Genomic DNA, 576,716 nt, shown 5'->3' on the forward strand with positions numbered 1-576,716 from the left:
CAAGTGACAACACAGATGAAAGTGAGTTTGAAGAAAGTTAGGGTGTGTACACACGATGAGATATTTTCTTTCAATTTTGACTATATAGTCAAAATCGCAAGAAAAGTTAGTGCAGATCACAAGGTGAAAGTCACCTTGCGATCCCGATTCGGTCCCGATGCGCGGTCCCACCAGGTCGGCATCGCAAGAAAAGATAGACTGTGCAGGCAAGTCAATCCTTGCTAGATCGGTGTACTATCTAGTTCATCTCATATGTCAATGACATCTCACATAAGCCAAAATCTCACATAAGCCAAAATCGTAAGCACACATAGTCCATATCTCAAGAAAAGTTAGTCAAAGTCTGTGCTATCTGGGCTCCGGGGAGTTCAAGGGAAATCGCAAGTGAAAATCGGGCATGGCAAGGATCTCACCGTGTGTACACACCCTTACTCTACTCCAAACAAATTTTCTCAAAAGTAACAAAACAATTTAATTCATGACTTGAATTTATCGAAAAAGGAGCTGAGCTTTTAGCATCCAGACTTCAAGAAAAGCACTGTCTTGAGCCGAATGTTACTATAACATCATGTTGAAATAGAGAGCAAGCCATACTGCTGCTCTTTAGCCAAGATAACAATCTTGTATATTGAAACAATATTCCTGAACTTCCCCAGATGATGGGTTAACCAGAATATCGAGCAGAAGACTGGCGGCTCTTCTTGGATAGTTTTAAAAGGAGCTTAAAATGTGTATTACTGCACAATGGGAATAAATTTGCGTCGATTCCTAACAGTCATTCAACAAAACTTAAAGAACACTATGAAAATATCAAGTTAGTTTTAGAAAAAATTGCTTATTCTCAGCATTAGTTGTCTGTGTTGATTTAAAAATGGTAAACTTTCTTCTTGGGCATCAAAGTGAATATACTAAGTATCCTTGTTACATACAGTATGCTTAAGGGATAGTTGTGCAAAACAAAAGCACTGGCAGCAAACTGTATGGCCTCCAAGAGAAGTTATAACTGTAGTAGAGTGACCTCTATAGTGGGTAAAATTAAATGGGGAAAATATAGGGGTAACAGTAGTGCAAAAAGATTTTGGGGTGATCATAGATAATAGACTTAATAACAGTACACAATGTCAAAATGCAGCAAAGAAGGCAAGTAAGGTGCTTGCGTGCATGGGGGGGTCATTCCGAGTTGATCGCTAGCTACCGTTGTTCGCAGCGCAGCGATCAGGCTAAAAATCGGCATTTCTGCGCATGCATATGCACCGCAATGCACAGGCGCATCGTACGGGTACAATGAGCATCGTGGGTTTGCACAGAGAGTAACAAACATTCCAGTCGCACGGCCGAATGCAGGAAGATTGACATGAAGTGGGCGTTACTGGGTGACAACTGACCGTTTTCAGGGAGTGCTTAGAAAAACGCAGGCGTGGCAAAAAAAATGCAGGCATAGCTGGGCGTTCGCTGGGTGGGTGTGTGACGTCAAAAGCCGTCCCCCCGTCTTTAGAATCAACGCACATGCAGAGTAACTACAGGGCTGGTCTTGTTTTGCAAAAAATTATTTTGCAGGTGCTCTGCTGCACAAGCGTTCGCACTTCTGCAAAGAGAAAATACACTCCCCGGTGGGCAGCGACAATTCGTTTGCACGGCTGCTAAAAGTAGCAGCCGTGCGATCAACTCGGAATGACCCCCATAAAATGGGGTATTGAGACAAAGAACGAGGATGTAATCCTTCCGCTGGACAAATCTTTGGTACGTCCGCACCTGGAATATTGTGTTCAATTTTGGGCACCCCATTATAAAAAAGATATTGCGGACCTCAAAAGAGTTCAAAGGCGCGCTACTAAATTGTTTAAAGGGTTAGAGGCACTGGAGTACGAGGAAAGACTTACTAGTTTAAATATGTATACACTAGAAAAGAGGCGTCTAAGAGGAGACATTATTAATATCTTCAAATATGTAAAGGGTCATTACAAGGAGTTAGCAGGATTTGTTTATTTAAAGAACTCTATATATGACACGTGGGCACTCGCTGAGGCTAGAGGAAAGAAAATTCCGTACACAACATAGGAAAGGGTTCTTCACAGTAAGCGCAATAAAGATTTGGAACTGCCTGCCAGAGAAGGTGATAATGGCGGACTCTGTAAATGCATTTAAAAACGGATTGGACAAATTTCTTACTAAAAAATTTATCCAAGGCTATAGCATTTAATATATTGACATTAAATATCTGGGAATGATACGAATTATAGTTGTTAATTGGTAATAAACCATTACTTCAGCAGGTACATTATAATGTGCACAGAATACAGTATACAGGTTGAACCCGATGGGCATTTTGCCTCTTTTCAACCTCATTAACTAAGTTACTATGTTACTAGAAGCCAACATCATTCATTTGCCCTTAATCGACAGGAAAAATATCTTTCTGACGCCTGACTATATCGAAATGGGTTTAATGAAACAATCTGTAAAAGCATTGGACAAGTCACGCGATGGTTTCACGTATATTTGTCGAACATTTCCATCTTCTAGTATTGAAAAATGAAAGGCAGGAATTTCTGATGGCCCACAGATATGGAAACTGGTGAAGGATCCAAATTTTACCACATCTATGACTGAAACTGAATCTGGAGCATGGCTAAATTCAGAGCCAGGTTAGGGGGGAGGGCAGGAGGTTAGTACCCCGGGCCCCCTGTCATAAGGGTCCCCCCAGCCGAAGCTGCCCTGCCCTGCTCTGGTGCTGCTGTCCCCTCTCCAGCCTCTGCTGCCAGCAGCAGCTCTCCTGGCAGCAGCAGAGGCTGGAGATTGCTGCCTGCCCTGTATTAGTCCCTGACCCAGGCTGCCCGTGAGGTGGGAGCCACACGCACAGCCGCGAGCGGGACATCAAACAATCCTCCCTCTCCAGCAGCCGGAAGTCTTCTCCCTGCTGCAGCATGGGGCCTTGCCTGTGCCTGGCATTGTGCCAGGGGGGTTGGGGGTGTACAATTTTTTTTTCAATGGTCACGGTCCTACGGCCGGCATTCGGAGCCACCCCCCTCGTGGCTGTATGCCTCGATTCGGGGGCAGAGCAGAGTGGGCGGTGCTAATATGAGATAATTGTTAAAAGAATCACGTCATGTTGGCTCCACCCTCTCCCCGCCGACCCACGAATTGCAGCATTTTTGCCATGGGGGTGGGGCCTGATAGTGAACTGTGCCCCTGGCTGGCTCCCAGCAATATGTCCTGGCTGCGGTGTAAGGGTAAGTGTGTGCACAGTTTGTGTTATAAGGGGTAATTCAGAGTTGATTGTAGATGGGCTAAGACCACCCGTGTGGGGGAGGGAAGGGGGGAGGAAAGGCAGATATCAGATACACATATCTATATATTTGTATCCTGATCCTGTTTGCTACATGTGCTTCTATGTGTGTTTTCCTTTGATAGCTGCAGACCCTATTCAGAGAGAATATTAGTGACTACACAAATTGCAATCAGGCTCAATAAAAGGAGACGAACATATCTTGTTAGGCTTGGTCCCATCACCTGGTAATTACTTTGGGTGGACCATTTTTATTGCGTTATATATGGAATGCTGACGTCCCTATTTAGGAAAGATGCCATTTTTGTGATACCATATATAAACCACTGAGGAAGTCATTTTGACGAAACGCTTTGGTTTAAATCAGCTACGGTTTCTTGTCCATTGTTGTCTGAGCTCACACCTGAAAAGATGAGGGTGTTTTCCATCTTACATCTGTTGGAAATGACAAGGAATCTTCTGGCTGTATCACAATGTATTGTTTTATGATATTCATGTGAACATGTGAAATTGTATGTACTTTTTAATAAAAGTAATTGGTATCATGTCCAATTAGGCCTTTAGCCATTTTTTGGGGTGTATCTTTGGTGTGAGGGTATATTTACAGGTGATTCTGTGTGTAGAAACCCACACTTTGGAGTAATGTTCATTGAGCATAAATGAAAATCAGGAAGTACTGGATTCAAGTATACAACAAGGCTTTACTGAGCGCAATTGGTCTTTCTACAAATTGTTTTTTGGGGAGTCCACTAACAGGGACTCTTTCCGAATTGCTGCTGGTGGTTATAGCGCAAGTCTGAAGACAGTCCCTTTGTATGTATGTATGTATGTATGTATGTATGTATGTATATGTATATGTAGAGAAATGCAGCGCTACTTTGTGAGATTGTATCTACCAGTGTTACTTATGTAGTAATTGAATAATTACTTAAAATGACTCTCCCAATCTAGTGGGTGTCAGCTAACCCTTAAATATACAGTATTGATTGACTACTGAAAAAGTATGTGGTAATGGAGGATAAGGGTACAAGCGACCAATGGTGTCAATCTGAACGAGGGAATGTCTCATTAATATGTTTAAAAATACACATAATAAAATATGGTAAGACTATAACAAAATGTTTTTATTTAGAGTTAAACAGGGTCTAAAAATATATATAAAAGAATTTTAACATTCAGCTAGTCTGAATAAAAACACAATTTAAATTGAGATAAATAAAAGGATAAAAGGAGCATAAAAAGCTTAACTGAGGTAGTAGGAGGTCAGTGGGGGAAATAGAAATACCAATGCGTTTCATCCTTCAGACTTCTTACTCCAGATATATCAGTTTCATATATAGTGCAGCAAATTCCACTGCGCTATATATATATATATATATATATATATATATATAAAAGGAAAATGAAGAACAAGCGCCTAAAGGTGCAGTTATTTTGGACTTAGATTTCTGTCACGACAACACTCATATAGGTATTAAGCGTACCAGATGAGAACATTTTTATCATGCACATCAAATACTGTTGTCTTCCATCTGTTGCTCACAGCAGCACAGGGGGTCAGGGAATAGAAGTATAACAGCACGTCACGGGGGGTCTTTATCCTCCAATACTCAAAATGCGGTTTGATCTAATTAGAAAGTTTCTCCACATTGTCAGGTATAACAGCTGTCAAAAATTCTCCCAGTTCCTAAATGATCATCTCCAATAAACCTCCCAACATGACCCTCCTGGAGAGGGTCATGTTGGGAGGTTTATTGGAGATGATCATTTACGGTACCTATATGAGTGTTGTCGTGACAGAAATCTAAGTCCAAAATTACTGCACCATTAGGCGCTTGTTCTTCATTTTCCTTTTCTAGATTTTTTCCACTATTACCTAGTAGTGATGAGCGGGTTCGGTTTCTGAGAAACCGAACCCCCCCGAGCTTTACCTTTTTTACACGGGTCCGAGCAGACTCGGATCCTCCCGCCTTGCTCGGTTAACCCGAGCGCGCCCGAACGTCATCATCCCGCTGTCGGATTCTCGCGAGATTCGGATTCTATAAGCAGCCGCGCGTCGCCGCCATTTTCACACATGCATTGGAGATGATAGGGAGAGGACGTGGCTGGCGTCCTCTCCGTTTAGTAGAAGACAGTTGATTTGATTGCTTGTGCTTGTTTATTACGATAATTGTGGGGAGGATTGGGGAGCAGCTGTTAGGAGGAGTACAGTGCAGAGTTTAGTTTTTATCCGTTCTCTGCCTGAAAAAAATGCTCCATACCATATCTGTGCTCAGTGTGCTGCATGATATATCTGTGCTGAGTGCTCACACAGCTTAATTGTGGGGACTGGGGAGCAGCTATAGCAGGAGTACAGTGCAGAGTTTTGCTGACAGTGACCACCAGTATACGTTTGGCTGCCTGAAAAACATTCCATATCTGTGCTCAGTGTGCTGCTTTATTGTGGGGACTGGGGACCACCAGTATAATTAATATTATATAGGAGGAGTACAGTGCAGAGTGCACTGCTGTACCTACCTCTGTGTCATCATCCATTAAGTATACTATCCATCTACATTCCTATACCTGTGGTGCATTTTAGTTTAGCAGTTTGCTGACAGTGTCCACCAGGTCCAGTATACTATATATAGCAGTACGGTAGGCCACTGCTGTACCTACCTCTGTGTCGTCACTCGTCATCCATTAAGTATACTATCCATCCATCTACATTGTATACCTGTGGTGCCTTTTTTTTAGACTAGTTTAGCAGTTTGCTAACAGTGTCCACCAGGTACAGTATACTGTATATAGCAGTACGGTAGGCCACTGCTGTGTACCTACCTCTGTGTCGTCACTCGTCATCCATTAAGTATATACTAGTATCCATCCATCTACATTAGATACCTGTGGTGCCTTTTTTTTAGACTAGATTAGCAGTTTGCTGACAGTGTCCACCAGGTCCAGTATACTGAATATAGCAGTACGGTAGGTCACTGCTGTGTACCTACCTCTGTGTCGTCACTCGTCATCCACTAAGTATACTAGTATCCATCCATCTACATTGTATACCTGTGGTGCCTTTTTTTTAGACTAGTTTAGCAGTTTGCTGACAGTGTCCACCAGGTCCAGTATACTGTATATAGCAGTACGGTAGGCCACTGCTGTGTACCTACCTCTGTGTCGTCACTCGTCATCCATTAAGTATACTATCCATCCATCTACATTGTATACCTGTGGTGCCTTTTTTTTAGACTAGTTTAGCAGTTTGCTGACAGTGTCCACCAGGTCCAGTATACTGTATATAGCAGTACGGTAGGCCACTGCTGTGTACCTACCTCTGTGTCGTCACTCATCATCCATTAAGTATACTAGTATCCATCCATCTACAATGTATACCTGTGGTGCCTTTTTTTAGACTAGTTTAGCAGTTTGCTGACAGTGTCCACCAGGTCCAGTATACTGTATATAGCAGTACAGTAGGCCACTGCTGTGTATCTACCTCTGAGTCGTCACTCGTCATCCATTAAGTATACTAGTATCCATCCATCCATCTACATTGTATACCTGTGGTGCCTTTTTTTTAGACTAGTTTAGCAGTTTGCTGACAGTGTCCACCAGGTCCAGTATACTGTATATAGCAGTACGGTAGGCCACTGCTGTGTACCTACCTCTGTGTCGTCACTCGTCATCCATTAAGTATACTAGTATCCATCCATCTACATTGTATACCTGTGGTGCCTTTTTTTTAGACTAGTTTAGCAGTTTGCTGACAGTGTCCACCAGGTCAGGTATACTGTATATAGCAGTACGGTAGGCCACTGCTGTGTACCTACCTCTGTGTCGTCACTCGTCATACATTAAGTATACTATCCATCCATCTACATTGTATACCTGTGGTGCCTTTTAGTTGTGCGCAGTAAATATAGTAGTAGGCCATTGCTATTGATACTGGCATATAATTCCACACATTAAAAAATGGAGAACAAAAATGTGGAGGTTAAAGGGAAAGATCAAGATCCACTTCCACCTCGTGCTGAAGCTGCTGCCACTAGTTATGGCCGAGACGATGAAATGCCATCAACGTCGACTGCCAAGGCCGATGCCCAATGTCATAGTAGAGAGCATGTAAAATCCCAAACACAAAAGTTCAGTAAAATGACCCAAAAATCAAAATTAAAAGCGTCTGAGGAGAAGCGTAAACTTGCCAATATGCCATTTACGACACGGAGTGGCAAGGAATGGCTGAGGCCCTGGCCTATGTTCATGGCTAGTGGTTCAGCTTCAAATGAGGATGGAAGCACTCATCCTCTCGCTAGAAAAAAGAAAAGCCTTAAGCTGGCAAAAGCACAGCAAAGAACTGTGCGTTCTTCTTTATCACAAATCCCCAAGGAGAGTCCAATTGTGTCGGTTGCGATGCCTGACCTTCCCAACACTGGACGGGAAGAGCTTGCGCCTTCCACCATTTGCACGCCCCCTGCAAGTGCTGGAAGGAGCACCCGCAGTCCAGTTCCTGATAGTCAAATTGAAGATGTCACTGTTGAAGTACACCAGGATGAGGATATGGGTGTTGCTGGCGCTGGGGAGGAAATTGACAAGGAGGATTATGATGGTGAGGTGGTTTGTTTAAGTAAGGCACCCGGGGAGACACCTGTTGTCCGTGGGAGGAATATGGCCATTGACATGCCTGGTCAAAATACAAAAAAAATCAGCTCTTCGGTGAGGAATTATTTCAACACAAATGCGGACAACAGGTGTCAAGCCGTGTGTTGCCTTTGTAAAGCTGTAATAAGTAGGGGTAAGGATGTTAACCACCTCGGAACATCCTCCCTTATACGTCACCTGCAGCGCATTCATCATAAGTCAGTGACAAGTTCAAAAACTTTGGGTGACAGCGGAAGCAGTCCACTGACCACTAAATCCCTTCCTCTTGTAACCAAGCTCCTGCAAACCACACCACCAACTCTCTGTGTCAATTTCCTCCTTACCCAGGAAAGCCAATAGTCCTGCAGGCCATGTCACTGGCAAGTCTGACGAGTACTCTCCTGCCTGGGATTCCTCCGATGCATCCTTGAGTGTAACGCCTACAGCTGCTGGCGCTGCTGTTGTTGCTGCTGGGAGTCGATCGTCATCCCAGAGGGGAAGTTGGAAGACCACTTGTACTACTTCCAGTAAGCAATTGACTGTCCAACAGTCCTTTGCGAGGAAGATGAAATATCACAGCAGTCATCCTGCTGCAAAGCGGATAACTGAGGCCTTGGCAGCCTGGGCGGTGAGAAACGTGGTTCGGGTATCCATCGTTAATTCAGAGCCAACTAGAGACTTGATTGAGGTACTGTGTCCCTGGTACCAAATACCATCTAGGTTCCATTTCTCTAGGCAGGCGATACCGAAAATGTACACAGACCTCAGAAAAAGACTCACCAGTGTCCTAAAAAATGCAGTTGTACCCAATGTCCACTTAACCACGGACATGTGGACAAGTGGAGCAGGGCAGACTCAGGACTATATGACTGTGACAGCTCACTGGGTAGATGTATTGCCTCCCGCAGCAAGAACAGCAGCGGCGGCACCAGTAGCAGCATCTCGCAAACGCCAACTCGTTCCTAGGCAGGCTACGCTTTGTATCACCGCTTTCCGGAATAGCCACACAGCTGAAAACCTCTTACGGCAACTGAGGAAGATCATCGCAGAATGGCTTACCCCAATTGGACTCTCCTGGGGATTTGTGACATCGGACAACGCCAGCAATATTGTGCATGCATTACATCTGGGCAAATTCCATCACGTCCCATGTTTTGCACATACCTTGAATTTGGTGGTGCAGAATTATTTAAAAAACGACAGGGGCGTGCAAGAGATGCTGTCGGTGGCCCGAAGAATTGCGGGCCACTTTCGGCGTTCAGGCACCGCGTACCGAAGACTGGAGCACCACCAAACATTCCTGAACCTGCCCTGCCATCATCTGAAGCAAGAGGTGGTAACGAGGTGGAATTCAACCCTCTATATGCTTCAGAGGATGGAGGAGCAGCAAAAGGCCATTCAAGCCTATACATCTGGCCACGATATAGGCAAAGGAGGTGAAATGCACCTGACTCAAGCGCAGTGGAGAATGATTTCAATGTTGTGCAAGGTTCTGCAACCCTTTGAACTTGCCACACGTGAAGTCAGTTCAGACACTGCCAGCCTGAGTCAGGTCATTCCCCTCATCAGGCTTTTGCAGAAGAAGCTGGAGACATTGAAGGAGGAGCTAAAACAGAGCGATTCCGCTAGGCATGTGGGACTTGTGGATGGAGCCCTTAATTCGCTTAACCAGGATTCACGGGTGGTCAATCTGTTGAAATCAGAGCACTACATTTTGGCCACCGTGCTCGATCCTAGATTTAAAACCTACGTTGTATCTCTCTTTCCGGCAGACACAAGTCTGCAGAGGTTCAAAGACCTGCTGGTGAGGAAATTGTCAAGTCAAGCGGAACGTGACCCGTCACCATCTCCTCCTTCACATTCTCCCGCACCTGGGGGTGCGAGGAAAAGGCTAAGAATTCCGAGCCCACCCGCTGGCGGTGATGCAGGGCAGTCTGGAGCGAGTGCTGACATCTGGTCTGGACTGAAGGACCTGCCAACGATTACTGACATGTCGTCTACTGTCACTGCGTATGATTCTCTCACCATCAGTGGTGCAAGTATGCGGGTACGCTCGGGTACGGAGTAACCTTAAGAATTTGGCAGCAGGTACGCAGTACCACCTGCCACACACGTTGCCATTACCACAATTATAATGTGCCACAAAACAACAAGACCATGGTGCTTGGCAGCATGACGGCTCCTCCCACTTTGTCAGGGTTACTGGGAGTGCGACAGTTGCAGTATTTTCCTGTTATAATGGAGGCATTACTACAGTATATATTGTTATTAAATTGGGGGCATTACTATATATTTCTATTATACTGGAGGCATTACTATATATTTTTAGCATTGCCTCCAGATTCCCCCCCAAAAAGGGGCTGTCGTGTGGCCACGCCACTAATGTCATGTAGCCACTCCCACTAGCAGCATGTGGCCTCGCCCCCTCACAAAACATGACCTCGCCCATTTTTTGGCACTCAGTACCACTAAGAAAATATTTCTACTTGCACCACTGCTCACCATTGAAAGAATGGTGGAGGATTATATGAGTGACCGCATCCAAGTAGGCACGTCAGACAGTCCGTACGTATACTGGCAGGAAAAAGAGGCAATTTGGAGGCCCTTGCACAAACTGGCTTTATTCTACCTAAGTTGCCCTCCCCCAAGTGTGTACTCCGAAAGAGTGTTTAGTGCAGCCGCTCACCTTGTCAGCAATCGGCGTACGAGGTTACTTCCAGAAAATGTGGAGAAGATGATGTTCATTAAAATGAATTATAATCAATTCCTCCGTGGAGACATTCACCAGCAGCAATTGCCTCCAGAAAGTACACGGGGACCTGAGATGGTGGATTCCAGTGGGGACGAATTAATAATCTGTGAGGAGGGGGATGTACACAGTGAAAGGGGTGAGGAATCGGAGGATGATGATGAGGTGGACATCTTGCCTCTGTAGAGCCAGTTTGTGCAAGGAGAGATTGATTGCTTCTTTTTTGGTGGGGGCCCAAACCAACCAGTCATTTCAGTCACAGTCGTGTGGCAGACCCTGTCGCTGAAATGATGGGTTCGTTAAAGTGTGCATGTCCTGTTTATACAACATAAGGGTGGGTGGGAGGGCCCAAGGACAATTCCATCTTGCACCTCTTTTTTCTTTCATTTTTCTTTGCATCATGTGCTGTTTGGGGACAATTTTTTGGAAGGGCCATCTTGTCTTGATTGACACTGCAGTGCCACTCCTAGATGGGCCAGGTGTTTGTGTCGGCCACTTGTGTCGCTTAGCTTAGACACAGAGCCACCTTGGTGCGCCTCTTTTTTTCTTTGCATCATGTGCTGTTTGGGGACTATTTTTTTGAAGTGCCATCCTGTCTGAGACTGCAGTGCCACTCCTAGATGGGCCAGGTGTTTGTGTCGGCCACTTGTGTCGCTTAGCTTAGTCACACAGCGACCTTGGTGTGCCTCTTTTTTTCTTTGCATCATGTGCTGTTTGGGGACAATTTTTTATAAGGGCCATCCTGTCTTGATTGACACTGCAGTGCCACTCCTAGATGGGCCAGGTGTTTGTGTCGGCCACTTGTGTCGCTTAGCTTAGTCACACAGCCACCTTGGTGCGCCTCTTTTTTTCTTTGCATCATGTGCTGTTTGGGGACTATTTTTTTGAAGTGCCATCCTGTCTGACACTGCAGTGCCACTCCTAGATGGGCCAGGTGTTTGTGTCGGCCACTTGGGTCGCTTAGCTTAGTCACACAGCTACCTCATTGCGCCTCTTTTTTTCTTTGCATCATGTGCTGTTTGGAAACTATTTTTTTGAAGTGCCATCCTGTCTGATACTGCAGTGCCACACTAGATGGGCCAGGTGTTTGTGTCAGCCACTTGGGTCGCTTAGCTTAGTCACACAGCGACCTTGGTGCGCCTCTTTTTTTCTTTGCATCATGTGCTGTTTGGGGACTATTTTTTTGAAGTGCCATCCTGTCTAACACTGCAGTGCCACTCCTAGATGGGCCAGGTGTTTGTGTCGGCCACTTGGGTCGCTTAGCTTAGTCACACAGCCACCTTGGTGCGCCTCTTTTTTTTCTTTGCATCATGTGCTGTTTGGGGAGTATTTTTTAGAAGGGCCATCCTGTCTTGATTGACACTGCAGTGCCACTCCTAGATGGGCCAGGTGTTTGTGTCGGCTACTTGTGTCGCTTAGCTTAGTCACACAGCCACCTTGGTACGCCTCTTTTTTTCTTTGCATCATGTGCTATTTGGGGACTTTTTTTTGGAAGGGCCATCCTGTCTTGATTGACACTGCAGTGCCACTCCTAGATGGTCCAGGTGTTTGTGTCGGCCACTTGTGTCGCTTAGCTTAGTCACACAGCCACCTTGGTGCGCCTCTTTTTTTCTTTGCATCATGTGCTGTTTGGGGACTATTTTTTTGAAGTGCCATCCTGTCTGACACTGCAGTGCCACTCCTAGATGGGCCAGGTGTTTGTGTCGGCCACTTGGGTCGCTTAGCTTAGTCACACAGCGACCTTGGTGCGCCTCTTTTTTTTCTTTGCATCATGTGCTGTTTGGGGAGTATTTTTTGGAAGGGCCATCCTGTCTTGATTGACACTGCAGTGCCACTCCTAGATGGGCCAGGTGTTTGTGTCGGCCACTTGGGTCGCTTAGCTTAGCCATCCAGCGACCTCAGGGCAAATTTTAGGACTAAAAATAATATTGTGAGGTGTGAGGTGTTCAGAATAGACTGAAAATGAGTGGAAATTATGGTTATTGAGGTTAATAATACTATGGGAGCAAAATTACCCCCAAATTCTATGATTTAAGCTGTTTTTGAGGGTTTTTTGAAAAAAACACCCGAATCCAAAACACACCCGAATCCGACAAAAATTTTTCGGTAAGGTTTTGCCAAAACGCGTCCGAATCCAAAACACGGCCGCGGAACCGAACCCAAAACCAAAACACAAAACCCGAAAAATTTCCGGTGCACATCACTATTACCTAGTGGCCTTTCGAAGGATGGAGCTGCCATCTATAGGTTCGCCTGTGGAATCCGGGTGCTAAAGCCGACAGGAAAGACTCATTCAGTATATATCTGATTGTGGATAGAGGGGAAGTAGCACATTGACCATTTTCGATTCTTTTATATATATATATATATATATATATATATATATATATATATAAGCACAATGAAGTGGCACTCCAGGACTTAATTCAAATAAACAGGTCCAGTTTCTGTTTTTATTACAAACCTTCGTCAGGCATATACATACAACTGAACAAGTCTTACCTATATAACAAATGAAATCACCAGGTGCAGTGCAGTCCAGGAAGCCCCAGAGTTAGACTTCCGCTGATGTCATGCAGCATGGACTAATTACGTAACATGAGAGTGTTAACCCTTCACCACACTACAGACATGGAAATGAATGAATGACGTTTAATATTCAAACGATACTTTGTAAATACAATGATCATCAACAGGATAAAATGCAACAAGTTATATCAAAGATTATATATGAGTATAGCAATCGGGGCGATTATACAACACCACATCACAATTGACTTAAATGGTTAACCAGGGGGAATCAATTAGATCAATTAATGAAAACAACATGTAGAGATGAAGAAAAACATCACAGAAAACTGCTGTAAGAAAGTGTTTCATTTAACCCCTTAGGTGTTACAGTGTTGAGCCTGTCAATCCACTGTGCTTCCCTTTGTAGCAAGAGCCTAGATCTGTCACCACGTCTCCTGCTTTCCGGGACCATGTCTATCATTTTGTATTTTAATGAAGACAAAGTGTGTCCTCGTAACTTAAAATGTTTAGAAACAGGTTGTTCGGATGGTTTGCCTTCAAGCGCAGATTTAATAGCGCTCCTGTGTTGGGCCATGCGTACTTTAAACATGCATGTGGTCTTCCCTATGTAGTATAATCCACAGGGGCAAATGATACAATACACCACATAGCGTGAGGTACATGTGAAACAATGTTGCCGTTTGATTCGTTTGCCAGAGTGCGGATGTACTATAGTGTCTCCTGTTTCTAGGTATGTGCAAGTGGTACACCCTAAACATTTATAATTACCCGGTTTTTTGTTAAGAAAATGTTGGTGTGCCTGGGAGTCACAATCAGAAATGTCACTGTGCACAATCATGTCACGAATACTACGTCCTCGTTTATAACAAGGCATTATCCGTTTCTTGGATAAAGATGGTAGGTCAGGGTCAGTTTGAACAATAGGCCAAATACCCTTCGCCTTTGACATTAATCTAGTACTGGCAGTTGTATACTGATTCACATAAATCATAGTATTTGTTATGCGGCTCTGACTAGAAATGTCTGGTTCTTTAACCTTCGACGCTGCGAGCGCCTTTTTCCTAGCACTGGTCAGTGCATTGTTGGAATATCCCCTTTCTAGGAACTTAGTGGTCATAATATCAAGCTGTTTACATTCATCATCAAAATTACTACAGATGCAATGTACTCTCAAGAACTGAGAGTACGGTAGACCCTTTTTAAGTGGAGCAGGATGATGGCTTGAAGCTAATAATAAATTGTTACAGTCAGTAGGCTTAGTGTAAAGAGAGGTACTTAACACCTCACCATCTCGACTCACAAATACATCAAGAAAATGTATATCTTTCTCCTGAATATCAAAATTGAATTTGATATTGTTATCTTGGGTATTAATGTCAGCCATCATGCTCAAAAACTCACACCTCGTGCCTCGCCAAAGGAGGAACACGTCATCTATGTACCTGGTGTAGAAAATGAATTTGCTTGCATATTCAGGTTTACCAAAGAACAGATCATGTTCAACTATGAACATAAAGGCATTGGCATAGGCCGGTGCAACCGGAGACCCCATGGCACAGCCAAGAGTTTGTAAGTAATATTCCTTGTTGAATAGGAAGTAGTTACGTGTGAGAACCAATTGTAGGAATTTCACAAACAGAGATTTATCTGGACCATTGTACAGTGTATTGTTGCTAATCAAGCTCTCAACAGCTGTAATACCTCGGCTGTGTGGAATGTTAGTGTATAAACTTACAACGTCAGCTGTACACAACCATGTCTCTGAAGTAATAGGGTCAAGATAACGCAGTTTACACAAAAAAGTTGACGTGTCCTTCAAATATGTCTGCTCATTCTGAATCACTGGTTGCAGGTAATGGTGTAAGTATCTTGCTACCTGGTAAAATATGGAATTACGAGCAGAAACAATTGGACTTCCCGGAGGCTTTGTCCGGTTTTTGTGCAGTTTGGGCAGGGTATATAGCACAGGGATTGTTGGTTCAGGGATCCTTAATGCCTCCATAGTTGAGGCATCATTGATTCCCTCATCAACTGCATACCTCAAACAGTCATTCAGTTCATGTTTATATAAATCAGTAGGATCTCTGTCCAATTTCTGATAAACGGCTGTATCTGATAGCTGTGCATAAGCCTCAGCAAGATAGTCTTGTAAATCCTGTACAACTATCCCTCCACCTTTATCAGCCAGACGGATAGTGATATCAGTTCTTGTAGAGAGTGACTTCAATGCAGAACGTTCAGCTGCAGAAAGGTTGTTAATCTTACCTCCGACATCAATAGTTGTGGACTCGATTTCTTTCGTCATGGTGCGTGAAAAGGCACGAATTGTGGAATTCAGGGATAAAGGGTCAAAGTTAGATTTAGTCCGAACGGGACATATAGATGTGGTGTCCTCAGTTGCTTTTGGTAAAGTATCCTTTTTGTCAAAGTATTCACTAAGGCGTAACTGCCTGCTGAAGCAGGCTAGGTCAATCTTGCTGTCAAATTGTCGGTGAGTGTTCGTAGGGACGAAGCTGAGACCTCGTCGTAACACTGCAGTCTCCGAAGGTGTAAAAGGAATAGAGGATAAATTATAGATTATTTCTTTGTCTTTGAATTCTTTGCGCCTCTGCCTTTCACACTGGCGGCCTCATCTGGTTCTTCTTCTATTGGTGCTCCTCTCTGAGCCCTGGTCTTGATGCCTAAAGGGATGTGCTTTGATCTCACTGCTGCACGTGCTCCTTCAGACTCACTTTGGGAACTAGCACTAGAATTTTCTGAATCTTGGGAGGATTTTTTCTGATTCCTAGCATATCGTGGGCGGAATTGTTTCTGACCCCGTTGTCGGCTAGATGTCCAGTCGTACACCCGGTTCTCCTCGTAATCTCGTGATACCATGGTGTATTTTTTTGACTTGGAATTGATCAGTTCACTTCTGTATTTGTCAATCTGTACTTGTAATTGATCTATCCAATTAGTGCTAGTGTATTAGAAAAATGAAAACTTCTAGGAATATGTTTTGTTTTGTTAGAACCTTTTCAGTTTGTTGGAAAAGCTGGGTAAGAGCCCTGAAAGAGAGATGGGGCAAGTTCCAGACATTGGGCCCAGTTCGGGTCTTTGGCCTCACAGAAGGCTAATCAGGCTTTCAGCTGTGTAAGAGTGTTATAGAGCTGCTGGCCTGATTAGGGTGTGCAGACTGCCTGGGAAGACTGCAGGATCTCTGTGAGAGAAACACGCTTCCTGATACAAGTGAGCTATACAGTGTTTACTGGAGAACTCTGTGTTTTTGTTTAGTGATAGTTAGGAATATCTTGTGTTTAGTTAGTGCCGGACAGGCAAGGTATTTGCTTTTGGAGTTTGTTTTATTTTCTGTATAATAAAACTGGCTGGGGCCAGTTGTACCGGAAACTGGACCTGTGTGGTTCCTAAGCTGCTGCAGGCTGCCATTTATCCCAGGAAATGGCACCTTGTACCCTTACAGTGTTACAACATGGTGGAGAATGCGAGCATGCCGTTCTGCGCATAAGTGAAAGCAGCAGCTTTGTGAGGCCTGCAGAAAATGGTGGTTTATGCAGATACAGCCCAGTGTGAAGTTACTGAGACTCTGTCACGATCCGGGTATCTGGACGCCATTACCTGCCTTTCAGATGTCTCCTGAGGCTCGCTCAGCGTTCCAAGGCCGGATCTCATCTGTGTCCACATACTGCACATTCCTCCTGTCACGCTGAGATGCTGTCACAGCGGCGCCATGTTTGAATCCTGCATGGCGTCTCCCGTTCTCCGCGGCCTCCGCCGCCGCTCCTGTGTTATAGGTGCAGGTTGTCAGTGTGGTGTTCCATGCCTGCCGCGGCCTCCGTTGTCATCCATGAGTCTCAGCATACATTTGTCAGTCTGGCGTCTCCTGTCCTCTGTGGCCGGCGCCGCCATTACAGTTATGTTTCCACATGGTTTCCCAAGCCAGTTTTCCCTCCAAGTTCTAACATGGGCGCAGCCATGTTGGATCTAATCACATGCTTCAGTTCCTCCAATCCACTGCCTGGAAATCTGCATAATTGCCCAGCCAATACCTGCATTGCTGCAGGTATAAGTATCCTGTGCCTGGGCCAGGAAATGGTCAGTGCTTTGTTTGTCATACCTTGTTCCAGTCTCTCTCCTGTGGTTGTGTTTCCAGGTTCCAGCTCCTGTCTCCAGCATCCACCAAAGAGACCCGCACCTGCCTACCATCCTGCGGTGCAGCCTGACTCTGCAGTCCTCCGTGGCTGATCCAGTTTCCAGCTTCCAGCTATTTCATCTGCTTCCAGCAGTATCCACTACCACCGGTAATCATCCTTCAATTCCTCTGTTTCCACGCTCCCTAGCATCTTACTATATTCACTCCGTGTTTCATCACCTGGCTGGTTCCACCCAGCATTCATTCAGTGACTTTATCATCTGGCTGATTCCATTCCACATCCACTCCGTGTCTTACCACCTGGCTGGTTCCATCCAGCAATTACAACAGCTGATTCAAGTTACCAACTTTATCTGTTCCATCTACTGGCATGTTCCTTGGATATCTTCACTACTACAGCCAGGCCTGGTAAGGTTATTCCATCTAAGGACTGTAACAGCTGTTCTTACCTACAAGTGTCCTGTGTAACCATTTCATGGTCAGAGTGCTCCAGGAATCATATTATTTATCATTGCCATTATTTACCTTGAATGCTGTTTGTTTACACGGACTCTGTTAATAAACTTTTATTTTGACTTTTACCTGGTTGTCATGGTCACACCTTCGGGTTTCCTTTTAACACTTACATGTCCAGGGGTCTGATTAAACCTCCCCGGTTTAAGTTCCTCTCAGCCCCTACAACTGAGGCTTTCTCCTGTCAGCCAAAACCCTCAGTTGTGACAGACTCGCCCTGAGGATTTGATATATGTCCTGGGTGAAAGCAGCTACAAAGCCGCCAGAAAAATCTGTCGACATGGAGGAACTTCTTAAAGCCTTGCCGCAAGCTACAGTGGCTCAGCAGGAGGCCAACAGACAGCAGCAGGTGGCAATGGAGGAAAATAGGAGACAACAGCAGGCAGCTGTTGACAAACTTTACAGGCAACAGCGTCAGGATAGAGAGGCCTTAACAGAAGTGGTGCAGAGCCTTGCAGCCCGGATTGGAGATGTGGCCGTCAGTGCTCCGACCAGCTCTAGTTCTATACGGGCCAGTCACTTCCTGCAGAAAATGACAGAGGCTGATGATGTGGAGGCCTACCTGACCACGTTTGAAAGGACTGCCGAGCGTGAGAACTGGCCGAAAGCACAGTGGGCCAGTCTGCTGGCACCTTTTCTGTCAGGTGAGCCCCAAAAAGCGTACTTTGATTTAAGCCCTGCTGAGGCTCGGGACTATGATAAACTAAAGACTGAGATCCTGACCCGCCTGGGAGTCACGCTGTCAGTACGAGCACAACGGGTGCACCGTTGGGTGTACGCCATGGAGAAGTCTCCTCGCTCCCAGATGCACGACCTTATTTAGCTAACAAAAAAATGGTTACAGCCAGAGACATTAACTGGTCCCCAGATGGTTGAAAGAGTCGTCATGGACCGCTACTTGAGATCTTTGCCCATGGTCCTGCGCAAGTGGGTGAGCCATGGAAACCCGGGTACTGCTGACCAATTAGTGGACATGGTAGAGAGGTATTTGGCAGCAGAGGAACTACTGATGACCACCCAGCAACCCATAGATCCTCGACAGCGCCCTTCAGTAAAGACTGGTAAGACTGTTCCTTGGGAAAATGTTGCTGGGCGGATAAGAGAACGCAAGGCTGGAGAGACTGTAAACACTAGCCCTGGAGACAGGCCAATGGGGCTAGAATGGTCTATGCTGCCCAAACGGGTTGATAATCGTGTGGTTAAATGTTTTAGGTGTGGTATGCCAGGTCATGTTATTGCCAATTGCCCAGTCACGCAAGAACCCATGCAATGTGATGCTGCCTTTGAATGTCGCAGAATGTCTTTCTTTGCTAGGTTAGCCTGTACTGTGGTACCTTCACCTGAGCTGGAAAAAGAAATGTGTGATGTGTTCTTAGAGGGTAACCAGGTAGAGGCCTTGCTAGATTCAGGAAGTTTAGTTACCCTCGTGAAAGCTGGGTTAGTGAACCCCTTAAAGGTCCAGCAAATACCTATTGGGGTAACTTGCATACATGGGGATACCCAACATTATGTCACTGCTGAAGTGAATATAGAAACTTGTTGTGGGTCAGCAATTGTTAAAGTAGGACTGGTCCCCACCTTGGTGCATGAGGCCATAATAGGGAGGGATTTTCCTCATTTTTGGAAACTGTGGGAATCACGGTTATCAACAGATGTGAGAAGTAAAGAGCCAGTTGATAATACCGGTGATTTTATGGATGTACGTGTGTCTTCTGAACTTTCTGACCCTTTGCCTTTTGCTAGTTTGGCTGGGGAAGTGACAGACGGGGAGTCCAGTGAGGACCCTCTTGCTGGGAACAGAGACATAGTAGTTAGAAGTGAAAGTGTGCCTGACCTGGAGGTAAAGAAGGATCTGTTTGCGTCTGAACAGTTAAAGGATCCTACCTTAATAAAGGCTAGGGAGAATGTTAAGGTTGTTAATGGGGAACCTGTGGTACCAGGTGACAGGGTTACGTATCCCCACATGGCCATCTGTAATGAGCTCTTGTACCACATTGTCAAAAGGGGTGAGGATGTGGTGGAACAGCTGGTAGTTCCCCAGCCTTATCGGAGAACGGTACTAGATTTAGCTCATAGTCACGTTACCGCAGGACATTTAGGGGCAGAAAAAAACACTGAAAGAGTTTTACAAAGGTTCTTTTGGCCAGTGGTTTATAAAGAAGTGTCTGAATATTGTTCTTCCTGTCCTGAATGCCAGTATCATGCCCCTAGACCCCATTTCAGGAGCCCACTAGTTCCCATGCCTATTATAGAGGTCCCGTTTGACAGAATAGCCATGGATCTCGTGGGGCCCTTGTTAAAGTCTGCTCGGGGCCATCAGTATATCCTGGTAATTATGGACTATGCCACTCGATATCCTGAGGCTGTCCCTTTACGTACTATCAAAACCAAGGCAATAGCTAGGGAGCTGGTGCAGGTTTTTAGTAGAGTGGGAATACCAAAAGAAATTTTGACTGACCAAGGTACTCCATTTATGTCAAGGATCATGAAGGAATTGTGCAAATTATTTAAGGTCACTCACCTCAGGACGTCCATCTACCATCTCCAAACTGACGGGTTGGTGGAAAGGTTAATAAAACATTAAAAAGTATGTTAAAAAAGGTTGTTGAGAGAGATGGGAAAAACTGGGATTGTTTGTTGCCCTACTTGTTAATGGCCATCAGAGAAGTTCCTCAGTCCTCTACGTGGTTTTCTCCATTTGATTTGTTGTATGGTAGACACCCCAGAGGGCTGTTGGACATTGCCAAAGAGACGTGGGAAGGACAGCCCACTCCTTATAGAAGCGTTATTGAACATGTATCACAAATGCAGGATAGGATTGCAGCCGTGGTACCTATTGTCAGAGAGCACATGGAACAGGCCCAAAGTGCTCAACAGAGAGTATATAACCGGAGTGCCAAGATATGGGAATTTGCTCCTGGAGATAGAGTTCTTGTTTTGGGTACCCACTGTGGAAAGCAAATTCCTAGCTAAATGGCAGGGTCCATTTGAGATTAGGGAAAAAGTGAATGAGGTTAATTACAAAGTATGCCAGCCAGGAAAGAGAAAACCCGAACAAATCTACCATGTTAACTTAATCAAACCCTGGAAAGATAGGTTGTCTCTGTCAGCGGAGCCTTGCCCTTCGGTGTCTTCACCTCGGTTGCTTCCCGCAGTAAAGGTGTCAGAGACATTATCAGCTGATCAGAACAATCAGGTTAAAGAATTTCTCATCCAAAATAGGGAGATATTTTCAGAGCTGCCTGGCCGAATGACCATAATAAAACATGACATTGTCACAGAACCAGGGGTCAGGGTTCATTTAAAGCCATATAGGATTCCTGAAGCTCAGCGAGAAGCTGTTTCTAAAGAAGTTAAAACCATGTTAGAACTTGGAGTCATAGAGGAATCTAACAGTGAGTGGTCCAGTCCCATAGTTCTCATCCCGAAGCCCGATGGTAGCATACGCTTCTGTAATGACTTTCGTAAGTTAAATGAGGTGTCCAAGTTTGATGCGTACCCCATGCTCCATGTGGATGAGCTTATAGAAAGGCTGGGAACAGCCAGGTTTCTCACCACGTTGGACCTGACCAAAGGTTACTGGCAAATACCTTTATCTGATAGCGCAAAAGAAAAAAACAGCCTTTTCGGTTCCGGAGGGGCTGTACCAGTATAAGATGTTACCCTTTGGGTTGCATGGGGCTCCAGCAACCTTTCAACGGGCGATGGATAAAATTTTGAGGCCCCATAGAAAATATGCAGCTGCCTATTTGGATGATGTGGTAATTGACAGTACAGACTGGGGGTCCCATTTGGTTAAAGTCCAAGCAGTACTGGATTCAATCAGAGAGGCAGGGTTAACTGCTAACCCAAAGAAGTGCTGCCTCGCAATGGAGGGGGTCAAATACTTGGGCTTCATCATAGGCAGAGGTCTAATTAGGCCCCAATTGAATAAAATTGATGCTATTCAAAACTGGCCTCGTCCAGTGAATAAAAAACAGGTAAGGGCTTTTTTGGGAATAACTGGGTAGAGGTTGAGTATCCCATATCCAAATATTCCGAAATACGGAATATTCCGAAATACGGAATTTTGGGAGTGAGAGTGAGATAGTGAAACCTTTGTTTTCTGATGGCTCAATGTACACAAATTTATAAAAAATATTGGCCCTCATTCCGAGTCGTTCGCTCAGTAATTTTCATCGCATCGCAGAGAAATTCCGCTTAGTACGCATGCGCAATATTCGCACTGCGACTGCGCCAAGTAATTTTACAATGAAGATAGTATTTTTACTCACGGCTTTTTCTTCGCTCCGGCGAACGTAGTGTGATTGACAGGAAATGGGTGTTACTGGGCGGAAACACGGCATTTTAGGGGCATGTGGATAAAAACGCTACCGTTTCCGGAAAAAACGCAGGAGTGGCCGGAGAAATGGGGGAGTGTCTGGGCGAACGCTGGGTGTGTTTGTGACGTCAAACCAGGAACGACAAGCACTGAACTGATCGCAGATGCCGAGTAAGTGTGAAGCTACTCTGAAACTGCTAAGTAGTTTGTAATCGCAATATTGCGAATACATCGGTCGCAATTTTAAGAAGCTAAGATTCACTCCCAGTAGGCGTAGGCTTAGCGTGAGCAACTCTGCTAAATTCGCCTTGCGAGCGATCAACTCGGAATGAGGGCCATTGTATTAAATGACCTTCAGCCTGTGTGTATAAGCTGTATATGAAACATAAATGAATTGTGTGAATGTACACACACTTTGTTTAATGCACAAAGTTATAAAAAATATTGGCTAAAATTACCTTCAGGCTGTGTGTATAAGGTGTATATGAAACATAAATGCATTCTGTGCTTAGATTTAGGTCCCATCACCATGATATCTCATTATGGTATGCAATTATTCCAAAATACGGAAAAATCCGATATCCAAAATATCTCTGGTCCCAAGCATTTTGGATAAGGGATACTCAACCTGTACTATAGATGGTTTATTCCCAATTTTGCGACCACAACGGTGCCATTGTCAGACCTTACCAAAGGGAAGCAGTCAAATATGGTGAAATGGAACCCTGATGCAGAAAAAGCGTTCCAAGCGTTAAAAGTGGCTTTGTGTTCACAACCGGTATTGATAACACCAGATTTTTCAAAAGAATTTGTGGTACAGACAGATGCCTCAGAGGTAGGGATAGGCGCTGTGCTGTCCCAAACCAGAGATGGGGACGAACACCCTATCATTTATTTGAGTAGGAAACTCAATGAGCATGAAAAAAGGTTTGCCATTGTGGAAAAGGAGGCTTTGGCCATTAAGTGGGCACTAGATACCTTGAGATATTACCTCTTGGGTAGACAATTCAGACTAGTGACGGATCATGCCCCTTTAAAATGGATGTATGTAAATAGAGGCAAGAATGCTCGTGTAACTAGATGGTTTCTAGCGTTGCAGGATTTTAAGTTTACTGTCGAACATAGACCGGGTACACAATTGGCCAACGCAGATGCATTGTCCCGCATTTTCTGTTTGGGGGCTACAAGTGTACAGGCCCCTAGGTCGAAACAGGGGAGGGGGATATGTGACAAGAACACTGGGATAGTGTTTGAGGGCAGGTATGTTTGTCCCAGGTTCTTGTCTTACATGTATTAGAAAAATGAAAACTTCTAGGAATATGTTTTGTTTTGTTAGAACCTTTTCAGTTTGTTGGAAAAGCTGGGTAAGGGCCCTGAAAGAGAGATGGGGCAAGTTCCAGACATTGGGCCCAGTTCGGGTCTTTGGCCTCACAGAAGGCTAATCAGGCTTTCAGCTGTGTTAGAGTGTTATAGAGCTGCTGGCCTGATTAGGGTGTGCAGATTGCCTGGGAAGACTGCAGGATCTCTGTGAGAGAAACACGCTTCCTGATACAAGTGAGCTATACAGTGTTTACTGGAGAACTCTGTGTTTTTGTTTAGTGATAGTTAGGAACATCTTGTGTTTAGTTAGTGCCGGACAGGCAAGGTATTTTCTTTTGGTGTTTGTTTTATTTTCTGTATAATAAAACTGGCTGGGGCCAGTTGTACCGGAAACTGGACCTGTGTGGTTCCTCAGCTGCTGCAGGCTGCCATTTATCCCAGGAAACGACACCTTGTACCCTTACAGTGTTACAATATATATATACTGTTCCTGTGCCCGGCACTCCTAATGTATGTGTTAAATTCCTTGCTGCGGTGCCTTCCCAAGGGTTTTTTCTCTATGTGTAGTTGCAGCAATGAGGCCACATTCGCCAGAATTTGTAGCATTTGAAATTAGTTTTAAATGCTACAAAGTCTGGTGAGTGCTGCCTCATTGCTGCAACTATATATATATATATATATATATATATATATATATATATGATATACAGTTGTGCTCATAAGTTTACATACCCTAGCAGAATTTGTGATTTTCTGGCCATTTGTCAAAGAATATGAATGATAACTCACAAACTTTTCTTTCACTTATGGTTAGTGGTTGGGTGAAGCCATTTATTGTCAAACAACTGTGTTTACTCTTTTTAAATCATAATGACAACAGAAACTACCCAAATGACCCTGATCAAAAGTTTACATACCCCAGTTCTTAATACTCTTAAAATGTATTGTCCCCTTTAACATCAATAACAGCTTGAAGTCTTTTGTGGTAGTTGTGGATGAGGCTCTTTATTTTCTCAGATGGTAAAGCTGCCCATTCTTCTTAGCAAAAAGCCTCCAGTTCCTGTAAATTCTTGGGCTGTCTTGCATGAACTGCACGTTTGAGATCTCTCCAGAGTGGCTCAATGATATTGAGGTCAGGAGACTGAGATGGCCACTCCAGAACCTTCACTTTATTCTGCTGTAGCCAATGACAGGTCAACTTGGCCTTGTGTTTTTGATCATTGTCATGTTGGAACGTCCAAGTACGTCCCATGCACAGCTTCTGGGCTGATGAGTGCAAATTTTCCTCCAGTATTTTCTGATAACATGCTGCATTCATCCTGCCATCAATTTTGACCAAGTTTCCAGTGCCTTTGTAGCTCACACATCCCCAAAACATCAGCGATCCACCTCCGTGTTTCACAGTAGGAATGATGTACCTTTCATCATAGGCCTTGTTGACTCCTCTCCAAATGTAACGTTTATGGTTGTGGCCAAAAAGTTAAATTTTGGTCTCATTACTCCAAATGACTTTGTTCCAGAAGTTTTGAGGCTTGTCTCTGTGCTGTTTGGAGTATTGTAAGCGGGATGCTTTGTGGCATTTGCGTAGTAATGGCTTTCTTTTGGCGACTCGACCATGCAGCCCATTTTTCTTCAAATGCCTCCTTATTGTGCATCTTGAAACAATCACACCACTTTTTTTCAGAGAGTCCTGTATTTCAGCAGAAGTTATTTGTGGATTATTCTTTGCATCCTGAACATTTTTCCTGGCAGTTGTGGCTGAAATTTTTGTTGGTCTACCTGACCGTGATTTGTTTCCACAGAATCCCTCATTTTTCACTTCTTAATTAGAGTTTGAACACTGCTGATTGGCATTCTCAATTGCTTGGATATCTTTTTATATCCCTTTCCTGTTTTATACAGTTCAATTACCTTTTCCCGCAGATCCTTTGACAATTCTTTTGCCTTCCCCATGACTCAGAATCCAGACACGTCAGTGCAGCACTGGATGAAAGATGCAAGGGTCTTTCAGGAGTCCAGAAACTCACTGACCTTTTATACACACACACTGATTACAAGCAAACAGATCACAGGTGAGGATGGTTACCTTTAGTAGCCACTCAAACCCGTTTGTGTCAACTTTTGTGCATGTTATCAAGCCAAAATCTCCAGGGTATGTAAACTTTTGATCAGGATCATTTGGGTAGTTTCTGTTGTCATTATGATTTGAAAAGAGTAAACACAGTTGTTTGACAATAAATGGCATCACCCAACCCCTAACCATGTTTGAAAGAAAAGTTTGTGAGTTATCATTCATATTCTCTGACAAATGGCCAGAAAATCACAAATTTTGCTAGGGTATGTAAGCTCATGAGCACAACTGTATATATGCAGTCCATATATAAGTATTGATTAGTTGTCCCTCATGCAGGAGGAGGATAACTAGAAGCATAAGCACCCGGCAGTAAATGGACACTATCTGCACTTCGTGTCAGTAATTTTCATTCATCTTTGTGCACTACTAGTGCTGTCTGTGGCACTATGACTGATGTGGACACTGAGGTGGCTGCTGACAATGCAGTTGGGGGGAATTTGGCTTTATTGACTCAAGAGACGACCCTGACATTCACTGATATTGAAGCTGAATCTATCCTGTTTGAACAGCAGCTGAGAGACGATGTTGATGCACAACCAGTGGAGCATTTGTATAGGGAATGGTTGAGATTAAAGCAGAAGCAGATTGATTATCTTTATCACGGGATAACCCTGAGTGATTACTACAAGGAGAAAAAAATCCCATGGGGTTTTCGTGTGAGAAACTCACCTACAACAGGAAGGTTCAACACAGCTTTCTGCAAGCGCTGGATTGTTGTGCTGAACAAGTGTAGGTTTGATTTATTATTACTTGTAATTGAAGAGTCTGCAAGAGAACTGGCCATCTCCCATGAAAGAATAACTGAGTTTTAAAAATTGCACCTTAAAAAGTTTGAGGATGCTGTTGAAGTGAAGTGGGTGGAAAAACTCAATGGTCAAGTGGCTAATTATAAGAATGATCTTATACAGTTTAAAAAACAAAAATTGGCTAAAGTGAACGCTGATTTCGAACAAAATAGGGTATATCAATGGGCCAGCAGTACCCGTAGGGAGCGTTTTCGTCCATATCGCCAGGAAAATTATGAACAGATGTGGCAATATGATTCATCTCAGGAGTGGGCCACTAATAGTGACTCTGAGGGTGCCTTTGAGATTCCCCAAATGGTTGGAGGATCCCCTTTAGGGGCGCGCACCCGGACAGGACACAGGGTGCCAGTAGACGGACCAAGAAGGGAGGTAACAAAGCCAGGGCGAGGACGCTGAAGACCAGGGAGACCACCGCTCCGCCGCAGAAGAAATGATTTTTAATTTATCTACATATCAGCTGTCAGACGCAGAGAAGAGTGTTCTGAACAAGGGACTTTCATATGTACCGACCGTTAAATTTAATGGATTACAGTGGGAGGTGGAAAAATATCGTCTTAACCGACAATTGAAGCTGCAGGAGTTTTTTAGGGGACCGAGATCAGATCATGGTAAGCAGGTCCATTGTAGTATTCCGAACCAGTTAAGGAAACTGCAGAAGAAATCACGATTTGATCCACTTTCCAATAATGCTGCCATTAAGACGTTTAATAGGTTGCTGGACACTACTGTAACATCTGAGGTTATATCTAAAGTGTCTGATTTTTCGATGCATAAAAATTTGAGCAAGGCAGAGTTTGATGCATTGGTGGGGTTATCACGTTGTTCGGATATTATTATACGCCCCGCCGATAAGGGTGGGGCAATTGTTATACAGGATTTGGCGGATTATCGGGCTAAGCTTGATAATCAATTAAGTGATACTAAGGTATATCGATTGTTAAATGCTAACCCCACTAATATTTTTGCTAAACGTCTTTCAGGTCGCTTACAACTAGCTGTTGATGATGGGGTGATTAATGGGGCTCTCATGGCGGCGTTGATACAGGAACATCCAGTAGTACCACTACTGTATTCATTACCCAAAATACATAAATCTCTTGTCAAACCGCCTGGGCGACCCATAATCACGGCCCGTGGTAGTCTTTTTCAGCCAATAGCCACATATCTTGATGCGTTGTTACAACCGTGCATTGTGAATCATCCCAGGTATCTGCTGGACACTACTTCATTTTTGAATAAATTACAGGCCCTTGATGGTGTTGCTGTGGGTAGCCACCTGTGCAGTATATTGCAAGTTTATATACAGTAATACCTAATGCAGAGGGGCTGGCGGCAGTAAGGACTCTGATCAGTGATAACCCCCTTTATAAAGGACCCGATGTGGAGCTATTTTTGGATTTACTGGAGATGGTGCTTACTTGTAATTTTTTTCTTTTTGATGGGAAGTTTTTCCTTCAACAATCTGGTTGTGCGATGGGGTCGAATGTGGCCCTGTCGTACGCCAATGCATATATGTTTGTCACTGAACAAGACATTTTCTTCAGTAATCCATTATTTGCGGAAAACATCGGGTTCTATGTAAGGTATATAGACGACTTGTTTGTCATATGGAATAACACTGATGATCTGTTTAAGTCGTTGATTCTACAGCATAATGCTAATGAACATCCTGTAAAGTTCACTTATAATATTGACCCTCACACAGTTAATTTCTTGGATGTTAAGCTATCTATTGTTGAAGGCCCTATTACAACTGAATTGTATGGTAAACTGACAGATCGCAATACTCCGCTTCATGCCGACAGTTGTTATCCTAGGACCATGAAGTTCGGCTTGCCGTATTCACAGTTCATTAGGGCAGTTCGGATTAATACTGATATTGTAAAAGCCACTGAGCAGATTGATGTTATGGTCAATAAGTTTTTGATGAGGGGGTATGATCGTGTCTTGTTGTTACTAGCTAGGACAAAAACCCTTAACCAACCTAGAAGCCAGTTATTGTCTAAGAAGGTCAATAATGATCATACTGCACGGATGCCATGGGTTAACCACTAAAATGTTGCCAGTGATGGGATACGGAAGGTGGCTAAAAAATGGTGGCCGATTGTGACCACTGACTCTAATCTTGGTTTGACTAATACGTCAATCATGCCATGTTACACACGGGGGAGGAATATCAAAGACTGGGTGATGAAGACTGATATTACCAAAATACAACACACCCAGAGTGAGCAGATAGGGTTCCTTGGACGTAAAGCAGGCTGTTATCGCTGCCTTAATTGTACAACATGTAGGGCTTTGACAGTTAGCTCCCATTTTTGTCATCCTCATAATGGGAAGAAATACTGTATTCGTCATAGGGTTACCTGCACCACAAGATACATTGTATATCTGATTACCTGCCCATGTGGGCTATGTTATGTCAGCAAGACAGAACGTACACTTCGTGAGAGGATAGCGACACATAGATCTTCTATAAAAGCTGCCATTACATCAGGTCAAAGTGAGCAACCTGTAGCCAGACACTTTGTCCAAGCTGGACATAGTATAGCTTGCTTACGATATATTATAATAGATCATATACCTTTGTGTCTGTGGGGTGCAATAGGGGCCTTAAATTACTACGTTGTGAAACTAGTTGGATTCACCGACTTGGTACTATGGCTCCAAAGGGCCTGAATGAAACTTTAGGGATACACTGTTTTCTATGAAATTGTTATTTTCTGTTCAGTAGTGATCGATCTGTCGGTTCCATATGTCGATACTATGTATAAAGATCTAAGTGATTGGGTATAATTGGTTTATTGAATGATCTTTGTATTCAACTATTGGATATTTTATGTATTTTATTTTTTAGTCGCTGCAGTTGCCATGACGATTGTGAATTGTGGCATATGCAATGACTGAATAATACTGGTATCTTGTTTGCTGATGATTTGTGCTTATACATGGTTTTATACAGCTGTGATAATATATTATATTATTGTTTATGCCTGTCCACTCCGGGTTTGAAAGCAGCAGCACTTTGTTTATTTTTTCTTGTAGCCATGGCGCCGGCCGCCAGGTGATGGCATCATCAGTGGGCGTCTTCATGCTGGGGACGTGTGATGCCCCAGTATTTGTGCCCCTGCCCCCTGCTTACAAACCTGCAGCTAGAGACCATCTGGTTGCTAGGCAACCGCGGCCGGCAAGAACACGGCATGGAGGGCATTAGGACCCAGTGCCAGAGAAGATGGATCCTGCCAAACGGGATGCAGGGATTGGCCACCGCAGAGCGGGAGAGAGGAGGAGGAGTTGGCGCGCAGAGTTAGGAGAGAAGAGGGAAGCAGCTGCGAGCGGGAGATGGAGACCAGCGTGACCGCTACAGCCAGCTGCCGAGAGAGAGCCGCACAAGAGAGGGCGCCGGAGAGTGACGTCACGCCCGGCTGCCAGGCGGAGAGAGAGAGGGAGACGCTGCCGCTGGCCGCCGGGAACACACTGCCCCTGCCGTCAGAGTCAACGCTGCTGCTGGCGGAGAGTGGCGTGCGGTGCCACAGAGGGGGAGAGCCACGCTGCAGAAGCGGCTGGGAGCTGGGCCGACACGACAGGAGGGAGCTGCAACCAGGTACCTGCTTCCTAGTGTTGTGCCCCCTGTAGTTCATGGGATCCCAAGCAAGACCACCCCACCTTTTACCGCTCCAGGACTAATTTACACTCACACAGTGCCTCAAGCTCCACTGCCAGTTATACTGACACTGGCACAGCTATCTTAGTCCAGGACATATACTGGACCCAAAGGAACAGCGTCACCAACCTGCCTCCCCTGTTGTTGTGGTCACTACCACCCTTATATGACCCCGGAGCCCAAGCCTTACCATAGTCACTGGGAGGGACTGAAACCCCTGTTAGGCAATCCGAGCTGCTGCTGTATGCCCAAGGAAAGCGCTTTGATAAGCCCTCTGAGATGACACTTGTTACGGTCCAATAGACTTCCAATTCAGCGTCCTCTCCACGGCCTATTATACCTAGAATTTACTTAGTAACGAGCTAATGGGGACGTTCTGTGATTGATACTCGCCCATACCCAGACTCCTCTTGATTGTGTACAGGGTCCGGGACCCCTTTTTCTGGATCCACAGCGCCACCTAATGGCTTATTAGTATGTTGTTTGAATAACACTGAATTCATTTGTACATTGATGTGCTGAAGGGTGCTTACGTTGATGGTGTTCTATGTCCAGGCTTACTATGCAATTGATGTTTGACACATAGTAATGTGACCTTTTGAAATGTACTAGGTTTACTACTCTGCTGCCCATGTACTTGAACAGGTACCCACTGTTACAATAAATCTTTGTTACCGTATCCTACCGTAGTAGTCCTTTCATACCCTGGGGTTGTTGTCTGTATCGAGGTATCTCCGTCCTTCTGCCCAGGTCCTATGCAGGAGTTCTACGCAGATCCCGGTAGACTTCACCAGCAGGAACTGGACGACCGGACGGGCCACAACCGGACAGACGCGAGACTCCAGGTACGCTTTCGCACATATCACATTTGGCGTCCACGAACAGGATACGAACAAGATGACGGATCCACGGGTTCCCGCTACTCCCATATCAGCATCTGGCAGGAGGATGCTACCAGCGTCATCCGGGCAAAGAAACACGACTTCCATGGCGGCATCACCATTGACTATGCCATACTATTTTGGAGCACCATGGTTACCAACATATGCAGGAAAACAAGTTCCGGGTTCGAGTACATTCAAAGAATTTAAAGACAAGGGGGGTAATTCTGAGTTGATCGCAGCAGGATCTTTGTTAGCAATTGGGCAAAACCATGTGCACTGCAGGGGAGGCAGATATAACATGTGCAGAGAGAGTTAGATTTGGGTGTGGTGTGTTCAATCTGCAATCTAAATTGCAGTGTAAAATAAAGCAGCCAGTATTTACCCTGCACAGAAACAAAATATCCCACCCAAATCTAACTCTCTCTGCAAATGTTATATCTGCCCCCCCTGCAGTGCACATGGTTTTGCCCAACTGCTAAAAAATTTCCTGCTGCGATCAACTTGGAATTACCCCCAAGATGTATTCCATGATCCGCCTATACCCACTAACCGAAGAACAGAAAATAGAGATCGTGATTGGTCAATTGACGGATTCGGCACTGCGGGAAGTGAAGGCATGGGAAAACAGTGAAAAGAAGACCGTCGAATGCATCTTCAAGAAGCTGGTGACCATATTCAACTGCCAGACCATAGCGGAATTAAAGAGCCACCTTTATGCAAGGAAACAAAGACCCGACGAATCACTGTGAGACTTCGCGCTGGCCCTACAAGAAGCTGCATAGGCTATACGGGCCCTGGACGAAAGAGAAGTCGAAGGGATAGACAGAACATTAACAGACCTGTTTGTGGAAGGGGCGAGAGGAGATACGATTCGCTCTCAAATGCGCATGGAGAGACGACAGCAACCAGGGATCTCCTTCTCCGAATTCAAAGAGACGGTGTTGCAGATCCTTGGGAAAAATCAGGGCAATAACCGGACAGAAAGACACCTCTTCGGAGTGGAGTGAAGAGGACAGCTACAGAGAAACCGTGCCGCTCAGGAAGCCAGACGGATTAACCCAAGTAGAGGTGGTCCTCCAGCAAACACAAGCCTCACCGGGACCAGATTCCATGGAAACACTCAATCAGAAGCTGGCGGAAGTTACAATGAATCTCTCCCGAATGAACCGAAGGATGGATAAGTTCGACAGGGACCAAGATAGGAGTAGAATGGCGTCAAGAACAAGGTGGGCGGAGTCGTCCTCGCTGGGATATGGTCAGAGAACATGGCAGAAGACCCACCGACCAGTTTGACTCTCAGGGGAGCCTGATATGCAGAGAGTGTCGACAGAGTGGCCATATCGAAAGGTACTGCCCTGCGGCTGCTTTAAACGAGGAACTCCCGAGGCAACGGACCGACCTTCGGGAGAGGTACCAGTAAGTGGTCCACTGCCCCAAGAATGGTCCAGGTACGTCGGAGAGTGCCCGCACCTGAAGATTTGTGTCAATGGAATTGAAATGCCAGCTCTGTTGGACACTGGGTCACAAGTCTCCCTCATCCGGATCACAGAGTTCCTTCAGCACTGGGACGAAACCGCCATTGTGTCCCCACCAACCACCTGGCTCCATCTGCTGGCCAGCAACGGGCAACCCATAACATATCAGGGTTACTGGGAAGCGGACACAAAGATTGGAAACGCGACATTACCCCGGCAATGGTATCTTGTCACCGCTGCTCCTAACACTCATCTACCTCCCGTCATCCTGGGCATGAATGTCTTGAAGAACTGCCCTGATGAGCTAGTGGAATCCCTGCAGCAGGAGATGCAGATAGCTGCCCCGGTGGAGCGGAGAGCCTTGCAACAGACGGTGCATCTGTTAGAGAGGGAGAAGAAATTCACCAACCATCGAGGGGAGGTTGGGAAGGCCAGAATCGCCGACCAGCGGTCTATCCTCTTGAGGCCAAACGCCGAACACGTAATCTTGTGTAGGGCGAGAATCGGTCCAGGAGGACGAGATTATGAAGCCTTGGTGGAACCCTGTGACTCGGAGGGCCAACAACCCTTCGCAGTGGCGAGAACGCTAGCAAAGGTGGAACACGGACGAGTGCCAGTGCACATATTGAACCCGCATCCCTATGCTATCAGACTACACAAGCGTTGCCTGGTGGCGAAAATAAGATCAGCTGACTTCCAAGACATTGTGGGCCAGGATGTGACCACAGCTGCCCAAGAGACGGCGGCCAAGGGGCCATCAACAACGGGTCAAGAATCCCCATGGTGGGCTGATATTCAGGTCGGTAACGCAGAGACCTCCAACCAACAGAAAGCGGGAGTATTACGAGTGGTGCGGCGGAATGCAGCAGCTTTTAGCCAATACCCTTCTGATTTCGGAAGAGCCGACAAAGTGTACCATTATATTCCTAGAGGGACGACCCCTCCTATCAAGGAGAGACACCGACCCCTTCCCCCAGCCTTGTACCAACCTGTGAGGAAAATGATAGCGAAGGTGAAAGACGCAGGAGTTATCAAGGAAAGTCACAGCCCATGGGCAGCTCCGCTAGTGATCGTTAAGAAGAAGGGCGGCAGCCTTTGCTTCTACGTTGATTACCGCAAGCTCAATGCGGCTACCCATAAAGACGCCTACCCGCTTCCTCGGATTGAAGACTCCTTGACGGCCCTGAAGACTGCCGCATACTTCTCGACCCTTGACCTCACCAGTGGATACAGGCAGATTCAGATGGCCCCCGAGGACATGGAAAAAACAGAATTCACAATGCCGATGGGTCTGTTTGAGGTCGAAAGGATGCCTTTCGGGCTTTGTAATGCGCCCGCCACATTCCAACGCATCATGGAACAACTTCGAGATGGTCCTGCTATACCTCGATGACGTAATACTTTTCTCGAAGAGTTACGAGGACCACTTGCAACATCTAGAAGTATTCCAACAACTGACGAAATGTGGTCTGAAACTTAAGCTGACGAAATGTCACCTGCTCAAGCCCCAGGTCCAATACTTAGGCCACGTCGTCAGCGCAGAAGGCGTTATGCCCGACCCTGAGAAGGTCCGAGTTGTTTGGGAGTGGCCAGTGCCAAAGACCGTCAGGGGTGTCCGAAGCTACCTCGGGTTCGTGGGCTACTACAGGCGTTTTGTGGAACACTTTGCCAAAGTGGCAGCCCCGTTGCATGAATTGCTGAGAGGTCAGTCTGGCCGCAAAAGGAGGGGATCGTCACTGGTGCAGTGGGGCGAAGAACAGCAACAGGCCTTCCACCAGTTAAAGACCTCCTTGACGGAAGCCCCGTTATTGGCTTATCCCGATTACGAGCAGCCGTTCCAAGTCTGCACAGATGCCAGCCATCGTGGATTGGGAGCTGTATTGTCCCAGGTGCAGAATGGGCGCGAGAGAGTAATCGCATATGCCAGCAGAGGATTATGCAAAACAGAATGGAATTGCGAGAATTACAGTGCTTTTAAATTGGAGCTGCACGCCCTAGTCTGGGCCATCACAGAAAAATGTAAGCACTGTCTCGCTGCTACACCATTTATCATTATGACGGACAACAATCCATTGGCGCACCTGTCCACAGCCCGGCTCGGCGCCCTTGAACAGCAATGGGTATCACGGCTCGCCAATTTCCAATACACTGTGTCCTACAGGAGTGGGAAGTCCAATGGCAACGCCGACGCCCTGTCTCGGTTGCCCACCACCGATGTGGTGGAGGAAGGAAAGGATGTTGAGGAAGAAATAGAAGCCCCAATCTTCAAGGTCCCGAGGAAAAGGTGGACGGCCTGAATCCATTAGCCGTCATGGACTGACAGCGATCGGAGTTATCCGAAGCCCCCGCTAGCTGACCCGGACACAACGTGCCGAAGCGGATTTGGAGCTGGTAAAGTTACTGCGACATCGGAGACAACTTCACCTGAAACAAGGCATCCTAGTACGTACCAGTATTGACCCCGGTACTCACCAGACAGTGGACCAAGTGGTTGTTCCCAGGAAACAAGCAAACTTCCTACTTACTGCCTACCACGACAAGTCAGGGCATTTTGGTACACAGAAAACGGAAGCCGTCTTGCGTACACTGTACTTCTGGATAGGTCTGCATGATGACGTAGAGCAATGGTGCCGGGACTGTATCCCCTGTAACCTGAAGAGGCACCCAGATGCACATCAGAAGGACCATTTGCACCCCATCAAGAGTCACCATTCACTGCAAATTGTCGCTCTCGACCACGTAAAACTAGAGCCTAGCACCAACGGACACAACTATGCCTTAACCATGATCGACCACTATAGCAAGCTCTTAGTGGCGGTCCCTGCAAAAGACTTGACTGCTAAGACTATGGCCGAACTATTCCTGAAACACTTCGCCAGGCCCTACGGGTACCCCGAGTGTATACTAACTGACCAAAGGCCTGCCTTTAAGTCACAGCTATTCTATGAACTGTGCTCCTACTATGGCTGCCAGAAAGCGAGAATGACAGCATACCACCCACAGGGGAATGGTTTGTGCGAGAGAGTTAACCAGACTCTCATTGGGATGCTCAGAAGCCTGCCAGCTGGAGACCGTGCCCGTTGGCCGACCTTGTTGCCCAAACTCGTCTACCTCTACAATAATGCGGAACATCCCTCCACCGGTTTCACACCATACTACCTTATGTTTTGTCGACAAGGTAAACTGCCTCAAGACCTCGAGCTTGCCCCCGCGCTAACGTCTCCGGCCACTCCACAAACCTACTGGGTCCAGGAGCATCAGCGGAGAATTGAAGCGGCCAGAGAGCTGGTGGAGATGCAGATGGGAGCCGTCCGACACCGCCAAGAGAAGAATTACAATGCAACCATCCGTCCTACTCCTCTATACGTGGGTGACCTTGTTTGGAGGAGATGGAATCACCGCACCAGTAAGTTGGACACGATGTGGGAAAATGCACCCTATGTCATCGTCAGCGTCCCGAAGGGAGAAAAGTACACCTATGAGATCCGCCGAGGTCAAGATGGGCCCGTCAGTGTTGTGTCCAGAGAGCAACTCAAGCCTTACACCTCCGAAGTATCTCCAGAAACGGCAAACTCACCTACGGCAAAAGGGCGGGGATCCCTGGGCGGCATACCCTTACTTGACCCAATGGAGCTCTTACTCTTTATGTGCGGTCCACCCGCATCGAGCTCAGCACCTCATGACACCCTAGACCCTGTGGTTAATGGGCCCTTAGAGGGTCAGAGTCGACCCAATCCAGTCACTACCCATAGTGAGAACAGAGCCTCCACGGTTGAAATTAGAAGGTCGGGACGTAGCACAAAGGGCGTCCCGCCCTCTAGGTACAGGGAATAAGCTAACACTCGAGCTGTAAATACTTTGTTCAGAAATGTATAGGTATGTTGGTACCCAACTTGGTTATGTTTACCTAATTTATGACCGTTTATAATGTGAAAGACTGTGGAAAAGACTCTTTGGCACGTTGCCCAATGCGTGAGGACACGCAATCTTCCAGAGGGGGCATATGTGATGCCCCAGTATTTGTGCCCCTGCCCCCTGCTTACAACCCTGCAGCTAGGGACCGTCTGGTTGCTAGGCAACCGCGGCCGGCAAGAACATGGTACGGAGGGCATTAGGACCCAGTGCCAGAGAAGATGGATCCTGCCAAACGGGATTCAGGGATTGGCCACCGCAGAGCGGGAGAGAGGAGGAGCAGTTGGCGCGCAGAGTGAGGAGAGAAGAGGGAAGCAGCCGCGAGCGGGAGACGGAGACCAGCGTGACCACTACCGCCAGTCGCCGGGAGAGAGCCGCACAAGAGAGGGCGCCGGAGAGTGACGTCACGCCCGGCTGCTGGGCGGAGAGAGAGAGGGAGATGCTGCCACTGGCCGCCGGGAACATACTGCCCCTGCCGCCGGAGTCAACGCTGCTGGCCGAGAGTGGCGTGCGGTGCCACAGAGGGGGAGAGCCACGCTGCGGATGCAGCCGGTAGCTGGGCCGACACGACAGGAGGGAGCTGCAACCAGGTACCTGCTTCCTAGTGTTGTGCCCCCTGTAGTTCATGGGATACCAAGCAAGACCACCCCACCTTTTACCGCTCCAGGACCAGTTTACACTCACACAGTGCCTCAAGCCCCACTGCCAGTTATACTGACACTGCCACAGCTACCTTAGTCCAGGACATATACTGGACCCAAAGGAACAGCGTCACCAACCTGCCTCCCCTGTTGTTGTGGTCACTACCACCCTTATATGACCCCAGAGCCCCAGCCTTACCATAGTCACTGGGAGGGACTGAAACCCCTGTTAGGCAATCCGAGCTGCTGCTGTATGCCCAAGGAAAGCGCTTTGATAAGCCCTCTGAGATGACACTTGTAACGGTCCAATAGACTTCCAATTCAGCGTCCTCTCCACGGCCTATTATACCTAGAATTTACTTAGTAACGAGCTAATGAGGACTTTCTGTGATTGATACTCGCCCATACCCAGACTCCTCCGGATTGTGTATAGGGGCCGGGACCCCTTTTTCTGGATCCACAGCGCCACCTAATGGCTTACTAGTATGTTGTTTGAATAACACTGAATTCATTTGTACATTGATGTGCTGAAGGGTGCTTACGTTGATGGTGTTCTATGTCTAGGCTTACTATGCAATTGATGTGTGACACATAGTAATGTGACCTTTTGAAATGTACTAGGTTTACTACTCTGCCGCCCATGTACTTGAACGGGTACCCACTGTTACAATAAATCTTTGTTACCATATCCTACCGTAGTAGTCCTTTCATACCCTGGGGTTGTTGTCTGTATCGGGGTATCTCCGTCCTTCTGCCCAGGTCCTATACAGGTGTTCTACGCAGATCCCGGTAGACTTCGCACCAGCAGGAACTGGACGACCGGATGGGCCACAACCGGACAGACGCGAGACTCCAGGTACGCTTTTGCACATATCACATTTGCGCGCCGCGGCTGACACACGTGGGGGGTGAGATGGTCTTTATAAGGTATGTTGTGTATTTCTATGTTCGTATCCTGACGAAGAAGCGGTATTAAAAGCTTCGAAACGCTGAACATTTACCTGCGCTTATGAGAGTGTTTCTTACCGGGTGCCGCCTATACATGAGTGATATATATATATATATATATATATATATATATAAATTTATATATATATATATATATATATATTTATTTATTAGAGATGAGCGGGTTCGGTTCCTCGAGATCCGAACCTCTCCGAACTTCACCTATTTTACACAGTTCCGAGGCAGCCTCGGATCCTCCCGCCTTGCTCGGTTAACCAGAACACGTCCGAAAGTCATCATCCCGCTGTCGGATTCTCGCGAGATTCGTATTCTATATAAGGAGCCGCGCGTCGCCGCCATTTGCACTCGTGCTTTGGAGATTGAACGGAGAGGACGTGGCTGCGTTCTCTCCCTGAAAAGCTCTGTAATCTGTGCTCAGTGTGCTGAAAATATCTGTGATCAGTGTGCTGCAAATAATCTGTGCTCAGTGTGCTGAAAATATCTACGTTCTCTGCCTGAAAACGCTCCATATCTGTGCTCAGTGTGCTGCAAATATCTGATCAGTGTGCTGCATTGTGGGGACTGGGGACTACCAGTATATAATAATATATACTTTTCTATAGCTTCTATACTGCTTGTCAGGACACGTGGTCACAGATACACCGCTCTGAACCGATATATACAATAATATATATACTTTTCTATAGCCTCTATACTGCTTGTCAGGACACATGGTCACAGTTACACCGCTCTGTACTACTACTGATATACAGTAATATATATACTTTTCTATAGCTTCTATACTGCTTGTCAGGACACATGTGTCACAGTTACACCTCTCTGTACTTATATATATACAGTAATATATATACTTTTCTATAGCTTCTATACTGCTTGTCAGGACACATGGTCACAGTTACACCGCTCTGTACTGATATATACAATAATATATATACTTTTCTATAGCTTCTATACTGCTTGTCAGGACACATGTGTCACAGTTACACTGCTCTGTACTGATATATACAGTAATATATATACTTTTTTATAGCTTCTACACTGCTTGTCAGGATACATGGTCACAGATACACCGCTCTGTACTGATATATACAATAATATATATACTTTTCTATAGCCTCTATACTGCTTGTCAGGACACATGGTCACAGTTTCACTGCTCTATACTGATATATACAATAATATATATACTTTTCTATAGCTTCTATACTGCTTGTCAGGACACATGGGTCACAGTTACACTGCTCTGTACTGATATATACTATAATATATATAAACTTTTCTTATTTTCTATAGCTTCTATACTGCTTATCAGGACACGTGTCACAGTTACACTGCTCTGTACTGATATATACAATAATATATATACTTTTCTATAGCTTCTAGTATTACAGTGCAGAATTTTGGTGACCAACAGTATACATATATAGTACAGTACAGTAGGCCATTGCTATTGATATATTACTGGCATATAATTCCACACATTAAAAAATGGAGAACAAAAATGAGGAGGGTAAAATAGGGAAAGATCAAGATCCACTTCCACCTCATGCTGAATATGCTGCCACTATTCATGGCCGAGACGATGAAATGCCATCAACATCGTCTGCCAAGGCCGATGCCCAATGTCATAGTAGAGAGCATGTAAAATCCAAATAACAAAAGTTCAGTAAAATGGCCCAAAAATCAAAATTAAAAGCGTCTGATGAGAAGCGTAAACTTGCCAATATGCCATTTACGACACGGAGTGGCAAGGAACGGCTGAGGCCCTGGCCTATGTTCATGGCTAGTGGTTCAGCTTCACATGAGGATGGAAGCACTCATCCTCCCGCTAGAAAAATGAAAAGACTTAAGCTGGCAAAAGCACAGCAAAGAACTGTACGTTCTTCTAAATCACAAATCCCCAAGGAGAGTCCAATTGTGTCGGTTGCGATGCCTGACCTTCCCAACACTGGACGGGAAGAGGTGGCGCCTTCCACCATTTGCATGCCCCCTGCAAGTGCTGGAAGGAGCACCCACAGTCCAGTTCCTGATAGTCAAATTGAAGATGTCACTGTTGAAGTACACCAGGATGAGGATATGGGTGTTGCTGGCACTGAGGAGGAAATTGACAAGGAGGATTCTGATGGTGAGGTGGGTGGTTTGTTTAAGTCAGGCACCCGGGGAGACACCTGTTGTCCGTGGGACGAATATGGCCATTGACATGCCTGGTCAAATTACAAAAAAATCACCTCTTCGGTGTGGAATTATTTTAACAGAAATGCGGACAACAGGTGTTAAGCCGTGTGTTGCCTTTGTCAAGCTGTAATAAGTAGGGGTAAGGACGTTAACCACCTAGGAACATCCTCCCTTATACGTTACCTGGAGTGCATTCATCAGAAGTCATTGACAAGTTCAAAAACTTTGGGTGACAGCGGAAGCAGTCCACTGACAACTAAATCCCTTCCTCTTGTAACCAAGCTCCTGCAAACCACACCACAAACTCCCTCAATGTCAATTTCCTCCTTAGACAGGAACACCAATAGTCCTGCAGGCCATGTCACTGGCAAGTCTGACGAGTCCTCTCCTAACTGGGATTCCTCCAATGGATCCTTGAGTGGAACGCCTACTGCTGCTGTTGCTGCTGGTGCTGCTGTTGTTGCTGCTGGGAGTCGATCGTCATCCCAGAGGGGAAGTCAGAAGACCACTTGTACTACTTCCAATAAGCAATTGACTGTCCAATAGTCCTTTGCGAGGAAGATGAAATATCACAGCAGTCATCCTGTTGCAAAGCGGATAACTGAGGCCTTGGCAACTATGTTGGTGTTAGACGTGCATCTGGTATCCACCGTTAGTTCACAGGGACTTAGAGAATTGCTTGAGGTAGTGTGTCCCCGGTACAAAATCCCTTCTAAGTTCCACTTCTCTAGGCAGGCAATACCGAGAATGTACACAGACGTCAGAAAAAGTGTCCTGAGTGTCCTAAAAAATGCAGTTGTACCCACTGTCCACTTAGCCACGGACATGTGGACAAGTGGAAGAGGGCAGACTAAGGACTATATGACTGTGACAGCCCACTGGGTAGATGTTTTGCCTCCCGCAGCAACAACAGCGGCGGCACCAGTAGCAGCATCTCACAAACGCCAACTCGTTCCTAGGCAGGCTACGCTTTGTCAGAGCCGGTCATAGGCATAGGCAAACTAGGCAATTGCCTAGGGCATTTGATATGCCTAGGGGCATCAGCAGCTTCTGCTAATTAAAATGATATGCGGCATGCCTATATTCTGTGTGTAGCATTTCATATGCAGAACAACCACAGTCTCACACAGTATATAGGCATGCTGCATATCATTTTAATCAGTAGAAGCTGCTTGTGCATCCTAGCCACATAGCAATGCAAATAAAATGCATTTTCATTAAAAAAAGGTGCCAGATGTTAGCATTGAGGCAATATTTATGAGGACACATCTGTATCCAAGCAGAGGCAGAGGTCACAGTGTTAGTGGCAGTGTGATTGCAGTGTGCATGTGAGTGGGTTGGTTGTGCAGTAGTGTTTGGAATATGTGTAAGTAGCATTATGTGTGTCACATAAAAATGCATTAATAATGTGCAACATATGTGTAAGGGGCACTATGCGTGTCATTATGTGTATAAAGGCATTAATAATGTGTAAAAGGGTACTACTGTATGTGTGTCATTATGTGTATAGGGGCACTGAAAATGTGCAGCAAATGTGCAGGGGGCACTATGTGTGTCATTATGTGTATAAGGGCATTAATAATGTGCGGCTTATGTGTAAGGGACATTATGTGTAAAAGGGCATTAATAAAGGTTGTCATAATGTGTAAGGCACATTATGTTTATAAGGACATTAATAATGTGTCTCATATGTGTAAGGGGCATTACTGTGTGGAATTATGTGTATACATGCATTACTAATGTGTGGCATTATCTGTATAAGGTGCTCTACTATGTGGCATTGCATATAGAAAGGGCACTACTGTGTCGTCTAATGTGAATAAAGAGCAATAGGGTGTGATGTAATGTGAATAAGGGGCTCTACTGTGAGTAGTAACGTTTATAAGGTAAAGTGATACTACTGTGGGATGTAATATGAATTATGAACACTATCACATGATCAAATGTGAATTAAGTTGCAGTACTGTGTGGCGCAATTGGAATTGGGCTTACTATTGTGTGGCCATGCCCCTTGCCAGCAAAAACACACCCCTTTTTGGGCTGTGCGCCAAATGTGCAAACTGTTCCTATTTAAAATATAGGGGATACAAACATCAAAATAAGGACTGCTATGGGTGAGATGTGATGGTGCTGGGAAAGAGGTACAAGGTCAGAGGTGGAACCAGCGGTGGTGCTAGGGGGCACCAGACAAAATCTTGCCTAGGGCATCATATTGGTTAGGGCCGGCTCTGTGCTTTGTATCACCACTTCCCATAAGGGGCACACAGCTGACAACCTCTTACGGAAACTGAGGAACATCATCGCAGATTGGCTTACCCCAATTGGACTCTCCTGGGGATTTGTGATATCAGACAACGCCACCAATATTGTGAATGCATTACATGTAGGCAAATTCCAGCAGTATGTTTTGCACATACAATTAATTTGGTGGTGCAGAATTTTTTGAAAATCGACAGGGGCGTGCAGGAGATGCTGTCGGTGGCCCGAAAAATTGCGGCCCACTTTCGCCATTCAGCCACCGCATGCCGAAGACTGGAGCACCAGCAAACACTCCTGAACATGCCCTGCCATCATCTGAAGCAAGATGTGGTAACGAGGTGGAATTCAACCCTCTATATGCTTCAGAGGATGGAGGAGCAGCAAAAGGCTATTCAAGCCTATACATCTGCCTACGATATAGGCAAAGGAGGGGGAATGCACCTGACTCAAGCACTGTGGAGAATGATTTCCATGTTGTGCAAGGTTTTCCAACCCCTTGAACTTGCCACACGTGAAGTCAGTTCAGACACTGTCAGCCTAAGTCAGGTCATTCCCCTCATCAGGCTTTTGCAGAAGCAGCTGGAGAGATTGAAGGAGGAGCTAAAACGGAGCGATTCCGCTAGGCATGTGGGACTTGTGGATGGAGCCCTTCATTCGCTTAACCAGGATTCACGGGTGGTCAATCTGTTGAAATCAGAGCACTACATTTTGGCCACCGTGCTCGATCCTAGGTTTTAAGCCTATGTTGTATCTCTCTTTCTGGCAGACACAAGTCTACAGATGTTCAAAGACCTGCTGGTGAGACAATTGTCAAGTCAAGCGGAACGTGACCCGCCAACAGCTCCTCCTTCTTTTTCTACCGCCACTGAAGCTGCCAGGAAAAGGATAACATTTTCAAAACCACCCGCTGGCGGTGATGCAGGGCAGTCAGGAGCAAGTGCTGACATCTGGTCCGGACTGAAGGACTTGCCAATGATTACTGACATGTCGTCTACTGTCACTGCATATGATTCTGTCACCCTTGAAAGAATGGTGGAGGATTATTTGAGTGACAGCATCACTGTAGGCATGTCAGACAGTCCGTATGTATACTGGCAGGAAAAAGAGGCAATTTGGAGGCCCTTGCACAATCTGGCTTTATTTTACCTAAATTGCCCCTCCTCCACTTTGTATTCCGAAAGAGTGTTTAGTGCAGCCAGTCACCTTGTCAGCGATCGGCGTAGGAGGTTACTTCCAGAAAATGTGTAGAAGATTATGTTCATCAAAATGAATTATAAATTCCTCCGTGGAGACATTTACCAGCAATTGCTTCTAGAAAGTACACAGGTACCTGTGATGGTGGATTCCAGTGGGTACGAATTAATACTCTGTGAGGAGGGGGATGTACACAGTGAAAGGGGTGAGGAATTGGAGGATGAGGATGAGGTGGACATCTTGCCTCTGTAGAGCCAGTTTGTGCAAGGAGAGATTGATTGCTTCTTTTTTGGTGGGGGCCCAAACCAACCAGTCATTTCAGCCACAGTCGTGTGGCAGACCCTGTCGCTGAAATGATGGGTTTGTTAAAGTGTGCATGTCCTGTGTCAAAGTCAAAAATATTATAGGCACACTTATCACGTACAAACACCACACAGATGGCCTCCGTGCGGGTGCTTATTCTGCCGTGCATGTGCATACTCGCAAGCTATATATAATCGCTCACGCGGTCTTGCGTGTTAGCACGTGGTATGAGTAAATACGGTAACATATGCATTTGCATAGTAAAGCCACAAAAGCCATATTCAATATTTTATCCATATAGTGCATAACTCACACACAGTCTGTACATTCTTCAATAGCAAGTTACTGTGCACACACAAATTAATCAAACCACTCATACGCATAGAAAGGTAATTCTTCCAGAAACTCAATCACCAACAGTGCCTTGAATGTATCAGACTGTCTTGTTTACACAAAGTTTTGTAATCATGGAACATGGACCCTGAACTATGAAGAAGGTAAATACCTTTGGTTGCCCCCATTGTTTTAAAGTGTACATTGAGACAACAGATACTGGACTGTCATTGTTTAACTAGAAGCCAGGACAAACAAGAAGACAATATCCTACACAAAACACAAGCCTTGCTTGTACAATAACTTGCAAAATCACTAAATAGCAGACAAATTACAGACCAGACATTTAATGTATGATATACTATATAACAATAATATTCTCATACACTGTCTAAACTCATCCAACCCATGATAATGTAAGTATATTTCATAACAAATTGTAATAGCAGGAATGTATATATATATATATATATATATATATATATGTATGTATGTGTGTGTGTATGTGTATATATATATATATATATGTATGTGTGTATATATATATATATATATATGTGTATATATATATATATATATATCAAGGATGGAAACTGATAAACATATCATGTGTGGGATCATATTGTTCAGGGTCACATAAGCAGTAATCCGGTGGGCATGAGGACATTGTCGCACATTGCAGCAATAAGTTATTAGTAATACCGGATTTTTGCATGATTAATGTGGTGGGTTTAACTGGTCTTGGGGTGGGAACTCAGATGTAAACAATACTAATCACATCTCAAGACTTAGCCATCACCCAACGCTTGAGCTGACCAATGATCCCCAGTGCACAGGATATGCCCCACCCCCGAACCAATGGAAGAAGAGCATACAGTTTCTATTGTTTCATGCTTTGGAATATTGTATGAAAGCCAAGCCTCCTGGCTGGTCAGTCACATTCTCTGAAGGTCATCTATCCAGATAGACTGAGGACAAGAACTGGGTGGCACTTGCGAACAAACGTATGTATCCATTGATTGTAGCCTGTATATCTTATGTAATTGTATTATTGTTGTAACCCCCTTTTAGTAAATAACTGTTGTTGGGTCGGATCCCAACATTTTAAATACAATTGGTGTGGTCTTCCTTTCCTACTAGGGGTTATAAAGTGTACTCCACCTCACGTGTAGCTACACCGTGCTTACAGTGTTCTCACACTCTCAGACTTACAGGCCATACCAGACTTTGATCTATCAGCCAAGGATGGAGACGCATGTTAAATAACCTTGCATTGTGCTAAAACCAGTCTGTGCTGTTATATCACGTCTGTTCTGTCTAGTCTAGAGAGGTGCTGATGTAACCCGAAGGACACAGGAAAAAAGCTGTTTAAAATCTGTGTGTACATTTTTTGGTGCAAAAAGCGTACACAAAGCGTATAGATACTTTGCATACTCTCTCATATTGTTGCCATAGGTTTACAGTCATTATAGATCTGTGTGAAATCGGATACATTTGTTTGCTATATAGATATTTGAAAGTGTGTTAAGGGTGTAATTATAAAACACAAAACGCAGTTCCGGCTTAGTCATTTAGGTTTATATGGAAAAAAATTGTGTGTTGTGTTAGTGAGCGATAGTAGTTTTATTGCTCACTTTTATTGAGATAGTGTGGTTTATTAAATTGCTTACGCATGTTAGTACACATGGGGGTAATTCCAAGTTGATCACAGCAGGATTTTTGTTAGCAGTTGGGCAAAACCATGTGCACTGCAGGGGAGGCAGATATAACATGTGCAGAAAGAGTTAGATTTGGGTGGGTTATTTTGTTTCTGTGCAGGGTAAATACTGGCTGCTTTATTTTTACACTGCAATTTAGATTGCAGATTGAACACACCACACCCAAATCTAACTCTCTCTGCACATGTTATATCTGCCTCCCCTGCAGTGCACATGGTTTTGCCCAACTGCTAACAAAAATCCTGCAGCGATCAACTTGGAATTACCCCCATGGTACGGAACATGAGAACAGCGTACAGACACGCGCACATGGCATAGAGACACGCACGGTCGCGTGATTTACAAGGTTGCATAGAGTTGCGGGCGCAAGATATAACCACACGACAGCTGTTCAATTTAAGGTGGGATTAAATTTAATACAATAGCACATAACTATCCGATTTCAAAAGCAGATTAATATATTTTGTTTAAACTGTACTACCTCTGGGGTAAAGTAACCAATCAAAGGTAGTGATATTTTCTGTACAGAAAAGAAAAACACTGTGTATTTGAGTGAGTGAAAGTAGGAGTGGAAGTATTGAACCCCGTGGAAAAATCGGATTGTTGTGGAAACACTGGGTTAGTAGAGGCCCGGCGGCGTAAGGTTCGCTACCTTACGTGAATACATAAATAGAGAAATATGCAAGTCGTGAGGAGACTTGCACAGGAGCGTGATAGGGAATTCTGAATTGTGACAGATTTGTGAACTGAAGTAAAGGTTTTTTGTTACGCTCCGGCTGAGGAGTGCAGCTTGTGAATTCGACTCCCGCAATCGTACGGCATATAGATAACAAGTATCTATAGGCCGTGCGATTGAACCGCATGTCCGTGTGTTCTACACAGCACAACGTGATACTATTGTGTCATATGCACCTTGGAAAGCATACGCACACGTGATTGCGTAAAAAAAAGGGGGTTTTGCTGATTACGTCAGGAAATCTCCCTGGTGGATGTCCATTGGAAAGGGTGAGCAGTAGTTATTGAAGTTTTCTATTTTTCACCCTACAAAAATTCCAGTGGAAAGATACTGAAAAGGAATTTTTCACTGCCTCTCTCAGGAAAATATTCCAACAGAACCTCCACCAAAAGAAATTGCGGTGCTGTAAGGTCTGATAGGAGTCCTAAGTTGGGTACATCGCGATCCACTATCGACAGTGTATCGTTGTACTGGCCAGCGTGGGCGAGAGTGGGTGAAGAGCGCTAGGAGAACTTTCACCATCTGCTTGCATCAGTGCCGTAACTAGACATTTTAGCGCTGTGTGCAAGAAACAGCATCAGCGCCCCCCCCCCCCCCGCCATGTTTTGAAATTAATTTTACCTCCCCCCCCCCGCCCCATCAACCACACGCCGCTAGTTATGGGCATCAAAAAATAGGGGTGTGGCTTCATGGAGCATCCATTAGTCACATAACTCCGCATGGTAGTGCCCGTTACTCACAATACACTGCACAGTATCGTCTGTTACTCACATCACTCTGCACGGTAGAGCCCATTAGTCAAATTACACTACACAGTAGCGTTCATTAGTCACGTTACGCAGAGTGGTGGCATCCATTAGTCACAATACATAGTGCGATAGCTTCGGTCAATCAAATTACACAGCGCTGTAACGTCTGTCAGTCACATTACACAGCACGGTAGCATCCGTCATCCACATTACACAGCACTGTAGCGTCCGTCGTCCACTTTACACAGCACGGTAGCGTCCATCGTCCACATTACACAGCGCGGTAGCGTCCATCGGCCACATTACACAGCACGGTAGCGTCCTTCGTCCACATTACACAGCATGGTAGCGTCCGTCGGCCACATTACACAGCATGGTAGCGTCCATCGGCCACATTACACAGCACGGCAGCATCCGAGTCACAGACAGTATTACTCCATATCTATATATCTATATATATATATATATATATCTATACATATATATATATAAAGATATATAGATATATATCTATCTATATATATATATATATATATATCTAAAGATATATAGATATATATCTATATATAGATATATCTATATATATATATATATATATATATAGATAGATATATATAGATCTATCTATCTCTAGATATATATATATATATATATATAGAACTATCTATCTATATATATATATATATATATATATATATATATATATATATACAAGCAGAGGGTCCACACTCACGTTAGAGTATATATAAAGTGCTGGGGTGACATCCAATGAGGGGAAAACATCCAACTCCAATACAATTTCCAAATAAGGGGAGCACTCACCAGTCTTCAAGCAGACATAAGATTTATTAAAGCCATCAGTAGTAGGTAAATTAGATCGACGTTTCAGTCATGTTTCTGACCTTTGTATATATATCTCTGTGTATATATATCTAGATATATATCTATATATAAACACATTCGATTAATGTATGTGCAGCACCTACATGTCATGCCTGGTAAGCATTGAGTCTGCACGAGGGATGAGGGGAGGGAGAAGAGAGACTTCACTCGTGTGAGAATCGAAGGCAGCAGCAGCAGCAGCCGTCTATGAGAGGAGTCATCTCATAGACGTTCCCGGAAGTGGATGTATGCAGTGCTGAGAAGAGCAGGAGGAGGGGGGCGGACTGTCAGAGGGGGACTGATCGTGGGGAGAGAGTTTACACAGGCAGCGCTGCGCCGTTGCCCGCTGTAGTGTAATGTATATTAGCAGCGCTGCCTCCGGCAGGGAAGGTGCCGGGCACAGCACTACTAATATTACACTACACTACAGCGGGCAGCGGAGCAGCTGATGAGGAGCAATAGGTGTGTGCGGATGGTGCGCCCACAGCCTAACTGCGCTGTGTGCAATGCCCCCTTCGCACACACCTAGTTACGGCACTGGCTTGCATTGTGTATTCCCACAATGGGAGCCAGTTGCTCAAGTGAGAGACATTCAGCAGCCAGGGTTCAGGCAGGAGAGCTACGGCCAAGAGGGTCAGCTTGGTTTATAATGTGTGGGAAATATGGTCCACACTTGGAAGCTTATTGCGATGAATGGTTACGCATGACTGCTGAAGATAGGGCATCATTCCCTAGGGTGGGTAGCTTTGAACCAGAGGTACTGCAGAATGTAGGTATTAGAATATGTCTGATCAAATCTAGAAAACAGAGGATCAGACATAACGACTGTTAAAAATATGGCAACGAGAGGGGGAGATGCAAAGGGAACTGGCTCGCACAGCCAGTTCCAAACCTGACAGGAATGGGAGTACGAGCACACCATTACCGACACATGTCAAAGGGGAGAAATTGGCTACAACCAATGGTACATCTGTAAATGATCATAAAAGACAGAACCAATGTGTTAACCCTGCAAGTTGTATCCCGTTTTGAATTCTCTCCAAGGTTATAGGTCAGAGGCACAGTAGATACTCTCGGAGAGTGTGCTATCAAGCATCACGAGAGTATCTCCAAATGTAAAGAACAGAAATAGGAGAGGTTGAGGATGGTAAGTATACAGGCTCTTACAGGGAAGCCTCATAAGCTAAATCCCCGGACCCCTGATGGTAAGTTACGGCCAACAACATGTTATCTTTGTAGAAAGGAAGGACATTTTGCAAGGGAGTGTAGAAGTAACGGGACACATAACGTATATAGACCCTCTAGACAAAGAACACGAGCCACATTATTAAACACATAGACGGGACCAAGGGACATATAGTAAGGATCCAAAAGCCATATAGAAAACACAAATTCGGCTAATGGGAAGAACGAAATAAATGCAACATTACCCTTTGACAAAACTTGCTGGGGTTAAGAGGGGGCCTCTATGATTCTAAACCTTTACTTCTTTTCCTAGCAGAAATGGCCCCTGAATAACTTAACAGGAACTTTGTTCAAATGAGTCAATATATTGTGTTTGATTCAGATTGGATTGCTTATCTGTTAAGTAGGGTTAAAAGTACATTTAAAAGTTGCTGCAATAGCCTTGATATAGTTTTTTTTTTAACTCAGGCCTAAAATAACTCCAGGGGCTTGCATGGTGTGTGATTTCTTTGTGACAAAGGAAGCCGCATGGTCTGTCCTCCATTTTGGACTAACCACATGGCCTGTCCACCATTTTATGTAACCCTCATGGATGTGGAAGGGGGAGGAGCAGCGGCCATGTTGGGAAGGTCATTTTTCTAAATGGTTGATTTTCACTGCCCAGAATAATCAGCTCTCCTTGGTCAAAAAAAATCACCATTTATGAGTTACCAATGCATTTATTTAACCCATGCCATAGTCAATTACAAATAGTTTCAGCTGGGCCTAGTGAAAAGTTAATAGTAAGATGAATACTTGATGTAAGAAGTTCACACAGATATAAAAAAAGTTTTTTTTCTTTTACCTCTAAGATTCAGTTAACTCTGCTTGCTATAAGATAGCCATTGAAAAGCAAATTAACCTGTGTAACTGCTTTTTCCTAGCAGTGAAAAAACAACCTTTACATGCAGCCAATAGCACATAGCATTCATATGCAAATTAGAAGCACTTAATGGGTAAATGAGTCTCAGGAGACCAGTGAATGGTACATATATAAAATATTAAAATTATGTGTGTGTTTATATCAATGTATGTTCTGCAAGATGGCTATCCAATCTGAATCATACAATTTGAATTATTGATTATTGCTAGATTCATTTTAGAACTATGTGAAAACCGGAGATATTTGGTGCTATATAGTTAAAAATAAAATAAATATTTAAGGAAGTAAGTGTAAGACACACACGCAGCCTGGCCTAGTTGTAAAGGTTTATACAGAAGAAACTGTGTGTTGTGTTAAGTGAGCGATTATAGGTAATATCGCTTACATTTATAGAAGTGTGGGATTTGTACTATTGTGGACGTACGGTCTTTATACAGGTGTCTCGGACAAAGTACGGGACTGCGTACGCAACGTAAAGACATACACACGGTCGCGTGTTTACGCAACGTGCGTAAGGGTACGACCGCTAAGTACAAATTACACAATAGCATTGTTTAGTTTAGGGGTGGGATGGTAGCCATGCGACTTTAGCACAAATTGATCGGTTTCCAAGATTTAGTTTAAATAAAACCTTTTTTACTGTATTACCTCTGGTACTAAGGCTGTTTATCTGAATGAAAGTTAATTTTCTGTACAGAAAAACCAAAGTGTATTTGAGTGAACGAACGTGAGTGAGCAAACATAATAAAGGTTTTGTGGACCCAGGGAATTCGGGATCCCGTAGAAGTGGTACACCGAGTGAGTGGAGACTCGGTGGCGTGAGGCAGCTGACTCATGTTAATATAAATTGAAGTACAAAGAAGCAAGGTAGCAGAGTATCGCAGACCAGAAGGTCAGCGAGGTTTAGAGTACCGCAGACCAGAGGTCAGCGAGGTTTAGAGTACCGCAGCCCAGGGGGTTAGCGAAGATACCCATTTAGTTTTGATTGATACGCTCCGGCTGAGGTTTCGCAGCCTGAAAAATCGATTCCAGTGGTCGTACGGCGGATAAGTAACAAGTACCTATACGCTGTGCGATTGGACCGCGCGTTCGTGGCTGCAATACTTAATGCAACGTGATACCCTTTTACGAGCTTTGCATAAAATCGCGGTATCATTAGCGCTAGATATAGCATACGCAAGCGTGATTTGTGTATAATAAAGGTTTAGGGAGTTTTCGCTGGTCTCTCTCAGGAAATCTCCAATGACTTATATTTACTGGAAAGGGTAAGTTATTCCCAGATACTTCCAGTAAATAGAGGTTACACAGGGGCCCTAGGTTGGGTACATTGCCTTCGCTATCAACAGTGTATGGTAGTACTGGCCAACGTGGGCGGCGAGTGGGTGAAAGCACTCGGAGAACTTTCACCGTTGCCTTATATTGAGTATTTTGTTTTTTTGTGGGATTAGCTGGGAAGGCAATACCTGCAAAATATGGGGGCCAGTTGCTCAAGTAAGGGACGTGCAACCAGGGTTCAGGTTGACATACCGCGACCCAAAGGGTCAGCGAGGTTCATAATGTGTGAGAAGCATGGACCACACGCAGAAGTTTTGTGCAATGAATGGGAACGTATGACTGCGGAAGATAGGGAACCATTCCCTAAGGTAGGCAGTTTTGAACCAGAGGTATTGCAGAATTTAAGGAGTAGGATGTGTCTAATAAAATCCAGAAAACAAAGGATTAGACATACAGATTGTTTAAATTTATGGCAGCAAGAGGGCGATATGCAAGGGAAATTAACATATGCAGCAGATTCCAAACCTAGCGGGAATGAGAACACAAACACATAATTGTCGACACAGGTCGAAGGGGAACAGAAGGCTACAGTCAATGATACATCCGTAAATGATAGTAATATGAAAGAGCAATGTATTAACCCTAACTTTTGCAAAATGTATCCTGTTTTGAAGTCTCTCCAAGTTTTAGGTCACAGGGAGATGAAGGATTCAACCAAATCGCAGCTCTCCTCCAAGCAGTCATCTTGCAGGAAACTCAGGTGGGGCCTGTCCAACCAGGTAGTGCAGTAACAGTATTCCCCAATGAAAGAACTGGTGAGGTCACAGCCACCGGTAAGTATGAGACAGTTCATTGCACAGAAACAACAACACCACACAGTAAACAGATTAGGAACGGAACGGTAGGATTACACCCTGTCTTGGAAATAGTAACTCCCAATGGGGGAACCGATAGTCAGGGAATAATCCTCACCAGGAATAATGCAATGTATTGCCCGTGGCCCAGAGATGAGCTGCGGTCAATCATTTCAGAATTCCCCGACCCTCGGAAGCATTTAGCCAGATGTCAAAAGTTTATCAGAGATCTGGGTAATGCTTATGAACCAACAAACCAACATTGGCGGACATTCTTGGAAGCGTGCCTACCCCCTAATATTGACACCCAAAAATTCATCACTGATTGTAGATTAGAATCGGATAGTCTTATGACTGACAAACTCAATCAGGAGAACTTAGAACAAATTAACAGGCAACTAGAGTTGTATTTCCCCACAACTGTTAAGTGGAGAAGAATTTTCTCCATAAAGCAGAGGGAAAATGAAATGGCATCTGAATATTTCCATCGGGCCCTGCAAATAATAGATAGATACATAGGGGTATCGGATGCAGGGAACAATGAAAATTACAGAGAGGTGGCTGTCTCTGTGCTGATGGACGGACTCGATAAGACAGTAAGGGACAGAGTACAAACCTCTTTGCCTGGTCACAGTAGCTTGCCTTAGAGAGTGCGCAATTGAACACCATAGGAATATTGCTTGGCATAGGAAACTGCAAGAGGAGAGGCTGAGGATTGAAAGTATGCAGGCTCTTACACCAAAGTCTCATCAGCCCAAGCCCCAAAACCCTAGTAGTAACAAAAGACCGAGAGTATGTTACAATTGTAAAAATAAAGGACATTTTGCTAGAGATTGTAAGAGTAGTACAGCACATAGCCAATATAGACCCCTAGACAGAATAAACAAGCCACGTTATTAAACACATAGACGGGATCAAGGGACATATATTAAGGAATCACGAGCCATATATATAAAACACAGATTCGGTTAATGGGAAGAACAGAATAAATGCAACTTTACCCTTTTGACAGAACTTACTGGATTAGGAGGAGGCCTCTAAACTTCTGCTTCTCTCTCTAGCAGAAGTGACCTCTAAGTAACTTAACAGGAGTTTTGTTAGAGATGGTATACATATAGAGTGCTCCCACCCAGGAAGCACAAAATATGTTAAAAACCCACGAAGACTAATATTGCATTTCACTGTTTTAGAAGCATGTCCATCACAGTTAGAGGAAATTATCTCAAAAATACTGGGTTCCCTATGAACTTAGAATGGACAGGACACTGGATTGATGGCTGGGATAGTCCCAGTAGAGATATGACACATATAATTTATTTATTTTTCTTTAAAGGGAACAGACTGATTAGGGAATCATTCCCCGTAGTGCCCAATCCAGATGTCAAACTTTGTAAAAATCTTATTTGCCTTTACAAGCTTACCTGTTACTAAACTCTATGTGATTGGTTTTCAAAAGCCCCCTCTTCATCCTCTTATGTTCACCGACAGGATTACAGTTCAAACGTCACATGCCTACTCGGTCTTTTCAGAGTTCTGCCCAAACCCAGTATATCTCACCAGCATAGGGACACCAGTATCAGTGTGCCTGGTCATGCACAAAGGGTGGAGAATGGGAATACTGGTGAAGGTAGACTGTGCATAGATACCGATATACATGATGGTGTGACAGCCTGATGGTGAGCGCAAATCTGACAAATTTTCTTTTTACTATTTCCCCTCTCTTTTCACTTTCCACAGAAGGTTTACTTCACACAACTGATAATACACAACAGTTAAACACATTGAAATGCAAGATTTATGTTCCCTACAGAAAGGTCGCTGACTCGGAGAGAACCCGTGACAAAGAGCAGAGTGTAGAGAACATTGTATCACGGGAGTGTCTGTTCCGGGAAGGTTGAGAGGCAGTACTGTTGAGACGGCACCTGAGCGCGGAGAACAACAAGACCAGAGGCGGTTGTCGCACTAGTTTTTCTTTTTTTATTATTTTCCCCATCTCCCACTACCCTCCTTCTCTCCTTCTCTTTCTCCCCCTTCTTGTTTCCTTTCTCTTCCCTTAATAAGATGGACTTACCCCAAGAGACTGCGTTCCGGGTTTTCCTGTTAATCCTGTTGTTGACCAGGACAGTCTGTTTCGGTGAGGGTCCCAGAGAGGTCGAGAAAGGATCTGGAATGGGTTCGGATGGCGAGGATGGATTTGTAGAATCTCAAGAGCAACACATCACTCGAGCAAAGGCGAGTATCAGAAAGCGATCTGGTAGTCAGGGAGCTCGGAGGCACTGTGAAGGGTTATTGGCAGAGGAAAATTGCATTTGTAAGAATTGTGAGAACATAGTCGAGAATGGGTGCACCAGAGATGTCAGTCCAGCCTTAAAATCAACATGAACCGTCATCCATTGAGTGATTACCACTCACTAGTGGGTAAGGTCTTAAACCAGACAGAATGCTGGGTGTGTTCACAAGTACCTCAAGGTCAGAGCAAGTCAGGATTAGTACCGTACCCTTTAGCAATAGATGAGGTACTCGAATTACGGGGTGGGAGACCGGTGGACAAGAAATTCAATATTTCTAGGCCCCCTAGTTTGAAGCTCCACCAGTATCATGTAGATAGATCCTTATTATGCTTCAATATTTCCAATTTCCAAAAACCAGGAAATTGGGAGGTGACATGGAATAATCAAACCATGGCCTTTTCGCACAGAGCTGATAAGATACCCATAGACTCTGAACTTGTACGCCAAATAGCCAACAGTGGGAGGTATTTTCGGTATAGGCATACTCAAGGAAGCAAGACCATGCGGGTTGGAGAAGTATCACCAGGGTACGGTGTGCATATAATCCAGCCTGATACCTGTACTAAGCAGATGGGAGAACTAGGGATTGGGTTTTTCACTTGGAAAGTTTGTAATATGGTAATGTCATATTTAGTCCCATATGTTCTCCCCGATGATGCCTATTTCATGTGGGAGGAAGGCGTATAAGTGGCTTGCCCCAAACTCAGAGGGATTGTGTTATGTTGGAAGAGTGTTGCCAGAGGTCATGACCATAACCCATGATAAGATGAAAGATGTTCACCGCAGTGCTCAGGCTCCTTATACTCATACTCACTACGAACACATCATCAAGAGACACCTCATAGAGAGGACAGAGCATGTAGCCTCTGATTTGATCCACGAATCCACCGGGATTCAATTCCTTCTCGCATTAGACATCACCCGTACTGCCAGAGGAATTATAAATTATAGGTATAGATAATATCACTGAGATGTATGACGACACCTTCAGGTATACGGGTAGGGAGTTACAAGCTTACAAGACAGAACTGATTCAGCACAAGATGGTCCTCAATTATATCACAGCCGTGACGGGTGGGTACTGTGTCACTTTGGCAACTCAATATGGTGTGAAGTGCTGCACGTATATTACAAACAGCACTGACGACCCCACAGAGATTATCGATCAAAAGATGGATGATATATTGCAGTTGAAGTGGGAGTTCCGGAGGAGACACAACCTTACCCTGACCGCTGTGGGTAATGAGCTGACTGGCTGGGTCCCATGGTTGAACCCACGAAATTGGTTCTCAGGATTAGGAGAGTGGGCTCAAAATGTTATCATGAGTGTAGGAAAGTTTCTCCTTTGTATCCTGGGAGTCGTCATAATTATTGGCTTGATATTTAGGTGTGTTCGAATTCTAACGCGGCGCAAGCACGGCACAAAATTGATGAGTCTAAGGAGCGGGGGCGCTGTTACAGCAGCAGATTTAATTTACGACCCATCCATAGAGACAGTGTTATGATAAGGATTGCAAATGAATTCCATGGCCTGTTCCTTTCACCCATTTTTCCTTTGTCTCCCCCTCTGCCCAGATACACCGATCAGGAAAAGACATCGACCATACCCAAGAATGTTTATGAAAATGTTATGTGAATGTATTTTAGATATGTGTCTTATCTTCATCTCTACAACCTTCAGTTAATGACACACATAGTCGACAGGTGATATCCACATATACTAGCACTCACATATGTTCCCCCTCCATGTATCATCAACTAAATGTGCACCCCATTTGTTGGAACAAGAAGCCGAAAAGAGCTCGGTAGTGTTTGTTGGCCCACTTTCAGACCCTTAATACGGGATAAGAAGGATTTAATGTATACTTCGCAATGCCTCGAAGCTTATTTAGAACATATACGGCACGATGATACATGCCCCTCAGACACGGATTCATACATACATGCTTTTTACTATCCCACTAGGTCATGCAATTCCTACCTACCCCTCTCTCCCGATTACCCAAACTTCTGTAGATACTGTATTGATATTTTTCTGTTTAGTGATTAGATATTGGCAGTTATTGATGACTGCCAAAGGGTGGACTGTCAAAGTCGAAAAATATTGCAGTACACACATCACGCGTGCACTTGTTCCGCCGTGTGTGCACATATCCGCAATTTGCGTATGGTCACTCCCGCAGTCCTGCGCGTGGTATGGGTATTTACGGCGGAGTTTGTGAACGCATGGAGAGCTATCAAAACACATTACATATTTCATCCAAATAGTGCACAATGTACACATAGTCTCCTTACACCACATCAGAAAGTTATAGCTGTTTAAATGGTTGCAGAACAAAGGGATTCACCTTTGCAGGATAAGAGGGGACAGACTAAGGTTATAAGGTGATGTTTGGTATCCAGCTGTAGGGTATTTTAAGGGAAACATTCCGGTGTTGGTCTGCGGAAGATCGCATGTTCCTGCTGATAGTTATGTGCAGAAATAGAATATAGATATAAACTGTATTTACTGTATATTATGTATGCGGGGGGAATCCAGAGGAGACCACCCACAAGAGCAGTTAAGAAAGACATCGCCCACCTTTTCAAATCAACCTATGACCTCTCCTGTACTGTAAAAGTGCATTCCTGTGTCCAATGGACAAAGGGATTACAGTATCCATAGTATTGCTTTTGGAAGACTTGTGTAAATAAAGCCTGCTGCAGCCTGCCCAGACACAAGACTCTCAACGCTTTCAACCTGATAGCGGAGGACCGGACTGGGAAGCGCATGCGAATATTCTCACGTATGTACATTGACTGTAGCCATTTACTCTGTTGTATTGTAGTGCACAATTTGTATTGTTAAACCCCCTTTCAGATATATTACTCTGTAGTGTCGGAGCCCAGTGATTAACTGCAAATCGGTGTTGTGTCCTCATTTCCTTGCTAGGGTTTAAAGTGTATTACATTGAATAACTGTATAAGGTTTTAAGGTGTATTAATTGGCTGCGTACGCACTGCATGTACTTTGTACCCACAGCGCGGCGTTTGTACGTACGAGACTCATTACGCAAATAGCGTAAAAAGTACGTAGCGTGTGTACTGAGTTCAGCGGCCGCAACGGCTCCATGGTAAAAGTGTGTTTTAAGGTATAGCTTTATGTTTTAAGGTAATATCGACATTATCAACTGATACTGAGCACTGATGATAATGAGCACTGATGATAATGAGCACTGATGATACTGAGCACTAATGGTACTGAGCACTGATACTGAGCACTGATGATACTGAGCACTGATGATAATGAACACAGATGATACTGAGCACTGATACTGAGCACTGATGATACTGAGCACTGATGATACTGAGCACTGATGATACTACGGAGAACTGACTCTGAGCAGCATGATGCAGCACAAGACACTGTACTAGTATTACTGAGCAGCACAAAAGCACTCTGAAATTGTCACCCCCCAGATACCACTGTGACTGGAATGATGATGAATGATACACAGTCACAGGACACTACAAACACAGCACCCTACAGCAGCAAGATGCAGCACAAGAGAGACACTGTACTAGTAACTATTACTGAGCAGCACAAAAGCACTCTGGAATTGTCACCCCCCAGATACCACTGTGACTGGAATGATGATGAACGATACACAGTCACAGGACACTACTACCACAGCACCCTACAGCAGCAAGATGCAGCACAAGAGAGACACACTACTAGTATTACTGAGCAGCAATAAGCACTGGTACTGAGCACTGATACTGAGATTTGACACTGAGAGAACGTAGCCACGTCCTCTCTGTACCCTCTACAATGCACGAGTGAAAATGGCGGCGACGCGCGGCTCATTATATGGAATCCGAATCTCTCGAGAATCCGATAGCGGGATGATGACATTTTGCCTCATTCGGGTTTTCCGAGTCAGGTGGGAACAACCGAGCCTGCCTCAAACCCATGTAAACCACGTGGATTTTGGTGGGGTTCGGTTCTCGGAGAACCGAACCCGCTCATCTCTAATAAGTATATATATATATATATATATATATATATATATATATACACTAAGGAAGGTGGCACTCAACGGACTTCATTTGGTGGATGGCAGTGGCAACGAAGGTGATCTGTGCTTGGATGCAGGAGTCTTTGATGGTCACTAGATGACCGAGGTCGACAACGGATAAGTTTTGACTTTCTATCATATATTTCTAAAGTGCTGCATTGATGTTGAAAATCTTATGGATTGGAGAGAAGCATTTGCTTTTTTGGCTTAAAATGTATGGATATATAAGCATTTTTCCTTCACCATTGCCATTTGATATGGTTTTTTAAAAAAGTGTCTTTTTTGGAAATAATTAATATATGAAAGTTTATTAAGAAGTTTGAGTGCCCTTTGACTACAAAGTTTAAATATCCTGGACCTGTGAAGGAACGGACTTAAGGGAGCACCACCTGAGAATTGCTGGGGAGTGTGCATCTGTTTGAAAGTCTCTCTCTCTCTCTCTCTCTCTCTCTCTATATATATATATAAAACAAGTTTTATGGTAAGAACTTACCTTTGTTAAAACTCTTTATGCGAGGTACACTGGGCTCCACAAGGAATGGACAATGGGGTGTAGAGTAGGATCTTGATCCGAGGCACCAACAGGCTCAAAGCTTTGACTGTTCCCAGAATGCATAGCGCCGCCTCCTATATCACCCCGCCTCCCTGCACAGGATCTCAGTTTTTAGTTAACCAGTCCAATGCAGTAGCAGGAAAAGAGACGACAACGGTTAGTAGCCACAACACCGCATTCTCACGACAGGAGACGTGTCAGCGGCTAATGCCATACCAACCCAAAGAAGCTAAGTGCGTCAGGGTGGGCGCCTTGTGGAGCCCAGTGTACCTCGCAGAAAGAGTTTTAACAAAGGTAAGTTCTTACCATAAAACTCGTTTTCTGCTGCGGGGTACACTGGGCTCCACAAAGAATGGACAATGGGGATGTCCTAAAGCAGTTCCTTATGGGAGGGGACGCATTGTAGCGGGCACAAGAACCCGGCATCCAAAGGAAGCATCCTGGGAAGCGGCAGTATCGAAGGCATAGAAACTTATGAACGTGTTCACAGAGGACCACGTAGCCGCCTTGCACAATTGTTCAAGGGTCGCACCACGTTGGGCCGCCCAAGAAGGTCCAACAGACTGAGTAGAATGGGCCTTAATGTGATCAGGAGCAGAGAGACCAGCCTTCACATAAACATGTGCATTCACCATTCTAATCCATATGGCCAGAGTTTGCTTGTGACCAGGCCAGCCACGTTTGTGAAACCCAAACACAGCAAAAAGAGAATCAGATTTCCTAATAGGAGCAGTTCTCTTCACATAGAGACGGAGAGACCGTACCACATCCAAAGACCGCTCTTTGGGAGACAGATCAGGAGAAACAAGTGCCGGAACTACAATCTCCTGATTAAGGTGGAACGAAGAAACCACCTTAGGTAGATAGCCGGGACGAGTCCTAAGAACCGCCCGGTCACGGTAAAATATCAGATATGGGGAACTACAGGACAAGGCACCCAAATCCGACACTCTACTAGCTGAAGCAATAGCCAGCAGAAACACCACCTTAAGGGAAAGCCACTTAAGGTCAGCTGAACCAAGAGGTTCAAACGGAGACTCTTGTAACGCCTCCAAAACCACCGACAAGTCCCAAGGAGCCACAGGCGGGACATAGGGAGGTTGGATACGCAACACGCCCTGAGTAAAGGTATGCACATCAGGTAAGGTCGCAATTTTTCTCTGAAACCACACCGACAAGGCAGATATTTGAACCTTGAGGGAGGCCAGACGCAGGCCTAAGTCCAGGCCCTGCTGAAGAAAAGCCAACAACTTGGCTATACTAAACTTGGAAGCGTCATAATCGTTAGATGCGCACCAAACAAAGTAAGAATGCCAGACCCTATAGTAAATCCGTGCCGAAGCCGGTTTCCGGGCCCGAAACATAGTTTGAATGACCGCCTCAGAAAACTCTTTAGCCCTAAAGACGGAAGCTTCAAGAGCCACGCCGTCAAAAGCAGCCGTACTAGGTCCTGATAGACACAGGGGCCCTGAACGAGGAGGTCTGGGCGTTGTGGAAATAGAATTGGACGCTCTGACGATAGGCCTTGCAGGTCTGAGAACTAGTGCCGTCTGGGCCACGCTGGAGCTATGAGAAGCAGAATTCCTTTTTCTTGCTTGAACTTCCGAATTACCCTGGGCAGGAGTGACACCGGAGGTAACACGTAAGGCAGCCGAAACCTCCACGGTACCACCAGCGCATCCACGAATGCTGCTTGAGGATCCCTTGGCCTTGCTCCAAAGACCGGAAACCTTGTGATTGTGTCGAGACGCCAGCAGATCTACGTCTGGAAGGCCCCACCTTTCCACTAGGAGTTGAAACACTTCTGGATGGAGGCCCCACTCGCCGGCATGCACGTCCTGACGACTGAGAAAGTCCACTTCCCAATTCAGGACTCCCGGAATGAATATTGCCGATATGGCCGGTAGATGGCGTTCTGCCCACTGTAGAATCCGTGAGACTTCCTTCATTGCTAGGCGGCTTTGAGTGCCACCTTGATGATTTATGTAAGCCACTGTGGTGGCGTTGTCTGACAACTTGAACAGCACGGTTCTGAATTAAATGCTGGTCTAGGTTCAAGGCATTGAAGACAGCCCGCAACTCCAGAATATTGACCGAGAGGAGGGACTCCTCCTTGGTCCACCGCCCCTGAAGGGAGTGTTGCTCCAGCACCGCACCCCAACCTGTTAGACTGGCATCTGTCATCAACAGGACCCAGTCGGATATCCAGAAGGGACGGCCCCTGCACAGTTGTTGGTCCCGGAGCCACCAGAGCAGCGACAGACTGACCTCCGGAGTCAATGAGATCATTTGAGACCTGATCCGGTGAGGCAGGCCGTCCCATTTGGCTAGAATCAGCCTCTGGAGAGGGCAAGAGTGAAATTGAGTGTACTCCACCATGTCGAATGCTGACACCATGAGGCCCAGCACCTGCATCGCCGAATGTATCGACACTTGCGGACGAGATAGGAAGCAACTAATCCTGTCCTGAAGTTTCAGGACTTTCTCCTGAGACAGGAACAACCGCTGGTTGTGAGTGTCCAATAGTGCTCCCAGATGCACCATGCTCTGAGCAGGGATCAGGGATGACTTCTTCCAGTTGATGAGCCACCCGTGGGCTTGCAGAAACCAGACCGTCACATCTAGATGATGCAGGAGAAGTTCTGGGGAATTTGCCAGGATTAACAAGTCATCCAAATACGGCAGTATCCTGACCCCTTGACGGCAGAGTACCACCGTCATCACCGCCATGACTTTTGTAAAGACTCGCTGAGCCGTTGTTAAACCAAAAGGTAACGCCCGAAACTGGTAATGGCAGTTGCCAATCACAAATCTCAGATATTGCTGATGAGACACTGCTATAGGAATATGCAGGTAAGCATCCTGTATATGCAGGGAGACCATGAAGTCCCCAGGTTCCAAGGCCAGAACTATAGAGCGAAGGGTTTCCATCCGGAACTTGGAAACCTTCACAAACCTGTTCAATGCCTTGAGGTTGAGAATGGGCCGGGAGGACCCATTCGGTTTCGGGACTAGAAACAGCGGAGAATAGTACCCCTGGCCCTTCTGCGCAAGAGGCATCTGTACTACGTCTCCTGTATCCAGGAGGGTCTGTACCACCGAATGTAGAGTTTTTGCCTTTGTCTTGTCCAACGGGACATCTGTCTGGCAAAATCGATGAGGGGGTTGGTTTTTGAAGGCTATGGCATAACCTCGAGCAGAGCCGGAGTAAGTCCATGGGGGGCCCGGGGTACTTAAGACAGTGGGGCCCCTATTCAAGAGAGGAGGAGGAGGGGGGGGGGGGGGTCACGTACCATCCAACAATCAACCTGCGCTCCCGTCCCTGCCAACCGCACAGACAGCTGAGCGACGGCTCAGCTCTCCAATCATGTATGAATGAAGCAGCCTGCCGCTCAGCCATTGGGGCAGCCTACTTCACTCATACGTTATTGGACAGCTGAGCCGTCACTCAGCTGTCCTGTCTGTACGGCCGCTGCTGCAGTGCGGATGGAAGCAGAGCACCACAGATTGGATCGGAAGAGAGATCCGATCTGTGGTGTGGCCGCAGGGGCAAACGCAGGATTTTCTTGGGGGGTTTCCGTACATGCATGCACGTATGTTTTATATATATATATATATATATATATATATATATACACAAACACATAAACGTATGTTTTATGCACTGTTTGGTTTTGTTTACTTCAGGGCATACAGGCTTAAAAAAAGCGCCCTGCGTGGTGCTGAAACATCGGCAAGCTAAGCCCTTTATGATTGAAATTTGATTTGCAAGTACATTCTACTCTTTTTCAGTCTTTTGAGTGCCGCCTGGTATTTACACATTGGGAGTGGGCCGTTGTTAACCCCTCTCTAGAGGACCACAGTTAACTATACTTTGCATAAGGAAGGCACCGGGGCAAGTTACTCTATTTGAAATGAGTGCCAACCATCCCAGAGATATATATATATATATATATATATATATAATATACTTACACACTTCTGTACATATACACAGCATGCATATATACATACATACACGCATAGCATCCTTACAAAAGCATATATACATAAATACACAGATCCAACACACATACTGCAGACACACACTCAGGGCATGCATACATACACAGCACACATGTACACACAGAGCATACATACATACATGCATGCATACACCAAGAGAGCATAAATACACATAGCATAAACACACACACACACTATACACATATAGTATACATACACACAACATATACACACACACAGCATACATATACACACAGCATATATACATACAAACATAGTGGATATATACACACAGCATATACAGACACATAGGATACCTACATACAGCATATACAGACATAGGATACATATACTGTGCACAGCATACACAGACACATAGGATACATACACATAAGATATATACACATACATAGGATACGCACATACAGCATATAAACACATTGCATACTCCTCTCCCTCCCCCTCAAACACCAGGACAGTGGGTGCCTCACATGTGCAGCATAACTAATCCCACCTTGCACTTGCACACGAAATACACAGCTGCCGTTCACTGCACACTCACAGATTTACTGCCTCACCCGGCCAGCCAGACTGGTCACATGGGAGAACTTCCTGGGAGGAGCTGCTGCTTCCTCTGCAGCTAGCTCCCCCTACACTCAGCCAGCCTGCCTCCGAGTCCGTCCCTTTTCAGTCAGTGAAGGCAGCTCAGCTGCCGGCAGCCGCACAGTCTCTCTGCGGCTCTAAAATAAGAAGAAAAAAACGTACTCGGAAACCTCCCTTGCGTTGCCGTATGGGTAGGGGGCCCTTTTGGAAAGGGGGGCCCGGGGGTACGTATCCCCGGGACCCCCCCCTTAATCCGGCTCTGACCTCGAGTGACGACTTCCCGTACCCAGGCATCTGAAGTTGTCTTCAACCATTCCTGGGTATACCCTAGAAGCCGGCCCTCCACCCTGGGATCCCCCAGAGGGAGGCCTGCCCCGTCATGCGGCAGGCTTATCTGTCTTGGAAGCTGGCTGACGGGCCGCCCAGGCTGTTTTGGGCTTAGGCTTACCAGGTTTGGAAGTGCGGGCCTGCTTGTTGTACGCCTGACCTTTTGCTACACCTGAAGGACGAAAGGGGCAAAAGGAAGTACCTAAAGCCTTCGACACAGAAGGAGCAGTACTTGGCAGACAGGCAGTTTTGGCAGTAGCCAAGTCAGCCACAATCTTATTTAAATCCTCCCCAAACAGAATATCTCCCTTAAAAGGGAGTACCTCCAGGGTTTTTCTAGAGTCCAGATCCACAGACCAGAATCTCAGCCACAATATCCGGCGAGCCAGGACTGACGTAGTAGAGGCCTTGGCTGCCAGGTTACCGGCATCAGAAGCCGCCTCTTTAATATAACGAGAAGTTGTGACAATATAAGACAAGCATTGTCTAGCATGGTCAGAGGAGATTTCAGCATCTAACTCCAAGGCCCATGCTTCAATGGCCTCTGCAGCCCAAGTAGCTGCAATAGTGGATCTTTGTGCAGCACCCATGAGGGTGTAAATCGCTTTCAGACAACCCTCCACACGTTTATCCATAGGCTCTTTTAGAGACGTGACGGTGGTGACCGGCAGAGCTGAGGAAACCACCATCCTAGCCACATGTGAGTCCAATTCTTAGACAGCTCCGGCACGAGGGGATAGCGAGCCAGCATCTTCTTTTGAGGCACAAACTTCGCACCCGGGTTTTCCCAGGGTTCCTGACGTATATCAATTAGGTGGTCAGAGTGAGGTAAAACTTGTTTAATCACCTTCTGACGCTTGAACCTATCTGGTTTCGTAGGAGGAACGGATGGCTCGGGATCATCCATAATCTGTAAAATTAACTTAATAGCCTCCAAAAGATCAGGAACATCCACATGTGAACCACCATCCCCATCAGCCGTATCTGAGTCAGAACCTGTGGGGTCAGTGTAAGTGCCGTCTTCATCCGACGAGGTGTCAGTGACAGCAGTGGATTGTGAGGAGACAAGCGCTCTCTTAAAGGACCCCTTGGACGTAGGCGAGCGACGGTCAGACTTTTTAGTAGCCAGGGACTGGTTCAACTTCTTTATTTGAGCAGATAATCGTCCGCCCACGGTGGGTTAGCTGCAGGGACCACAAACGGTTGTACCGGCATTGGGGGTCCCATAGGGGGTGTTAGTTTATGAACTAGCGTATGCAGAAGCGTGGAAAAAGCGGCCCACGGCGGGTCATTATTTGCCCCCGTTGCCACCGTCCCACTGGGGGGCAAGGAGCCCCCGAACCAGAGCCCAAAGCTGCTATATTCTCCTCATAGATATCTGCGGCTTCAGCAACACCGGCAATGTGTTCAGCCCCAGAACCATTATCCTCAGAAGCAGACATGATATAACTTGCAGTATCAGGTAACACAGTACAATTTGTCAGCAGCACAATACCTCTAGCCCAAAACCCTGAGCAGTGTAGTCAGCACCAGCAGAGATAAAGGAGAGATATGTTGACTAAATCACAGAGAAAAATACGTAATACAGTATATCTTTGTGAAAATCCTATATTACCAAGCCCCCTCAGGTTATAGAATATAGGGATAGCAGGTTGAGTGAAAGACACAAAATGGACACCACTCAGCTATCAAATGCACACACAAATAGTCACAGTTTGTACAATGCAGAGGTTATTACTAACAATAATACTGCACTGGACTAGCTTACACAGCTATATGACAGTACACAGTAAGAACTGGATGTATATCACAGGGTAATTGTACTAGGAAACCCTGACTAAATGCACTCTTTCTTAACTAACACTGACTAAAAAAGGCAGGTAGAATACTTAAGTGTCTTGTAAAGTCACAGCACTGACAACCAGGCGGCTTTACATAGAAGGATTTGCCCAAGCATTCCCAGGAACAGTGAGCTGAGGGATAATGGCGCCGCAGACACTGCCAGGGAGTGAGGGAGAGACAAATATGCAGCTCCAGGGCTGGAACATTTGCAGAAAATGGCGCCCTGGGGCTGAGGGAGGGGCTTCAGGTCCAAGCTCTATCCCCCTGCTGGCAAAACCACCGGGTACTGCGGGCTCCAATAAAACGGTTTATAGAGAAAACCTGACCTGTCCCATGCCCTGGTGATCTAGTGGGATCGCCTGTACTGCCACAGTGTCCACCGCCAGCACGCGCGGCCCGCCTCCCACTAACCGCGCCGGATCGCGATAAAGACCGGGTCCCTCAAGCGGGACCCACTTACCACCTCCCGAAGCGCGGCCACGCGATCCCGGAGAGCCCCCGTCGTGTGTGCCTGACAAGAAGAAAACCGGAGCCTCCTGCTGTAGTTACCCGGCAACCAGGGCTCGGGAGTGTACAGCGCTGCTGGGGAGAGCCGAAGCTGCAGCCGTGAATGTCCACTGACATGTAACACTGCTGCTGCCCTTGAAGTCTTCGCTTTTTTCCTCAGAAAAAAAGCTCTTCTTAGGGCTGCCTGGAAGCAGCCCCTCTGTTAAGTGTCTGCTACTGCAGCACCAACTACAAAACTGAGATCCTGTGCTGGGAGGCGGGATGATATAGGAGACGGCACTATGCATTCTGGGAACAGTCAAAGCTTTGAGCCTGTTGGTGCCTCGGATCAAGATCCTACTCTACACCCCATTGTCCATTCCTTGTGGAGCCCAGTGTACCCAGCAGCAGAAATATATATATATATATATATATATATATATATATACAAATTAATTTCCTAACGTATATACACACAGACTGTGGCAGCAGGGGGGAAGGTAAACAGACCTTTACTATGCAAAGTGTACATCCGTTCTCCATCCCAGGACTTTGATAAAGTATACAGCTGCAGACAGACATTGAAAGATACAGACATTCTGTCGCCAGCAGAGTTGACTCCCCGTCTTAATCAGCAGGAGAGCGCAGGGAGCTACAGTGTGCTGCGGACTCTCTGTCTTCCGGTCATAGGCCGTCGCAGCTGCTGCTGGGACAGTGGGGAGGGGCCAGGCCGGGGACTTTCAGAAGCTGAACACACTGAGCCGCAGAGAACTGGAGTGCAGGCTGCAAAATGCTGTCCTGCCATCCATTAATGTAGTATTTCTGGTGGCTTTGTGGGGGCCCTCAATGTGTAGGGGCCTGGAACGACCACCCCTGCCGCCCTGCCTATAATCCGGCCATGAACAGGCCCCTTAGTCACTTAAGAATTACTCTACAATCGGGGCCCTGTTAGCTGAATTATGGGGGTAATTCCAAGTTGATCGCAGCAGGATTTTTGATAGCATTGGGCAAAACCATGTGCACTGCAGGGGAGGCAGATATAACATGTGCAGAAAGAGTTAGATTTGGGTGGGTTATTTTATTTCTGTGCAGGGTTTATACTGGCTGCTTTATTTTTACACTGCAATTTAGATTGCAGATTGAACACACCACACCCAAATCTAACTCTTTCTGCACATGTTATATCTGCCTCCCCTGCAGTGCACATGGTTTTGCCCAATTGCTAACAAAAATCCTGCTGCGATCAACTTGGAATTACCCCCTACGTTTACAGTGCACTTTGCAGATTAGTTGTTAATAGTCCTGACTGATTGTGGTATGGGGAGGTATTAAGGAATGAAACTGAGCTGATATTGTCTGACTAGGGAATAAAGATGCTCTTTCCTGATTGGAACAATTAGCTATCTCTGTAATAAGCTCCTCTGTGACAATATAAATAAACCTTTGGCACCTATGTTTCATCTGTGGTGCCCTGTTAACCCCTTCAGTGGTGACTTTATTTTTACTATATCATACCTCCCAGGGTTGGTTTTTAAATGGATTACCTGCTCTTTGCCAGGGTTTTCATACATGTTGCCAGGGGTTTCACGCGCTGGGTGTCATGCTCGTTGCCAGGATTTTCATGCTCTGGCGTCCATGCTCGTTGCAAAGGGTAATGTTCGTTGCCAAGGTTAATGCCCGTTGCAAAGGGGAATGCTCATTGCCAAGGGGAATGTTCGTTGCCAAGGGGGTGTATATTTGCTGGTGGCTAGCTCACCAGCACTGAAATCCTCTTCCCCCCCTCCCTCATACTCCGCTCGGAGTACGAGGGAGGAGGAGCAGTGGCATGTCTCGGACATTTTCTGGGATAGCCAGTCTCCCCAGTGCAGCTGACCCCCGAGATTTTCCAAGCAAGCCACTTAAGGGGTTAATTTAATCAAAGCTAACTGACTTTTAACTTCACCCTGCTCTGCTGGGCAGAAACTGATGTCAACAGTGCATCAATTGTCTGTTCCTGGATAATTGGCTTGTACTGTACTTATGGTTTAATGCTAAATAAGATACAGTTTTACTGTAATTAACAGTTCAACATCTTGTGGATATCATTTCCTGTGGTATCCAATCTTAGACACAATGGGCGTGATGCACTTAAAGAAAAATGTGGTAAAAACCCAGGTTTCGTGTTTTTTTTAACCAGATTTACATATGCAATAAGCCCTGCATCCCATGGCATTACCCTATAGAAGCCTATGGGCTTCTTTCCATGATGTGCTGTGTGAGGGATCCAATCAGATCTCTCCCAGCATGCCCCGTGGCTGCCGCGTCACTCTGCGCATGCACAGATGGACTCCTGGGGCCGACGCCCTGAAGTCCAGTAATGGGAGGACATTGCAAAGGACAGCTCTTAACAGAAGAGCTGTCCTTGCAGTACTAATCGCATATGTAAGTGCATTTGCAATTAGTACCACTGTGATGTCCCGCCCAATGTATGCAGCTAACATGTCTCTGTTAAGGCTGACTCTCCTTGGGTCTCTCCAGTATTGTAATGGTCAATACTGAGTGTCTAGTTGTGGGACCAGATCTATGCACTGTCCAGCTCCTCACTGTCTATAAAGTGCTGGACTACAGTACTAAAAGAGTTAATTGCAAATGCAGCTAGGTGGAATTAACTGCGGAAAGCCTGCTCTCAGTGAGTATTCCTGGGTGTGAGAGGTGCAATGTAACTACAGACCTCCTGTATCACAATTAAAGGTTTCTACCCAGCTCCTGCACACTGTATTAGCATCCTCTGTCTCTTGTAAATGTAGCCTATCCTTCTGTGCAATGGGGAACCGCCTCCTGTCCACCCACCGCTGTCACTCTCTAGCTGCGAGCTGCCTCCGGTCAGCCCCTGTAGCGGAGAGCAGCTATATCACCACACTTCCCAGGCCGGCTCCAGCAATAGTAACTCCACCTCAGCCCCGCCCTGTTTAGTTCCTGTTAACTGCTGCGGTCACCGTAAGCGGTGGATATGCTGATGGAGGCTTACACTGCTCTCCGGTTGCCATTTCTCTAACTGTGGTCACCTGGAACAGTGGCTCTAACAGGTAACCTGTACAGCACCTTCTCATACCAGACCAGTCACAGTCCTAACTCTAAGATGGTCGCCCAACGAACTCTACATGGTAACACCTGTTGCATGTCTAACTATATCAAGTGGCTTTATTGTATTGATAACTGGGAATTAAGCTACAAGTGTTTATCCAAAGGCTATAGTAAAGCTAAGGTAACTAACAAATATAGATATTCTTAGGATAATTATACCGCTAAGAAGCCATGGTCTGATATAGAAAATCAAAGTGTATAGACATTTGAAAATGATCCATAGATGATCAAATAGCAGAAGTTCCAGTTGAAAACCTCAATTGGCAATATTACAACATTACAAGATAAGGGAAAATCTGTAAGGGAGGGGAAAAAGAACTGACATTGGACCAAGGGAGTCATTCTGACCCGATCGTACGCTGCAGTTTATCGCAGCGGTGCGATCGGGTCTGAACTGCGCCAGCACCGCTAAAGCAGCGCTGGTCGGGGCTACTCTTGAAATGCAAAGGCATCGCTGCTGTGCAATGCCTTTGCACTTCTGCGGGGGGGGGGGGGAGGGGGGTGGCGGCACTGACATGCGGGGCGAGATAGCCCTGTGCTGGGCATCCCCCCGATCATCTCGGAATGACCCCCCATATTCAGTAAAGGTTGCTGCGATCTAATAGTTGCCCTCCAGAAATTAAGAAAAAACGCCCATTGCAGAAATAGCGAATGCATCGCAATATGCGGCTGATTGCGAAACCATATATAATTCCCGGAACATCGAAGATTTTTCCTATCTGTGCCAGGCAAGGTCATCCACAATTCTTGCGACACAAGAGGCTGGAAGTGGTCATTGTTGACATCAGAGGCCCTCCTTAAAATGCCTGGGCATGCCTACGTTTTTTCAGACACACCCAGAAAACTCAGGTTTCCGCCCAGCAGAGGCGTAACTAGGGTTTTCGGAGCCCAGGGCAAGATGGAAAATGACGCCCCCTCCCCCCCCCCCCCCAACAAAAAAAAAACACAAAAAGAAACGTGTGCGCGCAAAAAAATGGGCATGGCCACACACCAGAAGGGGTGTGGCCATGCTCCAGAAGGGGTGTGGCCACTGAAAATGGCACACAGTGCCAGTTACATTGCCCCACAGTGCCAGATACATTGCCCCACAGTGCCAGATATATTGCCCCACAGTGCCAGATACAGTGCCCCACAGTGCCAGATACAGTGCCCCTCAGTTCCAGATACATTGCCCCACAGTGCCAGTTACATGCCCCACAGTGCCAGATACATGCCCCACTGTGCCAGTTACATGCCCCACAGTGCCAGATACATGCACCACAGTGCCAGTTACATGCCCACAGTGCCAGATACATGCCCCACAGTGCCAGTTACATGCCCCACTCAGTGCCAGATACATGCCCCACTGTGCCAGATACATGCCCCACTTAGTGCCAGTTACATGCCCCATTTAGTGCCAGATACATGCCCCACTCAGTGCCAGATTCATGCCCCACTCAGTGCCAGTTACATGCCCCACTCAGTGCCAGTTACATGCCCCATTTAGTGCCAGATACATGCCCCACTGTGCCGCCGCCCCCCCGGTCCCTCACCGCTTGTTGATGATTTGTGAGGGGAGGAGAGCGCAGAGCCTCTCCTTCCCCTCACCACTCCAGGTTTCCGGCGGCTGTCTGGCGCCGGTTCGCTAGCCAATCAGAGCTCGTGGACCGGCAGCCAATCAGGAGCCGGTCCGCAAGCTCTGATTGGCTAACGCCGGAGACCGGACACAGCTGCTAGGGCTTTCAGCAGCGGTGAGGGGAGGGAGAGACGGTGCGCTCTCCTCCCCTCACATTTTGGGTTGACGGGGGCGAGTGGGGCATGGTGGCGCCCCCCTCTCCCGGGCCTGCCAAGGCGCCCAGGGCACGTGCCTCACTCGCCCTACCCTAGATACGCCTCTGCCGCCCAGACACACCGGCTTCTTATCAGTCAAACAGCGTATGCATTGCGAACAAGACACGTGCAGTCGTTCGATAATCGGCCAGATTGTGATTTGCAAATTTTGCAATTCAACCTGAATGAGGTCCTTTGTGCAACAGCCCAGTGGGTGGTAGTGGCATACCTGTAGCCAAGAGGCTGCAGTATAGCCTGACTGTATAGCTGAATATGAGGAAGGTCACTTCATCATGCCTCACAGGAACAAGGCTTCAAATAGAACCACCTTGTTGAAATGTCAACAATGAACATGTCTGCATCTGCAGAATGTTATCATTCTGCATGGATTGGCAGGGAAGATTTAAGGTGGGTACACACGGCACAATGTGTCACTGAACAACACATCGTGCCCAGCGGGGAGAGGGGGCATAGGTACGTGCATATACGCTTGCCGATGCCGGCAGCGATACATTACCTAACCTCCTGGTGCCCCCTAATAGCTGGTGCCCCAATGCTTCCACTGCCCCTGGGAATTATGCCACTTTGTGTGTATGGAGCTAGCCTATTTCCTAGAGCTTGTGAAGGATAAGCTTGTGGAGTAATTGACAGAGAAGAAGGAGGATCCACTGAAGTTGCCATCTCAACTGTAAGGTACCACCTACACCTACAGTAAGTTATATAGGCTCACAGCGATACCCGAGGAGCTACACATTATCCTACTGAAGATGCCACTGCCATCAGGGAATAACATTGCGATGAAGTGGTGTACTTGGTCTGCAACAATGTTAAAGTAGGTGGTACAGTATGTGTCAAAGTAACATCCACATGATGCCAGGACCCAAGCTTTCCAAGTAGAACATTGCCCAGAGCATCTCACTCCCTATGTCGGCTTGCCTTCTTTCCATAGTGCAACCTGGTGCCATCTCTTCCTCAGGTCAACGATGCATGTGGCAATCCACTTGGTATAAGCAAATGATACATCATATCAGGCCATCTTCTTCCTTTGCTCCATGGTCCAGTTCGGATGGTCATGTGCCCATTGTAGACACTTTTGGCGGTGACCGGTCAGCAGCTATGTAGACCCATACGCAGGAAGCTGTGATGCACACTGTATTCTGATTCCTTTCTTTTTTTTTTTAACACAATTTTTTATTGAGACATCATGGAGTATACATGCCAAGAAGATTCAGTTACAGTCTTTTCTAGTAATATAAATGTCAAAGCTGTACATTGTATGACAAATATTTAAAATAGAACAATAAAGTTGCATGTTATAAAACATAGTATGTGTTAATTATTGCAGCGTAACATGGTATATTCATACAATAGCCTTGGAGGGAGCCGCCAATTTTTTCCCCACATTCAAATCAAAGACACAGTCGGATCCTGTGCCACCAGCCTAGTTAGATACCATGTGGTGTTCTTCAGGCTGTGGTGTATTTGTTGTCATGTGGTGAGGGGGGAGAGTGGAGATATAGGAATCCCATAGTGTGAAAAAAAGTTCCAACTTGTTTGCCCTTATCCACAATCGCCTCCACCCAGTCCATCCAAAATAAATGATGCATTTTAGTTAGGAATAACGGTATCTGTGGGCAGGGGCGTATCTACACTTTGGCGAGGATGGCACTCGCCAGGGGCGCCTACAGAGCCGGGGCGCCGCTGGCTGTACCACTCGCAACTACTGGATATAAAATCAAATAGTAGGGAAGCGAGATGGTGCTGGTGGATGGTGGCGTGTGGACGTGTCTGCAAGTAGCTGCGTGTCCATGACTCCCAGCGACAGCATGGGGGACTCTCCTTCTGTGTCTGCAGTCAGCCAGGGGGAGGTGCCGGCCACAGATGCTGCTCTCTCTGTGTGTGACAGCAGCCGTCGGGTCTGCATTGTCTGCTGCGCGCCGTGTGTGAGTATGTAGCGGGAGACAGGCGCTGATGCACGGGGCAGCGGCGGAGGTGACTGTGCAGTGGGTGCGGGCTCAGCGCACAGAGGCTGTGTCTGTGCTTGGGGGACAGGGCGGGGGGCAGCAGAATTACCGGAACACTGATGGTGAGGGGAGATTTGGGGTGGGGGAAGCGTTTAGCAGGTGGGTGTCTTTAATCAAATAGATTATAGAACTTAAATATATCATCCCCCATGTGCCATCTCCCATCTTCAGGATGGCATATTGAGAAGGAATATGGGGTGCATGGCATATTGAAGAGAAGGCATATGGGGGGGGCAGCATATTGGGAAGAAGGCATATATTGGGTGCAATACTAAAGAGAAGGCATATGGGGAGCACTGCATTTTAAGAAGAAGGCATATGAGGAGCGGAGGAATATCTACCTATTGGCCAGGATGGCACTCGCCAGGGGCGCCACCCGACGGTGCCACCCGCGGCCAGGAGGTAGATACACTTCGTACCTTTGTTCCCCCTTCCCCTGGCAGTTCCTCACCTGCCCCTCGGCATCAACCACGGCAGGCAGCAGCTGGAGCCACTGTAAGGTGTCGGGGTCCGGCGCCGCACCGCATAACAATAAAGAAAACGCTGCATAAACTACAGCTCCCAGCAGCCCTGGCTGCCGGAGCTCTCAGAAGCAAGGGCTGCTGGGAGCTGTAGTTTATGCAGTGTTTCTTTATTGTAATGCGGCGGCTCCAGTTGCTGCCTGCCTTGGTTGTTGCCTGTTGCCGGGGCAGGTGAGGAACAGCCGGGAGAAGGGGGAAAAAAGGTGCTGCCTCTTCACGTTCCTCCAATGCCCGGCATGAAAATATATATATATGCATCAAACGACCAGTGCCCTCCACAGGTGAGCAAATGGTAGCCAGATGTATAATATAGCAGTCGGCGGCACTCACGGCTCCATCAGAAGTAGAGATGAGCGCCTGAAATTTTTCGGGTTTTGTGTTTTGGTTTTGGGTTCGGTTCCGCGGCCGTGTTTTGGGTTCGAACGCGTTTTGGCAAAACCTCACCGAATTATTTTTGTCGGATTCGGGTGTGTTTTGGATTCGGGTGTTTTTTTCCAAAAACACTAAAAAACAGCTTAAATCATAGAATTTGGGGGTCATTTTGATCCCAAAGTATTATTAACCTCAAAAACCATAATTTACACTCATTTTCAGTCTATTCTGAATACCTCACACCTCACAATATTATTTTTAGTCCTAAAATTTGCACCGAGGTCGCTGTGTGAGTAAGATAAGCGACCCTAGTGGCCGACACAAACACCGGGCCCATCTAGGAGTGGCACTGCAGTGTCACGCAGGATGTCCCTTCCAAAAAACCCTCCCCAAACAGCACATGACGCAAAGAAAAAAAGAGGCGCAATGAGGTAGCTGTGTGAGTAAGATTAGCGACCCTAGTGGCCGACACAAACACCGGGCCCATCTAGGAGTGGCACTGCAGTGTCACGCAGGATGGCCCTTCCAAAAAACCCTCCCCAAACAGCACATGACGCAAAGAAAAAAAGAGGCGCAATGAGGTAGCTGACTGTGTGAGTAAGATTAGCGACCCTAGTGGCCGACACAAACACCGGGCCCATCTAGGAGTGGCACTGCAGTGTCACGCAGGATGGCCCTTCCAAAAAACCCTCCCCAAACAGCACATGACGCAAAGAAAAAAAGAGGCGCAATGAGGTAGCTGTGTGAGTAAGATTAGCGACCCTAGTGGCCGACACAAACACCGGGCCCATCTAGGAGTGGCACTGCAGTGTCACGCAGGATGTCCCTTCCAAAAAACCCTCCCCAAACAGCACATGACGCAAAGAAAAAAAGAGGCGCAATGAGGTAGCTGTGTGAGTAAGATTAGCGACCCTAGTGGCCGACACAAACACCGGGCCCATCTAGGAGTGGCACTGCAGTGTCACGCAGGATGTCCCTTCCAAAAAACCCTCCCCAAACAGCACATGACGCAAAGAAAAAAAGAGGCGCAATGAGGTAGCTGTGTGAGTAAGATTAGCGACCCTAGTGGCCGACACAAACACCGGGCCCATCTAGGAGTGGCACTGCAGTGTCACGCAGGATGGCCCTTCCAAAAAACCCTCCCCAAACAGCACATGACGCAAAGAAAAAAAGAGGCGCAATGAGGTAGCTGACTGTGTGAGTAAGATTAGCGACCCTAGTGGCCGACACAAACACCGGGCCCATCTAGGAGTGGCACTGCAGTGTCACGCAGGATGGCCCTTCCAAAAAACCCTCCCCAAACAGCACATGACGCAAAGAAAAAAAGAGGCGCAATGAGGTAGCTGTGTGAGTAAGATTAGCGACCCTAGTGGCCGACACAAACACCGGGCCCATCTAGGAGTGGCACTGCAGTGTCACGCAGGATGTCCCTTCCAAAAAACCCTCCCCAAACAGCACATGACGCAAAGAAAAAAGAGGCGCAATGAGGTAGCTGTGTGAGTAAGATTAGCGACCCTAGTGGCCGACACAAACACCGGGCACATCTAGGAGTGGCACTGCAGTGTCACGCAGGATGTCCCTTCCAAAAAACCCTCCCCAAACAGCACATGACGCAAAGAAAAAAAGAGGCGCAATGAGGTAGCTGTGTGAGTAAGATTAGCGACCCTAGTGGCCGACACAAACACCGGGCCCATCTAGGAGTGGCACTGCAGTGTCACGCAGGATGTCCCTTCCAAAAAACCCTCCCCAAACAGCACATGACGCAAAGAAAAAAAGAGGCGCAATGAGGTAGCTGACTGTGTGAGTAAGATTAGCGACCCTAGTGGCCGACACAAACACCGGGCCCATCTAGGAGTGGCACTGCAGTGTCACGCAGGATGTCCCTTCCAAAAAACCCTCCCCAATCAGCACATGATGCAAAGAAAAAGAAAAGAAAAAAGAGGTGCAAGATGGAATTGTCCTTGGGCCCTCCCACCCACCCTTATGTTGTATAAACAAAACAGGACATGCACACTTTAACCAACCCATCATTTCAGTGACAGGGTCTGCCACACGACTGTGACTGATATGACGGGTTGGTTTGGACCCCCCCCAAAAAAGAAGCAATTAATCTCTCCTTGCACAAACTGGCTCTACAGAGGCAAGATGTCCACCTCATCTTCACCCTCCGATATATCACCGTGTACATCCCCCTCCTCACAGATTATCAATTCGTCCCCACTGGAATCCACCATCTCAGCTCCCTGTGTACTTTGTGGAGGCAATTGCTGCTGGTCAATGTCTCCGCGGAGGAATTGATTATAATTCATTTTAATGAACATCATCTTCTCCACATTTTCTGGATGTAACCTCGTACGCCGATTGCTGACAAGGTGAGCGGCGGCACTAAACACTCTTTCGGAGTACACACTTGTGGGAGGGCAACTTAGGTAGAATAAAGCCAGTTTGTGCAAGGGCCTCCAAATTGCCTCTTTTTCCTGCCAGTATAAGTACGGACTGTGTGACGTGCCTACTTGGATGCGGTCACTCATATAATCCTCCACCATTCTATCAATGTTGAGAGAATCATATGCAGTGACAGTAGACGACATGTCCGTAATCGTTGTCAGGTCCTTCAGTCCGGACCAGATGTCAGCATCAGCAGTCGCTCCAGACTGCCCTGCATCACCGCCAGCGGGTGGGCTCGGAATTCTGAGCCTTTTCCTCGCACCCCCAGTTGCGGGAGAATGTGAAGGAGGAGATGTTGACAGGTCGCGTTCCGCTTGACTTGACAATTTTGTCACCAGCAGGTCTTTCAACCCCAGCAGACCTGTGTCTGCCGGAAAGAGAGATCCAAGGTAGGCTTTAAATCTAGGATCGAGCACGGTGGCCAAAATGTAGTGCTCTGATTTCAACAGATTGACCACCCGTGAATCCTTGTTAAGCGAATTAAGGGCTGCATCCACAAGTCCCACATGCCTAGCGGAATCGCTCCCTTTTAGCTCCTTCTTCAATGCCTCCAGCTTCTTCTGCAAAAGCCTGATGAGGGGAATGACCTGACTCAGGCTGGCAGTGTCTGAACTGACTTCACGTGTGGCAAGTTCAAAGGGCATCAGAACCTTGCACAACGTTGAAATCATTCTCCACTGCACTTGAGACAGGTGCATTCCATCTCCTATATCGTGCTCAATTGTATAGGCTTGAATGGCCTTTTGCTGCTCCTCCAACCTCTGAAGCATATAGAGGGTTGAATTCCACCTCGTTACCACTTCTTGCTTCAGATGATGGCAGGGCAGGTTCAGTAGTTTTTGGTGGTGCTCCAGTCTTCTGTACGTGGTGCCTGTACGCTGAAAGTGTCCCGCAATTTTTCTGGCCACCGACAGCATCTCTTGCACGCCCCTGTCGTTTTTTTAAAAATTCTGCACCACCAAATTCAAGGTATGTGCAAAACATGGGACGTGCTGGAATTTGCCCATATTTAATGCACACACAATATTGCTGGCGTTGTCCGATGCCACAAATCCACAGGAGAGTCCAATTGGGGTAAGCCATTCCGCGATGATCTTCCTCAGTTGCCGTAAGAGGTTTTCAGCTGTGTGCGTATTCTGGAAAGCGGTGATACAAAGCGTAGCCTGCCTAGGAAAGAGTTGGCGTTTGCGAGATGCTGCTACTGGTGCCGCCGCTGCTGTTCTTGCGGCGGGAGTCCATACATCTACCCAGTGGGCTGTCACAGTCATATAGTCCTGACCCTGCCCTGCTCCACTTGTCCACATGTCCGTGGTTAAGTGGACATTGGGTACAACTGCATTTTTTAGGAGACTGGTGAGTCTTTTTCTGACGTCCGTGTACATTCTCGGTATCGCCTGCCTAGAGAAGTGGAACCTAGATGGTATTTGGTAACGGGGGCACACTGCCTCAATAAATTGTCTAGTTCCCTGTGAACTAACGGCGGATACCGGACGCACGTCTAACACCAACATAGTTGTCAAGGACTCAGTTATCCGCTTTGCAGTAGGATGACTGCTGTGATATTTCATCTTCCTCGCAAAGGACTGTTGAACAGTCAATTGCTTACTGGAAGTAGTACAAGTGGGCTTACGACTTCCCCTCTGGGATGACCATCGACTCCCAGCGGCAACAACAGCAGCGCCAGCAGCAGTAGGCGTTACACGCAAGGATGCATCGGAGGAATCCCAGGCAGGAGAGGACTCGTCAGACTTGCCAGTGACATGGCCTGCAGGACTATTGGCATTCCTGGGGAAGGAGGAAATTGACACTGAGGGAGTTGGTGGGGTGGTTTGCGTGAGCTTGGTTACAAGAGGAAGGGATTTACTGGTCAGTGGACTGCTTCCGCTGTCACCCAAAGTTTTTGAACTTGTCACTGACTTATTATGAATGCGCTGCAGGTGACGTATAAGGGAGGATGTTCCGAGGTGGTTAACGTCCTTACCCCTACTTATTACAGCTTGACAAAGGGAACACACGGCTTGACACCTGTTGTCCGCATTTCTGGTGAAATACCTCCACACCGAAGAGCTGATTTTTTTGGTATTTTCACCTGGCATGTCAACGGCCATATTCCTCCCACGGACAACAGGTGTCTCCCCGGGTGCCTGACTTAAACAAACCACCTCACCATCAGAATCCTCCTGGTCAATTTCCTCCCCAGCGCCAGCAACACCCATATCCTCCTCATCCTGGTGTACTTCAACACTGACATCTTCAATCTGACTATCAGGAACTGGACTGCGGGTGCTCCTTCCAGCACTTGCAGGGGGCGTGCAAATGGTGGAAGGCGCATGCTCTTCACGTCCAGTGTTGGGAAGGTCAGGCATCGCAACCGACACAATTGGACTCTCCTTGTGGATTTGGGATTTCAAAGAACGCACAGTTCTTTGCGGTGCTTTTGCCAGCTTGAGTCTTTTCAGTTTTCTAGCGAGAGGCTGAGTGCTTCCATCCTCATGTGAAGCTGAACCACTAGCCATGAACATAGGCCAGGGCCTCAGCCGTTCCTTGCCACTCCGTGTGGTAAATGGCATATTGGCAAGTTTACGCTTCTCCTCCGACAATTTTATTTTAGGTTTTGGAGTCCTTTTTTTACTGATATTTGGTGTTTTGGTTTTGACATGCTCTGTACTATGCCATTGGGCATCGGCCTTGGCAGACGACGTTGCTGGCATTTCATCGTCTCGGCCATGACTAGTGGCAGCAGCTTCAGCACGAGGTGGAAGTGGATCTTGATCTTTCCCTAATTTTGGAACCTCAACATTTTTGTTCTCCATATTTTAATAGGCACAACTAAAAGGCACCTCAGGTAAACAATGGAGATGGATGGATTGGATACTAGTATACAATTATGGACGGGCTGCCGAGTGCCGACACAGAGGTAGCCACAGCCGTGAACTACCGCACTGTACTGTGTCTGCTGCTAATATATAGACTGGTTGATAAAGAGATAGTATACTCGTAACTAGTATGTATGTATAAAGAAAGAAAAAAAAACCACGGTTAGGTGGTATATACAATTATGGACGGGCTGCCGAGTGCCGACACAGAGGTAGCCACAGCCGTGAACTACCGCACTGTACTGTGTCTGCTGCTAATATATAGACTGGTTGATAAAGAGATAGTATACTCGTAACTAGTATGTATGTATAAAGAAAGAAAAAAAAACCACGGTTAGGTGGTATATACAATTATGGACGGGCTGCCGAGTGCCGACACAGAGGTAGCCACAGCCGTGAACTACCGCACTGTACTGTGTCTGCTGCTAATATATAGACTGGTTGATAAAGAGATAGTATACTCGTAACTAGTATGTATGTATAAAGAAAGAAAAAAAAACCACGGTTAGGTCACTGGTATATACAATTATGGACGGGCTGCCGAGTGCCGACACAGAGGTAGCCACAGCCGTGAACTACCGCACTGTACTGTGTCTGCTGCTAATATAGACTGGTTGATAAAGAGATAGTATACTACTAATATTATATACTGGTGGTCAGGTCACTGGTCACTAGTCACACTGGCAGTGGCACTCCTGCAGCAAAAGTGTGCACTGTTTAATTTTAATATAATATTATGTACTCCTGGCTCCTGCTATAACCTATAACTGGCACTGCAGTAGTGCTCCCCAGTCTCCCCCACAATTATAAGCTGTGTGAGCTGAGCAGTCAGACAGATATATAATATATATAGATGATGCAGCACACTGGCCTGAGCCTGAGCAGTGCACACAGATATGGTATGTATGTGACTGAGTCACTGTGTGCTGTGTATCGCTTTTTTCAGGCAGAGAACGGATTATAAATAAAAGTGGTGGTCACTGGTCACTATCAGCAAAACTCTGCACTGTACACTACTGAGTACTCCTAATGCTCCCCAAAATTAGTAAATCAAGTGTCTAAACGGAGAGGACGCCAGCCACGTCCTCTCCCTATCAATCTCAATGCACGTGTGAAAATGGCGGCGACGCGCGGCTCCTTATATAGAATCCGAGTCTCGCGATAGAATCCGAGCCTCGCGAGAATCCGACAGCGTCATGATGACGTTCGGGCGCGCTCGGGTTAACCGAGCAAGGCGGGAAGATCCGAGTCGCTCGGACCCGTGAAAAAAAACATGAAGTTCTGGCGGGTTCGGATTCAGAGAAACCGAACCCGCTCATCTCTAATCAGAAGGATGACACAGACGCAGTCTGAACAGTCTATTCAGACCGCGTCTGTGGCTCCTACTGTGTGTGTTAATGTGAATTTTGTCTCATTCCGTGTGGCACAATGTGAATTTTGTCTCATTCAGTGTGAATTTCGGCATATACTGTGGCTTAATGTGAATTTCGGCTCATACTGTGTGATACAATGTGAATTTTGGCTCATATTGTGTGGTATAATGTGAATTTGGCTCATACTGTGTGATATAATGTGAATTTCGGTTCATACTGTGTGGCATAAAGTGAATTTTGGCTCATACTGTGTGGTATATGTGAATTTCATCTCATACTGTGTGACATAATGTAAAGTTCGGCTCATACTGTGTGGTAGAATGTGAATTTTGGCTCATACTGTGTGGTATAATGTGAATTTGGCTCATACTGTGTGGCATATGTGAATTTCATCTCATACTGTGTGATATAATGTAAATTTCGGCTCATACTGTATGGCATATGTGATTTTCGGCTCACACTGTGTGGCATACTGTATGTGAATTTTGGCTTATACTGTGTCGCGTAATGTGAATTTTGGCTCATTCCATGGGGCATAATGTGAAAGTTGCACCTGTACTAGATAGTATAAGAGATCCTACCATTGTTGTGAATAATGTGTATAAGGGACATGCCCCCTTTTGAGTGGCTACGGCCCCTTTTCCAGGGCGTGCGCATATTACAGCCTTTACTTTTCCATACTCCCACTTCAAAAGTTCCACTTCGACCACTATATACATATATATATATATATATATATATAATATACATATATGATATAGACACACACAGACATACATACACCCACCTTCCCTATCTCAGATAGGGGGGGGGTGCCAGTCCCTTACTTTGCCAGGGGTGCTGGGACCCTTAGATACACCCCTGTCTGTGGGGGTGTGTATCTATCCATCCCTGAAGTATCATTTTTTTCCCAGCTGCACTAAGGACTACTAATAATTCCGTATACATACTTGCCATCAGGGCCTTTGTGAGAATGATAGGCCTTTTTCTAAAATGGGCATAGTTAGTCGAGGAAAGTGGCTCAGCCACTTGGACATGCCTCCTGTGATTGTGGCAGGATTCAAAATTTTCCTTAGGAACGTGTAATGAATAGAGATAGCTTTGTGATTTGGTACTCAGGCCCGGCGCTACCCGCTCAGCGAAGGAATGCAGTGCAGGGAGGCGCTGGGACGGAGAGGCACTCCCCCTGCTCTGCATTCCTTCCCTGCTGCGCCGTCCTGTCTCCACTGCTGCTGCTGCTATGCCTGTATGACAGGCACTGGCAGCGGCGCTTGTAGCATTAAAATCCTCCTCCCTCCGCTCCCCTCCCCTCACCTGTGTGACAGGACAGCGCTGTGTATGGGACAAAAGGGGGCGGAGCTACAGGGACGGAAGGGGCGGGGCTACACAGACCAGGCTGCTATAGTGTACAGACTCAGAGGGAGACTGGCTTAGGTAAGTGAAGGGTGAGAGGGAAGTGTGTGTGTATTGTGTCTGTGTGTGTGGTATGTCTGTGTGCGTTTATGTGTGCTTTAAGGACGCTACTATTACAGGGGGGGCATTACGTGTAACGTCGCTACTAATGGGGGGGCCATTACGTGCAACAACGCTACTAATGGGGGGGGGGCCATTACGTGTAACAACGCTACTACTAGGGGGGTCATTACGTATGAGGACGATACTACTACTTGGGGGGGGGCATTATGTATAGGATGCTACTATTACATGGGGGGCATTACATATAACAATACTACTACTACTTGGGGGGCCTTACGTATAAGGACGCTACTACTACTGGGGGGTGCACTATGTATAAGGATGCTACTACTACTGGGGGGGCATTATGCATAGGGATGCTACTACTACTGGGGTGCATTACATATAAGGACGCTACTACTACTTGTGGGGCATTACGTATAAGATGAATAAGATTGTGCTACATTGTGGCGTAATTTTGAATGGGGGTACTATTGTGTGGCTATGCCCCTTAATTGTGAGACCACACCCCTTTTCCCGGTGCGCGCCAAAGGAATATGGGAGGGCGCAAATTTATAGTTTGCAGGGGGGCGCCGAACACCCTAGCACCGGCCCTGTTGGTACTGATGCCTTTCTATTATAGCCAGAACTAACTTTATCAGATATTTGTCCTATAGTATCTCTTCTGGGGGATAGGACCAGAAGGGCTAGCTTTCACTCCTCATAAGCATTAATAAGCCTTGGGCACCCATGACTCTGTCAGCTTGCCCATACAGAAAAGACTCTCGTAAATTAAACAGCCACACTTGTATTGTATAGCTGTGTGAAAAGTAGAATCCACAGAGTTTTTCTAATTTTGACTGTATATCTGTGTGCATGTCTGAATCTGTATACAAAACACAACAGAACTTGTTTTGGAAAAATAAGAAAATATCTGTGGATGCTACTTTTTACATAGATACAGATGTGTCCCGCTACATATTTGCTATATACACCATGTAGTAGGCCTTGCTAGTCACGCCTTGCAGTGCCGCTGTCTGGCATTCTAAGGGGGTAATTCCAAGTTGATCGCAGCAGTAATTTTTTTAGCAGTTGGGCAAAACCATGTGCACTGCAGGGGGGGGCAGATATAACATGTGCAGAAAGAGTTAGATCTGGGTGGGTTATTTTGTTTCTGTTCAGGGTAAATACTGGCTGCTTTATTTTTACACTGCAAATTAGATTGCAGATTGAACACACCACACCCAAATCTAACTCTCTCTACACATGTTAAATCTGCCTCCCCTGCAGTGCAAATGGTTTTGCCCAATTGCTAAAAAATGTCCTGCTGCGATCAACTTGGAATTACCCCCTAAGTCGCTTAATGTAACAGAACATTGTAACGTACTGAGGCACTGGAAAAGACGGAGACTGTAATACAACTATCTGCCCACCAGATGTCGCTTTTCCAAAACTGCACAACACATGCATCAAATAGCTAACAAAGCTTCTGTAGCACCTCTTGCCGATTGGCTGATGGGACCTGTCATTCTTTACACTATACGGTAATACTGAACAGCTTTTTGTCATGAATTGTAAGCTTGCGAGCAGGTCCCTCCTGCCTCTACTGCATGTCTGTCTGTTTTTGCCCAGTTTGTTCTATTACTGTTGTTCTAATTGTAAAGCATAATGGAATATGCTGCGCTATATAAGAAACTTTTAATAAATAATAAATAATGAATAAAGAGCTGCAGTTGACTGTGTAATAAAAAAACTCAATCATTTGGTGTGTGGGTCCTTTGTTTGCTGACAATACACTAAACCACTTTGGACGTTGCCATCCTTAAACTGTTGTTACCTGATGTAAAAAATCCTGCTGTAAAAAAACACACAGGAAGTTTTTCAAAAAGAGAGATAATTTTAGGTTCAATAGTCTGAAAATACCCTGCTCTACTATATGTGTTGCTCTGCGCTCTCCCCCTCCTCAGTGTTAGGCCACCCAGCTGCACTACACACTAAGGCGTAATTGATGACTATGTATGATATTGTATTGTACACCCTACGTGGCATAATGCGCACGCTTAATATCATATTCCCAATAGGTGTCGATGCTGCTGTGGCTTGCTTGCTTGCTTAGTAAATGACAAACACAACACGGCCGGCACATTTAGCAGCACACCCAGTCCGTGAAATCACAAGTCTCAGTGTGGCTTTTACAATTACGAGAGTCTTCTCTTTAGGAGGCCGAGTTTACTGAACTTCTTCCCAGGCCTCCCAATTCCTTTAATAGGCAGCCTCCCTTAGCCCTGTGAGACATGGATTGGGTGTACTGCTTAGTAAATGACAAACACAACACGGCCAGTACACTATGTAAATGAATGGCTCATGCTGGCTTTGGTTGGGGGAAGGGAACTCAGAAGGTATGTTCATTTGTAAGGCATGTTAGCATTGTGTGTTTTTAAAACCTTGTCCATTGCTGGAATTGAACCCTAGCTCACAGGCATGGTAACCATCGGTAATACCACTATGCTACGAATGTCACTGAGACAAGTGACTGAGACCTGCAGTTACATAGTGATGTCGCTCATTATAATTTTTTTTAAATAATGCTGTATGTTCCATCTCTATCGTTGATTGTGATGATTTTTTTCTTTTAGAGAACTGTGTAGAACTCTGGACTGCTTTTTTTGTGTCGGAGATGCCGAGCAAATCTTTTTCTCTGTTCACATTTCTACTTAATGTAGAGCTCATCTAAAAAAAGAGTTGTTCTTAAAACTACAAGCATCATTTTACTTTACAATGAAGACTTCACACATGCGCAATAGTGGTTTTCAAAAGCTAAACCTGGTGGACAAACACCAGTATTGCACTTGCCAGAGACTCAATTGATTACACTGTGACTGAATACGCCACGCTGCGACAAGGCGCAGGGAAACATAATGCAGCTAGTTTTACACACTACACATGACACAAAGGATAGATGAGCGTGGCTACATCTGTATAGGATACCAATTATTCTGGTTCTGTCTTGGTGTCTGTTTTGTTCATATGTTTGTAAATCCAGTCATAAGGATACAGAGACATGTGAGTTCACTGCTGTGCTGTTTATTCCATCCCCAACTCCAAACACACTGCACACTGGACCACCCACTTCCCAACATCCCCCTGGTCCTAGGGACCATCACTGAAGATTCAGGCTTACACAGATTAGTAAGGGAGTGTCTACAAATATTAAGCATTCTAATACACTAACATCACATCCTCTTTTCTTTAAAGATAAGCCCTATACGCTTCAATGCAACAATTAACAACGTCATATTAAGAACATCTAACACTTTTCAATGAGTCTCTCAGGTCTGCGTATTTCCCTTTTGGGTCTTTCATACACAGTCTGTGTTTCATCGACCATGTTGGACCTTTCTAGAATTGTGGTTGGTTCACCATTATCAGGATCATCATACATGTCAGATGAAGGGTATTCTTCAGTCATGTTGTCTTCATTATGGTTAGGTTGAGATCTTAAATCCACCCGGTTTCTTCTTACTTCCGTTCCACGCTCCGTACGTATAGTATAAGATCTTGGTGCTACTTGTGCTTGAACAATACCTTTCTGCACCCAAATACCTTTCTCGTGATCTCTGAGATTGACTTGGTCACCCGATTTTAGATCAGTTAAGCTTTTTATTCGTCTGTCATGGAACAGTTTCTGTTTCACCTGTTGACGTTCCTTACTCAGTCTGACCAACGCTGAGTTATGTGCATTAAGCAGTTCATCATGTATCAGGAGATTTGCTCTAATCCTCCTTCCCATCAGCATTTGTGCAGGAGAAAGTCCATTCTGTAAAGGTGTACTGCAGTAGATTATAAGACTTTTGTAGAAATCTTCTTTACCTTCTTGAGCTTTTTTCATGAGAATCTTTACAGTTTTTACTGAACTTTCCACCAACCCATTTGACGTAGTATGGACAAATTCCCACTCATCAGCAAATTGTCTAAATTCAGCACTGGAAAACTGAGGACCATTGTAAGCGAACACTTCCATAGGAACACCATGCCTTGCAAAGATTGACTTCATGCAATTGATTACAGCTATACTAGTAGTTGTATGTAGTGTCTTCACCTCAGGGTAGTTAGAGTAATAATCAGTCACGACAATGTACATTTTCCCATTACAATCAAACACATCTGCGCCAACTTTCTGGTACGGTCTCTCTGGCACTGCGTGAGGACTCAGTGGCTCGACTTGTTGTTTTCGTCTATACGTAAGACATAATTCACATGTAGCTGTAGTCTGTGCTATGTCTTGGTTCATTCTTGGCCAATACATAACTGCACGCGCTCTTCGCTTACATTTTTCTTCTCCTAAGTGGCCTGTATCTTGCACAGCATAGTTTTTCTTAGTCGTGCAGGTATGACAAACCTATTGCCTTTGTAAATAATACCATTGACAACTGTAAGGTCACTGCGGTACATCCAATAATTATGGATAGACAGCGGGCACGCATGTTTTTCTGCTGGCCAACCTTTCAGAATATCTTTCAACATTTTCATTGTGTCATCTGTCTCAGTTTCTTTCCTAATCTGTTCTTGTCTTGCAAGAGACACTGGTAGAGAAGCTACGATCAAATTAACATAGGCTTCTATCTCTTCATCCATCAGACTTTTGGAACCTTCACTTTTGTCCACAGCACGAGAAAGTGTATCAGCAATGTACATGTATTTGCCGGGACAGTACAGCAAGTGTACATCATATTTCTGTAGTCTGATAAGCATTAATTGAATTCTCATGGGACAGTCATGTAATGATTTAGTCATGATAGCTACCAATGGCTTGTGGTCAGTTTCCACTGTAAATGTTTGACCATACACAAACTGATGAAATCGCTCACATGGATATATGATCGCTAGAAGTTCTTTTTCTGATGCATAGATTACTGGTTGCTATGTATCCTCATGTTCTTGTAACAGCACTGGGCCTAGGCCAAATTGCAAAGCATCTGCTGAAATTCTTATTCTTTTTGCAGGATCAAAGAATTTTAGCACTGGTTGCTCTGTAATGATCTGTTTCAAGTTTTGCCAACTTTCTTCTTGTTCATGTGACCACATCCACTCGTTATCTTTGTCCAACAACCATCTAAGAGAGGCTGTTCGTTCAGAGAGTTGATAAATAAACTTTCCTAAGTAAGTAATCATTCCTAGGAATCTTCTGACATCGTCTTTGTTGTTAGGACATTCCATGTTCACTATGGCTGATATTTTCCATGGGTCTGGTTTTACACCTTGATCCGAGACCATGTTGCCCAGAAAGGTAAGTGTATTCACGCCAAATTCACATTTGTCCTTGTTTAGCGTTAGATTCACTTTCTTGACATGTTCCATTACTTGTCTCAATCTAGAATCATGTTCTTCCTTTGTAGATCCCCAGACAATAATGTCATCCATCATTGTTTCAACACCTGGAATATGTTCAAAAACCATGTGTATCTTTTTGTGATATACTTCTGGAGCAGACAATATTCCATATGGTAGTCGAAGAAATCTGTATCGACCTTCTGGTGTATTAAATGTACAAAGCTTTGAGCTGGCCTCATCTAGCTTCATTTGCCAGAATCCTGATGATGCGTCCAATTTACTGAACCATTTTGCTCCCGCAAATTGCGACATGATTTCATCTCTAGTTGGTAGTTTGAAATGTTCTCGTTTAATAGCTTTGTTTAAATCTCTGGGGTCTAGACATATTCTGAGTTGTCCATTTTTCTTTTCAATAATTACTAAGGAGCTTACCCATTCAGTAGGCTCATCAACTTTCTGTATCACACCCAAGGCTTCCATGCGATTTAACTCTTGTTTCAGTTTTTCTCTCAGCGCAAATGGCACTTTTCTACAGGGGTGTATCATTGAAGAAACTTGTGTGTCTATATTTATTTTATGCTCTCCAGGCAAACAACCTAGACCTTCAAACAAGTCTCTGTATTCTGTAAACATCGATTTGCAGTCATCTTCTACTTGTGATGTCACCATAAAAACTTTCTTTAGCAAGCTAAGTTTCTCACAGGAACTTAATCCTAGAATTGGTTGCACATTTTTATCCACAATCAGTAGAGATGTTTTAAACTGTTGTCCCTTATATTTCAGTGTCACTAAGCATGTGCATTTCATAGGAATTTCCTCCCCAGTGTACCCTGTAACTTTCACTTTGGCTGGATGAATTTTAGGTTTTACTCTAAAAGTCTTATAGTCTTAAAACGATATTAAATTCACCTGCGCGCCAGTATCAAGCTTAAAGGGAATGACAATCTCGTTCACAGTTAAAGGGACAATCCATTCTTTCTTATCTGCACTGCAAAGTTCAATGCAATCCACAAAGAATTCCTCTTTGTTTAACAGCATGCACATTGGTTGTTTCCCTTTTCATTTTACAGCATTTGGCAAAGTGATTAAGTCTACCACATTTCATGCAGGTTTTACCATAAGCAGGGCACATTTTAGGATTGTTAGCATTTCCACATCTATTACACATTTCCTTATTAGACTGTGGCTTAGACTGCTTCATTCTTGAGAATGGTGGTTTGCTTGGCTCTGTTTTCTGCACTACATGGACAGCAGCATCAACTTCCTTTTGTAACTTTTTGGCTTGAAATCTAGTTATTTCTGCAGATCTGCACATAGTCACTGCCTTTTCTAGTGTTAGGTCTTGCTCTCTCAGCAGTCTCTCTCTGAGTCCATTATCAGGTATTCCACAGACAATACGTTCTCTAATCAGTGAATCCTTTAAATCATCAAACTCACAGGTTTTACTGAGTGATTGCAGCTCTGTAACATACTGATCAAATCCATCTCCAGACTTCTGATCACATGTGAAAAACTTATATCTTAAATATGTCACATTTTTCCTTGGCACAAAGTAATATTCAAACTTTTGCATTATAGAAGATAGCACCATATTCTGCCCCTCATCAAACTGAAAACTTTTATAAATGTCCAGCACATCCTCTCCTATCATATGGAGGAAAATGGATGCCTTCGTTTTGTCAGCCTCTGTATCAGCTCCACATGCAGCAAGATATATATTAAACCTTTGCTTAATTCTTTTCCAGTTTTCAGACAAGTTACCAGACATCAGCATGCCGGTTGGAGGAGCCAGTTTATCCATGGTTACTCATTGTTTGAAGAGAGGAGCACACAGCAGGCTTTGCAGACACTGAATATCACTGCCTGACAGACTGCTGCAGGATTCTTTCACACTCAGAGAGCACTAGCAGTCCAAGTTAAATTTCTTCTGACACCATGTTTTGTTCAAATGTTTGTAAATCCAGTCATAAGGATACAGAGACATGTGAGTTCACTGCTGTGCTGTTTATTCCATCACCAACTCCAGACACACTGCACACTACACCACCCACTTCCCAGCATCCCCCTGGTCCTAGGGTCCATCACTGAAGATTCAGGCTTACACAGGTTAGTAAGGGAGTGTCTACAAATATTAAGCATTCTAATACACTAACATCACAGTGTCTAGCTATCAGCCACCCCAGTTCATCCTAGAGATGTTGTTCCCTGTGGATTCAAGTGTACCTAGCAGAAAGAGATTTAACAATGGTAAGTCTTACCATAAATCTCCTTTTATGTTTTGACTTCCTGCCAACTAGCATATATTTATATCTACTTAAAGAGCATTAAGGAGGCTTGGGCCGTAGACTTGTGGCTATTACTTCAAAGGACATTATTCAAAGGATCACTAAAAGTTTAAAAATAATTTCGACGTTACACCGACGTTATTAGATATATTGGTACATCTTCAGCTGATATTAATTGTGAAGTGACTCCTCCTCCTTCTTCCTTTTTTTCAACAGGTAATTTCATCTACTACACTCCTGCAGAACATTGCACTCAAATAACTGCTGGTAATTTCATCTACTACACTCCTGCAGAACATTGCACTCAAATAACTGCTGGCAATTTCATCTACTACACTCCTGCAGAACATTGCACTTAAATAACGGCTGGTAATTTCCTGGTTGCAGGATAGGAAACAGACAGTTGTAGTTAATGGAGTGCAATCTATGGAGGGAAATGTTACCAGTGGAGTACCCCAGGGATCTGTACTTGCTCCAGTTCTCTTTAATATCTTTGTTGGTGATATTGCAGATGGAATTGAAGGGAAGGTATGCCTTTTTGCAGATGATACAAAGATATGCAACAGGGTAGACACACCGGGAGGGGTATAACACATGATTGATGACCTAGGTAAGCTTGAGAAATGGTCAAGAACGTGGCAACTACAGTTTAATGCTAAAAAATGAAAAATCATGCACTTGGGTCTCAAAAACCCAAAGGCTAAATATAGTATCAAGGGTACTATAATGGAAACTACTGAGGAGGAAGGGGATTTAGGAGTCACTATTTCAAGTGACTTGAAGGCAGGAAAGCAATGCAACAAAGCAATGAGAAAGGCAAGTCAGATGCTTGGTTGCATAGGGAGAGGAATCAGTAGCAGAAAAAAATAAGTGATAATGCCACTGTATAGGTCATTGGTACGGCCCCATCTGGAATACTGTGTCCAGTTCTGGAGACCATATCTCCAGAAGGATATAAATACATTAGAGAGTTTACAAAGAAGGGCAACTAATTTGGGGCATGGTCTACATCACAAAACTTACCCGGAAAGGCTAAAAGATTTTAACATGTATAGTTTGGAGGAGAGAAGGGAAAGGGTTGATATGGTAGAAACTTTCAAATATATCAAGGGTCTTAACAAAGTTCTGGGGGGAAACATTCTCCAGATGAAGAGAAGCAATAGGACATGAGGACATACACTGAGACTGGAGGGGGAAATTTAAGGAAAAATTACTTCACAGAAAGGGTAGTGGATAAGTGGAATAGCCTCCCATCAGAGATGGTAGAGCCTAAGACTGTAGAGCAATTTAGACATGCTTGGGATAGGCATATGAATATCCCTACAAAGAATTACGGTTCAAAAAGGGTTGAGATTGCCTAAAGGATAAAAAAAAGGGCAGACTAGATTGGCCAAGTGGTTCTTATCTGCCGTCAAATTCTATGTTTCTATGTTTCTATGAGTGTTTTCCTGTGTTCTAGACTTTTAGGACTGTCATATCTGTGTACCTGCTAGCAGTTCTAGTTTCACTATGTTACACCAATCTTGTTTTGACCTATGAGGACAAACTACATTCGACCTTCCAGTTTCAGCCAACTACATTCCTGTGAAAACCCTTAGACCGCTTCCACAGCCAAACACATCCGTGCCATCCTTGTGCATTATACTTTTGTTGTGTAGTGACTAAGGAGTACATTTACTAAAGGTCTATTTTGTGTTTATTATGACCAATAATCATCTAGAATAAAACTTTGAAAAATATTGATGTTCCCTAGTGTATTTCATGCAAATTAGAGATTTACAAACAGCCAATTTGTAAAATTGGTAAAAAATCAATCAAACATTGGGCAAACAATATTCTAAACAATGACAGGCATTTTTCACTTCTAAAACACATTATACAGTATTACCTTAATCTTCATTATGATGCCTATAAAAGGAGGGATGACAGATGCTATGCCGATGATTTTGCAATTGAGCGATTGTCAGCAAATTGTGCATGCATGTGCTTTGCACTGCGCATGCGCCAAAGTCTAATAGCGATGCCGTGCGCACTACTTGATTGACAGTCAGGCAACATTTGTGGGCAGTGAATGCAGGCCTGTCGTGGCTATCATGCTGCTTGGCCGTTGATTTACTTGAGCTGATGATTATGGAAGAACCGGCGTGTGCACTGTGAATGTGTACACGGTTGCTGTGCCTTTGCAATGGCTCCAGTAGGAGTCACTGTATTTCTCATGACTGCTTGGTTTTGGCATAATTTCGCACATCCCCAGCTTGCATAATCGCAGCTGCAATCACTACAGCATCCATAAATTAATCAAACAGCTCAGTGGGCAAAGCGCAGGCAATCCCATAAGGGAAACCATCCCATCGGGCAAACCATCGCAAGCACCCCACCATCGGAGATGTACACAAACCATCGCAGGCACCCCACCATCTGAGATGTATGCAAACCAGAATTAGAGAAACCACAGCAGCTTCTTGCATGTGCTATGCTTTGTCCAATAGAAAATCAGCAGGAAGTGTTAGTCAATTTTTGTTCGATTTTTATGTCTACTTGCAGTGAAATTTGAATGTAACTGAGTGACTGACTTTAGACCTAAAAAATCAGCTAACATCATCATTGGCAAAAAAGAATCAACAAAAAAAATTAAATACCGATATGACTGAGCCATGTCACGCAAGCAGGGGCATAACCAGTACTTTGTGGGCCCCGTAGCAACATTTTGGGGGGTCCCTGTACCAATACTTCTACAGAGACACCTCTCTGCAGCAGTTGTTAATGTTATGCCCCTTAGTAGTGTCCAAGTTTATTTTATGCCCCATAGTAGTGTCGTAGTTTACTTTATGAGCCCTAGTAGTGCCCTAGTTCACATTATGTTACATTTTATGGCTACCAGTACACCTTATGCAACACAGTGCCCCCCCAATTTTATGACATACAGTATTGTGTCTTCATTAATATTTAGAGTGGGTTATGTAGTGGTACGGAGCAAATAACATTAGTAGCCAATATCAGTTTATAGTACAATAATGTTGCTAAACAAATATACGTGATTCGTCATTGTCCATCACTGCAATGTGTGGAGGTCTAGGAAACAGGGTATTGTAAAATTTGACAAAGTCCACATTGTTGACACCAGAATGTGAACATGGATGGGAGGTCGACATGCGTCAAGTTGAGCATGTGGATTTCCATTTTGGAGCTGACTATGCCTGATCCTAATCCTAATCCTAACCCTAATCGAAGCCTATCCCTAAAATCAATTGTCGACATTATGTCACGCTGACATTCAATGCATGTTGATATCCATAGTGCCAGTGTATATGGCAGAGGTACTCAAAACCTAAACTTTTGGGGTGCTATGAGTATTACCATGCTTAGCCATAGGCACCTCAGTCAATTTGATTTAACCATCTGTGCTTAGCCATGGATATACCTTAAACTTGGACCGTTGGGGTGCCTTGAGGAGGGATGCGGTCAAGATGCCGCCGGCCGGAATCCCGGCGGTCGAAATACCGACGCCGGAATCCCGACCGCCACAATCCCGACATATTCTACCTCCGTGGGTGTCCACGACACCCATAGAGGGAGAATATAATAGTGTGCCGAACGTAGCGAGGCACCGTGCCCGCAGCGTGGCGAGCGAAGCGAGCCCGCAAGGGGCTGTGTTCTGCTCACCACCCCTGTCGGGATTGTGTGGTCGGGATTCCGGCGTCGGTATTTCGACCGCCGGGATTCCGACCGGCGGCATTTAGTACTGATCCCGAGGATTGTGTTTGAGAACCTCTGGTATGTATTATATTCTTACACCATGAAATAAGCTCCACTGTGAGGATAGTTACATATTCTGGGAAAGGAGGTTAATATTGGAAAGAAATAAAACAAAGCATACATGTATACTGTATAAAAGACAATATGAAGGTACAGTAAAAGAGTTTGGTTGCAAAAAGAAGTACAGTAGCCTTAGGAAATACTATAAAATGATTGAGTATGCTATAAGAGGAATAACTGGCTCTATTTGACTGAAATAAAGGAAATATGTAATCAACGTAACTTTTCGTCATGCACTGAGTGGTGATGGAGACGCACATATGACACGGAACACAGTTGTGCTGCAAAGGATGCCCAATTCTCTCTCTCACTACATTTTCCCCTCTCACTCTGTTCCCAAGGTGTAAAGTACAGAAACATCCCATATGCAGACATAGGCCACTCGATTTGAACCAGTTCCAGAAGCATTGCGTCATAAGAAGTACCAAGTAATGAGAAGTATTTGGAAGTGCCCGAGTTGTGTAAACACACATCCTGCACTCTGGTAGATGCCAGTCTTTTCTCAATACAAATACCTGACTGTCCCCATGTGAATTTGAAGTACACAACCAGGCATAATATTACAAAAATAACATCAAACTGAACAGAGTAGAGTGTGTCTAAAAATATTAACCATATCAATGCTAAAGTGCATCCCGACAGATTAGGGATGATGCAGAACAAGTACCACATATCTTGTATTATTGCACATATACCCAGAACAGAAGGCACAGATATAACCACTTTTTTTGGAGTTTTTGAATTTTTGGAGTTGTTACTGCTATATTACAGAGGTTTTAGCAGTTTTATTACTTGCTAATATTGTATGGCATTCATGGAAAACTATTGCTATAATACTATGGGCGCAAGTGGGATGTAAGTGTAAGTGACGTGTGCCTGGCATAAACCAGGCACATCTAGTACTGTTGCCGGCTGGTACTTATCTTAAGAGAGTGTCTGCACTGCATATAATGAAGAAATAAAAGCAAAAACAACCCAAAAAATAAACAAGTAATAAAATACAGTGTGTTCCTCACAGTATAGTTTGTCAGCTGAAGAATCACATGCACATAAACTTGAAGAGACATTCTAGTGGTGAATCCATTTAACTTTATTAAAATAGATACAACTGTGTTGTGGCATAGAGTATGTGAACACCATGTGAGTGCGGGAACATAACAGAACATAAGCTATGTACATATCCTTCAACATAAGCGAGTCTGGCAAAATACTGTCCTTAAATACACTCTGAACACAGCACACCCTTCTAATGTTATATATTCACAGGACTGGATGCAAGAGGAGCTAGCCTCCACTTATCCACTGCTGAACTACAAACCCTTTACTGCGGAGATGACCAGCGCCTGTCTGAGCATCGTGGGAAATGCAGTGCAGAAATCCCTCATTGCGTGTGTACATATTTTACCTCTTATTAATCATTTCAGTAACCAATAATTGCTTTACTACAATAAAGTGCTTATATTGTTCTCCTCTCCCTTCAAATGAACAAAAGAAAATGATTGCTAGATGTAAGACTACATTATATAGTTGATGTCAACATTATCCAGATAGGCATGAGTAAAACACAGTGGCAGACAGAAAACAAATGTGATTTGTGGCTTTACATATATTAGTAACTAGAATGAAAAAGAAAAGTAATGATAACTGTGCTAAAACTATACTGTTTATCTCTAAACCATCCCCTCATTTCGTGCCCTAGCCTCTGGACTTTAGGCATTCCTACAACATAGGGGCCTAGGTTTGGAAAAGCCTGTGCCAGCCATTATGTCTGGGCCTGAATTAGCATTATGACAGTGAAGTCTGCTGCAACAGTATGTTTCACTGTAGAGGGTGCATTGGACCTGATTCAGAGAGGAACCCGATAGTTTACGTACATTTCCGATATTTGTGGATCTGCGCATGTGCAAACCGAGTCCTGTGTGATCACTCACAGTCCCACCTTAGCCACAGCATGATTGACATGCTGCAGTATTCGGAGGGTGGTGATAGGGACCTTTCTACAACATTGGGCAGTGTCGCTCTCCTTTTGTAGGCGTGCCGAGCCCAGTGTCTGCGTCTTCAGAGGCAGATTCCTGGTCCTGGCGGAGGATTTCTAGCGGTCAGTCTATGTAAGCTTTGGCTTACTCAGATGGCCGAGGGCTGGGAATATCATGCAGATCATACCGATTGTCACAGTGGTGATCTGTTGCTGTGTCTTCTGGCACAGCACTCGGATCTACGATGCATGCAGGAGGCGTCTTTCCTACAGACGCCTCCTGCAGCATGAGCATATCAGTTGTATGGTATTGCTTTCCTGCGGCAGTACAATACTGTACATCTCTGAATCAGGCCCATTCAGCATTTAGTCTAATTCTAGAGTATAGAAGATTTTTGCTGTAATAGAACAAATCAATTTGAGATTTGAATTTACTTTGTGGCAAACATGTTGCAGTTCTCTGGAAAACAACTACCTCTTACTGCTGCGGAAAAGCTGGAAAAATAGAGTTTTCAACCATAAGGGTTTGCAGTTCAAAGCATATAACACACACTCAACATCTATAACTGTAAATACATGTTAATGCTTAGGGGAATATTTACTAAAGGTCAATTTATCATAGATTTCAAATCTATTAAAATGGATCTAAGCATAGGCGGATCCAGAGGGGGGGGGGGGGGGGCGTGCCCCCCCTGTCGTTTCTGACTTCTTCTTTTTTTTCAAAAGGAGAACAGCAGCAGCACTACTGCTATTTCTGTCAGTCAGATTTGATAAAAGAGTCGGCAGGCACTAGGACCCGTCGCGGCTCTAACAGCAAGTCCGTGTGGTAACCATTGGAGAGGCCAGAGGTGCAACTCCAGCTTCTCCCTGCTCACACTGCAACCTACCTCCCCCACTGCCAGCTAGCCAGAGTCCAGCCCAGGCGCGGGGTTCAAATGCCAGCATCGAGTAGGACTGTTACTTATTACGGCGCAGAAGGCTTTATTAGCCCTCACTGCACCGCACAGTATCCCAGCTCTTCCTCCTCCACTTCCTTTGCCACCATGCTAGGTGCAGTCACGCTCAGCCTCAGCTTTGAGAAGATGGCCCGCGTGACTGTGACAGGGCTATCCTGCAGATGTCTTATGCTGCTTGTTGGAGATCCAGCTGGCTGCTTCTGCTAATTAAAGATGGGCAGTTCGTGTCCTGCAGTCTGAGTCTCAGTGCAGTGCCCAAATCAAGGTATGCTGCACCTGCCACCACCAACTAAAAACTTTTATAATTATATTGTGCTGGGGTGCCTTCCAGGCTCCCATAACTAATGGAACAGGTGACCAACATTTCAAGGCCCAATCAGCCTTTTCATCAGGGTGAAACATTGGCTGTAGGAGAGCATCCTGGTTTATTGCCAATCATTACCTGATGGCGTATTCTGTGAGGCTACGCCCCCTGTGATACCACTCCCCTTATCTGGAAGCACGCTTGTCTTAGGTGCATGTAAATATAACTATTATCGTTCCCCTATCATGGTGCTCCCCCTTTAATTTTCTTCTGGATCCGCCACTGGATCTAAGTCAATGTTGAATTTCCAAGGCATACTAACATTTAAAAATGAATATAAAAAAATAATCTGTTAGCAAATGAGTTTTTCAGCCCCTGAAACCCAACATCAATTTTAATTGATAAAAAAATCGACATTAGCAAATAAGCGGTCTATTTACTAAGCACTGGAGATAAATAAAGTGGTGAGAGATAAAGTAGCAGCCAATCAGTTCCTAACTGCCATGTTACAGGCTGTGTTTGAAAAATGACAGGAACTGATCGGTTGGAACTTTACCTCTCTCCAAGGCTTAGTACATAGACCCCTATACCCCTTACATTCAATAAATATTGGAAGCACAGATTTCACAAGAATATGCTTAATTTTGCTTTGTGCCAATGTCAACATTGCCTGCAATGTTCAAAAGCAATAATACTCTTTAAATACAATGGACTTTTAGGGAAATGCACATTTGAGTACTCATACGTGCATATTTACTGAAGTGCGGGTTTGTAGAAGTGGAGATGTTGCTCATAGCAACCAATTTAGATTCTAGCTATAACCTTCTAGAAGGTGCTAGATACTGTAGATGATAAGTGGAATCTGATTGGTTGCTATGGGCAACATCTCCACTTCTGTAAACCTGCACTTTAGTAAATATACACCCTAGAGGCCAATAATAAATTGTGTATTAGCTCTGCCATAATAACCAATTTCCACATTTAGGGGTAAATTTACTAAAGCTTCTAAAACAGAGAATTTGTGATGATCCCCATAGCAACAAATCAGATGCTGTCTATCATTTTGTAAAAGGCAATAGAGAAATAATAGACAGCATCTCACCAATTCTCTGTTTTAGAAACTTTAGTAAATTTACCCCTTACTGTAATACATGGCTAATATCACGCCCACACCTAAGACATTGAAAGGTTTATTCATGAAGCAGTGAAAAGAATGGAGAAAAGGACCAATGGAGAAGTTGCCCATGGCAACCAATCAGCTTTGAAGATAGCTTTTATCAAGTACATACTATAAAATGTAAGGGAGATGCTGATTCTCCACAGGTCTGTTTCTCCATTATTTTCACTGCTTCATGAATAGACCCCTGAATTGGACTTATTAGTACATCTTTACTAATCTCACCCTGTTATTTGAACTGACATCAAAGGATATTTTCACCCAAATGCTATACTTGAATCAATACTTCATGTGAAATCATATACATTTATTGCATTTCCTTCCTTTAACCAGGGCTTCAAGTGGTCCAGGAGAGATGGTGGTACTCATTTCCCATGCCACCAAACCCCCACCCCCCACAAACACACACACACACACACACACACACACACACACACACACCCTCCCATTAGGCAGACCCAGGGCCAGTGCTAGGGTGTTCGGCGTCCCCCCTGCAAACTATAAATTTGTGCATTACCTCCCATACTTTATGAGACAATGGTCTCACAAGGACGGGGCGTAGTCACGCAATAGTGCCCCCAATTCAAATTACGTCACACAGTAGCACAATCTTATTCCCATTACACCACATGTAGTGCCCTTTATTCAAATTACACCACATAGTAGTGTCCCTTATTCACATGACATCACTCAGTAGTGCCCTTTATTCACATTATGCTACACAGTGGTACCCCTTATACACATTATGGAATTACTGTGCAAGGCCATGGAGGAGGTGGAACTAGTTCCACCTACAATTACAGGTGGTGGAACTCAGTTCCACCTCGTTCGCCCCCACTTTAACCCCTGCCTTTAACTAGAAGGATTTTGCCAAGCAGCCCCACCCTTTGGGATAACTCTCCCCTGAACATTCTGTAGGAAGAACTGATGTTCTGTAGCATTTGTAGGGGGTGAGTTTTCCTAAACCGCAGAGGACTCTTGCGCCTGGTGCTATATCTCAGGTAATTATCATTTTTTGCACTAGTGTTAATTTAAGGAGATGAAGAAAATACTGTATCTTGTCCAGTGTCTTCAATTCTATTTCTGAACTGAGTTCTGTATCCTTTCATCTTAGTCCTTGGTTATAAATAGGATAGCATTTTTCAGGCCCTTAACTTATAATCCTGCTTTACAGCACTAATTTGGCAGCACATTTTTGTCATCTCACATATTTCATATTTACATTCCTCTTGCTCTTGGCTAACACTGTGACCACAAAATTGTGCTAACATCTCTCACACCAATGTGCTCCAGCAACCCAGTAATTGCTGATTTTCTCTTATTAACTGAAGGGTCTGTGTGTCTCTCACTGTGATGTTTAAAAATGTAAACCACAGGTTCTCAAACTCGGTCCTCAGGACCCCACACAGTGCATGTTTTGCAGGTAACCCAGCAGGTACACAGGAGTATTAATTACTCACTGACACATTTTAAAAGGTCCGCAGGAAGAACTGATTATTCCACTTGTGACTCTGTGAGGAGACCTGCAAAACATGCACTGTGTGGGGTCCTGAGGATCGAGTTTGAGAACCTGTGATGTTGCAAGCTATAGCATACGAAGCTCCAATCAGAATTAATCACAGTTTTTAATTGAGATTCTGCAAGCCATGAATTTGTGCCTACAGAACAGACAAAAACATGTACTAAATGTGAGCTCAATTACGCTCAGTCCTCATCCATCAATAGATTCATTGTGGTTTAGGATATGATTCTGACAGCTAGACCAGCCTGTGTTTTATTTCCTCTTGTACAGTAAATCCTAACTATGTGAACACACACTTACTAAGCCGGGGTGAATGTTGAGCTATAATAACAAATCCCTCTAGCGTTCATCAATTTATCTAGAAAGTTGATATGGACGTTGTGTTGACATATGAAATATCGACATTGCCAGAGTGTCAACACTGCTAGAATATCCACAGGTGATTGTAACATGTCAACATTATGTCCATGTCAATATTCTGAATGTTGATCTTCATACCATATCCGAAATACTGGCATTGACATACTGATGGCAGTGGTGTCACTGGGGTCCCTCACACCTGAAGCGCCAAAGTAGCCCACCGGCGTGTGCAACAGGAAAGTTGTGCGTTTTGTGGGAGGGGGCTTGGGTTTGCGGGTCACCCATTTTCATCACTCAGGGGTCATGTCCCGCATTCCTGCTGATGCTGGGCTGCTACCAGTCTCTCTCTGCACTGCTACACACCTGGCCACTGTGGAGGAGGCAGGATTTTGGTGTCACCCCAAGAATGGGTATTTCAGTGTGGCAAATGGGTGGCAACAACATAAATGCATGCCAGAGAATTGTGCCATGAGTGTGTGCCAGACTTTTTGGCCACATTATGTGTATACAGAACAGACACCAAAGTCAGTCCCATCACCTGCACATAACATAGTGTAGGTGTAAGTGCCTATAATAATGGTGACAGGCAGCTGCCGTCACTGGTGGAAGAGTGAGGCAGTCTGATGATATACAGTAGATGCGTAAGACTCAGAGTATTATTGTAGAATTGCATTAGCATTCCATTTGCTTCAGTCTGCAATGCCAGATTAACAGGGTAGCCTTGGCGATCAATCTGGATCCCCACACACTGACGGTCCGCAACACATAGCTACATAATGGAAGCACTATAGGGATTATCCAGAGATGGACGCAGATCTTGCTTCCAGAACAAAATCTGCATCCATATACTCTCCTGCTGGGGGCCGCCCAGCACAAAGTAAGGCCGCCAGCAGGTGTGTTGCGCTGCCCCATGACGCGTTCGCATTTTAATTGCAAACATATCAAATAGAGGACGACCCCAGGCTGCACAGGCAGACTGTCCGGCGCCATCTTTTGTTCTGCAGCGGCTACATGTGACGTGATGCAGCCGCCCCGAAAGCGTTCTAGACATGCCTGCGTTCGCCGGACCACTCCCTGAAAACACTGTGTCGACGCCCGCCGAATGCCCGCCGCTATCAATCACTATGAGATCGCATCCTTCCTTATGCAAGTCATAAGTCAGGACTGCGTTCACATTTCATATGACTCAGAATCAGGCCCAAATTATTTATTAAAAAGTGCTATTCAAAGATAAAATATATACAGTACTAATATTTCAGCTATTACCCCTTACTCATATCTGACATGCTACTATAATGACTTATTTGTAAGCAGCATAAACACTTTAATCAGTACTACAGTAAGTATGAGCAGGAAGCACTAAATTACAATTTTGCATCAAGTGTTTCCTGTTTAAATTAATTCCATACATTTTGCCCCAAACCTAGCTAAAGGTATATACCATAGATCCAGCAATGCAAGGTATGGCCATAAAGTAGACTTTAAATGTACAGTAAGCTAAAAACAAAGTGCAATTCACTAACATTAACACTAACAAACTAACATGACCATTTTCCCCTCTTACCACATACTTTGCATGATTCCTATATGTTAAACATACTCTAATATATAAAAGTGATCTGTCGGGATCCCGACCGCCGGGATCCTTATCGGGTCCCCTGATAAGAATCTGCTTTGTAGTAATACAATGTTATAACATGCCCCACACCTTGCTAATCAACATGCGCACACCATCACCATCATCCATTCTCTTCTATTCTATATGCCGGCACTCTGTACAGGGTTACAGTGTATTACCCTTGCATTCGTCCAACAAGGCAAAGCTGCCAATGCGTAATCTATGGAGTACTGTAACTAACGGTTTTCCATAACGGTGTGTACGAGTCCTTCCTTGTGTAGCAGAAGAATGAAAATCAATCGTTGTAAATTGTCTTATTAATTGTGGGATATTCATTTAAAACTCAAGTGAACATTTCATTTCTTCTTAGCATTGTGCCTTTACGTCTCTTAAAAATCAAGTATCGGACACTCCAACCTACCTGCATATGAGATACTATTAATTAACAGTTTATTGCACACTTTAATTATAAGTGTTTTAACATGAATGAATGTTTCTCTATTGTAGTTGTATTGTGATCTATAAAGACTCAGACAATATAGTAGTATCACATATTTATCCCAGAGGCAGCATATAATGCTGAAACACACTCTAGCAATGTGTACCCAGCCGATATGTCCGCCCAACGGGCCACCGTATCGGAACCTGAGTACGATGTTAATGAAGGAAACTAGTGATATCGTCAGGTTTGATATGCAGCACATTAAACCTGACGATGTCACTAGCGATCACCGGCACCCACATATCGGGCACACACTGCTTGATATGCGCCGATGTGAGCGATGTGTCGGCCAATCCACCAGATCGGACAACATATCGCTGTGTGTACCCAGCTTAAATGTACGTGATTTCACAGGGAATGTCATTTACCATATAAACAGATGTCTTTGTTACAAAATGCATTGTGGATTTCATTCTGAGATTTATTTCAGCTATGCTTCTTGACAGCCATGTACAGTAAATTCACCTTTTATAGAACTACATGTCCCAGACCCACCAGAAGTACACTACAGGGGTACAGTGTGTCCTTCACACCAGAGTTTTTAATCTTTCTTACAACAACCATAAGCTAGAAACCATGGGTGGGGAACCTTTGGCCCTCCAGCTGTTGTTGAACTACACATACCAGCATGCCCTGCTACAGTTTTGTTATTTGGCTATGCTAAAACTATTGCAGGGTATGCTGGGATGTGTAGTTCAATAACAGCTGGAGGGCCACAGGTTTCCCACCCCTGCTATAAACCATTCCTGTCTCTTCATACACTACACTGCCCGGACGATATGTCAATGTACATTTATTCTTTCTCACTGGTACATACTTTTTGATCTGTTATGATTACATTGAATTAATAAATACTGTTTTTTTTACCTATTTTTCTGAAAACAAGACAATACATTAAGGTATTTGCAGTAAACAAATTAAACACTTGCTTTCATTGTCTAACTGCATTAAACAGGTAACATCTCATGGCTGATTGGTAAATGCAGTGTTAGCAAACGAGTCTGTAGGAAACCTACAGTATATGTAAACATATGTTCTGTTTATCAGTACGAGTCATTCTATTATACTGTATGCACATACACAACCATGCAAACATTTTGAACATTGTGTCAAACATAGGAGAATGCTTGATCTCCTCAGTCAGGTAAGCTATAAATAATATAGTTTGTAAAAACATTTTCAGCATGTGGTCCTTTTCACTAGTTTCTCAGCTGGTTTTGGAGAGGAGCTGGGCACTACAGTATGTTAGTGTATGAAAGGGGGTTATAAAAAAAAGATTCCCCACTTAAACTTAAGAAGAACTTACAGAGCAGTCACCTGGTTGCACATTATAAAATTTCACTCAAAACTGTGAAAATATACAAAATAAACTTTTTACTTGATCCAAAGCTTTGTAATACTAAACTGTTAACATCTTAAACTTTGTATAGCATTTACATTCGCAGCATCATTTTGCATTTGATACAAAAAAATAAAATCATTTTCGCTGCCCATTTTTATACAAATGATTCTTCTACGAAACAACTCTGTTCCTTTGTCTTCTTGGTCTCATCTTGAACCAGTGAGTTACAGCTTTCAGTTTTATTCTGGGCCAGTTTGCTTTCCACACTCACTGCTTGAGAAGTAGACTTAGGGCTGCTGTACTTGAAATAGTCCCTCACAGTGTTCTTGACAGAAGATGGTAAAGTTATACGGATAGTCTGAGTGAAGGATGCTATGGTCTTGTTATGGCTTTTAGTAAGTGTTATTTCTTTGGTGGTTTCCTCCTTTTTGGACTCTTCTAAACGGTGCTTAGAATTGTTTAAAACCTCATTGTCTATAACTATGGAAGAAAGGTTTTCAGGTTTGTTACTCATTGTTGGCTCATTTTTAGGGTCACTGTTAAGTACACGTTTGAGTTGTGTTTGCCAGTAAGGTTTCTCTAATTCTGGTTGTTGCCTCCTGGACACTGAATGCAGTACCAGTGGTGTATTTTGACCATAGAATACTGTCTGTGGTATTTGGAATTGTGTGCTTTTAGAGCCTGAGCTACTGGTATCTGCATTTACTTTCTGGTCATTCAGATTTTCTACTGTCATTATATTAGGAGACATAAAAAACGTGACCTTCGTACGCTGAAGACCCTCACCATTGGAAGATTCTGGTGGTCTCCTAATCTCAATGTGCTTGACAGAGGTTTCTTTATGAACACAATGCCCATTTTCTAGATCTGCTTCAGTTCTGACATGGTATCCTTCAACTCTTGATTCCTTTGGAGATGTGCCACTGTCTTTGGCTTGTACAGAGTAGTTACAGTTGCGACTTGATTCCTTGTCAACACATACATTCTGGATACCACTTTGAACTGGGACTTTATTGGTGGCTGTATCATTCTCCCCTACACAGCCATTCACTTTTGATTCCCACTGCATCTCCCACGATTCGAGATCACAAGAGTTGCCACCAAAAAGTGTTGACAAAGGTATATGCCACTCTTTTAATTTCTTTTTGGTAATTTCTGGGGATAGTGTGTGCAATCTGGCTGATGTCCCGAACATAAATGGTAAAGAGGTGACCTCACTGGGGCTAAATACTGAGGACTCTGAGCAATAAGAGAAAGCACTGTCCAAGGAACTTAGGGAGGAGATGGAGGGGGAGGTGGTAGTGGAAGACAGGCTTGAAAAGCTTGATCTGTTTGAAGGGCTTGGCTTTTGTGGACTCTTCTCCTTCATTATTGTATTAGCTTGGGTAGACTTCCAATAGCCTCGTTGAGTGTTTTTCATGCTAGGACCCAGTTTGTGGTTTAGCAGCTTCTGACTCTCCAGACACAGCTGTTTTAGTTTATTTATGTAATCAAATTGATTGTGTATGATGGTGGCATCACAGCTAGACTGTCGGGCCACTGGTTCATGGTCCTCAGCAGGAAGCCTGGAACTGAGACATACACTTGGTTCTGAAGAGCATCGGTCTCTGGCTGGACAGAGGCAACATGCAGAATCTAAGCAGTTCAATGGGTCAGTGCTATAACAGTCTAAGATGTCCATATTTGTTTTGCTCTGATAACAGGCAGCTATTTCACTAAAGAGGTCCCAATCTTTATTTTCCGCTAGTAGCAAAGACTCATCAAAAACAACATTTTCATCTTTCAGTTCTAACTTGTCCAAATCTGAAGCCACAAATTCAAGCTCATCAGAGGAATCTTGTCCCTGGATCATATGTATGCCTGTAAAGAAATGTTTTGTCAGGTGAAAAAATCCTAGTATGCTGTTAGACAACATCACTTGAAAATATTTAAAAATAAAAAACTTAGTCTATTTAAATCCCACATCCTTTGCTGTAACCAGCTTACATGGATGGTTCTCTTCTGGTGCATACTGAAATATTCTATGTGAACATAATACGTAGAACATGGTGCAGCTTATGGCAGGACCCACATTTCTAAAGTGCATTTCCAAATAAGATGATGCAGTCTGCAACCCGTGAAACACATCATTTACATTTGAAGTCATGGAAACCACAGAATGTACTTAATGAACTGTCATCTGATCTTTCTTTTAATATAACCTTTCTCAAGCAGGTTCCTCTTCCCTCATGTGCGTTTCCTTCCCTTACTTATACTATCATCTATGCCATACTCCCTACAATGGCACCTAACCCTTCGTTTCTGCCATCTTGCTGCTTATTTGAGTGCTATGACCACTGATGCCGCAATGTGTATAAGCCATGTCCTAGTCCTGCATTGTCTTGTTCTGTAAGTCGCTGTTTTCCTGTTTTGCTCAATTGTTTATGTACTTTATAAGACGCTACAGAATCCTTGTGGTGCCATATAAATAAAGGATAATAATAATAAAAATAAATAAACACTAACTCTTTTATCAACTTGTGGGAGCATATTTGATTGATATGGACAAGAAAGTCATAATTTGTCCTGTTTAAAAGACATATTCCAGATAACTTGCATTCTGGATTTCCCTACATCTCATCAAGGAGGCAAAATCTACCAGTCAAATTAAACCGGGCTCAAATGCGCCCTGTGCTGGCAGCCCCTCTGAGCGCTCGATGTCATGATGTTGTATGCATGACATCATTCTGTTGAGCAGAGGAGGTGTGGACAGCAATACCAGTAAGTACAGCGCTGACATGAGTGTCCAGTGGATGACCTGAGTGTCGACCCCTAGTTAAGGCCCTACTACCGCTTACCTCTGACTAGAGGAGTGGCACAAATCCCATACTCCATATATAATAGTCTTGTATTTTAAATTGTGACAGTATAATCCCAACAATGTGATTATTTTAGTGATTGGATTAACTTCAGTGTTCTATTTTGCTTATTCATAATAGTCACAAAAGGAAAATAAATACCATATTTTTAGAATTTCTTAATGCCGTAATATACGTTAATAAGAAATTACATTTAATGGGCAAAATTCATTATATGTTAAATATGCCCTTGAGTAAAACATTACCTGTTAATTCCTCAGTGGTTCCTGAGTCTTGGTTTTTGTGTTTGGTAAACAAAGATTCAGCATCTTGCCCAAAGATAAGCTGATAATTCTCTATCAGAAACTGTATCAGAAGAGCCACCTGTATGAAAACATCAACACTGGGATGATTGGTGGTTGTGCACCTTAAACAATTACTTTATTTTTCAAGGCCTACATAATATAATGTGCTCTAATTAAGAAGACAGAGTAATTTTCCATGCATGAGATATTTTGGTCTTTCTTTTTGTACTATTTTATTAACTTGAAAAAAAAAAAGTATGTCTTAATTATTCAAAATGTCGACATATTAAGGATATCCGAAAAAACGGAACAAAGTGTGCAGACATGCCAACTATAAAGTGTAATACCATGTAATTCAAAGGAAGAACCCAGCCAGGAACCCCTGCTTAGTGTGAAAGGACTCCCCGGTACACTCACAGTTTCCATCATTGAGGGAAATATTTCTATAATTAGGATGTTTGGAATGTAAGATAGCAAATATACAAAATAAGCACACAGTGATCTCTGCCCTGAAATGCTTACACTGGACGTTCAAAATACACACACAAAAACAGAATTTTACTACAGATAAGGAGTAAATGAGCCATTTACTTTTCCAAATTACCTTTTCTGCATTAAATAGGTAACAGGCACCAAAAGCACATCACGTATCTCACATATAATGCTGCCAGTAACCTTTTCCATTCAATTATCCTGATAGCCAGTGACTTAGTGATGGGGGATATTTATTCCTGGGCACTGGTCAACAGGAGAAACTGTCGGTGGACTAGAGGTGACTCCGTGTATAGGGCAGTCGGCTGATACGCAGGCAGAGAAAATGCTTCCTGACTGCTTTGATTGTGAATTACACATCCTCTGCATGCCTCCCAGTGAATGGCTGTCCACATGCTGATTGGTGGATGGCAGCAGGGACAGATCTAGACATTTCTTTTAGGGGGGGCGGTTTAAGAATCAATGCGGACTTCTCCCCTCTCTACTCATTACTCCTCCCACTTCTAGTCCAGCCCCTCCCAAACGCAAAATATGAAACTTTCAAAGCAATGGGGAATTTAGCTGTTTTTGTGTGTGAGATAAGAGTAGTATATTATTTTTTATTAAATTGTATTGTGATGCTAACTAATAAATGAGCAGCAGTGGGGGTCAGGGTGAAAGTCTGTGGCTGCACCTAAGAAAGGTGTACAGCACTGCCTGTAGTCTGTCTGTGAGGAGACATGTCTCATGTTACAAGCAGTCTGCACAGACCTCTCTCTTCACCCAATGCTGCTGCTATCACACAGAATGCATGTCTCCCTTCACTGAGTGCTGAAGTCTGACCTGTATGCAGACGGGTTCACTACGGCTGGCCGGCGGTCGGGCTCCCGGCGACCAGCATCCCGGCGCCGGGAGCCCGACCGCCGGCTTACCGACAGCTTGGCGAGCGCAAATGAGCCCCTTGCGGGCTCGCTGCGCTCGCCACGCTACGGGCACGGTGGCGCGCTACGCGCGCCACACTATTTTATTCTCCCTCTATGGGGGTCGTGGACCCCCACGAGGGAAAATAAGTGTCGGTATGCCGGCTGTCGGGCTCCCGGCGCCGGTATACTGAGCGCCGGGAGCCCGACCGCCGGCAAACAGAAGACCACCCATGCAGACATCAGCCGTTGCACAGTGCACACATACCGGACACTGATCTCCGTTACAAGCTGCAGACAAGGAGATTGGAATTTCTGAGGGGAGAAGGAAGGTGAGGAGGGGGGCTCCTCCTGCAGCTCAGTCAGGAGACATGATGCAGGGCAGACACTGGTGAGATGCGAGAGACTCCCAATCCCAGTAATGCTTTGCAACAGGCTGACCAGGCTCACACACAGGGAGACCAGGGGAGAGCGGAGGAGCAGGGGAGGAAGGCCAGCTCTGATTGGCTGGGACTCGGGAGAGCTCTCTCCTCCCTCTGCACAAGTGCTCAGCTCAATCCCGTCTATCTGTCTCACCCAGCTGTGACTCACTCTGCTGTGGGAGGGCCTAATGCAGATCTCCGGCACACTGTGTGCAAAGCAGCACATGGAAGGGAGCTGTATGTTAGGGGGGGCGGTCGCCCCGTTCGCCCCCCCCCCTAAATCCGGCCCTGTATGGCAGGAGCTATCCACCAGTCAGAGTGCTGACAGCTATGGAGGCATGCGGAGAGACATCACAGCATTGTCGGACCGGGGCATGAAGGGCCCACCGGGGGAATGCTGGGATAGCGGCCCATACTTAAGGGTGTGGCCAGCCTAAATACACAATAGTTTAGTGCAGTGTAATGCAACATATCTACCATGTATAATACAAGTGCACAGTCTGGAACCTGATCCCTAGAGGAAGGAGTGGACACTCAGGCAGTGGGGCCTACCGGTGGTTTCCCTGGTACCCCTGTGGGACAGTCCGACCCTGCATCACAGGGCCGCAGGAGGGTAATTTTTTTTTTAAATTGAAGTCTTATTTTGTGCATAGGGAGAGGACTGTCAGATCAGGGGTCTGCTTTTATTAATTGAGGGGGGGTGGCATTTGTGCATCTGATCAAGGGTCTGACTTTATTAATGAGGGGAGGGGTCAGTTGGTGTCTGATTTGAATTGTTTTGCCCAGGGCCTACAATGCTCTTTAGACGGCCTTCATTTGATCCCACTGCTGTCATCATTTAGCAACTCGAAATTGGTCAGTCAATTTATTAAACATAAAAATGGGTAAACTTTTACAAAAACCAAGAACATCCAGTTTCTGATAAGATCTAGTATGGCATCGAGACATTAGCACAAAAGATCCCTGTTTTATAACTGAATGTTATTCCACACCTTGTAGGACATAACAACCTTGAAGAGAGATGAAGTGGGCACAGATGAAGTACCAACCAACCAGCTCCTGTCACTTTTCAAACACAGCATGCAACATGACAGTTAGGAGCTGATTGACTGGTACTTTATCTCCATCCACTTTATTTCTCTCCAAGGCTTAGTACATAGGGGGTACTTCAGAGTTGATCATAGATGTGCTAAATTTAGCACATCTACGATCATTTACTCTGACATGCGGGGGGATGCCTACCCGCCGCGCTCCAGGTAACAGCGGCTGCATGTGACATTACACAGCCGCCGCGGCCCCCCCCCCCCCCAACATGCCTTCGTTGTCTGGACTGCGCCCCACCAACGGCATTCTAATGCCGTTGGCACGCCCCCTCCCGCCCCGCGACCGTCAATCAGGCAGAGGCGACCGCAGCTAGTGAGATGCTGATAGCATCTAACTGGGCTCCCTGGGTTTCGACAGCGATGCAGTCTGAATTACCCCCTTAGACCCCGTAGTCCTGCAATGTATGTCCACAGTACTGAAAATTTTTACTTTTTACACTCAGAGTTAAAGCAGACCACCTATATTTAGTGTATTTAGGGCCCGAGTCATGTTTGTAAGTAAAGCAAAAAAAGCAAGCAACTTTGTGTGTGGAACAAACTATGTTGCCAAGCAAGGGGAACAAATACATTTATATTTTTTTCTGTGCAGGGTAAATGCTGGCTTCTTTTGCATGAATCCCACAAATGTTAAGACAGCTTTATATTTACACTGCAATTTAGATTTCAGTTTGAACTCACCCCACCCAAATCTAACTCTCTCTGCACATGTTACATCTGCCCCACATGGTTTTGCTCAATTGCTTGCTTTTTTGCTTTACTTACAAAAATGAATCAAGCTCTTAATACCATAGAATAACTTGTCTTGTCATTCTGAGTTTACCTTTTTTGTTGACTTGCTCTCCTCTTCTGGGTCATTCACAGTGGGCAGCCATAACATAGTGGGAGCTATGCAGAGTGCAAGGTTGGAAGCAGTCATCTGATTCTCTTCAGAGTTCTCCTCAATGTGAGTCAGTACAGCAAACAAATGCTGTAGCAAAATGTAATTAGCTTCCGGAAGCTGCTCCAACAGGCTAGAAATAGTAAATTGTGTAAATTGGGTTTCCTAAAGCAAGCAGCGACCAAATACCTGTATTGTTACAGAGTAGGAAAAATAGTCTGTGTCATAGGAGTGCAATGCCTGTTCAAAGACTGGCTTCATCCAGTACCACAGAGCATGAAATCCACCCATTCTCCTGTAGACTTCATCCTATAGGTCACCTCATTGAATGTTGTTAAGATGCCGGCTGTCGGGATCCCGGCATCCGGAATGCTGACGCCGGAATCCCGACAGCCATCAGAATGCTGATGCCAGAATCCCAACAGAGTCAGGAGACCTATGCCAGAATCCCATCAGCCGGCATCACGACCATAAGTATTGCGGGCGGATTTGGGACAGGGGTGTGTGTGTTAGGTTTTGGCGCCTCCTGGGGGGGTTACGGTTAGGCTGTGGAGGGGCTGGAGGTTAGGGATAGGCACCATTGGGGGGGGGGGGGGGTAGGTTTATGCACTAAGAGGGGAGGGTTAGGCTACGGGGCAAAGGGGTTAGGTTTAGGCAACACCGGGGGGAGGTTAGGGTTTGGCTGCAGGAAGGGAGGGCTAGGGTGTAGGGGACAGGGGGGAACAGTCTTACCTCCCTTGGGATACCAGTATCGGTATTCTGACCGCCGGCATCCCATACGCCAGCAAATCATACTGAACCCCACCCAATACTGTATATCAACAAGCACAATAGCTGTGGCCATAACCCAGTGTGCCAACTTTATGCATATAATGTGTACATACTTGGGCTACAGCTAAGGCTTGTAAGTTGTACATATTATTCTTAAATCCCCTGCGAGTTGTGTTGTTAAAAAAGAAAGCAAATATGCAGTAACCATTTGGGCAAACTGGTATAAAGTCACAATAACCAAACCCTGAGAAAAAAGAAATAAAAAATGGATTGCTGCAATTATGCATATAATAAAAGTGGATGTATTAGATCCATTATTTGCAAATCTGCATATGATGTTGAAATATGCTTTGTTTGGGAGTATGCACAGTACACATTTGCGCAATAAGCGAACCTGACTCTGTATGAGTCCCAGTATGTCTGAAGGAAGGAAGGACCATTATAAATACAATTCAAATGCAGTTGGCTTCCCAAGTGCTGGAAACTTATAAACTTCTACAGCATACAAGGTAATATTTTCACTCTGCTTTTTTTTAAATCAGAGCTAACCCATGAAAGGCTTACCATAGTGGTGGAATGCTTATGTGGAGTATTAAAGGTTTTAAACAATTTTTTTCTTTTGAGCTAAATACTTTACACTCATATAATAAGAATATATCATTGTTTATAAGGACATATCATTGTTTAACTAGAAATGTTTTTAAAAAACCTCCTCAGATGCACAGAAGGGAAGCGGTTACAATACCACTAGTCGGGATCCCGGAGGTCACGATGCCAACGCCGGAATCCCAAGTAGTGGTGAAATACTGCCGCTGGAATCCCAGCGCCACAGGCTTTTCTACCTCTATGGCTGTCCACGACACCCATAGAGAGAGAATCTAACCTGTGGCGAGCACAGCGAACCACCGTACCCAGCAGCGTGGCGAGTGCAGCAAGCCCGCATGGTTTTTTCTAGCGCTCACCCCGCTGTCGGCATACCGATGGACATGATCCCGCTGTCGGTATATTGATGGCCGGAATCCCGGCTGACAGTTTTTTCCAATGATCCTGCACAGAATACTTTAACAGATATCAGTAGGTTACTCAACCCCTCTGGGAAGCAGTTGACCCTTTGTACATATACTCCTCATTCTGTTGTGAACTAACCTTTTTATGACTTTTATCTTATATTCAGGTTTCCCCATTTCTGTAACCTCCATCCATAGTCCGTACATGTCTGAGGATAGAATACTGTCAGGAATATTGCGCAGAAAATCCTAAATCAAATATACACGTATAGTAGGATGGTCAGTTCACCAAGAGATATATACTAACAAAGACATAAAGAAAAAAGCAAACAAATGGCTTCAGTAGTATTGTTCCATACATCATTACAATTGCATTATTTACAACATTAGACCTGAACATCGACAACAGTGGTTAAACTGCTCCATGGCCCCTGTTAGTTCCCAAGGCCCCTGTCCTGCTCTCAAAATAACAGAGACCTGGCCTAATCAGGGATTTACTGTGTATGTGCCAAACTAAGGGGCACCCACACTGCTATTTGGAGACCAAAGCAGAGGATCGAAAAGCTAGAGAGGTACATTATATGCAGGCCTTTACTAAAATGATTCTATGATGCTGGCCATGCACCCTTCCCGCCCTGGCCAATACTATACAGATTTTTATATTTGTTAGGAACTTTTACCTCATAAATTAAGTGGGCCATTTTTAATTTTATGAAGCAAACAATGATAAGTGCCATTTATTTATACAAGGGGGGAATGCTTTATTATTAGTGAAATTAATGAGGGACATATAACTACAGTATATTATTTCTAAAAATAATTGCACCCCAATAAAATAAGTGAACATAACGGTTAATAATAAGTTTAAGTATAAGTATTTATTTAAGTAAGATGACAGGATTATATCTTTATTAAACAAGAGAACCAACACTTGAGCCTACCCCTAGAAGGCTGGCCCAAAGCTAATTAGCACTGGGCTGTTAGAGAAGGGAAGGGAGTGTTTTTTTAAAATATATAATTCATTATTTTTTACATATTCCGACAGGTAAGACAGCTCAAACACTACTTTTTCTCTCAAAACCATGTCTAAAAAGATGGCCATTTTATACAATCCACACATTTATAGATCATATGGTTTGTGTACTTGCCAGTTAAGGAAAATAGGTTGGCATTTTTAAACCATGCAATTTAAAAATATAGAATTAAGAGGGGTTGTTCAGGTTCAATCTCTCCCCTGTGATCTCCTGTGCAGTTTCCTGATAATCGGGAAACTGCACATGTGCTAGAGATGAGCGCCGGAAATTTTTCGGGTTTTGTGTTTTGGTTTTGGGTTCGGTTCCGCGGCCGTGTTTTGGGTTCGACCGCGTTTTGGCAAAACCTCACCGAATTTTTTTTGTCGGATTCGGGTGTGTTTTGGATTCGGGTGTTTTTTTCCAAAAAACCTAAAAAACAGCTTAAATCATAGAATTTGGCGGTCATTTTGATCCCAAAGTATTATTAACCTCAAAAACCATAATTTCCACTCATTTTCAGTCTATTCTGAATACCTCACACCTCACAATATTATTTTTAGTCCTAAAATTTGCACCGAGGTCGCTGTGTGAGTAAGATAAGTGACCCTAGTGGCCGACACAAACACCGGGCCCATCTAGGAGTGGCACTGCAGTGTCACGCAGGATGGCCCTTCCAAAAAACCCTCCCCAAACAGCACATGACGCAAAGAAAAAAAGAGGCGCAATGAGGTAGCTGTGTGAGTAAGATTAGCGACCCTAGTGGCCGACACAAACACCGGGCCCATCTAGGAGTGGCACTGCAGTGTCACGCAGGATGTCCCTTCCAAAAAACCCTCCCCAAACAGCACATGACGCAAAGAAAAAAAGAGGCGCAATGAGGTAGCTGTGTGAGTAAGATAAGCGACCCTAGTGGCCGACACAAACACCGGGCCCATCTAGGAGTGTCACTGCAGTGTCACGCAGGATGTCCCTTCCAAAAAACCCTCCCCAAACAGCACATGACGCAAAGAAAAAAAGAGGCGCAATGAGGTAGCTGTGTGAGTAAGATAAGCGACCCTAGTGGCCGACACAAACACCGGGCCCATCTAGGAGTGGCACTGCAGTGTCACGCAGGATGTCCCTTCCAAAAAACCCTCCCCAAACAGCACATGACGCAAAGAAAAAGAAAAGAAAAAAGAGGTGCAAGATGGAATTGTCCTTGGGCCCTCCCACCCACCCTTATGTTGTATAAACAAAACAGGACATGCACACTTTAACCAACCCATCATTTCAGTGACAGGGTCTGCCACACGACTGTGACTGATATGACGGGTTGGTTTGGACCCCCCCCAAAAAAGAAGCAATTAATCTCTCCTTGCACAAACTGGCTCTACAGAGGCAAGATGTCCACCTCATCATCACCCTCCGATATATCACCGTGTACATCCCCCTCCTCACAGATTATCAATTCGTCCCCACTGGAATCCACCATCTCAGCTTCCTGTGTACTTTGTGGAGGCAATTGCTGCTGGTCAATGTCTCCGCGGAGGAATTGATTATAATTCATTTTAATGAACATCATCTTCTCCACATTTTCTGGATGTAACCTCGTACGCCGATTGCTGACAAGGTGAGCGGCGGCACTAAACACTCTTTCGGAGTACACACTTGTGGGAGGGCAACTTAGGTAGAATAAAGCCAGTTTGTGCAAGGGCCTCCAAATTGCCTCTTTTTCCTGCCAGTATAAGTACGGACTGTGTGACGTGCCTACTTGGATGCGGTCACTCATATAATCCTCCACCATTCTATCAATGTTGAGAGAATCATATGCAGTGACAGTAGACGACATGTCCGTAATCGTTGTCAGGTCCTTCAGTCCGGACCAGATGTCAGCATCAGCAGTCGCTCCAGACTGCCCTGCATCACCGCCAGCGGGTGGGCTCGGAATTCTGAGCCTTTTCCTCGCACCCCCAGTTGCGGGAGAATGTGAAGGAGGAGATGTTGACAGGTCGCGTTCCGCTTGACTTGACAATTTTGTCACCAGCAGGTCTTTCAACCCCAGCAGACTTGTGTCTGCCGGAAAGAGAGATCCAAGGTAGGCTTTAAATCTAGGATCGAGCACGGTGGCCAAAATGTAGTGCTCTGATTTCAACAGATTGACCACCCGTGAATCCTTGTTAAGCGAATTAAGGGCTCCATCCACAAGTCCCACATGCCTAGCGGAATCGCTCCGTGTTAGCTCCTCCTTCAATGTCTCCAGCTTCTTCTGCAAAAGCCTGATGAGGGGAATGACCTGACTCAGGCTGGCAGTGTCTGAACTGACTTCACGTGTGGCAAGTTCAAAGGGCATCAGAACCTTGCACAACGTTGAAATCATTCTCCACTGCGCTTGAGACAGGTGCATTCCACCTACTATATCGTGCTCAATTGTATAGGCTTGAATGGCCTTTTGCTGCTCCTCCAACCTCTGAAGCATATAGAGGGTTGAATTCCACCTCGTTACCACTTCTTGCTTCAGATGATGGCAGGGCAGGTTCAGTAGTTTTTGGTGGTGCTCCAGTCTTCTGTACGTGGTGCCTGTACGCCGAAAGTGTCCCGCAATTCTTCTGGCCACCGACAGCATCTCTTGCACGCCCCTGTCGTTTTTTAAAAAATTCTGCACCACCAAATTCAAGGTATGTGCAAAACATGGGACGTGCTGGAATTTGCCCATATTTAATGCACACACAATATTGCTGGCGTTGTCCGATGCCACAAATCCACAGGAGAGTCCAATTGGGGTAAGCCATTCCGCGATGATCTTCCTCAGTTGCCGTAAGAGGTTTTCAGCTGTGTGCGTATTCTGGAAAGCGGTGATACAAAGCGTAGCCTGCCTAGGAAAGAGTTGGCGTTTGCGAGATGCTGCTACTGGTGCCGCCGCTGCTGTTCTTGCGGCGGGAGTCCATACATCTACCCAGTGGGCTGTCACAGTCATATAGTCCTCAGTCTGCCCTGCTCCACTTGTCCACATGTCCGTGGTTAAGTGGACATTGGGTACAACTGCATTTTTTAGGACACTGGTGAGTCTTTTTCTGACGTCCGTGTACATTCTCGGTATCGCCTGCCTAGAGAAGTGGAACCTAGATGGTATTTGGTAACGGGGGCACACTGCCTCAATAAATTGTCTAGTTCCCTGTGAACTAACGGCGGATACCGGACGCACGTCTAACACCAACATAGTTGTCAAGGCCTCAGTTATCCGCTTTGCAGCAGGATGACTGCTGTGATATTTCATCTTCCTCGCAAAGGACTGTTGAACAGTCAATTGCTTACTGGAAGTAGTACAAGTGGGCTTACGACTTCCCCTCTGGGATGACCATCGACTCCCAGCAGCAACAACAGCAGCGCCAGCAGCAGTAGGCGTTACACGCAAGGATGCATCGGAGAAATCCCAGGCAGGAGAGGACTCGTCAGAATTGCCAGTGACATTGCCTGCAGGACTATTGGCATTCCTGGGGAAGGAGGAAATTGACACTGAGGGAGTTGGTGGGGTGGTTTGCGTGAGCTTGGTTACAAGAGGAAGGGATTTACTGGTCAGTGGACTGCTTCCGCTGTCACCCAAAGTTTTTGAACTTGTCACTGACTTATTATGAATGCGCTGCAGGTGACGTATAAGGGAGGATGTTCCGAGGTGGTTAACGTCCTTACCCCTACTTATTACAGCTTGACAAAGGGAACACACGGCTTGACACCTGTTGTCCGCATTTCTGGTGAAATACTTCCACACCGAAGAGCTGATTTTTTTGGTATTTTCACCAGGCATGTCAACGGCCATATTCCTACCACGGACAACAGGTGTCTCCCCGGGTGCCTGACTTAAACAAACCACCTCACCATCAGAATCCTCCTGGTCAATTTCCTCCCCAGCGCCAGCAACACCCATATCCTCCTCATCCTGGTGTACTTCAACACTGACATCTTCAATCTGACTATCAGGAACTGGACTGCGGGTGCTCCTTCCATCACTTGCAGGGGGCGTGCAAATGGTGGAAGGCGCATGCTCTTCACGTCCAGTGTTGGGAAGGTCAGGCATCGCAACCGACACAATTGGAGTCGGACTCTCCTTGTGGATTTGGGATTTCGAAGAACGCACAGTTCTTTGCGGTGCTACTGCTTTTGCCAGCTTTAGTCTTTTCATTTTTCTAGCGAGAGGCTGAGTGCTTCCATCCTCATGTGAAGCTGAACCACTAGCCATGAACATAGGCCAGGGCCTCAGCCGTTCCTTGCCACTCCGTGTGGTAAATGGCATATTGGCAAGTTTACGCTTCTCCTCCGACAATTTTATTTTAGGTTTTGGAGTCCTTTTTTTACTGATATTTGGTGTTTTGGATTTGACATGCTCTGTACTATGACATTGGGCATCGGCCTTGGCAGACGACGTTGCTGGCATTTCATCGTCTCGGCCATGACTAGTGGCAGCAGCTTCAGCACGAGGTGGAAGTGGATCTTGATCTTTCCCTAATTTTGGAACCTCAACATTTTTGTTCTCCATATTTTAATAGGCACAACTAAAAGGCACCTCAGGTAAACAATGGAGATGGATGGATTGGATACTAGTATACAATTATGGACGGGCTGCCGAGTGCCGACACAGAGGTAGCCACAGCCGTGAACTACCGCACTGTACTGTGTCTGCTGCTAATATATAGACTGGTTGATAAAGAGATAGTATACTCGTAACTAGTATGTATGTATAAAGAAAGAAAAAAAAACCACGGTTAGGTGGTATATACAATTATGGACGGGCTGCCGAGTGCCGACACAGAGGTAGCCACAGCCGTGAACTACCGCACTGTACTGTGTCTGCTGCTAATATAGACTGGTTGATAAAGAGATAGTATACTCGTAACTAGTATGTATGTATAAAGAAAGAAAAAAAAACCACGGTTAGGTGGTATATACAATTATGGACGGGCTGCCGAGTGCCGACACAGAGGTAGCCACAGCCGTGAACTACCGCACTGTACTGTGTCTGCTGCTAATATATAGACTGGTTGATAAAGAGATAGTATACTCGTAACTAGTATGTATGTATAAAGAAAGAAAAAAAAACCACGGTTAGGTGGTATATACAATTATGGACGGGCTGCCGAGTGCCGACACAGAGGTAGCCACAGCCGTGAACTACCGCACTGTACTGTGTCTGCTGCTAATATAGACTGGTTGATAAAGAGATAGTATACTACTAATATTATATATACTGGTGGTCAGGTCACTGGTCACTAGTCACACTGGCAGTGGCACTCCTGCAGCAAAAGTGTGCACTGTTTAATTTTAATATAATATTATGTACTCCTGGCTCCTGCTATAACCTATAACTGGCACTGCAGTGCTCCCCAGTCTCCCCCACAATTATAAGCTGTGTGAGCTGAGCACAGTCAGATATATATATACATTGATGCAGCACACTGGGCTGAGCAGTGCACACAGATATGGTATGTGACTGAGTCACTGTGTGTATCGTTTTTTTCAGGCAGAGAACGGATATATTAAATAAAACAAACAACTGCACTGTCTGGTGGTCACTGTGGTCGTCAGTCACTAAACTCTGCACTCTCTTCTACAGTATCACAGCCTCAGGTCAATCTCTCTCTCTCTCTCTCAACCCTAATCTAAATGGAGAGGACGCCAGCCACGTCCTCTCCCTATCAATCTCAATGCACGTGTGAAAATGGCGGCGACGCGCGGCTCCTTATATAGAATCCGAGTCTCGCGATAGAATCCGAGCCTCGCGAGAATCCGACAGCGTCATGATGACGTTCGGGAGCGCTCGGGTTAACCGAGCAAGGCGGGAAGATCCGAGTCGCTCGGACCCGTGAAAAAAAACATGAAGTTCGTGCGGGTTCGGATTCAGAGAAACCGAACCCGCTCATCTCTAACATGTGCAGGACCCAATCTGCACATGATTGACAGGTATAGGCATTCAGGGGAGGGATGTTTTCCAGAAGCAGCAATGCCAAGGCTGCATCACGAGATGCAGTTTCCATGGCCTCACAAGCCGCCCTGCGACGGCAAGCCTGAGTAAGATGAGGCTTAGTCAGTTTGCCCTCACAGATGAACATCGCGACTGATGATTGTGATTTTTGATTCCTGGCTGCGACACGGTCACAGATCATAAATACAGCAAAGAGGTGTGTATACACCTCCTACTGCAGGGGTGGCCGGACTCTTGGGACCCGGGATCCACTTTTTGTTTACTTACGAGTGATCTACCGGCGTCAAATAACACCAATAATAATGCTCACGTTTAAAAATAGCATTAATAATAATCAAATCATACTATAAATAAATATATTTTCACACTCCCTATACACACACGCACACACACACACACACACACACAATTAGCAGCCTTACACATAACGCCCACAGTAGTGTTCTTTATACATAATGTCTCCAGTATAGTGTCAGATACACATAATGACCCCAGTAGTGCAGTGCCAGATACACATACGCCCCCAGTAGTGCCAGATACACATTATATGCCCCCAGAAGTGCCAGATACCCATATACCCCCAGCAGTGCAGTGCCAGATACAAATTATATGCCCCCCACAGTGCCAGATACACATTATATGCCCCCACAGTACCAGATACACATTATATGCCCCCCACAGTTCAAGATACACATAATATGCCCTCTCAGTGCCAGATACACATAATATGCCCCCACAGTGCCAGATTAACATTATATGCCCCCACAGTGCCAGATACACATTATATGCCCCCACAGTGCCAGATACACATAATATGCCCCCAAAGTGCCAAATACACATAATATGCCCCCACAGTGCCAGATAAACATACTGTAATATGCTCCCACACTGTCAGATACACATGTGCCCCCACAGTGCCAGATACACATGTTTCCCCAGAGTGCCAGATACACATGCCCCCAGACTACCAGATACACGTGCCCCCTGCTCACCGCTATGAGCCTCTCCTCCTGCTTCTGCTGCTTCTGTGTCAGGGGAGGAGAGCACAGCATGCGCCCCTCCTGCCCGTCAGTCTCGTCTCCGGTGGCTCCCTGCCTGAAATCAGCCGCCGATCCGTCAGCCAGTCAAAGCTCGCGGTCCAGCAGCAGCTGTTGCTGCCGGTCCATGAGCTCTGATTGGGTGAGGGACTGGCGGCTGATTTAAAATTGCGGCTAGCTACAGGCCGCCCTTAGGAGTCGGCACCCTGCGCGGCCGTTCCTAAGGAACGTGCCTGGACCCGACCCTGCATCAAATAACAGCACCAATAACAATGCGCACATTTAAAAATAGCATTAAGAATGACAACATCAAATAACCCCCCTCTGTGCAAATCCCCCCCTTTGCAGATCCCTCCTTGTGCAGATACCCCCCTTCCACTCCCCTGCATAATAGCCCCCTGTACAATACCCTCCTCCGTGCAAGTCCCCCACTTTTGCCGACACCCCACTTCCAGTCCCCTGCATAATAGCCCCAATAATACAATAATCCCCTCTGTGCAGATCCTCCACCCTTTGCAGATCCCCTTGCGTTAAAAACCCCTTGTGAAGATACCACGCTACATGCAGATCCACCCCTTTGCAGATCATCCCTCCCCTTGTGAAGAAACCCCCCATTGCATAACTTACCTGACAAGTTGTCACGCTGCCTAGCTTCAGTCCTCCCTCTCCCTGCAGTCACGGCTCCCACTTTCACGCTGCATGGCCACCTGCTGGCTGCTTCTCCTGTCGTCGTCACTGCTGGCTAGATCAAACTGGATCCAACTAGCGCCCAGGCTCCTCACATCGTGGGTGATGTCATTACATCACCCGCCCACTGCATCCCTGGGAACTGTGAAGAGAAGCAGCAGTGGCAGGACCCTTAAAGTTATTTTCTGTTAAGTCTGTCGCGATCTACCGATGGATGCTCCGCGAGCTACCAGTAGATCGTGATCTACCTTTTGGCCATCTCTGTCCTACTGCATTTGTAATGCTAAGTATTGCATTTGCAAAGCTGCTGCGAGCAGCTTTTCAATTTCAATCCATGCTGAAAGGAGGCCTAAAAAGTAATAGTGATTCTTATTTCTTCTCTCATTTTTTTAATCTGCCTGCCCGTGCTATAACAGGGCGGCACTCTGCCCTGTGTCGGCGCCGCCCCCTAGCACATGACATCATGATGTACCAAGAGGGTGGGGCTGCCAGCACCAGGCGGCTGTTCAGACTGCATGTCCGAAACGTTCAGAGGGCACTCCAGACGGTACTGCAGCAGTGATACTGGCTACAGGTGCTAACGAGATGCAGGGGATATGGGGCAGCAATGGTGCCACCCCAGGGGTCCTGCAAGCTACGTTATGGTACTGCTCACACACCCCTAGTTACAGCCCTGCTGCCTGCCAATGTGCTGGTGCTTGATGATAGCATTGATCTGGCACATAAAACTAGAGTAAACAGCTCATATATTCTGAAGGTTACTATCTGGCAGTTGTTTAAATGAAGTTTGAAAAATGTATTCTACAATTTACTACACCAAGCCCATGCTCAGATTTCTGGTGCCGCTTGCTGAGGCATCATAAAGGGTTTATTTTCCTTTTCCCTTTGGTAAAATATGATACTAATAAACATACAGAAATAATATGTGATACTGTATGGGTCACTGGCCTTAAAGATTTTATCTGTGTTAGTTTTATCAGTGTAATGTTTGCTTTGGATAACATCAACGCTTTTCTATAGAGCTAATAAACATTTCTGACATTATCTGAATGTACTGGAAATAAGATTACACATGGGTTCATTATTTAGACATGACAAAAAAAGATCATTGTTGTACAGTAAGTTCATCCCTGTAATACAAAGGTGAATAGACAGAATTTAGTGAATACAGTACAGTCCTAGTTTAAAAATCTGTTGATTTTCTGTAGGGCTTATATAAATTGGTTAAAAGTTTATAATATAAATTATATTAATATTAGTGGAATTGCATTGTAAGTGGAAATAGACAAGTCTGTGCAGCCAATCCTGAAATGTAACCACTTTCTATCATCACCTTTATCAAATTAAATATAAATCTTTAATTAGTCAAAAGTTTGAGAACAATGTAGCAATGGTTAAAACTAGCTATTGTGGGAAAGCCGCAGTCACATGTCGTTTAAAGTCACAGCCGCTGGGGTGCAAAATCCAGGAACAGGTCCAATCAGGGCAAAGTTCCACAATATATGTGCACAAATAAGGATGCACTCACCAGACTTCTCCAAAGTAGAAAAGATAAACTTTAATCCAGATAATACATACTCACAAAAAGAAGGTCAACGTTTCGGCTCACAGCAGAGCCTTTCTCAAGACCAGATTACCAGGTTGCCACATCCCTAGCACTGTTCTTACTAATGGGGCCATATATACCATTGGTGCAGCCACACCCCCTACACTCCCAATTAGCAGCAAAACAGGGTCCCCCATCACTAAACAATACATTCAAGATGAAGTCTAATATGCTCTGACAGCACTAGACAAACATGCAAACACAATGGTATAAAAGCAGCACAATACCAGCTTAAAAAAGGACTATCTCAATGCATGAAACGCACGCCCGTACAGTGAACCGCACGGCACTTCCTGTGAGCCGCGTATCACTTCCGGTCAAGCGTTGCCATGCAACGGCGCCGTGAATCGAACAGGGAAAGTCTATGTAAAAGCACCCCTTAGCTATGAACCAGAGTATGGAACCAACTCAGGTATCCATAACGGTTACTCAACAACATCAGGTACTAGATAGATGTAAATTATTAAACAAACAGACAGCCGCACAGATTTCACATAGCGCGTCACTTCCGGTCAATCGTTGCCAGGCAACAACACTGAATAAAACAATCATATAGAGGAAATGTGCACTCCTTAAAAGTACATTATAATGTACCAAAGGAAAAAAGATACCATATTATATGTAACAAAACGGTGGACAAAATCCTAACCGTTATATAGCTGCACATGACCTTGTACTACCTGGCTGAATGTCTAATTACAGCATAAGCCATAGATCAAAGGAGTTGCTAAACACCAATGTACATTACAGTTGTGCTTCCTAAAAGAATGACAAACCGATGACTCACCAATACAGTGGTTAAGCAGGCTGCACCAATGGCACACAGGCACCCACTAGGGTAATGGTCAAAACATTGTAAACATAGAACAATTAAAAAGCATAATGCTAGACATATAACCCCCTAACCAATAAAAACCACAAGGTAGTATTGCAACAAGAAGGTGCAAATACTCCTAGTGGAAGAAATATACATCAACGAAAGAAAAAAGGAAAGAAGGATCAGAGGATATGGCTGGTGGATCACTCAACAAGCTGAACACCCCTGCACTATCAAAAATGAAGAAAAACAAAAATAAAAAATAAAAAAAATAAAAAAATCAAATTAACATCCACATCAAACAATGACTAATCACAAAAACATGTGCAGCGGGTTCTGTTCATTGAGTCCCTTCGGTGACATTGTACCCAAGTAATGAATCCAATAGGCCTCGCGTTTTAATAGCAGCTTACTCCTGTCCCCGCCCCTAGTGAGAGGAGGTACCCAGTCTATTATCATAGACCGCATAGTAGAAAGTTGGTGTTTAGATTGCAGGAAATGTGCTGCCACCGGTTTGTCAGTCTTGTCGTTTGAATAGGCCAAGTGGATCGAAGACCGATGCTGGTTCATCCTTTCGCGAAAGGTACGCATCGTCTTGCCAACATACATCTCGCCACAGGGGACGTCAGGTAGTATATAACGTGATCCATTGTGCAGACCAAATGATGTCTCAACTTGATCTTGGTCCCATACAGTGGATGGTTAAAAAACTGTCCAGTGACCATGGATCGACAGGTGGTGCACTGTAGACATTTGTAACACCCTGGTCGTTTACCAAGCCATTGTCCACCACTAGAACCAGCGGCACCCATGGTCGGTCTGAGAAGAATGTCCTTCAAATTCTGGCCACGCTGTATGCTAAATAAAGGAGGCTTTGAGCCGATGGACTTAAACCTGGGATTTGAGCAGACAATTGGCCAATAGTCCATGACAGTTTTCTGTATAGGCCTTAGATTGGTACTGCAACTGGTTATGAAGATCAAGCGGTTAGACTCTCTTGTCTGTTTAGAAGAGTTACCACCTTTACTGTGAATTTCACATGCCTTGGCAAGGCATTTCAGTACGTCACTTCTTTTGTATCCACGGCCCACAAACCGTTCAACACAATCCTGCAACTGGATCTCAGCTCGACTTGCATTAGAGTTATTCCTGAGGACTCTAAGTAACTGTGAGACAGGTAAATTTGATTTGAGCTTGTCTGGATGGTGGCTTGTAGCCCACAATAGCATGTTTCAGTCGGTAGACCTCCGGTATAGAGTATATTCTAAGACAGGTGGTCGACTCAAAACCGTGACATCTAAAAAATTAATTGAAGAATCACTAATGTTTGCAGTAAATCTGATAGGGGTGTTCAGATTGTTGAGTGTATCCACCATGGCATAGAACGACTCAGTAGTACCCCTCCATATTACAAAGAGACCATCGATATATCTCCTATAATATACCATCTTTTCCCCATATCTAGGGAGGATATATTCATTCTCATATTTCGCCATATACAAGTTAGCGAACCCAGGGGCCAAATTCGACCCCATCACTGTTCCGGTGCATTGAATAAAATATTCCCCATGGTATTGAAAATGATTATGTGACAATACAAGTCTAATAAGATCCAATATAAACTCTATGGGGGGTCCTTCATAAGGACCTACTAACAGTGCTTCACGTACTGCCATTAGTCATTCATCATGAGGGATGACAGTATACAAGGAGTTAACGTCTAAAGTCGCTAGTTGGTATTCAGCAGAGATACAGTCCAGAGAATGGTTAAAACTAGAGATGTGCGGGTTTGGTTTACTGAAAACCGAACCCACACGATTTTTGCATATCCGAGTACTTCCGAGCCCGGACTTGGGTTTTTGTACCAGACTCGGATTCATTTCCCTGTACTGCCCTGAGGCCTCTTCTTTTGAAAACATTCTTTGGTCGCATAGTTTATTGAACTGCCATCCTGTCTGTCACTGCTGTACCGCAATGTTTCATAGATGTGCTATATTCTTAAAGTAACTGCCATGTATTTATGCTGCTGCTCTGTCGAATAGTTAAGCCAGCCAGCCTTTGTCCCATATACAGTATGTCAGCGCCGGCTAGGCATAGGCAAACTAGGCAAATGCCTAGGGGCCAATCATTCCAAGCCTAGAGCCAGCTCAGAGTTGACTTGGTACAGCTGGCAGAGGTGGGATAGGTGGATGTCACAGGCAGCTCTGCAACTGTTCCCCTTCCATGATCGGAACTCTCAGCTAAGCTTTGATCGTGCGGCAGGATATGCGGCTGAGCCGGCAGCAGCGGGAGCAGGAAGCAGTGACTGGGGGCATCAGACAGTAACAAAAATGCCTGCTGGAGGAGGGTTGCTGTGCATGACCAACCGCAGCAGTTCCTCCTCCCATGGGCGTTTGCGGAGTCTAGCAGGCTGTACCTGCACTGATTTCATGCAGCCTGCTAGCTACCCCCGCAAGTCAATAGTCAGGATTCAGCAAGCCAGAGCCAACTGCAGGGGCGGACAGAAGCACAGTGCCATAGCAACACAGGCAGCCAGCTTTAAAAATGTAATATTATAAAATGTTTTGTTTAAAGTCAGCTCAGCATGCATTGAGGGGTGCTGAGCTGACTGCTGTGACTTAAGGGGTGCTGTGTGCTGGCTGGGTGAGGAGTGATTGGTTATGGGTGCTGCTGAGTGAGGACAGTGGGGTTCTATATGAGGGCTGCTATGCTGGGTCAGGAGTGCCGGATGAGCAGGGCCATAACTGAGGCAGTTTGGCTGGTGCCCCAACATAGTGCTCAGATGCTCTGTAGGTGGAACTGGCTGCCGCAATCTGTAAATGCTGGTCACCTGCTGCAATGTAAATTAATAGTGGTGTGCCAAGCTCTTTTTCTGCTTTTCAAGCTGAGCATAGATAAAGGATAATAAGCATGGTAGCTTCAGGCAGAGTCCAGGCAGACTGAGGCTATGGTCACAGTTTAATTGGCTGTGTGAATGCTGTGCAGGAGGTGCAGAGAGGGGAGATTGGGGTGTAGTAATGTGTGGCAAAATATGTAAGATGCATTACTGTGTGGCACTATGTGCATTTGGGCATTACACATGTGTGGCATAATGTGTAAGGGTTATTACTGTATGTCATTATGTTTATGAGGGCATTACTAATGTGTGCATAATGTGTAAAGGACATTACTATGTGGCATTATGTGTATAAGGGGTGCTATTACTTTGTGGCATTATGTGGAAAAGGTGGACTTCTGTGGCATAACATGTATAAATGGCGCTACTGTGAGGTGTATTGTGAAAAAGGAGCAATACAGTGGGGTGTAATGTGTATAAGGAGCGATACGAATATGTTGTGGTGTAACGTCCATAAGGAGCAATACGGGGTGGTGCAATGTGAATAACAGATACTACTGTGTGACGTAACATGAATAAGGGGCACTACTGTGAGATGTAATGTGTATAACATAACTGGGTACTACTGTGTGGCGTAATGTGAATAAGGGACACTACTGTCTGACGTAACATGAATACGGGACACTGTCGTGTGATGTAATGTGAATAAGGTTGCACCACTGTGTGGCATAATTTGAATTGCGGGTATTATTGTGTGTCCACGCTCCTACGGAGCAAGACCACACCCCTTTTTTGAGGTGCACCCCTTTGTCACACACTGTCCCTGTTTAAAATATTGGAAGTGGGGGTGCCAATGCTCTGGCTTGCACAGGACACCAAAATGTCTAGTTACGGTTCTGTGGATGAGGATTGCTATGGGTGAGGGGAGATCGGTGTTGCTGGCTGCGGCTGTGATCTGTGCTGCTGGGAAAGGGGTGGCTGGGTCAGAGGCAGAACTACTGTAGTGCTGATGCTTGGGGGCACCAGCCAAAATCTTGCCTAAGGCATCAAATTGGTTAGGGCTGGCTCTGATCTACGTTAACAATATTGTGAGCTGTGAGGTGGTCAAAGTTGACTGGAATTGACTGGAAATTAATGTTATTGAGGCAATAATACTGTAGAAACAAAGGGGGTCATTTCCGAGTTGATCGCACGCTAGCTATTTTTTGCAGCACTGCGATCAGGTCAAAACTCGGCAAAACTGCGCATGCGTATGCACCGCAATGCGCAGGCACGTCGTACGGGTACAAATCGGTGCTGGGCGATGGATTTAACAAAATCCATTCACATAGCCGATCGCAGGAAGATTGAAAGGAAGAAGGCGTTTATGGGTGTCAACTGACCATTTTCAGGGAGTGGTTGAAAAAACACAGGCGTGTCCAAGCGTTTGCAGGGTGGGTGTCTGACGTCAATTTCGGGACCGGACAGGCTGAAGTGATCGCAGCGGCTGAGTAAGTTCAGACATACTCAGAAACTGCACAAACTGTTTTTGTATCGCTCGGCTGCACAAGCGTTCGCACACTTGCAAAGTGAAAATACACTCCCCCATAGGCAGCAACTATCTGATCGCAGCACGGCAAAAAATAGCTAGCGAGCGATCAAATCGGAATGACCCCCAAAAATAGGTCCAAATTACATGATTTTAGCTGTTTTTAGCTTTTTTAAAAATAATATCCAGATAAAAAAGCAAAACCAAAATACTGTATGTGAGGGTAGTTTTGTCAAAACCAGAAAACAAAAACAAAACATAGAGGGCAATTTTGCCAAAACCAAAATACCGGGGTCGGTGCACATCGCTAGTTAAAACAAAGTACATCTGAAAGTACCAGTGACTATTGTAATTGATGAAGGTGGTCAGATAGGGATGAAAATGCACCAAATGTTAGGCTAAATATGGCATGTGCAAAACGTGGCATATGTACTCAGACACCTTCACATCATTACTAGTTAGTCAATGTGCTAAGGACAAGAAAGAAAGACCCTTTGTTGGCGCACTCGTTAAGAAACCATATACAGATTAAAACCTAACTTTTAATTTAATCCATATAAAATAATTTTTTTGACAAAAAATATATTTAATAAGCCCTTTGTCGGCTATACCATGCAAAATTCCATAGTCATTTCGTTTGCATGTATGTGGTAAACAGACAATCTGAAAATATAAATTTTATTAAGGCAAAAATAGCCTAATATGCAGCAGGATACCAATGAGACCCTAAATTAGGATATTGAACAGCAGTGCTCTCAAAAAAAATATATATATTGCAAATCCTATGCTCAGTATATTTGAAATAAATTTCAAGTTCACAGTTCAGACCAACAAATTCAAATAGTAATGGATATGAGAATAGAAAAAGGAAGAAGTAAGAAAAATGTATGAATCTGCTGTCAACGTTAGGCTGGATTATATATAGATTCACCTAAAACTACTACACTGGATATTCTCGGGGGTTCACCCTCCAGGTACTGGTCCGGCCCACCACTTTATCGCTTTCAAGATAGAACGAGATTGGGCATTTTAAAGCCCAGTACCCACGGGCCGATTAAGGAGAGATGTGTGCTGAGCGAACCGCTCAGCACACATCTCTCCTGCCGCTCAGCACAGCGCGATCTGTGCTGAGCGTGCGGAGGGAGACGGGGGGGCCGCTCACTTCACCCAGTGGGTGAAGTGAGCGACCCATAAGATTGGCCTGCATGCAGGCCAATCTAGCTGCAGCGATAGCGATGTGCGTGGCCGCGCATCGCTATCGCTGAGGGGGCTACACACGGAGCGATCATGCTGATATTCTAAGCAATCTAGTCAGATTGCTTAGAATATCGCTCCGTGAGTACCCCCCTTAAGTGTGGTTTAGTAGTAGAAACAACTCCTGTCTCTTACCCAGAATCGTTGATGAGAGTTCATGAATAAGAACAAAAGGGAAAGTAATAGATCCAAGATGTAATAAAGTGGACCTGCTGTTGGCGTTAGACTGTGAGTGTTGGTTATCAACAAACAGGACCTCACTGAATCGGCAATGAGAGTCCTGAATATAGAAAAGACTGAAAAAAATAAATAAGTAAATAAACGTGTATGCGGGATATATTATTACTCTTATTAAAGAGAAAAAATTATAAATATTAGGTCTATGTCAACATAACCAGGTGACTGGCAAAATATTTAATGACACAATACTTATTACTGTCTTGATCAGACAGAGTAATATTGATATCCATCTGCCAGGATTGTTACACAGCTAGAGGAATGTCATAAAACGGCTTTCACAAAACACATGGGTTAGCAAACAAATGCTGTCTGAATCAGAGTAATATATTATCCAGCTAACCAAGTTATTTAGGTACACCTAATTATTGAAAAATAACAGGTTGAGACAAATAGCAGTGCAGTCACAATGGGGGTCATTCCGAGTTGTTCGCTCGTTGCCGATTTTCGCTATACTGCGATTAGTCGCTTACTGCGCATGCGCAAGGTTCGCAGAGCGCATGCGCTTAGTTATTTTACACAAAAGTTAGGTATTTTACAAACAGCATAACGAGGATTTTTCATCGTTCTGGTGATCGTACTGTGATTGACAGGAAGTGGGTGTTTCTGGGCGGAAACTGGACGTTTTATGAGAGTGTGCGAAAAAACGCTGGCGTTTCTGGGAAAAACGCACGAGTGTCTTAAGAAACGGGGGAGTGTCTGGGCGAACGCTGGATGTGTTTGTGACGTCAAACCAGGAACGAAACTAACTGAACTGATCGCAATGTAGGAGTAAGTCTGGAGCTACTCAGAAACTGCTGAGAAATTTCTATTCGCAATTCTGCTAATCTTTCGTTCGCAATTCTGCTAAGCTAAGATACACTCCCAGAGGGCGGCGGCTTAGCGTGTGCAATGCTGCTAAAAGCAGCTAGCGAGCGAACAACTCGGAATGAGGGACAATGAACATAAGTTAGCTATATAGATCATGAAATTATTGTCTAGATCAGACAAGGAAATATTACATCCAGCTGACTAAATTGTTGCACAGCTAAAAAATGTTGCAAAGTTATAACTAGAAACATATCAGAAGAAATTGAAACAGCGAATGCCTCTGTACTATATAGTGTACCTGTATCCTTTACTCTGGTAAGGTTGACACAAAGGTAGCATGTGCTTGATATTATTTGTTTGTATCAAGCTGACACAAATATTGCACAGCTATAAAGGTACATACACACTGGCCATTTTTGCCCATCGTGTATGCATAGCGATGATCGCTGACATCGCTGGGCTGAAAGTGCTCAGTGCATACACAATGAGCACTTTTCCCCGCTGCCCAGCAGGACGCTATGGAAAGCCGCTCACCCCGCTGTTCATCTACTGGTAATACCAGTAGATGAACGGCGGCCGCCAGCGATGAAGCGGGAGCGCGCATCAGTGCTCACCGCTCATCGTCTGGCCATACACACTGGGCGGTTTTGAGCTGAAAGCAGCTCAACACAACAAAAGTGAGCTGCTGTCAGCTCAAAATCTCCCAGTGTATATGGGCCTTAAGAATCCCACAGACAGAATTAGCTTTATAAAACACATGAATAAGCAGTATGGTTTGTAGAAATGCTGTCTACATCAGAGTGATAACACAGCTGAAGATGTTACAAAGTAACACATTGAAACATATAGCAGTACTTCAAGAGTTATTTTTCTCTGAACACTAATTAGTGCTGTGAATCATAAGTCATAAATCAGACAAAGAAAATGTTATATCTAGTTGGCTAATTACGGCACAGCTGTAAATGTAACAAAATCACAATTTGAAACGTCAGGGGGAATTTAAACATGGGATATCCCTATGCTGTGTAGTGCACCTATATCAATTTAAAGCACTAGCAACGAGCGTGTTCCAAAAGGTAATGTGCAAAGGTGAATAAGCACCCTAGACCAAATTGCTGGATATAAAACTATTAGAATGCACTGCTCCAGCACATCCTGGTGTGCAAATGATATGTCAGTGACCGTGACGGGAGGGTAAGTGGAATACGTTACCACTCCATGATCAGGTGTGCAGTGTAGCAGGGGTGGGAACGGGTGAGAGCCGTATGTTGATTGCAGCCGTTGTTGGTCGCAGTCGGAGAAAGCGCGTCTATGTGGTCCTGCTGCCGGGTGCCGCCGGAAGACCTGTTTCGCCCGTCAAGTGAAGTGATCAAGCCCGCTGGAACAAGCCCCTCAAAATTACACATTCCGTGCAGCTGGAGCACTGTAAGTCCCTGCAGATGGCCCACAACCCCCGATGCCTGGGCGATCGTCAGGGAAGCTGAGGGGCAGAAGTGCTGTGAAGTCCCGGTCGCCTAGCAATGACTGGGGCTAGCGATGAGCCACCGGAGCAGCTCGAAACAGATTTCTTCCAAGGCTGACAAGTTTGTGGAGAAAATCTTCTGCACTTGAGTAAATGGAAGTGCTTACGGCAGAGCAAAGCATTCGGGCAGTGTGTTCCCACTAATGGTATTAAAAAGAAACCTGTGTCCTGATGTTTTTTTGAGAGCAGTGATGAAGCAATAATTCATTTTTACAGAACATGATTACTGTAGTGAGATAAAGAGGTCACAATTTAAAGGGCAGTCCTTGTCATGAACAGCCATTCCTCATTCTCTTAGACAAAATTATATTAGATACTTTCCTATGCTTTCATTGAGCCAAACAATTTCACAGTCCAGTGTGTAATAACAAGAAATAAATGATTGAAAACTGTGCAGAATGCAGCACTCATATCCTCAACTAGACAGTGGTTTCCACTATAACAGGGAGACAGCAAGTATGTAATTTTTCTACGCCAGTGAAGACCAACTTCAGACTGGACAGCAGAGGGCTGGGTCAATATGAGTGGCACAAATACAGCTTTGCCCCTTCCCACTGCCACCACACATTGTAGGGGCTGGAGCTATTAATAAGTTTGTTATCCCAGTTGTTCTGTTATAGAGAACAGGTCCCTAAAGGGATGCAGTTAATATGCCGATGGATGGGATCCCGGTGGTTGAAATACTGACGCCGGAATCCCAAATGATGGCATAAGCCCGGCGTCTAAAGCCCAATGGATGTCCGAATCCCGGCGTCAAAATACCGACTGCTGGAATCCCGATCGTAGTTACAGCGGGGCACCCTCGCATCCTGCCTGTCACGATCCAGACTACTGGACATTTTTTTTTACCTTTCAGGTGTTCCAGGGCCGGGTCTCAGTCATGTCATTGATGTCCTTATTTCATATTTTCTCCTTATTAGTATGTAGGTGCCATTACAGGGAACTCTTATATGAAATGGCGCCTCTGGATCATTGCGGCCTTCGCCGCCATTACCGGACTCTCAGCATTCACTGACGGTTGCGGCCCCTGCCGCCTTTGCTGCACTCCCAGTGTGAGGACGGATCTCCTGGCGTCTCCTGTCAGCCGCGGCCGCTTGCCGCGATCACGATGTTAAGTGCTATGGCTCTGTGCGGCGCCTTTCACCTGCTGTAGCTGTTGCTGCTGGCACCGGCAGCATACTGTGCAATTGTGACATTCTCTGGGTTCTGCGGCCACTGCCGCCATTTCTGAGAAAGTTCCATATAGAACTACAAGCCGGGTTTCCCTCCAAGAATCAGTATGGGCGCAGCCATGTTGGTTCTGATCATGTGATACTGTTTCTACCAATCCATAGTCCTGCTGAGCTCAGCCTGATTGCTGATCCAATCCCTGCACTGCTGAGGGTATAGAGAGACTGATCCTAGACCAGGAAATCGTCAGTGCTTTGGTTGTCATCATCAAGTGTATCCTGTCTCTGCTCTCTGAGTTTCTAACTCTGTTCCAGGTATTCCAGCTCCTGAAGTCTCCATTTCTCTAGAGACCTGCACCAATCACCACCCTGCGGTGCCAGCCTGACTTTGTAGCAATTCTAGTGTATTCTGCAGTCGGCAGTGCTTCATTAAACACCATCTTCCAACATCGGGCTTCCAGTGGTGTTCAGCTACCTATTATCAACGGTGCTCCGCCATCGGTGTTCAGGACATTTACAGTATCAAGTCATCTATTACTCAAGTCTTCGATCTCTAGCATCTACAGTACTATTCAACCTCATTGTCCGCTACATCCGGATCTGCATTTCTTCACAGTTCTTCAAACATCTGTCTCATCCGGCAAAACCGGCAGTTTACAAACACCATTCATTCTGCAGTACGTTCAGCCTCTGTATTCCATCTGCTGACCAGTTCCAGCTCTCATCTATTCTACAGCACCCAGGTGTTGGTAAGGACTGACCATCTCCTTATTTCCCAAGCTAGTCTTGTGCGGATACCACACCTAGGGGAAAGTTACAACTGCTACTGTTGTGGAACTATGTACTGTTTTTAATAATTTCTCATGCCATACTATACAACTGCCGGTGTACCATCAGAACTGTGTTTCAATAAATAAGACTTTATTTTATCTTTGTTGTCGTGGTCACATCTTCGGGCATTGGTGGTAGAAGTCCTCTATGTCTAGGAGTCCTATTCAGACACCCAGATTCACCTTTACACCAGCCCCTACAACTGAGGTAGCCTCACACCAACATCAGCCCTCAGTTGTTTCAGTAAGCACTGACCAAATGAATCCGGCCGGTGACCAAGACCAAGCGGCCAGGCTAATGCAAGAACTGGCAGCCCGACTAGAACATCACGAGGCTGCACAAGGTTATGTTACCCGCTGTCTTCAGGATCTCTCTACTCAGCTGGATGGAATCCAAACGACTCTTCGTGGTTCCGGGGCGTCTGGTGTATCGATGGCAGTACCTGCAGTGGTAACCCCACCCACCATACCCACTTCTACTCCACATCTTCATTTACCTACTCCAGCAAAATTCAACGGGTCTCCAAAAGCTTGCAGGGGATTCCTCAATCAGTGTGAAATTAATTTTCGAGTTGCAGCCTGGCAGTTTTCCAACTGATCGCACAAAGGTTGCCTACATTATTTTCCTCCTTAGGGGCTCTGCTCTAGACTGGGCATCACCATTGTGGGAGAGATCTGATACTCTGCTGTCTTCATATACAGATTTTGTGGCAACATTCAGGCGTACCTTCGACGAGCCAGGTCGAGTAACATCAGCTTCTTCTGAGATTCTCCGTATCCGCCAGGGGACGTGAACTGTTGGACAGTATCTAATACAGTTTCAGATATTAGCTTCAGAACTGGCATGGAACGATGATGCCCTACGTGCAGCCTTCTGGCATGGCCTATCTGAGCGTATCAATGGATAAACTTATATCTCTGTGTACCAAAGTTGATCTACAGTTTCAAGAAAGGGCAATCGAGCGAGGAAGATCATCAATCTCCAAGTTTATTCCTCCTCCCCGTCAGCCATCTCCATCCAAGGACTAACCCATACAGATAGGTCATTCTCGTCTATCTCCGGCAGAGCATTGGAGACGTCTCTCTGAGCATCTCTGTCTTTATTGTGCTGCACCATCTCACGTTGTTAATGCCTGTTCCAAGCGTCCGGGAAACTCCAAGTCCTAGCTCGCCAAGGAGAGGGTCGGCTAGGAGCAATGCATTCCTCTCCACCTCCAAGTGATTGTAACCTCCCAGTCTCGCTCCAAGTGGCTCAGCGTACTAGGAACATTATTGCTCTGTTAGATTCAGGAGCAGCTGGGAATTTTATGACTGTGGAATACGTCAAGCGGTGGTCTTTACCCAACGAGAGACTTTCGTCTTCCATATCTTTGACTGCCGTAGATGGCAGCAAGATTTCTGATGCAGTCATTTCTTCCAGGACTCTACCAGTTCGTCTGAAAGTAGGAGTTCTTCATTCAGAATTAAGTTCCTTTTTGGTGATTCCAAAAGCCACCCATCTGGTGGATCTGGGCCTTCCATGGCTACGTTTGAATAACCCTCTGATTGACTGGAAGACGACCCATATCCTGACATGGGGTTCGTCATGTTCTGGGACTTGTCTTTCTAAAGTACTTCCTGTATGCTCCTCTTCCAAGTCTTCTGATGTTCCACCTCCTCACTATCAATACTATACGGATGTGTTCAGTAAAGCTTCTGCTGATGTCCTGCCCCCACATAGGGAGTGGGATTGTCCTATCGACCTCATCCCAGGTAAGGTTCCACTCAGAGGCCGAACATATCCGTTGTCTGTACCAGAGACTCATTCCATGGAGGAGTACATTAAAGAAAATTTGGCAAAGGGTTTTATTCGACCTTCTTCTTCTCCAGCTGGCGCAGGTTTCTTCTTCGTTAAGAAGAAAGATGGCTGCCTGCAGCCATGCATCGACTGTAGAGGTTTGAACGACATCACAGTAAAAAAACGGTATCCTCTGCCTCTGATTACCGAACTCTTTGACCGGGTTAGTGGAGCAACCATCTTCACGAAATTAGATTTGAGGGGTGCCTATAACCTCATTCGGATCCGGAAGGGTGACGAGTGGAAGACCGCATTTAACACGCATGACGGACATAACAAGTACCTCGTCATGCCTTTCGGACTTAGTAATGCTCCAGCTGTGTTCCAGCATTTTGTGAACGAGATCTTCAGAGATATCCTCTATCGTCATGTCGTGGTGTACCTCGATGACATTCTCATCTTTGCCAATGATCTGGAGGAACATCGTTTTTGGGTGAAGGAAGTTCTGTCCCATCTTCGTGTCAATCATCTTTATTGCAAGTTGTAAAAATGCGTCTTTGAGGTCAAATCCATTCCATTTCTAGGCTACATTGTGTCCGGTTCCGGTCTAGAGATGGATCCTGAGAAACTTCCAAGCTATTCAGGATTGGCCAATACCTATCACTCTCAAGGGCGTCCAGAGATTTTTAGGTTTCGCCAACTATTACAGAAAATGTATTAGAGACTTTTCCACCATTGTGGCACCTATTACCGCCTTTACCAAGAAGGGTGCCAATCCCTCCAAGTGGTCTAAAGAAGCCGTGCAAGCCTTCCATCTGTTGAAGCAAAGATTTACCTCTGCTCCAGTGTTGAAACAGCCAGATACCAACTTGCCGTTCACCCTAGAGGTGGATGCCTCCTCCATGGGAGTAGGTGCGGTCCTGTCTCAAAGAGTCAAAGATGGTCGTCTGCATCCTTGTGGCTTCTTCTCTCTGAAGTTTTCTCCCGCTGAGCGAAATTACGCCATTGGCGATCAAGAACTGTTCGCTATCAAACTTGCTCTGGAAGAGTGGAGGTATTTACTAGAGTGCGCTTCCCATACCATCACGATTCTTACAGATCACAAAAAGCTACTGTATTTGAAGGGTGCACAATGTCTCAACCCCCATCAAGCTAGATGGGCACTTTTTTTTTCTAGGTTTGACTTTAAACTCCAGTTCTGTCCAGGGTCACAGAATCGCAAGGCTGATGCCCTTTCCCACTCCTGGGAGCAAGAAAATGAGTCTGAGTCTACGGACAAGCATCCTATTATTAATCCAGTGGCATTCTCCATGGTAAGAATGGACTCTATGCCTCCATCAGGGAAATTTTTTGTTAAGCCGGCTCTAAAGAAGAAGCTCATGCATTGGGCACATGCTTCCCGTTTTTCCGGACATGCGGGCATCCAGAAAACCCTTGAATTCATCTCCAGATCATACTGGTGGCCGACTCTGAAAAAAGATGTTACGGAGTTTATTGCTTCCTGTCCAAAATGTGCCCAACACAAAGTACCTCGCCAGTCACCCGCTGGGCAACTGGTTCCTCTAGCTGTTCCTATGGACTTCATTACAGATCTTCCTATGTGTAACAAGTTTAATACCATCTGGGTGGTAGTTGACCGGTTCACCAAGATGGCTCATTTAATTCCCCTCACCGGTCTTCCATCAGCTTCCAAGTTGGCTCAAGTATTTATTCAAGAAATTTTCAGACTACATGTCCTCCCTGAGGAGATAATTTCTGACAGAGGAGTACAGTTCGTAGCCAAGTTTTGGCGAAGTCTATGTCTGGCCCTTCAAGTAAAATTAAAATTCTCTACAGCGTATCACCCCCAAACTAATGGTCAAACTGAGAGGGTGAATCAGGACTTGGAGGCCTTCCTTCGAATTTAGGTATCTTCATCTCAAGATGACTGGGTTCAACTTCTTCCCTGGGCTGAGTTCTGTCATAACAACCAATATCACTCATCATCCTCTTCCACGCCATTCTTCACTAATTATGGATTTCACCCTAAAGTTCCAGAATTCCAACTGCTTCCAGCAACTTCAGTACCAGCAGCTGATATGACTCTTCATCAGTTTTCAAATAACTGGAAGAACGTTCGAGCGGCTCTCCTCAAGGCATCTTTTAGATATAAGAAGTTTGCAGATAGGACGCGTAGGGCAATTCTTGCCCTTAAAGTGGGTGATCGTGTTTGGCTATCTACGAAGAATCTGAGGTTAAGAGTCCCAAGCATGAAATTTGCTCCTCGATATATCGGTCCTTTTCGAATTGAACAAGTCATCAATCCAGTAGCCTTCAAACTTCAACTTCCTCCATTTCTAAAAATTCCCAGGACGTTTCATGTTTCCCTTCTGAAACCGCTGATCCTGAATCGGTTCCATTCAGCACTTCCTTCAGGTCCCAAGGTCCAGACTCAATGGGGTGTTGAGTATGAAATCGCCAAGATTCTGGATTCACGTTTTCGTTATGGTCAACTTCAATATCTGATCGATTGGAAGGGCTATGGCCCTGAGGAGCGTTCCTGGACCAATGCTTCTGACGTCCATGCTCCTACATTGGTTCGGAATTTCCATTCTAGATTTCCTCTGGAGCCAAAGAAGTGTCCTGGGGCCACTCCTAAAAAGGGGGGGGGGGGTGCTGTCACGATCCGGACTACTGGACATTATTTTTTACCTTTCAGGTGTCTTCTGAGGCTGGCTCAGTGTTCCAGGGCTGGGTCTCAGTCATGTCATTGATGTCTTTATTTCATATTTTCTCCTTATTAGTATGTAGGTGCCGTTAAAGGGACGTCTTATATGAAATGGCGCCTCTGGCTCATCGTGGCCTTTGCCGCCATTACCAGACTCTCAGCATTCACTGACGGTTGCGACCCCTGCTGCCTTTGCTGCGCTCCCAGTGTGAGGACGGATCTCCTGGCGTCTCCTGTCAGCCACGGCCGCTTGCCGCGATCATGATGTTAAGTGCTATGGCTCTGTGCGGCGCCTTTCACCTGCTGTAGCTGTTGCTGCTGGCACCGGGAGCATACTGTGCAGTTGTGACATTCTCTGGGTTCTGCGGCCGCTGCCGCCATTTCTGAGAAAGTTCCATATAGAACTACAAGCCGGGTTTCCCTCCAAGAATCAGTATGGGCGCAGCCATGTTGGTTCTGATCATGTGATACTGTTTCTACCAATCCATAGTCCTGCTGAGCTCAGCCTGATTGCTGATCCAATCCCTGCACTGCTGAGGGTATAGAGAGACTGATCCTAGACCAGGAAATCGTCAGTGCTTTGGTTGTCATTATCAAGTGTATCCTGTCTCTGCTCTCTGAGTTTCTAACTGTGTTCCAGCTATTCCAGCTCCTGAAGTCTCCAGTTCTCTAGAGACCTGCACCAATCACCACCCTGCTGTGCCAGCCTGACTTTGTAGCAATCCTAGTGTATTCTGCAGTCGGCAGTGCTTCATTAAACACCATCTTCCAACATCGGGCTTCCAGTGGTGTTCAGCTACCTATTATCATCGGTGCTCCGCCATCGGTGTTCAGGACATTTACAGTATCAAGTCATCTATTACTCAAGTCTTCGATCTCTAGCATCTACAGTACTATTCAACCTCATTGTCCGTTACATCCGGATCTGCATTTCTTCACAGTTCTTCAAACATCCGTCTCATCCGGCAAAACCGGCAGTTTACAAACACCATTCATTCTGCAGTACGTTCAGGAACTTCAGCCTCTGTATTCCATCTGCTAACCAGTTCCAGCTCTCATCTATTCTACAGCACCCAGGCGTTGGTAAGGACTGACCATCTCCTTATTTCCCAAGCTAGTCTTGTGCGGATACCACACCTAGGGGAAAGTTACAACTGCTACTGTTGTGGAACTATGTACTGTTTTTAATCATTTCTCATGCCATACTATACAACTGCCGGTGTACCATCAGAACTGTGTTTCAATAAATAAGACTTTATTTTATCTTTGTTGTCGTGGTCACATCTTCGGGCGTTGGTGGTAGAAGTCCTCTATGTCTAGGAGTCCTATTCAGCCACCCAGATTCACCTTTACACCAGCCCCTACAACTGAGGTAGCCTCACACCAACACCAGCCCTCAGTTGTGACACTGCCATGAGGGGGTTAGTTTCAGGCACTAGTAGGGGGGTTAGTTTCAGAGTGCAATGGGGAGAAGGTTATGGTTATGTACTGGGGAAGGGTGGTTAGGCACTAAGAAGGGGAGGTTAGACACCAAGCAGGGCGGGTTAGGGTTACGCAGCGGGAAGGGGAGAGTTAGGGTTAGGCACCACCGGGGAGGGTTAGGCACCACCAGAGAGGGTCAGGTTTAGGCACCTACAATGGAGGGTTAGGATTAGGGTCTTTACCGGGTGGCTGACGGGATTTGGATGGTCGGGATGCCGTTGTCAGGCCTCCCAGCATCCCATCAATAGGTAAATCATACCGAATCCTCCCTAAATACTCAGCCTATTAAAATAACAAACAAAGCACATTTACACAATTTCAAATACACTTTAAATGACTCCCTAGGTCCTTGTTTACCACATTAGTACATAGAAATAAAATAGGATTTTAATTACCTACAGGTAAATCCTTTTCTTGTAGTCCAAAAGGGAAGTTGGGCAGACTTAGTATGATGGGGTATAAACGGGGTCCAAAGGAGCCAGTGCACTTTAAATTTCTTCACTGGATGTGCTGGCTCCTCCCCTCTATGCCCCCTCCCAGAGGCAGTTATAGGTAAAACAGTGCCCAAAGGAGAAAGGACATACTTGAGAGAAGGAACATAACAACAAGTGGTGAGATTTACACACCAGCACACCACGAACATAAAACAACCAGCAATGACTGGAAACAACAAACAGCATCAGCTGAACAGGAACCATACAAGAGAACCTGCAGAAATGTCAACATACTGAGGAGGGTGCCCAATATTCCTTATGGACTATGAGAAAAGGATTTACTAGTAGATAATTAAAATCCTATTTTCTCTAGCATTCATAAGGGATATTGGGGAGACTTAGTACGATGGGGAAATCCCAAAGCTTCCAGAACTGGCAGGAATGTGCGGAGACATCTGCAGCACCGCCTGCCCAAACTGGGTATCCTCTTTGGCCAGGGTATCAAACTTGTAGAATTTTACAATAGTGTTTTTCCCCAGGTAGCAGCTCAGTATAGTTGCAAGGCCGAGACTCCACGGGCAGCTGCCCATGAAGAGCCCACCGATCTCGTAGAGTGGGCCTTCAGAGACTTAGGAACAAGTAAGGCTTCCGACAAATAGGCCTGTTGGATAGTAAGTCTAAGCCAACGAGCAATGGACTGCTTCGAAGCAGGACAACCCATTTTCTGCACATCATAGAGCACGAACAAGGAATCTGTCTTTCTGATCCAAGCCGTTTGCTTGAGATAGATCTTCAAGGCTCGCATAGCATTCAATGCCACTGGAGCAGCAGAAGTTCCAGAACTTGACAGAACCATAATAGGTTGACTCAAATGGAACGCAGAGACAACCTTTGGCAGGAACTGCTGCCTAGTCCTGAGCTCCGCTCTGTCCTCGTAAAAGACCAAGTATGGACCTTTACACGATAAGCAGGGCCAGTGCCAGGGTGGTCGGCGTCCTCCTGCAAACTATAAATTTTGCGCCCTTATAAGGCCGCATCGTAGTCATTGGCGCAAATTTATTAAGCCTTAAAAAGTGATGTGGAAACGGATAAAGAGTGATAAAGAACCAGCCAATCACACACATTACACTACCGCTGCTATGATGCACCCCCTCTCCCCACACACGCTACCTTATGCTACCTGGCTCCCCACTCCCCGCACACACTACACTACCATTGCTACCCTGCACCCCCTTTCCCTATACACAATACATTACACTGCTACCCTGCACCCTCTCTCTCTAATCATACTACATTATACTACCACTGCTACCCTGCACCCCCTCTCCCCACACACACTACCGCCACTACCCAGCACACCTCTCCGCACACAAACTACATTACAGTACAGCCGCTACCCTGGACCCCCCTTCCCCTGCACACACACTATACCGCCAGTACCCTGTACCTCCCTCCTCACACACACACACTACCGCTGCTACTCTGCACCCCACACACTATACTGCCACTACCCTGCACCCTAATTGTCCACACACACACTACACTATCGCTGCTACCCTGCATCCCTCTCCCCACACACTACACTTGCCTTTTCTGTCTGACTTTTTTCTTCATGCTAGAACTGGCCCAACCATCAGAGAATGCAGCAGTGGGGAACAGATGACAGGAGAGCGCCAGAGCAGGAGAACATTTCCCTTTTTCTTTCCTCCCACCACTGGCTTTTCAAAGCAGAAAACCCAACCTGCAGCATACACTGTTACTATACCACTTCAGCCCCCTCCCCCACCCGCAGCACACACCTTATGTGCCACACCTCAGCGCACATGAATATGATACTCCCACCTCCCGCTCCCCAGCACACGTGAATAAGATACTACCCCCCTCCCCAGCGCACATGAATATGATACTCCCCGCCTTCCGCTCCCCAGCACACATGAATATGATACTACCCCCCTCCCCAGCACACATGAATATGATACTACCCCCCTCCCGCTCCCCAGCACACATGAATATGATACTCCCCCCTCCTGCTCCGCAGCACATATGAATATGAAACTTCCCCCTCCCCAGCGCACATGAATATGATACTCCCCCCTCCCCAGCGCCCATGAATATGATACTCCCCCCTCCCCAGCACACATGAATATGATACTCCCCCCCTCCCCAGCGCCCATGAATATGATACTCCCCCCTCCCCAGCACACATGAATATGATACTCCCCCCTCCCCAGCGCCCATGAATATGATACTCCCCCCTCCCCAGCACACATGAATATGATACTCCCCCCCTCCCCAGCGCCCATGAATATGATACTTCCCCCCTCCCCAGCACACATGAATATGATACTCCCCCCCTCCCCAGCGCCCATGAATAAGATACTCCCCCCTCCCCAGCACACATGAATATGATACTCCCCCCTCCCCAGCGCACATGAATATGATACTTCCCCCCTCCCCAGCGCCCATGAAATATGATACTCCCCCCCTCCCCAGCGCACATGAATATGATACTTCCCCCCTCCCCAGCACACATGAATATGATACTACCCCCCTCCCCAGCGCACATGAATATGATACTCCTTCCCCTCCTCAGCACATATGAAAATGATACTCCCCCTCCTCCCCAGCGCACATGAATATGATACTACCCCCCTCCCCAGCGCACATGAATATGATACTACCCCCCGCACCCCAGCGCACATAATTATATGATACTAGCCCAAATATCCCCAGCACAGATGAATATGATACTCCCCCCTCCCCAGCGCACATGAATATGATACTACCCCCTCCCCAGCGCACATGAATATGATACTACCCCACTCTCCAGCGCACTTGAATATGATACTCCCCCCCTCCCCAGCGCACATAAATATGATACTACCCCCCTCCCCAACACACATGAATATGACACTTCCCCCCTCCTGCACCCCAGCGCACATAATTATATGATACTACCCTCTATATACCCAGCGCACATGAATATGATACTCCCCCCTCCCCAGCGCACATGAATATGATACTCCTCGCTCCCCAATGCACATGAATATGATACCACCCGCTCCCCAGCGCACATGAATATGATACTCCCCGCTCCCCAATGCACATGAATATGATACCACCCGCTCCCCAGTGCACATGAATATGATGCTACCCCCCTCCCGCACCCCAGCACACATAATTATTTGATACTACCCCTATAGCCCCAGCACACATGAATATATACTCCCACCCCCCTCCCCAGCATACATGAATAAGATACTCTCCCCCTCCCCAGCGCAGATGAATATGACACTCCCACCCCCTCCCCAGCGCACATGAATATGATACTCCCCCCCCCGCTCCCCAGTGCACATATATTTGATACTCCGCCCCATATCCCCAGCACATGTAAATATGATACTACCCCACTCCCCAGCACACATGAATGTACTACCCCCCCCCCCCCCCCTGCTCTGGAACACATGAATATACTATCCCCCTCCTTTGTTTATCAGCAGCAGTATTTACCAGAGTCTCCGCTCAACTGTGGCTGGTTGATAGGGCTGCAGGCTGCTACACTGGCTGGCTGCTCCTCTTCTTATGACAGCTTGCTCCTCCAGACAAAGTGTACAGTCTGGGAGAGAGGGGGGCAGTGCATAAGACTTCTGTGTCTTCAGTGACAGACAGGAGGCAGGCTGACATTGACAGGGGGATGAGCGGGGAGGAGAGGGAGGGAGGGCTGACACATAGGAGGAGATATGTTCATTCATACTGCCGGTGCCGCTGCCTGTCACAGTGCGACAGGTGCAGCGGCAACCGGCAGCAACACAGTGCATCAGCAAGGTAGCAGAGCGGGGACAGCACCTCTTCAGCCAGGCGCCTCCCTGCTTTGCAGACCTTGCTGAGTGGGTAGTGCCAGCTCTGACGATAAGGCACCAAATTCTGAGACACATCTAGCAGAGGCCAGGGACAGTAACATCACCATCTTCCGCGAGGTACTTGTTTTCTACCATCATCAGAGGTTCAAACCAGGAGGACTGTAGAAATTCCAACACTACATTCAAATCCCAGGGTGCCATGGGCGGCACAAAAGGAGGTTGAATGTGAAGTACTCCTTGCAAGAAGGTCTGCACTTCTGGCAATGCTTCCTATTTCTTCTAGAAGAAAACTGTGAGGGCCGAAATCTGGACCTTAATGGAACCCAGGCGAAAGCCATTATCCACACCAGCTTGCAGGAAACGGAGGAAACGTCCCAAGTAGAACTCCACAGGCGGATACGAGCATTCCTCGCACCAGAGACTTATCTCCTCCAGATATGTTGATAGTGTTTTGACATCACAGGTTTCCTGGACTGAACCATGGTAGCAATGACTCTTTTGGAAAGGCCCTTTTGAGCTAGGATGTTCCGCTCAACGTCCATGCCGTCAAACGAAGTTGCCGTAAGTCCGGGTAGACGAATGGTCCTTGTTGAAGAAGATCTCTTCTTAGAGGTAGAGGCCAAGGGTCTTCGACGGACATGTCCAGAAGATTCGCATACCACGCCCTCAGAGGCCAATCCGGGGCAATCAGAATTGCCTGGACTCCTTGATTTCTGATTTGCTGGAGCACCCTTGGGAGCAACGGAATCGGAGAAAACAGGTAGACCAGCCAGTAAGGCCAAGGCGACGTCAGTGCATCCACTGCCCTCACCTGCCCTGCCCTCGTGAACAATCTCGACTCATCAAAAAGTGAAGCTTCTTGTTAAGTCAAGAAGCCATCATGTCTAATTGTGGGCAGCCCCACCGGTCGATGATCTGCTGAAACACCTGATGGTGGAGCCCCTACTCCCCCGGATGGAGATCGTGACGACTCTGCAAGTCCGCTTCCCAGTTGTCCACTCCCGGAATAAAGATTACTGACATTGCTCTTGCATTTCTTTCCGCTCAGAGGAGTATCTTTGACACCTTTCGCATGCAGGCTCTGCTTTTTGTCCCTCCTTGCCGATTGATGTATGCCACTGCTGAGGCGTTGTCCGACTGTACTTGGATCGCGTGATCCTTGAGTAGGGAGAGGCCTGAAGCAGAGCATTGTAGATCACCCTTAGTTCCAGAATGTTGATCAGAAGGAGGGCTTCGAGGGCTGACCACCTGCCCTGGAACTGAGCCCCTTGGGTGACAGCTCCCCATCCTCTCAGACTCGCATCCATCGTGAGGAGGATCCAATCCTGAATCCTGGCCTTCCAGGAGATTGGAGGACTGCAGCCACCACAACCCTGGCCTGAGGTGACAGCTGTATCATCCCCTCAGGGTGGGTGGGCACCGTCATGCTGAGGACTTAGTGGAAGCAGAACTGTTGCTTTGTTCCTGAGAACCGGTGTTCGTAGGTCTTCTTGTCTTAGCTCTGGTGCCTCTAGCCGCATTGGAAGCACCTCTGGCCATAGATTGAAATCTGTTAGACCGAAAGGACTGATCAGATGGCCCCGGGTAGGAACGCCTAGCCGGCAGGGCCCCGGAGGAGAGAAATGAGGATTTCCCCACAGTAACTTTAGAAATCCATGTATCCAACTCAACCCCAAAGAGCCATTCCCCAGAAAATGGGAGAGATTCCACACTGAGATTGGACTCTGCGTCTGCTATCCATTGACACAGCCACAAGGCCCTGCGTGCCGACTCTGCGATGGCAGAGGTCCTAGCATTAATATTGCCCATCTCCTTGAGCGAGTCACACAGGACGCATGCAGTGTCCTGAATGTCATTCAGGAGAGTCACGGTAGTGACCAGAGTCATATCCCCAGAGAGGCCCTCCTAATTTTGAGAAGCCCACTATGACCGGCCTTTGCGATACACCTGCTGCTGTGTAGATAGACTTTAGTGTAGTCTCTATTTTTCTGTCACCAGGGTCCTTTATGGTAAAGGAGCCCAGGGCAGGCAGCACCGCCTTTTTTGAGTCGAGAGACTGATACGTCAACCCCCGGGGGTTCTTCCCAGAATTTCCTACCTTCAGGAGCAAATGGGAAAGTGTGCAAAAATCTTTTTGACACTTGGTATTTTTTGTCTGGATTTTTCCAGGTTAACTTAAACAGGTCATCTAACTCTACAGAATCAGGGAAAATTACATTAGGCTTGTTCTGTGTAAAGAAAAATGACTGCTGTGACGCAGCGTCCTCTAGAGAGAGTTTTAACACATACCTTATAGCCAGAATGAGGGGTTCAATACCCTGAGCAAAAGTGGAATCCCCACTAACGGGATACAAGTCCATCCCATCCTACTGAACATCTTCATCTGAATCAGAGAGTAGAGCAGGTAAACCACGCTTTTGCGGTCCTGAGTGAGAGCGGGGGGGGGGAGGGGGGCTGTGTAACAGCTGTCTTGGCAGCTAAGTCTGCAACAGCCTGTTGTAGTAGCTGAATTTTTTGAACATTAGCAGTGAGTTGTGATGACATATCAGACATCATATTTTGAATGGCCCCTAGCCAGAAAGGCTATTGACCCTCTCCCCCAGCCCGCCAACTAAGTTGTGAAGATTCGATGCATTGTTCACATGAAACAGAATCAGATGATAAGGGAGAGAATCTGGTGTGGCATACACGGCATAGTTTATGTTTACTGATGTTCACAGTAAATCACAATGACATACACAAAGACAGTAATACTTAGCAAGCCTGCCCTTACTGTATGTAAGAGGGAGCATAGGCGTGCGCAGCTAATTTTATTAGGGGGTGCACCGCAGGAGGGGCGTGTCTGGCACTATGTTACATTCTAGCAGTAAAATCACATGGCTTAATCTAATTTCTCCCTAGTTCCTAATAATAAAGTAGATATAATACACCCCAGAGAAATAAAATTAAATATAATGGTGCGACCACCGGCCAGTACGGACTGTCCGCTATGGCATAATCCTGAGTGCTAGCTGCCGCCTATCGCTGCTTACACTTCCCCAACCTATCCCTGACCCAGTGGCGGAACTAGAGAGTGGTGGGCATAGGTGCATATGCATTCTCCTCCCCACCCCCCACCCCTTGCACACACACACCACGCCCCTAAGCACCTACACCCTAATCTTGAGTGGGACATTCTGAGAAGTACAGGAGATTTAGGGGGCCGAACATTTGAGTTTAAATATAACAAAAGTAACGTTTAAAATATACACATATGCCATCACACTCCTCCTCTGCAGGACACCAGCATTTGTCATACATGTCCCCATGCTCACCAGCTACTGACAGTAGTGCCCATATTTCACATTGTGCCACACGGTATGAGCCAAATTCACATTATGTCACACCGTATGAGCCGAAAAAACATTATGCCACAAGGTATGAGCCAAAATATATATTATGCCACACATTATCAGCAGAAATTCACATTATGCCACGTTATGAGCCGAACATTCACATTATGCCCAGCGCCGGCCCTAATCAATTTAATTAGCATCTCACTGGCTCCGAACGCCTTTGCCTGATTGACAGGCGGAGGGGGCATGCCAATGGGGGGGATGCGTAGTTGTACAGGCAGGGAGCTACTTGCCAGGTACAAAAGCATCACCGCCGTGCGATGTTCTGTACCTGTGCGGAGGGGGGGCAGGGCCTGTGCAGGGCGGTCCCCCCGAATGTCAGAGTAAATGATCGTAGCTGTGCTACATTTAGCACATCTACGATCAACTCTGAATTACTCCCAGTGTTCCTCCTGCTCCTCATAGATCATGTATGCTGCAGCAGACATAGAACAGAGGGGTGGGGTCAGAACTTTGGGGCCCCTGAGCCTCAGAACATGGCTGTACTCTTCACATCTGCATGTTGCCGAGCCTGCTAATACACACAGACACACACTAACAAACACTGTCAAATACACTGACACAAACCTTATGTTCTCCTTCCTGACCAGGCTCCATGGGATGGCTGTTGTTGTTACAGAGCCACCTGGCCCAGCAAGAGAAAGCAGGGCTGTACAGTGCACACAGATTGCCGAGCTCAGGGAAAGTTGGGGGCGTGGCCTAATCGCGGGTCCCCGTGACCACGCCCACTTATAGAAAACCCTTTGAAATCAGCAGCAACTGGCCAGCCGGGGCAGGGAGAGGAGGCAGTGGCGCACAGGACCTGCAGCAAGCTGGGTTCACTGTACTGTTCTGTAGCAGGCGTGGCGTGTGGGCGGTGCCGCACATTAGGGGGTGCCTGTGCGGACCAGGCACCCCCAGTGCGCACGCCTATGAGAGGGAGATATAGAGAGAGAAGACCAGCACACCCCAGCTACACAGCCCCAGTGAAGCTGTCAGCTTAGTATATCACAGTGAAAACCTATGATTTCTGTCCTGCATAGGACACAGATTGTGTACAATAGCGGCTCTCCCCCTTTGCTACACCCTGTACCCGTTTTCCAGCATGTCTTGAGTGTCAGGAGGAACTGTGTGGGCCTGCTGCTGCTGCAGAAAGCACAGGAAGGTGCCAAAATGCAGCTCGTCCCGTTCTGAGGTAGCTACGCCCCCCCCAATGGCGCCAGAGCTACAAAGTGATTAAAAACATCACACAAGTGCTAGTTTAAGCCACCGCTAGCCAGTTTACACAGGGGGCTATAGCGGGTCCTACCCAGGAGGGTCCTATATGCCTCCCCTGCGTGTCAGCCGCACCTTGAACCGGGGGCCCCTTGTTTGTACTCACCACTGAAGTCACCTTCAGGCTAGTGTTAGGGGTGTGCGGCGTGCTGCGATTGCGACAGCTAAGGCTCAGTGCTCTGGTGAACAAACAGCCTCTCAGGACGGTGGTCCTGCAGCAGAGGAAGCGGCTCTAACACGCCGGTGACCGCCCCCCCCCCCCCCCCACCCCCTCCCTAACTCCCACGGTGCAGGTATGCTGTTTCCCAAACAGCATACCGAAAATAAAGATTTAAAATAAACTGAAGAAAACTCTCTGGAGCTGCAGAGATGTGCATCCTCTCCTGAGGGCACTTTTTTCTAAACTGCCTGTGGGAGGAGGCATAGAGGGGAGGAGCCAGCACACCCAGTGAAGACATTAAGAGTGCACCGGCTCCTTTGGACCTTGTCTATAACCCATTGTACTAATTCTCCCCAATATCCCTTATGGATGATAGAGAAAATATATTTCTATTATATTTACTACTTCATTTATCAATTATAGAACAAAAGGGAAATAAAAAATTCTGTTCTTCCTTCTTAATCGTAGTCATAGTTTTTAAGAAACACAAACAAAATACATGGAACTCACTACAAATTCCCCCCAACAACCCAGCCACACACTACGAATGACAGGTGCAAAATTATCACAGACAAAATTGGCCAGGACTCCACTTCAAAACCAGCCAATTGCAAGCATTCCCTCCCAATTGTCTGGCTTGAAAATATGAGCACTATTCACACACACAATACTCATTTGGATTATGACAAATCGAGAAAGAATAAAAAATAAATAGTTGGATGTAATTTTGAATCAAGTGGTGAACAAGAGTTTGGGGGAAGTTTAGTTCAAGAAAAGTGTGTGTTTGTTTTACTCATTTAGCATTACAGGCAGGTCTTAAGGCCCGTACACACTGGCCGATATATCGGTCGTTCTCTTGAACGGCCGATATATATCGCGGGTCCGTCGGCCAGTGTGTACGGCCGATACGTCTGTGAACTCCGTCGTTCACAGACGTATCGCGTCGGCCCCGCAGCACATCCGACGACCAATATATCTACCAATATATTGGCGCATCGCTGTGTGTGTACGGCGGTCGGCTGACCGCCCGTACACACGCTGCGTCGGCCGGTGGTGACTGACAGCTGAACTGGGCGCGTGTGTGTACACGCCCGCCCAGTTCATGACATCAGTCCCCGACGGATCGGGCAGTGTGTATCAGTGCCGTAACTAGGCATTTTAGCGCTGTGTGCAAGAGACGACATTGGCGCCCCCCCATGTAAGATAGGGGCAGTGCGCGCCGTAGGCGCGTGAAAAATATATAGGGGCGTGGCTTCATGGGGAAGGGGCGTGGCCACAAAATAATAGCAATTCATACTACGGTGCACAGTAGTCTACATTATTCAAATTACGCTGCACAGTAGCGCCACTACACCAGGTAGAGCCCCTTTTATACATTACAGCAGACAGCGTCCCCCTTTTTACACATTGCGGCAGCCAGTCCCCCTTTTTACACATTGCGGCAGACAGCGTCCCCTTTTTTACACATTACAGCAGACAGCGTCCCCTTTTTTAACATTACGGCAGACAGCGTCCCCTTTTTACACATTACAGCAGACAGCGTCCCCGTTTTTACACATTACGGCAGACGGTGTCCCCCTTTATACACATTGCGGCAGCAAGTCCCCCTTTTTACACAGTGCGGCAGCCAGCAGCCAGTACTCCTTTTTACACATTGCGGCAGCCAGTCCCCCTTTTTACACATTGCGGCAGCCAGTCCCCCTTTTTACACATTGCGGCAGCCAGGCCCCCTTTTTACACATTGCGGCAGCCAGGCCCCCTTTTTACACATTGCGGCAGCCAGTCCCCCTTTTTACACATTGCGGCAGCCAGGCCCCCTTTTTACACATTATGGCAGACTGTGTCCCCCTGAGAGAGAGAGAGATACATACTTACCATCTCCCCGCTGACAGGCTCCTCGTGCAGCTCCCTCGGTGCAGGCAGGTGAGAAGGAGGAGGAGGGAGGGGGACTGGAGCCGCAGCAGCGCTATTTCATTGGTAGTAAGCGCCGCTGCAGCATCCCCCTCTCCTTTCCGTATTGGCTGCCCGGCGCTGCTGTGGATGCTGGGATGGAGGAACCGCATCCCAGCATCCACAGCAGCGCCGGGCAGCCAATACGGAAGGAGAGGGGGATGTTGCAGCGGCGCTTACTACCAATGACATAGCACTGCTGCGGCTCCAGTCCCCCTCCCTCCTCCTCCTTCTCACCTGCTAGGCGCTGTAGCTCTCCTCCACAGCACGGCGGCGGCGCACGGCGCAGACTTCAGAGGCATGTAATGAGTCAATTTGACTCATTACATGCCGCTGGCCGTGCGCCCTCAGGGCAACAGCGCTGTGTGCCAAGCCCACTTGGCACACACGTAGTTACGGCCCTGGTGTGTATGCTCAACACACTGCCCGATCTGTCCATAGATATATCTGCAGATCAATTGATCTGCAGATATATCTACTAGTGTGTTACCCACCTTTAGAGACCCCTGTCCATCATACTTGTACAATTGCCACTACTGCGGTCCCAGTTTTGTTAATGACAATGACCAGTATTTTGCCCCTGAAAGGAGTAAAATACACATAAAGGTATAAATTATTTTGCATAGAGATCCTTATTTCTCTGATAATATGTAATATGACAAAGGACCGCTTTCATGAAAATGTCTATATAACGTATTTATACAAAACATCTCTAAATTATCGGTTCAAGCTTGCTTAGTTCAGAAGTTGGAACATGTATAAAACACTTTTATATATAAATTTAACCTGTCTTGCGCAATTAACCCTTTTCAATGCAGCCTGGTTTTACTCATAGGGACCACCAAACCCATAAAAGTGACAGAATACGAAAAATAAGAGTGAAGCCCGTGGCGCAAGAAAAAGTAAACATGAAATACCAACACAATAAAAAGTTGAAGCACTTTTTTTAAATATCTTGCATATCTTTCCCTCTCGTATGTATTTTATACACTTTCACTCCTATTTACTTTCCATTATATACCGTGTATTGCTGTTTTTACTATTGAAAATTCTTTACTTATTTTATTGAGGTCCACCGCTTCCTGTGAGGCTGGACGATGCCTTTTATCCACCACATGATCCGGAGGTGTTCTAAATATAAATATTTACCCGTCACCGTGGTAACAGACTTAAGGGAGTCTGTCTCGGCAGTATGGGATTTCCGGCGTAGTGGAACGCATCTGACGGTAGAACGAACACTTCCGCTTCCGCTGGATGGATGCGGTGGAACGCACGGAAGTGACGGATGGATGGCAACATGACCATTTTGGCGGCCAGAAACACAGGAACCGGGAGGAGTTACCTACTCTTGTTTAGTATAAATATCTGTATTGGGACATTGTACACCATGCTTCTGAGGAAGGACCATAACTGTGGAGGTCCGAAACGCGTTAAACAGGTGTTCTTTTGGAATTTGTATGGAATAAGGACTGGAACTCTTCATCGAATGTGGTGAACCAGGATACTTGGGACGAATCCACCGTGGTGTAGTGAGGACTAAACTTTCCCCATGTTTTATGCTTTTTATTGTTTTTGAAACGTGAGTGCAATTTTTAATTAAATGCTTGTTGAAATTCCAACAATGTTACACTAAGCATATTTCCTTCCGAGGTTGACCTGAAGATATCTGGAAAAAGATTTTGTGCCTGAATAAGTTTGGAAACTTATGATATGCGATAAATATTATCCATACATGTGAGTGGAATGAATTAATAAATTGAAGACACTTTATTGTCCAACAGTGTTGCGCTATATTCTTTTTCTTTTGAGGTCACCTACTTTGGATTGAAGCTGTATGCACTAAAGGAAGGACTAATCAAGATATGTGACAACTTTTTATTGTGTTGGTATTTCATGCTTCCTTTTTCTCGCGCCACGGGCTTCACTCTTATTTTTCGTATTATGTATAAAACACTATTGTTTTTAAAATAAATATTTTTGAAAAATGTCCATATAAAGAATATTTGTACCGTAATTACTGCAGCTGCTACAAACACAGACTCTCCATCCATCTGAACCTCATCCCCAGAGATTAATTTCTCCTTAAGCTCCTTGCAAGTTTTGGCATTGGCTGAACGTCTGAAAATACCCCTGGTGTTGGGTCCTTCTTCGTATAATAGCAGAAGCATGTCCTAGAAGTGATTTAGAACAAGTCATGAAGTCCAGAGCCTATTTGAAACCATTACGACAGGTTCATATTTGATCCTAATCTTTGTCATACGATTTGTTTCCCACCAAATAGTCGGGAATTAAATGAATTGCATGTGTTTCTCTTGTACAAGGGTGGTTTAATATGTAATGTAACAAGACCTCTCTCGTGTGTAATATTCTCTATTTTATTCTATTTTCCCACTAGGTCCCCAAACCCAAACCTATTTCCATAACATGACCTTATCACCGTATACTTGGACAAGTTGGCGATTACTTTCAGCTGTGATGTGCCCTTTAGATGCAGAAATATAGTCACATTATGCACCTCAATGGTTGATCATATTTCTGCCAGCCCCGCCATATTACAACTTATGTTGGGACAGTATGACTGATATGAGGCACAGTCTAATGGCCATGAGCTGAAGCAGTGGCCTACCTGCTCTGGCCTGGTGGGAAACATACATGAGAGGACTTGTTACCTTAACGTTGTAGGTTATCTCCCCAGGCAGGTTTTATAAAATGCCTGAACTTATTCACTTGCCATTAATGAACAAACAACAATCAGTAGAAATTATCAGATGCTTTGTAAAATTACAATTAAGCCAACAACTAGTTGGACATATGTTACATCTCCATGCTATGCATACGTCTATATCTTTCCATATTTTCAACATGTGTCTCTTGTTGCTTTGAAATGCTGAACGGAGGCAGGCATGTGTAGCTAGAGGACAGTAAGGATGTTAATTGTAAGACAATTAAATGTGGATGCATATGCACAATATCCTTAAAGCAGGAGCATCTTCTGCAGGTAATGGAGGTCTGACACAATGATGTGCAGTGATGATAAGGACTATCAGCGCAGTATATCTAGCTGGTTCTGATGGGTTGATTGTATATTGACCCCTTAATTACTTAATTCAGGAGTTGCTTTTTTATTAGTCTTGCAATTTTCCCCACTTTTGGAAATTTACACCGAACTGCTAAATGCCTTATACAGTATGCTCTTACTTGCTTTACCTGGATATATAACACTTTTTCGGGTGGTCTTCAGTATGCCGGCTGTCGGGATCCCGGCGCACAGTATACCGGCGCCGGAATCCCGACAGCCGGCATACCGACACTTATTCTCCCTCGAGGACCCCCCTGGAGGGAGAATAAAATAGCGTGGCGCGCGTAGTGCGCCACCGTGCCTGCAGCGTAGCAGCGCAGCGAGCCCGCAAGGGGCTCATTTGCGCTCGCCACACTGTCGGTAAGCCGGTGGTCGGGCTCCCGGCGCCGGTATGCTGGTCGCCGGGAGCCCGACCGCCGGCATTCCATACCACACCCCACTTTTTCGAGCCAATCATTTGTCAGTACAAGGTTTTGTTTAATATTTCTTTTGCATTTACTCATCTGTTTCGGTGACACAGATTCACTTTTGCAATGAGTTTTAAGGTGTCTTGGAACACTAGATTTATTGAATCCAACAGAAGGAATTATTCTGTTGAGGGCAAAGCAAAAAGAGCAAGTAATTTTGCAACTGGAACATACCATATTGCAATGTACATCTTTTTTTTTAATGCAGAGTAAATACTGTCGGCTTTTGCATGTAGCCCACAATGCTGGACAGCTTTATTTTTATCCTGCAATTTACATTTGAACATGCATCTCTCATATCTAAATGTCTCTGCACATTTTAAATCTGCCCCACCCACAGTTACTTGCTTTCTTTTGCTTTGCTCCCAAATCAGAATCAGCCCCAGTATCCTCAATGGGGGTCATTCCGAGTTGTTCGCTAGGTAAATTTCTTCGCATCGCAGCGATTTTCCGCTTAGTGCGCATGCGCAATGTCCGCACTGCGACTGCGCCAAGTAAATTTGCTATGCAGTTAGGAATTTTACTCACGTTTTTTTTCCTCGTTCTGGTGATCGTAATGTGATTGACAGGAAGTGGGTGTTTCTGGGCGGAAACTGGCCGTTTTATGGGTGTGTATGAAAAAACGCTACCGTTTCTGGGAAAAACGCGGGAGTGGCTGGAGAAACGGAGGAGTGTCTGGCCGAACGCTGGGTGTGTTTGTGACGTCAAACCAGGAACGACAAGCACTGAACTGATCGCAGATGCCGAGTAAGTCTCGAGTTACTCAGAAACTGCACAGAGATGTCTTATCGCAATATTGCGAATCTTTCGTTCGCAATTTTAAGAAGCTAAGATTCACTCCCAGTAGGCGGCGGCTTAGCGTGTGCAAAGCTGCTAAAAGCAGCTTGCGAGGAAACAACTCGGAATGACCCCCAATATCATGAATATTCATTGATATCTGCTTTCTATCTAGAGCCTACAAGACACAAAAACTTACTTTGTCCCAAATAATTGGGACCCCACTGAATATCATTACATTTTATGTTGCGAATGTGATTTTCACATTTATTAATAACTGTCAAGACAATATATGGCATTTTATTACATTATTATACTGTGTGCAAAGAGGATAATGCAATGTTAGTATTTGCAATAATGCTTTTGACCTTAAGATGCATACAGCTCAACATATCCACATAAGTGTGCTTTTGTTCTGAGGCCCTCATTCCGAGTTGATCGCTCGCTAGCTGCTTTTAGCAGCAGTGCAAACGCTAGGCCGCCGCCCTCTGGGAGTGTATCTTAGCTTAGCAGAAGTGCGACCAAAAGGATCGCAGCATTGCTACAAAAAAAGATTGTGCAGTTTCAGAGTAGCTCGAGACTTACTCCTAGCTAGCGATCACTTCAGTCTGTTTAGTTCCTGTTTTGATGTCACTAACACGCCCTGCGTTCGGCCAGCCACTCCCCCGTTTCCCCAGGCACGCCTGCGTTTTTATCTAACACGCCTTCGTTTTTCAGCACACTCCCGGAAAACGGTCAGTTACCTCCCAGAAACGCCCCATTCCTGTCAATCACTCACCGATCAGCACTGCGACTGAAAAGCGTCGCTAGACCTTGTGTGAAACTGCATCGACTTTTGTGAAAGTACGTCACGCGTGTGCACTGCGCACCATACGCATGCGCAGAAGTGGCGATTTTTTAAGTGCCGATTTTTTGCCTGATCGCTGCGCTGCGAACAACGGCAGCTAGCGATCAACTCGGAATGACCCCCTGTGTCTCTTCCTATATATGTTGGTGCACAGAAGCTACAATAAATGAGCCCCGAAATACATTTTCCAAGCTTCCAAACTGCTACATACCATACAGAAGGCAATTATTCCTTCCTTTCATTTAGACAGCTGTATGTGCATTAATCCTATACTGTATATAAAATATATGTACAGAATGATTATAGCTGCTGTTGCTAAATATATAAAGAACTAGCTTTACCATTATGGGTTTGGGCAGATTTCCATTTGGACAGATTGATGACAGTGAATGACCAAAAAGTTTGTGAGGGGTTAAAGGTGACTGGGATGCTGGTGTCATGAGTGTGGTGCTTCCGCTGCGTCGCAGAGCCCAGTCTATTAGTGACTTCTTCCTCCGGGAATGTTTCTGCGTCGATTCTGCAGATGAAATGTATATGATATACAGGCTTTAGGTTGCATACATTTCTTGACAAATAATTGCTTACATATTCATAACATTTGTAAGTGCTTACAGTCATAAATCCATAAATTATTCCAATTCTAATCCAGGGAAGTACTGAAGTCAATATTTTAGGATTTGGACACATTCTGAATTCTCAAAAATAGGTGGCAAATTCAAATCCTAGAAAAAGATTTTTTAGGTCATCACAAGACATATATATCGAGATAAATAATAACTGACTGTCATACTTTATATTGCAGCCCGCCCTACTACAAACAACATATGGTAGAGAACTACTGCTTATACCAGCCACAAAATCACCAATTTTCCAGAAAACGATCAACTTTGAGTCACCTCTTGCAGAGAAATCTCACAAATGCTTGACACCTGTCCATCCCACATAGAACCCTCACACCTGTCAGCTAGATTCCTCAACTTCTAGTCCCCTGGCACAAACAAACACAGCAACAAATCCAACTTAAGCTACTTGCTGCACAGAGATCCCCAACTGATAGCCATCTGCTGCAAAGGGACCCCAGTGGCTGAAAACTGCTGCACAGATACCGCCAACTGTGCAAGCCACTTGTTACAGAGACCCCTACTACTAGCCACTTATTACACAGAAACCCCCAACTGCCAGCCGCTTGTTACACGGAGACCCCTACTGCTAGCCACTTGTTACACAGAGACCTCTGCTGCTAGCCACTTGTTACAGAGACCCCTACTACTAGCCACTTATTACACAGAAGCCTCCATCTGCCAGCCGCTTGTTACACGGAGACCCTTACTGCTAGCCACTTATTACACAGAGACCTCTACTGCTAGCCACTTATTACAGAGACCCCTACTGCTATACACTTATTACAGAGACCACTACTGTTAGACACTTATTACACAGAGACCCCTACTACTAGCCACTTATTACACAGAAACCCCCAACTGCCAGCCGCTTGTTACACGGAGACCCCTACTGCTAGCCACTTGTTACACAGAGACCTCTGCTGCTAGCCACTTGTTACAGAGACCCCTACCGCTAGACACTTATTACACAGAAACCCCCAACTGCCAGCCGCTTGTTACACGGAAACCCCTACTGCTAGCCACTTATTACACAGAGACCTCTGCTGTTAGTCACTTGTTACAGAGACCCCTACTACTAGCCACTTATTAAATAGAAAGCTTCAACTGCCAGCCACTTTTTACACGGAGACACCTACTGCTAGCCACTTATTACACAGAGACCCCTACTGCTAGCCACTTATTACACAGAGACCCCTACTGCTAGTCACTTATTACACAGAGACCCCTACTGCTAGCCACTTATTACACAGAGACCCCTACTGATAGCCACTTATTACACAGAGACCTCTACTACTAGCCACTTGTTACACAGCGACCCCTATTGCTAGCCACTTGTTACAGAGAACCCCACTGCTAGCCACTTGTTACAGAGATGCCTACTGCTAGCTACTTGTTACAGGGACCCCCTACTACTAGCCACTTGTTACAGGGACCCTACTGCTAGCCACTAGTTACACAGAGACCCCTGCTGCTAGCCACGTGTTACACAGAGACCCCTACTGCTAGCCACCTGTTACACAGAGACCCCTACTGCTAGCCACTTGTTACACAGAGACCCCTACTGCTAGCCACTTATTACACAGAGACCTCTGCTGTTAGTCACTTGTTACAGAGACCCCTACTACTAGCCACTTATTAAATAGAAAGCTCCAACTGCCAGCCACTTTTTACACGGAGACACCTACTGCTAGCCACTTATTACACAGAGACCCCTACTGCTAGCCACTTATTACACAGAGACCCCTACTGCTAGTCACTTATTACACAGAGACCCCTACTGCTAGCCACTTATTACACAGAGACCCCTACTAATAGCCATAGCCAGATTAAGGAGGGGACGCAGGGCATACTGTACCCCGGGACCCCCTTTATCAGCCCCCCCCCCCCCCCCCCAGGAGCAAAACAGCAAAACCAGGAGGCCAGAATGCAAGCAGGACAGTATGCAGTGCACGCAGAGACACAGGAGAATTAGGTTTCATGAGATAACGACCAGAGGAGAGTTAGGAGGGTGGAGAGAGCTGTAAGTGACACAGGGATCCCAGCTTCTCCTCCTCCCTGCCTGGGATTCTGGGTCCTGTGTGACCTGCAGTCTAATGAGGGTCTAGACAGAGACACACACACAGAGTCGTCCTGCGTCCTGTCCCAGTGTGCAAGTAGCACAGAGGATACTGCTATTCTTGCACATGACAAGATAAACTATAGATTTTATTTTTCTATGTGTGTGTCTATGTTTCAAGGTTGTTTAAGTTGCCTTAGTTGTTCTACAAGTATATTTTATAAAATAGTTGTCCCTCAATTCGTGGAACTATAAACAGTACCCAGGCATTATTAAACTATTAGTTTAAATCTAATATATACCATTGGTATAAATTTAATATACACAATCCAGACATCCCAACATGACCTATTCCAGGAGGGACAAAATGCTCTCTACCTGGACATTCTTCTTAAATTATGATTGCAATCACCTGTGTTGAAACACATCCTTATCAATTAAGTAGTTTAACACAGGTGACACCAGTCATATATGCACAATCTAATATACACCCTGCCTCCACCAGGGCCCCCCCTGTTTTAAGTGCCCCGGGCACCCCCAAGGCTTAATCCGGCCCTGCTGATAGCCACTTATTACACAGAGACCTCTACTACTAGCCACTTGTTACCAGCGACCCCTATTGCTAGCCACTTGTTACAGAGAACCCCACTGCTAGCCACTTGTTACAGAGATGCCTACTGCTAGCTACTTGTTACAGGGACCCCCTACTACTAGCCACTTGTTACAGGGAGCCTACTGCTAGCCACTAGTTACACAGAGACCCCTGCTGCTAGCCACGTGTTACACAGAGACCCCTAAACTAGCCACTTGTTACACAGAGACCCCTACTGCTAGACACTTGTTACAGGGACTCCTACTACTAGCCACTTGTTGCAATGAAATCCCAACTGCCAGCCACTTGTTACAAAGAGGCAGATGTATAAAGTCTGGAGAAGAGATAAAGTGATAAAGCAGGGATAAGTGCAAGGTGATAACGCACCAGCCAGTCAGCTCCTGTCATTTTTCAAATCCATAATGATTGGCTGGTGCGTTATCACCTTGCACTTATCACTGCTTTATCACTTCTTTATCCCTTCTCCATGTTAATACATCTGCCCCAAAGTGACCTCAACAGCTAGTCACCTGTTGGGAAGATCACCAAACAACTAACCATCTGTTATGCTGGGTACACACTAAATGATCATATAGTGTGTACCCAACTACGACACGATGCGACCGTACAATACATTGCGACACTGGTACACACTGCATGGTGTCATTCATTGCATCATCATTCATTGCATGGTGTCATCCATTGCATGGTGTCATTCATTGCATGGTGTCATTCATTGCAATGTCAGTTATTGCATTCATTGCATGGTGTCATTCATTGCATCGTTGACCGACTGTCGGGCACACTATACGATCCACACAATATATCGTTGTGATCCGCATTGGAATGATATATCGTAAGATGGATCGCTTAGTGTGTACACAGCATCAGAGTGATCCTCCAACTTCTAATCACCTGTTCACTGAGACCATCCCCACATTGTAGACTCAAGCTGTAGAAAGAATCCCCAGCTTCTAGTCATCAGTTGGGTATAGAATCCTACAACTTCCTAACCACTGTTGTACAGAAACCCCCTGTGAGGAAACCACGCTTCGCTGGGATGGTGGTTACCCTCTGTGGGATTCAATTCACTCGGGCAGATCAGAATATATAAAAAATAAGTATTTATTATGACAGCACAACACCATAAAATAGTCACATGTTACAGGGTAATTGGTAGCACGTATCCTCCAGCAGCCTCTTGCAGTCAGCATCCATAAGTAGCAATAGAAGTAATCTGTATCCTTACCACTACCTCTTGCTAGACAGTCCTGTGTCCCGCAGCCTGGGGTACTGGCTCACACTGACCCTGTCCTGGTAGAGTTTCCTCTGGTGGCACAGTGATGCCCAGCTCAGAGTGTTTCCTGCTGATGTCTGATTCACAGGATCCACCACAATAGACTCTCTTCCATTGAGACCTGCTCTCCTCATATACCGGACTAGTAGATACCCTCTGGTGCCAAACAGTCTACTCAGGAGGTTGGGTCAGGATATCCCAAGGCTATTTCAGCCAGTATAGTGCTGTGGAGACCCATTGTACATCCTCTGGGAGTTCTAACCTAATTACCTCCCAGATGACCTGATGACCTAGATAAATAACTTGGGCTGGCAGCTATCTTACCAGTCACTCAGTCATTGTTCTGATTACATTACCAGCAACACCTATCACACCTCACACAATGGACTCACATATGTGATACAAAAGGTAATGAGCTAGCACAGCTGCCTGGCTCTCCTCCTGTCACACACTATGGCCTGTCCTGCTATAGTCACACAGTATGGCAATGGTCTTTATATCTCCAATACATACCATATTGCAGGTAATAGCAAGGGCAATAAATACCTAATAACATGAAATAACAGTATACATGATACACCTATGCTCTGGTGTATATACCTAGACTGGGCCAAGGATTAAAAAGTACATTATACTGTGAGAAACGAGTGATGAATAAAAAGGTTCTCAGTCCAAGTCCATCTCGTTTCGTTACACCCCCAACTGTCAGCTTTTGCACATTAAGAGAAGATATATCAGCACAGTCTCCTGGTGCATCGAGAGGGGCTGGTTGGCACAACTGGAGTAATGTTGCATGAGGACACTTCTGTAGGTGTAACATTGTCACATATTTTACAAATAGTTTTTTTTATAAATAATAAGATTACTCAGTAAGTGGAAATGCTCAGAACTGTATTGTAAAATAGTACTTTTGAAAAAGGATTCCTTAGAAAAGACAAACATAGCAGCAACTGAACATATTCAGGCTGGTCTCCTACTGGCATTAGGAAAACGCAGATGACCCTGTCATTGTAACCAGTCATAGGGAGGGAATTGATGAAGGACACTAGTGGGAAAGCAGGTAAATAGAGCAGGTAAAAGATGCTGATGCGCCATTGGCATTCCCATCCAGTTACAGGGCCATTATAACCAATAGGATTTATACCAACACGTGTTTACATACTTTAACAAGTATTATAAAGCCAGTAAGAAAAATTTGGGGGAACCATATATTCAAATTTACTTTTTCACCTCAAACACATATTTCAACCTGAAATAAAAGCTTTGTGAAATATTGGTTAGTTATAAAACAGCAAACTGAATCTTGGGAGTTTTGCCCATCTCCGGTTTGCACAGCCTTGCCTGGTATTTTGCTGAAGCTCTCTACAGCAGTCTAATGCAGGGTTTTGTTAAAGAAACATTCTTCTAGCTTATGGTACCAAAGTGTAATGCATTCCTGATACAGAAAGTGAACGTTTGCATTGTTGCATTTTCCTTTGCACTTTAATAACCCGTGTTCTGATATTATAGAAAGACATTACATTTAAGAATATATTTAAGAGTCTTAAGTAAAAACAATACTGACAGATACATAAGGTACTTGCCTCTCCTCATGTAAAAAGGAACCTGTGGCTTCAGTTTAATGATGAACTGGCACACTCTTTCCTGGGAGAACTGTTCAAGGACATTGTCTGCTCTCTGCTGTAACAAAAGGTTATTGTTGCTCCCACTGGGAATGTCCAATGTTTCCTGGAGACAGTTCAATGCAATACTGTAGGGATATTCATGGCCTGGTGTGACACAATATATAGTAAGTACAGCAGCAGGCAGATTGGTACTAATTAGGCCTAAAGTATCTTAAATACAGATTCTAAATCACAGCTATATTTAGTAGTAATGGATATATGTAAGTAGCTATTTTTATACTACTGTAATATTAATACCATGCTGTTATCTGTTCAGTTGGATATATAGTATTCTGCTTTCATTGCATGATTCACATTTGTCCACACATAAAGGATATTAAAAAAGGGAGCAATGAAAGTTATAAACAGAATAATACTGAAGGATGGTGGCATTAATGATTCATATGTGGTGCTCTACTGACAATGGGCCAACATGTGGTGCCCAGATAATCTTATCAGGCATTCAGTGAAGCTCTCACCAAATAGAGGACAAGGCGGTCCATCTTTTCCAGACATCGCCCACAGATGGTAGTCACTTGGTCTGCCCTGTACAAATATACAAGAAATTATTAAAAAAATATATAAATTAGGAATATGAACCTATGTTTTTTTCAATTCTTGATACACGACAAGCACCAGATTTAAGACACAGAATAGGGCCATAGAGATATTATAGTAGTCATTTGCAAGAGATGGGTCACCTCTTTCAAATGAAATGTCCCCCTAGTACCTATTGTCTGGTGATTGCATTGTATAACCACATAATATTATGCTGCCTTACAGAAAAGTTGTGGCTATTAAATAACGAGACTGCTTCTATAGCTTACGTTTAATTATATTAAGTACATATTAACTCTGCTCCCCTTATATGTACTCCCCCTCTGCTTCCACACACCACTGCATTCTTATATTACATTGGTCATAGCCTTGCTGTAGCACATTATCTGTCAGCTGTCTCAACAGTGTGAATGCCAAATTGCTTTCTCACAAATATTTAAAATGCCCACTCTAATATATACTGCAGACGCCAGGCGCATCTTATTACCATATACGATAAAAGTGCGCTGTAAATCGCAAAACACTGCATCCCATAAGAAAAAACAATACACCCACACATTAAGCAGTTAAAACATACAGTTATATACAGTTACAGTTACATACAGTTACATACAGTTACAGTTACATACAGTTACATACAGTTACAGGCCAGCAATACAATACCATTCCCTCAATGCTTATGTCTCTCTCTCTCTGTAAAATCATGCTGGGACTCCATCTTACTCTGAGACCAAAACAAGAACTGAACTCCTGTGTGATCAGCAATGTGTTATCTAGTTTGGGGGAGGGAACTTACTCATTCATGATGAGTCACTAGTCTCTTTGTATATGCTAAACAGGTTCAGCCTTGGGGATGTCCAAAGGGGCTGGCCTGAGCTTCCTGTCCACTACCTGTTTGGAATATCTATTGTTCTAAGAAAAGTGATTTTAGCTTTTATACATTTAATCATAATTATTTGTTGCAATGTCCTACAACTTAATAACAAGTATCAAATGAATCTACACATTAATCTGGTTGCTTTAATAGTAAATATGACAGGTCTATCTTGCTTCGTTCAAATAATACACATACATGACATTACTTCATTATATAATTTTAAATCATCATGATGTCTGGCGCTTGATATTATTATAATTATGTACTGCATGAAATAAGTGTCGAATCCATCTCTGTGGCATGTCCATGTAAATGCGTGTGTTACCATATTTTGCTGTGCTCGCTGCGCGTATTTGCAAGTATAGCGACCTATATTGTGTGTAGTTTGTATGTTCTTTTTATGTATTATTTTTGACTTCGACAGTCCACCTTTTGGCAGTAAACAATAACTGCCATCAATTATAAACATAAGAAAAAAAATGTTGTTACAATAATCGGTGACCTAGACACAAGTATGTATGCATTTTGCAAATCAGACCCTTGTCTATATTTGGGGAAGACAGGGAGGAGGACGAGACATCCTCTATATGCACTCGGCGGTCACGGGACCACTGGTTGGGTGTGGGACAACATTCAACCTATAGAGTATGCTGGGACAGTGCTTTGGCCTATAATGTCTGATTTGCAATGAACATTTCACACAAACATGTACCTACGTCTTTGTACACTGGTGTTTGGATTCGATTGAGGTTCTGCTGGGTAGATGAAGAAGACACAAACAAATTGTGACAGTGACATATAAAATTTTCATGATCTACATATTCCTATCATTTTCTGAACATTGTTTCCATTTCTGGAACGTATGCTAGGTCTGTTTAATCATTGAACAAGGGTTATAAGTAGTGTCCTTCCTAAATAACATAAACCTTCGGAGTTCGGGGAGAACAACTCATAAACCTTTCTTCCACATATATTAATGAGCTCTTTATCTGCAATGTGTGAATAGCCATTGTCTGATTGTTCCTGATTACCTCCGAACTCCATAACTACTAGACCTTTGATTTTTCTCTGATTTTAACAAACTGATCGGCTAATCCTGGGATCCTATAAGGAAATCACACCTTCCTCCAGAACCAGTTCCAGTCCCACACTCGACTCCTCATAAAAAAACCTCACAAAAATAGAATATCCTGAAAGAAAATGTTTGTCAGCGGGAAAGAGAGAAAAGAGAAATAGAACAAAACAACGCTTGTTCATAACAAATCAATTACAAAGACTGGTCTTTCTGCAATCCTTTAGTACGCTCAGGTAGTGTTCAACAGTGCCGCCTCTCAGTCTTCCCGGAACAGAGTCTCTGGTGATACTTTTGCGATCTCACTCCATTTACGAGGTCCTTCCGGACTACCGACTTTCCTGCAATGGGAATCGTGGACCCAAGTCTCTCTCTCGGCTACTCTCACTGGGATAGTGCTGTCAACAAAACTTGGTATGGTCCTTCCCACCTGTCTATTAGGCAACCTGAGCGTAAGAACAATCACACAGTCTCTTGGTTCACAATCAAGACAGTTAGTATTTGGCATACCAGCAATCTACAGTTTCAAGTTCTTTTGTCAAGTTCTCAAATGCTGGCTCATCTCAATAAGGTACTGTACTGTCACCTCATTGGTGTATTTCTGATCATTGTGCGGATCAATCATGACATGAGGTTGTCTTCCAAAAACAACACAAAAAAGACACAAATACCAAAACCAAAACAAAAAACAAATTTCGAAGAGGGTGATTCGTTGAGTGAAGATCTGGGAGTGGTTCCGAAGCTACATAATACTAGTGGCAGTATCTATGATCACAATAGTACAATTTCAAGCTTTGCTCCTACTTCTAGGGGTACCATTATCTACACACAAATTTCTGTGCAATTTTTCTTTGCGGTAAACACAGCAGCATCCGTGGCAGCAGGAAATGCCTCTACCCAGTTTGAGAAAACATCAGTGCACACCAATACATAACAATAATTCCTAAAGGGTGTTAACTGTACGAAGTCGATTTGTATTTCCTGAAAAGATCCATCTGCAGGAGGGATATGGGATGGCTCTGTTGGTATTGCTTTACCAATATTCTTCCTCAAGCAAGCAAGACAGGTCATTGCTCTCTTACCTGCATGAGAATAGAATCCTGGCTCACACCAGTAGGCTCTCATCAGCCTGCACATACCCTCTTTGCCTAGATGAGTCAAACCGTGTGCCACCTCAGCTAGACTTGGAAGGTTTGCTCTGGGGGCTACTGGCTTACCGTGTCTACCTGTCCACAGTCCTGAGGACTCCTGGCCATACCCCTTTGTCCTCCAGACTGCCTTTTCCTGTAGGGAACACATATTTTTGTATCTTAATTTAACTATCGTGTGTTTGCAATGTAGAGTACCATGAGCATAACTCGGAAAAAAAAAGAAAAAAAAAAAGAAAAAAAAACATCTCTAGAGGAGAGAAAGAAGAAGAAAATGAAAAAGAAAATGTCAGGTTTGCCATTCACCAACAGGCATATCAGTGTCTATACAAAATTTCCCTTCACCAGTATTCCCATTCTCCACCCTTTGTGCATGACAAGGCACACTGCAGTAATACTGGTGTTATCGTGCTGTTGAGATATACTGGGTTCAGGCAGAACTCTGAAGGACCTGGGCATGTGGAGTTTGAACTGTACTTGGGTCCATGTATTGTACCACTCTGTGTGAACGCAAAAGATGAAGAGGAAACTGTAGAGAAACAGAATAGAGGTTGGTGACAGATGAGTTTGTAGAGGTGAAGAAGATTTTATAAAAATTTGACAACTGGATTGAGCACTACGGGGAAGTGATTCTCTACTTGGTCTACTCCCCTTAAAAAAAATTCTGTGTTTATCATATCGCTATTGGGACTATCCCAGCCATCAACCCAGTGTCCTGTCCATCCTAAGTTCATAGGGAACCCGGTATCTGTGAGATAATTTCCTCTACCTGTGATGGACATGCATCTAGAACAGTAGAATGCGACATTAGTCTTCGTGGGTGTCTAACATACTTTGTACTTCCTGAGCAGGAGTACAGTATATGTATATCATATCTAACAAAATTAAGTTAATCAGGGGCCATTTCTGCTAGGAAAAAGAAGTTAAAGTTTAGAGGCCCCATCTTAACCCCAGCAAGTTTTGTCAAAGGGTAATGTTGCATTTATTTTGTTCTTCCCATTAGCCGAATCTGTGTTTTCTATATGGCTTATGATTCCTTACTTTATGTCCCTTGGTCCTGCTATGTGTTTAATAATGTGGCTTGTGTTTTCTGTCTAGGGGATCTATATTGACTATGTGTCCTACTACTCCTACAATCTCTGGCAAAATGCCCTTCCTTCCTTCCTACAAGTGTAACATATTATTGACCATTAGGGATCTGGGGTTTGGACTGATGGGTCTTTCCTGTATGTGCCAGTATACTTACCGTCCTCAACCTCTCCACCTGTTGTTCTCTGCGCCTAGCACTATTCTTGTGATGTTCAATAGCACACTATCTAAGATTAGCTACTGTGACCCCTTTCCAATTTTGCAAAGAAGTCTGCACCCTGACACTCAATGCCTTATTGAGCCCGTCCATTTGCACAGAGACAGCCACCTCCCATTTGCCGAATTAGTGTTTACCAGTGGTCTTATCCAGATGGAGAGTTTTCTATTACTGCAAGAGACAAAAAAAAAAAAGTTTAACAAGCTTCTAGGTCATGCAAAGTATTCATTCAATCCTTCTCATCCCGTATTAAGGGTCTGTACATGGTCCAACAAATATTTCCGAGCTCATCTTGACTAGGGGCATTACTAGGAATGAATACTTCTTATATGGTCAGAGCCGAACCTAGGTATAGGCAAACTAGGCAATTGCCTAGGGCATCTGGTATGCCTAGGGGCACAAGCAGCTTTTGCTGATTAAAATGATATGCAGCATGCCTATATTCTGTGTGTAGCATTTCGTATGCAGATACAGCCACAGTCGCACACAGTATATAGGCATGCCACATATCATTTTAATCAGCAGAAGCTGCTTGTGCATCCTAGCCACATAGCAATGCAAATAAGATGCATTTTCATAAAACATAGGCACCCGACATTAGCAGAGCTGCCAGTTGACTCACGCCAGGAAATATATGTGTCATTATTTGTAGAAGGGCACTAATAATGTGCGGCATATGTGTAAAGGACATTATGTGTGTCATTATGTGTATAAGGCCATTAACAATGTGCAGCATATGTGTAAGGGAAATTATGTGTATAAGGCCATTAATAAAGGTTAGCATAATGTGTAAGGCGCATTATGTTTATAAGGACATTAATAATGGGTGTCATGTGTAAGGGGCATTACTGTGTGGTATTGTGTATAAAGTATTACCAATTTGTGGCATTATGTGTATAAGGTGTTTTACTGTGGCGTAACGTATAGAAAGGGCACTACTGTGTGGTCTAATGTGAATAATAATAGCAATATGGTGTGGTGTAATGTGAATAAGGAGCAATATGATGTGGTGTATGAGAATAAAGAGCAATATGGTGTGGTGTAATGTGAATAAGGAGCAATTCAGTATGATGTTATGTGAATGAGGGGCACTACTGTGAGGAGTAACGTATATAAGGTAAAGTGGTACTACTGTGTGATGTAATGTGAATAAGGGACACTATCGCATGATAAATTGTGAATAAAGTTGCACTACCGTGAGGCATAATTTGAATTGGGGGTACTATTGTGTCGCCATGCCCCTTGCCAGCAAAAACATATACCTTTATGTGCTGTGCGCCGAATGTGCACACTGTTCTTATTTAAATTACAGGGGGTAGGAAAACAAAAAAAGGACTACTATGGGTGGGGGTGATGGTGCTGGGAAAGGGGTGCAGGGTCAGAGGCGGAACTAGCGGTGGTGCTAGGGGGCACCAGCCAAAATCTTGCCTAGGGCATCATATTGGTTAGGGCCGGCTCTGTATATGGTAACTGAAAGAAATACCCGGGTGTTACCTTGTCTCTGTGCTGACAAGTTTTTCTCCATTTCTGACGTTACTTTCTTGATTTTTTTTGTTTTATTTTGGGGTTTTACTATATATGTACACAAATGATACCATACTTACCTGTTCCACTGGTCTCAGACACTTCCCCCACAGGCTACTGCTCTTCTTTTACCGGTTGGATACTTCTCTGGGTGCATGAGAAATGGCTGAAAACAATCAGGTCACCTTCTCCTCCTAAATTAAACTTCAACATTCATTAGTACATATATAGGTTACAGTCATATTTTTAATATTTTTATTATTTTCTATAGTTTGTATGCTGGCCGTAACTGCTTCCACATCTACATATGGCAGTGTACTTGCATTCTCTTTTTTTCTTCCTACTTGTTTATTGTTGCTACAAGTTCAAACAGTTCTTATATTTCCATTCTTGTCTTATATGACTTTGGTTAGACATACCACCTGCAATACCTTAGGATCAAACTCACCAACCCCTCTTGCTGCCACAGGTTTAAACAATTTGTATGTCTGACCCTTTGTTTTCGGGATTTTATCAGACATATTCTTATCCTTAAGTTCTGCAATACCTCTGGTTCAAAGCTGCCCACATTAGGGAATGGTACCCTATCTTTGTCAGTCATACATAACCATTCATTGCAAAAAGCCTCCGTGTGTGAACCATACTTTTCACACATAATAAACCTTGCTGACCCTCTCGGTCGCAATTCTGACCTTCTCGGTCCTGAGTCTGACCTTCTCGATCCCAACTCTTCTTCAGCCTGAACCCTAGCTACCAAACGCCCACTGCTTGTGCAATTGGATCCCATCGCGGACTTTTTGCCAATAAACGCAGTCCCCAATGCACACCGCAGATAGACGGTGAAAGACACCTAGCGCTTTCACTCGCTCCTTCTCCGCTGAGTACCACGACTAACTCCAATAGCGAACACCGCGTACCCAGTGAGGCCCTATTGGTTTCTATTTACTGGAAGTGTTAGGAGTGACTTACCTTTTCCAGTAAATATCTGCCGCTGGAGATTTTCCTGAGAGAGACCAGCGAAAACTCCCTATACACTTTTTTTATACACAAATCACGCTTGCGTATGCTCTATACAACGCTAATGATACCGCGATTTTACGCAAAAGCTTGTAAAAGGGGTATCAAGTTGCGCTATGTATCGCACCCACAAACACGCGGTCCAATCGCACAGCGTATAGGTACTTGTTACCTATCTGCCGTACAACCATGGGTCAATGTACAAACTGTGACCCTCAGCTCGGAGCGTAACAAAAAACCTTTTTACTTCAATACTACACAATGCACAATTCCCTATTATGCTCCTCTGCAAATCTCCTCACGATTTGCGTATTTCAATCTATATTAACGTGAGTCAGCCGCCTCACGCCACCAAGCCTCCACTCACTTGGTGTACCACACTACGGGATCCCGAATTCCCTGGTTTCAAATCCACTCACTCCTACGTTCGCTCACTCAAATACACTTTGGGTTTTTTCTGTACAGAAAATTTAAATTCATTCTCTCTACCCCAGAGGCAATACAGTTTTTAAACTAAATTTAGAGTAACCTGCTTTTGAAATCTGATAGTTATGTGCTATTGTATTAAATGTCTACTATCCCACCTTTGAACTAAACGACACTATTGTGTAATTTGTACTTAGCGCCCGCATTCTTACGCACTTTGCGTACACATGCGACCGTGCATGTCTCTTACGTTGCGTGCGCAGTCCTTTACTTTGTCTGAGACACGTGTACAAAATCCTGCGTCCGCAATAAAACAAATCACACAGCTCTATAAATGTGAACAATACTAATTACTATTGCCCACTAGACACAACTTGTTCTGTATAAACTTTTATGCAGACCTGCGTTTGTGTCTTTACACTTACTTCCTTAAAATACTGTTATTTCAAATTTACCTATATAGCAACAAATGTACCCTATTTCACACAGATCTATAATGGCTCTAGCAATAATCAATAATTTAAATGATATGATTCAGATTGGATAGCTATATTGCAGAACATACACTGATATAAATATACACATAATTATAATAATATTATATATATGTACCATTTGCTGGTCTCCTATGAGACACCTTACCTCTTATTTGCATTTCAAAGCTATTTGCTTTTCCACTGCTAAAAAAAAGCAGTTACACAGGTTAATTTGCATTTCAATGGCTATCATATAGCAAGCAGATTCTACAAGTCTTGGAAGGAAAAAGAGAAAAAAAACCAAAATCCTTTCTTTCCTTTTTCTATCTGTGTGCAATTTTTTTTTTCCAAGCCAAGCATTTATCTCACCATTTACTCTCACTAGGTTCAATTGAAACTATTTGTAATTGACTATGGCATGGGTTAAATAAATGCATTGGTAACTCATAAATGGTGTTTGATGTGACCAAGAAAACTGATTTTTCTGAGCAGACTGAAGATCAGCTATTTAGAAAATGACCATCCTAAAATGGCCACTGCTCCTCCCCCTTCCACATCCATGAGGTTTACACAAAATGGTGGACAGGCCATGCGGTTAGTCCAAAATGGAGGACAGACCATGCGGCTTCCTTTGTCACAAAGAAATCACACATTATACAAGCACCAGAAGTTATTTTATGCCTGAGTTTAAAAAAAAAAAAAAAACTATATCAAGGCTATGCAGCAACTTTTAAATGTACTTTTAACCCTACTTAACAGATAAACAATCCAATCTGAATCAAACACAATATGACTTATTTGAACTTTATTTTGCAACAATGAAAATAAATTTTAGCATCTTAAATATTATGAGAAACGCATTGTCCCATGAAATTTCATATAATTGGCTTACTGATATCACAACAATACACGTGGATGTTATTTTCATCAGCGTCGCGATGCGTCCATCGGAGCCGGTCGATTGCAGCCGCGTTTGTAATGTACAGTGCATCATTAAGACCCTGATATCCCGGACGAACCCCCATCTGTGAATGCCAAATTGCTTTCTCACAAATATTTAAAATGCCCACTCTAATATATACTGCAGACGCCAGGCGCATCTTATTACCATATACGATAAAAGTGTGCTGTACATCGCAAAACACTGCATCCCATAAGAGAAAACAATACACCCACACATTAAGCAGTTAAAACATACAGTTATATACAGTTACAGTTACATACAGTTACATACAGTTACAGGCCAGCAATACAATACCATTCCCTCAATGCTTATGACTCTCTCTCTCTCTGTAAAATCATGCTGGGACTCCATCTTACTCTGAGACCAAAACAGGAACTGAACTCCTGTGTGATCAGCAATGTGTTATCTAGTTTGGGGGAGGGAACTTACTCATTCATGATGAGTCACTAGTCTCTTTGTATATGCTAAACAGGTTCAGCCTTGGGAACGTCCAAAGGGGCTGGCTGAGCTTCCTGTCCACTACCTGTTTGGAATATCTATTGTTCTAAGAAAAGTGATTTTAGCTTTTATACATTTAATCATAATTATTTGTTGCAATGTCCTACAACTTAATAACAAGTATCAAATGAATCTACACATTAATCTGGTTGATTTAATAGTAAATATGACAGGTCTATCTTGCTTCGTTCAAATAATACACATGCATTACATTACTTCATTATACAATTTTAAATCATCATGATGTCTGGAGCTTAATATTATTATAATTATGTACTGCATGAAATAAGTGTCGAATCCATCTCTGTGGCATGTCCGTGTGAATGCATGTGTTACCATATTTTGCTGTGCTCGCTGCGCGTATTTGCAAGTATAGCGACTTATAATGTGTGTAGTTTGTATGTTCTTTTTATGTAATATTTTTGACTTCGACAACAGCTCTGTTGCTTTCTTCTTTACCTCAGTAACTGATGCAAAATGGGATTACTTGAGTACAGATTTGACTTTAGGGAAATGAAAGCAGTAACATGGTGCTAGGTCTGGCAAGTATTGAGGGTGTTCTATCTAGTACTGCAAAAACTGCTTTATAGAGAGAGCTGTATGGGCTGGTGTGTTGCTCGACAGTTGTAAGCCTTGGAGCCATCTTAGCACAAACTTTTGTCATGTTAAGATCTTGATGCAAAACTTGCCTAACCTGCCTAAAGGGGGGTACACACGGAGAGATCCGTGCTTAAAATCTAAGCAATCTTGCCCCCCAGCGATAGCGCTATCGCCGGTACTAGATTGAGCCTGCATGCAGGCTCAATCTAGCGGGTCGCTCACTTCACCGTTGTGTGAAGTGAGCGGCTCCCCGTCGGCTTTCCCCCTCGCTCAGTACATCGCGCTGTGCTGAGCGGGGAGACAGATGTGTGCTGAGCGGTCTATGTTAAGATCACTCAGCACACATCTCTCCCGTGAGTACCCCCCTTAACAGTTTCTTTGTTGATGCCTAACATTTCTGCTATCTTTCGGATGCGGAGTTGAACAATTTTCAATTTTTTTTCCACATTTTCGTTTGTTTTTGATGTGCAATGCCTTTCAGGATGTTCATAAGTTTCAACATTTTCACGATTGTCACGAAATATTTTGTGACGTGTCAACCTCTGTTAGCATACAGAAATATTTGGTGGGCACTTTGTTCAATTTAACAAAACTTTTTAAGTTAAAACGTTGCTCTACTTTTGAATTAAGCATTTTTACAAAAACGCTCTGTGTGACAGTAAACTGTGCATGAGGGGTGAAACTTGCAAAACTGTTTTGGGATAGTCCAAGGTCAATGTTGCCTCACTCCCTTTTAACTACGCAGTACGGTTTATTTAGAATCTTTTTGTTTAATAGCCACATCATATGGCAATAAAGACATGTGGGGGGATTTAAAACCCAACTCTCCCCATCTTGCATTTAATAAAAGAAGACATCCCCTCCTTTTATGTAGCAGGCTTTTATATACACACATCAGGGACGTGCGGTGCGTTCTTTGAGGTAAATGGCTTAGGAGGCACTGGCTAGTATCAGAGACAGATTTAAAGGCAATATACAAGCCAAAGGGTTCATGTGGGCATTATACACAGGTGCAGCAGTATATACTGCTGGAAATTTGCTGAGTTTTGATCAGAGATGTACAGGAAAGGCACTGTCTCACCTGCCATAGACTTTTTACTCCAGAGTTTTGACTATAAAAATGATTAGAATAAAACAGATAGGATATTTCTACAATATTCTTTGTATTTTTCATATACTTTATAGAGTAAAAACTCTGGCATATACTGGAGTATGACCTGCCTCACCTCACCGCACGCCACTGACACACATACTGTATATATTTGTGCAGTAAAAGTAATACAATATGTAGGTGCTTTTGCACACCCACACACACATTTATTTATTTATTTATTATATGTAATTAATTACGGCACGGCTAGAAGAGCAGGATGTGCTGTAGAAATATGATGTATCAAATCCTGCATTCTATGAACTGTTGTACTTACTGGAAAGCTAAGCTGCTGAGACGCTACTTTAATCACTTTCTCTGCTGTATCCATGTTAGATACAGCGACTGCAGCACTCTAGGGAGATAAGAATAAAGCAGACAATAACCACCAACAGAAAGGACACTATTTATACTACTGACACCATTCCACTAACCTTTTCTCTATAAAAATAATTATACCCCTAATTCAGCTATTACAATATGAATTATTGCATTCTCAAGGAACACTAACAGTCCAGGTTTTAAGGATATTCATGATAAAGCACAGGTGACTTAATTAGTACCTCAGTCAGTTTGAGTTTGATTATACCATCTGTGCACAAGCATGGATATCCTTAAAACTTGGACTGTTAGGGTGCCTTGAGGACCATGTTCGGGAAACCCCTGGTTTAGGAAATGAATAGACCGCTACGTAAGAAACGTACGTTTCTAGTCTTTGTATTGCTCAGGATTGCTGTATAGAGGTTAGCAACCAATCAAATATATTTAATTACAGCTTGTAATTTTATGAAGTGAGGAGTGCTGTGCTCCCTACACATGGTTTTTGATGGTCTTACACATCACCTTCCTCTTATCACTAATACATTACCTTCAGGCAAATGATCATCACTAGCACAAAGCACTGAAGCTGACTAAACACAACATTTGCTGCGGTGTAGCAAGGACTACTACACACTATATAGCCTGTTTCTAGATGTAAGAGATTAGTAGAGTCAGCATCTCTCACTTCCACGCCAGATGTGAGCTGATGTCATTGTGCTAGGGAAGTGATCACATACTGAACCTGTTTATCTTCTATTCAGCTAGACTAGCAAGATATCCCTTCCAGGGCTGTTAAAATTAAACTATTGTTCAAGTACACTGTATGTTGTATTGTTATAACTGTGTCTGTTGCATTGACTAATGTTGTAACACCTGCATATACATACGTAAAACAAAGTAATACATGTTTATCAAACATAAAGATATTATAAATTGTGCATGTTGCTTTTGAATAGGAAATCATTTTAAAATACAAAGAATTCAGAGAACCCTTGAAATTGAAGTAGTGGAACATATAGAAACAAAGCATACTGTCATTTCTTTCTATTTTGTTATGAGTACTACACTAGCCTGTCAGAACCTACTATATACTATTTTGGGGATGTATTCAGAATGTTGACATTAAATGTGTTGATATTCACAATGAAACTAGGGTTATACTGTAATTAGGATTAGGCTAAATAGGAGTGTAGACATTATAGGGGATATTCAATTATCCCCGCTAAATTTTAGTGTCAAAAAACAGGCTTTTATCGCAATTTTTGCCCAATGTTTCGAATTGGGTTATTCAATTATACCCCATTTTTTTTGCAGAAACATTTTCCTGTTCTCATGAAAAAAGACATAGGGTCTGAGATAAGTACCCGGACCAATGTGTTTTAATGAAGAACGGGGCTGATAGGGCTGGTTATCTGAGACAATTTAATATCCAAGGGGGGTCATGTAGCCATGGTAAATTACAGCAGCTAATTGAATATCCCCCTATAACTGATGACAGAAGAAAGGTAGGGCATATATGGACAAAAAGGAGTCACTGATTTTACTGGAACAAATCAGGCTTGATATATAAATCTTAAAGACATTAACAGAATATTTTTTCATTTTCCAAGTTGTGTATTGTTTTGAAAATCTCAAACCTTCAATTTCTCAACAATTTTCTTTGTACTTTATCAGAACAACCTTTGACCTCCCTAAATAGTTAATTTGTTGATGATGTATTTTATTCAAATATAGATTCAGCAGTATTCTCTTGGGCCAGCTTATCTAGCACTCCCACAATTGTATGTATACTTAATCTTCAATGATAAAATACAAAAAGAAAACATTATTAGATTTATCACATATTAAATCATTTTATTTTCTGAACTTCTCTAAATACTTTTTTAAATTAATGTTCTGAGAAATCCACGGATTCAGCTTCTAGTTAAAGGCTTAACGTTCTTTTGCCAATTCTTGTCTCCACCTTTGTGTTCCTAAATCATAAATAGCATTCCCCATAAATTAGGCAGCAACCAAAGTTTTTCAGTGGGAACTGGAATAGTCCCAAAAATCTCAACATGCTGAAAAAGCAAATTGTGCTGCTGTGCCAGTGGCATGGGAGATCAAGGAATTGTTTCAGTAGGATACCCAAATCTATGATTAAATAAGAACCACTTACAGACATGACCTCATCTGCATCCAGGTATAAAACATTAATGGGAACTTTCCTGGGGCACTCATCTTTCTTTGCCTCATTGATATGCCTAAGGATCAAAAAAACAAAAACAAAAGCCCATGAAATTCATAACAACATGTAAATGCATGTAAAATACAAAAGTACCAACAAATAATCTTGGTAACTGGCCTTATGACAGGTTGGTTCTCTTTTTAAATTATTTGCATGAGCAGAATTCCCCTAAGAAAACTGAAAAGGCTTCAGTTACAAATCAAAATAAATCTAATTTTAAAGGTTATTCCTTTATTTCTGTTTTATGTAAATGGTCTATGTTTCAGAGGGTGACAGAAAAGAAATACTGTATTCTTAACTCTTGTATTCCATCTGCGTATTTAATCTTTGCTTATTATTATTATTATTATTATCCTTTATTTATATGGTGCCACAAGGGTTCTGCAGCGCCCAATTACAGAGTACATATGCACATAATCAAAACAGGAAAACAGTGACTTACAGATGAAGACAATATAGGACAAGTACAGGGTAACTAAGCATAACTACACCAGTAAACGACATAGAGATAAGTTCCAACGACATAGAGATAAGTTCCAAGGTGACCAAAAAACTGCGGGATTTGGGCAGTTGAGGATTATTAAAGTAAGAAAAGGATAAGCACATGAGGGAAGAGGGCCCTACTCGTGAGAGCTTACTAAGCATACTGAAAGTGCTACAAAGATCCTCCTTAATCCATCTACTGTATATCTATCATTGTGCTGTCATGATCCATCTGTAAAGTACTTACTGAGTTTTATTGCTGCCAATTTAACTTCTGTCTGGTAACGATAGAGTTAAGAATGTTTTTTTTTAAATGAGATCTTACCAGCTTAAAGTTGAGAGCCACTTCTTCTTTGTGTCTGAGGAACTACAAGAGAAAAACAATGCAGAGAGAAATGAAGTGACTACCGCTGTTACAGAAGGCACATGTAGACACAGAACCCAGTTCCTTCCTCTTATCCACAACATAAGCAAACGGCCCTTCCTGCTTCTATTTTTTAACACGAAACGATGTCCAGTCTGGATTTCCTTCTACTGATGTCAAGATCTTACATCTTGCCAAGTTTTCCTTTTGTATTTATCTTCATTGGCCTGAACATTGTGTTTTTATTCATTTAGTCTCAGGGGTAAACATATGGCAGCACTACATGATAATCTACTTATATTGCTTATTAATGCAAAGTTTACTTCAGTCTTGCATGGTGAGATAATACAATGTAACTGTCAGGTGTGAGATTCATCATGTCATCATTCATCATGCGGACACATACTGAAATGTCGACATGATAAAAGGATGACAAACAGTCCCTGGTGGTTTAGCAGTGACTTACCTGCTTTCGGTGGTAGCTCATCTCCATGGAGGATTTCCGGGTCCTGGTGTTTAGGTGTACAGCAGCTCCGGTGGGTATTCTCCCCCTAACCCTATCCTCCCTCCCACAACAGCCTGACTATAACCCCCCTAGGGCCTAACCCTACTGTCCTGCTGCCTCTTTCTATGAACATCCTACAACTTGTCTTTTGCATGAACCCAAATGTATTGTAATGTATAATCTCTAGTACAGGTTTGTCTGTACTACTGTACTTTGGGGATGATTCAGAGGTGGACACTAATACCAAAGCCGCTACATTTTTGTACACAGCGGCTGTGCTAAACTGTGCAAAAGGCTCAGGATGCGTCTAAAGTAAAAAGACACCCACTGTCAGCTTCTCTGATCCGCTGCTGCGTCCGAAGATGCAGTATTGGATCATTTGCGTAAATGTCAGACATCTGCAGTGGCACACACAGTAAGGGTTTCTGAATATCCAGATACCTAATGGACCACATTTTCATTCAGAGACGGAGACAGCCTTGTTTCCATCTCTGCACTCACCATGGGCCATCTGCTGCAGTGATTGGAGCTGCTGTACATGCGCGGCAGCTCCTCAGACAGAGCTCCGATCGTCAGAGCTCTCTGCACTGGGATGGCACAGAGAGCAGCTCCGCCCAGCAGCAGCAGCAGCAGCTCCGCTAACATGCCATCAGCTAACGGACTCTGGCGGCCAGCCTCCTCTTCTCTGAGTCTGCCATCCTCACTGACCAGCACCCTGCACCTACAGTGAACACTAAGTACAGATGTAGTCTGTCTGATCGCGGCTGCGATTATTCACGGATTTGACACATATTACGCGATGTGTGTGCATGTTTATGTAAATGTGCAAATAATCGCAGCAATGGCCCATAGATTTTACATTGTTTAATTGTTGGTGCAACTATTCACACCCAGACAAGGCAAGTCACTCCAGCAATCCGTGTGCACTGCCCATGCCTCGTGAACTAGATGAAAGTGGCTACATCTATATGCTCACTATATACTGTGTGTGTGTGTATGTATGCTGTGTGTGTACAGTACATATGCTATTTGTGTATTTGTAAGTATATATATTGTATGTATATATATATATATATTTATATATACTGTATATATGTACAAAACCTCCCCATGAAAATCCTGCATTTGCCCCTGATCTGAGTAACCCTCAGGTTACTCACGATGTCCTGCAAAATCGCAATGCTGGGCACAGTGAACTGAGTGAATACCAAATAAGAAGTCCAAAGATGGAGCCACTGGATTTGGTATGCCCAGAAACGTGTGCAGCCATTTTCTGGAACGCTCCCTGATGCCGCCCCCATACACCAGCAGCATGTCAATCATACTGCAGCTTTTGGAGCACTGCAAGCGATGTCGCAGGACTAGATCTGCAGATCATTGCACATCTCAGATTTGCATAAGTATCGAATTTACATAATTCCCTGAATCAGGTAATTTGTCTGTAAGTAGATGTATTATTTGAGGATTTGATTAATGCCTTTATATAATCACAATGGCACAGTGCCGTAACTAGGCATTTTAGCGCTGTGTGCAAGAAACGGCATTGGCGCCCCCCCCCCCCATGCAAGACAGGGGCAGTGCGCAAAAAATATATAGGGGCCTGGCTTCATGGGGAAGGGGTGTGGCCACAAAATAATACCAATTCATACTACGGTGCACAGTAGTCTCCATTATTCAAAATACGCCGCACAGTAGCGCCACTACACTTGGTAGTGCCCCCTTTTACACATTACGGCAGCCAGTCCCCCTTTTTACACATTACGGCAGCCAGTCCCCCTTTTTACACATTACAGCAGACAGCATCCCCTTTTTACACATTACGGCAGACAGCGTCCGCTTTTTACACATTACGGCAAAGTCCGCTTTTTACACATTACGGCAGACAGTGTGCCATTTTTACACATTACGGCAGACAGCGTCCCCCTTTTTACACATTTCGGCAGACAGGGTCCCCCTTTTTACACATTATGGCAGCCAGACCCCATTTTTACACGTTACGGCAGACAGCGTCCCCTTTTTACACATTACGGCAGACAGCGCCTCCTTTTTACACATTACGGCAGACAGTGAACCCTTTTTACACTGAACAGCAGACAGCATCCCCTTTTTACACATTATGGCAGACAGCATCCCCCTTTTTACACATTACGGCAGACAGTGTCCTCCTTTTTACACATTACAGCAGCCAGTCCCCCTTTTTACACATTGCGGCAGACAGAATAGATAGATAGACAGACAGACAGACAGATACAGTAGATAGATAGATACAGTAGATAGATAGATAGATACAGTAGATAGATACAGTAGATAGTTAGATAGATACAGTAGATAGATAGACAGACAGATACTTACCATCTCTCCCCGCTGGGTCAGGCTCCTCGTGCAGGCTTCATGCAGCAGATCCTACGCAGGGGAGGAGGAGGAGAAAGGAGGAGGACTGGAGCCGCAGCAGCGCAGTGTAATTGGTGGTGGTGCTGCTGCAGCTGTCCCTCTCCTTCCACATTGGCTGGCCGACGCCGCTGTGAATGCTGGGATGAGGGAAGCACATCCCAGCATTCACAGCAGCGCCGGGCAGCCAATGGGGAAGGAGAGGGACTGCTGCAGCGGCACCACTACCAATTACATAGCGCTGCTGCGGCTCCAGTCCCCCTCCCTCCTCCTCCGGAGCTGATCCTCTTCTCCAGCGTGGCGCACACAGCAAAGCAGAGGCGGCTTGTTATGAGTCAATTTGACTCATTACAAGCCGCTGGCCGTTGCGCCCTCAGGGCGACTGCGCTGTGTGCCAGGCACACCTGGCACACACATAGTTACGGCTCTGCAATGGCAGTATCTAATGTTCTTAGATTTTACAGTACATAATTGTTATTTTGGGATCACACATTTTTTTTAAAATGATTTTTACATGTAACCACCAGGACAAAATAAACATGTTAGAAGTTGGCAAGCAGCAGGGGTTATACTTGGAGGATGACTTTAAATGGTACTCCAGGTTGTACCACAATGATTAATCAGTATTATTTTGCCATTACAGGGTCTGTTCATAACAGTTCATAATAAGTGTTTAGGTTTTGCATGTTTACGCAATCAACCTTCCTCCTGAATTTTGTTTTTATCTTATAAAAAGGACTATTCTGTATTTTCTGTCAAATATGACCTTGGAACCTTTCCAAATAAATTTAACGACCTTGCAATCTCAATGGGACTGCACTTATTTATTTTAAACCATTCCATAACTTAATATAGAATTGAAACAAGCAGGCTGCTGGCATAAACTAAACATAATTACACTGAATACCAACTGTAAACAGCCTACTGAAGTAAGTCCTAGAGATTATTACTCATGTGGCCTTTATATTAGACAAAGAAGCCAAGTCTAAAGGTTGGTATCCCACCGCGGAGGTAACAACACTTGAGGCCGAGAGGGGCAATAGAGGACACTCCAGCAAAGTAAAGTAAAAACATGTTTTTTTTACGCCAGTTGTAACGGGCCAAAAATAGATAATATGAAATGTGAAGAAAGAGACTTAAATCTTATGAGTCTCACAAAAAAATATTTTTTTATTCAGAGGCCTTTATACTGTTCAAAAAGATAATTGTTCCCTAAGATCTGCTATAGATTTTAACAGGGTGTAGAATGTTTCAAGCTTTTTTGTACTGAGTAAAGTTCAAATTGCAGATATTTTAATTTACAAACTTGAGTTTCATTTGTATAATGGAATTTGCTTAAAGGTAACAGCTTATGTATTTAATCAGTAGAATAACATGGACCTAGGTGAGTGCCAAATCTGACATTACAGTACCTAAATGTAACAACGTAGTTTATTGTGGGCCAGCCGATAACAAACGAATAGTCAGACGAATGTTTTTTCCCAGAGACTTCCCCAAGAGTGGTGGAGATCCATATATCAGTCAACCGTACTTGTTTCTTAAGCTTTGTGCTGGAGGAAGACCTTAGAGGAAAAGAAGAGACGTTGTAACAAATAGAAGACTGTAAAAAATATTATTGTCATCTACATATACAGAGAGCATGTTTCTAGATATTTCAGGGGTCTATTAACTAAAATAATTATTCTCAGGCGGACAGAGTTTACACTTCATGCTGCTTTTCACCAATAGAGAATGTCTGAAAAAATCTGCCACTTCAGCACTATATTTATTTATTTCTCGCTGCTAGACAATTCTGCAATGAGAGGTCCCTCACAGGTTCCTTCCTGCAGCTTGTCATGCCCCGTCAGTGGCACACTCAGGGAGCAGGGTTCTGAGTATCCCCCCGCTTCCCCCTTCACCCTTAAGGGGAGCCATAATAAGGATGGATGAAAGCATGCTTAGCCACAGCAGCTCCTCTCATGGGCCTCTGCACTGAGCTCAGTGACAGCTCTGGTGATGCCAGGTAAGGGCTTTAGCTGGTTTCCTGCGTCACTCATTGATAAAAAGCTAATGCACAATCACCATCAATCAATAATCACGCAACAAAGTGCTGACACAGAATTCACTTATCCAAAAAATTCTTAGCTTGTTGCCATCTTTTGCGGAATAGCCTCATGGGAAGACCCACATAAACTTAGGCAAAAGGACCATTCAAGATGTAGATAATACTGTCACTGGCATATGGGAATCTGTATTTGATATAAATCATCTGCTCATTATGGGGATGTTTAAAGGCCCTCCCAATATTCATACTCCATCAAGCTGTATAGTCAATGAAGCAAAAACAGCCAATCGAAGTATCTTTTTGCTTTTTTTCTATAAAGAAGGTCTGAGCAGTAGCTTCTTAAGATTTGGGCCTTTTTAATTTAACTACAATGATTTGCGTCATCTATGTAATGTAATTGAGCTGACAGTGATATTTCTGTACCATAATGATCTATTTGGGTTATTTTTTGATGCCATGCAGAGCCAGCCAGTCTGAGTTCTCAGTATCTGAATGATGCCAGCATGAAAATAATTTTTTCTATGTACAGAGAGAATTTATGGCTCATTCTTTGCTTGATAGATTGCATCAAGCGGGTGTGGTACAGTATGTTTGGTCAACATGCATCAGGTCAACATAAGCATATTGACTTGTTCAAAATATCAACATGCAGCATGTCGACAGTGGTCATTTAAGGGATTACATCAACATGGGAGGTGATGGGGGCATGGTTCCATGATTTGTGTCATCATGACCACACTGTACAATATTGTGATTTCCAACATTATTCAGTCAGGGATGGGGCCACAATGATATGATTCACTGCAGATCACACCATCAAGGTTCCGGACTGTGCAAGATCCAGGAAGCTGATCTACTCTTCTTGGAATCCTGGAGAGCTCCCCAAAATTAAAATTGTAAGTGGCAAAATTAATAAAAACAAGTTGACCCAATAAGTTTAATTTATCTGACAAAATCCATGTAAATTGAATAATATATCACATTAATGATGATTCAGATGGAAAAGCTGTGCTCACTTTGACTTGGAGATAATGATGGAGTCACTGAACAGCAAGAGGTGTCTCTCCTGTGTCTGCCAGCCACTGGATAGCTGAACTCTTTCTTTCAGGATGAACACGTTGCTGGGACTAGAGAAAGCTTCCAGAAGCAGCCCATTCCCAGACTGAGCAGGAAACAATGTGATCTCCCTGAGAAAACAGGACCACATATCAGTCTTGTGCTTAGTTCAGACTTATTAATATATATGTACAATATTTACATATTATATAGATTAATATATATCTGAAAAGCATTTTATAGATACAGAAAAGATGCATAACCGAACAGGTGCATGACAAGTCTTGTAGCTGAGTAGCAGCTTGGGCAGGCACATCATTCCATTGCAGGGTGGGACATCAATACTGGTCAGGAACACTCTTGTCTCTTGAGTAATTTGTATGAAATACTTGGGACAACTGTGAAATTAATTATATCCTGAAAGTCAGTGGCGCACCCAGGGGGGGTTTCCGAGTACCCAGAAACCCCCTTCCACTTAAAAATTTTTTTTTTTTTTTTTAGCTGCATGAGTATTATTAATGACTGTCTAGCGTCCTCTGCAGCCTGCTGTCTTCCTGGTGGCACTTGCAAGTGCAATAAAAGTTTACTTTATTTTAATTATAGTACATATATATCCATGTGCCTACATATATACACATGTATATACATACATACATACATATAAACACACACACATATGATATATATATATACATGTGTGTATATATATATGTATGCATGTTTAATATGCTATGTATATGTGTATATGGGTTCACTACGATCTCCCGGCGGCCGGCCTCCCGGTGACCAGCATACCGGCGCCGGGAGGCCGGCCGCCGACTTACCAGCAGTGTGGCGAGCGCAAATGAGCCCCTTGCGGGCTCGCTGCGCTCGCCATGCTACGCGCACCACACTATTCTATTCTCCCTCCAGGGAGGTCGTGGACCCCCACGAGGGAGAATAAGTGTCGGTATGCCGGCGGTCAGGCTCCCGGCGCCGGTATGCTGGTTGCCGGGAGCCCGACCGCCGCCATACTGAAGACCACCGTGTATATGTATGTGTGTGTGTATGTGTGTATATATATATATATATATATATATGTGTGTGTGTAGATATATGTATATATATATATATATATATATATATATGTGTGTGTGTTGCAGATGGTCCGGCACTCCAATAACATGTACAGTGGTCCCTGGTGCCCTCACTTTCCAAACGGCAGATACGGTCAAAACAATGTGCGGCACTCAGGATTGCAGAAGTAAATGATCACCACCAGATGGACAGTTGGTGGTGATCATTTACTTCTGCAATCCTGAGTGCCGCACATTGTTTTGACTATATATATGTGTGTAGATATTGTCCAAAAAGTAGGCACTCTCCAGGCTTTATACAAGCTTCAACAAGGGATTTTATTTGGTACTCACAACATAGAAATGCAAGGTGTAATCACTTGCATGGCAATAAGGTAGCAGCAGCGACGTTTCGGTCCATCCGGACCATTTTCAAGCTTTACAGCAAAGTATGCCCATTTAGAATCCACAACAGCAGAGTTATTCACAGCGGAAGTGTCATACCCCATTGCTGGCTGTCTTTTATGTGCCCTGAATGCCGCCAAAATCAATCACAGGCGCGGCGTGCGTTTCAAACATCAAGTGGAACGCATCCGCGTCTAGTTCCGGTTCCGGTCACGTGATCTATGCGTCTCAACCACCGGCATGAAACGCATATTGATACCGGACTCCTACATACACGTCTCACAGTATCACGTGACCGTTTATCCATGATACCATCAGCGATACATTACTGCATCACTAGGTACATATAATAAAAGTATCTTCAAAGAAAAAATTAATAACAACACCGCCAATATACCTGAACAGTATGGCAGACATTAATAGACATCTATGGGCATTCCAGGGCTAGCCAATGACAACCAGCAAAGCTTAATATTCCATACTTTTTTTTAAAAAACATATAAAGCACACACATACATAACATATAATTAAAAATATATGCACCCCTACGCATATGTACACCCAAAATTGGGTACTCACATACATATGTAGGTGCATACATAAAAAATGTGGTGGAGCTGTAACCAAAATTAAATATCAAATAAAAAATTGATATAGAGATATTTCACTATAGGGACGCCATTTTCACTAGCCTAAAAAAATTTTTAGATTCATTTGCTCATTCAAGCCCCTAGGAGCTAGTGTATCAAGACGGAAAATCCATTCAGATTCACGTTTGTGCAATTCCAAAATTCTATTCCCTCCCCTAATCGATGGGGGGATCCAATCAATAATACGACAACGTAGCATAGGAATCTGATGTCCCATCTCCAGCCAATGTTTTGCCACTGGTTTATCCGACTGTCCCGTCATGATTGCCTGTCTTATTGAATATCGGTGATTCGCCATTCGTTCTCTAAAACACCGTTGTGTCAAACCAACATATACTAGCCCACATGGGCATATAATCAGGTAGATCACGTGATCCATAAGGCAATGCAGCCGATGTTTGATGTATATTGGACGCCCACTATGCGGGTGGGGAAAGGAGGCACCTGGAATCAGAGATCTACATGTCGTGCAGTCAGAGCACTTGAAGCAACCTTTGCGTGCGGATTTCAACCATGTATCCCTATTAGCTTTTCCGGGATTTAGCAAGGGGCGCATAAGGAGCTGTTTCAAATTCGCACCACGGCGATATGCCATCATTGGTTGTTGTTGTAGATCCCGCCCCAGCTTGGGGTCCGAGGCCACAATCCTCCAATTTCGTCTGAAGGCTCGTTTCACACAGCCGGCTTTATCATCGTATTTACTGCAGTATATCATCCGATTATTCATGCACTTTTCAGATGAACCAGAATGCTGTATAATATTTCTGCGTGCCTTGTAAAGACAATCTTCAATCATCTTATGGGCATACCCGCGTTCCTTGAAACGTATTTTCATTTCATTAATTTGCTGCTCTGCAAGTGTAACATCAGTATTGATCCGTAGTATTCTCATAAATTGTGAAATAGGCAAGCTTGCCTTCAGGCTCGGTGCATGGTGGCTTGTGGCATAGAGAATACTATTCCTGTCGGTCTCTTTTCGAAAAAGTGTAGTGCACAACCCACTGACATCCTTATAAACAGTGACATCAAGAAAATCAATTTTAGCATCCTCTATCCTGGCTGAAAATTTAACAGGCGTCCCTAGATTATTTAGGGTGGTCACCATCTGCCAAAACTCATCTAGTCCACCGGACCAAAGCAAAAATATGTCATCAATGAATCTGTAATAACATTTAATATAATCACTAAATGTAGGCAATATGTGTGTGGTTTCAAAATCATGCATATAAATATTAGCATAGGCAGGTGCCAGGTTAGAACCCATCGCGGTCCCTGACACCTGCCTATAATATGCACCAGCATATAGGAAATGATTTTCCTTCAATACCAACCCTAACAGGTCCAAAATAAATTCCACTGGAGGGCCCTGATGTCCAAAGGCCACAAGTGCCTCACGTACTGCCCTAATACCATCATCATGGGGGATGATGGTATATAACGATACCACATCCAATGTAACCAGATAAATATCCTCCACATCAGACACATCTATTTGCTTTAATCTCAATAGGAAATCCCCAGTATCCCTTAAACATGCAGGAATTTTAGAAACAACTGGTTGCAAAAACTTATCAACATATCTCGCAACAGGTTGTAATACCGAGTCCTGGGCCGAGATTATAGGACGACCCGGTGGGTCCACAAGGGTCTTGTGGACCTTGGGCAAGGTATACAAGTAAGGACATTTTGGGTGATCTACTTTCAAATATTCAGCAATCTTATCATCAATCCAATAATTTTGCAGTCCATGTGAAATACATGAATCAATCTTCTTTTTCACCTTAGCCATTGGGTTAATATCACATAGACTATATACAGACTCATCTCCCAATTGTCGCCTGACCTCCTTGTCATAGGATGACCAGTTCTGTAGGACAATCGCCCCACCCTTATCTGCGGGACGTACAACCACATTTTCATTTTCTCTCAATGTCCTCAGAGCTATACGTTCACCCTTACTAAGGTTGTCAAAACCCATGGTCCTAATTCCTGTTCTTACCTCTTTCTCAACAACCCTAGAAAAGGCCCTAATGCTCGGGTTTACAGATGGGGGGTCAAATTGACTGGGTTTCTTAAAATCATCAGGGACTGTTGTCTGATTGCCATCACCAAAAAATTCCCTAAGGCGAAGTTTACGCCCAAATTTAAACTGGTCAATACAAAAATCAAAGTCATCATGTTTAACTGTAGGAATGAAGCTCAGCCCTTTTGCCAACAATGAAGTCTCATCAGGGGTCAGTTCATGATCAGATAAGTTAAAGATTAGATTCATTTCCGCTTCCTTCGTCCCCTTGTCCCTGTGCCCGCCCCGCCTTGGGTGCGGCCTCTTCCTCTTACGGAGTGAGGTTGTTCTCCATTCCCACCTTGTTTGTCTAAAAAACCACTTGGTGGGCGGGTTTCAGATTGATCAGTGTCAGAGGCTGTAGCCGAAGAGTTGGTATCAACAGGATTATAGAATCTAGATCTAAAGGTTTTTTTGTATCTCATTGTATTACTGTTAGAATTGTCACCACTAAGCCATTTATATACCTGATGATTCTTATAATCATTGTTGACAGTACTTAGCTTCTTCCTTTTAAACGTAACCAATTCATCTTTATATACATCAACCTGCTTCTGTAGTTTAGTAATCCAACTCTCAGTCTTATCATTCGTCAATGTTTGCATAGACTGTGATTCAAATTTTTTTATCTCATCACGTATTTGAGTTAATTCAGACCCTACTTGTTCAATAACAAGCAACATAAGGTCAAATGCACATTTATTTAGCACACCACACCATTTGCTACAGAAGGTGGCGCTGTTTCTTCCAATAGTTGGAACATTATTGACTCGAAAACCACGTGGTATTTTCTTTGATCTAAAATACTCTGAAAGAAACTGGCCATGTAGTACCAGGTCAGTTTCACGTCTTTTAAGACGTAACAATCTATAAAATAGATCCACGGGTTTTTCACTTGGCAAGGTACCAAATTCAGTTTTCTCAAAAAGAACTTTTTCAGCGTCATCATCTGTTAGCGAAATTAGTGTGTGCTCTGCTTCAAATAACAAACCCTCATCAAATGCTATATGGGTTTGTGACATTTTTGTATATATAACCAGCAATTTATCACATGTACAGTATATAAGGAGACCCAACAAGACGGTGACCACAACAAATAATCAATTCAGCTCCACCACATAAATATTAAAAATAGGTATGACCAACCATAAATAACAGTTGCTCATTAGAAAAAAGAAAAACAATACTTAAACCAAAAATGCAAAACATTCAATGGGTGCAGGAAAAATATGCCTTTCAGCATATCATATCCAGGAAGAAAAAGTCCAGCACTCTCATCATGATAATATCAACAGTGGGGTGCACTACACAGAAGAACCACTTTTTTCAGCGAGAAATTCCAATAGATATTGTCCAAAAAGTAGGCACTCTCCAGGCTTTATACAAGCTTCAACAAGGGATTTTATTTGGTACTCACAACATAGAAATGCAAGGTGTAATCACTTGCATGGCAATAAGGTAGCAGCAGCGACGTTTCGGTCCATCCGGACCATTTTCAAGCTTTACAGCAAAGTATGCCCATTTAGAATCCACAACAGCAGAGTTATTCACAGCGGAAGTGTCATACCCCATTGCTGGCTGTCTTTTATGTGCCCTGAATGCCGCCAAAATCAATCACAGGCGCGGCGTGCGTTTCAAACACCAAGTGGAACGCATCCGCGTCTAGTTCCGGTTCCGGTCACGTGATCTATGCGTCTCAACCACCGGCATGAAACGCATATTGATACCGGACTCCTACATACACGTCTCACAGTATCACGTGACCGTTTATGTGTGTAGATATATATATATATATACACACACACACACACACACACACACACACTAGTTTTACGGACCCAGCATATACTGGGTCACCTCAGTCCCCACCCCCGTGATTGGCTCCGCCCAGTTCTGGAAACCCCCCCATGCAAATCCTGCGTTTGCTACTGAAATTGATCAATTACTTATTCTATCAGATTACATGCAATATACTATGTACTAAATCTACAACTACTGAAAACTATGCCAGTGTTATATCTATATACATAAATGCGAAAGCCCTCACTCACTGACTCATCACTAATTCTCTTACTTCCCGATATGTTAGGAAGATGAAATGTAACATAGGTATTCTCCAGGTGGGGAATAGGAAAACTGCGTAATTATAATGTTAATAAACCTCCCCTAAGGGGATGAAAAGGGGGTTGACATAATGACATCAATACCTATGCGTGGCTTGTATTGCATGAACGATGATGCCCAAGAGGACAATCGGATGAAAATTTGGATTGCACCTCCAGTGGGAAGAATTTAATAAACTACAAAAAATGGTCCTGTCACTTTTTACTGTATCTGCTACGAGTGCTCCTTGGGTAACGCCAAGAACCATGGAGTAATATTTACTTACATTAAGACATCTCAAATTTACATCTCTACAGATTTAGCAAATTTTTAACAATCATTTATATTTACAACTGTGAAAATCAGAAACTTCCATGTGAAGAACGGGTAGAACAGCTAGTACTAATCTAAATCTGAAAAATCATTATGATTAGTAAAAAAGCTTTGTATTTTTGAAATATAGTTATGTGTTAAAGAAGTATTTCTATTACTCTGGTTTGATATAAAATTGAAATTTAGGTGGAAGAATCAATGTAAATGTATTTTACAGTAAAAATAAAAAACATTGACAATAATTAATTAATAATTAATAATTAATTAATTAATAATAATAATTAATCAATAATTAATAAGCAAAGTCACTCTGACATTAATATATAGACAGTTTATAGCTGAATAATGCAGGGTTGGTATAGAGTACCTGTACACTCTTCATTGCTCCCCCTTTGTGTGTTTGTGTATTGCTTTTGGCTTGTATTTGTTCATTCATTGTAAACTTTGGATACAAAAGGCTGGATGTAACAGCGTACGGGTTTGGCAAATTCGGACATTTATTTTTTAAAGCAGCAGTCACTTGACTGCCACTTTAAAAAAGTCAGAGTTCATCCAGCATTCCGCACCTCCGGCAAACTCGGACGCTATTACATCCTGCCTAGTTTGTCCATATTTTTTCATTGTCTTCATATTTGTCTTGAAAACGTTTTACTGTTCTGAACTTATGTATCTTTAAATAAAAGTATATATATATATATATATATATATAGAAGAGAGGGTGACGGCGGCACTCAGAGTCTTTCACACCGAGGCAAATCAAAGCAAATGGTGCATTTATTGTCAACATGGACCCGCTGATGACGTGGCTGTAAACAGAGGGGAGCCGGTTACCATGGAGACGCAACGCAGCAATTCAATGTCGCGCCGCGTCATGTGACACAACAATAGCAATAAAAACATGGTGAAAAAGTGCATACATTACTGAGTATTACTAAAAACCAAGTGTTTTAAAACACATTATTACATAATGTGATCAACTGAACAGTGAAGAACATAGATGAATGACTATACATATTTGCAATAGCTACCTGCTGACATCAGCCATATATAACCACTAGTAAATCAGAGATAATCCTGCCATAACAGAACTAGCAAAGTATCCTGCGTTAATTGTGGACATCGCACAATGGGGGTCATTCCGAGTTGTTTGCTCGTTATTTTTTTGTCGCAACGGAGCGAATAGTCGCTAATGCGCATGCGCAATGTCCGCAGTGCGACTGCACCAAGTAAATTTGCTATGCAGTTAGGTATTTTACTCACGGCATTACAAGGTTTTTTCTTCGTTCTGGTGATCGTAATGTGATTGACAGGAAGTGGGTGTTTCTGGGCGAAAACTGGCCGTTTTATGGGAGTGTGTGAAAAAACGCTACCGTTTCTGGGAAAAACGCGGGAGTGGCTGGAGAAACGGAGGAGTGTCTGGGCGAACGCTGGGTGTGTTTGTGACGTCAAACCAGGAACGAAACTGACTGAACTGATCGCAGATGCCGAGTAAGTCTGGAGCTACTCAGAAACTGCTAAGAAGTGTCTATTCGCAATTCTGCTAATCTTTCGTTCGCAATTTTGATATGCTAAGATTCACTCCCAGTAGGCGGCAGCTTAGCGTGTGCAAAGCTGCTAAAAGCAGCTTGCGAGCGAACAACTCGGAATGACCCCCAATATGCAAAATATGTTTTTAATGCTTGACATTAATATATATGTCAAGCATTAAAAACATATTTTGCATATTGTGCGATGTCCACAATATATGATTAACGCAGGATACTTTGCTAGTTCTGTTATGGCAGGATTATCTCTGATTTACTAGTGGTTATATATGGCTGATGTCAGCAGGTAGCTATTGCAAATATGTATAGTCATTCATCTATGTTCTTCACTGTTCAGTTGATCACATTATGTAATAATGTGTTTTAAAACACTTGGTTTTTAGTAATACTCAGTAATGTATGCACTTTTTCACCATGTTTTTATTGCTATTGTTGTGTCACATGACGCGGCGCGACATTGAATTGCTGCGCTGCGTCTCCATGGTAACCGGCTCCCCTCTGTTTACAGCCACGTCATCAGCGGGTCCGTGTAGCGGGATGACGCTACTTCCGGGCGCCGCATGCCACACGCTACCGGAAGTGCGGGCTCCATACACCGGACGGCGCGGACGCGGCTGGAGACGCAGGGACCCGGGATAGGTAAGGTATTTAAGTTGTTTTCTTTGTATTGTCACTAGTTTGCAGTGTCCTGAGGAAGGGGGTCCGTCCCCCGAAACGTTGACAATAAATGCACTATTTGCTTTGATTTGCCTCGGTGTGAAAGACTCTGAGTGCCGCCGTCACCCTCTCTTCTGCATATTGGGGCCACCATACCCCTAGGAGGGCACCGGAGCGATACCCCTACGGGGACAGCTGAGTGCCGGGCTGCTTCCATGGACTATATATATATATATATATGCGCAGGTCCGTAACTAGGGGGGCTAAGGGGGCATGCGCCCCGGGTGCAGGATTTGAGGGTGTGCCAAGGAGTTACAGAGGAGCAGGTTTTTTTTTTTAAACTGGCAGTGCTGAGCTGCGCTGCTCCAGTGAGACAGCAGACAGCTCCCGAGGCAATGTATCTGACCCACCTGTCTGCCCGCAGCTGGCTCCGATGCTGTGCGGATGAGCTCAAGTACCTGGGATCTCTCCTATGCTGGCTAATGTCTTAAACTCTCTTCTTTGCCATGCAGTGCTGCGACTAGCATGCAGTGCAACGTACAAGCTATAGAAGCGAACTGTGCTCCCAGTTAGCAGTATCAACCTCCGCTTTGCCTCCCAGATGGGGGGATTTGGTGTTGCTTATATGGGGGGTGTAAAGTAGTGATGTAGTGTGCCATATAGGGTATGTAGTGTAGTAATTTATTGCAGTATATAGAGGCATGTAGTGCACTGATGTGGTGTAGCATATAAGGGGATGTAGTGCAGTGCATAGGGGCATGTAGTGTAGTGATGTAGTTCAGCGTGTAGGGGATGTAGTATAGTGATGTAGTGCAGTGGATAGGGGAATGTAGTGCAGTGATGAAGTGTCATGGTATAGTGCAATGTATGGGGATACACAGAGGAGCATGTAGTTGAACACGCTGGCAGGGCATGTGATGCATAGGTCATTTGAGGAACATAGGGGAATATTGTCCAATAGTATCCCCTTTTTAATTTTTTTTTATAATCTGATTATTTTAGTCTGACAGGGTTTTTGTTTATTTTATGAGTTTTTTTTTTTTTTGGGGGTTGGGAAAGCCAAATTACTGCCTTGCCCCGGGTGACGAAAATCCTAGTTTCGGCCCTGATAACAGGTAAGATAAAATAGGATGCACACAGCTATGCCATACTAAATAACTTCAAACAAAAAGGTTTATGTGTGCATAGGCGCCTTTGTAACAAAGATGAGAGAGTAGTGTAAAAACAATTTTATTGACACAATATAAACATGAAAGCATAGATGGGGTCACAGAATGAACATATATATTGCACTAGTCCCAAAAAAAGATTTCTCACCCTCTATATGAATTTGCGGTGGGCAGATGGCTTTCTCAGCAAAAAAGCGATCAATTCCCAGTGTGGTTCAGATGGCACCACCGCAAAAAGCTTTTGTCTTTAGAAGGCTGAGTAGGGAATCCAGTCAGTGCATTCACAATAGGGTATCCATATCGTCCAACCGACGCGTTTCGGAGCATGCAACTCCTTTTTCAAGCTTGGAAAAGGAGTTGCATGCTCCGAAACGCGTCGGTTGGACGATATGGATACCCTATTGTGAATGCTCTGACTAGATTCCCTACTCAGCCTTCTAAAGACAAAAGCTTTTTGCGGTGGTGCCATCTGAACCACACTGGGAATTGATCGCTTTTTTGCTGAGAAAGCCATCTGCCCACCGCAAATTCATATAGAGGGTGAGAAATCTTTTTTTGGGACTAGTGCAATATATATGTTCATTCTGTGACCCCGTCTATGCTTTCATGTTTATATTGTGTCAATAAAATTGTTTTTACACTACTCTCTCATCTTTGTTACAAAGGCGCCTATGCACACATAAACCTTTTTGTTTGCATTGTACCATAGGGATATGGTGTTCCCTTTTTCTGTGTGACGGCTGCCCACTGTAACATTTATTGCGCACTTTGGATCTACCTTTTTATCTTTGCTATACTAAATAACTTCATTCTAGACCAGAGGTTCCCAAATGTGGTCCTCAAGGCACCCCAACAGACTTGGTTTTAAATGTATCCATGCTTGGTCACAGGTGACTTAATTAACACCTTAGTTAATTTGATTTAACCTTCTGTGCTGAGCCATGGATATACCTAAAACCTGGACTGTTGGGGTGCCTTGAGGACCGCGTTAGGGAACCTCTGTTCTAGACCATAGTTGCCTGCATTACCACAATGTTCCGGAAACTCTCAATTTAGTGAGACACCTCAAAAGAGTGGGCCACTGTTCTGGATCTCAGGCCCCTTTTTTAGGAAAAGATGGGGCCTTAGTGACACACGTAATCATAGCCCTGCCTCTAACTTGCAAAGATGCATCACCAGAGCCTTTTCTCCTCAACTCTTTATGATGAATCATGTCCTTACAAAACTGGTTCTCAGACTTTCCCTTTGATCCTACACTTTCAAGATCTCCTGGGAGGCAGGTCTAAAACATAGTCAAGTATGCTCTAACCTCAATTCACAGTCCAATTTGTGTTGCTCCCAAAATGCCAATCTATGATCCCAGTGACGCACTGTGTTCCAAAATGAAGTTCACTTGTTATTATATAAACACATAACTCTATGCAAGTATCTTCATTCTAAAGTCTACATGTGATCATCAGTCCCACCATGACATCTATTTTGAGGAGCAGATGAATGAAGTGTCTTCTAATCTCTCGAGAACACTCTGGCACAACCTTCCAAATTTTTCCATTGCATAAATAAACTTCTCCAGAAACAAAAAGCCATGAAATTTGGAAAAAGAGATGGGAGAACAGAACAAAAGGTCAAAGGTCTCAAAATCAAAGAATTCTACAGGAAAGGTATGTTCAGTTTTGAAATAAAGTCGCCAAACTAGTGTAATAAAACAACAAAAGGAACAGACACTTGCATTTTTGCAACTAGGTACATTGGGGACCTGGGCACATTTATATTGTCGCTTCTCTTCTAAAATCAGAGTTGGCAAAAACATCAGAATTTAAGGAAGAATTCTACTATAACAGAGAATATCTACAGGAAACCCAACAGGATGCCTGGAGCATTGTATCCTTCAGAGTGTGATTTTAAAACAACAGGAAAATAACTGCCTCCCTTATAAAGTTTATAAATGTATCCTTATCTCCCATTCTACCCAGCTGACCTTGTGCTTTCCTTGAACATACCTGGTATTCCAGGCTTTCACTAAGAGCTGATCTTGGACTAAAAATGGCATCTTGCTTCAGTGCGTGTGATGAGCACAATAGAAACATATATTCTTTGTAAACAGCATAACAGAGCATCAAGAGCTCTACTTTCTTACATAAACACAAATTGTTAACAGAGCTCCCTGTTAATGACACTCAATTGTTATATAATGCAGTTACTAATAAAATAGTCACCAAAGAAGCTAAGTGATTCTTGGCTACTGTTATTGCAGGAGATTGGGGAAAAGGTGTTACTTCCCATTAAATACAGTTAGAATGTGCAATTTTGTACATAGGCAAATCCAAGTTGCAAGTGCAGGCAAATTGTAAGTATACAGAAGGGATCTGTCCAGCTCATGGAAACCTTTCTTAGGCAGATTGGAAAATTGGCAGAAGCAGTGAATGGGTTCCAGGCATTGCTGTGCCAGGCATATTAGGGATTAAATAGGTTTCTTAAGAGGAACGGAGGGGTACAGCATTGTGTGCCCCCTCGGGGTCTGTCAGGGTCGCCTTAGCTTTATGTCCAATATTAGGTGCTGCAAAGGTAGGAGGTATGCTTTCATGGCCTATAGTAGTAGAGTTACTCCTGAAAGCCACATGATACAGTATTTACATATCACTGTTAATCTGGGGCACTTTTATGATGGCAGAATATCAAGTGGATCTAGATTTATCAGCGAAACAATAGAGGCTGTTTGTATGAAGAAATAGACAATACCTTAGTTTCTAAATAAGCAGTGATCAAACGTGTGTCACTGCACTCAAAAAGCAGCAGAAGACCATAGGATAGGTCACCAACGTATGTACGAAAGTCCAAACATACAAAGAACAGTCTTACATGCGCTGTGAGTGATCCCAGCAAAGTAGAATGGTCCAGATTGTGAACAAATTCAATGTCTTTCAATTTTCTTCGTAGAGGTTCATTAAAAAAGGAAAGCTAAAATATTCAATGGTATGGTATCGTTGGATATTAGCACCCTACGTGCAAATATCATATAAAGTTCAATCCTTCTTAACAGACACCACACACTTGATAAGTGAATGATGCAATGCTCACACATATGCTTACAGTACTTCAGTAAACAGGTTCTGTGTACATAAAGGTATCTTTATCCTTCCACTCCACGATACACATATGTTAAATCCATACATATGATGCAAAACTGTAGGGGCAATAAAAATAAATTTATTTAAAAACTCTGAGGCATATACGCAATATAGTCCAACTAACTTACACGGAACACCACACAAGATGGAACCCGGGTATATTATATGATGACACTGTGCAAGTGAACACACAGTGCTGCACCTCAATAAAAACAGACACTTTAATCAACGCATTGTGGCACTTTTTCACGATATGTGTCAATTAAAAAGGGCATCCATGTATATCCACAGACAATAGCTCCAGGCTGAAAGTGCCTGGTTAAGAAGGAATTGGGATTCCAAACACTCTGGATTGGACTCCTCTTTATATGATACTGCACGTGGGGTGCCATTATCCAACGATACCATACCATTGTATATTTTCTCTTTCCTTTTTTATGAACCTCTACGAGGAAAATTGAAAGACATTGAATTTGTCTGAAATTTGGACCTACTTTTTTTTTAATTATAACATTTTATTGTCATTTTTATCAAAGAGAAGTATACAAACAAGGTCAGAAATATGAGAATCAATAGATTCAATAGAACAAAGTAAACAATACATATCCGACCAGCGTAACAATACCATACAATAAGAATAATCACATACAGGACACACACACAGAGGGGATATAGATGAGGGTAAGTAAAGGGATAAGGGAGGGAAGAGAAAGGATGCTCCTGAGTACCTTTTCACAGAACAGTAAACATGCATGTGGGTCAACAGCAGGAAGTTCTAATGATGTAATAACAATTTAATAGACAAATAAATCACAATCAGGTACTTGAGACTGAAAGGAAGGAACTAGGGAGCGAGGCATATTTTCGCTCTCGACCAGTCTCGAGCACCAAAGTAACAGGAAATGGCATTTCTGGAGTCTTCATCTAGGGTCAGAATATATAAGTCCCATTTGTTGTGAAAAGTCCGTAAGGAGAAGACTTCGTTCAGCAGAAGAGAACGCATATCAAAATATAAAAACATCAGAAGTCGCACTTTCAATTCCTGAAGCGTGGGTGCAGATTTCTTGGTCCAGTGTATGAGGATTAGTTTTTTGGCCAGAGTCAGTATGAGGACAATAATAGGATTTTAATACCTACCGGTAAATCCTTTTCTCTTAGTCTGTAGAGGATGCTGGGGACTCCAAAAGGACCATGGGGTATAGACGGGGTCCGCAGGAGACATGGGCACTTTAAGACTTTAAATGGGTGTGAACTGGCTCCTCCCTCTATCCCCCTCCTCCAGACCGCAGTTATAGGAACTGTGCCCAGGGAGACAGACATTTCGAGGAAAAGGATTTTTGTTAACCAAGGGTGAGATACATACCAGCTCACACCACAACACACCGTACAACATGGCATTGAACTAAAACCAGGTAACAGCATGAACCAAAAAATCAGCAACAGGCTGATCGAAACCAAAAACACAATCTTTGTGTAACAAAAGCAATAACTACGAACAAGTACTGCAGATAGAGTCCGCACTGGGACGGGCGCCCAGCATCCTCTACGGACTAAGAGAAAAGGATTTAAAATCCTATTTTCTCCTTCGTCCTAGAGGATGCTGGGGACTCCAAAAGGACCATGGGGTTTATACCAAAGCTCCAGACCGGGCGGGAGAGTGCGGATGACTCTGCAGCACCGTTTGAGCAAACATGAGGTCCTCATCAGCCAGGGTATCAAACTTGTAGAACTTAGCAAAGGTGTTTGAACCCGACCAAGTAGCTGCTCGGCAAAGTTGAACCGCCGAGATTCCTCGGGCAGCCGCCCAAGATGAACCCACCTTTCTGGTAGAGTGGGCCTTCACCGAATCCGGTAACGGTAATCCTTCCGTAGAATGAGCATGCCGAATCATATCACAGATCCAGTGCGCAATAGTCTGCTTAGAAGCAGGAGCCCCAATTTTGTTGGGAGCATACAGGATAAACAGAGCCTCTGTTTTCCTAATACGAGCCGTTCTGGCTACATAAACTTTCAAAGCTCTGACCACATCGAGAGACTTTGAAACAGCCAAGGCTTCAGTAGCCATAGGCACCACAATAGGTTGGTTTATGTGAAACGAAGAAACCACCTTTGGCAGAAATTGTTGACGAGTTCTCAATTCTGCTTTATCCTCATGAAAGATCAAATAGGGGCTCTTGTGAGACAAAGCCGCTAACTCCAAGGCCAAAAGCATGACCACTTTCCAAGTGAGAAATTTTAACTCAACCTTTCGTAAAGGTTCAAACCAGTGTGACATAAGAAACTGCAACACCACGTTAAGGTTCCATGGTGCCCCCGGGGACACAAATGGAGGTTGGATGTGCAGCACTCTCTTCACAAAAGTCTGAACCTCTGGAAGGGCGTCCAATTCTTTTTGAAAGAAAATCGATAAGGCCGAAATCTGCACTTTAATGGAGCCTAACTTTAGGCCTGCATCCACACCTGCTTGCAAAAAATGGAGAAAACGACCCAGCTGAAATTCATCCGTAGGAGCCTTCTTGGATTTACACCAAGACACATATTTTCCCCAAATACGGTGATAATGCTTCGCCGTTACTTCCTTTCTAGCTTTAAGCAGAGTGGGGATGACTTTACCGGTAATACCCTTCCGAGCTAGGATTTGGCGTTCAACCGACACGCCGTCAAACGCAACCACGGTAAGTCTTGGAACACGCACGGCCCTTGCTGTAATAGGTCCTCTCTTAGAGGAAGAGGCCAGGGATCTCCTATGAGTAATTCCTGAAGATCCGGATACCAGGCCCTCCGTGGCCAATCTGGAACAATGAGTATCGCCTGAACCCTTGTTCTTCTTATGATCCTTATCACCTTTGGAATGAGTGGAAGTGGAGGGAACATATAGACCGACTGAAACACCCACGGTGTCACCAGGGCGTCCACTGCACTGGCTTGAGGGTCCCTCGACCTGGAACAATATCTCTGAAGCTTCTTGTTGAGGCGAGACGCCATCATGTCTATTTGAGGAATTCCCCAATGACTTGTCACTTCTGCAAAGACCTCTTGATGCAGACCCCACTCTCCTTGATGAAGATCGTGTCTGCAGAGGAAGTCTGCTTCCCAGTTGTCCACACCCGGAATGAAGACCGCTGACAGAGCGCTTGCATGTTTTTCCGCCCAGCGGAGAACTTTTGTGGCATCCGCCATCACCGCTCTGCTCTTTGTTCTACCCTGGCGGTTTATGTACGCCACTGCTGTAATGTTGTCCGACTGAATCAGGATGGGCAGACCGCGAAGAAGATGTTCCGCTTGTAGAAGGCCATTGTAGATGGCTCTTAATTCCAAAACGTTTATGTGCAGACAAGCTTCCTGGCTTGACCATTTTCCCTGGAAATTTTCCCCCTGTGTGACTGCTTCCCAGCCTCAGAGACTTGCATCCATAGTCACCAGGACCCAGTCCTGGATCCAGAACCTGCATCCCTCCAGGAGGTGCGAACTGTGGAGCCACCACAGGAGAGATACTCTGGTCCTGGAGGATAGGCTTATTTTCCGGTGCATGTGCAGGTGAGACCCGGACCACTTGTCCAACAGGTTCCACTGAAACACCCTGGCATGGAATCTGCCAAACGGAATGGCTTCGTATGCTGCCACCATCTTCCCCAGCACCCGCGTGCATTGATGAATCGACACTCTTGCCGGTTTCAGAATCTTCTTGACCATGTACTGGATTTCCAGAGCTTTTTCTACTGGGAGAAAGACTCTCTGCAGTTCCGTGTCTAGGATCATGCCCAAGAATGACAGCCGTGTTGTCGGAACCAACTGTGAATTTGGCAAATTTAGGAGCCAACCATGTTGTTGCAGGACTGTCAGGGAGAGCGCATCGTTTCTTAGTAACTGCTCCTTTGATCTCGCCTTTATCAGGAGATCGTCCAAGTACGGATAATTGTGACACCCTGCTTGCGCAGGAGCACCATCATTTCCGCCATTACTTTGGTGAAAATCCTCGGAGCCGTGGAAAGACCAAACACAATGTCTGAAATTGGTAATGACAATCCTGAACAGCAAACCTCAGGTAAGCTTGATGTGGAGGAAATATTGGGACATGTAAGTAGGCATCTTTTATGTCGACTGACGCCATAAAATTTCCCCCTTCCAGACAAGATCACTGCTCGGAGAGATTCCATCTTGAATTTGAATTGTTTTAGAAAGAAATTGAGGGATTTTAGGTTCAGAATTGGTCTGACCGAGCCATCCGGTTTCGGGACCACGAACAGGCTTGAATAAAAACCTTCTCCCCGCTGTGACGGGGGGACCGTGACAATAACTTTCCGCAGACACAGCTCTTGTATCGCAGCGCATACTACTTCCCTTTCCGAAAGAGAAGCTGGTAAGGCCGATTTGAAAAATCGGTGAGTCCACGTCTTGAAACTCCAGTTTGTACCCTTGGACCACTATTTCTAGCACCCAAGGATCCAGGGCCGAACGAGCCCAGACCTGACTGAAGAGTTGAAAACGTGCCCACACCGGTGCGGACTCCAGCAGCGGAGCCCCAGCGTCATGTGGATTTGGCAGCGGCCGGGGAGGACTTCTGCTCTTGGGAGCTTGCCCCAGCCGGCAACTTTTTACCCCTTCCCCTACCTCTAGCAGCAAGGAAGGAGGACCCTTGTCCTTTTTTGAATTTATTAGACCGAAAGGACTGCATCTGATAAGGAGGCGTCTTCTTTTGTTTTGCAGGGACATACGGTAGAAAAGATGACTTACCCGCGGCAGCTGTAGATACCAGGTCCGCGAGGCCCTCACCAAACAAAACACCACCTTTATACGGCAGAGCCTCCATAGCCCTCTTAGAGTCAGCATCACCATTCCATTGATGAGTCCATAATGCTCTCCTAGTCGAGATTGCCATGGCATTGGCCCTTGATCCCAAGAGGCCAATATCTCTCGCAGCCTCCCTTAGATAGACTGCAGCGTCCCTGATATGACCCAGCGTCAAAAGAACGCTATCTCTATCCAGGGTGTCCAAGTCAGATGATAAGTTATCTGCCCACTTTTCAATTGCACTACTCACCCATGCTGATGCCACTGCAGGTCTGAGCAGTGTACCTGTAGTGACATAAATAGATTTCAAAGTACTTTCCTGCTTACGATCCGCAGGATCCTTTAGGGCCGCCGTATCAGGGGACGGAAGTGCCACCTTCTTGGACAGCCGTGCTAGAGCCTTGTCCACATTGGGGGTCGACTCCCACTTTTTCCTATCCTCAGAGGGAAACGTGTATCAGGAACAGCAGGGTCTTCCGTGATATGTAACACTTCTTTTATTGCCACAATCATGTACTGAATGCTCTTAGCCAGTTTAGGATTCAACCTGGCATCACCATAGTCAACACTGGAATCTGAATCCGTGTCGGTATCAGTGTCTGCTATTTGGGTAAACGGCCGTTTCTGTGACCCTGAGGGAGCCTGCGTTTGGGATAAAGCATCTTCCATGGATTGTCTCCATGTTTGGTTCTGAGCCTCAGATTTATCCAATCTCTTATTTAATAAAGCCACATTTGCATTCAAGGCACTCAACATATTTACCCAATCAGCAGTCGGCGATGCCGACAGATTCACTCCCCCACGCTGTTCTGTCTCTACTCCAGACTCCTCCTGGGAAGAGCCTTCAGCCCAGACATGTCGACACACTCGTACCAACACCACTATCACACTGGGCTATAGGGGACAGACCCACAATAAGGCCTATTAGAGAAACACAGAGGGAGTTTGCCAGCTCACACCCAGCGCCTATCCCAGTCTGAAAGCATACATATATATATAATGCCCCCGACCTGACAGCGCTTTTAATAATAATCAACACCAAATTTGTTGTGCCCCCCCCCCCCCCCCCTGTTTAGCACCCTGTTACTTGTCACAGAAGTGTAGGAGGCCAGGACCAGCATCTCTGCAGCTCACTGTGGAGATAAAACGGCGCCGATTAGAGCTGGGAGGACCAAGCCCCGCCCCCGTAGTGGCGAGCTTATGTCCCGCTATTTTTTATACTGGCGGGGGTTTGTATACAGTGCCTATGCACTGTATTTACTGTTGCCAGGCTGATTAGAGGTCTTATTGCTGCCCAGGGCGCCCCCCCTGCGCCCTGCACCCAAGTAGTGCCGCTGGTGTGTGGGAGCAATGGCAAGCAGCGCGACCGCTGCGCGGTACCTCTGAATGAAGTCTTCTGCCGTCTTTAGTGAAGTCTTCTGTACTTCGGTTACTCACCCGGCTTCTTTCTTCTGGCTCTGTGAGGGGGACGACGTCGCAGCTTCGGAAACGAGCAGCCAGGCTATACCAAGTGATCAGACCCTCTGGAGCTAATGGTGTCCAGTAGCCTAAGAAGCAGAGCCTTTAATTCAATGAAGTAGGTCTGCTTCTCTCCCCTCAGTCCCACGAAGCAGGGAGCCTGTTGCCAGCAGTGCTCCCTGAAAATAATAAACCTAAAAAAAAAGTATTTTCCAGAGAAACTCAGGAGAGCTCCCCTAGTGTGTGTCCAGTCTCTCTGGGCACAGAATCTAACTGAGGTCTGGAGGAGGGGCATAGAGGGAGGAGCCAGTTCACACCCATTTAAAGTCTTCAAGTGCACATGTCTCCTGCGGATCCCGTCTATACCCCATGGTCCTTTTGGAGTCCCCAGCATCCTCTAGGACGAAGGAGAAAAGCGGTATACAGCGAGGAGAGTGATCTCCAAGATTCCACTCGCGAAAGTGGAGCAAAAGGCAAGCCTCAGTGTTTGGAGTCAGGGTTACATGAAGGATAGTGCTCAGAAAGGAGATTCATTTATACCAAAATCTACGTATTTTAGAACATTCCCAGAAACAATGAAACAGCTTTGCATTCTGCATAGTGCATTTTGTACAGGTCCCTGTATCCCCACCACCCATATATTTCTGTTGGGCCGGAGAAATATATGCTCTATGCAAAAATCTAAGGTGCGTTTCCTGTAAATATGCGGAAGATCGTTTGATCAGCAGGAGATGGTGGGTAAATCTAACGTCCATTGAGTGAGCAATTTACGTGAGTATACTCGGAAAGACTCAATATTAGATTTAATTCTTACAAATGGTGACAGGATATCATACATATATGTGGGTGAGCACCTGGGATCCAGTGATCATCAAGCAGTATGGTTTAGTATAAAGACAGTATCCAACTCCTGTCACACAAAAACAAAGGTGCTGGATTTTAGAAATGCTGACTTTGCAAAATGGGGAGATGTTTAAGTGATTCATTGGCAGACTGGAGGAACTTGGAAGGGGTGCAGGAGAGATGGGAAAAACTGAAAAGTGCAATACTAAGGGCAACAGACCTTTGTATCAAAAGGGTTAGGAAAAGCACCAGGAAAAGGAAACCAGTGTGGTTCACAAAAGAAGTATCAACTAGTGTGAAAGCAAAAAAGATGGCTTTTAGGAAATACAAACAAACTCAAAATAATAATGACAAAGAGGTGTATCTTGACAGACGGAAGGATGCTAAGAAAGTGATCAGACGTGCAAAGGCAGAAGCTGAGGAGAAAATGGCCCAGTCAGTAGATAAAGGGGGCAAAACTTTTTTAAGTATATAAATGAAAGGAGAAAATCAAATGGAGGAATAATAAGATTTACGAAAGAGAGTGAGAATTTGGTGGAGGGAGACAAGGCAATAGCAGATCACCTAAATAATTATTTTTGCTCAGTATTTACTACAGAAGGAGAAGGGAAGGGGCCACAGTTAAGTTGCAAGGACATTCATAAAAATAAGGTAGATGAAAGTACATTTACAGAGGAGAAGGTCCTAACTGAACTTTCAAAACTAAAAGTGGATAAATCAAAGGGGCCAGATGGGATACACCCAAGGATACTAAAAGAGCTAAAAGATGTGCTGGTGGCACCACTAACAGAATTATTTAACTAGTCACTAAATGCAGGTGCCATTCCAGATGACTGGAAAAGAGGAAATGTAGTTCCACTGTACAAAAGTGGAAGCAAGGAAGAAGCAAGTAACTACAGACCAGTAAGCCTTACATCAGTAGTAGGGAAAGTAATGTAAAAACTACTAAAAGAAAGAGTTGTGGAATATCTTAAATCAAACAACTTACAGGATCCAAAACAGCATGGATTTGCTGGTGGGAGATCATGCCAAACAAATCTTATTGACTTTTTTGACTCTGTGATGAAAATAATAGATCAAGGGGGAGCTGTAGATGTAGCATATCTAGACTTTAGGAAGGCATTTGACACTGTCCCACATCGCAGACTGCTAAATAAACTTGAAAGTGTGGGGGTGGATTATAAAATAGTTAAATGGATAAGAACCTGGTTGCAGGATAGGAAACAGACAGTTGTAGTAAATGGAGTGCAATCTATGGAGGGAAATGTTACCAGTGGAGTACCCCAGGGATCTGTACTCGGATCAGTTCTCTTTAATATCTTTGTTGGTGACATTGCAAATGGTATTGAAGGGAAAGTATGTCTTTTTGCAGATGATACAAAGATATGCAACAGGGTAGACACACCAGGAGGGGTAAAACAAATGATTGATGACCTAGCTAGGCTTGAAAAATGGTCAAGAACGTGGCAACTACAGTTTAATGCTAACAAATGCAAAATCATGCACTTGGGTCTCAAAAACCCAAAGGCTAAATATAGTATCAAGGGTACTATAATGGAAACTACTGAGGAAGAAAGGGATTTAGGAGTCACTATTTCAATTGACTTAAAGGCAGGAAAGCAATGCAACAAAGCAATGAGAAAGGCAAGTCAGATGCTTGGTTGCATAGGGAGAGGAATCAGTAGCAGGAAAAGAGAAGTAATAATGCCACTGTATAGGTCATTGGTGCGGCCTCATCTGGAATATTGTGTCCACTTCTGGAGACCATATCGCCAGAAGGATATAAATACATTAGAGAGTGTACTAAAATGGTGCATGGCCTACATCACAAAACTTACCCGGAAAGGCTAAAAGATCTTAACATGTTTAGTATGGAGGAGAGAAGGGAAAGGGGAGACATGATAGAAACTTTCAAATATACCAAAGGTTTTAACAAAGTTCAGGAGGGAAACATTCTTCAAAGGAAGAGAAGTATTAGAACTCAAGGACATACACTGAAACTGGAGGGAGGCAGGTTCAGGGGAAATTTAAGGAAAAATTATTTCACAGAAAGGGTAGTGGATAAGTGGAATAGCCTCCCATCAGAGGTGGTAGAGGCTAAGACTGTAGAGCAATTTAAACATGCTTGGGATAGGCATATGAATGTCCTTACAAATAATTAAGGTTCAAAAAGGGTTGAGATTACCTAAAGGATAAAAAAAAAAGGGGCAGACTAGATGGGCCAAGTGGTTCTTATCTGCTGTCAAATTCTATGTTTCTATGTTTCTATCAATCTTCGCTTCCACCAAATAAGGATATAAGTGGCGGAGTCTGTACGCTGCAGCAGTTCTACGTTGTAATACCTTCAGTATAATTTTAGTGCCATGTGCAAGAGGGTCAGGGGGTTGAGTATAGGAGAGTGACTGAACATAGTGTCTCATCTGTAAATATAGGTAGAAGTGACTGTTGGGGAGGTGATGTAAGTCAGCAAATGCGCTCACATTGCCCCCTGGGTCAAAGACTTTGTTCACAAGAGCGATACCTTTACTTCTCCAGACCTGGAGCAATGGGTTGCAAATTGATGGCGGGAAAGCGGGGTTGCCAACTTGCCCCAAAGGGTGAGGAAGGGGGAGAAATGAAAGTCTCTTTTCAATTTGGACCTACTTTGCTGGGATCACTCCCACCGAATGTCTTAGTTCCTCCTGCTATTCCTGCCATGCCTATTTCTGCATGTTGTGCCATCTTCTTGCATTGTGTGCCAGTGTATTCCCATGAGCCTATTTCTGCATGTTGTGCCATCTTCTAGCATTGTGTGTCATCTTCTTTCCATGAGCCTATTTCTGCATGTTGTGCCATCTTCTAGCATTGTGTGCCAGTGTATTCCCATAAGCCTATTTCTGCATGTTGTGCCATCTTCTAGCATTGTGTGCCAGTGTATTCCCATGAGCATATTTATGCATGTTGTGCCATCTTCTAGCATTGTGTGCCATTGTATTGCCATGAGCCTATTTCTGCATGTTGTGCCATCTTCTAGCATTGTGTGCCATCTTCTTTCCATGAGCCTATTTTTGCATGTTGTGCCATCTTCTAGCATTGTGTGCCATCTTCTTTTCATGAGCCTATTTCTGCATGTTGTGCCATCTTCTAGTATTTTCTGAAAGTATATATGTGACCCATGAAAAAGAAAAAAAATAGGATTTTGTTTACCTACCGGTAAATCCTTTTCTCGCAGTCCGTAGAGGATGCTGGGGTCCATATTAGTACCATGGGGTATAGACGGGTCCACCAGGAGCCATTGGCACTTTAAGAGTTTAATAGTGTGGGCTGACTCCTCCCTCTATGCCCCTCCTACCAGACTCAGTCTAGAAACTGTGCCCGAGGAGACAACATACTTCAAGAGAAGGAATTACACAGATAGTGGCGAGATTCATACCAGCTCACACAAACATGCAAATCCGGCCAACATGCCAGAACAACTCAGCAACAGCTGAAACAGTAAATAACGCAGAACTTACCTAGGAACCAGGTAACACTGAACCATAAAAAACAACGCAGGAAAACGAAGCACTGGGCGGGCACCCAGCATCCTCTATGGACTACGAGAAAAGGATTTACCGGTAGGTAACCAAAATCCTATTTTCTCTTACATCCTAGAGGATGCTGGGATCCATATTAGTACCATGGGGATGTACAAAAGCTTCCAGTACGGGAGGGAGAGCACGGAGGCTCCTGCAACACTGCTTAAAAAAACTTGAGGTCATCAGAGGCCAAAGTATCGAACTTGTAAAACTTGGCAAACATGTTCGACCCAGACCAAGTAGCTGCTCGGCAGAGTTGTACCGCCGAGACACCCCGGGCAGCCGCCAAGGAAGAGCCCACTTTACGAGTAGAGTGGGCCTTTACAGATCTCGGACACGGCAATCCTGCCGTGGAATAAACATGCTGGATAGTGAACCTGATCCAGCGGGAAATCGACTGCTTAGAAGCAAGACATCCAATTTTCTTTGGATCATAGAGGACAAACAGAGAGTCCCTTTTCCTGTGATGAGCCGTCCTCTTCACATAAATCTTCAAAGTCCTCACTACATCCAAGGCCTTTGAAGTAATTGAGGAGTCAGTAGCCACTGGCACCTCAATAAGTTGGTTGATGCAGAAAGCCGATACAACCATAGGCAGGAACTGTGGACGAGTCCTAAGTTCCGCCCTGTATTCATGGAAGATCAGATAGGGGCTTTTACAAGATAAAGCCCCCAATTCTAACACGTGTTGTGCAGAAGCCAAGGCCAACAAGGTGACCGCCTTCCACGTGACAAACTTGAGATCAGCCTCCTGTAGAGGCTCAAACCAAGCAGATTGCAGGAACTGCAACACCACATCAAGATCCCATGGAGCAGTAGGCGCCATAATGTATGGATGTGCAGAACCCCTTTCAAAAAGGTCTGAACCTCAGGAAGAACAGCCAATTGTTTTTGGAAGAAGATGGACAAAGCAGAGATCTGGTCCTTGATGGAGCCCAGTCTCAGTCCCATATCCACCCCTGCTTGCAGGAAAAGGAGAAAACGTCCAAGTACACCAAGAAACATATTTCTTCCAAATGCAATGGTAATGTTTAGTCGTTACCCCCTTCCTGGCCTGTATCAGGGTAGGAATGACCTCACTCGGAATACCTTTCCGAGCTAAGATCTGGCGTTCAACCGCCATGCCGTCAAACGTAGCCGCGGTAAGTCTTGATAAGCGAACGGCCCCTGCAGGAGCAGATCCTCCCGAAGAGGTAAAGGCCATGGATCTTCCAGCAGAAGATCAAAAAGATCCGCGTACCAAGCCCTCCTTGGCCAGTCTGGAGCAATGAGGATTGCAAGAACCTTTGTTCTCCTTACCAGCTGAAGAACCTTTGGTATCAGAGGAAGTGGAGGGAACACATACACTGACTTGAACACCCACGGTGTTACCAGTGCGTCCACCGCCACTGCCTGTGGGTTTCTTGACTTGGAACAGTACCTCCATAGCTTTTGTTGAGGCGTGAGGCCATCATGTCTATGTGGGGAACCCCCCACCAACCGGTTACCTCCTGGAACACTCCGGATGGAGGCCCCACTCCCCTGGATGGAGATCGTGTCTGCTGAGGAAGTCTGCTTTCTAGTTGTTCACGCCTGGAATGAAGATTGCCGACATCGCCACCGCGTGCCTTTCTGCCCAGCTGAGGATTTTTGACACCTCTGCCATGGCAGCCCTGCTCTTCATTCCGTCTTGATGATTTATGTAGGCCACTGTAGTCACATTGTCCGACTGCACCTGAACAGCCTGATGCTGTAGAAGTTGTGCTGCCTGCAGAAGGGCGTTGTACACGGCCCTGAGTTCCAGGATGTTTATTGGGAGGAGTGACTCTTGATCCGACCATCGTCCCTGGAAGGTTTCTCCCAGAGCGACTGCTCCCCAACCTCTTAGACTTGCATCTGTGGTTAAAAGGATCCAGTCTTGAACCTTCACCCTTCCAGAAGGTCTGGAAATTGCAGCCACCAGAGGAGTGAAATCCTGGCTATTGGAGACAGGCGAATCCTCTTGTGCATGTGTAGGTGAGAGCCCGACCACTGGTCCAAGAGGTCCAGTTGAAAAGGTCGAGCATGAAACCTGCTGTACTGCAGAGCCTCGTAGGCGGCAACCATCTTCCCCAGAAGGTGGATGCATTGATGAACCGATAACCGGGTAGGCTTTAAGACATCCCGGACCATTGTTTGAATCACCAATGCTTTCTCCACCGGGAGAAATACCCTCTGCACTTCCGTGTCGAGGATCATTTCCAGGAAAGACAGCCTCCTTGTCGGCTCCAGATGAGACTTTGGAAGGATCAGGATCTAACCATGCTTCCTGAGCAGCTGTGTCATGAGCGCGATGGACCGCAACAACCTCTCCATGGACGACGCCTTGATCAGGAGATCGTCCACTAATGGAATTATGTTCACCCCCTGTTTGCGAAGGAGAACCATCATCTCCGCCATTACCTTGGTGAACATCTTCGGTGCCTAAGAGAGGCCAAACGGCAGCGCCTGGAACTGATAGTGATCGTCCATCAGTGCAAATCTGAGATATGCTTGATGCGGCGCCCAAATGGGAATGTAGAGGTAAGCATCCTTGATGTCCAGAGACACTAGGAACTCGGCCTCCGTCAGTCCTGAGATGACAGCTCTCAGAGATTCCATCTTGAATTTGAACTCCCTGAGATAAGGGTTCCTCCAGAAGAGTTGTCTGCCAGCAGACGGCGGGGGATCTTGAAACTCCAGTCTGTACCCTCTGGACACTATATCCAAAACCCAGGGGTCCAGACCGGACGACACCCAGACGTGGCTGAACTGCACCCCACCTGACCCTCCTCCAGGCCTAGCTGTCCACCGTCATGCGGAAGACTTAGGGGTATCAGAAGCGGGCTTCTGGGTTTGGGAACCTGCGGGAGCGGGTTTCTTTCCTTTGGCACGACCACCTCTGAAGAAGGTGTTCGAAGGCTTATTCTTTCTAGGCCTTGCGGGCCGAAAGGACTGTGACATGGAAGATGAAAAAGGCTTCTTCGTAGCTGGTGCAGCTAAGGGGAGAAAAGGAAACTTACCCACGGTAGCCGTGCCAATCCACGCATCCAGTGCCTCCCCAAAGAGAGCCTGACCTTTGTATGGTAGGCCCTCCACACACTTCCTGGATTCCGCGTCCGCAGACCAGTTGCACAGCCAGAGACCCCTGCGAGCCGAGACAGACATGGAGGAGATCCCCGCAGCCATGGAACCCAGGTTTTTCATGGAATCCACCATGAACCCTGCAGAATCCTGAATATTACGTAAAAATAAATCAATGTCACCTTTGTCCAGCGTAGACGACTCCTCCTGCAGAGCGATTGACCACCTGGCAATAGCTTTAACAATCCAAGCACAGGCTATAGTAGGCCGCAATATAGCCCCTGAAGCCGTGTAAATTGATTTCAGCGTAGCATCCACCTTGCGATCTGCCGGGTCCTTTAATGTGGTAGACCCTGGGAGCGGTAATACCACCTTTTTGGACAGCCTGGACACAGAGGCGTCTTCGATCGGCGGGGACTCCCATCTCTTTCTATCTTCCTCAGGGAAGGGAAAAGCCACCACGACCCTCTTGGGAATCTAGAATTTATTTTCCGGGTTTTCCCATGCCTTTTCAAAGATAGCATTTAATTCTTTGGATTCTGGGAAAGTGAGGGGGGGGCTTTTTATTATCTGTAAAGAAGGCCTCCTCCACCTGTTCCGGAGCTGTGTCCGAAATGTGTAAAACATCCCTAACAGCCTCAATCATCAACTGCACCCCCTTAGCAAGGGATGCTGTCCCCCTCAATACATCCCCGTCACCGCCTGCAGTGTCAGAGTCGTGCATAATTGCAAGTGCACGTTTGTGAGAATGTACTGCAAGGGGCCCCGAGGAGGCAGTATCAGACCATAAAACCATAGAGGATTGTAGGACCTGAGTGGCATGCTCAGTCCTAGCAACCCTATCAGAAATCTGAGAAATAGTCCCCCTCAGAGAGACTAACCATTCTGGCTCTCTAACTGGGATCTGCGCTAAAACAGTGCAATCCTGATTACATGGTATGGAGTCTTCCTGGGAAGACAACTCCTCTGCAGCATATGAAACAGTGTCCCTAGACATGTTTTCACACACCCTCAGCGTGGAGGGAGTGAATCAGAGGCCCGATCACGTGACCACTACTGCATCACGTGATCGGAGCTTCAGCAGCGCCCACCAATAGGGAGAGAATGATCTTAGAGCAGCCGCCATGGGAGGCACTTCCGCCCTCCAGCTGCGACCGCTTGTAGATGTGGAGACAGCCATGGGCAGCGCCAAACATGGCGCTTCCACCCGCTTGTGGGGATCCGGTCACGTGAGCCGATCATGATGTAATATGCTGAAACTAAATAAGAATCGGAATCACGTGACCGTGTCATAATAACTATAGAAGCTTATATATATTATTCATAACGTGGCTAAATTGAAATAGACACTTCACTACTGGGATGTGTAAGGCCCCTATTATAGTTGTAATGGAAATCTATAAAATTGACAATAGAGGGCTACATAGAGGTACAGATAATGCTTACCTCCTAAAAACTGTTCAAACTGGACACTGCTACTATAGGGGAATAATTACTGGAACGGACTTCCTACATATTCAACTGCTTCCAATTCCTGGCAGTTTGGGTAACCCTGAATTTATTCATTGCACTATTAGAGCTTCTTAAATTTTTATTATTGGTGCATGCATTTTTATGGTGTATTTACCTAAAACTTTAGGGGGTCATTCCGAGTTGTTCGCTCGGTAAAAATCTTCGCATCGCAGCGATTTTCCGCTTAATGCGCATGCGCAATGTCCGCACTGCGACTGCGCCAAGTAAATTTGCTATGCACTTAGGAATTTTACTCACGGCTTTTTCTTCATTCTGGTGATCGTAATGTGATTGACAGGAAATGGGTGTTACTGGGCGGAAACTGGCCGTTTTATGGGCGTGTGGGAAAAAACGCTACCGTTTCCGGAAAAAACGCAGGAGTGGCCGGAGAAACGGGGGAGTGTCTGGGCGAACGCTGGGTGTGTTTGTGACGTCAAACCAGGAACGACAAGCACTGAACTGATCGCAGAAGCCGAGTAAGTCTGGAGCTACTCAGAAACTGCTACGAGGTGTGTAATCGCAATATTGCGAATACATCGTTCGCAATTTTAAGATGCTAAGATTCACTCCCAGTTAGAGATGAGCGGGTTCGGTTCCTCGGAATCCGAACCCGCCCGAACTTCATTTTTTTTTACACGGGGCCGAGCGACTCGGATCTTCCCGCCTTGCTCGGTTAACCCGAGCGCGCCCGAACGTCATCATCCCGCTGTCGGATTCTCGCGAGGCTCGGATTCTATCGCGAGACTCGGATTCTATATAAGGAGCCGCGCGTCGCCGCCATTTTCACACGTGCATTGAGATTCATAGGGAGAGGACGTGGCTGGCGTCCTCTCCGTTTATAGAGAAGAGAGTGAGACTAGAGTAGAGAGAGACACAGTAGTAATTTTGGGGAGCATTAGGAGGAGTACTACTACTTGCTGAAGTGATAGATAGATAGTGTGACTGTATAATGTATATCTGACTTGTGGGGGAGACACTGACAGTGGGGAGCAGTTAGAGTCTGAGAGCAGGACTCAGGAGTACATATAACGTACAGTGCACACTTTTGCTGCCAGAGTGCCACACTGCCATTGTGACCACACTGACCACCAGTATAATATATATTGTGATTGTCTGCTTAGGAGTACTACTTGCAAGTTGCTGATAGTGTGACCAGTGACCTGACCACCAGTTTAATAATCACCACCAGTTTAATATATATATATATATATATATAATTGTATATAATATATATATAATATTGTATACCACCTACCCGTTTTTTTCTTTTCTTTCTTCTTCTTTATACATACTACTATAGTAGCTTACTGTAGCAGTCTGCGGTGCTGCTGAGCTGACAGTGTCCAGCAGGTCCGTCATCAGTCATTACATAATAAATATATATACCTGTCCGGCTGCAGTACTAGTGATATTATATATATATATATATTGATTTCATCTCATTATCATCCAGTCTATATTAGCAGCAGACACAGTACGGTAGTCCACGGCTGTAGCTACCTCTGTGTCGGCAGTCGCTCGTCCATCCATAATTGTATACCACCTACCCGTGGTTTTTTTTTTCTTTCTTCTTTATACATACTACTATAGTAGCTTACTGTAGCAGTCTGCGGTGCTGCTGAGCTGACAGTGTCCAGCAGGTCCGTCATCAGTCATTACATAATAAATATATCTACCTGTCCGGCTGCAGTACTAGTGTGATATTATATATATATATATATATATATTAATTTCATCTCATTATCATCCAGTCTATATTAGCAGCAGACACAGTACGGTAGTCCACGGCTGTAGCTACCTCTGTGTCGGCAGTCGCTCGTCCATCCATAATTGTATACCACCTACCCGTGGTTTTTTTTTTTCTTTCTTCTTTATACATACTACTATAGTAGCTTACTGTAGCAGTCTGCGGTGCTGCTGAGCTGACAGTGTCCAGCAGGTCCGTCATCAGTCATTACATAATAAATATATATACCTGTCCGGCTGCAGTACTAGTGATATTATATATATATATATATATTGATTTCATCTCATTATCATCCAGTCTATATTAGCAGCAGACACAGTACGGTAGTCCACGGCTGTAGCTACCTCTGTGTCGGCAGTCGCTCGTCCATCCATAAGTATACTAGTATCCATCCATCTCCATTGTTTACCTGAGGTGCCTTTTAGTTGTGCCTATTAAAATATGGAGAACAAAAATGTTGAGGTTCCAAAATTAGGGAAGATCAAGATCCACTTCCACCTCGTGCTGAAGCTGCTGCCACTAGTCATGGCCGAGACGATGAAATGCCAGCAACGTCGTCTGCCAAGGCCGATGCCCAATGTCATAGTACAGAGCATGTAAAATCCAAAACACCAAATATCAGTAAAAAAAGGACTCCAAAATCTAAAATAAAATTGTCAGAGGAGAAGCGTAAACTTGCCAATATGCCATTTACCACACGGAGTGGCAAGGAACGGCTGAGGCCCTGGCCTATGTTCATGGCTAGTGGTTCAGTTTCACATGAGGATGGAAGCACTCAGCCTCTCGCTAGAAAAATTAAAAGACTCAAGCTGGCAAAAGCACCGCAAAGAACTGTGCGTTCTTCGAAATCCCAAATCCACAAGGAGAGTCCAATTGTGTCGGTTGCGATGCCTGACCTTCCCAACACTGGACGTGAAGAGCATGCGCCTTCCACCATTTGCACGCCCCCTGCAAGTGCTGGAAGGAGCACCCGCAGTCCAGTTCCTGATAGTCAGATTGAAGATGTCAGTGTTGAAGTACACCAGGATGAGGAGGATATGGGTGTTGCTGGCGCTGGGGAGGAAATTGACAAGGAGGATTCTGATGGTGAGGTGGTTTGTTTAAGTCAGGCACCCGGGGAGACACCTGTTGTCCGTGGGAGGAATATGGCCGTTGACATGCCTGGTGAAAATACCAAAAAAATCAGCTCTTCGGTGTGGAAGTATTTCAACAGAAATGCGGACAACATTTGTCAAGCCGTGTGTTGCCTTTGTCAAGCTGTAATAAGTAGGGGTAAGGACGTTGTCACGATCCGGGTATCTGGACGCCATTACTTACCCTTCAGATGCCTCCTAAGGCTGGCTCAGCGTTCCAGGACCGGATCCCGCTGTTCCTGAGTTTCCACATGCAGAATGTCAGAGTGGTGATTTCATCTGCCGCGGCCTCCGCTGTGCCCGCGTGGTTAAATGTGCGCTTGTCAGTCTGGCGTCTCCTGTCTCCTGTGGCCGGCGTCGCCATTACTGTTTCAATTCTCACATGGATTACCAAACTTCCCTCCAAGTGTCTGCATGGGCGCAGCCATCTTGGATTTTGTCATCTGAGCATTTCCACCAATCTGCTGTCTGTATTGTTGATTTGCATAATTGCCTAGCCAACCCCTTCCTTGCTGCAGGTATAAGTAAGCTGTGCCTGAGCAAGGAAGGCGTCAGTGCTTTGGTTGTCTAACTTAGTTCCAGTTTGTCTCTCTCCTGTGGTTGTCTTCCAGGTTCCAGCTCCTGTCTCCAGACTTCTGCTATAGAGACCCGCACCAGCATTCCATCTGCGGTGTAGCCTGACTCTCCGATCCATTCTGGACTCACCTGTTTCCAGTTACAACAATCACCTGCTTCCAGCCCAGCTTCCAGCAGTGTACAGCTTCTCTTAAAGGGCCGGTGTCCTTTCTGCAGTTTACCACTCTCCACCGGTATTATTATTTCACCGCTCTCAAACTCCAAACTTCATCAATCACCTGCTTCCAGCCCAGCTTCCAGCAGTGTACAGCTTCTCTTAAAGGGCCGGTGTCCTTTCTGCAGTTTACCACTCTCCACCGGTATTATTATTTCACCCCTCTCAAACTCCAAACTTCACTATTATTTCATTGCTCTCAAGTTCGTTTATTATTTAACTGGTTCCAGCCAGTATCCACTCCGTACCAACAACAGTCTGGTTCCAGCCAGTATCCACAGCAGCCGTTTTATCTTCAGCAACCCAGCCTTTCCTGGAACACCAGCTGGTACGATCCTGGGTTCTCTCCATTGCTACAGTCAGGTCTGGTAAGGACTTTCCAACTAGAAGATTATAAGAACTGTCTCACCCTACCAGTGCCTGTGGCCCTTGCCACCCTGTAGTACCCAGGAATTGTATTTATCCTCTGTTGACTTTTATGTTTCCTTTACTGCTGCTGTGTTACGGAGTTTGTCATAATAAACATCATTGACTTTTATCCTGGTTGTCGTGGTCACGCCTTCGGGCAGTTATTCTACATGTTACTTACATGTCTAGGGGTCTGATACAACCTCCCAGGTTCCGTTACATCTCAGCCCCTACAACTGAGGCTGCCTCCCGTCAGCTCAGGCCCTCAGTTGTGACAGTAAGCACTGACCTAATGTATCCAGCCGGAGACCAGGATCAAGCGGCCAGGCCAATGCAAGAACTGGCAGCCCGACTTGAACATCAGGAGGCTGCACAGGGCCACATCATCCGCTGTCTCCAGGATCTCTCTACACGGCTGGATGGGATTCAAACGACCCTCCGTGGACCTGGCACGTCCGGTGCGTCCACTACAGTGACACCAGCTGTAACCCCACCCACCTTACCCATTTCCAGTCCACATCTTCATCTTCCAACGCCAGCAAAATTTGATGGATCTCCAAGGTTCTGCAGGGGATTTCTCAATCAATGTGAAATCCACTTTGAGCTTCTACCTGGCAATTTCTTCAGTGACCGTACCAAAATTGCCTATATCATCTCCCTTCTCAGTGGCTCAGCCCTTGACTGGGCATCACCTTTATGGGAGAAGTCTGATCCCCTGCTATCCTCCTATACTGACTTTGTAGCTACATTCAGGCGCATCTTCGACGAGCCAGGCCGGATAACATCTGCTTCATCTGAGATTCTCCGTTTACGCCAGGAAACACGTACTGTGGGACAGTATCTTATACAGTTTAAAATCCTGGCATCCGAACTGGCATGGAACGACGAGGCCCTGTATGCTGCATTCTGGCATGGCTTATCAGAACGCATCAAGGATGAGTTAGCTACCAGAGACTTGCCCTCTAAGTTGGATGAGCTAATTTCTCTTTGCACGAAGGTTGATCTACGTTTCAGAGAGAGAGCAACTGAGCGAGGAAGATCATCTACTCCTAAATCTTCTGCTCCTCCTCCTCGTCAACCATCTCCATCCAAGGATGAGCCTATGCAAATTAGTCGTTCTCGTCTATCTCCCGCTGAGCGCCGAAGACGTCTCTCTGAGTCTCTCTGTCTCTACTGTGCAGCTCCGTCGCACACTATCAATGCCTGTCCCAAACGTCCGGGAAACTCAAGATCCTAGCTCGCCAAGGAGAGGGCCGGCTAGGAGTAATGATCTCCTCTCCATCTCCTCATGACTGTAACCTCCCAGTGTCGCTCCAAATTGCTCAACGTTACAGGAACGTCATTGCCCTCCTTGATTCCGGAGCAGCTGGGAATTTCATAACCGAAGCTTATGTTAAACGGTGGTCCCTACCCACCGAGAGACTGTCCTCGTCCATCTCTTTGACTGCCGTGGATGGCAGCAAGATTTTTGACGCAGTCATTTCCTTAAGGACTCTTCCAGTTCGTCTGAGAGTGGGAGTTCTTCATTCTGAGTATATTTCTTTTTTAGTGATTCCAAGAGCCACACATCCAGTGGTTTTAGGCCTTCCATGGCTCCGTCTCCACAACCCATCAATTGACTGGACGACTACGCAAATACTGGCATGGGGTCCCTCCTGTGCTGAGACTTGTTTAGCCAAAGTTCTTCCTGTTTGTTCTTCCTTCCCCAGGTCATCGGATGTTCCGCCTCCTCCATATCAAGACTTCATGGACGTGTTCAGTAAAGCCTCTGCTGATATCCTTCCTCCTCATAGAGAATGGGACTGCCCAATCGACCTCATTCCAGGGAAGGTTCCACCGCGAGGCCGAACTTATCCGTTGTCTCTGCCTGAGACACACTCCATGGAAGAGTACATCAAAGAGAACCTGGCGAAGGGTTTCATCCGACCATCTTCTTCTCCAGCCGGCGCAGGCTTCTTCTTCGTTAAGAAGAAAGACGGTGATCTGCGTCCGTGCATCGACTACAGAGGTCTGAACGACATTACCGTCAAGAACCGATACCCTTTACCCCTGATTACCGAGCTCTTTGATAGAGTTAGTGGTGCAACTATTTTCACAAAGCTGGACTTGAGGGGTGCCTACAATCTCATCCGAATCCGTGAGGGTGACGAGTGGAAGACCGCCTTTAACACCCGTGACGGACATTATGAGTACCTCGTCATGCCCTTCGGATTGAGCAATGCTCCAGCAGTCTTCCAGCACTTCGTGAATGAGATTTTCAGGGACATCTTGTACCGCCATGTCGTGGTTTATCTAGACGACATCCTCATCTTTGCTAATAATCTCGAAGATCATCGTTTCTGGGTAAAAGAGGTTCTTTCCCGTCTCCGTGTCAATCACCTCTATTGTAAATTGGAGAAGTGTGTGTTTGAAGTTAAAACCATTCCGTTTCTAGGTTACATTGTGTCCGGTTCCGGACTAGAGATGGATCCTGAGAAACTCCAAGCAATCCAGAATTGGCCTATACCCTTAAGCCTCAAAGGGGTCCAGAGGTTCTTAGGGTTCGCCAATTATTATAGAAAATTTATACGAGACTTTTCCACCATTGTGGCGCCTATCACTGCATTAACCAAGAAAGGTGCTAATCCGTCCAAGTGGTCCGAGGAAGCTACACAGGCCTTTCACCTTCTGAAGCAACGGTTCATCTCTGCACCAGTTCTGAAACAGCCCGACACCGACTCTCCTTTTATCTTAGAGGTAGATGCCTCCTCCGTTGGAGTAGGAGCAGTGTTATCCCAGAGGGCCAAAGATGGACATCTACATCCTTGCAGTTTCTTCTCCCGGAAGTTCTCCCCAGCTGAGCGCAACTATGCCATTGGCGATCAGGAGTTGCTAGCCATCAAGCTCGCTCTGGAGGAGTGGAGATACCTGTTGGAGGGAGCTTCCCACTCAATCACCATTCTTACCGACCGCAAAAATCTTTTATATCTCAAAGGCGCACAATGTCTGAATCCTCGTCAGGCCAGATGGGCACTTTTCTTCTCTAGGTTTGACTTTAAACTCCAGTTCTGTCCGGGTTCTCAGAATCGTAAGGCCGATGCCCTTTCCCGCTCATGGGAGCAAGAAAATGAGTCCGAGTCTGCAGACAAGCATCCTATTATTAATCCGTTGGCATTCTCCACGGTAGGGATGGACTCTACGCCTCCACCAGGGAAAAGTTTTGTTAAGCCAGTTCTAAGGAAGAAGCTCATGCATTGGGCCCATGCTTCCCATTTCGCTGGACATACAGGCATTCAGAAAACCCTTGAATTTATTTCTAGGTCCTACTGGTGGCCAACTCTGAAGAAGGACGTTATGGAATTTATTGCCTCCTGCCCAAAGTGTGCCCAACACAAAGTCTCCCGCCAGTCGCCTGCGGGGCAACTGGTTCCATTATCTGTTCCCCGTCGACCTTGGACCCATTTGACGATGGACTTTGTTTCCGATCTACCTATCTGCAACAAGTTTAATACCATCTGGGTGGTAGTTGACCGGTTCACCAAGATGGCACATTTCATCCCTCTCACCGGTCTTCCGTCAGCTTCCAAGTTGGCTCAAGTGTTTATACAAGAGATCTTCCGACTTCACGGTCTTCCTGAAGAGATCATCTCGGATCGTGGAGTACAATTTGTAGCCAAATTTTGGCGAAGTTTGTGTCAAGCCCTCCAAGTCAAGTTAAAGTTTTCCACGGCTTACCATCCTCAGACCAATGGTCAAACCGAGAGGGTGAATCAGGACTTGGAGGCCTTCCTCCGTATATATGTGTCTTCCTCTCAAGATGACTGGGTTCAACTCCTTCCTTGGGCCGAGTTCAGCCACAACAATCAATACCATTCCTCATCTTCTTCTACACCATTCTTCATTAATTATGGATTCCACCCTAAAGTCCCAGAATTCCAACCGCTTTTCCCAGCATGAAATTTGCACCTCGCTACATCGGACCCTTCAAGATTGAACAAGTCATCAATCCTGTTGCCTACAGGTTACAGTTACCATCCTTCTTGAAAATACCCAGGACATTTCATGTTTCTTTGTTGAAACCGCTGATCCTGAATCGGTTTCATTCCGCACTTCCTCCAGCTCCCAAAGTTCAGACTCAACGGGGAGTCGAGTACGAGGTGGCCAAGATTTTGGACTCACGTTTCCGTTACGGTCAGTTACAATACCTCATTGACTGGAAGGGCTATGGTCCTGAAGAACGCTCTTGGACCAATGCCTCAGACGTCCATGCTCCTGCCTTGGTCCGAAATTTCAACGCAAAGTTTCCTTTAAAGCCTAAGAAGTGTCCTGGGGCCACTCCTAAAGGGGGGGGTGCTGTCACGATCCGAGTATCTGGACGCCATTACTTACCCTTCAGATGCCTCCTAAGGCTGGCTCAGCGTTCCAGGACCGGATCCCGCTGTTCCTGAGTTTCCACATGCAGAATGTCAGAGTGGTGATTTCATCTGCCGCGGCCTCCGCTGTGCCCGCGTGGTTAAATGTGCGCTTGTCAGTCTGGCGTCTCCTGTCTCCTGTGGCCGGCGTCGCCATTACTGTTTCAATTCTCACATGGATTACAAACCAAACTTCCCTCCAAGTGTCTGCATGGGCGCAGCCATCTTGGATTTTGTCATCTGAGCATTTCCACCAATCTGCTGTCTGTATTGTTGATTTGCATAATTGCCTAGCCAACCCCTTCCTTGCTGCAGGTATAAGTAAGCTGTGCCTGAGCAAGGAAGGCGTCAGTGCTTTGGTTGTCTAACTTAGTTCCAGTTTGTCTCTCTCCTGTGGTTGTCTTCCAGGTTCCAGCTCCTGTCTCCAGACTTCTGCTATAGAGACCCGCACCAGCATTCCATCTGCGGTGTAGCCTGACTCTCTGATCCATTCTGGACTCACCTGTTTCCAGTTACAACAATCACCTGCTTCCAGCCCAGCTTCCAGCAGTGTACAGCTTCTCTTAAAGGGCCGGTGTCCATTCTGCAGTTTACCACTCTCCACCGGTATTATTATTTCACCGCTCTCAAACTCCAAACTTCATCAATCACCTGCTTCCAGCCCAGCTTCCAGCAGTGTACAGCTTCTCTTAAAGGGCCGGTGTCCTTTCTGCAGTTTACCTCTCTCCACCGGTATTATTATTTCACCGCTCTCAAACTCCAAACTTCACTATTATTTCATCGCTCTCAAGTTCGTTTATTATTTAACTGGTTCCAGCCAGTATCCACTCCGTACCAACAACAGTCTGGTTCCAGCCAGTATCCACAGCAGCCGTTTTATCTTCAGCAACCCAGCCTTTCCTGGAACACCAGCTGGTACGATCCTGGGTTCTCTCCATTGCTACAGTCAGGTCTGGTAAGGACTTTCCAACTAGAAGATTATAAGAACTGTCTCACCCTACCAGTGCCTGTGGCCCTTGCCACCCTGTAGTACCCAGGAATTGTATTTATCCTCTGTTGACTTTTATGTTTCCTTTACTGCTGCTGTGTTACGGAGTTTGTCATAATAAACATCATTGACTTTTATCCTGGTTGTCGTGGTCACGCCTTCGGGCAGTTATTCTACATGTTACTTACATGTCTAGGGGTCTGATACAACCTCCCAGGTTCCGTTACATCTCAGCCCCTACAACTGAGGCTGCCTCCCGTCAGCTCAGGCCCTCAGTTGTGACAGACGTTAACCACCTCGGAACATCCTCCCTTATACGTCACCTGCAGCGCATTCATAATAAGTCAGTGACAAGTTCAAAAACTTTGGGTGACAGCGGAAGCAGTCCACTGACCAGTAAATCCCTTCCTCTTGTAACCAAGCTCACGCAAACCACCCCACCAACTCCCTCAGTGTCAATTTCCTCCTTCCCCAGGAATGCCAATAGTCCTGCAGGCCATGTCACTGGCAATTCTGACGATTCCTCTCCTGCCTGGGATTCCTCCGAAGCATCCTTGCGTGTAACGCCTACTGCTGCTGGCACTGCTGTTGTTGCTGCTGGGAGTCGATGGTCATCCCAGAGGGGAAATCGTAAGACCACTTTTACTACTTCCACCAAGCAATTGACTGTCCAACAGTCCTTTGCGAGGAAGATGAAATATCACAGCAGTCATCCTGCTGCAAAGCGGATAACTGAGGCCTTGGCATCCTGGGTGGTGAGAAACATGGTTCCGGTATCCATCATTACTGCAGAGCCAACTAGAGACTTGTTGGAGGTACTGTGTCCCCGGTACCAAATACCATCTAGGTTCCATTTCTCTAGGCAGGCGATACCGAAAATGTACACAGACCTCAGAAAAAGAGTCACCAGTGTCCTAAAAAATGCAGCTGTACCCAATGTCCACTTAACCACGGACATGTGGACAAGTGGAGCAGGGCAGGGTCAGGACTATATGACTGTGACAGCCCACTGGGTAGATGTATGGACTCCCGCCGCAAGAACAGCAGCGGCGGCACCAGTAGCAGCATCTCGCAAACGCCAACTCTTTCCTAGGCAGGCTACGCTTTGTATCACCGGTTTCCAGAATACGCACACAGCTGAAAACCTCTTACGGCAACTGAGGAAGATCATCGCGGAATGGCTTACCCCAATTGGACTCTCCTGTGGATTTGTGGCATCGGACAACGCCAGCAATATTGTGTGTGCATTAAATCTGGGCAAATTCCAGCACGTCCCATGTTTTGCACATACCTTGAATTTGGTGGTGCAGAATTTTTTAAAAAACGACAGGGGCGTGCAAGAGATGCTGTCGGTGGCCAGAAGAATTGCGGGACACTTTCGGCGTACAGGCACCACGTACAGAAGACTGGAGCAACACCAAAAACGCCTGAACCTGCCCTGCCATCATCTGAAGCAAGAAGTGGTAACGAGGTGGAATTCAATCCTATATATGCTTCAGAGGTTGGAGGAGCAGCAAAAGGCCATTCAAGCCTATACAATTCAGCACGATATAGGAGGTGGAATGCACCTGTCTCAAGCGCAGTGGAGAATGATTTCAACGTTGTGCAAGGTTCTGCTGCCCTTTGAACTTGCCACACGTGAAGTCAGTTCAGACACTGCCAGCCTGAGTCAGGTCATTCCCCTCATCAGGCTTTTGCAGAAGAAGCTGGAGACATTGAAGGAGGAGCTAACACGGAGCGATTCCGCTAGGCATGTGGGACTTGTGGATGGAGCCCTTAATTCGCTTAACAAGGATTCACGGGTGGTCAATCTGTTGAAATCAGAGCACTACATTTTGGCCACCGTGCTCGATCCTAGATTTAAAACCTACCTTGGATCTCTCTTTCCGGCAGACACAAGTCTGCTGGGGTTCAAAGACCTGCTGGTGAGAAAATTGTCAAGTCAAGCGGAACGCGACCTGTCAACATCTCCTCCTTCACATTCTCCCGCAACTGGGGGTGCGAGGAAAAGGCTCAGAATTCTGAGCCCACCCGCTGGCGGTGATGCAGGGCAGTCTGGAGCGACTGCTGATGCTGACATCTGGTCCGGACTGAAGGACCTGTCAACGATTACGGACATGTCGTCTACTGTCACTGCATATGATTCTCTCCCCATTGAAAGAATGGTGTAGGATTATATGAGTGACCGCATCCAAGTAGGCACGTCACACAGTCCGTACTTATACTGGCAGGAAAAAGAGGCAATTTGGAGGCCCTTGCACAAACTGGCTTTATTCTACCTAAGTTGCCCTCCCACAAGTGTGTACTCCGAAAGAGTGTTTAGTGCCGCCGCTCACCTTGTCAGCAATCGGCGTACGAGGTTACTTCCAGAAAATGTGGAGAAGATGATGTTCATTAAAATGAATTATAATCAATTCCTCCGTGGAGACATTGACCAGCAGCAATTGCCTCCACAAAGTACACAGGGAGCTGAGATGGTGGATTCCAGTGGGGACGAATTGATAATCTGTGAGGAGGGGGATGTACACGGTGATATATCGGAGGATGATGATGAGGTGGACATCTTGCCTCTGTAGAGCCAGTTTGTGCAAGGAGAGATTAATTGCTTCTTTTTTGGTGGGGGTCCAAACCAACCCGTCATTTCAGTCACAGTCGTGTGGCAGACCCTGTCACTGAAATGATGGGTTGGTTAAAGTGTGCATGTCCTGTTTATACAACATAAGGGTGGGTGGGAGGGCCCAAGGACAATTCCATCTTGCACCTCTTTTTTCTTTAATTTTTCTTTGCGTCATGTGCTGTTTGGGGAGTGTTTTTTGGAAGGGCCATCCTGCGTGACACTGCAGTGCCACTCCTAGATGGGCCAGGTGTTTGTGTCGGCCACTAGGGTCGCTTATCTTACTCACACAGCTACCTCATTGCGCCTCTTTTTTTCTTTGCATCATGTGCTGTTTGGGGAGTGTTTTTTGGAAGGGCCATCCTGCGTGACACTGCAGTGCCACTCCTAGATGGGCCCGGTGTTTGTGTCGGCCACTAGGGTCGCTTATCTTACTCACACAGCTACCTCATTGCGCCTCTTTTTTTCTTTGCGTCATGTGCTGTTTGGGGAGTGTTTTTTGGAAGGGCCATCCTGCGTGACACTGCAGTGCCACTCCTAGATGGGCCCGGTGTATGTGTCGGCCACTAGGGTCGCTTAGCTTAGTCATCCAGCGACCTCGGTGCAAATTTTAGGACTAAAAATAATATTGTGAGGTGTGAGGTATTCAGAATAGACTGAAAATGAGTGGAAATTATGTTTTTTGAGGTTAATAATACTTTGGGATCAAAATGACCCCCAAATTCTATGATTTAAGCTGTTTTTTAGTGTTTTTTGAAAAAAACACCCGAATCCAAAACACACCCGAATCCGACAAAAAAAATTCGGTGAGGTTTTGCCAAAACGCGGTCGAACCCAAAACACGGCCGCGGAACCGAACCCAAAACCAAAACACAAAACCCGAAAAATTTCAAGTGCACATCTCTACTCCCAGTAGGCGGCGGCTTAGCATGAGCAAATCTGCTAAAATCTGCTTGCGAGCGAACAACTCGGAATGACCCCCTTAGTGTATTATCTTTTTATTATTAAATTGTGGAATTATTAGACACACCAGCATTGTTGTTATATTGAACAAATTCAGCGCAGCCTCCACTTGTTGTTTTTTTGATGTGACCAGTGTAGGGTCCGGAGCTGGCCCAGGGCACCCCCCCAGCGCCGCACCGCAGTACCGTTGAACCTTCCAGGAGAGCAGTTAAACCGCACTCCTACCCTTTAGCCGCCCTCTTCACACTGTCCCCCTGCTTGCAAGGGGGGACAGTAACTCACTCGCCACTTCTTCAGCACCTGAGGGGGTGGCGGCTGGCTGCCGGGGCGAGCGTTCCCCTGTGGCGGGGCGCGATCAGACCCCTCTGGAGCTCACGTCCTGTCAGTGGGAGCAGTGGCTCAAGACCCCGCAGGGCGGACACTGCTCCCCCCCCCCCCCCAGTCCCTCGCTGCAGGGAGGCCGTCGCCAGCAGCCTCCCTGTAAAATAACAAAACCTGAAAATAAATAAAAAACTCTTTTTTAAGAGAACTCTGTAGAGCTCCCCTAGCTGTGACCGGCTCCTCCGGGCACATTTTCTAAACTGAGTCTGGTAGGAGGGGCATAGAGGGAGGAGCCAGCCCATACTATTAAACTCTTAAAGTGCCAATGGCTCCTGGTGGACCCGTCTATAGCCCATGGTACTAATATGGACCCCAGCATCCTCTAGGACGTAAGAGAAATTACAATATACCCTCCCCCTCATGGATTAATAATTTAATAATGACAAAATGAAGGTCCAACTAATATATTAAGAGAAAATGAAAAATTGATTAATGGAGTGGTTCACAAGTGATAGCAAGAGGTTTAGGTGTACCAACATGAGTATTCTATTGGCAATATAAGGTGGGTTAAGCCGATTATCTGCCTCCTCACCCACATCATCTGCAGCCCCAGCGCCGACCTTTGCTGCTCCCGGTCGCCGCACTACTCACCCCACACAGGGTTTCACCCCTCCCTGCTGAATTGATTCACCTTCTCCCCCCGTTGGTAAGTGGTCACACGTAACCCCGATGCCTCCACTCTGAGTGCTTTGGAACAATTTTGTGGTTCCTACGTCCATTTCCTGGTTACTGCTGTAACTTCTTGCTGAGTCCCGGGATGGCAAGTAACCTGGGGTTGCAGCATAGTATATGGAGGCAGGGGAGCAGAGTAAGCGGTATATTGCGGAAGCAGTATGTGGAGGAGGGATGTGCCCTATACAGTATATAGGGAGGCACTATGTGGAGGGGTATGAGGGTGCAGTGTGTTAGAGCAATATATGGTGGGGGTGCAGTGTAAATAGGGGGGGGGGGTTGGTGTGTCCTTGTCCTTTCAGTGGCTGCCGGCGGCACCACACAGGTGAGGAGCAGCGTTAGATTAATGTCACCGTAAGTGGAAATCAAACAAAAGGATAGAAAATCCAGTCAATTTTGAATATGAAAGATTGTTATAAATGGCAACTGCCAGACCAAAAACCTACGCCTACCCCCACTCTCTCTCTCTCCAGCACCCTTTCTCCATATTCAGCAAGTGTGAAACTGTCAGATCAGTGTTTTTACGTAATTAGCAGCAGGCTGTAACATCTCACTGCATGATCACTTTCATTTTCATTTGGTCAGTGTGGCAGCCTTCAGTGGCCCCTGGTGCACATAAGATGAGCAGCAGTTAGCCTTTTATTATATAGGATTACTGCCGAATTTCAAAGCAGCTATTATTACAGCCGCCCCTAGCTATTCAATTCAAGTCGGAAAAACCTCAAGGTTGAATCCAGATTCAACCTATTCAATCAAACTGCCAGAAATTCAGACTTGTCGGAAAACACGTGGATCGGCGGATTAGCTGCGGATCTACGTGTTTTGTTGGATTAGCGGCCAAATCCAAAGGTTTTAGCCCCGTTTCCGACAATGTCAAGCCGACTTAAAAAGAAAACCTGTCGGATTTGGCAACAAATTGAATACTGAAATGTCGGATTTTTTCCGTTGGAAAGGATTCAACATCAATGGAATAGACCACATAATGGGGAGGAGGATGATTTAGCGACTTGTACACTGGTTACAGGTTACGGTCTGTAGGTCAAATAAAACAATAAAATATTTGAAAAACTTATAGCACATTAAACAAGAAATGTGTCTGAAACAGCAGCTTCTATACTCATGCCGAATACTCCTGTAGGGTAAAACTAAGAGGGTAATTCAGATCTGATCATAGATACGCTAAATTTAGCACATCTACAATCTGTTTCTCTGATATGCGGGGGGGACACCCAGCACCAGGTTAGTCCATCCCTGCATGTCAGGTACTACCCCCCCCCCCCCCCTTTCCCACACACACACACAAGGGTGCAAATGCTTCGTACAACAGCAATGCTTTTGCACCCGGGTCGCAGTGACGTCACACGTAGCCGCCGCGGCACACCACGCAACGGTCCAGACACGCCTACATTGTCTTGACCGCGTCCCGCTAACGGCCCCTCCCGCCCCATGACCGCCTCTACCTGTCAATCAGGGTGTGCACGGGTGCGAGCGCACTCCAATAAGAGCTTCAGACTGCGATCACTGCCGCTGCATCGATCCAGTCTGAATTACCCCCTAAAACAACTCTTTCTTGACATGACGGAATTGTTTGGGCACAAATTGTTTTTCGCACTGAATGCGCCCAGAAGCTGCACAAAATGACTAAACTTGACTTAAGTACTGGGCGCAACGTGAAAAGTGTCATTTGGGGGGCTCAGATGGAACGTTTTTGCACATTTATGCTCGCCACCTCAGGACTCTGCGAGTAGAAATGCCCGTCTGCAGAAACAATTGAATAGCACTAATTTACTATGACCTAGTATGTGCTGATTTAAAAAAAAATAAACTACCCACTATATTTGGGATGTAGAGGAATGAGCAAGACCTGGAAGCTGATCACATGCACTTATACATCTCTACACATGAATAGATTTACGCTACTACAGTAAATAGTGGAAAGCGCTAACTAAAATGACATGACATCTATTGGCAAGACTTCAGTTGAATTTCTGAACAAATTTCTACCATAACAATTTATTCAAATGAACTCAAGTCTTAATGTGTTAACCATGTATATGTTTCTGTATAAATCAATCACCACCAATTACAACTAGTGTATGCCCCAAAAATGATGTCTGAAAATCAGTGAAAACAGAACAGGGCAGCTTATGATGAATAATCAACAGACAGTAATATGATATGAAAATCATGTTTCTTATTTTTGGTTCGCTAAAGAAACTCTTAACTAGAGATAAACACACAGAGGAATCATTTATACAAAAGCACAGAGATAAACAGAATGTAAAAGCTTTTGGCTGCTTTTGTCTCGTCTCTGTTAATGTTTAGGAAGGGAAATTATTTTTTATTTTGGCTGAGACCAGATACAGTAGATTCTCTGTTTACCTATTAAGTGAAACAGACATAAGACGTGAAATGAAATCCTCTCTAGTTCAGCTCAATAATTCCTGTGCTGTACATTCTAAAACTAATGTGAATGGAACAGAGAATAGCGCTTGGTGGAGACTGAAGCAGCCTGGGTGTATTCTGGTGACTCCCAATCACCTAAATGGCTAATGGACAACAGATATTTGCTGAGTACACCGTTGGCGCTCCCACCCTTTGAACAAAAGTCACGTCGAAATCTTGATAAATAGTCCCAAAATAAGTCCTATGTTTCACTTGTAGGATTCTTCTTTCTAAATGTTCTTCTCTAGAAATTAATTCAAGATTTTTCTTGTATGGAGATATTCGTCATAGAGAGAAGAAATACCACATATAGTGTAAAAAACAATAATAAACAACAATAGCACTTGTTATTAGGCGCAAGCTTCCTTTGGGTCTAAATTGAACACTTGTAAATAAATAATTGTAGTTGCTGCTCCCAACAGGTGATTTGGATTATCACCTAATTAAAGACAATAGTTGGAAATAAATGAGAGCGCAATTGCAATTAATAAAATTGTATATACTTTAATACATGCACATCATATATTAGACAGAATTAAAAACAAGGTTAATCTAAAAAGTCAAATTAATATTGGTGCTTGACACACCCCCAGAGGGTTCCACAACCTGTAACTGATCCGGTAATTGCCTGTAAATCAATCACTGTCTCAAGTGTTGGTAGCTTTTTCTACTATGTTTGAATAGAGTTCCACAGAATATTAAATGATGGTTTTTAGGAGTAAAGTCTGATGCTCACCGCTGCTGGAGTTCAATAGCAATAAACTTCCCAATATCTGGTGCAGCGGAGGGAGAAGGAGCATACACCTCTCTGGATCCAAATGCCGTATGAAGAGAGGGAGAGCGGCTGTCAGCAGCGCCGCTCACAGCGTCCCTGTCAGCCCGTGCTCCGTACTCCACAATTAGGGGCGAGCTGATAAGATGTTTCTCAGGGTACACGTGGAAATGAGCGCGGCTGTAGACTGGCAGTGGAACAGTGGAGACAGAGTCCGGAACAGTGTTGTGGTCCTCACAGGGGTAGCCTTTACGCGTTTCTCCGCTGTCAACGTATAGCGGTTTCCTCAGAAGGTATAATTAGGTGTCAAGCTGATCCGATATTTATTGTGCAGTTGGCCAATCCACAGAGGCCATTTAGCAGCAAACAGGTGTACTTAATAGTCTAAAACAAGTGTTCAATATTAGTAGAGTTAATCTCTAACTCCACTTTTAAAAATAATATAAAACATCAGCAATATTTATTTATATATACACAAGCTTTCGATATTTTTATACATATAAAACGTTTTTTTACAAGGAATTGATGTTTTGTTTGATATAAGAAGGCATCACCGTAATTCATGTTCCAAGAGATATACTTTAACTAATAGAAAACAACCAATGTAAATACCAAAGAGGTCAGTGGCACAGCAGACTAATGCAAGAGTCACGTATGCCAATAGACCTATGTTCGATTCCCATCCAAACCCAGATCGCATCACCAATATATATTTTTTATTATGATATTATTGTTATTATTTATTTTTTATATTTTATATTATTTTTCTCTCCTCTTCCCTCTCCTTCTTTATGCAGCTTTTAATTACTCAAATTATACATTATCTCTAACGATCTTATATATTATTTTCAAAAATACCTATATGTTATCAATATATAGTCAGATCAGTTGTCTCTAATCATATTTTTCTAAAGAGCGTAATCATATAAACTTATAGATGAGAAGGAGAGAGGAGAAAAACAAAACAAAATTTCAATCATCCCAACAGGGTATATAGTCATAAGAAAAGGGGGGTGGAAGGGGGGAAGGGGAGTCCCATTTACCAGAGATTGACTTATTAATATCTTCAAGCTGATTCAATTATGCTTTTTTGAAACAGCCCTCCGATTTACCGATTTTTATGTTTCACCAATAATTATAGTTCTGTTTTTTCACAAGTACATATATACACATATACTAGTAATCAATTTATAGCTATAAATACATTCTTATCCAAATAACAAAAAATGAAAAAATATATATATAAAGCAAGTATTTTTCTAAAATCAATGTGACTAATATAGCTCCTTAGGGTGATTATAAGCACACCAAGAGATAGTCAGACAGACCATAACTCACATTCTCCAGTGGGTTATCTTATGCTAAAGGGACATTAAAGGCTATTTAGTTCAACTGATTCATTTAATCCTGCGGGGAACAGCGACCCTAGAGAGAAGATCCAATAAGCCTCTCTTTTGCATAAGAGGTTAAAGCGATCTCCACCTCTGGTTGTGTTCCCAATATGTTCGATTCCTTGTACCTGTAATACATTGATATTCCCCTTATGTTTAGTCTGTACATGGCGGGATAGGCTATGTATACATAGCCCTTTCAGAACATTCCGCCTATGTTCCAGGAATCTTGTATTTAAGGAACGAGTTGTTCTTCGTACATATTGTGCTCCACATTGGCATGTTATCAAATATACAACATATGTGGAGTTACAATTAATGTGATGGTTGATATTAAAGATGGTTCCTAGTGCAGTAGAATTAAATGTGGTACTTTTATTAATTATAAAATTACAGGTAATACAACCTATCCTGCCACATTTATAACATCCCTTAATATTTGATATCTTGCCTAACCAAGTTATAGCAGTATTTTCCGTTTTCTTCTCAGTTTTATAATGACTAGGGGCTAAGAAACTCTGCAGATTTCGATTTTTTCTATAGACTATTCTAGGTTCTTCCTTCAAGCATGTGGATAGGACTCTATCTGCTTTTAAGAGTCCATAGTTCTTCTTAATAATTCTCTTAATGTCTTTCGAACAAGAATTATACTTGGACACAAAGATCAATTCATGTTCAAGTCCTTCCATCATAGATTCTTGTGTATCCATACTTGTTTTTCCCAGCAACAATGTTTCTCTCTCTTTGGAGCTCGCTTCTTCGAGTGCAGAGCTAAGTAGATTTACAGGATATCCTTGTTCTAATAGAGCATTAGTAAGATCTTTAGCTTGTAATTCAAATTTCTCATATTCAGAACAATTCCTCCTTAATCTAAAGTATTGACTTTTTGGTATGTTATCTAACCATGGCCTATAATGACAACTAGAATAATTTAAATATTTATTAGAGTCCACTTCTTTCTTATATGTGGAGGTAACAATTCTATCTTTATCTATTTCTAGGGCAATATCCAGGAAGGTAATGTGACTACCGTGAATAGTGCTCGTAAATTTTAAACCAAAAGTATTTTGATTAAGATGAGTGACAAACTGTGAAGCCGAAAGGTGATCCCCATCCCAAATAAAAAATAAATCATCTATGTACCGCCCATAGAGCACTAGGTTTGCCCCAAATGGGCCGCCCCAAATATATTTTTAGTGTAGTAATTTGAATAAAAAGTGGGTTTATTAAAGTGCATAAAATTCTCGTATCCAATAAAAGTGGCAAATTCACATTATAATAAAATTGGAACCGTACCGTGTCGGGCTCCCAGCCTGGAGCAATGAAAAGAGTAAAATTGGAAGGTTCCGGAATTCCTCCCTCCTCCCTTCACGCAAAACACCGGCCGCAGGACCTGGTAGGGTTCTCCTATTATTCAAAATGCAGGTAGATGGATCATTCAGTGCCGCCAACGCGTTTCGAGTTGTATGTAACTCTTCCTCAGGGCAGAATGATCCCTACCTGCACATGTCCTCTTTTTATACTGCATTTGACCTGGAAGTGAAAGCATACTTCCTGTTGATTACCAATCAATTGCTAATTAAAAATTGCTCTCATCACTTATTTCTTATTTCTTAATGCCTACAACATTTAAAATGCAGTGCTCCCATTATGAAATATCATAAAACAAACATGTCAATAAAAAAATGAGTCCCCATCTACTTCCTGTGTAATATCAATTCAGTCATATATTCTTTTTAAAACACAATACTTAATATGGTGATTGTCACATCCATTAATAAACAAGTAGTGGATTCACCAACTAAACAGTTTAAAAATGAGAAAAGGTCTTTATCTATGAAATATTTCGTTAGGAACGCTTTGCGTTCCATTTACGGCCGCACCCGGAAGTGCCATGCGTTCCACCGCCGCCGGAAATGCATACGCACTTCCGGGAGCGGCGCGAGTGGTCTGCGTTTCAGCTCTCTGTGTTACAGAGATATGGGTCAGCTTCCTGTTGCCTAGAATTGGCTCCCTGGTGTAGCGGCCATACCACAATAGGATCCTACCAATGTATATATCCACATTTAAAGTGCACATATGTATAACAATAAATATATGTGTAACAATAAAACATATTGAGAAACCAGCAGATGTAGATACAAAAAGGTCATATATCCACATTTAAGTAAATACATATGCATAATAATAAATATATGTATAACAATAAAACATATTAAGAAACCAGCAGATGCAGATGCACAAAAAAATCATAATGTTACAGTTTGCATGAAATATTTCTAATGCACATTAAAGGAACCATTTTATTTCAAATTCCTTATTGAGTCCTTCAGGGGCAATGGTTTTTAAATTAAAAATCCATCTCATTTCTGCCTTTGCCAATAAGCTCTCAGAATCCCTATCTTTCCAATTAATTTTTACATGTTGGATTCCTATAAACGGTTTAATAGCATTCACTTTACAATGATGTTCTAAAACTGCTGAGGATTATATTGTCTTGCACAAAGGGGTCCTAACACATGGTGTCTATCTATTGACAGTCTAACTAGACACTATCTATCAACCGGATACTGTCCATTATGATGTTTTCTTTTTCTTGACAGTAATAATACTTCACTTTAGTCTTAACATAATGGTACTCTTTCTTGCACTTTACATTTTATGTCTCAGAGAAGGTCATTTGCTGATGTTTACAATGCGCAACTCAAACAGCGCACATAACATTTGCATGCATAGTTGTGTAAATGCATCAGTTTTCTTGGGACATGCATAAAATGCACACAAGTATCAATGGGCTTTTGGTATGTCAATGTACCTAATTATGCACCCACATAAGAGGTGCACACAATACCGACGCCTCGAAATCCCGACAGGGACTTCATTCCACTCCCCGGGATCCTGGCGTAGTTATGGTGACCGGCGGGATCCCAAGCGCCAGTCACCCATACCCAACCCATCTGTCTGTCTGTCTGTCTGTCTGTCTGTCTGTCTGTCTATCTATCTATCTATCTATCTATCTACACACACACACACACACACACACACACACACACACACACACACACAGTGCTTTTTTGGTAGAAAAATAGGTTCGCAAACTCCCGGGGGTGGTCAGCGGTGGTGGAGCTGTTGGTAATGTGGACGGCACTACAGTGGGCGAGGCAACTTTGTAAGAATAACAAATTTTCCTTGAAAAGGGGTGTGTGGCCTGGCTGTAAGGGTCGTGGCCTTGCAGGAAATAACTACCTTCTACCCCAGTTGTAAGTTGTAACCGTCAAACATTGGCCTCTACAGGGAAAAAAAAAATCCTGATTTATACACTTACATTATTTGCCATTGTTCCTCCTTATAGTAATGCCCATTACACAATATGACACACACCGTAATGCCCATTACACATTATTCCACATCATAATGCCCATTACACATTATTCCACACACCATAATGCCCATTTCACATTGTGCCGCACACCAAAATGCCCATTACACAATATGCCATACACCATAATGCCCATTTCACATTATGCCACACACCAAAATGCCCATTACACAATATGCCATACACTGTAATGTCCAATTCACATTATGTCACACACCGTAATGCCCATTACACAATATGCCACACACAGTTATGTCCCTGATACCATTGTATGCCCCACAAAAAATAATGCCCCTTACAAATTATGCTCCACAATAAGGCTTCTAATTAGTTTTAAATTACCTGCTTGTTGTCAGGGGTCCCATCAGAGAATTCATGCTCATTGCCAAAGGTTTTATGCTAGTTGCCAGGGGTTTCATGCTCACTGCCAGAGGTTTCCTGCTTGTTGCCAGGGGTCTCCTGTTCATGGCCAGGGTTTTCATGCTCATTGTCTGAGGTTTCATGCTCACTGCCAAGGGGTTTCCTGCTTGTTGTCAGGGGCTCCTGCTCGTTACCAAGGGGTCTCCTGCTCATTGCCAAGGGGTCTCCTGCTCGTTACTAAGGGGTCTCCTGTTCATTGCCAAGGGGTCTCCTGCTCATTGCCAAGGGGTCTCCTGCTCATTACCAAGGGGTCTCCTGTTCATTGTTAAGGGGTCTCCTGCTCGTTGGCAAGGGGTCTTCTGCTCGTTGAGGCAACTGTGATCAAGCTGTTAAAGCGAAACGTACGTCACTTCCGGTTCCGGTCCGGGTCCGTCTCACTGGGCGACGGCCGCCGGGGATCGTGCCTCACATCACCGCACTCCAGCGCTCATCATTCAGAGAGATCTTGGTGGTAACTAGCTAGTGCAGACAGGGACAATAGTATTTCTCTTGTCCTATGTGCTTTTTTTTTTTTCCACAGGAACGGGCTCTCTCATTTCTGCAGCCGGGTTACCCTGCACTGCTATTAGAGCATCAGGGTTCCCTGTGCAGCAATATAGAAAAAGCAGAAGCCAGCTTCTCTCTGCACTTTTCCAAACAGAGTGGAGCTTAGGTAGTCTCTCTCATCCTGTATTCAATGTTTTCATAACAGATACAGGACAGCAGAAGACTCACTATCTCCTTATACTCTGATTTACTAGAATTCCTCCACTAAGGATCTAATTATCTCTCAATATGCAATTCTAGCTAGATATTCCCACTAATCTCTCTGTACTATTGTGTATACATGCATCCATAGACCTAATATATTGACAGAGGATCTCTGCATATGACCTACAGTGTATACTATCTGACATAATCACTCAACCAAGCTAGTTATTTACATTTGAATTTTTTGCATGTTATTGAAATTGCATTCTAGACTATCAGCGACAATTGGTACTATTTACCTTAAAGGCCAATTAACAGCTGTTACATAGAATTAGAGCAATTAAGATCTGCAGGTTAGGTGGACGTCCACACAACTGAATGATGGACTTCTGCCTATGTAGTTAGAGATACCGGGGTGATTTATATACACCAAGTCAGTGCTAACAAAAACTTTATCTAACAGCTGTTTCTAGATTGCTTGCCCACACGACTGATTGGTGAGCAGCAAAGCAGAAGAATTACTCCTCAGCTAAGTAATTTTAAGAAAAAGGGAGTACGTATAAACTCCAACAAAAAAACACTTTTGAGCTCATTGGTGTTTCTTTATTCTTTTGTTTTGGTTTTGATGGTGAGAGGTGATGAATAGGATGATCAGACCATTATAATTAAATGTATTCATAGAGAAATTTGAGGTCTCTGGATACCGTTTGAGAAATATAGATTGTTATTTGATATTTTCGCTAGCGCTGAATATTAGACATATGGTGTGTTAATATACATTACCAGAATAGCAGGGTATGCCACAAAACTTGGTGTAAAAATTGTTATATTCACAATTTTTTTTTAAATGAATTAAAAGTTAATTTTTAATCATGTAAAAAATTCATAATTTTATAAAGCCCAGTACCCACGGGCCGATGCAGGAGAGATGTGTGCTGAGCGAACCGCTCAGCACACATCTCTCCTGCCGCTCAGCACAGCGCGATCTGTGCTGAGCGTGCGGGGGGAGACGGGGGCGCTCATTTCACCCAGCGGGTGAAGTGAGCGACCCGCTAGATTGGCCTGCATGCAGGCCAATCTAGCAGCAGCGATAGTGATGTGCGGGGCCGCGCATCGCTATCGCTGAGGGGGCTACACACGGAGCGATCATGCTGATATTCTAAGCAATCTAGTCAGATTGCTTAGAATATCGCTCCGTGAGTACCCCCCCTAAGTGTGCCCCAGAAAAGGCATTGTAGTCCCCTTTTTTCCTTTTTTTGCATTCTCTTGTGAAAAAAAAAACCCTTTTGTCTTCTGCTCGTTGACAAGAGTTTCGTGGGAGATGCATTTCTGCCTCTTCTCCTGGCACTTCAACATCACTGACAGATGCTAGAGGTCAAGCATGACCTCTAGCATCTGTTTCGTGCATCGTGTCAGCAATTTTGGGAGGACATTTTACACCGCATGTGTAAAAGGCCCCCCCCCCCTGCAGCCCCTGGCGGTCCCAAGACACGGAAGGCTAGCGGGGGCTTCCTCCACTGTGTCCCTCACACTGTGCCCGGCTGCATATATACTGTACTGTACAGAAAATTAACCATTTAGAAGCCACCCTATAAAAGATCCTACATTTGCCCGTGCCCTGCATTTGGTGGCGTGTCAAGTGTCTTGCCCCTCATAAAGATTTACATTTTCTGGATACTGTTAATCAAGCTTTACAGTGGGATACCCTTTTCACATTCCAGAAGCACTTTATAGGGGGATGTGCATCCATAGGTACATTTTGAACAATTAATTAAAACTTTTAAACTAATAATAAGTTAAACTTAATAAAAACAATCTTATGTCACTTATGAAGTCACATGACTGCTTAAGTTGCATGTGTTCTTACAAAAGGGCACCTTTTGTCTGGGGGAGCAGCAGAAGAACCTTGCACCAACCCTGCACCTATAAGCACATATTAGTCTTTTTTATACACTGGATAGCGTATGAAATACAATATGGATAAAACTACAGTATAGATGATCTATAGTATAGGCTGTACCAAACAGTTCATTCATATAAATAAGTGGTCAGGAAAAGGTTAAACTTCGTATGCCTCACGGTAAGGCTCTTGTCTCTTCTTCCTGGCAGCTACTCTCTGGTCCAGTGCATTGATTGAATGCTCAGATCCACACACACAACAAACTGAGCAAACTGAGGCTCCAACTCTCCCGCCAATACGCCATAATAGAGACCCGGCCAGACAGCCAGTGGCATTGACCCCCAATAGGGTAGATCAGACTAGTTCAAGTAATTACAAGGGAGAGCGCACCACTGTAAAGCCACACAATAGCCACTGGACTGCCACTCTTTCCCGCTGTGATGAGTTGACAACCGCCAATGGCAAAGAAAAAGAACTAAAAGTGTTTTTAGTTTTTGGGGTGGCAGTTAATGCAGGAAATAGAGGCAGACCCTGATTAAGCTTTAAAACAAGATGTCTGACACCCCACCCTCAACACATCCCCAGGCTAACTCCTATAGCCTATTAACCCTAAATCTCCCTGTGCTACTCCCATCACCCATTAACCCTAAAGCTGCCTGTGTGAAGACCCCCCCAATCTTACTCTGCCTTGGAATTTACATTTACTCATTCTCATAGGAGCATTCGCTCATCACTAATATAGACTGCACTTAGTAGCAGGTTCCCAGCAGCTTCTTTGTATATTGAGATTTATTACAGTGTAAAAATAGTATGATTTCGCAGGATGCACCACTAGCAACACTAGAATATAATGCATTGAGATACATTTATCTTTATTTCCAGCAAAACCCCTACCTGGAATGTGACTTGGTCTTGTTCAGTGCCTTGACAGAGGCAGAGTGTCTTCTTTGTACTGAGGCCCTCATCTTCTGTGAAATGAATGTGGAAGGTATAGTTAGCATACAGGTCAATAGATACAAGTTACCCAATTGGAGCCATATTGATATGGACTGTGCAGAGTTCTCTATACTTGCAAGCTGCAGCATGGGCTAATTAGCAGCTTCAAGTAACAGTAGGGCTGATGTATCAAGCAGTGAAAAGAGTGGAAAAGGATCAATGGAGAAGTTGCCCAAAGTAACAAATCAGCATCTATTGCATGTACTTGATAAACGCTTCCTCAAAACTGCTGATTGGTTGCTATGGGTAACTTCTCCACTTGTCCACGTCTCCACTCTTTTCTCTGCTTGACACATCAGCCCCAAAGTCTCCTTTTTGTCATTTTGTTAACATATTAAGTGAAGTGTGAGTTGGATGAAGCTAGATGCCCCCTTTAAGTATTTTGTAGGAGGAGAAGAAATAGAGTCATCCCATATGACTCGCGTTACATTGCATGTTAATTTTTAGACGTTTAAATGCACCACACACAAAAATGAAGCTGAAATTCAACATTTTTAAAAATATGACAATAATATATGGGGTAATTAGTCATAATTAATGCTTAGAAGCAGAAAAAAATGTACACTCTTAGTAGTTACATTTTATTTTTTATATGCCTAACTCATGTTATAACAGAATGGACATAGAAACTGAGGGGACTATATATTTAAATCTGCTCTCTTCATTCGTTTTACTATATAGGGGGGTACACACAGAGAGATCCATGCCTAAATTCCTTGCAATCTGACTAGATTGCATAGAAGTTCAGCATGGATCTCTGCGTGTGTATGCCCCCCAGCGATAGCGCTATCGCTGGTGCTAGATTGGCCTATCTAGCACATCGCTCATTTCAGCCGCTGGGTAAAATGAGCAGCCACCCCGTCACCTCCCCTTGCTCAGCACACATAGTGATGTGCTGAGCGGGGGGAGAGATGTGTGCTGAGCAGTCTGTGCTAGATTGCTCAGCACATGTCTCTGCCAGTATGTACTGGCCTTAAGATTGTTACACTATACACATATAATACCCTAAACTTATGATTGACACACAAACAAAAAACTGAATGTTACCCTTACTATACTAAAAATCCAATTTGACATTTGATTCATGCTACATACGAAATTCTATCCCCAGTCAAAGAGCTCTGATACAAATGACTCAAACCTGTAGAATCCACATGAATTAATCAATGTAGGCCTCTTTATCTTCCTGATTAGCTGTGAAGATGTATAAAATATTTCCTCTGGCTATGATGGCCATATAAAATACATGGAAATTAGCCATTTTTACATCCACTTCAACAACTTCCATATATGTTTAATATTTACACATGCAGGAAATCGATATGCAATAAATATATCAATTTTCAATGATCACACAAAATACTATGATATTTTAGCAGAATAAATATATAAATATGTTAGTGGTTATGTGAAATTTAATTTTCATGATTTGTGTCCTATATTTCATGGAGTAACCCAATAGTACATCATGCTGTATAAGTGATTGGTCCTTCATTTCCCCCATCTGTAATAGGTTGTGAAACAAAGAATACTCGGTGAAGCGCTACCATTCAACAGCATAAATAAATTTATTAATAAAAAGCATATATAAAAAACTGTCACAATTCAATAAAATATACCCAATATCTTGTATTATAATGAGCTCAGGTATTATGTAACAAACAATCGTAACACAAATGGTACCAATATATATAGTGGAAGCTCCCTGGGAGAAAGAAAAACCACCTATATTCTGGTGGAGACTGCAGCATTTATAATTGTGTTAAGCTCCATGCATGGGCTGTTTAATCGTGTAGATTTTCTTTGAAAGTCCATCCGTTTTTAAATGATGTTAATGTGGTGTAATTATGATCTAACCACCATTTAATGAAGAGCTTATTTGCTCGCAGTGGGTAATTTCCAACGGAATTAAGGTTTATTGGGTAGCTCTAATGGATGAGCTTCCATATGTATATGACTTTAAGCTGTACTGGCTATTTGAAAAAGTCCCGTATATACGGCTTACCCCAACCTTTCCGTGATGAGAAGGTAGATTGTTCTCTCCTGTATAACGGTGGGTGCCGGCTGCCCACACTAAGGTCCTGCTGTGCGTCGATGTCCGGACGCTGATAGGAAAAACGGATGGAGATCAGCCTTTCAAGTGCTGGTGTCAGAGCGTGGATTTATGCCTATATTACATAGGCTTGTAGCTCCGTCTGCGGGAGCCGCCGAACACCCTTGTGCACTGATGTAGGAGCGCGGCTTGATGTCTCCGAGTCGTGCGCTTATGTTCTATTAACGGGAGCCGTTGTACACACTCCTTGTGTGTAGGTGCTTTAATGAGCTCAGGATATCGGGTCAACGTCGGGCGGATGCTTGACGCGTTTCTCAGCCACAGAACAGGGGCTGTTTCATCAGAAGTACCGCCTCTATGGTATTGGGCATTTTTATAAGCCCCTGGAGTTCTCTGATTGCTGTGACAGGTATCAGATGTCCATCAGCTAATTATGAGCTGTGTCAGCTGTATATAAACCCACATACTCATGTTTATATGAAAGACAAATAACTTTATGTGTCTGATAACTTTTTGCCGTTTTATTCTATTAAAAATCAGATAATCAGAGAACCCTATAGGATAATTTAATAATTCAGAATTATAAACACCTTAAAATTAATTCATAAACTGGTTAAGGGTGTCTAATAGCCATATAGTTACCATGTTTTGGGATAAACAATCTCAGAAACCTCATGACTATCATATAATTAATTATAAAAATATATATTTTTTTTTTTTTTTTTTTATTAAAAATAGAAAATTAGTCCAAAAATTTAATTAAAAAAAATTAATTAAAAAATTAATTCAAAAAATTATAACTTTAAAGAGAAAGACAAAGCAGAGTAGTAGAGATATTGTTGTATCTTTCACAACCCTTTTATATATGTACCATCATCAAGAAACATGTCGTATATATGGTTAATCATATCCTATCATTTTTGGTGACATTCACAATATTTTAAAATAACCTATTACACTAAACTCATAAATAATTAAATACGTAGTCGTTCATAAAAAACAAATAACTCCCAAATATTTAAATTAAGTTAAATTAAAAACTATAATGTACTAAACAAAAAACAATATACAAATGAATATACATAGGTATAAATATAAATATATATAAATAAACATAAATATATATAAATATATATGAATAAATAAATGTCACCGTATTATTAAATAGAAAGGGGGGAAGAAGAAGCAGCAGCACATGAAGGGTTCTATGTATTTTGGGGGGTCGGGGGGAAACAAAAACTTCAGGAGGAGATAGGCCCCACAGGGGTATTCAATCTCTCTGACAGGCCTTTGTCTGCTGATGAGATATCTTTACTTAAGAAGGGCCTGAAATTTGCCCCTTCTGCAAAGCCAGATTTGTTTGGTCTTTTTGTGGATTTAAATAGGTTCATCAGAACCTTAAGTCGTAAGCGATATTTTGCCATTAAGGAACTAAACAGAAAGGACCTTATAGGGAATCCTATTGTATTGGACTCCAATGATCAAATCCCGTTGGAAATTCTGGAATCCCTCCTTTCAGAAAATGTTGAAGGTAGTGGGGTACCAGAGGCAACCATCAAGCTTTATGATACGAATAAAAGAGAAATATCCTTCAAAAAACCATCTGAGTTCTATCCCCTACAATACCAAGGGCCATTTGTAGAGAGCTTCTATTCCTCCACTATGGAGGATTTTAGGAAGCTCTGTCAAAAAACAGAGACTAGAGAAGGCAAAAATAAATTTCACGGGGACAATCTTAATAAAAAAGAGAGAGTAGCTCTCAAGAAATTAATGGCGGACACCGATTTGGTTTTCAGACAGGCCGACAAAGGTGGGGGACTGATAATACAAAATCGTAAGGATTATATTGCTGAAGCTAATAGACAGCTAACTAATACGCTATTCTATAAAAAACTGTTGTCAGACCCCACCTTGGTCTATCAAAAAGAGCTTAAGACACTTCTAGACAATGCTCTTGTGGATGGCATACTATCAAAGGATACTTGGCACTTTTTGTTTTCTTTGCACCCGGTTATTCCCATTTATTATCATTTACCGAAAATTCACAAACACGTCACCAATCCACCAGGTCGTCCTATAATTTCAGGTGTTGGGTCACTTACCACTAATTTATCTTCCTTTGTTGATGCACATTTACAAGGTTACGTAATGTCCCTCCAATCATATTTAAGAGATTCCTCTGATTTTTTGAATAAAATCAATAGAATTGTCTGGAAAGACACTTATAAAATCATAGTATGTGATGTAGAAGCACTCTACACCAATATCCCACATGAAAAAGGGATATTGGCAGTGCAACACTATTTACAGGAAGATAGCACCATATCAGAGTCATTACGTAATTTTTTATTATCATCGATACAATTTATTTTAACGCACAATTACTTTTTGTTTGAATCACAATTTTATTTGCAGTCACTTGGCACCGCGATGGGGACCAAGTTCGCTCCAAGTTTCGCCAATCTCTATATGGGGCGCTTCGAGGAGAGCCACATTTGGGGTGGGGGATATGGAGCGAACTTGGTCTTCTTTGGGCGATATATCGATGATTTATGTATCATTTGGGATGGGGATTTTTTTTCTGTCACGGAACTGATCACTAATCTAAATGATAATGAATTTAATTTAAAATTCACTCACAATGTGAGCGACATCACTCTTAATTTTCTAGACTTAACATTAAAGGTGATCAACAATCAACTCCACACTGTCACATTCACTAAGGAGGTTGATTGTAACAAGTATCTTCATTTTGATAGCTGTCACTACAATAACTGGAAGACAAATATACCTAAAGGCCAATTCATGCGTGTCCGCAGGAATTGTTCCAACGATTTAGATTATGACGTACAGGTTAAAAATATGTTTACATCTTTTTTGAGACAAGGATATCCTAAAGATCTTTTGGAAAGAACTGTGGTTGAAGTCAATTCCAAGACGAGGGAAGAACTTCTAGCACCCAAGAAAAATAGGACTTCAAATCCAGTATTACAAAAAGAAAATAACACTAAAAGTTCTCTTACTTTTATAACAAAATATAACTCATCAGCCACTGAAATTAAACGTATTATAAATAAAAACTATAGTTTATTGAAGTTAGATAAGTATTTGAAAAAAGATCTACAGGAATCCCGGAAAGTCGTTTTCAGAAAGGCTGATAGTCTCAAACAGAAATTAGCACCCAGCATGCTTAAACCAGACCACAATAAGGCACTAGTTGTGTGTAACTGGTTAGATCAAGCCCCCAAACCAAAAGGGTTTTTTAAGTGTGGCAAACCTAGGTGCCACACATGTGATCATGCTGCACATAGGTGCAATACCATTACATCATTTAGCAATAAAGAATCGTTTGAGCTAAGTTCCTTTCTTAACTGCCAGTCCAGTTATGTCATTTATGTTATCTCCTGTGGATGCGGTATACAATATGTTGGCCGCACCACTAGAACTCTAAATGTTCGGTTTTTGGAACATAGGAGATTCCTTATAAAAGGTAATAGAACACATAGTCTACCTAATCATTTTGGAATATGCTCTAAGGGAATCCTTAAAGACATAAGAGTTCAAGCTATTGAACAGATCCCCCCATCAGTCAGAGGAGGCGACAGATTTTCAAAACTCTGTCGCAAGGAGGCATTCTGGATTTTTAAATTAGGAACTATGGTCCCTCTAGGTCTTAATGACACCATAGAACTTAACAACGTATAAATTTCCCCCTCCCCCCTTCCCCCCGACCCCCCAAAATACATAGAACCCTTCATGTGCTGCTGCTTCTTCTTCCCCCCTTTCTATTTAATAATACGGTGACATTTATTTATTCATATATATTTATATATATTTATGTTTATTTATATATATTTATATTTATACCTATGTATATTCATTTGTATATTGTTTTTAGTTTAGTACATTATAGTTTTTAATTTAACTTAATTTAAATATTTGGGAGTTATTTGTTTTTTATGAACGACTACGTATTTAATTATTTATGAGTTTAGTGTAATAGGTTATTTTAAAATATTGTGAATGTCACCAAAAATGATAGGATATGATTAACCATATATACGACATGTTTCTTGATGATGGTACATATATAAAAGGGTTGTGAAAGATACAACAATATCTCTACTACTCTGCTTTGTCTTTCTCTTTAAAGTTATAATTCTTTGAATTAATTTTTTAATTAATTTTTTTTAATTAAATTTTTGGACTAATTTTCTATTTTTAATAAAAAAAAAAAAAAATAATAATATATATATATTTTTATAATTAATTATATGATAGTCATGAGGTTTCTGAGATTGTTTATCCCAAAACATGGTAACTATATGGCTATTAGACACCCTTAACCAGTTTATGAATTAATTTTAAGGTGTTTATAATTCTGAATTATTAAATTATCCTATAGGGTTCTCTGATTATCTGATTTTTAATAGAATAAAACGGCAAAAAGTTATCAGACACATAAAGTTATTTGTCTTTCATATAAACATGAGTATGTGGGTTTATATACAGCTGACACAGCTCATAATTAGCTGATGGACATCTGATACCTGTCACAGCAATCAGAGAACTCCAGGGGCTTATAAAAATGCCCAATACCATAGAGGCGGTACTTCTGATGAAACAGCCCCTGTTCTGTGGCTGAGAAACGCGTCAAGCATCCGCCCGACGTTGACCCGATATCCTGAGCTCATTAAAGCACCTACACACAAGGAGTGTGTACAACGGCTCCCGTTAATAGAACATAAGCGCACGACTCGGAGACATCAAGCCGCGCTCCTACATCAGTGCACAAGGGTGTTCGGCGGCTCCCGCAGACGGAGCTACAAGCCTATGTAATATAGGCATAAATCCACGCTCTGACACCAGCACTTGAAAGGCTGATCTCCATCCGTTTTTCCTATCAGCGTCCGGACATCGACGCACAGCAGGACCTTAGTGTGGGCAGCCGGCACCCACCGTTATACAGGAGAGAACAATCTACCTTCTCATCACGGAAAGGTTGGGGTAAGCCGTATATACGGGACTTTTTCAAATAGCCAGTACAGCTTAAAGTCATATACATATGGAAGCTCATCCATTAGAGCTACCCAATAAACCTTAATTCCGTTGGAAATTACCCACTGCGAGCAAATAAGCTCTTCATTAAATGGTGGTTAGATCATAATTACACCACATTAACATCATTTAAAAACGGATGGACTTTCAAAGAAAATCTACACGATTAAACAGCCCATGCATGGAGCTTAACACAATTATAAATGCTGCAGTCTCCACCAGAATATAGGTGGTTTTTCTTTCTCCCAGGGAGCTTCCACTATATATATTGGTACCATTTGTGTTACGATTGTTTGTTACATAATACCTGAGCTCATTATAATACAAGATATTGGGTATATTTTATTGAATTGTGACAGTTTTTTATATATGCTTTTTATTAATAAATTTATTTATGCTGTTGAATGGTAGCGCTTCACCGAGTATTCTTTGTTTCACAACCTTTTTTTGGCTGAGGATCAGCACCTCAACCTGGGGAAGCTGCAACCAGTACAACAGCATTTAATTTTAGGTGTCTTATAGCCATTTAACTAGCGCCCACCCACTTTTTTTCTTCTTTGTTCATCTGTAATAGGTGTCTATAATTCTTCATTAAGTCACTGCAAATCAGCTTAATGGAAACAAACATCTAGCCAGTTGCAGCAGACCATTTATATGTCTCTGGATCAGGCCTGGCCAACCTGTGGCTCTCCAGCAGCTGTGAAACTACATATCCCAGCATGCCCTGCCACAGTTTTAGCATTCTATAATAGCAAAACTGTGGCAGGGCAAGCTGGGACGTGTAGTTTCACAACAGCTGGAGAGCCACAGGTTGGCCAGGCCTGCCCTGGATGCATGGCATGATATTGAATAAGGGACAGACTCAGAACTTTTTTCTGAAACAAGAAATGATGTTTTACAGCTCAATATTTATCCTGATCTAAAACACTTTCTGAGTCAATATGGAATTGCGCTGTCTTCTCACTGCAGTGCAGCTGTGAAAACACACGAACAGTACAGGTGGTCACCGTCCATCTCTATGGCTGCATATTAAAATTTGTGTGGTCACTTTGTTGATGGATAGGTGCATCTATATAGACTTTGCACCACACAGAATGGTCATAATACACTGTTACTATTTTATGTGCTTACCTTCAGAGGCGTAAGTTCATGTCATGCGCCCGGAGGCGATATGGATGGCGGTGCCCCCCCCCCCCCCCCCGCCCCCCGCCCCACCCCGCAGCATTGGTTACCCCCATATACTGCAGATAGCATTTGTGGCACATAATATAAAACAAACAAAAAACAGACATGATTTACCTTGGACCGCCAGGCCAAGAAAAGGTGCGCACTGGACACACAAGACACACACACAACCCCCCCCCCCCCAGTCATCTGGCAGTCTGTATAAATTAATCACTGCTGGGGTGTCCTCCTAATGAGTATATAAATGGCAATTAGATATGCTCAGTATATAAAGAGTGGATGTCAGTCAGGGAATATTTTTTTAATGTTTAATAACATACCTCCCTATGCTGGCTGCTGGCTTGGAAGCTGCCGCTGGCTCCGGTGTGACTCCAGACACAGACTTCCGCGATCGAACGCCGATCCTCCTCCCAGCCTCCCGCGCGGACAGCAGAGCAGAAGAGAGAGAGTGAGAGGGACAGCTGCAACGCCCCCTCCCTTCTGTCACTTGGACCAATGCCAGCGCAGCGATAAGACAGGCTCCCGGGACTCTGCTTTGACAGCTACAGCAGCAGGAGCACTGCCGCTCGCTGCAGAAGTCATCAGTGCACACACAAGTAGAGGTTATAGATTAATTCATCTATAACCTACAGTGTCCGGTGCCCGCTCTTATGTGCCCCCCTGATGGCTAACGCCCGGCGGCAAAAGTCTCCACTGCCTCCGGGAGTTACGCCACTGCTTGCCTTCAATAAATGTGATAACCTTCATGCAAGACAAGGGCCAACATTCCCGCACACAAAATTTACAGTATAATGAATTAGATGTTGAATATGGTTTGTTGGTTTCAACACATTACTAAGCTTGCCTGCCTTTATGTGCATGTGGATACTGGCACAGACTGACTACCATGGTGGATTTCTTCTCGCATATAAACCTTTCCATGATAGTTTTCTCTGACTCTTGTTGTGATATTGTGTCATTTCTTACACATTTTACATGGGGCTGTCTTTTTCATAGATGCGGCGATGGCTTAATGTTTTCATTGTGAAACCAAGATGGGTAGGTTATAGTAAGCTTTGGAGAGTGATAAAGTGGAGAGAGAGAAATTACCAGCCAATCATATCCTAACTGCCATGTTACCGGCTGTGTTGAGAAAATGACAGTTAGGAGCTGGTTAGTTGGTAGTTTATCTCCCTCCAAGGTTTAGTACATCTGCCACCATAGCTTGATATATCTTCCTGATGTCTATGGTTGAGTGTCACATACATGTCTGAATTAGCCACATTTGACATGTTGATACCAAGTTCTGTCAATATTTCCATAATAACTATGAAAGCTGCCACGCACACATCATATGTATGCATACCCTCCAACATGACCCGCCCCACTAGGTACAAAATGCTCTGTTTCTGGACTTCCCTCTTAATTTATTATTGCCATCACCTGTGAAGAAACAGCTTTCTTATCATTTAACTAATTAAACACAGGTGATAGAAATCATAAATTAAGAGGGAAGTCCAGGAACAGAGCATGTTGTACCTAGTGGGGTCGGTCATGTTGGAGGGTATGCGTATGAGTAATTACTTCTAGAACAGTGCTCCTAATGGACAAATTATCATCAAACACAATGGGACCCATTAATCAATGATACAGAACCCCTTTAGCACTGTCAAAACTTTGATGTCCTTGTATATTTGAGACGTTTTGTTTGCTGTGATCTGGCAAATGAAGAGTGAGTGATTAGTCCTCGCTGCAGTCAGGATTTCGCAATTTCAGTGTCACTAATCTACAGGAGATACACTCTCCGTGAGCTTCTACACTTCACATAAAGTCGTTCCAAACTGGGAGTTGTTCCCTAAAGCGAGGCCATATTGGGTAACAGACGTTGGTTTTGACTGGGCTTCGATTTTAAACCTGTCACTCGGATAACTTCATCAACAACTCTGCCTCTGTGTTATGTTTCCAGGGCAACGCCTCAGAGTTTACCCGCTCAGGGCTCCGTGCTGTAGCTGTGCATTATCCATCAGAGAACTGCCAGCTCCAGCTCTGTATTTCTTGGCACAAAAACCTCTAATATTGTTCATTCTAAACCCATTTATGGCTTAAAGCAACATGAAGTTTTCTTGTTTTCAATACAATGTAGCTGGAAGCTTTCAGGAAAAGAAGTTTTACACCATGCTTCATATACTCACAATTACACACAGCAAGTTCAGCATGCATAAACAGATGTATATACAGTATAAATCTCACCATTTCAAACTGTACAGTATGTGACTAAAGGTGGGCATATTACCTCCACACACCAGAGGCTGCCAGTTCAATACATACTAGTGATATTGCTGCAGTAATTAGAGGTCATAGAGTTTATATTGAATTTATAAGTTGAATTTATTAGCAGTAACAGTAACTAAAAGCATCAGGGGTTAAATTACTCCAAAAGTATTTGAATATTTGGATGGTATATACAAGAAATAATGTCCGAGCAAAGCATTCATCATTTATGGGACTCTCACAAACGAAAAATATCTAAGTTTCCCTAAGCACAAACATACAGTGTGCTCAGGGAAAGAAAACAGATTTTGTTACCTGCAATATGCAGACTAGTCCACAAACGTGAGATGCAGCAGCCATGCAAGGGTAGCATATACGAGATGTAATTAATATCCTGGCGGTCGGAGTCCCGTCCGATGAGAATGCTGCGCCAGGGCTATTCCCACTTGTGGGTGTCCACGACACCCATAGAGTTAGAATAGAACCTGTGGCAAGTGCTGCGAGCCACTGAGACTGCAAGGGGCTTTCTAATGCTTGCCACACTGCTGGCATTCTGAGGGCCAAGATCCCGGTGCCAGTATACTGACATCTGGGATCCCGCAGCCGGGATTCCATCCCTAACCTGCATATATACCTCCCTCCCCCTGTAAATAACAGGAGGATGTGAACCGGGAATGCAAACAAGAGGTGTAGCTTCACTATGAGTACAAAAGATGGGCAAAAACACAATACAATTATTTATGAGACCTGAAAGTGCAGATAAAAAGAACTCTACTCGCTTGGAGCCTGTTAAAGCAAACAGAACTAGCTACCAATGGCGGATTTAGGCAAGGATTGCCCCCTATAACACACACCACTTCTTCCAATGGAGTAGTGAATGCCGTAGATCCCAGAGGCCGAGACAGGAATGATGAAGCTGTCAGTAGGATGGGCTTTTTAAACAAAGAAGCAGCTTTTCCTTTCCCAAACAGTAGAAATCATACTCTCCTTTTAAAAATCATTGTTCATTGCATTTTAATCCAGCTATTGTATAACAGTCACAGCAGTAATACTATATTTGCATAATTGGATGTGGTTTAGACATGTTCAGCGAATCAGATGCAACATCAGCAGCTCCCAACTTGCACCAGGGGTCGAGTACAAGCAAGTAATCAAACTCCAAACAGGAGCATGTGTGATTATCTAGGGACACATTTTGCATCGATACACCTTTACTGTATGTTGACCACATCTACACATCCCCTCCAATCCCTGCCCCTTGTCGAAAGGAACTGTAAGTGGAAAATGTGTCTGAGTAACCAGAGCAACAGATGCACACTGAGAAAAGAAGCGCATGCACATTTAAAAAAAAAAAAAGAGCAAGTTGCAGGGAAAAAAAGCTGCAACTTCCATCTTCGTCCAACTGTAAATGCTGTCCTGTATAATTTACTGTCCCCCAGGCATTTCAGAATTACTGACATCAGATTAGATTACACCCTATAACCTGCACTCACAATCTATAGCTTGTATTTATTGTAATCTACTAATGTATTTAGTATTTAGGCAGGCCTAGACCTAAAACAGGTTACAGTTAGTCACTGTAATCATCAAGTAATATAATCAAATGTAGTTATGTTTCAATATTATTATTATTTTCATCAGGTACATTACCATTCCTTTGACATTTGTTTTCATTTATTTTAAATAATTAGTATACAACAGTAAAGCTGTTACATGAGGTATATTATTTCTATAAATGTGAATACAGGTTGCGTATACCATATCCAAAAATTCCGAAATGTGGAATATTCCGAAATACGGAATTTTGTGAGTGAGAGTGAGATAGTGAAACATTTGTTTTCTGATAGCACAATGGGGGTAATTCCAAGTTGATCGTAGCAGGAAATTTTTTAGCAGTTGGGCAAAACCATGTGCACTGCAGGGGGGGCAGATATAACATGTGCAGAGAGAGATAGATTTGGGTGTGGTGAGTTCAAGCTGCAATCTAAATTGCAGTGTAAAAATAAAGCAGCCAGTATTTACCCTGCACAGAAACAAAATAACCCACCCAAATCTAACTCTCTCTGCACATGTTATATCTGCCTCCCCTGCAGTGCACATGGTTTTGCCCAACTGCTAAAAAATATCCTGCTGCGATCAACTTGGAATTACCCCCAATGTACACAAACTTTGTTTAATTCACAAAGTTATTAAAAATATTGTATCAAATGACCTTTAAACTGTGTGTATAAGGTGTACATGAAACATGAATGAATTGTGTGTATGTACACAAACTTTGTTTAATGCACAGTTATTAAAAATATTGGCTAAAATCACATTGAGGCTGTTTGTATAAGGGGGGTGATTCAGAGTTGTTCGCTCGCTAGCTGCTTTTATCAGCATTGCACACGCTAAGCCGCCGCCTACTGGGAGTGAATCTTAGCTTATCAAAATTACGAACAAAAGATTCTCAAAATTGCGAATAGAAATTTCTAAGCAGTTTCTGAGTAGTTCCAGACTTACTCAGCCATTGCGACCAGCTCAGTCCTTTTCGCTCCTGGTTTGACGTCACAAACACACCCAGCGTTTGCCCAACCACTCCCCCGTTTCTCCAGCCACTCCTGCGTTTTGCAACTCAAACGCCTGCGTTTTTCCGCACACTCCCATAAAATGTCCAGTTTCCGCCCAGAAACACCCACTTCCTGTCAATTACACTACGATCAGCACAGCGATGAAAAAGCTTCGTTATGCCGTGAGTAAAATACCTAACTTTTGTGTAAAATAACTAAGCGCATGCACACTGCGAACCTTGCGCATGCGCAGTAAGCGACTAATCGCAGTATAGCGAAAATTGGCACGAGCGAACAACTCGGAATGACCCCCTAGGTGTATATGAAACATGAATTCATTCTGTGCTTAGACTTGGGTCCCATCACCATATCTCATTATGGTATGTAATTATTATAAAGTACGGAAAAATACGATATCCAAAATACCTCTGGTCCCAATCATTTTGGATATGGGATACTAAACCTGTAATAAATCACAAAACTGATTCATATAATGCCTTAGGTTATATAGTTCCAACACAATACAGACCTTTAGTATCACATGTATTTTCACCTTAACCATGTTTCTCTTACGTCCTAGAGGATGCTGGGGTCCATATTAGTACCATGGGGTATAGACGGGTCCACCAGGAGCCATTGGCACTTTAAGAGTTTAATAGTGTGGGCTGGCTCCTCCCTGTATGCCCCTCCTACCAAACTCAGTTTAGAAAATGTTCCCGGAGGAGTCGGTCACAGCTAGGGGAGCTCTACAGAGTTCTCTTAGAAAAAGTTTTTTCTTTCTTTTCAGAGTTTGTCATTTTACAGGGAGGCTGCTGGTGACAGCCTCCCTGCAGCGAGGGACTGAGGGGGAAGGGGGCAGTGTCCACCCTGCGGGGTCTTGAGCCACTGCTCCCGCCGACTGGACACTGAGCTCCAGAGGGGTCCGATCGCGCCCCGCCGCAGGGGAACGCTCGCCCCGGCAGCCAGCCGCCACCCTTTCAGGGAGCTGAAGTGTGGCAAGTGAGTCACTGTCCCCCCTTGCAAGCGGGGGGGCCAGTGTGCAGAGGGCGGCTAGAGGGTAGGAGCGTGGTATTAACCGTGCTCCTGGAAGGCTCAGTGGTACTGCGGTGCGGCGTTGTGAGGGGCGCCCTGGGCAAGCTCCGGACCCTACATTGACCAAAACAAGCCTGTCGGGTCTGCGGATCCAGGCCAGCACAAAATCCTTCGGCCAGTATAATCTTCAAATAGCGGGAGGACAGCGCCATTGAGGGGCGGAGCTTCTCAGAGCAGACCCAGCAGCATTCAGCGCTATTTTCCTGCCTGCAGCTCACTGCCAGTGGATGGTGCCAGAGCGACTCCAGCTATCTGTATGGTACCAGGGGGTTGTAGAAGGGAGGGGAGGCTGTGTAAAGGCTGTGTCACCTATTAAGGGACACAGTCAGCGCGGGTTTAGGGTCTCCCTATACTCTAATAGCGCTGTGTGTGGGTTGGATCCAATCTCAGTGGGGTATATTTACTAAGGACCCGATTTTGACCGAGATGCCGTTTTTTCATCAAAGTGTCATCTCGGTAATTTACTAAGCAAAAATCACGGCAGTGATGAGGGCATTCGTAATATTTTGGAAGTCCTAGGAAAAAATCACGAATCAATACACCATCGGTCAAATACGCCTGCAATTTGCTAGAAATCGGGAATTTACTAAAAAGTGCAAAACACAAACACTGCCGACAATAGCCAAACACTGCCGTGATAAAATACAAATCGTGAAAAAGTGCTAAAAAAAAACCAGACCTGCTTTTTTATCCCGTGTTTGTATAGGCATGCACGGATCCATGAGATCCGTGCATGTTTTTCAGTGGGAACGGGGGGGAAATGTTATAAATTTTCAGAAAAAAAATTGCGTGGGGTCCCCCCTCCTAAGGCAAACCAGCCTCGGGCTCTTTGAGCCGATCCTGGTTGCAGAAATATGGGAAAAAAATGGACAGGGGTTCCCCCATATTTAAGCAACCAGCATCGGGCTCTGCGCCTGGTCCTGGTTCCAAAAATACGGGGGACAAAAAGAGTAGGGGTCCCCCGTATTTTTGAAACCAGCACCGGGCTCCACTAGCTGGACAGATAATGCCACAGCCGGGGGTCACTTTTATACAGTGCCTTGCGGCCGTGGCATCAAATATCCAACTAGTCACCCCTGGCCGGGGTACCCTGGGGGAGAGGGGACCCCTTCAATCAAGGGGTCCCCCCCCCAGCCACCCAAGGGCCAGGGGTGAAGCCCGAGGCTGTCCCCCCCATCCAATAGGCTGCGGATGGGGGGCTGATAGCCTTTGTGAAAAGTGATTGATATTGTTTTTAGTAGCAGTACTACAAGGCCCAGCAAGCCTCCCCCGCAAGCTGGTACTTGGAGAACCACAAGTACCAGCATGCGGCGGAAAAACGGGCCCGCTGGTACCTGTAGTACTACTACTAAAAAAATACCCCAATAAAGACAACACACACACACCTTGAAAGTATAACTTTAATACATCCATCCACACCTCCATATACACATACTTACCTTATGTTCCCAAGCACGTCGGTCCTCTTCTCCAGTAGAATCCATGGTGTACCTGTAGAAAAAATTATACTCACATAATCCAGTGTTTTCGGCTCCTCGATAAATCCTTTTGTAATCCACGTACTTGAAAAAATAAAAAAACGGATACCCGACCACGAACTGAAAGGGGACCTATGTTTTCACATGGGCCCCCTTTCCCCGAATGCCAGAAACCCACTCTGACTGATGTCTAAGTGGGTTTCTTCAGCCAATCAGGGAGCGCTACGTTGTGGCACCCTCCTGATCGGCTGTGTGCTCCTGTACTGTATGACAGGCGGCACACGGCAGTGTTACAATGTAGCGCCTATGCGCTCCATTGTAACCAATGGTGGGAACTTTCAGGTCAGCGGTTGACCGAAAGTGACCTCACTGCTGACCTGAAAGTTCCCACCATTGGTTACAATGGAGCGCATAGGCGCTACATTGTAACACTGCCGTGTGCCGCCTGTCAGACAGTACAGGAGCACACAGCCGATCAGGAGGGTGCCACAACGTAGCGCTCCTTGATTGGCTGAAGAAACCCACTTAGACATCAGTCAGAGTGGGTTTCTGGCATTCGGGGAAAGGGGGCCCATGTGAAAACATGGGTCCCCTTTCAGTTCGTGGTCGTGTATCCGTTTTTTTATTTTTTCAAGTACGTGGATTACAAAAGGATTTATCGAGGAGCCGAAAACACTGGATTATGTGAGTATAATTTTTTCTACAGGTACACCATGATTCTACTGGAGAAGAGGACCGACGTGCGTGGGAACATAAGGTAAGTATGTGTATATGGAGGTGTGGATGGATGTATTAAAGTTATACTTTCAAGGTGTGTGTGTGTTGTCTTTATTGGGGTATTTTTTTTAGTAGTAGTACTACAGGTACCAGCGGGCCCGTTTTTCCGCCGCATGCTGGTACTTGTGGTTCTCCAAGTACCAGCTTGCGGGGGAGGCTTGCTGGGCCTTGTAGCACTGCTACTAAAAACAATATCAATCACTTTTCACAAAGGCTATCAGCCCCCCATCCGCAGCCTATTGGATGGGGGGGGACAGCCTCGGGCTTCACCCCTGGCCCTTGGGTGGCTGGGGGGGGGACCCCTTGATTGAAGGGGTCCCCACTCCCCCAGGGTACCCCGGCCAGGGGTGACTAGTTGGATATTTGATGCCACGGCCGCAAGGCACTGTATAAAAGTGACCCCCGGCTGTGGCATTATCTGTCCAGCTAGTGGAGCCCGGTGCTGGTTTCAAAAATACGGGGGACCCCTACTCTTTTTGTCCCCCGTATTTTTGGAACCAGGACCAGGCGCAGAGCCCGATGCTGGTTGCTTAAATATGGGGGAACCCCTGTCCATTTTTTTCCCATATTTCTGCAACCAGGATCGGCTCAAAGAGCCCGAGGCTGGTTTGCCTTAGGAGGGGGGACCCCACGCAATTTTTTTTTTACATTTAAACTTTATTTTTTTGTTAAACAAAGTGCACAATGAAGCCCAGCACGGATCTTTCAGATCCGGCCGAGATTCATTGTATTAAAGTCGGCAGTGTTTTACAAGTCACTCACGTAAAACACTGCCAAAAAAAACGAATGACATCGACATCGGAAAACCAGAAAATGCAGAATACGGCAGCTTAGTAAATTAGTCGTAATCAATTCAAAAATTTGCATATTTACACTTTCGATGTCATTCGTGATTGAACTTTGACCTCAAACGGGAAAACACGAATCTTAGTAAATTTACCCCAGTGTCTCTCTGCCATTCTTGGGGGGGGAAACTCTGTCTGCCCAGTACCCTGTGTGTTTGTGGGGTGTTTGGTGGGTGTGTGACAACATGTCTAGGGACACTGTTTCATATGCTGCAGAGGATTTGTCTTCTCAGGAAGACTCCATACCATGTAATCAGGATTGCACTGTTTTAGCGCAGATCCCAGCTAGAGAGCCAGAATGGTTAGTCTCTCTGAGGGGGACTATTTCTCAGATTTCTGATAGGTTTGCTAGGACTGAGCATGCCACTCAGGTCCTCCAGTCCTCTATGGTTGTATGGTCTGATACTGCCTCCTCGGGGTCCCCTGCGGTACATTCTCACAAACGTGCACTTACAATTATGCAGGACCTGGGTTCCATGGCTACAGGGATCTCCTCCATGTCCGTCTCGGCTCGCAGGGGTCTCTGGCTGCGCCACTGGTCTGTGGACGCGGAATCCAGGAAGTGTGTGGGGGGCCTACCATATAAAGGTCAGGCTCTTTTTGGGGAGGCGTTGGAGGCGTGGATTGCCACGGCTACCGCGAGTAAGTCTCCTTTTCTCCTCTCAGCCACACCGGCTATGAAGAAGCCTTTTTAATCAACCACATCACAGTCCTTTTGGCCCGCGAGATCTAAAAAGAATAAGCTTTCGAACACCTTCTTCAGAGGTGGTCGTGCCAAAGGAGAGAAACCCGCTCCCGCAGGATCCCAAACCCAGAAGCCCGCTTCTGATACCCTTAATTCCTCCGCATGACGGTGGACAGCTAGGCCTGGAGGAGGGTCTGGTGGGGGCGAGACTCCGGCAGTTCAGCCACGTCTGGGTGTCGTCCGGTCTGGACCCCTGGGTCCTGGGTATAGTGTCCAGAGTGTACAGACTGGAGTTTCAAGATTCCCCGCCTCACCGTTTCTTCAAGTCAGGCTTGCCAGCTCTGCTGGCGGACAGAATAATTCTTCTGGAGGCCATCAGAAAATTGGTGGTGTCAGAGGTCATTGTTCCAGTTCCGCCTCAGCAGCGGATCAAAGGTTATTATTCGAACCATTTTGTGGTACCAAAACCCGATGGTTTGGTACGACCTATCCTGAACTTAAAGTCTTTGAACCCTTATCTCAGGGAGTTCAAATTTAAGATGGAATCTCTGAGAGCTGTCATCTCAGGACTGGTGGAGGGGGAGTTCCTGGTGTCTCTGGACATCAAAGATGCATACCTCCACATTCCCATTTGGTCGCCGCATCAGGCATATCTCAGGTTTGCACTGTTGGATGATCACTATCAGTTCCAGGTGCTACCATTTGGCCTATCCACAGCACCGAGGATCTTCACCAAGGTGATGGTGGAGATGATGATTCTCCTCCGCAAGCAGGGGTGAACGCAATTCCGTATCTGGACGATCTCCTGATCAAGGCATTGTCCAGGGAGAGGTTGTTGCGGTCCATCGCGCTCACGACGCAGCTGCTCAGGAAGCACAGTTGGATCCTGAACCTTCCAAAGTCTCATCTGGAGCCGACAAGGCAGCTGTCTTTCCTGGGGATGATCCTCGACACAGAAGTGCAGAGGGTATTTCTCCCGGTGGAGAAAGTGTTGGTGATTCAAACAATGGTCCGGGATGTCCTAAAGCCTACCCGGGTATCGTTCCATCAATGCATATGCCTTCTGAGGAAGATGGTTGCCGCCTACGAGGCTCTGCAGTATGGCAGGTTTCATGATCGACCTTTTCAGCTAGACCTCTTGGACCAGTGGTTGGGCTCTCACCTACACATGCACAAGAGAACACACCTGTCTCCGAAAGCCAGGATTTCACTCCTCTGGTGGCTACAACTTCCGCACCTTCTGGAAGGGCGAAGGTTTGGAATTCAAGACTGGATCCTTCTAACCACAGATGCAAGTCTAAGAGGTTGGGGAGCTGTCGCTTCTCCCAATAAACATCCTGGAACTCAGGGCCGTGTACAACGCCCTTCTGCAAGCAGCACACCTTCTACAGGATCGAGCCGTTCAAGTGCTGTCGGACAACATGACCACAGTGGCCTACATAAACCGACAAGGCGGAACGAAGAGCAGGGCTGCCATGTCAGAGGTGTCAAAGATCCTTATCTGGGCAGAAAGGCACGCGTGGTGATTTCGGCAATCTTCATTCCGGGCGTAGACAACTGGGAAGCAGACTTCCTCAGCAGACACGATCTCCATCCAGGAGAGTGGGGTCTCCATCCGGAGGTGTTCGAGGAAGCAACCGGTTGGTGGGGGGTTCCTCACATAGATATGGTGGCCTCCCGCCTCAACAAGAAGCTTCGGAGGTACTGTTCCAGGTCGAGAGACCCACAGGCGGTGGTGGTGGATGCACTGGTAACTCCGTGGGTGTTCAAGTCAGTGTATGTGTTCCCTCCACTTCCTCTAATACCAAAGGTTCTTCAACTCGTGAGGAGAACAAAGGTTCTGGCAATCCTCATTGCTCCAGTGTGGCCAAGGAGGGCTTGTTACGTTGATCTTCTGGATCTTCTGCTGGAAGATCCACGGCCGTTACCTCTTCGGGAGGATCTGCTTATCAAGACTTACCGCGGCTACATTTGATGGCATGGCAGTTGAACGCCAGATCTTAACTCCGAAAGGTATCCCGAGTGAGGTCATTCCTACCCTGATACAGGCTAGGAAAGGGGTAACGTCTAAACATTACCATCGCATTTGGAAGAAATATGTTTCTTGGTGTGAGGCCAAGAAATTTCCTGCGGTGGAGTTTCAACTTGGACGTTTTCTCCTTTTCCTGCAAACATGGGTGGATATGGGACTGAGATTGGGCTCCATCAAGGTCCAGATCTCTGCTTTGTCCATTTTTTTCTAAAAACAATTGGCTGTTCTTCCTGAGGTTCAGACCTTTTTGAAAGGGGTTGTGCACATCCAGCCTCCCTTTGTGGCGCCTATGGCACCATGGGAAATTGACGTGGTGTTGCAGATCCTGCAATCTGCTTGGTTTGAGCCTCTACAGGAGGCTGATCTCAAGTTTCTCACGTGGAAGGCGGTCACCTTGTTGGCCTTGGCTTCTGCACGACGCGTGTCAGAATTGGGGGCTTTATCTTGTAAAAGCCCCTATCTGATCTTCCATGAAGATAGGGCGGAGCTTAGGACTCATCCACAGTTCCAGCCTAAGGTTGTGTCGGCTTTCCATATCAACCAACCTATTGTGGTGCCAGTGGCTACTGACTCCTCAATTACTTCAAAGGCCTTGGATGTAGTGAGGATTTTGAAGATTTACGTGAAGAGGACTGCTCGTCATCGGAAAATTGACTCTCTGTTTGTCCTCTATGATCCTAAGAAAATTGGATGTCCTGCTTCTAAGCAGTCGATTTCACGCTGGATCAGGTTCACTATCCAGCATGCTTATTCCTCGGCAGGTTTGCCGTGTCCGAGATCTGTAAAGGCCCACTCTACTCGTAAAGTGGGCTCTTCCTGGGTGGCTGTCCAGGGTGTCTTGGCAATACAACTCTGCCGAGCGGCTACTTGGTCTCGGTCGAACACGTTTGCCAAGTTTTCCAAGTTCGATACTTTGGCCTCTGATGACCTCAAGTTTGGTCAAGCAGTGTTGCAGGAGCCACCGCGCTCTCTCTCCCATCCTGGAAGCTTTGGTACACCCCCATGGTACTAATATGGACCCCAGCATCCTCTAGGACGTAAGAGAAAATAGGATTTTGGTTACCTACCGGAAAATCCTTTTCTCGTAGTCCGTAGAGGATGCTGGGTGCCCGCCCAGCGCTGCGTTTCCTGGTTTGGGTTTATAGTTCAGTACTGCCTGGTTCCTAGGTAAGTTCTGCGTTATTTGCTGTTTCAGATGTTGCTGAGTTTTTCCAGCATGTTGGCCGGATTTGCATGTTGTGTGAGCTGGTATGAATCTCGCCACAATCTGTGTAATTCCTTCTCTCGAAGTATGTCGTCTCCTCGGGCACAGTTTCTAGACTGAGTCTGGTAGGAGGGACATAGAGGGAGGATCTAAACAGCTTGCAATCTAATTAAGTCTCTCTATTATCCAGCCTGGTTTGCATGAAGACCATATAACCCTGGACCAGAGCCGGCCCTAACCAATATGATGCCCTAGGCAAGATTTTGGCTGGTGCCCCCTAGCACCACCGCTGGTTCCGCCTCTGATCTTGCACCTCTTTCCTAGCACCATCACTCCTCACCCATAGCAGTCCTTATTTTGGTGTTTGTACCCCCTATATTTTAAATAGGAACAGTTTGCACATTTGGCGTACAGCCCAAAAAGGGGTGTGTTTTTGCTGGCAAGGGGCATGGCCACACAGCGGTAACCCCAATTCCAAATACGCCACACAGAACTGCAACTTTATTCACATTTGATCATGTGATAGTGTCCATAATTCATATTACATCCCACAGTAGTATTACTTTACCTTATAAATATTACTCCTCACAGTAGAGCCCCTTATTCACATTACATCACACTGAATTGCTCCTTATTCACATTACACCACACCCTATTGCTCTTTATTCATATTAGACGACACAGTAGTGCCCTTTATATACGCAACGCCACATAGTAGAGCACCTTATACACATAATGCCACACATTAGTAATGCATTTATACACATAATTCCACACAGTAATGCCCTTTTACACATTATTAATGTCCTTATAAACATAATGCGCCTTACACATTATGACAACCTTTATTAATGCCCTTTTACACATAATGTCCCTTACATATATGCCGCACATTATTAATGCCCTTATACACATAATGACACACAGTGCCCCCTACACATTTGCTGCACATTATTAGTGCCCCTATACACATAATAACACATACAGTAGTACCCTGTTACACATATGCCGCACATTATTAATGCCCTTATACACATAATGACACACATAGTGCCCCTTACACATATGTTGCACATTATTAATGCATTTTTACATGACACACATAATGCTCCTTACACATATTCCGAACACTACTGCACAACCAACCTACTCACATGCCCACAGCACTCACACTGCCACTAACACTGTGACCTCTTCCTCTGCTTGGATACAGATGTGTCCTCATAAAACTTGCCTCAATGCTAACGTCGGGCACCTTTTTTATGAAAATGCATCTTATTTGCATTGCTATGTGGCTAGGATGCACAATCAGATTCTGCTGATAAAAATGATATGCAGCATGCCTATATACTGTGTGAGACTGTGGCTGTATCTGCATAAGAAATGCTACACACAGAATATAGGCATGCCGCATATCATTTTAATCAGCAGAAGCTGCTGATGCCTCTAGGCATATCAAATGCCCTAGACAATTGCCTAGTTTGCCTATGCCTATGGCCGACTCTGCCCTGGACCATGTGAGTCAGAAATGCCAGCATGGCATCTATGTTATTCTTAGTATTACTTTTGTGGGAAATAACTGAGTGCCTGTATTGTGCATGAATCATTTTTAAGTATAGTAAGAATAATAGGATGTTAATACCTACTGGTAAATCCTTTTCTCTTAGTCCGTAGAGGATGCTGGGGTCACATCAAGAACCATGGGGTATAGACGTGATCCACAGGAGATGTGCACTTTAAGACTTTCAAAGGGGTGTGAACTGCCTCCTCCCTCTATGCCCCTCCTCCAGACTCCAGTTATAGGAACTGTTCCCAGGGAGACGGACATTTTGAGGAAAAGGATTTATTGTTAAACTAAGGTGAGATACATACCAGCTCACACCTCAAGCACGCCGTACAACATGGCATTTAACACAACGCAAGTCAACGGCATGAACATCATCAGCAACAGGCTGACTATAAACGTAACACAACATGTGTGTAACCACAACTAATAACTGCAGATACAATATGCACTGGGACGGGCGCCCAGCATCCTCTACGGACTAAGAGAAAAGGATTTACCGGTAGGTATTAAAATCCTATTTTCTCATACGTCCTAGAGGATGCTGGGGTTACATCAAGAACCATATACCAAAGCTCTAGAATGGGCGGAAGAGTGCAGATGACTCTGCAGCACCAATTGACCAAACATGAGGTCCTCATTAGCCAGGGTATCAAACTTGAAGAACTTCGCAAAGGTGTTTGAACCCGACCAAGTAGCTGCTCGGCAAAATTGTAATGCCGAGACCCCCCGGGCAGCCACCCAGGACGAGCCCACCTTTCTGGTAGAATGGGCCTTCACCGATTTCGGTAACAGCAATCCAGCCTTAGAATGAGCCTGCTGAATCGTATGACAGATCCAGCGCGCAATAGTCTGCTTGGAAGCAGGAGCAAGGTGTCAGTAGCCACTGGCACCACAATAGGTTGGTTCAAGTGGAACGACGAAACCACTTTTGGCAGAAACTGCTGACGAGTCCTCAACTCTGCTCTATCTTCATGGAAGATCAAATAAGGGCTCTTGTGAGACAAGGCCGCCAATTCAGACACCCGCCTTGTGGATACCAAGGCCAACAGCATGACCACTTTCCAAGTAAGGAATTTCAACTCTACCTTCTGCAAAGGTTCAAACCAATGAGATTGAAGGAACTGCAACACCACGTTAAGATCCCATGGTGCCACAGGGGGCACAAAGGAAGGCTGGATGTGCAACACGCCTTTCATGAAGGTCTGAACTTCTGGAAGGGAGGCCAAGTTTTTTTTGTAAGAAAACCGATAAAGCTGAAATTAGAACTTTAATTGAGCCCAACTTCAGGCCAGCATCTACACCGGCTTGCAGAAAATGTAGAAAACATCCTAACTGAAATTCTTCTGTAGGAGCCTTCTTGGATTCACACCAAGACACGCATTTTCTCCAAATACGGTGGTAATGTTTAGACGTTACTCCTTTCCTGGCCTGAATAAGAGTGGGGATGACTTCCTTGGGAATACCCTTTCGGGCTAGGATCCGGCGTTCAACCTCCAAGCCATCAAACGAAGTCGCAGTAAGTCTTGGAACACGCACGGCCCCTGCTGTAACAGGTCCTCCCTCAGAGGAAGAGGCCAGGGATCTCCTATGAGTAATTCCTGAAGATCTGGATACCAAGCCCTTCTAGGCCAGTCTGGAACATTGAGGATCACTTGAACCTTTGTTCTTCTTATGATCTTTATCACTTTTGGAATGAGTGGAAGCGGAGGAAACACGTATACCGACTGAAACACCCACGGTGTCACCAGGGCGTCCACTGCTATTGCTTGAGGGTCTCTCGACCTGGAACAATATCTCTGAAGTTTCTTGCTGAGGCAAGACGCCATCATGTCTATTTGAGGAATTGCCCAAAGACTGGTCACTTCTGCAAAGACCTCTTGATGAAGACCCCATTCTCCTGGATAGAGATCGTGTCTGCTGAGGAAGTCTGCTTCCCAGTTGTCCACTCCTGGAATGAAGATCGCTGACAGAGCGCTTGTATGCCTTTCCGCCCAATGGAGCACCTTTGTGGACTCTGCCATTGCCGCTCTGCTCTTTGTTTCGCCCTGGCGGTTTATGTACGCTACTGCTGTTATGTTGTCCGATTGCGAAGATGTTCCACTTGCAGAAGCCCATTGTGAATGGCCCTTAACTCCAGAACGTTTATGTGTAGACACATTTCCTGGCTTGACCATCTTCCCTGAAAGCTTTCCCCCTGCGTGACTGCTCCCCAGCCTCGGAGACTCGCATCCGTGGTCACTAAGATCCAGTCCTGGATCCCGAACCTGCGTCCCTCTAGAAGGTGAGAGCCGTGCAGCCACCACAGGAATGAGATTCTGGTCTTGCAAGACAAGGTTATCCTTCGGTGCATGTGCAGATGGGACCCAGACCACTTGTCCAACAGGTCCCACTGAAACACTCTGGCATGGAATCTGCCAAACTGAATCGCCTCGTAGGCAGCCACCATCTTCCCCAGCAACCGAGTGCATTGATGGATCAATACTCTTGTTGGTTTCAGCATTTGTTTGACCAGGTTCTGAATTTCCAGAGCCTTTTCCTCTGGAAGAAAGACTCTCTGTAATTCTGTGTCCAGAATCATTCCCAAAAATGACAGCCGTCTCGTCAGAACCAACTGTGATTTTGGCAAGTTTAGGAGCCAACTATGTTGCTGTAGAATTGTCAGGGAGAGTGTAATGTTCTGCATCAATTGGTCCCTGGATCTCGCCTTTATCAGGAGATTGTCCAAGTATGGGATAATCGTGACTCCTTGCTTGCGTAGGAGAACCATAATTTCGGCCATTACTTTGGTGAAAACCCACGGAGCCGTGAACAGACCAAATGGCAATGTCTGAAATTGGTAAAGACAATCCCGAACTGCAAACCTCAGGTAAGCCTGATGTGGGGAATAAATGGGAACATGCAAGTAGGCATCCTTTATGTCTACCGATACCATAAAATCCTCCTCCTCCAGACTGGAGATGACTGCCTGGAGAGATTCCATCTTGAATTTTAATTTTTTTTAGATAGAAATTGAGGGATTTGAGGTTCAGGATTGGTCTGACTGAGCCTTCTGGCTTCGGGTCCATGAACAGGCTCGAATAAAAGCCTTCTCCCTGTTGTGACGGGGAAACCCTGACAATGACTTGATTGTGACACAATTTTTGTATTGCGGTGCATACCACCTCCCTGTCTGGAAGTGAAGCTGGTAAGGCTGATTTGAAAAATTGGTGAGGGGGGACGTCTTGAAACTCCAGTTTGTACCCTTGGGACACTATTTCTAAAACCCATGGGTCCAGGGCCGAACGAGCCCAGAACTGACTGAAGAGCCTGAGACTTGCCCCCACAGGTGCGGACTCCCGCAGAGGATCCCCAGCATCACGCGATCCCCAGCCGGGGAGGACTTCCCTTTTCCCTTTCTGTATTTATTGGGCCGAAAGGACTGCATCTGATCGTGGTGTGCTTTCTTTTGTGGTGCAGACACATAAGGTAAAAATGATGACTTACCCGCAGTAGCCGTAGATACCAAATCAGCGAGGCCGTCACCAAACAACACACCACCTTTATACGGTAGAGACTCCATAGCTTTCTTAGAGTCAGCATCAGCATTCCATTGATGAATCCACAATGCTCTCCTAGCTGAGACTGCCATGGCATTTGCCCGTGATCCCGAGAGGCCAATATCTCTCGCAGCTTCCTTTAGGTAGACTGCAGCGTCCCTGATATGACCTAGCGTCAAAAGAATGCTATCCATATCCAGGGTATCCATTTCAGATGAGAAGTTATCTGCCCATTTTTCGATAGCACTACTCACCCACGCAGATGCAATGGCTGGTCTGAGTAGCGTACTCGTGGTGACATAAATGGATTTCAATGTACTTTCCTGTCTACGATCGGCAGGGTCCTTTAGGGCTGCCGTGTCAGGGGACGGGAGAGACACCTTTTTGGACAGCCGTGACAGAGCTTTGTCCACAATGGGGGGTGACTCCCATTTTTCCCTATCCCCAGAGGAAACGGATACGCCACTACATTCCTTTTGGGAATCTGAAACTTCTTGTCAGGACTTTCCCAAACCTTTTCACAAAGCGCGTTCAGTTCATGAGAGGGAGGAAATGTTACCTCAGGTTTCTTCCCTTTATACATACAGACCCTAGTATCAGGAACAGTAGGGTCCTCAGTGATATGTAATACATCTTTTATAGCCACAATCATGTACTGAATGCTCTTTGCCAGTTTTGGATCTAATCTGGCATCACTTTAGTCGACACTTGAGTCAGTGTTCGCGTCGGTATCAGTGTCTGCCAGCTGGGCAAATGAACGTTTTTGTGACCCTGAGGGGGTCTGGACTTGAAACAACACATCCTCTACAGATTTCTTCCAAGCCTGGTTCTGAGACTCAGATTTATCCAATCTTTTATTTATCAGAGCCACATTTGCATTCAAAGCACTCAAAACATTCAGGTGTCGGCGGTGCCGACAGGGTCACTCCCCCAGCCGTTTGTGTCCCTAACATAGTCTCCTCCTGGGAAGAGCACTCCACCTCAGACATGCCGACGCACGTGCACCCACACACGCAGATACACTGGGCCTATAGGGGACAGACCCACAGTAAAGCCTGTCAGAGAGACACAGAGGGAGATATTGCCAGCTCACACCCCAGCGCCCAAACCCGGTCTGAAAACACTACAGAAAATGTCCCAGACCTGCAGCGCTTTTATAAGTCACATATAATGCACCAAAATCACTGTGCCCCCCTCCATTTTGCACCCTGTTACTTGTACAGCAGTGTGAGGAAGGACCAGCATCTCTGCAGCCTTGTGGAGAGAAAATGGCACCGGGCTGTAATGGCGCGCTTCAGACCCGCTCTTTTTTAAAACTTTTTTATACTGGCGGGGGTCCGGACGGTGCTCTGGCACTTAGTCCGCTCTTGCCAGGTAGTGATTTGAGGTTAAAATGCTGCCCAGGGTGTCCCCCCCCCCCCCCCCCCGCCCTGCTCCCTGTAGTGCCTCTGAGTGTGGGAGCATGGCGCGCAGCGCGGCCGCTGTGCGGGACCTCAAAGCCGTCACTGAAGTCTTCTGATCTTCTTCTACTCACCTGTCTTCTGACTTCTGGCTCTGCAAGGGGGGTGACGGCGGGCTCTGGGAACGAGCATCTAGGCGTACCTAGCGATCAGACCCTCATGAGCTAATGGTGTCCTGTAGCCAAAGAAGCAGAGCCTTTAAACTCACAGAAGTAGGTCTGACTTCTCTCCCCTAAGTCCCACGAAGCAGGGAGTCTGTTGCCAGCAGTGCTCCCTGAAAATAAAAAACCTAACATAAAGTCTTTTCAGAGAAACTCAGTAGAGCTCCTCAGTGTGCATCCAGTCTGCCTGGGCACAGATTCTAAACTGGAGTCTGGAGGAGGGGCATAGAGGGAGGAGCCAGTTCACACCCCTTTGAAAGTCTTAAAGTGCCCATGTCTCCTGTGGATCCCGTCTATACCCCATGGTTCTTGATGTGACCCCAGCATCCTCTAGGACGTATGAGAAAAATTAGTTTATTTTATAAGAAACTTGGTGGAATGTGAACCCATGAAGTTTTACAGAAATAGGTGGTGGAGGAAGCACAACAATACTCAATCAGTTTCTCTTGATGTCTCTGTCGAGAGCACAGGCATTGGGAAAACAGGACACCTCCATTGAATTAGGGTGGAGAACACCAAAATCCGACTCATCAAATGCTTTATTAATTATAAATGAAAGAAATATAACAGTGAATGAAATGTAATCTGTTGTGTATTTTGCATTTTGTGACACTTTGCTAAACATCAATTGCATACCTCCCAACATGACCCTCTCCAGGAGGGACACAATGCTCTGCTTCTGGACTTTTCTCTTAATTTATGATTGCCGGCACCTGTCCTGAACAGGTTAATGGATAAGAAAGGTGTTTTAGCACAGGTGATGGCAAGCATATATTAAGAGGGAAGTCTAGGAGCAGAGCATTCTGTCCCTCCTGGAGAGGGTCATGTTGGGAGGTATGCAATTGCATGTTTTGAAACAATTTCCCACAATTTCCCCACGTGGAAAGAAGTTACAGTATGTGCAGAGAAATGGCTGAATGACATCATATATATCTGTTATTACATGTGAAAGTGTTTAGCACGCACATCTGCCTCTTTTCTTAAGCTCTTTCAAATGACATAAAGCAAGTGATTCAATACTGCAGGCATTCCCAACCACGGTCCTCAAGGCACACCAACAGTGCAGGTTTTAGTGATATCCAGGCTGCAGCACCGATGGTTAAATCAAAATAACTGAGCTACTAATTAAGTCACCTGTGCTGAAGCCTGGATATCACTAAAACATGCACTGTTATAAGCCCTACACATTTGACGATTGGCCACCGAGGTGCCCGACGGCCGATACGGCCAACGGGCGACCCGGCGGCGGGTGGGGGGCAGTGACGGGGGGAGTGAAGTTTCTTCACTCCCCCCGTCACCCGGCTCCGTAGACTTGCAGGCAAATATGGACGATCTCGTCCATATTGGCCTGCATGCACAGCCGACATGGCACCAGCGATGAACGAGCGCGGGGCCGCGCATCGTTCATCGCTGGTGCCTCCACACTGCACAATATGAACGTTATCTCGTTCATTAATGAACGAGATCGTTCATATCGTGCAGTGATGTCGGCCAGTGTGTAGGGCCCTTTAGTGTGCCTTGAGGACCGTGGTTGGGAATGCCTGCAATACTGACTTCATAGGGCGGTCATATTGACATTTTAATGTAATTTCAGAAAAAATACTGTATAAAACAAAGAGAAACGTTGGAATGTATTTCCCGCAGCATACCACTACTCATATCTAAAAAGTTTCTCAATATTAAAACAAATATATTTTAAGCTGATGAAAAAGTACATATATTTGTTTAAACATACTTCATAGTTATGCAAAGTGCTTGTAAAAGAAATCTGTAGGTTTGGTGCTCATGACCTTTCCTTGCGCTATAGACAGTGAGAGGTTAAATGAATAGAGACCTATTAAAACAGCAAATGTTCAACAATTAATCCTTTTTGTGTCTGTTATAATGTTAATATTTTGTCTGGAATGACAGAGAAGTCAACTATGAACTGATAACATTGTAACAGGCAAAAATGTTAATCAATATTCTCATTGGCTGTGAACAGTGTCTCCATTTAGGAAGAGAAAAAATAAACCTAAGACAATGGGGGTAATATATGAACCGGAAAGAATATGGGTGCAGAGAACATTTTAGATGTAACAGTTTCTATGTTAGCAAACAGCAGTTCTATAACCCAGCAGTTATGTATCTTAGTACATTCCCTGGAGAGGTTCTAGCATGTGCAGTTTAGGTTCAATCAGAAGCTCCCCAGTGCCATGGAGAATATATATTATTATTATTATTATTATCCTTTATTTATATGGCGCCACAAGGGTTCCGCAGCGCCCGATTACAGAGTACAAATGCACATAAAAAATAGGAAAACAGTGACTTACAGTTGAATACAATATAGGACAAGTACAGGGCAGCTAAGCATAACTACACCAGTAAACATAGAGATAAGTTCCAGGTGGTCAAAAAACTGTGGGATCTGGGCGGTTGAGGATTATTAAAGTAAGAAAAGTATAAGCACATGAGGGAAGAGGGCCCTACTCGTGAGAGCTTACATTCTAAGGGGAGGGGTAGACAGACAGGGATGACACAGATGGGGTACATAGAGAGCGTGGAACAGAGGGTTATGTTGAGATTTGGCTACGTTTGGTAAAGAAATGGGTCTTAAGAGCCCGTTTGAAGTTTTGTAGAGAGGTGGAGAGTCTGAGGGGGAGAGGTAAAGAATTCCAGAGAAATGGAGCAGCACGTGAAAAATCTTGGAGATAGGAGTGGGAGGAAGTAATCAGAAGACAGGAGAGACGGCGTGCATTAGCAGAGCGAAGAGGACGGGTGGGAGAGTAAAGGGAGATAAGGTCAGAGATGTAGATGGGAGAGGAGTGGGTGAGTGCTTTGTAAGTGAGTGTGAGAAGTTTGAATTGGATTCTGAAAGGGAAGGGAAGCCAGTGGAGGGCCTGTAGGAGGGGGGAGGTAGACGTAGTGCGTTTGGTGAGGAAGATGAGCCGGGCAGCAGCATTGAGGATAGATTGGAGTGGAGAGAGGTGATTGTCAGGGAGGCCAGTTAAGAGGAGATTACAGTAGTCCAGTCTGGAAATAATCAGTGAGTGAATAATGATCTTAGTGGCATCCTGTGTGAGAAAAGGTCTGATTCTAGAAATGTTTTTGAGATGAAAATGACAGGTTTGTGAGAGGTGCTGAATGTGTGGTTTGAAGGAGAGGGAGGAGTCAAGGATTACGCCAAGACAGCGTACTTGGGGGCTAGGGGAGATAGTTGTGCCATCAATGGATAATGAGATTGTGGGAGGTGAGGCTGTGCGGGAGGGTGGGAAGATGATCAGCTCAGTCTTAGACATGTTGAGTTTAAGAAAGCGCTGAGACATCCAGGAAGAGATAGCAGAAAGACAGTTTGAGGTACGAGTGAGGAGAGCCGTGGAGAGATCAGGGGAGGAGAGGTAGATTTGAGTGTCATCAGCATAGAGGTGATATTGGAAGTTAAAAGAACTAATGAGTTCACCTAAAGAGGACGTATAGAGAGAGAAAAGGAGAGGACCAAGAACAGAGCCTTGGGGGACACCAACAGTTAGTGGAAGTGGGGGGGAGGTAGCATCATGAGAGGAGACAGAGAAGGAACGATCAGAGAGGTAGGAGGACAGCCAGGAGAGGGCAGTATCACGCAGACCAAGAGAGTGAAGGATTTGCAGAAGGAGAGGATGGTCCACAGTGTCAAAAGCAGCAGAGAGGTCAAGAAGAATAAGCAGAGAGTAGTGGCCCTTAGATTTGGCTGCATGGAGGTCATTGCAGACTTTTGTGAGGGCAGTTTCAGTGGAGTGGAGAGAACGGAAACCAGACTGGAATGGGTCAAGCAGTGAGTGAGAGGAAAGAAAGGCAGTGAGGCGATTATAGACAATACGCTCAAGAAGTTTGGAGGCAAAGGGGAGGAGAGAGATGGGTCGATAGTTGGAGAGAGTGTTAGGATCAAGGGTAGGTTTTTTAAGAATAGGGGAGACAAGAGCATGCTTGAAGGCAGAGGGGACAGTGCCTGATGAAAGGGAGAGATTGAGAAGGTGGGCAAGATGGGAACAGGCAGAAGGGGAGAGGTAACGGAGGAGGTGGGAGGGGATAGGGTCGAGCGGGGAGGTTGTGGGGGGGGAGGAACGGATGAGGGCCATGACTTCCTCGCCAGATACATGGGAGAAAGATGTCAGAGTTGGTAAGAGGGAAGGGGAGGGGTGGCAAGGGATGGGTGGTGGCTGGTTGCTGGTCTGGTGGGAAGTGATATCCTGACGTATGGAGTCAATCTTGGATGTGAAATAAGTGGCAAAGTCAAGAGCAGACAATGAGGAAGGGAGAGGAGGTGGTGGTGGGCAGAGGAGGGAGTTAACAGTGGCAAAGAGGCGCCGGGGGTTGGAAGACTGTGTAGAAATGAGGATTTTGAAGTATGATTGTTTAGCAAGGGAAAGGGCAGTACTGAAGGATGAGAGCATGAATTTGAAATGGAGGAAGTCTGCTTTAGAGCGTGATTTCCTCCACTGTCGCTCGGCAGTACGTGAGCATTTTTGTAGGTATCTGGTGCATTTGGTGTGCCAGGGTTGAGGTGTTGATCTGCGAGGGTGAATAGTGGTTGGCGGAGCAACAGAGTCAAGGGCAGAAGTAAGAGATGCATTGTATAGGGATGTGGCTTGTTCAAGGCATGTGAGAGAGAGAAGAGGAGAGAGAAGGGAGTCAAACAGGGAGGACAGGGATGAGGTGTCAATAGCCTCAATGTTACGCTTCGTGATGGTAGCCTTAGGAGGGAGAGATGGGGAAGCAGAGATAGATAAGTTGAAAGAGAGCAAATGGTGGTCAGAGAGGGGAAAAGGGGAATTGGAGAAATCAGAAATATCACAGCGGTGAGTGAAAACCAGATCCAGTGAGCTCCCGTTCACATGGGAGGGTGAGGTGGTCCACTGGGAGAGACCAAGTGAAGAGGTGAGGTTAAGGAGTTTAGAGGCAGGTGATTTTGTGGGGTTATCGATAGGGATGTTGAAATCACCTAGAATAATGGAGGGAATGTCAGAAGAGAGGAAGTGAGGTAGCCAGGAAGCAAAGTTGTCAAGGAATTTGGAGGAAATGCCAGGTGGACGGTAAATTACAGCAACTCGAAGATTAGTTGGTTGGTAGAGGCGTAATGCATGGACCTCAAATGTAGAGAATGTAAGAGAAGGTTCTGGAGGTATAAGTTGGTATGTGTAGCTTGAGGGTAAAAGGATCCCAACACCACCCCCATGGCGACCCCCGGGTCGGGGTGTGTGTGAGAATGTGAGGCCCCCAGCAGAGAGAGCAGCAGGAGAAGTGGTGTCATGAGGAGTAATCCAGGTTTCTGTAATGGCCAGGAGGTGCAGGGAGTTGGAAATGAAAAGGTCATGAGTGGGGGTCAGTTTGTTGCAAATAGATCGGGCATTCCAGAGTGCACAAGATAGGGGGTATGAGTTTGTGGGAGAGATGTGAATGAGATTATCAGGATTGCTGTAGCGTTGAGGTAGGAGTAATTTGGAAGGAGAAGATAAAGAGGGTGTGATGATGGTGCTGGGGCCTTGGCTAGGAAGGGAGACTGCATGCGTGAAACAGGGAGGGAGTGCAGTTTGATACTGGTGGAGGAGAGGTGAGGAGACAGGCAGAGGAGGGAAAGAGTAGGGTTGAGCGGTGGGGTATAAGTGGTGTGAAGGGGCAGAAGTGAATTGCAATGGGGAAACAGAAGAGGGGTAGGGAGGCAGACAGAGGAGAGGAGGGAGGATGAGATGTAGGAGACTGTGAGAGAGGGATAGAGGTGGTAACAGGGGACAGAATAAAGGAATAGAAGGACAATGAGTAAGGGGGGTTGCCAGCCTGGCCATAGTGTGGATGGTGTGTAAACTGGTAGTGTAATGAGAATAGGGGGAGGAGTGGTGGCTGTATGAGAGAGCAGTGAAGTTTGCAGAAAGAAATACGATTTGCAAGTAATTAAAATGATGTATCTCCTAAGGGCAGGAGCAGAGAGGGAAAGACAAACGATGGTGATTTTAAAGAACTCCCAAAGTACTGCCTACAATCACAAGTGGACAATATACTTATGGGGAGATTTATCAAAGCTGAGAGAGATAAAGTACAAGCTAATCAGCTTCTAACAGTCGTGTTACAGGCTGTGCTTGAAAAATGAGTTAGCCGGTGGTACTGTTTAGTTCTGAAGCCCTTTTGGCTGTTGCAGGGTCCGGAGCATGAGAGCTGTGTCCACTTCTCATGGTCACCGAAGGAGAGAGACGTGCGGTCTTGCCATGAATGCCGGAGATCAGACCTCTTGATAGAGCCATAGCAGGTCCTAGTACCCTCCGGGTCTGGCCAGATAGACAAGACTTGATAACTCTACCAACTTTTATTTTAAGTATCAGTTTTTAATTTGCAATTTTTAAGTACAATGATTTACAACAAGCAACTAAAAACTTTGCTTTCTCAGGATGTATCTTTTGCTTCTTATACATAATGAATGAGCATGGTATCAGTGGACTGGATTTGTGCTTGGGGTGTACCCTAACAAGTCTAGATTGATCAACTGGCAATTTTTGAAAGTATGTTATAGTACAGATCTGGGGAATGTGAATTCAAATAATATTCAGAGGTGCTGCATATGGGTTCCAGTCAAAGGATAGACATTGTCTACTTAGACAGTAAAATAGGTCAACAGCATATGGTTGACATGCAATAGGTTGACATGGTCAAGAGTCAACATGATCAAAAGGTCAACAGGTAAAAGGTCGACATGTTCAAAAGGTTTGTGTGACAATGGTAGACATATTTTATTTAAAAAAATGTAAAATTTTAGCTTAATTTACAATTCACATAGACTACAACTGGGAATAATAACCTTTGCCGAGCACAGCAGTAGCACCTTTCCTGAAGCATGGTGAGCTAAGTGACCCAGTGAGGGTCTACGTTTTCACCAATCATGGTCACACACTGTGAAATGGACAAAATTTGGACAAAAACAAACTTGTGCAAACATTTTTGTGCCAACCATTTTCATGTTGACCCTTCAACCCTGTCAACCTTACACAAAGTCGACCTATTGAGCTTACTGACCATATGGGGTTGACCTATTGACTATCTATTTTATGTAGATCTATTATACCACACCCCTGCTATATCAGGAACTTAATACTCATTGTGTACTTACCAAACCCAAAGGGATTAGTCTGTCACTAAAAGTGTATACCTAGCTTTGCATCTAATAAACCAGCCTTTATGAAGATTACTAAAACATGTTCCACCGGCCAATTAAATTAATCTTCAATAAATTATTTGTTAACATAAAAAGGTCAAAATTGTACATTGTCATTAAATAATAACATACTTAATTGGCAAGGATCAGTACATTAAGAAGAGCAAATTCTTTTAGATGCTTTAATTACGTTAGCCAAGTTAGTTATGTATCCTTTTTGTATATGTGACATATATAAATCTGTGCATACTTTATGCTAATTAAAACTTTTAACTTTAAAGGCTATTTTTCCTATTATGGTTATGAAATGATCTAGACAAGAAAAAAAATATTTAAATATATAAATGTATGTGCCATGATCATGTAGCAATACACAAGTGTATGACCCAAAGTGGGTGCTACTATTATATAGTGTTTGTACCACCTATTCAGAAATGCCGTGAAGTGGTTAGTGACTGAATTATATCTTTACAAATATATGTAAAGGTGTATACACACGGTGAGATATTTTATTTTCGATTTTGACTATATAGTCAAAATCGCAAGAAAAGTTAGTGCAGATCGCAAGGTGAAAGTCACCTTGCAATCCCGATGCGATACCAATGAGCGGTCCCACGAGGTCAGTATCGCAAGGCTAGATAGACTGTGCAGGCAAGTCAATTTTGACTATCTAGTTTAAAAGTATAGTCAAAATTGACACTTAGCCAAAATCGTATATAGTCAGTATCGCAAGCACAGTCATCTTTGCTTGCGATACCAACCATACTCCATGTCGCATAGTGAGAATCGGGGTTAGCCCGAATCTCACCATGTGTACACACCTTTACTGAGATCTCTGCATTTCTACTATTATATAGGATGTAAATCTCATTAGCTGGTCCATTATAGTGATCTGGGGGATTTGTTTGGGTTTTTTTTCTAATCCTTTATCTTTTAATCATCTTCTATGCAGTATAATAATTAGAGATGAGCGGGTTCGATTCGTCGAGATCCGAACCCCCCCAGAACTTCACCTATTTTACACGGTTCCGAGGCAGCCTCGGATCTTCCCGCCTTGCTCGGTTAACCCGAAAGCGACCGAATGTCATCATCCCGCTGTCGGATTCTCACGAGATTCGTAATCTATATAAAGAGCCGCGCGTCGCCGCCATTTTCACTCGTGCATTGGAGATTGAACCGAGAGGACGTGGCTGCGTTCTCTCCCAGAAAAGCTCCGTATCTGTACTCAGTGTGCTGCAAATATCTGTGCTCAGTGTGCTGCAAATATCTGTGCTCAGTGTGCTGAAAATATCTACGTTCTTTGCCTGAAAACGCTCCATATCTGTGCTCAGTGTGCTGAAAATATCTGTGCTCAGTGTGCTGCATTGTGGGGACCACCAGTATATAATTATAGTAGTACAGTACAGTAGGCCATTGCTGTATCTTGCAGCTCTGTGACAAGTATACTATCTATATCTGTGCTGCATTATTGTGAGCAGTATATAGTAGGACAGTGCAGCATTTTGGTGACCAGCTGTATACATATAGTACAGTACAGTAGGCCATTGCTGTATCTTGCAGCTCTGTGTCAAGTATACTATCCATATCTGTGCTGCATTATTGTGAGCAGTATATAGTAGGATAGTGCAGTATTTTGGTGACCAGCAGTATACATAAAGTACAGTACAGTAGGCCATTGCTGTATCTTGCAGCTCTGTGTCAAGTATACTATCCATATCTGTGCTGCATTATTGTGAGCAGTATATAGGACAGTGCAGCATTTTGGTGACCAGCAGTATACATATAGTACAGTACAGTAGGCCATTGCTGTATCTTGCAGCTCTGTGTCAAGTATACTATCCATATCTGTGCTGCATTATTGTGAGCAGTATATAGTAGGATAGTGCAGTATTTTGGTGACCAGCAGTATACATATAGTATAGTACAGTAGGCCATTGCTGTATCTTGCAGCTCTGTGTCAAGTATACTATCCATATCTGTGCTGCATTATTGTGAGCAGTATATAGGACAGTGCAGCATTTTGGTGACCAGCAGTATACATATAGTACAGTACAGTAGGCCATTGCTGTATCTTGCAGCTCTGTGTCAAGTATACTATCCATATCTGTGCTGCATTATTGTGAGCAGTATATAGTAGGATAGTGCAGTATTTTGGTGACCAGCAGTATACATATAGTACAGTACAGTAGGCCATTGCTGTATCTTGCAGCTCTGTGTCAAGTATACTATCCATATCTGTGCTGCATTATTGTGAGCAGTATATAGGACAGTGCAGCATTTTGGTGACCAGCAGTATACATATAGTACAGTACAGTAGGCCATTGCTGTATCTTGCAGCTCTGTGTCAAGTATACTATCCATATCTGTGCTGCATTATTGTGAGCAGTATATAGTAGGACAGTGCAGCATTTTGGTGACCAGCAGTATACATATAGTACAGTACAGTAGGCCATTGCTGTATCTTACAGCTCTGTGTCACTTCTAGTATCCTGATCAGTGCTCAATATCTGCTGCATTGTAGTGACCAGTATGTATACTGTACTGTGCGACGTGTGTTATACACCTGGTGATTTTATACATCCTGTAATCTGTACTGAGCGATGTGTGAGATTCACTTGGGGAGTATACACCCTGTATACTGTACTGTGTGGTGTGTGATACACCTGGTGATGATTATACACCCTATATACTGTACTGAGCGATGTCTGAGATACACCTGGGGATTATACACCCTATATACTGTACTGTGCGATGTGTGAGATACACCTGGGGATTATACACCATATATACTGTACTGTGCGGCGTGTGATACACCTGGTGATGATTATACACCCTATATACTGTACTGAGCGATGTGTGAGATACACCTGGGGATTATACACCCTATATACTGCACTGAGCGATGTGTGAGATACACTTGGGGATTATACACCCTATATACTGTACTGTGCAGCGTGTGATACACCTGGTGATGATTATATACCCTATATACTGTACTGAGCGATGTGTGAGATACACCTGGTGATGATTATACACCCTATATACTGTACTGTGCAGTGTGTGATACACCTGGTGATGATTATACACCCTATATACTGTACTGTGCGATGTGTGTGATACACCTGGTAATTAATTATACACCCTGTAAGTGTATACTGTACTGTGCGACGTGTGTTATACACCTGGTGATTATACATCCTGTAATCTGTACTGAGCGATGCGTGAGATACACCTGGTAATATCTGTGCTCAGTGTCAGTGCTGCATTGTGGTGACCAGTATACTACAGTACAATAGTCCAGTGCTGTTCTCGCTGCTCAGTGTCAGTTCTCCGTATTATCATAAGTGATCAGTATAATCAGTTCTCAGTATAATCAGTGCGCTGTTAGACGTGTGCCCGTTTTCCGCCATTAGTGCAGTGGGATTTAGACAATTGATGAAGTTATTGTGTTCCCGGTACAAAATCCCATCTAGATTCCACTTCACTAGGCAGGCAATAGCGAGATTTTACCAATTAATATCAGTGATTTATAATTATTAATTACAGTGATCTTGCCAAATAATTCCAGTGATTTTGTCATTTTCTTCTAGTGATTTGGACCAATAATACCATTGATTAGAACAAATAATTCCTGTGATTTTGTCATTTTCTTCCAGTGATTTTGACCAATAATACCATTGATTAGAACGAATAATTGCTGTGATATTGAGGTGTTTGTGTCGCTTAGCTTAGCCATCCAGCGACCACAGTGCACCTCTTTTTCTCTTTTCATTGCATCATGTGCTGTTTGGGGACTATTTTTTTAAGTGCCATCCTGTCTGACACTTCCGTATATGTCCAGTGGTACTGCCATTTGATATAATTCCCGACATTACTGCCATTTAATTCCAGTGATTTTGTCATTTTCTTCCAGTGATTTGGACCAATAATACCATTGATTAGAACAAATAGTTCCAGTGATTTTGTCATTTTCTTCCAGTGATTTGGACCAATAATACCATTGATTAGAACGAATAATTCCTGTGATATTGAGGTGTTTTTGTCGCTTAGCTTTGCCATCCAGCGACCACAGTGCACCTCTTTTTCTCTTTTCTTTGCATCATGTGCTGTTTGGGGCAAATTTTTTTAAGTGCCATCTTGTTTGACACTGCAGTGCCACTCCTAGATGGGCCAGGTGTTTGTGCCGGCCACTTGGGTCGCTTAGCTTAGTCATCCAGCGACCTCGGTGCAAATTTTAGGACTAAAAATAATATTGTGAGGTGTGAGGTGTTCAGAATAGACAGGAAATGAGTGGAAATTATGGTTTTTGAGGTTAATAATGCTATAGGATCAAAATTACCCCCAAATTCTATGATTTAAGCTGTTTTTGAGGGTTTTTTGAAAAAAAAAAAAAACACCCGAATCTAAAACACACCCGGATCCGACAAAAAAAATTTCAGGGAGGTTTTGCCAAAACGCGTCCGAATCCAAAACACGGCCGCGGACCCGAATCCAAAACCAAAACCCGAAAAATTTCCGGTGCACATCTCTAATAATAATTTGCCCAAAGTTCCCTATTTCAGACACAGTAGGAGATACAAAGGGTTAAAGAAAATTATGACTTGGATCCGACTGTTCATAAGAAAGCTTTATGTCACTATCTACAATGTTCTTTGAAACACATTTGCTATGTGATAAATCTGGTCTAGCAGAGATGCGTTTGTTTGGAACAGAGGAGACTGCAAATGGCGCCAAGTCTCCTTGGTTACACTTGTTGATTGGTATAAAACAATTGCACTTTTGAAATAGTTCTTTCTATACAGGACTTAATTGTTTAATGACTACAGGGTTATATTTGTCAATCAGTATTGGCCATGTCAAGCTGGAAATTTTAACTCCAGTAAATAGCCAAACAGAGCCTTCTAGAGTAAACAGTTCTAAGAGCTGGATAGTGCATACGGTGATAGCTGTGGAAAGATACATTGATTAAGTATTTTCATTATGAACCACACTTCCAGTAAACTGTCTGCTTAGTGTTATTCAAATAATGAAGCCCAACTCATGCCCCTTCGTATGTTGATATTAAACTCTGAACATCGTTTAACTGTGTTGAAGAGCTCCAGAGACAGCTTTGGGTGTCACTTGTTTGTCTGGCTACCTCCACAGTGGCAGTGTTCTGAACAAGCATGACTTCACACTAAATATGAGAAAAGTTTGTTTAAAATGATGCTTTAGTACTACATAACGAGAATGCCTTGATGGGTTAACCTCCTGAAATTGGGTGGGATGCATGCCGCATTACATTTTGAATGCGATACAACTTGCCCTGATCGTATGCATAGTGGCATTTATTAATGCTGTATGCATGTAGATTTAAGACCACTCTATCAATGAGAGCTGTCCTTTGTGGTGTGGATACCTCTGGGTTTATGACCCAGGAGTCCTTCTGGATCCATCTTTGAGAATGCTACTGAAAAAAGGCCATAGGCTTCTAATAAGTAACGCCATCTATAGACAGTAGCATTAGGATGAGCATCTCAAGATGTGGGGACAGAATGGTTTCTTCTTTGGGCCTAATTCAGCATGGAACGCAGCTATGAATGCATTCGCAGGCTGAATCTTTCTGGAGTGTGTGCACGCACAGAAACTGCACTCCGCGTACGCACACAGTGAGATGCGACGGTATCTCACATGTATGAACGCCTCTGCCTGATTGACAGGCAGAGGCATTCGCGGGGTGGGAGGTGGCGTTTCGGTGGCTTTTTAGGGGCATTGTAGCAGTGTTCGGGGCGCAGTCCGGACAACGCAGGCGTGTCTGGTCCGTTTGCTCTGCTGCAACCCTAACAGCTAGGCTGGGTAGGCAGAAGGCAACCCTAAACATGCAAGAGCATTGCCATCTTCTGATGTGCTCACATGTTTGTGCACGTGGGGGGTGGGGACGGCAGGATATTATATTCATTTTTTATTTATTATAGCTAATATAGGACAAAACCAGATGTTTTACATGTGGTTATACCAGATATCTTTTCCTAAACTGTATGCTGCTTGGGGGTTTTCAAATCACTACACATCAGTGCACAGCCAGCAGATTGGGTTTTCACACTCCAAACTGCAGGACAGTAAATCCTAAGATCTGGAGGAGAAAAGCGTTCGCTGTAGTGGGAAGTTTGAAAACAACCCATCTGGAGTTAATGATATCGCATGTTGAGGTTATAAGTTTTCATTTATCATTTAATATTAATAATATTTTCTGATTTTACTCATTTCTGGACATATGCCGGCACTGCTTATTCTGCACGGTGTAATCCTATGTAGTGTGCCTAAAATAGCTGACTCACATGGATCCTTCGTGAGTATTATGCATAACCCCTGGAACTGATGACCAAAATGGCTTCCTCATCTCAATCATACTTGCCTACTTTTTAAAACTAATTTCTGTGAGATTATAGTTGATAGTACAGTAGAATGGGTTATGTGAAGTATGGTGCGCCGTTGTATGGGGCATGTCATGATAGCTGCAGCGGCAGACGTGAGATAAGAAGACACTGTGATTACAGAGTCAGACAGGCTGCGTGTTCTTTCCTGCCAGGGGTCCCACAATGATTTGCTGTAAGTCAACAGCAGAGGCTGATAACTATGGACAGCAGTCATGGTGAATACAGCAAATAACTGTCCTTTCCTGGAAATTCCTCGGTAGTCCCTTGGCCGCAGTGAAGAATCCAAAGAATCAGGAGATGCTTAATGCAGGGCAGCAGGAGACAATAACAGGTTGGTAACTGCAGCCGGAGAGGTGAGGACCCATAGACGAGTGACCAGCCATTCAGAATATCAGCACCAAGCCACCACACGTGCCGCCCCACAAGCCTGGCACCCACCCAGTGACGTCATCTCACTGGACGCAGTGGCCGCAAGGATGGGAAGCCACGGTCAGCCCACATCACCGGCTGAGAAGAAACCCTGGCCACCAAAGTGAAAGGAAGGTAGGGTGAGTCAACATAGTAGAATCACTAAGCGGACTGGATTGGCACTCATCCTCTCCAAAAAGAGGCTGAAAACATTGTTTACTAACAAGTTTTTTTTGTACAGGTGCCACATATTATAACAAAATATACACATGTTTGAAAAGCGCTCTTATCTAAATATTAACAATTTCACTTAAATGAGCTGCTACACATTCTCACAAGCGCAGTATTATATTTATATTTACTTATGCTCAAAAGGGGGAATTTAACTGATGCCATGCAGATTTGCCTGGCCGAATAAGCATGACGGTTTTCAACTACAACTGAATTCTCCCCTCAGCCCTGCAGAGCAATGGCACAGGAAGTTGTTCTGACAGAGTCTAAGTGATATATTAACTAAAGTGTGTGTTTATAGAAGTGGAGATGGATGACTAAGACTGGAGGGGGGGGGGGGGTTCAGGGGAAATTTAAGGAAAAGTTACTTCACAGAAAGGGTAGTGGATAAGTGGAATAGCCTTCCGTCAGAGGTGGTAGAGGCTAAGACTGTAGAGCAATTTAAACATGCTCGGGATAGACATATGAATATCCTTACAAAGAATTAAGGTTCAAAAAGGGTTGAGATTGCCTAAAGGATAAAAAAAGGGGCAGACTAGATGGGCCAAGTGGTTATCTGCTGTCAAATTCTATGTTTCTATGTTTCTATGACCAGAATCCAGAGCAATTTATCAATGCACAAACTTCAACCGCAATATTCCTAAGGCTGCTTAAAGCTAACAACCACACAACAAAGTTATCCAACTCAACTTGACTACCCAACCTTCAGGGTGGTAATGCTGTCCCTGGTACTGTAGGTTGGTACAGCCAACTAACAGTCAAGAAGGTGAGCACCAAAGATGCTTAGGCCTACCAGTCCAAAATGTAAATACATAACACATCGACACACCCCTGACTGCGATAGGCTAAATGCAAACAGAAGACCTGTTCATATCCTGCCCACAGCCTTGAGGTTTAACCTTCTAGTTTCTAGTTTTATTCAAACTTCAGTTCTCCTTCTCTGTCAGTTGTAATTTCTGCTATTTTCACCATATACACAAAAGTATTTGGCCACACCTGTTAATTACTGAATTCAAGTGTTTCAATCAGACCCATTGTCACAGGTGTATAAAATCAAGCACCTAGCCATGCAGTCTCCATTTGCAAACATTTGTGTTACAAAATGGGTCTTTCTGAAGAGCTTAGTGACTTCAAGCGTGGTACGTTGATATTATGCCACCTTTGCAATAAGGTGGTTCATGAAATTTCATCACTGCTGGATATTTCACAACAGCAACTAAGCCATGAAGCGGAAGACCAGGTATAAACACAGAGCGGGGTCAACGACTGCTAAAGGGCATGGTGACTAAAAATCAACAACACTCTGCTGATTCCATTGGTGGAGTTTCGAACTTCCACTGGCATTAATTTAAGCACAAAAACTGTGCGGCAGGAGCTTAATGGTATGGTTTTCTATGGCCAAATAGCTGCATGCAAAACTCACATCACCAAGACCAATGCCAGGCATCGGATAGGGTGGTGTAAAGCACACCGACCTTGGACTGTGGAGCAGTGGAAACGTGTTCTGTGGAGTGACGAACCACGCTTCCCTGTGTGGCAGTCAGGTGGGTGAGTCTGGGTTTGGCGGATGCTGGGAGAATGCTACCTGCCTGACAGCATTATGCCAACAGTGAAGTTTGGAGGAGGCTGGATAGTGGTATGGGGCTGTTTTTCAGGGTTTGGGCTAGACCCTTATCTCCAGTGAAGGGCAATCTTAATGCTTCAGCATATCAAGAAATTTTGAACAATGCTAAGCTTCCAACTTTGTGGCAACAGTTTGGGGAAGGCCCTTTTCTATTTCACCATGACTGTACACCAGTGCACAAAGCAAGGACTATAAAGACATGCTTTGATGAGTTTGGTGTGGAAGTACTTGCCTGGCCCACACAGAGCCCTGACCTCAACTCCATCGAGCACATTTGGAATGAACTGGAATGGAGATTGTGAGCCAGGCCTACTCGTCCCACGTCAGTGCCTGACCTCATAAATGCTCTACAGACTTACTGGGCACAAATTCCCACAGAAACACTCTAAAATCTTGTGGAAAGCCTTCCAAGAAGAGTGGAAGCTGCTATAGCTGCAAAAGGGGGACCAACTCCATATTAAAGTACAGTATATGTATTTTAATACAATGTCATTACAGTTCCTATTGGTGTAATGGTCAGGCATCCAATTATTTTTGTCCATATAGTATATGTGCAATGCATAAATAATTTATTTCTAACCACTGAAACATAAAGTAGCTTATTATTTGTCCATATAACTTCCATTTATGTACAAGCCTATATAGATGAGGTTCATACAATGCACAGAAGCCAATCTCCTTCTGCAAATGAGATGAGAACATCTGTTCTGAACATCTGAACATCTGTTTCCTATACTAAGTAAACTTGCACACAGATCAAATTCTTTTAACCACTTCTGCCTTTTAGTCAGTCTGACATGGTACCAGACAACGGTTTCTTAGGCAACCTCATCCCCCTCAGCATTAGTGATACACATACAACAGCATCCTTAAAACCATGCAGCCTATATCACAAACAATGGTTACACAAACAACCTCAAAACAAAATACATATTAAATGATACCACTCATTGGGTGTATTGTCTTTAATGAGCATATTGAGACTGATGCAGAGTTGCACGTAATCCCATCACAATTGCACTCGTACCGCTTGCACGGAACTAAATACTGATATTAACACGTATGTAGTGCTGAATACATCTTTGCAGCAACAACGGCCAGATATATCTGCTTGTGGAAACAACTATCATCATTATCAGTGCAACCTTGTCTGACATATTTGGGATTATTTATAAATTTGGTGATAAAGTGAATATGGTCAGCTGACAACAACTAGTAATAAACCAAGTGCAACAGAAGTTTGCCTACTCTCCACGAGTATTCAGGGGAATCCAGAAGAGTGGATCATAGTGTGCACAAACCGACAGTGCCATAAGCATTGACTCCTTGTCCTCTTTTAGCATCGGTTGATGTCATGTGATGACAGCTTCACTAGTAACAGCTAGGCTCCAGTGGCAGCATAGAAAGCAATGATAAGAGGCAAATGCTTGCTATACCAGTATATTAAAAAATCTCACAAATGCAGACACACTGTATCATGGAATGGGTGTGACATGTTTTATTATCAGTTAGTAACAGTATTTAGTGCAAATATATTATATAGTTGTTAACATCATTCGCTGCACCTGTGGAGCTTGCAATCTAATTTCCCTATCATATGGACCAATCGATTAACCTACCAGTATGTTTTGGGAGTGCCATTATGTGTGGCATCCAATATTACATGAAGTTCAATTTATACAATAATGCCTCTTATAACAATCTCAAACTGGAATTTATTTTCTATGAGCTTATTTATGAAATAATATTTACAGGATATCCCCCCAAAACATCCATTTTTGGGTGGGAAACTGCAAATATTAAGGATCGCCAGGATATAAGGAGAAGGGCCCATATCACTCTCCATTTCTGACAGCATAAGAAGCTCTCACAGGTGTCTTGGCTTCAGAATGCAAAGCATTTTGGAACTTGGCCATTACAGCTAATGTCATCTTCAGATGGTGTTATTCATTGTATCCTATGGGTTGTACTCCGCATGAAATACTGGGAGAGGTTCCTGCCCTGACAATGGGTGCCAGCAGAATGTACATGAGCAGCAGCACTGCGGGTCCTGATAGAGAAGTGAAGTAATCACTTCAATCCACTACATTGCATGGATGGGCTCCTTTAGAAACCTCTGTCTCTGCATGTGTATTTTTTAATGCATCCTTGTGAATCTTAATTCCTTATTGCTACAAATAGTGGGGATAACAAATTATACTTTTTGGGTTTATGACCCAATAATGAATAAATATGCCACTCAGAATCATATAAACATTGTAAATGCTTGTATTATAAATACATTTTAACTATACTGCTGTGGCAATCTTTTATCCGTGCCTTTTGCATGCCTCCCAACATGACCCTCTCCAGGAGGGACAAAATGCTCTGCTCCTGGACCTACCTCTTAATGTATGATTGACATCACCTGTGCCCAAACGCCTTTCTTATCCATTAACCTTTTCAAAACAGGTAATGGCAATCATAAATTTAGAGAAAAGTCCAGAAGCAGAGCATTGTGTCCCTCCTGGAGAGGGCAATGTTGGGAGGTACACTTTTCTGCTATACAATGTAATGACAGAACTTTGCACTCTGAGTGACCCAGGATACAGCTGGGAATCATTGAATGCAATGGCTATCTTACCGTCCATCGCATGTTCTATTCCTTATCTCCCTCCACCACTATCGCCAGCCAAGCAAAACAGTGCAAGCAAGACAGCCCTGGTCCTTCGTTCTATGCATCCAGACTGCAATACACAGAAATCAAATTGCAACCACTGAACCAGGGGTGTATCTACCCATTGGCCAGGATGGCACTCGCCAGGGGCACCAGCTGAGTAGGGGGCGCCGCCCGGCAGTGCCAACCTCGACCAATGGTTGGAATCACTTAGTAGTGGCATTGCCTGGGCTGGAGGATCTCACAGTAGGCAGGAACAGGCGCCGGTGTTCGGCACCGCAATGCACTAGTGAAGAACGTGAAAGTAAACTACAGTTCCCAGCAGCCCTTGCTGTCAGGAGCTCCTGGCAGCAAGGGTTGCTGGGAGCTGCACTTTACTTTCACTTTCTTCACGAAGTGTGGTGCGGTGCCGAAGTATAGTGTTCCTGCCTACTGTGCAATCCTCCAGCCCAGGCAATGCCCAGCTCATCACACTAGGTACTGCAACATATTAATTGATATGTGCTTTGAGGGGGGAGGACTATATGCAGGGAGGGGAAGGGACTGAGGGGCTGATTCAGACCTGATCGTGCTGTGTGTTTTCACACAGCAGAGATCAGGTCTGAACTGCGCATGCGCCAGCTGATTGACAGGCAGAGGCGGTCGCTGGGTGGGAGGGGGCGGGCTGGCAGCGCTTAGCCGCCGTTTATGGGGCATGGTCCGAACAACGCAGGCATGCCTGGACCATTGGCGAGGCAGGCCGTGGTGGCTGTGTGTTGTCACACGCAGCCGCTGCGACCCGGGCAGCCACGAGTAACTCCCTACCAGTGCGCAGGAGCTGCGCTGGCTGGGAGCTACTCCTGAAGTACAAAAGCATCGCCACTGTGCAATGCTTTTGTACTTGTGTGATGGGGCAGGGACAGACATGAAGGGCGGGCTAGCCCTGTGTTGGGCATCCCCCCGCATGTCAGTGTGACTGATCGGAGATGTGCTAAATTTAGCACATCTACGATCAGGTCTGAATTAGCCCCTATATGCAGGGAGGGGGGAGACTATGTGCTGGGAGGGGAGAGGACTATATGCAGGGGGGGACTCTGTGCTGGGAGGGGAGAGGGCTATATGTGGGGGGGGGGAGACTGCTGGGAGGGGAGAGGAATATATTTAGGGAGGGGGGATACTCTGTACTGGGAGGAGAGAGGACTATATGCAGGGAGGGTGGAGACTCTTTGCTGGGAGGGGAGAGGACTATATGCAGGGAGGGGGGAGACTCTGTACTGGGAGGAGAGAGGACTATATGCAGGGAGGGTGGAGACTCTGTGCTGGGAGGGGAGAGGACTATATGCAGGGAGGGGTGAGACTCTGTGCTGGGAGGGGAGAGGACTATATGTAGGGAGGGGGAAGACTCTGTGCTGGGAGGGGAGAGGACTATATGCAGGAAGGGGGGAGACTCTGTGCTGGGAGGGGAGAGGACTATATGCAGGGAGGGTGGAGACTCTGTGCTGGGAGGGGAGAGGACTATATGCAGGGAGGGGGGAGACTCTGTGCTGGGAGGGGAGAGGACTATATGCAGGGAGGGGGGAGACTCTGTGCTGGGAGGGGAGAGGACTATATGCAGGGAGGGGGGAGACTCTGGGCTGGGAGGGGAGAGGACTATATGCAGGGAGGGGGGAGACTCTGTGCTGGGAGGGGAGAGGACTATATGCAGGGAGGGGGGAGACTCTGTGCTGGGAGGGGAGAGGACTATATGCAGGGAGGGTGGAGACTCTGTGCTGGGAGGGGAGAGGACTATATGCAGGGAGGGGGGAGACTCTGTGCTGGGAGGGGAGAGGACTATATGTAGGGAGGGGGGAGACTCTGTGCTAGGAGGGGAGAGGACTATTGCCCTCATTCCGAGTTGATCGCTCGCTAGCTGCTTTTAGCAGCAGTGCACACGCCAGGCCGCCGCCCTCTGGGAGTGTATCTTAGCTTAGCAGAAGTGCGAACGAAAGGTTAGCAGAACTGCTCGAAAATCTTTTCATGCAGTTTCTGAGCAGCTCAAAACCCACTCCTACCTTGCGATCACCTCGGTCAGTTTAGTTCCTGCTTTGACGTCACAAACACACCCTGCGTTCGGCCAGCCACTCCCCCGTTTCCCCAGCCACTCCTGCGTTTTTACCTGTAACGCCTGCGTTTTTTAGCACACTCCCTGAAAACGGCCAGTTACCACCCAGAAACACCCACTTCCTGTCAATCACTCACCGATCAACACAGCGTCAGAAAAGCGTTGCTCGACCTTGAGTAAAGCTGCATAGTTTTGTGTGAAAGTACTTTGCACATGCGTACTGCGGCCCGTACGCATGCGCAGAAATGCCGCTTTTTCAACTAATCGCCGCGCTGCAAACCAAAAGCAGCTAGCGATCCACTCGGAATGAGGGCCTCTGTGCTGAGTGGGGAAAGGACTATATGCGGGGGGGGGGGGGGGGGGAGGAGACCATGGCTATGTGCAGCGAGGGGGGGGAGACCATGGCTACGTGCAGGGAGGGCGAGACCATAGCTATGTGCTGGAAGGGGAATGGAGGCTATGGCTATGTGCTGGGAGGGGAATGGAGATTCCGGTTATGTGCTGGGAGGGGGATGGAGGCTATGGCTATGTGCTGGGAGCAGGATGGAGACAATGGCTATGTGCTGGGAGCGGGATGGGGACCACTTCTATGTGCTGGGAGGGGGTGGGGACCCCTTTTTTGCACATGCACCTTCCCTATTTCAAATATGGGGGGGCGCCAGTCCCTTACTTTGCCAGGGGCGCCCAGTCCCCTAGATACACCTCTGCACTGAACCACTGTATGTCGCCTCTAAATTCTGTCTTTTAATTAGAAATGCTACAGTGAGAGATAAAGGGACAAGATGAGAACACAGCAAGCAATTAAATGGCACAAAAGATGCTTAAATGCATCCTTTATTTTGAACTACAAGCCACACTACCAGACATGGAGAAGGGCATAGCCCAGTTTTAGAAAACAATGGACCATCTATATTGATGAGTTAGACATAGTTACCCAACTGCATGTTCAGAAGTTATTTGAGTCGACAAATTGGTTTCTCCTTCAACACACTGCAGCTGATGATGGCTATGTTATTTTCCTATTTGCAGCAACCTGAAATATATTCAAGGGTCCCATGTGCCCTAATACACACTGTTTCTCATATTTGTTTTGGCTCGACTCACCCTTTCCTGCCCTTCCCTTTTCTTCCTAATTTATACTGTATATCACTCATTTTTTATTGTATTTATTGGTAATTGTCTACACCAGGGGTAACCAACCCCTCAGGGGTAAAGAGCCCAAAAAATAGGATTTTGATAACCTACCGGTAAATCCTTTTCTCCTAGTCCGTAGAGGATGCTGGGGACGACATCAAGACCATGGGGTATAGACGGGATCTGCAGGAGACATGGGCACTCTAAAGACTTTTCATTGGGTGTGAACTGGCTCCTCCCTCTATGCCCCTCCTCCAGAACTCAGTTGTAGGAACTGTGCCCAGGGAGACTGACATTTCGAGGAAAGGAATTACTTAACTAGTGGTGAGATATCTACCAACTCACGCCCTCAACCATGCCGCACACATGGATTTCAACATAACACACGCCAACAGGCATGAACTAATTGCAGCAACATGCTGAAACCAAGATAACACAACTTGTGTAACTGTAATAACTAAACTGCAAGTAAAGTACGAACTGGGCCGGGCGCCCAGCATCCTCTACGGACTAGGAGAAAAGGATTTACCGGTAGGTTATCAAAATCCTATTTTCTCATACGTCCTAGAGGATGCTGGGGATGACATCAAGACCATAGGGTCTATACCAAAGCTCCAGTACGGGCGGGAGAGTGCGGATGACCTTGCAGCACTGATTGACCAAACTTTAGGTCCTCTTCAGCCAAGGTGTCAAACTTGTAGAACTTAGCAAATGTGTTTGACCCTGACCAAGTAGCTGCTCGGCAAAGCTCTAATGCCGAGACCCCCCGGGCAGCCGCCCAGGATGAGTCCACCTTCCTAGTGGAGTGGGCCTTTACCGACGTCGGTAACGGCAATCCAGCCGTAGTATGAGCTTGCTGAATTGTATTTCTAATCCAACAAGCAATAGTCTGCTTGGAAGCAGGATAGCCAATCTTGTTGTGATCATACAGGACAAACAGAGCCTCTGTTTTCCATATACAAGCTGTTCTAGCAACATAGATTTTCAAAGCTCTAACCACATCTAGAGACTTTGAATCAGTGAATGTGTCAATAACTACTGGCACCACAATAGGTTGGTTTATGTGAAAAGCAGAAACCACCTTTGGAAGAAAATGTTGGCGAGTCAACTCATAGAAAATCAGGTAAGGGCTCTTGTGAGACAAGGCCCCCAATTCAGACCTCCGCCTTGTGGATGCCAATGCCAAAAGCATCCCCACTTTCCAAGTGAGAAACTTCAACTCTATCTTTTGTAGAGGCTCAAAACAATCCGATTGAAGGAACTGAAATACCACGTTAAGGTCCCATGGTGCCACTGGAGGCACGAATGGAGGCTGGATGTGCAGAACCCCTTTCACGAAGGTCTGAACCTCTGGAAGAGAGGCCAATTGTTTTTGGAAGAATACTGACAAGGCCTAAATTTGGACCTTGATTGATCCCAATCGTAGGCCCATCTCTACACCATCCTGCAAAAAATGGAGAAAACGTCCTAAGTGGATTCACACCAAGACACATATTTTCTCCAAATACGGTGGTAATGTTTTGACGTTACTCCCTTTCTGGCCTGAATAAGGGTGGGGATATCCTCCTCCGGAGGGATTCCCTTCCTGGCTAGGATACGGCGCTCAACAGCCATGCCATCAAACGTAGATGCGGTAAGTCTTGGTACACACACGGCCCCTGCTACAGCAGGTCCTCCAGAGGAGGAAGAGGCCGAGGATCTCCTATGAGTAACTGCTGAAGATCTGGGTACCAAGCCCTTCTTGGCCAGTCTGGGGCAATGAAGATTGCTTGAACCCTTGTCTTTCTTATGATCCTGAGTACTTTTGGGATCAGCGGAAGTGGAGGGAAAACATACACTGACGGAAACACCCACTGAGTCACCAGTGCATCCACTGCTACTGCTTGAGGGTCTCTCGACCTGGAACACTATCTCTGAAGCTTCTTGTTGAGACGAAACGCCATCATGTCTATTTGAGGAACTCCCCAAAGACTTGTCACCTCTGTGAAGACTTCTTGGTGGAGGCCCCACTATCCTGGATGGAGATCGTGTCTTCTGAGGAAGTCTGCTTCCCAGTTGTCTACTCCCGGAATGAATATTGCCGACAGAGCTTGTAGATGTTTTTCTGCCCAGCGGAGGATTTTTGTCGCCTCTGCCATTGCCGCTCTGCTTTTCATTCCACCCTGCCTGTTTATGTATGCGACTGCTGTTACATTGTCCACCTGGATCTGCACGGGACGGTCTTGAAGAAGATGTACCGCTTGTTGAAGGCCGTTGTAAATGGCTCTTAGCTCCAGCACGTTTATGTGAAGGCAGGCTTCCTGATGTGACCAATGTCCCTGGAAGTTTTATCCCTGATAGACTTCTCCCCAGCCTCGAGGATTGCATCCGTGGTTACTAGGACCCAGTCCTGAATGCTGAACCTGTGTCCCTCTAGCAGGTGAGAGCTGTGCAACCACCACAGGAGCGAAATCCTGGTTTTTGACGACAGGATTATCTTTCTGTGCATGTGTAGGTGTGACCCCGACCACTTGTCCAACAGGTCTCACTAGAATACTCTGGTATGGAACCTGCCAAACTGTATGGCCTCGTAGGCCGCCACCATCTTCCCCAACAACCGAATGCACTGATGGATCGACACCCAGGATGGTTTTAGTATCTGTTTTACCATTTTCTGTATTTCCAGAGCCTTTTCTACCGGCAAAAATACCCTCTGAACTTCTGTGTCCAGAATCATCCAGAGGAAAGACAACCTTGTCGTCGGTTCCAACTGTGACTTTGGGTCATTTATGATCCACCCGTGTTGTTGGAGTATTGACAGGGAGAGGGATATGTTTTGTAATAATTGCTCCCTGGATCTCGCCTTTATCAGGAGGTCATTCAGATAAGGGATTATATTGACTCCTTTCTGATGAAGGAGGACCATCATCTCCGCCATCACCTTGGTGAATACCCTCGGCGCCGTGGAGAGACCGAAAGGTAACGTCTGGAATTGGTAATGGCAATCCTGAATCGCGAATCTCAGATAAGCCTGGTGAGGAGGATAAATGGGAACATGCAGGTAAGCATCCTTTATGTCCACTGACACCAAGTAGTCCCCCTCCTCCAGACTGGCAATCACCGCCCGAAGTGATTCCATCTTGAACTTGAACCTTTTCAGGAAGAAATTCAGATTTTTTTAGATTTAGGATCGGTCTGACCGAGCCGTCCGGCTTCGGAACAACAAAAAGGCTTGAATAAAAACCCTGCCCTTGTTGTGACAACGGTACCAGGACTATGACCTGGTCTTGACATAATTTTTTGGATTGCCACTGTTACTGCTTCTCTCTCTGGCAGAGAAGCTGGTAAGGTTGATTTGAAAAATCGGCATGGGGGAACGTCTTGAAACTCCAGTTTGTATCCCTGGGATACTATTTGCAACACCCAGGGGTCCAGGCCAGACAGAATCCAATCCTGGCTGAAGAGTTTGAGACGTGCCCCCACCCAAGCGGCCTCCCGGAAGGGAGTTCCAGCATCATGCTGGGGATTTGGCAGAATTAGGGGTAGACTTTTGCTCTTGGGAACCTGGAGCCGGTGTGGGCCTCTTTCCCCTTCCCCTTCCTGCAAAGAAGGGGGAACCTCTCATCTTTTTGTATTTATTGGGCCAAAAGGACTGCATTTGCGGGTGATAGGTCTTTTTTGCCGGTGCAGGCGCAGAGGGCAAAAATGTTGACTTACCTGTGGTAGCCGCCGAGACTAACGCATCCAGGCCATCGCCAAATAAGGCCTCACCTTTATATGGGAGAACCTCCATGTTTCTTTTGGAATCTGCATCCGCGTTCCACTGGCGAATCCATAACGCCCGCCTAGCCGATACTGCCATGGTAGCGGCTTGTGAACTCAAGAGTCCAATATCCTTCATTGCTTCCAGCATGTAGGCGGCAGCGTCCTTGATATTCCCTAACTTAAGGAGTATCTCATCTTTATCAATCGTGTCAATTTCTGAGGACACGCTTTCTGACAATTTTTCAATAGCGCGACTCACCCATGCGCAGGCAATAGTGGGCCTGAGCAGTGTACCATTGGTAACATAAATGTATTTCAATGTCGTTTCCATTTTGCGGTCTGCCGGCTCTTTAAGAGAAGCCGTGCCAGGAACAGGGAGAATTACCTTCTTTGTCAACCTGGAAAGTGCACTGTCTAACACAGGGGGTGACTCCCATTTTTTCCTGTCTTCAACCGGGAAAGGATAAGCTATGTGAATCCTTTTGGGAATATGAATTTTTTTATCAGGATTCACCCACATCCCTTCAACAGAGCATTTAGTTTGTGTGAAGGAGGGAACGTGACTTTGGATTTCTTTTTCTTACATAAATACGCTTTCTCCTGAGGTTCAGGAGTGCTTTCTGTAACCTCCAACATGTCCCTTATAGCCACAATCATATATTGTATACTTTTTGCCAATTTATGATCTATCTCTCTGGATTCACTAGTGTCGGTATCAGTGTTTACAACATTTGCAAATGGTCTCTTATGTGACCCAGAGGGGCCGCCCGCATAAGGAATAACAGCATCCTGAAAAATCACATCTTCCACAGATTTTCTCCAGCATGCAGCCTTAGATTCAGACTTATCCAATCTACGGTTAATCAGATGCATACTGTCACGTAGCTCTTTAACCCATGCAGGCTCTTGGTGTGCCAGTAGCGCCACAACATTACAACCCTGAGTCCCTAAAATGGCTTCCTCCGGGGAGGAACTCCCTGCCTCAGACATACCTCACACGTGTACACCACACTCACAGACACACTGGGACTTATTTTGGAGACCCACAGTAAAATCTGTCAGAGGGACACAGGAAAGGAGCAGCTAGTTCACAAACCCAGCGCCAGTATTGCCTGTGAACACAGTATGTCCATAGCCCAAAAGCGCTTTTAAATAGTAATATACACTATCAAATGCACCACAATCGCTTTGTGCCCCCCCTTTATAGCACCCTGTACTTGTCAGAAGTGGAGGAGAGGACCAGCGTGTTCTCTGCAGCCTGAGGAGAGAAAATGGTGCTGAGTAGTGTGCTGGCTGCCTGAGGAAGAAGCTCCGCCCTTTTTACCTCAGAAACTTTTCATAATATTTATACTGGCAGGGGTAGGGCTGTTCCTGGGCTGCTTATGCCCCCTTTTAGCCAGTTTGAGGTATTTTTCTTGCTGTCCAGGGCGTGCCCCCAGCGCCCTGCACCCTGCAGTGCCTGTGTGTGTGGGCAGCAATGGCGCGCTGCACTCCCGCCAGCCGCGCCGCACCTCAGCCGTCACTTACTTGATTGAAGATCATTCGTATCATACTCATCTGTCTTCTGACTTCTGGGTCTGTGAGGGGGGTGACGGCGTGCTGTGGGAGTGAGCATCTAGACACGGCTAGCGTTCAGTTCCCTTTAGGAGCTAATGGTGTCCTGTCAGCCAGAAGCAGAGCCATGAAACTCTGAGGAAGTTGGTTCTGCTTCTGCCTCCTCAGTCCCACGAAGCAGGGAGTCTGATGCCAGCAGATCTCACTGAAAATAAAAAACCTAACATAAGTCTTTTCAGAGAAACTCAGTAGAGCTCCTCAGAGTGCATCCAGTCGACCTGGGCACATTTCTAAAACTGAGGTCTGGAGGAGGGGCATAGAGTGAGGAGCCAGTTCACACCCAATGAAAAGTCTTTAGAGTGCCCATGTCTCCTGCGGATCCCGTCTATACCCCATGGTCTTGATGTTGTCCCCAGTATCCTCTAGGACGTATGAGAAAATATTTTTAGATACGTCGTAGAGCCGACAACATGCATGCAAAAATGGGGCATGGCCTTGTGCCCACTAGGCAACACCCCTGGTATGATATGCATTCAAAAAGCCAGATCCAACATAAAATACATTGAACCACATAACATTCATTTTAAAAGCCACATCCACATAATATACACTGAAAAGCCAGATCCAGATAAAATAATTGAAAAAGTTACATCCACATAAAATACATTCTAAAGCCCACATTCACCTAAAATACATTGAAAAGCCAGATCCATATAATATACAGTGGAAGTGCCAGATACATATAAAATAATTCAAAAAGCCACATCCAACACAAAAAATGGATTCAGTATGAAAAGCCAGTGGTCAGGATGCCAGTATCAGTTGCCCAACGCCTGCATCCCGATTGCAGCAAAGTCGACAGGGGTGCGTAAGGTACCGTAACCTCCCTCCCCTACCCCCTAACCCTCCCTGTCCTTAGCCTAACCCTAACCTCCCTTATTGGTGCCTAACCCTAACCTCCCCTCAGTGGTGCCTAAACCAAACCCCCCCTTTCCTGCAGCCTAAACCTAACCCTCCCCCCTTAGTGCCTAACACTCCCATGGTGGTGCTTAACTCTAACCCCCACCCCCTCTCTGCAGCCTAACCATAACCTCCCCCACCCCGAAGCCTACTCCTAACCTCCCCTGGAGTGTGCCTAAACCTAACCTCCCTCCTGCAGCCTAAACCTAAGGCGACTGTTAATACTTATCTTTGGGATCCTGACTGTCAGGATTCCGTTGTTGGGATCCTGATCTTTTTTGGATTCCATCGTCGGTGTTCTGATGGCTGTCGGGATTCCGGTGTCGGTATTACAGCTGCTGGAATCCTGACAGCTGGGATCCTGAATGTATACCCAAAATACATTGCAAAGCCACATCCATATAAAATACATTGAAAAAAGACACTTCCACATAAAATAAATTGAAAAAAGCCAGATCCACATAAATACATTTAAAATATCAGATTGACATACTGTAATACACTTAAAACAAACCAAGAGAAAATTTCCAGCGCTTTCCTTGTATTAACTTAAAATAAATTTATAAACACAGCTTTATAAATATAAATATAATGTTTTTATTCATATAGCTGTTCTCATAAATAATAAACGTTTGTCCAAAAATTATAAAAATGCTTGTGATCACAAGAATATGCTGTTTTAAAATACCGGTGTATCTAATTGACTCACACATATAAATACACATAGACATAGACACACATTTAACACATGTAACTTATGACAGATACAATAGTTTCAGTTATCTGGGGAGTTGATACACTTTATAGCATTTTACTCTTCTCCCTCTTTTTTGTCCTGTTAGGATTGTACAACTTCTTTTTCCAAACCAAGGACCGTTTGAATGATGGTGTCTCTGTTTATGCAATTCGTCCCCGCTGTGGGGTATACCCTGTTAACAGTCTGTACCTTACACAGGTGTGGGAATCAGCCCGTTTCAAGGTGTCAGTGACGGCTCTAATAAGTTTGTATGTTATATTGTCCTGTAAACTGCTCCGTAAAAACTACACTAGTCTGCCGCCAGACTTTTTTCCGCTTAACACGTCCCCCTCCTTGGTCCTGAGCTCCCCGTTCTCGGTGTCCGGCATCAGGCGAGGATCAGCGGGCTGGGGGCGATCGATACTCTCTGCAATCTACGCGTTTCACCTTGCGGCTTCGTCAGGATGCTCGAGTTGATCGTTTGCATTATGGGGCTGCTTTTTATCTCATATGTGCTCCATTCTTAATTGGCACCTCTGTTTTTGATTAATGGTTGATTGCTCTACAGGATGTGCAATGATTGTTCAAAGAATAATTGAGTCCTTGTTAATTTATATTAGAACAAAAGACATGACAATACTAAAACCATACAAAAAAGACACAGACACACACTTAACATCAATTGGGATTAGACTTTAGCATCCAATATATATTTATTTTTATGTAATTTGATATAATGAATTGTGTAACTTAAAAAACGGTGTGTTCTAAAATAAAATAAATTAAATTAATTGTATACTGGATTCCTCAATCTTTTAAAAATGGTTTTAATTCGAAATCTATATTAAGCCCGTTTGGACTTAGTGTTCCTAGTTCATAAATGAGTCTGGTTTCTTAATTTAAAAGGAGATTCTCCAAATTTCCTCCTCTCCACGGTTGTTTTGTTTGAGTCCCACAAATTGTAGTAATGATGGATCACTCCCATGATATTTTTTGAAATGTGCTGGTACACTATGATCTTCTTTTTTGTTTTTAATATTGCACAGATGTTCATTGATTAGTGTACAATTTGTGGGACTCAAACAAATAAAACAACCGTGGAGAGGAGGAAAATAACTTGATTTGTTTTAAATTTTAGACCAAAGGAAATAAGATCATTTTCATAGCTGCTTGTAGTTTTTAACATACTATAGTACATGAGAAAGAGAAAAACACAATTTACCCTAATAATTCACTTGCTTCACAAATGGTGAATGAAGAGCTGATGTCAGGTCATGGTGTCTTTCATAGGGGATGACTCAAATAGCTGCTGATCCTGCAATTAGCTGCTGATATAGTAGATTTCCAACTGTAGTAATCCAATATGGCCACAGCCGCACATTGTGCCATGTTCTGATGGCCAATTAAATCTGACGCATACAGTACTAGTGGAATTTTAAACTGATGTTCAGTAATTTGACTTTAGCAAAATTAAGTTTTAGTCGCTCCATTTATGAGTGGAGGATAAAGTGAAATCTCAGTTTCAATATACTGTATTTACTTTATGAGTGATGTACCTGGCCAAATGATGCTACTTACGAAAAGACAATTTTTTTTTAATCTGTTTTTATGACACATAAGAGTTAAAATGATGGGTATTTGCAATATAAATGTTTCCAGTTCTCTTTTTGGGGGGTTATTTAAGGCAGAGGTCAAGGCATACAGTTTAAAAGCATTTTTTTTATACCTAAGAGCAGGAACGCATTAATCGGAGGAAGGATTGCGGGTGAAGATGCTACATACATTATAACAGTATATACATCAGCATATAATCCTTCCATTTAGTAGTGTGTTCCATACTGGACCTCATAAAGGGCATTGATCCACCCAGTGAAGATGGCTATTCCAATTGATCTGGAGAAGTTAACCCCTTCCTCACACATGGAAGACGACCTCCATGCCACAGGGGCAAGCGCTCAAAACAGAACCATCCCTGAAATGTATTTTCCGGGAGAGCCATTCACATGCTTATATATGATTCACGGATTGACATAAGGACTGTGGGTGCGAAGGGGGAGGGGGGTTGCAAGGACTGTGTACTGTACTTCAGATATTAACTCATAACCACAGAACTTAGAAGAGAGCCAATGCAACTGTTACATTGGAGCACTGTGGTTTCTGTTAACGGTTTAATTCACATTGGCTGCAGTTTTTACTTTCTTATCGCATGGATAGTGTTTACCGTAATGTAATACAATTGTTAGCAGCTTGGCACAGAGAGTGATCCCTTATATAAACACAGCTCCCAGCATCTGGATTTCATTAGAATGAGCTGCTGATGCCTTACCACTTATGAGCATCACCTTGTGGAACTGATCCGTGTGTTAGCAACCAAGGCATTCCTGACAAGGCTTGGAAACAAGCGTCCCATTACTTATAGTGTTGTGACGCTTAGCCCATGAACTTATTTATCAATCTTCTGATTGTACAAATGGGGGCAAATTGGTCTACATATAGATACAGTATAGAAACATATTCTGAGGCTTGTTAGATTTTTGTGTAGTGTATTTGCTGTAGTGTGTTGTAACTTTTGAACCATAACTGCTATTTCAAATCTGTTTGCAGCAATAAACTTTTCAGCAAATGCTGATGTTCTTTGTCATGTTACAGGACCCCCTTTCCATTTGGAAAAACTGACTTAGATTCAAGATGGCCGATTTCAAGACAGCGTGCATGTTCGGTACATACCCTAAAAGATAGCCCACCTCACCCATACCTTATTGGAGTATTCAGTTTTCCCATTTCTTGCACAGTTTTTGAAACAAAAGGGTGTACTGCAACTTTTGAATCACCCTGCATAAATGGAATGTACTACTATAGATGTTTATAAACATACAAGTCACAGGAGGATATGTACAAGGGGGTTCAATAAGTTAGTAACAAGACCTCTCACATGTGTAATTTATTATTATTTATTATTATCCTTTGTTTATATGGCGCCACAAGGGTTCCGCAGCGCCCAATTACAGAGTACATATGCACATAATCAAAACAGGAAAACAGTGACTTACAGTTGAAGACAATATAGGACAAGTACAGGGTAACTAAGCATATCTACACCAGTAAACAACATAGAGATAAGTTCCAGGTGGCCAAAAAACTGCAGGATCTGGGCAGTTGAGGATTATTAAAGTAAGAAAAGTATAAGCACATGAGGGAAGAGGGCCCTACTCGTGAGAGCTTACATTCTATTGGCACCTATTTTCCGCCAGGCCAGAGCACGTAGACCACTGCTTCCCCTCACGGCCATTAGACTGCGCCTCATATCGATCCTACTTTCCCAACATCAGTTGTAAGATGGCATTAAGATGCGTAGTGTGAGCAGATTTCTGCATCTAAAAGGCACATCAGCAGCTGAAATTCATGGCCAACTTATCTAGGTGTATGGTGATACGTCATGTCACAGAAACATGTTTTGGTTTGGTGTACTGCCTTTGATAATGGTAGGACAGACGTTCAAGATGAGCACTGATCCAGCAGGTCAAGCACATCCACCACAGATGACAATTTCTGTTGCATTGATGGTTTTATTCAGGAGGACACACACTTTTGAGTTGAGTTAGTTTGATATTGCTGAATAACTGAACATCTCAGTGAGTACTACGCACATCATTGTTCATGAACAAGTGGGGTACAGGAAAAAGTGTTCATGCTGGATACCAAAGCAACTCATAGAAGTTCACAAAACTTGATAAGATACCATGAGGAATGAGTGCAGTTCCTGCAGCATATTGTTGCAAGTGATGAAACATGGGTGCATCATGTGATACTGGAGATGAAGCAAGCAGCCATGAGACAGAAACACACATCGTCCTCACCTTCATAGAAATTCAAAGCAACTCCATCAGCAAAGAAGGTCATAGCAATTGTATTTTAGGACCAGAAGGGTGTGCTTCTTGTTGATTTCCTCACCAAGGGACATACTGCGAATGCTTACGCTATTGTGACACACTGAGCCATTTGTGCCTTTGCCGAAAATGACCTGGGTTGCTATGAAAAGGCTTTGAATTGCTTCACGATTACGCCAGGTCACACTCAGCCAAATACACGTGTGAATTGTTACGGTGCTACCACTGGGAGACACTGGACAATCCTCCCTACAGCCCTGACTTGGCACTGAGTGATTTCTATTTCTTTTGACCATTGAAGAAGCACCTGGGTAGAAGGTGATTAACAAATGATGGTGAAGGTCAGCAAGTCATCTTGTGCTGGCTTCAGATACGACACTGATTTCTTCTATGCCAGGATAGATGCCTTGGTGTAATGTTGGAAAATATTTTAGACAAGTATGGGGACAATGTGGAAAAATAATTTGTACCAAGGCCATACTACTGATTATACAGTACGTTTATGTACAAGTTGAATCAATTTATGCAATGAGAGATCTTGTTACCTTATTGAACAACCTTTGTTCTAAAGCTGGATACACACTGGGGCGATGTGTCCCCAGCCGATATGTCGACCTGAAGGTACACATTCAACAATGTAATGAAAGTCAGTACAAGATATGGTTCCTTACTTCATTACACATGTTGCTAGCTTTACCGCTAGGTTTGATGTGCGGCATTATCAAACCTGGCGACGTTGCTAGTGACTGCAGGTACCCACATAACGGGCATCACACTGAGCGACATGCCAATCCGAACCGTCTCAAAATGACATATCGGGATGATATCGGCCCAGTGCGTACCCAGCTTAAGCCTTGGAGAGAGATAAAGTACAAGCCACTCAGCTCCTAAATGTCATGTTATAGGCTGTGTTTGAAAAATGACAGATAGGAGCTGAGTACAAACTGAGATGATATTGGCCTGATTTGTCATTTCCGGCCAAATCGGAATGACAAATCAGGCATATCACTCAGTGTGTATGCCCGTGGTCGCTAGTGACGTCGCCTGGTCCACACTGCTACACGGAAAATAATGCTAGCGACCGTGGCATGTGTAGTAAAGGAAGAAGCGATATGTTGCTGTGACCTTCATTTCATCGCTAAATGTGTACCCAGGATCAGATATGTCGGCCCACTGGGCTGACTTATTGGCTAGGTAGACATTGTCCCAGTGTGTACCCAGCTTTAGTACACCTTCCCCAGAGTGTTTATATATCTGCTACTCTGTGGTTTTTTTTTCTTGTTTAATTATATTTTTAAACTAGCTGAAGTACCCGACATTGCCTGGGTTTACATTTCTAAGGTAATAAGTTATCAATGAGTTTGATGTAACTGTCAACACATTAAAAATAGCTTAGTAGCTCTTCAACACACCCATGAGGTGGCTGCCCAGTGTCGTTTTTGTGATCCCCAGCTTTTCTTGCTGTTTAGTTGTCTAATCACTTTTCCATTGCGCGATGGGTTTAAAGTTCTCCTTTTGTTATTAAAGTTGCTAATGCAAGTTTTTTGGGTATACAACATTTTTTGTCTCCCCACCTCCATTTCTGTCAGTTATTTTAGTTCATTGATATATGGTTATTTCAGTCAGTTATTTCAAGTTAATGACTTATGGTTATTTCTATCACTTATTATAGCTCATTAAAGTTTTCATCCAAATCCATCCAGTGGAAGGCCCATAACAGACTCTCTAGGTCAAAGTTCTGTCTTGCACATTCTGTCATGAGGTCCAACCAACCCCAATCCCCTAGTATGTCTTCTTGGATGCATTGTTAACACTTGGCAAAGTTTTTTTTTTTCAAATCCATTAAGTGGCAGGAACAGAACAGACTCCCTAGGTCAAAGTTAAGAACGTGGCATTTCACCATGAGGTCCGACCAGGACCACAACCCCCCTAAAATCTGGCCAAGATCCAACTGGACCATCTTGCATTGGTTTCATACCAATAGGTGCAGGGGTGTCCGAATGCATACCCGGACAGACAAACAAACAAACAAACAAACAAACAAACAAACAAACAGACAGACCAATTAATCTTATATATGATACCTCTGATAGATCTATCATGATAATCATGGTAATATTATGAAGAGTGACATATATGAGATATTGAATTGATCTTTAGCATAGAATCCTTCTAATCCAAATGTTTTATTTTAAATGCATTTACAACAGGGAAGGCTGCAAAAAAGCTCCTATGCTGGAGTATAATCAAATTTTTGCCACCTTTCCAGTCGTATGTACTGTGCATTATCTCAGTAGAAACTCCCCATCTGTAAAACTAGACTCTGTTCACAATTTAACCTTTAAGTGATTTGGCCACATTTACACAACTTCTTCTAACTCTGTATTACCCACATTATAAAATCAGCGGAGGACCTCTATTTCCATAGTATACTGATCTGTTTCCATAGTATACTGACCTGTTTCCATAGTATACTGATCTGGGATGGAAGATGTGTAATTGTTACGACAAAACAGCGGAACCTGCTCCTGTCTATCCAGGTGCTACATTAGTTACTTACTCGGCTGTAGATTTGCTCCTTCTGATACTAATGGTTGGAAACTGATCATATAATTGAATAATAAATGAGTATCCCGAACTGAACTTAGGGGGTAATTCTGAGTTGATCGCAGCAGGAACTTTGTTAGCGGTTGGGAAAAAAACATGTGCACTGCAGGTGGGGCAGATATAACATGTGCAGAGAGAGTTAGATTTGGGTGGGTTATTTTGTTTCTGTGCAGGGTAAATACTGTCTGCTTTATCTTTACACTGCAATTTAGGTTGCAGATTGAACACACCACACCCAAATCTAACTCTCTCTGCACATGTTATATCTTCCTCCCCTGCAGTGGACATGGGCCCTCATTCCAAGTTGTTCGCAGCAGTTCATCACATCGCAATCGGCGAAAATTTGCAAACTGTGCATGCGCGAATGCCACATTGCCCATGCGCAAAGGCAGCGTTACGACGCTTGTGCAAAAATACTAACTGCTTTTCAGTTCGTACTACGCTACCGAAAACAGGGTGTGACGGAGGCGGTGCGGAGGCTTGGCTTCGCTATCTAACGAAATGGGCGTGAAAGTGGGCGGCTAGTGTGGGAGTATGCAAACGGCAGTAGGCGTGTTTTGTACAGAAATGCGTAGCAGATGGTAAGTACACAACAAATGTTCGCTAGCTGAACGCAGCCGAGGAGTAAGTCTGCAGCTACTCAGCCCTTGCGAACTACTGCTACAAGTGTGTCTGCCCTATTTAGCAATTAATTGGCAAATTAAGTCACATGTAGAGCAATTACTTGGAAAATACTGCAGTTACAAATGACTTTTATCAGCAATTGTTTTTACACATAACAATTTATCATTTACCATGTCTAAATCTGACACACTCACAAATAATGTTGTTGTTTTTTTTTGTTTTCTTGTAAATACTTTGATGTTAACAGCATGTTTTTTTTGTTTTTATAAATTTTTCCCTTCATCAAGTGTGAATAAACCAACTTATAAACTACATCAGCTAAATGCCAACATGCCATGTTTTCTACATTGCCATCTTCCTTTGTACATGCCAAACAACATGAGCCACATAATGCAGCCTACGCTTAATGTTACTTACTAACACACTTATTATAGTTTTGGGACATGTGACCATTACAAATACTATGGCATGTTGCCCCTAGTGGATTTAATTTTATGTTTTTTTTTCTCGGCACAGTTAAGTGTTGTGAAAGGCATAAACTTACTAAATTAGAATATTCAATGTTTGTAAGAATATTCTATGTTTGTTCCCTTGTTCCACAAATGTAAATATGCAATGTCAAAGTTTACTGTACACATTTTTTAAGAGTGCATAACCTTACAATAAACACACAAGCATTTGTTTTTATTTTATGTTTTACTTAAGAAAATACAGAAAAACAAAAAGCCAACATGGCTAGAAATGCGCATGAAAATAAAAATTGGACATAGCAACAAACAGCTGCCAGTGGTGATTTTTACATAACAGAATCCAGTACTGTGGGACCCCCATCTACTGGCAAAATACAATTTATAATAATAAAAAAAATGATGTGAACCCCCAGGCAGAGGATACTTTTTGGGAAACTGAGGTAGATTCTGGCCACAATACACAAACCCAAACATACACAGCATGCTAGGAAGAGGAAGATGGATCAAGTGTACAGGAAACTAACTCACAGGCTACAAAACAAAAAACAATACAACAACCCCCTTTCAGCATGAGGGAGTTGTCCAATCTGGCCACACAAGCCAAAAATAAATACATAAAGGCAACATGGCAAACATGGGTGCTGGGCATCTGGAGAGACATTACTTTCTCTTCTTTTGCCCCGCCTGATGTGGTTGGTCACGGCTCGGTCTGCGAAGTGACCTTCGAGGGCCCTGCCCAGTGGGATCTTCTTCCTGGGCAGTGGGAGGGAGCAGATGTGGCTGGCTTCCTGCCACTGTGGGCAAGGCGGCCAGCGATGTCCTGGAGCCCTTGCACAACAGAGCTGGCGAGTTGTTGGAACGAGGAGGCAAGTTCGGCTTGGCCCTGCCTGATCTCTGCCAGACCTTGGCAGAGTTGAGCAACACCTTGCTCAACATAGGTTGTGTGCTCAGAGAGCCGGACAGGTATCTGGCTTACCTCCCAGATCATCCTGTCCTGAAATTGTGTCAGCTTCTCACCATAACTGGCAATTTCAGACAGAATGGCCGGGATAGCAGAGGGTTGGGTGGGGGGGCCAGTTGGAATGTGGACAGGTGGAATCTGGGGACCCACACTGGCAGACTCACTAGGTCCCCCCACCTCAGCCTCAGCCGAATACCCCTCCTCTGACTCAATCTGCTCACCCTCCTGTGCTGTGGTATGTTAAAAGCAAATAGAAGAATGAGAGAAAAATGGACAGAAAAAAAAATCACAACTTTGAAAACACTAAATTAAAAATTTAAAAATATGTGTGTAAACTTACCTGGCAAGTCATGTACATTAACAATTTCAGGCAGGTCCGTGTCCATATGAGACACCCCACCCGCCTCCTCGTAGCTCACACAGTCCATCGCCAGCTCCTCAAGGTCTGTGTACTCCACAGTGGCAGCTGGACCTCCCCCTGTTGCCCTCGAGGCATTCCACTCCGCAGACCTCTTGCCCTTCAGGCGGGACTTGAAGTCGGCCCAACTACATGTGTGATTAGAATTAGGGGTAAGGGACATAAAAGTTAAGAATACCATTTTTTTTTGCTTGTACACATGTTATGTATTTGGTTGCTATAGGCAACATCACATATAGCTAAGTTTTTAATAAGAAATTGGACATAAAATTGTGTGTCAATATACACATACCGTCTTCTAACTTCCTGTGGGGTGCGGACAATTGAGCCGACTTCATTTACAGAATCTGTAATGTCCCTCCAGATGCGATCTTTGGTTGCAGCACCCATGTTTTTGCTGCCTCTATGTATTTTGTCCATGGCTTGTGTGACCAGAACTCGCAGCTCCCTCTTAGAAAAGGCGGGCTGTCTTTTTTGTTTTTTGGATGTAGCCTGTGAGGTATCGTCCTGTACCTCCTTACCATCTTCCTCTTCACTTGCTGGTTGTGTTGTTTGGGTTTGTGATCTTAGTCCTGAATCTACCTCAGTTTCCCCAGTATCTGTGTCTGGCAGGGGACTCACAGCATACCCCTGTGTGGGGTTGCCCCAGTACTGGATCCTGTTCTTTCAACATCACCACTGGCAGCTTGTAGCATCTGATTCCGCAGCGCTATTCTCCGAGATGTTAATGCAGTCATCTGCTCCTGTACCATGTCCAACTCTGCAGCTATTTGCTCAGGTGCAGCCCTGTTGCTGGTGGCATGTGTGTTGGCACAGCTGTCTGGTGATTTATAGCTGCGTGTGATTTCCAGTGCGGGAATTCGCACAGGTGCTAATTAGGCAAATTTTTCCAGTAATTGCAGTACTGGCTATTTAAACACCTTGCATGCAGCCTGTGTTTGTGGGTGTATGCTATTAGATACAATAGAAGCAAGGCGGACGTGTTGGCAAGAATAGTTTTGTGTGAGTTTTTTATCAGTACATTGCATACTAATGTGCGTTTGTTAGCTGGCGATTTTTTTTATTGTTGTGTTGCGGACGGCGCGTTTTAAACCACTTTAAGAATGTTTTAAAATTAGTTAGTATATAACAATAAAGAGTATGTAGGGGGGAGCAATGCTGGTTTTTAGTGGGGGTTTTTTTTTTGGGTGTGGTTTGTATTTTTTAGTTAGTATCTGTGTATACATGTAGTATCTTATAGTTGTTTAACATGTAATTTGCAGTGTTACCATTCTAGGAGAGTCAGTGTGTTTGTTCCTATTCTCAGTGTCCTGTCCTCTCTCTTGTAGGTTGCTATATTGTTCATTTCTCCCTGTGGATTTTAAGTGCCAAAGTAGGCTGAATTTCTTTTGTTTGTGAAGTTTTTTTCCCCATTTCTGAGCAGGTAAGTGGCCTGTCCCGGGTGGGATGGGTTGGGGGGGTGGGGGGGGGGGGGGGGGGGGGGGGGTGACAGTGTGTTTGTTCCTATTATCATAGTCATATTTTTTAGCTTTTTTCTTAATGTCAAAATTTGGTGTGCCAAAGTATGCAGTTTGTTGTGTTCTTCCTTTGCGGGAATATTTGTTTAGTTTGTAAGTTACATGTCGTTGCCATTGTTTACTGAATTTGTCAGGTTATTTTTGTAGTAGTCCATACTTAGTAGGTTATTCATATCTTGTTTAAGTAACTTTATGGGTTTATTGGTTGTCTTTCTTTTTGTTTCTTTGGTTTGATGGGAAACAATGTTGTAGCTACGTAGGTAAATGTGGTTTAATGAAATTTTTTATTGTGTTTGTTCCGGATTTTCCTCATGAAGATATGGAGTACGCTCCTGCAGTAAGTGTTTGAACTGCCATACACATAATTGTTTTTTTTTTTTTGCAATGTGTGTTGTTAATTGATTGTGTGTTTTAATGTTTCCTACCTTCATTTGAAGTTGGTGATGTCCATATATGTGGGTGCTGAAGCACTCCAACCCCAACCGGCGGAAGCCCTCCCACCATAACCGGCGGAAGCCCTCCCACCCCAATCGGCTCCTCATCCTCCAAGGCAACGGAGGCGTGCAAGGCCACCAATTTTCCGTACCCGTGTCACCCTTTTTGGGATGCCTGATGATGTTGTATTGCGCAGATACAGACTGCCACCTCATCTAATCCTAGATACTCTCTCCATAATAGAGAGTGATCTAGAACAATCCATTAGGTATCCTACAGAATACCAGCATTGACACAATTCCTTGTTACATTTTTTGGCCACTAGATCATACCAGCATGTAGTTGGTGACCAGGTTGGCATGTCGCAGGGCCAGTTCAGTAAGGTCCTGCGGCGTGTCAGCCAAGCATTCATAAGCAGAGTGAAGCAATTTATAACAATGCCTTTAGATGCTGGTGCCCTGGCTGTGGTGAAGCGGCAATTTCAGGAAGGGGGTAGTCACTTCCCACACGTTATTGGGGTTGTGGATGGGACACATGTTGCCATTGTTGCACCAAAACATAATGAAGAAATCTATAGAAACAGGAAACTGTTTCATTCTCCGAATGTCATGGTTGTTTGTGGCCCATCCCTCCAGATCCTGTCCCTGAATGCTAAGTTCCCCGGGAATTCCCATGACGCACATGTGATTCGTCAATCAGGGATATGGTAAAGATTAAGAATGATGGAAGGCCAAGACATGTGGCTATTGGGTGAGTTTTAATTTTGGTGTTTTTGAACAGTCATATTGTTCTAATAAAATTTGTTAAATTAGCTTTTTTGCTTTTTCCCTTCTCATATTCTAAAACAGGAGATCGTGGATATCCTTGCACCCCCTGGCTCATGACTCCTTACAGCAAACCCAGGCCAGGACCACAGTCGGCATTTAACTCCACGCTTACTGCCACTAGACAGCTGGTGGAGCGCACGATTGGGGTTCTTAAAGGGCGTTTTCGTGTGCTCCACCGCAATGGTGGCGACATCATGTATTCACCGGAGATGGTTAGTAAAATTGTGGTCCTGTGCAATATACTCCATAACATTGCTGTAAGGAGTCGCGTAGAGCTTCCCCACTGGGAGGAGTTGCCGGACAAGGAGCCAGGGGTTGGATGGGCCTTCCGTGGCGGGAGTCTGAACAAGCGGGGTCATGCCGTAAGGGCTCAAATTGTACGGGAGTATTTCAGGTATGTTTATGTTATGATAGTAATATCATTTTTTTTTTTAGGCAATCTGTCTGTACGTGTCGGATTCTTTTGACTGATGGCATTTTGTTTGCTTTGTAAAGTTCTGAGTGTGTTGCTAGTGTATTTTGAGTATTTGATAAAGTGTCTGAGTACAGATTTTTTTCTGTACTGTTCTCCTTATCATGTGTATTTTTTATTAATGTTTTCTACAATGGTATTACTGTTCCATTCTGATAGATTATATGCAGTTGTGGGCGTGTTAATTTGGTATTATTATTTTTTTTAATGTGTAATTGTGTTCTAAAACAAAAATAACAGCACCCTTTTTTTTTTTTTTTGTTTGTGCCTCTGTTTACCAAACAAATGCCACAACATCTGCCCCCCAAAAAAAACAACTTTGTGACTTTGTGTAGCTGATTGGTCCTGCAAAATGTGGTGAGTAAACTGATTTTAACTAATTTGTGTATTTACTGATCCCCTAAAGATCAATCTAGATATGTGTGTGTATATCTCTGGCTTTCATTCTCTCTCTCTCTCTCTCTCTCTATATATATATATATATATATATATGTATGTATATATATATATATATATATGAGAGAGATATCTCTCTCTCTCTATATATATATATATATATATATATATATAGAGAGAGAGATAGAGATAGATAGATAGATCCATACAGAGCTATATACATTGAAATATCTACCTATCTATCTATCTATCTATCTATCTATCTATATATATAGAGAGATTTTTTTATTAAAAGATATGTATTTGTATATGTGTGTGTGTATGTATCTATATAACTATCTAGAGAGAGAGATATAAACATTTTCAAGTTAAGAATATTTTGCTTTTAACCAACAAACCTACAATGCTAAAAATTTAGAAGCAGGATTTGTATATTTAAATATGTGGTTACTAATAATTTGTGTGTGTGTGTGTAGGTGTGTGTGTGTGTGTGTGTGTGTGTGTGTGTGTGTGCGAATATTCGCTGATGCCAACTAAAGGGATCCCAACTTTCCTGTACAATATTGTACACATATCAATAAAGTTAAATAAAGATGACACCATGATATTACAACCAATGAAATGCGACCACACACTATAAATATCTGCCCATGTATGGAAAACGCCATTGGCACCATGCGCGCAGCTGCATTATCCCACCGGGAGCTGCGTGTACTCACGGTGGTGATGGACCGCCGCGTAGGCCGCGCAGGACCCTATATCCCAAAGCGGGTTAAGCGCGAGGCCTACACGGAGGTCCTTCGCATACTGCGCATGCGGACCCGGACAAGGCGCTCCATTATCCAGCTGGGTAGCAAAGTGCTTATGAAAAAATGTTTATTGTTGTACTGAGTCGCTACACAGGCTGTAGGCTGTACAAATAACTAACTTGGTCTGTGTATTTTAAATTGAACAGAACAATGTAATTTTGTAATGCACAGGGATATTTTTTTGTAAAAATTTTAACCTTTAATTATGTGATTCTAGGGCAAGCACAACAGCAAGAGCGTGAAGGATCCCCGCCACCCTCCTCCCCACCACAAAGTCCGTCACCCCCTCAAGTCCAAGAAACCCAACAATCAATATCCCCTTCCTCATCCACAACCTCCCACTCTCCAACCCCCTCCCCCTCTCTTTCCCAAACCCCCTCTCAGCCCCCCTCCCCCTCTGTGGCCCAAACCCCCTCTCCAGCCCCCTCCCCCTCTGTGGCCCAAACCCCCTCTCTGCCCCCCTCCCCCTTTGTGGCCCAAACCCCCTCTCCACCCCCCTCCCCCTCTCTGACACAAACTCCCTCTCCACCCCCCTCCCCCTCAGTGGCCCAAACCCCCTCTCCGCACCCATCCCCCTCTGTGGCCCAACCCACCTCTCATCCCCCCTCAACCTCTGTGGCCCAAACCCCCTCTCAGCCCCCCTCCGCCTCTGTGGCCCAACCCACCTCTCAACCCCCCTCAACCTCTGTGGCCCTAACCCCCTCTTTGCACCCCTCCCCCTCTGTGGCCCAACCCACCTCTCAGCCCCCCTCAACCTCTGTGGCCCAAACCCCCTCTCAGCACCCCTCCCCCTCTGTGGACCAACCCACCTCGCCACCCCCCTCCCCCTCTCAATCAGACCCACCCTGTGAAAACAGCTCCCCCTTCCATCATCCTTCCCCAATCCAGCATACTTCCCCCATCCAGCATCTTTCCCCCATCCAGCATCCTTCCCCCATCAAGCCTCCTTCCCCTATCCAGCCTCCTTCCCCACCCAATGAATGGGCAGCAGAAGCCCAGGAGGCTCTTGAGGATGCTGCACATGGGCCAGATGAGATAACACATTTACATTTAATTTGTTACCTACTTTAACTTCAAAAACAAATACATGCAGTGTGGTACTGGTGCCAATCTTCGCACAAGGAAAAATGTTTGTCTTCTTCATCATGGTATGGATGTTGCATTTACATTTGTGTGAGGATCATTAGATATACAGTGTCTACGACTGCAATGTTTAGGCGGCCCACTCTAGGTCGACACTCATTAGGTCGACAGGGTTGCCAGGACAACAGGGTTTTTATGTGCTAACTTATCAGCGAAACAGTTAGACCTGAGTGGGTTTTTGAATGTTGTTGGACTTTTTAACTTGTGCCTGGGTATTCCAATATTTGCACAGTCAACTCGCATGCTTCACTTTGTTTGCCAGGCTTAGGACACAGTGAGTTGCTACACTACCGCTTACATCGTAAGCATTTCCCATTGCAATTGGAGTACATGTGCCGCATGAAGTGAAAAAAAACTTACACATTTTTCATGTATCCATACATAACATGTTGATCTTATGGCATTTAGAATTAGCACATGTCGACCTACAGAGGCTGACGTCCATCCAAAGCTAACTACAAAATGACTGCCTAACAATAGTGTGTTTCAAAAACAAACATAAAATATAGTGTCACATGTAAGGGGTGTGGATCATTAGATCTACAGTGTGTGGGTCGACAATGTTTAGGACCAGCAAAATGAAACAGGCAAGACCACAGTCTGGAACCTGATCCTTAGGCTGCTCATGCATGAAATTTTGCCCACTGGTGCTTTACCCTGTATCCCTGTGTGACAGTTCAAGTCTGGGGACATGTGTTGTTAAAGTGACACGGTAAAAATGTTGATTAACCCGAAAAAAAACAAAAAACCTGTTTGACCTTATGTAGTTTGCCAGGATTTCAGGGAGTGTAGGCATGCTAGGATATGTTGTCCTTCTGAAGATGTTGATATGCAGTGTGATGATGCAGGGCCAACCCCAAAAAAGACAAGTCTGGGTCACTCCAGATGTGAATGAAACCCAGCATGGTGTGGTACACTTTTAACATGTTTTATTTAAAAAAAATACATTGCTGAGCATGCTTGTGTGTTGGTTTGCTACTGTTTTTTCATTACAAGAACCATGATGAGTCACTTTGCCATTAAAGTGTGCTTTGTGCCTTGCTTGTATAATAGGTAAAGGCTCTCATTCCGAGTTGTTCACTCGCTAGCTACTTTTAGCAGAAATGCAAACACAAAGCCGTCGCCCTCTGGGAGTTTATCTTTGCATAGCAGAATTGCTAACGAAAGATTAGCAATTGCTAACGAAAGATTAGCAATTCTGCTATTATTAGCAGAATTGCTAACGAAAGCAATTTTCTTGCAGTTTCTGAGTAGCTCCAGACCTACTCCTAGATTGCGATCACCTCAGTCCGTTTAGTTCCTGGTTTGACGTCACAAACACGCCCTGCGTTCGGCCAGCCACTCCTCCGTTTCACCAGCCACTCCTGCGTTTTTACCTGGCACGCCTGCGTTTTTTTAGCACACTCCCTGAAAACGCCCAGTTTCCGCCCAGAAACACCCACTTCCTGTCAATCACACTACGATTAGCAGAGCGATTGAAAAGCTTAGTTCGCCCGTGAGTAAAATAGCATAGTTTTGTGTAAAATTGCTTAGCGCGTGCACCCTGCTGTGCATATGCATGCGCAGAACTGCCGGACTTTAGCCTATTAGCAATTCTGCTAAAATTAGCAGCGAGCGAACAACTCGGAATGAGGGCCAATGTGAGTAAGTTAGTAATGTTTATTTTTGCTCTTCATTTCAGATGGTGCAGTTGGAGATCCCACAAGCCTGCCTGGCATTCTGGCCAGTATAAAGGCCAATCTGAGGGCGTTGCTGGCCGACGTGGAACGGCTCGAACACTTTTACTAAAAATAAATAAAAAAGTTTGGTTTTGTTTAAAAAAATAATAATAATAATTTACTGTTAACAAATAAAAAAAATTGTTTCAAGTTAAGCGGGTGTTGTGTTTATTAATGCAATAAAGGAACAGCAGATTGCCTAGCAGAAATTGGTTACCTTAAACATTTCACACATCTACATTAAGAATAGTTTTTTATTCCCATTTTGGACAGTTAGGAGATTATTGTTTCTAAAAACAGGTAAACACATTTATTCACACACTACACCTCTACACAAAAAGCAGCAAGTTAACATTAGGGCAGGCACAATTTCAACATCTATTTCACTAATTTTAAAAAGAACATGTTAGAACATGTTAATGGACAATTATGGCTACAAAGTGTTTTGCAGGTATTCTTTGAAGATTTAATTGGTCATGACCATTATCATTCATTACACTAATTGGACTCATAATTGAGGAAGGCTTGTTGATTTTGAACTGAAAGGTGCTGAAATTAAACTTTAAAAAAAAAATTGCCGTGCGTATTTTAGCATGTGCAATTTTGCGAAGATTGTGTAGATCTATGATAAGCTCAGATTTTTACGATGGTGTTTGTGGTAATACGATGGGATGGCATTATTGTGATGTCATTTGGCATACGCCTACTTTGTGTAATACTGCGTACGAAGTTGCAAAAAAACGTTGGGGGCATATAATCGCTATTGTGCAACGTTTTCGCAATTTTGCGAATACCTTGTGCGAACGAAAAAAATAGCGACCAACTCGGAATGACCCCCATGGTTTTGCCCAACTGCTAACAAAGTTCCTGCTGCGATCAACTCGGAATTACCCCCTTAATCTCTGAAAATGCACATCCTCAACTAATACACTTGTCTCTGATACTAACATTACTTTTTATATACAAGTTGTAAACAACCATGTTTGGGGGGTAATTCCAAGTTGATCGCAGCAGGATTTTTGTTAGCAATTGGGCAAAACCATGTGCACTGCAGGGGAGGCACATATAACATGTGCAGAGAGAGTTAGATTTGGGTGGGGTGTGTTCAATCTGCAATCTAAATTGCAGTGTAAAAATAAAGCAGCCAGTATCTACCCTGCACAGAAACAAAATAACCCACCCAAATCTAACTCTCTCTGCACATGTTATATCTGCTCCACCTGCAGTGCACATGGTTTTGCCCAATTGCTATCAAAAATCATGCTGCGATCAACTTGGACTTACCCCCTTTGTGTGAGATTTGGTGATACCGCCTTACAAATAAGTAACTTTTAGTGTAAATTAGGAATAGAGATGAGTGAAGCTCCCAAAAGAGACTACAGGAAGGTCCAATACTAGTCCTGAGCATGAGGCTTTGTGTATTGTATATCAAGTGCTCCCATCAATAAACCTTAAGTGCTCCTATCAATATAAAGTACAGTACAGTACAGTAAACAAATACTAAAGAACATAGCAACGTGTGTGTCGCCTTAGGAATAGAAGTTAAATAGCCATGATCTTCAATATACAGTAATGCATTCATTTTGTGTATGCTGCTGCAGCTTTTTTGTATAATTGTATCACTACACAAAGTGGCGCTGCAGAAAAGTTACAATGTAAATAATAGGTAGGATGAGTGAATTGGGTAGTGAAGGAAAGTGAATGTATTGTAAATAGCTATTAACTTAGAAAGATATTTTAAATATTTTATTAACTAAAAAATTAGTAATTATTGTAGTTTTCTTGGCAGATAGTAGCAGAGCCCTTGCAGCAGCACTAGCTCTATAAATATAGAAAAAAAATGCAGTGGCTATTTCTTTAATTTGACAGAACACCCTGTACATTGCAATGTTCTGCAGAACTGTATCCAAGCATTAGATGTCTGCTAAAGTCTGCAGAACACTTACGTTGTGCAGCTTTTATTATGTTCTCTTAAAATGCTTTGCCTAAATATTCAATAAACTTCCTTTCTTTATTGATAAAGTACTTGCTAAAAAGATCTGTGTGAAATAAGCTGTCGTCACCGGAACTACAATTATAAAGCGCTAGCCACAGCCAAGCTATAATAAGCTATTGTCAGCGTCTGGAGTCTTACCGGTACGCTGGGGCCGCGGCGCTGGCTTCTCTGGCGGTGTGAGGGCAGCGGCGGAGGTGGGCTGCTGCGCCGGGTCCGTGGGCAGCAGTGGCGGCGGTGAGGGGGTCCACTCGTGGCGGCGGGACAATCCCCACATCGACTGGCAAACTATGGATGTTCTCTCTTGGGGACAAGACTGCTTTCAGAACTGTTAACCTTCAGTAAGACCTCTCTGTTCTTCCAGTCCTTCCAGCCTTCCTGTGGAATACCAAGCCTTTCAAGATGTTTTCAGAAAGCATGGGGTGGACACCTTGCCCCCGCATCGCACTTGGGATTGTTTCATTGAGCTAGTACCTGGTAAGACTGCTCCCCGAGGTCGAATCTACCCTCTCTCACTTCCCGAGACACTGGCCATGTCGGAGTATATCCAGGAGAACATGGATAAAGGGTTCATCAGGTCTTCCACATCTCCGGCCGGGGCTGGGTTTTTCTTCATCAAAAAGAAGGATGGGGGTCTGCGGCCCTGTATTGACTATAGAGGTCTCAATGACATAACAATTAAGAACAGATATCCGTTACCCCTGATTCTAGAACTGATTGACCGTGTTAACGGAGCTACTGTATTTACTAAGCTGGACTTATGGGGGGCCTACAATCTTATACATATTTGCCCAGGTGACGAATGGAAGATGGCATTTAATACCCGCGACGGCCATTACGAATACCTGGTAATGCCTTTTGGCCTATGTAACGCCCCGGCCGTCTTTCAAGAGTTCGTTAACGAAATCTTCAGAGACCTCCTCTATGACTGCTTAGTAGTGTATCTGGATGACATCCTAATTTTTTCTAGGTATCTGAAGACCCATCGGGAACAAGTCAGAGAAGTGCTAACTCATTTACGTAGGAATCAATTATTCCGTAAATTAGAAAAGTGCACCTTCGAAGTACCCACGATTCCATTCCTCGGTTACATTCTTTCATGGCAGAGGTTACAGATGGATCCCGCTAAAGTCCAGGCAATTCAGGATTGGGCACTTCCAGCTACCCTTAAAGGAGTTCAACGTTTCCTGGGTTTCGCTAACTTCTACCGAAGATTCATTCAAAATTATTCTTCTGTCCTAGCTCCCATAACCGCATTAACTAGGAAAGGAGCCGATCCTGCCAAGTGGTCTCCGGAGGCTTTAGAAGCCTTTTCGTCTTTAAAGGAGGCCTTCATGACTGCTCCAGTTCTTCGACAACCTGACCTCAGCCGTCCATTCATGGTGGAGGTTGATGCCTCTACTGTAGGAGTAGGAGCAGTATTATCCCAGCTCTTCGAGGACAAGAAGGTCCATCCTTGTGCGTTCTTCTCGTGAAGATTTTCCCCCGCTGAACAGAATTACGCTATTGGGGAACAGGAATTACTGGCGATTAAGTTGGCCTTTGAGGAGTGGAGGTATTTGTTGGAGGGAGCTCAACATCCAATCTCGGTAACCACGAATCACAAGAACCTCCTGTATCTACAGTCAGCCTGATGTCTGAACCCACGCCAAGCAAGATGGGCACTCTTCTTTACCCGTTTTAACTCTAAACTTAGCTACCGACCAGGTTCCCTCAACAAAAAGCCCGATGCATTATCTCGCTTCCTAAGTTCTGAAGAACCCTCTGACCATTCAAAAGAGCAATTCATCCTGGAATCCACCTCTTTTTCAGCAACTAATACCTCTCCACTTCCACCTCCAGGAAAGATCTTCGTTGCACCAAATCTTTGCAAAAAACTTCTTACATGGGCTCACTCCTCCTTCTTCATGGGCCATGCAGGCGGTCATAAAACACTCAAATTCATTCAGCGCTCCTACTGGTGGCCTCATCTCAGGACTGACGTTCAGGAATTCGTGGCTGCCTGTCCAAAGTGTGCCCAGCATAAGAGTCCCAAAGGTCCTCCAGCCGGGTTACTCCATCCGTTACCTGTGCCACTAAGACCATGGATGCATATTTCTATGGACTTTATTACTGATTTACCTACGTCTAGTGGATGGAACACCGTATGGGTCATAATTGACCGATTCTCTAAAATGGCACACTTTGTTCCTCCATCAGCATCCCAGTTGGCAAAATTATTTATAGCAGAGATCTTTCGACTTCATGGTCTACCACAGAAAATCGTGTCTGATAGAGGTCCTCAGTTTGTGGCCAAGTTTTGGAGATCCCTATGTTCTGCTCTTGGTGTGAAATTGAACTTCTCCTCAGGATATCATCCCCAAATGGATGGTCAAACAGAGAGAGTGAACCAGGATCTGGAGACTTTTCTGCGTTTATTTATGTCCTGTTCACAGGACGACTGGCTGGACTTCCTCCCGTTCGCAGAGTTTGCCCATAACAACCTCTATCACTCTGCCACAAAATCTTCTCCATTCTTCATTAATTATGGTTACCATCCGAGAGTTCCTGACTTCCAACCTCTGCCTACACTCGAGGTTCCTGCCGCAGAGTCAACACTTCGACAATTTACTGAAACCTGGAAACAAATTCACAAGGCCTTGCTCAAGACGTCCAAGACGTATAAGACTTATACAGATCTGAAGTGAAAAGCTGTACCAATCATCTACAGTCTCGTCTTTCATATCACAGTCCACAGTTCTTTACCTCCAGCCACGTCTTTTAACCACCATCCACAGTTCATTATTTCAACCTCGTCTTTCAAGCCACAACCTGCAGTTCTTTATCCGCAACTACGTTCTTTAACCATTGTGCTCCAGCCACAGTTCTCTACCTCAGCCCTGTACATAATAAATACTATTTATTGACTTTCAACCCCACCTATGTTCTTCATTGCTCCGTGTCCCATGCGAAGGAACTATATCCAACCCCCTCATCTTGTTCACCCACAGCCATCTACCTCCTCGGGCAAGTCTCAGCTGCCGGATCCTCAAACTTTGTTAGATGTGACAGCTATTCAGCAGTGGGTGTAAAACACATGTAGAATGCTAGCAGAGCTACATTTCACAAGGCTGGAAAATAAAAGATCATTGTACATAGGACACAGTGCTAGGAGAGCAGGTAGGCGTAATACATCTCTGCTCATTCAGATAATCACAAATGTGAGAGTGCTCATGGGGCAGAGGTGTAACTGTGGGAGGCAACGGAGTCCACTGCCGCCGGGCTCCTGCTCTGAAGGGGGGTACCTGTCCTCCTGTTCCATGTGTTCAGACACATCATTCAATGTTAACTGACAGCCGCAGCTATCTCTTCCATAGCCGACTTCCCTACTAGTATCTGCACTTTGCAAATCACACCCTCTTTATTATAGATACACATTTTACAATTTGATCCTTTATAGAAAGCTTGAGAATTCTAACTATATGAAGTTATTTCTCTGAAAATTACAAGTAACTTCATATAGTTAGAAGTCTCATAGTTTTTATGCAAGAACAGATATCTCCCTCAGTAAGGTGCCTTCTTCCAGTGTAATAGGTCGAGGGTTCTAATCCTGAATATGACATTTGCAAAATAATTGTCAGAGAAATAATCAGCATTATGAGTGACTAAGCAGATCTATGTAGTGTGTATCTATTCTAAATAGTAGTGTCATATAGTTAGAATCTGCAGGTGTGCTATACAGGAGCAAATAGCTCTATCAGTAAGGTGTCTGCCTTCAGCATAACAGGTAATGGGTTCCAATCCTGGGAATGAAACGTGTGTGTGTGTGTGTGTGTGTGTGTGTGTGTGTGTGTGTGTGTGTGTGTGTGTGTGTGTATATTATAAGGGCATGGTCGTGCCCTTATATTAAGGCTGAATCGAACAAACGGAATTCTCCCATAGGGAACTTCTGAGATGGGGCATGGTGTTTGAGGGGCTACAACTCAAAAGTGATTGGACCCACTGAGCTGAAATTTGGCATGGACGCGTATAATCGTCACCCGGTGCTGCATGCCAAATTTCAGGGCAAAATAATAAAAAATTAGTAATAGGGAGTAATCTAAAGTTTAAACTGTCAGTTTATTTCTGCCACTTACTGTTTGTTTTTTTTGGACCATTTGCCAATGTAGGCTATGAGGGGATTTTTGGAAAGGCATAACTCAGGGTAGAGGACGAATTAAGACTTGGGGTATATTTTATTAGATAGAGCTTGTCACAGTGTAGTGCCTCTTGGGGTTAAGGTTTTTCAGAAAGTTCCAGGCTTTTTTAAATTTAGTAAAATATGCCCCATTTAAAAGATAGGGAATTTCAATTTGTTGCGCCTGCGCAGTGGCCGCCAGCAGGAGGTGTACTCAGAGAGGCTTCCCTTGAGAGCACAAACATTGCAGACCTCTCTAGGGAATTGTTTGATTTCTAGAGTAATTAGTTGTACAGTATGTATTTGATTCAATATGGTTGGGGATGTTTTGGGGATGGGTGGGGGCTTCATAAGAGGTTTAATAGATCTGCAATTATTTAAGTGAGAAGTTATTCAGTCTCCGCTGTGAGAGGGATGAGATGGTTTAGATTTCGTCTCTTAACTTATTCATTTTTTTTACCCCAATGCAACATGGGAGCGGCAAGAATTTGAGAACTGCTGCCTGCACTCCCGGAGCTGCTGCCCCACACAGCTGGCGCTGCTTGCTAATATCATGACAGTATGTAAGCACCTGCTGTGTCCCACACACAGTGACTGCCAGACACTGGTTCCCAGCAGCAACAGTTATCTATACCCCCGGCTCTCATATCCCCCCCTCTCTCTTCCCTAATCCTTCCCGCCTCCCATCTGTATCTGGCCTAATCCCGCCCCCTCCTGTCTCTCTCTGGCCTAATTCTACCCCTCCTGCCATCTCTCTCTGGCCTAATTACCCCACCCCTCCTCCCATCTCTCTCTGGCTTTATCCCCCCACTCCCCTTCCTCCTCCCATCTCTCTCTGGCATAATTCCCCTCCTCCTCTCTGACCTAAACCCGCCCCCCTCCACCCGTCTCTCTCTGGCCTATTCCCCCCCTCCTCTCATCTCTCTTTGGCCTAATTCCCTCCCTCCTCCCAACTCTCTTTGGCCTAATCTCCCCCCCTCCTCCCGTCTCTCTTTGGTCTAATCCCCCCCTCCTCCCATCTCTCTTTGGCCTAATCCCCACCCCCTCCTCCCGTCTCTCTTTGGCCTAATCCCCCCCCCCTCCTTCCATCTCTCTTTGTCCTAATCCCCCCTTCCTACTCCCGTCTCTCTCTGTCCTAATGTCTCCCCACCTCCTCCAGTCTCTCTCTGGCCTAATTTCCCTTCCTTCCATTTATCTCTGACCTAATGCCCCCGCCTTCTGCTGTCTCTCTCTGGCCTAACCCCTCCCCCATCTCCCATCTTTCACTGGCCTAACCACCCTCCTCCTGTCTTCACTGGTCTAATCCCCCCTCCCCCTTCCTCTGGTCTCTCTCTGGCCTAATTCCCTTCCTCCTCTCGTCTCTCTTTGGCCTAATCCTCCCCCTCCTCCCATCTCTCTTTTGCCTAATCCCCTCCCTTCTCCCATCTCTCTTTGGCCTAATCTCCCCCCTTCCTCCCATCTCCCTTTGGCCTAATCCCCACCCCTCCCGTCTCTCTTTGGCCTAATCTCCCCCCCCCCTTTGTTCTTATCCTCCTCCTGTCTCTCTCTGTCCTAATGTCTCCCCCCCTCCTCCTATCTCTCTCTGACCTAGTACCCCCGCCTTCTGCTGTCTCTCTCTGGCCTAACCCCCCGCCCCATCTCCCTTCTTTCACTGGCCTAACATTCCCTCCTACCGTCTTCACTGGTCTAATCCCCCCTCCCCCTTTCTGTCTCTTTTTGGCCTAATCCGCCCCTTCCACTGGTCTCGCTCTGGCCTAATCCCCTTCCTCCTCCTGTCCAATGCAGCGGGACAAGGAGAGGCTGGCAGCTCAGGGCAGGAGGACTGCAGAGGGCAGACTCTCCACAGACGCTTAAAGAACCTGTAGGAGCAGTGGGGAAGGAGCTGCTTGACACCCCAATCCGGAAACAGGAGGATGGAATTATAGAGGTGAGAGAGCATGGTGTAAATGTGTGTGTGTGTGTGTCATTTCACTATGTGTATGCAGTTTATGTGTGTGTCAGGCTGCTGTGCGTATATATATAAGTACGTGTGTCAGACTACTGTGCATATGTCTGTGTGTGTGTCTGGTAGCTGTGCATATGTTGCATATGTGTGTCAGTCAGACTGCTGTGCATATATGTGAGTGCATGTCAAGCTGCTGTGCGTATATGTGAGTGTGTGTGTCAAACTGCTGTGCGTATATGTGAGTGTGTGTGTGTCAGGCGGCTGTGCGTGTATTTGCGTGTGTTAGGCAGATGTGCATGTGCGTCTCAGGCCGCTGTGCTGTGCATATGTGTGTGTGTGTGTCAGGATGCTGTGCTTTGTATATATGTTTGTGTGTGTGTCAGGCAGCTGTGCGTATATGTGCGTGTGTGCATTTCAGGCCGCTGTGCATATATTTGCATGTCAGGCCACTGTGCACATGTGTGTGTGTGTGTCAGGCCTATGTGCGTATGTGTGTGTGTGTGTGTCAGACCACTGTGCGTATGTGTGTGTTTGTTCATATGTCCCCAAATCTCCTGATCAGGGTCTTCTTCCAGCAGTCCCCTTTCGCAGTGGTCCACGGCTGGACCTAAAGCATAGGATCAGGATGACGAGGGGCGCATGGCCCGATTCCGTGAGAAACACGTGAAGGCACTGCAGGAAGCCAAGGACACACTGAACAGGCTGCCTGAGGACATGATGGGGGACTGGCAGCTGGACAAAGAGAGACTGGCGGCTCAGGGCAGGGGAAATGCCAGGAGCAGACCCCCTCCACGGATGTTTAAAGAGCCCATAGGAGCAGTGGGAAAGGAGACGCCTGACCCCGCAGTCGGGCAACAGGAGAACTGAATTACAGAGGTGAGAGAGTCCATTGCTGCCCCTCACATGTCATGTGTGTATGTGTATGTCAGGCCACTGTGTTTGTGTGTCAGGCTGATTGTGTGTGTGTGTGTGTGTGTGTGTGTGTGTGTGTGTGTGTCAGGCCATTTTACCTGTATATGTGCGTGTGTCAGGCCGTTGTGTGCATGTGTGTAAGGCCGCTGTGCTATGTGCGTCATGTTGCTGTGCATGTGAGGCAGCTATGCCTAAATGTGCATGTGTGTGTGTATCAGGCCGCTGTGCTGTGCATACATGTGTGTGTGTGTCAGGATGCTGTGCTTTATGCATATGTGTGTGTGTGTGTGTGTGTGTGTGTGTGTGTGTGTGTGTGTGTGTGTCAGGCCACTGTGTGTAAGTGTGTGTGTGTGTGTGTGTGTGTGTGTGTGTGTGTGTTTCAGGCCGCTGTGTATTAATGTGCATGTCAGGCCACTGTGTGTATATGTGTGTGTGTGTGTGTGTGTGTGTGTGTGTTTGTTTGCGTGCATATATATCCCCAAAGCTCCTGACTGGGGTCTTCTTCCAGCAGTCCCCTTCCGCAGTGGTCCCCGGCTGGCCTCGAAGCACAGGATCAGGATGACGAGGAGAGCCTGGCCTGGATCCGTGAGAAACATGTGAAGGCACTGCGGGAAGTCAAGGACACGCTGAACCGTTTGCCTGAGCGCATGATGGGGGGACTTGCAGTGGGACAAAGAGAGACTGGTGGCTCAGGGCAGGGGACTGCCAGGGGGAGACTCCCTCCATGGATGTTTAAAGATCCCGTAGCAGCAGTGGGAAAGGAGCCACCTGACCCCGCAACAGCAGGACTGAATTACAGAGGTGAGAGAGGCCGACGCTGCCCCTCACGTTTGTGTATGTGTGTGACAGGCTGATTGTGTGTATGTCAGGCCTCTGTGCATATATGTGCATGTGTCGGACCGCTGTGCATAAATGTGTGTGTGTCAGGCCATTGTGCATATGTGTGTCATGTTGCTGTGCACGTGAGGCCGCTATGCCTAAATGTTCATGTGTGTGTGTCAGGCCACTGTGCATGTATATGTGTGTGTGTGTGTGTGTGTGTGTGTGTGTGTGTGTGTGTGTGTCAGGCCACTGTGCGTATGTATGTGAGTGTGCTTGTCAGGCTACTGTGCATATATGTGCATGTGTGTGTGTGTCAGGCCGCTGTGCGTATATGTGCTTGTTTGTTTCAGGCCACTGTGAGTTTGTGTTTGTGCCAGGCCGCTGTGCGTATATGTGCGTGTGTGCCAGGCCGCAGTGTGTATATGTGCGTGTGTGAGTCAGGCTGCTGTGTTTGTATTTGTGTGTACCAGGCCACTGTGCGTGTGTGCCAGGCCGCAGTGTGTATATGTGCGTGTGTGCCAGACCGCTTTGCATATATGTGTGTGTGTCAGGCTGCTGTGCGTATATGTGCGTGTGTCAGGCTGCTTTGTATATGTGTGTGTGTGTTAGACAGGCCACTGTGCATCAGTGTGTGTGTGTGCCAGGCCACTGTGCGCATCTGTGTGTGTGTACACAGTATATCAGACCACTGTGCGTATATGTGTTTGTGTCAGGCCGCTGTGCATATGTGAGTGTGAAAGGCCACTGTGCATCAGTGTATATTTGTTCCAGGCCTCTGTGCATATATATGTGTGTGTGTGTGTGTGTGTGTGTGTGTGTGTGTGTGTGTGTGTGTTGTGTTGTGTATGTGGGTGTATGTTAGGCTGCTGCTGTGTGTGTGTCAGGCAACTGTGCAGAAATGTATGTTTGTACGTCAGATAGATGTGCATATATCTGCGTATGTGTGTGTCAGGTCACTGTGCGTATGTTTATATGCATATGTATGTGTGTGTCAGGACACTGTGTGTATATGTGGGTGGGTGTCAGGCCATTCTGTGTGTGTATGTGAGTGTGTCAGGCCACTGTGCATATGTATGAGTGTGTGTGCCAGGCCGCTGTACCTATATGTGAGTGTGTGTCAGGCCGCTGTGCATATATGTTCTTGTGTGTGTCAGGCTGCTGTGCGTATATGTGCATGTGTCAGGCCGTTTTGTATATGTATATGTATGTGTGTGTGTGTGTGTGTGTGTGTGTGTGTGTCAGGCCGCTGTGCTGTGTGTGTATATGTGTGTGTTTATAAAGTAAACTTGAAGAGAGAAGGTATTCCTTGGTAAGGGCACTTACGGACTGTATTTATCAATATCTACAAAAAGTCACACACCATCTTAAACCAGCTACTCTTGTATCTTTTATGTGGTTACTTCCAGCAGTGTTTCAAATAAATACAGTTGTACTAACAACCTGAGTCATTTCTCTATTTCATCACCATAAATAAACAATTCTGACTCTCTCCATGGACAGTAACCATATGATAAAATAATTTCTAGAGTACTAACTTATCAGACTGATATTAACCAATTTTCTTATTCATACATGGATATGGTTAATCAACATCATGTTCTTTTGTTTATTGTTAATCTGTAATTGTGATTTATTACACTGTTCTTGTACTGCAAATATATTTAAACTGTCCGATATCCCTGGGTGCTGGCGGTGTGCGCACAGCACTTCGTTTAACACTCCTAAAATAGTTCTATAATTCTCTGTCAATTCAATGTAGCATGCTATCTTTATTATCACAATACCCTCACTTTAGGTTGCGTTACATTTCAGGGTAATTCAGACTGCATCACTGCAGCGATCGCAGTCTGAATTACTATGCACAGTGCGCACACGCAGCCAGTGAGATGCAAAAGCATCTCACTGATGCGATCGCCTCTGCCTGATTGACAGGCAGAGGTGGTCGCGGGGCGGGAGGGGGCGTGCCAACGTCGTTAGAACGCTTTTAATTGGGCGCGGCCTGGACAACGCTGGCAGGAAGCTGTGCTGGCAGGGAGCTACTTGTCAGGTACAAAAGCATCGCCGCTTGTACCTGTGCGGGGGAGGGGAGTAGGGCCTGACATGCGGGACGGACTAGCCCTGTGCTGGATTTCCCCCCGCATGTCAGAGTAAATGATCGTAGATGTGCTAAATTTAGCACATCTACAATCAACTCTGAATTACCCCCCTCAATACACAGGACGTGTGTCTTCTGGTTACATTATTCAGATCGATGCTAATATTTCATGGCACCTTAATTAATGGATAATTGAAATTGTCTCCCGGGGATGACACTATTCTTACACACCCGTATGTACTGTACATTCTGGGATTTATTGACAAATCATAGATTAATTCATTCACCAGTCCTCTGGAGACTTATCCAATAGTCTTATCATGCAATTCCTCCAGTGTGTGTAATTATATACAAAAATCAAACAGTGCCACACCACTATGATGACTATAATTTATTGAGAGACTTTTTAATTTTCTCCCGGGGTGCTGGTCATATACTGAACTAGTTTTACATCCCCTCTAAATTCCTTCTACACTGGATTTATTAAGAGGCTCTTTGAAATTGTCTCCTTGGGTGTTGGTTGCCTACTGACACCTGTATTACACCCCCTTTGTATTCCTTCCACACTGGAGTTTATCAGATTGTATGGATTAGTCCATCCACTGATTTTTCTGGTGGATTCATTAGTATGTTTATTAGTACTTTACCTCGGGTGGTCTTCAGTTTGCCAGCTGTCGGGATCCCAGCGCACAGTATACCGGCGCCGGAATCCCGACAGCCGGCATGCCAACACCTTTTCTCCCTCTTGGGGGTCCACGACCCCCCTGAAGGGAGAACAGATAGCATGGCATGCGTAGCGCGCCACCGTGCCCACAGCGTGGCGAGTGCAGCAAGCCCGCAAGGGGCTCAGTTGCGCTCGCCCAGCTGTCGGTATGCAGGCAGTCGGGATTCTGGCGCTGGTATGCTGGCCGCTGGGAGCCCGGCCACCGGCATACCCTACTACACCCCTTCACCTCCAGTACATTTCGTTATAGCCAGAATTACCAGGTTTCGGACACTTTTAACACCAGGTCTTAAATAATTAAATTCAAATGTGATTCACATGTGTTTTTGGTGTTGTCACATCTGAAGCTAGCACTCTCTGAAATGGGTGCTGTCCGTGTATGTAACTTGATTTTTCTTCACATGTCCCAGCACACCATATAATTGGTCTGTCTGTCACCAGAGGTGTAGCGTGGATCCATGGCACCCGGAACAAGCTCATGTCATGCACCCCCCATATACACAAAAACATCCCCATCTCCTTCCTCAGCCCCCAGACCTATCACCATCCTCAGCTCCCAGCCCCGCATCTTTCTCAGCCACAGCACCCTCACCATCCTCCACCTCGCTGGAGAAGAATGCATCCATAGAGCAGTGGATAGCGGATAGGATCGCCAGAAGGGTAACTATACATGAACTGCAACTCATCTAAGCTATATATCGCATCGATCTGGTGTGATGTATAGTGATAAGCAACAATTCATTTTTCAATTTCTACATGAATAGACCCCCAAGTTAGCTCACTGTCGAGATGCTCCTCCTCAACCACCCCCCCTTGTCAGTGCCTCCTACTGGCTGCAGTTGCTTGGGGACACAAAACCTGTTTGCTTGGACCAGATGCAGGGACGGATCTAGACTTTTCTTTTGTGAGCGGTTTACTGTTTAATCTTGACCCCTCCCCTCTCCATGCCTGACTCCTCCTCTCTTCTGTCCTGACTCCTCCCCTCTATAATCTCGACTCTTAATTCAAAAACCCAAACTTTTTTAATGTAAAAAATTATTACAAATAGTGTATAAAATTACCATCAGGCAATGTATATAAGGTGTATATGAAACATAAATGCATTCTGTGTTTAGACTTGAGTCCCATCCAGTGACGGATTTTACCTATGGGTTCCAGGACTGGAGCCCCTCAGTAAAATCCGCTGCCTAAGCTAAGTGTCAGTGAGCCAGAGGCAGTAATGCTAACCATTACACCATCTGTGAGACCCTAAACACAGATGTAGTAAGCCTTGAAAAGTGATAAAGTGGAGAGTGCTAAACTACCAACCAATCAGCTCCAAACTGACATTTTCCAAAAATTCTGTACCATGGCAGTTAGGAGCTGATTGGCTGGTACTTTTCCACTCTCAACTTTATCACTTGTCAAGGCTTAGTACATTTCCCTGGAAGTCTACAGTACACTACATATAATTCTGCTAGTACAGAGATGCTCTAGTGTATTACAGTCTGTGTCCTTCTTACTCCAGGGCCCTGATGTACAGACACACATCACATATTATTCAGGCCTTGGCCGTGACCGTGCTATAGGGCAATTGTATATATTAGCCCTAGTACACACACACCCGCAAGTGAGGGGCGATTGCTTTGTAACCCTTCCTCTCCCAGCTTCTCTGTGCTGCTGTGGCAGGCCACCCGTCCCAGGCTCACCACAAGGAGACAGAAGCTGGCTGATGTAACATTTATTGACAAGGAGGGGCTAGAGGAGAGAGGCAGTGCTGGCAACATCCAGCAAGCTGCTGCTCTGGCTGCCACACACAGTGCCACCGACCTTGTGACTGGCCGGGTCCCCAGCTCACCACATACTGCCTGCATGGTAGCAAGGTGCCAGAGCAGCCTGCCTGCAGGCACAGTACACATGAAGCAGCCCGGCCGTATGTACCACAGGGGAGGGCTCAGAGCACACACACTCTCCCACACAGGCGGCAGCAGCGGCTCTGAGCCCCGTCCTCAATCAGCTCACAGGGACCACTCTCTGCAGCTCCCCCAGCCATAGCGATACCCTCTCCATTCTGCTTGGCTCAGGGTCATGGTAGAGGGCCTGCACTGCCCGACACACGGTCTGCAAGCTGGGCATCCTCTCCATGTCTCAACGATGTTGCTCATAGTTGTGTTCCTCAGGCTTTTTCCACCACCTCACCCGTAACTGGGATTGTGCACCCGCAATCTCCTCTGGCCAACAAGCACAGGCTGCAGCAGAGCGTTCTGCCTCAGGCTCTCCATGGAGCCGCTGGAGATCTATCTGCTGCTCAACAGCGGGTGTGGCTATGACTGTGTTTTGGGGGGCTATCACCCTGTTTGCCCACCCCTGAATCCAGCCCTGACCAGATGACACAGGAATACAGAGGCTGGAGTCACCTGGTCTTGGGCACCTCAGAGTCTGAAGCCCCAACCCCCCATGTACAGGATGCAGTACCGGCTTGTGAGGGGCGCATGGTCCGCACAAACGATATTGAGTAGGACAAGAGTGGGGGCTAGGCTGTGGCCAGAAACCCGGTTGTTCGCTCCGCCTGCTCCCAGTCTGTGTTGGCTTGGTCTGGCGGTAGTGTTGATGCAGGGTGCAAACCAGCAGTTGCATATCGGGCAGAGCCCATACTGGCATGTAAAAAATGGGCAGGGTGCAGCGCCCCGCTAAAATGACCTAGCAGGAGCACTAAGAATGTTTATTATTTATTGCCAATTATTTATATAGCGCTCACATATTCTGCAGCACTGTACAAAAGATATTTGGATATTCTAGTCAGTCTCTGCTCCAGTTGAGTTTACAATCTATAGTCCTTACTAGATGTACACACACATACACTAGTGCATAATAAGCAGTAATTGCAATCTGCTGCATAAATCAATGCAGATTTTGCTGCCAGGGCACACAACAGCTGTGTCTCTACTGCTGACATCAGCCAAGCTTTGTTATGCATTACTGTACATGGTATTTCTTCTGTAGTCTGCTAACAGTATAACAGGCCAGTTATGATGATTTAGCCTTCTGACAGGGCTACTGTAAAACTATCCGTCCCCGCTATTCTGTTGATGGCCATATGTCGACACACTAGGATATGCTAGAGGATTGCTACATTTGCTAATTTTGAATATCTGCATGATAAGAACATCTCTGCTGCAGGTCTATTCATGGGTCTAATTGTAGGGATTGCCATATTCTTCTGATAGAAGGTGACTTCTCATATCTAATCTTTGGTCTGTGCATTATGTACAGACTAGGGCTGGAACTAGGGTGGCCAATCCCGGAATCAGAATCGGCGGGATCCCGGGATTTGAGGCAAAAAATTCCAGGATTTGAATCCACTGGAAGTTGTACTGGTTTGTGTCTCCCTACCTCAGCACTCGGCCTTATCCAGTATACATTATAGGGAATATACAAAACAATTGGTAGTGAGCCAGCACTACTGTACCTCTCCTGGCGCTTAGATATTAGATAAATATTCTATTATACCGCAGCTGCAAGTGTTTAGGAGACTGGTTTATGGTCTCTGACAAAAATTAGCAAAAAAATGATGTTTTTTTTAAATCACTGCAATGTGCGATAGATATAATTAAATATATTCAAAATATATGAATGAATTTGTATAAGATGGCTGTGTGCTTATAAATTTAATACTGGAAGACCCATGCTTCACAAATAACACATTTATTTAAAACACATATGTGTTACCCCCTCCCCAGAACTGACAGGGCATATGACAGCCCATATCATATATATACACTCGTGGTCCTGCAGCATGGGAGAACTTTTATAGCCTATCCTGTTCTATTGGGTAATCACCGGCGCTCATCGCAAAGGGCAGCGCTTATTGGGAGAGCTGCCCTTTGCGTTACTAATTGCATATGTTAGTACATATGCAATTAGTAACAATGCGGTAAGTGGCAGGATGTACCGCATTTGTCTCCGCTCAGATCTTCCCCACTCTGTGAATGTCACATAATCAGAGCATGAATGTGGCCTGTTCCTGGGGTGGGGCTCTGAGTGAAAGCATGGAGACCAGATAATGGGGAATAAGAACCTGCTCTCAGAGACGCTGCTTTAGCATCTTGTGCTCAGGGTTCCTCTATGTCACTGATTGGAGAGGGAGCGACTGTTGGAGACTCCTATCCTATTGTATCAGCAGCATTGTGTGTAGGTGGTGGAATATTGAAACTTGTAAATTAATGGGAGGAATGTTGTATGTAATGCACTGACAGCTGTGGCATTAACACCCCAGCAGTGGGAATGGGTGGGTGTTGTGCCAACTTGGGACCTACTCTTCCAGAGGCAAGTGGTGGATTTGGCATAATGTGATTTGTGGGGACTACGATTAGATATAAGTGAATTGTGAGAACTAATTTTTGCATAATGTTAAATGTTGGGGCTACGGTTTTAAGTTTTATTTTTTTTCCTGTGGGACTGCTATATATTCATTAATCAACTCATTCCCAGGAATCCCAGGATTGAAATAATGAGACAGGACTGGATTCCCTAGTGGCCACACTACTGTTCTTTGTCAGGCCCACTCTATAGTAACGAGATGTCTCGGCAGGCCTTATGGATTGAAAATGGGACCCATTATCAAATGTCATGAAGGCATGGAGCAGCTGTAACACTGCAGATGTGCTCTCTCTGACAATCAGAAAGCAGCCTCCCAGCCTGGTAAGTCTGGGGCTACCATGCGTAAGGGGCATTACTGTGAGGCATAATGTATATGGGTCATTATAGTGCATGACATAATGTGTAAGGGGCGTTATGGTGTGGTACATAATGTGTGAGGGGCATTACGGTGTGGTACATAATGTGTGAGGGGCATTACGGTGTGGTACATAATGTGTGAGGGGCATTACGGTGTGTGACATAATGTGTAAGGGGTATTACTATAAGGAGGAAAAATGACATGGGAAGGAATAAGTCAGGGTAGAGGACAAATTAAGACTAGGGGTTTGTTTTGATAGGTACACTAGCTCTTGTCACAGTGTAGGGCCTTTTGGGATTAAGGTTTTTTCAGGAAGTTACAGTTTTTTTTAAATTTAGTAAAATATGGCCGACTTTCCCCACATAATTTCTATTTTGTACAGTGGAGGTGAACGACTGTACATACATCTCAGTTTTAAAGTGAGTCAGAGGGGTGTTTTGGGGCTGGTGGGGCACAGTGTGATAGTAATTAGCCCTGGCACCGCTCACATTAATGAGTTTTCAGTGTCCGGTTCGATCAGTGCCAGAGGCTGCTGTTAGACCACGTGATCAAGGCACAGCCAGCAACTCGTCATGCTGCTGCTGTACCTCTCTCTCCACCCTCCCTCCATAGTCTGCATCTGTGCTGTCAGCAGCCTCGGACAGCTTCCTCTCTATCCATCCCAGCATCAGCCACAGCGGCTTCCCTGCATCAGCCGCCGTTAGCTTTCTATCCGCCAGATAGTGTCTGGATAGTGGTCACAGCTTGCTGCCGTCTTCCCCCTCCCTGCAACAGCCATCGGCTTTCTCTCCCCCGCTCCCAGCACACTGGCTGTCTTTCCCCCGCCTCCAGACTCAGTCACAGGCCCTGCATCAGCCGCAGCTGGAATTCTTTTTTCTGCTCCCAGCACCAGGTACACTGGCGGTTCTCCTCCTCCTCAGTCAGAGGCTACTGCCGCCTAACTGCTCCCTCTATCAGCCGGTGCTGTATGTCTTTCTTCCGCTCCCAGCACCATGAACACTGACAGTCTTTCCCCCTCCTCCTGCCTCAGTCACAGGCTGCTGCCGCCTACCCTCTTCCTGCATTAGGCGCAAAGACAGCAAAATATTCTGATCAAAATTAAAAGTATAAACAATTCTGTTTGGTAAATAAAAATGAGTTTTGCATTTTGCACAGAACAGTGATGTTATACGAACATTTTCATTAAACATTTGAAAAATTAAATGTTTATTCTTACAGTGAAATATTACATTTCTCATACGTCCTAGAGGATGCTGGGGACGCTTCAAGAACCATGGGGTATAGACGGGATCCGCAGGAGACATGGGCACTTTAAGACTTTGAAAGGGGTGTGAACTGGCTCCTCCTTCTATGCTCCTCCTCCAGACTCCAGTTTAGAATCTGTGCCCAGGCAGACTGGTTGCACAACTGAGGAGCTCTACTGAGTTTCTCGGAAAAGACTTTATTTATGTTAGGTTTTTTATTTTCAGGGAGGCTGCTGGCAACGGTCTCCCTGCATCATGGGACTTAGGGGAGAGAAGTCAGACCTACTTCTAGGGAGTAAAAGGCTCTGCTTCTTGGCTACAGGACACCATTAGCTCCTGAGGGTTTGGAACACTAGGTATGCCTAGGGGTTCACTCCCAGAGCCCGCTGTCACCCCCCTTGTAGAGCCAGAAGTAAAAAAACAGGTGAGTAGAAGAAGATAGAAGACTTCAGTGACGGCCTTCTGAGGTACCGCACAGCGATCGCGCTGCGCGCCATGCTCCCATACACATCGGCACTGCAGGGTGCAGGGCGCGCGATGGGGGGGGGGGGTTTGGCTGCGCCCTGGTTAGCATTAAAACACCTCTTTAAAGGCTGGCAGAGTGATATTGAAGTGCCTTGGCACTAAATTCATACCCCCGCCGGCATTATTTGTTTGTAAAAGAGCGGGCTGAAGCGGGCCATGTAGGGGGCGGGGCTTAGCCCTCACAGCTCTCATCAGCGCCATTTTCTCTCCTGGAGCTGCAGAGACGCTGTTCCTTCCTCACCACTACTATCACACGTACCAGGGTGCAAAACGAAGGGGGGGGGGGGGGGCACAGCAAATTTGGTGAAAAAATAAGTGATTGAAAAGCGCTGCAGGGTCTGAGGCAATATATATAAAGTTTCAGAACCGGGACAGGTGCTGGGTTGTGAGCTGGCAAACTCCCTCTGTGTTTCTCTGACAGGCTTTACTGTGGGTCTCAGTAGCGGATCTTGCCACGGGCAAGCAGGACTTTTGCCCAGGGCGCCGCCTTCCGGAGGGCGCCGCACCATGGCAAGATCCGCCACTGTGCCCCCCGCAGTGCCCCGTTGTGCCCCCCGCTTTGAAGGAAACCAGACGCTACGGTCTAGTTTCCCTTCATGGAGAGGACCCTTGCTGTGCGGTGCCCGATGAAATCGTCGCGCACCGCACAGCATAGTGGCACAGACACTAGGGGTCATAGGTCATAATTGACCTCTAGTGTCTATGCTGTTCTATGGCAGAGACATAATAACGTCTCTCCCATAGATCGAGGAGAGGAGAGGAGAGGAGAGGAGAAGGGCGGTGCCGGCGGAGGAGGTCTGCAGCAGTCTGGATCAGGAACGGGTATAGTAAGTATACTTTTTTTAATACATTTTTTTCTTTCAGCGGCGGTACAGGGGGCACAAATGGGGGTGTAACTGACCACGCCCCCATTTGAAGCCACACCCCTATACTGTGCCAGGGGCGCCACAAGGGCAAGAACCGGCCCTGGTGGGTCTGTCCCCCTTTTGGCCCAGTGTGTCTGTGGGTGTCAGTACAGGTGTGTCGGCATGTCTGAGGCAGAGTGCTCTTCCCAGGAGGAGACTGTGTAGGGGGGCAGAAACGGCTGTGGGAGTGACCCTGTCGGCACCGCCGACTCCTGACTGGGTAAATGTGTTGAATGCTTTGAATGCTAATGTGGCTCTTATTAATAAGAGACTAGATACATCTGTATCTCAGAACCAGGTATGGAAGAGATCGGTGGAGGATGTGTTATCACAGGTACAGACCCCCTCGGGGTCACATAAACGTTCGTTTGCACAGTTAGCAGACACAGATACCGACACGGACACTGACTCCAGTGTCGACTATAGTGATACCAGATTAGACCCAAAATTGGCAAAAAGCATTCAGTACATGATTGTGGCAATAAAAAACATGTTGCATATCACCGAGAACCCTGCGGTTCCTGATACTAGGGTCTGTATGTTTAAGGGAAAGAAACCTGAGGTAACGTTTACTCCCTCTCATGAACTAAATGCCCTTTTTGAAAAAATGTGGGAAAATCCTGACAGAAAGTTTCTGATTTCCAAAAGGATTCAAATGGAGTATCTGTTCCCCTCTGGGGATAGAGAGAAGTGGGAGTCACCTCCCATTGTAGACAAGGCGCTGTCACGGTTGTCTAAAAAAGTATCTTTACCAGCTCCTGACACGGCAGCCCTTAAGGATCCTGCGGATCGTAGACAGGAAAATACGCTAAAATCCATTTACGTCACCACAGGTACACTACTCAGACCAGCTATTGCATCTGCGTGGGTGAGTAGTGCTATAGAAAGGTGGGCAGATAACTTGTCATCTGATATAGATACCCTGGATAGGGAGGCCATCCTTTTAACGCTAGGTTATATCAGGGACGCTGCAGCCTACTTAAAGGAAGCGACGAGAGATATTGGCCTCTTGGGATCAAGGGCAAATGCCATGGCAGTCTCAGCTAGAAGAGCATTGTGGATTCATCAATGGAATGCTGATGCTGACTCTAAGAAAGCTATGGAGTCTCTACCGTATAAAGGTGGTGTATTGTTTGGTGAAGGTTTCGCTGAGTTGGTATCTACGGCTACCGCGGGTAAGTCGTCATTGTTGCCTTATGTTCCTCCACAACAAAAGAAAGCTCAGCACTTGCACATGCAGTCCTTTCGGCCAAATAAATACAAAAAAGGCCGAGGTTATTCCTTCCTTGCTAATAGCGGAAGAGGAAAAGGTAAAAGATCTCCAGCCGTGGCAGGTTCTCAGGAACCTCGTGGAGGTCCTCCCCGGCTTCTGCCAAATCCACCGCATGACGCTGGGGCTCCTCTGCGGGAGTCCGCACCGGTGGGGGCACGTCTCAAACTTTTCAGTCATTTCTGGGCTCGTTCGGCCCTAGACCCGTGGATTCTGGAAATAGTGTCCCAGGGGTACAAACTGGAGTTTCAAGACGTGCCCCCTCTACGTTTTTTCAAATCAGCCTTACCAGCTTCTCTTCCGAACAGGGAGGTAGTATGCGATGCAATACAAAAATTGTGTCGGAATCAAGTTATTGTCAGGGTTCCCCCGGCACAACAGGGATAATGCTTTTATTCAAGCCTGTTTGTGGTCCCGAAGCCGGACGGCTCGGTCAGACCAATTCTGAACCTAAAATCCCTCAATCTTTACCTAAGAAAATTCAAAATCAAGATGGAATCTCTCCGAGCAGTGATCTCCAGTCTCGAGGAAGGGGATTTCATGGTGTCGGTCGACATAAAGGATGCCTACTTACACATCACCATATATCCTCCGCATCAGGCTTACCTGCGGTTTGCTACTCAGGATTGTCATTAGCAATTTCAGATGCTGCCGTTTGGTGTATCCATGGCTCCGAGGATTTTCACCAAGGCAATGGTGGAAATGATGGTTCTCCTTTGCAAGCAAGGAGTTACAGTTATTCCTTACCTGGACGATCTCCTGATAAAGGCGAGATCCAGAAACAAGCTGGAGCAGGACATTGTGCTCTCCCTGACAGTTCTGCAACAACATGGTTGGCTCCTAAACCTGCCGAAGTCTCAGTTGAATCCGACAAAGCGGCTGTTGTTTTTGGGAATGATTCTGGACATGGAGTTACAGAGAATTTTTCTTCCAGAAGAGAAGGCTCTGGAAATTCAGAATTTGGTCAAACAAATTCTGAAACCAGCAAGAGTATCAATTCATCAATGCACTCGGCTGCTGGGGAAGATGGTGGCGGCCTACAAGGCCATTCAATTTGGCAGATTCCATGCCAGGGTGTTTCAGTGGGACCTGTTGGACTAGTGGTCCGGATCTCATCTGCACATACACCGGAAAATAATCCTATCCTCCAAGACCAGAATCTCACCCTGTGGTGGCTGCACAGCTCTCACCTCCTAGAGGGATGCAGGTTCGCGATCCAGGACTGGATCCTAATAACCACGGATGCGAGTCTCTGAGGCTGGGGAGCAGTCACACAGGGGGAAAACTTCCAGGGAAAATGGTCATGCCAGGAAGTTTGTCTTCACAGAAATGTTCTGGAGTTAAGGGTCATTTACAACGGCCTCCTTCAAGCGGAACGTCTTCTTCGCAACCGGCCCGTCCTAATACAATCGGACAATATAACAGCAGTAGCACACATAAACTGCTAGGGCAGAACAAAGAGCAGAGCGGCAATGGCAGAGGCCACAAAAATTCTCCGCTGGGTGGAAAGGCATACAAGCGCTCTGTCAGCGCTCTTTATTCCAGGAGTGGACATCTGGGAATCAGACTTCCTCAGCAGACACGATCTCCATCCAGGAGGTTTTCACAGAAGTGACAAGTCTTTGGGGAATTCCTCAAATAGACATGATGGCATCTCGCCTCAACAAGAAACTTCAGAGATATTGTTCCAGGTCGAGGGACCCTCAAGCAATAGCGGTGGACGCGCTGGTAACACCATGGGTGTTTCAGTAGGTGTACGTGTTTCCTCTGCTGCCACATTCCAAAGGTGTTAAAGATCATAAGAAGAACAAAGGTTCAGGTGATCCTCATTGCTCCGGACTGGCCAAGGAGGGCTTGGGATCCAGATCTTCAGGAATTACTCATAAGAGATCCCTGGCCTGTTCCTCTATGAGAGGATCTGTTACAGCAGGGGCCATGCGTGTACCACGACTTACCGCGGCTACGTTTGACGGCTTGGCGGTTGAACGCCGGATCCTAGCCTGAAAGGGTATTCCCAGTGAAGTTATTCCCACACTTCTTCAGGCTAGAAAAGGAGTAACGTCTAAACATTATCACCGTATTTGGAGAAAATATGTGTCTTGGTGTGAATCCAAGAAGGCTCCTACGGAAGAATTTCAACTAGGGTATTTTCTCCATTTCCTGCAAGCAGGGTCTAAAGTTAGGCTCGATTAAAGTACAAATTTCGGCATTATCGGTTTTCTTTCAGAAACCATTGGCCTCCTTTCCAGAAGTTCAGACTTTCGTGAAAGAAGTTTTGCACATCCAACCTCCATTTGTGCCCCCAGTGGCACCATGGGATCTTAACATGGTGTTGCATTTTCTTCAATCACATTGGTTTGAACCTTTACAGAAGGTTGAGTTGAAATTTCTCACTTGGAAAGTGGTCATGCTATTGGCCTTGGCATCTGAAAGGCGGGTGTCTGAGTTAACAGCTTTGTCTCACAAGAGTCCTTATTTAATTTTCCATGAGGATAGAGCGGAGTTGAGGACTCGTCAACAATTTCTGCCGAAGGTGGTTTCATCGTTCCACATGAACCTGCCTATTGTGGTACCAGTGGCTACTGACGCCTTCCAGGAGTCAAAATCTCTCGATGTGGTCAGGGCCTTGAAGATTTATGTCGCCAGAACGGCTCCACTTAGGAAAACGGAAGCTTTGTTTATCCTGTATGCTGCCAACAAGATTGGAATGCCTGCTTCAAAGCAGACTATTGCGCGCTGGATCTGCAATACGATTCAGTATGCTTATTCTACGGCTGGATTGACGTTACCGAAATCAGTGAAGGCCCACTCTACCAGGAAAGTGGGCTCATCCTGGGTGGCTGCCCGAGGAGTCTTGGCATTACAACTCTGCCGAGCAGCTACTTGGTCGGGTTCAAACACTTTTGCGAAATTGTACAAGTTTGATACCCTGGCTGATGAGGACCTCATGTTTGGTCAATCGCTGCTGCAGAGTCATCCGTACTCTCCCGCCCGTTCTAGAGTTCTGGTATAAACCCCATGGTTCTTGAAGTGTCCCCAGCATCCTCTAGGACGTATGAGAAAATAGGATTTTAATACCTACCGGTAAATCCTTTTCTCTTAGTCCGTAGATGATGCTGGGCGCCCGTCCCAGTGCGGACTCTATCTGCAGTTATTAGTTATGTTTACACACAGGTCGTGTTATGTTGTAGTCAGCCTGTTGCTGACATGGTTCATGCCGTTGACTGGGTTTCTGTTAAATGCCATGTTGTACGGCGTGCTTGAGGTGTGAGCTGGAATGTATCTCACCTTAGTTAACAATAAATCCTTTCCTCAAAATGTCCGTCTCCCTGGGCACAGTTGCTATAACTGGAGTCTGGAGGAGGGCCATAGAGGGAGGAGCCAGTTCACACCCCTTTCAAAGTCTTAAAGTGCCCATGTCTCCTGCGGATCCCATCTATACCCCATGGTTCTTGAAGCGTCCCCAGCATCCTCTACGGACTAAGAGAAAAGGATTTACTGGTAGGTATTAAAATCCTATTTTCTGAATCAGAATAATAAATTGAAAAAAGCTATGAAATTCCATAGACAAAAAACCTTACGGTTTCACATGTCCCATTAAGGCGTCTTACACATGATCTGGCATTTCAGAAACCTGTTGTAACTCTTCCACTCAAACTCCAAAAAGCAATGAAATTCCGATCATTAAGGCTGACGCCTTAATGGACGTGTTCTTTGCGCAATACAGATATGGTATGCCATCACAGCCTGTGGGTAAGTGCAGATTCAGCACTCTCACAGAGTGAGATTGCTGTCACTCACACAATGGTGAAGCTGCTAATTCACAGATTTGTGTGCTCATTGGAATACACACATGCAGTCTATGCAACTGAAGGTCTGTGCAGAAGACATGAGGTAAGAGTAGTGTTGATTGGAGGGAGGAGACAAAGCAGTGTGGATGGGGGGATAAAATTGTGTGGATAAGGGGAACACTAAGCAACACAGGTGGGTGAAAAACAGTGGTGCAGACGGGGGAAGGTAAGACAGAGTGATGCAGTTGGAGGGGGGGGAAGGACAGAGTGCAACAGATGGGGAAAGAGAATGGTGCAGATGGGGGTAAAGACAGTAGCAGAGATGATGGGGAGACAGAGCGGTGTGGATGGGTGGCACTAGTGTAAGGACCTGAATTGGGCCCATGGTACAGTACATTATGTACAAGTAGTATGTAGCAGAAGAAACTGTCTACTTTATATAAGTTAGATACTAGTCACACTTGCCTATGCTCCCAGACAGTCCAGGAGACTTACTGATTTCAGGAGATGTCCACAAACTCTCACCTAATTCAAAGTTAACACACTCACAAAGCCCTCACCCAGTCTTCTCCTATTTACATCTCTGACCTCTTCTCCCTTTAAACTACCGCTGCCCAGTTCGCAGCACAAATTAATGCTGCCTCTCCTCTCAACTGATTATCACAAAGATCAAGTTCCAACCATTACAGTTAATATGTAGATGCGATACCTGTAATTGAATAAAAACCATTGTTTTCAGGGCCAATTTATTCTCTGGCAGATTACAAACAAGCAAATATGATGCTGCTGAAGTTAAGTTAATTAATCTGTTGTCGGAAAAGGTCTTTAATTACCTGAACAATAACATATACACTGCTCAAAAAAATAAAGGGAACACTAAAATAACACATCCTAGATCTGAATGAATGAAATATTCTTATTAAATACTTTGTTCTTTACATAGTTGAATGTGCTGACAACAAAATCACACAAAAATTATCAATGGAAATCAAATTTATTAACCCATGGAGGTCTGGATTTGGAGTCACACTCAAAATTAAAGTGGAAAATCACACTACAGGCTGATCCAACTGTGATGTAATGTCCTTAAAACAAGTCAAAATGAGGCTCAGTAGTGTGTGTGGCCTCCACGTGCCTGTATGACCTCCCTACAACGCCTGGGCATGCTCCTGATGAGGTGGCGGATGGTCTCCTGAGGGATCTCCTCCCAGACCTGGACTAAAGCATCCGCCAACTCCTGGACAGTCTGTGGTGCAACGTGGCATTGGTGGATGGAGCGAGACATGATGTCCCAGATGTGCTCAATAAGATTCAGGTCTGGGGAATGGGCGGGCCAGTCCATAGCATCAATGCCTTCGTCTTGGAGGAACTGCTGACACACTCCAGCCACATGAGGTCTAGCATTGTCTTGCATTAGGAGGAACCCAGGGCCAACCGCACCAGCACAGGATCTCATCTCGGTACCTAATGGTAGTCAGGCTACCTCTGGCGAGCACATGGAGGGCTGTGTGGCCCCCCAAAGAAATGCCACCCCACACCATTACTGACCCACTGCCAAACCGGTCATGCTGGAGGATGTTGCAGGCAGCAAAACGTTCTCCTTGGCATCTCCAGACTCTGTCACGTCTGTCACATTGTGCTCAGTGAGAACCTGCTTTCATCTGTGAAGAGCACAGGGCACCAGTGGCGAATTTGCCAATCTTGGTGTTCTCTGGCAAATGCCAAACATCCTGCACGGTGTTGGGCTGTAAGCACAACCCCCAGCTGTGGACGTCGGACCCTCATGCCACCCTCATGGAGTCTGTTTCTGATCGTTTGAGTAGACACATACACATTTGTGGCTTGCAAGAGGTCATTTTGCAGGGCTCTGGCAGTGCTCCTCCTGTTCCTCCTTGCACAAAGGCGGAGGTAGCGGTCCTGCTGCTGGGTTGTTCCCTCCTACGCCCTCCTCCACGTCTCCTGATGTACTGGCCTGTCTCCTGGAAGCGCCTCCATGCTCTGGACACTACGCTGACAGACACAGCAAACCTTCTTGCCACAGCTCGCATTGTTGTGCCATCCTGGATGAGCTGCACTACCTGAGCCACTTGTGTGGTTTGTAGACTCCGTCTCATGCTACCATTAGAGTGAAAGCACCGCCAGCTTTCAAAAGTGACCAAAACATCAGCCAGAAAGCATAGGAGCTGAGAAGTGGTCTGTGGTCACCACCTGCAGAACAACTGCTTTATTGGTGGTGTCTTGCTAATTGCCTATAATTTCCACCTGTTGTCTATTCTATTTGCACAACAGCATGTGAAATTGATTGTCAATCAGTGTTGTTTCCTAAGTGGACAGTTTGATTTCACAGAAGTGTGACTTACTTGGAGTTACATTGTGTTGTTTAAGTGTTCCCTTTATTTTTTTGAGCAGTGTATTTTTATTTTAAATGGAATAAAATAAATAATTCACAGAATTTAGCTCATTATTTTTTAACTTTTATTTTCTACAACTGTAATGAAAGTGAACTGCAGTAAATTAGGAATTCTGGGCATGTATTCAACAAAGATGATCGTAAAACATGAATCATGCATCTCTCTACTACAGTCTTTATTATAATACTATAATACTAGAAATTAACATTACAAATACATCATAGTAATAAACTTCCTTTGTCATTACAGCTGATTATTACGTGATAAGAACAAAAAACACTGTATAATGGGGGTCATTCCGAGTTGATCGCTCGCTAGCAGTTTTTAGCAGCCGTGCAAACGCTTTGCCGCCTCCCACTGGGAGTGTATTTTAGCTTAGCAGAAGTGCGAAGGAAAGGATCGCAGAGTGGCTACAAAAAAAATAATTGTGCAGTTTCAGAGTAGCATCAGACCTACTCAGCGCTTGCGATCATTTCAGACTGTTCAGTTCCGGATTTGACGTCACAAACACGCCCTGCGTTCTCCCAGCCACGCCTGCGTTTTTCCTGGCATCCCTGCATTTTTTCGAACACTCCCTGAAAGCGGTCAGTTATTATTATTATTATTATCCTTTATTTATATGGCGCCACAAGGGTTCCGCAGCGCCCAATTACAGAGTACATAAACAAATAATCAAACAGGAAAACAGCAACTTACAGTTGATGACAATATAGGACAAGTACAGGGTAAATAAATATAGTTACATCAGCAGATGACACTGGAATAAGTATCAGGTGGCAGAAGACTGATGGAATTGGTGCAGTTGAAGATTATTAAAGTAAGAAAGGATAAGCACATGAGGGAAGAGGGCCCTGCTCGTGAGAGCTTACATTCTAAAAGGGGAGGGGTAGACAGACAGGGGTGACACAGATGGGGTACATAGAGAGCGTAGAACAGAGGGTTAGGATGAGATTTGGCTGGGTTTGGTGAAGAAGTGGGTCTTGAGAGCCCGTTTGAAGTTTTGTAGAGAGGTGGAGAGTTTGAGGGGGAGAGGTAGGGAATTCCAAAGAAGTGGTGCAGCACGTGAAAAATCTTGGAGGTAGGAGTGGGAGGAAGTAATCCGTAGGCAGGAGAGTCGGCGTGCATTAGCAGAGCGAAGAGGACGGGTGGGAGTGTAAAGGGAGATAAGGTCAGAGATGTAGATGGGAGAGGAGTGGGTGAGGGCTTTGTAAGCGAATGTGAGAAGCTTGAAATGGATTCTGAAAGGGAAGGGGAGCCAGTGAAGGTCTAGTAAGAGAGGAGAGGTGGACGTAGTGCGTTTGGTGAGGAAGATGAGCCGGGCAGCAGCATTGAGGATAGATTGCAGTGGAGAGAGGTATTTGTCAGGAATGCCAGTCAGGAGCAGATTACAGTAGTCTAGTCTGGAGATGACCAGTGAGTGGATAAGAGTCTTAGTAGCATCCTGGGTCAGAAAGGGTCTGATCCTGGAAATATTTTTTAGATGAAAATGGCAGGTTTGTGAGAGGTGCTGAATGTGTCGTTTGAAGGAGAGGGAGGAGTCAAGGATTACTCCAAGACAGCGCACTTGGGGGGTAGAGGAGATAGTAGTGCCATCAATAGATAATGAGATTGTAGGAGGTGAGGTTATGCGGGAGGGAGGGAAGATGATCAGCTCGGTCTTAGACATGTTAAGTTTAAGAAAGCGCTGGGACATCCAGGAAGAGGTAGCAGAGAGACAGTTGGAGATACGAGTGAGGAGAGCAGGGGAGAGGTCTGGAGAGGAAAGATAGATTTGGGTGTCATCAGCGTAGAGATGATATTGGAAACCAAAAGAACTGATGAGCTTACCTAGTGAGGACGTATAGAGAGAGAAGAGAAGAGGACCAAGGACAGAACCTTGGGGAACCCCTACAGTTAGTGGAAGTGAGGGGGAGGTGGAGTCATGAGAGGAGACAGAGAAAGAACGGTCAGAAAGGTAGGAGGACAGCCAAGAGAGGGCAGTGTCACGTAGACCAATGGAGTGAAGAATTTGCAGTAGGAGAGGATGGTCCACAGTGTCAAAAGCAGCAGAGAGATCAAGTAGAATAAGTATAGAGTAGTGTCCCTTAGATTTAGCAGCATGGAGGTCATTGCATACTTTTGTAAGGGCAGTTTCAGTGGAGTGGAGAGGACGGAAGCCAGACTGGAATGGGTCAAGCAGTAAGTGTGAGGAAAGAAAGGAAGTAAGACGGTTGTAGACAATACGCTCAAGGAGTTTGGAGGCAAAAGGGAGGAGAGAGATGGGTCGGTAGTTGGAGAGAGTGTTTGGATCAAGTGTAGGTTTTTTAAGAATAGGAGAGATGAGTGCATGCTTGAAGGCAGAGGGGACAGTGCCTGATGAGAGGGATAGATTGAGAAGGTGGGAAAGATGGGAACAAGCAGAAGGAGAGAGGTAGCGGAGGAGGCGGGAGGGGATAGGGTCAAGTGGGGAGGTGGTGAGGGGACAGGAATGAATGAGGGCCATGACTTCCTCTCCAGATGCATGGGAGAAAGATGACAGAGTAGGTGCGTCACTTTGTGACGACGCTGCCGGCCAATTCCACAAATACGCCAATTTTAGAATTGCCGCATGCGCCGTACGGGTGTCCCTTTTGACACACGGGATTATTTAAATACTTTCAGCTGCCACCAGCAAAGACTTTCCAACGTATTACGGACGTTACAGGCGTCTTTAGCTTTACCTGTCACACATACACTGTAATACTTAGAAAAATAGATAGGCGTGAGCCACACAGGCGTTGGAGTTCATAAGAACAACAGGATCAGAACTAAAATTAGGATTTTAATTTCAAGAATACTTCAGAGCTTTGGTTACAAAAAGGTTACAAAGATTATTAAGAATATTTTAAAAACACACACAGAATACAGCAATCTCAATAAATGAAAAGGGAATAAAAACTTACAGAAATCTTTACACTTACGCAAACAAGTTTTAAATATTTCTGTTGTGGGGGACTTCACAGAGACTCAGGTCACCTCCAGCATACCAGCTGTATCCCCAAGAGACACCCAGTTGACACCCAGAAACGCCCCCTTCCTGTCAATCACTCTGCGGCGGACATTGCAAATGAAAAGCCTCGCTAGATCTTGTGTAAAACTACATCGGCAGTTGTGAAAGTATGTTGCGCGTGCGCATTGTGCCGCATACGCATGCGCAGAAGTGCCGCTTTTTCACTTAATCGCTGCAAACATTTTTATCTAGCGATCAACTTGGAATGACCCCCAATATACAGCTGTCACAAAAAGCAATGACATTTAGCTAATTGTATTGCAATGGTACTTTATATGTAGGTCATGAAACATGTTCTTTGTACACAACCTTTCCTAATTAACTCATTAATATATTATACATCAAATATACAACTTTGAAATAAAAACACAAAATATAGAACATAATATGTTAATAAATAAATACATATGAAACAAAACAGAGCTTTATAAATAAAGATGCAAACCCAAAAAGTTTGTGTTTTTCAGGCAGTGGATCTTATTCAGAGATTGACACAGCAGCTGCATCCATCTGGTCTGCTCATGTGCACTGGCAATAGTGCGCGTGCATGACCGTCACCATGCGATCGCATCCTGGAAGGATGCAATTGCATAGTGATTGACATTGGCGGTCGTTGGGGGGGCGCCGCCGCAGCGTTTAATGGGTGCAGTCCGGACAACGCAGGCATGTCTGGACCATTTTGGGGGGCAGCTGCGTGACATCACATGCAGCCGCTGAGAAAAAAATGGTGGCGTACTGCCTGCCAGTGCAGCCAGGCTACACTGACAGGGGTCGACCCCAAAACTATACGTTCACAATTGCAAATGCATCGCGGGGCCTGCACCAGACACATGATGGGCGGCTTTGCCCTGTGCTGGTCAGCCCCTAGCATGTGAATAGATGGACGCAGATCTTGCTGCAGAAGCAAGATCTGCATCCATCCATGTATAACCCCCCGAGTGCACTACAGCCTGAGGGTTATTTTCCCCACAAAATAAGTCCCCTTGCGGGAATTGTAAACACAGTATGTGCTTTCACAAAGAAATGACTGACATGCACATCTTAAGTACTTGACACATGAAAGCTTTCCCAAAATGCTGTGAACAGGATTCTGGGACCATCAAACATGGGGATGGCAGGGTGGGTGCAAGCCATGAAGAAGCTAGGTACCACATTCTACTTAAACACACATGAAAAGGGCTCCTCATCACTACTGCTTCCAACCGTGGGTGTTGAAGCTGGGAATACATTAAATACTTCTAACACTGGGGGAGATTTACTAAGCCTTGGAAAGAGATCAAAGTGGACAGCGATAAAGTACCAGCCAATCAGCTCCTAAATGACATGTTACAGGCTGTGTTTAAAAAAATAATAATTTCTGGCCCACTGTTCGGCATGTGGTTGCCACAGTCAAATACAGTCTGTGCAGTGCTTCTTTAAAGTAAAAAGTGTTTAAAGGATTAAAAAAAAACCACCCCCAAAGCATAACCAGCTCCTGACCCATACGCCCATTCAGCGTCCCCCTGATTCTGACATTTCCCACATGGTTTCCTGTACATTATCATTGACTGCCTATGAGTCACAACTATCAAAGCCAATAAGCAGACAGTGTCTGTGGCATTGATTTACTGAGAGAGGTGTGACTCTTAGCCAATCAGTGATCATGTGCGTAAAAACCATGTTGGAAACGTAAGAATCGAGGACGCACTGTTTCTACAGTATACACAGAGATTGCTTCAATGTCCTCTGGATCTGGTAAGTGCTTTTTTTTTGCCAAGACCTTGAGAATACTACTGGACATGGGACCGAACAATGTCATGGAGGAGAAGAGAATGAACTGTGTGAGTGTGTACTAAATGGTTACATTATGGTGTGTAAATACTGTGTTGTTTTTATTTTTATATATATATATATATATATATATATATATATATATATATCCTTAATAGTGGGGATACAGGTGCTTGTGCGCCCCTTCTGTCCGGCATGCTCACATTTGTGGTTCTCCAATTGAGAGGAATCAGAGGATGTGGGGCAGGCTTGCTGGGACCCACTGTAATAGACAATGTTACTTCTTCTTTTACACAATCAGCTTTTCACCCACCATCACCAGGGGTGCGAGGGATACCCCAGGCTTCACCCCAGGCCTGAGGGATCCCTAGAAACGGGGACTCCTTTATTGGTGGGGTCCCCACTTCCTGAGGAATCCCACTGGGATGACCAGTTTGGGGACGGTAAAAGTGATGGCAGAAGTGTGTCTCCCTATTATTGCATTTTCCCCACCCCCCCCAGCTGGGTGAACCAAGAGCTGGTCACTGGAGATATGGGAGAAACCCCAATTCATGTTTCCTTTAAATTTCCAGAACCATGGGTCCGGAGCTGGTTATGCTTTTGGGGTGAGGTGGGGTGAGATGTTGTTTTTTTTTTTTACTTTTTTTTTTTAACCCTTTGAACATTGAGAAGCACTACACAGATTATACCGATCTGTGCAGCGCTTATTCCAAACTCACCTGCCACAGGTCTATTGTTTGGGCAACCTGTCCCTTGATTTTGAGGTCGGTTCAAAAATCTTTAGTAAATCCGGAGATCCTGTAGTCCTCTATTAAAGTATCTATGTTTGGTCAATGTTCGGTTTTGGAGGGAATTGGTTTCATAGTTCTTTTTTCCAGTCGATTTTGCCTTTAGTAAATCTCTGAATTGCAAAATCTACCAAAATCTAAATTGATCATTAGTAAATATACCTCTAGGTCTCTAAGTCAGTGATTTAGGAGCCCCCTAACCATTGGCACCCTTGCCTAGATATGCCTAATGGGAGCATCAGCTCAGCCGAATAGACATCCCCAAGTTATCTGTTTAAAATTCACATACAATATGTTAAAATATGTAAAGTGAAGAAATAAACTGACATTTGCCATTCATGGAAAAACGTTACAAAATACTATAAAATGTAGGCACTACTAAGCTGAAACTGGCTTGGACATGGTTGAAACTGCTCACCTTCCTGCAAATCCCCTCTGATTTTTCACCTGATCTAATTTTTAAGAATTTATTACAAATTCTCTAATTGGTTCAATGATCCACTTTGGAATAATTTTGTGCATCTACTGTATTGTCATTAAATATAAAAAAGATACAATCAACAGGAACAACTATTTTTGCACAGCTGCCAAGAGCAGTATCTGGGAAAGGACCTGATTATCCCTTTTACGGAAAATGAAGAAATCTAAAGCAAAATAACCATACCTGGGAATTGCAGAGGTCTAACGTTCATCTCAGAGACTTAGCCAGGACTTCATATTCAAAGTATTTTTAGGGGTCGGTTTTACTAAAGCTTCTAGAACAGAAAGCGTTGGTGTTGCCTATAGCAACCAATCAGATGTTAGCTATCATTTCTCTGTTGCATTCTAGAAAATGATATACAGAATTTGATTAGTTGCTACAGGCAATACCACCTGCTAGTACCAGAGACAGATTTACACACAATATATGAGTCCAAGGGTACATGTGGGCATTATACACAGGTGCAGCAGTACATACTGCTGGAAATCTGCTGAGTTTTGATCAGAGATGTGCAGAAAAAGCACTGACTCACCTGCCACAGACTTTTTACTCCACAGTCTTTACTATAAAAATTGTTAGAATAATACAAAGAAGTTATTTCTAATATAGCCTTTGTATTTTTCATATACTTTATAAAGTAAAAAACTCTAACACATATGTTAGTATGACAGGAAAGGTTCTGCCTCACCTGCCTCACCCCACTGCACATCACTGAAATTAACTACATATTACACAAAACATTACGGAGAATACGTCCAATCATTCCACAGTGGAGTGCACATGCACATCCCAACAGCTGGAATCCCGAAGGTAAGTATAGCTGGGAAGCACACAGAAACTCCACATAGAGGGGCAGATTTAGTAACATTATTTTAACTAAAATAATGTGAAAAAAAGGGTGTATTCACACCCTTTTCACATTATTTTAGTTTCACTGAAATTATTAAAAAGCTTTTGGAGCAGTTTTCATGAAAATATATACTTATAATGGGAAATGCAATCTGGATGACTTTACTAAAAAAAGAAAGAAAAACACATCAGTGAGCCCTGTGATAATAACACTATCTTCAGTGTTCACAGGACTCACTGCGATATTCTGCCTCCTGTACAGCTTTCTCTGCCAGCTGACAGAGAAAGCTGTGCAGAGACCCAGCCGGTGTGATCAGCTATGTGTCCCCGAAGGACACACAAGCTGATCACTGTGTAAAAAAACAAAAAAGTAAAAAAATAAAATAGATCATACTAAGCAGGCCCAGGGACTGGTTATTAGTGCTCTGGTAAGGGCTGCCTGTCATCGGATCCTCCTGCGCTGCTGCTGTGACCCCCAGTGCAGTAAAGTATGCTGTGAAGCGGCAGCTTACTTTACAGCACTGAGGGGTCACAGCAGGAAGTGGATTCGAGACTGACAGTCCTCCAATCACAATCACTGGTCCCTGGGTCTGGTGAGAATGAGCAGCGATGGTGGCATAGTTGCCTACCCTCCCTCATTCTGCAGGAGACTCCCTGAAATAGCAGCAATCTCCCTGTCTCCCTGAATAGTCCAGCAATCTCCCTCATTGTACCTTACCTCCATTATGTAGCTGTTACATTCTTGGGAGGAACAATGAATCAGAGATATATCCATTCAAATGGGATCATCGGTGCCATTTCCCTGTATTGGTTATAAGGCACTATGATCCCTATGGCTACATGCATTTTTAATAAGGTTTTTCATTGCCACTTGCAGTCTATGTGTATACAGTATACTAACTTTATGGCTCATTTACGGTTGGATGTAAGCAATTTTCATTACACGCCTCTCAGATGTAGCAGTACATGTCCATACTGATAGGTGTTACTTTCACAATCTCCCTGATATGTTTTTTTCAAAAGTAGGCAAGTATGGGTGGTGGTGGGGAAGCGTTGAGGCACGGGAGGTGGGGTAGTCGTGATGGGGGAGGAGGGGGGGAGATACCCAACATTGGTGGTAGTGGCGATATCAGTGGCAGCAGCGCATACACAGAACATACTTGGGGTATTTTTTACAAAAAATATCTCAAAAAGGCTGTGGAGTGTCATCGCAAGGACAGAGCTTTATCGCAAGCTCTGTCCTTGCATCCGATTATTGATACATCCCCGCGATTTAATCAATTATTGCATTACAGATTGCCCAGATTTTATCACGTCACATCAGCCATACCTCCCAACATTGGGAGATAACTAGGAGGAACGCTATGGGGGCATCGCCTATAGGAAAGTGGGTGTAACTCCAGAGTTCCGCAATTGTGTACCACCCCCCCGTTTTTCATCACTATGGGGGCATGGCCAGTGCTCTGTGAGCTGCTGGCATCCCCCTAGTCCTTCTGACTCCCGTGAATAGACGCTGTGCGCATGCGCACACCGTATATTCACCGCTGCTCTGCTAGGCAAAGCAGCAAGTGATAGGAGCCTGCCAACTGCCAACCCCCTCAAGGGACACTGCAGACGGCGGGTGGGATAGTCCCAAAAAATACAGGACTGTACTGTGAAAATCGGGACAGTTGGGAGGCATGCATCAGCGTCCTCAGATGCACATTGTGATGAATCGGCCCCAGAGAGAGAGAGAGAACCATAATTGGAGTAAAACTCATGACCCCATTTTTAAGAGGCATGTTAGCCATTGTGCCACCCACTTAGTCAATGTTTCACAAACACTGTCAAATGCCAGAATCCCATAGTGATGTTTTTTTTTTAAATGTTTTTGGCAGTAGGCAAGTACCATTTTATATCATGCAAACATACTACAGGTTGAGTCTCCCTTATCCAAAATGCTTGGGACCAGAGGTATTTTGGATATGGGATTTTTCCGTATTTTGGAATAATTGCATACCATAATGAGATATCATGGTGATGGGACCTTAGTCTAAGCACAGAAGGCATTTATGTTTCATATACACCTTATACACACAGCCTGAAAGTAATTTTAGCCATTATTTTTAATAACTTTGTGCATTAAGCAAAGTGTGTGTACATTCACACAATTCATTTATGTTTCATATACACCTTATACACACAGCCTAAAGGTCATTTAATACAATATTTTTAATAACTGTGTATTAAACAAAGTTTGTGTACATTGAGCCATTAGAAAACAAAGGTTTCACTATCTCACTCTCACTCAAAAAAGTCCGTATTTCGGAATATTCCGTATTTCGGAATATTTGGATATGGGATACTCAACCTGTATCAGATTTAATATTAGGAACATAGGCTTAAAAATATAATTTACAGACCAGCACTGCTTTTCACAGCGACTGGCTAGAAAGTGCTGGAGTTAGCAACATGTAACTGGTTTTTGCCTTCACAGTATCACAACCAATTATATACAGATCACTACATGATACAAAAGTTACCTTGGGGGAGATTTCAGCTTGGAGAGAGATAATGTACCAAGCTTTCAGCTCCTGTCATTTTTTAGGCTGTGGACCTGATTCCCATATGTACAGTGTTGAAAAGCCACAGGAGGCATCTGTAGGAAAAAGACGTCTCCTGCCAGCATCTGAGCTCTGAATGCTGTACCCGAAGATGCATGGTTGCGACCCTCAGTTATGACAGGTCATACCCCTCAGCCATATGTGCTTGCTCAGAATGGCCATCACAACCTCTCTGCTGAGTTCATGAAGTCTGTGTTCGATGGCGGAGACCCTGGATTTGGAGCCCTGGGCACGGGATCCTTGACTAGCTTGGTCCCGGTCGCCAGCCCTGCTCCATCCATCAAATGACAAAGCATGTCAATCATGCTGCTGCTAAGATGAACTGAGAGTGATCACGCAGGATTTGTTCTGTATATGCACACCACACAACAGGACCTACATACTGAGTTTACTTACAAATCCTAATCAGGCTCTATGTTTAAAAAATGACAGGACCTGACTGGTTGCCACGTTATCCCTCTCCAGTTTATCTCTCCCTAAGCTTTAATAAATATCCCCCTTTGTTTCAAAATAGGTCCTTAGGGAGACATACAGTACAGTATACAAACCCTGTACGGACAGTGTGACATTGCAACTGAGGGCTTTAGATTCTAAAGCACATTACAGCTTGCCTGGGAAATTTTCCAGTTATTATAATGTGTTACCGAACAACTTTTGTCTGTTTCACGTGGAAGCAGTGGCGTAACTAGAAATTTTTCTCCCCCAAGCCAAAAAATTCTACGGCGCCCCCCCGCCCCATAATTGGCACTAGTAAAGGGACAAACATGTGCACGCCGAAGGCGCGCGCCACCAAAAAGGGGGCGTGATTTCATTCAAATGGGCATGGCTTCGCATAAAGAGGCGTGGCATTGCAGGAAAAGACTACCTTATACCCCAGTTTTGCAACCTGCACGCCCAGACGTTAGCCACCACAGGAAAGAAAAATAATCCTGATTCATGCCCCTTCCATTATTTGTCACTTTTCCTCCTTATAGTAATGCCCAGTATACATTATGCCACATACTGCAAAGGCCCTCAGACATTATGCCACACACAATTATGCACATGACACAATATGCACACACCGTAATGCCCCCGACACATTATGCCACACACCGTAATGCCTGTGACACATTATGACAGGAATCGCAATGCCCGTTATACATTATGCTACACACTGCAATGCCCCTGATACATTATAGCACATACCACAATGCCTGTGATATAGTATGCCACACATCGCAATGTCCGTGATACATTATGCCACACATTGCAATGTCCGTGATACATTATGACACACACTGCAATGAACCTGAGACATTATACCACATATCACAATGCCCATGATATAGTATACCACACACCGCAATGTCCGTGATACATTATGACACACACTGCAATGTCCGTGATACATTATGACACACACTGCAATGAACCTGAGACATTATACCACATACCACAATGCCCATGATATAGTATACCACACACCGCAATGTCCGTGATACATTATGACACACACCGCAATGTCCGTGATACATTATGACACACACTGCAATGAACCTGAGACATTATACCACATACCACAATGCCCATGATATAGTATACCACACACCGCAATGTCCGTGATACATTATAACACACACCGCAATGTCCGTGATACATTATGACACACACTGCAATGAACCTGAGACATTATACCACATACCACAATGCCCGTGATATAGTATACCATACACCGTAATGCCTGTGACACATACCGCAATGCCCGTTATACCCTATGCCACACTGCAATGCCCCTGAGACATTATACCACATACCACAATGCCCGTGATATAGTTTGCCACACACCGTAATGCCTGTGACACATTCTGACACACACCGCAATGTCCGTGATACATTATGCCACACACCGTAATGCCCATTACACATTAAGTCCTACAGTAAGGCTTCTAATTACTTTTAAATTACCTGCTCGTTGCCAGGGGTTTCATGCTCTTGGTTCCATGCATGGTGCCAGGGGTTTTCATGCTCAGGGTGTCATGCTCGTTGCCAGGTGTTTCATGCACTCGGTGTCATGCTCGTTGCCAGGGGTTTCATGCACTGGGTGTCATGCTCGTTGCTAGGGGGTAGTGCTTGTTGCTAGGGCTGTGCTCCCAGTGCCACATATGTCCTCAGTGCCAGATATTCCCCCACGGTGCCAGGTACTCACATGCCCCCAGTGCCAAATATAGCCTCTCCCCCCAGTGCCACATATGCCCCCAGTGCCAGATATTCCCCCACAATGCCAGGTGCTCACGTGCCCCCAGTGCCAAATATAGCCCCCCATGTGCCAGGTACACATACAGTGCCATATATGCCCCCTCAGTGCCCCCCCAGAGCCATATATGCCCCCTCAGTGCCCCCCCAGTGCCATATATGCCCCCTCAGTGCCATATATGCCCCCTCAGTGCCCCCAGCAGTGCCATATATGCCCCCTCAGTGCCATATATGCCCCCTCTGTGCCCCCCCCAGTGCCATATATGCCCCCTCAGTGCCATATATGCATACCTCCCAACTGTCCCGATTTTCGCGGGACAGTCCCGTTTTTTGGGGACTGTCCCGCTGTCCCACCCGCGGGCCGCAGTGTCCCGCGATGGGGGGGGGGGGCAGTTGGAAGGCTCGTACACTCACTGCTCTGTAGTGAATAGTGAATAGACTCACACAGCGTCTATTCAGCGCACAATGGGAGAGAGGGCATGCCAGCAGCTCACAGAGCGCTGGGCATGCCCCCTCAGTGACGAAAACGGGGGCGTGGCCCGCGATCGCGGTCCTCCCGCTAAGCCACGCCCCCTTTTCATAGACCACGCCCCCGACACGCCGGAGACTCGAGTCAGAGGGACACAGGAGAGGCGCGCGCTGTGCCCTCCGTGTCCCTACTTCACAGCGGGGGGCTAGTGACAACAGATTGACATGCGGACGCTCGTCCGCATGTCAATCTGTTCTAAATCAGTGGCGGCGCCCCCGCAGTCCCTCGCCCCCAAGCCACCGCGAGGACTGCGGGGGCAGTAGTTACGCCACTGCGTGGAAGATACAAAGTTCTGAGGGGCAGATTTATTAAGCCTAGTGAAGTGATAAAGTGGAAGGTGATAATGCACCAGCCAGTCAGCTCCTGACATTTTTCAAACCCAGCCTGTGACATGGAAGATAGGAGCTGATTGGCTGGTACTTTATCGCCGTGCTATTTATCACTTCACCAGGCTTAATAAATCTGCCCCTGAGGGTGTTAATGACCTTCCTGTTCATTAAATGCTCAGTACTCACAAAAATAAATATCTAATGATAATACTGTCTAAGAAATACTAGATTTATTTAGTAACTATCAGCAAGCTTGATTTCTACAGCTACAATCTGATTGCTTTTTATAAAAATACAGTATACTGTACTGTATATTAAAGGACCATAAAACAATATATTAATTTCAGTTAATTAAAACTTCTGAATATGTAGGAAAAATATATCAGTAAATACACATACATAATCATATACTGTATTTTATTAACTAAAGTTGCTATTTAATTATGTTATTGAAATGACGTTACAGTCCTGATGGTTTTTCTTCACTATGACAACCAGAGATGTCCAGACTACTCAGTTTTGCCAGTTTGAGTTACTGTATCCTAAAGTTGATGTACAGTAGCTAATAAATGTTACGCAAAACTAGCAACAACGCAATATGTATGCAAACAGTAACAGCAATAATAATTGTACTTGCATAGCATTGAAGAACAGTCCTTCCCTTATGTTTGCTAGAAACACCACAGAACGTCTGTCACACTCACAGGTATATACAGACATACAGCAAGTACAACCTGAATTCATTTTTTTCCAGCCTATAGTGTTGGCATGGAATAACACATGGGGATCTGTAATGTGAAATAGTCATCCACTTCTGTATATCCTAATTACTAAATGCAAATATACTGTACCGATATTAGTGACCAGCATTCAGTGATCATCTGTATAACAACTAAAGTCAAGACCTTTTTGGATCTAGCAGAAGTAATTCCCATTTCTGTGACTGTCACAGCATCCTGCTTACAGACCCCATGCCTATTGTCAATGTCATACACAATATGTGGTAGTCACTGAGCAACACCCTGAACACTATGGCACGAACCTTTCCTCCTTCCTGAATCCACGATCCCAGGTCTTTGCTAGGTGTCTTCTGCTGTGGAGTCATTTTCATCCTGTGCTCCTCATGCATAACGCAGTAAACGTGCATTTCACATGTTGATCGGGTGACAGAGGAGCACGAAGAGGGGAGAGTGCAGGCTCAGCGCTCATAGGGTGCAGGAGCTTGGGAAAGTGTACAGGCTGGAAGTTCTCGCACTCATATGCTCTGTGGGGCTGCACTCATACTGTATCTGTCAGCCTGCATAAGGGACGGGTAGCTGAGAGAGATAACATTGACTTATGTCTGATGTATTTTCCCCCTGAGCTGCGGGAATGCAGCAAAGTGCTCCACCTCACAGGCTGACTAAATAAGGACATTCATATAGTAGGCAGAGCTTCAATCTTGCTCTCAGATGGGAAGCAGGCAGTGGGCTATAAACATACCAGTCCTGCAATCACACCCTCAGCCAACTGGGCAAAGCAGAGCAATGTCAGTGCCTTGGCCCTTGGGAATACATTACTTTCGGTTACTGTAATACAAACCCAGGGTTTTACACGAGGCTGAAGTTAGCTTCTTATTCGGCCAGCTTCTTACTTATTCACTTCTTATTCGGCTCCAGCTTCTTATTCACTTCTTATTCGGCTCCAGCTTCTTATTCACTTCTTATTCACTTCTTATTCGGCTCCAGCTTCTTATTCAGAAATTATTATATTAAAATAAATTAAATAAGGATAGATCACTAAGTTAACATTGCATAAACTTCAAAGTGTCCCTTACACCAATTTGCATGACATTTTACATTAAACAAAAATGATTTAGGCATGAAAATGGTGGTAAAGCGGGCACAGACACCAGATTTCATCATTTTGAATAAGAAGCTGTAGCTGTGCAAGGGTTAAACAGCGTTGGTCAACAGATTTGATACTTGAAACTTACACAGGGTGGTCACTTACATATCACCCACTTGTAATTTGCCTTGACCAACAAGCATTTGGGCATGAAAATGGTGGTAAAGCGGGCACAGACACCAGAGTTCATCATTTTGAATAAGAAGCTGTAGCTGTGCAATGGTTAAACAGCGTTAGTCAAAAGATTTGACACTTGAAACTCACACAGGGTGGTCACTTACATATCACCCACTTGCAAATTGCCTTGACCAACAAGCATTTGGGCATGAAAATGGTGGTAAAGCGGGCACAGACACCAGATTTCATCATTTTGAATAAGAAGCTGTAGCTGTGCAAGGGTTAAACAGCGTTGGTCAACAGATTTGACACTTGAAACTTACACAGTGTGGTCACTTACATATCACCCACTTGCAATTTGCCTTGACCAACAAGCTTTTGGGCATGAAAATGGTGGTAAAGTGGGCACAGACACCAGAAATCATCATTTTGAATAAGAAGCTGTAGCTGTGCAAGGGTTAAACAGCGTTGGTCAACAGATTTGACACTTGAAACTCACACAGGGTGGTCACTTACATATCACCCACTTGCAATTTGCCTTGACCAACAGGCATTTGGGCATGAAAATGGTGGTAAAGCGGGCACAGACACCAGATTTCATCATTTTGAATAAGAAGCTGTAGCTGTGCAAGGGTTAAACAGCGTTGGTCAACAGATTTGACACTTGAAACTTACACAGGGTGGTCACTTACATATCACCCACTTGCAATTTGCCTTGACCAACAAGCATTTGGGCATGAAAATGGTGGTAAAGCGGGCACAGACACCAGAAATCATCATTTTGAATAAGAAGCTGTAGCTGTGCAAGGGTTAAACAGCGTTGGTCAACAGATTTGACACTTGAAACTCACACAGGGTGGTCACTGACATATCACCCACTTGCAATTTGCCTTGACCAACAGGCATTTGGGCATGAAAATGGTGGTAAAGCGGGCACAGACACCAGATTTCATCATTTTGAATAAGAAGCTGTAGTTGTGCAAGGGTTAAACAGCGTTGGTCAACAGATTTGACACTTGAAACTTACACAGTGTGGTCACTTACATATCACCCACTTGCAATTTGCCTTGACCAACAGGAATTTGGGCATGAAAATGGTGGTAAAGCGGGCACAGACACCAGAAATCATCATTTTGAATAAGAAGCTGTAGCTGTGCAAAGGTTAAAGAGCGTTGGTCAAAAGATTTGACACTTGAACCTCACACAGGGTGGTCACTTACATATCACCCACTTGCAATTTGCCTTGACCAACAAGCATTTGGGCATGAAAATGGTGGTAAAGCGGGCACAGACACCAGATTTCATCATTTTGAATAAGAAGCTGTAGCTGTGCAAGGGTTAAACAGCGTTGGTCAACAGATTTGACACTTGAAACTTACACAGGGTGGTCACTTACATATCACCCACTTGCAATTTGCCTTGACCAACAAGCATTTGGGCATGAAAATGGTGGTAAAGCGGGCACAGACACCAGAAATCATCATTTTGAATAAGAAGCTGTAGCTGTGCAAGGGTTAAACAGCGTTGGTCAACAGATTTGACACTTGAAACTCACACAGGGTGGTCACTTACATATCACCCACTTGCAATTTGCCTAGACCAACAGGCATTTGGGCATGAAAATGGTGGTAAAGCGGGCACAGACACCAGATTTCATCATTTTGAATAAGAAGCTGTAGTTGTGCAAGGGTTAAACAGCGTTGGTCAACAGATTTGACACTTGAAACTTACACAGTGTGGTCACTTACATATCACCCACTTGCAATTTGCCTTGACCAACAGGAATTTGGGCATGAAAATGGTGGTAAAGCGGGCACAGACACCAGAAATCATCATTTTGAATAAGAAGCTGTAGCTGTGCAAAGGTTAAAGAGCGTTGGTCAAAAGATTTGACACTTGAACCTCACACAGGGTGGTCACTTACATATCACCCACTTGCAATTTGCCTTGAACAACAAGCATTTGGGCATGAAAATGGTGGTAAAGCGGGCACAGACACCAAATTTCATCATTTTGAATAAGAAGCTGTAGCTGTGCAAGGTTTAAACAGCGTTAATCAACAGATTTGACACTTGAAACTCACACAGGGTGGTCACTTACATATCACCCACTTGCAAATTGCCTTGACCAACAAGCATTTGGGCATGAAAATGGTGGTAAAGCGGGCACAGACACCAGATTTCATCATTTTGAATAAGAAGCTGTAGCTGTGCAAGGGTTAAACAGCGTTGGTCAACAGATTTGACACTTGAAACTTACACAGTGTGGTCACTTACATATCACCCACTTGCAATTTGCCTTGACCAACAAGCTTTTGGGCATGAAAATGGTGGTAAAGTGGGCACAGACACCAGAAATCATCATTTTGAATAAGAAGCTGTAGCTGTGCAAGGGTTAAACAGCGTTGGTCAACAGATTTGACACTTGAAACTCACACAGGGTGGTCACTTACATATCACCCACTTGCAATTTGCCTAGACCAACAGGCATTTGGGCATGAAAATGGTGGTAAAGCGGGCACAGACACCAGATTTCATCATTTTGAATAAGAAGCTGTAGCTGTGCAAGGGTTAAACAGCGTTGGTCAACAGATTTGACACTTGAAACTTACACAGGGTGGTCACTTACATATCACCCACTTGCAATTTGCCTTGACCAACAAGCATTTGGGCATGAAAATGGTGGTAAAGCGGGCACAGACACCAGAAATCATCATTTTGAATAAGAAGCTGTAGCTGTGCAAGGGTTAAACAGCGTTGGTCCACAGATTTGACACTTGAAACTCACACAGGGTGGTCACTGACATATCACCCACTTGCAATTTGCCTTGACCAACAGGCATTTGGGCATGAAAATGGTGGTAAAGCGGGCACAGACACCAGATTTCATCATTTTGAATAAGAAGCTGTAGTTGTGCAAGGGTTAAACAGCGTTGGTCAACAGATTTGACACTTGAAACTTACACAGTGTGGTCACTTACATATCACCCACTTGCAATTTGCCTTGACCAACAGGAATTTGGGCATGAAAATGGTGGTAAAGCGGGCACAGACACCAGAAATCATCATTTTGAATAAGAAGCTGTAGCTGTGCAAAGGTTAAAGAGCGTTGGTCAAAAGATTTGACACTTGAACCTCACACAGGGTGGTCACTTACATATCACCCACTTGCAATTTGCCTTGACCAACAAGCATTTGGGCATGAAAATGGTGGTAAAGCGGGCACAGACACCAGATTTCATCATTTTGAATAAGAAGCTGTAGCTGTGCAAGGGTTAAACAGCGTTGGTCAACAGATTTGACACTTGAAACTTACACAGGGTGGTCACTTACATATCACCCACTCGCAATTTGCCTTGACCAACAAGCATTTGGGCATGAAAATGGTGGTAAAGCGGGCACAGACACCAGAAATCATCATTTTGAATAAGAAGCTGTAGCTGTGCAAGGGTTAAACAGCGTTGGTCAACAGATTTGACACTTGAAACTCACACAGGGTGGTCACTTACATATCACCCACTTGCAATTTGCCTAGACCAACAGGCATTTGGGCATGAAAATGGTGGTAAAGCGGGCACAGACACCAGATTTCATCATTTTGAATAAGAAGCTGTAGTTGTGCAAGGGTTAAACAGCGTTGGTCAACAGATTTGACACTTGAAACTTACACAGTGTGGTCACTTACATATCACCCACTTGCAATTTGCCTTGACCAACAGGAATTTGGGCATGAAAATGGTGGTAAAGCGGGCACAGACACCAGAAATCATCATTTTGAATAAGAAGCTGTAGCTGTGCAAAGGTTAAAGAGCGTTGGTCAAAAGATTTGACACTTGAACCTCACACAGGGTGGTCACTTACATATCACCCACTTGCAATTTGCCTTGAACAACAAGCATTTGGGCATGAAAATGGTGGTAAAGCGGGCACAGACACCAAATTTCATCATTTTGAATAAGAAGCTGTAGCTGTGCAAGGTTTAAACAGCGTTAATCAACAGATTTGACACTTGAAACTTACACAGGGTGGTCACTTACATATCACCCACTTGCAATTTGCCTTGACTAACAAGCATTTGGGCATGAAAATGGTGGTAAAGCGGGCACAGACACCAGAAATCATCATTTTGAATAAGAAGCTGTAACTGTGCAAGGGTTAAACAACGTTGGTCAACAGATTTGACACTTGAAACTTACACAGGGTGGTCACTTACATATCACCCACTTGCAAGTTGCCTTTACCAACAAGCATTTGGGCATGAAAATGGTGGTAAAGCGGGCACAGACACCAGAAATCATCATTTTGAATAAGAAGCTGTAGCTGTGCAAGGGTTAAACAGCGTTGGTCAAAAGATTTGACACTTGAAACTCACACAGGGTGGTCACTTACATATCATCCACTTGCAATTTGCCTTGATCAACAGGCATTTGGGCATGAAAATGGTGGTAAAGCGGGCACTGACACCAGATTTCATAACTTTGAATAAGAAGCTGTAGTTGTGCAAGGGTTAAACAGCGTTGGTCAACAGATTTGACACTTGAAACTTACACAGTGTGGTCACTTACATATCACCCACTTGCAATTTGCCTTGACCAACATGAATTTGGGCATGAAAATGGTGGTAAAGCGGGCACAGACACCAGAAATCATCATTTTGAATAAGAAGCTGTAGCTGTGCAAAGGTTAAAGAGCGTTGGTCAAAAGATTTGACACTTGAACCTCACACAGGGTGGTCACTTACATATCACCCACTTGCAATTTGCCTTGACCAACAAGCATTTGGGCATGAAAATGGTGGTAAAGCGGGCACAGACACCAGAAATAATCATTTTGAATAAGAAGCTGTAGCTGTGCAAGGGTTAAACAGCGTTGGTCAACAGATTTGACACTTGAAACTCACACAGGGTGGTCACTTACATATCACCCACTTGCAATTTGCCTTGACCAACAGGCATTTGGGCATGAAAATGGTGGTAAAGCGGGCACAGACACCAGATTTCATCATTTTGAATAAGAAGCTGTAGTTGTGCAAGGGTTAAACAGCGTTGGTCAACAGATTTGACACTTGAAACTTACACAGTGTGGTCACTTACATATCACCCACTTGCAATTTGCCTTGACCAACAGGAATTTGGGCATGAAAATGGTGGTAAAGCGGGCACAGACACCAGAAATCATCATTTTGAATAAGAAGCTGTAGCTGTGCAAAGGTTAAAGAGCGTTGGTCAAAAGATTTGACACTTGAACCTCACACAGGGTGGTCACTTACATATCACCCACTTGCAATTTGCCTTGACCAACAAGCATTTGGGCATGAAAATGGTGGTAAAGCGGGCACAGACACCAAATTTCATCATTTTGAATAAGAAGCTGTAGCTGTGCAAGGTTTAAACAGCGTTAATCAACAGATTTGACACTTGAACCTCACACAGGGTGGTCACTTACATATCATCCACTTGCAATTTGCCTTGACTAACAAGCATTTGGGCATGAAAATGGTGGTAAAGCGGGCACAGACACCAGAAATCATCATTTTGAATAAGAAGCTGTAACTGTGCAAGGGTTAAACAACGTTGGTCAACAGATTTGACACTTGAAACTCACACAGGGTCGTCACTTACATATCACCCACTTGCAATTTGCCTTGACCAACAAGCATTTGGGCATGAAAATGGTGGTAAAGCGGGCACAGACACCAGATTTCATCATTTTGAATAAGAAGCTGTAGCTGTGCAAGGGTTAAACATCATTGGTCAAAAGATTTGACACTTGAAACTTACACAGGGTGGTCACTTACATATCACCCACTTGCAAGTTGCCTTTACCAACAAGCATTTGGGCATGAAAATGGTGGTAAAGCGGGCACACACACCAGAAATCATCATTTTGAATAAGAAGCTGTAGCTGTACAAGGGTTAAACAGCGTTGGTCAAAAGATTTGACACTTGAAACTCACACAGGGTGGTCACTTACATATCATCCACTTGCAATTTGCCTTGACCAACAGGCATTTGGGCATGAAAATGGTGGTAAAGCGGGCACTGACACCAGATTTCATAACTTTGAATAAGAAGCTGTAGTTGTGCAAGGGTTAAACAGCGTTGGTAAACAGATTTGACACTTGAAACTTACACAGTGTGGTCACTTACATATCACCCACGTGCAGTTTGCCTTGACTAACAAGCATTTGGGCATGAAAATGGTGGTAAAGTGGGCACAGACACCAGAAATCATAACTTTGAATAAGAAGCTGTAGTTGTGCAAGGGGTAAACAGCGTTGGTCAACAGATTTGACACTTGAAACTTACACAGTGTGGTCACTTACATATCACCCACTTGCAATTTGTCTTGACCAACAAGCATTTGGGCATGAAAATGGTGGTAAAGCGGGCACAGACACCAGAAATAATTATTTTGAATAAGAAGCTGTAGTTGTGCAAGGGTTAAACAGCGTTGGTCAACAGATTTGACACTTGAAACTCACACAGGGTGGTCACTTACATATCACCCACTTGCAATTTGCCTTGACCAACAGGCATTTGGGCATGAAAATGGTGGTAAAGCGGGCACAGACACCAGATTTCATCATTTTGAATAAGAAGCTGTAGCTGTGCAAGGGTTAAACAGCGTTGGTCAAAGATTTGACACTTGAAACTCACACAGGGTGGTCACTTACATATCACCCACTTGCAATTTGCCTTGACCAACAAGCATTTGGGCATGAAAATGGTGGTAAAGAGGGCACAGACACCAAATTTCATCATTTTGAATAAGAAGCTGTAGTTGTGCAAGGGTTAAACAGCATTGGTCAACAGATTTGACACTTGAAACTCACACAGTGTGGTCACTTACATATCACCCACTTGCAATTTGCCTTGACCAACAGGAATTTGGGCATGAAAATGGTGGTAAAGCGGGCACAGACACCAGAAATCATCATTTTGAATAAGAACCTGTAGTTGTGCAAAGGTTAAAGAGCGTTGGTCAAAAGATTTGACACTTGAACCTCACACAGGGTGGTCACTTACATATCACCCACTTGCAATTTGCCTTGAACAACAAGCATTTGGGCATGAAAATGGTGGTAAAGCGGGCACAGACACCAAATTTCATCATTTTGAATAAGAAGCTGTAGCTGTGCAAGGTTTAAACAGCGTTAATCAACAGATTTGACACTTTAAACTTACACAGGGTGGTCACTTACATATCACCCACTTGCAATTTGCCTTGACTAACAAGCATTTGGGCATGAAAATGGTGGTAAAGCGGGCACAGACACCAGAAATCATCATTTTGAATAAGAAGCTGTAACTGTGCAAGGGGTAAACAGCGTTGGTCAACAGATTTGACACTTGAAACTTACACAGTGTGGTCACTTACATATCACCCACTTGCAATTTGCCTTGACCAACAGGAATTTGGGCATGAAAATGGTGGTAAAGCGGGCACAGACACCAGAAATCATCATTTTGAATAAGAAGCTGTAGCTGTGCAAAGGTTAAAGAGCGTTGGTCAAAAGATTTGACACTTGAACCTCACACAGGGTGGTCACTTACATATCACCCACTTGCAATTTGCCTTGACCAACAAGCATTTGGGCATGAAAATGGTGGTAAAGCGGGCACAGACACCAGATTTCATCATTTTGAATAAGAAGCTGTAGCTGTGCAAGGGTTAAACAGCGTTGGTCAACAGATTTGACACTTGAAACTTACACAGGGTGGTCACTTACATATCACCCACTTGCAATTTGCCTTGACCAACAAGCATTTGGGCATGAAAATGGTGGTAAAGCGGGCACAGACACCAGAAATAATAATTTTGAATAAGAAGCTGTAGCTGTGCAAGGGTTAAACAGCGTTGGTCAACAGATTTGACACTTGAAACTCACACAGGGTGGTCACTTACATATCACCCACTTGCAATTTGCCTTGACCAACAGGCATTTGGGCATGAAAATGGTGGTAAAGCGGGCACAGACACCAGATTTCATCATTTTGAATAAGAAGCTGTAGTTGTGCAAGGGTTAAACAGCGTTGGTCAACAGATTTGACACTTGAAACTTACACAGTGTGGTCACTTACATATCACCCACTTGCAATTTGCCTTGACCAACAGGAATTTGGGCATGAAAATGGTGGTAAAGCGGGCACAGACACCAGAAATCATCATTTTGAATAAGAAGCTGTAGCTGTGCAAAGGTTAAAGAGCGTTGGTCAAAAGATTTGACACTTGAACCTCACACAGGGTGGTCACTTACATATCACCCACTTGCAATTTGCCTTGACCAACAAGCATTTGGGCATGAAAATGGTGGTAAAGCGGGCACAGACACCAAATTTCATCATTTTGAATAAGAAGCTGTAGCTGTGCAAGGTTTAAACAGCGTTAATCAACAGATTTGACACTTGAAACTTACACAGGGTGGTCACTTACATATCATCCACTTGCAATTTGCCTTGACTAACAAGCATTTGGGCATGAAAATGGTGGTAAAGCGGGCACAGACACCAGAAATCATCATTTTGAATAAGAAGCTGTAACTGTGCAAGGGTTAAACAACGTTGGTCAACAGATTTGACACTTGAAACTCACACAGGGTCGTCACTTACATATCACCCACTTGCAATTTGCCTTGACCAACAAGCATTTGGGCATGAAAATGGTGGTAAAGCGGGCACAGACACCAGATTTCATCATTTTGAATAAGAAGCTGTAGCTGTGCAAGGGTTAAACAGCATTGGTCAAAAGATTTGACACTTGAAACTTACACAGGGTGGTCACTTACATATCACCCACTTGCAAGTTGCCTTTACCAACAAGCATTTGGGCATGAAAATGGTGGTAAAGCGGGCACACACACCAGAAATCATCATTTTGAATAAGAAGCTGTAGCTGTGCAAGGGTTAAACAGCGTTGGTCAAAAGATTTGACACTTGAAACTCACACAGGGTGGTCACTTACATATCATCCACTTGCAATTTGCCTTGACCAACAGGCATTTGGGCATGAAAATGGTGGTAAAGCGGGCACAGACACCAGATTTCATAACTTTGAATAAGAAGCTGTAGTTGTGCAAGGGTTAAACAGCGTTGGTCAACAGATTTGACACTTTAAACTTACACAGTGTGGTCACTTACATATCACCCACGTGCAATTTGCCTTGACTAACAAGCATTTGGGCATGAAAATGGTGGTAAAGTGGGCACAGACACCAGAAATCATCATTTTGAATAAGAAGCTGTAGTTGTGCAAGGGGTAAACAGCGTTGGTCAACAGATTTGACACTTGAAACTTACACAGTGTGGTCACTTACATATCACCCACTTGCAATTTGTCTTGACCAACAAGCATTTGGGCATGAAAATGGTGGTAAAGCGGGCACAGACACCAGATTTCATCATTTTGAATAAGAAGCTGTAGTTGTGCAAGGGTTAAACAGCGTTGGTCAACAGATTTGACACTTGAAACTCACACAGGGTGGTCACTTACATATCACCCACTTGCAATTTGCCTTGACCAACAGGCATTTGGGCATGAAAATGGTGGTAAAGCGGGCACAGACACCAGATTTCATCATTTTGAATAAGAAGCTGTAGCTGTGCAAGGGTTAAACAGCGTTGGTCAACAGATTTGACACTTGAAACTCACACAGGGTGGTCACTTACATATCACCCACTTGCAATTTGCCTTGACCAACAAGCATTTGGGCATGAAAATGGTGGTAAAGAGGGCACAGACACCAAATTTCATCATTTTGAATAAGAAGCTGTAGCTGTGCAAGGGTTAAACAGCGTTGGTCAACAGATTTGACACTTGAAACTTACACAGGGTGGTCACTTACATATCACCCACTTGCAATTTGCCTTGACCAACAAGCATTTGGGCATGAAAATGGTGGTAAAGCGGGCACAGACACCAGATTTAATCATTTTGAAATTGAAGCTGTAGTTGTGCAAGGGTTAAACAGCATTGGTCAACAGATTTGACACTTGAAACTCACACAGGGTGGTCACTTACATATCACCCACTTGCAGGTTGTCTTGACCAACAAGCATTTGTGCATGATAATGGTGGTAAAGCGGGCACAGACACCAGATTTCATCATTTTGAATAAGAAGCTGTAGCTGTGCAAGGGTTAAACAGCGTTGGTCAACAGATTTGACACTTGAAACTTACACAGTGTGGTCACTTACATATCACCCACTTGCAATTTGCCTTGACCAACAAGCTTTTGGGCATGAAAATGGTGGTAAAGTGGGCACAGACACCAGAAATCATCATTTTGAATAAGAAGCTGTAGCTGTGCAAGGGTTAAACAGCGTTGGTCAACAGATTTGACACTTGAAACTCACACAGGGTGGTCATTTACATATCACCCACTTGCAATTTGCCTTGACCAACAGGCATTTGGGCATGAAAATGGTGGTAAAGCGGGCACAGACACCAGATTTCATCATTTTGAATAAGAAGCTGTAGCTGTGCAAGGGTTAAACAGCGTTGGTCAACAGATTTGACACTTGAAACTCACACAGGCTGGTCACTTACATATCACCCACTTGCAATTTGCCTTGACCAACAAGCATTTGGGCATGAAAATGGTGGTAAAGCGGGCACAAACACCAGAAATCATCATTTTGAATAAGAAGCTGTAGCTGTGCAAGGGTTAAACAGCGTTGGTCAACAGATTTGACACTTGAAACTCACACAGGGTGGTCACTTACATATCACCCACTTGCAATTTGCCTTGACCAACAGGCATTTGGGCATGAAAATGGTGGTAAAGCAGGCACAGACACCAGATTTCATCATTTTGAATAAGAAGCTGTAGTTGTGCAAGGGTTAAACAGCGTTGGTCAACAGATTTGACACTTGAAACTTACACAGTGTGGTCACTTACATATCACCCACTTGCAATTTGCCTTGACCAACAGGAATTTGGGCATGAAAATGGTGGTAAAGCGGGCACAGACACCAGAAATCATCATTTTGAATAAGAAGCTGTAGCTGTGCAAAGGTTAAAGAGCGTTGGTCAAAAGATTTGACACTTGAACCTCACACAGGGTGGTCACTTACATATCACCCACTTGCAATTTGCCTTGACCAAAAAGCATTTGGGCATGAAAATGGTGGTAAAGCGGGCACAGACACCAGATTTCATCATTTTGAATAAGAAGCTGTAGCTGTGCAAGGTTTAAACAGCGTTAATCAACAGATTTGACACTTGAAACTTACACAGGGTGGTCACTTACATATCACCCACTTGCAATTTGCCTTGACTAACAAGCATTTGGGCAAGAAAATGGTGGTAAAGCGGGCACAGACACCAGAAATCATCATTTTGAATAAGAAGCTGTAACTGTGCAAGGGTTAAACAACGTTGGTCAACAGATTTGACACTTGAAACTCACACAGGGTCGTCACTTACATATCACCCACTTGCAATTTGCTTTGACCAACAAGCATTTGGGCATGAAAATGGTGGTAAAGCGGGCACAGACACCAGATTTCATCATTTTGAATAAGAAGCTGTAGCTGTGCAAGGGTTAAACAGCATTGGTCAAAAGATTTGACACTTGAAACTTACACAGGGTGGTCACTTACATATCACCCACTTGCAAGTTGCCTTTACCAACAAGCATTTGGGCATGAAAATGGTGGTAAAGCGGGCACAGACACCAGAAATCATCATTTTGAATAAGAAGCTGTAGCTGTGCAAGGGTTAAACAGCGTTGGTCAAAAGATTTGACACTTGAAACTCACACAGGGTGGTCACTTACATATCACCCACTTGCAATTTGCCTTGACCAACAAGCATTTGGGCATGAAAATGGTGGTAAAGCGGGCACAGACACCAAATTTCATCATTTTGAATAAGAAGCTGTAGCTGTGCAAGGGTTAAACAGCATTGGTCAAAAGATTTGACACTTGAAACTTACACAGGGTGGTCACTTACATATCACCCACTTGCAAGTTGCCTTGACCAACAAGCATTTGGGCATGAAAATGGTGGTAAAGCGGGCACACACACCAGAAATCATCATTTTGAATAAGAAGCTGTAGCTGTGCAAGGGTTAAACAGCGTTGGTCAAAAGATTTGACACTTGAAACTCACACAGGGTGGTCACTTACATATCATCCACTTGCAATTTGCCTTGACCAACAGGCATTTGGGCATGAAAATGGTGGTAAAGCGGGCACAGACACCAGATTTCATAACTTTGAATAAGAAGCTGTAGTTGTGCAAGGGTTAAACAGCGTTGGTCAACAGATTTGACACTTGAAACTTACACAGTGTGGTCACTTACATATCACCCACGTGCAATTTGCCTTGACTAACAAGCATTTGGGCATGAAAATGGTGGTAAAGTGGGCACAGACACCAGAAATCATCATTTTGAATAAGAAGCTGTAGTTGTGCAAGGGGTAAACAGCGTTGGTCAACAGATTTGACACTTGAAACTTACACAGTGTGGTCACTTACATATCACCCACTTGCAATTTGTCTTGACCAACAAGCATTTGGGCATGAAAATGGTGGTAAAGCGGGCACAGACACCAGATTTCATCATTTTGAATAAGAAGCTGTAGTTGTGCAAGGGTTAAACAGCGTTGGTCAACAGATTTGACACTTGAAACTCACACAGGGTGGTCACTTACATATCACCCACTTGCAATTTGCCTTGACCAACAGGCATTTGGGCATGAAAATGGTGGTAAAGCGGGCACAGACACCAGATTTCATCATTTTGAATAAGAAGCTGTAGCTGTGCAAGGGTTAAACAGCGTTGGTCAACAGATTTGACACTTGAAACTCACACAGGGTGGTCACTTACATATCACCCACTTGCAATTTGCCTTGACCAACAAGCATTTGGGCATGAAAATGGTGGTAAAGAGGGCACAGACACCAAATTTCATCATTTTGAATAAGAAGCTGTAGCTGTGCAAGGGTTAAACAGCGTTGGTCAACAGAATTGACACTTGAAACTTACACAGGGTGGTCACTTACATATCACCCACTTGCAATTTGCCTTGACCAACAAGCATTTGGGCATGAAAATGGTGGTAAAGCGGGCACAGACACCAGATTTAATCATTTTGAAATTGAAGCTGTAGTTGTGCAAGGGTTAAACAGCATTGGTCAACAGATTTGACACTTGAAACTCACACAGGGTGGTCACTTACATATCACCCACTTGCAGGTTGTCTTGACCAACAAGCATTTGTGCATGATAATGGTGGTAAAGCGGGCACAGACACCAGATTTCATCATTTTGAATAAGAAGCTGTAGCTGTGCAAGGGTTAAACAGCGTTGGTCAACAGATTTGACACTTGAAACTTACACAGTGTGGTCACTTACATATCACCCACTTGCAATTTGCCTTGACCAACAAGCTTTTGGGCATGAAAATGGTGGTAAAGTGGGCACAGACACCAGAAATCATCATTTTGAATAAGAAGCTGTAGCTGTGCAAGGGTTAAACAGCGTTGGTCAACAGATTTGACACTTGAAACTCACACAGGGTGGTCATTTACATATCACCCACTTGCAATTTGCCTTGACCAACAGGCATTTGGGCATGAAAATGGTGGTAAAGCGGGCACAGACACCAGATTTCATCATTTTGAATAAGAAGCTGTAGCTGTGCAAGGGTTAAACAGCGTTGGTCAACAGATTTGACACTTGAAACTCACACAGGGTGGTCACTTACATATCACCCACTTGCAATTTGCCTTGACCAACAGGCATTTGGGCATGAAAATGGTGGTAAAGCAGGCACAGACACCAGATTTCATCATTTTGAATAAGAAGCTGTAGTTGTGCAAGGGTTAAACAGCGTTGGTCAACAGATTTGACACTTGAAACTTACACAGTGTGGTCACTTACATATCACCCACTTGCAATTTGCCTTGACCAACAGGAATTTGGGCATGAAAATGGTGGTAAAGCGGGCACAGACACCAGAAATCATCATTTTGAATAAGAAGCTGTAGCTGTGCAAAGGTTAAAGAGCGTTGGTCAAAAGATTTGACACTTGAACCTCACACAGGGTGGTCACTTACATATCACCCACTTGCAATTTGCCTTGACCAACAAGCATTTGGGCATGAAAATGGTGGTAAAGCGGGCACAGACACCAGATTTCATCATTTTGAATAAGAAGCTGTAGCTGTGCAAGGTTTAAACAGCGTTAATCAACAGATTTGACACTTGAAACTTACACAGGGTGGTCACTTACATATCACCCACTTGCAATTTGCCTTGACTAACAAGCATTTGGGCAAGAAAATGGTGGTAAAGCGGGCACAGACACCAGAAATCATCATTTTGAATAAGAAGCTGTAACTGTGCAAGGGTTAAACAACGTTGGTCAACAGATTTGACACTTGAAACTCACACAGGGTCGTCACTTACATATCACCCACTTGCAATTTGCTTTGACCAACAAGCATTTGGGCATGAAAATGGTGGTAAAGCGGGCACAGACACCAGATTTCATCATTTTGAATAAGAAGCTGTAGCTGTGCAAGGGTTAAACAGCATTGGTCAAAAGATTTGACACTTGAAACTTACACAGGGTGGTCACTTACATATCACCCACATGCAAGTTGCCTTTACCAACAAGCATTTGGGCATGAAAATGGTGGTAAAGCGGGCACAGACACCAGAAATCATCATTTTGAATAAGAAGCTGTAACTGTGCAAGGGTTAAACAACGTTGGTCAACAGATTTGACACTTGAAACTCACACAGGGTGGTCACTTACATATCATCCACTTGCAATTTGCCTTGACCAACAGGCATTTGGGCATGAAAATGGTGGTAAAGCGGGCACTGACACCAGATTTCATAACTTTGAATAAGAAGCTGTAGTTGTGCAAGGGTTAAACAGCGTTGGTCAACAGATTTGACACTTGAAACTTACACAGTGTGGTCACTTACATATCACCCACTTGCAATTTGCCTTGACCAACAAGCATTTGGGCATGAAAATGGTGGTACAGTGGGCACAGACACCAGAAATCATCATTTTGAATAAGAAGCTGTAGTTGTTTAAGGGGTAAAAAGCGTTGGTCAACAGATTTGACACTTGAAACTTACACAGTGTGGTCACTTACATATCACCCACTTGCAATTTGTCTTGACCAACAAGCATTTGGGCATGAAAATGGTGGTAAAGCGGGCACAGACACCAGATTTCATCATTTTGAATAAGAAGCTGTAGTTGTGCAAGGGTTAAACAGCGTTGGTCAACAGATTTGACACTTGAAATTCACACAGGGTGGTCACTTACATATCACCCACTTGCAAGTTGCCTTTACCAACAAGCATTTGGGCATGAAAATGGTGGTAAAGCGGGCACAGACACCAGAAATCATCATTTTGAATAAGAAGCTGTAGCTGTGCAAGGGTTAAACAGCGTTGGTCAAAAGATGTAACACTTGAAACTCACACAGGGTGGTCACTTACATATCATCCACTTGCAATTTGCCTTGATCAACAGGCATTTGGGCATGAAAATGGTGGTAAAGCGGGCACTGACACCAGATTTCATAACTTTGAATAAGAAGCTGTAGTTGTGCAAGGGTTAAACAGCGTTGGTCAACAGATTTGACACTTGAAACTTACACAGTGTGGTCACTTACATATCACCTACTTGCAATTTGCCTTGACCAACAAGCATCTGGGCATGAAAATGGTGGTAAAGTGGGCACAGACACCAGAAATCATCATTTTGAATAAGAAGCTGTAGTTGTGCAAGGGGTAAACAGCGTTGGTCAACAGATTTGACACTAGAAACTTACACAGTGTGGTCACTTACATATCACCCACTTGCAATTTGTCTTGACCAACAAGCATTTGGGCATGAAAATGGTGTTAAAGCGGGCACAGACACCAGATTTCATCATTTTGAATAAGAAGCTGTAGTTGTGCAAGGGTTAAACAGCGTTGGTCAACAGATTTGACACTTGAAACTCACACAGGGTGGTCACTTACATATCACCCACTTGCAATTTGCCTTGACCAACAGGCATTTGGGCATGAAAATGGTGGTAAAGCGGGCACAGACACCAGATTTCATAATTTTGAATAAGAAGCTGTAGCTGTGCAAGGGTTAAACAGCGTTGGTCAAAGATTTGACACTTGAAACTCGCACAGGGTGGTCACTTACATATCACCCACTTGCAATTTGCCTTGACCAACAAGCATTTGGGCATGAAAATGGTGGTAAAGCGGGCACAGACACCAGATTTCATCATTTTGAATAAGAAGCTGTAGCTGTGCAAGGGTTAAACAGCGTTGGTCAACAGATTTGACACTTGAAACTTACACAGGGTGGTCACTTACATATCACCCACTTGCAATTTGCCTTGACCAACAAGCATTTGGGCATGAAAATGGTGGTAAAGCGGGCACAGACACCAGAAATCATAATTTTGAATAAGAAGCTGTAGCTGTGCAAAGGTTAAAGAGCGTTGGTCAAAAGATTTGACACTTGAACCTCACACAGGGTGGTCACTTACATATCACCCACTTGCAATTTGCCTTGACCAACAAGCATTTGGGCATGAAAATGGTGGTAAAGCGGGCACAGACACCAGATTTCATCATTTTGAATAAGAAGCTGTAGCTGTGCAAGGTTTAAACAGCGTTAATCAACAGATTTGACAATTGAAACTTACACAGGGTGGTCACTTACATATCACCCACTTGCAATTTGCCTTGACTAACAAGCATTTGGGTATGAAAATGGTGGTAAAGCGGGCACAGACACCAGAAATCATCATTTTGAATAAGAAGCTGTAACTGTGCAAGGGTTAAACAACGTTGGTCAACAGATTTGACACTTGAAACTCACACAGGGTCGTCACTTACATATCACCCACTTGCAATTTGCCTTGACCAACAAGCATTTGGGCATGAAAATGGTGGTAAAGCGGGCACAGACACCAGAAATCATCATTTTGAATAAGAAGCTGTAGCTGTGCAAGGGTTAAACAGCGTTGGTCAAAAGATTTGACACTTGAAACTCACACAGGGTGGTCACTTACATATCATCCACTTGCAATTTGCCTTGACCAACAGGCATTTGGGCATGAAAATGGTGGTAAAGCGGGCACTGACACCAGATTTCATAACTTTGAATAAGAAGCTGTAGTTGTGCAAGGGGTAAACAGCGTTGGTCAACAGATTTGACACTTGAAACTTACACAGTGTGGTCACTTACATATCACCCACTTGCAATTTGTCTTGACCAACAAGCATTTGGGCATGAAAATGGTGGTAAAGCGGGCACAGACACCACATTTCATCATTTTGAATAAGAAGCTGTAGTTGTGCAAGGGTTAAACAGCGTTGGTCAACAGATTTGACACTTGAAACTCACACAGGGTGGTCACTTACATATCACCCACTTGCAATTTGCCTTGACCAACAGGCATTTGGGCATGAAAATGGTGGTAAAGCGGGCACAGACACCAGATTTCATCATTTTGAATAAGAAGCTGTAGCTGTGCAAGGGTTAAACAGCGTTGGTCAAAGATTTGACACTTGAAACTCACACAGGGTGGTCACTTACATATCACCCACTTGCAATTTGCCTTGACCAACAAGCATTTGGGCATGAAAATGGTGGTAAAGCGGGCACAGACACCAGATTTCATCATTTTGAATAAGAAGCTGTAGCTGTGCAAGGGTTAAACAGCGTTGGTCAACAGATTTGACACTTGAAACTTACACAGGGTGGTCACTTACAAATCACCCACTTGCAATTTGCCTTGACCAACAAGCATTTGGGCATGAAAATAGTGGTAAAGCGGGCACAGACACCAGATTTAATCATTTTGAAATTGAAGCTGTAATTGTGCAAGGGTTAAACAGCATTGTTCAACAGATTTGACACTTGAAACTCACACAGGGTGGTCACTTACATATCACCCACTTGCAGGTTGTCTTGACCAACAAGCATTTGGGCATGAAAATGGTGGTAAAGCGGGCACAGACACCAGATTTCATCATTTTGAATAAGAAGCTGTAGCTGTGCAAGGGTTAAACAGCGTTGGTCAACAGATTTGACACTTGAAACTTACACAGTGTGGTCACTTACATATCACCCACTTGCAATTTGCCTTGACCAACAAGCTTTTGGGCATGAAAATGGTGGTAAAGTGGGCACAGACACCAGAAATCATCATTTTGAAAAAGAAGCTGTAGCTGTGCAAGGGTTAAACAGCGTTGGTCAACAGATTTGACACTTGAAACTCACACAGGGTGGTCATTTACATATCACCCACTTGCAATTTGCCTTGACCAACAGGCATTTGGGCATGAAAATGGTGGTAAAGCGGGCACAGACACCAGATTTAATCATTTTGAATAAGAAGCTGTAGCTGTGCAAGGGTTAAACAGCGTTGGTCATCAGATTTGACACTTGAAACTCACACAGGGTGGTCACTTACATATCACCCACTTGCAATTTGCCTTGACCAACAAGCATTTGGGCATGAAAATGGTGGTAAAGCGGGCACAGACACCAGAAATCATCATTTTGAATAAGAAGCTGTAGCTGTGCAAGGGTTAAACAGCGTTGGTCAACAGATTTGACACTTGAAACTCACACAGGGTGGTCACTTACATATCACCCACTTGCAATTTGCCTTGACCAACAGGCATTTGGGCATGAAAATGGTGGTAAAGCAGGCACAGACACCAGATTTCATCATTTTGAATAAGAAGCTGTAGTTGTGCAAGGGTTAAACAGCGTTGGTCAACAGATTTGACACTTGAAACTTACACAGTGTGGTCACTTACATATCACCCACTTGCAATTTGCCTTGACCAACAGGAATTTGGGCATGAAAATGGTGGTAAAGCTGGCAGAGACACCAGAAATCATCATTTTGAATAAGAAGCTGTAGCTGTGCAAAGGTTAAAGAGCGTTGGTCAAAAGATTTGACACTTGAACCTCACACAGGGTGGTCACTTACATATCACCCACTTGCAATTTGCCTTGACCAACAAGCATTTGGGCATGAAAATGGTGGTAAAGCGGGCACAGACACCAGATTTCATCATTTTGAATAAGAAGCTGTAGCTGTGCAAGGTTTAAACAGCGTTAATCAACAGATTTGACACTTGAAACTTACACAGGGTGGTCAATTACGTATCACCCACTTGCAATTTGCCTTGACTAACAAGCATTTGGGCATGAAAATGGTGGTAAAGCGGGCACAGACACCAGAAATCATCATTTTGAATAAGAAGCTGTAACTGTGCAAGGGTTAAACAGCGTTGGTCAACAGATTTGACACTTGAAACTCACACAGGGTGGTCATTTACATATCACCCACTTGCAATTTGCCTTGACCAACAGGCATTTGGGCATGAAAATGGTGGTAAAGCGGGCACAGACACCAGATTTAATCATTTTGAATAAGAAGCTGTAGCTGTGCAAGGGTTAAACAGCGTTGGTCATCAGATTTGACACTTGAAACTCACACAGGGTGGTCACTTACATATCACCCACTTGCAATTTGCCTTGACCAACAAGCATTTGGGCATGAAAATGGTGGTAAAGCGGGCACAGACACCAGAAATCATCATTTTGAATAAGAAGCTGTAGCTGTGCAAGGGTTAAACAGCGTTGGTCAACAGATTTGACACTTGAAACTCACACAGGGTGGTCACTTACATATCACCCACTTGCAATTTGCCTTGACCAACAGGCATTTGGGCATGAAAATGGTGGTAAAGCAGGCACAGACACCAGATTTCATCATTTTGAATAAGAAGCTGTAGTTGTGCAAGGGTTAAACAGCGTTGGTCAACAGATTTGACACTTGAAACTTACACAGTGTGGTCACTTACATATCACCCACTTGCAATTTGCCTTGACCAACAGGAATTTGGGCATGAAAATGGTGGTAAAGCGGGCAGAGACACCAGAAATCATCATTTTGAATAAGAAGCTGTAGCTGTGCAAAGGTTAAAGAGCGTTGGTCAAAAGATTTGACACTTGAACCTCACACAGGGTGGTCACTTACATATCACCCACTTGCAATTTGCCTTGACCAACAAGCATTTGGGCATGAAAATGGTGGTAAAGCGGGCACAGACACCAGATTTCATCATTTTGAATAAGAAGCTGTAGCTGTGCAAGGTTTAAACAGCGTTAATCAACAGATTTGACACTTGAAACTTACACAGGGTGGTCAATTACGTATCACCCACTTGCAATTTGCCTTGACTAACAAGCATTTGGGCATGAAAATGGTGGTAAAGCGGGCACAGACACCAGAAATCATCATTTTGAATAAGAAGCTGTAACTGTGCAAGGGTTAAACAACGTTGGTCAACAGATTTGACACTTGAAACTCACACAGGGTCGTCACTTACATATCACCCACTTGCAATTTGCCTTGACCAACAAGCATTTGGGCATGAAAATGGTAGTAAAGCGGGCACAGACACCAGATTTCATCATTTTGAATAAGAAGCTGTAGCTGTGCAAGGGTTAAACAGCATTGGTCAAAAGATTTGACACTTGAAACTTACACAGGGTGGTCACTTACATATCACCCACTTGCAAGTTGCCTTTACCAACAAGCATTTGGGCATGAAAATGGTGGTAAAGCGGGCACAGACACCAGAAATCATCATTTTGAATAAGAAGCTGTAGCTGTGCAAGGGTTAAACAGCGTTGGTCAAAAGATTTGACACTTGAAACTCACACAGGGTGGTCACTTACATATTATCCACTTGCAATTTGCCTTGACCAACAGGCATTTGGGCATGAAAATGGTGGTAAAGCGGGCACTGACACCAGATTTCATAACTTTGAATAAGAAGCTGTAGTTGTGCAAGGGTTAAACAGCGTTGGTCAACAGATTTGACACTTGAAACTTACACAGTGTGGTCACTTACATATCACCCACTTGCAATTTGCCTTGACCAACAAGCATTTGGGCATGAAAATGGTGGTAAAGTGGGCACAGACACCAGAAATCATCATTTTGAATAAGAAGCTGTAGTTGTGCAAGGGGTAAACAGCGTTGGTCAACAGATTTGACACTTGAAACTTACACAGTGTGGTCACTTACATATCACCCACTTGCAATTTGTCTTGACCAACAAGCATTTGGGCATGAAAATGGTGGTAAAGCGGGCACAGACACCAGATTTTATCATTTTGAATAAGAAGCTGTAGTTGTGCAAGGGTTAAACAGCGTTGGTCAACAGATTTGACACTTGAAACTCACACAGGGTGGTCACTTACATATCACCCACTTGCAATTAGCCTTGAACAACAAGCATTTGGGCATGAAAATGGTGGTAAAGCGGGCACAGACACCAGAGTTCATCATTTTGAATAAGAAGCTGTAGCTGTGCAAGGGTTAAACAGCGTTGGTCAAAATATTTGACACTTGAAACTTACACAGGGTGGTCACTTACAAATCACCCACTTGCAAGTTGCCTTGACCAACAAGCATTTGGGCATGAAAATGGTGGTAAAGCGGGCACAGACACCAGATTTCATCATTTTGAAAAAGTAACTGTAGCTGTGCAAGGGTTAAACAGCGTTGGACAAAGATTTGACACTTGAAACTCACACAGGGTGGTCACTTACATATCACCCACTTGCAATTTGCCTTGACCAACAAGCATTCGGGCATGAAAATGGTGGCAAAGCCGGCACAGACAGCAGATTTCATCATTTTGAATAAGAAGCTGTAGCTGTGCAAGGGTTAAACAACGTTGGTCAACAGATTTGACACTTGAAACTTACACAGGGTGGTCACTTACATATCACCCACTTGCAATTTGCCTAGACCAACAAGCATTTGGGCATGAAAATGGTGGTAAAGCGGGCACAGACACCAGATTTCATCATTTTGAATAAGAAGCTGTAGCTGTGCAAGGGTTAAACAGCGTTGGTCAACAGATTTGACACTTGAAACTTACACAGGGTGGTCACTTACATATCACCCACTTGCAATTTGCCTTGAACAACAAGCATTTGGGCATGAAAATGGTGGTAAAGCGGGCACAGACACCAGATTTCATCATTTTGAATAAGAAGCTGTAGCTGTGCAAGGGTTAAACAGCGTTGATCAAAAGATTTGACACTTGAAACTCACACAGGGTGGTCACTTACATATCACCCACTTGCAAGTTGCCTTGACCAACAAGCATTTGGGCATGAAAATGGTGGTAAAGCGGGCACAGACACCAGAGTTCATCATTTTGAATAAGTAACTGTAGCTGTGCAAGGGTTAAACAGCGTTGGTCAACAGATTTGACACTTGAAACTTACACAGGGTGGTCACTTACATATCACCCACTTGCAATTTGCCTTGACCAACAAGCATTTGGGCATGAAAATGGTGGTAAAGCAGGCACAGACACCAGAAATCATAATTTTGAATAAGAAGCTGTAGCAGTGCAAGGGTTAAACAGCATTGGTCAACAGATTTGACACTTGAAACTTACACAGGGTGGTCACTTACATATCACCCACTTGCAATTTGCCTTGACCAACAAGCATTTGGGTATGAAAATGGTGGTAAAGCGGGCACAGACACCAGAGTTCATCATTTTGAATAAGAAGCTGTAGTTGTGCAAGGGTTAAACAGCGTTGGTCAAAAGATTTGACACTTGGAAATCACACAGGGTGGTCACTTACATATCACCCACTTGCAAGTTGCCTTGACCAACAAGCATTTGGGCATGAAAATGGTGGTAAAGCGGGCACAGACACCAGATTTAATCATTTTGAATAAGAAGCTGTAGTTGTGCAAGGGTTTAACAGGGTTGGTCAACAGATTTGACACTTGAAACTCACACAGGGTGGTCACTTACATATCACCCACTTGCAGGTTGTCTTGACCAACAAGCATTTGGGCATGAAAATGGTGGTAAAGCGGGCACAGACACCAGAAATCATCATTTTCAATAAGAAGCTGTAGCTGTGCAAAGGTTAAACAGCGTTGATCAAAAGACTTGACACTTGAATCTCACACAGGGTTTTCACTTACATATCACCCACTTTCAAGTTGCCTTGACCAACAAGCATTTGGGCATGAAAATGGTGGTAAAGCAGGCACAGACACCAGATTTCATCATTTTGAATATTAAGCTGTAGCTGTGCAAGGGTTAAACAGCGTTGGTCAACAGATTTGACACTTGAAACTTACACAGGGTGGTCACTTACATATCACCGACTTGCAATTAGCCTTGAACAACAAGCATTTGGGCATGAAAATGGTGGTAAAGCGGGCACAGACACCAGAGTTCATCATTTTGAATAAGAAGCTGTAGCTGTGCAAGGGTTAAACAGCGTTGGTCAAAATATTTGACACTTGAAACTTACACAGGGTGGTCACTTACAAATCACCCACTTGCAAGTTGCCTTGACCAACAAGCATTTGGGCATGAAAATGGTGGTAAAGCGGGCACAGACACCAGATTTCATCATTTTGAAAAAGTAACTGTAGCTGTGCAAGGGTTAAACAGCGTTGGTCAAAGATTTGACACTTGAAACTCACACAGGGTGGTCACTTACATATCACCCACTTGCAATTTGCCTTGACCAACAAGCATTCGGGCATGAAAATGGTGGTAAAGCGGGCACAGACACCAGATTTCATCATTTTGAATAAGAAGCTGTAGCTGTGCAAGGGTTAAACAGCGTTGGTCAACAAATTTGACACTTGAAACTTACACAGGGTGGTCACTTACATATCACCCACTTGCAATTTGCCTTGAACAACAAGCATTTGGGCATGAAAATGGTGGTAAAGCGGGCACAGACACCAGATTTCATCATTTTGAAAAAGTAACTGTAGCTGTGCAAGGGTTAAACAGCGTTGGTCAAAGATTTGACACTTGAAACTCACACAGGGTGGTCACTTACATATCACCCACTTGCAATTTGCCTTGACCAACAAGCATTCGGGCATGAAAATGGTGGTAAAGCGGGCACAGACACCAGATTTCATCATTTTGAATAAGAAGCTGTAGCTGTGCAAGGGTTAAACAGCGTTGGTCAACAGATTTGACACTTGAAACTTACACAGGGTGGTCACTTACATATCACCCACTTGCAATTTGCCTTGACCAACAAGCATTTGGGTATGAAAATGGTGGTAAAGCGGGCACAGACACCAGAGTTCATCATTTTGAATAAGAAGCTGTAGTTGTGCAAGGGTTAAACAGCGTTGGTCAAAAGATTTGACACTTGGAAATCACACAGGGTGGTCACTTACATATCACCCACTTGCAAGTTGCCTTGACCAACAAGCATTTGGGCATGAAAATGGTGGTAAAGCGGGCACAGACACCAGATTTAATCATTTTGAATAAGAAGCTGTAGTTGTGCAAGGGTTTAACAGGGTTGGTCAACAGATTTGACACTTGAAACTCACACAGGGTGGTCACTTACATATCACCCACTTGCAGGTTGTCTTGACCAACAAGCATTTGGGCATGAAAATGGTGGTAAAGCGGGCACAGACACCAGAAATCATCATTTTCAATAAGAAGCTGTAGCTGTGCAAAGGTTAAACAGCGTTGATCAAAAGACTTGACACTTGAATCTCACACAGGGTTTTCACTTACATATCACCCACTTTCAAGTTGCCTTGACCAACAAGCATTTGGGCATGAAAATGGTGGTAAAGCAGGCACAGACACCAGATTTCATCATTTTGAATATTAAGCTGTAGCTGTGCAAGGGTTAAACAGCGTTGGTCAACAGATTTGACACTTGAAACTTACACAGGGTGGTCACTTACATATCACCGACTTGCAATTAGCCTTGAACAACAAGCATTTGGGCATGAAAATGGTGGTAAAGCGGGCACAGACACCAGAGTTCATCATTTTGAATAAGAAGCTGTAGCTGTGCAAGGGTTAAACAGCGTTGGTCAAAATATTTGACACTTGAAACTTACACAGGGTGGTCACTTACAAATCACCCACTTGCAAGTTGCCTTGACCAACAAGCATTTGGGCATGAAAATGGTGGTAAAGCGGGCACAGACACCAGATTTCATCATTTTGAAAAAGTAACTGTAGCTGTGCAAGGGTTAAACAGCGTTGGTCAAAGATTTGACACTTGAAACTCACACAGGGTGGTCACTTACATATCACCCACTTGCAATTTGCCTTGACCAACAAGCATTCGGGCATGAAAATGGTGGTAAAGCGGGCACAGACACCAGATTTCATCATTTTGAATAAGAAGCTGTAGCTGTGCAAGGGTTAAACAGCGTTGGTCAACAAATTTGACACTTGAAACTTACACAGGGTGGTCACTTACATATCACCCACTTGCAATTTGCCTTGAACAACAAGCATTTGGGCATGAAAATGGTGGTAAAGCGGGCACAGACACCAGATTTCATCATTTTGAAAAAGTAACTGTAGCTGTGCAAGGGTTAAACAGCGTTGGTCAAAGATTTGACACTTGAAACTCACACAGGGTGGTCACTTACATATCACCCACTTGCAATTTGCCTTGACCAACAAGCATTCGGGCATGAAAATGGTGGTAAAGCGGGCACAGACACCAGATTTCATCATTTTGAATAAGAAGCTGTAGCTGTGCAAGGGTTAAACAGCGTTGGTCAACAGATTTGACACTTGAAACTTACACAGGGTGGTCACTTACATATCACCCACTTGCAATTTGCCTTGAACAACAAGCATTTGGGCATGAAAATGGTGGTAAAGCGGGCACAGACACCAGATTTCATCATTTTGAATAAGAAGCTGTAGCTGTGCAAGGGTTAAACAGCGTTAGTCAAAAGATTTGACACTTGAAACTCACACAGGGTGGTCACTTACATATCACCCACTTGCAATTTGCCTTTACCAACAAGCATTTGGGCATGAAAATGGTGGTAAAGTGGGCACAGACACCAGAAATCATCATTTTGAATAAGAAGCTGTAGTTGTGCAAGGGGTAAACAGCGTTGGTCAACAGATTTGACACTTGAAACTTACACAGTGTGGTCACTTACATATCACCCACTTGCAATTTGCCTTGACCAACAAGCATTTGGGCATGAAAATGGTGGTAAAGTGGGCACAGACACCAGAAATCATCATTTTGAATAAGAAGCTGTAGTTGTGCAAGGGGTAAACAGCGTTGGTCAACAGATTTGACACTTGAAACTTACACAGTGTGGTCACTTACATATCACCCACTTGCAATTTGTCTTGACCAACAAGCATTTGGGCATGAAAATGGTAGTAAAGCGGGCACAGACACCAGATTTTATCATTTTGAATAAGAAGCTGTAGTTGTGCAAGGGTTAAACAGCGTTGGTCAACAGATTTGACACTTGAAACTCACACAGGGTGGTCACTTACATATCACCCACTTGCAAGTTGCCTTTACTAACAAGCATTTGGGCATGAAAATGGTGGTAAAGCGGGCACAGACACCAGAAATCATCATTTTGAATAAGAAGCTGTAGCTGTGCAAGGGTTAAACAGCGTTGGTCAAAAGATTTGACACTTGAAACTCACACAGGGTGGTCACTTACATATCATCCACTTGCAATTTGCCTTGATCAACAGGCATTTGGGCATGAAAATGGTGGTAAAGCGGGCACTGACACCAGATTTCATAATTTTGAATAAGAAGCTGTAGTTGTGCAAGGGTTAAACAGCGTTGGTCAACAGATTTGACACTTGAAACTTACACAGTGTGGTCACTTACATATCACCCACTTGCAATTTGCCTTGACCAACAAGCATTTGGGCATGAAAATGGTGGTAAAGTGGGCACAGACACCAGAAATCATCATTTTGAATAAGAAGCTGTAGTTGTGCAAGGGGTAAACAGCGTTGGTCAACAGATTTGACACTTGAAACTTACACAGTGTGGTCACTTACATATCACCCACTTGCAATTTGTCTTGACCAACAAGCATTTGGGCATGAAAATGGTGGTAAAGCGGGCACAGACACCAGATTTCATCATTTTGAATAAGAAGCTGTAGTTGTGCAAGGGTTATAAACAGCGTTGGTCAACAGATTTGACACTTGAAACTTACACAGGGTGGTCACTTACATATCACCCACTTGCAATTTGCCTTGACCAACAAGCATTTGGGTATGAAAATGGTGGTAAAGCGGGCACAGACACCAGAGTTCATCATTTTGAATAAGAAGCTGTAGTTGTGCAAGGGTTAAACAGCGTTGGTCAAAAGATTTGACACTTGGAAATCACACAGGGTGGTCACTTACATATCACCCACTTGCAAGTTGCCTTGACCAACAAGCATTTGGGCATGAAAATGGTGGTAAAGCGGGCACAGACACCAGATTTAATCATTTTGAATAAGAAGCTGTAGTTGTGCAAGGGTTTAACAGGGTTGGTCAACAGATTTGACACTTGAAACTCACACAGGGTGGTCACTTACATATCACCCACTTGCAGGTTGTCTTGACCAACAAGCATTTGGGCATGAAAATGGTGGTAAAGCGGGCACAGACACCAGAAATCATCATTTTCAATAAGAAGCTGTAGCTGTGCAAAGGTTAAACAGCGTTGATCAAAAGACTTGACACTTGAATCTCACACAGGGTTTTCACTTACATATCACCCACTTTCAAGTTGCCTTGACCAACAAGCATTTGGGCATGAAAATGGTGGTAAAGCAGGCACAGACACCAGATTTCATCATTTTGAATATTAAGCTGTAGCTGTGCAAGGGTTAAACAGCGTTGGTCAACAGATTTGACACTTGAAACTTACACAGGGTGGTCACTTACATATCACCGACTTGCAATTAGCCTTGAACAACAAGCATTTGGGCATGAAAATGGTGGTAAAGCGGGCACAGACACCAGAGTTCATCATTTTGAATAAGAAGCTGTAGCTGTGCAAGGGTTAAACAGCGTTGGTCAAAATATTTGACACTTGAAACTTACACAGGGTGGTCACTTACAAATCACCCACTTGCAAGTTGCCTTGACCAACAAGCATTTGGGCATGAAAATGGTGGTAAAGCGGGCACAGACACCAGATTTCATCATTTTGAAAAAGTAACTGTAGCTGTGCAAGGGTTAAACAGCGTTGGTCAAAGATTTGACACTTGAAACTCACACAGGGTGGTCACTTACATATCACCCACTTGCAATTTGCCTTGACCAACAAGCATTCGGGCATGAAAATGGTGGTAAAGCGGGCACAGACACCAGATTTCATCATTTTGAATAAGAAGCTGTAGCTGTGCAAGGGTTAAACAGCGTTGGTCAACAAATTTGACACTTGAAACTTACACAGGGTGGTCACTTACATATCACCCACTTGCAATTTGCCTTGAACAACAAGCATTTGGGCATGAAAATGGTGGTAAAGCGGGCACAGACACCAGATTTCATCATTTTGAAAAAGTAACTGTAGCTGTGCAAGGGTTAAACAGCGTTGGTCAAAGATTTGACACTTGAAACTCACACAGGGTGGTCACTTACATATCACCCACTTGCAATTTGCCTTGACCAACAAGCATTCGGGCATGAAAATGGTGGTAAAGCGGGCACAGACACCAGATTTCATCATTTTGAATAAGAAGCTGTAGCTGTGCAAGGGTTAAACAGCGTTGGTCAACAGATTTGACACTTGAAACTTACACAGGGTGGTCACTTACATATCACCCACTTGCAATTTGCCTTGAACAACAAGCATTTGGGCATGAAAATGGTGGTAAAGCGGGCACAGACACCAGATTTCATCATTTTGAATAAGAAGCTGTAGCTGTGCAAGGGTTAAACAGCGTTAGTCAAAAGATTTGACACTTGAAACTCACACAGGGTGGTCACTTACATATCACCCACTTGCAATTTGCCTTTACCAACAAGCATTTGGGCATGAAAATGGTGGTAAAGTGGGCACAGACACCAGAAATCATCATTTTGAATAAGAAGCTGTAGTTGTGCAAGGGGTAAACAGCGTTGGTCAACAGATTTGACACTTGAAACTTACACAGTGTGGTCACTTACATATCACCCACTTGCAATTTGCCTTGACCAACAAGCATTTGGGCATGAAAATGGTGGTAAAGTGGGCACAGACACCAGAAATCATCATTTTGAATAAGAAGCTGTAGTTGTGCAAGGGGTAAACAGCGTTGGTCAACAGATTTGACACTTGAAACTTACACAGTGTGGTCACTTACATATCACCCACTTGCAATTTGTCTTGACCAACAAGCATTTGGGCATGAAAATGGTAGTAAAGCGGGCACAGACACCAGATTTTATCATTTTGAATAAGAAGCTGTAGTTGTGCAAGGGTTAAACAGCGTTGGTCAACAGATTTGACACTTGAAACTCACACAGGGTGGTCACTTACATATCACCCACTTGCAAGTTGCCTTTACTAACAAGCATTTGGGCATGAAAATGGTGGTAAAGCGGGCACAGACACCAGAAATCATCATTTTGAATAAGAAGCTGTAGCTGTGCAAGGGTTAAACAGCGTTGGTCAAAAGATTTGACACTTGAAACTCACACAGGGTGGTCACTTACATATCATCCACTTGCAATTTGCCTTGATCAACAGGCATTTGGGCATGAAAATGGTGGTAAAGCGGGCACTGACACCAGATTTCATAACTTTGAATAAGAAGCTGTAGTTGTGCAAGGGTTAAACAGCGTTGGTCAACAGATTTGACACTTGAAACTTACACAGTGTGGTCACTTACATATCACCCACTTGCAATTTGCCTTGACCAACAAGCATTTGGGCATGAAAATGGTGGTAAAGTGGGCACAGACACCAGAAATCATCATTTTGAATAAGAAGCTGTAGTTGTGCAAGGGGTAAACAGCGTTGGTCAACAGATTTGACACTTGAAACTTACACAGTGTGGTCACTTACATATCACCCACTTGCAATTTGTCTTGACCAACAAGCATTTGGGCATGAAAATGGTGGTAAAGCGGGCACAGACACCAGATTTCATCATTTTGAATAAGAAGCTGTAGTTGTGCAAGGGTTATAAACAGCGTTGGTCAACAGATTTGACACTTGAAACTCACACAGGGTGGTCACTTACATATCACCCACTTGCAATTTGCCTTGACCAACAGGCATTTGGGCATGAAAATGGTGGTAAAGCGGGCACAGACACCAGATTTCATAATTTTGAATAAGAAGCTGTAGCTGTGCAAGGGTTAAACAGCGTTGGTCAAAGATTTGACACTTGAAACTCACACAGGGTGGTCACTTACATATCACCCACTTGCAATTTGCCTTGACCAACAAGCATTTGGGCATGAAAATGGTGGTAAAGCGGGCACAGACACCAGATTTCATCATTTTGAATAAGAAGCTGTAGCTGTGCAAGGGTTAAACAGCGTTGGTCAACAGATTTGACACTTGAAACTTACACAGGGTGGTCACTTACATATCACCCACTTGCAATTTGCCTTGACCAACAAGCATTTGGGCATGAAAATGGTGGTAAAGCGGGCACAGACACCAGATTTAATCATTTTGAATAAGAAGCTGTAGTTGTGCAAGGGTTAAACAGCGTTGGCCAACAGATTTGACACTTGAAACTCACACAGGGTGGTCACTTACATATCACCCACTTGCAGGTTGTCTTGACCAACAAGCATTTGGGCATGAAAATGGTGGTAAAGCGGGCACAGACACCAGAAATCATCATTTTGAATAAGAAGCTGTAGCTGTGCAAAGGTTAAACAGCGTTGGTCAAAAGATTTGACACTTGAAACTTACACAGGGTGGTCACTTACATATCACCCACTTGCAATTTGCCTTGACTAACAAGCATTTGGGCATGAAAATGGTGGTAAAGTGGGCACAGACACCAGAAATCATCATTTTGAATAAGAAGCTGTAGTTGTGCAAGGGGTAAACAGCGTTGGTCAACAGATTTGACACTTGAAACTTACACAGTGTGGTCACTTACATATCACCCACTTGCAATTTGTCTTGACCAACAAGCATTTGGGCATGAAAATGGTGGTAAAGCGGGCACAGACACCAGATTTCATCATTTTGAATAAGAAGCTGTAGTTGTGCAAGGGTTAAACAGCGTTGGTCAACAGATTTGACACTTGAAACTCACACAGGGTGGTCACTTACATATCACCCACTTGCAATTTGCCTTGACCAACAGGCATTTGGGCATGAAAATGGTGGTAAAGCGGGCACAGACACCAGATTTCATCATTTTGAATAAGAAGCTGTAGCTGTGCAAGGGTTAAACAGCGTTGGTCAACAGATTTGACACTTGAAACTCACACAGGGTGGTCACTTACATATCACCCACTTGCAATTTGCCTTGACCAACAAGCATTTGGGCATGAAAATGGTGGTAAAGAGGGCACAGACACCAAATTTCATCATTTTGAATAAGAAGCTGTAGCTGTGCAAGGGTTAAACAGCGTTGGTCAACAGATTTGACACTTGAAACTTACACAGGGTGGTCACTTACATATCACCCACTTGCAATTTGCCTTGACCAACAAGCATTTGGGCATGAAAATGGTGGTAAAGCGGGCACAGACACCAGATTTAATCATTTTGAAATTGAAGCTGTAGTTGTGCAAGGGTTAAACAGCATTGGTCAACAGATTTGACACTTGAAACTCACACAGGGTGGTCACTTACATATCACCCACTTGCAGGTTGTCTTGACCAACAAGCATTTGTGCATGATAATGGTGGTAAAGCGGGCACAGACACCAGATTTCATCATTTTGAATAAGAAGCTGTAGCTGTGCAAGGGTTAAACAGCGTTGGTCAACAGATTTGACACTTGAAACTTACACAGTGTGGTCACTTACATATCACCCACTTGCAATTTGCCTTGACCAACAAGCTTTTGGGCATGAAAATGGTGGTAAAGTGGGCACAGACACCAGAAATCATCATTTTGAATAAGAAGCTGTAGCTGTGCAAGGGTTAAACAGCGTTGGTCAACAGATTTGACACTTGAAACTCACACAGGGTGGTCATTTACATATCACCCACTTGCAATTTGCCTTGACCAACAGGCATTTGGGCATGAAAATGGTGGTAAAGCGGGCACAGACACCAGATTTCATCATTTTGAATAAGAAGCTGTAGCTGTGCAAGGGTTAAACAGCGTTGGTCAACAGATTTGACACTTGAAACTCACACAGGCTGGTCACTTACATATCACCCACTTGCAATTTGCCTTGACCAACAAGCATTTGGGCATGAAAATGGTGGTAAAGCGGGCACAAACACCAGAAATCATCATTTTGAATAAGAAGCTGTAGCTGTGCAAGGGTTAAACAGCGTTGGTCAACAGATTTGACACTTGAAACTCACACAGGGTGGTCACTTACATATCACCCACTTGCAATTTGCCTTGACCAACAGGCATTTGGGCATGAAAATGGTGGTAAAGCAGGCACAGACACCAGATTTCATCATTTTGAATAAGAAGCTGTAGTTGTGCAAGGGTTAAACAGCGTTGGTCAACAGATTTGACACTTGAAACTTACACAGTGTGGTCACTTACATATCACCCACTTGCAATTTGCCTTGACCAACAGGAATTTGGGCATGAAAATGGTGGTAAAGCGGGCACAGACACCAGAAATCATCATTTTGAATAAGAAGCTGTAGCTGTGCAAAGGTTAAAGAGCGTTGGTCAAAAGATTTGACACTTGAACCTCACACAGGGTGGTCACTTACATATCACCCACTTGCAATTTGCCTTGACCAAAAAGCATTTGGGCATGAAAATGGTGGTAAAGCGGGCACAGACACCAGATTTCATCATTTTGAATAAGAAGCTGTAGCTGTGCAAGGTTTAAACAGCGTTAATCAACAGATTTGACACTTGAAACTTACACAGGGTGGTCACTTACATATCACCCACTTGCAATTTGCCTTGACTAACAAGCATTTGGGCAAGAAAATGGTGGTAAAGCGGGCACAGACACCAGAAATCATCATTTTGAATAAGAAGCTGTAACTGTGCAAGGGTTAAACAACGTTGGTCAACAGATTTGACACTTGAAACTCACACAGGGTCGTCACTTACATATCACCCACTTGCAATTTGCTTTGACCAACAAGCATTTGGGCATGAAAATGGTGGTAAAGCGGGCACAGACACCAGATTTCATCATTTTGAATAAGAAGCTGTAGCTGTGCAAGGGTTAAACAGCATTGGTCAAAAGATTTGACACTTGAAACTTACACAGGGTGGTCACTTACATATCACCCACTTGCAAGTTGCCTTTACCAACAAGCATTTGGGCATGAAAATGGTGGTAAAGCGGGCACAGACACCAGAAATCATCATTTTGAATAAGAAGCTGTAGCTGTGCAAGGGTTAAACAGCGTTGGTCAAAAGATTTGACACTTGAAACTCACACAGGGTGGTCACTTACATATCACCCACTTGCAATTTGCCTTGACCAACAAGCATTTGGGCATGAAAATGGTGGTAAAGCGGGCACAGACACCAAATTTCATCATTTTGAATAAGAAGCTGTAGCTGTGCAAGGGTTAAACAGCATTGGTCAAAAGATTTGACACTTGAAACTTACACAGGGTGGTCACTTACATATCACCCACTTGCAAGTTGCCTTGACCAACAAGCATTTGGGCATGAAAATGGTGGTAAAGCGGGCACACACACCAGAAATCATCATTTTGAATAAGAAGCTGTAGCTGTGCAAGGGTTAAACAGCGTTGGTCAAAAGATTTGACACTTGAAACTCACACAGGGTGGTCACTTACATATCATCCACTTGCAATTTGCCTTGACCAACAGGCATTTGGGCATGAAAATGGTGGTAAAGCGGGCACAGACACCAGATTTCATAACTTTGAATAAGAAGCTGTAGTTGTGCAAGGGTTAAACAGCGTTGGTCAACAGATTTGACACTTGAAACTTACACAGTGTGGTCACTTACATATCACCCACGTGCAATTTGCCTTGACTAACAAGCATTTGGGCATGAAAATGGTGGTAAAGTGGGCACAGACACCAGAAATCATCATTTTGAATAAGAAGCTGTAGTTGTGCAAGGGGTAAACAGCGTTGGTCAACAGATTTGACACTTGAAACTTACACAGTGTGGTCACTTACATATCACCCACTTGCAATTTGTCTTGACCAACAAGCATTTGGGCATGAAAATGGTGGTAAAGCGGGCACAGACACCAGATTTCATCATTTTGAATAAGAAGCTGTAGTTGTGCAAGGGTTAAACAGCGTTGGTCAACAGATTTGACACTTGAAACTCACACAGGGTGGTCACTTACATATCACCCACTTGCAATTTGCCTTGACCAACAGGCATTTGGGCATGAAAATGGTGGTAAAGCGGGCACAGACACCAGATTTCATCATTTTGAATAAGAAGCTGTAGCTGTGCAAGGGTTAAACAGCGTTGGTCAACAGATTTGACACTTGAAACTCACACAGGGTGGTCACTTACATATCACCCACTTGCAATTTGCCTTGACCAACAAGCATTTGGGCATGAAAATGGTGGTAAAGAGGGCACAGACACCAAATTTCATCATTTTGAATAAGAAGCTGTAGCTGTGCAAGGGTTAAACAGCGTTGGTCAACAGAATTGACACTTGAAACTTACACAGGGTGGTCACTTACATATCACCCACTTGCAATTTGCCTTGACCAACAAGCATTTGGGCATGAAAATGGTGGTAAAGCGGGCACAGACACCAGATTTAATCATTTTGAAATTGAAGCTGTAGTTGTGCAAGGGTTAAACAGCATTGGTCAACAGATTTGACACTTGAAACTCACACAGGGTGGTCACTTACATATCACCCACTTGCAGGTTGTCTTGACCAACAAGCATTTGTGCATGATAATGGTGGTAAAGCGGGCACAGACACCAGATTTCATCATTTTGAATAAGAAGCTGTAGCTGTGCAAGGGTTAAACAGCGTTGGTCAACAGATTTGACACTTGAAACTTACACAGTGTGGTCACTTACATATCACCCACTTGCAATTTGCCTTGACCAACAAGCTTTTGGGCATGAAAATGGTGGTAAAGTGGGCACAGACACCAGAAATCATCATTTTGAATAAGAAGCTGTAGCTGTGCAAGGGTTAAACAGCGTTGGTCAACAGATTTGACACTTGAAACTCACACAGGGTGGTCATTTACATATCACCCACTTGCAATTTGCCTTGACCAACAGGCATTTGGGCATGAAAATGGTGGTAAAGCGGGCACAGACACCAGATTTCATCATTTTGAATAAGAAGCTGTAGCTGTGCAAGGGTTAAACAGCGTTGGTCAACAGATTTGACACTTGAAACTCACACAGGGTGGTCACTTACATATCACCCACTTGCAATTTGCCTTGACCAACAGGCATTTGGGCATGAAAATGGTGGTAAAGCAGGCACAGACACCAGATTTCATCATTTTGAATAAGAAGCTGTAGTTGTGCAAGGGTTAAACAGCGTTGGTCAACAGATTTGACACTTGAAACTTACACAGTGTGGTCACTTACATATCACCCACTTGCAATTTGCCTTGACCAACAGGAATTTGGGCATGAAAATGGTGGTAAAGCGGGCACAGACACCAGAAATCATCATTTTGAATAAGAAGCTGTAGCTGTGCAAAGGTTAAAGAGCGTTGGTCAAAAGATTTGACACTTGAACCTCACACAGGGTGGTCACTTACATATCACCCACTTGCAATTTGCCTTGACCAACAAGCATTTGGGCATGAAAATGGTGGTAAAGCGGGCACAGACACCAGATTTCATCATTTTGAATAAGAAGCTGTAGCTGTGCAAGGTTTAAACAGCGTTAATCAACAGATTTGACACTTGAAACTTACACAGGGTGGTCACTTACATATCACCCACTTGCAATTTGCCTTGACTAACAAGCATTTGGGCAAGAAAATGGTGGTAAAGCGGGCACAGACACCAGAAATCATCATTTTGAATAAGAAGCTGTAACTGTGCAAGGGTTAAACAACGTTGGTCAACAGATTTGACACTTGAAACTCACACAGGGTCGTCACTTACATATCACCCACTTGCAATTTGCTTTGACCAACAAGCATTTGGGCATGAAAATGGTGGTAAAGCGGGCACAGACACCAGATTTCATCATTTTGAATAAGAAGCTGTAGCTGTGCAAGGGTTAAACAGCATTGGTCAAAAGATTTGACACTTGAAACTTACACAGGGTGGTCACTTACATATCACCCACATGCAAGTTGCCTTTACCAACAAGCATTTGGGCATGAAAATGGTGGTAAAGCGGGCACAGACACCAGAAATCATCATTTTGAATAAGAAGCTGTAGCTGTGCAAGGGTTAAACAGCGTTGGTCAAAAGATTTGACACTTGAAACTCACACAGGGTGGTCACTTACATATCATCCACTTGCAATTTGCCTTGACCAACAGGCATTTGGGCATGAAAATGGTGGTAAAGCGGGCACTGACACCAGATTTCATAACTTTGAATAAGAAGCTGTAGTTGTGCAAGGGTTAAACAGCGTTGGTCAACAGATTTGACACTTGAAACTTACACAGTGTGGTCACTTACATATCACCCACTTGCAATTTGCCTTGACCAACAAGCATTTGGGCATGAAAATGGTGGTACAGTGGGCACAGACACCAGAAATCATCATTTTGAATAAGAAGCTGTAGTTGTTTAAGGGGTAAAAAGCGTTGGTCAACAGATTTGACACTTGAAACTTACACAGTGTGGTCACTTACATATCACCCACTTGCAATTTGTCTTGACCAACAAGCATTTGGGCATGAAAATGGTGGTAAAGCGGGCACAGACACCAGATTTCATCATTTTGAATAAGAAGCTGTAGTTGTGCAAGGGTTAAACAGCGTTGGTCAACAGATTTGACACTTGAAATTCACACAGGGTGGTCACTTACATATCACCCACTTGCAAGTTGCCTTTACCAACAAGCATTTGGGCATGAAAATGGTGGTAAAGCGGGCACAGACACCAGAAATCATCATTTTGAATAAGAAGCTGTAGCTGTGCAAGGGTTAAACAGCGTTGGTCAAAAGATGTAACACTTGAAACTCACACAGGGTGGTCACTTACATATCATCCACTTGCAATTTGCCTTGATCAACAGGCATTTGGGCATGAAAATGGTGGTAAAGCGGGCACTGACACCAGATTTCATAACTTTGAATAAGAAGCTGTAGTTGTGCAAGGGTTAAACAGCGTTGGTCAACAGATTTGACACTTGAAACTTACACAGTGTGGTCACTTACATATCACCTACTTGCAATTTGCCTTGACCAACAAGCATCTGGGCATGAAAATGGTGGTAAAGTGGGCACAGACACCAGAAATCATCATTTTGAATAAGAAGCTGTAGTTGTGCAAGGGGTAAACAGCGTTGGTCAACAGATTTGACACTAGAAACTTACACAGTGTGGTCACTTACATATCACCCACTTGCAATTTGTCTTGACCAACAAGCATTTGGGCATGAAAATGGTGTTAAAGCGGGCACAGACACCAGATTTCATCATTTTGAATAAGAAGCTGTAGTTGTGCAAGGGTTAAACAGCGTTGGTCAACAGATTTGACACTTGAAACTCACACAGGGTGGTCACTTACATATCACCCACTTGCAATTTGCCTTGACCAACAGGCATTTGGGCATGAAAATGGTGGTAAAGCGGGCACAGACACCAGATTTCATAATTTTGAATAAGAAGCTGTAGCTGTGCAAGGGTTAAACAGCGTTGGTCAAAGATTTGACACTTGAAACTCGCACAGGGTGGTCACTTACATATCACCCACTTGCAATTTGCCTTGACCAACAAGCATTTGGGCATGAAAATGGTGGTAAAGCGGGCACAGACACCAGATTTCATCATTTTGAATAAGAAGCTGTAGCTGTGCAAGGGTTAAACAGCGTTGGTCAACAGATTTGACACTTGAAACTTACACAGGGTGGTCACTTACATATCACCCACTTGCAATTTGCCTTGACCAACAAGCATTTGGGCATGAAAATGGTGGTAAAGCGGGCACAGACACCAGAAATCATAATTTTGAATAAGAAGCTGTAGCTGTGCAAAGGTTAAAGAGCGTTGGTCAAAAGATTTGACACTTGAACCTCACACAGGGTGGTCACTTACATATCACCCACTTGCAATTTGCCTTGACCAACAAGCATTTGGGCATGAAAATGGTGGTAAAGCGGGCACAGACACCAGATTTCATCATTTTGAATAAGAAGCTGTAGCTGTGCAAGGTTTAAACAGCGTTAATCAACAGATTTGACAATTGAAACTTACACAGGGTGGTCACTTACATATCACCCACTTGCAATTTGCCTTGACTAACAAGCATTTGGGTATGAAAATGGTGGTAAAGCGGGCACAGACACCAGAAATCATCATTTTGAATAAGAAGCTGTAACTGTGCAAGGGTTAAACAACGTTGGTCAACAGATTTGACACTTGAAACTCACACAGGGTCGTCACTTACATATCACCCACTTGCAATTTGCCTTGACCAACAAGCATTTGGGCATGAAAATGGTGGTAAAGCGGGCACAGACACCAGAAATCATCATTTTGAATAAGAAGCTGTAGCTGTGCAAGGGTTAAACAGCGTTGGTCAAAAGATTTGACACTTGAAACTCACACAGGGTGGTCACTTACATATCATCCACTTGCAATTTGCCTTGACCAACAGGCATTTGGGCATGAAAATGGTGGTAAAGCGGGCACTGACACCAGATTTCATAACTTTGAATAAGAAGCTGTAGTTGTGCAAGGGGTAAACAGCGTTGGTCAACAGATTTGACACTTGAAACTTACACAGTGTGGTCACTTACATATCACCCACTTGCAATTTGTCTTGACCAACAAGCATTTGGGCATGAAAATGGTGGTAAAGCGGGCACAGACACCACATTTCATCATTTTGAATAAGAAGCTGTAGTTGTGCAAGGGTTAAACAGCGTTGGTCAACAGATTTGACACTTGAAACTCACACAGGGTGGTCACTTACATATCACCCACTTGCAATTTGCCTTGACCAACAGGCATTTGGGCATGAAAATGGTGGTAAAGCGGGCACAGACACCAGATTTCATCATTTTGAATAAGAAGCTGTAGCTGTGCAAGGGTTAAACAGCGTTGGTCAAAGATTTGACACTTGAAACTCACACAGGGTGGTCACTTACATATCACCCACTTGCAATTTGCCTTGACCAACAAGCATTTGGGCATGAAAATGGTGGTAAAGCGGGCACAGACACCAGATTTCATCATTTTGAATAAGAAGCTGTAGCTGTGCAAGGGTTAAACAGCGTTGGTCAACAGATTTGACACTTGAAACTTACACAGGGTGGTCACTTACAAATCACCCACTTGCAATTTGCCTTGACCAACAAGCATTTGGGCATGAAAATAGTGGTAAAGCGGGCACAGACACCAGATTTAATCATTTTGAAATTGAAGCTGTAATTGTGCAAGGGTTAAACAGCATTGTTCAACAGATTTGACACTTGAAACTCACACAGGGTGGTCACTTACATATCACCCACTTGCAGGTTGTCTTGACCAACAAGCATTTGGGCATGAAAATGGTGGTAAAGCGGGCACAGACACCAGATTTCATCATTTTGAATAAGAAGCTGTAGCTGTGCAAGGGTTAAACAGCGTTGGTCAACAGATTTGACACTTGAAACTTACACAGTGTGGTCACTTACATATCACCCACTTGCAATTTGCCTTGACCAACAAGCTTTTGGGCATGAAAATGGTGGTAAAGTGGGCACAGACACCAGAAATCATCATTTTGAAAAAGAAGCTGTAGCTGTGCAAGGGTTAAACAGCGTTGGTCAACAGATTTGACACTTGAAACTCACACAGGGTGGTCATTTACATATCACCCACTTGCAATTTGCCTTGACCAACAGGCATTTGGGCATGAAAATGGTGGTAAAGCGGGCACAGACACCAGATTTAATCATTTTGAATAAGAAGCTGTAGCTGTGCAAGGGTTAAACAGCGTTGGTCATCAGATTTGACACTTGAAACTCACACAGGGTGGTCACTTACATATCACCCACTTGCAATTTGCCTTGACCAACAAGCATTTGGGCATGAAAATGGTGGTAAAGCGGGCACAGACACCAGAAATCATCATTTTGAATAAGAAGCTGTAGCTGTGCAAGGGTTAAACAGCGTTGGTCAACAGATTTGACACTTGAAACTCACACAGGGTGGTCACTTACATATCACCCACTTGCAATTTGCCTTGACCAACAGGCATTTGGGCATGAAAATGGTGGTAAAGCAGGCACAGACACCAGATTTCATCATTTTGAATAAGAAGCTGTAGTTGTGCAAGGGTTAAACAGCGTTGGTCAACAGATTTGACACTTGAAACTTACACAGTGTGGTCACTTACATATCACCCACTTGCAATTTGCCTTGACCAACAGGAATTTGGGCATGAAAATGGTGGTAAAGCTGGCAGAGACACCAGAAATCATCATTTTGAATAAGAAGCTGTAGCTGTGCAAAGGTTAAAGAGCGTTGGTCAAAAGATTTGACACTTGAACCTCACACAGGGTGGTCACTTACATATCACCCACTTGCAATTTGCCTTGACCAACAAGCATTTGGGCATGAAAATGGTGGTAAAGCGGGCACAGACACCAGATTTCATCATTTTGAATAAGAAGCTGTAGCTGTGCAAGGTTTAAACAGCGTTAATCAACAGATTTGACACTTGAAACTTACACAGGGTGGTCAATTACGTATCACCCACTTGCAATTTGCCTTGACTAACAAGCATTTGGGCATGAAAATGGTGGTAAAGCGGGCACAGACACCAGAAATCATCATTTTGAATAAGAAGCTGTAACTGTGCAAGGGTTAAACAGCGTTGGTCAACAGATTTGACACTTGAAACTCACACAGGGTGGTCATTTACATATCACCCACTTGCAATTTGCCTTGACCAACAGGCATTTGGGCATGAAAATGGTGGTAAAGCGGGCACAGACACCAGATTTAATCATTTTGAATAAGAAGCTGTAGCTGTGCAAGGGTTAAACAGCGTTGGTCATCAGATTTGACACTTGAAACTCACACAGGGTGGTCACTTACATATCACCCACTTGCAATTTGCCTTGACCAACAAGCATTTGGGCATGAAAATGGTGGTAAAGCGGGCACAGACACCAGAAATCATCATTTTGAATAAGAAGCTGTAGCTGTGCAAGGGTTAAACAGCGTTGGTCAACAGATTTGACACTTGAAACTCACACAGGGTGGTCACTTACATATCACCCACTTGCAATTTGCCTTGACCAACAGGCATTTGGGCATGAAAATGGTGGTAAAGCAGGCACAGACACCAGATTTCATCATTTTGAATAAGAAGCTGTAGTTGTGCAAGGGTTAAACAGCGTTGGTCAACAGATTTGACACTTGAAACTTACACAGTGTGGTCACTTACATATCACCCACTTGCAATTTGCCTTGACCAACAGGAATTTGGGCATGAAAATGGTGGTAAAGCGGGCAGAGACACCAGAAATCATCATTTTGAATAAGAAGCTGTAGCTGTGCAAAGGTTAAAGAGCGTTGGTCAAAAGATTTGACACTTGAACCTCACACAGGGTGGTCACTTACATATCACCCACTTGCAATTTGCCTTGACCAACAAGCATTTGGGCATGAAAATGGTGGTAAAGCGGGCACAGACACCAGATTTCATCATTTTGAATAAGAAGCTGTAGCTGTGCAAGGTTTAAACAGCGTTAATCAACAGATTTGACACTTGAAACTTACACAGGGTGGTCAATTACGTATCACCCACTTGCAATTTGCCTTGACTAACAAGCATTTGGGCATGAAAATGGTGGTAAAGCGGGCACAGACACCAGAAATCATCATTTTGAATAAGAAGCTGTAACTGTGCAAGGGTTAAACAATGTTGGTCAACAGATTTGACACTTGAAACTCACACAGGGTCGTCACTTACATATCACCCACTTGCAATTTGCCTTGACCAACAAGCATTTGGGCATGAAAATGGTAGTAAAGCGGGCACAGACACCAGATTTCATCATTTTGAATAAGAAGCTGTAGCTGTGCAAGGGTTAAACAGCATTGGTCAAAAGATTTGACACTTGAAACTTACACAGGGTGGTCACTTACATATCACCCACTTGCAAGTTGCCTTTACCAACAAGCATTTGGGCATGAAAATGGTGGTAAAGCGGGCACAGACACCAGAAATCATCATTTTGAATAAGAAGCTGTAGCTGTGCAAGGGTTAAACAGCGTTGGTCAAAAGATTTGACACTTGAAACTCACACAGGGTGGTCACTTACATATTATCCACTTGCAATTTGCCTTGACCAACAGGCATTTGGGCATGAAAATGGTGGTAAAGCGGGCACTGACACCAGATTTCATAACTTTGAATAAGAAGCTGTAGTTGTGCAAGGGTTAAACAGCGTTGGTCAACAGATTTGACACTTGAAACTTACACAGTGTGGTCACTTACATATCACCCACTTGCAATTTGCCTTGACCAACAAGCATTTGGGCATGAAAATGGTGGTAAAGTGGGCACAGACACCAGAAATCATCATTTTGAATAAGAAGCTGTAGTTGTGCAAGGGGTAAACAGCGTTGGTCAACAGATTTGACACTTGAAACTTACACAGTGTGGTCACTTACATATCACCCACTTGCAATTTGTCTTGACCAACAAGCATTTGGGCATGAAAATGGTGGTAAAGCGGGCACAGACACCAGATTTTATCATTTTGAATAAGAAGCTGTAGTTGTGCAAGGGTTAAACAGCGTTGGTCAACAGATTTGACACTTGAAACTCACACAGGGTGGTCACTTACATATCACCCACTTGCAATTAGCCTTGAACAACAAGCATTTGGGCATGAAAATGGTGGTAAAGCGGGCACAGACACCAGAGTTCATCATTTTGAATAAGAAGCTGTAGCTGTGCAAGGGTTAAACAGCGTTGGTCAAAATATTTGACACTTGAAACTTACACAGGGTGGTCACTTACAAATCACCCACTTGCAAGTTGCCTTGACCAACAAGCATTTGGGCATGAAAATGGTGGTAAAGCGGGCACAGACACCAGATTTCATCATTTTGAAAAAGTAACTGTAGCTGTGCAAGGGTTAAACAGCGTTGGACAAAGATTTGACACTTGAAACTCACACAGGGTGGTCACTTACATATCACCCACTTGCAATTTGCCTTGACCAACAAGCATTCGGGCATGAAAATGGTGGCAAAGCCGGCACAGACAGCAGATTTCATCATTTTGAATAAGAAGCTGTAGCTGTGCAAGGGTTAAACAACGTTGGTCAACAGATTTGACACTTGAAACTTACACAGGGTGGTCACTTACATATCACCCACTTGCAATTTGCCTAGACCAACAAGCATTTGGGCATGAAAATGGTGGTAAAGCGGGCACAGACACCAGATTTCATCATTTTGAATAAGAAGCTGTAGCTGTGCAAGGGTTAAACAGCGTTGGTCAACAGATTTGACACTTGAAACTTACACAGGGTGGTCACTTACATATCACCCACTTGCAATTTGCCTTGAACAACAAGCATTTGGGCATGAAAATGGTGGTAAAGCGGGCACAGACACCAGATTTCATCATTTTGAATAAGAAGCTGTAGCTGTGCAAGGGTTAAACAGCGTTGATCAAAAGATTTGACACTTGAAACTCACACAGGGTGGTCACTTACATATCACCCACTTGCAAGTTGCCTTGACCAACAAGCATTTGGGCATGAAAATGGTGGTAAAGCGGGCACAGACACCAGAGTTCATCATTTTGAATAAGTAACTGTAGCTGTGCAAGGGTTAAACAGCGTTGGTCAACAGATTTGACACTTGAAACTTACACAGGGTGGTCACTTACATATCACCCACTTGCAATTTGCCTTGACCAACAAGCATTTGGGCATGAAAATGGTGGTAAAGCAGGCACAGACACCAGAAATCATAATTTTGAATAAGAAGCTGTAGCAGTGCAAGGGTTAAACAGCATTGGTCAACAGATTTGACACTTGAAACTTACACAGGGTGGTCACTTACATATCACCCACTTGCAATTTGCCTTGACCAACAAGCATTTGGGTATGAAAATGGTGGTAAAGCGGGCACAGACACCAGAGTTCATCATTTTGAATAAGAAGCTGTAGTTGTGCAAGGGTTAAACAGCGTTGGTCAAAAGATTTGACACTTGGAAATCACACAGGGTGGTCACTTACATATCACCCACTTGCAAGTTGCCTTGACCAACAAGCATTTGGGCATGAAAATGGTGGTAAAGCGGGCACAGACACCAGATTTAATCATTTTGAATAAGAAGCTGTAGTTGTGCAAGGGTTTAACAGGGTTGGTCAACAGATTTGACACTTGAAACTCACACAGGGTGGTCACTTACATATCACCCACTTGCAGGTTGTCTTGACCAACAAGCATTTGGGCATGAAAATGGTGGTAAAGCGGGCACAGACACCAGAAATCATCATTTTCAATAAGAAGCTGTAGCTGTGCAAAGGTTAAACAGCGTTGATCAAAAGACTTGACACTTGAATCTCACACAGGGTTTTCACTTACATATCACCCACTTTCAAGTTGCCTTGACCAACAAGCATTTGGGCATGAAAATGGTGGTAAAGCAGGCACAGACACCAGATTTCATCATTTTGAATATTAAGCTGTAGCTGTGCAAGGGTTAAACAGCGTTGGTCAACAGATTTGACACTTGAAACTTACACAGGGTGGTCACTTACATATCACCGACTTGCAATTAGCCTTGAACAACAAGCATTTGGGCATGAAAATGGTGGTAAAGCGGGCACAGACACCAGAGTTCATCATTTTGAATAAGAAGCTGTAGCTGTGCAAGGGTTAAACAGCGTTGGTCAAAATATTTGACACTTGAAACTTACACAGGGTGGTCACTTACAAATCACCCACTTGCAAGTTGCCTTGACCAACAAGCATTTGGGCATGAAAATGGTGGTAAAGCGGGCACAGACACCAGATTTCATCATTTTGAAAAAGTAACTGTAGCTGTGCAAGGGTTAAACAGCGTTGGTCAAAGATTTGACACTTGAAACTCACACAGGGTGGTCACTTACATATCACCCACTTGCAATTTGCCTTGACCAACAAGCATTCGGGCATGAAAATGGTGGTAAAGCGGGCACAGACACCAGATTTCATCATTTTGAATAAGAAGCTGTAGCTGTGCAAGGGTTAAACAGCGTTGGTCAACAAATTTGACACTTGAAACTTACACAGGGTGGTCACTTACATATCACCCACTTGCAATTTGCCTTGAACAACAAGCATTTGGGCATGAAAATGGTGGTAAAGCGGGCACAGACACCAGATTTCATCATTTTGAAAAAGTAACTGTAGCTGTGCAAGGGTTAAACAGCGTTGGTCAAAGATTTGACACTTGAAACTCACACAGGGTGGTCACTTACATATCACCCACTTGCAATTTGCCTTGACCAACAAGCATTCGGGCATGAAAATGGTGGTAAAGCGGGCACAGACACCAGATTTCATCATTTTGAATAAGAAGCTGTAGCTGTGCAAGGGTTAAACAGCGTTGGTCAACAGATTTGACACTTGAAACTTACACAGGGTGGTCACTTACATATCACCCACTTGCAATTTGCCTTGACCAACAAGCATTTGGGTATGAAAATGGTGGTAAAGCGGGCACAGACACCAGAGTTCATCATTTTGAATAAGAAGCTGTAGTTGTGCAAGGGTTAAACAGCGTTGGTCAAAAGATTTGACACTTGGAAATCACACAGGGTGGTCACTTACATATCACCCACTTGCAAGTTGCCTTGACCAACAAGCATTTGGGCATGAAAATGGTGGTAAAGCGGGCACAGACACCAGATTTAATCATTTTGAATAAGAAGCTGTAGTTGTGCAAGGGTTTAACAGGGTTGGTCAACAGATTTGACACTTGAAACTCACACAGGGTGGTCACTTACATATCACCCACTTGCAGGTTGTCTTGACCAACAAGCATTTGGGCATGAAAATGGTGGTAAAGCGGGCACAGACACCAGAAATCATCATTTTCAATAAGAAGCTGTAGCTGTGCAAAGGTTAAACAGCGTTGATCAAAAGACTTGACACTTGAATCTCACACAGGGTTTTCACTTACATATCACCCACTTTCAAGTTGCCTTGACCAACAAGCATTTGGGCATGAAAATGGTGGTAAAGCAGGCACAGACACCAGATTTCATCATTTTGAATATTAAGCTGTAGCTGTGCAAGGGTTAAACAGCGTTGGTCAACAGATTTGACACTTGAAACTTACACAGGGTGGTCACTTACATATCACCGACTTGCAATTAGCCTTGAACAACAAGCATTTGGGCATGAAAATGGTGGTAAAGCGGGCACAGACACCAGAGTTCATCATTTTGAATAAGAAGCTGTAGCTGTGCAAGGGTTAAACAGCGTTGGTCAAAATATTTGACACTTGAAACTTACACAGGGTGGTCACTTACAAATCACCCACTTGCAAGTTGCCTTGACCAACAAGCATTTGGGCATGAAAATGGTGGTAAAGCGGGCACAGACACCAGATTTCATCATTTTGAAAAAGTAACTGTAGCTGTGCAAGGGTTAAACAGCGTTGGTCAAAGATTTGACACTTGAAACTCACACAGGGTGGTCACTTACATATCACCCACTTGCAATTTGCCTTGACCAACAAGCATTCGGGCATGAAAATGGTGGTAAAGCGGGCACAGACACCAGATTTCATCATTTTGAATAAGAAGCTGTAGCTGTGCAAGGGTTAAACAGCGTTGGTCAACAAATTTGACACTTGAAACTTACACAGGGTGGTCACTTACATATCACCCACTTGCAATTTGCCTTGAACAACAAGCATTTGGGCATGAAAATGGTGGTAAAGCGGGCACAGACACCAGATTTCATCATTTTGAAAAAGTAACTGTAGCTGTGCAAGGGTTAAACAGCGTTGGTCAAAGATTTGACACTTGAAACTCACACAGGGTGGTCACTTACATATCACCCACTTGCAATTTGCCTTGACCAACAAGCATTCGGGCATGAAAATGGTGGTAAAGCGGGCACAGACACCAGATTTCATCATTTTGAATAAGAAGCTGTAGCTGTGCAAGGGTTAAACAGCGTTGGTCAACAGATTTGACACTTGAAACTTACACAGGGTGGTCACTTACATATCACCCACTTGCAATTTGCCTTGAACAACAAGCATTTGGGCATGAAAATGGTGGTAAAGCGGGCACAGACACCAGATTTCATCATTTTGAATAAGAAGCTGTAGCTGTGCAAGGGTTAAACAGCGTTAGTCAAAAGATTTGACACTTGAAACTCACACAGGGTGGTCACTTACATATCACCCACTTGCAATTTGCCTTTACCAACAAGCATTTGGGCATGAAAATGGTGGTAAAGTGGGCACAGACACCAGAAATCATCATTTTGAATAAGAAGCTGTAGTTGTGCAAGGGGTAAACAGCGTTGGTCAACAGATTTGACACTTGAAACTTACACAGTGTGGTCACTTACATATCACCCACTTGCAATTTGCCTTGACCAACAAGCATTTGGGCATGAAAATGGTGGTAAAGTGGGCACAGACACCAGAAATCATCATTTTGAATAAGAAGCTGTAGTTGTGCAAGGGGTAAACAGCGTTGGTCAACAGATTTGACACTTGAAACTTACACAGTGTGGTCACTTACATATCACCCACTTGCAATTTGTCTTGACCAACAAGCATTTGGGCATGAAAATGGTAGTAAAGCGGGCACAGACACCAGATTTTATCATTTTGAATAAGAAGCTGTAGTTGTGCAAGGGTTAAACAGCGTTGGTCAACAGATTTGACACTTGAAACTCACACAGGGTGGTCACTTACATATCACCCACTTGCAAGTTGCCTTTACTAACAAGCATTTGGGCATGAAAATGGTGGTAAAGCGGGCACAGACACCAGAAATCATCATTTTGAATAAGAAGCTGTAGCTGTGCAAGGGTTAAACAGCGTTGGTCAAAAGATTTGACACTTGAAACTCACACAGGGTGGTCACTTACATATCATCCACTTGCAATTTGCCTTGATCAACAGGCATTTGGGCATGAAAATGGTGGTAAAGCGGGCACTGACACCAGATTTCATAATTTTGAATAAGAAGCTGTAGTTGTGCAAGGGTTAAACAGCGTTGGTCAACAGATTTGACACTTGAAACTTACACAGTGTGGTCACTTACATATCACCCACTTGCAATTTGCCTTGACCAACAAGCATTTGGGCATGAAAATGGTGGTAAAGTGGGCACAGACACCAGAAATCATCATTTTGAATAAGAAGCTGTAGTTGTGCAAGGGGTAAACAGCGTTGGTCAACAGATTTGACACTTGAAACTTACACAGTGTGGTCACTTACATATCACCCACTTGCAATTTGTCTTGACCAACAAGCATTTGGGCATGAAAATGGTGGTAAAGCGGGCACAGACACCAGATTTCATCATTTTGAATAAGAAGCTGTAGTTGTGCAAGGGTTATAAACAGCGTTGGTCAACAGATTTGACACTTGAAACTTACACAGGGTGGTCACTTACATATCACCCACTTGCAATTTGCCTTGACCAACAAGCATTTGGGTATGAAAATGGTGGTAAAGCGGGCACAGACACCAGAGTTCATCATTTTGAATAAGAAGCTGTAGTTGTGCAAGGGTTAAACAGCGTTGGTCAAAAGATTTGACACTTGGAAATCACACAGGGTGGTCACTTACATATCACCCACTTGCAAGTTGCCTTGACCAACAAGCATTTGGGCATGAAAATGGTGGTAAAGCGGGCACAGACACCAGATTTAATCATTTTGAATAAGAAGCTGTAGTTGTGCAAGGGTTTAACAGGGTTGGTCAACAGATTTGACACTTGAAACTCACACAGGGTGGTCACTTACATATCACCCACTTGCAGGTTGTCTTGACCAACAAGCATTTGGGCATGAAAATGGTGGTAAAGCGGGCACAGACACCAGAAATCATCATTTTCAATAAGAAGCTGTAGCTGTGCAAAGGTTAAACAGCGTTGATCAAAAGACTTGACACTTGAATCTCACACAGGGTTTTCACTTACATATCACCCACTTTCAAGTTGCCTTGACCAACAAGCATTTGGGCATGAAAATGGTGGTAAAGCAGGCACAGACACCAGATTTCATCATTTTGAATATTAAGCTGTAGCTGTGCAAGGGTTAAACAGCGTTGGTCAACAGATTTGACACTTGAAACTTACACAGGGTGGTCACTTACATATCACCGACTTGCAATTAGCCTTGAACAACAAGCATTTGGGCATGAAAATGGTGGTAAAGCGGGCACAGACACCAGAGTTCATCATTTTGAATAAGAAGCTGTAGCTGTGCAAGGGTTAAACAGCGTTGGTCAAAATATTTGACACTTGAAACTTACACAGGGTGGTCACTTACAAATCACCCACTTGCAAGTTGCCTTGACCAACAAGCATTTGGGCATGAAAATGGTGGTAAAGCGGGCACAGACACCAGATTTCATCATTTTGAAAAAGTAACTGTAGCTGTGCAAGGGTTAAACAGCGTTGGTCAAAGATTTGACACTTGAAACTCACACAGGGTGGTCACTTACATATCACCCACTTGCAATTTGCCTTGACCAACAAGCATTCGGGCATGAAAATGGTGGTAAAGCGGGCACAGACACCAGATTTCATCATTTTGAATAAGAAGCTGTAGCTGTGCAAGGGTTAAACAGCGTTGGTCAACAAATTTGACACTTGAAACTTACACAGGGTGGTCACTTACATATCACCCACTTGCAATTTGCCTTGAACAACAAGCATTTGGGCATGAAAATGGTGGTAAAGCGGGCACAGACACCAGATTTCATCATTTTGAAAAAGTAACTGTAGCTGTGCAAGGGTTAAACAGCGTTGGTCAAAGATTTGACACTTGAAACTCACACAGGGTGGTCACTTACATATCACCCACTTGCAATTTGCCTTGACCAACAAGCATTCGGGCATGAAAATGGTGGTAAAGCGGGCACAGACACCAGATTTCATCATTTTGAATAAGAAGCTGTAGCTGTGCAAGGGTTAAACAGCGTTGGTCAACAGATTTGACACTTGAAACTTACACAGGGTGGTCACTTACATATCACCCACTTGCAATTTGCCTTGAACAACAAGCATTTGGGCATGAAAATGGTGGTAAAGCGGGCACAGACACCAGATTTCATCATTTTGAATAAGAAGCTGTAGCTGTGCAAGGGTTAAACAGCGTTAGTCAAAAGATTTGACACTTGAAACTCACACAGGGTGGTCACTTACATATCACCCACTTGCAATTTGCCTTTACCAACAAGCATTTGGGCATGAAAATGGTGGTAAAGTGGGCACAGACACCAGAAATCATCATTTTGAATAAGAAGCTGTAGTTGTGCAAGGGGTAAACAGCGTTGGTCAACAGATTTGACACTTGAAACTTACACAGTGTGGTCACTTACATATCACCCACTTGCAATTTGCCTTGACCAACAAGCATTTGGGCATGAAAATGGTGGTAAAGTGGGCACAGACACCAGAAATCATCATTTTGAATAAGAAGCTGTAGTTGTGCAAGGGGTAAACAGCGTTGGTCAACAAATTTGACACTTGAAACTTACACAGTGTGGTCACTTACATATCACCCACTTGCAATTTGTCTTGACCAACAAGCATTTGGGCATGAAAATGGTAGTAAAGCGGGCACAGACACCAGATTTTATCATTTTGAATAAGAAGCTGTAGTTGTGCAAGGGTTAAACAGCGTTGGTCAACAGATTTGACACTTGAAACTCACACAGGGTGGTCACTTACATATCACCCACTTGCAAGTTGCCTTTACTAACAAGCATTTGGGCATGAAAATGGTGGTAAAGCGGGCACAGACACCAGAAATCATCATTTTGAATAAGAAGCTGTAGCTGTGCAAGGGTTAAACAGCGTTGGTCAAAAGATTTGACACTTGAAACTCACACAGGGTGGTCACTTACATATCATCCACTTGCAATTTGCCTTGATCAACAGGCATTTGGGCATGAAAATGGTGGTAAAGCGGGCACTGACACCAGATTTCATAACTTTGAATAAGAAGCTGTAGTTGTGCAAGGGTTAAACAGCGTTGGTCAACAGATTTGACACTTGAAACTTACACAGTGTGGTCACTTACATATCACCCACTTGCAATTTGCCTTGACCAACAAGCATTTGGGCATGAAAATGGTGGTAAAGTGGGCACAGACACCAGAAATCATCATTTTGAATAAGAAGCTGTAGTTGTGCAAGGGGTAAACAGCGTTGGTCAACAGATTTGACACTTGAAACTTACACAGTGTGGTCACTTACATATCACCCACTTGCAATTTGTCTTGACCAACAAGCATTTGGGCATGAAAATGGTGGTAAAGCGGGCACAGACACCAGATTTCATCATTTTGAATAAGAAGCTGTAGTTGTGCAAGGGTTATAAACAGCGTTGGTCAACAGATTTGACACTTGAAACTCACACAGGGTGGTCACTTACATATCACCCACTTGCAATTTGCCTTGACCAACAGGCATTTGGGCATGAAAATGGTGGTAAAGCGGGCACAGACACCAGATTTCATAATTTTGAATAAGAAGCTGTAGCTGTGCAAGGGTTAAACAGCGTTGGTCAAAGATTTGACACTTGAAACTCACACAGGGTGGTCACTTACATATCACCCACTTGCAATTTGCCTTGACCAACAAGCATTTGGGCATGAAAATGGTGGTAAAGCGGGCACAGACACCAGATTTCATCATTTTGAATAAGAAGCTGTAGCTGTGCAAGGGTTAAACAGCGTTGGTCAACAGATTTGACACTTGAAACTTACACAGGGTGGTCACTTACATATCACCCACTTGCAATTTGCCTTGACCAACAAGCATTTGGGCATGAAAATGGTGGTAAAGCGGGCACAGACACCAGATTTAATCATTTTGAATAAGAAGCTGTAGTTGTGCAAGGGTTAAACAGCGTTGGCCAACAGATTTGACACTTGAAACTCACACAGGGTGGTCACTTACATATCACCCACTTGCAGGTTGTCTTGACCAACAAGCATTTGGGCATGAAAATGGTGGTAAAGCGGGCACAGACACCAGAAATCATCATTTTGAATAAGAAGCTGTAGCTGTGCAAAGGTTAAACAGCGTTGGTCAAAAGATTTGACACTTGAAACTTACACAGGGTGGTCACTTACATATCACCCACTTGCAATTAGCCTTGAACAACAAGCATTTGGGCATGAAAATGGTGGTAAAGCGGGCACAGACACCAGAGTTCATCATTTTGAATATGAAGCTGTAGCTGTGCAAGGGTTAAAAAGCGTTGGTCAACAGATTTGACACTTGAAACTTACACAGGGTGGTCACTTACATATCACCCACTTGCAATTAGCCTTGAACAACAAGCATTTGGGCATGAAAATGGTGGTAAAGCGGGCACAGACACCAGAGTTCATCATTTTATATAAGAAGCTGTAGCTGTGCAAGGGTTAAACAGCGTTGGTCAAAATATTTGACACTTGAAACTTACACAGGGTGGTCACTTACAAATCACCCACTTGCAAGTTGCCTTGACCAACAAGCATTTGGGCATGAAAATGGTGGTAAAGCGGGCACAGACATCAGATTTCATCATTTTGAAAAAGTAACTGTAGCTGTGCAAGGGTTAAACAGCGTTGGTCAAAGATTTGACACTTGAAACTCACACAGGGTGGTCACTTACATATCACCCACTTGCAATTTGCCTTGACCAACAAGCATTCGGGCATGAAAATGGTGGCAAAGCGGGCACAGACACCAGATTTCATCATTTTGAATAAGAAGCTGTAGCTGTGCAAGGGTTAAACAGCGTTGGTCAACAGATTTGACACTTGAAACTTACACAGGGTGGTCACTTACATATCACCCACTTGCAATTTGCCTTGACCAACAAGCATTTGGGCATGAAAATGGTGGTAAAGCGGGCACAGACACCAGATTTCATCATTTTGAATAAGAAGCTGTAGCTGTGCAAGGGTTAAACAGCGTTGGTCAACAGATTTGACACTTGAAACTTACACAGGGTGGTCACTTACATATCACCCACTTGCAATTTGCCTTGAACAACAAGCATTTGGGCATGAAAATGGTGGTAAAGCGGGCACAGACACCAGATTTCATCATTTTGAATAAGAAGCTGTAGCTGTGCAAGGGTTAAACAGCGTTGGTCAAAAGATTTGACACTTGAAACTCACACAGGGTGGTCACTTACATATTACCCACTTGCAAGTTGCCTTGACCAACAAGCATTTGGGCATGAAAATGGTGGTAAAGCGGGCACAGACACCAGATTTCATCATTTTGAATATGAAGCTGTAGCTGTGCAAGGGTTAAACAGCGTTGGTCAACAGATTTGACACTTGAAACTTACACAGGGTGGTCACTTACATATCACCCACTTGCAATTAGCCTTGAACAACAAGCATTTGGGCATGAAAATGGTGGTAAAGCGGGCACAGACACCAGATTTCATCATTTTGAATATGAAGCTGTAGCTGTGCAAGGGTTAAACAGCGTTGGTCAACAGATTTGACACTTGAAACTTACACAGGGTGGTCACTTACATATCACCCACTTGCAATTAGCCTTGAACAACAAGCATTTGGGCATGAAAATGGTGGTAAAGCGGGCACAGACACCAGAGTTCATCATTTTGAATAAGAAGCTGTAGCTGTGCAAGGGTTAAACAGCGTTGGTCAAAATATTTGACACTTGAAACTTACACAGGGTGGTCACTTACAAATCACCCACTTGCAAGTTGCCTTGACCAACAAGCATTTGGGCATGAAAATGGTGGTAAAGCGGGCACAGACACCAGATTTCATCATTTTGAATAAGAAGCTGTAGCTGTGCAAGGGTTAAACAGCGTTAGTCAAAAGATTTGACACTTGAAACTCACACAGGGTGGTCACTTACATATCACCCACTTGCAATTTGCCTTGACCAACAAGCATTTGGGTATGAAAATGGTGGTAAAGCGGGCACAGACACCAGATTTCATCATTTTGAATAAGAAGCTGTAGTTGTGCAAGGGTTAAACAGCGTTGGTCAAAAGATTTGACACTTGAAAATCACACAGGGTGGTCACTTACATATCACCCACTTGCAATTTGCCTTGACCAACAAGCATTTGGGCATGAAAATGGTGGTAAAGCTGGCACAGACACCAGATTTCATCATTTTGAATAAGAAGCTGTAGTTGTGCATAGTGATGTGCACCGGACATTTTTCGGGTTTTGTGTTTTGGTTTTGGATTCGGTTCCGTGGCCGTGTTTTGGATTAGGACGCGTTTTGGCAAAACCTCCCTGAAATTTTTTTGTCGGATTCGGGTGTGTTTTGGATTCGGGTGTTTTTTTTACAAAAAAACCCTCAAAAACAGCTTAAATCATATAATTTGGGGAAAATTTTGATCCCATAGTATTATTAATCTCAATAACCATTATTTCCACGCATTTCCAGTCTATTCTGAGCACCTCAAAACCTCACAATATTATTTTTAGTCCTAAAATTTGCACCGAGGTCGCTGATGACTAAGCTAAGCGACCCATGTGGCCGACACAAACACCTGGCCCACCTAGGAGTGGCACTGCAGTGTCAGACAGGATGGCAGATTAAAAAAAATGTCCCCCAAACAGCACATGATGCAAAGAAAAAAAGAGGCGCAATGAGGTAGCTGTGTGACTAAGCTAAGCGACCCAAGTGGCTGACACAAACACCTGGCCCATCTAGGAGTGGCACTGCAGTGTCAGACAGGATGGCACTTAAAAAAATTGTCCCCAAACAGCACATGATGCAAAGAAAAAAAGAGGTGCACCAAGGTCGCTGGATGGCTAAGCTAAGCGACCCAAGTGGCCGACACAAACACCTGGCCCATCTAGGAGTGGCACTGCAGTGTCAGACAGGATGGCAGATTATAAAAATTGTCCCCAAACAGCACATGATGCAAAGAAAAAAAGAGGCGCAATGATGTAGCTGTGTGACTAAGCTAAGCGACCCAAGTGGCCGACACAAACACCTGGCCCATCTAGGAGTGGCACTGCAGTTTTCTAGCGAGAGGATGAGTGCTTCCATCCTCATGTGAAGCTGAACCATTGGCCATGAACATAGGCCAGGTCCTCAGCCGTTCCTTGCCTCTCCGTGTCGTAAATGGCACATTGGCATGTTTACGCTTCTCCTCAGACAATTTTGATTTAGATTTTTGGGTCATTTTACTGAACTTTATTTTTTTGGATTTTACATGCTCTCTACTATGACATTGGTCATCGGCCTTGGCAGACGACGTTGATGGCATTTCATCGTCTCGGCCATGACTAGTGGCAGCAGCTTCAGCATGAGGTGGAAGTGGATCTTGATCTTTCTCTATTTTACCCTTCACATTTTTGTTCTCCATTTTTTAATGTGTGGAATTATATGCCAGTAATATATCAATAGCAATGGCCTACTACTATATATACTGCGCACAAAAACTTAAATGCACCACAGGTATGGATGGATTGTATACTTGACGACACAGAGGTAGGTAGAGCAGTGGCCTACTGTACCGTACTGCTATATATTATATACTGGTTGTCAGCAAAATTATGCACTGTCCTACTACTATATATATACTGCGCACAAAAACTTAAATGCACCACAGGTATGGATGGATAGTATACTTGACTACACAGAGGTAGGTAGAGCAGTGGCCTACTGTACCGTACTGCTATATATTATATACTGGTGGTCAGCAAAATGATGCACTGTCCTACTACTATATATATATACTGTGCACAAAAACTTAAATGCACCACAGGTATGGATGGCTAGTATACTTTGAAGACACAGAGGTAGGTAGAGCAGTGGCCTACTGTACCGTACTGCTATATATTATATACTGGTGGTCAGCAAAATTATGCACTGTCCTACTACTATATATATATATACTGCGCACAAAAACTTAAATGCACCACAGGTATGGATGGATAGTATACTTGACGACACAGAGGTAGGTAGAGCAGTGGCCTACTGTACCGTACTGAGATATATATTATATACTGGTGGTCAGCAAAATGATGCACTGTCCTACCACTATATATATACTGTGCACAAAAACTTAAATGCACCACAGGTATGGATGGCTAGTATACTTGACGACACAGAGGTAGGTAGAGCAGTGGCCTACTGTACCGTACTGCTATATATTATATACTGGTGGTCAGCAAAATTATGCACTGTACTACTACTATATATATACTGCGCACAAAAACTTAAATGCACCACACGTATGGATGGATAGTATACTTGACGACACAGAGGTAGGTAGAGCAGTGGCCTTCTGTACCGTACTGCTATATATTATATATTGGTGGTCAGCAAAATGATGCACTGTACTCCTATATACTACAATGCAGCACAGATATGGAGCGTTTTTCAGGCAGAGAACGTAGATATTTGCAGCACACTGAGCACACATATTTGCAGCTCACTAAGCACAGATATTTGCAGCTCACTGAGCACAGATATTTGCAGCACACTGAACAAACTGAGAGAACGCCAGCTACGTCCTCTCCCTATCATCTCCAATGCACGAGTGAAAATGGCGGCGACGGGCGGCTCCTAATATAGAATACGAATCTCGCGAGAATCCGACAGCGGGATGATGACGTTCGGGCGCGCTCGGGTTAACCGAGCAAGGCGGGAGGATCCGAGTTTGCCTCGGGACCGTGTAAAATGGGTGAAGTTTGGGGGGCAACGGATTCCGAGGAACCGAACCCGCTCATCACTATGCAGAACTACAGCTTCTTATTCAAAATGATGAAATCTGGTGACTGTGCCCGCATTACCACCATTTTCATGCCCAAATGCTTGTTGGTCAAGGCAAATTGCAAGTGGGTGATATGTAAGTGACCACACTGTGTGAGTTTCAAGTGTCAAATCTTTTGACCAACGCTGTTTAACCCTTGCACAACTACAGCTTCTTATTCAAAATGATGAAATCTGGTGTCTGTGCCCCCTTTACCATCATTTTCATGCCCAAATGCTTGTTGGTCAAGGCAAATTGCAAGTGGGTGATATGTAAGTGACCACCCTGTGTGAGTTTCAAGTGTCAAATCTTTTGACCAAAGCTGTTTAACCTTTGCACAGCTACAGCTTCTTATTCAAAATGATGATTTCTGGTGTCTGTGCCCGCTTTACCACCATTTTCATGCCCAAATGCTTGTTGGTTAAGACAAACTGCAAGTGGGTGATATGTAAGTGACCACCCTGTGTGAGTTTCAAGTGTCAAATCTTTTGACCAACGCTGTTTAACCCTTGCACAGCTACAGCTTCTTATTCAAAATGATGAAATCTGGTGTCTGTGCCCGCTTTACCACCATTTTCATGCCCAAATGCTTGTTGGTCAAGGCAAATGGCAAGTGGGTGATATGTAAGTGACCACCCTGTGTGAGTTTCAAGTGTCAAATCTTTGACCAACGCTGTTTAACCCTTGCACAGCTACAACTTCTTATTCAAAATGATGAAATCTGGTGTCTGTGCCCGCTTTACCACCATTTTCATGCCCAAATGCTTGTTGGTCAAGGCAACTTGCAAGTGGGTGATATGTAAGTGACAACCCTGTGTGAGTTTCAATTGTCAAATCTTTTGACCAACGCTGTTTAACCCTTGCACAGCTACAGCTTCTTATTCAAAATGATGAAATCTGGTGTCTGTGCCCGCTTTACCACCATTTTCATGCCCAAATGCCTGTTGGTCAAGGCAAATTGCAAGTGGGTGATATGTAAGTGACCACCCTGTGTAAGTTTCAAGTGTCAAATCTGTTGACCAACGCTGTTTAACCCTTGCACAGCTACAGCTTCTTATTCAAAATGATGATTTCTGGTGTCTGTGCCCGCTTTACCACCATTTTCATGCCCAAATGCTTGTTGGTCAAGGCAACTTGCAAGTGGGTGATTTGTAAGTTACCACCCTGTGTGAGTTTCAAGTGTCAAATCTTTTGACCAACGCTGTTTAACCTTTGCACAGCTACAGCTTCTTATTCAAAATGATGATTTCTGGTGTCTGTGCCCGCTTTACCACCATTTTCATGCCCAAATGCTTGTTGGTCAAGACAAACTGCAAGTGGGTGATATGTAAGTGACCACCCTGTGTGAGTTTCAAGTGTCAAATCTTTTGACCAACGCTGTTTAACCCTTGCACAGCTACAGCTTCTTATTCAAAATGATGAAATCTTGTGTCTGTGCCGCCTTGCCACCATTTTCATGCCCAAATGCTTGTTGGTCAAGGCAAATTGCAAGTGGGTGATATGTATGTGACCACCCTGTGTGAGTTTCAAGTAGTAAATCTGTTGACCAACGCTGTTTAACCCTTGCAGAACTACAGCTTCTTATTCAAAATGACGAAATCTGGTGTCTGTGCCCGCTTTATCACCATTTTCATGCCTAAATCATTTTTGTTTAATGCAAAATGTCATGTAAATTGGTGTAAGGGACACTATTTGACGTTTATGCAATGTTAACTTAGTGATCTATCCTTATTTAATTTATTTTAATATAATAATTTCTGAATAAGAAGCTAGAAGTGAATAAGAAGTGAATAAGAAGCTGGCCGAATAAGAAGCTAACTTCAGCCTCGTGGGTTTTACCTCGCAGATGTGGAATGTAAGCTTACTTTATATTTCTAGGCAGCTGACTGTAATCACATTGACCAGGGTAATTAATTGATGACGTGTTCAATAAGTTAATTATTTGAACTTTATTAATTAATTAGCTGGCCATATAAACCGTTGGGACCTATATATATCCATTTAAAAAATAAAGATGACACAGTCTATGCAATAATCAACCTTCTAAAAATATTCTAACCATGCCCTGACATTATAGTGAATTGTAGTAGAAGAAAAAAAATTCCATACTCAACGGAGAAAAGGGTACTTCACAGTAAGAACAGTAAGGATTTGGAATTCTCTGCCAGAGAAGGCAGTAATGGTGAACTCAATCAATAAGTTTAAAAATGGATTAGATAAATTCCTAGCAGAAAAAATATCCAGCGATACAGCATTTAATTAACATAAAAATTATAATACAGGTTGAACTCGATGGACATTTGTCTTATTTCAACCTCAACAACTATGTAACTATGTAACATTGAAAGTGCAGCCCCTTGGGCAGCACAGTCGCACAGTGGTTAACATTACTGTCTAACATCACCGAGGTCCAGACCAAGGACTACAGGCGAAACTCAAAAATTATTCAAAATTTGAATATCGTGCAAATGTTCATTTATTTCAGTAATTCAACTGAAAAGGTGATACTAATATATTATATAGAGTCATTAATATGCAAAGTGAGATATTTCAAGCCTTTATTTGTTATCTTTTTGATGATTGTGGCTTATAGCTTAAGAAAACCCCAAATCCAAAATCTCAGAAAATTAGAATATTACATAACATAAATAAAAAAAGGATTTTAAATACAGAAATGTCAGCCCTGTGAAAAGTATAATCATGCATATGTACTCAGTACTTGGTTTGGGTCCCTCTTCATGAATTACTGCCTCAATGTGGCGTGGCATGGATTCTATCAACCTGTGGCACTGCTGAGGTGTTATGTAAGACCAAGATGCTTTAATAGTGGCCTTCAGCTCTTCTGCATTGTTTAGTCTCATGTCTCTCATCTTTCTCTAGGCAATGCCCCATAGATTCTCTATGGGGTTCAGGTCAGGTGAGTTTGCTGGTCAATCCAGCACAGTAATTCCACGGTTTATTGAACCAGGTTTTGGAAGTCAGCATCTCCATAAAGCTTGTCTGCTGCAGGAAGCATGAAGTGCTCTAAAATGTCCTGGTAGACACCAGCAGATGACATGGCTCCCCAAATCAAGACAGACTATAGAAACTTCACACTGGACTTCAAGCATCTTGGATTGTGCGCCTCTCTATTCTTCCTCCTGATAATGTCAAATATTACCTTTAAACATAAGCTATATACTATTACGGACTAAGTATGCTATTGGCGCACTGAGTACCGTAGGGGTACGCACTTAACATAGCCGATGCTAGGCCGTGGGCGCGACGCACGAGCGTCACGCACGCTCACGGATTCACGCTTCGTATCAAGCACGCTGTAGGCGTACCGAGTACCGTACTGCTACGCTATTGGCATAGCGGACGCTGCGCCGTGAGAGTGAGACACGAGCGGCGCAGACGCTCACAGAACGACACACAGTAAAACTTATTAATAAAACACAGTATGAATATGCTTATACTCTAAACCTTAGTAGTCAAATACTACAATGATGTAACGCTTAAAAACCTTAACTATGTGTATGCTGTTTGAGCGATTGAGATGCTAAGAAAAGCCCTTTGCAGTAAACAGTGAAAACACAAGACCTGGTTTGGATTTAAAACCGCAGCAGTTCTAACACTGCCGTGGATTGTTTAGAGAAAAGGGGAAAAACACAATACAAGTTATACACTACAAACTAACATCAAAATCTAACACAATAACAGAGAATAATATGAACAATAACAAACAAGAGTGAACAAATTGAAACGAAAGGCGAACAGAATGGATAATAAAATGGCTACAGAGAAATATACATACGTGGGAATGATTCGCAAGCGCGTCCTGGATCCAGCCCTCAGCATTCAGAGAGAAAGCCTTCAGAGAGAGTGAGTGTCTGGCCAGGCAATGGTGGTCTTTATATACACAACATACATTCACAATACAATGGTCCCTATAATCTCATTGTTCATTGGACACAGGAATGTGTCTCCACATTATAGCAAAGGTCATAGGTGGATTTGAACAGGTGGGCTGTGTCTTTCTCCAACTGCTCTGGTGGGAGGTATCCTCAGGATTCCCGCCGCATGTGTAATTTACAGCAAATACAATATATGTTCATAAACTACTTTTGCACATAACTATACGCAGGAGCGAGCGATCCTTTCCTAACCAAAATATTACCCTTAAAATATCCTACAGCTGGATACTAGACACCACCTTTCAACATTTATCTGACCCTTCCTATCATGCAAAGAGGAATCTCTCTGTCCAGGAACCGTTTAAACTAAACATACTCGCTGACATTGTCTAGGGGAATATTAGCTATAAAACACACTATATGGGTTAAATATGCTACGATCGAGTCGCACGCTAGACGCTCATAAACTCCGCCGTAAATACACATCTTATGCACACGAGACGCTGGTGCGTCCCTTACGCAACTTGCGGGGATGTGTACGCACGGGGGAGTGGGTGCACGAGCAGCGCGCGTGTGCATGAGGGGTTAGTACAAGGCATATGCATCATGATATTTTTCGACTTTGACACTCCATGCTCTGGGACCTTGGTTTGATGCAAAATTTGCTCTCATCAGAAAATAGGACTTTGGACCACTGAGCAACAGACCAGTTATTTTTTCCTTTAGTACAGGTAAGACGCATCTGACGTTTGTTGTTCAGGAGCGGCTTGCCATGAGGAATATGACATTTGAAGACCATGTCCATGATCCATCTGTGTGTGGTGGCTGTTGATGCACTAACTCCAGCCTCTGTCCACTCCTTGTAAAGCTCCCCCACACCTTTGAATGTCCTTTTCCTGACAATCCTTTCCAGGCTGCGGTCATCCCTGCTGCTTGTGCACCTTTTCCTGCCACACTTTTCCCTTCCACTTAACTTTTTATTAATGTGCTTTGATACAGCACTTTGAGAACATCCAACTTCTTTTGCAATTTCCTTTTGAGGCTTTCCCTCCTTGTGGAGGGTGTCAATGATGGTTTTCTGCACAACTGTCAGGTCAGCAGTCTGCACCATGATTGTGAAAAGTAATGAACCAGACTGAGACACCATTTCAAAGAGCAGGAACCCTTTGCATGTGGTTTGGATTAATTAGCTGATTAGGGTGTGACACTATGAGCCTACAATTTTGAACCTTTTCACAACACTCTAATTTTCTGAGATTTTGGATTTGGGGTTTTCTTAAACTGTAAGCCACAATCATCAAAATGATAACAAATAAAGGCTTGAAATATCTAACTTTGCATGTAATGAGTCTATATAATATATTAGTTTCACCTTTTAAGTTGAATTACTGAAATAAATAAACTTTTGCACGATATTCAAATTTTCTGAGTTTCACCTCTAGTCCTTGGTCTGGACCTTGGTGATGTTAGGCAGTAATGCTAACCACTATGCGACTGTGCTGCCCAAGGGGCTGCACTTTCAATGTTACATAGTCACATAGTTGTTGAGGTTGAAAAAAGACAAATGTCCATCGAGTTCAACTTGTAGAGCAGCAGTGAATAGATGCTGTTTGCATGCGCACATCGTCTATTCACAAGACACAGAGGGACTGGGGGCATGCCAGTAGCTCACAGAGTTCAGGGCATGCCCCTCAGTAACTCAGGGTTCTAATTACTAAGCCTTGACTGGAGATAAAGTGGATGGAGATAAAGTACCAGCCAACCAGCTCCTAACAGTCATTTTCCAAACACAGCCTGTGACATGGCAGTTAGGAGCTGACTTGCTGGGACTTTATCTCCATCCACTTTATGTCTGTTCAACGCTTAGTGCTTAGTAAATAGACCCCTAAAATGGGAGGCGTGCCAGGCGGTTGCAGCATTCAGTGAAGCCATGTTCCCTTTTACTGAAACACACCCCCTTTTTGGGCAGGTGCGGCTCCGTCACGCAAAGGATTCGCATCTCGGAGATCATAATAGTTGGGAAGTATGTGTATGTGATAGGGAATACAGATTGTAAGCTCCACTGGGGAAGGGTCTATTGTCAATGAGTGAAATGCTCTCTGTAAAGGACTGCAGAATATGTGTGCCACCATCAGGAGGAAGGGGGGGGGGGGCAGAGAAGGAGCCCACCTCTGCAGCTGCGGACAAGGGGCTTATTTCAGAGTTGATCGCAGCAGAAAATTTGTTAGCAGTTTGGCAAAACCATGTGCACTGCAGAGGGGGCAGATATAACATGTGCAGAGAGAGAGAGAGATTTGGGTGGGGTGTGTTTAAACTGAAATCTAAATTGAAGTGTAAAAATAAAGCAGCCAGTATTTACCCTGCACAGAAACAATCTCCTCAACAAAATGGCCACCACCATGGAGGAGACAAAACAGCGGACAATATGGACTAACAATACATAGGAAAGACAAGGAAGCATCACATTTAACTTAAGTCAGAGGGAAAGATACTTTATGTCTCCAGGATCATGGCAGTCCAAGTAGCACACTGGGAAACTGTGGCTGACAGCGTTAAGGCAGTGATTGTGGGCAGATATAACATGTGCAGAGAGAGTTAGATTTGGGTGTGGTGTGCTCAAACTGGAATCTTGCACAGAATCCCTGCACAGAGACAATATAACCCACCCAAATCTAGCTCTCCCTGCACATGTTATATCTGCTTCCCCTGCAGTGCACATGGTTTTGGCCATCTGCTAACTAAGTTGATTCAACGATCAGGTCTGCATTAGGCCCCGGGTCTATATACTATATATGTAAGAGGAAGGTGGATGGGGCAGGGCTGGGTATGTGTGTGTGTGAGAGGGAGGTGTTTCAGGTATGTGTGTGGGTGGGTGTGAGTGAGGGAAAGCTGCCATCCTGAGCAGAGCCATCTTTAACAGCAGTGTAGGCCCATGGGCAAAGCAATGCACTGGGGCCCCTACCCATCCTGTAGGGATGGGGTACTATTAGCAACAGTTTTGATATCTGGCTGGTGGTAGGGCAGGGGCGTAACTAAAACTGTGTGGTTCCATAGCAAAATCTTGAAAGGGCCCCCCTCCCCTTGTCACTGCAGTGAGAGAGAGGGGGAGAGAGAAGGAGTGGGAGTGAGCAGGAGAGAGAGGGGGGTGAGCAGGAGAGAGAGAGAGGGGTTGTGAGAGCGGGGGAAGTGAGACAAAAGAGATAGTGCAAGAGAAGAAAGAGTCCTCTAGGTCTATGGTGTGGCCAACCAGCCCAGGGGAGTGAGAGGACGGGAAGAATAAAGACAGGAAAAGGAAGAAACAAGAATGTGGGCAAAAGGGGAAATAGAAGAGGAGGGGAGGTCCGAGTGGCGGGGTCCGGGCAGCCAACATAGAAATAAGGGTGCGTAGCTTAATCAGCTACAAAATGGGGAGGGGGCATTTTGAGAAGTGAGCCAAGGTGCCCAGATTTTATTGAACGCCCTGGCAGATTGTCTAATGACACTGGTCATATATTCCATCTTATAAACGTACCAAATGTAAGCGACTACTGATTGTAGGGACGTGGGGAGCGCAACCTCCAGGCCTTCGCAATTTGACATGTCGTGGCAGTAGCCACATGATGTAATAACTTGTTCTGATGTGTAGTTAAAGTCGGGAGGTCTAGAGGTAGTAGAAAGTGTTTAGGGTCCAGGGGTATTGGGGTAGAAAATAGGAGCGAAAGAAGTCAGGCAACCTCTTTCCATAAAGGTACTCGTTTCGGGCAAGTCCACCAAATATGCATGTACGTCCCCTCAGGAGCACAACCCCTCCAACAGCTGTCTGTAACATCAGGGTACATTGCCTTCAAACGAGAAGGCACATAATACCAACGGTATAATAGTTTATACACATTTTCCTTTATCCTAACACAGATAGAGCTAAAGGACGCATGACTCCATATTTCACCCCATTCCTCCTCATCCAAAGTGACACCCAAATCCCTCTCCCAGGCCAATTCTCTGTGATCTCTAGGAGTAGCAGAGCCCTTCAATAGCAGAGCATAGAGGTCAGAGATAAGACCTTTCGTAGAAGAGTGTCGCATACACATATTTTCAAGAGTGGTGAGAGGCCTAGAAGAGAGAGTGGTATGAAACACGGAGTGAAAGTGTCTAAGTTGGAGGTAGCGAACAAATTCACTATGAGGGAGAGAGTATTGTGTCTGAATCTGGGTAAATGAAGGAAAGGGCGTACTAGAGGTAATGTAATTGAGAAAGGCAATGTTGCCCTGTTTCCAGAGTGAGAAAGCAGATTTAACCATTCCCGGAGGGAAAGCAGGGTTATGGAACAGAGGTATGAGGGGGGATGGGTTAGGGGCCAATTGATGTTTCCTCACTACAAGGTCCCAAATGTATAAAGAGCTGGCCACCACTGGGTGAGATGAGGTGGCACGAGGGCGGGCGGCTCTCGGAAGCCACAAAAGGGAAGAAAGCGTGGAGAGTCCCAGCTCACCAGCTTCAAAAGCTATCCATACCTTGTCCGCCCCCGGACCACACCACTGAACACAGGATGCCATCTGAGCTGCGTGGTAATAGTATTTAAAATTGGGTATGCCTAAGCCTCCATCCCAGGAAGGCCGCTGAAGCAGTGAGAGTTTAATTCTGGGGTGTTTATTGGCCCAAACAAAATGGGAAGTTTGATGATGCAAGAATTTAAAAATGTAGGGGGGAACATAGATCGGGAGCGTCTGGAAAAGATAAATAAGTCTGGGAAGAACATTCATCTTTACCGAATTGGCACGTCCAATCCATGAAATGAAATAGGAGGACCAAGTTTGGAGATCCGAGCGAATTCGGTCCAAAAGACGTGGGAAGTTCACTTGAAAGAGTTGATGGTGTCTGTGGGTTAGATAAATACCCAGATATTTGAGTTTTCGGTTATGTCAGGAAAATGGGAATGTTGATTCAAGTTGGGACCTTGACGCAGGGGTAATGTAAAAATCGAGTACTTCTGTTTTAGTAGCGTTAATCTTGTAACCCGAGTATTGCGAATAGAGGTCAATCTCAGAGAGGAGAGGAGCGAGTGACGATGTCGGGTTTGAAAGAGAAACCAGCACATCATCAGCATAAAGTCCAATTTTGTGTTCCGTGTGGCCGATTTGAATCCCTGTAATATTCAGGTTGAGACGAACCCTGGCCGCTAAAGGCTCCATGACGAGAGCAAAAATCAAGGGCGAGAGCGGGCATCCCTGTCTGGTACCATTAGATATCTCAAAGCATGAAGAAGTGACCCCATTGACAGAGATCCGCTCTGAGGAGTTGCGATACAGTGCCGAAACACCATCATAAAACTTACCAGAAAAGCCTATGTGTTGGAGAACAGAGAAGGCGAAAGGCCACGAAATGCGATCAAACGCTTTCTCCGTATCCAGGGCTAGCAACAGGGAAGAGGACTTTTATTGGTGGATAGAATGGATAATATCAATGGCCCTTCTGGTGCATACATTTTTCAAATCGACATTGAGCAATGAAATGGGCCTATAATTACTGCACTGAGTGGGGTCTCTGTCAGGCTTAGGGATCACAACAATATCAGCTTGAGTAGTTGCCAGAGCAAAGGATACACGCCCCAAGATCTGGTTAAAGAGGGTGGTAAGGTGAGGGGCTAACACTTTAGCAAAGTGTTTATAATAGTGTCACGTGAAACCATCAGGACCGGGGGTGGCTGAGGACCGCATGGATTTCATGGCTGTTAACGTCTCCTCTACTGAGATATCCTGATTTAGTGTGTCCAATTGAGCTGTGGAGATGCCCGGCAGAGGGGTCGAGGACAGGTAGGAACGTAACCTCTCCGGGTCGAGGGGAGGGGAATGCGTCGGGGTCGTCAAGTTATAAAGAGAACTATAGTAGTCCTTAAACTCATCAACCATTTGTTTAGGGTCGTAAGTAAGCTCACCCAGAATCCGAAAATACAATTTGTCAATTGCGCCAGTCGCTTGTTTACGTTGCAATTTATTCGCCAGAAGGGTATCTAACTTGTCCGCCTTGTCATAGAATTTCTGATTTAATTTTCGCAGAATGAGAGCTGCACGACGGGACAAAAGCGCATTCAGACCCCTCAAGGTGGCCTTATGAGCTTCCCAAATTGCACTAGAAGAGACATCAGACGTGATATTCTCAGTAAAATATTGTTCTATCGGCCATTTGTGTTTCCATGGAGACTGACGGGTTAAGCAACAGGGATTCATCGAATCGCCATTTGCGAACAGTGTGTGCGGAATGATGTAGATCCATGATAACGTAAACACCGGAATGGTCAGTCCAAGTGAAAGGGGTTATTCCCGCGTCAGTAATTCTAGAGGCAATGGAGGATGAAATGTGTAACATATCGATCCGGGTGTAGTGTTGATGCGGGGCAGAATAGTGGGTATAGTCTCTGGCTACAGAGTGGCAGAGACGCCACGAGTGCCGTAGGTCGTGAAACTTAAGAGAGGCTGCAAGCGTGCGTGAAGCTCTAGAGGCAAGGGGGACCAGTCCTATCTAAAATGGGGTCAAGAATGGTGTTAAAATCCCCACCCAATACAATGTGGCCCTGTGCAACCTTGCCAATGTGACAAAAGAGGGAATGGAAAAACTGAGGCTGATCCTGGTTAGGAGCATATACAGAAATAAGTGTCAGGACTTCAGAACGGAGGGTACCAATAACCATCAAGTACCGACCGTCTGGATCCGCCACAGTTTTGCTATGTGTGAATGGAATGTGACGATTAATTAAAATTGCAACCCCGCATTTTTTGCACTCTGCTGAAGCAAAGAAAGTTTGTGTAAATTGCCTACCGCGGAGTTGTGTATGGGAGCCTGTAAGATGAGTTTCTTGAAGAAAAACTACGTCCGCTTTCTCACGTCTACAGGCGCCCAGGAGCACCGTCCGTTTTTTAGGGGAGTTGAGGCCATTTACATTTATGGATAAGATCTTTAGGGGCATAGTGGCCTGAGTAACAACATCTCATTGAGATTCATAAAACAGGAGGTACAAAAACAAGGGCCTCCCGGAACCCAACTACCCTTAAAAGAATAAGGGTGAGTGGACTGGATACCCAGAACTCACCACAAGGACAAGGGGATAAAAGGAAAATGAGAGAAAAGAAGGCCACAGAAGGAAAGTAAAGAAAAGCAAGAAGAGAAGGAAAAAGCCTTGTAGCAATGGGTCCCGTAACAGGACCGCCAAACAAAGGAAAAACATTATCAATAAAGCAATCAGAGCAGGGAGCATTGGGTAGTGGCACAAACCACCATATCAGGCTGGGCGGCCTGACTGAGAACAAAATGGCCAAGGCCAAAAAAGTATAAAACACGAAGATAAAACCTGTGTCAGGAAGGGAAGGAAGGGGGAGGGAGGGAGAAGGAAAAAAAAAAAGGGGGGGAGAAATGGGAAGGAAGGAGGGGGAAGGGGAACATCAAACGGAATAGTATGGCAACCACATGTGGTCCACATAGTAGGATAGGCCTCGTAGGACCAAACCGCAAAACGACCGGTCATCTTGTGACCACGAACATGAAGGCAAAATATACAATAGGAAACATAACAGGTGGGACTTTTAAAGAGCTATCATAGAAAGTTCCAGAAATAGACTAGGAGGGTACACGGAGCAGGGATCAGGTCAGCCAGCTCCGTGGAGGGCCCTCAGCACTCAAAAGAACTATTGTCAATGGATATAGAACATTAAAGGCAAAATATCAAACAACATGTAAAATTAAACAAAGGAGGTCCACAGAACCAGGGACAGTCAGTCCAGTCTAGGGGGAACCTCCAGCGAACTGGTGCAATAGTATAGTAAAACCAATAGAAGGAAAGAGGGCGGGCAATCAGGGGGGAGTATCATTTTCACCCCTATGGCGAGACACTCTCTTCCAGTCCGGCTGAGGCGGACGGGGTCGTTGAGATTTCGGCGAAGCAGATGGGTCGACAGAGGAGGACGATGATTCTGGGAGAAGATCAAGCTTGCGAAGCAGGTCCTGCCCTTGTGCCAGGGTCTTAATTGCAGAGTTGATGCCTTTAAAAGAAAGCTGCAACTGAAAGGGGAATCCCCAGCGATATCGAATTTGGTGTTGGCGTAGAAGCCTAGTAATCGGTTGGAGGTCCCGTCGTTTCTGAATGGTCAAGGGCGCCAAGTCCTGGTAAATCTGCAATTGCATGCCACGGAAGGCTATATCAGAGGAATCCCGGACTGAAGCAATTATTTTTTCCTTTGAGCGGTAATAATGGAGATGGGCTATAATGTCACGAGGGGGTTGTGACGTTGAACGTTTGGCCCGCAGGGCCCTGTGTGCCCTATCAAAGAGGCAATCTTCATCAGACAAGTCCGGGACCAAATGCTGGAAAAGGTCTTTCAAGAAGGAGGGCAACGTAGAGCTCTGGACTGATTCCGCTACGGTACGTATTCGCAAGTTATTGCGACGGGATCGATTCTCTTGGTCCTCTTGGCGCTCCTTCAGGGTCTCAACTTCAGCATGAAGCCTCGAGAGTTCATGGTCTAGACGCTGTTGCGAGCGACATAAGTCTTCGGTCTTCATCTCCAAAGCATCCGTACGATTTCCAAGTGAGGCAATCTCCGTTTTAAAATCCAAGACAGCTTTGGACAGTTCTTGTTTAAAGGCTGTTTGCACGCCTTCTAGGAGGCCAGACAACATTGCTTGTATCTGAGGGTCAATACCCAACTCCGAGGAACGTGGTGATGAAGGGGACTCCGGAGAATGCACCATGTTCTGGGGACCCTTAGCCTTGCTGCCGAAGAAATTTGCGGAGGCCTGGGGAGCTTTCTTGTTCCTTTGTGACATAATGAATGCAGGCAAGGGAGAGGTCTATCTTCTCCAGTTAAGTTGCAATAGAGAGGGGGAAGGAGCGGTGAGGTAGAGAATGGGAATTGAAACAGGTGGGTTATGAGGCGGTCAGGCCGACCATGGGGTGTTTTTCATCCAGAGACCATCGCAGCCGCGAGGAACACCAGGGCCAGACTGTATAGGTAGCTAAAACGGAGAAGCGATATCGCAGCCGTGGGTAACAGCGGCCACTGGAGGGGGTCAGTGTATCAAGAATGGGTCAGCAGAATCCAAGCAGGGGCGATATATCAGAGTACGCTGTGGGGAAACAATTATATAGCTATTGTGCCCCTTAGTAGAGGTTAATGGACATTCGTGGACTTTCAGCAGGTGAGAGCTGAACAGCTCGCGGGTAGCGGGAGACCTTTTGCGAACGGCAAATAGAGAGAATGGAGGGAAGAGAATGAGGTTTCCCAGGCAGTGAATTACCGAGCCTGGTCAGACCTCAGATCACTCCAGTCGCACCATCCATTGGGTACTTGCGAGGGGTATAGCAGGCACTTGGTAGCTGCAGGGTAGCGGTATCTTTCAGCCTTATAGGGGCCCCGGAGGTGGTCAGGAGGTGATAGCAGGAGGAGGCAGAGAGCCAGAGGCGCTGTGGACCGCCCCCGCCATCCCCAGAAGTCCAGCCTGGGTCCGCCTACAAATCCAGTCCCCTGCTTCAGAGAGCACAAAGGCCACGGCCAACCAAAGCACTCAGGATCGGAGCAGAGGTGAGGTAAGCAGAGGGGGAGCCCCGGCCACAAGGGAGCGCAGAGGGCGGGCGACGTATCTCCGCAGCCGCCGCTAAATTCAGCCGAACACCGGGGGTCCGCGCAGGCCACTCAGCGCCTCCGGTAGCGGCCTGTCACTGTGGGCGCGGCCTCACCGGCAGAGGTAGGCCCCGATCCGCGGATTGCAGTCAATGGGTCCCACCGTTCCCCAAATAGCAGACAGGGCAGCAGAAGGGGATCCGGTGGCTGGGCGAGGGAGCTGGGAGGTCAGATGTTCAGGGAAAGGTGAAGTCAGAGCCACTGTAGCAGGAGCTCAATTAAACGCAGACCTCACCATTAGGCAGTCTGGCCAAGCTCTGACTCCTGCTCCTAAGGGGCAGAAATAATAAGGGGAAAGAGCACTGCTCACCGGCCTGTATGTTGCTCCCGAATGTAGCTGTTCCCCTCAGTGTGAAGATGGCTGCCAGTAGTGTGTGGAGGAGAGGGAGGCCTTTGGAAGCTGGTTCCTCCGCAGACTCGCCGTGCGGGGCTTGACTGCAGGTGGCAGGGACAGAGTGCCAGGAGCTGATCAAGCTGACCTGGGAGAGCCGCATCAGGGGCCGATGCTGTGGGAGCTGTCAGGTTCAGTGGCTGCGGGTGGCCGCAGAGATCCGAGGTGCGGCCGTCGTCGGGTGTCAGGGCTGGCCCAGGTAGCGCAGGATCCGGCCGGGGGGGAAGAGGCAGGAGCCACTGTAAAGGATCACAGGAGGGCAGCTGAGATAGCGGTACGTGAGTGCGGCACTTCCGGTTGCGGGTGTTGGCGCAGAGGATCCACACCGCACTGCACCTCCGAGGCAGCAGACAGCCGGGTCCGCCGTCCAGCAATGAAGTCAGCAGATAGCGACAGGTCCACAGGGCAGGGGGGAATCCAATCTCCCGAGGTATTGTGTCAGGGGATGTCCCGCCAGGCGCCCATAAAAATCGAGTCCCCGGCTTCAATAGGGTGCACAGGCCTCAACCCGCAGAGGCACAGAAGGCACCTCCCGGCTCCGAGACCAGAGACACCCAGTGCAGGCAGGCTACGGTTACAGAATGTAGGTGGCCCAGGGTCCTCAGCAGTGTCTGGCCAGCGTAAATATGAAATTCACCTAGGTGCAAGCCAGGAGCTCTACAAAGGCACGTCTTCACCAGTTGCCAGCCAGGCCATGCCCCCTCTCTTATTATTATTATTATTATTATTATTTAGATGGTGCCACAGGGGCTCCGCTGCACCTTACAAAGTACATAAACAGAAACAGTATGAGCAAAACAAGAAATAAATTGACTTACTGTAAAGAACTAGGAGATGGATTATAAACATTGCTGCATCATCAGTCATAGGGCATTATTCAGGTTTGTTAGCAAACCAAAAAAGTTAGCAATTGAGAAAAACCATGCTGCACTGCAGGAGGGGCAGATGTAACATGTGCAAAGAGATTTAAATTTGGGTGGGGTGTGTTCAAATCGATATCTAAATTGCAGTGTAAAAATAAAGCATGCGCAGAAACAATATGACCCAACCAATCTAAATCTCTCTGTACATGTAACATCTGCCAGGGCCGGACTGGTCCACAGGGGAAACTCCCCGGTGGGCCCCACTGCCTGTGGGCCCTCCTCCTCCTCCTCTAGGGATCAGGTTCCAGACTATTTCCTAGTGCACTTGAGTTATGCATTATACATGTTACATTAAACTTCACAAGAATATAGTTTATTATTAGAGATGAGCGGGTTCGGTTCTCAGAGAACCGAACCCTACCGGACTTCACGTCACTAGCCCGGATCAGAGTCAGGCTCGGGTTTTCCCGCCTGACTCGGAAAACAGAGCGAGGCAAAATGTCATCATCCCGCTGTCGGATTCTCGGGGGGTTTGGATTCCATATAAGGACCCACGCGTCGCTGCCATTTTCACTGCAATCTCGGAGAGTGTAGTGAGAGGACGTGTCTCCGTCCTCAGTGTCTGTGTGGGCGGGAAAGTGGGTGGCGATTACAGTGCTGTGTTGTGCTGCTCAGTCCAGTGTAGTGTCTTATGCTGCATCAGTCCAGCCAGTCACAGTGGTGGTGTCCTCTGCTGCTGTATGTCCCCAGTGCTGCTGTATAAGTCCCTTGCAGTTTTGCTGTGTTGTCTTGCATCAGACCAGGGGTAGTGTCTTGTGCAGCATCAGTCCAGTGACAAGTCCCAGTGGTGGTGTCCTCTGCTGCCATATATCCGGTATAGATATATAAGTCCCTTTCAGTTGTGCTGTGTTGTCCTCAGTGGTGCAAGTAGAAAAAATGTCTTACGAGTACTGTGTGCGCGCGCCAAAGGCACGCGCGCAAAAAATTGGTGTGGCCAAATGCCACATGGGGCGTGGCCAATGAAAATGGGGGCGTGATACACATATGGGGGGAGGGGCAGATACACGTATGACCCCAATAGTGCCAGATACACGTTGCCCCACAGTGCCAGATATACATTGCCCCACAGTGCCAGATACACATTACCCCACAGTGCCAGATGCACATTGCCCCACAGTGCCAGATGCACATTGCCCCACAGTGCCAGATACACAAATGTCCCCAGAGTGCCAGATACACAAATGTCCCCAGAGTGTCAGATACACATTGCCTCACAGTGCCAGATACACATTGCCCCACAGTGCCAGATACAGAAATGCCCCCAGAGTGCCAGATACACATTGCCTCACAGTGTCAGATACACATTGCCCCACAGTGCCAGATACACATTACCCCACAGTGCCAGATACACATTCCCCCACAGCGCCAGATACACAAATGTCCCCAGAGTGCCAGATACACAAATGTCCCCAGAGTGCCAGATACACATTGCCTCACAGTGCCAGATACACATTGCCCCACAGTGCCAGATACAGAAATGCCCCCAGAGTGCCATACATTGCCTCACAGTGTCAGATACACATTGCTCCACAGTGCCAGATACACAAGTGCCCCCACTGTGTCAGATATACATTGCCCCCCGTGCCAGATACAGAAATGCCCCTACAGTGCCAGATATGCCCCCAGTGCCAGATATCCCCCAGTGCCAGGTATATATGCCCCCCTGTGCCAGATATGCCCCCAGTGCCAGATATCCCCCAGTGCCAGGTATACATGCCCCCCCAGTGCCAGATATCCCCCAGTGCCAGGTATACATGCCCCCCTGTGCCAGATATCCCCCAGTGCCAGGTATATATGCCCCCCTGTGCCAGATATGCCCCAGTGCCAGATATCCCCCAGTGCCAGGTATACATGCCCCCCCAGTGCCAGATATACCCCAGTGCCAGGTATAACATGCCCCCCCAGTGCCAGATATCCCCCAGTGCCAGGTATACATGCCCCCCTGTGCCAGATATCCCCCAGTGCCAGGTATATATGCCCCCCTGTGCCAGATATGCCCCCAGTGCCAGATATCCCCCAGTGCCAGGTATACATGCCCCCCCAGTGCCAGATATCCCCCAGTGCCAGGTATAACATGCCCCCCCAGTGCCAAATATCCCCCAGTGCCAGGTATAACATGCCCCCCCAGTGCCAGATATCCCCCAGTGTCAGGTATACGTTTCCCTCCCCCCTCCTCCCCTGCTCACCGCTGCCGCTGCCGTCTGTCTGTGTGAGGGGAGGAGAGCGCAGCCTGCGCCTCTCCTTCCCCTCAGTCTCCGGCGGGTGTCTCAGTTTAATTCAGCGCCGATCCGTGAGCCAATCAGAGCTCGCGGTGCGAGCTCTGATTGGCTCACGGATCGGCACTGAATTAAACTGAGACACCCGCCGGAGACTGAGGGGAAGGAGAGGCGCAGGCTGCGCTCTCCTCCCCTCACATCAGCGGCGGTGCGGCGGGGACGGCGGGTGCGGCATGTGCGGCGGGGATGGCGGGTGCGGCGTGGAGCAGCAGAGGGAGGGAAGAGGAGCGGCGGCCCGTCGGTGTGGGTACGGCGTACCCACGGCTAAATTCTTACGGGTACGCCGTACCCACCCGTACCCGCCCACTTGCACCACTGGTTGTCCTGCATCAGACCAGGGGTAGTCTTTTGTGCAGCATCAGTCCAGTGACCAGTCACAGTGGTGGTGTCTTCTAATACCATATATCCAGTGTTACTGCCGTATAATTCCCGTGATACTGGCGTATAATTCCTGTGATACTGGCGTATAATTCCAGTGATATTGCCGTATAATTCCAGTGAAACTGGGGTATAATTCCAGTGATATTGCTGTATAATTCCTGTGATACTGGCATATAATTCCAGTGATACTGCCATATAATTCCGGTGATACTGGCGTATAATTCCAGTGATCCTGCCGTATAATTCCAGTGATCCTGCCGTATAATTACAGTGTTCCTGCTATATAATTCCAGTGATCCTGCCATATAATTCCAGTGGTACTGGTGTATAAGCACAGTCCAGTGATACTGCTTTAAATGTCCAGTGATACTGCCGTATATGTCCAGTGATACTGCCGTATATGTCCAGTGATACTGCCGTATAATTCCAGTGATCCTGCCGTATAATTACAGTGGTACTGGCATATAAATACAGTCCAGTGATACTGCCGTATATGTCCAGTGATACTGCCGTATATGTCCAGTGATACATCCGTATACTGTATGTCCAGTGATACTGCCGTATATGTCCAGCGGTACTGCCGTATAATTCCAGTGATCCTACCGTATAAGTCCAGTGATCCTGCCGTATAATTACAGTGGTACTGGCGTACAAGTCCAGTTCAGTGATACAAGTGAGCTTGCTATGGTGAGTGCTGAACTTTCTGTTTGTATATATTTGGGTTGGTGGCCATGGGCTGCATGCACCCCACCCTATGAGTGGTGAGTGCAGATATTGCACCCCACTTCTGGGGTGGCGAGTGCTGTGGTTTTCTAGATTTGTTTGTATATTACGGGGTTAATCTTTGGTTAACTCTTATTAACCGTGGTCACAGGCCTTTTCATGCACCCTGTGTAATCTCACTTGTTGTAAACCTGTGTCAGCTGCTCCTTAGTAATTTATCAGCCAGTGTCAGGTGACTAGTGTACCTTTAAAAGCCATAAGATGCATGGCAGATACACATTAAACCTAGTGGGCATGTGTGCAGTATATTATGTGTGATACAGTTGCCAGGTTTTAATTTTTGAGACTTTGTGATAGTGTAGCACCTGCATGAAGGTGGGGTACCTTGGCGAGCGGTATGCAGGCTTCCGTGCATTGGCCAATTCACTAACTAAACCCCCATCATTTATTTATTGATGTTGTGAGGATAAGTGAGCTTGCAATGGTGAGTGCTGAACTTTCTGTTTGTAAATATTTGGGTTGGTGGCCATGGGCTGCATGAACCCCACACTATGAGTGGTGAGTGCAGATATTGCACCCCACTTCTGGGGTGGCGAGTGCTGTGGTTTTCTAGATTTGTTTGTATATTACGGGGTTAATCTTTGGTTAACTCTTATTAACCGTGGTCACAGGCCTTTTCATGCACCCCTGTGTAATCTCACTTGTTCTAAACCTGTGTCAGCTGCTCCTTAGTAATTTATCAGCCAGTGTCAGGTGACTAGTGTACCTTTAAAAGCCATAAGATGCATGGCAGATACACATTAAACCTAGTGGGCATGTGTGCAGTATATTATGTGTAATACAGTTGCCAGGTTTTAATTTTTGAGACTTTGTGATAGTGTAGCACCTGCATGAAGGTGGGGTACCTTGGCGAGCGGTATGCAGGCTTCCGTGCATTGGCCAATTCACTAACTAAACCCCCATCATTTATTTATTGATGTTGTGAGGATAAGTGAGCTTGCAATGGTGAGTGCTGAACTTTCTGTTTGTAAATATTTGGGTTGGTGGCCATGGGCTGCATGAACCCCACACTATGAGTGGTGAGTGCAGATATTGCACCCCACTTCTGGGGTGGCGAGTGCTGTGGTTTTCTAGATTTGTTTGTATATTACGGGGTTAATCTTTGGTTAACTCTTATTAACCGTGGTCACAGGCCTTTTCATGCACCCCTGTGTAATCTCACTTGTTCTAAACCTGTGTCAGCTGCTCCTTAGTAATTTATCAGCCAGTGTCAGGTGACTAGTGTACCTTTTAAAAGCCATAAGATGCATGGCAGATACACATTAAACCTAGTGGGCATGTGTGCAGTATATTATGTGTAATACAGTTGCCAGGTTTTAATTTTTGAGACTTTGTGATAGTGTAGCACCTGCGTGAAGGTGGGGTACCTTGGCGAGCGGTATGCAGGCTTCTGTGCATTGGCCAATTCACTAACTAAACCCCCATCATTTATTTATTGATGTTGTGAGGATAAGTGAGCTTGCTATGGTGAGTGCTGAACTTTCTGTTTGTGTATATATATATATATATATATATATATATATATATATATACATACCCCGTTGCGAAGTGGATTACTGAGGCCATAACAACTACGCTGGTGTTAGACGTGCGTCTGGTATCCGCCATTAGTGCAGTGGGACTGCAGTGCCAACCCTAGATGGGCCAGGTGTTTGTGCGCACACTTGTTTCGCTTAGCTTAGTCATACAGCTACCTCATTGCCCTCTTTTACTTCATGGCATGATGTGCTGTTTGGGTACTATTTTTTTTTTAACTGCCCTCCTGTCTGACTCTGTAATGCCACTCCTAGATGGGCCAATTGTTTGTGTCGCTTAGCTTAGTAATACAGCTACCTCATTGCACCTCTTTTTTCATCTTTGCATGATGTGCTGTTAGGGGCCTTTTTTTCTATCTGCCCACCTGTCTGACACTGCAGTGCCACTCCTAGATGGGCCAATTGTTTGTGTCGCTTGGCTTAATCATACAGCTACCTCATTGCACCTCTTTTTAATCTTTGCATGATGTGCTGTTTGGGGTCTTTTTTATATCTGCCCTCCTGTCTGACACTGCAGTTCCACTCCTAGATGGGCCAGGTGTTTGTGCCACACACTTGTTTCGCTTAGCTTAGTCATACAGCCACCTCGGTGCAAACTTTTTGCCTAAAAAAAATATTTGAGGTGTGAGGTGTTCAGAATATACTGGAAATGAGTGGAAATGAATGTTATTGAGGTTAATAATACCGTAGGATCAAAATTATCCAAATTCTGTGATTTTAGCTGTTTTTATGTTTTTTCCCAAAGTCATCCAGATCCAAAACCAAAACCAAAACACGAAAGGGTGGTTTTGGCAAGACCAACCCAAAACCACAGCACAAGTGGGGAATTAGAACCAAAACCAAAACACGAAAAGTGCCCGCCGCACATCTCTATTTATTATATATTTACCAAGGGAGACAGAACATGTGGTGGCTGGCCACGCCCCCAATGGAGAATGCCCTTCCCCACAAAGCATGGGCCCATATAACAGCATTCCCCCGGTGGGCCCTTCATGCCCCAGTCTGACACTGCATCTGCCCACCTGCAGTGCAACATGGATTAGCCCAATTGCTAACTATTTTGGTTTGCTAACAAACCTGAATAACCCCCATAATACCCAAATAAGTAGCAAGTCAACAGAACCCTAGTTATAGGTGGTGTTGTAGGCAGTGGGGAGGAGATGATGATATAAGTGAGGGAAGGACAAACTTGAAAGGGGAGAAGGCCCTGCTCGTGAGAGTTTACAGTCTAAAGGGGAGGGAGAGACAATCAGGGGTGGCATAAATAGACACAGTGAGTAAGGAACAAGGGGCAGTTGGAAAGCTTTGATAAAAAATGGGTCTTGAGAACCTATTTGAAGTTTTGTAGAGAGGTGGAGAGTCTGAGAGGGATAGTATTCTAAAGGAAAAGAGCCACTCGGGCAAATTCTTGGAGGTGGAAGTGGGAGGAAGTAATCAGTTGGGAGGAGAGGTGGGGATAATTTGTGGAGCATGACAGGACTCCTGCACTATAAACAATGTATTATTATTATTATTATTATTATTATTATTAGAGATGTGCGGCGAGCACTTTTCGTATTTTGTGTTTTGGTTCTAATTCCATTTTCGTGTTTTGGTTTTGGCTTGGTTTTGCCAAAACCACCCTTTCGTGTTTTGGTTTTGGTTTTGTATCTGGATGATTTTTGAAGAAAACATAAAAACAGCTAAAATCACAGAATTTGGGGGTAATTTTGCTCCTACAGTATTATTAACCCCAATAACAATCATTTCCACTCATTTTAAGTCTATTCTGAACACCTCACACCTGACAATATTGTTTTTAGGCCTAAAAGTTGCACAGAGGTGGCTGTATGACTAAGCTAAGCGACACAAGTGTCGGCACAAACACCTGGCCCATCTAGGAGTGGTACTGCAGTGGCAGACAGGATGGCAGATTTAAAAAATAGGCCCCAAACAGCACATGATGCAAAGAAGAAAAAGAGGTGCAATGAGGTAGCTGGATGACTAAGCTAAGCGACACAAGTGTAACGAAATGGACTTGGACTGAGAACCTTTTTATTCATCACTTGTTTCTCACAGTATAATGTACTTTTTAATCCTTGGCCCAGTCTAGGTATATACACCAGAGCATAGGGGTATCGTGTTATTTCATGTAATTTGGTATTTATTGTCCTTGCTATTACCTGCAATATGGTATGTATTGGAGATATAAAGACCATTGCCATACTGTGTGACTATAGCAGAACAGGTCATAGTGTGTGACAATAGGAGAGCCAGGCAGCTGTGCTAGTTCATTACCATTTGTATCACATATGTGAGTCCATTGTGTGAGGTGTGATAGGTGTTGCTGGTAATGTAATCAGAACAATGACTGAGTGACTGGTAAGATAGCTAGCTGCCAGCCCAAGTTATTTATCTAGGTCATCAGGTCATCTGGGAAGTATTTCGTTTAGAACTCCCAGAGGATGTACAATGGGTCTCCACAGCAGGATACTGGCTGAAATAGCCTTGGGATATCCTGACCCAACCTCTTGAGTAGACTGTTTGGCACCAGAGGGGATCTGCCAGTCAGGTATATAAGGAGAGCAGGTCTCAATGGAAGAGAGTCTATTGTGGTGGATCCTGTGAATCAGACATCAGCAGGAAACACTCTGAGCTGGGCATCGTTGTGCCACCAGAGGAAACCCTACCAAGACAGGGTCAGTGTGAGCCAGTACCCCAGGCTGGGGGACACAGGACTGTCTAGCAAGAGGTAGTGGTAAGGATACAGATTACTTCTATTGCTACTTATGGATGCTGACTGCAAGAGGCTGCTGGAGGATACGTGCTACCAATTACCCTGTAACATGTGACTATTTTATGGTGTCTTGCTGTCATAATAAAGACTTATTTTTTATATATTCTGATCTACCCGAGTGAATCCCACAGAGGGTAACCACCATCCCAGCGAAGCGTTGTTTCCCCACAATTGGCGGCAGCAGTGGAATCACTCGGTCTGGTATCACAAGAACCGGGAGGCTGTGAGGAACGCAAGCGTTTGCAGTCCAAGAGCCTTGCAGGGACAGAACAACATGGGAAACACTACACACAGAGAAAGCCAATCAGTGGACTTACAAGAAACGTGAGCCATGAACAGATACAGCTCCCTAAACCTGAAGGGGATACAGGAAATATGCCGGGTTAAGGGAAATTTCCGCTACCCGTGATGACTCCAGGACACAGTTAGTGGGAAAATTACACCAATGGGACATGTCCCTACTCGATGAGGCAATCGGTATGAAAACAGTGGAGGTCCCAGCGATAGAATTCTCCCAAGTTGGGACTCATGTAGCAGAGATTCTGGATGCCAGGCAATCAGGTGTGGACCAGGAGCAACACCATATGTTGGTACTGAGTGATGGGGCCATGCTATTTGCAAAACCATCTGAGGAGAGCGTTATTAAGGAAAGGCAGGAGAACTTCCCAGAAGTGGTGGGGGAATGGTCTAAGGAAACTGGGGTGAGTTACTACAACCACCTCACTGCCTGAGGAGCAGACTCCACTGGAGCCCTCAGACCTGGCACTACTCTTTCAGGAGCAGCCAGTAAAGATTCCGGAGATCGCAGCTACCGTGCAGACCAAACCCACCACATGCCAGTCAGCAGTACGCAGTGGAAGCTGTGACTACCATCAGCTTTGCCAAGAGCTGCAGGAAGTTCTCAGTTGGTGGACCTGGAAAAAAGGTCTTGGGTCATTAAAAGCAGGGCTGCCTGAAATTTTACCCAACCTTCAGGATTGGGTGGCCAAGTGCAAGCCACAGTCGAGGGAAAAGCCACAAAAAGGACAGAAGGAAGGCCCAATGCGACCCAGCAACCGAGGACACTTGGGTGAAGTCTGGAAGCAGTGCCATCGATGTGGACATTGGGGGCATCTTCGTTGGGAGTGTCCCAGAAAGAGAGGTCAGTTGGATCAATCCCCAACCACGGGTGTTGTTGGCAGGAGCCATGATTGGAATAACAAACATTACCTCCCTGATGCGCCAGAGGCGAGGGGGGTAAATGCCATTTGCAATGTTATTGTTGGTGAAAAGCAAAGCAACAGGCAAAGGAAGAACTTTCACCATTACACACCAGTGACATCTGGGTATCAGCAACCCATTTTCCCCACCTCCGGACCTCTGAGGGTGAGTAGCGAAGACCATCCTGAGGGGGTGTTAGTCCTAGGGGAGGAGGATAAGTCTAGACTGCAAGAAGCCCAGTTACTAGATCCAGAACTAGATGGGATGCGGGCAATAGCAGATAGGACATATGAGACAGGGATGCCAGAGGAATGTGTTTGGATGGATGGATTACTGCATACCGTGTCCAGTCCAAATCATAAGTACAGGCTGGTAGTCCCACCCGAATATCGGAGTTTGTTCCTAGCTCAGGCCCATAGGGCAGGTACAGGTCACTGGGGAAAACGGATAACAAGAACCCGGCTCAGGCAGCATTTCATGTGGTTAGGTTTAGCAAGGGATGTAAATCGCTCATAGCCAACTGTGCAGATTGCCATAATAAGTTACAGAAGGGCTCTTCAGTGACAGTCAGACACAGGAGAAGGCTGGGCAGCACAGACAGCAAGACATTGAGGACTGTGCTGTCACTGTCAGTAGTCCCTGGGGGTGTTAAGGAGCAGCAGGAATCCTGCAGGCAGTCAGTCCATAAGCGGACACAGACTGGGGAAATAAGTAACCCCAGGACAGATAGGAACTGGGGGAGGTGGAGGCGAAGCCATGCAGGGCCCCAAGCAACCAAGGAAAGGCAGTGGGTAGATCACTCAGACAGTAGGGCTCAGACTAGCTACTGGAGAAGGAGAAAGAGACTTCCTTCAGAGGTTCGGGGAACTGACTGGTGCTGGTGGTTACAAGAGAACAACATGGGACAACAAGTAAATGCTGGAAGCAGTGCACTGTCCAGCAGGAATTGGTTCAACATGCGGAGGACAATATACAACCTGCAGTAGCGTCTGCAGAAAAGACTGGGGCTCAAGTTTAAAAAGTGGGGGAGGTATATGTAACGAATCAAGATGGACTTGGACTGAGAAGCTTTATATTCATCACTCGTTTCTCACAGTATAATGTACTTTTTAATCCTTGGCCCAGTCTAGGTATATACACCAGAGCATAGGTGTATCATGTATACTGTTATTTCTTATTATTAGGTATTTATTGCCCTTGCTATTACCTGCAATATGGTATGTATTGGAGATATAAAGACCATTGCCATACTGTGTGACTATAGCAGGACAGGCCATAGTGTGTGACAGGAGGAGAGCCAGGCAGCTGTGCTAGCTCATTACCATATGTATCACATATGTGAGTCCATTGTGTGAGGTGTGATAGGTTTTGTTGGTAATGTAATCAGAACAATGACTGAGTGACTGGTAAGATAGCTGCCAGCCCAAGTTATTTATCTAGGTCATCAGGTCATCTGGGAGGTAATTAGGTTAGAACTCCCAGAGGATGTACAATGGGTCTCCACAGCACTATACTGGCTGAAATAGCCTTGGGATATCCTGACCCAACCTCCTGAGTAGACTGTTTGGCACCAGAGGGGATCTGCTAGTCAGGTATATAAGGAGAGCAGGTCTCAATGGAAGAGAGTCTATTGTGGTGGATCCTGTGAATCAGTCATCAGCAGGAAACACTCTGAGCTGGGCATCACTGTGCCACCAGAGGAAACCCTACCAGGACAGGGTCAGTGTGAGCCAGTACCCCAGGCTGGGGGACACAGGACTGTCTAGCAAGAGGTAGTGGTAAGGATACAGATTACTTCTATTGCTACTTATGGATGCTGACTGCAAGAGGCTGCTGGAGGATACGTGCTACCAATTACCCTGTAACATGTGACTATTTTATGGTGTCTTGCTGTCATAATAAAGACTTATTTTTTATATATTCTGATCTGCCCGAGTGAATTGAATCCCACAGAGGGTAACCACCATCCCAGCGAAACATGGTTTGCTCACAACAAGTGTCGGCACAAACACCTGGCCCATCTAGGAGTGGCACTGCAGTGACAGACAGGATGTCAGATTTAAAAAATAGGCCCCAAACAGCACATGATGCAAAGAAGAAAAAGAGGTGCAATGAGGTAGCTGGATGACTAAGCTAAGCGACACAAGTGTGCGGCACAAACACCTGGCCCATCTAGGAGTGGCACTGCAGTGGCAGACAGGATGGCAGATTTAAAAAATAGGCCCCAAACAGCACATGATGCAAAGAAGAAAAAGAGGTGCAATGAGGTAGCTGGATGGCCAAGCTAAGCCACACAAGTATGCGGCACAAACACCTGGCCCATCTAGGAGTGGCACTGCAGTTAAGACAGGATGGCACTTAAAAAAACTAGTCCCCAAACAGCACATGATGATAAGAAGAAAAAGAGGTGCAAGATGGAATTGTTCTTGGGCCCTCCCACCCACCCTTATGTTGTAAAAACAGGACTTGCACACTTTAACAAACCAATCATTTCAGCGACAGGTTCTGCCACACGACTGTGGCTGAAATGACTGGTTTGTTGAGGCCCCTACCAAAAAAGAAGCAATCAATCTCTCCTTGCACAAACTGGCTCTACAGAGGCAAGATGTCGACCTCATCCTCCGATTCCTCACCCCTTTCACTGTGTACATCCTCCTCCTCACATCCTCACAGAGTATTAATTCGTCCCCACTGGAATCCACCATCACAGGTTCCTGTGTACTTTCCGGAGGCAATTGCTGGTAAAGGTCTTCACGAAGGAATTTATAATTAATTTTGATGAACATCATCTTCTCCACATTTAGTGGAAGTAACCTCCTACGCCGATCGCTGACAAGGTTACCGGCTGCACTAAACACTCTTTCGGAGTACACACTGGAGGGGGGGCAACTTAGGTAAAGTAAAGCCAGTTTGTGCAAGGGCCTCCAAATTGCCTCTTTTTCCTGCCAGTATACATACGTACTGTCTGACATACCTACTTGGATGCTGTCACTCATATAATCCTCCACCATTCTTTCAATGGTGACAGAATCGTATGCAGTGACAGTAGACATGTCAGTAATCGTTGGCAGGTCCTTCAGTCCAGACCAGATGTCAGCTTTCGCTCCTGACTGCCCTGCATCACCGCCAGCGGGTGGGCTAGGAAATCTTATCCTTTTCCTTGCAGCCCCAGTGGCGGGAGAAATTGAAGGAGGAGCTGTTGACGGGTCACGTTCTGCTTGAGTTGACAATTTACTAACTTGCAGGTGTTTGCACCTCTGCACACTTGTGTCTGATGGAAAGAGAGATACAACGTAGGCTTTAAACCTAGGATCGAGCACAGTGGCCAAAATGTAGTGCTCTGATTTCAACAGATTGACCACCCTTGAATCCTGGTGAAGCGAATGAAGGGCTCCATCCACAAGTCCCACATACTTTGCGGAATCGCTCCGTATTAGCTCCTCCTTCAGTTTCTCCAGCTGCTTCTGCATAAGCCTGATGAGGGGAATGACCTGACTCAAGCTGGCAGTGTCTGAACTGACTTCACGTGTGGCAAGTTCGAAGGGTTGGAGAACCTTGCACAAGACGGAAATCATTCTCCACTGCGCTTGCGCCAGGTGCATTACCCCTCCTTTGCCTATATTGTAGGTGGATGTATAGGCTTGAATGGCCTTTTGCTGCTCCTCCATCCTCTAAAGCATATAGAGTGTTGAATTCCACCTCGTTACCACCTCTTGCTTCAGTTGATGGCAGTTCAGGTTCAGGAGTGTTTGCTGGCGCTCCAGTCTTCGGCACGCAGTGGCAGAATGCCAAATGTGGCCCGCAATTTTTCGAGCCACCAACAGCATCTCCTACACACCCCTGTCATTTAAAAAAAAATTCTGCACCGCCAAATTAATTGTCTGTGCAAAACATGGGATATGCTGGAATTTGCCCAGATGTAATGCATGCACAATATTGGTGGCGTTGTCCGATATCACAAATCCCCAGGAGAGTCCAATTGGGGTAAGCCATTCTGCGATGATGTTACTCAGTTTCCGTAAGAGGTTGTCAGCTGTGTGCCTCTTAAGGAAAGCGGTGATACATAGCGTAGCCTGCCTAGGAACGAGTTGGCGTTAGCAAGATGCTGCTACTGGTGTCGCTGCTGTTGTTGCAGCGGGAGGCTATACATCTATCCAGTGGGCTGTTACAGTCATATAGTCCTTATTCTGCCCTGTTTGACTTGTCCACATGTCCATGGTTAAGTGGATACTGGATACAACCGCATTTTGTAGGACACTGGTGACTCTTTTTCTGACATCTGTGTACATTCTCGGTATCGCCTGCCTAGAGAAGTGGAACGTAGATGGGATTTGATACCAGGAACACAGTACCTCAAACAATACTCTAAGTCCCACTGAACTAATGGCGGATACCGGACGCACGTCTAACACCAAAATAGCTGTCAAGGCCTCAGTTAGCCGCTTTGCAAAAGGATGACTGCTGTCATATTTCATCTTCCTCACAAAGGACTGTTGGACAGTCAATTGCTTACTGGAAGTAGTACAAGTGGTCTTCCGACTTCCCATCTGGGATGACGATCCACTCCCAGCAGCAACAACAGCAGCGGCAGCAATAGCAGGCGTACCACTCAAGGATCCTATGAAGGAATCCCGTTTAGGAGAGCACTTCTCAGTCTTGACAGTGACATGGCCTGCAAGACTACTGACGTTCCTGACTGAGGAGGAAGTTGATGTTGAGGGAGTTGGTGGTGTGGGTTGCAGGAGCTCGGGTACTGGAGGAAGAATGGATTTAGGTGTCAGTGGACTGCTTACGCTCCTACCCAAAGTTTCACAACTTGACACTGACTTCTGATGAATGCGCAGCAGGTGATGTATAAGGGAGGATGTTCCTAGGTGGTTAACATCCTTACCCCTACTTATTACAGATTGACAGAGGCAACAGATGGCTTGACACCAGTTGTCCGGATTTGTGGAGAATTAATTCCACACCGAAGAGGTGGCTTTTTTGGTAGTTTGCCCAGGCACAATGGGCTTCTTCATCCCAAGGACATCAGGTGCCTTCCCCGGTGCCTGACTTAAACAAACCACATCACCATCAGAATCCTCATCGTCAACTTCCTCCTCAGCGCCAGCAAGACCCATATCCTCATCCTGGTGTATTTCAACAGTGACAGCTTCAATTTGAATATCAGGAACTGGACTGTGGGTGCTCCTTCCAGCACTTACAGGGGGCGTGCAAATGGTGGAAGAAGCCACCGCTTCCCGTACAGTGTTGGGAAGGTCAGGCATCGCAGCTGCCGACACACTTGGACTCTCCTTGGGGATTTGTGATACCATCTCAGAATGCACAGTTCTTTTCTGTGCTCTTTCCAGCTTAACTCTTTTCATTTTTCTAGCTGGAGGATGAGGGCTTACATCGTCATGTAAAGCTGAACCACTAGCCATGAACATAGGCCAGGGACTCAGCCGTTCCTTGCCAATCCATGTCATAAATGGCATATTGGCAAGTTTAAGTTTCTCCCCAGACGATTCAAATTACTTTTTTTGGTTCTTTTTACTAAACTTTGGCTTTTTGCATTTTACATGCCCTCTACTATCACATTGGGCATTGACCTTGGCAGACGACGTTGATGGCATTTCATCATCTCTGTCATGGCTAGTGGCAGCAGCTTCAGCACTAGGAGGAAGTGGTTCTTCTTGATCTTTCCCTATTTTATCCTCAAAATTTTTGTTCTCCATTATTTTTTGGGAGTTATATGAGACAATATACGACAGAGGAATGACTGGAATGAATGATGGACAGGACACTACCACTGGTCTGATGCAGCGCAACACAACAACACTGTAAGGGACTTGTGGTTTTTGTTACTATTATTATACGGCAGCCGTGGACATATAGCAGCAGCGTATACCACTGTGACTGCCTCGTCACTGGAATGACTAATGAGACAGGACACTACCACTGGTCTGATGCAGCACAACACAACAACACTGTAAGGGACTTGTGGTTGTTGTTGTTATAATTATACGGCGGCAGTGGACATATAGCAGCAGCGTATATCATCACTGGAATGATTGATGAGACAGGACACTACCACTGGTCTGATGCAGCACAACACAACACCACTTTATACAGCTACTCTGGATATATGGCAACAGAGGACACCAACACTGTGACTGGCTGGACTATTGCAGCACAATACACTGACTACACTGGACTGGACAGCACCACTTTACACAGCTACACTGGATATATGGCAGCAGAGGACACCAACACTGTGACTGATGCAGCACAATACACTGACTACACTGGACTGTGTCGCGATCCGGGTAACTGGACGCCATTACTTACCATCCAGATGTCTCCTGAGGCTGGCTCAGCGTTCCAGGGCCGGATCTCAGCGGTGTTGCTGAGATCCATATTCTACATCTCCCTCCTGTCATCTGGGCAGCGCTGTCGCAGCGCCCTCATGTTGACTTCAGACTGGCATCTCCGGCCTGCCGCGGCCTCCGCCGCCGCTCCTATGTTTTCAGTTCACAGATTCTTCAGAGTGGCGTCTTCTGCATGCTGCGGCTTCTGATGTTATTCATGTGTTTTCAGTGTGCAGGTTGTCTGTGTGGCGTCTCCTGCCCTCTGTGGCATCCGCCGCCATTACTACTGAATTTCCACATGGTTTTTCCAAACTAACTTTCCCTCCAAGTACTACATGGGTGCAGCCATGTTGGTTTTAGTCACATGTCACATCATCAGGCTGGTTCCGTCCAGCATACTCAGCAGTTTATCACATTGTACAGTATTGCCAGCTTCCAGTAAACACCTGCTGGTCCGTTCCTCATCTTTACTTCAATACTCTACATACGGGTTTCTGGTTAAGGACATTCCAACTCCTGGTCAAGAAGAACTGTACCTGATAATACCAGAACCCTGTGGCTCCTGCCAACCTGCAGCTTTTTAAGGAACTATTACTGTTTTATTTGCTATATTCATTCCTTAAAAGTACTGCTGTTATTTTTACGAACTGTGCTTAATAAAAACCTTAGACTTTGACATCAGTTGTCGTGGTCACGCCTTCGGGCATTTGTGCTGCATTCCACTTGCTTGTCTAAGGGTCTGACCCAACCCTCTAAATTCAATTACATCTCAGCCCCTACAACAGAGGCTTCCTCTCGTCAGCTCCAGCCCCCAGTTGTGACAGACACAGCACCACTTTATACAATTACACTGGATATATGGCAGCAGGGACACCAACACTGTGACTACACTGGACTGGACTGAGCAGCACAACACCTGGACAAGACTTGCCACCCCACTTTCCCGCCCCCACACAGACACTGAACACTGAGGACACGTCCTCTCAATACACTAGCCGAGACTGGAGTGAAAATGGCCGCAACGTACGGCTCCTTATATGGAATCCAAATCCCGCGAGAATCCGACAGCGGGATGATGAAGTTTTGCTGCGTTTGGGTTTCCGAGTCAGGTGGGAAAACCCGAGCTGGACTCGGAAGGCAAAGTCCGGTAGGGTTCGGTTCTCTTAGAACTGAACCCGCTTATCTCTAATTATTATTATTATTGTTATTATCCTTTATCTATATAGCTCCACAAGGGTTCCGCAGTGCCCAATTACAGAGTGCATAAGCAAATAGTCAAAACAGGAAAACTGATTTAAGGGCCATGCACTCTGGGCGATTTTGAGCTGAAAGCAGCTCACTTTTGGTGTTTTCAGCTGCTTTCAGCTCAAAACCGCCCAGTGTGTATGCCCCAGCGATGAGCGCTGATGCATGCTCCCGCTTCCTCGCCAGCGGCCACCGTTCATCTGCTGGTATCACCAGCAGATGAACGGCAGTGTGGATGGCTGGGCAGCAGGGAAAATAGCACAGTGTGTATGCACTGAGCGATTTTCAGCCCAGCAATGTCAGCGATCATCGCTGTGCATACACGCTGGGCAAAAACGCCCATTGTGTATGCACCTTAACAGTTGAAGACAATAAAGGACAAGTACAGGGTAACTAAACATAGCTACATCAGCAGATGACACTGAGATAAGTATCAGGGTCGCCAAAAACCACAGGATTTGGGGCAGTTGAGGATTATTAAAGTAAGAAATGGATAAGCACAGAATGGAAGAGGGCCCTACTCATAAGAGCTTACATTCTAAAGGAGAGGGACAGACAGAGAGGGGTGACACAGATGAGGTAGACCAAGCATGGAACAGAGGGTTAGGATGAGATTTGGCTGGGTTTGGTAAAGAAGTGGGTCTGAAGAGCCTGTTTGATGTTCTGTGGAGAGGTGGAGAGTCTGAAGGGGAGAGGTAGAGAATTCCAGAGTAAGGGAGCAGCACGTGAAAAATCTTGGAGATATGAGTGGGAGGAAGTAATCAGAAGACAGGAGAGTCGGCGTGCATTTGCAGAGTGAAGAGGATGCATGGGAGAGTAAAGGGAGATAAGGTCAGAGATGTAAATGGGAGAGGAGTGGGTAAGTGCTTTGTAAGTGAGTGTGAGAAGTTTGAATTGGATTCTGAAAGGAATGGGAAGCCAATGAAAGGCATGTAGGAGAGTGGAGAATGAGCTGCAGCATTGAGGATAGATTGGAGTGGAGAGAGGTAATTGTCAGGGATACCAGTTAGGAGGAGACTGCAGTACTCCAGTCTGGAAATGATCAGTGAGTGAATAATGGTCTTAGTGGCATCCTGGGTGAGAAAGGGACTAATCCTGGAAATATTTTTGAGATGAAAATGACAGGTGAATGTGTGGTTTGAAGGAGAAGGAGAAGTCAAGGATCACGCCAAGACAGCATACTTGGGGACTTGAGGAGATAGTCGTGCCATCAATAGATAATGAGATTGTGGGAGGGGAGGTTGTGCGGGGGGGTGGGAAGATGATTAGCTCAGTCTTTGACATGTGGAGTTTAAGAAAGCGCTGGGACATCCAGGAAGAGATAGCAGAGAGACAGTTAGAGGTACAAGTGAGGAGAGCCAGGGAGAGGTCAGTGGATTAAAGGTAGATTTGAGTGTCATCAGTATAGAGGTGATATTGGAAGTTAAAAGAGCTAATGAGTTCACCTAAAGAGGACGTATAGAGAAAGAAAAGGAGAGGACCAAGAACAGAATCTTGGGGGACACCATAAGTTAGTGGAAGCGTCATTAGAGGAGACAGATGGAACAATCAGAAAGGTAGGAGGACAGCCAGGAGAGGTCAGTATCATGCAGACCAAGAGAGTGAAGGATTTGCAGAAGGAGAGGGTGGTCCACAATGTCAAAAGCAGCAGAGAGGTCAAGAAGAATAAGCAGAGTAGTGGCCCTTAGATTTGGCTACATGGAGGTCATTGCAGACTTTTGTGAGAGCAGTTTCAGTGGAGTGGAGAGAACGGAAACTAGACTGGAATGGGTCAAGCAGTGATTGGGAGGAAAGAAAGGCAGTGAGGCAGTTGTAGAGAATACGCTAAAGGAGTTTGTAGTCGAAGAGGGTGTTTGGATTAAGAGTAGGTTTTTAAGAATAGGGGAGACAAATGCATGCTTGAAGGCAGAGGGGACAGTGTCTGATGAGAGGGAGAGATTGAGAAAGTGGGCAAGATGGGAACAGGCAGAAGGAGAGAGGCAGCGGAGGAGGTTGGAGGGGAGATAGTCAAGTGGGGAGGTGGTGGTGGGTGAGGAATGGATAAGGCCATGACTTCCTCACCAGATACATGGGAGAAAGATGTCAAAGATGGTGAGAGGGAAGAGGAGGGATGGTAAGGGATGGATGGTGGCTGGTACACAGTGGATCAAAATAAAAGTCATGCAAGTTGTTAATAAAAAATATAAATAGAATAAATCATATTTCTAAAATGTCGTCTTTTATTTTCTCAAAGCATTTTCTGTTGCCTTATTAACACAGATTTGTACAGGAGGAGAGGAGGAGGCTGCTGGTAGCTGGAAGTTTGACATTGGCATTACATCACACTCCCTGGACTGCCATCTGACTCCTGCCATGAAGAAGAGCCCTCACCATTCTTCTTGTGGTGCCTGCCTACCCTCACTGTCTGCCGGTTCACCAACATACAGGTCAACGGCCAGTGAATGGGAGGAGGAGAGGAGGGGAGTTCTGAGAGACACAGAATGAAGGGGGCGGATGCTGAAAGACACGGGCCCTCATTCCGAGTTGTTCGCTCGGTATTTTTCATCGCATCGCAGTGAAAATCCGCTTAGTACGCATGCGCAATGTTCGCACTGCGACTGCGCCAAGTAACTTTACTATGAAGAAAGTATTTTTACTCACGGCTTTTTCTTCGCTCCGGCGAACGTAATGTGATTGACAGGAAATGGGTGTTACTGGGCGGAAACACGGCGTTTCAGGGGCGTGTGGCTGAAAACGCTACCGTTTCCGGAAAAAACGCAGGAGTGGCCGGGGAAACGGTGGGAGTGCCTGGGCGAACGCTGGGTGTGTTTGTGACGTCAACCAGGAACGACAAGCACTGAAATGATCGCACAGGCAGAGTAAGTCTGGAGCTACTCTGAAACTGCTAAGTAGTTAGTAATCGCAATATTGCGAATACATCGGTCGCAATTTTAAGAAGCTAAGATTCACTCCCAGTAGGCGGCGGCTTAGCGTGTGTAACTCTGCTAAATTCGCCTTGCGACCGATCAACTCGGAATGAGGGCCACAGAACGAAGGAAGCTAGTTGAGAGATATAGGCCCTCATTCCGAGTTGATCGGTCGCAAGGCGAATTTAGCAGAGTTACACACGCTAAGCCGCCGCCTACTGGGAGTGAATCTTAGCTTCTTAAAATTGCGACCGATGTATTCGCAATATTGCGATTACTAACTACTTAGCAGTTTCAGAGTAGCTCCAGACTTACTCTGCCTGTGCGATCATTTCAGTGCTTGTCGTTCCTGGTTGACGTCACAAACACACCCAGCGTTCGCCCAGGCACTCCCACCGTTTCCCCGGCCACTCCTGCGTTTTTTCCGGAAACGGTAGCGTTTTCAGCCACACGCCCCTGAAACGCCGTGTTTCCGCCCAGTAACACCCATTTCCTGTCAATCACATTACGTTCGCCGGAGCGAAGAAAAAGCCGTGAGTAAAAATACTTTCTTCATAGTAAAGTTACTTGGCGCAGTCGCAGTGCGAACATTGCGCATGCGTACTAAGCGGATTTTCACTGCGATGCGATGAAAAATACCGAGCGAACAACTCGGAATGAGGGCCCTAGAGTGAAGGGGTGGGGGCCAACTGAGAGACAGCGTGAAGGGTGGGAGGCTGAAAGATACAGAGTGAAGGTGGCTGACTGAGAGACACAGAGCGAAGGATGAAGGCTGAAAGACACAGAATGAAGGCTGGAAGGCTGAGAGACACATAATGAAGGGTGGAAGGCTGAGAGACACAGAATCAAGGGTGGAAGGCTGAGAGACACAGAGTGAAGGGTGGAAGGCTGAGAGACACAGAATGAAGGGTGGGAGGCTGAAAGATACAGAGTGAAGGGGGGCTGACTGAGAGACACAGAGCGAAGGGTGGAAGGCTGAGAGACACAGAATGAAGGGTGGAAGGCTGAGACACAGAATGAAGGGTGGGAGGAGAAACACAGAGTGAAGAGGGGAAGTCTGAGAGACACAAAGTGAGTGGGATGGCGAGAGATGCAGATGTGAGATGATGGTGTAGCAGAGACTCATTGGGAGGAGATGATGGTATGGCTGAGAGACTACACAGGGAGGAGATAATGGTGTGGCTGAAAGAAAGCAGGCGGGACTGGGACTTCCGGACTTCATCTCCATGGTGCCGCTTCCTCGACATGTTGCCACCTCCTCCTCCCAGTGGGACAGCCCCCAGGGGTGCCAATATGAGATTACATCTTGGCACCGGCAACTTAAAAACATTCTGATGCTCATGCCTGCATGCGATTCTGTGGTACTAATATGTGTACTGGAAACTCATATTAAAAATGTTATACATTTTAATTATGTAAAATAACAACTTCACTAAGATTGTACATGTTTTTCAGGCACTCCCTTCTCCTCATTATAACTATAGTATTAACATGTGATGATCATCATGTCTGTGTATGTCAAAATAATTTTAATTCGAAAACTTTTTTTTACTAATATCATACACATTGTGTAGAGAAGGATTTAAACACATCCTAAGGCATACAATAGCCATAAAATGAGAAAATGTAAATCTGAAACCTTAAAAGAAAAGATTACTAATGCAAAATAATCTCCAAATCAATAGGTTCATTGCAGTGGGGAAGTCAGGGCGAGCTAATGCTCTGCCTTATACAGTGTTTCCCAAATTGTGCACTGTTTGGAGTAGCCTGAAGATTTGTCAGGTGGACTTACTTTTAAAGGTCACCCTACTGGATGCAAACAATTGGTATGCCCTGAGATTTTATAAATATACAGATATGTCCTCATCAGGGGCGTAACTAGAACTTGTGGGCCCATAGCAAAATTTTGAAAGGGCCCCTCCATTGTCACTTCAATGGACCTTAGGGGAGCGAAAGAGAGAGAAGAGAGTGAGACAAAAACAAAGTGGGTGTCGGAGGAGAGAAAGAGAGGAGCGAGAAAGAGAAGGGGGTCAGAGAGTTAAAGAGGGAAAAAGAGAAATGAAAAAGAGGATGTCAAGGAAAAAGAGAAAGGAATGAGAGTGGAGAGATAAAGAAGGTGTCAGAGAGAGAAAAGAGAAAGAGAGAGTGGAGAGATAAAGAAGGTGTCAGAGAGAGAAAAGAGAAAGAGAGAGTGGAGAGATAAAGAAGGTGTCAGAGAGAGAAAAGAGAAAGAGAGTGTAGAGATAAAGCAGGTGTCAGAGCGAGAAAAGAGAAAGAGAGAGTGGAGAGATAAAGAAGGTGTCAGAGAGAGAAAAGAGAAAGATAAAGAGAGTGGAGAGATAAAGAAGGTGTCAGAGAGAGAAAAGAGAAAGAGAAAGAGAGTGGAGAGATAAAGAAGGTGTCAGAGTGGTGGCGTGGCCTAGCTGCTGAGGAGTATAGACATGCCTGAGGAGAGCTCCTGCAGCTAGGGCTTTTAAAGTGGTTTTCTCCTGTATCTCGCATATTCCAGTGGCTGCTTGGAGTCTCTCTATCCCCCCCTGAGCTGGCCGGGTGTGTGCTGCGGAGTCGGTGAGCAGAATCGGAGCTCCTGTGGACTGCGGCCTACCTGAGCTCCCCAGTCCGGGGCCTCGGTTTGCGTCTCGTCCCGCCGCTGACTTCCGGGGACACGGACCCGTCCGGCGGCTGCTCGTTCCCCCTGCTGGGCCTCCTACCACCGCTGAGCGCTACCTGAGGGCTTCTTCGGTCTCCCCGGCCTGCTTCCCTTCCTAGGGGGTGACGAGCTGCGTCCGGCCTGCCGAGGGAGACGCGCAGCAGCCATCTTGACGGATCCTCCTGCAGGCTCCCCTCGGCCTCTCCGCATCCCATCTGCCAGACCGGGCACTGAACTCCCTCCCACCTTGCTGGTGAGTCCAATAGCGGCCCGCTGTCTGCCGCGGGACCCACAGGCTGCGTACCCTGCCTAGTGGAGCCGGCGGTCCGGGACCCTCAGGCTTGGCGTGATCCCGCATCCTGAGCTCCGTGGCTGGGGGAACCTGCGCTCCCACGGCTCGGGACCACGGGCCTCCCTCTGATATACACTGCCAGGCTCTTGCTTCCACAGAAACTCCACTACGCTGCACACAGCCGTGGGCTGCCCCAGCACTACTCTAAGCGGGACCAGTGGAGGGGGGCCATCTCTGTTGGGCCACGTTGACGGTCTATCCCCACTCTGCTCCAGCCTGGCCTGGTGTGGAGGTACCTGCCTGTCATCCGCAAACAGCCTCCATCACTTAGGATCTCCTGCCTGGACTCCCACGAGCTCCTGAGACGAAGTGAGAGCCCGATCTCCCTTACACGTCCCTGGCTGCCCTCTCAACCTGTTGTAGCACCCGCTCCTCGGGAGTTTGCACCCGCTTGGCTGGCCCGGGTTTGGTGGTCAGTTGCCGGGATAATTGCGTGCTGCGTTGCTGGCATGTGGGCTGTTCCTGTTTCCTGCTCACCCTGCTGGGGCGATCCACACGCTGTTTCTAAACTTCTCTAGACACCCGGTGAGCCACATGGGGCTCATGTCTCCCTGATCATAGCGACCGCGTAGTGACATGGGGCTCTGTCACATATATTGCATTATCCTACTAAATTGATCCAGAACTCTGTGTACATAATGTCTCAAAAAAATCGCAAGAATTCCCAGACACCTAAACCTAGTATTCTGCGTGCCTGGGAGAAAGTCGGCTCTTCTGCCCGGAGTTCGCCGTCATTTGAACAATCCTCTGATTCCGCTGACGCCGCCACCTCCATTGCCCCACTTACCACTCAGGATGTTGTGGCTATTGTTACGAAAACGATCCAGTCTGAGATGAGGGCGGTCTTAACTGAGTTCAGATCCGAGTTGGCTGACCTGGGCTCCCACCCTGGAACGCAAGGTTGATGACGTTTGCCTCTTTCAGACGGTGGTTGAACAGGTACTCTCGGACATTCGGGCTGATATGGAAGCGCACAGGGACCACCTAGAGGATATTGACAATCGCAATCGCCGGAACAATATCCAAGTTCGCAACATCCCTGAAAGTGTGTCCTCTGACTCTCTCCCCGAGTACCTAGAGAACCTTTTTCTACAACTAGTTCCGGATGTTCCCAAGGCCCTTCTCCATCTGGACCGTGCCCATAGGGCCCTCCGACCTAAACCGCCCCCGACCCAGCCGCCGCGTGATGTTATTATACGTTTCCATTACTATGCTACCAAAGAGCGAATCATGCTGGCGGCTAGGGGGACACCGTTGGTTTCTTATGCCGGCTCCCAGTTGCAGCTTTTCCAGGATCTTGCCCCCTCTATCCTCAAAAAGCGCAGAGACCTCGTCCATATAACCAAGGCACTTCGAGCCCATTCCATCAAGTATAAGTGGGGCTTCCCTTTTCAACTACAGGTCACACAGAATGGGACTACTTTTGCAGTCAAGACACCGACGCAGGGAGCTGATTTGCTTAAGACTCTTGGCATCTTTGAGGATCTACACGAGTCGATCCGGGATCAGCTGTTGCCCTCTATCTCAGGCCCGAGGGCTCCAGCTCCGGAATGGTCCTCCACTCGAACATTCTCTGGCACTTCATGACACAGTTTTTGTTAATGTGATTTCTACTGGTTTTGATCTTTCTCATGTCTCAGTTTGTCTCGTATTCACATTTGTCTCCCATGTTCTCCATGTGGCCTGGTGGTTGTGACGCCTCGAGTGGAACTTTCCACTCGGCAACACGCTGTGGTCATCTATCTTTTTATTTCTAAGGCTCGTTTTCATATTTGTCTCCCATGTTTTCTATATAACCTGGTGGTTGGGTCGCACCGGGCAGGCCTCCTCATCCGGCGACTCGCTGTGAGTATTTACTTGGCTGCGCTTTGTCGGTCGCTTGTGGACGCCTGTTCGGATCATTGGTAATGTTTCTTTTTCTTGCTTCCATGAATTATTAACCGTTCCGCCACCCGTTCACTGATGACCATCACTCCACCGGGTCCAGTGTTTATGTTTATTTTTATCATTGTTATCTTTTTCTTAATACAAACTAGGGGTTCCCTGTTAATGGACTGTTGAGGTAATTCTCTCCTCTACTTACCTCCTGTTACTGTTGTGATATACGCACCCTACCTTACTACTAGGAGTCCCTCACTATGGGGCTGCTCCCGCCTTACTGTTTGGATAACTCTTTGCTTAGATACTGGCAGATTAGTTCTGTGTTTGTCTGTTCCTGTTCATATTATTCCAGTAATGTTTATATCTGATTAATCTCTGATATTATTGAATGTTTTATTCCGCCCCCTCCCTATGTTCATGCTGCTCGCAATGTCCACATTTGTTTTTATAATGCAACTCTGTTAGCCTCCTCTATTCCCCTGTCACTTGGTCACTTCCATTATACCCTTTTTCCTCTATGTTTCTCCTCACCTTATTTGCTCTTTTGCTACAAGCCCAAACCCCCCACCGAAGGATGCGCCCGGACGGCGCTTATCCTTTCTTTCTTAAACCCGGCCCTTCTATAGGAAAGGGTTTCTCCCTTCTGTATTCTTATACGGATTCTTTTCCCTTTTCTCTCTTTTCTTTCTCCTCTTCTCCTCGTTTTCATCCCCATAGCCGGATTTGTCCCTTTCCGCCCTCCACTTTGCGTCGCCCGCACCCTTTCCCACCATGACTTTGAACGTTATTTCGGTTAATGCTAACGGCCTTAACTCTCCCACTAAATGAGTCATGGCCATCCAATTATTTAATAGACGAAAGTCCGATATTGTTTTGATCCAGGAGACCCATTTTAAATCCCCGCACCCCTCCATGTCTTGTAAACAATTTCCACACGTCTATTATTCAAATATGCCTGCCAAACGTAGGGGCACTGCCATTATGATTCGTCGTGGCCTCCCCATATTTGTTCACGATACTATATCGGATCCCCAGGGCCGCTACATTATCCTCTCATGTTCCTATAACCAGGTTCCTCCTGTTTTGGCTTCCATATATGCCCCTATTGTGCAGCAGGGATCTCTTTTTACAGCCTTTTTTGACAGCCTCTTCCGGCTCCCGACGGGCATGACTATAATTGGTGGAGACTGTAATGTTACTATGGACCCCATTCAGGATAGGTCCCGTCCCTGTGCTACTGCTGTTTCTCCCACCAATCTGACTTAGCGTCTACAATCACATTTGTCACTTTATAATCTGTACGATGGTTGGAGAACTTTGTATCCCTCTGCAAAGGGTTTTACTCATTACTCCCCACCTCATGATCTCTACACCCTTATTGACTATGTGTTTGTCGACCGAGACACGACCCGTAAACTCCTCAGTGCTCAGACGCTCCCTATCTCCTGGTCAGACCACTCAGCTGTCCTGTTTGAGATTTCGACTCCCTCTCCACCCCCCCCCCCCCTACCCGATTATGGCGCTTAAATGAATCTCTTCTCCTCAAGAAATGCACTGTTGCTGATATTACCACCGCACTGACGAATTATTATGCAGATAATGCGACCCCAGACATCCCTCCCTCCTTGCTATGGGAGGCACACAAGGCCATCATTCGAGGCTACCTTATAAGCCTCTCGGCTGCCCAAAGAAAAATCGAAGCGCAACGGATCCGAGACCTAGAATCGGAACTTGTTACCCTGACCCTTTTACATCAACGCCGCCCCAGAAAGAAAACGTATTCCAAACTCCTAGCGGTCAAGGGCCAATTGTCTCAAATTCTGCCCAAAAAGGCAGTCAAGGCACTCTTGTGGGCACGTCAGAGGTTCTACGAGAAGTCTGATACTACTGATACCTTGCTAGCCCAGAAACTTTGAGCGAAACACACCCAAAACCGCATTGTCTCTCTACGATGCGCTTACGGTTCCATTACGTTCGACCCGACACGTATGGCCTCTCAATTTCGGGACTATTACACATCTTTGTATAACCTTCCACCCACCACGGACTCTGACCCCCACCATATCACTGAACTTCAGGACTACCTATCCTCTTGTAATCTCCCTAAGCTCTCCGAATCGGACGTGTCGAAGCTTAACGCCCCCATCTCTATAGAAGAAATCTCGGCAGCCATTAAACAGCTACGCCGTACTGCAGCCCCTGGCCCTGATGGCTTTACTGCCCTGTACTATAAAAAATGTACAACCTCTTTGCTCCCCATGCTTCAATCTCTATTTAATTCAGTCCCAGATGGGGGATCATTTGATGTGGCCACCACCAGGGCCAACCTTATCCTCATTCCTAAGCATGATAGGGATCCTTTAGAGATGAAGAACTATCGACCTATCTCACTTCTGAATGTCGACCTGAAGCTTTTTGCTAAAATCCTGGCTAACAGACTTGCCCCATTTTTGCCCTCCCTCATTCACCCTGACCAGGTTGGCTTTATCCCATGTAGACAGGCTGCAGATAACACCAGGCGCCTCATCGACCTTATCCATCTGGCACAAGATAAGTTTCTCTCGACACTGGTGGTGGCCCTTGATGCAGAGTAGGCCTTCAATAGGGTGGCCTGGCCATTCTTACAACAGACACTTCTCAATATGGGCTTACATGGGGCCTTTTACAAAGGTGTCACTTCGCTGTACCAGAATCCCTCAGCCTCCATCTTAATCAATGGCCTATCCTCCGACCCCCTTCCCATATGAAACGGCACCCAACAAGGTTGTCCCCTCTCCCCCCTGCTATTTGCCCTCATTATGGAGCCGTTAGCGGCTAGAATTAGACTGAATCGTAATATATCTGGTATCGTGTCGGGAACCCAGAATCACAAAATTGCACTGTATGCCGATGATGTTATTCTTACCCTTACAGACCCTCATGCCTCCCTCCCACATTTGATGGAAGAGATAGCTACATACAGCCGTTTTTCGAACTATAATATTAATTCGGACAAAACCGAAATCTTGGCCCTGCATGTCGCGGACCCAGACTTCCGACTTCTCCAGGCCTCCTTCTCCTTGCACTTGGCAAGTTGATAAACTCAAATACCTGGGTATCTATCTAACTAAATCCTATTCTGGTCTCTATGCTGCCAACTTTCCAAGGTTACTATCCTCTCTCAAACATGACATGACCAACTGGAGCAAGTATATCTTGTCCTGGTTTGGACGAATGACGGCTGTTAAGATGACCTTACTACCCCGTCTGCTTTACCTGTGGCAAACTCTCCCCATCCATATCCCTACTAAAGTTCTTAAAAATCTTCAGGCTAATCTTACTAAATTTATCTGGGCAGGGAGGAAGCCCAGGGTAAAGATGCGAATCCTTCAAAAGCACTGCCTGGCGGGAGGTTTGGGAGTTCCTGATCTCCTTAAATATTATAGAGCTGCTCACTTAACTGCATGTGTCCTTTGGCACGCTAATCCTGGTCACAGAGTCTGGACACATCTGGAGGCAGCCACACTTCAAAAGTACTCTCCTTATAGCTTGCTATGGTGTCAACTGAAACTCCGTCCTCCCGCTTCCTCTCTGTTGCCTACTGTGTGATTTACTCTTTCCATCTGGGACCTTTGTTCTCAGCTCTACCAGCTATGTTCCTTCCATCCCCTTTTCACCCTTCTGTGGAACAACCCTGGCTTTCCGCCGGGCTAGAACCATTTAGCATTTGGTTCATGGATTGACAACAATATACTGTTCCTTTTGGACATTGCTCCACTCCATTCGTTCCCTACATTTGGCGATCTACAATCCCATTTTTCCCTCCCACACTCAGCCTTCTACCAATTCATACAGATACGTCACTTTTTTACTTCTACCCCTAGACCATCCTTCATGGGAGGTAAATTGAGCTTTGAATCTTTGTGCTACACTTGCCGATCAACCAAGGGCTTCCTTTCAGCTATATATCAAATTTTGTTAGCTCACAATTTACCGCAAAAGGAACCACATGAGATAGCTTGGGAACGGGAGGCGGGTGAGACTCTGACGCTTGAGGACTGGTCTGTTGTCAAAAAGGAAATTTCCACGAGTTCCATATCAGTTCGAATTAAAGAAAACTCTTACAAATTATACTACCGCTGATACCTGGTACCTACACATCTCCATTCAATCTACCCCTCCTGCTCGGATAGCTGTTGGCGTCTATGTGGTCAACGCAGAACCCTGCTGCACATTTGGTGGAATTGCCCGCGGATTAAGGGATATTGGACTAAGATCCATAAACTTATTTTTAACATTCTTGGCCTAGCGGTTCCGATATCACCTTTCTACTCCCTGCTTCCTCGTCCAATTCCTCACACTCCCCGCCAACAACAGAAGCTAGTTAAGCATATTCTGAGTATGGCCAAATGTCAAATTGCGGCTAACTGGAAATCTATATCACCTCCTACTGTTCCTGCTACCATAAACGCTATATGGCAAACATATAGACTAGAACGTATTACTGCGGTACTTCGTGACACCCCAGACCACTTTATTGCCACGTGGTCTCCCTGGACGACATATTTTGGTGCTGAACCTCCATTAACTACCATATAATATAATATAATATAATATAATATTTCTCGACCTCTGCTTATGCCTAAGAGCTTACATGCTCTATAATTATACTTATATTCATTTTGCATTACCCTAACGCATTGTTCTGGCATTTGGGACTGTGTGGCTATCCTCCCCTCTCCCCCTCTATCTCTCTCCTCCTCTTTCACTATTTTTCCCATTGCTAAATTATCTACTATTCCTATCTTGTAGTTTATATTGTTTCAATGAGAGGTACTCCTTTGCCCTTAGCTAGTGATCTTATTCTATGCTCATTGCCATTTTATCGTGGTTCTCCACGCACAGGCATACCTACTTGCTTGATATGTCACAGTCCTTCTTTCATTTTCATGCAGATACACTGTTACTTAGCTATTGAGCGCGATGTGTGCTATTATTTGATGTATGTATCTCGAGCTTTACGAACATTTTGTTAAATGTTAAAAATAAATAAAAAAATACTCAAAAAAAGGTGTCAGAGAGAGAAAAGAGAAAGAGAGAGTGGAGAGATAAAGAAGGTGTCAGAAAGAGAAAAGAGAAAGAGAAAGGAATGAGAGTGGAGAGATAAAGGTGTCAGAGAGAGAAAGGAAAAGAGAAAGAGAAAGGAATGAGAGTGGAGAGATAAAGAAGAAGAAAGAGAAAGAGAAAGGAATGAGAGTGGAGAGATAAAGAAGGAGAAAGAGAAAGAAAGGAATGAGAGTGGAGAGATAAAGAAGGAGAAAGAGAAAGGAATGAGAGTGGAGAGATAAAGAAGGAGAAAGAGAAAGAAAGGAATGAGAGTGGAGAGATAAAGAAGGTGTCAGAGAGAAAGGAAAAGAGAAAGAGAAAGGAATGAGAGTGGAGAGATAAAGAAGGAGAAAGAGAAAGAGAAAGAGAAAGGAATGAGAGTGGAGAGATAAAGGTGTCAGAGAGAGAAAGGAAAAGAGAAAGAGAAAGGAATGAGAGTGGAGAGATAAAGAAGGAGAAAGAGAAAGAGAAAGGAATGAGAGTGGAGAGATAAAGAAGGAGAAAGAGAAAGAAAGGAATGAGAGTGGGGAGATAAAGAAGAAGAAAGAGAAAGAGAAAGGAATGAGAGTGGAGAGATAAAGAAGAAGAAAGAGAAAGAGAAAGGAATGAGAGTGGAGAGATAAAGAAGGAGAAAGAGAAAGAAAGGAATGAGAGTGGAGAGATAAAGAAGGAGAAAGAGAAAGGAATGAGAGTGGAGAGATACAGAAGGAGAAAGAGAAAGAAAGGAATGAGAGTGGGGAGATAAAGAAGAAGAAAGAGAAAGAGAAAGAGAAAGAGAAAGGAATGAGAGTGGAGAGATAAAGAAGGTGTCAGAGAGAAAGGAAAAGAGAAAGAGAAAGGAATGAGAGTGGAGAGATAAAGAAGGAGAAAGAGAAAGAGAAAGAGAAAGAGAAAGGAATGAGAGTGGAGAGATACAGGTGTCAGAGAGAGAAAGGAAAAGAGAAAGAGAAAGGAATGAGAGTGGAGAGATAAAGAAGGAGAAAGAGAAAGAGAAAGGAATGAGAGTGGAGAGATAAAGAAGGAGAAAGAGAAAGAAAGGAATGAGAGTGGGGAGATAAAGAAGAAGAAAGAGAAAGAGAAAGGAATGAGAGTGGAGAGATAAAGAAGGAGAAAGAGAAAGAAAGGAATGAGAGTGGAGAGATAAAGAAGGAGAAAGAGAAAGGAATGAGAGTGGAGAGATAAAGAAGGAGAAAGAGAAAGAGAAAGAGAAAGAGAAAGGAATGAGAGTGGAGAGATAAAGAAGGTGTCAGAGAGAAAGGAAAAGAAAAAGAGAAAGGAATGAGAGTGGAGAGATAAAGAAGGAGAAGAGAAAGAGAAAAAGAAAGGAATGAGAGTGGAGAGATAAAGAAGGAGAACGAGAGTGGAGAGATAAAGAAGGAGAAAGAGAAAGAGAAAGAGAAAGGAATGACAGTGGAGAGATAAAGAAGGAGAAAGAGAAAGAGAAAGGAATGAGAGTGGAGAGATAAAGAAGGTGTCAGAGAGAGAAAGATAAAGAGAAAGCGAAAGGAATGAGAGGGGAGAGATAAAGAAGGAGAAAGAGAAAGGAATGAGAGTGGAGAGATAAAGGTCTCAGAGAGAGAAAGGAAAAGAGAAAGAGAAAGGAATGAGAGTGGAGTTATCTCTCCAAGAGAAAGAGAAAGAGAAAGGAATGACAGTGGAGAGATAAAGAAGGAGAAAAAGGACTTCCGGTGAAAAGGACATCCAGCATGGCTGCTTTTTAGCTGGGCTCCGGCTTGCAGGAGAAAAATCCACAAACATCCCCTGCTATCTGCCCTCTAGTCTCCTGTGAAACACTCCATCACAACCCCTACACTTTAGGGAACCTGGAGATACCCTGCAAGGGTAGGAGCATATAAGGGTGCCCCCGAAGTTTGGCCCTCAGAGAGACGGCCTGCATGACCGCCGACGTGGGTTCCGGCGCGAAGACAATCAGCCTGGCAGTAACCATCCCTTGCCGCTCACGAGGGGACACCCCAACACCTGCAATCCTTTGGAGGAGATTCCGCTCCGCTGCAGTGCTGAGGATCCGTGTGCGATAAGCGGTCCGGCGGCTCCTGCTCCCCGACGCTCGGCTGTCCCCGCTGCCCCTGGAAGCTGGTGAGGTGCGGCGCTGCGAGATCGCCTCTGGAGTGGAGAGACCTACCCAGCTTCCCCCCGCTTCCGCTCGCGGCGCGGCGGTATCTGGAGACGGATCCGAGGGACGGGACGAGAGGGAGCTGGCGACGGTGAAGCGCTGTGACGGAAGCGGCCCCTGCAGTGGAGGACAACGGCCTGTCCCCTGCTTCAACGTCTGTGCTGAGGAGTCCGGAGAGGAGACGGGAGGAGGGAGTTCGGCTGCCGTGGAGGACGCTGGCGGAGAGGAGACGGAAGACCCTGGGAGTCACCTCTCATCGTGGGTTAAGTGAGTGCCTGCTGAACCAAGGCTGCCTGCTGTACGGGGGGTGAACGCTGTTGCCCTTGAAACCCGGAGTGCCGCAGCCCTTCTTCAGCCCTGCCTGTGTCCCCATACTCTTCATACGGGGTTGGTACAAAAGGCTAGGAACTGTCCCCAGAATCACGCTATCAGAGCTAGCACTACTCTGGAGGGGGGTGGCGATTTGGGGTCCTGCCTGTTGCTGGTCGCTGACTGCGCGGTCCTAATATCCGGGACTGCAACACTACACAAGAAACTTATATTACCCTCTTGTATGATGCTTCATGCATCCCTGATGTGTGCCTTTCCCTAAGCTTGCCTCCAGTACCCTATACCCTTTTCCAGAGGGATCCTCAGTCGCTCATATTTGTTTAAACTTTTTGGTACTGAGGAGTGGAGGCCCAGACCTCTCTCGCACTCTTCCTTTTACATCTTGCTGGTCTCTACCCTTTTACTTTCATCCTTCTTCTTCTTCTGTCCCTATCTGCCCTCCTTTACTACTGTATTTATTAGTATTTGTGATAAGTGCCCTATGCGACATTGCTGCAGGAGTATGTGGAGATCTCTGAGCAGCAATTTCTGAGGGCACGTCGCCATCTGGTGGCTGCTTAGAATTAGCAGTGAATTGGCTTTACTCATCCACTGTTACCCTTTAAAAAGCCTTTGTATTGGATAAATCTATATTACCTTTCTTAATAGCTGTCCCACAGCTGTTTTGCCTTGACTTAGGCTCCAACCGGGAGATTTTAGGGTGCGATGCCCCTACATTACCCCTATCTGTATACGGTGTAAACTAATGTCCACTTAAATGTTATAGTTTTTTTTTTTTTTGCTGAGTAGCACTGACATATCTTCTGATTCAGGCCCTTACGTGAGGTGTTTTATTATCATATACTGCAGTGTGTTGGTATAGGAGTCCCTAGCTTATTGCAGATAGTGGTCCACGGACCGGGGGATGGACAAATACGTCCATAAAACTCCAGCGGTTAGATCTTCCCAGTCCTCCGTTACCACAAGAATGAGTAAGACCAAGAACACGGCGGGGAAGCCTGGCCCCCCCTCGCCCCCGGAGGCAGGAGGCTCCCGAGACCAAATTCAGGAGGTGGAGGCGCTTCCTGAACAACCCTCATTAATACATATGGCGCGGGAGCTCTCCCGCCTCCTCATGCCCCAAATTGACAAAAAACTCGAAAATATCCCTTTAATTGATAAAAGGCTTGAACAGATACAGACACTACTTGATTCGACACTTGCGAAAATTGACCACAACACCTCACGGATCACCTCATTAGAACAGCGGGTTAGCGATGGGGAGGATCAGATACACACACTTCAACGCTCCATTGACACTCAAGACTCCTCTCTTAAAACTCTACAGGCAAAGATAGATGAGCTTGAAAACAGGGACAGAAGATCGAATTTACGCTTTGTGGGCGTCCCCGAAGCAGTTAAAGACAGACAACTATCAGAATTTGTAACGTCTGATATATTTCAGGCGTTGGGAATCACAGATGCCCCATTCTTATATCACATTGAAAGGGTGCACAGAATAGGTCCTGCTCGACCTGATGCTGAAACGAAACCGAGGCCAGTTATTGCGAAATTCATGGACTTTCGTATGAAGGAACATGTATTGCGCGCTTATCGCAAACTCCCGCAATTGGTAGTGCAGGGAAAACGTATTTTGATCTTTCAAGACTTCTCGGCCTCTGTGGCACAGAAGAGAAGGGAGTTCTCGGATGTTTGCAAAATACTCCACGAGAGCAATACTAGATTCGCATTGATGTATCCCGCTAAATTACGCATCCAAGATAATGGCTGCACACTGATATTTGTTGACCCCGCCACCGCACACTCACATGTTACACACATGTTGAATCCTGGGAATCCACAGCACCAAGACTAGACATTTTGTCGTTATATAATTTATGCCTGAGTCGGTTTAACTTTCACACGAATGAGACAATGGGTCTCTCTATATGCTACTCAGCCTGAATCTTAATGTTACAAACATTTTTGATAAGTTTTTCGCCAGTGCTGCCGGAGGGTTTAGCACTTGCGTGGTTACTAGTTTGGTTTGGAAAAAACGGAAAATGTTATATGAAGCAATGTGTGTTTTTTTGTTTGTTTATTTATTTTTTGTTCTGCCCGTGTCGTGCCTTCCTCGCCCGATCTGTTCCTGGGCTCTATGATACTGCTTGGGTGCGGTCGTTCCTCCCCGCTCGCTGGGAAGGAGGAGGGCGACGATATGACATGACATTCCTGCTGATGCGTTACCCGCGAGTGGGGGTAGGTTAGTAGACTAATGACTGATCCTAGAGTAGGGACCCCTTCAGCAGATTCTAGCTTTAAGATTATGTCATGGAACGTGGGCGGCCTTAACTCCCCGATAAAACGTAAGAGAGTTTTCACACACCTGAAAAGGTTCAAACCTCAAATTATATTTCTCCAAGAGACCCACTGGGTGGCGGGCGCCTCCTCTGCTCTTCGGGCAACATGGTTAGATAGCTGTGTCTCTGCAGATAACACGAGGAAGACTAGGGGGGTGGCGATTCTCTTTAGCAAACACCTACACTACACAGTTTTAAATTCCGTTGCTGACCCGGAGGGGCGTTATTTAATTTTGGATGTAGAAATATGGGGTAACAAATACACACTGGTAAATGTATACGCACCAAATTGCGAGACGGCTGATTTTCTCCAGGAACTGAGCTCTCAACTGCTTCACCGTGATAATTCTCAACTTATCCTGGGAGGTGACTGGAACACTGTTGACGACCCCACTATTGACAAACGCCCTGTCCCGCGCAATTCCGGTTCGCCTTCTTGGACACATCTCCAGACATTGAAAACCTCCCTTCAGCTCACTGATGTTTGGCGCCTCCTCAATCCAACGGACAGATCCTTTACTTTCTTCTCTGGGGTTCATGGCTCCTGGTCCAGGATTGACTCCATACTGGTTGCAGACTCCCTAGCGACGCTAGTTAAGAAAGCTGATATCCACAACATTCTGATATCAGATCACGCTCCTGTGACGCTGACGTTGCAGAGAACTCTCCAATCAAGAGGCTCAAGGATTTGGAGATTTCCGAGTAATCTTTACAACTGTGATGATTTTAGGAAATTTTTGATAACCAATTGGGCCAACTATCTAGACGATAACCTGGAACACTGGGACCGCCCAAATATTCTTTGGGGTGCGGCAAAGGCAGTTCTAAGGGGTCAAATTATTGAATATGTTCATAGAATGAAAAAGAAAAACTTGGTAATTTATAACACCTTACACTCAGATTTAAATGATGCACTGCAGCGTCACCTTACCCTACAGACTGAGGAGTCTTTGCAGCTATATTTACAAGCCAAGCAGCTCTTAAATGACCATTTGCTAGCGCAAGCGAAACGTGACGTGGTATTTTCTTCCCATAAATACTATCAATGGGGAAATAAATCTGGTCGACTACTGGCAAATATGGCCAGGAAAAAAAATACTCGCAAATTCATAACAGCTGTTAAACATCGAGCCTCGGGACAACTCCTTACCAACTCCCCGGACATATTGAATCAGTTTGAATCCTACTTTGCTGACCTATACGCTGATCTCCCCTTCAATGAATCCACCCACACCACGCTCCTTCCAGACGCGGTGCTACCACCAATAACGAATGCACAGTCGGACTTGCTGGTGAGAGCTATCACCGAGGAAGAGCTAGTCTCGGCAATGTCCAAACTCAAATTGCATAAATCTCCGGGCCCCGACGGCCTCTCTAATGAATTTTATAAAATCCTTCAGCCTCACGTAGTTCCGACCCTGCTAGAAGTGTTCAACAGCCTTTTAAAGCATCGCTCTCCTTTTCACCACTTCACAACAGCACATACTATTCTAATCCCTAAACCCGCACAAGACCCACAACTGGTGTCCTCATATAGGTCCATCACGTTTTTAAATACTGACACAAAACTATTTACTAAAATTCTAGCAGACCGGCTGCAAACTATCCTCCCCCACACTTTAACCAGTCACCAACTTGGCTTTGTTCGCAATACCCACTCGGTTAAGGGAATTAGGGCGGCAGTCGCGGCAGTGGTAACTTCTGCTCAATCGCCCCAATCCAAAAATATACTCCTTAGCTTAGACACCACTAAGGCCTTCGACACGGTACTCTGGCCCCATCTATTCAAGGTCTTAGAACGAAGACTATTCCATCAGGACTTCATTGATATTATTCGCTACTTATATGATTCTCCCTCTACTAACCTCTTGCTCAATGGACATATTAGCAGCCCCGTGGTTATGTGCCGTGGCACGCGGCAGGGTTGCCCCCTGTCTCCCCTGCTGTTTAACTTGGCCATAGATCCCCTACATCGTTTGCTGTTAAGCGATACCCAATTTCATGGAATTCAGGTCGGTCGCAGAGAACTAAAACTTACTGCTTTTGCCGATGATCTTCTGCTATATATCTCAGACCCGGAGGCTTCTTTGACCCATATATTTAATTTATTGCAGGCTTATGGACAAGTCTCAGGCTTCAACGTAAATTGGGCAAAATCGGTGGCACTCAGATTGGGGAATGGTTCATTTTTGAAACAGGGGGTGAGGAACCTACCATTACAATGGAGTTCAGACCATATAACTTATTTGGGAATTCAAATTCCAAGAAAGCCGGAGCGATTATATACCCTAAATTTTACCTCGGCCATTCGAATAATTGAAACAGAACTTGAGACCTGGAAGTCTATGCCTTTATCATACTTGGGGAGAGCTAGCTTAATTAAGATGATATCATTCCCCCGCCTGATGTACTTCATTCAAGCCATGCCACATGCACTTCTACCTAAAGACGTTCAACGTCTCAACTTTCTTTTTAGGAGATTTATCTGGCAGGAAGGGAAACCGCGTATAGCATTGATCAAACTCCAGCAAACTACAAGAAATGGAGGAATTAACTTCCCTAATATCCTCTGGTACTCACAGGCGGACCAACTGCGATACCTACATGACTGGATGCACAATGACGACACGTACACAAACACAGACTTAGATAGGGAATTTATAAATGGGGGGGACCTAATTACCTTCCTACATATGCATGACCGGGAGCTGTCCGAGGAGCAGAGGAGTAACCCCTTACTGTGGAACGTCAAGAAACTATGGACAGATATGAGACATAAACTTAATCTAAATGTCCACAAATCATTACATCTTCCGTTCATGGCTAATCCAGACTTCCAAGATGGCCAGGCACAATATCCATTTAACATATGGCGGCTGGGGCGCGTGTCCAGGATCGGCGATATAGTGGACATGCGGGGCTCGAGGCCGCTCACGTTCCAGGAGGCCACTATTAGATACCCAACTTTGCTGGCCTATCCTGTGGCCTTTCTATTGGCTCAACATTATGTTTCCTCCACTATTAGATGTTTTTCACCTGGGGACTGGGACAATCCGTTGGATAAATTGCTGAGACAAACCCCCAAGGCTCGGAAGGCAATCTCAATGGTATATGGGTATTTTAGAACCGTCCTAGACTACTCACAGGGACTGGGAGGTATTATGTCTTGGAAGGACTGTCTCCCAGACATTGAAATTATAGACTTACTGGCGGCGCACGTTAAAGCCTGCAAATTATTTCCCTCTTCTAGATATAAAGAAATGTCCCTCAATATTTTACATAGGACCTATTTATCCCCCCACAGACGACACCTGATAGGACTTGCTGACACACATGCATGTTGGAAATGTGGCACTCTTCAGGCAGATTTATTTCACTGCCTGTGGACATGTCCTTTGATCAGACAGTTTTGGACCCAAATAAGAAACTACCTGACGGCCAATCTGGTGAACTATTGGAGGTTGTCTCCGGAGTGGGCGCTTTTTGGTATCTTACCACCGAATCAACGCCTCTCTCTGGGCAGTAAAAAACTGTTGCTGGCAGTTAGTTTAGCAGCCAGAAAAGCCATTTTGCAGGTGTGGATAGCAAAAGATCCACCTACTCTATCATTATTTAAAGCCAAACTATTCTATCTCTTTAGGATGGAATGGATAGGCGTTTTGCTGGAAAAAGACACCAAGATACATAATTTTTTTGAAGTTTGGGAGAGTTATATAACGACTTTATCGCTAACGGTTAGGAAACGGCTCCATGACTCGTTGTCAAACACAGAATGGTTCCTGACTAGATTGGCTGCGGGAGATCCGCCGATTGTGCTTGAAAATTGAATAATAGTCGGGGTCTTGTGGGCCGAGGGGTGGGGAAACCAGGCATGGACGCGGGCACTTTTGTTTGTTTTTGTTTTTGTTTTTTGTTTTTATTCTTCTCTCATCTTCGAATGTATAACTTTGGGTCAATCGATTGAACCAAACTTTGAATTAGTGGAGCAAATGGTCTCCGGGGACTTGTTTCATGCAGATGCGATGTTATTGTTTGCTTATACTGAAAGTGTCCCTTGCTTAAAGACTCAATTGTATTCTTCTTTGCTCTATTTTCACATGACACCCTTATACTGATGTTTTGAAATATAGTGAATGTTCATGTATTGCATGTATTGCTTCAATAAAAAAAATTATTAAAAAAAAAAAAAAGAAGGAGAAAAAGAAAGAGAAAGGAATGAGAGTGGGGTGATAAAGAAAGAGAAATAGAAAGGAATGAGAGTGGAGAGATAAAGAAGGTGTCAGAGAGAGAAAAGAGAAAGAGAGAGTGGAGAGATAAAGAAGGAGAAAGAGAAAAGAATGAGAGTGGAGAGATAAAGAAGGAGAGAGAGAGAGTGGAGAGATAAAGAAGGTGTCAGAGAGAGAAAAGAGTAAGAGAAAGAGAGTGTAGAGATAAAGAAGGTGTCGGAGAGAGAAAGGAAAAAAGAAAGGAATGAGAGTGGAGAGATAAGGAAGGAGAAAGAGAAAGAGAAAAAGAAAGGAATGAGAGTGGAGAGATAAAGAAGGAGAAAGAGAAAGAGAAAGAAATGAGAGTGGAGAGATAAAGAAGGAGAAAGAGAAATAGAAAGAGAAAGGAATGACAGTGGAGAGATAAAGAAGGAGAAAGAGAAAGAGAAAGGAATGAGAGTGGGGGGACAAAGAAGGAGAAATAGAAAGCGAAAGGAATGAGAGTGGAGAGTTAAAGAAGGAGAAAGAGAAAGGAATGAGAATGGAGAGATAAAGAAGGAGAAAGAGAAAGAGAAAGGAATGAAAGTGGGGAGATAAAGAAGGAGAAAGAGAAAGAGAAAGGTATGAGAGTGGGGTGATAAAGAAGGAGAAAGAGAAAGATAAAGGAATGAGAGTGGGGAGATAAAGAAGGAGAAAGAGAAAGGAATGAGATTGGAGAGATAAAGAAGGAGAAAGAGAAAGAAATGAGAGTGGAGAGATAAAGAAGGAGAAAGAGAAATAAAGGAAGAAGAGTGGAGAGATAAAGAAGGAGAAAGAGAAAGAAAGGAATGAGAGTGGAGAGATAAAGAAAGAGAAAGAGAAAGGAATGAGAGTATGGAGATAAAGAAGAAGAAAGAGAAAGAGAAAGGAATGAGAGTGGAGAAATAAAGAAGGTGTCAGAGAGAAAGGAAAAGAGAAAGAGAAAGGAATGAGAGTGGAGAGATAAAGAAGGAGAAAGAGAGTGGAGAGATAAAGAAGGTGCCAGAGAGAGAAAAGAGAAAGTGAGTGTAGAGATAAAGAAGGTGTCAGAGAGAGAAAAGAGAAAGAGAAAGGAATGAGAGTGGAGAAATAAAGAAGGAGAAAGAGAAAGGAATGAGAATGGAGAGATAAAGAAAGAGAAAGAGTGGAGAGATAAAGAAGGTGTCAGAGAGAGAAAGGAAAAAAGAAAGGAAAGAGAGTGGAGAGATAAAGAAGGAGAAAAAGAAAGAAGAATGAGAGTGCAGAGATAAAGAAGGAGAAAGAGAAAGAGAGTGGAGAAAGAGAAAGAGAGTGGAGAGAAAGAGAAAGAGAGTGGAGAGATAAAGAAGGAGAAAGAGAAAGGAATAAGAGTGGGGAGATAAAGAAGGAGAAAGAGAAATTAATGAGAGTGGAGAGATAAAGAAGGAGAAAGAGAAAGGAATGAGAGTGGAGAGTTAAAAAGATGTCAGAGAGAGAAAGGAAAAGAGAAAGAGAAGGGAATGAGAGTGGAGAGATAAAGAAGGAGAAAGAGAAAGAGAGTGGAGTGATAAAGAAGGTGTCAGAGAGAGAAAAGAGAAAGAGAAAGAGAGAGTGGAAAGATAAAGAAGGAGAAAGCGAAAGGAATGAGAGTGGAGAGATAAAGAAGGAGAAAGAGAAATTAATGAGAGTGGAGAGATAAAGAAGTAGAAAGAGAAAGAAAGGAATGAGAGTGGGGAGATAAAGAAGTAGAAAGAGAAAGAGAAAGGAATGAGAGTGGGGAGATAAAGAAGAAGAAAGAGAAAGAGAAAGGAATGAGAGTGGAGAGATAAAGAAGGTGTCAGAGAGAAAGGAAAAGAGAAAGAGAAAGAGAAAGAGAGTGGAGAGATAAAGAAGGAGAAAGAGAACTAGAAAGAGAAAGGAATGAGAGTGGGGTGACAAAGAAGGAGAAATAGAAAGAGAAAGGAATGAGAGTGGAGAGATAAAGAAGGAGAAAGAGAAAGGAATGAGAGTGGAGAGATAAAGAAGGAGAAAGAGAAAGGAATGAGAGTGGGGTGATTAAAGAAGGAGAAAGAGAAAGAGAAAGGAATGAGAGTGGGGAGATAAAGAAGGAGAAAGAGAAAGGAATGAGATTGGAGAGATAAAGAATGAGAAAGAGAAAGAGAGTGGAACGATAAAGAAGGTGTCGGGGAGAGAAAGGAAAAAAGAAAGGAATGAGAGTGGAGAGATAAAGGAGAAAGAGAAAGAGAAAAAGAAAGGAATGAGAGTGGAGAAATAAAGAAGGAGAAAGAGAAAGAGAGTGGAGAGATAAAGAAGGAGAAAGAGAAAGAGAAAGGAATGACAGTGGAGAGATAAAGAAGGTGTCAGAGAGAGAAAGATAAAGAGAAAGAGAAAGGAATGAGAGTGGAGAGATAAAGAAGGAGAAAGAGAAAGAGTGGAAAAATAAAGAAGGTGTCAGAGAGAGAAAAAAGAAAGAGAAAGAGAGAGTGGAGAGATAAAGAAGGAGAAAGAGAAAGGAATGAGAGTGGGGGTGACAAAGAAGGAGAAATAGAAAGAGAAAGGAATGAGAGTGGAGAGATAAAGAAGTAGAAAGAGAAAGAAAGGAATGAGAGTGGGGAGATAAAGAAGTAGAAAGAGAAAGAGAAAGGAATGAGAGTGGAGAGATAAAGAAGGAGACAGAGAAAGGAATGAGAGTGGAGAGATAAAGAAGGAGAAAGAGAAAGGAATGAAAGTGGGGAGATGAAGGAGAAAGAGAACGAAAGGAATTAGAGTGGAGAGATGAAGGAGAAAGAGAAAGAAAGGAATGAGAGTGGAGAGATAAAGAAGGAGAAAGAGAAAGGAATGAGAGTGGGGTGATAAAGAAGGAGAAAGAGAAAGAGAAAGGAATGAGAGTGGGGAGATAAAGAAGAAGAAAGAGAAAGAGAAAGGAATGAGAGTGGAGAGATAAAGAAGGAAAAGAGAAAGAGAAAGGAATGAGAGTGGAGAGATAAAGAAGGAGAAAGAGAAAGGAATGAGAGTGGGGAGATAAAGAAGGAGAAAGAGAGTGGAAAGATAAAGAAGGTGTCAGAGAGAGAAAGGAAAAGAAGGAGAAAAAGAAAAGAATGAGAGTGGAGAGATAAAGAAAGAGAAAGAGAGTGGAAAGATAAAGAAGGTGTCAGAGAGAGAAAATAGAAAGAGAAAGGAATGAGAGTGGAGAGATAAAGAAGGAGAGAGGGAAAGAGAGTGGAGAGATAAAGAATGTGTCAGAGAGAGAAAGATAAAGAGAAAGAGAAAGGAATGAGGGTGGAGAGATAAAGAAGGAAATGAGAAAGAAAGGAATGAGAGTGGAGAGATAAAAAAAGAGAAAGAGAAAGAGAAAGGAATGAGAGTGGAGAGATAAAGAAGGAGAAAGAGAAAGATAAAGGAATGAGAGTGGAGAGATAAAGAATGTGTCAGAGAGAGAAAGAGAAAGAGAAAGAGAAAGGAATGAGAGTGGAGAGATAAAGAAGGAGAAAGAGAAAGATAAAGGAATGAGAGTGGAGAGATAAAGAAGGTGTCAGAGAGAGAAAGGAAAAGAGAAAGAGAAAGGAATGAGAGTGGAGAGATAAAGAAGGAGAAAGAGAAAGAGAGTGGAGAGATAAAGAAGGTGTCAGAGAGAGAAAAGAGATAGAGAGTGGAGAGATAAAGAAAGTGCCAGAGAGAGAAAAGAGAAAGAGAAAGAGAGTGGAGAGATAAAGAAGGTGTCAGAGAAAGAAAAGAGAAAGAGAGAGTGGAGAGATAGAGAAAGAGAAAGAAATGAGAGTGGAGAGATAAAGAAAGAGAAAGAGAAAGAGAAAGGAATGAAAGTGGAGAGATAAAGAAGGAGAAAGAAAAAGAGAAAGGAATGAGAGTGGAGAGATAAAGTAGGAGAAAGAGAAAGATAAAGAAACGAGAGTGGAGAGATAAAGAAGGAGAAAGCGAAAGGAATGAGGGTGGAGAGATAAAGAAGGAGAAAGAGAAAGGAATGAGAGTGGAGAGATAAAGAAGGAGAAAGAGAAAGAGTGGAGAGATAAAGAAGGTGTCAGAGAGAGAAAAGAGAAAGAGAAAGTGAGAGTGGAGAGATAAAGAAGGTGTCAAAGAGAGAAAAGAGAAAGAGAGAGTGGAGAGATAAAGAAAGAGAAAGAGAAAGAAATGAGAGTGGGGAGATAAAGAAGGGTAAGAGAAAGCGAAAGGAATGAGGGTGGAGAGATAAAGAAGTAGAAAGAGAAAGGAATGAGAGTGGAGAGATAAAGAAGGAGAAAAAGAAAGAGAAAGGAATGAGAGTGGAGAGATAAAGAAGGAGAAAGAGAAAGAGAAAGGAATGAGAGTGGAGCGATAAAGAAAAAGTAAGAGAAAGGAATGAGAGTGGAGAGATAAAGGAGAAAGGGAAAGAAATGAGAGTGGAGAGATAAAGAAGGAGAAAGAGAAAGAGAAAGGAATGAGAGTGGAGAGATAAAGAAGGAGAAAGAGAAAGAGAAAGGAATGAGAGTGGAGCGATAAAGAAAAAGTAAGAGAAATGAATGAGAGTGGAGAGATAAAGGAGAAAGAAAAAGGAATGAGAGTGGAGAGATAAAGAAGGAAAAAGAGAAAGAGAAAGGAATAAGAGTGGAGAGATAAAGAAAGAGGAAGAGAAAGAGAAAGGAAGAAGAGTGGAGAGAAAGAGAAAGAGGAAGGAATGAGAGTGGAGAGATAAAGAACGAGAAAGAGAAAGGAATGAGAGTGGAGAGTTAAAGAAGGTGTCAGAGAGAGAAAGGAAAAGAGAAAGAGAAAGGAATGAGAGTGGAGAGATAAAGAAGGAGAAAGAGAAAGATAAAGGAATGAGAGTGGAGAGATAAAGAAGGTGTCAGAGAGAGAAAGGAAAAGAGAAAGAGAAAGGAATGAGAGTGGAGAGATAAAGAAGGAGAAAGAGAAAGAGAGTGGAGAGATAAAGAAGGTGTCAGAGAGAGAAAAGAGATAGAGAGTGGAGAGATAAAGAAAGTGCCAGAGAGAGAAAAGAGAAAGAGAAAGAGAGTGGAGAGATAAAGAAGGTGTCAGAGAAAGAAAAGAGAAAGAGAGAGTGGAGAGATAGAGAAAGAGAAAGAAATGAGAGTGGAGAGATAAAGAAGGAGAAAGAGAAAGAGAAAGGAATGAGAGTGGAGAGTTAAAGAAGGTGTCAGAGAGAGAAAGGAAAAGAGAAAGAGAAAGGAATGAGAGTGGAGAGATAAAGAAGGAGAAAGAGAAAGATAAAGGAATGAGAGTGGAGAGATAAAGAAGGTGTCAGAGAGAGAAAGGAAAAGAGAAAGAGAAAGGAATGAGAGTGGAGAGATAAAGAAGGAGAAAGAGAAAGAGAGTGGAGAGATAAAGAAGGTGTCAGAGAGAGAAAAGAGATAGAGAGTGGAGAGATAAAGAAAGTGCCAGAGAGAGAAAAGAGAAAGAGAAAGAGAGTGGAGAGATAAAGAAGGTGTCAGAGAAAGAAAAGAGAAAGAGAGAGTGGAGAGATAGAGAAAGAGAAAGAAATGAGAGTGGAGAGATAAAGAAAGAGAAAGAGAAAGAGAAAGGAATGAGAGTGGAGAGATAAAGAAAGAGGAAGAGAAAGAGAAAGGAATGAGATTGGAGAGATAAAGAAGGTGTCAGAGAGAAAGAGAAAGGAATGAGAGTGGAGAGATAAAGAAGGAGAAAGAAAAGTAATGAGAGTGGAGAGATAAAGAAGGAGAAAGAGAAAAGAATGAGAGTGGATAGATAAAGAAGGAGAAAGAGAAATAGAAAGGAATGAGAGTGGAGAGATGAAGAAGGAGAAAAAGAAAGATAAAGGAATGAGAGTGGGGAGAGTAAAGAGAAAGATAAAGGAATGAGAGTGGAGACATAAAGAAGGTATCAGAGAGAGAAAGTTAAAGAGAAAGAGAAAGGAATGAGAGTGGAGAGATAAAGAAGGAGAAAGAGAAAGGAATGAGAGTGGGGAGATAAGGAAGAAGAAAGAGAAAGAGAAAGGAATGAGAGTGGAGAGATAAAGAAGGAAAAGAGAAAGAGAAAGGAATGAGAGTGGGGAGATAAAGAAGGAGAAAGAGAAAGGAATGAGATTGGAGAGATAAAGAAGGAGAAAGAGAAAGAAAGGTATGAGAGTGGAGAGAAAAAGAAGGAGAAAAAGAAAAAGAAAGGATTGAGAGTGGAGAGATAAAGAAGGTGTCAGAGAGAGAAAGGAAAAGAGAAAGAGAAAGGAATAAGCATGGAAAGATAAAGAAGGAGAAAGTGAAAGAAAAAAGGAATGAGAATGGAGACATAAAGATGGAGAAAGAGAAAGGAATGAGAGTTGAGAGATAAAGAAGGAGAAGGAGAAAGAGAAAGGAATGAGAGTTGAGAGATAAAGAAGGAGAAAGTGAAAGAGAAAGGAATGAGAGTGGGGAAATAAAGAAGGAGAAAGAGAAAGAAATGGAATGAGAGTGGGGAAATAAAGAAGGAGAAAGAGAAAGAAAAGGAATGAGAGTGGAGAGAAAGAGTGGAGAGATAAATAAGGTGTCAGAGAGAGAAAAGAGAAATAGAAAGAGAAAGGAATGAGAGTGGAGAGATAAAGAAGGAGAAAGAGAAAGGAATGAGAGTGGAGAGATAAAGAAGGAGAAAGAGAAAGAGAAAGGAATGAGAATGGAGAGATAAAGAAAGAGAAAGAGAAAGAAAAGGAATGAGAGTGGAGAGAAAGATTGGAGAGATAAAGAAGGTGTCAGAGAGAGAAAAGAGAAAAAGAAAGAGAAAGGAATGAGAGTGGAGAGATAAAGAAGGAGAAAGAGAAAGGAATGAGAATGGAGAGATAAAGAAAGAGAAAGAGAAAGGAATGAGAGTGGATAGATAAAGAAGGAGAAAGAGAAAGGAATGAGAATGGAGAGATAAAGAAAGAGAAAGACAAAGGAATGAGAGTGGAGAGATAAAGAAGGAGGAAGAGAAAGGAATGAGAGTGGAGAGATAAAGAAGGAGAAAGAGAAAGAGAAAGAAATGAGAATGGAGAGATAAAGAAAGAGAAAGAAAAGGAATGAGAGTGGAGAGAAAGATTGGAGAGATAAAGAAGGTGTCAGAGAGAGAAAGGAAAAGAGAAAGAGAAAGGAATGAGAGTGGACAGATAAAGAAGGTGTCAGAGAGAGAAAAAGAAAGGAATGAGAGTGGGGAGAGAAAAGAGAAAGATAATGGAATGAGAGTGTGGAGAGATAAAGAAGGTGTCAGAGAGAGAAAGTAAAAGAGAAAGAGAAAGGAATGAGAGTGGAGAGATAAAGAAGGAGAAAGAGAAAGATAAAGGAATGAGAGTGGAGAGATAAAGAAAGAGAAAGAGAAAGGAATGAGAGTGGAGAGATAAAGATGGAGAAAGAGAAAGGAACGAGAGTGGAGAGATAAAGAAGGAGAAAGAGAAAGAGAAAGGAAGGGGAGTGGGGAGATAAAGAAGGAGAAAGAGAAAGAGAAAGAGAAAGGAACGAGAGTGGAGAGATAAAGAAGGAGAAAGAGAAAGAGAAAGGATTGAGAGTGGATAGATAAAGAAGGTGTCAGAGAGAGAAAGGAAAAGAGAAAGAGAAAGGAAAGAGTGGAGAGATAAAGAAGGTGTCAGAGAGAGAAAGGAAAAGAGAAAGGAATGAGAGTGGAGAGATAAAGAAGGAGAAAGAGAAAGAGAAAGGAATGAGAGTGGAGAGATAATGAAGGAGAAAGAGAAAAAAAGGAATGAGAGTGGAGAGAAAGAGTGGGGAGATAAAGAAGGTGTCAGAGAGAGAAAGGAAAAGAGAAAGAGAAAGAGTAAGGAATGATAGTGGAGAGATAAAGAAGGAGAAAGAGAAAGAGAAAGGAATGAGAGTGGAGAGATAAAGAAGGTGTCAGAGAGAGAAAGGAAAAGAGAAAGAGAAATAGTAAGGAATGATAGTGGAGAGATAAAGAAGGAGAAAGAGAAAGAGAAAGGAATGAGAGTGGAGAGATAAAGAAGGAGAAAGAGAAAGGAATGAGAGTGGAGAGATAAAGATGGAGAAAGAGAAAGATAAAGGAATGAGAGTGGAGAGATAAAGAAGGTATTAGCAAAAGAAAAAGAGAGACTCTGTGTTGGGGCACGCTTGAAAAACTAAAACTTAACTTTTAATTATAACATGATATGATTTATGGTACACAGTTCAACACACATATAGTTTATAACATTTAAAGAGAAAAAAATATAAAAAAAAAATAATAATAATAAATGATTCTCACTTTAAGAAGTAATAATTTTGGAGTAATAATTCTCCAAATGATATTATTATTTGTGGTGACAGTGACACCTGAGATGAAAATATTGAGAATTCTGTTTCTGCATAGGAGAAAATTCTTCCAATGCCTGTTATAGTGGTGTGTCCTGGTAACGATTAATCTGCTATTTCAAAATCACGAAATTTACGGATCAATAATAGTAATATGCAAAAGAACTCTAGATGAGTGTATGAACAGAGAGAAAATTCTATAAGAGGAAGGAAAATTAGAAATGAAAAGTGGTAATGGTCAAAGGTTGCTCCACCACCTCTACTTTTCACACGGATACAGAGATATTTATTACTGCTCCTAATATTCCCTGGAAGTCTCCCATCCAGGTACTGATCAGGCTAATCACTGCTTAGCTTCCAAGATCAGACGAGATTGGGCGTAGCCAGTGAGATATGGCAGTAATATCACAAAGATTGTGAATGAGAGAATGTATGGTTATTGACATATACCAGTTAGAGTACTTCTGCTGTCCATTGATGCGTACAGTTATCCTGTTACTTTAAGCATTGCAGGGTAGTTATTAGACTGTCGTCAGGATGAGAGAGTACTGAACAAGTAAGATTCAGGAAACGTATATACGTTTCCTGAATCTTACTTGTTCAGTACTCTCTCATCCTGACGACAGTCTAATAACTACCCTGCAATGCTTAAAGTAACAGGATAACTGTACGCATCAATGGACAGCAGAAGTACTCTAACTGGTATATGTCAATAACCATACATTCTCTCATTCACAATCTATGTGATATTACTGCCATATCTCACTGGCTACGCCCAATCTCGTCTGATCTTGGAAGCTAAGCAGTGATTAGCCTGATCAGTACCTGGATGGGAGACTTCCAGGGAATATTAGGAGCAGTAATAAATATCTCTGTATCCGTGTGAAAAGTAGAGGTGGTAGAGCAACCTTTGACCATTACCACTTTTCATTTCTAATTTTCCTTCCTCTTATAGAATTTTCTCTCTGTTCATACACTCATCTAGAGTTCTTTTGCATATTACTATTATTGATCCGTAAATTTCGTGATTTTGAAATAGCAGATTAATCGTTACCAGGACACACCACTATAACAGGCATTGGAAGAATTTTCTCCTATGCAGAAACAGAATTCTCAATATTTTCATCTCAGGTGTCACTGTCACCACAAATAATAATATCATTTGGAGAATTATTACTCCAAAATTATTACTTCTTAAAGTGAGAATCATTTATTATTATTTTTTTTAATATTTTTTTCTCTTTAAATGTTATAAACTATATGTGTGTTGAACTGTGTACCATAAATCTTATCATGTTTTAATTAAAAGTTAAGTTTTAGTTTTTCAAGCGTGCCCCAACACAGAGTCTCTCTTTTTCTTTTGCTAATATTGACATGTATTATTGACTCTGGGTGCACCACCAACTACAGTAACTCCTTAAAGACCTATACAGGCATTTCGCATGCATATGCACTGTTGGTTTACAAGGTACAAAATTCATAAGAGCCCATTACAAAGAAAAATTCTTTAGGGTCCTGTGCGGCACCATACTGACCTTTTCGAGATAAAGAAGGTGTCAGAGAGAGAAAGGAAAAGAGAAATAGAAAGGAATGAGAGTGGAGAGATAAAGAAGGAGAAAAAGAAAGAGAAAGGAATGAGAGTGGAGAGATAAAGAAGGAGAAAGAGAAAGAGAGTGGAGAGATAAAGAAGGTGTCTGAGAGAGAAAAGAGAAAGAGAGTGAGGAGATAAAGATGGTGCCAGAGAAAGAAAATAGAAAGAGAAAGAGAGAGTAGAGAGATAAAGATGGTGCCAGAGAAAGAAAAGAGAAAGAGAATAGAGAGTGGAGAGATAAAGAAGGAGAAAGAGAAAGAGAAAGGAATGAGAGTGGAGAGATAAAGAAGGAGAAAGAGAAAGAGAAAGGAATGAGAGTGGAGAGATAAAGAAGGAGAAAGAGAAAGAGAGAGGAATGAGAGTGTAGCGATAAAGAAAAAGTAAGAGAAATGAATGAGAGTGGAGAGATAAAGGAGAAAGAAAAAGGAATGAGAGTGGAGAGATAAAGAAGGAAAAAGAGAAAGAGAAAGAAATGAGAGTGGAGAGATAAAGAAAGAGGAAGAGAAACAGAAAGGAATGAGATTGGAGAGATAAAGAAGGATAAAGAAAAGTAATGAGAGTGGAGAGATAAAGAAGGTGTCAGATAGAGAAAGGAAAAGAGAAAGGAATGAGAGTGGAGAGGTAAAGAATGAGAAAGAGAAAGGAATGAGAGTGGAGAGAAAAAGAAGGAGAAAGAGAAAGAGAAAGGAAGAAGAGTGGAGAGAAAGAGAAAGAGAAAGGAATGAGAGTGGAGAGATAAAGAACGAGAAAGAGAAAGGAATGAGAGTGGAGAATTAAAGAAGGTGTCAGAGAGAGAAAGGAAAAGAGAAAGAGAAAGGAATGAGAGTGGAGAGATAAAGAAGGAGAAAGAAAGATAAAGGAATGAGAGTGGAGAGATAAAGAAAGAGGAAGAGAAAGAGAAAGGAATGAGATTGGAGAGATAAAGAAGGTGTCAGAGAGAAAGAGAAAGGAATGAGAGTGGAGAGATAAAGAAGGTGAAAGAGAAATGAATGAGAGTGGAGAGATAAAGAAGGAGAAAGAGAAAGGAATGAGAGTGGAGAGATAAAGAAGGTGTCAGAGAGAGAAAGGAAAAGAGAAAGATAAAGGAATGAGAGTGGAGAGATAAAGAAGGAGAAAGAGAAATCGGAAAAGGAATGAGTGTGGAGAGATAAAGAAGGAGAAAGAGAAAGGAATGAGAGTGGAGAGATAAAGAAGGAGAAAGAGAAGGAGAAAGGAATGAGAGTGGAAAGATAAAGAAAGAGGAAGAGAAAGAGAAAGGAATGAGAAAGAGAAAGATAAAGGAATGAGAGTGGAGAGATAAAGAAGGTGTCAGAGAGAGAAAGGAAAAGAGAAAGAGAAAGGAATGAGAGTGGAGAGATAAAGAAGGAGAAAGAGAAATCGGAAAAGGAATGAGAGTGGAGAGATAAAGAAGGAGAAAGAGAAGGAGAAAGGAATGAGAGTGGAGAGATAAAGAAGGAGAAAGAGAAAGGAGTGAGAGTGGAGAGATAAAGAAAGAGGAAGAGAAAGAGAAAGGAATGAGATTGGAGAGATAAAGAAGGTGTCAGAGAGAAAGAGAAAGAGAAAGAGAAAGGAATGAACGTAAAGAGATAAAGAAGGAGAAAGAGAAATGAATGAGAGTGGAGAGATAAAGAAGGAGAAAGAAAAGTAATGAGAGTGGAGAGATAAAGAAGGTGTCAGATAGAGAAAGGAAAAGAGAAAGAGAAAGGAATGAGAGTGGAGAGGTAAAGAATGAGAAAGAGAAAGGAATGAGAGTGGAGAGAAAAAAGAAGGAGAAAGAGAAAGAGAAAGGAAGAAGAGTGGAGAGAAAGAGAAAGGAATGAGAGTGGAGAGATAAAGAACGAGAAAGAGAAAGGAATGATAGTGGAGAGTTAAAGAAGGTGTCAGAGAGAGAAAGGAAAAGAGAAAGAGAAAGGAATGAGAGTGGAGAGATAAAGAAGGTGTCAGAGAGAGAAAGGAAAAGAGAAAAAGAAAGGAATGAGAGTGGAGAGATAAAGAAGGAGAAAGAGAAATTAATGAGAGTGGAGAGATAAAGAAGGTGTCAGAGAGAGAAAGGAAAAGAGAAAGAGAAAGGAAAGAGTGGAGAGATAAAGTAGGTGTCAGAGAGAGAAAGGAAAAGAGAAAGAGAAAGGAATGAGAGTGGAGAGATAAAGAAGGAGAAAGAGAAAGGAATAAGAGTGGAGAGATAAATAAGGAGAAAGAGAAAGAGAAAGGAATGAGAATGGAGAGATAAAGAAAGAGAAAGAGAAAGAAAAGGAATGAGAGTGGAGAGAAAGATTGGAGAGATAAAGAAGGTGTCAGAGCGAGAAAGGAAAAGAGAAAGATAAAGAGAAAGGAATGAGAGTGGACAGATAAAGAAGGTGTCAGAGAGAGAAAGAGAAAGGAATGAGAGTGGAGAGATAAAGATGGAGAAAGAGAAAGGAACGAGAGTGGAGAGATAAAGAAGGAGAAAGAGAAAGAGAAAGGAAGGGGAGTGGGGAGATAAAGAAGGAGAAAGAGAAAGAGAAAGGAACGAGAGTGGAGAGATAAAGAAGGAGAAAGAGAAAGGAACGAGAGTGGAGAGATAAAGAAGGAGAAAGAGAAAGGAAGGGGAGTGGGGAGATAAAGAAGGAGAAAGAGAAAGAGAAAGGAATGAGAGTGGAGAGATAAAGAAGGTGTCAGAGAGAGTAAGGAATAGAGAAAGAGAAATAGAAAGAGAAAGGAAAGAGTGGAGAGATAAAGAAGGTGTCAGAGAGAGAAAGGAAAAGAGAAAGGAATGAGAGTGGAGAGATAAAGAAGGAGAGAGAGAAAAAAAAGGAATGAGAGTGGAGAGAAAGAGTGGAGAGATAAAGAAGGTATCAGAGAGAGAAAAGAGTAAGAGAAAGGAATGAGAGTGGAGAGATAAAGAAGGTGTCAGAGAGAGAAAGGAAAAGAGAAATAGAAAGGAATGAGAGTGGAGAGATAAAGGAGAAAGAGAAAGAGAAAGGAATGAGAGTGGAGAGATAAAGAAGGAGAAAGAGAAAGAGTGGAGAGATAAAGAAAGAGAAAGAGAAAGGAATGAGAGTGGAGAGATAAAGAAGGAGAAAGAGAAAGGAATGAGAGTGGAAAGATAAAGAAGGAGAAAGAGAAAGAAAAAGAATGAGAGTGGAGAGAAAGAGAGTGGAGAGATAAAGAAGGTGTCAGAGAGAGAAAAGAGAAAGAGAAAGGAATGAGAGTGGAGAGATAAAGAAGGAGAAAGAGAAATCGGAAAAGGAATGAGAGTGGAGAGATAAAGAAGGAAAAGAGAAAGGAATGAGAGTGGAGAGATAAAGGAGAAAGAAGGAGAAAGGAATGAGAGTGGAGATATAAAGAAGGAGAAAGAGAAAGGAATGAGAAAGAGAAAGATAAAGGAATGAGAGTGGAGAGATAAAGAAGGTGTCAGAGAGAGAAAGGAAAAGAGAAAAAGAAAGGAATGAGAGTGGAGAGATAAAGAAGGTGTCAGAGAGAGAAAGGAAAAGAGAAAGAGAAAGGAATGAGAGTGGAGAGATAAAGAAGGAGAAAGTGAAAGAAAAAAGGAATGAGAATGGAGACATAAAGAAGGAGAAAGAGAAAGAAAGTGGAGAGATAAAGAAGGTCTCAGAGAGAGAAATGAGAAAGAGAAAGAGAAAGGAATGAGAGTGGGGAGATAAAGAAGGAGAAAGAGATTGAGAAAGGAATGAGAATGGAGCGATAAAGAAAGAGAAAGAAAAAGAATGAGAGTGGAGAGAAAGAGAGTGGAGAGATAAAGAAGGTGTCAGAGAGAGAAAAGAGAAAGAGAAAGGAATGAGAGTGTAGAGATAAAGAAGGAGAAAGAAAAAGGTATGAGAGAGGAGAGATAAAGAAGGAGAAAGAGAAAGAGAAAGAAATGAGAGTGGAGAGATAAAGAAGGAGAAAGAGAAAGAGAAAGGAATGAGAGTGGAGAGATAAAGAAAGAGAAAGAGAAAGAGAAAGAAATGAGAGTGGAGAGATAAAGAAGGAGAAAGAGAAAGAGAAAGGAATGAGAGTGGAGAGATAAAGAAGGAGAAAGAGAAAGAAAAAGAATGAGAGTGGAGAGAAAGAGAGTGGAGAGATAAAGAAGGAGAAAGAACAAGAGAACGAGAAAGAATGAGAGTGGAGAGATAAAGAAGGATAAAGAGAAAGGAATGAGAGTGGAGAGATAAAGAAGGAGAAAGAGAAAGGAATGAGAGTGGAGAGATAAAGAAGGAGAAAGAGAAAGGAATGAGAGTGGAGAGATAAAGAAGGAGAAAGAGAAAGGAATGAGAGTGGGGAGATAAAGAAGGAGAAAGAGAAAGGAATGGCAGTGGAGAGATAAAGAAGGTGTCAGAGAGAGAAAGGAAAAGAGAAAGAGAAAGGAATGAGAGTGGAGAGATAAAGAAGGAGAAAGAGAAAGATAAAGGAATGAGAGTGGAGAGATAAAGAAGGAGAAAGAAAATTCGGAAAAGGAATGAGAGTGGAGAGATAAAGAAGGAGAAAGAGAAAGGAATGAGAGTGGAGAGATAAAGAAGGAGAATGGAATGAGAGTGGAGAGATAAAGAAGGTGTCAGAGAGAAAGAGAAAGAGAAAGGAATGAGAGTGGAGAGATAAAGAAGGAGAAAGAAAAGTAATGAGAGTGGAGATATAAAGAAGGAGAAAGAGAAAGGAATGAGAAAGAGAAAGATAAAGGAATGAGAGTGGAGAGATAAAGAAGGTGTCAGAGAGAGAAAGGAAAAGAGAAAAAGAAAGGAATGAGAGTGAAGAGATAAAGAAGGTGTCAGATAGAGAAAGGAAAAGAGAAAGAGAAAGGAATGAGAGTGGAGAGGTAAAGAATGAGAAAGAGAAAGGAATGAGAGTGGAGAGAAAAAGAAGGAGAAAGAGAAAGAGAAAGGAATGAGAGTGGAGAGATAAAGAAGGTGTCAGAGAGAGAAAGGAAAAGATAAATAGAAAGGAATGAGAGTGGAGAGATAAAGAAGGAGAAAGAGAAAGAGAAAGGAATGAGAGTGGAGAGATAAAGAAGGAGAAAGAGAAAGAGTGGAGAGATAAAGAAGGAGAAAGAGAAAGAGAAAGGAATGAGAGTGGAGAGATAAAGAAGGAGAAAGAGAAAGGAATGAGAGTGGAAAGATAAAGAAGGAGAAAGAGAAAGAAAAAGAATGAGAGTGGAGAGAAAGAGAGTGGAGAGATAAAGAAGGTGTCAGAGAGAGAAAAGAGAAAGAGAAAGGAATGAGAGTGGAGAGATAAAGAAGGAGAAAGAGATAGAGAAAGCAATAAGAATAGTGAGATAAAGAAAAAGAATGAGAATGGAGAGAAAGATAGTGGAGAGATAAAGAAGGTGTCAGAGAGAGAAAGTAAAAGAGAAAGAGAAAGGAATGAGAGTGGAGAGATAAAGAAGGTGTCAGAGAGAGAAAGTAAAAGAGAAAGAGAAAGAGAAAGGAATGAGAGTGGAGAGATAAAGAAGGAGAAAGAGAAAGGAATGAGAGTGGAGAGAAAAAGAAGGAGAAAGAGAAAAAGAAAGGAATGAGAGTGGGGAGATAAAGAAGGAGAAAGAGATAGGAAAGAGAGTAGAGAGATAAAGACGGTGTCAGAGTGAGAAATGAAAAGAGAAAGAGAAAGGATTGAGAGTGGAGAGATAAAGAAAGAGAAAGAGAAAGAAAAGGAATTAGAGTGGAGAGAAAGAGAGTGGAGAGATAAAGAAGGTGTCAGAGAGAGAAAGAGAAAGGAATGAGAGTGGAGAGATAAAGAAAGAGAAAGGAAAAGAGAAATAGAAAGGAATGAGAGTGGAGAGATAAAGAAGGAGAAAAAGAAAGAGAAAGGAATGAGAGTGGAGAGATAAAGAAGGTGTCAGAGAGAAAAAGGAAAAAAAGAAAGAGAAAGGATTGAGAGTGGAGAGATAAAGAAGGAGAAAGAGAAAGAGAAAGGAATGAGAGTGGAGAGATAAAGAAGGAGAAAGAGAAAGAGAAAGAAATGAGAGTGGAGAGATAAAGAAGGAGAAAGAGAAAGAGAAAGAAATGAGAGTGGAGAGATAAAGAAGGAGAAAGAGAAAGAGAAAGAAATGAGAGTGGAGAGATAAAGAAGGAGAAAGAGAAAGAGAAAGAAATGAGAGTGGAGAGATAAAGAAGGAGAAGGAGAAAGAGAAAGGAATGAGAGTGGAGAGATAAAGAAGGATAAAGAGAAAGAAAAAAGGAATGAGAATGGAGACATAAAGAAGGAGAAAGATAAAGGAATGAGAGTTGAGAGATAAAGAAGGAGAAGGAGAAAGAGAAAGAAATGAGAGTTGAGAGATAAAGAAGGAGAAAGAGAAAGAGAAAGAAAAGGAATGAGAGTGGAGAGAAAGAGTACAGAGTTAAAGAAGGTGTCAGAGAGAGAAAAGAGAAAGAGAAAGATAAAGGAATGAGAGTGGAGAGATAAAGAAGGTGTCAGAGAGAGAAAGGAAAAGAGAAAGAGAAAGGAATGAGAGTGGAGAGATAAAGAAGGAGAAAGAGAAAGGAATAAGAGTGGAGAGATAAATAAGGAGAAAGAGAAAGAGAAAGGAATGAGAATGGAGAGATAAAGAAAGAGAAAGAGAAAGAAAATTAATGAGAGTGGAGAGAAAGATTGGAGAGATAAAGAAGGTGTCAGAGAGAGAAAGGAAAAGAGAAAGAGAAAGATAAAGGAATGAGAGTGGAGAGATAAAGAAGGTGTCAGAGAGAGAAAGAGAAAGGAATGAGAGTGGAGAGATAAAGATGGAGAAAGAGAAAGGAACGAGAGTGGAGAGATAAAGAAGGAGAAAGAGAAAGAGAAAGGAAGGGGAGTGGGGAGATAAAGAAGGAGAAAGAGAAATAGAAAGAGAAAGGAACAAGAGTGGAGAGATAAAGAAGGAGAAAGAGAAAGAGAAAGGAACGAGAGTGGAGAGATAAAGAAGGAGAAAGAGAAAGAGAAAGGAAGGGGAGTGGGGAGATAAAGAAGGAGAAAAAGAAAGAGAAAGGATTGAGAGTGTAGAGATAAAGAAGGTGTCAGAGAGAGAAAGGAAAAGAGAAAGAGAAAGGAAAGAGTGGAGAGATAAAGAAGGTGTCAGAGAGAGAAAGGAAAAGCAAAAGGAATGAGAGTGGAGAGATAAAGAAGGTGTCAGAGAGAAAAAGGAAAAAAGAAAGAGAAAGGATTGAGAGTGGAGAGATAAAGAAGGATAAAGAGAAAGAAAAAAGGAATGAGAATGGAGACATAAAGAAGGAGAAAGATAAAAGAATGAGAGTTGAGAGATAAAGAAGGAGAAAGAGAAAGAGAAAGAAAAGGAATGAGAGTGGAGAGAAAGAATGGAGAGATAAAGAAGGTGTCAGAGAGAGAAAAGAGAAAGAGAAAGATAAAGGAATGAGAGTGGAGAGATAAAGTAGGTGTCAGAGAGAGAAAGGAAAAGAGAAAGAGAAAGGAATGAGAGTGGAGAGATAAAGTAGGTGTCAGAGAGAGAAAGGAAAAGAGAAAGAGAAAGGAATGAGAGTGGAGAGATAAAGAAGGAGAAAGAGAAAGGAATAAGAGTGGAGAGATAAATAAGGAGAAAGAGAAAGAGAAAGGAATGAGAATGGAGAGATAAAGAAAGAGAAAGAGAAAGAAAAGGAATGAGAGTGGAGAGAAAGATTGGAGAGATAAAGAAGGTGTCAGAGCGAGAAAGGAAAAGAGAAAGATAAAGAGAAAGGAATGAGAGTGGACAGATAAAGATGGTGTCAGAGAGAGAAAGAGAAAGGAATGAGAGTGGAGAGATAAAGATGGAGAAAGAGAAAGGAACGAGAGTGGAGAGATAAAGAAGGAGAAAGAGAAAGAGAAAGGAAGGGGAGTGGGGAGATAAAGAAGGAGAAAGAGAAAGAGAAAGAGAAAGGAACGAGAGTGGAGAGATAAAGAAGGAGAAAGAGAAAGAGAAAGGAACGAGAGTGGAGAGATAAAGAAGGAGAAAGAGAAAGAGAAAGGAACGAGAGTGGAGAGATAAAGAAGGAGAAAGAGAAAGAGAAAGGAAGGGGAGTGGGGAGATAAAGAAGGAGAAAGAGAAAGAGAAAGGAATGAGAGTGGAGAGATAAGGAAGGTGTCAGAGAGAGTAAGGAATAGAGAAAGAGAAATAGAAAGAGAAATGAAAGAGTGGAGAGATAAAGAAGGTGTCAGAGAGAGAAAGGAAAAGATAAAGGAATGAGAGTGGAGAGATAAAGAAGGAGAAAGAGAAAAAAAAGGAATGAGAGTGGAGAGAAAGAGTGGAAAGATAAAGAAAGTGTCAGAGAGAGAAAAGAGAAAGAGAAAGGAATGAGAGTGGAGAGATAAAGAAGGTGTCAGAGAGAGAAAGGAAAAGATAAATAGAAAGGAATGAGAGTGGAGAGATAAAGAAGGAGAAAGAGAAAGAGAAAGGAATGAGAGTGGAGAGATAAAGAAGGAGAAAGAGAAAGAGTGGAGAGATAAAGAAGGAGAAAGAGAAAGAGAAAGGAATGAGAGTGGAGAGATAAAGAAGGAGAAAGAGAAAGGAATGAGAGTGGAAAGATAAAGAAGGAGAAAGAGAAAGAAAAAGAATGAGAGTGGAGAGAAAGAGAGTGGAGAGATAAAGAAGGTGTCAGAGAGAGAAAAGAGAAAGAGAAAGGAATGAGAGTGGAGAGATAAAGAAGGAGAAAGAGAAATCGGAAAAGGAATGAGAGTGGAGAGATAAAGAAGGAAAAGAGAAAGGAATGAGAGTGGAGAGATAAAGGAGAAAGAAGGAGAAAGGAATGAGAGTGGAGAGATAAAGAAGGTGTCAGAGAGAAAGAGAAAGAGAAAGGAATGAGAGTGGAGAGATAAAGAAGGAGAAAGAAAAGTAATGAGAGTGGAGAGATAAAGAAGGTGTCAGATAGAGAAAGGAAAAGAGAAAGAGAAAGGAATGAGAGTGGAGAGGTAAAGAATGAGAAAGAGAAAGGAATGAGAGTGGAGAGAAAAAGAAGGAGAAAGAGAAAGAGAAAGGAATGAGAGTGGAGAGATAAAGAAGGTGTCAGAGAGAGAAAGGAAAAGAGAAATAGAAAGGAATGAGAGTGGAGAGATAAAGAAGGAGAAAGAGAAAGGAATGAGAGTGGAGAGATAAAGAAGGTGTCAGAGAGAGTAAGGAATAGAGAAAGAGAAATAGAAAGAGAAAGGAATGAGGGTGGAGAGATAAAGAAGGTGTCAGAGAGAGAAAGGAAAAGAGAAAGAGAGTGAAAGAGAAAGAAAGGAATGAGAGTGGAGAGATAATGAAGGAGAAAGACAAAGAGAGTGGAGAGATAAAGAAGATAAATAGAGAGAAAAGAGAAAGAGAAAGGAATGAGAGTGGAGAGATAAAGAAGGAGAAAGAGATAGAGAAAGCAATAAGAATAGTGAGATAAAGAAAAAGAATGAGAATGGAGAGAAAGATAGTGGAGAGATAAAGAAGGTGTCAGAGAGAGAAAGTAAAAGAGAAAGAGAAAGGAATGAGAGTGGAGAGATAAAGAAGGTGTCAGAGAGAGAAAGTAAAAGAGAAAGAGAAAGAGAAAGGAATGAGAGTGGAGAGATAAAGAAGGAGAAAGAGAAAGGAATGAGAGTGGAGAGAAAAAGAAGGAGAAAGAGAAAAAGAAAGGAATGAGAGTGGGGAGATAAAGAAGGAGAAAGAGATAGGAAAGAGAGTAGAGAGATAAAGAAGGTGTCAGAGTGAGAAATGAAAAGAGAAAGAGAAAGGATTGAGAGTGGAGAGATAAAGAAAGAGAAAGAGAAAGAAAAGGAATTAGAGTGGAGAGAAAGAGAGTGGAGAGATAAAGAAGGTGTCAGAGAGAGAAAGAGAAAGGAATGAGAGTGGAGAGATAAAGAAAGAGAAAGGAAAAGAAAATAGAAAGGAATGAGAGTGGAGAGATAAAGAAGGAGAAAAAGAAAGAGAAAGGAATGAGAGTGGAGAGATAAAGAAGGTGTCAGAGAGAAAAAGGAAAAAAAGAAAGAGAAAGGATTGAGAGTGGAGAGATAAAGAAGGAGAAAGAGAAAGAGAAAGGAATGAGAGTGGAGAGATAAAGAAGGAGAAAGAGAAAGAGAAAGAAATGAGAGTGGAGAGATAAAGAAGGAGAAAGAGAAAGAGAAAGAAATGAGAGTGGAGAGATAAAGAAGGAGAAAGAGAAAGAGAAAGAAATGAGAGTGGAGAGATAAAGAAGGAGAAAGAGAAAGAGAAAGAAATGAGAGTGGAGAGATAAAGAAGGAGAAGGAGAAAGAGAAAGGAATGAGAGTGGAGAGATAAAGAAGGATAAAGAGAAAGAAAAAAGGAATGAGAATGGAGACATAAAGAAGGAGAAAGATAAAGGAATGAGAGTTGAGAGATAAAGAAGGAGAAGGAGAAAGAGAAAGAAATGAGAGTTGAGAGATAAAGAAGGAGAAAGAGAAAGAGAAAGAAAAGGAATGAGAGTACAGAGATAAAGAAGGTGTCAGAGAGAGAAAAGAGAAAGAGAAAGATAAAGGAATGAGAGTGGAGAGATAAAGAAGGTGTCAGAGAGAGAAAGGAAAAGAGAAAGAGAAAGGAATGAGAGTGGAGAGATAAAGAAGGAGAAAGAGAAAGGAATAAGAGTGGAGAGATAAATAAGGAGAAAGAGAAAGAGAAAGGAATGAGAATGGAGAGATAAAGAAAGAGAAAGAGAAAGAAAATGAATGAGAGTGGAGAGAAAGATTGGAGAGATAAAGAAGGTGTCAGAGAGAGAAAGGGAAAGAGAAAGAGAAAGATAAAGGAATGAGAGTGGAGAGATAAAGAAGGTGTCAGAGAGAGAAAGAGAAAGGAATGAGAGTGGAGAGATAAAGATGGAGAAAGAGAAAGGAACGAGAGTGGAGAGATAAAGAAGGAGAAAGAGAAAGAGAAAGGAAGGGGAGTGGGGAGATAAAGAAGGAGAAAGAGAAATAGAAAGAGAAAGGAACAAGAGTGGAGAGATAAAGAAGGAGAAAGAGAAAGAGAAAGGAACGAGAGTGGAGAGATAAAGAAGGAGAAAGAGAAAGAGAAAGGAAGGGGAGTGGGGAGATAAAGAAGGAGAAAAAGAAAGAGAAAGGATTGAGAGTGTAGAGATAAAGAAGGTGTCAGAGAGAGAAAGGAAAAGAGAAAGAGAAAGGAAAGAGTGGAGAGATAAAGAAGGTGTCAGAGAGAGAAAGGAAAAGAGAAAGGAATGAGAGTGGAGAGATAAAGAAGGTGTCAGAGAGAAAAAGGAAAAAAGAAAGAGAAAGGATTGAGAGTGGAGAGATAAAGAAGGATAAAGAGAAAGAAAAAAGGAATGAGAATGGAGACATAAAGAAGGAGAAAGATAAAAGAATGAGAGTTGAGAGATAAAGAAGGAGAAAGAGAAAGAGAAAGAAAAGGAATGAGAGTGGAGAGAAAGAATGGAGAGATAAAGAAGGTGTCAGAGAGAGAAAAGAGAAAGAGAAAGATAAAGGAATGAGAGTGGAGAGATAAAGTAGGTGTCAGAGAGAGAAAGGAAAAGAGAAAGAGAAAGGAATGAGAGTGGAGAGATAAAGTAGGTGTCAGAGAGAGAAAGGAAAAGAGAAAGAGAAAGGAATGAGAGTGGAGAGATAAAGAAGGAGAAAGAGAAAGGAATAAGAGTGGAGAGATAAATAAGGAGAAAGAGAAAGAGAAAGGAATGAGAATGGAGAGATAAAGAAAGAGAAAGAGAAAGAAAAGGAATGAGAGTGGAGAGAAAGATTGGAGAGATAAAGAAGGTGTCAGAGCGAGAAAGGAAAAGAGAAAGATAAAGAGAAAGGAATGAGAGTGGAGAGATAAAGATGGAGAAAGAGAAAGGAACGAGAGTGGAGAGATAAAGAAGGAGAAAGAGAAAGAGAAAGGAAGGGGAGTGGGGAGATAAAGAAGGAGAAAGAGAAAGAGAAAGAGAAAGGAACGAGAGTGGAGAGATAAAGAAGGAGAAAGAGAAAGAGAAAGGAACGAGAGTGGAGAGATAAAGAAGGAGAAAGAGAAAGAGAAAGGAAGGGGAGTGGGGAGATAAAGAAGGAGAAAGAGAAAGAGAAAGGAATGAGAGTGGAGAGATAAGGAAGGTGTCAGAGAGAGTAAGGAATAGAGAAAGAGAAATAGAAAGAGAAATGAAAGAGTGGAGAGATAAAGAAGGTGTCAGAGAGAGAAAGGAAAAGATAAAGGAATGAGAGTGGAGAGATAAAGAAGGAGAAAGAGAAAAAAAAGGAATGAGAGTGGAGAGAAAGAGTGGAAAGATAAAGAAAGTGTCAGAGAGAGAAAAGAGAAAGAGAAAGGAATGAGAGTGGAGAGATAAAGAAGGTGTCAGAGAGAGAAAGGAAAAGATAAATAGAAAGGAATGAGAGTGGAGAGATAAAGAAGGAGAAAGAGAAAGAGAAAGGAATGAGAGTGGAGAGATAAAGAAGGAGAAAGAGAAAGAGTGGAGAGATAAAGAAGGAGAAAGAGAAAGAGAAAGGAATGAGAGTGGAGAGATAAAGAAGGAGAAAGAGAAAGGAATGAGAGTGGAAAGATAAAGAAGGAGAAAGAGAAAGAAAAAGAATGAGAGTGGAGAGAAAGAGAGTGGAGAGATAAAGAAGGTGTCAGAGAGAGAAAAGAGAAAGAGAAAGGAATGAGAGTGGAGAGATAAAGAAGGAGAAAGAGAAATCGGAAAAGGAATGAGAGTGGAGAGATAAAGAAGGAAAAGAGAAAGGAATGAGAGTGGAGAGATAAAGGAGAAAGAAGGAGAAAGGAATGAGAGTGGAGAGATAAAGAAGGTGTCAGAGAGAAAGAGAAAGAGAAAGGAATGAGAGTGGAGAGATAAAGAAGGAGAAAGAAAAGTAATGAGAGTGGAGAGATAAAGAAGGTGTCAGATAGAGAAAGGAAAAGAGAAAGAGAAAGGAATGAGAGTGGAGAGGTAAAGAATGAGAAAGAGAAAGGAATGAGAGTGGAGAGAAAAAGAAGGAGAAAGAGAAAGAGAAAGGAATGAGAGTGGAGAGATAAAGAAGGTGTCAGAGAGAGAAAGGAAAAGAGAAATAGAAAGGAATGAGAGTGGAGAGATAAAGAAGGAGAAAGAGAAAGGAATGAGAGTGGAGAGATAAAGAAGGTGTCAGAGAGAGTAAGGAATAGAGAAAGAGAAATAGAAAGAGAAAGGAATGAGGGTGGAGAGATAAAGAAGGTGTCAGAGAGAGAAAGGAAAAGAGAAAGAGAGTGAAAGAGAAAGAAAGGAATGAGAGTGGAGAGATAATGAAGGAGAAAGACAAAGAGAGTGGAGAGATAAAGAAGATAAATAGAGAGAAAAGAGAAAGAGAAAGGAATGAGAGTGGAGAGATAAAGAAGGAGAAAGAGATAGAGAAAGCAATAAGAATAGTGAGATAAAGAAAAAGAATGAGAATGGAGAGAAAGATAGTGGAGAGATAAAGAAGGTGTCAGAGAGAGAAAGTAAAAGAGAAAGAGAAAGGAATGAGAGTGGAGAGATAAAGAAGGTGTCAGAGAGAGAAAGTAAAAGAGAAAGAGAAAGAGAAAGGAATGAGAGTGGAGAGATAAAGAAGGAGAAAGAGAAAGGAATGAGAGTGGAGAGAAAAAGAAGGAGAAAGAGAAAAAGAAAGGAATGAGAGTGGGGAGATAAAGAAGGAGAAAGAGATAGGAAAGAGAGTAGAGAGATAAAGAAGGTGTCAGAGTGAGAAATGAAAAGAGAAAGAGAAAGGATTGAGAGTGGAGAGATAAAGAAAGAGAAAGAGAAAGAAAAGGAATTAGAGTGGAGAGAAAGAGAGTGGAGAGATAAAGAAGGTGTCAGAGAGAGAAAGAGAAAGGAATGAGAGTGGAGAGATAAAGAAAGAGAAAGGAAAAGAAAATAGAAAGGAATGAGAGTGGAGAGATAAAGAAGGAGAAAAAGAAAGAGAAAGGAATGAGAGTGGAGAGATAAAGAAGGTCTCAGAGAGAAAAAGGAAAAAAAGAAAGAGAAAGGATTGAGAGTGGAGAGATAAAGAAGGAGAAAGAGAAAGAGAAAGGAATGAGAGTGGAGAGATAAAGAAGGAGAAAGAGAAAGAGAAAGAAATGAGAGTGGAGAGATAAAGAAGGAGAAAGAGAAAGAGAAAGAAATGAGAGTGGAGAGATAAAGAAGGAGAAAGAGAAAGAGAAAGAAATGAGAGTGGAGAGATAAAGAAGGAGAAAGAGAAAGAGAAAGAAATGAGAGTGGAGAGATAAAGAAGGAGAAGGAGAAAGAGAAAGGAATGAGAGTGGAGAGATAAAGAAGGATAAAGAGAAAGAAAAAAGGAATGAGAATGGAGACATAAAGAAGGAGAAAGATAAAGGAATGAGAGTTGAGAGATAAAGAAGGAGAAGGAGAAAGAGAAAGAAATGAGAGTTAAGAGATAAAGAAGGAGAAAGAGAAAGAGAAAGAAAAGGAATGAGAGTACAGAGATAAAGAAGGTGTCAGAGAGAGAAAAGAGAAAGAGAAAGATAAAGGAATGAAAGTGGAGAGATAAAGAAGGTGTCAGAGAGAGAAAGGAAAAGAGAAAGAGAAAGGAATGAGAGTGGAGAGATAAAGAAGGAGAAAGAGAAAGGAATAAGAGTGGAGAGATAAATAAGGAGAAAGAGAAAGAGAAAGGAATGAGAATGGAGAGATAAAGAAAGAGAAAGAGAAAGAAAATGAATGAGAGTGGAGAGAAAGATTGGAGAGATAAAGAAGGTGTCAGAGAGAGAAAGGGAAAGAGAAAGAGAAAGATAAAGGAATGAGAGTGGAGAGATAAAGAAGGTGTCAGAGAGAGAAAGAGAAAGGAATGAGAGTGGAGAGATAAAGATGGAGAAAGAGAAAGGAACGAGAGTGGAGAGATAAAGAAGGAGAAAGAGAAAGAGAAAGGAAGGGGAGTGGGGAGATAAAGAAGGAGAAAGAGAAATAGAAAGAGAAAGGAACAAGAGTGGAGAGATAAAGAAGGAGAAAGAGAAAGAGAAAGGAACGAGAGTGGAGAGATAAAGAAGGAGAAAAAGAAAGAGAAAGGATTGAGAGTGTAGAGATAAAGAAGGTGTCAGAGAGAGAAAGGAAAAGAGAAAGAGAAAGGAAAGAGTGGAGAGATAAAGAAGGTGTCAGAGAGAGAAAGGAAAAGAGAAAGGAATGAGAGTGGAGAGATAAAGAAGGTGTCAGAGAGAAAAAGGAAAAAAGAAAGAGAAAGGATTGAGAGTGGAGAGATAAAGAAGGATAAAGAGAAAGAAAAAAGGAATGAGAATGGAGACATAAAGAAGGAGAAAGATAAAAGAATGAGAGTTGAGAGATAAAGAAGGAGAAAGAGAAAGAGAAAGAAAAGGAATGAGAGTGGAGAGAAAGAATGGAGAGATAAAGAAGGTGTCAGAGAGAGAAAAGAGAAAGAGAAAGATAAAGGAATGAGAGTGGAGAGATAAAGTAGGTGTCAGAGAGAGAAAGGAAAAGAGAAAGAGAAAGGAATGAGAGTGGAGAGATAAAGAAGGAGAAAGAGAAAGGAATAAGAGTGGAGAGATAAATAAGGAGAAAGAGAAAGAGAAAGGAATGAGAATGGAGAGATAAAGAAAGAGAAAGAGAAAGAAAAGGAATGAGAGTGGAGAGAAAGATTGGAGAGATAAAGAAGGTGTCAGAGCGAGAAAGGAAAAGAGAAAGATAAAGAGAAAGGAATGAGAGTGGACAGATAAAGATGGTGTCAGAGAGAGAAAGAGAAAGGAATGAGAGTGGAGAGATAAAGATGGAGAAAGAGAAAGGAACGAGAGTGGAGAGATAAAGAAGGAGAAAGAGAAAGAGAAAGGAAGGGGAGTGGGGAGATAAAGAAGGAGAAAGAGAAAGAGAAAGAGAAAGGAACGAGAGTGGAGAGATAAAGAAGGAGAAAGAGAAAGAGAAAGGAACGAGAGTGGAGAGATAAAGAAGGAGAAAGAGAAAGAGAAAGGAAGGGGAGTGGGGAGATAAAGAAGGAGAAAGAGAAAGAGAAAGGAATGAGAGTGGAGAGATAAGGAAGGTGTCAGAGAGAGTAAGGAATAGAGAAAGAGAAATAGAAAGAGAAATGAAAGAGTGGAGAGATAAAGAAGGTGTCAGAGAGAGAAAGGAAAAGAGAAAGGAATGAGAGTGGAGAGATAAAGAAGGAGAAAGAGAAAGAGAAAGGAATGAGAGTGGAGAGATAAAGAAGGAGAAAGAGAAAGAGTGGAGAGATAAAGAAGGAGAAAGAGAAAGAGAAAGGAATGAGAGTGGAGAGATAAAGAAGGAGAAAGAGAAAGGAATGAGAGTGGAAAGATAAAGAAGGAGAAAGAGAAAGAAAAAGAATGAGAGTGGAGAGAAAGAGAGTGGAGAGATAAAGAAGGTGTCAGAGAGAGAAAAGAGAAAGAGAAAGGAATGAGAGTGGAGAGATAAAGAAGGAGAAAGAGAAATCGGAAAAGGAATGAGAGTGGAGAGATAAAGAAGGAAAAGAGAAAGGAATGAGAGTGGAGAGATAAAGGAGAAAGAAGGAGAAAGGAATGAGAGTGGAGATATAAAGAAGGAGAAAGAGAAAGGAATGAGAAAGAGAAAGATAAAGGAATGAGAGTGGAGAGATAAAGAAGGTGTCAGAGAGAGAAAGGAAAAGAGAAAAAGAAAGGAATGAGAGTGGAGAGATAAAGAAGGTGTCAGAGAGAGAAAGGAAAAGAGAAAGAGAAAGGAATGAGAGTGGAGAGATAAAGAAGGAGAAAGTGAAAGAAAAAAGGAATGAGAATGGAGACATAAAGAAGGAGAAAGAGAAAGAAAGTGGAGAGATAAAGAAGGTCTCAGAGAGAGAAATGAGAAAGAGAAAGAGAAAGGAATGAGAGTGGGGAGATAAAGAAGGAGAAAGAGATTGAGAAAGGAATGAGAATGGAGCGATAAAGAAAGAGAAAGAAAAAGAATGAGAGTGGAGAGAAAGAGAGTGGAGAGATAAAGAAGGTGTCAGAGAGAGAAAAGAGAAAGAGAAAGGAATGAGAGTGTAGAGATAAAGAAGGAGAAAGAGAAAGGTATGAGAGAGGAGAGATAAAGAAGGAGAAAGAGAAAGAGAAAGGAATGAGAGTGGAGAGATAAAGAAGGAGAAAGAGAAAGAGAAAGAGAAAGGAATGAGAGTGGAGAGATAAAGAAGGAGAAAGAGAAAGAGAAAGGAATGAGTGGAGAGATAAAGGAGAAAGAGAAAGAGAAAGAAATGAGAGTGGAGAGATAAAGAAGGAGAAAGAGAAAGAGAAAGAAATGAGAGTGGAGAGATAAAGAAGGAGAAAGAGAAAAGGAAAGGAATGAGAGTGGAGAGATAAAGAAGGAGAAAGAGAAAGAAAAAGAATGAGAGTGGAGAGAAAGAGAGTGGAGAGATAGAGAAGGAGAAAGAACAAGAGAACGAGAAAGAATGAGAGTGGAGAGATAAAGAAGGAGAAAGAGAAAGGAATGAGAGTGGAGAGATAAAGAAGGAGAAAGAGAAAGGAATGAGAGTGGAGAGATAAAGAAGGAGAAAGAGAAAGGAATGAGAGTGGGGAGATAAAGAAGGAGAAAGAGAAAGGAATGAGAGTGGAGAGATAAAGAAGGTGTCAGAGAGAGAAAGTAAAAGAGAAAGAGAAAGGAATGAGAGTGGAGAGATAAAGAAGGAGAAAGAGAAAGATAAAGGAATGAGAGTGGAGAGATAAAGAAGGAGAAAGAGAAATCGGAAAAGGAATGAGAGTGGAGAGATAAAGAAGGAGAAAGAGAAAGGAATGAGAGTGGAGAGATAAAGAAGGAGAAAGAGAAGGAGAAAGGAATGAGAGTGGAGAGATAAAGAAGGTGTCAGAGAGAAAGAGAAAGAGATGAGAGTGGAGAGATAAAGAAGGAGAAAGAGAAAGAGAAAGAAATGAGAGTGGAGAGATAAAGAAGGAGAAAGAGAAAAAGAAAGGAATGAGAGTGGAGAGATAAAGAAGGAGAAAGAGAAAGAAAAAGAATGAGAGTGGAGAGAAAGAGAGTGGAGAGATAGAGAAGGAGAAAGAACAAGAGAACGAGAAAGAATGAGAGTGGAGAGATAAAGAAGGAGAAAGAGAAAGGAATGAGAGTGGAGAGATAAAGAAGAAGAAAGAGAAAGGAATGAGAGTGGAGAGATAAAGAAGGAGAAAGAGAAAGGAATGAGAGTGGAGAGATAAAGAAGGAGAAAGAGAAAGGAATGAGAGTGGGGAGATAAAGAAGGAGAAAGAGAAAGGAATGGCAATGGAGAGATAAAGAAGGTGTCAGAGAGAGAAAGGAAAAGAGAAAGAGAAAGGAATGAGAGTGGAGAGATAAAGAAGGAGAAAGAGAAAGTTAAAGGAATGAGAGTGGAGAGATAAAGAAGGAGAAAGAGAAATCGGAAAAGGAATGAGAGTGGAGAGATAAAGAAGGAGAAAGAGAAAGGAATGAGAGTGGAGAGATAAAGAAGGAGAAAGAGAAGGAGAAAGGAATGAGAGTGGAGAGATAAAGAAGGTGTCAGAGAGAAAGAGAAAGAGAAAGGAATGAGAGTGGAGAGATAAAGAAGGAGAAAGAAAAGGAATGAGAGTGGAGAGATAAAGAATGTGTCAGAGAGAGAAAGGAAAAGAGAAAGAGAGTGAAAGAGAAAGAAAGGAATGAGAGTGGAGAGATAATGAAGGAGAAAGACAAAGAGAGTGGAGAGATAAAGAAGATAAATAGAGAGAAAAGAGAAAGAGAAAGGAATGAGAGTGGAGAGATAAAGAAGGAGAAAGAGATAGAGAAAGCAATAAGAATAGTGAGATAAAGAAAAAGAATGAGAATGGAGAGAAAGATAGTGGAGAGATAAAGAAGGTGTCAGAGAGAGAAAGTAAAAGAGAAAGAGAAAGGAATGAGAGTGGAGAGATAAAGAAGGTGTCAGAGAGAGAAAGAAAAAGAGAAAGAGAAAGAGAAAGGAATGAGAGTGGAGAGATAAAGAAGGAGAAAGAGAAAGGAATGAGAGTGGAGAGAAAAAGAAGGAGAAAGAGAAAAAGAAAGGAATAAGAGTGGGGAAATAAAGAAGGAGAAAGAGATAGGAAAGAGAGTAGAGAGATAAAGAAGGTGTCAGAGTGAGAAAGGAAAAGAGAAAGAGAAAGGATTGAGAGTGGAGAGATAAAGAAAGAGAAAGAGAAAGAAAAGGAATTAGAGTGGAGAGAAAGAGAGTGGAGAGATAAAGAAGGTGTCAGAGAGAGAAAGGAAAAGAGAAAGAGAAAGATAAAGGAATGAGAGTGGAGAGATAAAGAAGGTGTCAGAGCGAGAAAGGAAAAGAGAAAGAGAAAGAGAAAGGAATGAGAGTGGACAGATAAAGAAGGTGTCAGAGAGAGAAAGAGAAAGGAATGAGAGTGGAGAGATAAAGATGGAGAAAGAGAAAGGAACGAGAGTGGAGAGATAAAGAAGGAGAAAGAGAAAGAGAAAGGAAGGGGAGTGGGGAGATAAAGAAGGAGAAAGAGAAAGAGAAAGGAACGAGAGTGGAGAGATAAAGAAGGAGAAAGAGAAAGGAACGAGAGTGGAGAGATAATGAAGGAGAAAGACAAAGAGAGTGGAGAGATAAAGAAGATAAATAGATAGAAAAGAGAAAGAGAAAGGAATGAGAGTGGAGAGATAAAGAAGGAGAAAGAGATAGAGAAAGCAATAAGAATAGTGAGATAAAGAAAAGAATGAGAATGGAGAGAAAGATAGTGGAGAGATAAAGAAGGTGTCAGAGAGAGAAAGTAAAAGAGAAAGAGAAAGGAATGAGAGTGGAGAGATAAAGAAGGTGTCAGAGAGAGAAAGTAAAAGAGAAAGAGAAAGGAATGAGAGTGGAGAGATAAAGAAGGAGAAAGAGAAAGGAATGAGAGTGGAGAGAAAAAGAAGGAGAAAGAGAAAAAGAAAGGAATGAGAGTGGGGAAATAAAGAAGGAGAAAGAGATAGGAAAGAGAGTAGAGAGATAAAGAAGGTGTCAGAGTGAGAAAGGAAAAGAGAAAGAGAAAGGATTGAGAGTGGAGAGATAAAGAAAGAGAAAGAAAAGGAATTAGAGTGGAGAGAAAGAGAGTGGAGAGATAAAGAAGGTGTCAGAGAGAGAAAAGAGAAAGAGAAAGGAATGAGAGTGTAGAGATAAAGAAGGAGAAAGAGAAAGGAATGAGAGTGGAGAGATAAAGAAGGAGAAAGGAAAAGAGAAATAGAAAGGAATGAGAGTGGAGAGATAAAGAAGGAGAAAAAGAAAGAGAAAGGAATGAGAGTGGAGAGATAAAGAAGGTGTCAGAGAGAAAAAGGAAAAAAGAAAGAGAGGATTGAGAGTGGAGAGATAAAGAAGGAGAAAGAGAAAGAGAAAGAAATGAGAGTGGAGAGATAAAGAAGGAGAAAGAGAAAGAGAAAGAAATGAGAGTGGAGAGATAAAGAAGGAGAAAGAGAAAGAGAAAGAAATGAGAGTGGAGAGATAAAGAAGGAGAAAGAGAAAGAGAAAGAAATGAGAGTGGAGAGATAAAGAAGGAGAAAGTGAAAGAGAAAGAAATGAGAGTGGAGAGATAAAGAAGGAGAAGGAGAAAGAGAAAGGAATGAGAGTGGAGAGATAAAGAAGGATAAAGAGAAAGAAAAAAGGAATGAGAATGGAGACATAAAGAAGGAGAAAGATAAAGGAATGAGAGTTGAGAGATGGAGAAAGAGAAAGAAATGAGTGTTGAGAGATAAAGAAGGAGAAAGAGAAAGAGAAAGAAAAGGAATGAGAGTGGAGAGAAAGAGTAGAGAGATAAAGAAGGTGTCAGAGAGAGAAAAGAGAAAGAGAAAGATAAAGGAATGAGAGTGGAGAGATAAAGAAGGTGTCAGAGAGAGAAAGGAAAAGAGAAAGAGTAAGGAATGAGAGTGGAGAGATAAAGAAGGAGAAAGAGAAAGGAATAAGAGTGGAGAGATAAATAAGGAGAAAGAGAAAGAGAAAGGAATGAGAATGGAGAGATAAAGAAAGAGAAAGAGAAATAAAATGAATGAGAGTGGAGAGAAAGATTGGAGAGATAAAGAAGGTGTCAGAGAGAGAAAGTAAAAGAGAAAGAGAAAGATAAAGGAATGAGAGTGGAGAGATAAAGAAGGTGTCAGAGCGAGAAAGGAAAAGAGAAAGAGAAAGAGAAAGGAATGAGAGTGGACAGATAAAGAAGGTGTCAGAGAGAGAAAGAGAAAGGAATGAGAGTGGAGAGATAAAGATGGAGAAAGAGAAAGGAACGAGAGTGGAGAGATAAAGAAGGAGAAAGAGAAAGAGAAAGGAAGGGGAGTGGGGAGATAAAGAAGGAGAAAGAGAAAGAGAAAGGAACAAGAGTGGAGAGATAAAGAATGAGAAAGAGAAAGAGAAAGGAAGGGGAGTGGGGAGATAAAGAAGGAGAAAAAGAAAGAGAAAGGATTGAGAGTGTAGAGATAAAGAAGGTGTCAGAGAGAGAAAGGAAAAGAGAAAGAGAAAGGAAAGAGTGGAGAGATAAAAAAGGTGTCAGAGAGAGAAAGGAAAAGAGAAAGGAAAGAGAGTGGAGAGATAAAGAAGGAGAAAGAGAAAAAAAAGGAATGAGAGTGGAGAGAAAGAGTGGAGAGATAAAGAAGGTGTCAGAGAGAGAAAAGAGAAAGAGAAAGGAATGAGAGTGGAGAGATAAAGAAGGTGTCAGAGAGAGAAAGGAAAACAGAAATAGAAAGGAATGAGAGTGGAGAGATAAAGAAGGAGAAAGAGAAAGAGAAAGGAATGAGAGTGGAGAGATAAAGAAGGAGAAAGAGAAAGAGAGTGGAGAGATAAAGAAGGAGAAAGAGAAAGGAATGAGAGTGGAGAGATAAAGAAGAAGAAAGAGAAAGAGAAAGAAATGAGAGTGGAGAGATAAAGAAGGAGAAAGAGAAAGAGAGTGGAGAGATAAAGAATGTGTCAGAGAGAGAAAAGAGAAAGAGAGTGGAGAGATAAAGAAGGAGAAAGAGAAAGGAATGAGAGTGGAAAGATAAAGAAGGAGAAAGAGAAAGAAAAAGATTGAGAGTGGAGAGAAAGAGAGTGGAGAGATAATGAAGGTGTCAGAGAGAGAAAAGAGAAAGAGAATGGAATGAGAGTGGAGAGATAAAAAAGATGTCAGAGAGAGAAAAGAGAAAGAGAAAGGAATGAGAGTGGAGAGATAAAGAAGGAGAAAGAGAAATCGGAAAAGGAATGAGAGTGGAGAGATAAAGAAGGAGAAAGAGAAAGGAATGAGAGTGGAGAGATAAAGGAGAAAGAAGGAGAAAGGAATGAGAGTGGAGATATAAAGAAGGAGAAAGAGAAAGGAATGAGAAAGAGAAAGATAAAGGAATGAGAGTGGAGAGATAAAGAAGGTGTCAGAGAGAGAAAGGAAAAGAGAAAAAGAAAGGAATGAGAGTGGAGAGATAAAGAAGGTGTCAGAGAGAGAAAGGAAAAGAGAAAGAGAAAGGAATGAGAGTGGAGAGATAAAGATGGAGAAAGTGAAAGAAAAAAGGAATGAGAATGGAGACATAAAGAAGGAGAAAGAGAAAGAAAATGGAGAGATAAAGAAGGTCTCAGAGAGAGAAATGAGAAAGAGAAAGAGAAAGGAATGAGAGTGGAGAGATAAAGAAGGAGAGAGATTGAGAAAGGAATGAGAATGGAGCGATAAAGAAAGAGAAAGAAAAAGAATGAGAGTGGAGAGAAAGAGAGTGGAGAGATAAAGAAGGTGTCAGAGAGAGAAAAGAGAAAGAGAAAGGAATGAGAGTGTAGAGATAAAGAAGGAAAAAGAGAAAGGTATGAGAGAGGAGAGATAAAGAAGGAGAAAGAGAAAGAGAAAGAAATGAGAGTGGAGAGATAAAGAAGGAGAAAGAGAAAGAGAAAGAAATGAGAGTGGAGAGATAAAGAAGGAGAAAGAGAAAGAGAAAGAAATGAGAGTGGAGAGATAAAGAAGGAGAAAGAGAAAGAGAAAGAATGAGAGTGGAGAGATAAAGAAGGAGAAAGAGAAAGGAATGAGAGTGGAGAGATAAAGAAGGAGAAAGAGAAAGGAATGAGAGTGGAGAGATAAAGAAGGAGAAAGAGAAAGGAATGAGAGTGGAGAGATAAAGAAGGAGAAAGAGAAAGGAATGAGAGTGGAGAGATAAAGAAAGAGAAAGAGAAAGAAAATGAATGAGAGTGGAGAGAAAGATTGGAGAGATAAAGAAGGTGTCAGAGAGAGAAAGGAAAAGAGAAAGAGAAAGATAAAGGAATGAGAGTGGAGAGATAAAGAAGGTGTCAGAGCGAGAAAGAGAAAGGAATGAGAGTGGAGAGATAAAGAAGGAGAAAGAGATTGTGAAAGGAATGAGAATGGAGCGATAAAGAAAGAGAAAGAAAAAGAATGAGAGTGGAGAGAAAGAGAGTGGAGAGATAAAGAAGGTGTCAGAGAGAGAAAAGAGAAAGAGAAAGGAATGAGAGTGTAGAGATAAAGAAGGAGAAAGAGAAAGGTATGAGAGAGGAGAGATAAAGAAGGAGAAAGAGAAAGAGAAAGGAACGAGAGTGGAGAGATAAAGAAGGAGAAAGAGAAAGAGAAAGGAAGGGGAGTGGGGAGATAAAGAAGGAGAAAAAGAAAGAGAAAGGATTGAGAGTGTAGAGATAAAGAAGGTGTCAGAGAGAGAAAGGAAAATAGAAAGAGAAAGGAAAGAGTGGAGAGATAAAGAAGGTGTCAGAGAGAGAAAGGAAAAGAGAAAGGAATGAGAGTGGAGAGATAAAGAAGGAGAAAGAGAAAAAAAAGGAATGAGAGTTGAGAGAAAGAGTGGAGAGATAAAGAAGGTGTCAGAGAGAGAAAAGAGAAAGAGAAAGAGAAAGGAATGAGAGTGGAGAGATAAAGAAGGTGTCAGAGAGAGAAAGGAAAACAGAAATAGAAAGGAATGAGAGTGGAGAGATAAAGAAGGAGAAAGAGAAAGAGAAAGGAATGAGAGTGGAGAGATAAAGAAGGAGAAAGAGAAAGAGAGTGGAGAGATAAAGACGGAGAAAGAGAAAGAGAAAGGAATGAGAGTGGAGAGATAAAGAAGGAGAAAGAGAAAGAGAAATAAATGAGAGTGGAGAGATAAAGAAGGAGAAAGAGAAAGAGAAAGAAATGAGAGTGGAGAGATAAAGAAGGAGAAAGAGAAAGAGAGTGGAGAGATAAAGAATGTGTCAGAGAGAGAAAAGAGAAAGAGAGTGGAGAGATAAAGAAGGAGAAAGAGAAAGGAATGAGAGTGGAAAGATAAAGAAGGAGAAAGAGAAAGGAATGAGAGTGGAGAGATAAAGGAGAAAGAAGGAGAAAGGAATGAGAGTGGAGATATAAAGAAGGAGAAAGAGAAAGGAATGAGAAAGATAAAGGAATGAGAGTGGAGAGATAAAGAAGGTGTCAGAGAGAGAAAGGAAAAGAGAAAAAGAAAGGAATGAGAGTGGAGAGATAAAGAAGGTGTCAGAGAGAGAAAGGAAAAGAGAAAGAGAAAGGAATGAGAGTGGAGAGATAAAGATGGAGAAAGTGAAAGAAAAAAGGAATGAGAATGGAGACATAAAGAAGGAGAAAGAGAAAGAGAGTGGAGAGATAAAGAAGATAAATAGAGAGAAAAGAGAAAGAGAAAGGAATGAGAGTGGAGAGATAAAGAAGGAGAAAGAGAAAGGAATGAGAGTGGAAAGATAAAGAAGGAGAAAGAGAAAGGAATGAGAGTGGAGAGATAAAGGAGAAAGAAGGAGAAAGGAATGAGAGTGGAGATATAAAGAAGGAGAAAGAGAAAGGAATGAGAAAGATAAAGGAATGAGAGTGGAGAGATAAAGAAGGTGTCAGAGAGAGAAAGGAAAAGAGAAAAAGAAAGGAATGAGAGTGGAACGATAAAGAAGGTCTCAGAGAGAGAAAAGAGAAAGAGAAAGAGAAAGGAATGAGAGTGGAGAGATAAAGAAGGAGAAAGAGATTGAGAAAGGAATGAGAATGGAGCGATAAAGAAAGAGAAAGAAAAAGAATGAGAGTGGAGAGAAAGAGAGTGGAGAGATAAAGAAGGTGTCAGAGAGAGAAAAGAGAAAGAGAAAGGAATGAGAGTGTAGAGATAAAGAAGGAGAAAGAGAAAGGTATGAGAGAGGAGAGATAAAGAAGGAGAAAGAGAAAGAGAAAGAAATGAGAGTGGAGAGATAAAGAAGGAGAAAGAGAAAGAGAAAGAAATGAGAGTGGAGAGATAAAGAAGGAGAAAGAGAAAGAGAAAGAGAAAGAAATGAGAGTGGAGAGATAAAGAAGGAGAAAGAGAAAGAGAAAGAAATGAGAGTGGAGAGATAAAGAAGGAGAAAGAGAAAGAGAAAGGAATGAGAGTGGAGAGATAAAGAAGGAGAAAGAGAAAGAAAAAGAATGAGAGTGGAGAGAAAGAGAGTGGAGAGATAAAGAAGGAGAAAGAACAAGAGAACGAGAAAGAATGAGAGTGGAGAGATAAAGAAGGAGAAAGAGAAAGGAATGAGAGTGGAGAGATAAAGAAGGAGAAAGAGAAAGGAATGAGAGTGGAGAGATAAAGAAGGAGAAAGAGAAAGGAATGAGAGTGGAGAGATAAAGAAGGAGAAAGAGAAAGGAATGAGAGTGGGGAGATAAAGAAGGAGAAAGAGAAAGGAATGGCAGTGGAGAGATAAAGAAGGTGTCAGAGAGAGAAAGGAAAAGAGAAAGAGAAAGGAATGAGAGTGTAGAGATAAAGAAGGAGAAAGAGAAAGATAAAGGAATGAGAGTGGAGAGATAAAGAAGGAGAAAGAGAAAGGAATGAGAGTGGAGAGATAAAGAAGGAGAAAGAGAAGGAGAAAGGAATGAGAGTGGAGAGATAAAGAAGGAGAAAGAGAAGGAGAAAGGAATGAGAGTGGAGAGATAAAGAAGTAGAAAGAGAAGGAGAAAGGAATGAGAGTGGAGAGATAAAGAAAGAGGAAGAGAAAGAGAAAGGAATGAGATTGGAGAGATAAAGAAGGTGTCAGAGAGAAAGAGAAAGAGAAAGGAATGAGAGTGGAGAGATAAAGAAGGTGTCAGAGAGAGAAAGGAAAAGAGAAAGAGAAAGGAATGAGAGTGGAGAGATAAAGAAGGAGAAAGAGAAAGATAAAGGAATGAGAGTAGAGAGATAAAGAAGGAGAAAGAGAAATCGGAAAAGGAATGAGAGTGGAGAGATAAAGAAGGAGAAAGAGAAGGAGAAAGGAATGAGAGTGGAGAGATAAAGAAAGAGGAAGAGAAAGAGAAAGGAATGAGAAAGAGAAAGAGAAAGGAATGAGAGTGGAGAGATAAAGAAGGTGTCAGAGAGAGAAAGGAAAAGAGAAAGAGAAAGGAATGAGAGTGGAGAGGTAAAGAATGAGAAAGAGAAAGGAATGAGAGTGGAGAGAAAAAGAAGGAGAAAGAGAAAGGAAGAAGAGTGGAGAGAAAGAGAAAGAGAAAGGAATGAGAGTGGAGAGATAAAGAAGGAGAAAGAGAAAGGAATGAGAGTGGAGAGATAAAGAAGGAGAAAGAGAAAGGAATGAGAAAGAGAAAGATAAAGGAATGAGAGTGGAGCTCTGCTGGGATTTCTAAGTGAGTTGGAAACAGTATAAAGGTGAGTTAGAATACAGATAAAGGTGAGTTTTATAATACACAATCAGGAACACACATTTACAGTACCATTAAACTTCTGGTGAGACTGCAAGGGGCTGACCCTGTGAGTGAGTGAGAGGGTCTCTTACTTGGAGTAGCAGAGGGGCTGTGATTGTGCGGGTGTGAGGGGCATTTTTTTTTTTTTCTTAGCAGGAGCTGGAAGCTGAGTGAAAAGGAGGAGCAGTGAGCTGGAACAACTGCAACTGCTAAGTGGAGTATAGGTGCCACAGGAGAGAGTACTACGGCTGCATAAAAGTGAAGGACCAAGAACCGCACAAAGATAGATAAGTATAAGCCAGCTTAATTATTGTATAAGTGATATTGCTTGTCTTCTATTTTTTATTTTTGCTGCTTTTTCTTTGAGTGTAACAGGGAGTTAGACCTTACAAACAATATGGGAGGGGCTGTGATTGAGGACCTCACTCAGTGCATGTCGTGCAAGATGTATGCACACCTGGAGCTACCGGCCCAGTGTGAATACATCTGCACGGGGTGTGTGCGAACTGTTGCCCTGGAAGCCCAGGTAACTGATCTAGAGCAAACAGTTACGCGACTGAGGGAGATTCACAATCTCGAGCGTAGTTTAGACAGAACGGTGGAGGAGTTGCGGGAGGGGTCACTGGTAGAAGAGGATGATGATCAGGTAGCCAGTTGGGTCACAGTTAGAAGGAAGAATAAGAGGGGGAGGCACGACATCTCCGAACTATCAAACCCGAACAAATTTGCCCGATTGGACGAGGAATCGGAGGATGATAGCGAAGAAATGACGGTGCCGGAGGAGACTGCTCCCTCTAGCATCCAGAGGTGCGGTCCCTCTGGCGCGGTTGGGATAAAAGATAGAGAGGTACCTAGTCAAATGGTGGTGGTAGGGGATTCTATCATCAGGAAGGCAGATAGGGCAATCTGCTACCGGGACCGTGATCGCCGTACAGTCTGTTGTCTCCCGGGTGCTCGGGTACGGCACATCGCGGACCGGGTAGATAGATTGTTGGGAGGGGCTGGCAAAGACCCGGCGGTCTTGGTGCACGTTGGCACCAATGACAAAGTTAGCGGAAGGTGGGATGTCCTTAAGAAAGACTATAGGGACTTAGGAAAGAAACTGAAGGCAAGGACATCTAAGGTAATATTCTCGGAATTATTACCCGTGCCACGCGCTAGTCCAGGGAGGCAGAGGGAGATTAGGGAGGTAAATGTGTGGCTTAGGGATTGGTGCAGGAAAGAGGGGTTTGTGTTCCTGGAACACTGGGCGGACTTCTCAGTCAGACGCCATCTCTTTTGTCGTGACGGATTGCACCTGACTGAGGAGGGGGCAGCGGTGCTGGGGGGAAGGATGGTTAGAAGGTTGGAGGAGATTTTAAACTAGGAGCCTGGGGGGAGGGTTTAGCTAAAAACTACGGGTCATGCAGTGAGAATAGTGGGGATGGCGGTAGTAAACAAAATGGGGGAGAAGTTGGGGGGAGGGTAAGAGCAGGCGGTAAGGTTACTAACATGGGTACTAAAAGGGATTTTACCAAAGCACTAACCAATGACGATTACAGGTCATCCTTGCCACATAAGGTGAAAGATGTCCCTAATGCAAGGGAAAATACTTATCTTAGTTGTATGTATGTAAACGCCAGAAGCATTACTGGTAAAAAGGGTGAACTAGAAATACTTGCAGCAAGCAAACAGTATGATATTATAGGCATTACTGAAACTTGGTGGGATGAATCTCATGATTGGACAGTCAATCTAGAGGGCTATTCACTGTTTAGGAGAGACAGACTAAATAAAAAGGGTGGAGGGGTGTGTCTGTACGTAAAGCCGTTTTTAAAACCTAATATATGGGAAGATACTCAGGAGGGTACTGTAGACACTGTTGAGACACGATGGGTAGAAATTGCATGCGGGGAAAAAGGAACAAAAAAGTTAGTATTGGGTGTATGCTACAGGCCGCCTGGTATCAACGCATCTGATGATGAATTGTTACTAAAGCAAATTGAAAAAGCAGCAGGAGTAGGAGACATAGTAGTGATGGGAGATTTTAACTATCCAGAGATTAACTGGAAAAACGATTCATGTGATACTGCTAGGGGCAGTATGTTTTTAAACACACTAAATGATAACTACCTAGTCCAACTAATTGAGGAACCAACTAGGTACAATGCAATCTTAGACCTGGTATTAACAAACAATCAGGATTTGGTATCGGGTATTATAGTAGGGGAACCCATAGGAAACAGCGACCATAATATGGTCACATTCAATATCAGTTTCTACAAACAGCCATATACTGGCTTAACTAGGACTTTAAATTTTAGCAAGGCAAATTTTGAAATGATGAGGGTATTTTTCAGGGATATTGAATGGGAAGGTTTGTTTTTAGGAAAAAATACTACGGAGAAATGGGAGGTACTAAAATTCCTGCTAGCTAAAAATACACTCAAATATATTCCTATGAGTAGCAAAAAAGGGAATAAAAATCATAAACCGATGTGGCTTAACAAAAAGATTAAGGAACTTATGGGCAAGAAAAGGCGAGCATTTAAAAAATACAAATCTGACGGGGAAGCAGAGTCATTTCAGCACTATAAGGAATGTAACAAAAATTGCAAAAAGGAAATAAGAGCGGCTAAAGTAGAAACTGAAAAACTAGTAGCAAAGGAAAGCAAAGCAAATCCCAAAAAATTATTTAAATACATCAATAGCAAGAGATTAAAAAAGGAGAGTATAGGCCCTTTGAAGGACACGTTGGGAGTCTTAAGCAAAAATGATAATGACATAGCGGACACACTAAATGAGTTTTTTTCAACAGTATTCACTAGAGAGGACCCAATTCAGGGACTGACACACAATCTCAATAAGGACAATATCACACTGATACTGGTACTTATTTAAGCGAGGAAGTAGTCTGTCAACGATTAAAACATTTAAAGATTAATAAATCACCAGGGCCCGATGGTATTCATCCAAGGGTTCTAATGGAGCTTCACTCTGAACTGGCAAAACCGCTATCTCTGATCTTTGAGGATTCAGTTATATCAGGTATGGTTCCCAAAGACTGGCGTATAGCGGAAGTAGTGCCTATATTCAAAAAGGGAAGTAAAGCTGAACCAGGTAATTATAGACCAGTTAGTCTTACATCTATAGTGGGGAAAGTATTGGAAGGTATTCTAAGAGATAGTATTCAGAAGTTCCTTGAAACCAATAAGGTCATTAAAAGGAATCAACATGGGTTTATGAAGGACAGATCCTGTCAAACCAACTTACTTGGCTTTTATGAAACAGTAAGCGCAAACCTAGATCAGGGTAAAGACGTGGATGTAATCTTTTTAGACTTTGCCAAAGCGTTTGATACTGTACCACACATGAGACTTATATACAAGCTACAAGAATCAGGGCTAGGAAGCACAATATGCACTTGGGTCAAAAACTGGTTAGATAATAGGAAGCAGCGCGTTGTGGTTAATGGATATTTTTCAACTTGGACTGAAGTGCTAAGTGGTGTGCCGCAAGGCTCAGTATTAGGACCGCTATTGTTCAATATTTTCATTAACGACCTAACAGAAGGTCTAGAGAGCATGGTGTCAATTTTTGCAGATGATACCAAATTGTGTAAGGCTATAAATACAGAGGAGGATGCCGAGTCTCTTCAGAACGACTTAGTTAAATTAGAAGCATGGGCAGCCAAATGGAGAATGCGCTTCAACACAGACAAGTGTAAGGTAATGCACTGTGGTAACAAGAACAAAAATTACACCTACCTACTAAATGGGGTAAAACTGGGGGATTCTGTACTGGAAAAGGACTTAGGTGTCCTCATAGATAGCAAGCTAAGCAGTAGTACCCAAAGTAGGACTGCAGCAAAGAAGGCTAATAAGACATTAGCATGCATAAAACGGGGTATTGATGCTAGGGACGAGAGTATTATACTCCCATTATATAAATCACTAGTGAGGCCACACCTTGAATACTGTGTACAGTTCTGGGCACCGTACTACAAAAAGGATATACTGGAGCTTGAAAAGGTACAAAGGAGGGCGACCAAACTAATTAAGGGCATGGAGACGATGGAATACAAGGAAAGGCTTGAAAGACTAGGCATGTTTACATTGGAAAAGCGGAGACTAAGAGGGGATATGATCAACATCTACAAATATATAAGGGGACAATACACAGAGCTTGCGCGGGACCTGTTTTTGGTTAGATCAACACAGAGGACTCGTGGACACTCGCTCAGGTTAGAGGAGAGGAGATTCCGCACAATACGGCGTAAAGGCTTTTTCACGGTAAGGACAATACGTGTTTGGAATTCCCTGCCCGAGGGAGTTGTAATGGCGGAATCTGTCAACACCTTTAAGAATGGGTTAGATAAATTCCTATTGGATAAGGATATCAAGGGGTATGGTGCATAGTCATACATTATAGTTACTATTTAGTCAAATCATCATGCAGAGGACACCACAAATAGGTTGAACTCGATGGACAATTGTCTTTTTTCAACCTCAGATACTATGTTACTATGTTACTATGTAAGGTGTCAGAGAGAGAAAGGAAAAGAGAAAAAGAAAGGAATGAGAGTGGAGAGATAAAGAAGGAGAAAGAGAAAGTAATGAGAGTGGAGAGATAAAGAAGGTGTCAGAGAGAGAAAGGAAAAGAGAAAGAGAAAGAGAAAGGAATGAGAGTGGAGAGGTAAAGAATGAGTAAGAGAAAGGAATGAGAGTGGAGAGAAAAAGAAGGAGAAAGAGAAAGGAAGAAGAGTGGAGAGAAAGAGAAAGAGAAAGGAATGAGAGTGGAGATATAAAGAAGGTGTCAGAGAGAGAAAGGAAAAGAGAAGAGAAAGAGAAAGGAATGAGAGTGGAGAGATAAAGAACAAGAAAGAGAAAGGAATGAGAGTGGAGAGTTAAAGAAGGTGTCAGAGAGAGAAAGGAGAAAGAGAAAGATAAAGGAATGAGAGTGGAGAGATAAAGAAGGAGAAAGAGAAATCGGAAAAGGAATGAGAGTGGAGAGATAAAGAAGGAGAAAGAGAAAGGAATGAGAGTGGAGAGATAAAGACGGAGAAAGAGAAGGAGAAAGGAATGAGAGTGGAGAGATAAAGAAGGAGAAAGAGAAAGGAATGAGAAAGAGAAAGATAAAGGAATGAGAGTGGAGAGATAAAGGTGTCAGAGAGAGAAAGGAAAAGAGAAAAAGAAAGGAATGAGAGTGGAGAGATAAAGAAGGAGAAAGAGAAAGTAATGAGAGTGGAGAGATAAAGAAGGAGAAAGAGAAGGAGAAAGGAATGAGAGTGGAGAGATAAAGAAGGAGAAAGAGAAAGGAATAAGAAAGAGAAAGATAAAGGAATGAGAGTGGAGAGATAAAGGTGTCAGAGAGAGAAAGGAAAAGAGAAAAAGAAAGGAATGAGAGTGGAGAGATAAAGAAGGAGAAAGAGAAAGGAATGAGAGTGGAAAGATAAAGAAGGTGTCAGAGAGAGAGAGAAAAAGAGAAAGAGAAAGGAATGAGAGTGGAGAGGTAAAGAATGAGAAAGAGAAAGGAATGAGAGTGGACAGAAAAAGAAGGAGAAAGAGAAAGGAAGAAGAGTGGAGAGAAAGAGAAAGGAATGAGAGTGGAGAGATAAAGAAGGTGTCAGAGAGAGAAAGGGAAAGAGAAAGAGAAAGGAATGAGAGTGGAGAGATAAAGAACGAGAAAGAGAAAGGAATGAGAGTGGAGAGTTAAAGAAGGTGTCAGAGAGAGAAAGGAAAAGAGAAAGAGAAAGGAATGAGAGTGGAGAGAGAGAGAAGGAGAAAGTGAAAGATAAAGGAATGAGAGTGGAGAGATAAAGAAGGAGAAAGAGAAATCGGAAAAGGAATGAGAGTGGAGAGATAAAGAAGGAGAAAGAGAAAGGAATGAGAGTGGAGAGATAAAGAAGGAGAAAGAGAAGGAGAAAGGAATGAGAGTGGAGAGATAAAGAAAGAGAAAGGAATGAGAAAGAGAAAGAGAAAGGAATGAGATTGGAGAGATAAAGTAGGAGAAAGAGAAATCGGAAAAGGAATGAGAGTGGAGAGATAAAGAAGGAGAAAGATAAAGGAATGAGAGTGGAGAGATAAAGAAGGAGAAAGAAGGAGAAAGGAATGAGTGTGGAGATATAAAGAAGGAGAAAGAGAAAGGAATGAGAAAGGGAAAGATAAAGGAATGAGAGTGGAGAGATAAAGAAGGTGTCAGAGAGAGAAAGGAATAGAGAAAGAGAAAGAGAAAGAGAAAGGAATGAGGGTGGAGAGATAAAGAAGGTGTCAGAGAGAGAAAGGAAAAGAGAAAAAGAAAGGAATTAGAGTGGAGAGGTAAAGAAGGAGAAAGAGAAAGGAATGAGAGTGGAGAGATAAAGAAGGAGAAAGAGAAAGACAAAGGAATGAGAGTGGAGAGATAAAGAAGGTGTCAGAGAGAGAAAGGAATAGAGAAAGAGAAAGAGAAAGGAATGAGAGTGGAGAGATAAAGAAGGAGAAAGAGAAAGGAATGAGAAAGAGAAAGATAAAGGAATGAGAGTGGAGAGATAAAGAAGGTGTCAGAGAGAGAAAGGAAAAGAGAAAAAGAAAGGAATGAGAGTGTAGAGATAAAGAAGGAGAAAGAGAAAGATGGAATGAGAGTGGAGAGAAAAAGAAGGAGAAAGAGAAAGAGAATAGAGAGATAAAGAAGGTGTCAGAGAGAGAAAAGAGAAAGAGGTAGAGAAAGGAATGTAAGTGGAGAGATAAAGAAGGAGAAAGAAAGAGAAAGGAATGAGAAGAGAACTGACACTGAGCAGCACGATTAGCACAAGACACTATACTAGTATTACTAATGTAGTATTACTGAGCACCACAAGCCAATGAGCAGTGATAATGAGCACTGCTGATACTGAACACTGATGATACTGAGCACTGATGATACTGAGCACTGCTGATACTGAGCACTGATGATACTGAGCACTGATGAAACTACGGAGAACTGACATTGAGCAGCATGATTAGCACAAGACATTGTACTAGTAATACTAATGTGTTATTACTGAGCACCACAATACAATGAGCAGTGATACTGAGCACTGCTGATACTGAGCACTGTTTATACTTAGCACTGATGATACTATGGAGAACTGACACTATGCAGCATTATTAGCACAAGACACTGTACTAGTTAAACTATTGTAGTGTTACTGAGCACCACAAGACAATGAGCAGTGATACTGAGCACTGATGATACCGAACACTGATGATACTGAGCACCGATGATACTGAGCATTGCTGATACTGAGCACTGATGATACTGAGCACTGATGATACTACGGAGACCTGACACTGAGCAGCGTGATTAGCACAAGACACTGTACTAGTATTACTAATGTGTTATTACTGAGCAACACAAGACAATGAGCAGTAATACTGAGCACTGCTGATACTGAGCACTGCTGATAATGATCACTAATGATACTGAGCACTGATAATACTGAGAATTTCTGATACTGAGCACTGACAATACTGAGCACTGATGATACTGAGCACTGATGATAATACGGAGAACTGACACTGAGCAGCATGATTAGCACAAGACACTGTACTAGTATTACTAATGTAGTATTACTGAGCACCACAAGACAATGAGCAGTGATACTGAGCACTGACAATACTGAGCACTGATGATACTGAGCACTGATTATACTAAAGAGAACTGACACTGAGCAGCACGATTAGCAGAAGACACTGTCCTAGTATTACTAACGTAGTATTACTGAGCACCACAAGACAACGAGCAGTGATACTGAGCACTGTTGATACTGAGCACTGCTGATACTGAGCACTGATGATACTGAGCACTGATGATACTGAGCATTGCTGATACTGAGCACTGATGATACTTTACACTGATGATACTACACAGAACTGACACTGAGCAGCGCGATTAGCACAAGACATTGTACTAGTATTACTAATGTGTTATTACTGAGCACCACAAGACAATGAGCAGTGATACTGAGCACTGCTGATACTGAGCACTGTTGATAATGAGCACTGATGATACTGAGCACTGATGATAGTGAGCACTGATGATAGTGAGCACTGATGATAGTGAGCACTGATGATAGTGAGCACTGATTATACTGAGCACTGATGATTCTATGGAGAACTGACACTGAGCAGCATGATTAGCACAAGACACTGTACTAGTAAAACTTATGTAGTACTACTGAGCACCACAAGACAATGAGCAGTGATACTGAGCACTGATGATACCGAACACGGATGATACTGAGCACTGATGATAGTGAACATTGCTGATATTGAGCACTGATGATACTGAGCACTGATGATATTACGGAGAACTGACACTGAGCTGCACGATTAGCACAAGACACTATACTGGTATTACTAATATAGTATTACTGAGCACCAAAAGGCAATGAGCAGTGATACTGAGCACTGCTGATACTAAACACTGATGATACTGAGCACTGCTGATACTGAGCACTGATTAAACTGAGCACTGGTGATACTGAGCACTGATGATACTGAACACTGCTGATACTTAGCACTACTGATACTGAGCACTGATAATACTGAGCACTGATGATACTGAGCGCTGATGATACTGAGCGCTGATGATACTACTACCGAGAATTGACACTGAGCAGCGCGATTAGCACAAGACACTGTACTAGTATTACTAATGTGGTATTACTGAGCACCACAAGACAATGAGCAGTGATACTGAGCAAAGCTGATACTGAGCACTGATGATACTGAGCACTGCTGATACTGAGCACTGATGATACTGAGTATTGCTGATACTAAGCAATGATGATACTGAGCACTGATTATACTGAGCATTGATGATAGTACGAAGAACTGACACTGAGCAGCATGATCAGAACAAGACACTAGTGATGAGCACCGGAAATTTTTCGGGTTTTGTGTTTTGGTTTTGGGTTCGGTTCCGCGGCCGTGTTTTGGGTTCGAACGCGTTTTGGCAAAACCTCACCAAATTTTTTTTGTCGGATTCGGGTGTGTTTTGGATTCGGGTGTTTTTTTCAAAAAACCCTAAAAAACAGCTTAAATCATAGAATTTGGGGGTCATTTTGATCCCAAAGTATTATTAACCTCAATAACCATAATTTCCACTCATTTTCAGTCTATTCTGAACACCTCACAATATTATTTTTAGTCCTAAAATTTGCACCGAGGTCGCTGGATGGCTAAGCTAAGCGACCCAAGTGGCCGACACAAACACCTGGCCCATCTAGGAGTGGCACTGCAGTGTCACGCAGGATGGCCCTTCCAAAAAATACTCCCCAAACAGCACATGACGCAAAGAAAAAAAGAGGCGCAATGAGGTAGCTGTGTGAGTAAGCTAAGCGACCCTAGTGGCCGACACAAACACCTGGCCCATCTAGGAGTGGCACTGCAGTGTCACGCAGGATGGCCCTTCCAAAAAACACTCCCCAAACAGCACATGACGCAATGAAAAAAAGAGGCGCAATGAGGTAGCTGTGTGAGTAAGCTAAGCGACCCTAGTGGCCGACACAAACACCTGGCCCATCTAGGAGTGGCACTGCAGTGTCACGCAGGATGGCCCTTCCAAAAAACACTCCCCAAACAGCACATGACACAAAGAAAAAAAGAGGCGCAATGTGAGTAAGCTAAGCTAAGCGACCCAGCACATGACGCAAAGAAAAAAAGAGGCGCAATGAGGTAGCTGTGTGAGTAAGCTAAGCGACCCTAGTGGCCGACACAAACACCTGGCCCATCTAGGAGTGGCACTGCAGTGTCACGCAGGATGGCCCTTCCAAAAAACACTCCCCAAACAGCACATGACGCAAAGAAAAAAAGAGGCGCAATGAGGTAGCTGTGTGAGTAAGCTAAGCGACCCTAGTGGCCGACACAAACACCTGGCCCATCTAGGAGTGGCACTGCAGTGTCACGCAGGATGGCCCTTCCAAAAAACACTCCCCAAACAGCACATGACGCAATGAAAAAAAGAGGCGCAATGAGGTAGCTGTGTGAGTAAGCTAAGCGACCCTAGTGGCCGACACAAACACCTGGCCCATCTAGGAGTGGCACTGCAGTGTCACGCAGGATGGCCCTTCCAAAAACACTCCCCAAACAGCACATGACGCAAAGAAAAAAAAGAGGCGCAATGAGGTAGCTGTGTGAGTAAGCTAAGCGACCCTAGTGGCCGACACAAACACCTGGCCCATCTAGGAGTGGCACTGCAGTGTCACGCAGGATGGCCCTTCCAAAAAACACTCCCCAAACAGCACATGACACAAAGAAAAAAAGAGGCGCAATGTGAGTAAGCTAAGCTAAGCGACCCAGCACATGACGCAAAGAAAAAAAGAGGCGCAATGAGGTAGCTGTGTGAGTAAGCTAAGCGACCCTAGTGTCCGACACAAACACCTGGCCCATCTAGGAGTGGCACTGCAGTGTCACGCAGGATGGCCCTTCCAAAAAACACTCCCCAAACAGCACATGACGCAAAGAAAAAAAGAGGCGCAATGAGGTAGCTGTGTGAGTAAGCTAAGCGACCCTAGTGGCCGACACAAACACCTGGCCCATCTAGGAGTGGCACTGCAGTGTCACGCAGGATGGCCCTTCCAAAAACACTCCCCAAACAGCACATGACGCAAAGAAAAAAAAGAGGCGCAATGAGGTAGCTGTGTGAGTAAGCTAAGCGACCCTAGTGGCCGACACAAACACCTGGCCCATCTAGGAGTGGCACTGCAGTGTCACGCAGGATGGCCCTTCCAAAAAACACTCCCCAAACAGCACATGATGCAAAGAAAAAAAGAGGCGCAATGAGGTAGCTGTGTGAGTAAGCTAAGCGACCCTAGTGGCCGACACAAACACCTGGCCCATCTAGGAGTGGCACTGCAGTGTCACGCAGGATGGCCCTTCCAAAAAACACCCCCCAAACAGCACATGACGCAAAGAAAAATGAAAGAAAAAGAGGTGCAAGATGGAATTGTCCTTGGGCCCTCCCACCCACCCTTATGTTGTATAAACAGGACATGCACACTTTAACCAACCCATCATTTCAGTGACAGGGTCTGCCACACGACTGTGACTGAAATGACGGGTTGGTTTGGACCCCCACCAAAAAAGAAGCAATTAATCTCTCCTTGCACAAACTGGCTCTACAGAGGCAAGATGTCCACCTCATCATCATCCTCCGATATATCACCGTGTACATCCCCCTCCTCACAGATTATCAATTCGTCCCCACTGGAATCCACCATCTCAGCTCCCTGTGTACTTTGTGGAGGCAATTGCTGCTGGTCAATGTCTCCACGGAGGAATTGATTATAATTCATTTTAATGAACATCATCTTCTCCACATTTTCTGGATGTAACCTCGTACGCCGATTGCTGACAAGGTGAGCGGCGGCACTAAACACTCTTTCGGAGTACACACTTGTGGGAGGGCAACTTAGGTAGAATAAAGCCAGTTTGTGCAAGGGCCTCCAAATTGCCTCTTTTTCCTGCCAGTATAAGTACGGACTGTCTGACGTGCCTACTTGGATGCGGTCACTCATATAATCCTCCACCATTCTTTCAATGGGGAGAGAATCATATGCAGTGACAGTAGACGACATGTCCGTAATCGTTGTCAGGTCCTTCAGTCCGGACCAGATGTCAGCATCAGCAGTCGCTCCAGACTGCCCTGCATCACCGCCAGCGGGTGGGCTCGGAATTCTGAGCCTTTTCCTCGCACCCCCAGTTGCGGGAGAATGTGACGGAGGAGATGTTGACAGGTCGCGTTCCGCTTGACTTGACAATTTTGTCAACAGCAGTTCTTTGAACCCCAGCAGACTTGTGTCTGCCGGAAAGAGAGATCCAAGGTAGGTTTTAAATCTAGGATCGAGCACGGTGGCCAAAATGTAGTGCTCTGATTTCAACAGATTGACCACCCGTGAATCCTTGTTAAGCGAATTAAGGGCTCCATCCACAAGTCCCACATGCCTAGCGGAATCGCTCTGTGTTAGCTCCTCCTTCAATGTCTCCAGCTTCTTCTGCAAAAGCCTGATGAGGGGAATGACCTGACTCAGGCTGGCAGTGTCTGAACTGACTTCACGTGTGGCAAGTTCAAAAGGTTGCAGAACCTTGCACAACGTTGAAATCATTCTCCACTGCGCTTGAGACAGGTGCATTCCACCTCCTATATCGTGCTCAGTTGTATAGGCTTGAATGGCCTTTTGCTGCTCCTCCAACCTCTGAAGCATATAAAGGGTTGAATTCCACCTCGTTACCACTTCTTGCTTCAGATGATGGCAGGGCAGGTTCAGGCGTTTTTGGTGGTGCTCCAGTCTTCTGTACGTGGTGCCTGTACGCCGAAAGTGTCCCGCAATTCTTCGGGCCACCGACAGCATCTCTTGCACGCCCATCTCGTTTTTTAAATAATTCTGCACCACCAAATTCAAGGTATGTGCAAAACATGGGACGTGCTGGAATTTGCCAATATTTAATGCACACACAATATTGCTGGCGTTGTCCGATGCCACAAATCCACAGGAGAGACCAATTGGGGTAAGCCATTCTGCGATGATCTTCCTCAGTTGCCGTAAGAGGTTTTTAGCTGTGTGCGTATTCAGGAAAGCGGTGATACAAAGCGTAGCCTGCCTAGGAAAGAGTTGGCATTTGCGAGATGCTGCTACTGGTGCCGCCGCTGCTGTTCTTGCGACGGGAGTCCATACATCTACCCAGTGGGCTGTCACAGTCATATAGTCCTGAGCCTGCCCTGCTCCACTTGTCCACATGTCCGTGGTTAAGTGGACATTGGGTACAACTGCATTTTTTAGGATACTGGTGAGTCTTTTTCTGAGGTCTGTGTACATTTTCGGTATCGCCTGCCTAGAGAAATGGAACCTAGATGGTATTTGGTACCGGGGACACAGTACCTCCAACAAGTCTCTAGTTGGCTCTGCAGTAATGATGGATACCGGAACCACGTTTCTCACCGCCCAGGATGCCAAGGCCTCAGTTATCCGCTTTGCAGCAGGATGACTGCTGTGATATTTCATCTTCCTCGCAAAGGACTGTTGGACAGTCAATTGCTTGGTGGAAGTAGTAAAAGTGGTCTTACGAGTACGACTTCCCCTCTGGGATGACCATCGACTCCCAGCAGCAACAACAGCAGCGCCAGCAGCAGTAGGCGTTACACGCAAGGATGCATCGGAGGAATCCCAGGCAGGAGAGGACTCGTCAGAATTGCCAGTGACATGGCCTTCAGGACTATTGGCATTCCTGGGAAAGGAGGAAATTGACACTGAGGGAGTTGGTTGGGTGGTTTGCGTGAGCTTGGTTACAAGAGGAAGGGATTTACTGGTCAGTGGACTGCTTCTGCTGTCGCCCAAAGTTTTTGAACTTGTCACTGACTTATGATGAATGCGCTGCAGGTGACGTATAAGGGAGGATGTTCCGAGGTGGTTAACGTCCTTACCCCTACTTATTACAGCTTGACAAAGGCAACACATGGCTTGACAAATGTTGTCCGCATTTCTGTTGAAATACTTCCACACCGAAGAGCTGATTTTTTTTGGTATTTTCACCAGGCATGTCAATGGCCCTATTCCTCCCACGGACAACAGGTGTCTCCCCGGGTGCCTGACTTAAACAAACCACCTCACCATCAGAATCCTCCTGGTCAATTTCCTCCCCAGCGCCAGCAACACCCATATCCTCCTCATCCTGGTGTACTTCAACACTGACATCTTCAATCTGACTATCAGGAACTGGACTGCGGGTGCTCCTTCCAGCACTTGCAGGGGGGTGCAAATGGTGGAAGGCGCATGCTCTTCACGTCCAGTGTTGGGAAGGTCAGGCATCGCAAACGATACAATTGGACTCTCCTTGTGGATTTGTGATTTCGAAGAACGCACAGTTCTTTGCTGTGCTTTTGCCAGCTTGAGTCTTTTCATTTTTCTAGCGAGAGGCTGAGTGCTTCCATCCTCATGTAAAGCTGAACCACTAGCCATGAACATAGGCCAGGGCCTCAGCCGTTCCTTGCCACTCCGTGTGGTAAATGGCATATTGGCAAGTTTACGCTTCTCCTCTGACAATTTTATTTTAGATTTTTGAGTCCTTTTTTTACTGATATTTGGTGTTTTGGATTTTACATGCTTTGTACTATGACATTGGGCATCGGCCTTGGCAGACGACGTTGCTGGCATTTCATCGTCTCGGCCATGACTAGTGGCAGCAGCTTCAGCACGAGGTGGAAGTCGATCTTGATCTTTCCCTATTTTTGGAACCTCAACATTTTTGTTCTCCATATTTTAATAGGCACAACTAAAAGGCACCTCAGGTAAACAATGGAGATGGATGGATACTAGTATACTTATGGATGGACGAGCGACTGCCGACACAGAGGTAGCTACAGCCGTGGACTACCGTACTGCGTCTGCTGCTAATATAGACTGGATGATAATGATATAAAAAATATATATATATCACTACTGCAGCCGGACAGGTATATATTATATAATGACGGACCTGCTGGACACTGTCAGCACTGCAGACTCCTAAAGTAAGCTACTAGTATCAAGAAGATAGAAAAAAAAAAAAACACCACAGGTAGGTGGTATACAATTATGGATGGACGAGCGACTGCCGACACAGAGGTAGCTACAGCCGTGGACTACCGTACTGCGTCTGCTGCAGTGCTAATATAGACTGGATGATAATGATATAAAATATATATATATCACTACTGCAGCCGGACAGGTATATATTATATAATGACGGACCTGCTGGACACTGTCAGCAGAATGCGTTTATAGAATAAAAACACCACACGACGAGTGTTTAACTTTTTCAGGCAGACAATCACAATATACTGGTGGTCAGTGGTCACTGGTCACTGGTCAGTCACACTGGCAGTGGCACTCTGGCAGCAAAAGTGTGCACTGTTAAAATATGTACTCCTGCTATAACTGCTCCCCAGTCTCCCCCACAATTAAGCTGTGTGAGCAGTGAGCACTCAGCACAGTCAGATATACAGTATTACATAGATGATGCAGCACACTGAGGCTGAGCAGAGATATGGTATGTTACTGTGTCACACTGTGTATCATTTTTTTTCAGGCAGAGAACGGATTAATTAAACTGGTGGTCACTGGTCACACTATCAGCAAGTAGTACTCCTAATATGCTCCCCAAAATTAGTAAATCAAGTGTCTCTACTACTCTCTAGTCTACTCTAAACGGAGAGGACGCCAGCCACGTCCTCTCCCTATCAATCTCAATGCACGTGTGAAAATGGCGGCAACGCGCGGCTCCTTATATAGAATCCGAGTCTCGCGAGAATCCGACAGCGGGATGATGACATTCGGGCGCGCTCGGGTTAACCGAGCAAGGCGGGAAGATCCGAGTCTGCCTCGGACTTGTGTAAAAAGCGTGAATTTCGGGGGGGTTCGGTTTCCGAGAAACCGAACCCGCTCATCACTACAAGACACTGTACTAGTATTACTAATGTAGTATTACTGAGTACCACAAGACAATGAGCAGTGATAATGAGCACTGCTAAAACTGAGCACTGATGAAACTGAGCACTGTTTATACTTAGCACTGATGATACTATGGAGTACTGACACTGAGCAGCATGATTAGCACAAGACACTGTACTAGTATTTACTAATGTAGTATTACTAAGCACCACAAGACAATGAGCAGTGATACTGAGCACTGATGATACTGAGCACTGATGATACTGAGCACTGATTATACTACAGAGAACTGATACTGAGCAGCACGATTAGCACAAGACACTGTCCTAGTACTACAATTGTAGTATTACTGAGCACCACAAGACAATGAGCAGTGATACTGAGCACTGATGATACTGAGCACTGCTGATACTGAGCACTGATGATACTGAGCACTGCTGATACTGAGCACTGATGATACTGAGTATTGCTGATACTAAGCACTGATGATACTGAGCACTGATTATACTGAGCATTGATGATAGTACGAAGAACTGACACTGAGCAGCATGATCAGAACAAGACACTGTACTAGTATTACTAATGTAGTATTACTGAGCACCACAAGACAATGAGCAGTGATAATGAGCACTGCTAAAACTGAGCACTGATGATACTGAGCACTATTTATACTTAGCACTGATGATACTACGGAGAACTGACACTGAGCAGCATGATTAGCACAAGACACTGTACTAGTATTACTAATGTAGTTTTACTGAGCACCACAAGACAATGAGCAGTGATACTGAGCACTGGTGATATTGAGCACTGCTGATACTGAGCACTGATGATACTGAGCACTGATGAAACTACGGAGAACTGACATTGAGCAGCATGATTAGCCCAAGACATTGTACTAGTAATACTAATGTGTTATTACTGAGCACCACAATACAATGAGCAGTGATACTGAGCACTGCTGATACTGAGCACTGTTGATACTGAGCACTGATAACACTGAGCATTGCTGATACTGAGCACTGATAACACTGAGCATTGCTGATACTGAGCACTGATGATACTGAGCACTGATGATACTACGGAGAACTGACACTGAGCAGCGCGATTAGCACAAGACACTATACTAGTATTACTAATATAGTATTACTGAGCACCAAAAGGCAATGAGCAGTGATACTGAGCACTGCTGATACTGAACACTGATGATACTGAGCACTGCTGATACTGAGCACTGATTAAACTGAGCACTGGTGATACTGAGCACTGATGATACTGAACACTGCTGATACTGAGCACTGCTGATACTGAGCACTGATGATACTGAGCGCTGATGATACTACCGAGAACTGACACTGAGCAGCGCGATTAGCACAAGACACTGTACTAGTATTACTAATGTGGTATTACTGAGCACCACAAGACAATGAGCAGTGATACTGATCACAGCTGATACTGAGCACTGATGATACTGAGCACTGATGATACTGAGTATTGCTGATACTAAGCACTGATGATACTGAGCACTGATTATACTGAGCATTGATGATAGTACGAAGAACTGACACTGAGCTGCATGATCAGAACAAGACACTGTACTAGTATTACTAATGTAGTATTACTGAGCACCACAAGACAATGAGCAGTGATAATGAGCACTGCTAAAACTGAGCACTGATGAAACTGAGCACTGTTTATACTTAGCACTGATGATACTACGGAGTACTGACACTGAGCAGCATGATTAGCACAAGACACTGTACTAGTATTACTAATGTAGTATTACTGAGCACCACAAGACAATGAGCAGTGATACTGAGCACTGGTGATATTGAGCACTGCTGATACTGAGCACTGATGATACTGAGCATTGCTGATACTGAGCACTGATTATACTGAGCACTGATGATACTACGGAGAACTGACATTGAGCAGCATGATTAGCACAAGACATTGTACTAGTAATACTAATTTGTTATTACTGAGCACCACAATACAATGAGCAGTGATACTGAGCACTGCTGATACTAAGCACTGTTGATACTGAGCACTGATAACACTGAGCATTGCTGATACTGAGCACTGATGATACTGAGCACTGATGATACTACGGAGAACTGACACTGAGCAGCGCGATTAGCACAAGACACTATACTAGTATTACTAATGTGTTATTACTGAGCAACACAAGACAGTGAGCAGTGATACTGAGCACTGCTGATACTGAGCACTGCTGATAATGAGCACTGATGATACTGAGCACTGATGATACTGAGCACTGATGATACTGAGCACTGATGATAATATGGAGAACTGACACTGAGCAGCAGGATTAGCACAAGACACTGTACTAGTATTACTTTTGTAGTATTACTGAGCACCACTAGACAATGAACAGCGATACTGAACACTGCTGATACTGAGCACTGATGATACTGAGCACTGATGATACTACGGAGAACTGACACTGAGCAGCATGATTAGCACAAGACACTGTACTAGTATTACTAATGTAGTAATACTGAGCACCAAAAGACAATGAGCAGTGATACTGAGAACTGCTGATACTGAGCACTGATGATACTGAGCACTGATGATACTATGGAGTACTCACACAGAGCAGCACGATTAGCACAAGACACTGTACTAGTATTACTAATGTAGTACTACTGAGCACCACAAGACAATGAGTAGTGATACTGAGCACTGCTGATACTGATCATTGCTGATACTGAGCACTGATGATACTGAGCACTGATGATAATATGGAGAACTGACACTGAGCAGCATGATTAGCACAAGACACTGTCCTATTATTACTAATGTAGTTTTACTGAGCACCACAAGACAATGAGCAGTGATACTGAGCACTGCTGATACTGAGCACTGTTGATACTGAGCACAGATGATACTATGGAGAACTGACACTATGCAGCATTATTAGCACAAGACACTGTACTAGTAAAACTATTGTAGTGTTACTGAGCACCACAAGACAATGAGCAGTGATACTGAGCACTGATGATACCGAACACTGATGATACTGAGCACTGATGATACTGAGCATTGCTGATACTGAGCACTGATTATACTGAGCTCTGATGATACTACGGAGAACTGACACTGAGCAGCGCGATTAGCACAAGACACTGTACTAGTATTACTAATGTGTTATTACTGAGCACCACTAGACAATGAACAGTGACACTGAACACTGCTGATACTGAGCACTGATGATACTGAGCACTGATGATACTGAGCACTGTTGATACTGAGCACTGATGACACTGAGCACTGATGACACTGAGCACTGATGATACTGAGCACTGATGATACTACGGAGAACTGACACTGAGCAGCGCGATTAGCACAAGACACTATACTAGTATTACTAATGTGTTATTACTGAGCAACACAAGACAATGAGCAGTGATACTGAGCACTGCTGATACTGAGCACTGCTGATAATGAGCACTGATGATACTGAGCACTGATGATACTGAGCACTGATGATAGTGAGCACTGATGATACTGAGCACTGGTGATTCTATGGAGAACTGACACTGAGCAGCATGATTAGCACAAGACACTGTACTAGAAAAACTTATGTAGTATTACTGAGCACCACAAGACAATGAGCAGTGATACTGAGCACTGATGATATCGAACACGGATGATACTGAGCACTGATGATAGTGAACATTGCAGATATTGAGCACTGATGATACTGAGCACTGATGATACTATGGAGAACTGACACCGAGCTGCACGATTAGCACAAGACACTATACTAGTATTACTAATATAGTATTACTGAGCACCAAAAGGCAATGAGCAGTGATACTGAGCACTGCTGATACTGAACACTGATGATACTGAGCACTGCTAATACTGAGCACTGATTAAACTGAGCACTGGTGATACTGAGCACTGATGATACTGAACACTGCTAATACTGAGCACTGCTGATACTGAGCACTGATTATACTGAGCATTGCTGATACTGAGCACTGATGATACTGAGCACTGATGATACTGAACACTGATGTTACTAAGCACTGATGATACTGAGCACTGATGATACTAAGCAGAACTGACACTGAGCAGCACGTTTAGCACAAGACACTGTACTAGTATTACTAATGTAGAATTACTGAGCACCACAAGCCAACGAGCAGTGATACTGAGCACTGCTGATACTGAACGCTGATGATACTGAGCAATGCTGATACTGAGCACTGATGTTACTGAGAACTGCTGATACTGAGCACTGATGATACTGAGTACTGATGATACTACGGAAAACTGACACTGAGCAGCGCGATTAGCACAAGACACTGTACTAATATTACTAATGTGTTTGTATTGAGCACCAAAAGACAATGAGCAGTGATACTGAGCACAGCTGAAACTGAGCACTGATGATACTGAGCACTGATGATACTGAGCATTTTAGATACTGAGCACTGATAATACTGAGCACTGATGATACTGAGCACTGATGATACTATGGAGAACTGACACTGAGCAGCATGATTAGCACAATACACTGTACTAGTATTAGTAATGTAGTATTACTGAGCACCACGAGACAATGAGCAGTGATACTGTACACTGATGATACTGAGCACTGATGATACTGAGCACTGATGATACTACGCAGAACTGACACTGAGCAGCACGATTAGCACAAGACGCTGTACTAGTATTAATAATGTAGAATACTGAGCACCACACGACAACGAGCAGTGATACTGAGCACTGCTGATACTGAACGCTGATGATACTGAGCAATGCTGATACTGAGCACTGATGTTACTGAGCACTGCTGATACTGATCACTGATGATACTGATCACTGATGATACTACGGAGAACTGACACTGAGCAGCATTATTAGCACAAGACACTGTACTAGTAGTACAATTTAAGTATTACTGAGCACCACTAGACAAAAAGCAGTGATACTGAGAACTGATGATACTGAGCACTGCTGATACTGAGCCCTGATGATACTGAGCATTGCTGATACTGAGCACTAATGATACTGAGCACTGATGATACTACAGACAACCGACACTGTACTAGTATTACTAATGTAGTATTACTGAGCACCACAAGACAATGAGCAGTGATACTGAGCACTGACGATACTGAGCACTAAAGATTCTGAGCACTGATTATACTACAGAGAACTGATACTGAGCAGCACGATTAGCACAAGACACTGTCCTAGTACTACAATTGTAGTATTACTGAGCACCACAAGACAATGAGCAGTGATACTGAGCACTGATGATACTGAGCACTGCTGATACTGAGCACTGATGATACTGAGCACTAATGATACTACAGACAACCGACACTGAGCAGCACGATAAGCACAAGACACTGTACTAGTATTACTAATGTAGTTTTACTGAGCACCACAAGACAATGAGCAGTGATACTGGGCACTGCTGATACTGAGCACTGCTGATACTGAGCATTGCTGATACTGAGCACTGATGATACTGAGCACTGATGATACTACGCAGAACTGACACTGAGCAGCACGATTAGCACAAGACACTGTACTAGTATTACTAATGTAGTATTACTGAGCACCACAAGAAAATGAGCAGTGATACTGAGCACTGATGATACTGTGCACTGATGATACTACGGAGAACTGACACTGAGCAGCATGATTAGCACAAGACACTGTACTAGTATTTCTAATGTAGTATTACTGAGCACCACAAGACAATGAGCAGTGATACTGAGCACTGCTGATACTGAGCACTGATGATACTACACAGAACTGACACTGAGCAGCACGATTAGCACAAGACACTGTACTAGTATTAATAATGTAGAATTACTGAGCACCACAAGACAACGAGCAGTGATACTGAGCACTGCTGATATTGAACGCTGATGATACTGAGCAATGCTGATACTGAGCACTGATGTTACTGAGCACTGCTGATACTGATCACTGATGTGAAAGTCGAAAAATATCCTGATACATATGCCTTGTACTAACCCCTCATGCACATGCCCGCTGCACGTGCACACGCTCTGCCGTGCGTGCACATATCCGCAATTTGCGTAAGATCGCTCCGGCGATCACGCGCGGTGTATGCGCATTTACGGTAGAGTTTGTAAGCGTCTAGCGTGTGACTCGATCATAACATATTTAACCCATATAGTGTGTTTTATAGATAATATTCCCCTTAACAATGTCAGCAAGTATGTTTAGTTTAAACGGTACTTGGACAGAGAAATTCCTCTTTGCATGATAGGAAGGGTCAGATAAAGGTTGAACGGTGGTGTCTAGTATCCAGCTGTAGAGTATTTTAATAGTAACATTTCGGTGTTGGTTAGGAAGAGATTGCTCGCTCCTGCGTATAGTTATGTACAAAAGTAGTTTATAGACATTTACTGTATTTGCTGTTCATTATCCATGCGGCGGGAATCCTGAGGATACCTCCCACCTGAGCAGTTGGAGAAAGGCACAGCCCACCTGTTCGAACCCACCTATGACCTGTTGTTATAATGCGGAGACACATTCCTGTGTCCAATGAACCATGAGATTATAGGGACCATTGTATTGTTACTGTATGTTGTGTATATAAAGACCACCATTGCCTGTCCAGTCACTCACTCTCTCTGCAAGGTTTTCACATTGAAGGCTGAGGGCTGGATCCAGGACGCGCTTGCGAATCATTCCCACGTGTGTAAATTCTCTGTAGCCATTTTGTTATCCTCTGTGTTTGCCATTTGTTCTCATTCTGTTTACTTGTGTTTGTGATCGTTTGCTATTGTTCATATTGTTCCTTGTTATTCTGTTTAGATTTTTTATGTTAGTTCTGTAGTGTATAAGCTGTATTGTTTTCCCCTTTTTACTCTAAGTGAATCATCCACGAAGGTGTTAGAGCCTGAGTGGCTTTAAAATCCAAACAAGATCTTGCGTATTCACTGGTTACTGCTAAGGGCTCTCTCTCTTAGCGTATTAATCGCTCATACAGTATTACATTGCCAAGGTTTAGAGTATAAGCATACTCTTACTGTGTGTTATTACTAAGGTTTACTGTGTATCATTCCGTGAGCGTACGTGTCACTCGTGCGTCACGCCCACGGCCTAGTGGCTACTACGCTAAGTGCATACCCTTATGGTACTCAGTGCGCCAATAGCGTACTTAGTCCGTAATAGAATATAGCTTAATGTTTATAGGTAATAACTGACTTTATCACTGATGATACTGAGCACTGATGATACTACGGAGAACTGACACTGAGCAGCATTATTAGCAAGAGACACTGTACTAGTAGTACAATTGTAGTATTACTGAGCACCACAAGACAATGAGCAGTGATACTGAGCACTGATGATACTGAGCACTGCTGATACTGAGCCCAGATGATACTGAGCATTGCTGATACTGAGCACTGATGATACTGAGCACTGATGATACTACAGACAACCGACACTGAGCAGCACGATAAGCATAAGACACTGTACTAGTATTACTAATGTAGTACTACTGAGCACCAAAAGACAATGAGCAGTGATACTGAGCACTGACGATACTGAGCACTGATGCTACTGAGCACTGATGATAATATGGAGAACTGACACTGAGCAGCACGATTAGCACAAGACACTGTCCTAGTACCACAGTTGTAGTATTACTGAGCACCACAAGACAATGAGCAGTGATACTAAGCACTGATGATACTGAGCAATGCTGATACAGAGCATTGATGATACTGAGCACTGATGATACTAAGCACTGATGATACTAAGCACTGATGATACTACAGACAACCGACACTGAGCAGCACGATAAGCACAAGACACTGTACTAGTATTACAAATGTAGTATTACTGAGCACCACAAGACAATGAGCAGTGATACTGAGCACTGGTGATACTACGGAGAACTGAAACTGAGCAGCATTATTAGCACAAGACACTGTACTAGTATTACTAATGTAGTATTACTGAGCACCACAAGACAATGAGCAGTGATACTGAGCACTGATGATACTGAGCACTGATGATACTACTATACAGAACTGACACTGAGCAGCACGATTAGCACAAGACACTGTACTAGTATTAATAATGTAGAATTACTGAGCTCCACAAGACAACGAGCAGTGATACTGAGCACTGCTGATACTGAACGCTGATGATACTGAGCAATGCTGATACTGAGCACTGATGTTACTGAGCACTGCTGATACTGATCACTGATGATACTACGGAGAACTGACACTGAGCAGCATTATTAGCACAAGACACTGTACTAGTAGTACAACTGAAGTATTACTGAGCACCACAAGACAATGAGCAGTGATACTGAGCACTGATGATACTGAGCACTGCTGATACTGAGCATTTCTGAAACTGAGCATTGTTGATACTGAGCACTGATGATACTGAGCACTGATGTTACTACAGAAAACCGACACTGAGCAGCACGATAAGCACAAGACACTGTACTAGTATTACTAATGTAGTATTACTGAGCACCACAAGACAATGAGCAGTGATACTGAGCACTGATGATACTGAGCACTGATGATACAACGGATAACTGACACTGAGCAGCGCGATTAGCACAAGACACTGTCCTAGTATTACTAATGTAGTATTACTGAGCACCACAAGACAATGAGCAGTGATACTGAGCACTGATGAAACTGAGAACTGATGATACAGAGCATTTCTGATACTGAGCACTGATGATACTGAGCACTGATGATACTACGGAGAACTGACACTGAGCAGCACGATTAGCACATGACACTGTACTAGTATTACTAATGTAGTATTACTGAGCACCACAAGACAATAAGCAGTGATACTGAGCACTGATGATACTAAGCTTTGCTGATACTGAGCACTGATAATACTGAGCACTGATGATACTGAGCACTGATGATACTGCGGAGAACTGACACTGAGCAGCATGATTAGCACAAGACACTGTACTAGTATTACTAATGTAGTATTACTGAGCATCACGAGACAATGCGCAGTGATCCTGAACACTGCTGATACTGAGCACTGATGATACTGAGCACTGATGATTCTATGGAGAACTGACACTGAGCAGCATGATTAGCACAAGACACTGTACTAGTAAAACTAATGTAGTATTACTGAGCACCACAAGACAATGAGCAGTGATACTGAGCACTGATGATACCAAACACAGATGATAATGAGCACTGATGATAGTGAACATTGCTGATATTGAGCACTGATGATACTGAGCACTGATGATACCACGGAGAACTGACACCTAGCAGCACGATTAGCACAAGACAATGTACTAGTATTACTAATGTAGTATTACTGAGCACCACAAGACAATGAACAGTGATACCGAGCATTGCTGATACTGAGCACTGATTATACTGAGCATTGCTGATACTGAGCACTGATGATAGTGAGCACTGATGAACCTGAGCAGTGATGATACTACGGAGAACTGACACTGAGCAGCGCGATTAGCACAAGACACTGTACTAGTATTACTAATGTAGTATTACTGAGCACCAAAAGACAATGAGCAGTGATACTGAGCACTGATGATACTGAGCACTGATGATACTGAGCATTTTTGATACTGAGTACTGATAATACTGAGCACTGATGATACTGAGCACTGACGATACTACGGAGTACTGAAACTGAGCAGCATGATTCGCACAAGACACTGTACTAGTATTACTAATGTAGTATTACTGATCACCACAAGACAACGAGCAGTGATACTGAGCACTGCTGATACTGTAGGCTGATGATACTGAGCAATGCTGATACTGAGCACTGATGTTACTGAGCACTGCTGATACTGATCACTGATGATACTACGGAGAACTGACACTGACCAGCATTATTAGCACAAGACACTGTACTAGTAGTACAATTGTAGTATTACTGAGCACCACAAGACAATAAGCAGTGATACTGAGCACTGATGATACTGAGCACTGCTGATACTGAGCATTTCTGAAACTGAGAATTGCTGATACTGAGCACTGATGATACTGAGCACTTATGATACTACAGAAAACCGACACTGAGCAGCACGGTAAGCACAAGACACTGTACTAGTATTACTAATGTAGTATTACTGATCACCACAAGTCAATGAGCAGTGATACTGAGCACTGATGATACTGAGCACTGATGATACTGAGCACTGATAATAGTACAGAAAACCGACACTGAGCAACACGATAAGCACAAGACACTGTACTAGTATTACTAATGTAGTATTACTGAGCACCACAAGACAATGAGCAGTGATACTGAGCATTGATGATACTGAGCACTGATGATACTACGGATAACTGACACTGAGCAGCGCGCTTAGCACAAGACACTGTCCTAGTATTACTAATGTAGTATTACTGAGCACAACAAGACTATGAGCAGTGATACTGAGCACTGATGAAACTGAGAACTGATGATACAGAGCATTGCTGATACTGAGCACTGATGATACTGAGCACTGATGATACTACGGAGAACTGACACTGAGCAGTGATGATACTGCAGAGAACTGACACTGAGCAGCATGATTAGCACAAGACACTGTGCTAGTATTACTAATGTAGTAATACTGAGCACCACGAGACAATGAACAGTGATACTGTACACTGCTGATACTGAGCACTGATGATATTGAGCACTGATGATTCTATGGAGAACTGACTAGCACAAGACACTGTACTAGTAAAACTAATGTAGTATTACTGAGCAACACAAGACAATGAGCAGTGATACTGAGCACTGATGATACCGAACACGGATGATAATGAGCACTGATGATAGTGAACATAGCTGATATTGAGCACTGCTGATACTGATCACTGATGATACTACGGAGAACTGACACCTAGCAGCACGATTAGCACAAGACAATGTACTAGTATTACTGAGCACCACAAGACAATGAACAGTGATACTGAGCACTGCTGATACTGAGCACTGATTATACTGAGCACTGATGATACTGAGCATTTTTGATACTGAGCACTGATAATACTGAGCACTGATGATACTGAGCACTGACGATACTACGGAGAACTGAAACTGAGCAGCATGATTAGCACAAGACACTGTACTAGTATTACTAATGTAGTAGTACTGAGCACCACAAGACAATGAGCAGTGATACTGAACAATGCTGATACTGAGCACTGATGATACAGAGCACTGATGATACTATGGAGAACTGACACTGAGCAGCTTGATTAGCACAAGACACTGTGCTAGTATTACTAATGTAGTATTACTGATAACCACGAGACAATGCGCAGTGATACTGAACACTGCTGATACTGAGCACTGATGATTCTATGGAGAACTGACACTGAGCAGCATGATTAGCACAAGACACTGTCCTAGTATTACTAATGTAGTATTACTGAGCACCACAAGACAACGAGCAGTGATACTGAGCACTGGTGATACTGAGCACTGCTGATACTGAGCATTGCTGATACTGAGCACTGATGATACTTTACACTGATGATACTACACAGAACTGACACTGAGCAGTGCGATTAGCACAAGACATTGTACTAGTATTACTAATGTGTTATTGCTGAGCACTACAAGACAATGAGCAGTGATACTGAGCACTGCTGATACTGAGCACTGTTGATACTGAGCACTGATGACACTGAGCATTGCTGATACTGAGCACTGATGATACTGAGCACTGATGATACTACGGAGAACTGACACTGAGCAGTGCGATTAGCACAAGACACTATACTAGTATTACTAATGTGTTATTACTGAGCAACACAAGACAATGAGCAGTGATACTGAGCACTGCTGATACTGAGCACTGCTGATAATGAGCACTGATGATACTGAGCACTGATGATAGTGAGCACTGATGATAGTGAGCACTGATTATACTGAGCACTGATGATTCTATGGAGAACTGACACTGAGCAGCATGATTAGCACAAGACACTGTACTAGTAAAACTTATGTAGTATTACTGAGCACCACAAGTCAATGAGCAGTGATACTGAGCACTGATGATACCGAACACGGATGATACTGAGCACTGATGATAGTGAACATTGCTGATATTGAGCACTGATGATACTGAGCACTGATGATACTACTACGGAGAACTGACACCGAGCTGCACGATTAGCACAAGACACTATACTAGTATTACTAATATAGTATTACTGAGCTCCAAAAGGCAATGAGCAGTGATACTGAGCACTGCTGATACTGAGCACTGCTAATAATGATCACTGATGATACTGAGCACTGATGATAATACGGAGAACTGACACTGAGCAGCATGATTAGCACAAGACACTGTACTAGTATTACTAATGCGTTATTACTGAGCACCAAAAGACAATGAGCAGTGATACTGAGCACTGCTGATACTGAGCACTGATGATACTGAGCACTGTTAATACTGAGCACTGATGACACTGAGCTTTGCTGATACTGAGCACTGATGATACTGAGAACTGATGATACTACGGAGAACTGACACTGAGCAGCGCGATTAGCACAAGACACTATACTAGTATTACTAATGTGTTATTACTGAGCAACACAAGACAATGAGCAGTGATACTGAGCACTGCTGATAATGAGCACTGATGATACTGAGCACTGATGATACTGAGCACTGATGATACTGTGCACTGATGATTCTATGGAGAACTGACACTGAGCAGCATGATTAGCACAAGACACTGTACTAGTAAAACTTATGTAGTATTACTGAGCACCAAAAGGCAATGAGCAGTGATACCGAGCACTGCTGATAATGAACACTGATGATACTGAGCACTGCTGATACTGAGTACTGATTAAACTGAGCACTGGTGATACTGAGCACTGATGATACTGAACACTGCTGATACTGAGCACTGCTGATACTGAGCACTGATTATACTGAGCATTGCTGATACTGAGCACTGATAATACTGAGCACTGATGATACTGAGCACTGATGATACTACCGAGAACTGACACTGAGCAGCGCGATTAGCACAAGACACTGTACTAGTATTACTAATGTGGTATTACTGAGCACCACAAGACAATGAGCAGTGATACTGAGCACAGCTGATACTGAGCACTGATGATACTGAGCACTGCTGATTCTGAGCACTGCTGATACTGAGTATTGCTGATACTAAGCACTGATGATACTGAGCACTGATTATACTGAGCATTGATGATAGTACGAAGAACTGACACTGAGCAGCATGATCAGAACAAGACACTGTACTAGTATTACTAATGTAGTATTACTGAGCACTACAAGACAATGAGCAGTGATAATGAGCACTGCTAAAACTGAGCACTGATGATACTGAGCACCGTTTATACTTAGCACTGATGATACTATGGAGAACTTCCACTGAGCAGCATGATTAGCACAAGACACTGTACTAGTATTACTAATGTAGTATTTCTGAGCACCACAAGACAATGAGCAGTGATACTGAGCACGGGTGATATTGAGCACTGCTGATACTGAGCACTGATGATACTGAGCACTGCTGATACTGAGCACTAATTATACTGAGCACTGATGAAACTACGGAGAACTGACATTGAGCAGCATGATTAGCACAAGACATTGTACTAGTAATACTAATGTGTTATTACTGAGCACCACAATACAATGAGCAGTGATACTGAGCACTGCTGATACTGATCACTGTTGATACTGAGCACTGATGACACTTAGCATTGCTGATACTGAGCACTGATGATACTGAGCACTGATGATACAACGGAGAACTGACACTGAGCAGCGCGATTAGCACAAGACACTATACTAGTATTACTAATGTGTTATTACTGAGCAACACAAGACAGTGAGCAGTGATACTGAGCACTGCTGATACTGAGCACTGCTGATAATGAGCACTGATGATACTGAGCACTGGTGATACTGAGCACTGATGATACTGAGCACTGATGATAATACGGAGAACTGACACTGAGCAGCAGGATTAGCACAAGACACTGTACTAGTATTACTTTTGTAGTATTACTGAGCACCACTAGACAATGAACAGCGATACTGAACACTGCTGATACTGAGCACTGATGATACTACGGAGAACTGACACTGAGCAGCATGATTAGCACAAGACACTGTACTAGTATTACTAATGTAGTAATACTGAGCACCAAAAGACAATGAGCAGTGATACTGAGAACTGCTGATACTGAGCACTGATGATACTGAGCACTGATGATACTACGGAGTACTGATACAGAGCAGCACGATTAGCACAAGACACTGTACTAGTATTACTAATGTAGTACTACTGAGCACCACAAGACAATGAGTAGTGATACTGAGCACTGCTGATACTGATCATTGCTGATACTGAGCACTGATGATACTGAGCACTGCTGATACTGAGCACTAATTATACTGAGCACTGATGATACTGAGCACTGATGAAACTACAGAGAACTGACATTGAGCAGCATGATTAACACAAGACATTGTACTAGTAATACTAATGTGTTATTACTGAGCACCACAATACAATGAGCAGTGATACTGAGCACTGCTGATACTGAGCACTGTTGATACTGAGCACTGATGACACTGAGCATTGCTGATACTGAGCACTGATGATACTGAGCACTGATGATACAACGGAGAACTGACACTGAGGAGCGCGATTAGCACAAGACACTATACTAGTATTACTAATGTGTTATTACTGAGCAACACAAGACAGTGAGCAGTGATACTGAGCACTGCTGATACTGAGCACTGCTGATAATGAGCACTGATGATACTGAGCACTGGTGATACTGAGCACTGATGATACTGAGCACTGATGATAATACGGAGAACTGACACTGAGCAGCAGGATTAGCACAAGACACTGTACTAGTATTACTTTTGTAGTATTACTGAGCACCACTAGACAATGAACAGCGATACTGAACACTGCTGATACTGAGCACTGATGATACTGAGCACTGATGATACTACGGAGAACTGACACTGAGCAGCATGATTAGCACAAGACACTGTACTAGTATTACTAATGTAGTAATACTGAGCACCAAAAGACAATGAGCAGTGATACTGAGAACTGCTGATACTGAGCACTGATGATACTGAGCACTGATGATACTACGGAGTACTGACACAGAGCAGCATGATTAGCACAAGACACTGTACTAGTATTACTAATGTAGTACTACTGAGCACCACAAGACAATGAGTAGTGATACTGAGCACTGCTGATACTGATCATTGCTGATACTGAGCACTGATGATACTGAGCACTGATGATACAACGGAGAACTGACACTGAGCAGCGCGATTAGCACAAGACACTATACTAGTATTACTAATGTGTTATTACTGAGCAACACAAGACAGTGAGCAGTGATACTGAGCACTGCTGATACTGAGCACTGCTGATAATGAGCACTGATGATACTGAGCACTGATGATACTGAGCACTGATGATAATACGGAGAACTGACACTGAGCAGCAGGATTAGCACAAGACACTGTACTAGTATTACTTTTGTAGTATTACTGAGCACCACTATACAATGAACAGCGATACTGAACACTGCTGATACTGAGCACTGATGATACTGAGCACTGATGATACTACGGAGAACTGACACTGAGCAGCGCGATTAGCACAAGACACTGTCCTAGTATTACTAATGTAGTATTACTGAGCACCACAAGACAATGAGCAGTGATACTGAGCACTGCTGATACTGAGCACTGATGATACAGAGCACTGCTGATACTGAGCACTGATGATACTGAACACTGATGATACTACGGAGAACTGACACTGAGCAGCGCGATTAGCACAAGACATTGTACTAGTATTACTACTGTGTTATTACGGAGCACCAAAAGACAATGAGCAGTGATACTGAGCACTGATGATACTGAGCACTGTTGATACTGAGCACTGATGATACTGAGCATTGCTGATACTGAGCACGATGATACTGAGCACTGATTATATTATGGAGAACTGATACTGAGCAGCACAAGACACTGTACTAGTATTACTAGTGTAGTATTTCTGAGCACCACATGACAATGAGCAGTGATACTGAGCACTGATAATACTGAGCACTGATGATACTGAGCACTGATGATACTACGGAGTACTGACACTGAGCAGCATGATTAGCACAAGACACTGTACTAGTATTACTAATGTAGTATTACTGAGCACCACGAGAAAATGAACAGTGATACTGTACACTGCTGATACTGAGCACTGATGATACTGAGCACTGACGATACTGAGCACTGATAACACTACGGAGAACTCAAACTGAACAGCATGATTAGCACAAGACACTGTACTAGTATTACTAATGTGGTATTATTGAGCACCACAATACAATGAGCAGTGATACTGTACACTGCTGATACTGAGCACTGATGATACTGAGCACTGATGATACTGAGCACTGATAACACTACGGAGAACTCAAACTGAACAGCATGATTAGCACAAGACACTGTACTAGTATTACTAATGTGGTATTATTGAGCACCACTAGACAATGAGCAGCGATACTGAACACTGCTGAAACTGAGCACTGATGATACTGAGCACTGATGATACTATGGAGAACTGACTCTGAGCAGCATGATTAGCAGAAGACACTGTACCAGTAAAACTAATGTAGTATTACTGAGCACCACAAGACAATGAGCCGTTATACTGAGCATTGATGATACCGAACACTGATGATACTGAGCACTGATGATAGTGAGCATTGCTGATACTGAGCACTGATGATACTGAGCACGGATGATACTACGGAGAACTGTCACTGAGCATCACGATTAGCCCAAGACAATTTACTAGTATTACTAATGTAGTATTACTGAGCACCACAAGACAATGAGTAGTGATACTAAGCACTGATGATACTGAGCATTGCTGATACTGAGCACTGATGATACTGAGCAGTGCTGATACTGAGCACTGATGATACTACGAAGAACTGACACTGAGCAGCGTGATTAGCACAAGACACTGTACTAGTATTACTAATGTGTTATTACTGAGCACCACAAGACAATGAGCAGTGATACTGAGCACTGCTGATACTAAGCACTGCTGATACTGAGCACTGCTGATACTGAGCATTGCTGATACTGAGCACTGCTAATACTGAGCACTGCTAATACTGAGCACTGCTAATACTGAGCACTGATGATACTACGGAGAACTGTCACTGAGCAGCACGATTAGCCCAAGACAATGTACTAGTATTACTAATGTAGTATTACTGAGCACCACAAGACAATGAGTAGTGATACTAAGCACTGATGATACTGAGCATTGCTGATACTGAGCACTGATGATAGTGAACACTGATGATACTGAGCACTGATGATACTACGGAGAACTGACACTGAGCAGCGCGATTAGCACAAGACACTTTACTAGTATTACTAATGTGTTTTTAATGAGCACAACAAGACAATGAGCAGTGACACTGAGCACTGCTGATACTGAGCACTGCTGATACTGAGCACTGCTGATACTGAGCACTGCTGATACTGAGCATTTTTTATACTGAGCACTGATAATACTGAGCACTGATGATTCTGAGCACTGATGATACTACGGAGAAATGACACTGAGCAGCATGATTAGCACAAGACACTGTACTAGTATTACTAATGTAGTATTACTGAGCACCATGAGACAATGAATAGTGATACTGTACACTGCTGATACTGAGCACTGATGATACTGAGCACTGATGATACTACGGAGAACTGAAACTTAGCAGCATGATTAGCACAAGACACTGTACTAGTATTACTAATGTAGTATTACTGAGCACCACAAGACAATGAGCAGTAATACTGAGCACTGCTGATACTGAGCACTGCTGATACTGAGCACTGCTGATACTGAGCATTGCTGATACTGAGCACTGATGATACTGAGCACTGATGATACTGAGCACTGATGATACTACGGAGAACTGACACTGAGCAGAATGATCAGCAAAAGACACTGTACTAGTATTACTAATGTAGTATTACTGAGCACCACAAGACAATGAGCAGTGATAATGAGCACTGCTGATACTTAGCACTGATGATACTGAGCACTGTTTATACTTATCACTGATGATATTACGGAGAACTGACACTGAGCAGCATGTTTAGCACAAGACACTGTACTAGTATTACTAATGTAGTATTACTGAGCACCACAAGACACTGAGAAGTGATACTGAGCACGGAAGATACTGAGCACTGCTGATACTGAGCATTGATGATACTGAGCATTGATTATACTGAGCACTGATAATACTACAGAGAACTGACACTGAGCAGCACGATTAGCACAAGACACTATACTAGTATTACTAATATAGTATTACTGAGCACCAAAAGGCAATGAGCAGTGATACTGAGCACTGCTGATACTGAACACTGATGATACTGAGCACTGCTGATACTGAGCACTGATTATACTGAGTGTTAGGTTCCTGGTGCTCAGAACAAGGGAGTTGTTGCGTAGTGAGTCCTGAGCACCAGAACGTGATGCTGAAATAAGGTGTGGTGTGGAAATAGCCCCTAGCACCCTACCTCTGTTGTTTCACCCGTGTGGTCCGTTCACGCCTGAGTGACTATGGTTTCTTGGGCCCACGGCAGCCGCGTTTGAAGGGCGGATTAGGTCTGCCCAACTCCGATGCCCCCAGGTCTTAGATTGAGACAAGGCGTGAACCGAGACAGGATAATAACAAGGGGACCTCTAGCTAAAACAAACAGAAGGCTAGGGGCTACTAACAACCCTAAACCTAAATATATGTGCGGCACGCCACCAAAGGAAAAGAACAACAAAGGAAATGCTGTCCACTCGCCGACACAATACCGTTGTGTACCGGCGGTGACAGCACAAGCAGACCCTCTGCAAAACACCAGAAACAAATTATAACCAAAGAATACTGCGGCCTGAACCGACGGACGCGGCAAAGCCGCTACTCACGGAACCGGTACAAATACTGGCAAACGGACAGGAACCCCCAATGTAGCCGACACAGACTCTCAGAACTGGAGGACAGGCAGAATCCCAAACGACAGACCGGTGGACACCAAGAAGCCAGATATTCGACCAGGCACAGACAAAGCCACAGGACTCCTGGACAGGAACGCTTCACGGCAGGACACAGGATCAGACACTGGAATCGACACTGGAATCGACACAGGAATCGACACTCAAAGCAGCTAGACAGACACTGCTAGACAGGAGCTCAGGAACTGGCAGGGACTAGCTCAGAACTCAAGAACTCTGGAACCCAGGAAACCTAGAAATCTGGAAATATCACCAGCGTCTGTGAATTGCACTGAGCCAGCATATAACAGAGAGTCTTATTTAATTATGTCGTGCAGCTGCCCTGCTGCACAACTGAGAGGTGCAATCAACAGACAGGTGAGGCTGAACGCATGGGAACAAGCTGCAATCACACAGACTCACCACTGGCAGCAAATAAGAATCTTCTTAAACCAGAGCAACGGGAAATCCTGGCCTGCACGACTACTTAAAAACATAAAATAGGAATGAACCACTACCTGTGGTTCATAACACTGAGCACTGATGATACTACAGAGAACTGACACTGAGCAGCACGATTAGCACAAGACACTGTACTAGTATTACTAATGTATTACTGAGCACCATAAGCCAATGAGCAGTGATAATGAGCACTGCTGATACTGAACACTGATGATACTGAGCACTGTTGATACTGAGCACTGATGATAGTAAGCACTGATGATACTAAGCACTGATGAAACTATGGAGAACTGACATTGAGAAGCATGATTAGCACAAGACATTGTACTAGTAATACTAATGTGTTATTACTGAGCACCACAATACAATGAGCAGTGATACTGAGCACTGCTGATACTGAGCACTGTTGATACTGAGCACTGATGATACTATGGAGAACTGACACTATGCAGCATTATTAGCACAAGACACTGTACTAGTAAAACTATTGTAGTGTTACTGAGCACCACAAGACAATGAGCAGTGATACTGAGCACTGATGATACTGAGCACTGATGATACTGAGCATTGCTGATACTGAGCACTGATGATACTGAGCACTGATGATACTACGGAGAACTGACACTGAGCAGCGTGATTAGCACAAGACACTGTACTAGTAATACTAATGTGTTATTACTGAGCAACACAAGACAATGAGCAGTGATACTGAGCACTGCTGATACTGAGCACTGCTGATAATGATCACTGATGATACTGAGCACTGATGATAATATGGAGAACTGACACTGAGCAGCATGATTAGCACAAGACACTGTACTAGTATTACTAATGTAGTAATACAGAGCACCACTAGACAATGAACAGTGACACTGAACACTGCTGATACTGAGCAATAATGATACTGAGCACTGATGATACTACGGAGAACTGACACTGAGCAGCATGATTAGCACAAGACACTGTACTAGTATTACTAATGTAGTATTACTGAGCACCACGAGACAATGAGCAGTGATACTGAACACTGCTGATACTGAGCACTGATGATACTGAGCACTGTTGATACTACGGAGAACTGACACTGAGCAGCTCGATTAGCACAAGACACTGTCCTAGTATTAATAATGTAGTACTACTAAGCACCACAAAACAATGAGTAGTTATACTGAGCACTGCTGATACTGAGGACTGCTAAAACTGATCATTGCTGATACTGAGCACTGATGATACTGAACACTGATGATAATACGGAGAACTGACACTGAGCAGCATTATTAGCACAAGACACTGTACTAGTATTACTAATGTAGAATTACTGAGCACCACAAGACAATGAGCAGTGATACTGAGCACTGCTGATACTGAGCACTGATGATACTGAGCACTGATGATACTACGGAGAACTGACACTGAGCAGTGCGATTAGCACAAGACACTCTCCTAGTATTTACTAATGTAGTATTACTGAGCACCACAAGACAATGAGCAGTGATACTGAGCACTGCTGATAGTGAGCACTGATGATACTGAGCACTGCTGATACTGAGCACTGATGATACTGAGCACTGATGATACTACGGAGAACTGACACTGAGCAGCGCGATTAGCACAAGACACTGTCCTAGTATTACTAATGTAGTACTACCGAGCACCACAAGACAATGAGCAGTGATACTGAGCACTGTTGATACTGAGCACTGCTGATACTGAGCACTAATGATACTGAGCATTGCTGATACTGAGCACTGATGATACTGAGCACTGATGATACTGAACACTGATGATACTACGGAGAACTGACACTGAGCAGCGCGATTAGCACAAGACATTGTACTAGTATTACTAATGTGTTATTACTGAGCACCACAAGACAATGAGCAGTGATACTGAGCACTGCTGATACGGAGCACTGATGATACTGGGCATTGCTGATACTGAGCACTGATGATACTGAGTACTGATGATAATACGGAGAACTGACACTGAGCAGCACGATTAGCACAAGACACTGTAGTAGTATTAATAATGTAGTATTACTGAGGAGCACCACGAGACAATGAGCAGTGATACTGAACACTGCTGATACTGAGCACTGATGATACTGAGCACTGATGATACTTCCGAGAACTGACACTGAGCAGCATGATCAGCACAAGACACTGTACTAGTATTACTAATGTAGTATTACTGAGCACCGCAAGACAATAAGCAGTGATAATGAGCACTGCTGATACTGAGCACTGATGATACTGAGCACTGTTTATACTGAGCACTGATGATACTATGGTGAACTGACACTGAGCAGCATTATTAGCACAATACACTGTACTAGTATTACTAATGTAGTATAACTGAGCACCACAAGACAATGAGCAGTGATACTGAGAACTGATGATACTGAGCACTGCTGATACTGAGCACTGTTGATACTGAGCATTGCTGATACTGAGCACTGATGATACTGAGCACTTATTATACTGAGCACTGATGATACTACGGAGAACTGAAACTGAGTAGCGCGATTAGCACAAGACACTGTACTAGTATTACTAATGTGTTATTGCTGAGCACCACAAGACAATGAGCAGTGATACTGAGCACTGCTGATACTGAGCACTGTTTATACTTAGCACTGATGATACTACGGAGAACTGACACTGACCAGCATGATTAGCACAAGACACTGTACTAGTATTACTAATGTAGTATTACTGAGCACCACAAGACAATGAGCAGTGATACTGAGCACTGCTGGTACTGAGCACTGATGATACTGAGCACTGATGATACTACTGAGAACTGACACTGAGCAGAACAAATAGCACAAGACACTGTACTAATTTTACTAATTTAGTATTACTGAGCACCACAAGACAATAAGCAGTGATACTAAACACTGATGATACCGAACACTGATGATACTGAGCACTGATGATACTTAGCATTGCTGATACTGAGCACTGATGATACTACGGAGACCTGACACTGAGCAACTCGATTAGTAATAATTGTACAGTGTCTTGTGCTAATCGTGCTGCTCAGTGTCAGTTCTCCGTAGTATCATCAGTGCTCAGTATCATCAGTGCTCACTATCATCAGTGCTCAGTATCAGCAGTGTTCAGTATCACTGCTTATTGTCTTGTGGTGCTCAGTAATACTACATTAGTAATACTAGTACAGTGTCTTGTGCTAATGTAGTATTACTGAGCACCACAAGACAATAAGCAGTGATACTGAACACTGCTGATACTGAGCACTGATGATAGTGAGCACTGATGATACTGAGCACTGATGATACTACGGAGAACTGACACTGAGCAGCACGATTAGCACAAACACTGTACTAGTATTACTAATGTAGTATTACTGAGCACCACAAGACAATGAGCAGTGATACTGAGCACTGATGATACCGAACACGGATGATACTGAGCACTGATGATAGTGAACATTGCTGATATTGAGCACTGATGATACTGAGCACTGATGATACTACGGAGAACTGACACCGAGCTTCACGATTAGCACAAGACACTATACTAGTATTACTAATATAGTATTACTGAGCACCAAAAGGCAATGAGCAGTGATACTGAGCACTGCTGATACTGAGCACTGATGATACTGAGCACTGCTGATACTGAGCATTTTTTATACTGAGCACTGATAATACTGATCACTGATGATTCTGAGCACTGATGATACTACGGAGAAATGACACTGAGCAGCATGATTAGCACAAGACACTGTACTAGTATTACTAATGTAGTATTACTGAGCACCATGAGACAATGAATAGTGATACTGTACACTGCTGATACTGAGCACTGCTGATACTGAGCACTGCTGATACTGAGCACTGCTGATACTGAGCATTGCTGATACTGAGCATTGCTGATACTGAGCACTGCTGATACTGAGCACTGATGATAGTGAGCACTGATGATACTGAGCACTGATGATACTACGGAGAACTGACACTGAGCAGAATGATCAGCAAAAGACACTGTACTAGTATTACTAATGTAGTATTACTGAGCACCACAAGACAATGAGCAGTGATACTGAGCACTGATGATACCGAACACGGATGATACTGAGCACTGATGATAGTGAACATTGCTGATATTGAGCACTGATGATACTGAGCACTGATGATACTACGGAGAACTGACACCGAGCTTCACGATTAGCACAAGACACTATACTAGTATTACTAATATAGTATTACTGAGCACCAAAAGGCAATGAGCAGTGATACTGAGCACTGCTGATACTGAGCACTGATGATACTGAGCACTGCTGATACTGAGCATTTTTTATACTGAGCACTGATAATACTGAGCACTGATGATTCTGAGCACTGATGATACTACGGAGAAATGACACTGAGCAGCATGATTAGCACAAGACACTGTACTAGTATTACTAATGTAGTATTACTGAGCACCATGAGACAATGAATAGTGATACTGTACACTGCTGATACTGAGCACTGCTGATACTGAGCACTGCTGATACTGAGCACTGCTGATACTGAGCATTGCTGATACTGAGCATTGCTGATACTGAGCACTGCTGATACTGAGCACTGATGATAGTGAGCACTGATGATACTGAGCACTGATGATACTACGGAGAACTGACACTGAGCAGAATGATCAGCAAAAGACACTGTACTAGTATTACTAATGTAGTATTACTGAGCACCACAAGACAATGAGCAGTGATAATGAGCACTGCTGATACTTAGCACTGATGATACTGAGAACTGTTTATACTTATCACTGATGATATTACGGAGAACTGACACTGAGCAGCATGATTAGCACAAGACACTGTACTAGTATTACTAATGTAGTATTACTGAGCACCACAAGACACTGAGAAGTGATACTGAGCACGGAAGATACTGAGCACTGCTGATACTGAGCATTGATGATACTGAGCATTGATTATACTGAGCACAGATAATACTACAGAGAACTGACACTGAGCAGCACGATTAGCACAAGACACTATACTAGTATTACTAATATAGTATTACTGAGCACCAAAAGGCAATGAGCAGTGATACTGAGCACTGCTGATACTGAACACTGATGATACTGAGCACTGCTGATACTGAGCACTGATTATACTGAGTGTTAGGTTCCTGGTGCTCAGAACAAGGGAGTTGTTGCATAGTGAGTCCTGAGCACCAGAACGTGATGCTGAAATAAGGTGTGGTGTGGAAATAGCCCCTAGCACCCTACCTCTGTTGTTTCACCCGTGTGGTCCGTTCACGCCTGAGTGACTATGGTTTCTTGGGCCCACGGCAGCCGCGTTTGAAGGGCGGATTAGGTCTGCCCAACTCCGATGCCCCCAGGTCTTAGATTGAGACAAGGCGTGAACCGAGACAGGATAATAACAAGGGGACCTCTAGCTAAAACAAACAGAAGGCTAGGGGCTACTAACAACCCTAAACCTAAATATATGTGCGGCACGCCACCAAAGGAAAAGAACAACAAAGGAAATGCTGTCCACTCGCCGACACAATACCGTTGTGTACCGGCGGTGACAGCACAAGCAGACCCTCTGCAAAACACCAGAAACAAATTATAACCAAAGAATACTGCGGCCTGAACCGACGGACGCGGCAAAGCCGCTACTCACGGAACCGGTACAAATACTGGCAAACGGACAGGAACCCCCAATGTAGCCGACACAGACTCTCAGAACTGGAGGACAGGCAGAATCCCAAACGACAGACCGGTGGACACCAAGAAGCCAGATATTCGACCAGGCACAGACAAAGCCACAGGACTCCTGGACAGGAACGCTTCACGGCAGGACACAGGATCAGACACTGGAATCGACACTGGAATCGACACAGGAATCGACACTCAAAGCAGCTAGACAGACACTGCTAGACAGGAGCTCAGGAACTGGCAGGGACTAGCTCAGAACTCAAGAACTCTGGAACCCAGGAAACCTAGAAATCTGGAAATATCACCAGCGTCTGTGAATTGCACTGAGCCAGCATATAACAGAGAGTCTTATTTAATTATGTCGTGCAGCTGCCCTGCTGCACAACTGAGAGGTGCAATCAACAGACAGGTGAGGCTGAACGCATGGGAACAAGCTGCAATCACACAGACTCACCACTGGCAGCAAATAAGAATCTTCTTAAACCAGAGCAACGGGAAATCCTGGCCTGCAAGACTACTTAAAAACATAAAATAGGAATGAACCACTACCTGTGGTTCATAACACTGAGCACTGATGATACTACAGAGAACTGACACTGAGCAGCACGATTAGCACAAGACACTGTACTAGTATTACTAATGTAGTATTACTGAGCACCACAAGCCAATGAGCAGTGATAATGAGCACTGCTGATACTGAACACTGATGATACTGAGCACTGTTGATACTGAGCACTGATGATAGTAAGCACTGATGATACTAAGCACTGATGAAACTATGGAGAACTGACATTGAGAAGCATGATTAGCACAAGACATTGTACTAGTAATACTAATGTGTTATTACTGAGCACCACAATACAATGAGCAGTGATACTGAGCACTGCTGATACTGAGCACTGTTGATACTGAGCACTGATGATACTATGGAGAACTGACACTATGCAGCATTATTAGCACAAGACACTGTACTAGTAAAACTATTGTAGTGTTACTGAGCACCACAAGACAATGAGCAGTGATACTGAGCACTGATGATACTGAGCACTGATGATACTGAGCATTGCTGATACTGAGCACTGATGATACTGAGCACTGATGATACTACGGAGAACTGACACTGAGCAGCGTGATTAGCACAAGACACTGTACTAGTAATACTAATGTGTTATTACTGAGCAACACAAGACAATGAGCAGTGATACTGAGCACTGCTGATACTGAGCACTGCTGATAATGATCACTGATGATACTGAGCACTGATGATAATATGGAGAACTGACACTGAGCAGCATGATTAGCACAAGACACTGTACTAGTATTACTAATGTAGTAATACAGAGCACCACTAGACAATGAACAGTGACACTGAACACTGCTGATACTGAGCAATAATGATACTGAGCACTGATGATACTACGGAGAACTGACACTGAGCAGCATGATTAGCACAAGACACTGTACTAGTATTACTAATGTAGTATTACTGAGCACCACGAGACAATGAGCAGTGATACTGAACACTGCTGATACTGAGCACTGTTGATACTACGGAGAACTGACACTGAGCAGCTCGATTAGCACAAGACACTGTCCTAGTATTAATAATGTAGTACTACTAAGCACCACAAAACAATGAGTAGTTATACTGAGCACTGCTGATACTGAGGACTGCTAAAACTGATCATTGCTGATACTGAGCACTGATGATACTGAACACTGATGATAATACGGAGAACTGACACTGAGCAGCATTATTAGCACAAGACACTGTACTAGTATTACTAATGTAGAATTACTGAGCACCACAAGACAATGAGCAGTGATACTGAGCACTGCTGATACTGAGCACTGATGATACTGAGCACTGATGATACTACGGAGAACTGACACTGAGCAGTGCGATTAGCACAAGACACTCTCCTAGTATTTACTAATGTAGTATTACTGAGCACCACAAGACAATGAGCAGTGATACTGAGCACTGCTGATAGTGAGCACTGATGATACTGAGCACTGCTGATACTGAGCACTGATGATACTGAGCACTGATGATACTACGGAGAACTGACACTGAGCAGCGCGATTAGCACAAGACACTGTCCTAGTATTACTAATGTAGTACTACCGAGCACCACAAGACAATGAGCAGTGATACTGAGCACTGTTGATACTGAGCACTGCTGATACTGAGCACTAATGATACTGAGCATTGCTGATACTGAGCACTGATGATACTGAACACTGATGATACTACGGAGAACTGACACTGAGCAGCGCGATTAGCACAAGACATTGTACTAGTATTACTAATGTGTTATTACTGAGCACCACAAGACAATGAGCAGTGATACTGAGCACTGCTGATACGGAGCACTGATGATACTGGGCATTGCTGATACTGAGCACTGATGATACTAAGTACTGATGATAATACGGAGAACTGACACTGAGCAGCACGATTAGCACAAGACACTGTAGTAGTATTAATAATGTAGTATTACTGAGGAGCACCACGAGACAATGAGCAGTGATACTGAACACTGCTGATACTGAGCACTGATGATACTGAGCACTTATGACACTTCCGAGAACTGACACTGAGCAGCATGATCAGCACAAGACACTGTACTAGTATTACTAATGTAGTATTACTGAGCACCGCAAGACAATAAGCAGTGATAATGAGCACTGCTGATACTGAGCACTGATGATACTGAGCACTGTTTATACTGAGCACTGATGATACTATGGTGAACTGACACTGAGCAGCATTATTAGCACAATACACTGTACTAGTATTACTAATGTAGTATAACTGAGCACCACAAGACAATGAGCAGTGATACTGAGAACTGATGATACTGAGCACTGCTGATACTGAGCACTGTTGATACTGAGCATTGCTGATACTGAGCACTGATGATACTGAGCACTTATTATACTGAGCACTGATGATACTACGGAGAACTGAAACTGAGTAGCGCGATTAGCACAAGACACTGTACTAGTATTACTAATGTGTTATTGCTGAGCACCACAAGACAATGAGCAGTGATACTGAGCACTGCTGATACTGAGCACTGTTTATACTTAGCACTGATGATACTACGGAGAACTGACACTGACCAGCATGATTAGCACAAGACACTGTACTAGTATTACTAATGTAGTATTACTGAGCACCACAAGACAATGAGCAGTGATACTGAGCACTGCTGGTACTGAGCACTGATGATACTGAGCACTGATGATACTACTGAGAACTGACACTGAGCAGCACGATTAGCACAAAACACCACAAGACAACGTGCAGTGATACTGAGCACTGCTGATACTGAGCACTGCTGATACTGAGCACTGATGACACTGAGCACTGATGATACTGAGCACTGATGATACTACAGAGAACTGACACTGAGCAGAACAAATAGCACAAGACACTGTACTAATTTTACTAATGTAGTATTACTGAGCACCACAAGACAATAAGCAGTGATACTAAACACTGCTGATACTGAGCACTGATGATACCGAACACTGATGATACTGAGCACTGATGATACTTAGCATTGCTGATACTGAGCACTGATGATACTACGGAGACCTGACACTGAGCAACTCGATTAGTAATAATTGTACAGTGTCTTGTGCTAATCGTGCTGCTCAGTGTCAGTTCTCCGTAGTATCATCAGTGCTCAGTATCATCAGTGCTCACTATCATCAGTGCTCAGTATCAGCAGTGTTCAGTATCACTGCTTATTGTCTTGTGGTGCTCAGTAATACTACATTAGTAATACTAGTACAGTGTCTTGTGCTAATGTAGTATTACTGAGCACCACAAGACAATAAGCAGTGATACTGAACACTGCTGATACTGAGCACTGATGATAGTGAGCACTGATGATACTGAGCACTGATGATACTACGGAGAACTGACACTGAGCAGCACGATTAGCACAAACACTGTACTAGTATTACTAATGTAGTATTACTGAGCACCACAAGACAATGAGCAGTGATACTGAGCACTGATGATACCGAACACGGATGATACTGAGCACTGATGATAGTGAACATTGCTGATATTGAGCACTGATGATACTGAGCACTGATGATACTACGGAGAACTGACACCGAGCTTCACGATTAGCACAAGACACTATACTAGTATTACTAATATAGTATTACTGAGCACCAAAAGGCAATGAGCAGTGATACTGAGCACTGCTGATACTGAGCACTGATGATACTGAGCACTGCTGATACTGAGCATTTTTTATACTGAGCACTGATAATACTGAGCACTGATGATTCTGAGCACTGATGATACTACGGAGAAATGACACTGAGCAGCATGATTAGCACAAGACACTGTACTAGTATTACTAATGTAGTATTACTGAGCACCATGAGACAATGAATAGTGATACTGTACACTGCTGATACTGAGCACTGCTGATACTGAGCACTGCTGATACTGAGCACTGCTGATACTGAGCATTGCTGATACTGAGCACTGATGATACTGAGCACTGATGATACTGAGCACTGATGATACTGAGCACTGATGATACTACGGAGAACTGACACTGAGCAGAATGATCAGCAAAAGACACTGTACTAGTATTACTAATGTAGTATTACTGAGCACCACAAGACAATGAGCAGTGATAATGAGCACTGCTGATACTTAGCACTGATGATACTGAGAACTGTTTATACTTATCACTGATGATATTACGGAGAACTGACACTGAGCAGCATGATTAGCACAAGACACTGTACTAGTATTACTAATGTAGTATTACTGAGCACCACAAGACACTGAGAAGTGATACTGAGCACGGAAGATACTGAGCACTGCTGATACTGAGCATTGATGATACTGAGCATTGATTATACTGAGCACAGATAATACTACAGAGAACTGACACTGAGCAGCACGATTAGCACAAGACACTATACTAGTATTACTAATATAGTATTACTGAGCACAAAAAGGCAATGAGCAGTGATACTGAGCACTGCTGATACTGAACACTGATGATACTGAGCACTGCTGATACTGAGCACTGATTATACTGAGTGTTAGGTTCCTGGTGCTCAGAACAAGGGAGTTGTTGCGTAGTGAGTCCTGAGCACCAGAACGTGATGCTGAAATAAGGTGTGGTGTGGAAATAGCCCCTAGCACCCTACCTCTGTTGTTTCACCCGTGTGGTCCGTTCACGCCTGAGTGACTATGGTTTCTTGGGCCCACGGCAGCCGCGTTTGAAGGGCGGATTAGGTCTGCCCAACTCCGATGCCCCCAGGTCTTAGATTGAGACAAGGCGTGAACCGAGACAGGATAATAACAAGGGGACCTCTAGCTAAAACAAACAGAAGGCTAGGGGCTACTAACAACCCTAAACCTAAATATATGTGCGGCACGCCACCAAAGGAAAAGAACAACAAAGGAAATGCTGTCCACTCGCCGACACAATACCGTTGTGTACCGGCGGTGACAGCACAAGCAGACCCTCTGCAAAACACCAGAAACAAATTATAACCAAAGAATACTGCGGCCTGAACCGACGGACGCGGCAAAGCCGCTACTCACGGAACCGGTACAAATACTGGCAAACGGACAGGAACCCCCAATGTAGCCGACACAGACTCTCAGAACTGGAGGACAGGCAGAATCCCAAATGACAGACCGGTGGACACCAAGAAGCCAGATATTCGACCAGGCACAGACAAAGCCACAGGACTCCTGGACAGGAACGCTTCACGGCAGGACACAGGATCAGACACTGGAATCGACACTGGAATCGACACAGGAATCGACACTCAAAGCAGCTAGACAGACACTGCTAGACAGGAGCTCAGGAACTGGCAGGGACTAGCTCAGAACTCAAGAACTCTGGAACCCAGGAAACCTAGAAATCTGGAAATATCACCAGCGTCTGTGAATTGCACTGAGCCAGCATATAACAGAGAGTCTTATTTAATTATGTCGTGCAGCTGCCCTGCTGCACAACTGAGAGGTGCAATCAACAGACAGGTGAGGCTGAACGCATGGGAACAAGCTGCAATCACACAGACTCACCACTGGCAGCAAATAAGAATCTTCTTAAACCAGAGCAACGGGAAATCCTGGCCTGCAAGACTACTTAAAAACATAAAATAGGAATGAACCACTACCTGTGGTTCATAACACTGAGCACTGATGATACTACAGAGAACTGACACTGAGCAGCACAAGACACTGTACTAGTATTACTAATGTAGTATTACTGAGCACCACAAGCCAATGAGCAGTGATAATGAGCACTGCTGATACTGAACACTGATGATACTGAGCACTGTTGATACTGAGCACTGATGATACTAAGCACTGATGATACTAAGCACTGATGAAACTATGGAGAACTGACATTGAGAAGCATGATTAGCACAAGACATTGTACTAGTAATACTAATGTGTTATTACTGAGCACCACAATACAATGAGCAGTGATACTGAGCACTGCTGATACTGAGCACTGTTGATACTGAGCACTGATGATACTATGGAGAACTGACACTATGCAGCATTATTAGCACAAGACACTGTACTAGTAAAACTATTGTAGTGTTACTGAGCACCACAAGACAATGAGCAGTGATACTGAGCACTGATGATACCGAACACTGATGATACTGAGCACTGATGATACTGAGCATTGCTGATACTGAGCACTGATGATACTGAGCACTGATGATACTACGGAGAACTGACACTGAGCAGCGTGATTAGCACAAGACACTGTACTAGTATTACTAATGTGTTATTACTGAGCAACACAAGACAATGAGCAGTGATACTGAGCACTGCTGATACTGAGCACTGCTGATAATGATCACTGATGATACTGAGCACTGATGATAATATGGAGAACTGACACTGAGCAGCATGATTAGCACAAGACACTGTACTAGTATTACTAATGTAGTAATACAGAGCACCACTAGACAATGAACAGTGACACCGAACACTGCTGATACTGAGCAATAATGACACTGAGCACTGATGATACTACGGAGAACTGACACTGAGCAGCATGATTAGCACAAGACACTGTACTAGTATTACTAATGTAGTATTACTGAGCACCACGAGACAATGAGCAGTGATACTGAACACTGCTGATACTGAGCACTGATGATACTGAGCACTGTTGATACTACGGAGAACTGACACTGAGCAGCTCGATTAGCACAAGACACTGTTCTAGTATTAATAATGTAGTACTACTAAGCACCACAAAACAATGAGTAGTTATACTGAGCACTGCTGATACTGAGGACTGCTAAAACTGATCATTGCTGATACTGAGCACTGATGATACTGAACACTGATGATAATACGGAGAACTGACACTGAGCAGCGCGAATAGCACAAGACACTCTCCTAGTATTACTAATGTAGTATTACTGAGCACCACAAGACAATGAGCAGTGATACTGAGCACTGCTGATAGTGAGCACTGATGATACTGAGCACTGCTGATACTGAGCACTGATGATACTGAGCACGGATGATACTACGGAGAACTGACACTGAGCAGCGCGATTAGCACAAGACACAGTCCTAGTATTACTAATGTAGTACTACCGAGCACCACAAGACAATGAGCAGTGATACTGAGCACTGTTGATACTGAGCACTGCTGATACTGAGCACTAATGATACTGAGCATTGCTGATACTGAGCACTGATGATACTGAACACTGATGATACTACGGAGAACTGACACTGAGCAGCGCGATTAGCACAAGACATTGTACTAGTATTACTAATGTGTTATTACTGAGCACCACAAGACAATGAGCAGTGATACTGAGCACTGCTGATACGGAGCACTGATGATACTGAGCACTGTTGATACTGAGCACTGATGATACTGGGCATTGCTGATACTGAGCACTGATGATACTGAGTACTGATGATAATACGGAGAACTGACACTGAGCAGCACGATTAGCACAAGACACTGTAGTAGTATTAATAATGTAGTATTACTGAGGAGCACCACGAGACAATGAGCAGTGATACTGAACACTGCTGATACTAAGCACTGATGATACTGAGCACTGATGATACTTCCGAGAACTGACACTGAGCAGCATGATCAGCACAAGACACTGTACTAGTATTACTAATGTAGTATTACTGAGCACCACAAGACAATGAGCAGTGATACTGAGAACTGATGATACTAAGCACTGCTGATACTGAGCACTGTTGATACTGAGCATTGCTGATACTGAGCACTGATGATACTGAGCACTGATTATACTGAGCACTGATGATACTACGGAGAACTGAAATTGAGTAGCGCGATTAGCACAAGACACTGTACTAGTATTACTAATGTGTTATTGCTGAGCACCACAAGACAATGAGCAGTGATACTGAGCACTGTTTATACTTAGCACTGATGATACTACGGAGAACTGACACTGACCAGCATGATTAGCACAAGACACTGTACTAGTATTACTAATGTAGTATTACTGAGCACCACAAGACAATGAGCAGTGATACTGAGCACTGCTGGTACTGAGCACTGATGATACTGAGCACTGATGATACTACTGAGAACTGACACTGAGCAGCACGATTAGCACAAAACACCACAAGACAACGTGCAGTGATACTGAGCACTGCTGATACTGAGCACTGCTGATACTGAGCACTGATGATACTACAGAGAACTGACACTGAGCAGAACAAATAGCACAAGACACTGTACTAATTTTACTAATGTAGTATTACTGAGCACCACAAGACAATAAGCAGTGATACTAAACACTGCTGATACTGAGCACTGATGATACCGAACACTGATGATACTGAGCACTGATGATACTGAGCATTGCTGATACTGAGCACTGATGATACTGAGCACTGATGATACTACGGAGACCTGACACTGAGCAACTCGATTAGCACAAGACACTGTACTAGTATTACTAATGTAGTATTACTGAGCACCACAAGACAATAAGCAGTGATACTGAACACTGCTGATACTGAGCACTGATGATAGTGAGCACTGATGATACTGAGCACTGATGATACTACGGAGAACTGACACTGAGCAGCACGATTAGCACAAACACTGTACTAGTATTACTAATGTAGTATTACTGAGCACCACAAGACAATGAGCAGTGATACTGAGCACTGATGATACCGAACACGGATGATACTGAGCACTGATGATAGTGAACATTGCTGATATTGAGCACTGATGATACTGAGCACTGATGATACTACGGAGAACTGACACCGAGCTTCACGATTAGCACAAGACACTATACTAGTATTACTAATATAGTATTACTGAGCACCAAAAGGCAATGAGCAGTGATACTGAGCACTGCTGATACTGAGCACTGATGATACTGAGCACTGATGATACTACAGAGAACTGACACTGAGCAGAACAAATAGCACAAGACACTGTACTAATTTTACTAATGTAGTATTACTGAGCACCACAAGACAATAAGCAGTGATACTAAACACTGCTGATACTGAGCACTGATGATACCGAACACTGATGATACTGAGCACTGATGATACTGAGCATTGCTGATACTGAGCACTGATGATACTGAGCACTGATGATACTACGGAGACCTGACACTGAGCAACTCGATTAGCACAAGACACTGTACTAGTATTACTAATGTAGTATTACTGAGCACCACAAGACAATAAGCAGTGATACTGAACACTGCTGATACTGAGCACTGATGATAGTGAGCACTGATGATACTGAGCACTGATGATACTACGGAGAACTGACACTGAGCAGCACGATTAGCACAAACACTGTACTAGTATTACTAATGTAGTATTACTGAGCACCACAAGACAATGAGCAGTGATACTGAGCACTGATGATACCGAACACGGATGATACTGAGCACTGATGATAGTGAACATTGCTGATATTGAGCACTGATGATACTGAGCACTGATGATACTACGGAGAACTGACACCGAGCTTCACGATTAGCACAAGACACTATACTAGTATTACTAATATAGTATTACTGAGCACCAAAAGGCAATGAGCAGTGATACTGAGCACTGCTGATACTGAGCACTGACGATACTGAGCACTGATGATACTACGGAGAACTGACACTGAGCAGCACAAGACACTGTAATAGTATTACTAATGTAGTATTACTGAGCACAACAAGACAATGAGCAGTGATACTGAGCACTGATGATACTGAGCACTGATGATACTGAGCACTGATGATACTGAGCATTGCTGATACTGAGCACTGATGATACTGAGCACTGATGATACTACGGAGAACTGAAACTGAGTAGCGCGATTAGCACAAGACACTGTACTAGTATTACTAATTTGTTATTGCTGAGCACCACAAGACAATGAGCAGTGATACTGAGCACTGCTGATATTGAGCACTGATTATACTGAGCATTGCTGATACTGAGCACTGATGATACTGAGCACTGTTTATACTTAGCACTGATGATACTACGGCGAACTGACACTGAGCAGCATGATTAGCACAAGACATTGTAGTAGTATTACTAATGTAGTATTACTGAGCACCACAAGAAAATGAGCAGTGATACTGAGCACTGCTGGTACTGAGCACTGCTGATACTGAGCACTAATGTTACTACGGAGAACTGACACTGAGCAGCACGATTAGCACAAAACACTGTACTAGTATTACTGAACACCACAAGACAACGAGCAGTGATACTGAGCACTGCTGATACTGAGCACTGATAATAGTGAGCACTGATGATACTGAGCACTGATGATAATGAGCACTGATGATACTACAGAGAACTGACACTGAGCAGAACAAATAGCACAAGACACTGTACTAATATTACTAATGTAGTATTACTGAGCACCACAAGACAATGAGCAGTGATACTGAGTACTGATGATACCGAACACTGATGATACTGAGCACTGATGATACTGAGCATTGCTGATACTGAGCACTGATAATACTGAGCACTGATGATACTACGGAGACCTGACACTGAGCAACTCGATTAGCACAAGACACTGTACTAATATTACTAATGTAGTATTACTGAGCACCACAAGACAATGAACAGTGATACTGAGCACTGCTGATACTGAGCACTTCTGATACTGAGCACTGCTGATACTGAGCACTGCTGATACTGAGCACTGATGATACTGAGCACTGATGATACTGAGCACTCCTGATACTGAGCACTGATGATACTGAGCACTGTTGATACTGAGCATTGCTGATACTGAGCACTGATGATACTGAGCACTGATGATACTACGGACAACTGACACTAAGCAGCACGATTAGCACAAGACACTGTAGTAGTATTACTAACGTAGTATTACTGAGCACCACGAGACAATGAGCAGTGATACTGAGCACTGCTGATACTGAGCACTGCTAAAACTGATCATTGCTGATACCGAGCACTGATGATACTGAGCACTGATGATACTACGGAGAACTGACACTGAGCAGCGCGATTAGCACAAGACACTCTCCTAGTATTACTAATGTAGTATTACTGAGCACCACAAGACAATGAGCAGTGATACTGAGCACTGCTGATACCGAGCACTGCTGATACTGAGCACTGCTTATACTGAGCATTGCTGATACTGAGCATTGCTGATACTTTACACTGATGATACTACGGAGAACTGACACTGAGCAGCGCGATTAGCACAAGACATTGTACTAGTATTACTAATGTGTTATTACTGAGCACCACAAGACAATGAGCAGTGATACTGAGCACTGCTGATACTGAGCACTGATGATACTGAGCACTGTTGATACTGAGCACTGATGATACTGAGCATTGCTGATACTGAGCACTGATGATACTGAGCACTGATGATAATATGGAGAACTGACACTGAGCAGCACGATTAGCACAAGACACTGTAGTAGTATTACTAATGTAGTATTACTGAGCACCACGAGACAAAGAGCAGTGATACTGAACACTGCTGATACTGAGCACTGATGATACTGAGCACTGATGATACTACCGAGAACTGACACTGAGCAGCAAGATCAGCACAAGACACTGTACTAGTATTACTAATGTAGTATTACTGAGCACCACAAGACAATAAGCAGTGATAATGAGCACTGCTGATACTGAGCACTGAAGATACTGAGCACTGTTTACAGTGAGCACTGGTGATACTATGGTGAACTGACACTGAGCAGCATGATTAGCACAATACACTGTACTAGTATTACTAATGTAGTATAACTGAGCACCACAAGACAATGAGCAGTGATACTGAGCACTGCTGATACTGAGCACTGATGACACTGTGCAACAATGGTATTGAGCACTGATGATACTACGGAGAACTGAAACTGAGTAGCGCGATTAGCACAAGACACTATACTAGTATTACTAATGTGTTATTACTGAGCAACACAAGACAATGAGCAGTGATACTGAGCACTGCTGATACTGAGCACTGCTGATAATGAGCACTGATGATACTGAGCACTGATGATAATGAGCACTGATGATACTGAGCACTGATGATACTGAGCACTGATGATAATACGGAGAACTGACACTGAGCAGCAGGATTAGCACAAGACACTGTACTAGTATTACTTTTGTAGTATTACTGAGCACCACTAGACAATGAACAGCGATACTGAACACTGCTGATACTGAGCACTGATGATACTGAGCACTGGTGATACTACGGAGAACTGACACTGAACAGCATGATTAGCACAAGACACTGTACTAGTATTACTAATGTAGTAATACTGAGCACCAAAAGACAATGAGCAGTGATACTGAGAACTGCTGATACTGAGCACTGATGATACTGAGCACTGATGATACTACGGAGTACTGACACAGAGCAGCACGATTAGCACAAGACACTGTGCTAGTATTACTAATGTAGTACTACTGAGCACCACAAGACAATGAGTAGAGATACTGAGCACTGCTGATACTGATCATTGCTGATACTGAGCACTGATGATACTGAGCACTGATGATAATACGGAGAACTGACACTGAACAGCATGATTAGCACAAGACACTGTACTAGTATTACTAATGTAGTATTACTGAGCACTACAAGACAATGAGCAGTGATACTGAGCACTGCTGATACTGATCATTGCTGATACTGAGCACTGATGATACTGAGCACTGATGATAATACGGAGAACTGACACTGAGCAGCATGATTAGCACAAGCCACTGTACTAGTATTACTAATGTAGTGTTACTGAGCACCACAAGACAATGAACAGTGATACTGAACACTGCTGATACTGAGCACTGATGATACTGAGCACTGATGATACTACGGAGAACTGACACTGAGCAGCGCGATTAGCACAAGACACTGTCCTAGTATTACTAATGTAGTATTACTGAGCACAAGACAATGAGCAGTGATACTGAGCACTGCTGATACTGAGCACTGCTGATACTGAGCACTGCTGATACTGAGCTGCGCGATTAGTACAAGACACTGTCCTAGTATTACTAATGTAGTATTACTGAGCACCACAAAACAATGAGCAGTTATACTGAGCACTGCTGATACTGAGCACTGCTGATACTGAGCACTGCTGATACTGAGCATTGCTGATACTGAGCACTGCTGATACTGAACACTGATGATACTATGGAGAACTGACACTGAGCAGCGCGATTAGCACAAGACATTGTACTAGTATTACTACTGTGTTATTACTGAGCACCAAAAGACAATGAGCAGTGATACTGAGCACTGATGATACTGAGCACTGTTGATACTGAGCACTGATGATACTGAGCACTGATGATACTGAGCACTGATGATACTACGGAGAACTGACACTGAGCAGCGCGATTAGCACAAGACATTGTACTAGGATTACTACTGTGTTATTACTGAGCACCAAAAGACAATGAGCAGTGATACTGAGCACTGCTAATACTGAGCACTGATGATACTGAGCACTGTTGATACTGAGCATTGCTGATACTGAACACTGCTTATACTGAGCACTAATGATACTACGGAGAACTGACACTGAGCAGCATGATTTGCACAAGACACTGTACTAGTATTACTAATGTAGTAATACTGAGCACCAAAAGACAATGAGCAGTGATACTGAGAACTGATGATACTGAACGCTGCTGATACTGATCATTGCTGATACTGAGCACTGATGATACTGAGCACTGATGATACTTCCGTGAACTGACACTGAGCAGCGCGATTAGCACAAGACACTGAACAAGTATTACTAATGTGGTATTACTGAACACCACAAGACTATGAGCAGTGATACTGAGCACAGCTGATACTGAGCACTGATGATACTGAGCACTGATGATACTGAGCACTGATGATACTGAGTATTTCTGATACTAAGTACTGATGATACTGAGCACTAATTATACTGAGCATTGATGATAGTACGAAGAACTGACACTGAGCAGCATGATCAGAACAAGACACTGTACTAGTATTACTAATGTAGTATTACTGAGCACCACAAGACAATGAGCAGTGATACTGAGCACTGGTGATATTGAGCACTGCTAATACTGAGCATTGCTGATACTGAGCACTGATTATACTGAGCACTGATTATACTGAGCACTGATGAAACTGCGGATAACTGACATTGAGCAGCATGATTAGCACAAGACATTGTACTAGTAATACTAATGTGTTATTACTGAGCACCAAAATACAATGAGAAGTGATACTGAGCACTGCTGATACTGAGCACTGTTGATACTGAGCACTGATGACACTGAACATTGCTGATACTGAGCACTGATGATACTGAGCACTGATGATACTACGGAGAACTGACACTGAGCAGCGCGATTATAACAAAACACTATACTAGTATTAATAATGTGTTATTACTGAGCAACACAAGACAATGAGCAGTGATACTGAGCACTGCTGATACTGAGCACTGCTGATAATGAGCACTGATGATACTGAGCACTGATGATACTGAGCACTGATGATAATACGGAGAACTGACACTGAGCAGCAGGATTAGCACAAGACACTGTACTAGTATTACTTTTGTAGTATTACTGAGCACCACTAGACAATGAACAGCGATACTGAACACTGCTGATACTGAGCACTGATGATACTGAGCACTGATGATACTACGGAGAACTGACACTGAGCAGCATGATTAGCACAAGACACTGTACTAGTATTACTAATGTAGTAATACTGAGCACCAAAAGACAATGAGCAGTGATACTGAGAACTGCTGATACTGAGCACTGATGATATTGAGCACAGATGATATTGCGGAGTACTGACACAGAGCAGCACGATTAGCACAAGACACTGTACTAGTATTACTAATGTAGTACTACTGAGCACCACAAGACAATGAGTAGTGATAATGAGCACTGCTGATACTGATCATTGCCGATACTGAGCACTGATGATACTGAGCACTGATGATAATACGGAGAACTGACACTGAACAGCATGATTAGCACAAGACACTGTACTAGTATTACTAATGTAGTATTACTGAGCACCACAAGACAATGAGCAGTGATACTGAGCACTGCTGATACTGATCATTGCTGATACTGAGCACTAATGATACTGAGCACTGATGATAATTCGGAGAACTGACACTGAGCAGCATGATTAGCACAAGACTAGTATTACTAATGTAGTATTACTGAGCACCACAAGACAATGAGCAGTGATACTGAGCACTGCTGATACTGAGCACTGATGATACTGAGCACTGATGATACTGAGCACTGCTGATACTGAGCACTGCTGATACTGAGCATTGCTGATACTGAGCACTGATGATACTGAACACTGATGATACTACGGAGAACTGACACTGAGCAGCGCGATTAGCACAAGACATTGTACTAGTATTACTACTGTGTTATTACGGAGCACCAAAAGACAATGAGCAGTGATACTGAGCACTGATAATACTGAGCACTGTTGATACTGAGCACTGATGATACTGAGCATTGCTGATACTGAGCACTGATGATACTGAGCACTGATGATATTATGGAGAACTGATACTGAGCAGCACGATTAGCACAAGACACTGTACTAATATTACTAATGTAGTATTTCTGAGCACCACATGACAATGAGCAGTGATACTGAGCACTGCTGATACTGAGCACTGATGATACTGAGCATTTATGATACTGAGCACTGATAATACTGAGCACTGATGATACTGAGCACTGATGATACTATGGAGAACTGACACTGAGCAGCATGATTAGCACAAGACACTGTACTAGTATTACTAATGTAGTATTACTGAGCACCACGAGAAAATGAACAGTGATACTGTACACTGCTGATACTGAGCACTGATGATACTGAGCACTGACGATACTGAGCACTGATAACACTACGGAGAACTCAAACTGAACAGCATGATTAGCACAAGACACTGTACTAGTATTACTAATGTGGTATTAATGAGCACCACAATACAATGAGCAGTGATACTGTACACTGCTGATACTGAGCACTGATGATACTGAGCACTGATGATACTGAGCACTGATAACACTACGGAGAACTCAAACTGAACAGCATGATTAGCACAAGACACTGTACTAGTATTACTAATGTGGTATTATTGAGCACCACTAGACAATGAGCAGCGATACTGAACACTGCTGAAACTGAGCACTGATGATACTATGGAGAACTGACTCTGAGCAGCATTATTAGCAGAAGACACTGTACCAGTAAAACTAATGTAGTATTACTGAGCACCACAAGACAATGAGCCGTTATACTGAGCATTGATGATACCGAACACTGATGATACTGAGCACTGCTGATACTACGGAGAACTGTCACTGAGCAGCACGATTAGCCCAAGACAATGTACTAGTATTACTAATGTAGTATTACTGAGCACCACAAGACAATGAGCAGTGATACTTAGCACTGATGATACTGAGCATTGCTGATACTGAGCACTGATGATAGTGAACACTGATGATACTGAGCACTGATAATACTACGGAGAACTGACACTGAGCAGCGCGATTAGCACAAGACACTGTACTAGTATTACTAATGTAGAATTACTGAGCACCACAAGACAACGAGCAGTGATACTGAGCACTGCTGATACTGAACGCTGATGATACTGAGCAATGCTGATACTGAGCATTGATGTTACTGAGAACTGCTGATACTGATCACTGATTATACTGAGCACTGATGATACTGAGCATTTTTTATACTGAGCACTGATAATACTGAGCACTGATGATTCTGAGCACTGATGATACTACGGAGAAATGACATTGAGCAGCATGATTAGCACAAGACACTGTACTAGTATTACTAATGTAGTATTACTGAGCACCATGAGACAATGAATAGTGATACTGTACACTGCTGATACTGAGCACTGATGATACTTAGCACTGATGATACTACGGAGAACTGAAACTTAGCAGCATGATTAGCACAAGACACTGTACTAGTATTACTAATGTATTATTACTGAGCACCACAAGACAATGAGCAGTGACACTGAGCACTGCTGATACTGAGCACTGATGATACTGAGCACTGCTGATACAGAGCACTGATGATACTGAGCAGTGCTGATACTGAGCACTGATGATACTACGAAGAACTGACACTGAGCAGCGCGATTAGCACAAGACACTGTACTAGTATTACTAATGTGTTATTACTGAGCACCACAAGACAGTGAGCAGTGATACTGCTTGCACCCACTCTGTGGAATGCCCTACCACGCACAATAAGACTCTCCTCTAGTCTCCAAACCTTCAAGCGTTCCCTCAAAACTCACCTCTTTAGGCAAGCGTATCAAATTCCTGAACCGCCCATATAACTTTCTTAAACCTTCCTATCAAATTACATCCACTCTGTACATCCACACATATCCTCACATGTCTGTTCATTCTATGCAATAGATAGCACCTTTCCCTGTGTACATATGCCTATTTCCCTATAGATTGTAAGCTTGCGAGCAGGGCCTTCCTACCTCTATGACTGTTATCACCCAGTTTGTTATTGTTATTTCAAATTGTAAAGCGCAACGGAATTTGCTGCGCTATATAAGAAACTGTTAATAAATAATAAATAATAAATAAATAATACTGAGCACTGCTGATACTGAGCACTGCTGATACTGAGCACTGCTGATACTGAGCACTGATGATACTGAGCACTGATAATACTACGGAGAACTGTCACTGAGCAGCACGATTAGCCCAAGACAATGTACTAGTATTACTAATGTAGTATTACTGAGCACCACAAGACAATGAGCAGTGATACTAAGCACTGATGATACTGAGCATTGCTGATACTGAGCACTGATGATAGTGAACACTGATGATACTGAGCACTGATGATACTACGGAGAACTGACACTGAGCAGCGCGATTAGCACAAGACACTTTACTAGTATTACTAATGTGTTTTTAATGAGCACAACAAGACAATGAGCAGTGACACTGAGCACTGCTGATACTGAGCACTGCTGAAACTGAGCACTGCTGATACTGAGCATTTTTTATACTGAGCACTGATAATACTGAGCACTGATGATTCTGAGCACTGATGATACTACGGAGAAATGACACTGAGCAGCATGATCAGCAAAAGACACTGTACTAGTATTACTAATGTAGTATTACTGAGCACCACAAGACAATGAGCAGTGATACTGAGCACTGCTGATACTGAGCACTGCTGATACTGAGCACTGCTGATACTAAGCATTGCTGATACTGAGCACTGCTGATACTGAGCACTGCTGATACTGAGCACTGATGATACTACGGAGAACTGACACTGAGCAGCATGATCAGCAAAAGACACTGTACTAGTATTACTAATGTAGTATTACTGAGCACCACAAGACAATGAGCAGTGATAATGAGCACTGCTGATACTTAGCACTGATGATACTGAGCACTGTTTATACTTATCACTGATGATATTACGGAGAACTGACACTGAGCAGCATGATTAGCACAAGACACTGTACTAGTATTACTAATGTAGTATTACTGAGCACCATGAGACAATGAATAGTGATACTGTACACTGCTGATACTGAGCACTGATGATACTGAGCACTGATGATACTACGGAGAACTGAAACTTAGCAGCATGATTAGCACAAGACACTGTACTAGTATTACTAATGTAGTATTACTGAGCACCACAAGACAATGAGCAGTGATACTGAGCACTGCTGATACTGAGCACTGCTGATACTGAGCACTGCTGATACTGAGCATTGCTGATACTGAGCACTGCTGATACTGAGCACTGATGATACTGAGCACTGATGATACTACGGAGAACTGACACTGAGCAGCATGATCAGCAAAAGACACTGTACTAGTATTACTAATGTAGTATTACTGAGCACCACAAGACAATGGCCCTCATTCCGAGTTGTTCGCTCGCAAGTGAATTTTAGCAGATTTGCTCATGCTAAGCCGCCGCCTACTGGGAGTGAATCTTAGCATCTTAAAATTGCGAACGATGTATTCGCAATATTGCGATTACACACCTCGTAGCAGTTTCAGAGTAGCTTAAGACTTACTCGGCATCTACGATCAGTTCAGTGCTTGTCGTTCCTGGTTTGACGTCACAAACACACCCAGCGTTCGCCCAGACACTCCTCCGTTTCTCCGGCCACTCCTGCGTTTTTTCCGGAAACGGTAGCGTTTTTTCACACACGCCCATAAAACGGCCTGTTTCCGCCCAGTAACACCCATTTCCTGTCAATCACATTACGATCGACAGAACGATGAAAAAGCCGTGAGTAAAATTCCTAACTGCATAGCAAATTTACTTGGCGCAGTCGCAGTGCGAACATTGCGCATGCGCATTAAGCGGAAAATCGCTGCGATGCGAAGATTTTTACCGAGCGAACAACTCGAAATGAGGGCCAATGAGAAGTGATACTGAGCACGGAAGATACTGAGCACTGCTGATACTGAGCATTGATGATACTGAGCATTGATTATACTGAGCACTGATGATACTACAGAGAACTGACACTGAGCAGCACGATTAGCACAAGACACTATACTAGTATTACTAATATAGTATTACTGAGCACCAAAAGGCAATGAGCAGTGATACTGAGCACTGCTGATACTGAACACTGATGATACTGAGCACTGCTGATACTGAGCACTGATTATACTGAGTGTTAGGTTCCTGGTGCTCAGAACAAGGGAGTTGTTGCGTAGTGAGTCCTGAGCACCAGAACGTGATGCTGAAATAAGGTGTGGTGTGGAAATAGCCCCTAGCACCCTACCTCCGTTGTTTCACCCGTGTGGTCCGTTCACGCCTGAGTGACTATGGTTTCTTGGGCCCACGGCAGCCGCGTTTGAAGGGCGGATTAGGTCTGCCCAACTCCGATGCCCCCAGGTCTTAGATTGAGATAAGGCGTGAACCGAGACAGGATAATAACAAGGGGACCTCTAGCTAAAACAAACAGAAGGCTAGGGGCTACTAACAACCCTAAACCTAAATATATGTGCGGCACGCCACCAAAGGAAAAGAACAACAAAGGAAATGCTGTCCACTCGCCGACACAATACCGTTGTGTACTGGCGGTGACAGCACAAGCAGAACCCTCTGCAAAACACCAGAAACAAATTATAACCAAAGAATACTGCGGCCTGAACCGACGGACGCGGCAAAGCCGCTACTCACGGAACCGGTACAAATACTGGCAAACGGACAGGAACCCCCAATGAAGCCGACACAGACTCTCAGAACTGGAGGACAGGCAGAATCCCAAACGACAGACCGGTGGACACCAAGAAGCCAGATATTCGACCAGGCACAGACAAAGCCACAGGACTCCTGGACAGGAACGCTTCACGGCAGGACACAGGATCAGACACTGGAATCGACACTGGAATCGACACTCAAAGCAGCTAGACAGACACTGCTAGACAGGAGCTCAGGAACTGGCAGGGACTAGCTCAGAACTCAAGAACTCTGGAACCCAGGAAACCTAGAAATCTGGAAATATCACCAGCGTCTGTGAATTGCACTGAGCCAGCATATAACAGAGAGTCTTAATTAATTATGTCGTGCAGCTGCCCTGCTGCACAACTGAGAGATGCAATCAACAGACAGGTAAGGCTGAACACATGGGAACAAGCTGCAATCACACAGACTCACCACTGGCAGCAAATAAGAATCTTCTTAAACCAGAGCAACGGGAAATCCTGGCCTGCAAGACTACTTAAAAACATAAAATAGGAATGAACCACTACCTGTGGTTCATAACACTGAGCACTGATGATACTACAGAGAACTGACACTGAGCAGCACGATTAGCACAAGACACTGTACTAGTATTACTAATGTAGTATTACTGAGCACCACAAGCCAATGAGCAGTGATAATGAGCACTGCTGATACTGAACACTGATGATACTGAGCACTGCTGATACTGAGCACTGATGATACTAAGCACTGATGATACTAAGCACTGAAGAAACTATGGAGAACTGACATTGAGAAGCATGATTAGCACAAGACATTGTACTAGTAATACTAATGTGTTATTACTGAGCACCACAATACAATGAGCAGTGATACTGAGCACTGCTGATACTGAGCACTGTTGATACTGAGCACTGATGATACTATGGAGAACTGACACTATGCAGCATTATTAGCACAAGACACTGTACTAGTAAAACTATTGTAGTGTTACTGAGCACCACAAGACAATGAGCAGTGATACTGAGCACTGATGATACCGAACACTGATGATACTGAGCACTGATGATACTGAGCATTGCTGATACAGAGCACTGATGATACTGAGCACTGATGATACTACGGAGAACTGACACTGAGCAGCGTGATTAGCACAAGACACTGTACTAGTATTACTAATGTGTTATTACTGAGCAACACAAGACAATGAGCAGTGATACTGAGCACTGCTGATACTGAGCACTGCTGATAATGATCACTGATGATACTGAGCACTGATGATAATATGGAGAACTGACACTGAGCAGCATGATTAGCACAAGACACTGTACTAGTATTACTAATGTAGTAATACAGAGCACCACTAGACAATGAACAGTGACACTGAACACTGCTGATACTGAGCACTAATGATACTGAGCACTGATGATACTACGGAGAACTGACACTGAGCAGCATGATTAGCACAAGACACTGTACTAGTATTACTAATGTAGTATTACTGAGCACCACGAGACAATGAGCAGTGATACTGAACACTGCTGATACTGAGCACTGATGATACTGAGCACTGTTGATACTACGGAGAACTGACACTGAGCAGCTCGATTAGCACAAGACACTGTCCTAGTATTAATAATGTAGTACTACTAAGCACCACAAAACAATGAGTAGTTATACTGAGCACTGCTGATACTGAGAACTGCTAAAACTGATCATTGCTGATACTGAGCACTGATGATACTGAACACTGATGATAATACGGAGAACTGACACTGAGCAGCATTATTAGCACAAGACACTGTACTAGTATTGCTAATGTAGAATTACTGAGCACCACAAGACAATGAGCAGTGATACTGAGCATTGCTGATACTCAGCACTGATGATACTGAGCACTGATGATACTACGGAGAACTGACACTGAGCAGCGCGATTAGAACAAGACACTCTCCTAGTATTACTAATGTAGTATTACTGAGCGCCACAAGACAATGAGCAGTGATACTGAGCACTGCTGATAGTGAGCACTGATGATACTGAGCACTGCTGCTGATACTGAGCACTGATGATACTGAGCAGCGCGATTAGCACAAGACACTGTCCTAGTATTACTAATGTAGTACTACCGAGCACCACAAGACAATGAGCAGTGATACTGAGCACTGTTGATACTGAGCACTGCTGATACTGAGCAATAATGATACTGAGCATTGCTGATACTGAGCACTGATGATACTGAACACTGATGATACTACGGAGAACTGACACTGAGTAGCGCGATTAGCACAAGACATTGTACTAGTATTACTAATGTGTTATTACTGAGCACCACAAGACAATGAGCAGTGATACTGAGCACTGCTGATACGGAGCACTGATGATACTGAGCACTGTTGATACTGAGCACTGATGATACTGGGCATTGCTGATACTGAGCACTGATGATACTGAGTACTGATGATAATACGGAGAACTGACACTGAGCAGCACGATTAGCACAAGACACTGTAGTAGTATTACTAATGTAGTATTACTGAGGAGCACCACGAGACAATGAGCAGTGATACTGAACACTGCTGATACTTAGCACTGATGATACTGAGCACTGATGATACTTCCGAGAACTGACACTGAGCAGCATGATCAGCACAAGACACTGTACTAGTATTACTAATGTAGTATTACTGAGCACCACAAGACAATAAGCAGTGATAATGAGCACTGCTGATACTGAGCACTGATGATACTGAGCACTGTTTATACTGAGCACTGATGATACTATGGTGAACTGACACTGAGCAGCATTATTAGCACAATACACTGTACTTGTATTACTAATGTAGTATAACTGAGCACCACAAGACAATGAGCAGTGATACTGAGAACTGATGATACTGAGCACTGCTGATACTGAGCACTGTTGATACTGAGCATTGCTGATACTGAGCACTGATGATACTGAGCACTGATGATACTGAGCACTGATAATACTACGGAGAACTGAAACTGAGTAGCGCGATTAGCACAAGACACTGTACTAGTATTACTAATGTGTTATTGCTGAGCACCACAAGACAATGAGCAGTGATACTGAGCACTGCTGATACTGAGCACTGTTTATACTTAGCACTGATGATACTACGGAGAACTGACACTGACCAGCATGATTAGCACAAGACACTGTACAAGTATTACTAATGTAGTATTACTGAGCACCACAAGACAATGAGCAGTGATACTGAGCACTGCTGGTACTGAGCACTGATGATACTGAGCACTGATGATACTACGGAGAACTGACACTGAGCAGCACGATTAGCACAAAACACCACAAGACAACGTGCAGTGATACTGAGCACTGCTGATACTGAGCACTGATGACACTGAGCACTGATGATACTGAGCACTGATGATACTACAGAGAACTGACACTGAGCAGAACAAATAGCACAAGACACTGTACTAATATTACTAATGTAGTATTACTGAGCACCACAAGACAATAAGCAGTGATACTAAACACTGCTGATACTGAGCACTGATGATAGTGAGCACTGATCATACTGAGCACTGATGATACTACGGAGAACTGACACTGAGCAGCAAGATTAGCACAAAACACTGTACTAGTATTACTAATGTAGTATTACTGAGCACCACAAGACAATGAGCAGTGATACTGAGCACTGATGATACCGAACACTGATGATACTGAGCACTGATGATACTGAGCATTGCTGATACTGAGCACTGATGATACTGAGCACTGATGATACTACGGAGACCTGACACTGAGAAACTCGATTAGCACAAGACACTGTACTAGTATTACTAATGTAGTATTACTGAGCACCACAAGACAATAAGCAGTGATACTGAACACTGCTGATACTGAGCACTGATGATAGTGAGCACTGATGATACTGAGCACTGATGATACTACGGAGAACTGACACTGAGCAGCACGATTAGCACAAACACTGTACTAGTATTACTAATGTAGTATTACTGAGCACCACAAGACAATGAGCAGTGATACTTAGCACTGATGATACCGAACACGGATGATACTGAGCACTGATGATAGTGAACATTGCTGATATTGAGCACTGATGATACTGAGCACTGATGATACTACGGAGAACTGACACCGAGCTGCACGATTAGCACAAGACACTATACTAGTATTACTAATATAGTATTACTGAGCACCAAAAGGCAATGAGCAGTGATACTGAGCACTGCTGATACTGAGCACTGATGATACTGAGCACTGATGATACTGAGCACTGATGATACTAAGGAGAACTGACACTGAGCAGCACGATCAGCACAAGACACTGTAATAGTATTACTAATGTAGTATTACTGAGCACAACAAGACAATGAGCAGTGATACTGAGCACTGCTGATACTGAGCACTGCTGATACTGAGCACTATTGATACTGAGCATTGCTGATACTGAGCACTGATGATACTGAGCACTGATGAAAATGAGCACTGATGATACTACGGAGAACTGAAACTGAGTAGCGCGATTAGCACAAGACACTGTACTAGTATTACTAATTTGTTATTGCTGAGCACCACAAGACAATGAGCAGTGATACTGAGCACTGCTGATATTGAGCACTGGTTATACTGAGCATTGCTGATACTGAGCACTGATGATACTGAGCACTGTTTATACTTAGCACTGATGATACTACGGCGAACTGACACTGAGCAGCATGATTAGCACAAGACACTGTAGTAGTATTACTAATGTAGTATTACTGAGCACCACAAGACAATGAGCAGTGATACTGAGCACTGCTGGTACTGAGCACTGCTGATACTGAGCACTAATGTTACTACGGAGAACTGACACTGAGCAGCACGATTAGCACAAAACACTGTACTAGTATTACTGAGCACCACAAGACAACGAGCAGTGATACTGAGCACTGCTGATACTGAGCACTGATGATAGTGAGCACTGATGATACTGAGCACTGATGATAATGAGCACTGATGATACTACAGAGAACTGACACTGAGCAGAACAAATAGCACAATACACTGTACTAATATTACTAATGTAGTATTACTGAGCACCACAAGACAATAAGCAGTGATAATGAACACTGCTGATACTGAGCACTGATGATAGTGAGCACTGATGATACTGAGCACTGACGATACTACGGAGAACTGACACTGAGCAGCACGATTAGCACAGAACACTGTACTAGTATTACTAATGTAGTATTACTGAGCACCACAAGACAATGAGCAGTGATACTGAGTACTGATGATACCGAACACTGATGATACTGAGCATTGCTGATACTGAGCACTGATGATACTGAGCACTGGTGATTCTACGGAGACCTGACACTGAGCAACTCGATTAGCACTAGACACTGTACTAATATTACTAATGTAGTATTACTGAGCACCACAAGACAATGAACAGTGATACTGAGCACTGCTGATACTGAGCACTTCTGATACTGAGCACTCATGATACTGAGCATTGCTGATATTGAGCACTGATGATACTGAGCACTGATGATACTACGGAGAACTGACAATGAGCAGCGCGTTTAGCACAAGACACTGTACTAGTATTACTAATGTAGTATTACTGCGCACCAAAAGACAATGAGCAGTGATACTGAGAACTGATGATACTGAGCACTGATGATACTGAGCACTGATGCTACTATGGAGTACTGACACTGAGCAGCACGATCAGCACAAGATACTGTAATAGTATTACTAATGTAGTATTACTGAGCACCACAAGACAATGAGCAGTGATACTGAGAACTGCTGATACTGAGCACTGATGATACTGAGCACTGATGATACTACGGAGTACGGACACTGAGCAGCACGATCAGCACAAGACATTGTACTAGTATTGCTAATGTGTTATTACTGAGCAACACAAGACAATGAGCAGTGATACTGAGCACTGCTGATACTGAGCACTGATGATACTGAGCACTGCTGATACTGAGCACTGCTGATACTGAGCATTGCAGATACTGAGCACTGATGATACTGAGCACTGATGATACTACGGAGAACTGACACTGAGCAGCATGATTAGCACAAGACACTGTAGTAGCATTACTAATGTAGTATTACTGAGCACCACGAAACAATGAGCAGTGATACTGAACACTGATGATACTGATCACTGATGATACTGAGCACTGATGATACTACGGAGAACTGACACTGAACAGCATGATCAGCACAAGACACTGTACTAGTATTACTTTTTCAGTATGACTGAGCACCACAAGACAATAAGCAGTGATAATGAGCACTGATGATACTGAGCACTGATGATACTGAGCACTGTTTATACTGAGCACTGATGATACTACGGTGAACTGACACAGAGCAGCATGATTAGCACAAGACACTGTACTTGTATTACTAATGTAGTATAACTGAGCACCACAAGACATTGAGCAGTGATACTGAGAACTGATGATACTGAGCACTGCTGATTCTGAGCACTGTTGATACTGAGCATTGCTAATGCTGTGCATTGCTGATACTGAGCACTGATGATTCTGAGCACTGATGATACTGAGCACTGTTGATACTATGGAGAACTGACATTGAGCAGCACAATTAGCACAAGACACTGTAGTATTATTACTAATGTAGTATTACTGAGCACCATGAGACAATGAGCAGTGATACTGTACACTGCTGATACTGAGCACTGATGATACTGAGCACTGATGATACTACGGAGAACTGAAACTGAGCAGCATTATTAGCACTAGACACTGTACTAGTATTACTAATGTAGTATTACTGAGCACCACAAGACAATGAGCAGTGATACTGAGCACTGATGATACTGTGCACTGATGATACTACGGAGAACTGACACTGAGCAGCATGATTAGCACAAGACACTGTACTAGTATTACTAATGTAGTATTACTGAGCACCACAAGACAATGAGCAGTGATACTGAGCACTGCTGATACTGAGCACTGATGATACTGAGCACTGATGATACTATGGATAACTGACACTGAGCAGCATGATTAGCACAATACACTATACTAGTATTACTAATGTAGTATTACTGAGCACCACAAGACAATGAGCAGTGATACTGAGCACTGCTGATACTGAACACAGATGATACTGAGCACTGATGATACTACAGAGAACTGACACTGAGAACCACGATTAGCACAAGACACTGTACTCGTATTACTAATGTAGTATTAATTATCTCACAGATACCGGGTTCCCTATGAACTTAGGATGGACAGGACACTGGATTGATGGCTGAGGTAGTCCCAGTAGTGACACAGCATGCACAAGCTTTAAAGGGAGGTAGACCAAGTAGTTAATCAATTCCCTGTAGCGCTCAAATCCCATTGTCATTTTAATAAAATCCCCTCCACCTCTACAAACTTATCTGTCACCAACCTCTATTCTGATTCTCCACAGTTTCCTCTTCATCTTTTGCGTTCACACAGGGTGGTACAATACATGACCTGACTCTCCCAAGATTACGAGTGACAGCCTGAGTATTGTCTCCCAAGCCCTGCATGACTGTTTACAGTCCTTTCAGCCTGAGAGTGGGTCGTGCTGATAAAATATGTTGATGACTTGTTGTTGTGCGCTGATTCATTGGAGTCATCCCTGGCAGATACAAAGCAGTTTCTGTTTCGTCTCTTCCAATCAGGACACCAGGAATCAAGGGATAAACTACAGTTGTGTAGGACAAGGGTCAAATACCTGGGACGTACTGTAGTACTGGTACATGATTTGACAGTTCATACACCACATGCGTATTGGTCTTTCAAAGTTCTGCCCGAACAAGGTATGTCTCATCAGCACGATGGCACCAATATATTATTGCAGTGTGCCTTGTCATGCACAAAGGGTGGAGGATGAGAATACTGGTGAAGGGAAATTTTGTATAGACACTGATATGCATGATGGTATGGAATATCTGAATCAGACCTTTACTACGAAACCAGACATAAGTGACAGCCCGTTGATGAACGCAGACCTGATATTTTCTTCTTCTTTTTCTCCTCTAGAGATGTTTTTCTTTCTTTTTTTTGAGTTGTGCTCATGGTACGCTACATTTGCAATCACACAACAATTAAATTAAGATGCAAATTTGTGTTTCCTACAGGAAAAGGAGGTCTGGAAGTTGAGGGGGTATGGTTAGGAGTCCTCAGGACTCTGGAGAGATGGACAAGATAAGCCAGTGGCCCCCAGGATGTATCTCCCAAGCCTAGCTGAGGCGGCACATGATCTGACTCACCTAGGGTAAGGAAGGTATGTGCAAATTGGTAAGAGCTTACTGGCGTGTACCAGGGTTCTCTTCTCAGGCAAGCAGGAAAGCAATGACCTGTCTTACTTGCATGAGGAAGAACATTTGGTAAGGTAGTACTAACAGAGCCATCCCATATCCCTCCTGCAGATGGACCTTCTCAGGTAATACAAATCGACTTCGTACAGATAACACCCTTTAGGAATTATTATTATGTATTGGTGTGCACTGATGTTTTCTCAAACTGGGTAGAGGCATTTCCTGCCTCCAAAAGCACTGCTGTGTTTACCGCAAAGAAAATTGTGCAGAAATTTGTGTGTAGATATGGTACCCCTAGGAGCAGGAGCAAAATGATAGCTTTAAACTGGACTATTGTGGTCATACACACTGCCACTAGTGTTATGTAGCATCGGAACCACTCCCAGATCCTCACTTAACAAATCACCCTCTTCAAAATTTTTGTTTTTGTTTTTGTTTTTTGGAAGACAACCTCATGTCATGATCGATCTGCACCATGAGCAGAAATACACCAATGAGGTGACAGTACAGTACCTTATCGAGATGAGCCAGCATTTGAGAACTTGACAAAAGAACTTGAAACTGTTGATTCCAGGTATGCCAAATACTGTCTTGATTGTGAACCAAGAGACTGTGTGATTGTTCTTACACTCAGGTTGCCTAATAGACAGGTGGGAAGGACCGTACCAAGTTCTGTTGACCACACGATCCCAGTGAAAATAGCTGAGAGAAAGACTTGGGTCCACGATTCCCATAGCAGGAAAGTCGGTAGTCCGGAAGGAACTCGTAAATGGAGTGAAATCGCAGAAGTATCACCAGAGAGTCTGTTCCATGAAGATTGAGAGGCAGCACTGTTGAACACTACCTGGGCATACTAAAAGATTACAGAAAGACCAGTCGTTGTAATTGATTTGCTATGGACAAGATTTTTTTGTTCTATCTTTCTTTTTTTTCCCACTGACATTTTTTCAGGACATTCAATTTTTGTGAGGTTTTTCATGAGGAGTCGAGTGTGGGACTGGAACTGGTTCTGGAGGAAGGAGTGATGTCTTTATAGAATCCCAGGATCAACCTGTCACTTTGTTAAAGCCAGAGAAAATCAAAGTTCTAGTAGTTACGGAGTTCGGAGATAACGTGATAGGCTATTGTCTGAGGAATACTGTATTTTGTAGTTATTGTGACCCCATAATTGAAGATGAGTGCATCCAGGGATGTCAGTCTAGCAATAAGGCAGCATTTGACAGACATCCATTGAGTGATTACCACTCACTAGTGGGTTAGGTCTTAAACCAAACGGAATGTTGGATGTGCTCACAGGTACCTCTAAGACCAAATAATGCAGGATTAGTGCCATATTCTTTAAAGTTAGCTGAGTTACTTGAATTACACGGAAGGGGGATGGGACCGGTGGACAAAGAATATAATATAACTAGACCACCTAGTCTTAAGATCCACCAGTACCATAGATAAATCCCTGGTATGTTTAAATCTCACCAATTTCAGGAAATCAGGAAATTGGAAGGTAATCAGGAACAATCAGACAATGGCTATTCACACATAGCAGATAAAGAGCTCATTAATATTTGTGGAAGATAAGTTTATAGGTGATAGGAATATATACCATGACAATTTTATATGTCTCTTTCACGATTTGTTTGTGCTTTCTTCTTCTACCCAGCAGAACCTCAATCAAATCTGAACATCAGTGTACAAAGACATAGGTACATGTATGTGTGAAACGTTTGTTCAAATCAGACATCATAGGCCATAGCCCTGTCCCAGCAACCTCTGTAGGTTGAATGTCATCCCACGCCCAACCAGTGGTCCCGTGACCGCTGAGTGCATATAGAGGATGTCTTGTCCTCCGCCCTGTCTTCCCCAAATATAGTCAAATGTCTGATTTGCAAAATGAATACATACGTGTTTCTAGGTCACTGATTATTGTTTGAAATATTTTTCTTCTGTTAATAATTTATGGCAGTTATTGTTTACTGCCAAAGGGTGGACTGTCGAAGTAAAAAAGATATTACATATAGAGAACATCCAAACTCTACACTTGAGTAGCTATGCTTGCGAATACGCACAGCGTGCGCAGCAATATATGGTAACATACGCACTCACACAGACATGCCACAAAGATATATTCAACACATATTTCATACAGCACATAAATTGAACATATCAAGCACTAGACATTATAAGGTTTTAAATTATATAATAGAGTATAACGTCATGTATGTGTATTGTTGGAGCGGAGCAAGATGGACATGTCGTGCTTGGTGTCAAAGTAATCAGATTAATGTGGGGATTCATTTGATGCCTGTGATTAGGTTGTAGCACATTGCAATGAGTAGTTATGACTGAATGTAGGAATATGAAGCCACAATTCTGAAGTAAACAAAAGGACATTCCATTTAAAGCATGTGGACAGGAAACCAGAAGCCAGACCCTCTGATGTCATCTTCATTGCTTGCATATGAACTGACCAATGATTCATCATGAATGAGAAAGTTCCCTCCCCTGGACCAATAACAGAAGACCCAGTCCCAGACCTATACTCCCCCAACATACACAGTGTATGGCTGATCCCAGTCACAAGAAGTTCTGTTTTTCCTGGGTGCTGTTCGAGATGCTGTCTGTCCAGTTCCTGTTTGTTTTTGCAGAGAGAGAGAGAGAGAGAGATATGGATCGGAGGGTGCATTGAGCAAATATGGTGATGTATTGCTGGCTATAATGGATTAGTTTGTACCTATCTGCTTCCTGTGTAAATTGTAACCATGTAACTATATATATACTGTACATGTGATATATTGCATGCATATCCTTTTAATATCAAATATATACATCAATGAGCTTTGGAACTCAGAAATGTGTGCATGTACTTGTTTTATCTTAAGGGATGTAGTGTTTGCAACGTACAGCGCACTTTTATCGTATATGGTAATAAGATGCACCTGGCATCAACAACATATATTAGCACGGGCATTTTGAATATTTTTTAGAAATTAATTTGACTTTCTCAGTTTGTATGAGAAGAAAAATGTCAACAGTGTCAAAAACAGCAGAGAGATCTAGAAGAATAAGTAGTGAGTAATGGCCCTTAGACATTGCAGTGACTAGATCATTCACTACTTTAGTCAGTGCTGTTTCTGTGGAGTGCTGGGAACAAAAACCTGACTGAAGTGGGTCAAATAAATTGTGTGTTTTCAGAAAGTGTGTGAGGTGAGTGTAAGCAAGTCTCTCAAGTAGCTTGGAGAGGCATGGCAGCTGAGAGATGGGATGGTAGTTTGAGAGAGTGTTAGGGTCAGAATTTTGTTTTTTCAGAATGGGAGTAATCAGTGCATGCTTGAACATTGTAAGAAAGATACCAGTAGAGAGAGAGATTACAGATGTTAGCTAAGGTTGGGATGAGCACAGGAGACAGAGATTTACTTACTTGTGAGGGTATAGGTTCAAGAGGAGAGGAAGTAGAGTAGCAGGCTGAGAAGAGTGTTGACACTTCATCCACACTTGTGGGATCAAATGAGAGATTGCCAGAGGGTTCAGGTAGAGAACTGAGCAGGTCACTGGCTGAGGAAGAGCATACCATTTCATCTCAGAGCTCATCAATCTTGTCCTTGAAGTAGGAAGCAAGATCTTGCGCATTGATAGTGGCTGGTGGGTTGGGTGAGGAAGGGTTCAGAAGTGATTTAAATATATTAAAAAGTCATTTGGGGTTAGAGGCTTGAGCAGAGATGAGAGTTTGAAAATATGTTTGTTTGGCAGAGTCCAGGGCATTACAATAAGAGTGGTAGACAGTCTTATATGTGAGAAAGTCGCTAGGAAAGCGATATTTACGCCACTGACGTTCAGCTTTGCGTGAGAGTTTTTGTAGGTGTCTTGTTAATTTAGAGTGCCACGGTTGACATCTTGACCTACGTGGAGTGTGATGGGTAGCTGGAGGCACTAGGTCAAGGGTTATTACTAGAGTCTGGTTCAGGTGTGATATAGCAGTCTCAGGAGAAGTAAATGCAGAAATAGGTGAGAGCAGTTGTTGCAGAGAGGTGGACAGTTCTTGATAAGTAATTGTGTTAATATTTCTGCGGGTTTGAGGAAGATTAGAGGACTCAATGACTCTGAGTTTGAAGTAATGGTGGATAGCATGCATGTGATAAGGTTGTGATCTGAGAGAGGGAAAGGGGTGTTAGTGAAGTCAGAAGCTGAGCATAGTCTGGTGAACACTAGATCAAGACAGTGGCCCTCCTGATGAGTAGAGGAGTCAGTCCATTGGGAGAGGCCGAGAGAGGAGGTTAGAGATATTATGCCCCCACATTAACTCCCTTGTCACCATAATTTGCCCACACAGTAACCTGCTCATTGTCATGGGTTCTGCTGGTGAACATACTGTATATGCATAAATGTCTTTTTTTTTTTATAGATGCTGTTCTCCTGCTTACGTTCTGGTCACAAATGCTTTCTCCTCCACATGAACCCCATATTGGCTTGCTCTACATTCTCACTGCATTTTAGTTGGGCTAGGTAAACCCTCTCTCACAACTATTTTTTATCCTAACCCCCTGCAGCACAAGATAGTTTTTCCAGGTGCAAAATGTGCTCCCAGTAGCTCTAAGCTCCTATCTCTCCTGCTATGTGTTAGTTTGTATATAGACTTGTAATTAGATTTCTGGAAACCTTTAAAAAGAGAATAAAAGTTATTTTGAGTCAAGACTTCTGAATAAAACAAAATCCTTACATACGGACAGCAGAAAGCTAAGGAAGTGTGCTGTTACTAATAAAAGTTTGGTTGAGACACATGTGAAACCCTAGAGAAAGAATAATATATTTAGCAAAGACCCCTAATGGAGTGCTTTGAACGTGATCACCATGTAGCTGGCTGTGTAGAGGAAGGAACATGTGTCAGCACAGTGGATCTTACAGGTGCAGACACACTGGATGTCTCTCAGAAATGCATGTGCAGGGCCAGATGTGAATAAGCATCATGTTTGTCAATTTTCTGCTGTGGATGGTCGCTTTGTAGAGTCTTTGAAGTTCAATTACTTGTGCCAAAATGAACACTCCAATGTTCTTGTATCCAGATTTGCATATATGTACATTTTAAACTAAGTATTTCCTTATACGTAAAAGTCATATTTGATCAAGTTGTGTATATACTTTTGTTATCCTCTTATTTCAGTATAGTACGTTTAAGTTCTAGCTAATGATGCAGCTAGTTACTGCTGAAGTTGGACTATTCAGTGTGATACATGTTATAGTACTCCATGTAAAGAGTGCAATGCCACAAATACATACCTTTCATGCATCTACAAAGCATAAAAGAGACAATAAATAACTGTGATATTATAATAAAAAGCTAACGCTGCTCCTCACCTCTATGGGATAAATTCAAGTGTTTTGCGCGCCTACTCCCAATGAAGAATATCAACTCCATAAGGGCGCGCACAGCGCAGCAGCTGCCATTACTGTTATCTTGTTCTGTCATTTTGACAGGCTGGAAACTAGTATTTTATAATTCTTACATAAACTATTTAATAAACTTGAAAACTCAGAACAAATCCTTTAAAAATGAAATCTTGTTTATAGAAATTTACAGCAATAATTCTTGATTATAATGGTAATGTACTCTCTCTTGCTTTGACTGTAAATGCATTATCACATCAATTTCAATATTCATTTAATATCTGTATTAAACATTTCATATTTTCAAGATTTATTAATTATTAAATAAAATACATAATATTTTCTTTGTACAGCAATGTAGGGGGAGGGCCCTAGACGGCATACCCTAACTACATATAATGAGATGTGCTACCTTGCTGAGACTTTTAGTGCCACAGATAAAAGAGCAATGCTCAGTTAAGCCCTATACATACTAGATGATTTTTGAATAATGAGGATGATAACGACACATCGTTACGATAATCGTCCAGTGGGTATGCACAATTGGCCTGATTCAGCCCTGATCACTGCTGTGCGTTTTCGCACAGCATGTTATTATCGATTGACTGCATATGCGTATGCACCGCAATGCACACGCATGTTGCCAAACAACAAGCATTGCAAAACAGCGACAAGCTGGTCCACAAATTTCGATTGCACAGCCATTCGCAAGCTGATTGACAAGAAGAGGCCTTTTGTGGGTGGTAACTAGCCATTTTCTGGGAGTGTCAGGGAAAAAGCAGGCATGCCAAAGCATTTTCAGGGAGGGTGTGTGTCGTCAGCTCCGGACCCGATCAGCCTGTTCTTTTCGCACTGTAGGAGTAAGTGCAGACTGCACACACTGGAAAAACCATTAGCTGGTGAGTGAGTTTCTAACGGATTTGCAGCTGTCCGCAGACTGAGGGACATTTTTGCACGGCATACACATGCGATCGCACACTTCCACTGGGCAATCCCCTTGTGCGGCGACTATCTGAATGCAGGACAACAAAATTAGCAGCACAGCAATCAGGTCTGAATCACCAATATCGTTAATGATGTACGCTCCCACGGGTCATTAACGATATTGCCTATCGTACAAACATGCAGGTCAATCTGACGATATTGTCAGAAACTGCATGTTTGGGGCTGTGGCAGGATGACATCACTGAACGATATCGTTAGCGATATCATTCACTGTGTTTGCACTATGTTGCTTGCCTCTGAGTTCAAGGGCAAACATTGACGATATCGCTCATGGAGCATATCATCTAGTGTGTATGCAGTGTGTATTACAGATATTATAAATGTCCCCCCATCTTGTATTTTATAGAGAAGTAAAATTGGGCCTCACTCTCGCAATGCACTGGAAGCATACTGTAGAATGCCTTCAATTTGCACCACTGAACCTCAGGATGCCAACAAACCAAGCTTTTGGAAGATGCCTCCACAAACTAGAAATACACATAGGTTTGAAGGGAGGTGGAAATACTTGGGCAACTGTACATAAGTGTAAATGTCAAAGCAAACACCAACCTCTCATGACTTAAGAAGCACAACAATTTCATTAAATTCCTTTTTTTACATAATAACTCAGTTAATCATAACCATGACAGTGAATACAGACAGACTTTTTCTACACAGCACTTTATTGTGTTGGAAGCATTTTTTAACACTGAGTAAAGAAATGCAGTTCTCTATTCTACTACAACTGGATGGTACAATAGTAGAGGATGAGGTTTGCTCCTCTGCAGCTCTGACCTGATCCAGAAGAAATGTCTGCTTGATGAGTGGACATCGATGTGCATCCTACTGTGCAATAATCTCTAACTAAAAATGTGCCCTCTGCATCCCTTCATCTCTTTTCTATTCTCTTGCGTCCCAAATCAAATCTCAGTTTTGCACTCCTCTGTAAATTCAGGTTCACTATTACATCTACTCTTTCTGTTTTCAGCAGGGAATATTCTCTCTCCATCCAACTCATGAATTAAAATTTAGCATCCCACCGCTCAGCTCCCTTGTCTCTCAAAGCTATTGGCGAGACTTGCCTACACTCGCTTCCCACGCTTTCTTAACTCACACAACTTACTGGACCCACTTCAGTCATGCTTTCGTGAACAACACTTCACAGAGACAGCAGTGAC

General features: G+C 44.1%; 1 protein-coding gene and 2 pseudogenes across 2 annotated transcripts; 1 reads left to right on the top strand and 2 right to left on the bottom strand.

Moving 5' to 3' along the window:
- Window positions 1–102,973: 102,973 nt before the first annotated feature.
- On the bottom strand, window positions 102,974–352,234 carry LOC134948818 (rho GTPase-activating protein 20-like). 2 transcript variants are annotated; one of them, XM_063937064.1, is made up of 15 exons: window positions 351,863–352,234; window positions 237,679–237,752; window positions 183,313–183,483; window positions 181,665–181,814; window positions 177,321–177,362; window positions 176,444–176,528; window positions 174,242–174,319; window positions 162,828–162,894; window positions 162,268–162,453; window positions 156,458–156,633; window positions 152,956–153,117; window positions 112,768–112,877; window positions 110,794–110,983; window positions 107,019–107,136; window positions 102,974–105,775 (listed from the first exon to the last, which is right to left on the bottom strand). In XM_063937064.1, exons 1-15 carry the CDS (start codon window positions 351,965–351,967, stop codon window positions 104,070–104,072), a joined length of 3,420 nt encoding a protein of 1,139 aa, XP_063793134.1. In that variant the 5' UTR covers window positions 351,968–352,234; the 3' UTR covers window positions 102,974–104,069. The 2 variants fall into 2 exon arrangements, with proteins under 2 accessions (XP_063793134.1, XP_063793135.1); XM_063937065.1 differs by lacking the exons at window positions 174,242–174,319; window positions 176,444–176,528; window positions 177,321–177,362; ... (2 more) ...; window positions 237,679–237,752; window positions 351,863–352,234 and adding exons at window positions 164,500–164,535; window positions 166,073–167,270.
- A 119,413-nt stretch (window positions 352,235–471,647) lies between these two features.
- On the bottom strand, window positions 471,648–471,766 carry LOC134950279 (5S ribosomal RNA; annotated as a pseudogene).
- A 342-nt stretch (window positions 471,767–472,108) lies between these two features.
- LOC134950291 (5S ribosomal RNA) lies at window positions 472,109–472,227 on the top strand (annotated as a pseudogene).
- Window positions 472,228–576,716: the final 104,489 nt, after the last annotated feature.

The sequence above is a fragment of the Pseudophryne corroboree genome, chromosome 8 (genome assembly GCF_028390025.1).
Source record: "Pseudophryne corroboree isolate aPseCor3 chromosome 8, aPseCor3.hap2, whole genome shotgun sequence".
In the NCBI taxonomy this organism is placed as follows: Eukaryota; Metazoa; Chordata; class Amphibia; order Anura; family Myobatrachidae; genus Pseudophryne; species Pseudophryne corroboree.

Bases quoted from the DNA above. Each gene is read 5' to 3' on its own strand.
- LOC134948818 (XM_063937064.1), bottom strand. From the start codon at position 351,967: ATGCACGTTTACTGCGTTATGCATGAGGAGCACAGGATGAAAATGACT. The intron at 176,529-177,320 runs GTAAGATCTCAT...TTTGATCCTTAG, and splicing joins TGGCTCTCAACTTTAAGCTG to GCATATCAATGAGGCAAAGA. The intron at 105,776-107,018 runs GTAATGTTTTAC...ATTTCTTTACAG, and splicing joins AACCACTGAGGAATTAACAG to GCATACATATGATCCAGGGA.